Here is a 576,716-nt window from a genome sequence, read left to right as displayed (position 1 = left end):
AGCACTTTCTACCAACATTTGGAATGAAGACAGGCTGTGCTGTGCATGCATGCGTGGCTAACTTAGCTACCTAGGGAATGTGCATATCTTGTGAGATGAGCAATGAATGAGGCAGGACTCCACAGGAGCCATTATTAGTGTGGCTAGCATCACTCGCTCCTTTAATTTAATAACCTGATGTCCTGTCTATCCCATTTTTTAAACATTGTAATAACTGTGATCCCATTTATTTATAATACACACACACACACACACAGACCCACACACAAAATTATAAAAAGCCCTGGAAAATCCTCCAAACTGTTTTTTGTTTAAAAAAAACTGTCAACGTTGCTAGCACCCAAAGTTGAAACTAAGGCCTCTGCAACTCAGTACGGAACTGTGTCAATCTTTGCTTCATCATAACAAATTGTCAAAAATTGTAGGTTTTGCCGTATCAGCTTCATAGAGGTAAAAAATAGGTTTAAATGTTTAATAGGCCTTTAAACAAAAGTGGCTTAATTCTTCTTTTTAATATAAAATTGAATTTGTCAGACACCTATTCCATAACACTCTAATAAGTTTTAGTATTTTGATACGAATCTACTTCCCATATAGTTTACTGTATGTAGTTACTACTATCCATACAATATTTACAATGCACACTTTACAGCTAAGTTTATGTGATAGCTGTTATTGTGTAGTCAGTAAATACAAGAGCATGCATTTTTCAAATCGTAAATATGGATAGACTAGAATGGCCTTCGTCTTTGAAGGATGTTTACTATACACTGAAATTTACACCATCAAGCCAGCAAGAAATTTCACAAAAATCTATTCCAAGCCAAGCTTCTGAAACAAACAATGGCATTCAGAGGGGAATCACTGCAACAATGATGATATTGTCTATAGTGTGACACTGGTGTGGTGGGTATCACTAAAGAGAAGAGAGTGGAAGACACAAATCACTAAAATTAGGAATTGAAAGGTCTTTGCCCCCACATTATCCAAAAACCAACTATACAGAAAGCCTTGTCAAATCATATTAAAATCATAGATGTCAGAGATGGAAAACACCTCTTAGACAACCTACTACAGGCCCCTTTCACTACAAAGACTGCAAAAGAGGGTTGGCAAAATGTTTTCTTGTGCACAGCAATTCTTTTCCTGCTCCAAAGATAGAAGCAGAGAGGGTATGCACTGGAGCGTATGAGGGACTCTGCAAACCAGTACAGCATGAGCAGTAGCCACCACATAACTTAATGCTTTGAAAGTTACTTTCTTCTATGTATAAATAAGAGGCAGACCTGTGCATCCCTGCATAGTCCTAGACCCAGAGACATTACAACTAAAGGGAACATAAGAACAGCCATACTGAATCAAACCAATGGTCCATCTAGCCCAGTATCCTATCTTCCAACGGTGCTCAGTGCTAGAAGCTTCAGAGAGAATGAACAGAATAAGACATGTATCAAACAGTAATGATACATGGTCTAATGAAGATAAAAAGTATGAGAATCATTGTGAATTTTAAATCTGAAATTTAAAGAATATTATATTAGATTTAATTACAACATTAAATATTTCTTATTAAATTCTATACAAAATTTTATTTTCAATGTTTTAAAAACATATCTAACAATTTTGTGTTATTTTTCTATAGAGTAACATCAGCTTTTATAACAAAAATATCTTAGACTTAATGTCCAAATGCCTCTCTGCTGGGGACACCACTGAGGAATTTGTGCCAGTCTCCCATTTATCACATTGATCAACAATCCCATGTATATCATAATGAATTTTAATAGTTTGTACTTCTAATGCACATTACATCTTAGGATCTTAAAGCACTTAAAAACATTAATGTGTCCTCACATTAGGTAAGTAGTAATATCCCCCTTTTTATGGATAGGTAAACTGAAAGATGGAAAGATATGCTTTAGTCAAAGACAAGTTATTAGGCTCAATACAGGAGTAACTAGATGAAATTCTATGGCCTGTGATATACAGGAGGAGAAACCAGATGAACTAATGGCATCTTCTGGCCTTAAACTCGATGGATCTATGAGCTGTAGGAAACTGCTCAATTACTTTCACAAGGCCACAGAGTGAATCATTGACAGAGCTATATAATTTTATTTATCATTAAGAAACAGTGATACAACTGATACTTTTTCTATATTGACATAACATCACAAATATAGCATAAAAGAACGGCTGACTAGAAAAAGACAAGTTTGATTGTTGTGATTATACACTTTCCTAATGTTATATAGTTTACAATTAATGGCATTATTTTTTACTAGAAAGACCAGTGTTTAAATGTTAATACTTATATTCAGTTGATATCACTTCATAAAAAAATCAGAACCACTTTACCTTCACCCAAGGTACATCTGATTCCTGTATGTCCCTATACAAAATAGATAAACCACACATATTTGCTAAATTGTGTGTCATATTGTCCATTGTAATTTGACAGAGTAATAAAAAGGCTTTCTTAGAATATTTAAATGGAAGGGAAGAAAGTTAAGGCCACATTCTGATTTCATTTAAAACTGTGTAAATCAGGAGTGTCTTCACTAGCTTCAATGAAGTTATTCAGGGGTAAAATTGGTCTGAGATCAGAATCAGGACTTTTAACTCTGAAGTTTTGACCTTTGTTGATTTGAGATGCCAAACCTTCTTGCATTAATTCATATACATATTTTAATGCTTTCAATTTATTACAGTATATATTGTACAGAAGGGCAACATCTATTTGATGTTTAAAAGGTTATTGTATTTATTTTATTATGTGGAAAGCTTTAATAAAAATCTACTTTCTAATAAAGTTGGGAGGAGAGTTTGAAAAACATGTAATATAGGTGAAAACAGTGATATTTCACCCGTGGCTCTTCCACTGCCCATGACGCATCATTTCCCTCAAACCTTCTCACCATGTGCCATCAAGATGTTGAAGCAGCAGATGCTCTGGGAGAAAGAAAAGACAATTAAAAATGAAAAGCAAGGGACAGAATCACACACCACACTACATCTGGGTGGCAGTGATTTTAAGAAAATCAGACAGATTTTGAATGCTCCTTCTCCTGATAAGCTTCAATGACATTTCTCAGACTGAGTCAATACACCATAAGGGCATTGTTCCCATTTGGATAAGGTTTAAGTGCTGGTTTAAAATTGGAGTCAACAGTACCAAAATTTTGCTCATTGTTCTCATGCTATTTTGGCCCCAAGAGGTGAAATCTGGGGAAGGAACAATGTCTTATTTATTTGTCTGTAAACACTATGTACATCTTTGAGCCAACAGAAATAATAATTCAAATCTTGAATGGTAGATCTCTTACTAAGTCAGGGATTCTCATAAAATTTCCACTATCTTGAGTGGAAAGTTCATGAGAAAAGTTTTGAAAAATTTCAGCCATATTGGAAAGTAGGCCCCTTCCAGATTTGGATGTGACTTGAAACCAAAACTATAGGGGGAGTTCAGATCCAGTGACACAGATCCAAGCCCATGGAATTTTCCCCCCATCCCTCCCCAGTTTTCAGTGTTCCAGGTTTATTCTCTCTAATCCTAACCTCTGTGTAGCTGTTTTTTTATGAAGTATCTACTAGTAATGCCCAAATCCTATGCTAAGCTCCACAGTCATGGCCTCCAAAGAGGGAGTGGAGAGCAGTAAGTGCAGAATGCAAGAAAGACACCGCTCCCTCTCCAGAAGCCATTACTGTGGAGCAACTCAGATTGGAATAGCTCTGTGGCCCCAGTATGTCCACCTCTGGGTGGGAGGTGGAGTACACAAGTACCCACACAACAGCTACAGCTCAACTGCATGTACTGTGTGTACAATGGCCTGCATTGGGGCCCCTGTAGAGCTGAGCTCCACACCAGAAAGAACATGAGCAGCCCCCTGACTCTTGTGCAGCTGAGCTGAACTGTTTTGCTTCAGAAGAGTCTTTAAACCATGCAGGCATGGACCGGGTTTGCCACTAAATGCAAAATAAAGAGAAAAAAAGACATCCTTGTTTGCTAGAGTTGCACTGATAGGCATTTCCAAGTTGGATGTGTAGCTTTAACTGCTTCCTTGCACAGGTGCATTATGATAAAGCCTTACGATGCTACCTAAATGTAAGGCAGTATATCATGAGTAAGGGTGTTTAGTGATTAACTCCTTTCTAAAATCAGATGTTCTGAAACCTCACTGTCAATGTCCCAGCTGTCCAATAAGACAATCTTGGCAAGGGAGGAGTTAGTGTGGGCAACATAGATGAAAATAAATTTGAAAAAAATAACATTTACCACAAGGTCGCAAATCACCTACTGCACTCATGCTTTCAAATTCCTATGTAAGTATCTATTGTGTATAAATGTATTTTAGAATAAAATCTCATTGTAGAGCATGACTCTTCTCCTTGCTGCTTTGGAGAACTGTGGTGGACGTAACAGTAGTTCTTAACATCCACTTGTATAAACAAGTCAGAACAATTTTTGCTGTACTGTCTGCCTGCTGCCAGCCTGATTTCATTTCCCCTTCTTTGGACTTCACTTTCAGAATTCAGCTAGACATTTGCCTTAGATGACACTTCACAAATATTAGCTTGTGAAGAGGGAGCGTATGCCCCATTCCCAAACCTACCTTCAAAGAGACAATATCCTTTGGACAATATCCTTATGCAACCCACTCCTGTGTATGCTATGGCAGTTCTGCAAGTGCAAATACAACCTCTTGTTTTTGGCAGCCACATGAGGCTGTGATCCCACTGGTCTGTTCTCCACTGTTCAAGTATTCTATTGTGGCGCTTTTGATCATTTTTTTTAAAGCAGCTGGGCATCGATATTGGAAAAGAGCTTCTTGAAGAGGAAATAGCACGTGAAGTAACATGCAGACAACACAGTCAAGCCCAGCTGTGTTTGAAACCTATCCTGTTCTGAGAATGACATACTGCATACCTTTTCAGAGGGCACAGATGTCATCCCAACAGTTGGAAATGAGCACAGGGAGCCAGAAGACTATACATTCTATTTGTGTGCTAAGTGAAGGATTGCTATTCAGATTGTCAAAACCACAGTCTGTCCTGAGATTCCAAACCTGTCCAGAGGGGATATGTTATTGTTACCCCCACTGAAAGGTAGATTAACTTCAGAGATAATAAAATATAGCTTTAGAAGTCATGGACAATGAGTTTTTAGGTCCAGTGAATCATGATTAGTTTTCTGGAATGGGTAGCAAGCGATTTCATAATGCAATTGCCATTGCTTTTGGCTTTCTACAGAAGGCTGTCATAGAAATGGCTAGGAAATGTTCCAAAGAATGGGTGAATTTCTCTTGAAAGGTAAAACCAGTGAGGCGGGTGAGGTTCATTTAACATTTCTGCTAAATAAAGAATAGATAAAGTTTTGAATGGATTTCAGTCACACAAAGTCATGAAAACACAAAACCCAGCAAAATACATAGTAAAATTCTTAAAATCTCACTCTGATCTATAACAGATTATAACGGGGTTCAAAAAAGAATTAGATAAGTTCATGGATGATAGGTCCATCAATGGCTATTAGCCAAGATGGGCAGGGATGGTGTCCCTAGCCTCTGTTTGCCAGAAGCTGGGAATGGGCAACAGGGGATGAATCACTTGATGATTACCTGTTCTGCTCATTCCCTCAGGGGCACCTGGCATTGACTGTCAGAAGACAGGATACTGGGCTAGATGGATCTTTGGTCTAACCCACTATGGCTGTTCTTATGATCTCCCACGGGGTTTTATGCCAGTGTTAACCCACTGACTTCAGAGTTACCCCGGACTCAAATCAGCAGTGTTGCCCGCTCCAATATTTTATCATGAGTCACGAAATAGTTGTCTGTGTTTTTTTATTTTTATTTGCTTTTATTTTTAATGATTCTCATAAATTTCTGATATCTACCTTTAATCCTGTGAAGTTTTGTCCTTCTTCAAAACAGCTACCATCTCCCATTACTGTCCTCAACATAACTGCCAGGTCCAGTTAAACTTTGCAGGTGAAAGTGAGGCTGCACAGCAAAAACAGGGTGCTGTCAGGGAAGATAGAGGCCCCTTAAGGTATGTCTACACTGCACAAAAAAGGAGAAAAAAAAAGATCCACAACCTCGATTCTCAGAGATTTGGTCAATTGACTTAGGCTTGCAGGGCTTGGACTGCAGGGCTAAAAGCAGCAGAGTAAGGATTTTGACTTGTGCTGGACCCTAGACTCTAAGACCTGGTGATGTGGTAGGTCTCAGAGCTTGGTCTCCAGCCTGAGCCAGAATGTCTACATTGTTATTTTTATCCCGTCCACAGCCTGAGCCCCGTGAGCCCAAGTCAATTGATGCAGGCTCTGAGACTAGGTGCTGTAGGTTTTTCTTTTCAGTGTAGTTGTACTCTTAGTTATTATGTGAGAGCCAGTAAGCAGACAAGAGAATGTGGGAGTAACAGGGAGGGGATCTGTATTAGGGAACTGGACAGGAAAGGATAGGTGAGGGGTATATGAAGAACAGGAGGCAAGTAGGGGTGGTGCAGGGGAAAATGAGGAGCAGGAGGCAGATTGAAGGGGGGCATGTAGGGGAATGTAGCATGACAGAGGAAGAATGTGATGGATAATAGATTGTGAGAAGAAAGGGAGGGAAATATGGAGGCCAAGTGGATGTAGGGAACAGGGGTGGACATGAGACTGTGCAAGGACATATAAAAAGAATGTGAATGCCTATCCTATCTAACTAGGAAGGCAGACAGAGAGGCAGTAACTCACACCATGGGGGATATAAGATGGTAAAGGAAATTTCCTCTGATCAATGAACAGAGAGGCTGATTTTTTTGTGCATGTATTTAAGGATGAATTTTGACCCTGAGATGATCGCACACACAAGGGGGGAGGGGTCTCCCTACAGGGAATGAACAAAAGAAGGCAAAATGTAGTCTGATTTAAAAAAAAATCTCATGATGTTTAAGTCAGTCTTATTCTGAGTCTGATTCTGGGGGGCTGGCATTAGAATTTTGAAGGTTTGGGATGGCAAAACTGCACCAGTGTAAGTGAGGTCAGAATCAGGACTTTCACAACATTCTTAAGATTATTGTAACTATAGCTGTCTGTGTGTCATCAAGACTGGGCAAGAATGGATTGTGAGCAGCCCCTACATAATAAAAGGAAAAATATGTAATACAATGAAACAACTGCCATTATTGCCTTTCCATGAAGAAATCTCTAAAGATTATATATGTATTAAGATAGTTATACAGTAAATTAATACAAGACTACATGGAGTTTAAGGCTAGAAGTCATTCTTCCCCATTCTGTGACATGAAAAAGTACTGCTCCAATATCCTCTAGCAAAGTCTCAGAGGTAAGACTTAAAGATCCACTGGTGTCATAGCGTACTAATATTTTACAGACCAGTGGCTACCAAGATTTATCTTTTAAAGGCTTGCCAGTGTCATACTGTACTGCTATTTTACACTTCAGTAGCTTCCAGGGTTTATCTTTTTAGAAAGGCCCATGCAAAGGTTGCAGTGTCTTGGACAGTTTTGATAGGAAACATCCATAATCATTTAAAAGACTGAAAAGCAGTTGAAGCTTAGAAACATTAATAATCTTCACTGCATTCACAATAGGTGGCACTTTTCCCTTTGTAAATGCAGCATGTCAGAGATCACCAAGAAAGGAAAATTTCCCAGTTTTCTCCTAGATTGATGGAGGTTGTTGAATAGGTTGTGGACAGATGGCTGGGATTGGTGTTTGCAGTGAGCTGTAGCTCACGAAAGCTCATGCTCCAATAAATTGGTTAGTCTCGAAGGTGCCACAAGTCCTCCTTTTCTTTTTGTGAATACAGACTAACACGGCTGCTCCTCTGAAACCTGTATTGGCGCTTAGTAATTTTTCTTTTCAAGAATTTGTACATCCCCCAATGCACTAGCAAGCACAGCTGTACCAGGACACCCAGGGAAGTACTCTATGCCACGTATATACCTGGTATAGGACACTTCCTCTAGAGCAGGGAGAAACCAAAAGTCAGATTGAAACACTGAGTCATACTCTGGTTCCCCATCTGCTCCTGGGCAGCAAAGCATTGTGACTTGTGACAAAGCCTTTATTAATCAACAGCAGCAAAAAATACATAGTAAATATGCTTTGGGAGTTGGCATACTGGCATCTGACCCTATAATATGCATAATTCTAAACAAGGTAGGATTTCTTCTCATGACTGTTTTCTTTTTTGACTCTGACTTCATACTAACCAAACAATCTTCAAAGAGCCAAAATCACATGTTCGCCATCCCATCTTGCTGCATCAGTGTTTGTTATAGATGGAAAAGCTGCTCTAAGAGCCCATTGGGATAGCCTGTGCTTGGTAGACATGTGACATTTTCATTTTGTTATGTGCCTCTCAGTAACTTGTGGTAAATCCATATTCAGTCATTTGTACAACAATAAACAGCTTCATTGTTGCAACATATGTATACTCAAAAAGAAAAGGAGTACTTGTGGCATCTTAGAAACTAAGGTGCCACAAGTACTCCTTTTCTTTTTGCGGATACAGACTAACACAGCTGCTACTCTGAAATATGTATACTGTAGTTTCAGATCAGTGGTAGTCAACCCTGGGTCCACAAACAGGTTTTGGGGGGCCGCTAAGCAGGACCAGCATTAGGCTCGCTTGAGGCTCAGGGCAGAAAGCCAAAGCCCCACTGCATGGGGCTGAAGCCTGAGGCCCTGAGCCCTGACACCTGGGGCTGAAGCCGAAGCCTGACCAATGTAGCTTTGTGGGGGGCCCTGTGACGTGGGAATTGCCCTGTTTGCTACCCCCTAACCCTGGCCCTGGCTTTTATATGCAGAAAACCAGTTATTGTGCACAGGTGGGCTGTGGAGTTTTTATAGCATGTTGGGGTGAGGGGGGCAGGGGGGCTCAGAAAGAAAAAGGTTGAGAACCCCGTTTTAGATGATGCTTTATTTCTGCCCATTATATGTAAAACACTAACATAAAGCAATCCTTCCTCCTAAATTGTACACTAGTGCGCTGTATTTAGAAGAGGATAAGATTTATCCATCATATCCTACTTTAAAGAGAACTTTTACTCTCCACAACATATACAGTCCTGATTCTCCACAATGTATGCATCTATCAGTTCTTCCATAGGAGTTCAGTCTAGCTAACATCCTATTCTTTATGGTCTGATATCAACTCATTAAGTGTTATAAACTTTCACATAACATAGGTTTGCGTGCAATTATGAGTTTCTTGACATCAGTGTTCAGAAAATATACCTTGTTACCCGTGGCAAAAATGTTTGTCCAATTTAAGAAAATTCTTGGTAACAGATATGTTATCTCCTAGAAATGCTGGCCAGACTGCCAGTCTTCTTTTTAAATAAGCCTGCCTAGCTTTTTTTCCACACCTTTCAAAAGCTCTAATCTGACCAGCCATACCAGTGTAAGAGTTTAGTTGTGCTGAACCTTAGTGTCTGCTAATGATAAATTTACTGAACACTTTTGATGGCTCTAACACAAAGGATGCAAGGACTTAATTGTCTACGTGCAGTTCTTGAGAGGTATGTTATTGCCATTTTCCCCTACTTCTGGCAATACCTATAGTATGTTCAGGTCAACCTTTTTCTCGTTCCAAGATCTTTAGGTCCTACAGTCCTTTCAAGCAACTCTGCCATTTGTTCAAGAACTCTCTCCTTATATAGCAATTTTTATTGAAACCTACAGGGAATGGGTCTGTGTTTGCAACTATATAAGCAGCTAGATTTTCTGAACCTTTCATCTTCCACCTTTGGGATAATTTTCTTACTTATGCTAAAATAGTTTCATTTTTATCAAAAGATTGCTGTTTGGAAATTTATCACCTAGTGGATCTGTAAACTTTATTAGCTGTTTATAACTACCTTTTATTTACGGGACAATTCTTCTGTGCTTTGAGTAGCTATTGCCATAGCACAAGCGATCTCACAAGCAGTTTTAAAAGATTTATTTTCTGAGTGTAATTTTTTGTGAATAGACTTGCTATTCAGTCCATATTCAACTCTATGTCAAAAAACACCAGGAAACGTACCCAAGTTACAGTTTGCAGGAAACGGTTTCAAATAATATTGCAATACAGTCAGGGCAGGCTCTCAACCTTTATACAACAGGATGTGGTGCACAGCAAACAAACCAAGTGTCTGATTGTGAAAAAAACACATTGAGTAAAGACGCTCATATGCATAGGTGCTTGCAGGATAAGACCCCACGCTTGCCAAATGTATTCGTATTTGAGAATTTGCTTTATTTCCTTATTCCATGAGAATTTGCTTTATCTAGATTTTTATATTTTACTGTAGGTCAGGATAGCTCTTTCAGAAACATGGAAAATGTATATACAAACGTCCCTTTACTTAAAAAAACTCAACCCTACCATTACTCAATGTAATGAGCTATTCTCTAAGTTGCATCACAAACAGAAATACTTATACTCTGAAGCTTATTATTGGAGGCATGCTATTACCTAGCTGTAGTATTTTTATATAGAACTGGTCAAAAATAATTCAATGTTGAAATTTGTCAATGAAAAATAGGTACATTGTTGCAAAAGGTCTTCCTGAATTTTGGACTCTCTGACTACCTCCAACATTGCCTGGGACCTAATCTAAGACACTACCCTCGCTATTCAGATCTTTATTAAAGGGGATTATCCAGACTCTCCCACCCAAAAAGAATCAAAACCTTCCTTTTCATTCAAAAGAGAAATTACTCGCAACTGAAGCATCTAGACAACTCACCACTGTACTTTACTTTATATATTTAAACTGACCCAAACATAAGCAAATAAACATGCCTGCAGCAAGATTGTCACTCAGGCTTTGTCTACACAACACAGCTTTTAGTGACACAGCCACGTTGACCCAGCTGTGTTGCTAAAAGTCGGGCAGTGCAGCCGCTGTTTGTTGGCACTTTTCCCAACAAAATACTTCCACCCCCAACGAGTGGCGTTCGCATTGTTGACAGGAGACTGCTTCTGCTGACAATGCGCTGTTTACATTGACGCTTGCCATGGCAAAACTTTTGTCTTTCACGGGGAGGACAGGGTTGCCCATAGGCTTATCCATATGGGCAACCAAACCTACAAAAAAAAAAAGTTTTGTCGCTCAGTTGCCAGTGTAGACATAACCTCACTCACTGAACTACATTTCCCAGGGTAACAAAAGGTTCACACCTCCTTCCCAGTTTTAAAAAATGAGGCTTGACTTCTACTATGCCTCCGTAATAAGCGGCTTCTAACTCCAAGGGAGAGCAAATAATGTTCCAGCTCTCACTGGTCATATTATCAACATACTGTACATGCAAATAAATTAGGTATTTTAAACAATCATTGGATAATTCATCAGCCCACTCCGGTTTGCACAAATATAGTGTATAACTGAATTTTTAAGTACTTACTTTTACACAGAAAATAACACCTTTTCTTTCCCTCCTCTCCAATATTTCCTTTAAAGGGATAGACTTTTTAACAATTCTCTTCAATCAAATTCCCTGTCTCAAAGTAAGAATTACATGCTTCAGTTCACTCTAAAGAAAGGAAAAGTCTGTTAACCAACTACAGTAGAAGGAAAACAGAATAAAACTATGCACAATACACCCATTCATACACATATTCCACATACAAAGACTGTCAGTAGGTTGTTTTCTTGTCCCATGCATTTCTATCACCTGTCCAGGCAGTTATAACATGCAAAATTTCTGTTGGAAAGACTGGCAGAATTTTGGGGGTGCAGTGACCTGTTTGACACCAGCCATGTCAGACACACAAAGGATCATGTAATACATAGGCTTATCCACATGGGCAACCAAACCTTCATTCTAAATGGAGTTTTACTTTAACAGGTGAGAATCTGTTTGGTAAAAACTGTCTTCTTCTTGACCCTGAGAGTTGCAACAGGTCCTCTTTTCCCTTTCCTGACTTTTTTTCTTGCTGTGACATATACCCAGCCTTAATATTAATACCTTTGGCTTCCACCATGTAACATCTACCAGAGTGGTGATAATGTATGTGTTCCAAATGGATTACCTTAGTGGAACCTGATTACTGAAATCTGATTTCTTATAAACTGCATGAACCTTTACTATAAATAAATAGTGAAATGCATTGAAACTATTCAGGATTTTCATTCCTGTTAATTAGAAGTATAGTTTTGCTATATCCAAGTTCACTGCAATATGGCCAATATAAGTAGATGAACATATTTCCCAACTAACAATACAGTGCAAATCAAATAATTTCCAGTGTGAGTTAGTCATTATATTCTCTAGTTCTGGTGGTCTGCATAACTTTCAGTTTTGTCCCATTCTGCTGATAAACCCCCTCTAATAATAGCACAGTTCAGTTGTTTTAAGTAAAATAGGTTTGCCACAACTCTTTCTACTAACTGCTTTGCTGTTGCATAACCTGCCAGGTATGCTAGACAGTGTCTCATATACCAACTGTGACCACAGTATTGTCTATTAAACAAAAAGTGTAAGGGCTAGGTACTGCAGGGGTACCATCCTCTTCCTCTTCCTAAGAGGGTACCATCCTCATCCTCTTCCTAAGTGAAAAGATTCATAAAGGTTACTATTGGCTTGATTTATGATTAATTCTCTTTTAGTTGCTCAGATGGCCCCCATTATCATAATGTCTGAGTGTCTCACAATCTTTAATTTAGCTATCCTCAGAGGACAGGAAGTGCTATTGTTAAGAGCTGGGTGAAAACTTGTTATGGGTTGGATTAAAACCCCATTGAGATTGATAGGCATGAACTCACCCTTCAGTTACTATAACTGTAAACCTAAGCCCCACCTAAGACAAAAGTTGTTTGTGAACCCACTAGGATCTAAGTATTGTTTTGTGCAGGGGTGTGTGTGATGTCACGGAGAAGTCAAGAACAAAGAAAGAGAGGAAAAGAAGCAGGAAAAAGCCAAGTGGGAGCCTGAAAGCATAGTGTGACTAGGGGGACCAGATGTCTCGAATTTATAGGGAGTGTCCCGATTTTGGGGTCTTTTTCTTATATAGGCTCCTATTACCCCCCACCCCGATCCTGATTTTTCACACTTGCTGTCTGGTCACCCTAACTGTGACTCTGGAAAGAGCAAGAGAGAGAGAGAGCTTTTGGGTCTGTTGTTAGCTAAAGAGGCTTGGGGACTGTAACCAAAGAAACTGCTCCTTCTGTTCTTGGTTCCTTCTGTGTTCAGAGACACAGGACTTTGTACATTCTTTGTAAATAAACAAAACTGCATCAAATAAAAGCCTATTACCAATTTCTACTCCAAACTGGAACATTCCCTTTGGCCCCAAACTTTGACTAGCTGCTCAGTTCAAAAGGGACAACACTATTATCCAAATTTTACAGATGGGGAAGCGAGATTAAGTTACTTGCCCAAAGTTACAAAGTAAGTTTATGGTGGAGCAAAAATTGAATGTGGGTGTCCCAATTCCCTCTTGATCTGCTGCTCACAAACAGGGAAGAATTGGCAGGGAAAGTAGAAGTGGGTGGCAACCTGGGCAATAGAGAAAATGAGATGGTCGAGTTCAGGATCCTTACAAAAGGAAGAAAGGAGAGCAGCAGAATATAGACCCTGCACTTCAGAAAAGCAGAGGTTGACTCCCTCAGGGAACTGATGGGCAAGATCCCATGGGAGGCTAATATGAGGGAGAAAGCAGTCCAGGAGAGCTGACTGTATTTTAAAGAAGCCTTATTGAGGGCACAGGAACAAATCATCCCCGATGTGCAGAAAGAACAGAAAATATGAAAGAGACCAGCTTGGCTTAACAGAGAACTCTTTGGTGATCTTAAACACAAAAAAAAAGCTTACAAGAAGTGAAAACTTGGACAGATGACTAGGGAGGAGTATAAAAATATTGCTCGAGCATGCAGGGGTGTAATCAGGAAGGCCAAAGCACAATTGGAGTTGCAGCTAGTAAGGGATGTGAAGGGTAACAAGAAGGGTTTCTAGGTGTGTTAGCAACAAGAAGGTGGTGAGGGAAAGTGTGGGACCCTTACTGAATGGGGGAGGCAACCTAGTGACAGATTATGTGGAAAAAGCTGAAGTACTCAATGCTTTTTTTGCCTTGGTCTTCATAGACAAGGTCAGCCCCCAGATTCCTGCACTGAGCAGCACATATGGGGAGGAGGTGAGCAGCCCTCAGTGGTGAAAAAACAGGTTAAGGACTATTTATAAAAGCTGGACATGCACAAGTCCATCAGGCCAGATGAAATGCATCCAAGTTGGCTGATGTGATTGCAGAGCATTGGCCATTGTCTTTGAAAACTTGTGGCGATCGGTGGAGATCCCAGACAACTGGAAAGGGCAAATATAGTGCCCATCTTTTAAAAAGGGAAGAAGAAGAATCAGGGGAACTACAGACTGGTCACCCTCACCTCTGTCCCTAGAAAAATCATGGAGCAGGTCCTCAAGGAATCTATTTTGAAGCACTTGGAGGAGAGGAAATGTGATCAGGAACAGTCAATATGGATTCATCAAAGGCAAGTCATGCCTGACCAACCTGATTGCCTTCTATGATGAGATAACTGGCTCTGTGATTATGGGGAAAGTGATGGACGTGATGTATCTTGACTTTAGCAAAGCTTTTGATATGGTCTCCCACAGTATTCTTGCCAGCAAGTTTAAAAAGTAAGGATTGGATGAATGGACAATAAGGTGGATAGAAAGCTGGCTTGATCATCTGGCTCAATGGGTAGTGATCAATGGCTCCATGTCTAGTTGGCAGCCGGTATCAAGCAAAGTGCTGGGCCAGTTTTGTTCAACACCTTCATTAATTATCTGGATGATGAGCTAGATTGCACCCTCAGCAAGTTCATGGATGACTCTAAAATGGGGGGGAAGAGGTAGATATGCTGGGTCCAGAGTGTCAGACAATTGGAGTATTGGACCAAAAGAAATCTGATAAGGTTCAAAAAGGATGAGTGCAGAGTCCTGCACTTAGGATGGAAGAATCCCATGCACTGCTACAAGCTGGGGACCAATTGGCTAAGCATCATTTCTCCAGAAAAGGACCTGGGGATTACAGTGGACGAGAAGCTGGATATGAGTCAACAGTGTGCCCTTATTGCCAAGAAGGTTAACGGAATATTGGGCCGCTTTAGTATGAGCATTGCCAGCAGATGGAGGGAAGTGATTATTCCCCTCTATTCAGCACTGGTGAGGCCACATCCGGAGTACTGCATCCAGTTTTGGGGCCCCCGCTACAGAGATGACGTGGACAAATTGGAGAGAGTCCAACGGAATGCAACAAAAATGATTAAGGGTCTGGGGCACATGACTTATGAGGAAAGGCTGAGGGAACTGGGATTATTTAGTCTGCAGAAGAGAAGGAGGGGATTTAATAGCAGCCTTCAACTATCTGAAGGGGGGGATCCAAAGAGGATGGAGCTAGGCTGGTCTCAGTGGTGGCAGATGACAGAACAAGGAGCAATGGTCTCAAGTTGCAGTGGGGGAGGTCTAGGTTGGATATTAGAAAAAAACTATTTCACTAGGAGGGTGGTGAAGTACTGGAATGGCTTACCTAGGGAGGTGGTGGAATCTCCATCCTTAGAGGTTTTTAAGGCTTGGCTTGGCAAAGCCCTGGGTGGGATGATTTAGTTGGAGTTGGTCCTGCTTTGAGCAGGTGGTTAGACTTGATGACCTCCTGAGGTCTCTTCCAACCCTAATCTTCTATGATTCCCAGGCCACTTCCCTGGACCTTCTGGACCTTCTCTTCCTTTGACATTTTTGTAATTGTTATTTTCATATGGAAGAGCGGGGAAAGAGGACAGAATTGTATACATCCACAGGCAAAGTTACAAATATAGTTTTTCTTCTGTGGAGCTAACTTAGACACAGATAAGGCAATTATGTCTCCATTTCTCCTTTCATAGCAAGAAGAATGATCAGTAACAAGGTTCTCACAAGGAACAGTGTGTATAATTATTCATGTTGGATATAGCAGCAGTATGCAAAGATGATCCAGTAACTTACATAGTGGAACTCCTGCCAGCAGCCTCTTTGATTACCACATCAGAATTAAACCACAGTCCAAAGTTTGATGTGTTCTCCATTTGGTGCTGGAGGAGATGGTGGGAGCGTATGAGTACAGGAAGGGTGACATTACTATCAAATACACTGCAGCGGACAAAGACAACCAAGTGATGTCTGTTGGCAAAGTGAAAGGATCAGATTTTTTTTTAAATATCAAAAAATTGAGATCCTAGAATTGCATGGACTTCACTGAAAAAGTACAGCATTAGCATAAAAGCCAGCACATTCTAGGCAACAGCTGTCCTGATTGCCATCTTTCCCTCTTCCCCAGTATAATCTTTCCTGCATAGGAATCATGTTTATTTGTGTCTTCTACAGCATCAAGCACAATTCTGCTGCAGGCTGGTGCTGTGAATGCTGTGGTGCACCAATCCCCTGAAGGTATGGTAGCATGCTGGGTGTACTGCAGGTTCAGAAGAAGCATGGGTAAAGCTCTAAGCCAGAGGTGGCCAACCTGAGCCTGAGAAGGAGACAGAATTTACCAATGTACATTGCACAGTAATATGTCAGCAGCCCCCCACCCCCATATCAGCTTCCCCACCCTGCTCACAGTGCCTCCCCTTCCCTACCCACACCTCCCAATCAGCTGTTTTGTGGCATGCAGGAGACCCTGGGGGAGGGGGGAGGAGCAAGGGCACTGCAGGCTTAGGGGAGGAGGCAGGAACGGGTGGAGTGGGGGCAGGGCCTTTCGCAGAGCCAGGGGTTGAGCAGTGAGCACCCCCTGGCACATTGGAAAGTTGGCGACTGTAGCTCCAGCCCCTGAGTTGGAGCCGCATATTAACTTCTGAAGAGCCGCATTTGGCTCCGGAGCCACAGGTTGTCCACCCCTGTTCTAAGCACTAGGTCCTTCAGGCTCTAGTCCTCATAAATAATCACAGTCTGAGGCATAACAAAAGATGCTTTACTAGAGGGCTGACAGAGATAAAAAGTGAAATTACCTTGGGCACAATTGCTTTAAAGTCATAGAAGACAGGAGAGATTCCAGAAGACTGGAAAGGGGTAAATATAATGCCAATCTATAAAAAGGGAAATAAGGACAACCAGGGAAATTACAGATCGGTCAGCTTAACTTCTGTACCCAGAAAGATAATGGAGCAAATAATTAAGCAATCAATCTGCAAACATCTAGAAAATAATAAGGTGATAAGTAACAATCAGCATGGACTTGTCAAGAACAAATGTTGTCAAACCAACCTGATAACTCTCTTTGACAGGGTAACAAGCCTTGTGGATAGGGGTAAGCGGTAGATGTGGTATATCTTGACTTTAGTAAAGCTTTTGATACTGTCTCGCATGACCTTCTCATAAACAAATTCGGGAAATGCAACCTAGATGGAGCATAAGGTGAGTGCATAACTGGCTGGAAAACTTTTCCAGAGAGTAGTTATCAGTGGTTGACAGTCATGCTGGAAGGGCATAACGAAAGGGGTCCCACAGGGATCAGTTCTGGGTCCGGTTCTGTTCAATATCTTCAGAAATGATTTAGATAATGGCATAGAGAGTACACTTATCAAGTTTGCAAGACGATACCAAGCTGGGAGGGTTCAAGTGCTTTGGAGGATAGGATAATTCAAAATGATATCGACTAACTGGAGAACTAGGCTGAAGTAAATACAATGAAATTCAGTAAGGACAAATGCAAAATACTCCACTTAGGAAGGAACAATGAGTTGTACATGTACAAAAAGGGAAATGACTGCCTAGGAAGGAGTACTGCGGAAAGGGATCTGAGGGTCATAGTGGATCACAAGCTAAATATGAGTCAACAGTGTAATACTGTTGCAAAAAAAGCAAACATCATTCTGGGATGTATTAGCAGCAGTGTTGTAAGCAAGACACAAGAAGTAATTCTTCCACTCTACTCCATGCTGATTAGGGCTCATTTGGAGTATTGTGTCCAGTTCTGAATGCCACATATCAGGAAAGATGTAGACAAATTGGAGAAAGTCCAGAGAAGAGCAACAAAAATGACGAAAGGTCTAGAAAACATGACCTCTGCGGGAAGACTGAAAAAATTGGGTTTGTTTAGTCTGGAAAAGAGAAGGCTCCCGGTGGGGCGGGGGAGACATAATGGTTTTCAAGGACATCAAAGGTTTTTACAAGGAGGAGGGAGAAAGATTCTCTGAGAATAGGACTTCTGAGAATAGGACGAGAAGCAATAGGCTTAAATTGCAGCAAGGGAGGTTTAGGTTGGACATTAGGAAAAACTTCCTAACTGTCAGAGTGGTTAAGCACTGGAATAAATTGCCTAGGGAGGTTGTGGAATCTCCATCATTGGAGATTTTTAAGAGCAGGTTAGGCAAACACCCAGGGATGGTCTCGATAATACTTAGTCCTGCCATGAGTGCAGGGGACTGTATTAGATGACCTCTCAAGGTCCCTTCCAGTCTTATGAGTCTATGATTCTATGAAATTACAAAATAGATGAACTAACAGTTAACTCAGCAACCCAAGGGGATATTCACTCCAGCCACCCCCTCTCCTAGAGGCAACCCTAAACCTGCAGATCCTCCAACCAGAGTTCAGTCCTTTGGTCCTGTCACAGCTACCCCGTCTGAGACCAGCTCTCAGCCTTTCAGTCCCAATTCCTAAACTGCCCAGCCTTCTTTCCTCAACCAGCTCCCAAGCTGTACCAAGAGATTTAAAAATTTTATTAAAACTTATGTTAAGATTATCTAAGACATGGCTTAATTAAAAAGTTTCTATTCATCTGGGTATAATGCTTAAATTATCCAAAAGCAGCAAGTTTGGTTTAAAAAGGCATAAAATGTATTAGTTGATAATCCACAATATCCCAAATTAGGGTTAATAAATTTAACAGTACAGTTTAAATATCAGTATTCAGCTATTCAGATACATCACACATATAAAGTTATACTAAGAGTTGCTTATGGAAAATAAATATAGTAATGAGTGTAAATTGTCCCTCAGTAATTGAGAATATAGGGTAGGTTTTCCCTGAATACATATGGTCCATTAGAGAAGTATTTCGGCTACTTTCCTGTCTTCACTTCTCATTGGCACTGTAGCTCACTTCTCCTAATGTCCAACAATATGTTCTAAATAAATGTCCCTTGAACACCTGATAGTGTCTGACATCATGAGTCGCTGCATCTGCCAGGCATAGCACGGACTTATTCTGTATTCCCATAACATTCACTCATTACTGGGATCCCATGCACTCTGGTGATCAGCATGTGTATTTGAACCTCACAACTCCTAGCTCTCAAGGCATCAGCTGGAGAGCGTGTGTATTTCTGCACCTTTTGAGATTTGGCATAGTGGAAAGACAAAGGCTGTGTCCTGAAGAGGATGCCATTCGGCTATACCACACTTTGTGCTCCCCACTTCCAGGGGAGTGTACCGCAGTCCAGTGGTCCAGCTAATTCCTCAGTGGCAAGTGGGGTGAGGGGGCAACCTGGGCCCACCCACTACTCCGGGTCCTGGCCAGGGACCCTGTAAATAGCAGCCATGTGCTGCATCCCCTCCAACCTCTCAGTTTACTTCCCTGGGCTGCTTCCCTGTAGCCCTGGCATCTTCTCCGCCCTTATCTCAGGGCCTCAGCAAGCCAGTCTTAGCAGTCAGCCAGGAGCTCACTCATACTCCCCTGATCCTACCCAGCACTGCTCTGTCAAAGGTGCTAGCTTTCCTCTTCCTGCAAGGCAGCCAGAATTCCCTCCTCGAGCTCCAGGGAGCAACTGAAGCTGCAGCCCTTCTTATATAGGCCAGCCCAGCTCTGATTGGCTGCTCCTTGTAGCGCCTCTCTAATTGACCGCCTCCTGCGCAGACTCCCTAGGGCTCTACTAACCCCTTATGGGCCAGTGTGGAGCAGATGCCCCATCACAGGCATGCAACTGAACTGGACAAATGGATGGCATCCTTCAGGATCCTCTCAAGTATGGTCCTCACTCTTAGAGCGATAATTGTGTACTCCATGTTCTTTACCTGTGGCACCAGGACTCCCAGCTCATGACGTTCCTCACACTATCCAGTAGGAAGCAATATGCTTCTCCAGCTGTCAAGTCATGTCTCAGGCGTCAGTCCAAAGTGAAGCAAAGTCTCCCACATCTCTTCCAAATTCATCTTCCAAGGAGCCACTACACTTGATCTTAACCAAAAGGCCAAAAAGCAAATGACTGCCACTGCTAATGGACTGTATTTATTCAGGGACAACCTACCCTAAATTCTCAATTACTGGGGGACAACCTCCACTCATTACTGAATTTTTCTACAGCCTACTACTAGTATAACTTTCCTTGATTGATGTACCAGCGTATTTGGATACTGATATTTAAATTGTATTGTTACATTTATTAACCCTAATTTGGGATATTTCAGACGATCAACTAATGCATTTTATGACTTCTTTTGGATAATTTAAGTATTATACCCAGGTGAATAGAAAATTTTTAATTAAGCTGTGTTTAGATAATTTTAACATAAGCTTTAATAAAATATTTAAATTTGTTCTTATCAGTTAAATTAGTGATGCAGAAACTACACCAACTAGAAAGCTCAAATTATGATCCTGAAGATGACTTCTGATAAGAAGATGGAGTCTATAGCTGCTGCTTCAAAAGAAGTTCTTTTTTCTGAAGACCTTCATCTTCTGCTTCAGAGACTGAAGCACAGACCAAGAAGATGATCACTCCATTGCGGATTCCACAGACTATTTCAAGTACTGCATGGACAGTTCCTGCTCCAAGGAATCCCTGTTGGGAAATGGCTTATAAGAAGATCCTCAGAGCTTCCAGGACACTGCAGATGAGTTTCATTGTGGGGAAAAGCAGCACATCCTCAAAGAACACCCACCAAGATACTGTTACGGGGGGGGGGGGTCTCTAGGACTGCTGCAGGGGACATCACAGCCAGGATAAACATTGCTTTGCACACCTTTCAACAGAAGGATGTCACAAGGAGAACTTTTGTCACCTCTTCCACTGCCAAGGTGATCCTGATGCTGGAGGTGCTCCGCCTATTCGAAATGCCATCCAGGAAAGTACCACCACTGAAAGGAATAGCACCTCCTTGGAAATCCAACCCGCTCCATGGAGCCTCAACACCTCTCTAGATGCTGGCCAAGCTGAACCTCCTGATACTACTCCCCCAGATCAAGGAGAACCATCTAGCAAGACAGTTCAAGTGACTGAACCCCATCCAACACAGGAAGGCAGTACCCCACAGTTCTGGGTCTCCCCCTCCCAGGGGAACCCCCACCTCCTATCCCTACCTCGCCTCAGTCTTAGGCTCCTGCCAGTCACCAGCTAGGCCCCGCACCCTGGGGCAGACTGCAGTATGAGCCACTCATCACAGGCAAGGTTGGGTTTCGACCTGCTGCCTCTGGCTACCCATGGGCTGCTCCCTGCAACTCCAGTGTCTAATAGGCCTTAACAGGCCTGCAGTCTGGTACTTTCCTAGGCCAGAGCTCCCCAGCTCCCTTGGCCTGTCCCCAGCCCTGCTCCCCTCCAGATACTTAGTTAAGCCCCTGCAGCCAGGCCCTTCTCTCTCTCAAGGCAGAGAGAGACTCTCTCTGGGCTTCTATCTCACAGCCTTTATAGAGCCAGCTGGACCCTAACTGGGGCATGGCCCCCAACTGAGGCTGCTTCCCCAATCTGCCCCCCTGCCTTTCTTCTGCAACAGCCCTCTCTCAGGGCTGTTTTAAATCCCTCTGGGCCCGAGCGATTGTCCACCCCGGTGCATGATCATTAGAGGCATGAAACAGACTTCCCATCCCGTAAGAATTTAAGATTTCAGAACATTTTCCCATCTTGAAAAGTCAAAATCTCAAAAAAAATTTCAAATAAAAAATCCTCCTTCTCACCCACCCACCCACCCCCGCCCCCCAAAATTCAGACGTTATGTTTTGATTTTGACTTTTTTTCTACTATAAATTAACTTAAATTTCTAAATAAAAAGTCATTTGAACCCCAACATTGGATCTTTTTTGTTTCAAAATATGTCAAGATATCCTGTTTCAACAGTTCCTAAAAAAAAATGTCAAAACAGGCAATTTATCAAATTTTCTTTCATGCAGATGTTTTTGGTGTTGACGAAACATCATTTTCCAGTGAAAAACACCTGTTATTGAAAAATTCCTGGCCAGCTCTTGTGGTAATGTATTTACAGGTTGTATCATGATTAGGCTTGGCAGAATTCAATTTTTTTTAATAATTTCAATTGATAATGTTTGTTTTAAGTTTTTTTTTTCATTTTTAATCTATTTAAATTTTCACAGTTGTAAGAAATTATGGAGGAGATCAGCCAACGTTTATTTAATGACAGAAGATGTTGACATTAAAGAAGTGAAAGCTTTATAACCACTAAAACACAAATTGTCAACATCACACATCAAAATATACAAAGTAAACATCCTGAAACCAAACTCTAATAAATTCTGAAGTTGCATTTTGCTTTCTTTGCCCAACTGTAAATTTTGATTATCAGTGGAAATGTTTTTTCATCAATTTGTATGGGTGGTGAAATTGACATTTACCAACATTCACCAAAAAAAACCCCTAATCTTACCAAACCTTAACATGATACATGTGTATAAGGGGGAAGGGGCAAATTAAAGGTGTACAGGCAACCCTAATTCTGGCATTTCTTGACTTTTGAAAGCTTGACTTTCCGACATTACTAATGTCCTTTTAGCATAGCATTCTTGTATGTAATATACTGTATATTTTATTAATTACCTTCTAAATAAAGCATACCATGTAAAGAACATTGCTACTAAGTAAAACTTTTCCAGAACTTAAACCCATTGAACGTTTTATAAGCAGGTAGCATATGTGAGTTACTCAGCTTTTTCAGCTCTCTAACGGCACAGTCCCACAAGGTGCTGATCTCACAGGAGGCACTCTTCTCCTTACAAAATCAAGCAAGGATGGAGTATCTATTTTCACAATAACAGTTTCTCTGGTTTTGGTAAAGATAATGAACTAATACTGATAGATAAATGTATCAAGCTTGGGTTTTGTTCTCTGAAGCATTCAAATGGATACACCCATCCTATTTAAATAGTAACAAGAGAATAAACCTTGGTCTTACAGAAATAAAAATTAAACCTCCTCCTCTAAAGTTTTTCCAATATAATAAAATTCAATAAGCTTACTCAGAAAGAAATTCAGCATGTTCCTTGTGGAAGGGATAAATATACTCATTATTAAAGGACACTTGGAAAGATATTACAGACAATTAGTTCATAAGCTTTTCATCGTGAGGTATTTCAGCAAGACACAGCTGAAATGATCGCCCCTCCTTGTGGCACATGCTTCTGCATCCTCCTGCCAAAATGACAGTTGTGCTAGTGTTAATAATCAGTATAGGTCATTGCTCTGGGCAGGATCTGTACCTTGAGCAGTTAAGTTGTAGGCTGTGGACAAAAATGAGCAGTGTGGCTACCTGGAACTAGTTTAATTTTGTGAGTTGTCAGGATCATACTATTTCTGCCCACAGTCCCCAGAAGGGACAGACAAATTCTCCCACAATACCCTATGAAAACATTTGTTGAATGATATGGTGTGCTGATGCTACAAACCTTGGGACATGCCCCAGAATTCTTCAATTATTTCTACACTAAAAATGCTACAGCAGTGTAGTGCTGTTGTGTAGACACTGGCTACAGCAATGGAAGGGGTTCTTCCATTGCTGTAGTGAATCCACCAAAAGGTGGCAGCTAGGTTAACGAAAGAATTCTTCCATTGATCTAGAGCTTTCTAAACCGGGGTTTAAATCAGTTTGACTACGTCTCACAGGGTGTGAAATTTGTCACAGTCCTGAGCAATGTAGTAAAACTGACCTAAGATTGTAGCATAGACCACTCCTTTGTGTCACGCACAAATTGAGTACAGTGCCAGTGTGGGTACAAGCCATTAGCGCAACCACATGGAACTCTATTGTTATTTTGTCATGTGGTTGCACTCTATTATGCCAGTCTGACTCAAGGGAATTCACTTGAGGCTGAATCACTAGAAAAAATTCTGTAACATTGACATACCCACGGCGGGGGGTTGCCTAGAGTTAATTGAGTGTCAGCTAACTAGAGGTAGTTAACATCTGGCTAGTCTAGATGCTCCCCAAACATTTGTTCCAGATTACAAACATTTGTGGTTTGCCCAAGGGATAAGGATAGGGTAAACTGTAAATGTTTGTATCCTGGAACAGTTGTTTGGGGGGTATCCAGACTGGCCTTTAAAAAGGAGTTAACTACCTCGAGATAACTGGAAATCAACTCTAGGTAAAAAACCTCTGGTAAAAACAACGTGTGTGACTAAAGGCAGTCAGCATATTTGCTACAAAATGTTTCTTCACAAAAAGATCCTGTCTCATCAAAGCCTAAATATTTTGCAGAGATTTGTCTATTTCAACAGAGTTTTCAATGGGAAGGGTGGACTCTCCAGTCACTGCTAGAAGAGGTGGGTGGGAGAGTGTGTGACTGAGTCAAAAACCTTACATTTTTGATCAAAATATGGACATTTCCAACACAATTCTATTTTGAAAACACATCCAGTGTGGAACAAAGGCAACATTTGAAACTTTGAAGTTGTTGCAAAATAGAATTGTCATTCTCTGGCCAGCTCTGTATATGATCAAGAAGATGAATGGAAACTCTGGGTCTTCTAAGGCATGGGGCTGGCTTTGCTCCAAATATCCAAGTACCAAAGAGGTACTTCCAAGGGTTTCCTAGTACATCTGAAGAAAAAGAACATCTCTGCAAATAGTCAAGTGAATAGTCTCCAACTTTGATAGGTTCACTATACCAGTACTGATATAAAAATATTCCTTACAGTGACTATTTTATCTCTGACTTAGGTATTTATAAGCACCTTGGTATCTAAGCACATAGAATCAATTAAATAGTGTTTTGCTCTTTCCCCATTCCCTGGGGATCTATAGCTGGTTTTTGTTCTTTGTGTTTTTTGGGGAATGTACAGGGCATTTAGCATTTGCAGCATTTTACATTTTTGATATATGTGGCATCAAATTTAGACCATTACCATTGTGAACCTCTTAATATACAGTAACTCCTCACTTAAAGTCGTCCCGGTTAACATTGTTACGTCGCTGATCAATTAGAGAACATGTTCATTTAAAGTTGTGCAATGATCCCTTATAATGTAGTTTGGCAGCCGCCTGCTTTGTCCACTGCTTGCAGAAAGAGCAGCCCACTAAAGCTAGCTAGTGGGGGCTTGGAACCAGAGTGGACCGGCAGCCCCCCCCCCCCCGCCCCAGCTCCCCTAAGTTACTATGCAGCAGATTACCAATTGCCAGGCAGTTCAACTGTCCCTCCCCACTCTGCCCTGTGCTGCTTCTGTCCTCTGCCTTGGAGCTGCTCCCAGGAGCCTCCTGGTTGCTGGGGGGGGAGTGTTAATGTCAGGGTGTCCCCCATCCCTCCTTTACCCCATTGGGCCATCTCCACAGAGCAGTGGGGGCATACAACAGGGCTCAGGACGGAGGGAGCTTGCTGGCAGCAGCTGCTGTCTCAACTTGCTGATCTACTTAAAAAGGCAGTGTACTTAGAGTGGGGGCAGCGTACTTAAAGGAGCAATACACATCTCTCTCTCTCTCACACACACACACACACACACACTGTGTGTGTCTCTGTCTCTCTCTTTGCCATGCTGTCTCCCCTCCCTCCAGTCGTGCTGCTTTGTAGAGTGCGAGGCTACATTAACTGCAATGTGTTAAGCCTTGAGGGCTCAGCCGAGTGCTAGTTCATCATTTAGCAGTGAGGCATTCCCTGGGAAATATCCCACCCTCTTCCACCCTCTGCCTTCACCACCTCAACCAAGCTTCACAGTCATCATTGCTGTGTACAGCATTAAACTGTTTAAAACTTATACTGTGTATATGTGTGTATATATAGAAAATATAGTCTTTTGTCTGGTGAAAAAAATTTCCCTGAAACCCTAACCCCCACTATTTACATTAATTCTTATGGGGAAATTGGATTCGCTTAACATCGTTTCGCTTAAAGTAGCATTTTTCAGGAACATAAAACTACAACGTAAATTACTGTAAATGAGAAGGGAGTTGAGGAGTGCATATAAAATGGACTTAACTGTGTCCATAAGTCCGGTGATGCTAAACTCTTTTTCTTTTGTACTATATAAAACCTACTTCTGCAGCATCAATTGAAGTACTGGTACTGTACTCAAGCCTTCAGAGATTTGGGTTTATACTAAGAAATCTAAGCTCTGGAACCCTCAGGTTCATGATACTTAAAATGAGAGATGACCTGATAAGAAAAGATTCATATTTTATTATGCCATTGCCCACATTTTTGGTCCAACATTGTAATCATTAATCCACTGAGTGATGGAGGAATGGCTGGAATTTTTAAAAACCTCTAACCAATCAAAAGCATTCCCATTATTTGAATATCAGAGCTTATTTGATGATAAAAATTAACTAATAACTAAAGGAGGATCATGTAAATCTGATCTAAATTAATTTTTAAAATGTGCTTCCAAATGACTCAGAAAACAAGAGTTTCTTAGGAAGCCTGGTCTAACAGAGGAAAATGAATAAAATCATTTCAAAAAAATGTACCTTATTCCTCCTATAACCTTGACACCCACTCTAAATTATTTATGTCACTATCCTTGGTGCTAAGGGCAGATTGCAAAGAAGGATCTTGAATTAAAAGTGCCACCTGCAAACTAGAATGTATTGATACTGTAGCTCTGACAAATAGGTACAGAATGAGTCAGATCTTTTTGATATTCTGATTCTAGGAGATAATGCGGAAATGATTAGTCCCAAGGATTCTATCTAATATTTGTTGCAAATGTGATGCTTTACAACTGACAAAGGTGTTTTCCGTTTGGTTTTGTGCCATTATTTTGTCTCATTGAAGTAAGACAAACAACCTTTCCTTTAACTTCACTGTTAGGTTAGTTTTAAGTGGTAAAAGATTGTTAATATTGCAAAGCTATCTTCTTCAGCAAGATTTTTTTGGAAGCCGAATGATTACTGTATTTTTAAGGTATTTCCTTTACAACTTCTGCTGTGTAGTGGTGGGAAAATAGGAAGAATCCTTTCTGAAGGATTTCTGAATTCATTTGAAGAAAGTTTTCAATTGCAACATAGAAGTTAATGAAAGCTTTTAATAAAAAAAGATAAAAGATGCTGCAAATTGTTGCATTGTCCAATAAATCTCACCTGGGACACAATATTACAGGATAAAAAGCAGCATTACCCCCCATTGAAATAAATATATGTAATATATTTAATAAGATACATATTTGGAGAAGGGACTGATACTATATGTCGATATTACAGGTTTGTACAGTGCTAGCACAATGGAGCTATGACCTTGTTGAGGCCTGGAGGCGCTATCATAATATAAATGTTAAATAATAATAAACGAAATCAAGGAAATGTACATGTTCAAACCAGGATTAAGAAGAGGCATTTTGAAAGATGCTTACATATGCAGTATTCTATATAATTGGTCATTAAGTCATAAGCACATATTATAATACAACCAGTATTATATATAGACAATAAGAAGAGACATATAGACAATAAGACAATATAGAAGAGACATATCTTTTCATTTATATGAAGACTGCTATAACCCTGATACCTTTGTATCCTTGTTGAGTATTATTAACTATCAGTTTTTCTCTCTCAGTATTGTCACAGTTACAAGGTTAGCTATACCTTTTATCCGCTTCACTTCAGTCTCTCTCAAGTGTACCCTTTCAAGTTACAATGCCTGTATCATCACTCTTCTCAGGGTGGAATGCACAATACTCCCTCCCACAGACTGGGTCCCTGGGCTACAACACCCTTGTTTACCAATGTGTTTCCTCAGCAAGTCCAGCTGGGTTTGGCACCTGCAAGAGACTTCCCTTCAGGAGCTGTGACCAGTAGGTGATATAGCAACTCAGAGCAACTTCTTCAAAACTAAGTATTATTTATTTGCATCAGTAAAAAAGATAGAACTCACAGAAAAGGACTAAAACAACAGCTTACACACATTTGTTTTACCGAAAGGTTGGGTAGGTATAACTTGTCCCAGACACAATGAAAAGAGGGATAGTCTGCTTCCCAGAAGTCACTTCCGCCTTCTGTTTCTCTCTCAGCTTCAGCACTGAAGCTCCAAAGTTCATTGTTTCATTCTGTCCATTTAGATTCTCCCTTCTAGAGTTATCAGCCAGCTTGTTGATCAGAGCATGCTGGGGTAAAACTTCAAAGGAATCAGCCTCTGTATCGTTTGTTAAGTACTAGTGACTGGGTTATCTGAAGCCATTGACATTGGTTCCTGCAGACTTGAAAGCCACCTAAATCCACTTGCAAAGTAGATTAAGTTAAACTGTACAAAGACACTCTTAAAGCTTGTCTACGCTTGAAATGCTATGGTGGCACAACTGCATCACTGCAGGTGGGCCACTCTGTCACTTCAGTGTGGACACTACCTACAAAAATGTGGAGGGTACTCCCATTGGCCTAGGTAATCCACTTCAGTGAGAGGCAGTAGCTAGTTTGATGGAAGAATTCTTCTGTTAATCTAGTGCTGTCTACACTGGGGGTTAGGTCGATTTAACTACGCCACTTAGAAATGTGGATTTTTCATACCCCTAGTGAAATAGTTAAGCCAATTTGATTTGCTAATGTAAAGCAGACCTTGGTGCAGAAGAGCGTCCACTTGAAAAGCTAGTGTGGAATAGCTATTTTGATCTGTTTTCCCATGTAGCCAACCCCTAAAGCTGACTTAATCCCTATTTATTTTTTAGCAAGCAACACAATAAGCGCACAAACCAATAGCCATAAAAATATTGGAAATATCTCCCACATTCTTCACAAATATTATGTCATCTTGCAGCCTTATTGGCTCAGACGCATGGATTCAGTTTCTCTATTGGGGCTGTAGTCATTCCTACGAAAAACTCCACTATTTACTCAGTGGTCTGATTTATCAAAAAGAAAATGACAAGAGAAAAGAAAACTAACAAGAGACAGAAAGACACTAAAACTTAAATACATAAGGTTTAAAATGTAGTTAAAAATGTTATTCGAAGGGGCCTCCTTATACCCCTTGAATTCTGGAATTGCTGAGGTTCAGATACTTAAAATACTTATAAAAGTTACAAATAAAAAAAAAGACTTATCAGGTTCTTTCATGTTACCCAATAAGGTGATTTCTTTATCCTGCGGAGAAACCAATAGGAGACAACTTCATCTGGATGTCATCTGATTGGCTACGTTATGAAAGCAGACTGACTGATAGCCAATTGCAACATAAAACGGATGTTCATGGAATAGGATAATAATGTGTTAATGATGAAGTTAACACTGAGAAGAAAAGCAATTTTTGAGAGCGGTGTCTTGGATTCAGAGTAGTTGTTTGGACCAGAAGACCACTGGTGCTGACTTAAAGGGGACAAACACAGCTGTTCATCTATCTTTGAACAAGGTAGGAACAGTAACATGAACTACAAGAAGAAAAGGAGTACTTGTGGCATCTTAGAGACTAGCCAATTTATTTGAGCATGAGCTTTCGTGAGCTACAGCTCACTTCATCGGATGCATACCGTGGAAACTGCAGCAGACTTTATATGCACACAGAGATCATGAAACAATACCTCCTCCCACCCCACTGTCCTGCTGGTAACAGCTTATCTAAAGTGATCATCAAGTTGGGCCATTTCCACAAACAAATCCAGGTTTTCTCACCCTCCACCCCCCCCCCCCCACACAAACTCACTCTCCTGCTGGTAATAGCCCATCCAAAGTGACAACTCTCTACACAATGTGCATGATAATCAAGGTGGGCCATTTCCTGCACAAATCCAGGTTCTCTCACCCCCTCACCCCCCTCCAAAAAACACACACACAAACTCACTCTCCTGCTGGTAATAGCTCATCCAAAGTGACCACTCTCCCTACAATGTGCATGGTAATCAAGGTGGGCCATGTCCAGCACAAATCCAGGCTTTCTCACCCCCCCCCTTTTCCCGGGGACACACACACACACAAACTCACTCTCCTGCTGGCAATAGCTCATCCAAACTGACCACTCTCCAAGTTTAAATCCAAGTTTAACCAGAATATCTGGGGGGGGGGGGCTAGGAAAAAACAAGGGGAAATAGGCTACCTTGCATAATGACTTAGCCACTCCCAGTCTCTATTTAAGCCTAAATTAATAGTATCCAATTTGCAAATGAATTCCAATTCTGCAGTTTTTTGCTGGAGTCTGGATTTGAAATTTTTTTGTTTTAAGATAGCGACCTTCATGTCTGTGATTGCGTGACCAGAGAGATTGAAGTGTTCTCTGATTGGTTTATGAATGTTATAATTCTTGACATCTGATTTGTGTCCATTTATTCTTTTACGTAGAGACTGTCCAGTTTGACCAATGTAAATGGCAGAGGGGCATTGCTGGCACATGATGGCATATATCACATTGGTGGATGTGCAGGTGAACGAGCCTCTGAGAGTGTGGCTGATGTTATTAGGCCCTGTGATGGTGTCCCCTGAATAGATATGTGGGCACAGCTGGCAACGGGCTTTGTTGCAAGGATAAGTTCCTGGGTTAGTGGTTCTGTTGTGTGGTATGTGGTTGTTGGTGAGTATTTGCTTCAGGTTGCGGGGCTGTCTGTAGGCAAGGACTGGCCTGTCTCCCAAGATTTGTGAGAGTGTTGGGTCATCCTTTAGGATAGGTTGTAGATCCTTAATAATGCGTTGGAGGGGTTTTAGTTGGGGGCTGAAGGTGACGGCTAGTGGCGTTCTGTTGTTTTCTTTGTTAGGCCTGTCCTGTAGTAGGTAACTTCTGGGAATTCTTCTGGCTCTATCAATCTGTTTCTTCACTTCCGCAGGTGGGTACTGTAGTTGTAAGAAAGCTTGACAGAGATCTTGTAGGTGTTTGTCTCTGTCTGAGGGGTTGGAGCAAATGCGGTTGTATCGCAGAGCTTGGCTGTAGACGATGGATCGTGTGGTGTGGTCAGGGTGAAAGCTGGAGGCATGTAGGCATGTGCTGGAAATGGCCCACCTTGATTATCATGCACATTGTAGGGAGAGTGGTCACTTTGGATGAGCTATTACCAGCAGGATAGTGAGTTTGTGTGTGTGTTTTTTGGAGGGGGGTGAGAGAACCTGGATTTGTGCAGGAAATGGCCCACCTTGATTATCATGCACATTGTAGGGAGATGGGCTATTACCAGCAGGAGAGTGAGTTTGTGTGTGGGGGGTGGAGGGTGAGAAAACCTGGATTTGTGCTGGAAATGGCCCAGCCTGATGATCACTTTAGATAAGCTATTACCAGCAGGACAGTGGGGTGGGAGGAGGTATTGTTTCATATTCTCTGTGTGTATATAAAGTCTGCTGCAGTTTCCATGGTATGCATCCGATGAAGTGAGCTGTAGCTCATGAAAGCTCATGCTCAAATAAATTGGTTAGTCTCTAAGGTGCCACAAGTACTCCTTTTCTTTTTGCGAATACAGACTAACACGGCTGTTACTATGAACTACAAGCATATTCTAAATAAATAGACCAGGAGAAATTATCTTGGGTTTGTGTCCACCCATCATAAGAACGTAAAAACAGCCATACTAGCTCAGACAAATGGTCCCTTTAGCCCAGCACCTGTCTTCCATCAGCAGCCAAAGCCAGGTGCTTCAGAGGGAATGAACAGAATAGGTAATCATCCCTTGTCATCCACTCCCAGCTTCTGACAAATGGAGGCTAGGGACACTCAGTGCATGAGGTTGCAGCCTGCCCATCCTGGCTACTAGACAGTGATTGAACTATCCTCCATGAATTTATCTAGTTATTTTTCACCCCTGTTATAGTTTTGGCCTTCACAACATCCCATGGCAATGAGCTCAATGGGTTGACTGTGCGTTGTCTGAAGAAGTACTTCCTTTTGTTTGTTTTAAACCTGCTGCTTTTTAACTTCATTGGGTGACCCCTAGTTTTTGCATTATGTGAAGTAATAAATAACATTTCCTTATTCACATTCTCCACACCAGTCAAGATTTTATAGACCTCTATTATATCTCCCTTTACTCATCTCTTTTCCAAGCTTAAACGGTCTCAGTCTTTTTAATCTCTCCTCATATGGAAGCTTTTCCATACCCCTAATCATTTTTGTTGCCATTCTTTGTACCTTTTCCAATTCCAATATATCTTTTTTGAGATGGGGCAACCAGATCTTCACGCAGTATTCCAAATGTGCGCATAGCATGGATTTATATAGAGGCATTATGATATTTCAGGTCCTCTCAGAGGTCTAGAGAGGCCCAGGCCACTTACAGCTTTTGAGGCCCCAGCCATAATCAAAATAAAAAATGACGACACATGGAAACAAAAGAAGGCACCAAAAAAAGAGTAAGACATAATTTGAATATTTTTTTATTTAACAAATGCTTTTCTAGCCTTTTTCTGTGCAAAATGCACTAATTATTGAGGAAAAATCTAGCTTTTGTGCAATGTCACAATTGATATTAAGCATGGCGAGCCCATTCAAACTCTCTTGTCCCATAGGTGAACGGTGATAGTTTTTTACCTGCTTCAACACATTGAAGGTGCATTCATCTGAATCCACTGATGCAGGCAAACTGACAAAAATACGCAACATGTAGCCAACCATATTTGAAATGTTCTGCTATAAATAAGTAGCATATCCACACTTGAAATGCTCTACTGTAAATAGTAGCCTATTTACACCTCAAATGTTCTAAATATGTAGCCTATCCACACTTGAAATATTCTGCTGTAAATAAGTAGCTTATCTACACTTGAAATCTTCTCCTGTAAACATGTACACAAATGCTGAATGGTACACAGATGCTGAAAAGAATCAAAATGAAGGAATACTAATTAAGATCACAAAACGAAACAGTCGGACAGCTTATTATCCTTATTACTGAATCAAAACTCAAGCACGCAAGATATAATATAATAGGCTGAGCTGAAAACAAAGGCATGACATATATATAGTAAACACAGACACAGATACAGACAAAGGGATAGTGTCCAAAACTTTCAAACGTGTGTCCTCACAAAACTCACTGTACAAGATTGTCCTCACAAATTTTCACCGTGAATCTGGGCCTATAGACTATGAAAGCTTATGACGATGGCCAAGCTACCAAGCTAGGGCTCAACCAACCAACCAGTCACTCTTTTAACTACCATATGAAGATAATAATGAGGAATTCTCACACATAAATAATTCCTTAGTCAAATAGATGTAAAACTATAAAGACACTAAAATGTAACAATTCTCTACCTTTCAACATTCACTTGATCCAGCACCAGCCACTAGTGGTGGTTTGTTTTTTAATCAGTTGATCTGAGAGGACACATTCATCATGGTCCAATCTTGTGCCATCAGAACCAATATATTTTTATTAATATTTATGAACATTTTTAATTCTTTAATATAACAAAATCTGTATCAGTTAACAAAAAAATTATGTCTTGTACCAAATCACATCTCTTCATTGCTTAAATTTGCAGCTCTAAGCTGAGAGAATGTATCACATTTTGGTCTGATAGGAATGTGCATAAAAACAAGTTGTGAAACTTATCAAATGCAAAAAAATTAATAAGTGTCTAAATTTGAGGCCCTGGCCAAATGGCCCTCCTGGCTCCCCCTATGATTGGCCCTCTGATATTTTCTGTCTTATTATCTATCCCTTTCCTAATGGTTCCTAACATTCTGTTAGCTTTTTTGACTGCCACTGCACAATGAGTGGATGTTTTCTGAGAACAACTCACAATGACTCTGAGATCTCCTTCTTGAGTGGTAACAGCTAATTTAGACCCCATCATTTTGTAAGCATAGTTGGGATTATATTTGCCAATGTTCATTATGATCTCGCCTAATGAAGAATTAAGACATACAAGAAGTCTAAAATTCTTTATCCTGCTCAGCCAAGGGTAAACTATAAATGTTTGTGTCCTGGGACAACTGTTTGAGAAGTGTCTAGATCAGCTTTTATAAAGGCGTCAACAAACTCAAGGTAACTGGCAATCATTTAACTAAAGCGAAAACAGGATCAAATATCTCTAGTCTATCCATATCCTGAAACACAGAAAACAAAGAATAGGAACAAATGACTAATTTTCACCAGGGCAAAAGGTTAACAGTAGAGGTGCCCAAAAGCACTGTACTGTAGCCCAGAGAGCTAGTTTAGCCTTTTATTATACTCAGCTGTAACACAAGGATGCTATAGGCCTGTAAGACCTTAGCTTAAGCAAGTTAATATAAGTATAGCTAAGCAGAGTAGGCCTGAGACCCTTGGCATAGATAAATGGCTGGATAGTTACCTTTAGACTTTGGGGAACTAAGAATAGCTTGCTCAATAGCAGGAATTGGAACATAGTGGTACCGGGCAATCGCGGGAATGCTGAAGTGATACTGGGCTTGGATGTTTTAGGACAGAATCATTGGCAGATGTCTAACCACAAATTTGCTTGAGCAATAGATGACATATAGGATAATGAGTTAAATGGCAAGAATATGTTAACCTATAGGATAAGTATGCCTCAGTACTATGAGGAAGTTAGATTTGGACAGGGAAGGCTTGGCATCAAAATGTATATTCACAATAGGGCCTGACCACTATACTAGGCCAAACCACCATATGGAGGGGATAGCTTTCCATCATTTGACCCTTCAGCTCTATTGTTATCTACCACCAATCTCTGGGCATCAGGGAACCTGGACCATCAGACTCATTCAACATGCCAGACTGATTCTTTGTCTCTGACCACCAGATCCTCAAGGCAGGGTGTGAGTATACAATTCACAGAGCATATGCAAGACTGATACCACAGATATCCCCAATACTACATTATTCCTATCTGTTTATGTGGTTTGGAGCTTTTGTCTCTTTACTACTTGCTCTAATAAAAAATACCAAGGCTTTACTTTGCTGTCAGTATGAGTGTCCTTTCCATTCACCCCGAGGTTCCCGACAAGATATTGAACTTGTCAGTTTTAGTTATGTGGAGCCTGATTCTGGGACAAGAACCCTATTACCCCCTGCTCATTTATCAGTGTCACTCGACAATCAATATAATTATTATTAACCATTAAAAAGGATCAAGCAATGGTAGTAAGATAACTAACACACTGAAAGGCAAACAATTTAAAATAGTTTAAAATAAATACTTTTACACAATGTTTTTTCACCTGCGGAACTCATTACCACAGGCAATCATTTTGTTCAAGAGCTCTTTAGTAACATTCAGAATACAATTACTCTTGTTATTTGACATTTATATCACAGAGAAGGCACAGAGGCCTCAGTAAGGACTGGTGGCTCTGTTTCATCAAGACTGGGATCCCTCTATGCCAGAGTGGGCTAACTATGGCCCGCAGGCCACATCCGGCCCGCGGGACCATCCTGCCCAGCCCTGAGCTCCTGGCCCAGGAGGCTAGCCCCCGACCCCTCCCCCTCTGTTTCCCCTTCCCCGCAGCCACGCCGCTATGCAGGCAGCACTCTGGACTGCGGGGCTGCGCGCTCCTGCAGGGCAACATGGCAGCGTGCCTGGCTCCGGTCGGGCAGCACAGCTGCCAGACATGCTGCTCTGAGCGGCATGGTAAAGGGGCTGGAGGGGTTGGATATGGGGCAGGGGGTCCCAGGGGCAGTTGGATGGGGCAGAGGTTGTGGGGGGGCAGTCAGGGGACGGGGAGCAGGGGGTGGTTGGATAGGGCAGAAGTTCTGGGGGTGGCGGGGGGGAACAGGGGGCTTGATAGGGGGTGGGTCCCAGGGGGTGGTTAGGGGTGGGGGGGTCCCGGAAGGGGGCGGTCAGGGAAAAGGAGCAGGGGGGGTTGGATGGGTCTAGGGTTCTGAGGGGGGCAGTCAGGGAGCAGATAGAGGGCAGGGGCCAGGCTGTTTGGGGCGGCACAGCCTTCCCTTCCTAGCCCTCCATACAGTTTCACACACCGATGTGGCCCTTGGGCCAGAACGTTTGCCCGCCCCTGCTTTGTGCTATGTACCATACAAACACATATGAAAATATTGTGCCTGCCTCAAATAAGAAGTTTATCAGGCTAATAAGAATATCCACAATTACATTATATAGGGTTAAACAAAAATATTGTAAGGGATGTAAACTGTCTTGATTCAGCACATGAACTAACTATCTGGGGTTAAGAAGGTACTGCCCTTAAAAACAAAAACACTTCAGAAAGTGACCTGAGTGTGAAAAGTGCAGATATTTCTGCCCGAGCGTGCAGACAGCCTGAAACAATAGCTCTGAGACGTAACTACCACATTTATTTCACTAAATGGTAACAGATGCTAGTGAAGATAGTTAACAATGTTGACATTTAAAGTATCTTCACTGATCAAAGCATGTAAGAAAGGAAAGTTACTCCTGTATTATAAAGATCTACTTAGAGCAGGTTTGAAGGGGGGCACAATTTGTAACCCCCCTTCATTTTCCTGAAAGGTGGCTCTACTTTCAAAAACTGGGAAATGCTACCGTCAGTGTAGGTTATTCCATACTTGTATCTTGCACCTTCCTCTGAAACATCTGTACCAGCTTCTATCAGACACATAATACAGGACTGGATAGACCTTGACTCTGACCGAGCATGGCAATGCCTAAGAGCACTTTTATCATTGGGACACGTAGACTGATGGTATCACTGAAAGCAGAAGAGTGAGTATTTATTTAGAGGCACATGCAAGCAAAGTTCAGTGTGATCCTACAGAGTTCACAGCTGTCTGAGTTTGCTCTGACTGCCATTGTTCCTTTACAGAGGATCCTGATGTTGATTGTAAAACATCCCATCATTTTTCACGTTCATGCCTTTAGCTGTACCTCTTGTGCTGTTTCAGATAAAAACTGTAGCACACTGACCCCCAAAAATAGAATGTTATTTTGATGAGAGTCTCTGTCATCATATTATTATAAAGTCACAATTTAAAAGAGTTAAAATATATATACAACTTTGCCTGCAGTAACATCAGGACAATGCAGTGAATAGAGACAAATATTGCTCTATTTGGGGATGGCATTTTGTGCTTAAATATGGGGCTCAAATTGGAAGAGTGATGGGGGGGGTTGTAAATGACCTTGTTAAATTGAATTTGTTAGTCAAAATCAATGAATGTGTCTGTTTAAAAGATATAGGCCTCCCATTCAGGAAAGTATTTGTACAAGTACTTAAGTGTACCCCTACTCATCAAAGCCCTTAGCATGTGCCTAATTTTAAGCATGTGCTTAAACCCATTGAATTTAATGGGATTTAGGCACATTCACAAGTGTTTTGCTGAACAGGGGATGCTTTTCTGAAGTGGAGACAAGGAGAGGAAAGAGGGGAAAATAATTCCTTCTGTTAAAAGGAAACAAGAAATATAAGATGGAATATGCCACCAATTTTTGTGGCAGCTGAACTATTTTGGCTTATTGCTGATGATGATCAGTTTCCCTTGCAGGGAAAGGTTTTGTAACTGGTGGCAAGAACTGGGTGACCAAATCTTGAATTTAGACCATCAACTGGATGCCTAGGTGCACAAAACCTATGGTATGCACTTAAATGCCTATTTGGAAAGCCAGCCACTCTCTTCTTCTGTCTTGCGTGCTCCTTCACTCCATATATAGGTGGTCACCCACTTTTGAAAATTTGCCTCTGTGTCTTAGTGAAGCTGTACTTTGTGGAATCCAAATTTCCTCTGCCATATAACTCTGCCTTTAAATCAGGACTGGGTGTCTTTCTAAAAGATATGCTATAGCTCAAACAGAAGTTATGCATCAGATGCAGAAATTAATTTAGTGACCTCCCATGACCTGAGTAATGCAGGAACCAGGAGTAGATGATCGATGGTCCCTTTTGGCCTTAAAAATCTATGAATCGACATAAGGTTACTTGGTACACAGAATGGTACGGATTTTTTTAAAATAAACCCCATTTCAAAATAATAGTAATAATAGAGTTGAACGAAGCCATATCACAAATGTATACCTGAAAGTGTCACTGTATTCTATGAGAGACTTCAAAAAAAGCATTAAAGAAATTATCATCCTAAAAGTTCCTTTTTATTTCACTTAATGTCAACATTTTCAATAAATGCCATTTGTCTGAGTGCTTTTGTGGAATGTGATTAACATAATTTCCTTCATTTTCTCTAAACTGTGTGTTTACAGGCCTATTTTTGGTAAGATACAATATAATCTCATTAGGATAAAATTCAGAGTAACAGCCGTGTTAGTCTGTATTCGCAAAAAGAAAAGGAGTACTTGTGGCACCTTCGAGGCTAACCAATTTATTTGAGCATAAGCTTTCGTGAACTACAGCTCACTTCATCGGATGCATACTGTGGAAAGTGTAGAAGACTAACCAATTTATTTGAGCATAAGCTTTCGTGAGCTACAGCTCACTTCATCGGATGCAGACTGTGGAAAGTGTAGAAGACTAACCAATTTATTTGAGCATAAGCTTTCATGAGCTACAGCTCACTTCATCGGATGCATACTGTGGAAAGTGTGATCTTCTACACTTTCCACAGTATGCATCCGATGAAGTGAGCTGTAGCTCACAAAAGCTTATGCTCAAATAAATTGGTTAGTCTCTAAGGTGCCACAAGTCCTCCTTTTCTTTTTAGGATAAAATGGTATAACTTCTGCATTTTCTATATTCACTCAATCTTACAAATTTTAAAGACTTCTGGCCAAATTATTGATGTAGAAGAAACCTCAACTTTTGGAATATCAGAATTTAATTTTGCAACCTTGAAGCTGCATTAGTGTTATTTATTGTATATTTGCATTTAATGTCTGAAGAGTTTAAAGAATGAGGTGAGGAAATCTGGTGGTTAGAGTCATGAAAAGATTTTCAGGCCTCAGAGGCAGCATGACAGAAGGCATGGCCCTTAGCATTTGAACTAATGTAGTCACAGCAGAGTGACAGACCAGACAAACACAGGCCTAGCTTGAGACTATTGTATTTAATGCATTAGTCCGGGTTGTACCTTCATATGTCGCATGCAGTTATGCCAAACCTTTGATAAGGAGTATTAGGGTTTAGGGTACATATTTCAGTGGGTCTGACATACCATCTGGTAGAGGGCACTGGCACACATAGACATTAATTATTACGTCACCACTTCTCACTCATTCTCAGAAAGAACCAAGACCTCCGTCTTTGGACAGAAGTGCCACAAACAGAACAAGCTGCAAAAAAAACGCAATTTCTGTATTGCAGGAAATGCTTAGATTTTGAATTTGATTTCTGCCTAAATCAGATTGAAAAGTGGAAATCTCAAGATTTTTTACAAAAAACAGATATTCAGTAATGGTTTGTTTGTTTTTGGATAAATTTGAAATGTTTTGCTTGCCTTTATGATTTTGACTTTCATATTATATCATAAATTACAATAAAAATCAAAATGATAATGTCGAAATGAAATGAATAGAGTCCAAACAAAATGTTTCAACCTATTAAAACATTTGAATAATTTCCCACAAAATTTTCAGCTAAATAGATATATGCCTACAAAACAAGTTGAATCAGCATTTTCTGATGGAATACTGTTCCGCAGAAAAATTTCAACCAACTCTTGTCAAAAACTTTAATTTACCTTAATAGACAGGTTGTGATCTCTCAAATGGAATGGCAGAATTATTCCCAAGACATTTAGATGGACAAACACCTGAGTGATAGTTGTGATAAAGGCAGTGTTATCTGTCTCTGTACTTCTTTCTTCCATATATGACAAATAACTAACAGTCTCAACAGTTATTTCCTGAAATTTTTACACCAATAGCTAGTGCCAAACTAAGCACTGGAATCTCCTTGATGTTGAAATTCTCTCTGAAAAAATCATAAAGGAACAAAAGTCACCTTTTCCTTTTATACCAATAGGAAGGGTTGGTTCCCATTATGTAGATCAGGCTACAGTTTATTAAACATTCCAAGAGAATAAATATGGCAGGGAATTGTATTTGTATGCAATGCATTCACCAGGAAAGTCATTCATAGAAGGTTTAAATTCAATTTCCTTCAGTCTCCCAGCTGTGGAAAGCTGTTGCAAAGAGGATTTCTGTCTTCCATTGTTGAGTTACCCTTTTTAAGTACCAAAAAAAAAAAACCCAAACCCCACCTACTACAACATTTCATCTTTACTGTGCAGCACTGTATAAATTGCCCCACTGTGATAGCCTGCTTCTTAAAGCAACATATGAGAGGAGATGCTGAAATACCCTTTGCAAATCCATAGCAAGTCATTGCTAATTCTATCAGTGATTTTGGGGTGCTACACACGTGTCCTTAGCCCACAATCACAAGGTCTAGAATTCAGGTCTCTCTTTATGGAGACACAAGATTCAGTTTAGCACAGACAAATGTAGCATGCATATTTTTGTGATCTCACACATTTGTAAGGGTCTGACAGTAGCAGCGCAGAAGGGCTATCAGGCATCTGGCTGCTCCACAGTCTATCAGCAAACTATAGCTGACACTGGCTGGGGCAGTACAGAGGTAGGAATTAAAAATTTTGTCTTGTTAAATCTTCCCCTTTTCACATCTGTGGAAGTAGAGCAAGATTCAGCAAAAGTTGGGAGGGAATCTGGTACAGCAGTGGTTACAAACTGATTATTTGCTCCATTATCTTTCTGGGTACTGAAATGAAGATGACTAATCTATCATTTCCTGGGTTATCCTTATTCACCTTTTTATAGATAGATATTATATTTGCTCTGTTCCAGTCCTCTGGGATCTCACCTGTCCGCATGAGTTCTCAAAGATAATTGCTTATGGCTCAGAGTTCTCTTAAGCAAATTCCTTAAGTATTCTAGGATTTATTTCATCAGGCCCTGCTGACTTGAAGACATCTAACTTGTCTAAGGCAGGTCTACACTATACAATTACCTCGGTATAACTATGTCACTCAGAGGTGTCAAAAATCCACACTCTTGAGCAACATAGTTATACTGACTTATGCGCCAGTGTAGACAGAGAGCTTCTCTCACCAACATAGTTACCACCCCTCACAGAGGTGAATTAACTATGCCAACAGGAGAGTGCTCTCCCATCAGCATAGAGCAGTGGGGGGCAACCTGCGGCCACTGGCATAGAGTATCTTCATTAAAGCTGTACAGCAGCACAGCTGCATCCGTACACCTGCGCCAATGCAGTGTTTTAAGGGTAGACCTGCCATAAGTAATTCTTAACTTTTTCTTTTCCTATTTTAACCTCAGATTCTACTCCATTTACATTGATATTTGCTATGTTAGTCATCCAATCACTGCTAACTTTTTTGGTAAAAACTGAAACAAACACACATTTAACATTTCTTGTCTTTTCCTCTTCATTGAATAATGGTCCAATCCTGTCCTTGATCTCTTGCTTCTCATGTATTTGTAAAATGTTTTCTTGTTGCCCTTTATGTCCCTAGCTATTTTAATCTCATTTTGTAGCTTGGCCTTTCTAATTTTGTCCCTACATGCTTGTGTTGTTTTATTTATATTCATCCTTCATAATTTGACCTAGTTTCCACCTTTTGTATGACTCTTTTTTGAGTTTTAGGTCATTGAAGATCTACTGGTTAAGTCAGTGTAATCTCTTACCACATTGCCTGTGTTTCCTAGGCATTGGGATAGTTTTTTGCTCTTGTGTCCTTAATAATGTCTCTTTTAAAAACTGCCAACTGCCCTGAACCTTTTTTCCTTAGATTTGCTTCCCATAGGATCTTACTTACCAATTCTCTGAGTTTCCTAAAGTCTGCCTTCTTAAAGTCCATTGTCTTTATTCTGCTGTTTTCTTTCCCACTATTCCTTAGAATCATAAACTTTATCATTTCGTGATCACTTTCACTCAAGCTGCCTTCCACCTTCACATTCAAAACCAGTTCCTTCCTGTTTGTTAGAATTAAATCTCAACTAGCCTCTCCCCTATTTGATTTCTCCACCTTCTGGAACAAAAAGCTGTTTCCAATGCATTCCAAGAATTTGTTGGATAATCTGTGCCCTGCTGTGTTATTTTTTTCCCCAACAGATGCCTGAGTAATTGAAGTACCTCATCACCACCAAATCCTGTGTTTTGGAGGATTGTGTTAGTCATTTTAAAAAAGCCTCATCCACCTCTTCTTCCTGGTGAGGTGGTCTATAGTAGATACCTACCATGACACCATCCTTGTTTTTAGTACATTTATCTTTACCCAGAGACTTTCAACAGGTCTGCCTTCCACTTGTATCTCAACCTCAGTACAAGTGCCCTGATATACAAGACAACACCTCATCTCTTTTCCCCCCACTTGTTGTTCCTGAACAAGCTGTATGCTACTATATCAATATTCCAGTCATGTGCATTATCCCATCAAGATTCTGTGATGCCAGTTACATTATAATTGTGATTATTCAATGGTATTTCTATTTCTTCCTGTTTAATCCCCATATTTCTCACATTAGTACACAGAAATCTAAGATATTCATTAGATTTCCCATCTACATTCCCTCTTGTCTCTCCTTGTCCCTGCTGTAATTGCCCATGTTTTCCCCAGATTCCAGCCTTTCACCCAGGTTCCATGTTTTGGACTTACCTGTGGGCTTTTGTCTCCTGACCCCATTGATCCTAGTTTAAAAGTCCACATCAGTACGTTATCCAGTCTGTATTCAAAGATGCTCTTCCCTTTCCTTGACAGGGGGACTCCATCTCTGCTCAACAGTCCTTCTCAGAACAGCATCCCATGGATGAGGAAGCCAAAGCCCTCCTGGTGACAACATCTGCGCAGCCAAGCATACCTCCAGGATGTCTCTCTCTCTGCCTGGGCCCCTACCCTTGACTGGAAGGATCGATGATAACACCATCTGCACCTTCCAACTCCTTCACCCTCACTTCCAGGGGCCTATAGTCTCTTTTCATCTGCTCAAGGTCATACCTTGTGGTATCATTAGTGCCCACACGGATGAGCAGCATTGGATATATATATTTATTTAAAAGAAAAATCTTTTCAGGCCTCTTCTAAAGATCAAAGAACCAAAAGAATTTGAGGACACCTCTTTTTTGTGTTATTTTTCCAGTTTGTCTGTCTGCAGACTTGACAATAAATATGCATCAGTTTATATTGGCAAGAACCTTTTCAACTGGAAAAAATAATTTCAGTTCTACAGAAGTCTTGTCAACACACAAAAGATACACTAGTTTAAATAACAATTGTTTATTAAATCAATTTAAGCCATGTCTACAACAGGGAAAGAATTTATTTTAATTATGTGTTAAAATCCTAGTGTAGAAAAGGCAATTGTAGTTTTAATATGTGTTAACTGGTTGGAGTAATTTCTAACAGGGAGTCCAGGGTCTACCTCAACCAGCTACAGGTTAAAACTGCAACTCGCTTTGTCTCCACAAGAATTGTAATACACGTTAAAACCACACCTTTTCCCCTTGAAGACAAGCCTAAATTACACTGGTGAAAACACCAGAGTGGACACACTTAAACTGATTTACAACAGGCTTAAATGGATTTTGTTTACGTCAAGAGAGAGTAGGGATCTTTAATATACCAGACAGCATAATGAGATCCAATGGCTGAAAGCTGAATGTAGACAAAATCAGAATGGAAATAAGTTCAATTATTTAACCATGAAGGTAACCGATGATTTTTACAAGTTGTCTAGTATGCTCTAGTTCCACCAGAAGTTGTAGACTTGATGTAAGAATTACTGGATGAAATTCTGTTGCCTGCATTATGCACTAGATGACCTAATGGTCCCTTCTGGCCTTAAAAATCTATTAATCAATAAATATTTGCATTTAAAAAATAATATAAGCAATTTATAAACAGATTTAAGTATGTCTGTGCAGGAGTTTGCACCAGTTTAACACTATACATACACATGCATGCACACATATGTACTGGTGATATTCTTATGAAAAATTGCAGAGCTATATGATACATTCCATTTATTATGCCCTTTTGATTACCTCAGAAGCACTGTATTCATTAAGCCATCAGCACCAGGACTATTTGTACCATTACAAATCCATCTAATATGTAGACTACATGATGGCACAGTGTGGTTTTTCACATTAGGCATAAAGGTTTTGGTGGCATGAATTGCAGATACTTTGCATTATTGACAGGTGGCAAAGCCACAAGTCAGTTATTAATCATAGAATCATAGACTTTAAGGTCAGAAGGGACCGTTATGATTGTCTAATCTGACCTCCTGCACAACTCAGGCCACAGAATCTCACCCACACACTCCTGTAACAAACCTCTAACCTATGTCTGAGCTATTGAAGTCCTCAAATCACAGTTTAAAGACTTCGAGGTGCAGAGAATCCTCCAGCAAGTGACCCGTTCCTCACACTGCAGAGGAAGGCAAAAAACTCCCAGGGCCTCTGCCAATCTGCCTGGAGGAAAATTCCTTCCCAACCCCAAATATGGTGATCAGCTAAACCCTGAGCATGTGGGCAAGATTCACCAGCCAGACACCCAGGAAAGAATTCTCTGTAGTAACTCAGATCCCACCCCAGCTAACATCCCATCACAGGCCACTGGGCATATCTACCGCTAATGGTTGAAGATCAATTAATTGCCAAGATTAGGCTATCCCATCATATCATCCCTTCCATAAACTTATCAAGTTTAGTCTTGAAGCTGGATATGTCTTTTGCCCCCACTGCTTCCCTTGGAAGGCTGTTCCAGAACTTCACTCCTCTAATGGTTAGAAAGCTTTGCCTAATTTCAAGTCTAAACTTCCTGATGGCCAGTTTATATCCATTTGTGCTTGTGTCCACATTGGTACTGAGCTTAAATAATTCTTCTCCCTCCGTGGTACTTATCCCTCTGATATATTTACAGAGAGCAATCATATCTCCTCTCAGCCTTCTTTTGGTTAGGCTAAACAAGCCAAGCTCTTTGAGTCTCCTTTCATAAGACAGATTTTCCATTCTTCAGATCATCCTAGTAGCCCTTCTCTGTACCTGTTCCAGTTTGAATTCATCCTTCTTAAACATGCGATACCAGAACTGCACACAATATTCCAGATGAGGTCTCACCGGTGCCTTGTATATCGGTACTAACACCTCCTTATGTCTACTGGAAATACCTCGCCTGATGCATCCCAAGACCACATTAGGTTTTTTCACGGCCATATCACATTGGCAGCTCATAGTCATCCTGTGATCAACCAATACTCCGAGGTCCCCAGTTTATAACAAAAAATCTTGTTATTAACCCCTAAATGCATGACCTTGAACTTTTCACTATTAAATTTCAATCTATTACTATTACTCCAGTTTACAAGGTCATCCAGATCTTCCTGTATGATATCCCAGTCCTTCTCTGTATTGGCAATACCTCCCAGCTTCGTGTCATCCGCAAACTTTATTAGCATATTCCCGCTTTTTATGCCAAGGTCAGTAATAAAAAGATTAAATAAGATTGGTCCCAAAAGTGATCCCTGAGGAACTCCTTTAGTAACCTCCTTCCAGCCTGACTCACCTTTCAGTGTGACCCATTGTAGTTCCTTATCCACATTTCAATTTTCATATTGATCCCCATCTTTTCCAATTTAGCTTATAATTCCCCATGTGGAACTGTATCAAATGTCTTACTGAAATTGCGGTAAATTAGATACACTGCGTTTCCTTTTTCTAAAAAATCTATTACCTTCTCAAAGAAGGAGATCAGGTTGGTTTGACACGATCAACCTTTTGTAAAACCATGTTGTATTTTGTCCCAATTACCAATGACATCAATATTCTTAACTACTTTCTCCTTCAATTTTTTTTCCAAGACCTTGCATACTACAGATGTCAAACTAACAGGCCTGCAGTTACCTGGATCACTTTTTTTCCCTTTATTAAAAATAGGAACTATGTTAGCAATTCTCCAGTCATACGGTACAACCCCTGAGTTTACAGATTCATTAAAAATTCTTGCTAATGGGCTTGCAATTTCATGTGCTAATTCCTTTAATATTCTTGGATGAAGATTATCCGCCCCCCCCCCCCCGATTTAGTCCCATTAAGCTGTTCAAGTTTGGCTTCTACCTCGGATGTGGTAATATCTACCTCCATATCCTCCTTCCCATCTGTCATCCTACCATTGTCCCTAAGCTCCTCATTAGCCTCATTAAAGACTGAGGCAAAGTATTTGTTTAGATATTGGGCCGTGCCTAGATTATTCTTAACCTCCACTCCATCCTCAGTGTTTAGCGGTCCCACTTCTTTCTTTGTTTTCTTCTTATTTATATGGCTATAGAGCCTTTTACTATTGGTTTTAATTCCCTTTGCAAGGTCCAACTCTACATGGGTTTTGGCCTCTCTCAGTTTATCTCTACATGTTCTGACCTCAAAAGGTAGCTTTCCTTGCTAATCCCTCCCATCTTCTACTCCTTGTAGGCTTTCTGCTTTTTCTTAATTACCTCTCTGAGATGCTTGCTCATCCAGTTTGGTCTACAACTCCTGCCTATGAATTTCCCCCCCTTTCTTGGGATGCAGGCTTCTGATAGTTTCTGCAACTTTGACTTGAAGTAATTCCAGGCCTCTTCTGCCTTTAGATCCACAAGTTCTTCAGTCCAATCCACTTCCCTAACTAATTTCCTTAATTTTTTAAAGCTAGCCCTTTTGAAATCAAAAACCCTAGTAACAGATCTATTTTTGTTTATCCCTCCATTTAGTTCGAACTGAATTAGCTCATGATCGCTCGAACCAAGGTTGTACCCTACAACCATTTCTTGTATAAGGTCCTCACTACTCACCAAAACCAAATCTAAAATGGCATCCCCTCTTGTTGGTTCAGCAACCAGTTGGTGAAGTAATCCATCAGCTATCGCATCAAGGAAAATCTGAGCCCTATTATTATTACTAGCACTTGTCCTACAGTCTATATCTGGGAAGTTGAAGTCTCCCATGATCACACAATTCCCATTAGTATTTACTTCATTAAAAACATTAAAGAGGTCTCTATCCATATCCAGATCAGATCCCAGCAGTCTATAGCACACCCCAAGCACTATCCCAGGGGAGGCTGTAGTAGCTTTCTTCCCCAATGTGATTTTTGCCCAGACAAACTCTGTCTTATCCATTCCATTACTTCTTATTTCTTTACAGTCTACCTCATCATTGATATACAATGCTACGCCACCACCTTTGCCTTTATTTCTGTCTTTCCTAAACAGCACATACCCTTCAATACCTGTACTCTAGTCATGACTACGATTCCATCATGTTTCTGTTATCCCTGTAATATCTGGTTTCACTTCCTGCACCAGTAGCTCTAGTTCCTCCATTTTGTTACCTAGGCTCCTCGCATTAGTGTACAAATATCTTAATGTTTGCTGTTTGGCCTTGCTCACATTCTTTACCCAATTAGGCACAAACATTTTACCGCTAGTATCACTTATTAGACTGGTATGTACACTACCCTTCCTCCTTATGTCCATTCTCCTACCCACAGCTGTATCCTCTCTTACTTCGTTTACTTCCCTCTCAATGTTAAAATCCAGTGTGGAGATTACCTGGACATCTCCCAACCATCTCCCCCAGATTCCTAGTTAAAGCTCTCTTGATCAGTTGTGCCATCCTCCATCCTAGAAGTCTATTTCCCTCCTTACTCAGGTGAAGTCCATCCGAAGAGAACAGTCCTCTGTCCATGAATGCTTCCCAGTGGCCATACATCCCAAAGCTCTCCTTATAGCACCAGTGCCTGAGCCATCTGTTGAGCATCATAATCTTGTCACACCTTTGTTGCCCTTCTCTAGGAACAGGCAGAATTCCACTGAAGATCACCTGAGCCTCGATTTCCTTAAGTGTCTTCCCCAGCCTGGCATAGACTCCCTTGATACATTCCAGTAAGAATCTAGCTGTATCATTTGTTCCCACATGAAGTACAATCAGGTGATTCTTTCCCGCTCTTGTTAGGATCCTCTTCAGCCTCAGGTCCACATCCCATATCTTAGCACCCGGCAGACAGCCCACCCTTCTGTTCTCTGGATCAGCTCTTGTTACAGGCCTGTCTATTCTTCTCAGTAAGGAGTCCCCAATCACGTAGACCTACCTTTTCCTGGCAATGGTGCAATTCTCCAGTCTATCCTCTGGCTGCACGTCCTCTCAATTTCTATTGTCCCTTGCAATCCACTGCAACCCATCCTGTATTCTCCTGAGGTTCGTATTTGGTGTTGTTATCTCCATTGACTCTTGCCCTCTTCCTATAGGACTAGCTGCTCTTCTCTTCTTCCTTGCCCTCTCACCTTCAGTGACCACCTGCTGTGCCCCTTATTCATTTTCCAACTCTGCAAACCTGTTCCTGAGCTCTATTTCTCCTTCACTAGCCCGTCTTTTCCTCTATCTGGTTCTCTTAGTCACATGCCTCCACTGTCCACTTTCCTCACCCAGCAGTCTCCCCTCAGAGTTCTTTGGTTCTGCTTCCATCTGCAAGTCTGAGCTTTTCCCTTCAGCCTCCTCGTGTCTTTGCTCCATCATCTGCTCAAACCCCCTTCTAAACTTGACCGGCGTTTCCTCCTGCATCTCCAATCCTCAGATCTTTTCCTCCATCGGCTCTATCAGACAGCACTTCATGCAGACGAAACTCTTTTCAGATATCCCCTCCAGGACCATGTACATGCCGCAGCTTCCACATCCAGTCATCTTCACTGTGTCTTCCACTGCTTAGGTCACTACCTCTGCTGCCTCTGTATCTGTTATAGCCTTCTCACCTAAGTCCTTTTAGTCTGGAAAACACAAACCAAACCAAAACACGACCACCCACAGCAAAACAAACCCCCAACGAGCACCAAAACACTGCCAGACCACCACACACTCCCTTCACTAGCCTGTCTGTTCCTTTGCCTGGCTCTCTTAGTCTTCCCCCCAAACTCCCATTGCAAACTCCCACTCAAACTCCCCTGTTTACAGCTCTGTTTGCTGGCTCTTGTGCAGCTGTTATTCATAGATTCCAAGGCCAGAAGGGACCATTATGATCATCTAGTCTGACCTCCTGGATAATAAAGGCCAGAGAACTTCCCCAAAATATATAGTTATGCAGATTATCCCCAGTGAGTGGGGATATCCCTTCATACCACATCATGCCATTATATATTCTGTATATACAGCACAGACTCCTCACAATGAGCCACAAGCTTGAAGACCTTTGGCCCTAGAAGCCCCTTCCCCTCCAGATCTGTGTATGGGCTGGAATTTCCCAAGAAGAATGGCTGTGTAGGAATTCTTGGGAATCCTTCAGAAAGGAGAATGCCAGGAACAGCAGCTGCCTGTACAACCAGGGAATGAGAGAGGGTCTAGCTTAGCTCCTGCAGCACCCTCTTGCACAGCCGGGACTTTGGTGGCACCTTGTCCCTTCAGCCCCTTCTCCTTCTGGAATTACCAGTGGGGTGACACCTTCAGTTTCAGAACATCAGCAGTTTTGGACTCTGAATGCAGGTCAGGAGTACTGACTCCCTGCACTAAGCAATGGAACACAGTAGCTTGACAGAAGGGCAAGAGAGAGGCTGTTGGGCACATATGCTTTTGTTTTTGAATCTGACCATCAGCAGCTCATTTGCTTTTGCAGTTCTCCGATCCCAAAATACCTCTGTTACTTTTCCTTCTCCAGCCTCATTTACCTTGACCTATCCAAGTGATCATGCATGCAATTAAGTCAGATTAAAAACTTATAACTGGCAGTGCCTTTTCTGTGAATATGTAGCTTCCAGGGACAGAAAGCTGCATTCCTATAAGGCAACTAACATGATTTTGTTCAAGTTTTGTGCAACACTTCACCCTCAGACTCTGAAAGTCCCACATGATTGCTGCAATTCAGACAAAATCTTTATAACTGGAAATTAATTCCCTGATTGCAAACTATGGCATTAAAGGCTATATAGCCCTAACTATGGAAAAACAAATGACTGACATAATGGAAGCAAACAGAGAAAAAAAACCCCACACTTCCTTGAAAGATGCTCCCCTTCACTGTTTCCTACACGATGGAGTATTTAGTCCACTTTCCTATATCAGTAACCCTCCATGTGTTTGCAAACATTATCTTTATTGTGAATCATTTTCAATATTAGTTTCAGTTTCAATTTTGGTGGAAGCTTGTGTAAAAAAAATTTCAAGGGGAAAATATTCAGAGCAATCCCCTAGACACTACCGTTAACCTGCTGATAACTACTCTGCCATGTCTCATAAGCCTTCAGTAAAAAAGAGGAAGAATGTGCCATGTAAATTCCTACTACCTGTTTTAAAATTCTATTTGCAATCTACAATTTATGGTGGAAAAAAAACCTAGTGAAGATTCACTATATGATTGTTATTATTATTCAGTTCCTCCAAGTCCTTCTCCCCCATACATTACTTATTTGGGAGAGCAGAGATTACTTGAGCTTGTCTTGTTTTTGCATCATTTTCACACTGTGTCATGGCATCAACAAACCCTCCATTCTGTGAGAGTGTAATTCCTCTATGTGAGAGTCACTCGTATCACAGGCTTTGTCTGTGCTGTTCTCAGATCACTCTCCCATTAGGGAAGGGCAAAAATAGCTCTAACCCCAATCCACATATCAAACTAACGAAAACACAAAAATGTTACATTAAGGAAATTCAGTTAAAAAGAAACTAATTCCTCCCAGGACTACAGACACCTAATTTGACTTGAAAAACAGCTGATCATCACAATGATACATAAAAATACTTTAACGTCAGATTTCTGTGTAAAATTATACTTTACAAATTAGTAAACATAGTGTTATGTTTTTCATCTCATTCTACAAGCATGGTCCAAAACAGATTTAAAATAAGCAAATGTGAACAATTATATAATATATATAGACACACATGCACACACAAAATCTCTCTCTTTCTCGCACACACATGCTTCAGTTAAAAACAAAATAAAAAACCTCACCCCAAAACAGTAAATAATTTTGAAGACAATTATTTTTTCTGATATCACCATCTGAATATTTTATTTTCCCTCCTGTGCCATTGTCCCTTGTCACTGCAGGCATGAAACTGGAAGAGCTAAAGAAAGCAGAACTAAGACAGATAAAAGGGTCAGTTTGCTGAGACAAAAGATGATATCACGTCGAGACAAATTACAGAGGTGCAGTGTCTAAATGTGTTGAAGCAATAACTGCTATACAACAGCCATATCAGCAGTGCTGCTCTGTGCCTTTTGCTTACATGCACTGCATGTAAAGCATAAGGTCTACAGATGAAGAGTTGTTATTCAGGTCACACAAGCAGCAACCCAGCAGTTTCAAAGACTGCTAGCTACTAGGCCCCCTGCAGGCCATTCTGTTCATACACAGAAAGTAGCTAAAAAAGAAGTCATTAGAAGTGACAGGTAGTCATAAACTTGAGGGCAGAGTGCCATCCTGCCATCTCGCACAGCATTTTCACCAGTCTATCGATAGTCACCTACTTATCCTGCAGGGATTGTGGATCATGCACGAATATTCAGGCAGGCTCCTTAAAATGCAAGCTGCAGAACAGAGTAGCATAAAAAAGATCCCTTAAAAAACACAACAGTCCCAAAATTTCCCTAAGTCTTCTGCACTATTGCATCTATTGCACACACTTATTATTCTATTATGATTACGGAAAGCAAAATATATACAGAGAGAGATTAATATCACAGAAAATTATCATCATTCATCCTATTGTTATTACTGGGATTACCCTTTCTTTAAAAATCTCATTACATCTGTGCAGGGTCTTATAGCTAGTTGTGAACTGCTGGAGAGGGGCTAATTGTAGGTTCCCTAAAACCACGATTGCTAAATTAGCTCTTTAATCCATCTGCCTGTGATATGAAATTGCAAGAGATAGCTACAAACTTTGCAAGGGAAACACCAACTGCTATGAGAATATTGGTCACATCAGCCACTTGCTACCAACAGGGCAAGTTAAATCCAAAATTCCCACTCAGACCTGTTTTATTATTCCATTACTCTATACTACAAGGAAACATCATCATCATCATCATCACTTTTTTTCTGACATACAGTGCTACTGGTGTAACTAATGAGAGGATAATTATATCCAGTGTTGTTGTACCTGTGTTGATCCCAGGATATTAGAGAGACAAGGTGGGTGAGGTGATATCTTTTATTGGACCAACTTCTGTTGGTGAGAGAGACAAGCTTTCAAGCTTATACAGATCTGAAGAAGATCCTCACTCACCTTGTCTCTCAGGATTATTACATATAGCCATATGACATACATTGCTATTATATACCTAGCATTATTGATCTTGTAAGGAGTTTGCCATGTTTAATTAGACTGAGGACCAGCAATCGCCATAATGAATTGGACTTGCATTAAGCATCAGTGCTAGTGTCTGAGCTGTGAGAATAAAGTGAAAGCTTGGAGACATGCTTCTGTAGACACCAAAAGTCCTCTCTTGCATGTTTTGCAGTCAAAGTTGTGGAGGAATTTCATTCTTAAATTCAGTGCACCCAATCCAGTGGGAAACAGCCATGCTTTCTGAGTCAGGCATGTCATGGAACTCCAAAGGCTTGCAATAAGATCAGTGCTAGTGTCTGAGCTGTGAGAATAAAGAGAAAGCTGTTTCCATGATTCCTGTCAGCTGCAACTGCCTCTTGGCTTGTCCCCAGGGAAAGATTAGCTGAGTCCCACATGGCCAGTAGGGAATAGTAAAAGAAAAATGAACACCTGGGGGAAAGAGGTGGGGTAAAATTCTTCTGGTTGTGGGATGCTTCAGCTCCCAAATGTGATGCGTGGGATTTCCTCCTGGTTACCAAAGTACTTCCCTCAAACTTAGTTGGTATGGTTTTGGGAGATTTGCTGGTGAGTGCAGATCTTTGACCCAATTCCTTGTTACTGATTGAGTACCAGAACCAAGCTGACATTCAGCAACATTCTCAACATCTTTAATATACTATCCTACCTAACTAAATTACAGTCTGTTAGGGAGATATCTCCACTCCCAGCTTCTGTTTGGGATTCCAAGGGGCTAAACTGCTCATTGTCCTAATATCATTCTCTCACTCTCAAGGAAATTAGGGCTGTGAAGACAAACCACAAAGTAGGGAGCAGCCTACATGGCTGCCAGTCCCCAGAAGTTTAGAGAACTCCTGAAGACTAGGTGTTAAGGTTATTTTGGGTCCATAGTTTGCAACACACAAAGAAAAGTCTGTTTTACACTGTTGTTTGCATTGCATAATACATTGTCTTCTCTGAGAATCCTAAATTCTATACCCTCATGAGCTTAGGTTGGAAAAATAATTTAGAAGCATTAAAATTATTGGTGATGTCTGTGTTGGCCAGAATGTTTGAAACCAAAGTTCTGGAGCCGTACCTTACATAAATGCCAAGTTTTGTAATTATATTTCTGTTTGTCCACATTCTTTTGTCTACATTATTATTCTGTTGGTTTTAGAGATTTGTTAATCAGCACCTCTGCTGCTGATTTTTGTTTTCTGTATTAAGGAAAGGATTTCCAATTATTTTAAAAGTGTAGTTATGCCAAAGGGGAATCCTCTGGCACTGAATTGGCAATATAGATAGTGCATTTCTGTACCAAGTGCTACTGAAAAATCAAACTGTATTTAAGAAAATAAGAACAAGATAATAATTTCAAGGAACCAAAGGAGAATACTAAATCTCATTCCAATTCTCTCCATCTTAGGGTGGAGCTATGAACTCCCTGGGGTGTTGTTAAACCATCTGGATAAATGAGCAATGTGAAATACTAGAGAGAGAGAGAGCATATATCTGATGGAGCCTCCACATCATAATTGTTTCTTTCTTATATGAAGTAATATTTTACTGTTATATAACCACCTTTATTTCCAAGGGATCCCAAAGTGCTTTACATATTATATGTTGTACATACAGCACCACTGTAATGCAGTTATCTCTGGAACAGAGAGCAACAACAGATCAGCATACAGCCCATTACACAGTAGTTGGGAGGTGAAATTTTGGCCAAGGACCAAAATCCTTGCTTGTACAGCATAGTCCTAGAAGCCCTTAATGTCCCCAGAGAGCAAACAGGATCCTCTAAATTTAAATAAATGATAGAGAAAGAGAAATGTAATGTTGCCCTGTCATTTAAACTATGCAAAATGATGTTCTTATAGCATAATATGCACCATCATTCGAGTCCTGATGCATTAATGGAATATCAGTCAAAAGGGCAGAGATTAAGGACAAAGAGGTATAATGTCTCCTTGCTGTACATAATTTGTTCTAACTTTGAACCAGTTTTACCCATTTTCATGTGTGTTAACAAAACCACGCATATATACACAAACATCATGTATAACAGCAGCCCTTCTTGTGGTTAAAACAATGAGGAGTCCTTGTGGCACCTTAGAGACTAACAAATTAATTTGGGCATAAGCTTTCATGGGCTAAAACCCACTTCATCAGATGCATGGAGTGGAAAATACAATAGGGAGGTATAAATACATAGCATATGAAAAGATGAGAGTTGCCTTACCAAGTGGGGAGGTCAGTGCTAATAAGCCAATTCAATTAAGGTGGAAGTGGCCTATTCTCAACAGTTGACAAGAAGCAGTGGAAATCATTTTTGTAGTGCTAATGAGGCCAATGTAAACAAGGTAGTAACCCATCCTCTCCCAGTCTTTAATTTGATGGTGTCCAGTTTACAAATTAATTCCAGTTCTGCAGTTTCTCCTTGGAATCTGTTTTTGAAGTTTTTTTGTAGAAGAATTGCCACTTTTAAATCTGTTATTGAATGTCCAGGGAGATTGAAGTGTTCTCCTACTGGTTTTTGAATATTATAATTCCTGATGTCAGATTTGTGTCCATTTATTCTTTTCCATAGAGACTGTCCTGTTTGGCCAATGTACATGTAGAGGGGTATGTAAATAAGTATTGCACCCACTATATTTACAGAAGAAATAAAATCCTTGTTAAAAATTCATTGCAAAATCATGCATAGAGTTTTGTGAATACTGCCTAACACAGTAACACAGCCAAGCTATGATATTTTTATCTCAAATAGGACCTTTTACCACAAGCAATCTCTTTCAATGAGGCTATGTGTTGACTAACTTAATAGCAGAACTAGTTGAAATTGTTTCATCAGAACAAATTTCTTTTTGCTTATAGTAGAAATTTTTTGGAACATTTTTATTTTGGCTAAAATTGCCATTTTGGGGGGGATTCTATTACTTTTTTTTTCACTTTGACATTCCATTTTTGGTAAAATATTTTTAACTTTGCTTTTCAAAAACTGATTTTTTTTAACCAAAACCAAACTTCTTACTGAGAATAGTTTTTGAAAATTAACCCTAACCCTAATCTTCAATTTTGTTTTTTTCAAAATATGGATACTTCCCTTCTGAAGTCAGTGGCAGCAGCAGTGGGGTTTGATTAAGTCATCTGACACAAACGAAGATCCTCTCCTTTCAGCCTGGAAAGTCAGCAAAGTATGTTAAGAGTTTTGGACAACCAGAGTCCATAAATTTGGGAAAGACAACATCAGCTTCTCTTGCTCATGAGCTCTATCAGCCATCCTACAAAGATTCCAATCAAAAACCCACAATAAATAAATAAATAAATACCACATAAAAATAGTAAAAAGTAGGAAGTGACATCACAGAAAACAATCTCTCATTCACTTAATTGTGTACACAAAGCAAAGGCCCTTATTTTAAGACTAAGAAGTTACTTTACAGTTTTGAAGATTGATCAGTTTTGTAGATAGGAATGACAGAGTTGGTCACACTGGAGGATGAGTGGCACTATCTGTGAAAGAAATTATGGAGACAAATATAGTAAAAATCTTAAATATATCAAACAGTTCTGTATGGATAGAAATTCCATGCTTCAATAATAGAAGTATGGCAGTAGGAATATACTACTGACCACCTGACCAGGATGGTGATGGTGATTGTGAAATGCTCAGGGAAATTATGGAGGCTACTAAAACAGAAAACACAATAATAATACGGGATTTCAACTATCCCCATATTAACTGAGAACATGTCACCTCAGGATGGGATGCAGAGAAAATTCCTAGACACCATTAACAACTGCTCCTTGGAGCAGCTAGTCCAAGAACCCACAAATGGAGAGGCAATTTTTCCTATCTTTTAACCAGTTACTGATCCATGAGAGGACCTTCCCTTTTATCCCATGACAACTTACTTTGCTTAAGAGTCTTTTGTGGGGGACCTTACCAAAGACTTTCTGAAAATTTAAGTACACTCTATCCACTGAATCCCCCTTGTCCACATGCTTGTTGACCCCCTCAAAGAATTCTAGTAGCTTGGTGAGGCATGATTTCCCTTTACAAAAACTATGTTGACTCTTCCCCAACAAATTATGTTCCTCTATGTGCCTGACAATTCTGTTCTTTAGTATAGTTTCAACGAGTTTGCCTGGTACTAAAGTCAGGCTTCCTGGCCTTAATTGCCAGGATTGCCTCTGGAGCTCTTTTTAAAAATTGGTGTCACATTAGCTATCCTCCAGTCACTTGATATGGAAGCTGATTTAAATGATAGGTTACAAACCACAGTTAGTAGTTAGATAGTACTTTGATAGTACTTTGTCAGGATCATGTCTTTCTAACCTTGAATCAGCAACTTCATCCCCAGTATATGAGCTGCTTGCCTTTTTATGCCCTCTCTAACTTATTGTTTAAAAAATTAGGGGAAAAGCTCAGAACATATTATCACTGGAAACAACCGTAGGGCCTGATGCAAGGGAGAGTTCCCATAGACATTCAGGTTCTTCTGCTCTGCGGTAGAGTCAAATCAGGGGATAGCGGGCATAACCTGCTTCTGTCAAATTCCTGCCTTTACAGTTACTCCTGTCAGCACTCCAGTACTTGTGCTATTTTTTTCTCTGTTGCACTGGCTTTACTTTTCCCTATGCTGCTGCTTCTTAACAGAAAAAAGCCTACAGTTTGTAAAAATGGATGATAATTCTCCCGTCTTTCCTTCCAATTACTTAGATTTTGAGTTCTTGGGAGCAACCTTGTCTACATATCTGTTAAAACATCTACTTCACTATTGGTCTTATAAAATAAATAATGATTGGATTGAATTAGTCCTATGGTGAGCATCTTTAATCCGCAGTTTTCCATTACTTGTTTCGATTGAATTGTCTCTCTGAAATGTGAAATGTCAAAATGCCCCAAAGTTTCTCTCCTTTGGCCTCATCTAAACAAAGAAAATACTTCTAAAATTGCTTTGGCAAAATAGAACAGCAGACACAGAAGCCAGAGTATAAACAAATTTATTAATAGTTAATTGTATTTTTTCTAAATTTTTCCTCTTGATACCCAAACATCTTCCTTATTTCTTTTGCAAATGCTGCACAGCATTTGCAAGTTGGTGAGAATGAGATCAGGAGGCTTTTTGTAGCAGGTGCAATGTGCTACTTACCCTTCAGCTCCCCCTCTCCTTTAGAGTGAAATTTATAACTGTGCATCACATGAGAAGTCATCTATCCACTTCTTAGCAAACCTAAAGAATGGACAAACTGCGTGATGAAAAGATTACAGTGTACAGAAATTACAAAAATGGTTTCTAACTTTTTTCTGTTTAACTTAAAAATTGGGGCTCAGACAGTTTTCATTCACTGGCTAAAATCAAATTTACTTCCATATCTAAAATGGGCATTTTAAAAAACCACAAATACAGAGTGAAGTTATGTTCACCACAATAGAAGCACTAAAAAGTTTGTGGAGCCAATCCTCATATTCTCCTCTCCAGACTCTCTCCTAGTTCAATACTTCTCATTTTTTATTCATTGTAATGTTACTTGTTTATTTTTATCATCTGTATGCATGCCACTGTACCAAACAAGATAATATGATATCTATCCCAAGGAGTTTAACAACTAAGTCAATATTTCTCAGCTGATAGGTTGCAACCTCATGGGGGTAATCAGGGTGTTTCAAGGCTTTGAAAAATTTATTATACTCTAATTATACTCTTGCTGTCCCACTCCCTGCATGTGCTTATTCTTCAAGGTTGATATTCTCTATCAACCTCTCAAAAAACACATACACAAATAAATTATATAGGCTTATAATTATGATGATTACTATACTTTTTACTCTGATTTTGATGGTCAAGATCAGGGATGGAATGGGGGGCATGAAAATGTTAACTTTGAAAAACTGGTTGCCAACCTGAATAAGTTGCAAAACTGGACTAAGACACTGATCTCTCAATTGGTTGAGCCCGGGTGCGACACTGAAACTGCACAAAGCCCTATTTACTTAAATGCAGCTCATTGCAAAAACAATGGAAGGATCAGGGCCTTAGTAGGTCAGTCAGTTCAGTCTAGACACTTGAACCATATTAGTGGAAGTGGAAGGGCCACAGTCTTTAAGTGGGTCTGATATCTTTCATTTGAAACTGATGACTGAAATGCTTTATGAAAGGTGTGTGTTTACAGACAGTTCAACCAGAAAAAATAGAGACCATTCCAAGACATTTAAAATGTTATTTTTTCCATTAAACAGATTGTCAAACTTGTAATTTGTATGTGTATATTAATATCTATAAAGTGGCTAGGCAAACAAGTTCTGGCCAATGTGATATGATAATCACTCTGCTGGGAGCCAATGAGATTGCTTGATTTCTCTAACCATTTTGTAAAGTGAGATAACAAAATTCCAAACTCTTTTAAGGCATTTGGCTTTTACTTAATTATAATAATTAACCATTTATTTTCTTATTGGGGCAAGCACCCAAACTCTGATCTGATGCTCAAATATTGATTTGCAATCACAAGTATAGATTAGCTGTGTGTTTTTTTCCTACTGGAAGAACTTTACATTAATATGATAGAAAATATTAAGCAAACAAATGGCCTGATTCTGCCACCCTTACTCATATCATACCTTATTCACTGAAACCAATGGGACTCCTGGTGGAATAAAGTAATGTTCAAAGTGAGTCAGTGTGACAGAATTAGGCCTGAAATGAGTGAGGAAACCACAAATTGTAGAATGATAACTCATATTTCCTTCCTGGGAGGAGCTGGGGAAATTCACCATCAGAAGAGCCATATAACAAGGAAAAATATCCTAAGAGGTAAACCTCTGGGTTTAGCTGTAGTGGCTTGGTTAGCAAATCATGAAAAGATACACATGGGCTTTAAAACAAATAGATGGATGGACCTCAGACACTGAAAAGTTGCATACATGTGTTTAAAATTTGGAATGGGCATATACTTACAGCCAACAAATATCAAAGCACGTGGAAGGTGTCCTTGCAATTGATAGCATACCCAGTGCTACAATTGTCATTAATTACACACAATTTTATCACAAATACTTATCAAAATTCAGCTCATAATGTTTTGACACCATGAAATGTTTGTCCTCTTGGATGAATATAACCTGTAAATAGTCACTCTGCCCTAAAAAAGGGATTCTGCAAGAGATTTGGGTGGAACTGACTTTACTGGTAATATACTCAGCAGCTAAAGAGAAATGCACCACAAATGATTATAAGCATTTTCTCAAGATCTAACTCCATGAGCTACCTGCCGTCCAGCTGTTCTGTTCCCCCCAGGACTCTACTATATTACTCCTTATCCCCTTAAAATCTGCAATTCCTGCATGTCCCTCAAATCCTACACTATTATCAGCTCTGCCCTCCTGATCCCTGTCCATACTGCTTCAGCCAGGGCCTGCCAGCTTTTATCACTGACTGTTACATCTCCTTAGAACCTGATTCAACAGTTCCAACTCAATCCTTCAAGCTCCTTTCTAATGCTTCCATCCTGGTATGGGTGCTGTACACCAGTCCCCACTGCCACCATGTTGTCCTGCCACTGCTCTACCTATTTGCTATCCCATTCACTAAACAATCTGGTAGGCATAATGCAATGAAATGAGAGGACAGACTGGGGACCATAGAAGGACAGTGGAAAAATTATGACCCTTGGTGTGTCCCAGTTTCCAGGGATGAATGTCTATCTTCTAGTGGATTTGATAAGTAGGGTATTGGCTCTTTATAATCTGCTCAATCCGTCTCTTTCCCCTGAGATCCTCTTGTGCAGCACTGTGGGACCTAAATATGCTCATCTATTGAAGTGGATACTGCCATGTACAGTTGAGATCTGTTGTATTAATGTAGATAGAATGCATAGGCCAAAGGTGTTAACACAACTCAGTCACTGTCCTACATCAAACAGTTTTAAACAAGGTGTGGGGTTTGGTACGCAGAGACCTCAGCCAGCTTAGTACCATGGCAAATATGCCATTAATAACCCTTTTAACCTTTTACAAAAGATACAGAAAAGAAGGAAAAACAGTTAAAGCATTTGTAAAGTGAAGTATTAGGTACGGCTTTCATTTTAACTTCATCCTTTGTTCCCTTTCCCTTTAGCAGGACAGAGTTTTTAGAAGGGGAAAAAAAAACCCTTGTCTGACAGCCTTTTAGATGGTATCAAAGATGGTAATAACTGTCCTTTTTGGGGAAAAGAGAAGTTAGTTGAGATGGGCTGGAGCCGTTGTTATTTCTGTTGTCGTTAAAGTCTGGTCCTGTTTCCTAGGAAGACAAAAAAAGACAAGTACAAAAGGGGAGAGAAAAGAACAGCAAGAAAAGAAAATGCAGCTTCTGTCTTTGATGCCGAATTTCACTGGTAGCCTCATTGCTGAAAAACTCAGGCTCAGCAAATGGTCTTATTAGCCACTCTGAAACCTGGCAAACTTGTACCAGCATTGGGCTGCTTAGGGCATTGCTTTTATTTGCCTGTCAGGATTCCTTCCCCACTCTGAACTCTAGGGTACAGATGTGGAGACCTGCATGAAAGACCCCCTAAGTTTATTCTTACCAGCTTAGGTTAAAAACTTTCTCAAGGTACAAACTTTGCCTTGGCCTTGAACAGTATGCTGCCACCACCAAGCGTTTTAAACAAAGAACAGGGAAAGAGACCACTTGGAGACGTCTTCCCCCCAAAATATCCCCCCAAGCCCTACACACCCCCTTTCCTGGGGAAGGCTTGATAATAATATCCGAACCAATTGGTTACAAAATCATCAAAGACCCAAACCCCTGGATCTTGGAACAATGAAAAAATCAGTCAGGTTCTTAAAAGAAGGATTTTATTTAAAAAAAAAGGAAAGGTAAAAATCATCTTTGTAAAATCAGGATGGAAAATATTTTACAGGGTATTCAGATTCAAAACACAGAGGATCCCCCTCTGGGCAAAATCTTAAAGTTACAGAAAACAGGAATAACCCTCCCTCTTAACACAGGGAAAATTCACATAAAACAAAAGATAAACTAATCCGCCTTCCCTGGCTTACCTATACTGGTTGCAATATTGGAGACTTGGATTAGGATGGGTTGGAGAAGATGGATTTCTGTCTGGCCTCTCTCAGTCCCAAGAGAGAACAACCATGTAAACAAAGAGCACAAACAAAAGCCTCACCCCCCGCCCCCCAAGGTTTGAAAGTATCTTGTCCCCTTATTGGTCCTTTGGGTCAGGTGCCAGCCAGGTTAGCTGAGCTTCTTAACCCTTTATAGGTAACAGGATGTTGCCTCTGGCCAGGAGGGATTTTATAGCACTGTATACAGAAAGGTGGTTACCCTTCCCTTTATGACACTGCCTCTTTCTGGTCACAGGCTTATAGCAATGTTGCAAATATGCAGCCATGGCCAGCTAACCAAACTCTTTGTAGACAGAAAGAAAAAAGAGATGGATAGGAAAGAAAAGAAATAACACTGGGTAAGAAAAGAACACACAAAGGTGTGCAGGGCGAAAAGGTGGGGAGACAAAGTCTCACATCCTATATGGCATTCAGGATTTAGCTGAAGCTTATGGAGGTGGCGATGTCCTCAGGTTTCATCTCTCTGGTCTGGTCAGGACTTCTTTCAGTATTAGGATGAAGAACATCCAGGATCCCAGGAGATGGTGGGGGTGGAAACCATGATGGTGAAGCTCACTTCTTACACTTTTCTCATCTTTTAGTCAGCCAACATTGCAGTTGCCAGCTTTCCTCCACAAAGTCTCCTTTTTAAGGACCCCAAAAGGGAGTGATGAATGGAATAGTCTATCCCCTCATTATTTTGTCCACCAATTAGGACTAGTTTCTGACACACGAATTTTGGTTCATTAATTTCAGGTCCCACATTTTCTTGCTTACCAGGCATGATCTTAACACAGTCCTGGAATTACATCCGGAGGCCTTTTCATTTGGACTAATTCAGTCTGTCTTGCTTTTGCACTTTTTCCTATCAACATTTATTACTATAAGTTATTGTGACACTTCACAAACTTCCACTCACTTTTTACAAGTGAGCTCACAATTAAGGCAAATCTGTAGGTTTGAGTATTACAACAGACCTAAGAGTACTATTAGGTATTTATTTAACCACTGCCCTGTAATGCTGAAAAAAACAAAGAGCAGACATTATCGCTCATGAATTTAAAACAGAAAGTGACACTGACTACACAGGCCAGTCTGGTTCCAACATCCAACTGAATAACACAAACACTACTGAGTTCTGACTATTCTCAGTGTTAGTAACCTAGGGTGTTATTAGCAGCCCAAATATGGACTGTGAACTTTAGGCCACCTGTACCTCTCGCCCCACATTAGTTTCTCAGCATCTCCCTTCGTCAGTTACCCACTTTCACAACCAGGCCTGCCAACAGCAATTCTGGGCCCCAGGGCCATCCCTAGGGGGATGCGGGGCCCGGGGCAGAAGTGACAAATCTGTCACTTCCAGGACCGACTGTGCTGACCAAATGTGCCAGCCCATGGGGCCCCACAAAGCACAGGGCCCAGAGCAGTCACCACCCTACCCACGCTAGGAGCCCTGCAGCCCTCCTGGGCAATTTAAATTTAGTTTAAATTTAAATTTCCCTAGCCCCTGGGCAATTACCCCCTTTGTTTCCATTTTGATGCAGAATGAAAATTAGACTTTGAATTTTTTCATGAAAAAATGAGAGAAAAAGAGAGAGAGATCCAGCCCAGAATAGCCAATAGCCCAGTGGTTACCACACTCACTTGGATGTGGAGGTGCCCTAACCACAGGGATATACAGTCAGTTTTTCACAATCTCTTTTCTTGGAACCATTCCTTTTTATACACATAATGAACTACATTTGGGCTAAAGGGAGGGCAACTGAGGGATGGTCTACACTAGAAAGTTAGGTCGACCTAGCTACATGGCTCAGAGGTGCGAAATATTCACACCCCCGAGAGACATAGTTAAGCCGACCTAAGCCCCAGTCTTCCAGCTATCAAGCTACTGCCTCTTGGACAGGTGGATTGACGACAGTGGTGGAAGAACCCCTTCCATGGCCGTAGCACGTGTACTACAATTGCAGCTTTGCAGCTATGCCACTATAGCATTTCTAGGGTAGCCCTACCCTGATTCTATAGACCAGTGCTTAGAGCATTTGCTTAGGATGAGGAAGACCCAGGTTCAAGTTCCAGCTCTGAATCAGACCAACCAGCTACATTCCTCAGAAGTGCAAAAAATCCACATCCCTGAACGACATAGTTAAGCCAACTTCATGCCCAGTATAGACAGGGCTAGGTTTGATGGAAGAATTCTTCCATTGACCTAGCTACCACCTGCTGAGGAGATGGATTAATTACAGCGATGAGAGAACCCCTCGCATTGCTGTACTGAGTATCTATGTTGAAGCGCTGCAGCGTGAAGAGAGCGCCTCGATCTACCGCTGAGAGATGTAACTGTGCTGACCCAACCCCCAGTGTGGACAGCACTTGGTTGATGGAAGAATTCTTCCATCGACCTAGCTACCGCCTCTCAGGGAAGTGAATTACCTCTGCTGATGGGAGAATCCCTCCTGTTGTGGCATATAGTGTCTACACCAAAGCGCTACTGTATTATAACCGCAGCACAGCAGCTATGCACTGTAGTGGTTTAAGTGTAGATGTACCCAATGTCCCTTAAGCAGAACAAGCTTCCTGCTACTCCAGGTGGGAATCTGTTGACATATTTCCTCCTACACTTTCTTTGTCTCCGGAGAGATCCTGCTAGCTCATCTCAGCAGCTCAAAGGCAGTCTGTCTAAATCTGAGTAGTTCTGGACTAAGCCATCAAAGGGCAAGTCTACACTTAAAACACTGCATCGGAAAAAGAGCTCTTTCATCGGCTCAGTTAATCCTTCTCCCCGAGATGCAGTAACAACGTTGGTGGGAGATAGTGCTGTCTACATGGGGGGGTTAGGTCGGTATAACTACATCACTCCAGAGTATGGATTTTTCACACCCCTGAGCCATGTAGTTATACCAGTATAGATCTGTAGTGTAGACCAGATGAAAGCAAACAGCCCTGGTGACAGCTGGGACTATTGCCTGCGTGACGGAACCATTGTGTCTTAATAGTTGTATTCATTTACCTGGATGAGTTCATTCTGTGGTCTGGGAAGGTCTGTCCTCCCACAGTCAAGTTTGTTTGTCAGAGAACATATCCATCCTCCCCCTTTTATTTGGTATGCCATAAGATAACAATTTCTAGCATTAAGGCTACAAGTGTGCATTCATCCAGCTTCTAAAATATAATGTATAAGTGGTCACATATTGTCACATGGACATTTAAAATAAATATGAGTGCTATCTTGACATTGTATCTAATGGTTAAATGGTGGCAAATTATGATTATTATGCTAGCTACTATTGATTGTCTTGTTACTTATATGAATTTTGTACCCAGCTAGTCTATGCCAATACATCCTATCATTATTAATTATATATCCTCCATCCCTCGTAACTGTGTGTTTTTCTCAGCTTCCTGTTTTCTTCTTGTTTACAGATGAAAAGATTTTTGGGATAGGCACTGTCATTGACTATATGTTTGTACACAGGAGGCCTGTTCTAGTTGAGACCTCGAGATGTTATCCCCATATAAATAATGTAGGGGGAGATTTTCAAAGATGCAATTGGCAGTTATGCACCCAACTCCGATAGACTTTCAATAGAGTTAGACATCCAACTAACACTTATGCCTGGGAAAATCTCTGCCTTAAACTTTACTTAGGATTCTTTATGGACCAGCTTTATAAGGTAACATAGAAGCCCAGTAAAAAGGGAGTGGGGTTAGCATAAATACTGCTGGAATGAGACAGAGCAACAAACTGTAGGGCAAAAATAAGAGGTACAGCATACTGGCATATAACCTCTGTATTTAAAAGCCTATTATTCTTCATGAAAAAGGTACCCAGAGGAATCCACACTGAACTATAGAAATAGCCTTATTTCTGCTGCCTAAATATATATGTATATATGTATTTCCCTGGGTCTCTGAACAGCTTGACTAATTGCAACACAAGTTTTCAACCAAGCAACAGAACAGCAAGATTTTCCAATCAGGTTTCTCCACAGTAGATCATTTTAATTTGAAAATTATTGAAAATAAATTAGTGTAATTATCCACTGAGTTTAATATTCCTTGTCAGCGAGAGAGGTTTTAGGCTAATTGAAAAGGGTTTGGTATTAAAAAATTTAAGAAAACTCTGCAAAGGAAAAATACAAATGAATTACACCTGCAATCAGTGCCTATGCAGCCTATCTGCATAGAGCCCTCCATTTCCAGGGTCACAATGCTGCATGAAGACCCTGGACTACCATTTCGCTACCATTGATCTCTTGGTTCACAAAGCACAATCTCTGATTATCTGTCTGGGCATCCAACCTAACTCCAGTGGCAGCAGTCTATGGCCCAGATTAAATTCACAACTCGTACTAGTGTCCTTCTCTGCTTGATAAATTTCACTTCATCTGTGCTTCCTGGCTTTCAAACCAGCTGGCCAGTTTGTATACACCAGCAGCATTTATGTGACACCTGGGATTGACAATTGCAAGCAAAAAGACTGTTGGTGTGGAAAAGCCAGCACACCAGGAGCTAGTGAAGCAAAAGATGATGTAATGATAGTAGGACCACACTTTAGAATAAGTTGATAAGTTGTTTCCCAGTGGTGGAAAATTCCAGACCACCTGATTTAATGTGAAGAATTCAGAGCAGACAGGTCAGAGTCTGGCTGCTTCATCTCCACTGCTACTTTTGTCCCATCCCCATTTTCCCCTTTACTTCCTCACAATCAGGGAGGAAGTATTATTCATTTTATTTTTTTTCTAAATAAATACTTTGCTGTTTAGCCCTTGTCTCTATCCCTTCTCTCTGCCAAGGTGGTCAGTCTTCTCTGATCCTTTTTGTGTTCTCTCCCAACCTGCAAAGCACCACAGAAAATGGTACAGGCAGCGGGTCATGGGAAGACAGGGAATGTTTTGAATGTCCTACACTGAGGGGAGAGGTGGGCTGGTCACAGGTGAAGAAGGAGATGGATGAAGAGCTGCAGGTCTGGCTTTGAAAGGCAGTCTGACAAATCACAGGGTCAGCCTTGCCTCTACCTAGAGCACCTCAGGCTATGATCTCATCAGATCTCAGAACCTAGATGGGTTGAGTCTGGTCACTGTGTACGGACTGAAGACTTACAATGAAATCCCAGGATGGTGCAGGACACTAGTAAGTCAATCGGTGGCACTCTTCTCTCTGAGTCAGTGGTGAACAAATGCAATCCTTCTGAAAATGCAGTCTTTTGGGTGAGATAATATAACTGAGATCCTGAACATTAAAGACCCCTGGTACTTTTTTCAGTAGCAAGAATGCTAATTCTATTGGCCTGGCCAAATTCCAATTGGGTATTTACATTCTGCAAACTTAAATGCTCCTTACAGTTCAATTGGATGTGGCGTCCCTTTTAACTTTCTATCCAAAACATATATTGCATTGCTGGTTGTCACTAAGTCACTGCTGCTTTTCAGTCTACAGATGACAGCTGCTTTGCACTGGGTTAAGTGATTCCTGTTTATTGTTTGTAGACCCTTTTTATTGGTTCATAGATTCCAAGGCCAGAAAGAACCACTGTGATCATCTAGTCTGACCTTCTGTATAACATAGACCATAGAACTTCCCCAAAATAATTCCTAGAGCAGATCTTTAGAAAAACATCTAATCTTGATTTTAAAATGGTCAGTGATGGAGAATCCACCACAACCTTTAGTAAATAGTTCCAACAGTTAATTACTCTCATCAGTAAAAAGAAAAGGAGGACTTGTGGCACCTTAGAGACCAACAAATTTATTTGAGCATAAGCTTTTGTGAGCTACAGCTCACTTTATGCATCTGATGAAGTGAGCTGTAGCTCACAAAAGCTTACACTCAAATAAATTTGTTAGTCTCTAAGGTGCCACAAGTCCTCCTTTTCTTTTTGCAGATATAGATTAACACGGCTGCTACTCTGAAACCCCTTCTCAATAAGAGGATTATGCCTATTTCCAGTCTGAATTTGTCTAGCTTCACCTTCAAGACATTGGATAATGTTATATATTTCTTTGTTAGATTGAAGAGACAATTATTAAAAATTTGTTCCTCATGTAGTGTGACAAAGTGAGCTCTTTTTAAAACCCAGGTGCCCTGATTAGCCTGCCTTAATTGATTCTAGCAGCTTCTTGATTGGCTGCAGGTGTTCTAATCAGCCTGTCTTAATGGTCTCCAGAAGGTTCCTGATTGTTCTGGAACCTTCCCTATTACCTTACCCAGGGAAAAGGGACCTACTTAGCCTGGGGCTAATATATGTGCCTTCTATTACTCTCCTGTAGCCATCTGGCCCGACCCTGTCACATATCTTCCCCCCCCCCCCCCGCCTCCACTCAACACTATAGGGTTGGGCAACTTGGGATGTCAGGCAGTGTACTCGTGACAAACCATCTGCATTGCCATGATGGCTTCCAGCCCAGTGTTGTATGGTGAATTGGGAAGGTTGTAGGGACAAGAACCATCTGGTCACCCTTGCATTCTTCTCTTTATTTCGCTGCATCCACTGGAGGGGTGCATGGTCGGTCACAAGGATAAACCATCGTCCCAGAAGGTAATAATGTAGTGTTTCCGTGGCCCATTTCACAACTAGGCACTCTCTTTCAACCACGGCATACTTCTGCTCTCTCGGGAGGAGTTTCCTGCTGAGGTAGAGGATTGGGTGTTCTTCATCTCCGACCATCTGCGATAGGACAGCTCCCAATCCTACTTCAGATGCATCTGTTTGTAAAATGAATTCTTTGTTGAAGTCTGGGGCTATAAGCATGGGGTTACTGCAGAGGGCTGTCCGTAGATCCATGAATGCTTTCTTTGCGGCATCTGTCCACTTCACCATGTCTGGACCCCGGGCTTTTATCAGGTCTGTCAGGGGACTCGCTCTGGTAGCAAAATGGGGAATAAATCATCAGTGGTACCCCACCACATCCAGGAATGCCCAGACTTGCTTTTTCCAATTCGGCCAGCACCAATTTTGGATAGCCTTTAGTTTGTTTAGTTGGGGCTTGACCATGCCCCTTCCTAAAATGTAGCCAAGGTATTTAGCCTCAGCTAGCCCTATAGAACACTTGGCTGGGTTGGCTGTGAGGCCAGCCTGTCTTAGTGTGTCCAGAACCGCTTCCACCTTTCTTAAGTGGGTTTCCCAGTCAGGGGTGTGAATAATCACATCATCCAGGTATGCCGCTGCATAACTGGTATGGGGCCATAGGAGCTTGTCCAGAAGATGCTGGAAGGTGGCAGGTGCCCCATGCAGTCCAAAAGGAAGAACAGTATATTGAAACAGACCCTCTGGTGTAGAGCATGCCATCTTTTCTTTCACATCTTTGGCAAGGGCAATCTGCCAGTATCCCTTTGTTAAATCAAGGGTGGTCAAAAATCGGGCATTGCCCAGGCGGTCAACTAACTCATCGATATGGGGTATGGGGTATGCATCAATTTTGGATATCTCATTCAGCTGGCAAAAGTCATTACAAAACATAGTGGTGCCATTGGGTTTGAGCACCAACACAATCGGGCTTGACCACTGACTGTAGGACTCTTTGATGACTCCCAGCTCCAACATCCTTTTTACCTCTGCCTTGATCTCCTCCCTTTTTGCTGCTGGGACCCGATAGGGCCTTAAAGTTACCTTTGCCCCAGGGTCTGTGATAATGTGGTGATATGCTTCGGTGGTCCGGCCTGGTTTGGTTGAAAACACGTCCTGGTATCAGTTGATCATCTCAGTTACCTCCTTCTTCTGGTTTGGTGTCAGATCAGTGGATATCCTGATCTGCTCCTGCATGTTATTTCCCTGGATCGGGGTCTCTTGGGCCACTACACATGCCTCTCGTTGGTGCCAAGGCTTTAAGAGGTTAATGTGATAAATTAGTTCTTGTTTTCGGCGTCCTGGCTGCCGCACCTTGTAGGTTACTTCCCCCCATAGGTTCAACCACCTCATAGACTTTTGCCTGGCGATTGTAATGGGTTCGCTGGGCCTCCTGCGCCTTTTCCAAATGTTCCCGTACAATAGGGGTGAGCCGGACTATCCGTTCTCGCATCTGCAACACATGGTCAATTATATTTCTCCCCTCATTGGGTTCCTCTTCCCAGATTTCTTTTGCAATTTCTAGTATGCCATGGGGTGGCGTCCGTATAATAATTCAAAGGGGGAAAACCCAGTTGAGGCCTGAGGTACCTCCCGGATTGCAAACATAAGGTAAGGTAGCAGGGTGTCCCAATCCAACCCGTCCCGACTTACCACTTTCCTTATTGCCTTCAGGGTTCGGTTAAACCTTTCTACCAGCCCATCGGTCTGCGGATGATAGACTGAAGTTCTCAGGATATGTATATGAAGCAGCGTACAGAGGTCCTTCATTAGCTTCGACATAAATTGGGTACCTTGGTCTGTTAATATTTCCTTTGGTAACCCCACTCAGGCAAAGATTCCCACCAACTCTTTAGCTATCTTTTTAGAGGCCATGTTCCGCAGGGGGGACGGCTTCTGGGTAGCGAGTAGCATAATACAGAACGACAAGTATATGGTAGCCCCGGGCTGTCTTCTCCAGGGGTCCCACTAGGTCCATGGCTATATGCTCAAAGGGGACCTCTATGATGGGAAGGGGTACTAAAGGTGCCCTCAAGTGGGGATGGGGACTGTGCAGTTGACATTCCGGGCAGGACGCACAGTACCTCTGCACTTCTTCATGTACTCCGGGCCAGAAGAATCATCGCAGAACCCGTGCCAGGGTCTTCTCCACCCCCAAATGCCCCCCAAAAAGATGACTATGGGCCAGACTTAATACAGCATTCTGGTGTTTTTGAGGTACTAGGATCTGCTGTACCTTCTGCCCCTGTACTGCAACCCAATATAAGAAATTCTTCTTCATTATGAAGCAGGGTCCTGGTCTTTGGGTTTTCCCTTCCACGGGGACCCCGTCTATTTTGGTCACCTCCTTCCTAATGTTGTCGTACCTTGGGTCTCCAGCCTGGTCCTATCCAAAATTTCCTCTCCCGGGGCGAATCTGCCCGAGATGCAGGGGGCCAGACTCTGTTGTCTCTACTAGTTCAGAGGCGTTAGGGTATGGGTCATACTCGGGTGCTTCTCCCTCCTGGGTGGCCTCCTTTTCAGTTGCTCAGGTCTGCCTACCTACGAAAGCAACCCTCTGTCTTTGGGCCAGTATTCGGGTTCCCAAGGCCTTAGCTGCCCTTCTTTCCCTTTTCATCTTTCTACGCTGTCTGGGAGTGGAGAACAAATCTGGGGATATTTCAGAGAAGATTGGGGGTTGACAGTCTACTGTGGATGCCTCACTACTTTCAGGGCTTCCCTCTTTCTCCAATTCTCCTACCGGGAGTAAGTCTCCAAACCCTGGGAAGTCCCTCCCTATGAGCACCGGGTATGGGAGTTTAGGGACTACACCTGCTGCTACCTCAGTAGTGTTCCCCTGAATCTCGATTTTTACTGGGATGGTGGGGTAATAACTAACTGTCCCATGGATGCATGTTATCCCCGTATGCTTAGCTCACAGCAGCTGACTACGCTTCACGAGCTTCCCTGAGACAAGCGTGATAGCACTCCCCGAATCAACCAGTGCTGTGGTCTCTACCCCATTTAGCTTCGCTGGTCTGGTGTACATATGTGGGGTTAGTGAGACCCCCACAAGGTGGATTAGGGAGCATGGGTCTGCCCAGTTCCCCACGTTACACTGCATAGGCTCCTCGGCATTGGGACACTGTGCAGCTATGCATCCCCACTTCCCGCAGGCATAACATCTGTATGGAGCCCTAGGCGTTCCCTGGTCTCTTAGTTTGGGCAGTCTAACATCACGATACTCTTTCCCCTCAGTGCTCCGACTCTTTGTGGCTTCTGGTGGGCCTTCAGCCCCTCTCTTTTTCCACCTGGGCTCTCCTGGTGGCCCAGTCACCCGAGCTCTAGGGCTTGGTGCTGCTAGTTTACCTCAGGGTGCTTCTTCCTTAACTGGTCAGGTCAGTTCCCTCACCATCCTTCGCCTTTCTACCAGCGCGACAACCTTGTCATAGGTGGAGGGTTCATTCTGGCTTACCTAGGCGCGAAGGTCTGGTGGTAGTCTTTTCATGTACCGGTCGATGACAAGAACCTCTAGTATCTCCTCCGGACTCTGGGACTCAGTTCGTAACCACTTTTGTGTGAGATGGATGAGGTCATATAATTGGGTCTGCGGGGTTTTGTTTTCCTGGAACCTCCAGTCATGATATCACTGCGGTCGTTACCCCAGATCTGGCCAGGATCTCTGCTTTCAGCTGAGGGTAGTCTGTCACAGCCTCTTCTGGGCCTCCCCACACAGGAATGGAGCGAGGTTGCCAGACCACAGTTCTCAGGGCCAAGCCTCCTGCAGGGCTGTCCTCTCAAAGGCCAGGAGGTATGCCTCTACATCAACCTCCCAAGTCATTTTCTGAAGCCAATTGCTGGCCCACATGATCTGCGTTCCATCATGGCTGCGGTTCAGCTCTGTAAGGGTCTTTACCTGGTTTACCAATTCCAGCAACATAGCCCAGTCTTGAGTAGCCTGGTCCATCAGCAGGCGATTAGTCTCTTGCTGCAGCCGCACTGCCTCCTGTTGGGCGGCTGCCTGGACACAAGTAGCCTCCTGCTGGGCAGCCATGTCTTGTATCAGTGCCCGCACTACCTCCTCCATTGTGGTGAAAAAAAATAAAAATAGACACTCTTCCCTTTTTTTTTTCCCAAACACCCTCCTTCTTCCGCCACGCTGTGGACACCAGATCCCACTTCTGACACCAGTTGTGACAAAGTTCTTCCTCTTCCTTGGTGAGTCTTGCACTTATTGGCGGATTTGCTCACCTTGGAGCCGCATGGTTGCACATCAGCCTATTTAGCACTGCGTAAGCGCTCAAGGAATCTACCTGGGTGGGGACCTGCCATGGCCAGTGGCCAGCCGGGGGAGGAGCGCTCTTTCCCCAGTCCCAACCTCGACTGGCCCCCAACCCGCAGCGGCCGGAGCGGCCCAGACCTGCCACAGCCAGGGTGCCCCTCCACCAGCCCAGACCTGCTGTTGTTGGGATGGCCCAACCCGGATCCAGGCACAACCAGGGCGCCCCTCCTCCGGCCCAAACCCAGCCCTGATCCAGACTTACTAGAGCTGGGGAAGGGGCACCTATCCTGCAGCCCCAGTCCCGGAGCTGCCATAGTGGGGAGAGGCGCCTCTCCCGCCCAGCCTAGGTGCTGCTGCGGGGAGAGAGAGCCAGGGGAAGTCCTCTCTCCCTGCCGTAGCCCCCCTGCACCCCAAGTCCCTCATCCCTGGCCTCACCCCAGAGCCATCACCCCTAGCCGGAGCCCTCATGCCCCTGCACCCCAACCCTCTGCCCCAGCCCTGAGTCCCCTCCCACACTCCGAACCCCTCGGCCCCACCCCCACCACATGAATTTTGTTACGTGCACCGATATGAAGGGGATGTGTCATACGTCACCTCCATATTGGTGCACATAACAAAATTCATTCCGCACACGGATGGGAAAAATTAGAGGGAACACTGAAAGGAACAACCTTAGCAGTCTCCACATTGGGTCGATTTCTGTTCTCACACCAGTATAATTTAAGAGTTACTCCTCTGATGTCAATGGAATTACAATTGCATGAAAGTGGGGTCTCCACTAAGGAAACTGGAACTTGCAAATAAAAAATAGTATTGTGCCAGCTGCCGGATTTGCACTGAGCATGTCTCTCAGGCACTCAACTGCGAAAGCTATCAATTTACTATAAATGTGGAGTGCTTGAGCTACTGCATTCACCAACAATGTTGTCCTATGAAGGATAACAAGCACAAGTTATTGTAGTTGAAAAAAGGACTTCAACAAAGGAAGCCAAAAAAATGAAGATGAGCCAAATGAAGATTATGCTTCAAAGGCAACAAAGGAACGCTAGGTGAGTGCACTGCAAATGAGAGCACGGCTGAATCTAATGTTGTATATCTGGCTTTCACAGCTGTTCAGGACAGAAAAAATCAGGTGGGAGAACTACAGAGAACATTATTTGTTCAGAGAGACAAAAGGCATCATGGAAATCAAGACTCCATTTAGTCCAAAAAAAAAAAAAAAGAGGTCTACAAATGTACACACCTCATAGAAGTTTCTAGTTCAGAGAGTCAGCCAAATTCTTCTCTTAATTACAAGTGTAAATCCACAGAAGTCAATGGGATTTTATGAAGTCTGAAGTAACTGAGATAAGAGTTTGGTCCAGGGTCTTTGTGTTATATAGGACAATGAGCGTTTGTTCTGTTTTCTTACCAGTTAAATTGACAATGGTTCCTACATAAATATAAAAAATTGATCTAACCTCTTAACCCAAACGCATTATGCATTACTGAGAATGTGAAACACATGCCAAAGGGAAGCAGGACTGATTATAAAGAGGAACTACTACGTAGAACAAAAAGAAAAGGAGTACTTGTGGCACCTTAGAGACTAACCAATTTATTTGTCTCTAAGGTGCCACAAGTACTCCTTTTCTTTTTGCGAATACAGACTAACACGGCTGTTACTCTGATATGTAGAACAAGAGACTGGTGTTGTTAGTCATTGGCTGTGTGGGTGTTTTTTCTGTGTGCTGTCCCAGTTCTGTGCAGATAGCTGACACAGCAAACCTCGATCAAACTGCCCAAAAGACCACAGACCTGTTTCCGTAGCGAAGGTTTATTGTCAATGAAGCACAGGCCTAGCTCCCCAGATCAATGCCTACAGTTACACTAGCACATGTATGCCCCTGACAATGGACCCGGCTCAGTGACTGGCAGGACTTTCTATTCCCCTCTCAGCTGGACAAGGACACTCCCTCTGAGACCCCTCTTTTATACACTTATACAAATAAGTTACGTCTTGCCCCTCTGACATGATTAGTTACCACCCTTTAGCTTTTATTTTTGAAACACCATCCCTGTTCTTGCCAAGTTCGTGTATTAGACAGTGAACGTGCAAGCAGGTATCTACTTTATAACAGGGCAGGGGCTGAGCTGGCCTGACTCTTGCTAACTCTGTTTTATCTCAGCAGGGCTTGACTTTAGCTCAGGCCTAAGGCCCTACACCAAGCCCCTGATACCAGGCCTCATGTCTCAAGCTCTCTCTTTCTACTACAACTGGGAGTCAGAACTCCTCAGCTCCGTTCCTAGCTCTGTCACCAACTCACCTTGTGATCTCAACCTTTGTGATCACTTAACCTATATATGCCTCAGTTTCTCCATATGTATTTACTTACCTAATAGAGTAGTTGTGAGGTTTAACTGGTTTGTAAGGGTTTTGAGAACTTCAGATGAAAGACATTTCATAAACAAAGTACATATTATTATTGTTATTGATACAAAAAGATATCAAGCAAAGTTTTGTCCTAAAATTCAGGAATAGTTTCTTTCAGCTAGAGTGTTAAAATAGTAATGTCAAAATATTAACGTTAAAATCTGCCTATTAATACTTTAGAATACATCATATCAAACAAAGTGTGTATAAACATGTTATCTATGAAATTAGAATTCTTAACTGAAAATGCATGATTTGTCCACGGATTATGATGATTTGATAACTTCTCTCTTTCCAGCTATAGAAGAACACAGAGCACAATGCTGTTACACAGCAGTCCAAGAATACTGTATTGCATTATGGAGTCATCAGTCTCCCGCTCATTTTTCTTCTGAGTACAGAACCTCCCTAAGTCTTTATTATGTAAAAAGAATTTGAGGGCTTTCTGGATTGTAAGAAAAATAGCCATAGGTCTTCCAAAATAATTCTGTATGGTAACTCCAGCTGCTGCTTGATTTTAAATGGCAGGCTGTCAAGCCAATGATGAAGAACCCTGTTAGAGGAGAGCTGATCTGTCACTCATGGCGGAAGAATTGACTGACAACCTGTCCAGTTATGAAAACCAGAACTTTCCTCATTACAAAGTGGTTACCCAGAATCAGTAATATCTTTGTGTCACCTGATTAATGAAGAGGCCACAGAGTAAAAAGACGTCAAGACCATTCCCTGTAGAGAATATCAATGACAATTTGAAAGATCCCAATGTGCTTTACGAATGAGGTATAGGTACCTTTGTACCCAATAACAATGCAGCTACCTCCCTGGTAGAACCTGGCAGCTGCTTAAGAGCATATAGCAACATGACATAGCATTTTTGGTCAGGAAATAAGGAATATCATATGCCAGTGAAACTGCTGGGTAAGCATCATGTAACTGGGGTTGGCCTGGAATCCATAGCTAACCCTCCCTTTTGCAAAAAGTGCCACAGAGATTTAATAAACCAGGAGGCAGACGCTCAGTTTTACGAGTTCCACTTTCAGATGCTCTCTTGCCTGCCGCTGCTCCTGGAATCCCCATCCAGAGAGGTTACCACAATGCAAAGGGATACACAGCATATCTGACTGCCAGGTCTGACTGCCAATGCCCTCCAGCTGTCATCCCCTCCCACTCGCCTTTCCAGATCCATTGAGCTAAATCCCAGCAGCACCTTCCTGAAGGGTACGCCTGCATTTGAATGTTTATTCATTCTTATTTGTAAATTCTAATGTGGATGGGACACAAACTTTTGTTGCCTGTTGTGTTTAACACTAGGCTGCACCAAACATCTCTGTAGTATCCCCACTATCATTTACAATCATGGTAGAACGTGATGGAAATTCAAAGGTAGACTTCCCAAAGTGATTTCCACTGTGCAGGTTTGGGGGGTTGGGAGGGAGAGGTGGAGGGTGGAATTCTCCTTCCCACCCCAGCCTCCCTCTTCTGTGTCCCCAAACTGGGATCCAAAATAGCAGGCTCCCCTCTGCACAAATGTATAGAAGGGAACATGAGGGCTTATATCCTCAAGTCAAACTGTGAAGTGTGAAGGGATTTATGGACACGTCTCTGTATTTGTAAACCTAAACTAATAATAATAAAACAAACACAAAAAACAAAAAACACCTACCTTACTCTGGGCTCTGAACTAACAGCAATAAATCTAACACACTTATTTTGCAGACTAGAATAACAAATGTAATGTCTACTTCCACTGTTTAAATAAAAACATACCTTTAAATACTTGGCATGACAGAGGGCTTGGGGTCTGTCAATTTATATTTCATGGCAAGAGAAAACTGATAGCAGATTTTATAAGGGGCATGAGGTCATGATCTAATTCCAAGAGCCAAGAAGGTTGAACATGCAAATCAAGAGTCAGTCATATTGACTATGGAGGGGTGCCTAAGGCCTGGTCTACACTACAAAGTTAGGTCAATGTCTGCCATCTTGCTTTGACTTAGTTGCACATTTGTCTACACTTATATTTGTCTCCCACCAATGTAAGTGCCCCTTTACTGCAAAGAAGTAACACTTCCTTGAGCAGCACTGAGCCATGGTCGATGTATTGAGGATGATGCAATGTAAATGTAGACACTGCATTACTTTCGTTAACCCTAACAGTCCTCAGAAGCGGTCCCACAATGCCCGACACAGACCAATCTGGTCACAATTGTTAACTCCACTGCTCAGGTCTAACAGAGACTGGAATTCACCCCTCCCCTTTAAAGGCCCACAGATGTTTGAAATGCTTTTTCCTGATTGTCCAGCTTGGCAAGCACACCTAGCAGCTCTCCAATCTTGTGTGCAACTGCCCAGCTAAGCATGCCGGCTACATGGTCCAAATGTGCTCCGGTTTGTAGTAGACAGGAGATATTGGATCTCCTGGGCTTGTGGAGAGAAGAGACTGTACAAGCACAGCTATGGACCAGTCATAGAAACATGGGCATCTATGAGCAGATTGCATTAGGGATGTAGGAGAAGGGGCATGACAGGGACCAGCAGCAGTGCCGCATGAAAGACGAGGAACTGCAAGAGGGATACCAGAAGGCCAGGGAAGCCAACCATTGATCTGGTGCCAACCCACAGACCTGCTTCTTTTACAAAAAGCTGCATGCCATGCTCCTCAGAGACCCCACCACCATACCACAGACCACCATGGATACCTCTGAGAAACCTGAACCACAGACTCTGGTCATGAGCATTGAGGAGCAAGAGGAGGATGGGGGACATGTGACCAGGAGTCCAGCTATGCTGTAATCCAGGACCTATTTGAGACTCCATCACAGGCCAGTCAGTCCCAGCCATTGAGCACAGATGAGCCCAATGCAAGGGAAGGAACTACAAGTTAGTGTGTAATTGTATTTCCCATTATAATGATATACTGATACTGCCCCCAACTTAATATGACACAGCTAACAACTTTTCATTAATTAACTTATATTAGAAGAGTGAAGTCCAACAAAGAGAGGTAGAGTTGTTATCTGCTTTTCATTCCCCTGTACAGTTAAGCAGAGGATGCCACATGGAGCAGTTTGTTTATGTACACAGGAATGTCTCTAGAATTTTCCTGAAAGATCTAAATGAAACTTCCACGGAGGTTTTGACCGGGGTCCTTGAGGGGGCCAGCTGTGGTCACTCAATTAGGGTGAACTGCAAAGAATGAGCCAGACAATCCCCAAAAAGATGGTGGATATTCCAATACTTAGATTTACCAAGCCAGCATAAAACAGCCCCTTTATTACCTTACTGGTTAATCAGAAGTCCAAACAACACAGTTCCCTTAAAGTGATCCAGCCTCAGGGCTCAATGAAGGTACCTAAGTCAAATATGATGGCATCTGAAAATCTTATTTCATCATATAAAAGAACAGGTTCTACCAATGCCAAAGGATCGGATACATTACCTCCCAGGTTAATTAATGTTTCAGATCTTACCCAAATACACGCTACAGCCAATTCTTATTAACTAAACTAAAAAATTTTAAAAACAATGGAACAAGAGTATGGTTAAAATATCAATATACATACAGACATGAGTTCAATCTATTAAGGTTCAGATTCATAGCAGAGATAGTGAGCTTTGTAGTTGCAAAGTGTTCCTTTAGCATTCAGTTCGTAAGTCATAGTCCAATGTCCAAATATCACATTCAGGGTGTACCATCATAACTGGGACTTCAGTCCTGAGACTCAAACTTCCCCTGATGAAGCCTAAGCAGATATGAGGTGACAGAATCAGGACCCAAGGATCTTTTATACAATTTCATGTCCTCTTTGACAAGTTGGAATTCCTCCGAGAACAAAAGGTAATTAGGATGACTTTGAAGGAGGTCCATCACTGGTACTTAGCTATAGAATTAACATAAGGCAATTTACTTTTTCCTCCACCATTCACAGATTATTTGCTATACATTTCAAAGAAAGATGAATACAGAGATATCCCACGTTTACAATTCATTTAAATGCTAGGATGTTCTTTTGAGCTCTGAATTATCAGTATACAGCATAGACAGGGACTGTTGATTACAGTGTTGAGCCTATTCATACATATGTAGATGCACAAAAACACAAACATTATCTCCCCAGGTGTCTTTTGAAGGTTGTTATGTTCTTATCCATTAATGGCTATTAGCCAGGATGGGTAAGGAATGGTGTCCCTAGTCTCTCTTTGTCAGAGGGTGAAGATGGATGGCAGGAGAGAGATAACTTGATTATTACCTGTTAGGTTCACTCCTTCTGGGGCACCTGGCATTGGCCACTGTCGGTAGACAGGATGCTGGGCTGGATGGACCTTTAGTCTGACCCAGTATGGCCATTCTTATGTTCTTATGTTTATTTTGCAGGATATTTAATCCTTTCTAGCCATGCGTCACAGAAGTACTCTGCAGTCCTCTCCAGAGGGTTTCTTGGGATGGCAGCCTTATTCCTTCCTCGGTGGTAAGACATTTTCTAATACACCACTCTGTGATAACTTCACCAGACATCATTGCACTAAACAGGCTACTAGCATAGGAGCTCAGGCAGCTTTGGGATGCCAGCAGCAGCTGTGCTCCCTGAGTCTTTGTTACCCTCAGGAGTGTGATATAAGCTAAAATGACCACCACCAATGGAAGATGGTGCCAGTATTCAGTGCCATGCCTTATACTCATAGTTTCATGTAACTGAGAATTTCCCTCACCTCTAGATGGCCATACTCAACATAGCTAGTGCTGTGAATGGTGCCATGCACAAGCAATCCCAAGCAGAAGTGTAAATGAGCACTAGGTTTAGAGACAGAAAGGAGAAGATCATCCCAGAAGTAGTGTGAGAACAATAATCCTTGTATGAGGGGCAAAAACAGTATGCATGATCAAACACTTCTCTGTGGAAATGTTGCTGTAAACTCCCCAGGATATGACCATGAACTCTAACAACTGGGACATAATAAGCAGGGAAGGTGAGAGACAGAGAGGGAGAACCTTCCAGCATGGCCAGAGAGAAACTTAAATTCTAGAGATGTCAGATTTTCTTTCCTTTTCTCTGTAACTAAGCTAAGGTGAGCCTGTCTCACTGGGTTTTGCAGTGAGTATTTAGATGAGGTACTTTACGCAAACCTGCAGCTCCTATCCACAGCTCAGCTGGATACATGGCATTCAGCCTGAGCTGTAGGCTGGCATGACATGGCTGCATGAGTGGACGTGGCAGTTGGCAGCCTGGAATACTGGAGAAAGAAGAGCATTGAGACAGCATTGTGAACCTGCTACTGACTCATTACTGTGATACCCAGTTCAGCATCCAGCCAGTACAGGTAAGAAAGTAGTACGCTGCATTTAGAGGGGACCAGGCTCAGGGGGGAGACAGAGGCTGCTTGCAGCAGCAAGCCAGAGATAGTAGCCTGTGGGAGGAAAGCTGAGCAGCAAGCAATTTAGGAGCTAGGACTGAAAGGCTGAGAGCTGGTCAGAGACACCCAGGGAGGCAGCAGCAACCACAGTGCCCAGCCCTGCAGGCCTAACAGTGTGGAGGGATCCCAACAAGACTTATCATGATACTTCTGTACCAAAATACTCTAGGGGCTGAGTTAGGATCATTACTGTAACTTAAAAATTGTTCTTGGTGTATTTGCATCCTTTATTTTGTAAATCACTCCTAGTAAAAAGTAATGTTACACATCTGGGTGGGCCATCAGCAGTAGGGATTGACCGTGGGAACCTCTGACTCTTAAGACATAAGCTTCTACTACCTGAGCTAAGAGATTTGGCCTTGTTAATTAAGGCGACTGCAAGCTCATCAACCTCTGTCTGTAGCGCAGCCAGAAGTAGAAAGGGACAGAGTACCACACTGAGCAGTCATGAGTTGCTGAGGTGTGAAAGGGTTTATGGGAACCCACCAAGGGCTAGAGCACAGTATAGAGCATAGTGCCTGGAGCGCCTTCAGCATGTGCATCCAAGCTAGTGCTATGCAGAGCACACTACCAAATATCTAGAGCGGCTGGAGCACCACAACACTTGCAGTGACACCTTGCAGTGGAGTCAGTTACAATACGCAGTGTATTGCACCAGCATATCTGGCAATGGTAAATTTAGGAAACAGATCTGATCTGTGCTTTGTCAGCTCCCCCTCCCATCCAGCTCCTGAAAACTTTTCACTCCTTACCCATCTTCATGCCACTCCCTACTACTATATATATTTCCTACAGAACAAAGAGGTTAATTCCTTGCTTGAAATGAAAAACTTAACTCAACCTTAACTCTTCATACATCCCTGCTCATCCTTTCTGCAGCTGGCCATCTAGTAAGATGAGCTAACTGTCACTACACTACTGCGCTACCCACTTTCAGCTATAAACAGACAGCATTTGTAAAGAAACATGTAGCTCAAAAAGTTTGGTTATATTACAGAACACTGAACTCAACGTCTGTATAGATAAGAGTCTTTTAGAATACAGATCTAGCATCAGGCCATTTAGAAGCTTATTTCTTATTTGTATTTTTTGTTAATTATAGTACAACCCAACTGCACCTAGAGTGACAGCTACTACTAAGTCTCTCTGCAATGTGTTGGCGAGAGTGACAGTGTTCCTATGAGTTTTCAATATAATCCGAGCAACATAGCAGGTGGTCAGTAACTCTGGATTCCATGACCTGTAATATCTTCTATCACACTACATGTCATGAGACTGGTTAGCACTTAATTGTAAATCTGACTGTATTTTAACAGTAAAGCACTAATGTTAGATTTCCACTACAGTCTGGGAAATATACTATTGCTCTGAATAACGTGAATAGCTCTTCTAATTCTCTAGCTGGAAGAGAAAAATAAGGCAGCCTTTCATTTGTTACCTTCTGACATTTAATATTACTTATAATATTACTAGCAACATGGGATTATCACACTTAAATCCTCAACCATGCTCCATCTACACTTCTGGAAAATATCAAAAGCCAGCTCAGAACATGTGAAGATTTACACAGACAGGAAGGGAGTAAAGGGGTCTTTTTTTTCCTCAATGCTCATATTAGTTATGCACATAAATCCCTTGCATGTCAACAACAGCCTCCTGAAAGAATTAAATGAGAACAAGTAATTATACATGTCGTACTTAAAGGAAAACAATGGAGCTCAGTGAGCCCCACAATGTTCCTACCCTATTTCCCTGAATCTTTCTAAAATCCGCTCTTGAATACAATATTGTAAACGTTTTTTTTTTCACAGTATCAATTTAAAAATGTCAATCTTCGTAATCAACCCAACTCACCCAATGTGGTTTGTAAAACATACACAGGTTTTATGTGTGTATATGACCACTTCCATAGTCTCACAAATACCTCTTTGAATGTGTCCACACTGGGGAAAACATGGGTTTTTAACCGTTAGCCAGGTCATGGTAAAATCCTAGTGTGGAGAAGGCAGTGATAAGTTTTAGCATGTAGCAGGTCAAGGTAGACACTGCTAAAAACACATATTGCCTTGTATACTTATATGTCCCTCCCACTACAGTAGCACCTCACAATCTTTAATGTATTTCTCCTCACATGATGAGAGTTACGGCAGTACTATTATCCTCATTTTACAGATGGGGAACCGACGCTCAGAAAAACTAAGTGATCTGTCTACGGTCACATAGGATGTCTCTGGTAAAGCTGGGGCCTGAACTTAGGTTTCTCAAGTCCCAGGCTAATGCTGAAGACAAAGCCTGTGGGACACAAATGCCCCTTACTTCAAGTTGCCACAAACCAACACCTCTCAGATGTAGGCGAATACATGCCCAATTGAACAAATGGCACTTACTTCAAAACAGATCAACCTAATGCCTCTTGCACCTACTCACTTCATCAGAAGAGCCTTGTTTAGAACGAAGAGCAAGTGGACATTGTCTTTGCTCCAAAGACAGGAACATATACAAGAGGGGTTGGACTGAGGCATTTTGAAGGAAGAGTCTTAACTGGAGTAGGGGATTTCAGAAGATGGTCAAGGAGAGACATTTTCAAAAAAACTTATTGGGAAAAAAACACTAAGTAAAAATGAGATTGAAAACATGATTTAAAAGGTCGACTGTGTCCCCGGTCTTATGGAAAAAAACACAATATATTAAAGACCAATTGCTACATCTTGTAATAGTGTCCCTCCAAAGTGTTTGAAAACTATTACTCTAGAATATTGGGATTGGTTTTTTAAAGAAAGGGAGCTTTTTAAAGATGAGCTCCCATAATATTTTAGGCTGTGACACTTCCTTATGGTTCACAGAAAAAGATTGTCATGTGCATACAGTGCATATATTCTCATTTTCTCTCTTTCTCACTCTCCTCCCTCCACTTCACAGATATTTCAATGTAGAGCTTGTTGAAATTAACTCTTTTTTCCATATGCAAATCAGTCCAGATTTCTGTGACTATCAAATATTCAACAAATAGATTGAGGGAAGTTTCAGCCTCTGGGTTGTTTGTGAACTGGTCATTTAATCTCTTTACTATTTACTATTTGTGATGTATGGTTGGTCACATGGGATTGTTTCCACTCACTTGCTGGATGATACTTTTTTAAACAGGAGAATGACAAACAACAGAGAAAGTGACACACTTCCAGTGTTCATATTCAGATTAATAATTGTTCATACTAAAGTTTGTGAAACTGTTCCAAATAACCAGGGGGATCTCTGAAGATGAACAAAAATACTATGTTCCATTCTATTCAGGTTCTTACATCATAATATCTGAGTCCCTTCTGGAATTAAAAAAAATAAACAAAGTGACTAACATCTGTCATGTGGGGTTTCCGTTTTTCCCCCAAGGGGAGATATTTTTATATGATCCTACTGATAGCAGCGGACCTAAACTGGCTGCTTCATACACAAATCTCCTTTTTCACTATTCAAGTTATTCTATTTGAATTCTTAAATTACTAATGTGGGGCCTGACCTGGCAAATTATTTTGCACACAGCCAGACCCATCTATTTCAGTAGGATGACTCAAGTAAGTAAGGGCTTTCAGGATCAGACCCATATGTTAGCTATAAAAACATATCTCTCACAGGCCACACCATAGAATGAGTGAGTTTAGCTACAATTTCATGAAATGTTACAATTTAATGTCTTGACTGTTTTCTTATTAAGAAATTTCTTCTGTCCTAATTTTGGGCATATTGAATTTTCAGTGCATCTGGACTGTCTTTGACAGGAATGCTAATACAAGTTATATAGATAGCAGGGGATTTTTCCCTGCAGACCTGACAAATTCCGTCTGAATAAAACTACTATCCGAAGTACAACTTAGCTGTAGTACACATCGGTGTCTGAAGCTTAAGCAGAAAGCTCAAACTCAGGTATACAGTTCCATAAAACTCTTTGAAGGTTGGAGGGACTGATACTGCAAATAATACAAGTGTTGGTCCTTTTTCATGGAGATGCTCATGAGGCATCAATTTCCAATATGTTCAACTATGAAGAAAAAGTGAACTCCATGCTGCTCATCTTCTGTTATGTATTCAGTTTTCTAGAGAGAACTGGCCACTATTAAAAGAAATGAGGCATGCTCACTCACTCCATTGGTTCCCAAAGAAATGACGGTACATTAAACAGGTGCTGAACATCTCTGATTCTCCCCACACTTTGCTTAGCAGAATTCAGTGATGCTCAAAGATGCATTATTTATTGACTCTCCTGGAAGTAGGTTAATTTATGATCTGATCTTGATTGTCTCTCTTGGTGTATGTGAATATACAGTTAAAACATGCAACTGAGGCAGATTATTCCTCCATTAAGGCAAACTTCCCACTTTAAGTCATTCATGTTTCCAAATATTTAACATAGGTCCAAATCATGCAGCCCTTACTCACCTGAGTAGTCCCACGGAAAGCAATGGAAATACTCAGGTGAATCGGGACCGCAGGATCAGCATGGTTTTTCAGATTGTGCAGTTTCAGCAATTAAAAATGCATAGAGCATATATATCCGTATATATAGATAGATCATTTAAAAAGCAATAGATGTCCTTGCCCACACCATGGGAAACAAAGGCTAATGTGTTCATTTTAATTAATTACGCCAATTTTAAAACGAACACATTAAGCTTTCTTTTCCAGGGTGTGGGCAAGAACAACTATTGTTTTTAAGTTATCCTTATCCAGTAGCTTTCTGAACGGATATAAACTATTTTATGATTTTGTACTAGCACCTAGCATCATACATTTGAGAGCTTCCCATGATATTAGATTTGCACAACAATGCCCCGAGTGGAATTCATACTGTCTCCTACCTTGCCTCTTCCCTGGTCAGAGATCTGTGAATATCTGATTTTGGGGTTCATTGGCTGAACTGGAAAACAAAAACAAAATAAAAAAGTGTTGTTTTCAAGGTTTTTTAGCCTTTTGTTAATAAAATTGAAGTAAAATTTGAAACAAAAAATAATTTCAAATAAAAAAAATCTAAATGTTTTGGTGAACCTGAATCTGCTTTTTTTGTCAAAAAAATGTTGCCTAGCTCTACACAGACAGATTTTTTTCATCAGACCAATTGTACATATTTGATATGCAGTCTCCAAGAAGCCTTAATGGCTCTGAAAAAGCTCTTAGAATTTATCATGAAGATATTTTAGAAACCTTGGTAACTCTTAAGTATATAACCCTAAACAGGATAAGTATGGTAAGAGCATGAAAGGGGATACATTCCAGTGAAGTAGCCAGGACATGTGATTGTTCCAGAGAGATTTAGTGCTCTTGGGGGATCATTTGTGCACCAGTCAGCTAACTGAGTCAAATAGTAAAGAGTTAAGCTTAGAAGTGCCAAACCAACATGGATTTTTTTTTCTAAAAAGTAGATTGACTTTAATTTTTTATCTGCTGCGAGTCCAGATGTATTTTAATATACCACTCTGGAGTTACTGAAAAACTTGAACTTGAACTTGGACTGTGATTACTTGGAAAAAGTAATGCATGCAAGGGAGAAGGTTCATCTTAATGGTATTTATTTAAGAAAACAATGGTAGACTTAAATTATTCCTGTATGTAAAACTATTCTAAATTGTGTCTAAAAGGAGATGTAATCTACCTTCCTAAAGAAAACCGCTTTATGCTGTAAACATGCTACAATATTCAGTATTATCTACTAAAGAACATGATCAACAAATGCAAATATCAGAAATTCATTTCACCGACTACTCAATACCATGTGTCTTTGTAGCTATAAATCCACACAGCCACCACAGATTCCCATAAAACATGCTGCAGGAGCCAAAACTTTTTAACTGACAGCACTATGGTTAATGAGGTAAATAGTTCCGCAGTATGATTTTGAAAATGTCTACATATATATTTTAGCTAGGTGATCTTAAAATGTGCCTTCACATATACAAGAAGCCATGTTTAACCCAAGAGACCAGAGCTGTTCTAGTCTGTTTCAGGTAATTTATACACATCATCCTTCTGAGAATGTTTTTATTTTTCAATCTACCACTAAATAAATACAAATAAACAAACAGAGAGAAGCACATTTAAAATGATGTTGATACAAACCTGAACTATGACATTAGGTTTAGAATTCCCAAAGTTAATCATAGAATCATAGAATATCAGGGTTGGAAGGGACCTCAGGAGGTCATCTAGTCCAACCCCCTGCTCAAAAGCAGGACCAATGTTCAAACTCACTTGAATGCATATTTGACCTGTATTTTCACAATGCAGTAAATTAAAGAACTATGCATTACAGCTAAGCACAAAAGTGCACAGCTTTCATTTTGATGGAGGGACAAAAAGAGAGAGAGAGAGAGAGAAGACAAACCATGTTTTAATCCGCTACTGGGTACACAGCCAAGGTCTAGATTTTCAAACATGTGCTCACACACTTGTAAACCCTCAGCTGTTGTACTTGCAAATCCTTATTTGCTCAGGAATGATGTATGTGCATATGCCAATCAGGGTTTAAGGCTGCACATCAGTGTTTGTGCATATGGCAGTCAGAGGCATGCACGTCATCTATGCACACTTAAGCATATGTGCTTTTGAAAATCTGTCCCCAGAGAGCCCCTTTTAACTCTTTCTGAGGAACAGATAAAGATGTATATAACTGCAGGATTGAAATAATACAGATACCCATATTGACAGCTCTGGCGACCAAACATCTATTCAATTCAGCTTCTTATACTGCCCACACCATCATAGGATCTGAATGCCTTCCAGTAATTCATTAAGTTACATGACTAACATCTGTCATGTGTGGCTCATTCCTTTCTCCCAGGGGGAAAACTGTGTGTGCAGTGTAGTGTTTTGTTGGGTTTCTTTTATTTAATTCTGTTTTTTATAAATGTTATGTACACTGTGCTATGCAGTTATATTGTAGAAGGCAAGTCAAAGAAGTGTACTTGCACTTGGAGCAGAAGGCAGTGAAGACTGGGCTGGTTCTGGATTCCTTTGGGAGTTTGTTTCACAGTCTTGGACTGGTCTTTGGGAAGGCTCCATCTCCTCCAGAGACAAGATTTACCTATGCAGTGGACAGCTCTATTTTGTTTGAGGAGATGAGTTATCAACCATGATCCTCATACTGGCACATCAAGTGATCTTTTGGGTCTCCTGGCACAGATCATTGAGTGCCTTAAAGAGAAGGATCAAGACCCTTGAACTTGACTGAATATTCTATGGAAAACTAATGTAGTCTGTGTTGCTGAGGAGACATGCTGCTGTGTTCTGTACTAGCTGGAGTTTCCTGAGGGCTGACTGCTTTATAATCAGCCATCTTGCATTCATGGAATCATAGATTTTGAGATCAGAAAGGATCATTACATCATCTAGTCTGACCTTCTGTTTAACACAGCCCATAGAATCTCACCCAGTTACCCTGAGTTGAGCCCAATAACTTGTATTTGACTAAACGTACCTTCCAGACAGGTGGTCCAATCTTGATCTGAAGACATCAAGAGATGGAAAATCCTCCACTTTCCTTGGCAGTTTTTTCAATTTTTTAATCGCTCTCACTATTAAAATGGTGTGCCTTATTTCTAACTTGAATTTGACTGACTTTATTTTCCGGCCATTGGTTCTTGTTATGCCTTTCTCTGCTAAATTAAAGAGCCCTACAATACCTGGTATTTTTCCCTATGAAGGTACTTATACACTGTAATCAAGTCACCTCTCAATCGCCTCTGCATTGTTATAGTCCAGCTGAAAGGTGACAAAGTGTGTATAGCTGAAACTAGGTCATCCTATCCCAGGATAGGATGGAGTGTACTATCTAAACAGAGCAAGCATTACTCACACGTGCTGTTACGTGACAGCTTAGTGTCAGTGGTGAATCCAGGAGAACTCTAGAGCTACTGACTGATTTGACCAATTGTGGGTGTGCAGCCTTATCAAAGGAGACTGCACCAAGGCTACGAACTCTTCAAAGTACTTTCCCCCCACCTCAGTGTCAGCTTCATGCAGTTGCTTTTCATCCATGCACTGATCTTGTCCAAACGCTGAGCCATCTTGTAGATAGTGGTACAGTCACATAGCAAAGGATAAGCATGGCTGAGTCATCTGGCTGTCCCTAGAACCAGTTCATTATAGGTAGTGACAGTATAAGTTTCCCATGTACATCTCCCCAATGTGCTTCATCCTTGCTCTAAAGAACTACTTCTGAGAGTGAGAAGGGTTCATTCTCCATAATTATTAAGATCCAGTCCAATGCGCATTGAAAACTCAATGGGAGTTTTTCCATTGACTACAGTAAGTCTTGAACTGACCCCGCTATTGAAACAGACAACTAGCTAATGACAATTTCGTTATATTAACCTATTCTCTAGGAACTATGATGAGACCTCCAACTCATTTTACATAAGCCACTAAATAGCCATCAAAAGCCTAAATTTAAATTGGCAAACTGGAGGTGGAAAGCTCCATAATCCATTATTATTCCCCTGAGCCATCTGGTCACAGTTCCTCAAACATCTTGTATGGTACTTAGTATCTATGAGTAGTTTACAGGGATTTGTAGAAACTAAGTGTACATATTTAAATATGATGAACCGTTTTTTCTCAACATCAGTAAAAGCAGGCTATCAGCTATGCTGATATTCATTTTAGTTACACAGACTAGTGTTTAAGTAGAAGGAAAAAGGATATCTATCAATATACAATTTAAATACTATGGTGTGTTAACCTATAGGATAACTGCACTCCAGTATAGGTTCCCTACAGTGGTGTAAATCAGCATGTAAATACAATGACTTGTATATGATTAAGGCTAAGATTTGGTCACTGATATTTTTTGTAAAATTCGTGGACAGGTCACAGGCAATAAAAAAAAATTAATGAAGTCCGTGACCTGTCCCTGACTTTCACTAACAATATCCCTGACAAAATGGGGAGGTAGGTTCAGCTCAGCACCCACTGCTGCTGGAGCTCTGACCACTGCGGTGAGTGAGAGCTCTGCCCCTCCCTTCCCGCATGGTGGCTGAGCAGCTCTGTGGGGGCCATCTACCTGTGGCAGCAGGGAGCTTTGGGGTGTTCCCCACCACCTGCAGTGAGTGGAAGCTCCGGGGGTCCCCCTGCTTTCCACCATGGCTGGACAGCTGCAGAGTGCACCCACCACAACAGGGAAGCTGCAGGGGGCCCCTGCTGCACCCCATGCCTGGGCAGCTGCAGGAGGGCTCCCCGACTGCCCACTATGGCTGGACAGCTGCAGGGTCCTCCCACCAGGGCAGGGCTGGGAGATGCAGGGCAGGGGCAGCTTGGAGCTCCAGCCCCGGGGCAGAAAATGTCACGGAGGTCATGGAAGTTACGGATTCCGTGACTTCCATGACCTCCGTGACATTATTGTAGCCTTATGTATGAACATAATGACAGCACTGATCAGCAACAGTTGGTCACACAAAGACAATCCAATAATATTTGCATATGTTTGTGCTTTTGATCACATAAGTGCATGTAAAAATATGTCCTATTTTCAGTTAGACCAGTAGCCTGCTTTCCTCTTATAAAATTATTTCCAATTATTTGTGCACATAGTCATAAATGGAATGGTGATTTATTTCTGCAGCTCTCCCATTTTATAACTCACACTGCAATCAATGGGCCTAATTCTCTACTGGAAAGAAAGAAAGAAAGAAAGAAAGAAAGAAAGAAAGAAAGAAAGAAAGAAAGAAAGAAAGAAAGAAAGAAAGAAAGAAAGAAAGAAAGAAAGAAAGAAAGAAAGAAAGAAAGAAGCAGCAGCAGAGCTCTGTGTAGCTCAAAAGCTTGTTTCTTTCACCAACAGAAATTGGTCCAATAATAGAAAGTATTTGACCACCTTGTCTCTCTTGCACCTTGTGTTGTCTTTTACACCTGTGCAAACTGAGTATCAGATGCTCCCAGATTATAATGGTACCATTTTACAGTCACTTTGCACATGTGGACACAACTACAAGGTGCCAAACAGGGGGGAATAAGGTCCAATGGGAATTCTATGTGAGGAAGGGCTGCTAGCTTGGCCCATAAATGTATTCTTAAAAGGCAATCTTATAAAAAATGTAGCCATGAAAGACCAAAGAGATTCAGCTTAATATGATTCAGTATATATTTTAATATTTTAATAGTATGCCCAGTCTGAAAGCTACACTTCATTTAAACTAGATTTTTACAGCAGCAGTCAGGGTCGTTTTATAGAAGAAAACTCATTAGCAATATAGCAGACATATGAATATAAATGCAACAGGAAAAACTCAGACTGGAAAGGCACAGATATGAAGGCAGCATGTTTACAAAGGTCTCATCTCTATACTGACTTTGCAAACTTCTTTTAATAGTGTTACAATGACAGGCTCAAATTAGATACTGATGTTACTTGGCAGACAGATGAGTCTTCCTAATGGATGAACATGTACCTATATGTTTTACTGCAAGAAAATTGAAATCAAGCTTACACCTTTGTACACTTCCAGCTGATATAAAATAAGGCTTCTAGCCCTTCTCAGAGGTATTATATTCCCCCTCTCTCCCCACAATATCTCTAATCAGTTACACCATGGTAGATTACATGTAGGTTATCTGCTTACCTGCCATCCCAGCTCAACTCTGAATCCAAGAACAAACTTCGCCCTGAGTTGACTGGCTTAGAGAACAGTTGGAGTGCTGATATATTAATCTTTCAGCTGTTAATTCCATGGATCAGAAACAAAAGGTAGGAACTAAAATCACCTGAGTCTAATCACTTGTAAGTCTCTCCGTCACTAATCAGTAGTATTTTATAGCCTCCTGTCCAGCTCCTCAATAATTCAAACACTAGCAATAGCAGGTATCTTACTTAGTCTTTTTGATGTTCTAGTGAGATGATCCATTATGTACCGTTCTTTTTAACTGAAGATGCAACTGTTTTGTGCAGCTCTTGTGGTTCTTTACAAGTTCCAGTAAGAAAGGCATGGTCAAATTTTCATTGGTCCTCAAGGAGGATATTGTATTAAAAGCAGGAAGGAAATTAAATATACATTTTTTGTTACATGCTACTGTCTCAGTAGTGAATTGGGTTAAATGGAGAGGGCAATAGATTATTTTAAACTTAATGAGCTGATAACAGAAGACATCATGTTTGAGAGTGAAGATCATTATATTCCATTCTTTGTCCATTGCACAATGGCTGTAGATGAAGATAAGAAAAGTGGGAGACACAACTACTCTACCCTCAGACAAATCCAGCTTCATTGGTGCCCAAGTGACTGAGGTACACCAACTCTGAGTGACAGCTCAAACACAGTTCTTGAAGAACTTTAATGTGGTTGGGGGTGGGGCAAGATCTAAAGATCTCCCTGGCTCACAATATGATGCTTCTATAATGCTTATGTAGTCCCTATCCAAGTGTGTTATTAACTACAGTTTGAAAAGATGCTTAAACAACCTGGGTGACTGTCACATTCTGAGGTGCAGTCCAGACCAGTGAGGGGTTGGGTGTCTCACAATGCTTTGCTGTTGTAGCTCCAACCACGGCCGCTCACAAAAAAACCCTAACAGCATGGAAGTCACACCCTGAGTGTCTGTATACAGCCACAGCCCTGGTCTAGCAACTCTGACCCCAGCAGTCTGCCAACAACACTCCAGTTACACTCTGACTTCCACCTACCTTGGTTACTACCTGCAAGGTGACCCCAACATGCTCCCAGTCCTGAATTTTCCCAAAAAAACAGGTGTTCTATGCTGTCCAGCCCTTTCCTGGACAGTTCAGATATTAGAGCCCCTCTACAGGGTCAATATTCAACAGTTTGCTATTTAAACTGGAGTTACCAAACAGTTCAGTTTAAACACAATATTAGATTAATTTAGATTAAAAATAAAACAAGTTTATTTAAATACAAAGAGATAGATTTTAAGTTGAATATAAGTATAAGGCATTTGTGATGTTCCCCTCTGGTGTCATCTGGACCAGTGATCTGCTAGGTCACTCCAGTCCTTGACTCTGGGAGCCAGCCTTACCCTGCTCTGCTGTGAGAACCCCCACTCCTGGACTGTTCACGCACAGCCTCTGGCATGTAAGCTGCTCCCACCTACTTGCAACTGAATGACACTAGCCAATATCCCCAGTCTAAGACACAACCCTAAGAACCTCCGTCTTGCAGTGTCCAGTTATGTCCACTGGATGCTGCAAGCTTATATGAGTTCATCAATTTCACAAAGAAATTGATATGTACCAGACTTGTTGTCCCAAGGGGAGTCTCTGACATGGTTCAAACAAAATGCACTGCTTCAGGTAGAATAAACAAACACATTTATTAACTATGAAAGATAGATTTTAAATGATTATAAGTCAAAGCATAACAAGTCCAATTTGGTCAAATGAAATAAAAGCAAAACGCATTCTAAGCTAATCTTAACACTTTAAATGCCCTTACAAACTTAGATGCTTCTCACCACAGGCTGGCTGGTTGCTCTTCAGCCAGGCTCTCCCCTTTGATCAGTGCTTCAGTCACTTGGTGTGGTGTCTGTAGATGTAGATGGAAGAGAGAGGAAGACCATGGCAAATATCTCTCCCTTTTATCATGTCCTTTCTTCCCTCTTGGCTTTGCCCCCCCCCCCACAACTTCAGAGTCACGTGAGCATTACCTCATCGCAGTCCCAAACTGACCAAAGGAAGGGGGGGGTGACTCACTCGAGAGTGCAACAGATCCTTTTTTCCTGTGAGGCTGGGCAGGGTTTGTCCCATTCATGCCCTGATGAGGTGTGAACTAGCTCTCTGCTTTTGAAGAGTTTTTGCCTGGGCTTGCTTTAAGCCATGAGGACACATGTTCAGCTTCATAACTATATACATGAAATTACAACCTAAAACATTACTATAACAACGATCACTATAACATTACCATAACAACAATGCTCAGTACATCATGAGCATTCCAAAGACACCTGACATGACAAACTTTGCATTAGACCCCACACACTCATATTATAAGAATGAACGTGGGGATGCTGAATGTTGCTCTGAGGTACAGAATGTCACAGTATTAAAGTCAGAAATGGTTAGAAGGAGAATAAAGATAAAACGGTTCCTAATAGATAAAACTTAACTAACTAGATGTGGTTCAAGGTAAAATCCTTACCGCATGTTCCCAGCAACAGCGCTGACCAAATTCTCAGGTCAGGATCTCCCCCCCAAAGTCAAAGGGCTGGTTCCTTTGTCTTCTTAGGTGGGTAAAAGAGAGAGAGAAGGAGGGAGAGAGATAACCTGGTGTGTTTTTGCTGCTCACTTTTATAGTCCAATCACCCTTTGAAATTTATTTTCCTGAGGGTTACCCTAGATAAAGTTCCTTCCAGCTGTGAGGAAGGAGACATGGAGTCTTGCGGTGAAAGAGGTTCCATGTTGTTGTCTACTAAAATGCCTATTGATCTGTCCCTGTCACACTTGACAAATGATTGCCAATCAGCTTTGAAGACACCTGGCTAGAGGCATCGGCTTCTCCTTCATCTTTGAGAAACCAGTTTACCCCCCTCCACACTTGTCTGGTAAACACATTATAGTCATAATTTCAGCTTATGTTCATAACTCTTAATACACATTTTGTACTACAGAACCCAAGAATACTGAAGATGGTGTGTTATTAGTTTTTAAACGGTACTTCACAAGCATATTTTGCATAAAGATTATCACAAAAATGTGTAGGGTGTGAATACAGGGATGTTTTAAGTCACAGTGACCTTAATAACGCAGGAAATAAAATACACATATATTGCGATGTAGTAGAAAGTACACCTATTACCCAAAAGTTCTCATCTCAATAGATAACTGCCCAGATGGCAATGTTGCCTGAAGATTTTAATCAGATACTATGGTGATGAGTGCAGTCTAAGAACCTATATAGTACAGAATAGAATAAAATAGGGTATTCACCTAGTTACACTCATTTTGGTTCCCATCATAATGTATGCACTAGCTAACTTTAATGTATTTACTTCTGTGCTAATATATGGAAGTACTTGAAAAAGTATCCCTAGTTCCCCTCGTGATATTCACTGATTTTTTCAACATGGTTACTGGAAACAGTGATAGAAATATACCTATTTCTCCCTCTATTTATTGCTGTTTCTCATTCTTTTTAGGAGCAGACTCACCATATTTAAGTCATTTGCGGGGGCAGAACCAATATATTTTTTCAGGAAAACATTCTGCAGTATTCTGTTTTATCTCCATTTTTTTCTAAATAGCAAAGATACTCTTCATTTGTCAAGTGACTTTATTCTCAAGATCAGCAAGTTCTTTCAAAAGCTAATAAATTATGCCTCACAAGATCCCTGTGAGATAGACAATTATTATTTTTTCTAGTCTGAAAGTGAGGCAAAAAAAGGTTAAGGAATTTGCTAGAGGTCAACCAGCAAGTCAATGACCTAGCTAGAAATAAAGACGCTAGGTAGCCTGACTCCCAGTTATGTATGCTTACCACTTGATAACATCCCCACAATAAATTAATAGATTCAGTCTGGTAGTCATGACTCTAGACAGACACTGACCTCTTACTAAATAATTTGTGGATGTGTATATCGCGCACCAGTCAATCAATACCACCAGCCTGTTCAAGCTTTATAGCTTTCCTGCAAAGACAGCACACACACATTTCCTTAAGAGGATGACAAAGAGAATCTATAACTCTTGAAGCACATATCAAACAATAAAGCATCCCTTGGTTAAAGAATTTGCCTCAGCCATGCTTTCATACTACTTGTGTTCACTTTCAGGGACCATTCATACTACTGACCCAGATATTCATAAAAGCAAATTTCAAAGATGGGTGGGTAGGAAACAGAACTCTAGATTCACAGTCTTGAATAGTCACTCTGAAAATTTTTGCGAACTCACCCTCTCAAGAAACAGAAAAAATATTATGTGATTTCTCTGACAAATCACAAGTAACCAATAAATAAATTATAGTATACTCAGGAATATTCTGTAAACAAAAAGAAAAAAACTAAATTCCTAGGTAAATCATTTATCAAATTTATTCACAGAGCTCTCATTAATATGTTTATGTTCCCCTAGTATGTTCTAATAAAGCTGTTGTTATTGCTGGCACCAATCTGTCTTGGTGAAGTTTATTCTGACACTACCTGTTAATGGTAATTCATCCAGGCTTTGATCCTTTGTACAGAATATTGTTCTGGATTACTCAGTGGTATAGTACCAACAGAAGTAGCAATCTTGGTCTGCTAGATGGAAAATACAGGTTTAAGAAATATCTGGGAATCCTACCTCCCCATTCTAGTATCACTAAGATAGATCAGAATGGTATCAAACTATTTCTGGCAAGGGAAGAACAGAAAGGTAAGGAAAGAAAGAAAATCTGGGAATAGTATAAAAGCGAGAAAGAAGGAAGATAGAGAAAATGTGTAGAAAATAAAAATGAAAGGCAACAGTGGGAAAGAAACAGGAAGAACCAAGATGAGAAAAGTTAGTAATCAACAGCAGATAAATTATTTTCAAGACAAGCTTGAAGTGAGAGACTCTGCTACCCAGAGGCCAGATTGGGAGTCTTTCTTCATGTTGACTAGTACCCTACACATGGGTATTCAGCTGAAAGCAATGGAATTATTTGTGGAGTCAAATACTACTAAGTGTGAATATGGCCCTTAGAAAGAAAATTCCTGGACATTGACAAACTGCTGTAATAACAATTAATTTATATAGAGAGAGAACAGGTAAAACTAAAACTTTTGGTCCCATAAAAAAGGAGCCTGTCAGCCCATGCAGAAAAAAAAAAAACCAAATCCCAGAATTTGACAAGAATTGAAACGAACAGGTACTTGAAAAAAAATGGTTTGCTTACATTACAAACTGGCTACTTTGCGAGATTCTCCCCTCCCTCCCTCTCTTCACACCCCCTATTTTCCCAAACTCCTTCTTGCTGGACGTTCCTGACATGTCAGTGCTTGGAAGTGGACTATGGCATGTCAATAGCTGATAATGTTGGTTGACCATAATCAAAACACAATGCCATGTGTTTAAAGTGCCAGAGAAAACAACCTGGTCTCTGAGAATTTCTGAAACAACTATGTGACCTGTACTGCAAACTAGCTAAACTATGAGGACAGCCTGTGGCTTGCAGCATTTGATTTCTGTGGGTGGAAGACTTTTGTTGCAGAGCAACCAAGGGTGAATCCATCAAGTTTCTGTATGCTATTCTCTCTCCCTCTCTCTCAGCAGACCTCCCAGTCTGAGGCCAGGTCTACACTATAAACTTACATCAGTGTAACTATGTCGCTCTGGGTGTGAAACATCCACACACCTGAGTGACGCAATTATATCGACCTAACCCCCAATGTAGATACGACTATGCTGACAGGAGGGTTTCTCCCATCAACACAGCTCCCACTTCTTGCGGAGATGGATTAACCATGTCAACAGGATAAGCTGTCCCATCAGCATCGTAGCATCTTCACTGAAGCACTACAGCAGCAGCACAGCTGCGCCACTGCAGCGTTTTAAGTGTAGACCTGCCCTGATCTTCCAAGCAGTTTGTAAGGAATAGAGCCGATTTCAATGATTGACTCGTAAACTTGTGTCTGCCCAGTACATAGCTGAGGTTGTCTTGGGGAATAAAACGTAGTACTACATTATCCCTAGCTAAGATTTCCTTCTTAGCAAGCCACCTTGAGCCATGACTATAAATTGGATTTGGAGAATAGGGACAATTAACTTCCACTTCTATATTTTTTCCTGTCAGCCACCAGCCTCAGACTTGCCAAATCTCCCAGAAGATGCCTGTCTGTCTATCTGTTTTATATGGTGCCCATGACTGTGATATTTGAGTGCTTCCAAAAAATTATTAACTATACACATAAAGGTCTCTCTCAGTCGCTCCCTGAATCAGCAGGAAAGGTTAGGGAGGAGAAGCAGGTTTTTTGCTCTGAAGACCCCAAAACTCATGATCATCCTGGTCTCTTCTGGAAGCAAGTTCCAGATTTCTAGACCAGTCGCTGGAAAGCTCTGTCACTTGAACACACAAGTTTCATTTTTGAGATTGACAGTGGAGAAGAGAAAAACCACAAAGAAGAATGGGGTCGGGAGAGGGGGAAAGAGAAGAGGAGGGGAAGAATGTCATCAGAAAACCCAAGATCTTTTCAAGTTAATGGAAAAACAAACGTCTACACAAAGTTTAGCAGATTTTCTTTAATCTAGATCCTGGCCCAGGATTGTTAAAGTTTCTTAGGCATCTGAGTTGCCCCCTTGGTGCCTAAACTGAGCCTGAACATACAGAGACTGGACCAGATGCCAGGACAGGGACGCAGAGACTCACTCTGGAGAATGAAGTAGAAAGCTGATTAGCTGAATGAACACAGAACTGTAAACTATAATGCAAAATGCACATGTTTCCTATAAACTGTATACTGTCTCCAGTTCTGGCATCCACAATTCAAGAAGGAAGTTGAAAAATTTGAGAGTGCTCACAGAAGAGACAAGATGATCATAATTGTCCTTTATGGCCATATAATCTATGAATCTAAGACTAAACAATGAAGGTGTTTGAAATACAGGATAAAAAGTTCTCCTTTTTTTCATTTGGTGATGATACTCTTAGCTGTAGTTTTTTGCTGTTCAGCACCGTCATTAATTGGAGGTGCTAGGAACGTGAGGAAAGTCAAGAAACTATCAGATTCCAATTAGAAATCTATAAAGAACTCTCACCCAAGTGGTTAAGGGGCACCAACTAATGGTCAACTGAGTTGTCTGCATATGCTTTGATTCAACTGTCTTTTAGCTTGATGGAGAAGGTTGATGGGGATGGCTGGATGCTTTTTAGGTCAGAGGTAAGTAAGGAAACTAGTGTCATGGGAAATGTTGAGAGGAGCTTGGCTGATTTGTTCTTTCATTTGATACTTAATATCATGCCCACTACATAGGGAAAGGGGCTATTTATTTAATGCACTTAAAAGATGTAAACAATTGAAAGTATTACTGTTACTTAAACAGGGGTCATCACACTAGGAAAACCTTGAAGATATAGCACACTGAAATGTAAACCTGATTAAATTGTTCACTTGCTCTTATTATGTTTAAACAAGGGTTAAACATTCACTTGATCTTTTCATGTTTAAACAAGTGTTTACTCCCTTGCAACCCTAGCTTCTCTTGACCTGCAGTGGAGTCATGGTAAAGCTGAAAGTAAATTGCTATTTGAGGAAATGCCCTTTTTTAAAAGGTTACCCCACTGTGCAAGTGCTTTTTAAAGTAGCATGTGGTATCTCTGTATAATATAAGGTGTAAGCACAGGAGCTCTCCTGTGTATGTCTGATATTTTCTAGAAAAAAATAAAGGGGAAAGGGAAGAAGACAGACGAGGAGAGTGTTACATTTCTTTTTTCAGAGTAACAGCCATGTTAGTCTGTATTCGCAAAAAGAAAAGGAGTACTTGTGGCACCTTAGAGACTAACCAATTTATTTGAGCATAAGCTTTCGTGAGCTATAGCTCACTTCATCGGATGCATACTGTGGAAACTGCAGAAGACATTATATACACAGAGACCATGAAACAATACCTCCTCCCACCCCACTCTCCTGCTGGTAATAGCTTATCTAAAGTGATCACTCTCCTTACAATGTGTATGATAATCAAGTTGGGCCATTTCCAGCACAAATCCAGGTTTTCTCACCCTCCACCCCCGCCCCCCACAAACTCACTCTCCTGCTGGTAATAGCCCATCCAAAGTGACCACTTTCCTTACAATGTGTATGAAAATCAAGGTGGGCCATTTCCAGCACAAATCCAGGTTTTCTCAACCCACCCACCCCCCCAAACACACACACACACAAACTCACTCTCCTGCCATGTACATTGGTCAAACTGGACAGTCTCTACGTAAAAGAATAAATGGACACAAATCAGATGTCAAGAATTATAACATTCATAAACCAGTCGGAGAACACTTCAATCTCTCTGGTCATGCAATTACAGACATGAAGGTCGCTATCTTAAAACAAAAAAACTTCAAATCTAGACTCCAGCGAGAAACTGCTGAATTGGAATTCATTTGCAAATTGGATACTATTAATTTAGGCTTAAATAGAGACTGGGAGTGGCTAAGTCATTATGCAAGGTAGCCTATTTCCCCTTGTTTTTTCCTACCCCCCCACCCCCCGACGTTCTGCTTAAACTTGGATTTATGCTGGAAATGGCTCACCTTGATTATCATACACATTGTAAGGAGAGTGGTCAGTTTCGATGAGCTATTGCCAGCTGGAGAGTGAGTTTGTGTGTGTATGGGGGTGGAGGGTGAGAAAACCTGGATTTGTGCTGGAAATGGCCCACCTTGATTATCATGCACATTGTAGGGAGAGTGGTCACTTTGGATAAGCTATTACCAGCAGGAGAGTGAGTTTGTGTGTGTGTTTTTTGGAAAAAGAAAAAAGGGGGGGGTGAGAAAACCTGGATTTGTGCTGGAAATGGCCCACCTTGATTATCATACACATTGTAAAGAGAGTGGTCACTTTGGATGGGCTATTACCAGCAGGAGAGTGAGTTGGGGGGGGGGGGCAGAGGGTGAGAAAACCTGGATTTGTGCTGGAAATGGCCCAACTTGATTATCATACACATTGTAAGGAGAGTGATCACTTTAGATAAGCTATTACCAGCAGGAGAGTGGGGTGGGAGGAGGTATTGTTTCATGGTCTCTGTGTATATAATGTCTTCTGCAGTTTCCACAGTATGCATCCGATGAAGTGAGCTGTAGCTCACGAAAGCTTATGCTCAAATAAATTGGTTAGTCTCTAAGGTGCCACAAATACTCCTTTTCTTTTTACATTTCTTTTGGCATTAGACTCCTTCCAGGTTGAATTGCTGATTATCTATTTTTCAAGAAACCCTCCACAGTGTCCTCTGAATTAGAATCCGTACAGCATGTAGAGAAAGAGCAACAGCTGTCTAGATTAGCTATCATCCCTTGTCAAAATAAAAGAGCTATTTCTCAGCATTAGACAGTACACTACAAATAACACAATTTAAAAACAAAAACTACAGTGCTTCCTTCTTATCATTATTTGCATTTCATTAGGACAAACATGTCTACCCAAATGAATCAAAAATACTTCTTTTCCTTTGCTTACATCATCAAACCCTTTCATTAGTGTCATGTTAATCACTGGATCTTTATTTTATTTGTTGTATTTGCTGCAGTTTTGCTTTTATAGTTAAGTGTTGTTATATCTTAACAAGTTTGTCTGTAAATACCTTCAATGGTTCAGGTCAGCTTAATGATTTATCAGCTATACAAACCCTCACAGAAATGCACCATCTAGCTTCGGAGCTGAACCTACCAATACCAAAAAATGCAGGACATAGTTAAAGCCTGATTTAAAGGGAAGGGAAGTTGAGTCAACATAAAGTGACTATGTGCAAGTTTATTGGGATTTTGTTTTCTCTAACAAACCAGAAATGCATATTTTACCATTATTTCAGTGAGAAAAAAGAAACCTATATCAAGCTCTTTGTGAGAACATTAAGGTACATACAGTAACAGTAATTATTAGTTAAGTAATTTTAATTAACAAATAATGACCCATAGAATATTGCTCATGAATGTGTTGAATTTCAATTATGAGTTTTATTAATCAATATATAATCTAATGGTTAAAACTTATTAAGACGTAATAAATCTTTTTTTTTAATTAAAGTGTTATCACATAGTGATAAACTTATCGAACTCTTTACCATCCTGGATACTGGGTTTTTATACCAATATTGAACTATGGGTCCTTAATACAAGTCTCTACCAATTTACCAGCTAAGCTTTGTAACAGTCAAAAGTTACTAAACTGTCACTTGACAGTTCAACAAAAGCAATTCTATTTATGAAATTAAACAATTATTTAATTATTAAAATAGCAATTCGGTTCTCAGATAATGATCATGCATAGCCAACTGCATGCATGCCTGCACACATGCATAGCACAGTCTAATATATAGTTAAATGTTTTACCTGGTTTTTCATATAAGCAGATCTTTTAATACCTTTGTTGAAAAATCAACATTCATTCGTGCTCTAATCACTTACTATTTAAAATGGAAAGGCATATTATTATGACACCCCTTTGTTGAAAAGATCTTATAGCACCAGAACTTCCTCAAAGTGACTCTTGTCATTCAAGGTGTTCTATCCAGAATTTCTTTCTTTATACATTACAGCTTCTTTATACATTAGCAATCCATTTCTTTACATAAGTTTGATTTCCCATCAAATAGATTGACAGTTCTGTATTTGATATAACAGTAAGTCTTTATTCTGTATTTCAATTTAAACCAACCCACAAAAAGGAAAATGTATGTTCCTCAATCACAAATTCTCTAGGAGTTTGTTGATAGTAGGCTAGCTGATTCTGTTTCCAAAACCCCATCTTCTGTGAAACATAGAAAACAGCTTCTCTTTGCTTCCTATAAGTTTCTGGCATATCACTATCATTGATATACACAGTAAAGTTAATACATTCCATATTTTATGGATCTAATCATTCCACCCTCATCCTTCTTCCCCCTTTCCATCTGTCTATTATAGTGCTTGTACAATGTCTAGCACAGCATCCACATCACAAAAACTGGCATGAATTGGCATCTTTGTTGACAGTTTCAGCAACAAGGCCAAAGATTGAATCAGCAAGGAGACTGAACTACCTGCCCACCCTTAAGGATATAATTACACACATTCTATAGCTGTTCTGTGGATAAACAGGATTTCAAATCTCCATGGCTACTAATCTGGAACCTTTCATGAGCTCTAAATTCACTATACAAGACATATAAAGTTGTTGACAAAGGAGGATAGTAAAAAGATGAAAAAGAGAGGTTTGAAAGCAGGTGTGAAAGGACGGTCAAAAAAACTTAAGCAAAGGACAAGGAGAGACAAAGTACTGAAGTAATCTGCTGTGATAAGAAGTTTTTGTTTTCTGTTTCTGGAAGCATGGATAGCAATTACAGTTCAACTTCTATTCTGATTCAGAGTTTGGTTCAGCCACTTAAGAAAACAGGCTCTTTTAAAAAAAAGTTAAGATCCAGATTTCAGAAAAAAATAAGTCTGGATGTTCATACTCAAACTTCTGTTGCAGGCCCAACACTAGCTTAGTCCTCTGTAGTAATGGGACTAAAATCAAATCTACAATAAGGCACAATATACTGTGCTGGTGCAGGAACCATTTCCCTTTCATCCTGTTGAAGTGTTAAAGACAGACAATCCTAACTTGTTCTTTTACCTTAAATTATTAACATAACTGGTAGTTTCCCAAAGCACCTTTCAAAGCAAAGCTATATTTGTTCTGATGGTGCAATTATTAGTCAGCAATGAAGAAGCTATAGGAAAACTATATGAAATATTTAAATTGGAATTAAAATGGAAAGAGTAGAAGAGGTATATATTTAGGCAGCTATTTCAATAATTTATTATAGTTGCAACGATGTAACTGAAAAGCTACAATTGCAAACCCAGAATTTGTATGATTTTCGAGTAAAAGTGTCTGTAATGAACTTTTATAACAACAAAACCAGGAAAACAAACTTAAAATGTTATTTTACACTTTTATACACTGGTTCTTAAAATGTCCGTGGGGATCACAGGAGTGAAATCAGATGGTCAACACAACATGCCAATGAAAACATGTTTTGTCTCAAGGAAATCCCGTTTATCCCAAAACTCAGGGTATGTCTACACTACGGAATTAGGTCGAATTTATAGAAGTCGTTTTTTTAGAAATCGGTTTTATATATTCGAGTGTGTGTGTCCCCACAGAAAATGCTCTAAGTGCATTAAGTGCATTAACTCGGCGGAGTGCTTCCACAGTACCAAGGCAAGCGTCGACTTCCGGAGCGTTGCACTGTGGGGAGCTATCCCACAGTTCCCGCAGTCTCCGCTGCCCATTGGAATTCTGGGTTGAGATCCCAATGCCCGATGGGGCTAAAACATTGTCGCGGGTGGTTCTGGGTACATATCGTCAGGCCCCCGTTCCTTCCCTCCCTCCGTGAAAGCAAGGGCAGACAATCGTTTTGTGCCCTTTTTCCTGAGTTACCTGTGCAGACGCCATACCACGGCAAGCATGGAGACCGCTCAGGTAACCGTCACCGTATGTCTCCTGGGTGCTGGCAGATGCGGTACTGCATTGCTAGACAGTAGCAGCAACCCATTGTCTTCTGGCAGCAGACGGTGCAATACGACTGGTAGCCATCATCGTCATGTCAGAGGTGCTCCTGGCCACGTCGGCCGGGAGCGCCTGGGCAGACATGGGCGCAGGGACTAAATTTGGAGTGACTTGACCAGGTCATTCTCTTTAGTCCTGCAGTCAGTCCTATTGAACCATCTTATGGTGAGCAGGCAGGCGATACGGATTGCTACCAGTCGTACTGTACCACCTTCTGCTGGGCAGGCAAGAGAGGAGGATGGCTAGCAGTTGTATTGTACCATCTTCTGCCGGACAGGCAAGAGATGAGGATGGCTAGCAGTCGTACTGTACCATCTTCTGCCGAGCAGCCATGAGATGTGGATGGCATGCAGTCCTTCTGCACCGTCTGCTGCCAGCCAAAGATGTAAAAGATAGATGGAGTGGATCAAAACAAGAAATAGACCAGATTTGTTTTGTACTCATTTGCTTCCCCCCCATCCCCTGTCTAGGGGACTCATTCCTTTAGGTCACACTGCAGTCACTCACAGAGAAGGTGCAGGGAGGTAAATCTAGCCATGTATCAATCAGAGGCCAGACTAACCTCCTTGTTCCAATAAGAACAATAACTTAGGTGCACCATTTCTTATTGGAACCCTCCGTGAAGTCCTGCCTGAAATACTCCTTGATGTAAAGCCACCCCCGTTGTTGATTTTAGCTCCCTGAAACCAACCCTGTAAGCCGTGTTGTCAGTTGCCCCTCCCTCCATCAGAGCAACGGCAGACAATCGTTCCGTGCCTTTTTTCTGTGCAGACGCCATACCAAGCCAAGCATGGAGGCCGCTCAGCTCACTTTGGCAATTAGGAGCACATTAAACACCACACGCATTTTCCAGCAGTATATGCAGCACCGGAACCTGGCAGAGTGATACCGGGCGAGGAGGCGACGTCAGCGCGGTCACGTGAGTGATCAGGACATGGACACAGATTTCTCTGAAAGCATGGGCCCTGCCAATGCATGCATCATGGTGCTAATGGGTCAGGTTCATGCTGTGGAACGCTGATTCTGGGCTCAGGAAACAAGCACAGACTGGTGGGACCGCATAGCGTTGCAGGTCTGGGACGATTCCCAGTGGCTGCGAAACTTTCGCATGCGTAAGGGCACTTTCATGGAACTTTGTGACTTGCTTTCCCCCGCCCTGAAGCGCATGAATACCAAGATGAGAGCAGCCCTCACAGCTGAGAAGCGAATGGCGATAGCCCTGTGGAAGCTTGCAACGCTAGACAGCTACCGGTCAGTTGGGAATCAATTTGGAGTGGGCAAATCTACTGTTGGGGCTGCTGTGATGCAAGTAGCCCACGCAATCAAATATCTGCTGATATCAAGGGTAGTGACCCTGGGAAATGTGCAGGTCATAGTGGATGGCTTTGCTGCAATGGGATTCCCTAACTGTGGTGGGGCCATAGACGAAACCCATATCTCTATCTTGGCACCGGAGCACCAAGCCGGTGAGTACATAAACCGCAAGGGGTACTTTTCAATAGTGCTGCAAGCTCTGGTGGATCACAAGGGACATTTCACCAACATCAACGTGGGATGGCCAGGAAAGGTACATGACCTTTGATAGCTGCTTTCAACTTTTGATAGCTGCTTTCAACTACCTGAAAGGGGGTTCCAAAGAGGATGGCTCTAGACTGTTCTCAATGGTAGCAGATGACAGAACGAGGAGTAATGGTCTCAAGTTGCAGTGGGGGAGGTTTAGATTGGATATTAGGAAAAACTTTTTCACTAAGAGGGTGGTGAAACACTGGAATGCGTTACCTAGGGAGGTGGTAGAATCTCCTTCCTTAGAGGTTTTTAAGGTCAGGCTTGACAAAGCCCTGGCTGGGATGATTTAACTGGGAATTGGTCCTGCTTCGAGCAGGGGGTTGAACTAGATGACCTTCTGGGGTCCCTTCCAACCCTGATATTCTATGATTCTATGATTCTATGACGCTCGCATCTTCAGGAACTCTGGTCTGTTTCAAAAGCTGCAGGAAGGGACTTTATTCCCAGACCAGGAAATAACTGTTGGGGACGTTGAAACGCCTATATGTATCCTTGGGGACCCAGCCTACCCCTTAATGCCATGGCTCATGAAGCCGTACACAGGCAGCCTGGACAGTAGTCAGGAGCTGTTCAACTACAGGCTGAGCAAGTGCAGAATGGTGGTAGAATGTGCATTTGGACATTTAAAAACACGCTGGCGCAGTTTACTGACTCGGTTAGACCTCAGCGAAACCAATATTCCCACTGTTATTACTGCTTGCTGTGTGCTCCACAATATCTGTGAGAGTAAGGGGGAGACGTTTATGGCGGGCTGGGAGGTTGAGGCAAATCGCGTGGCTGCTGGTAACGCGCAGCCAGACACCAGGGCAGTTAGAAGAGCACAGGAGGGCGCGGTCTGCATCAGAGAAGCTTTGAAAACCAGTTTCATGGCTGGCCAGGCTACGGTGTGAAAGTTCTGTTTGTTTCTCCTTGATGAAACCCCCCGCCCCTTGGTTCACTCTATTTCCCTGTAAGCTAACCACCCTCCCCTCCTCCCTTCAATCATTGCTTGCAGAGGCAATAAAGTAATTGTTGCTTCACATTCATGCATTCTTTATTCATTCATCACACACATACGGGGATGACTACCAAGGTAGCCCAGGAGGGGTGGTGGAGGAAGGAAAGAAAATGCCACACAGCACTTTAAAAGTTTACAACTTTAAAATTTATTGAATGCCAGCCTTCTTTTTTTTGGGCAATCCTCTGTGGCGGAGTGGCTGGTTGGCCGGTGGCCCCCCCACTGCGTTCTTGGGCGTCTGGGTGTGGAGGCTATGGAACTTGGGGAGGAGGGCGGTTGGTTACAGAGGGGCTGCAGTGGCAGTCTGTTCTCCAGCTGCCTTTGCTGCAGCTCAACCATACACTGGAGCATACTGGTTTGGTCCTGCAGCAGCCTCAGCATTGAATCCTGCCTCCTCTCATCACGCTGCCGCCACATTTGAGCTTCAGCCCTGTCTTCAGCCCGCCATTTACTCTCTTCAGCCCACCACGTCTCCTCCCGGTCATTTTGTGCTTTCCTGCACTCTGACATTATTTGCCTCCATGCATTTGTCTGTGCTCTGTCAGTGTGGGAGGACAGCATGAGCTCAGAGAACATTTCATCACCAGTGCGGTTTTTTTTCTTTCTAATCTTCACTAGCCTCTGAGAAGGAGAAGATCCTGTGATCATTGAAACACATGCAGCTGGTGGAGAGAAAAAAAGGGACAACGGTATTTAAAAAGACACATTTTATAAAACAGTGGCTACACTCTTTCAGGGTAAACCTTGCTGTTAACATTACATACATAGCACATGTGCTTTCATTACAAGGTCGCATTTTGCCTCCCCCCACCGCGTGGCTACCCCCTCAACCCTTCCCCCTCCCTGTGGCTAACAGCGGGGAACATTTCTGTTCAGCCACAGGCAAACAGCCCAGCAGGAACGGGCTCCTCTGAGTGTCCCCTGAAGAAAAGCACCCTATTTCAACCAGGTGACCATGAATGATATCTCACTCTCCTGAGGATAACACAGAGAGATAAAGAACGGATGTTGTTTGAACGCCAGCAAACATACACTGCAATGCTTTGTTGTACAATGATTCCCGAGTACGTGTTACTGGCCTGGAGTGGTTAGGGTTAGGGTTAGGGTTAGGGTTTGCAAAGGCTTTGGGAGTACATCCAGGAGAACCGCGAATGCCAGGGCAAAGTAATCCTTTCACATGCTTGCTTTTAAACCATGTATAGTATTTTAAAAGGTACACTCACCGGAGGTCCCTTCTCCGCCTGCCGGGTCCAGGAAGCAGCCATGGGTGGGTTCGGGGGGTACTGGCTCCAGGTCCAGGGTGAGAAACAGTTCCTGGCTGACGGGAAAACCGGTTTCTCCGCTTGCTTGCTGTGAGCTATCTACAACCTCATCATCATCTTCTTCGTCCCCAAAACCTGCTTCCGTGTTGCCTCCATCTCCATTGAAGGAGTCAAACAACACAGCCGGGGTAGTGGTGGCTGAACCCCCTCAAATGGCATGCAGCTCATCATAGAAGTGGCATGTTTGGGGCTCTGACCCGGAGCGGCCGTTCGCCTCTCTGGTTTTCTGGTAGGCTTGCCTCAGCTCCTTAAGTTTCACGTGGCACTGCTTCGGGTCCCTGTTATAGCCTCTGTCCTTCATGCCCTAGGAGATTTTGACAAAGGTTTTGGCATTTCGAAAACTGGAACGGAATTCTGATAGCACGGATTCCTCTCCCCATACAGCGATCAGATCCTGTACCTCCCGTTCAGTCCATGCTGGAGCTCTTTTGCGATTCTGGGACTCCATCATGGTTACCTCTGTTGATGAGCTCTGCATGGTCACCTGCAGCTTGCCACGCTGGCCAAACAAGAAATGAGATTCAAAAGTTCGCGGTTCTTTTCCTGTCTACCTGGCCAGTGCATCTGAGTTGAGAGTGCTGTCCAGAGCGGTCACAATGGAGCACTCTGGGATAGCTCCCGGAGGCCAATACCGTTGAATTGTGTCCACAATACCTCAAATTCGACCCGGCAAGGTCGATTTAAGCGCTAATCCACTTGTCAGGGGTGGAGTAAGGAAATCAATTTTAAGAGCCCTTTAAGTCGAAATAAAAAGGCTTTATCGTGTGGACGGGTGCAGGTTTACATTGATTTAACACTGCTAAGTTCAACCTGAAGTCCTAGTGTAGACCAGGGCTCAGAAATAACCTGACTTGAAAATCTTTCATCAGACACCTGCAGCTCAGGAGGCAAGAGCGGCCAAGGTGGCTTTAAGCCCTGCTTCCAATGTGTAGGTGTGACACCCAGAATCAGAATCTCTGCATCATTATGCATTGTGGCTTCACTCCCAACACACCAGTCCCATCCCCACCCCTGCACCCAGTGTACCCTTTACACCTGACTTGCGAGCTGGTCCTTGGAAGACAACCTCTTCAGTTCCTGCATTGGAAAATTCCCCTTTGGCTGGATCCATGGCTTTTAGAGCCCCTTTTCACCACTCCAGCCCTTTTACCTGGAATAAAGAACAAGGGTAAATATCTCACCTTTATGACCTGGTAGTTATACATATAGGGCTAAATATCTGCCCCTGGTACAATCCATTGGTACAAACCACTGCAAAGCCACCTTAACCAGCTTCCTCCTGGCATGGGGGAATCCCCAAGCTCTGTAGAGCTTGTGTAGCTGTCCACTTTCTGGTTGCCAGAGAATGGGGAGTGGCAAAAGACGTGTACATTTGGTATGGCTGCACAAATCCAGCTATGTCCTTCCCAAGAGCTGGTCACATAATCTCACCCAGAATTTTTTTTTCTCTAAATGGCTACTTAGAAATATTTAAGCATACAATTATCTTTACCTATTTTTAAAAGAAAAATTAAATGGAATATAGTGTGGCTTTTATTTGTTTGTGTAAGGATAGATACAACTCTTAAGGAGTTTAAGAATATCATACAGATGTAGGGAAAGCAATTCAATAGACAGTCACTACTTGCAATTAATAATACCCAAACATGGACAAACAACCCATGAAAAGATGTATGAGGAAGAAATTGGAGAAGGTCTCTGAGTTTCTAATTGCTAATATAGGTCCCAACTCTGCTACCACATATGCAAATAGGTGTTCTCTAGAGCTCCTTCCAGGATAGGGCCCTCACAGATAAAGCGCCTATTAGAGGAATAAAGATTAATGGCAACAGGTGATGTGCAGAGAGGTGGTCTTATTCACATCAGTGGGGAAGCTGATCACCCAGGTAGTGCTGCAGAAATCAATAGGATTTATAGGGAGAGTAATTCTTCACCACTGTGAGAAAGGCGATGGGTAGGCATAATCTGGCCCTAATAATGGAAGAATGGCGTGTTTGATGTGAGGTATAATTAAGACCTCAAAGAACTATGCAAGTGTTATGTATTAAAAGGTCCTGTGGTCTCTCTTTATTCTTCTTTTCCAGGATCAGGTTCTGATCTCACTTACACTGAAGTGAATCTGGAGTAACTACCGTAATCAGTGGAATTACTCTGAATTAATGCCTGTGCAACTGAGCTCAGAATCTCACCCCAAAGAGTCTATCTTCATTTAGCACTTAATCTGATTCACACTGAAGTCAATGGCCTTTCAATGGAGCTATGCCAGTTTACACTAGCCACATGAGTCTTTCCGTTATCTTCAATGGGAGCTGAATTTAAGCCCTTAAACCTTTTCAAAATGGTATGATTTCTCTCCTAATTCTCTTCTTCCCATTGTTCGGAAATAGATTGACAATTCTCATGAGGCCTTTCTGGGATTCAAAAGAAATAGTCCTAAATAAATAACCATCCTTTCTTCAAAATATTTATTAAGATTAAATTCATGCAAACAACCCCGGAACAAAAGAATTTTCAGAGATGCAAGTCATCAAGATCCCAGGCTATTTCTCAATGCAGTGTTTGCCTACGAAAGGAGGTATTTACCTTCTGTTTGACCTGGTGCACTCAGCACCTCACAAACTACCTGTCTTTTTCTTTCTGAGACTGAAAAACCACCGGCTTTTTCTCAAACAACTTTACAATCCTTTGTGACCCTATCCCAGAATCGTTCGTGTTCTTTCAGCCTCACACAACATCTCTCCCACACCAATTCTGTAACTTAATAACTTGCTTTCTCTCGTTCATTATTCCATATATGGCCAAGCTAGGCATTGGTATTAAATGCGTACACATTTTACATTGTCACATTAGAAAACTATAATCTATACATTCTCACAGAAAATTTAACGAGTTGTACATTCCCAAATTCTCTATATATTCAGTATATAGGCTGGGCAACTACTAGACTAAGCAGTTTTTCTCACCCCACTGGATATTGCAGTCCTTAATATACAGATTTGTCTCTTAAATCTGGGCCAGTCTTCAGGAGGCTTCAGTCTTCTTCGCGATGTCTTTGTTGCTTGCAGCGTAGGTGGGGGCAGGAGAAAGACCCAGCTTGTGGTCACTTTGTTCTGTTTTACAGCCTCAGTCCCATGTGCTTGAGCATGGGGAGCACAAGTCCAGGCATGTCTGGGGGCATTGCTGAGTCTCCAGGCAAGGTTGAGCAATTCTGCTGGTGTGACTTCATGCAGGTGAGTCATTGCACTGTAGCTCCCTTGCTGGACAATGGCTGGTGATGTCTGTTCAACAGCACCCCCCCGGGTGTTGGTTACCTCCCTTGTCATTGTCTCTGTATAGCTAGTATGTGGGTGCCTCCCAAACCCACAGCATATTTTAGTGAAAACTATACAACACAATTCTTATAATTTCAGATGCACTGATGATACGCATATTTAGATAGAACAATGTCTTTCAGCAGATCATAACCTTTCCCCTGATACCTTACAAAGCATGCTCTGTATGCAAATTATGATTATATAAAAATGAGGAATATGGGGGTTACAGGGCCCTCCCCCAAAGTACAGAATATCATAATGGTATTATGCAAGAATAATTTCACCAAATTATCACAAGTAAGTGATACTAGCAGATTCTACTTTTGCTTCATATACTTTTAGATTTGCATTTGCGCTAAGAAGTGGCCTTAGCAATATTTATATTCTTTACACTGTACAAAGTAAAAGATGAAATAAGAATAAAACAAATAAAGACTAGAACAGGGTCACCTATTAGTGCAAATGCAAAACTAAAAATATTTCTGAAGCATTCCTGAAAACAAAAAATTCCTATCTACACTTACTGACGAAAAGCCAGGCCACAATTTTTAAAAATGGCTAGTGATTTTGCGTGGCCAATTTGTGAAACCTGAAAGGAGCCTGATTTTTAGAAAGTGCTAAGACTCATCCTCTGAAAATGACTCCCTATAGGCAGGAGTGCTGGAACAGTTTGTATAGTGGGGGTGCTCAGAGCCATTGAACCAAACTGTAAACCCTGTATACGATGGAAATCACAGCGAGCCAGGGGATGCGGCCGCACCCTCAGCACTACTAGTTCTTGCACCTATGCCTATAGGAGTCTCAAAGCTGAGCACCCAAAAATTTTGACATCCCAAACCTCTAGTCGCTTTTGAAAATCTTGACCATAGACTGTAAATTATTCTTAGATAAGGCCACAAAGGATGAGAAAGTGAGAGAACAGAAAGATGTGCCGTTCCCTGATGACGTTCTCACTCTCCTTCTCATAGTTTGCAAAACTCTTTGTGGACCTGATTATTCAGCTAAACTAACATTGCTGAACAAGCAACTTAGTTAGAAAGTCGTTATTTTCTATATCCTTTTAATTAGGTATTAGAGATATGATTTTTGTTTTCTTGTTGGGAGTCACTACAATAAAGATTGGAGCAGTTCTTATTCGCTCCTGGCCAAATGTATATTTAACTTGGATTTCTAGATAGTTCTTCTAATAGCTCCATTTTCTACTCTTGAATATATGTTTTTTCTATTTTTTCAGTTCACAATTTTTTCAGGGATATTCTTAGATAATGGTACTGTTACCATTTGATCCAAACACTTAGTCAAAATATGGAATCTTGCAGATCATTTCCCTTAGGAGAAGAAATTGATGATGGAATCAGGTATTTCTTTGATGCAATCTTGTTTATTTATAAATAAAGTATATAAAGTCCTGTTTCCCTGAGAAGAATAGGAAGCAAACAGCAGGAGATAGTTTCTTTACTCACAGTTCCAAGTCTCTTTCTAGCCAGCACTCTACCAAAAGTTCTCTTTCTCTCAGTTGCTTTCTTAGGATCATGGTACAAGTGTTTCTCTGGCTGTCCCTTGGCTTCCTTGCTAACTTCTTTGTGAGTTTTTCTCTTACACACAGACACACAGTTGCAATCAAATCAAAGCTCCACCCTTGTGTTTGTTATTAGACCCTCAGGGAATCCCTAAGATTGCATGGTCTAGCCACTGCTCAGACTTGCACGTGGTCTCATCCTTGGGCAGTGATTTTTCCATTGTTTCAGCTATCACTGAAAAGGAGTATTTGATTGGTCCCTCATTTAGTCCATATGGAGGGTAGCTATCATGCCCAATGGCTTCATCAGGGTGGTGTGATTGTGAACACCCTGCATAACAACACTCAGCTCTGCCCATTGTCTCTGTAGAGTCCAAAATGGTGACAGACTGTATGACGCAGCCCAAATAGAAAAGAAATAATTTACAAATGATACGAGCTTAACTATTTACGTAATTATATGATATTTTTCTGTCACAACATTTTCACATCATCAATCCAAACTGGTTTTATTCCCATCCAAGTCTCCTAGCAATTCTTCTTTCCCTTCCCAGTTTCCTTTCAAGGCCTCTTTTAATGACCCCCGCAAGTAATGTCTATTGTTTCTGTGAAACCTACTGGCTATGACAGATGTTACCCATTTTGTTCTAATGGAGAAATCATCTCCGTTATAGGAATACCCTGCCATCAGTCTGCACACAGAATTTACATTGATATTATGGGAAGTTCCATGTGCTTAGTAAAGGCATCATTATTTATTAAGCACTAGCAATGTGCTACAAGATATTACTCCAGGGGAAATTCTACACCACTGCACATGTGCAGAATTCATGTCTGGCGAAGACTTTTTTTCCCACAGAAAATATATTCTGCCCAAGAAGTGCTGCTGTTCTGCCTTTCACCCACCAGAGGCCACTGTGGTGCCAGAACAGCCAGCAGCCTGCTACATTCATCACAGCACCCTGCCCACAGAGCCAGGTTAGGACAGATGAACATGGGGCTCCTGAGGGGGGTCACAGACTGGGGTTCAGAAGGGCTAGTTGGGGGGACAGACTGCAGTGCGGGCTCAGGAGCTAGTGGGGTGACAGCACTGAGCCAAGGGCTGAATGGGAGGGGTGCTGCAGAGCCATATGAGGATGGGGGACAGGGGGTGCAGGGCCACATGGGGACAGGGGCAGATGTACCTGACTGAAAGGGAGAGGCTTAAGGTCAGCCAGGGTCTGCATGGGGGAAGCTCCCAAATCCCTAACAATCCCTCTCCTTCTCTTTCCCTTCACCCAAAAAAACCTGTTCCATACTTCTCCCACTTTCACCCAGCAACCCTCCAAGTTAAATCACAGGCTCCTTCCTTCTCCCTTAGCTCCTCCATTACCCCTGACTCCTACCAAGATTTTTCACTGCTTCTGAGAAGTGTGGGAAATATGTTTCTGTATTGTAGTTTAAATGAATTACTCAAAGTTCCATATTAATATGCCTAGTAAAGAATCTGTTTGTCAAAAATCATTACCTGAATCTTTTTTGTTGTTGTTGTTGTTGTCTGTATTGTTACAAACATACTTGCTGACAGGTATTTTGAAATTACCAAAATAATTTAAACTGGCCTGATTATATTGTGGTATTTTGACAAATAAAATATGCAGAATTTAAAATGTTGTGTGCAGAATTTTTAATTTTTTGGTGCAGAATTCTCCCAGGAGTCAGATATGGACACAGATAATTAAAAGTGATATTTTAGATATAGTCTATGTGTCATCATTGATTTCAGTTTTTGGTTTATTTTCTTTCATCCTCTAGGACTTTGCTGTCTCTATTATATTTAACATGGGAAACTGTCATTCCTTGCTAGAGCACTAGGTTGTGTGTAACTGTGTACTAAAGAAATTGCTGGAGAAGCGAGAGGTAGAAATGTGTGCACTAGAAAGGTCTTATAGTGGATGTATTGCAGTAAAACAGCACTGGAGCTATCTTAATTTTGCTAACCTGATTGATCAGACCCAATATTTTCAGTATGTCATGCATCTCTACAACCCTCCACCTCTGAGATTATTTATTATTGCCACCAGATCACTAAATTCTTCCAAGATATGTGAAAACTAAGTTTCATTTTATTTTATTAATCTCTTACCATTTATTATCTACTTTACCTTTGTTAGGGTATTTTCTTTTCTTTATAAAACTTATCTGTCTGTACAATTATTGAATCATTTCCAATCTTTTGTCTTTGGCCCCCTAGCCAGACACAAACTTGACTATGGTAAAGATGGAAGAAACTTCAAAGTGTGTCTTATCTTGAAACTAATCTCCTGATGCACAAAGCTCATGTACAGTCTTATCACGTTGCTTCTGTTTCAACCAGGTCTACTTTTTCTCCTCCCATTGCTAATGAGAAACACAGACCTGAAGTCTTATTTTGTACTATTGATCACATTTTGAACCACAAATCACTTGTTGTGCACAATCCTTCAACTGCCTCCTGTGAGGAATTCGGCAAGAACAGAATGAATTTCTAATCAGCTACTCCTGTTCAGCACTGCTTCTGGTAATTATAATACCAGTGCAAGTTTGACAGTTTTTCTTTGTCCCATGCTGAGCTCATAGGTTATGTCTACACTACAAAGTTAAGTTGACTTTATGTAAATCAACATTAAGCCTCCAATTTAAGAAAATCAATCTTCCGTGTCCACACTATGCTCACTGTGTTGGTGGAGTGCATCCTTACTAGCAGGGCTTGCATCGACGCACAGAGCACTGCACTGTGGGTAGCTATCCCACAGTGTACACAGCCAAGTAGAATTTTGGATTGGGTTTTCAATGCCTTATGGGACCAAAATATTGGCATGGGTGGTTATGGGAACATGGCGTTAGTCTCCCATGATGCACTTACCTACCTACTTCCCTGAAATCAATAACAAACAAACCAAGTCTTTTTTTTAAAAAAAAGGAGTACTTGTGGCACCTTCGAGGCTAACAAATTTATTTGAGCATAAGCTTTCGTGAGCTGCAGCATACTTCATCGGATGCATTCAGTGGAAAATACAGCGCGGAGATTTATACACATAGAGAACATGAAACAGTGGGTGTTACCATACACACTGTAAGGAGAGTGATCACTTAAAGTGAGCTATTACCAGCAGGAGAGCGGGGAGGGGGCGGGGGAAACCTTTTGTAGTGATAATCAAGGTGGGCCATTTCCAGTAGGGGACACCATCATAGGGCCTAATCACATCAGCCATTTACATTGGTCAAACTGAACAGTCTCTACGTAAAAGAATAAATGGACACAAATCAGACGTCAAGAATTATAACATTCAAAAACCAGTCGGAGAACACTTCAGTCTCTTTGGTCACTCGATTACAGACCTAAAAGTGGCAATTCTTTAACAAAAAAACTTCAGAAACAGACTCGAACCAGAGACTGCTGAATTGGAATTAATTTGCAAACTGGATACAATTAACTTAGACTTGAATAGAGACTGGGAGTGGATGGATCATTACACAAAGTAAAACTATTTCCCCATGTTTATTCCCCCCCCACACACACACACTGTTCCTCAGACATTCTTGTCAACTGCTGGAAATGGCCCAGCTTGATTATCACTACAAAAGGTTCCCCCCACCCTCACTCTCTTGCTGGTAATAGCTCACCTTAAGTGATCACTCTCCTTACAGTGTGTATGGTAACACCCATTGTTTCATGTTCTCTATGTACATAAATCTCCCCACTGTATTTTCCACTGAATGCATCCGATGAAGTGAGCTGCAGCTCACGAAAGCTTATGCTCAAATAAATTTGTTAGTCTCGAAGGTGCCACAAGTCCTCCTTTTCTTTTTGCGAATACAGACTAACACGGCTGCTACTCTGAAACCAGTCATTATGCAAGGCACTGAATTTAGCCGTATGGAGTGGAAATCTATCAACTTCATGAAAAAACTCGTACAGATACAGACAGACATTATCTTCCTTTCCAAATGCAAACAGATGGACATCAAAAGGACTGAAGGTAAAAAATCCATTACAATCTACAAACCACACAGACTATGCTGACAGCTTGTGCCACATGCTCTCAAAGAAACTGCAGAACCACGTGATCAAGATCCTCTACAGCAAACAGGGAAAGATTAAGAATGAGCTCTCAAAACTGGATACTCTCATAAAAAACCAACCTTCCACACAAACTTCCTCGTGGCTGAACTTTACAAAAACTAGACAAGCCATTTACAACGCACACTTTGCTTCTCTACAAAAGAAAAAGGACACTAAACTATCTAAACTACTGCATGCCACAAGGGGCCACAACAATGGTTCCCTTAACCCATCCAGCAATATTGATAATCTATCCAACTATACTCTTAGCCCAGCAGAAGAATCTGTCCTATCTCGGGGCCTCTCCTTCTGCCCCTCCACCCCCACGAACATGATATAGTTCTGTGGTGACCTAGAATCCTATTTTTGACGTCTCCAACTCAAGGAATATTTCCAACACACCTCTGAACAACATACTAACCCACAGAGACCTTCCTATCAAGACTACAAAAAGAAGGATTCTGGGTGGACTCCTCCTGAAGGTCGAAACAACAGACTGGACTTCTACATAGAATGCTTCCACCGACGTGCATGGGCTGAAATTGTGGAAAAGCAGCATCACTTGCCCCATAACCTCAGCCGTGCAGAACACAATGCCATCCACAGCCTCAGAAACAACTCTGACATCATAATCAAAAAGGCTGACAAAGGACGTGCTGTTGTTATCATGAATAGGTTGGAATATGAACAAGAGGCTGCTAGGCAGCTCTCCAACACCACTTTCTACAAGCCATTACCCTCTGATCCCACTGAGGGTTACCAAAAGAAACTACAACATTTGCTCAAGAAGCTCCCTGAAAAAAGCACAAGAACAAATCCGCACAGACACACCCCTGGAGCCCCGACCTGGGGTATTCTATCTGCTACCCAAGATCCATAAACCTGGAAATCCTGGATGCCCCATCATCTCAGGCATTGGTACCCTCACAGCAGCATTGTCTGGCTACGTAGACTCCCTCCTCAGGCCCTACGCTACCAGCACTCCCAGCTATCTTCGAGACACCACTGACTTCCTTAGGAAACTATAATTCATCGGTGATCTTCCTGAAAACACCACTGGCCACTATGGATGTAGAAGCCCTCTACACCAACATTCCACACAAAGATGGACTACAAGCCATCAGGAACAGAATCCCCGATAATGTCACGGCAAACCTGGTGGCTGAACTTTGTGACTTTGTCCTCACCCACAACTATTTCATATTTGGGGACAATGTATTACTTCAAATCGGCGGCACTGCTATGGGTACCCGCATGGCCCCACAGTATGCCAACATTTTTATGGCTGACTTAGAACAACGCTTCCTCAGCGCTCGTCCCCTAATGCCCCTACTCTACTTGCGCTACATTGATGACATCTTCATCATCTGGACCCATGGAAAAGAAGCCCTTGAGGAATTCCACCATGATTTCAACAAGTTCCATCCCACCATCAACCTCAGCCTGGACCAGTCTACACAAGAGATCCACTTCCTGGACACTACGGTGCTAATAAGCGATGGTCACATAAACACCACCCCATACTGGAAACCTACTGACCGCTATTCCTACCTACATGCCTCCAGCTTTCACCCAGACCACACCACACGATCCATTGTTGACAGCCAAGCTCTACGATACAACTGCATTTGCTCCAACCCCTCAGACAGAGACAAACACCTACAAGATCTCTATCAAGTGTTCTTACAACTACAGTACCCACCTGCTGAAGTGAAGAAACAGATTGACAGAGCCAGAAGAGTACCCAGAAGTCTACAGGATAGGCCCAACAAAGAAAATAACAGAACGCCACTAGCCATCACCTTCAGCCCCCAACTAAAACCTCTCCAACGCATCATCAAGGATCTACAACCTATCCTGAAGGACGACCCATCACACTCACAGCTCTTGGGAGACAGGCCAGTCCTTGCTTACAGACAGCCCCCCGACCTGAAGCAAATACTCACCAGCAACCACACACCACACAACAGAACCACTAACCCAGGAACCTATCCTTGCAACAAAGCCCGTTGCCAACTGTGTCCACATATCTATTCAGGGGACACCATCATAGGGCCTAATCACATCAGCCACACTATCAGAGGCTCGTTCACCTGCACATTTACCAATGTGATATATGCCATCATGTGCCAGCAATGCCCCTCTGCCATGTACATTGGTCAAACTGGATGTCTCTACGTAAAAGAATAAATAGACACAAATCAGACGTCAAGAATTATAACATTCAAAAACCAGTTGGAGAACACTTCAATCTCTTTGGTCACTCGATACAGACCTAAAAGTTGCAATTCTTCAACAAAAAAACTTCAAAAACAGACTCCAACAAGAGACTGCGGAATTGGAATTAATTTGCAAACTGGATACAGTTAATTTAGGCTTGAATAGAGACTGGGAGTAGATGGGTCATTACACAAAGTAAAACTATTTCCCCATGTTTATCCCCCCCACCCCTCTGTTCCTCAGACGTTCTTGTCAACTGCTGGAAATGGCCCACCTTGATTATCACTACAAAAGGTTTCCGCCGCCCCCTCCCCCGCACTCTCCTGCTGGTAATAGCTCACCTAAGTGATCACTCTCCTTACAGTGTGTATGCTAACACCCATTGTTTCATGTTCTCTATGTATATAAATCTCCCCACTGTATTTTCCACTGAATGCATCCGATGAAGTGAGCTGTAGCCCACGAAAGCTTATGCTCAAATAAATTTGTTAGTTTCTAAGGTGCCACAAGTCCTCCTTTTCTTTTTGCGAATACAGACTAGCACGGCTGCTACTCTGAAACAAGTATTTTTTCCCCTTTTTTTGTAAGCCTGGGTTACCTGCGTGGACACCATAGTACAATAAGCATGGACCCCGCTCAGCTGTACAATGCTGTGAGCATTAAAAACACCTTGTGCCTTATCATGCAGTATTTACACAGTCGATACAGGGGCCGCTGCGCAGAACAATGTGATGCCACACAAGCAGCCCTGCTGGAAGCCACAGAGCAGAGCAATTTGCAGTTGCTGGCAACAGTCATAAGAACATAAGAATGGCCATACTGGGTCAGACCAAAGGTCCATCCAGCCCAGTATCCTGTCTACTGACAGTGGCCAATGCCAGGTGCCCCAGAGGGAATGAACAGAACAGGTAATGAACTAGTGATCTCTCTCCTGCCATCCATCTCCACACTCTGACAGAGGCTAGGGACACCATTCTTTACCCATCCTGGCTAATAGCCATTAATGGACTTAACCTCCATGAATGTATCCAGTTATCTTTTAAACCCTGTCATAATCCTAGCCTTCACAACCGCCTCAGGCAAGGAGTTCCACAGGTTGACTGTGCACTGAGTGAAGAACTTCCTTTTATTTGTTTTAAACCTGCTACCCATTAACTTCATTTGGTGGCCCCTAGTTCTTATATTATGGGAAAAAGTAAATAACTTTTCCTTATTCACTTTTTCCACACAACTCATGATTTTATATACCTCTTTCATATCCCCCCTTAGTCTCCTCTTTTCCAAGCTGAAAAGACCTAGCTTCTTTAATCTCTTCTCATATGGGACCCATTCCAAACCCCTAATCATTTTAGTTGCCCTTCTCTGAACCTTTTCTAATGCCAGTATATCTTTTTGGAGATGAGGAGGCCACATCTGTACACAGTATTCAAGATGTGGGTGTACCATGGATTTATATGAGGGCAATAAGATATTCTCTGTCTTATTCTCTATCCCTTTTTTAATGATTCCTAACATCCCGTTTGCTTTTTTGACTGCCGCTGCACACTGCATGGACATCTTTAGAGAACTATTCATGACGACTCCAAGATCTTTCTCCTGATTAGTTGTAGCTAAATTAGCCCCCATCATATTGTATGTACAGTTGGCGTTATTTTTTCCAATGTGCGTTACTTTACATTTATCCACATTACATTTCATTTGCCATTTTGTTGCCCAATCACTTAGTTTTTGTGGACTTTTTGAAGTTCTTCACAGTCTGCTTTGGTCTTAACTATCTTGAGCAGTTTAGTATTGTCTGCAAACTTTGCCACCTCACTGTTTACCCCTTTCTCCAGATCATTTATGAATAAGTTGAATAGGATTGGTCCTAGGACTGACCCTTGGAGAACACCACTAGTTACCCCTCTCCATTCTGAAAATTTAGTATTTATTCCTACCCTTTGTTGCCTGTCTTTTAACCAGTTCTCAGTCCATGAAAGTTCCCTCTTATCCCATGACAGCTTAATTTACATAAGAGCCTTTGGTGAGGGACCTTGTCAAAGGCTTCCTGGAAATCTAAGTACACTATGTCCACTGGATCCCCCTTGTCCACATGTTTGTTGACCCTTTCAAAGAACTCTAATAGATTTGTAAAACATGATCTCCCTTTACAGAAACCATGTTGACTTTTGTGCAACAATTTATGTTCTTCTATGTGTCTGATAATTTTATTCTTTAATATTTGTTTCAACTAATTTGCCTGGCACTGACGTTAGACTTACCAGTCTGTAATTGCCAGGATCACCTTTAGAGCCCTTCTTAAATATTGGTGTTACATTAGCTATCTTCCAGTCATTGGGTACAGTAGCTGATTTAAAGGACAGGTTAGAAACCATAGTTAATAGTTCTGCAATTTCACATTTGAGTTCCTCAGAACTCTTGGGTGAATGCCATCTGGTCCCGGTGACTTGTTACTGTTAAGTTTCTCAATTAATTCCAAAACCTCCTCTAGTGACACTTCAATCTGTGACAATTCCTCAGATTTGTCACCTACAAAGGACGGCCCAGGTTTGGGAATCTCCCTAACATCCTCAGCCGTGAAGACTGAAGCAAAGAATTCATTTAGTTTCTCTGCAATGACTTTATCATCTTTAAGTGCTCATTTTGTATCTCGATCGTCCAGGGGCCCCACTGGTTGTTTAGCAGGCTTCCTGCTTCTGATATACTTAAAAAACATTTTGTTATTACGTTTTGAGTTTTTGGCTAGCTGTTCTTCAAACTCCTTTTTGGCTTTTCTTATTACATTTTTACATTTAATTTGGCAGTGTTTATGCTCCTTTCTATTTACCTCACTAGGATTTGACTTCCCCTTTTTAAAAGATGCCTTTTTGTCTCTCACTGCTTCTTTTACATGGTTGTTAAGCCACAGTGGCTCTTTTTTAGTTTTTTTACTGTGTTTTTTTTAATTTGGGGTATACATTTAAGTTGAGCCTCTATTATGGTGTCTTTGAAAAGTGTCCATGCAGCTTGCAGTCTACTCACTGTACCTTTTAATTTCTGTTTAAATAACCTCCTCATTTTTACATAGTTCCCCTTTCTGAAATTAAATGCCACAGTGTTGGGCTGTTGAGGTGTTCTTCCCACCACAGGAATGTTAAATGTTATTATATTATGGTCACTATTTCCAAGCAGTCCTGTTATAGTTACCTCTTGGACCAGATCCTGCGCTCCCCTCAGGACTAGATCGAGAGTTGCCTCTCCCCTTGTGGGTTCCTGTACCAGCTGCTCCAAGAAGCAGGCATTTAAAGTATCAAGGAATTTTGTCTCTTCTTTTTGTCCTGAGGTGACATGTACCCAGTCAATATGAGGATAATTGAAATCCCCCACTATTATTGAGTTTTTTATTTTGATAGCCTCTCTAATCTCCCTTAGCATTTCAGTGTCACTATCACTGTCCTGGTCAGGTGATCGATAATAGATCCCTACTGTTATATTCTTCTTAGAGTATGGAATTACTGTCCACAGAGATTCTATGGAACATGTGGATTCATTTAAGATTTTTATTTCATTTGATTCTACTTTTTCTTTCACATATAGTGCCACTCCCTCCTCCCTCCCATGACCTGTTCTGTCCTTCCGATATATTTTGTACCCCGGAATGATGGTGTCCCGTTGATTGTCCTCACTCCACCAGGTTTCTGTGATGCCTGTTATATCAATATCCTCCTTAACACGAGGCACTCTAGTTCACCCATCTTATTATTTAGACTTCTAACATTTGTGTACAAGAACTTTAAAAACTTGTCACTGTTTATTTGTCTGCCCTTTTCTGATGTGTCAGATTCTTTATGTAAATGTTTCTCATCTGATCTGGCCCATACTTTGTCCTCTTTCATCACCTCCTCCTGACTAAAACCTAGAGAATCTCTATCAATAGATTCTCCTCTAGGAGAAGTCTCTGTCTGATCCACGTGCGCCTCTCCAGCAATCGGCTTTCCCCCAGCTCTTAGTTTAAAAACTGCTCTGCAACCTTTTTCATGTTAAGTGGTAGCTCTCTGGATCCACTTTGGTTTAGGTGGAGTCCATCCTTCCTGTATAGGCTCCCGCTCTCCCAAAAGTTTCCCCAGTTCCTAATAAATCTAAAGCCCTCCTCTCTACACCATCGTCTCATCCATGCATTGAGACTCTGAAGCTTTGCCTGCCTACCTGACCCTGCACATGGAACTGGAAGCATTTCCGAGAACGCCACCATAGAGGTCCTGGATTTCAGTCTCTTTTCTAGCAGCCTAAATTTGGCCTCCAGGATGTCTCTCCTACCCTTCCCTATGTCATTGGTACCTACATGTACCACGACCACCAGCTCTTCCCCAGCACTACACATACGTCTATCTAGATGCCTCAAGAGATCTGCAACCTTTGTACCACACAGGCAAGTCACCATACGGTTCTCCCAGTCATCACAAACCCAGCTATCTATGTTTCTAGTGATTGAATCTCCCATTACTAATACCTGTATTTTCCTAATGACTGGAGTTCCCTCCCCCAGAGGGGTAACCTCAGTGCGAGAGGATACCCCAACATCATCTGGAAGGAGGATCCCAGCTATGGGAAGGTTTCCCTCTGTTCCCATTGACTGCTCTCCTTCTCTGGGCCTTTCACCTTCCTTAACGGCCCAGGGGCTGTCTGACCGGAGGTGGGACAAATGTACAGTGTCCCAGAAAGCCTCATCAACATACCTCTCTGCCTCCTTTAGCCACTCCAGTTCCACCACCCTGGCCTCCAAAGCCCGTACATGGTCTCTGAGGGCCAGGAGCTCCTTGCACCGAATGCACACATACACCGCCCACCCACAGGGCAGGTAATCATACATGCTTCACTGAGTGCAATAAACAAGATACCCCCCACTCTGCTGCTGATCTTCAGCCTGCATTTCTCCTACAGCTACCGAGGTTAATGATAGGGTTTTTGTTTAAATCAAGAAGTTTTGACTGTAGTTTAGTGTAAAGGTTTTAAAGAACGGCAAGTGTACCTTACCCCCTTCCCATTCCCCTTCCAAACTCCCTCTCGAAACTCCCTGTTAGCAGCCCCTATATCACCTTGACATGGTTGAGTGCCGTTTCTGGGCCCAGGAAACAAGCACTGACTGGTGGGACCACATCATTATGCAGCTTTCCCCAGCCCTGAAGCATAGCAATACTAAAATGAGAGCTGCTCTGAGAGTGGCAATAGCTCTGTGGAAGCTTGCAACGCCACACTGCTACCAGTCAGCGTGGCATCAGTTTGGTATGAGTAAATCTACCACGGAATCTGTTGTGATCCAAGTTTACATGGTCATTAACAGGCTTCTGGTAAGAAGGGTAGTGACTCTGGGCAATGTGCAGGACGTAATGGATGGTTTTGCCATGATGGGGTTCCCTAACTGTAGTGGGACAACAGACAGAACACATATCTCTATCCTGGCACCAGACTACCTTGCCAAAGAATACATAAACCGAAAGGGGTACTTCTCAAGGGTGTTGCAAGTGCTGGTGGATCACAGGGGCCATTTCACCAACATAAACATGAGATGGTCAGGAATGGTGCATGTCATGCGCATCTTTAGGAACACAGGTCTGTTCAGAAAGCTGCAAGCAGGGGCTTTCTTTTCAGACTGCAAAATAATCACTGGTGATGTTGACATGCCAATCCTGATCCTAGTAGACTCAGCCTACCCAAGCCGTACACTAGCAGCCTGGACAGTAGTAAGAACCTGTTCAACCATAGGCTGAGCAAGTGCAGAATGGATGTGGAATGTGCCTTTGGTCATTTAAAAGGTTGTTGGTGTTGTTTGCTTACTAAGTTAGACCTCAGGGAAAGCAATATCCCCATTGTTATTGCTGCCTGCTCTGCGCTCTATAATATCTGTGAAATAAAGGGAAAAAAGTTTCCACTGGGGTGGGGATGTTGAGGCAGATCGCCTGGCAGCCAATATTGAGCAGGCAGACACCAAGACAATAAGATGAGCACATTGAGGGGCTCTGCGTCTCTGTAAGGCTTTGAAAACCAGTTTCAACAATGAGCCAGAGTAATGTGATACTTATTTGTGTTGTTCCTTACCAACTTGTCCCCTCCATTGCATTTTCTCCCCTGTAAACTCTACCCCCACCAACCACTGTGTGTTAAAGGAGAAAAGACTCTTTATTCATTCATCTGTTAAGTTTTGTGATGCACACAAACACATAGAGACTGAAAAGAAAAGTAAAATAATCTGGGCCAAAAGGGTTGATAACACTATGGGGGGGAGGGAGAAACAAAGAAAGTTTACATACAGGTGCACTGCAATAACAATCAAAGGTATGGGAATGTGCGCCTTCTGGTCCTTGTACCCTCCCCTGGTGTTGAGTGCAAGTGATACTTTCCCACCCACTCCCTCCCTCCCCCGTCTCATAGGACGTTTGAGGGAGGAGGATGTAGAACTGGGCGATGAATGCAGCAGGTTCCGCATAGGCTGCAGAGGGACTCTAGCATCCGGCTGCCTCTCTTGAACCTCAACCAGACACCTCAACATATCTGATTGCTCCTTCAAAATCTGCAGCATCTCGTCCTGCATGGCACGCTATTGTTCCCTGCATGTTCTCCTGTCCTCCCTGTCCATGTCCAGGTTCTCGGACAGTGTAATCCTCCATCTTGAGCTCCGTCTTGTCACTCTCAGAGGCATGCATTAACTCACTGAACATGTCCCCCCGAGTCTTCTTTTTCCGCCTTCTAATCTGGGAAAGTCTCTGTCCCGGTGTGGAGGATGTGCAGACAGGCAAGGTTTCAGCTGCAAAGAATGAAAAGTACAAGGGTAGCATTGACAGTACATACATTGTTTCTGGTGCAAGGTTAAAAGACCCTCTATACACTTCACTGCAAGCCACAATGTAATCACAACCACTGGCTATTGCAAGAGTCAATTTGCTGCTCCAGCCATGGTGAGTAAGGCCATGAGACACACTGCTTTTGTGAAGACATCCTTGGGATCACAGGTTGGAACTTGAGAAAAGCCCACTCTCCCCTAGCAGCCTGGATAGTGCTTGAGGACAGGCACCAGTGTAAAGCCCCCCAAATAATTTGTTTTTTTACAAAAGTGGCAGCAGGTTGTGGGGGGGAAGGGCAACAAACAGGAAGCCACTCTCCTCTTTTTTTCTAATGCTGCTTGCAATACATAGTGATCCCTTCCCACCACAGCCGTGCCACATCTAGGAAAGCGTGGTTGTGTGACCCAGATTTCACCAAACGGGAGGTGGATTGTTTTCAGCCCAAGGGCTAGCATTGAAAACTTCCCCCGTTTCCCCTAGGTGATCCTATATGATATCATTCTCCTGAGAGTAACAGAGGTGGAAAGGGAGCAGATGCTGCAAGCATCTGGGTACAGACCTGGTCCAATGCTGTGTGCTTCAATGATGCCAGCAGAGTTAATACCGGAGTGGGGCGGGAAAGTGTCCTACCATGGTGGATGAAATAAGGCAGTCCTTCCCAGACACCTCCTGTAAAGGATTGCAGAGTACTTCCAGGAAAGCTTCCTAGCGATCTCTATGAAGGATTCCCAGGCCATCCCCATGCATATAAACTTTTTTGGAGAGCATCCTCTGCATAGCTGGAGTGGCCACTGATACCCACTACACCTACTTTTTTGTTCAGATTAAACATAAAAAATAATAGCATGTAACCCATACAGTTTGATTGGATATGTGTACTCACCAGAGGTGCCTTCCCCGGCATCACATTCCGCTGCCAACTGGTCCTGTGAAGGGATGGGCTCCAGAGTTAAAAACAGTTCTTGGCTGTCAGGGAGAATGGATCCTCCACTTGCCCACTTCACATTCTCCTCCTCTTCCTCATCAACAATGTCCTCCTCGTTGTTGCTCGAGATCACCTGGGGTTCCTGGGAGGTATCCAAGGCATGTTTTGGGGCAGTAGTGGGATCACCGACAATGTTCCCTCTAATTTTTTTTGTCCACGTGTGGAATGAATTTTGATATGTGCACCAATATGGAGGTAATATGTGGTGGGGGTGAGGCTAGGGATGAAGGGTTTGGGGTGCGGGAGGGGGATCAGGGCTAGGACATAGTGTTGGGGAGTGGGGGTGAGGGCTCTGGCTGGGGGTGCAAGCTCTGAGGTGGGGCTGGGGATGACGGATTTGGGGCGTGGGAGGGGGCTCAGGACTGGGGAAGAAGGTTGCTGTATAGGGGGTCAGAGCTCCAGCTGGGGGTGTGGGCTCTTGGGTGGTGCTGGGGGAGAGGTGCCCCTGCCTGGCCATGGTAACTCCGGGGCCGGGGGAGAGGCACCTCTCCCCAGCCAGGGCAACTCCAGGCCCCGGGCTGAAGGAGAGGCACTTCTCCCTGACCTCAGCAGCTCTGGAGCTGGGGCCAGGGGAGAGGTGCCTCTCCCTGCCTTCATGGCCCTTGATTGCCTGCTGTGCATCTTAGAGGAAACTTAGGTCACCACCGAGAATCGCATGCAGCTCATAAAAGCGGCACATCTGTGAAAGAGAACCAGAAAGACTGCTGGCCTCCCTTGTCTTCTGGTATTTTTCCCTAAGCTCCTTTATTTTCACGTGGCACTGCTGCATGTTCCTGGTGTAGCCCTTCTCCCCCATGCCTGGCATGATCCTGACATAGATATCAGCGTTTCTTCTGCTGGATCAGAGCTCTGCCTGCACACACTCTTCTTCCCACACAGCAATTAGATCCACCATCTCCTGTGTACTCCATGCTGGAGTGCGTCTGCCATCTTCAATCTCCATGATCAGCTATGCTGGTGAGCTCTCCATGCTGATCAACAGGAAATGAAAATTCAAATGTTACTGAGGCTTTAACAGGGGAGCGGCTGTTCCCTGTGTACCTGGCTGACTTGCAGTGGAGTTGAAAGTGCTCTCCAGAGCGGTCACAGAGGAGGACTGTGGGACACCTCCTGGAGGCCAATTCATTCAAATTACACAACGCAGTGTCTACACTATCCCCATGTCGAACCGTGGATGTCGAATCAAGCGCTACATCTCTCGCACAGGTGGAGTACAGAAGTCGACTTTACAGGCCACTTAGGTCAGCAGAAGGTACTCAGTATTGTAGTCACACACATTACTAGATCGACTTAATGTGGCTTATGTTGACCTAAGTTTGAAGTGTAGATCTGGCCATAGTTGGGAAAGCAATCATGCTCCATTACTTCTTGTTTTGACTCTTGGCCCATATGACTGCTCATGGACAGTCTTTTGGTGCTTTGCTACATTAGCTAATATGGTTAATGAGTCTTTGCTTTCTGAGTGTGTTCATTATCTGTAGCTGTTCATTGTTAGCAGAAAGAAGCCAAAGCTTTCCCCTTTGTATCTTGCAGATTTCTATCCTACAACTGATCCCTTACTAAAACTCCTGTTTTGGATAGTGGGAAGGGAAAGATTGGAAAAGATGGTTGTCCTTTAACTAAAGGCAATTTTGCCTGGGAATGGATTATATGAGAGGTTTCAGTCTGGCTTCAGGGAGAATACCAGTAGTGGGATTGCTTTACTTAGCGGCACAAATGATTTATTACTAGCTGATTATTCAAGTTAAATTACACGGCTCCTTCTGATAGATCCTTCTGCTGCTTTCGGTACAGTAGATCTTGGAATATTACTGAGTCATTTGATGGAAATGCTTAGATTATGAAGAACTGTCCTGGCTTGGTGTCATTCACCATTTATAGGACATTATCAGTTTGTAACTGGGCAATTGTGGATCAGATTCTTCCTCACTGGCTCCATTACTCTCCAGAATATAATATCCTATAATTCTCTCCCTTTATTTGCTGCAGATGTGGACAAAATTCTCTAGCAGCATAATATTAATTTTAATTAGAACACAAACAATATGCATTTGTCTTTTACAGTTTTGGGCAACAAAAATGATTAGGGGTATGGAACAGCTGCCGTATGGGGAGAGATTAATAAGATTGGGACTTTTCAGCTTGGTAAAGAGACAACTAAGGAGGGATATGATTGAAGTCTATAAAATCATGACAGGTGAGGAGAAAGTCAATAAGGAAGTTTTATTTACTCCTTCTCATAACACAAGAACTGGGGGGTCATCAAATGAAATTAATAGGCAAAAGGTTTAAAACAAACAAAAGGAAGTATTTTTTCAGTCAACATGTGGAATTCTTTGCCAGAAGATGTTGAGAAGGCCAAGACTATAACAAGGTTAAAAAAAGAACTAGATAAGTTCATGGAGAATAGGTCCATCAATGGCTATTAGCCAGGATGGGCAGGGATGTGTCCCTAGCCTTTGTTTGCCAGAACCTGGGAATGGGCAACAAGGGGATGGATCACTTGATGTTTAATTGTTCTGTTCATTCTCTCTGAAGCACCTGGCATTGGCCACTGTTGTAAGACAGGATACTGGGTGAGATGGACCTTTGATCTAACCCAGTATGGCTGTTCTTATGTCTCTTGCAGCAGTTTTGCCCATGTCTACGTGTTTTACCAAAGCATGATCTGTGATGGTCACAAATGATTTGAAACTGAACTGAGATAATATGTATTTGTTTTTTGCAAATCTTCTGCTTCTACTAAGTAGTTGTTTTCTAGGCAATCTAATCTATCTATCATACTGACTCAGTGCAAGGGGATGGATTAGATGACCTCTTGAGTTCACTTCCAGCCATCCCTTTCTATGATTTTATAGCTGAAGTATGCATCACCTTGCATTTGGGGGATCTTTCTCCAAAGACTATAATATATAAGCTACCAGAGTTAGAAGACTTGGAATGAAAATAGAGTCGAGGGAGGTCGGGGGGGTGGGTTAGGCTGGATATTAGGAAAAACTTTTTCACTAGAAGGGTGGTGAAACACTGGAATGCGTTACCTAGAGAGGTAGTCTCCTTCCTTTGAGGTTTTTAAGGTCAGGCTTGACAAAACCCTGGCTAGGATGATTTAGTTGGGGATTGGTCCTGCTTTGAGCAGGGGGTTGGACTAAATGACCTCCTGAGGTCCCTTCCAACCCTGATATTCTATGATTCTATTACATATCTTGTCACCAGGTTTGCCTTTCATCATCTCAGAAGTCTTAGAGTGAAACTGCATTTTCGCAATGTTGATATTTTAGTTTTTATTTTGCTTGACTTTTAATTTCTCCCCTGGAATCTTTGATATTATTAATGCTCGCATTCTCTAGTTTTCACAATATGAACATTGGGCCTTATTCTAAATGCCAGGATTGTCTCTGGTAATACAGAGTTGTTCTTAAGCCACTTCACTGGCTACTAGTACTGTTTCCGTTTTACTTCATAATCATATTGATCATTCCCCAACTACTGCAATGATTATCACCTACTTCTTTCTAATACCATCTGTTTCAATAGGCCTTTAAGGCCCCTAGGATCATCTGTTTCCAGACTCTCATCTTCAGACATAGGAGAGCTTTTACTTTCCCATCTAGAAGACAGGTCTATCACTTTTGGATATGGAAGGTAGAACGTTTAGCATTGCCACTACAAGACCATCCAATGAACCCTTCTCCAGAAACATACCCCATGGGAACTGTTTATATTTTTGTTTTCCTGGAAAACTTACCCATTACAAAAAATATGTATATTTCATTTTAGATTTATCCAACACCTGCACTTTGTGCATCACCCAGTGTTAGACACTGCTGCTTCAAGCAGACCACCACACCTACATAACTGCTTGCAGGATTTGATTCTCAGTTATAAGCATAGTTCAGAGTTTTCCAACACTAGAGAGATCTTATGAGAGGTGACAAATCCATTAGAAGTGACATTCTTATTCAAATGAGTCAATGTTTGTGCCTGACAGACACTGTCCTTGTATCATCAGACAACCATGGATATTTTCACAACTTCATTTTCTGGTGACACTTATGCTAATTGAGCAATATTGTCCAGGCACCATTCCAAATATGTTTGATTTTTTTAATATAAAATATTAAATGTGATTAGAAATGCATTATTAAGTATTTCCCTTTAAACCAATATCCTGTAGAAAGATGAGCTGTTCACCAAGCACTTGGGTGCCATGGGTATTTAGAGCTCACCCCTGCTTATACTACTCACAAAAAAGTCCTGCACAGGCAGAAAATTTTCTTCCAGATTAGAGAGGACTTTGCTCATGGGGGGTGGAGCAGGGAAGGTTAAAAACATTTTTATTTTTAGATTCTATAAGCATATTTTTTCTTTGACTTGGAAAACTTCTCTTCACATTTCCCCAGCTAATGTATCATGCTGAAAAGCATCCTCTCCTTTTATATCACATAAATAAATATGTAACAAAACCACTTGGGATGCCTCACATAACACAAGAAGACAGGACATTTGAACAGAAGGTTTTCTGAACAATTTGGTAAAGAAAAACAAGGAAAGAAAAAAGCTTTTATCTTTAGATTGGCTAGTACAAGTGCCCCAGCCACATAGTTGCCATGGGCATTTAATTCAGTTCTGATTTACTCCACCCTTCAGTATGCAAGCACACAGCGTCCTCCTGCTGTTAACACACTGGAGAAACATAACAGATGCCTTGTTAAAACTCACCCCTCTAGGCTAGCAGTCCACAAATAATTTCCAAATGCTCCCCACTGTTCAGCACCTGATCATGAATGTATTAGGAAAACTAAAAACAAACTAAAGACAAAAACTAAACTAAAATACTTAAATAAAACAATAAACAAACACAGCAAGAAGCTAAATTGATTTGGACAATAAAAGAAGCTTTTTAGTGCATTTTAAACCACTTTTACCATAATTTTATCATCTTCACTGTGGCTGCAACTTCTTCTGTGTGGATGGCCTACCACACATGGCTTCACTGATCTCAGCCTGCTCACATGCAAGATGTTGCAGAATCACGGTTTAATTTTAAGGTCTTTGGTGCAGGACTCTGACTTCTTATATATCTATAAAACACCATGTATTACCTAATTACCAGTAATAAGAAGAATACTTAACACATAACCAATATCACTGTAACACTTACAATAATTTAAAAATGAATAATATAAACAAAACCAATATATTGATTCACAGAAAGATCGGGTTTAGTGGAAATATTAGACCTGCTCAAATGCAATCATAGTTCAGATTATCTGGTCAACCAAACACTCATTTTAACTTCCCCTGATAAGATCCTATGTCAGGTTGAATATACACTACCCATGTAGTAATAAACCAAAAGAATCAACAATAAACTGGTGGAATAAGATATATCTATGGGATATTTTTCCATTATTTATGTGTAGAACTGAACAGTGAATATTTGATATTTGACACAACTGTAGCTGAGACTCATCTAATCATCACTATAACACTGAATGTAGGAGATGAGCTAGTCAGCAGAAGAGCATTTTCCTCAGAGGACAAAGAAATCTCTCACATATTGGTGGTTTCAATGACAATGTGTTCTCTATCACAAATCAAAGGCCTGATCTAACAGTTGCTTTAATTAATAGCAATTCTTCCTTTGACTTCAACGGGCACTGGATCAGACCCCAAAAGCTGAAAATATGGGCTTCTTGGGTGGGACTAACTGGTTGGAAGGTTGCTAATTCTCACATTTCATAACAAAACTTGCACTATATGGAAAGAGTACACACACCAAAGTGTCTCAGTTCACGTGCTGTGGGAAACAATATTATATCCTTTTTGGGGTGGGTGGGTCTTCCTTCTATCTGTCGCAGTCACATGGCACCCCCATCACCATCATATCTTCCCAATCTTTAAAGTATTTATCCTCACAACATCCCTTTGAGGGTGTTATTATCCCCATTGTACAGATTGGGAACTGTAGCATAGAGAGACCAGAGCCCAGATCCACAAAAGTACTAAGGAGCATAAACCCCAGACTTAAGTGTCTAAGTCCCAATTTTAGGCTCCACAACAATCCTGCTGAACTCTGTAGGCACCTAAAATCACTTGGTGCCTACAGTTTTCAAAGCAAAGTTTCTCTAGGCCCCTACATTTCAGCCTCTTGGCTTGTCCACTGCTGTCTCCCTCTAGGCATTCAGATGCCTGTCTCCTGCCTAAGCCCCAGAGTGAGTCACAAACCAGGGAAGATAGGCTTTTGCCCACCTAAGTCACAAGCAGGGCCCAATTCAGCAGGCTCAGGGAGCACCTAATGGATTGGGTCCCATTCAAAATACAGCTGAAGGAAGAGGTGGTGGTGGTGCCCACCGTATTTAACATTTAGCCCAGGGATTAGAACATTCTCCTGGGATAAGGGAGACTCAGGTTCATTTCCCCCCTCCCTGAAAGAGGAGAGAAAGGATTTGAGCAGGGGTCTCCCTCCTCTCAGCAGAGTGTTCTTACCTTTGGACTCTTGGATATGCTGATGTGCAGCTCCCTCAGTCTCTCCTGTTGAAGCTATTCCACTTTGGAGAAATAATGAGTGTCATGGGAGCAGGGGGAAAGGGACTGCGACTAGGGTTTCCCACCTCCGAGGCAAGTGCTCTAACCACTGGGCTAAAAGTTATGCTTTGGGTGGCACCAATCCTGTAGCTATTTCGTATGGAATAAAGCAGGCACCTGACTCAGTTCCTCAAGATGTGGCTTAGATGCCTAAGCCACCCGACTCCATGTGATAGGTTCCTGTTTGAGGATTGCCAAGGAGCGATAGCGCCCCCCCCCCCACCCCAGTCTCAGTTTAAGACACCTATCTCCAAGAGCAGGGTGAGTGCACACACACACACTTGTTGTCAGTCTCTCCCACAGCTAGCTAACTTAGGTGGTTCCCTGCCTAGTATGTTACCCTTTGTGGATAGTATTGATACCCATCACTCCTCATTCATTATATAGGGAGTCTAGGTAACTAATTTAGGCTTTGTGGATTACACTGTTGCTTCTGGAATTTTCTAAGCACCATGACACTCAGTGCTGCTATGCCTAGATCCCGTTACGCATCCTACCCTAAGTGACTTGCCCAAGGTCACACAGGAAGTCTGTGGTAGAGCAGGGACTCAAACCTAGGGCTCCCAAAGCATAGGCTTGTGTTTTAACCAGTGGATCATCCCGTTTCCTCTTATTTCTTCAAACTTCATCTTCCTCTGTAATCCCCACCCCCACCCCAGACTGACAGTGCCACTTTCTCCTATTAATTCAATGTGGCCTCATCTGTCTCCTGCTATCTAGGGCACCAAATGAATTGCTCTCACTAGTGAAGATGTTTTATTTGTCCTGCACACAGTTCTTACTGCCCTCTTCCATCACTGTTTGTCTTTGTACTATTTTGTTTTTATATTATGCTGTTTTAACTGTATTTTTAGACTGTTTTAAAATTACTGCACAGCCATCAGCGCCCCCTCTCCAAGTGGCCTGTTCTTTAAATAATTTCATATTGGCTATTTTGAGTGGGATTTTCAAAAGCACTCAGCCCTGCTCTCATTACAGTGTTAATGCTGAGTACTTTTGATAATCTCACTTTTGACACACACAAAGGTGGTCATATATGTGTGAAATGATTGAACTCTTGTTCCTTCTAGTTTTCATTTTTGATGCTATTTACCCAATCTATTAATAATAATTTGCATAACCATGCTGCTTTCTTTTGTAGATCTCACAGCAGTTTATAAAGGTGAGTAAACATGATCATCCTCATTCAGAGGATGTGGCAATTAAGATGATGAGCATTGACTTGGTTACACAATGTGTCAATGACAGACACTGGTACACACTCTGAACCTCCTCAAACCCAGTCCTGTGTTCTAACCACTACTCCATGAGAAGTAGCTTGCCACACTAGTGTGGAATGCATCTACATCAATTCCTACATCATTGCCTAGCAAGAAAACTCCATTCCTCCTCTTAGATGAGAACCCCAACCATCACAAATCTTTGCTTTCAGTGCCTCCAGATTAGACTATTACAACTCATTCCACCTGAGACTGTACAGAACTGACTCAAGACAACTAAGATTGGTGCAGTATGCAGCAATGCACCTCATAAACCATAAAGATAAATGGGAACACAACGCACCTGAGCTTTGTACATTCTACTGGCTCCCCATTAACTTCAGAAGTCATGTCAAAGTGTTGGTCTTAATCTGTAAAGCTCTTAACAGGACCTGGTTGTGCCAACCAACTGAGAGGAGTTGTGACTTATCCACACCTTGAAAAAAAAATCTGGCTGGTGCACACAAGCGTGTGTGTGTGTGTGTATATAAAAAGAAAACATTGACACTACAAATGGAGGGAAAAAATAGAAGAAATTAAACAAAAAACAATACTATGTGATTTCTTCAGATGCATATCTTGTCTTCTGACGCACTCCAAAACAGAAGCTTTCAATTCTGTAAGTAAAACACAACAACCCAATAATCAAGTTCCCACTCTACTAATGAGTCAGGCCTATCATTCTTTTGACTCTGTCCTTTAGATACTGATTACACTGAATTGTTTTACAGCTTTGTCCTTGTGTAGTTCTTTGCTGTTTACTGGACCAAGCCAGATTTCCAAAGAAACTGCCAGCCATCCTGTATTCATTCCATCACCTCATTCAATTGCTTTTCTAAGTTTAGTGTTTCTCTGTAAAGTCCTCCTCATGTTTCCTACTAATTTCAACACACTTATGATAGTTGGAATTAAATGTAGAAGTATTCTCATAACTGCCAATTTTGTGCAGCTCCATGTGTGAAATTGTATGCAAATCATTTAATGAACTAATTTACATAACAGCATAAACTTCAGCTTAAGGCCACTACCTAAACACTCCCCGCCAAGCAGAAGTGGGAGTAGGACACAAAGCTGCCTAAAATTTGGCTGCTGTGAGGCAAAGCCAGATAAGGGGTTAGTAGGTGGGAGGGTAGGTGATTGAGGGGGGGATGCTGGAGGTTATCTGGGGTTGCCACCATGTGCATTCATACTAGGGTGTCTACATCACTGAGTGCTTTTGGGTAACTGGAGGGGGGGTGGCAGGGTGCTGTCATGGGGTGTCTAGAGTAAGTGGTTCAAGTGCTGCGTGCTGAGACGTCTGGGAGTGCTGGGATAGTCAGGGGCTGAATGGGAGATGGGCTCTGGTCTCCAAGAGGGCAGGTACGTGGGGAATGGTTACTCTCTTGGGGGCAGGGGTCTGGATAGGGTTTCTGAGGGGCTGGTTAGGAAAGCAGTGGTCTCAGGTTTTTCTGGGGTCTGGCTGCGGGAGCCTGAGGCTGTTATTTAGGTTACATAATCTTTCTTCCCAGCCAACCTGCCACCTGCTGCAGCCAAGTCACTATGCTGCTGCTCCTTTCCCAGCTGAATCCAATACCGGGAGCATCTGGAGGGAAGGCAGAGTGCTGCCCTAAAGTGCTGAGCTTCACTGAGCAGCAGTGAGAGGCCTCAGGAGGAACTGCAGTTTCTGCTCTCAGGCCAGCTGGGCTATGTGATATTCAGGCTGAGCTGTGAGCAGGCAGGACAGAGCTGCCAAATGCATGATTGTCATGTGTGAGGCATAGAATTCGGCAGCACTGCAGACTTGCCAAGAGTTCTCCCCAGGGTCAGTGGAAAGCAGGAGTATTAATAAAGCTACTGAATATGAGGCTTATGGTACATATGGAAATATTTTAAATTTCTACATGCAGACCTGCCACGTGTATGTGATTTCCCCATACACTATGGGGCTTCTGACCCTTCTATGGGACGCCCCGGCCCCAGCCTACATGGAAATACCTTCTGATTTGCTGACTTCACCGTCATCCCACCTCCTGGGGGAGGGGAATTCAGTTTTAGGATGTGGTGAGCGATCACTTGGCACTTAACATTCGCAGTAGCCAAGGCTCCTTTGCCTTCCCCCAAATGTAAGTGGACTGTTGGCCCCCTACTAAAACTCAGTGAGGGTGTTTTGGTTGGCTACCTCCCAGTACCAAAAGGAAGGGGAAGGGTTGATGGGAAATCAGGACCCTGAGACTGACAGTCCCCAGGAACAATGGGGAGAGGCCAAAGCTCCAGGTCAGCCTAATTGACAGGGCAGGCAGGTTAATGAGAGAGTCAGGAGGCCAGGGGGGTCCCATCCTCTGTGTGAGCTGGAATTGCCTGGGTCAGACACAGTAGGACCAAGCTAAGGAGAGAGCAGGAGCCAGAGCTGAGCTGAGGAGCAGGGCTGCGCCAGCCAGAGAGACAAAAAGCCAGAAAAGCAGCCCAGGAAGCAGGTCAGTGCTAGGAGCCGAGCCGCAGAAGCAGCCCACAGAGCAGACATTTTCTGGGAGGAGAGCTGCAGCAGCCAGAGCCAGAGGGGCCAGTGGGGTTGCCACGCATCCGGTTTTTGAGCGGAACACCTGGTCAAAAAGGGATCCCGGTGGCTCCGGTCAGCACCACTGACTGGACCGTTAAAAGTCCAGTCAGCGGCGCAGCAAGGCTAAGGCAGGCTCCCTGTCTGCCCTGGCTCTGTGCGGCTCCCAGAAGCAGCCGGTACGTCCCTGTGGCCACAAGGCACAGAGGTAGCCAGGGAGGCTCTGCGCGCTGCCCCCTGAGCGCTGGCTCTGCAGCTCCCATTGGCCAGGAACCGCAGCCAACGGGAGCTGTAGAGGCGGCACCTGTGGCCGGGGGGAAGCGCGCAGAGCTGCCTAGCCATGCCTCCCTCTAGGGGCCGCAGGGACATGCCAGCCACTGCTGGGAGCCTCCTGAGATAAGCGCTGCCTGGAGACTGCACCCCGCACCTCCTCCCGTGGCCCAGCCCAGAGCCCCCTCCCACACTACAAACTCCTCATCCCCAGCATCACCCCAGAGCCCCCACCCCCAGCTGCAGCCCTCAGCCCCCCTCACACTCCAACCCCCTGCCCCAGTCCTGAGCCCCCTCCCTCATCCCCGGCCCCACCCCAGAGCCCGTTCCCCCAGCTGGAGCCCTCACCCTTTGCCCCAGCCCGATGAAGATGAGTGAGGATTGCTAAGAGCTAGCGAGGGGGGGGGGGAATGGAGTGAGTGGGGGAAGGGCCTCAGAGAAGGGGTGGGGCAGGGGAGAGTGGGGCAGGGAGCAGGGTAAGGGTGTTCAATTTTTCTGCAGTCAGAAAGTTGGTAAACCTAGGGGCCAGAAAAAGCAGCCCTGGGGGCTGGAGGCAGAGCAGCAGCAGTGCAGAGACAGGGTTGTGGAGCTGGGGCTGGAGCCGTCTGGAACCAGGTGCAGTGAGCAGCTGGGAAGAGTGAGGGGGGACCCTGGGCAGCCGGCCCAGTGCAGGGAGACGCCCCAGCCAACAGGCCTTGCAGGCCAGACTTGTGGGGGATCTAACCCCGACCCTAGCCCCTGTCCCAAGTGATCATGACAGGGTTGGGGGTTGAGCCCCCCGAGGAATCCTGGGCCCAGCCTTGTTGGGGTTACGAGGACTCTGCCGTACAGGAGAGTGGAAGGGGAGCCCTCGAGGTCAGGCAGGCCTGAGTAATGGAACTGGGAGTGAGGACTCAGATCCTTTCACTAGCCAAGTCCTCCAGGGTAGTGTATAAGACAGGAAAGTTCCCCACAGTAGCGGGACCGTTGCCCCACTTACACAAACACCAGGCTGAGAGCCAGCTGGAGAGAAGCAGCTCCTTGCTGGCTCTTAGTTTCCATCACTAATTTTCCTCCACCCATCCTGTCCAAACCTCCTGGGGGAGAGGCATACAGAGGCCACTAATGCTGCCTTCTCCCAGGCTGGGTGACAGGACAAAAGTCCCCTTTTCCCATCCTCGCCTCCCAACATCTGGAGGAGAGCAGCTGGAGCTGCTCCATCAGCAGAGGAGAGACAGTGAGCAGCAAAGCAGCATAGCAGAGCTGAGAGAGAGGCGCCAGGAATGGAGCAGGACTAGCACCCACCCTGGAAATAGGTATGGATGGGGACAGGGCAGGCTGTTCCAGGGGGCAGGATTAGTGATGGGCTGTGTGGATAACACAGTCAGAAACCAGATTAATTAGACGACCTGCCTATAGAGAGTATAGAATTTATTGGGGGCTCTGTGCTGGGGGCAGCAATGTTATTTGGGGAAACAGATGGAACATATATAATTAACTGGGGGGCTGTGTGTAGGATAAGAGAATTAATCAGGACTGCATGGAGCATGCAACTTGGGTGCTGTGCATTGAAGGGACTGACAGAATTACTAGCTGTGCGACAGATGTAATGCACGGTGCACTAGGGATAAGTATTGATTTTATATGTGTAGGGAAGCGGATGAAGGCATGGGGAAAGGTAAGAAAGGAGCTCTCTCCTTCCTAGAGTCCATTCTCTCCTCCCTGGGGAGTTTTGCTTGTTTTCTCTGCTGTTTTATAATGGGAGGAAGACTGAAAGAAGATCAGGGCTATGGAGAGAGAGAGAGAGCACCCCCTAACAAAGGAGCCCACACCACCCACAATGTTTACATCAATCAGACTTAAGAGTGTTTGGTGGGGGTGTCCCACTCTTCTCCATTGTCGTCGCCAGCGGCTCCAGTGATGTGGACAGTACTAGGAGAGGAGCTGGCCTGGCATGTATTCCCCATAACATCAGACCTCTTGCCTACATCAAGGGGGAGGAATTGGGACCGTCACCAAGTACTCTAACCCACTTGTTTTTGACATATGCAAATTCAAATCTATTGGCTTCTGGTTGACCGCTGTTGGCAGTAACAGTTTGCTTTAGGGCCGAACTAAGGGTCACTTTTTGCTCACTAAGGTTTAAGTAATGCATTCAAACACTGATCAAAGTAAGATTTAAGTAATGCATTCAAATACCAAGAAGAGGGACTGAATCCTGAGCCCACCCAAGCCTCGCTGCCCTAGGTGGTGGGGCCAAAGCCAAATATGGGTAGTGGAGCTTGGGCTTCAGCCCCGGGCGGTAGAGCTCGGGCTTTGGCTCCGGGTGATGGGGCTCGGGCTTTGGCCCTGGGCGCCAGCAAGTCTAATGCTAGCCCTGGCAACCCCATTAAGACGGGATCGCAGGACCCACTTTGGGGTCCCAACCCACAGTTTGAGAATTGCTGCCCTAGATGCATGCTTATAGTTTACCCAACCATCTTGCACTAATGCCAGTGTTCATTCTTTTAGTCCAGAAATAATAAAACAACACTGAAAATAAATAGCAAACAATAAAACCTGAACATAATGGCTGGGATTTATTTTCAAAGGAATTTAAGGGACTTAGATGTCAAAATCCCATTCAAATTGTGTGCCTAACTCTCTTTGGCACCTTTGACGACCCCAGTCTAGATTCATATATGCCATATAATCTAGAAACAGAGAGGGGAAAACATCAGTTATTCTGGATGTAGTGGGTTGTGTTGGCTCCTTTTCTCCTGAGTTTGGGGGTGCTCTCTCCATCCATAGCCCTGACCTTCTTTCAGTCTTCCACCCCAAATCCACTCTGCTTTACCCATCCCACCTCCTCCCATAAAATATCTACTCAAAACGTCTGTTTGTCTCTCTAATATATGGGTGTAATCCCCTTGCAGTTTAGAGAGCATGGCCCCTTGTCTTCAGAGGAACTGCTGGTTGTTCCGGGGAGATGAGAATGGAGAAAGGGAGAGGTGGGGGGGGGGGTCTGTAGCTCCAGACAAGAAGGCCTACAGCAAGCAGGCCCTCACATAGTAAAGCAGCCAAGAACCAGCCCAAAGCCCAGGAGGGACAGAGCATCCAACAGGGGACGTCCCAGAATGGGAACCAGGAAGAGCACCATGCAAGGGAAGAATCACCTGAGAAGGGGAAAACCAGAGCCAGTCCCAGTATCACTGTTGCCCAGAGCTGTATGGGGCTGGGAGTACTGGGGCTTGTGACCTGACATTGAGAATAAGGAGGGTGGCTGTAGCTAGTTAAGTGGGGAGGTTGTCACTCTGTCTGGATTTGCAGAGAATGGTAGAAGTGGGGTGGATGATATTTGAAATTTTTGTCTACCCACAAAAAAAACGAAGCAGCATCGAAGACGCGTTCTCAGTTCCGTATACTAAAGCCATAGGAAAGACTCCCTCTGAACACTCACACTTCTCAAACTCTACCCAAAACTGATCTGTTTTAATAAAAAATAAAAACTAAAAAATTCACTAAGAACGGATACCAAGCCTTGCCCTTCCCAAAACCTTTCCACATACATCTTTTTCCTTCCAGATTCCTTGTTTTAAAATCCAGAGAACCACAGAGTTAGGCAGCATATCTTTAGAGTAATTCTAGCCTCATAAGGATACTAACAGTTTAGAAATGAATAGGATGTGCCTGGGCAGATTAGATTGGTCAAATGGCTTTAAACATCAAATGAACTCACCCTTGACACCAGACAGGTTGATTTATTGTACTGTTAGCTCTCCTGACAACATGCACTGTGGTCTTGGCACTGTCTGATCATTTTTCAAGCTCTCTGCTCTCTACTGGCACCTACACCCTCTAACACATTACATCAGACAGCTCAGCTACAGAATGCTAAAAGTGTTTTCTGGGTTTTTTTTTTAAAGCAGCCTAAATGTAAATTATAATGTAATGAAAGAGAAGGGATCAGTGTTTGTATCTGCTGGACAAATAAATATATATGGGCTAGGATGTGTCAAAAGGACACAGCTCATAGTATTTTATATATTTATTTATAGTGGTGCCTACTCAGGAAGGCTGCTCCAGTAAGTTCACAATCTAGTAAGGGCCAGTATGTAGCTGCCCCATGCAAGGGGTATCCTAAAGAAAGAATTGTGGTGGAAAGAACCACAATATCCTCTATGCTTCAGGGAGCTAAAATTTGCCACTGCCTATAGGAGTAAGTATTGATTTTATAGGTGCACATCATCACTGGCCACAACCAAGGGCATTCAACCTGCAGAGTCCAGAGGCAAGCAGAATGCCTTCACAGGAAAACTGAAGGAGCACATTGAGATTGGGTGCTTATACCTCCATAATAGGTTAAATATGCAAGTCCCCTTCCCAGCATTGGCCACGGCCACCAATTGCTGTGCAAGGGGTGCCAGGCCTTAAACCATTTGGGTTGCAGTTTATTTCCAAAAGAAATAACTCTTCATCCATCTTCCCTTATTTTATCTAAGACACATAGAAACACAGCTGTGCTAAGTTAGGTATCTAAATAGATTCCTGGATTCCAAGGCCAGAAGGGACTAATGAGATCATCTAGTCTGACCTCCTGTATAACACAGGTTATAGAACTTCTCCAAAATAATTCCTGAAGCATATTTCAGAAAAACATCCAATCTTGATTTAAAAATTGCCAGTGATGGAGAATCCACCACAATCCTTGGTAGACTTCCAATGGTTAAATACCCTCTCTGTTAAAAATTTACACCTCTTATTTCCAGTCTGAATTTGTCTAGCTTCAACTTCCAGCCATTGAATCATGTTATATCTTTGTGAGTTTGAAGAGCCCATTATCAAATATTTGTTCCCCATGTGGGTATTTACAACTGTGATCAAGTCACCTCTTTACCTTCTCTTTGTTAAGCTAAGTAAATTGAATTCCTTGAGTCTATCACTCTAAGGCATGTTTTCTAATTTGTTATTCATTCTTGTGACTCTTCTCTAAACCTTCTCCAGTTGATAACATCCTTCTTGAATTGTGGACACCAAACCTGGACACAGTATTCCAGCAGTGGTCATACCAGTACCAAATATAGAAGTAAAATAACCTCTTTACTCCTACGTGAGATTCTTCTGTTTATGCATCCAAGGACCACTTCCAACTATTATGAAAATAAAAGATTTTCTTTAATATTCACAACTATTTCCTTACATGGTCTGCAAGATCATCAATTCTGTGAAGGCCAGTGTCCTTTGATAATGGGGTTGTTTTCAACTTGTTGGCTCCAATCTTCCCTGTCATTATTTCATATATTTCCCACAGCTGCATGAAGCAATTAGGGGTTCATCTGAGCAATTTTGTTTTCAATGATCTGTAACGAGAAGGCACATGACACCCTAAGTGTATTTTTATTTAATATGGCTTTTTAGGAAATAACTTTCCTGCCTTTTCATTTGTTGTTCCCGCCAAACTAATCTCTTTCACCCTCCTCTCAGACTGTGGGTGCTTAGGTGAGATGTCTCTTCAGATTCCATGGTCTCATAACATCATGTGCCTGAATGTGGTAAAACAACACACACTAAAAGAAAAGGAGTACTTGTGGCACCTTAGAGATTGAGCAATTTATTTAGCTGTAGCTCACGAAAGCTTATGCTCAAATAAATTGGTTAGTCTCTAAGGTGCCACAAGTACTCCTTTTCTTTTTGCGAATACAGACTAACACGGCTGTTACTCTGAAACAACACACACTGTGATTGTTGGACTCATATTCAGAACACGGAAATTCATGTGTCTGGCTGCTTTTCAGCATTTCCTTCTCTATTTTATTTCTGTGGCTCTCACTCTTTGCACTACTGCCTTCACTGTCACCTTCATGTTTATACTTCTCACAGCTGCCCTCCCACTGCAATTAGTGCTGCAGGCCTTCATGGACTTCAGAGCAGAAAAGGAGGAGGAGGTGGTGACTCCAGGTGGCAGCTCCTGCCACTTCTGATCTTAGTGCAGGACATGGGGAAGCAGGAGGGAACTCCTACAGGCAGCTTCTGCCACTTCTACAGGACCTGAAAAGAGGGAGAGGAAGCTATGAATATGTATTTCAGAGATCTTTTAGCTTTGCATCATGTCTCATTTACCAAATATCCACGCTTCACCAGGAGGATATGCCTCGTGACTTGAAAGCTCTTGTCCTACAGAACATCATTACCTAATTATGTTTCTCATCTAGCAGCATATGCAAAATTACTTTGTGATTTTTTTCTGTTTGGTTTTCTATTCCACAACAGCCAACTAAGATGCTTTCACTGGAGGAAAAAAACTACTTTTTTCCCTTGAAACGCAGGATGTCATGATTATATTTGGATATTCTTAGCATGAACCAAACCAGGCAAATCCTGGCTGTTACACAGTAGGGAAGCTCATACATTTATCATTTTTACAACATGAGCATCATTCACAAAGAGTCACTGTATGTCAAAAAGAGCAGGAAGAATTGAAGCGAAGCTATTTGTTGAATTCAGTCTCAAATTTTGTTTTCCCAGGTTTACAAATCCAATATTTGTTGCTAACATGAACATTTGTACAAACGACATTTTGTTTGTCTGAATGTTCATGAATAAAATGATGAACTATCTGTATAATCTGAAATTCATTTCGGGATCATGGGAGTTCTGATTTGGGACAGAAGAGGTAATACCAGCAAAAGTTATACAGTGACAATGAAATATAACAAATAGGATGAAAAAAAAGTTGGGACAACCAACTAGGTTACATTTTCGCTGACATTTTTCATATGATTCCATCAAAAAATGACAAAAATATGAAAAATTGTATAAACACCAACTTTTTTGTAAAAAGTTTTTAAATAAAAAAAGCCTGTGTATTTTAATGAAAGAAAAAAGTAACCAATATCTCCACCAGCTCTAATGGAAAAATCTCCAACTACACTACCTAAAGGTTTTAAAAAACAACATCTAGCAGAGGGCTGGGAGCTAGGAGGTTCCAAGTTCCATTCTCCCCACCTCACCAAATCACTGTAATGATGTGTAAGTAGGTGCTCTAACACTTTACAAATGTTGTTTAGTAGTTAAATATTGCTGATCCCATTTTATTGACAGGGTTCTCTCCTTGACCTACTCATTTCCATGGGCACCTTCATCTACTCTCAAAGACTCAGCTAGTCACTTTATGCTGGTAACTCGCAAATGTGTTTCTCCACCTGCTCTCTATTTCCCGTGTTCAGTCCTACATATCAGCTTGGTTCTTCCAAATTTTGTCATGGATAACTTGCTGACAACCATAACCTAACATGGCTAAAGCCAAACATTTTATATTCTCTGCTAACTATTCTTTCTCCGACTTCTTCCTTGCTGATGATAACCCACCATGCTCCTTGTCATATAGGCTCATTATCTCAACTAGTCCAGCTCTCATATACAATCAGTATCCAAATTTTCCATTTCTTCCCTCAGAGCTCATTAAAAATCTGACCTTCCCAATCCAGATGGTTAAAAGGATTAACTACACCCTCATCCTTGAGTCTTCATCAACTTCTTCAGCTCTGGTATTCCCAGTACCCACATTACCCCCACTAGCCCATCCAATAAACTAACATTTTCTTCCCCACCCATTCATCCGAATGCTTCCCTCTATTGGTTCTCCTGGCGTACTATGTCAAGTTAAACTTCTCATCCTCATGTGTATTTCTATCCCTACCTATAAGTCAGACCTTACTCTCATTTCTTTTCAACATACACCTTCCACCAGTGATACTAACTTTGATGCCCCACTATTTTTCTTCTCTTGCTACTATCTTTGAATATTTTCCACGTTGCCCCATGCACAGAATGTCTTCCATATCCCATTATCCCACTATCTCACTCATTCAGAGCTCTCCTGAAGACGCATGACAACTGAAAGAAATAACTTTATAACTATCCTAATTTATTCTTAACTCTAGATTTCATCTGTGTCTGACTTTCAAACTGTAAATTCTTTGGGATAAGGTTAGTCTTTATTATGTATATATTGTACAGCACAGACCACACATTGTCAGAGCTAAACAGACAACAACAATACTGAGAAAGAAACTAAGGATAAGACACTTTAGACCAGAGGTTCTCAAACTGTGGTCTGCAGACCACCAGTGGTGCACAAGCTCCATTCAGGTGGTCCATGGATAGTTACCTCTAAGATGTGCACCTAGGCAGCCGCAGGCATGACTCCACTAATTAGATGCCTGGACCCTGGAGAAGATGCACATGTAAGGTGAGGTGGTGGACTTGGGGGGAATAAGGGGTAGGTGGGAGGGGGCAGTGGGGTGAGAAGGGGGGTGGGGGGAATTTGGGACGTCAAGGGCTGTGGCAGCCAAAGAAAGAGACGACTTTCCCCAGATCCAGGGCTGCGGCTGCCGGGGAAAGACGGCCTTCCTTCCCAGCCCCAGCTCGGGGGCTGCTGTGGCGGGAGAGAGAGAGGGCACATCCATTGCATTAGAAAGGTAAGACTACTGATATTAAAATATGAGTTGTGCACTTTTATTTGTAGAACAAAAAAACATTAATTATTAAGGTTTTTTTATATAATGCTTTTATCCAAAGCACTTTACAATAGTTAGCTAACGGTACAAACAACAGTTGGAAAGATCATTAAGTGGTCCGCCAAGACCCTCAGCAATTTTCAAGTGGTCCATGAAAAAAAAAGTTTGAGAACCACTGCTTTAACCAATTCTACTTTCATTTACACTGATGCAACTTGCATTGACTTCTTGTGAAAAGGTTTTCACCTGTTTTGCCTACTTTGTTCAGTATCTAATTGAAAACATCTAGTTTGCATTATTCATCTTCATCAGTTAAACCAGGGTTTCCTAAACTTGGGATGCCGCTTGTTCAGGAAAAGCCCCTGGCGGGCCAGGCCAGTTTGGTTACCTGCCGCATCCACAGGTTCGGCCGATTGCGGCTCCAACTGGCCGCGGTTCGCCGCTGCAGGCCAATGGGGGCTGTGGGAAGCGGTACAGGCCAAGGGAAGTACGTACCGGCTGCCGCTTCCCACAGCCCCCATTGGCCTGCAGCGGGAAACCGCGGCCAGTGGGAGCCGTGATCGACCGAACCTGTGGACGCGGCAGGTAAACAAACCGGCCCAGCCCACCAGGGGCTTTCCCTGAACAAGTGGCATCCCAAGTTTGGGAAACACATGTAGAGAGACCTCCCTCTGAGCCTAATGAGGAGGGACTACCCCATGTCCTATGGTAGGTGAAGCCAAGTCAGCCCTCCTCCCCTACCCTGGAAGTATCAGGCTGCTTAAGGCATTGCCATTAGCTACCTCACAGGCTCACAACAGGAAGTCTAAGAGGTGGTGAACTCCAGCTCAGTTGGGTGGAAGCCAGGGAAGGAAGCAGACATCTTTGCCCTGCTGCAGAACTCTGGACCAGAGATTGAGCTGTGCAGCACCCTGCCCCCAGTGGAGACTGACTTTGGTGAGGAGTTACTGAGACTGCTGTCTGTGGTTTACCCTGAGGAGACTGAGGATGCATGGACTATGGAGCCACACACCAAGGAAGGGCAGCAGGAAGTAGCCCAGGGGAACCACACATGAGTCCGGTTATATTGCTGAGAGAGGAGTCAGTGTGTTTTGGTCGGATCTCTGCTGACCAAGTGACAAGACCATCCACCACTCTTAGGGCCCTGGGCTGGCACCCAGTGGAGCAGGGCGGGCCCGGGTCCCCCTAGTGCCAACCCAACCTCTGGGGTGGTGGCCTACTCACCGTAGGCCAGAAGGCCTGTGCCTTTCCTGTGGCCGGCCCCAGCCAGAAAGTTGTAAGCCCCTAACTGTCTTGTTTGCTGTCTTCCCTAGTCAGGAGCTTTGGGCTATAGACTGCTCTCTGCTCTGCCCCACCCAGAGGGTCATAGCCCTAAACTGCACTTATGGTCTGCTCAGTTTGGAGGCTAGGCTAAAGACTGTTTGTTACTCTGCCCCACCCAAAAGGGCCTGGGCTATAGGCTGATAATTACTGTCTACCTAGCCAGGAGGCTGGGGTAATGATGGCTTGTTACTCTGCCCTACCCAAAGGGCTGCGGCAGTAGACTGTTAATGGTTGTATCCCTGCTCAGTAGTCGAGGCTAAAGACTGCTAATTTCCTGTGATTTGACTGTTGATGGAGTGAGGCAGAGCGTCCTCCCTCCAAACCTGATGGGGAGGGATGGACATGGACTACTACACCAGTGTGCCCTCTAATTTTTTACATCCGTGTGCGGAATGAATTTCGTTATGTGCACCTTCATATTGGTGCACATAACAAAATTCATGTGGTGGTGGTGGTGGGGCCACGGGGTTCGGAGTGTGGGAGGGGGCTCAGGGCTGGGGCAGAGGGTTGGAGTGCAGGGGGGGGTGAGGGCTCTGGGGTGGGGCTAGGGATGAGGGGTGCAGGAGGGGGCAAAGGGTTGGTGTGGGGCGGGATGAGGGCTCCGGCTGGGGGTGTGGGCTCTGGGGTGGGGCTGGGGATGAGGGACTGGGGTGCAGAAGGGGGCTTAGGGCTGGAGAAGAGGGTTCGGGTGCAGGGGGGGACCAGGGATGAGTGGGTTGGGGTGCAGACTGCCCCAGGGCTGCAGTGGGGAGAGAGAACTCCCCCCAGCCCTCTCTCGCTGCAGCGGTTCTGGCGGACCTGGGCCCGGGGGTGGGACACCTCTCACCACCGTGGCAGCTCCGTGCCAGGGGGAGGGACACTTCTTCCCACTGTAGCCCTGAGCCTCTGCGCGGGGCTTAATAGGCAGCTGCGTGGCCGCACAGTTTAGAGGGAACTTAGCACTACCTCACACTTAACTGTTAAATGGTGTAACAATGGACGAGGGTTTCAATAATATCTTACTTCTTATTGGATCTATCTACAAGGTCATTAACAGGCTAGAACTTGACTCTCTTAGAAACAGCCTCTCTATCCATAACTCACCATAACAAATGCACTCCACAAGGATGGTACAAGTGGATAGACTCAAGTTCTAACTATAAAGCACTTTCTACAGGTTATGCTCAGTGAGGGGAACCTGAGCTATGGGACTACTTACCAGAAGAGATCAGCCCATTCCTAAATAGGTTCAGACATTCTCCCCAAAACTATCCCTTAGTAACAATAGAAAAGTTCAGGAAGGAGACAAGGCTTTGGAAATGTAGAAAGGCTGAGGTCCCTTAGGATACTATCGGTTGTACCCAAAGTTGCGTGAATGGGACTTCTTAGATATCATGGGATAGGTAATTCTGAGATACCTCTGATTTAATGAGATTACATCTTTTCAAATGATTTAAAAACTGATCTGGAGAGTAGCTTTATTTGCATCTATTACAGGAAGATGCATTAACATTAATTGATCTCTCTTCTTTTCCTCTGCCTCCCACACTGTCCCTCCGCATACCTGGTAAGGTAACTTTGACCTTATTTCAGCTTTTCCTTACTTTCCATATAAAAAAAATCCTCTTGTCAAATGACTAGCCATTGAGTTCTAATAATATAATATATAGTTCTGGGTCCAGTAGTATTAAATGTTTTCATTAGTGACTTGGATAATAGAGTAGAGAGGTTGCAAGCTCTTTAGAGGGCAGAATTAGAATTCAAAAGGAACTTGACAAACTGGAGAATTGATCTGAATTCAACAAGATGAAATTTAATAAAGACAAGTGCAAAGTACTTCACTTAGGAAGGAAAAATCAGATGCACAACTACAAAATGGGGAATAACTGGCTAGGCAGTAGTGCTGCTGAGAATGATTTGGGGGTTATAGTGTATCACAAATTAAATATGAGTCAACAGTGTTATGCAAAAGCCTAATATAATTATGGGGGTATTAACAGGAGTGTCGTCTGCAAGACACAAGGAGTAATTGTCCCACTCTACTCAATCTACTGGTGAGGCCTCAGCTACAATACTATGTTCAATTTTGGGAGTCACACTTAAGGCAATGTGTGGATAAATTGGAGAGTGTCCTGAGGAAAGTAACAAAAATAATAAAAGCTTTAGAAAAACATGACCTATGAGGAAAAGTTAAAAAAAATTGTGCACTTTTAGTCTTGAGAAAAGAAGACTGAGGGGAGACCTGATAACAGTCCTTAAATATGTTAAGTGTGTTCTAAAAAGGACTGATCAATTGTTCTCCCTGTCCACTGAAGGTAGGACAAGAAGTAATGGGCTTAATCTGCAATGAGGGAGATTTAGGTTAGATATTAGGAAAAACTGTCTGTCTATAAGGGTAGTTAAGCACTGGAATAGGCTTCCAAGGGAGGACGTAGAACCCCCATCATGGGTTTTTTTTAAAAAACATGTTGGACAAATACCTGTCAGGGATAATCTAGGTTTACTTGGTCCTGCTTCAGTTCAGGGGGCTGGACTAGATGACTTCTCAAGGTCCTTTCCAGCTCTACATTTCTATGATTCTAGGATACCCTTACATTTCAGAATCAACCATACATTTCAGAACAAGCAGGACAGGAAAGAAATGATGGCTGAAATGGGCCCTAATACTACTTTACAATGATGATGGGCAATCATTTGTTACCAGTATGATCATTGTCCATGGGAGTTATGGGTCCTCAGGTGGCTAATAAGGCCAATCCTTGAACCACAAGTTCTATTACAATGAGGGCAGATGTTTTCAGGCTCAGCAGGAGGTTGTTGACCATGACTGGAAGCCAGTCTCACCTTCCTCCTGCACCTCTTGTCCTCTTCAGCTTGTCAGCGAGTAAGTTCAAAATGCAGGGGACCATCACATAGGACTTCACTCCATTTTAAGCGATCCTGGGCAAGTGTCTCCCAGGTGTCAATGTCAATATTACATGTTTTTAGGTTGTCCTTATCATGGAATCTTAGAATATCAGGGTTGGAAGGGACCTCAGGAGGTCATCTAGTCCAACCCCCTGCCCAGAGCAGGACCAATCCCCAACTAAATCATCCCAGCTAGCGCTAGTCAAGTCTGGTCTTAAAAACTTCTAAGGAAGGGGATTCCACCACCTCCCTAGGTAATGCATTCCAGTGTTTCACCACCCTCCTAGTGAAAAAGTTTTTCCTAATATCCAGCCTAAATCTCCCCCACTGCAACTTGAGACTCCTTGTCCTGTCATCTGCTATCACTGATAATAGTCTAGATCCATCTTCTTTGGATCCACCTTTCAGGTAGTTAAAAGCAGCTATCAAATCCCCCCTCATTCTTCTCTTCTGTAGTCTAAACAATCCCAGTTCCCTCAGCCTCTCCTCATAAGTCATGTGTTCCAGACCCCTAATCATTTTTGTTGCCCTTCGCTGGACTCTCTCCAATTTTTCCACATCCTTCTTGTAGTCTGGGGCCCAAAACTGGACACAGTACTCCAGACGAGGCCTCACCAATGTCGAATAGAGGGGAACGATCATGTCCATCGATCTGCTGGCAATGCCCCTACTTATACATCCCAAAATGCCATTGGCCTTCTTGGCAACAAGGGCACACTTCTCGTCCACTGTCACCCCTAGGACCTTCTCTGCAGAACTGCTGCCTAGCCATTCGGTCCCTAGTCTGTAGCGGTGCATTGGATTCTTCCGTCCTAAGTGCAGGACTCTGCACTTGTCCTTGTTGAACCTCATCAGATTTCTTTTGGCCCAATCCTCCAATTTGTCTAGGTCCCTCTGTTTCCTATCCCTACCCTCCAGTGTATCTACCACTCCTCCCAGTTTAGCGTCATCCGCAAACTTGCTGAGGGTGCAATCCACACCATCCTCCAGATCATTAATGAAGATATTGAACAAAACCGGCCCCAGGACCGACCCTTGGGGCACTCCGCTAGATATCGGCTGCCAACTAGACATGGAGCCATTCATCATGACCTGCTGAGCTCAACAATCTAGCCAGCTTTCTATCCACCTTATTGTCCATTCATCCAGCCCATACTTCTTTAACTTGCTGACAAGAATACTGTGGGAGACCGTGTCAAAAGCTTTGCTAAAGTCGAGGAATAACATGTCCACTGCTTTCCCTGCATCCACAGAACCAGTAATCTCATCATAGAAGGCAATTAGATTAGTCAGGCATGACTTTCCCTTGGTGAATCCATGCTGACTGTTCCCGATCACTTTCCTCTCCTCTAAGTGCTTCAGAATTGATTCCTTGAGGACCTGCTCCATGATTTTTCCGGGGACGAGGTGAGGCTGACTGGCCTGTAGTTCCCAGGATCCTCCTTCTTCCCTTTTTTTAAATATTGGCACTACATTAGCCTTTTTCCAGTCTTCCAGGACTTCCCCTGATTGCCATGAGTTTTCAAAGATAATGGCCAATGGCTCTACAATCACATCTGCCAATTCCTTTAGCACTCTTGGATGCAACGCATCCGGCCCCATGGACTTGTGCACTTGTCCAGCTTTTCTAAATAATCCCGAACCACTTCTTTCTTCATAGAGGGCTGGCCACCTCCTCCCTATGCTGTGCTGCCCAGTGCAGCAGTCTGGGAGCTGACCTTGTTCGTGAAGACAGAGGCAAAAAAAGCATTGAGTACATTAGCTTTTTCCACATTCTCTGTCACTAGGTTGCCTCCCTCATTCAGTAAGGGGCCCACACTTTCCTTGACTTTCTTCTTGTTGCCAACATACCTGAAGAAACCCTTCTTGTTACTCTTAACATCTCTCGCTAGCTGCAACTCCAGGTGTGATTTAGCCTTCCTGATTTCACTCCTACATGCCTGAGCAATATTTTTATACTCATCCCTGGTCATTTGTCCAATCTTCCATTTCTTATAAGCCTCTTTTTTGTGTTTAAGATCAGCAAGGATTTCACTGTTAAGCCATATTTACTATTCTTTCTACACATCGGGATGGTTTGTCCCTGTAACCACAATAAGGATTCTTTAAAATACAGCCAGCTCTCCTGGACTCCTTTCCCCCTCATGTTATTCACCCATGGGATCCTGCCCATCAGTTCCTGGAGGGAGTCAAAGTCTGCTTTTCTGAAGTCCAGGGTCCGTATTCTGCTGCTTTCCTTTCTTCCTTGTCTCAGGATCCTGAACTCGACCATCTCATGGTCACTGCCTCCCAGGTTCCTATCCACTTTTGCTTCCCCTACTAATTCTTCCCGGTATGTGAGCAGCAGGTCAAGAAGAGTTCCGCCCCTAGTTGGTTTCTCCAGCACTTGCACCAGGAAATTGTGCCCTACATTTTCCAAAAACTTCCTGGATTGTCTGTGCACCGCTGTATTGCTCTCCCAGCAGATATCAGGATGATTGAAGTTGCCCATGAGAACCAGGGCATGCGATCTAGTAGCTTCTGCGAGTTGCCGGAAGAAAGCCTCGTCCACCTCATCCCCCTGGTCTGGTGGTCTATAGCAGACTCCCACCACGACATCACCCTTGTTGCTCACGCTTCTAAACTTAACCTAGAGACTCTCAGGTTTTTCTGCAGTTTCATACTTGAGCTCTGAGCAGTCATACTGTTCCCTTACATACAGTGCAACACCCCCACCTTTTCTGGCCTCCCTGTCCTTCCTGAACAGTTTATACCCATCCATGACAGTACTCCAGTCATGCGAGTTATCCCACCAAGTCTCTGTTATTCCAATCACATCATAATTCCTTGACTTTGCCAGGACCTCCAGTTCTCCCTGCTTGTTTCCCAGGCTTTGTGCATTTGTATATAGGCACTTGAGAGAACCCGCTGATCACCCCTCATTCTCAGTATGAGGCAGGAGCCCTCCCCTCTCACATGCTCCTGCTTGCGCTTCCTCCCGGTATCCTGCTTCCCCACCTACCTCAGGGCTTTGGTCTCCTTCCCCCGGTGAACCTAGTTTAAAGCCCTCCTCACTAGGTTAGCCAGCGTGCTCGCAAAGATGCTCTCCCTCTGTTTGTTAGGTGGAGCCCGTCTCTGTGTGGCACTCCTCCTTCTTGGAACACCATCCCATGGTCAAAGAATCCAAAGCCTTCTCTCCGACACCACCTGCGTAGCCATTCATTGACTTCCACGATTCGACGATCCCTACCTCGTTCTTTTCCTTCCACGGGGAGGATGGACGAGAACACCACTTGCGCCTCATACTCCTTTGTCCTCCTTCCCAGAGCCACGTAGTCTGCAGTGATCCACTCAAGGTCATTCTTGGCAGTATCATTGGTGCGCACATGGAAAAGCAGGAAGGGGTAGCGGTCCGAGGACTTGATGAGTCTCAGCAGTCTCTCCGTCACATCGCGAATCTTAGCCCCTGGCAAGCAGCAGACGTCTCTGTTTTCCTGGTCAGAGCGTCAGACAGATGACTCAGTCCCCCTGAGGAGACTATCTGAATCCTGTGAGTCCTGTTCTGCCATTTGAAGGCCACCTCTTCTTGAAGTCAAATCATACCTAGGCATTTGTAGTGCGAGAGGGAGAGAGAGATCGAGAGAAGGGAGCAGAGATACATATGAACTGTGAAATCTAGGGAGATGAAATGGAAAAAATCCAGGCTATATCATTTTCTATCTTGAGCTGACAAACCTATGTTTCAACACCACAGTAAAGCAGGGTAGGTAAAATTGGAGTACCAGACCTTGAAAACTAACTTCAGATTTATACAGAAAGTTCAGAAATGCATTTCTCTTGATTCACTGCATGAAAATTGTTGAGTAAGAATTATACTGTAATGCTAGGCTAGTGTTCTTCCTTTCACTTTTTGGATGCAATTTTTTTTTAATATCAATCCCACTGTACATTTGTAACTGAATTGTAAAAGTTGCTAAAGGATAAAACTATTTGAAAAATGAAAAATGTATTTATGCTAAAGTCCATTCCACAACCACTTCATGAGGTATACTTTGTGATAAGCCTTTGTGGTATTACAACATGCTGCTGTGAATAGTTGAAGATAGGTATCTATCCCAACTATCTTCAAAATCCATTCAAAAAGGATGACAGGTTTCAGAGTAGCAGCCGTGTTAGTCTGTATTTGCAAAAAGAAAAGGAGTACTTGTGGCACCTTAGAGACTAACAAATTTATTTGAGCATAAGCTTTTGTGAGCTACAGCTCACTTCATCGTGGTGTCTCATATTTCTAACCATCAACTTCCTATTGTTTTCCAGTTAATCATTTTGTTTTTTAAGCTGAGATTTTAGTGTTTGGAGTTCCCACTTGGAACTGGTTTTAGGTTCTTCAGCCTCCTTCTCAGTTTCTACTTCTTTCAGGAGACCACCAAAGCCTGCAACTCACTCACTCTCCTTGCAGACATTATTGCCACAAGCAAGGCAGTTTTCTGGCACAAAAGGGAGAAAGAAGTTGCCAGAGGCTCGAACGGAGGACCCATAAGAGCTGCTATGACAGTATTAAGGTCCCACAAAGGAACTGGCTCATCAACTGGTGGGTGGAGACAAATAACACCTTTCAAGAACCTCACTACCATGGAGTTTGAAAACACCAACTTTCCATGGATGGGCGGATGAAACGCCAAAATCACCACCAGTTGGACTCTCAATGAACTAAGTACAAGACCAAAAGACTGAAGGTGTAACAGGTACTCTAAGATGTCCTGGATGCAACCTAGCTTTGATTTGACTCCTTGGGATAATGATCAGATCAAGAACCACTTCTACTTAGCTGAATAGGTTCTCTGGAGGGATTCCTGCTATTAAGCAATATTCGCCAGTCCACCTCTGCACATCGCTCCTCTTTCTCATCTAACCGCGTAGCATCCATGCTGCAAGATGCAGGGAGCTGAGTTCTGGATGTAAAACCTGACTGTGATGCTGAGTCAGGAGGTCAGGATTAAGATGAAGGGTTGTGGGAGGCCGAACCAATAATGTGCTGAGGTCAGAGAACCAACATTGTCTCCGCCACATTGGAGCAATCAGCCTGGCATGGTCCAATTTCATCTCAAGAATGACCTGCGGCATGATCAGAATTGGAGGAAAAGCAAACAGAAATGCTGATTTCCAGATCAGGTGAAAAGCATCAGTCAAAGAGCCCGGACTGAGAGCCCCTAACCCCCAGAACAAAATGGACAGCATTTCTTCTTGTCTCTTGCGGGGAACAGGTCGATTGTTGGGATGCCCCAAACTGAAAAAAATGTGCCTCAGGACCCTGGGCTTCAGAGACCACTCATGGTTCAGGGAGAAATTTCTGAGGTGATCTGCCAGGTGATTCTGGATCCCAGGTAAGTGATGAGCCACCAGTATAATGCTTTCCCTGATGCTGAACTGCTAGAGCCTGATCACATCCTGACAAGGCACATTGTCTATTCACATAATATATTGTGGTGGTATTGTTGGTGAATATGAGAGCCGCTGAGTCCCGGAGGTGATCTTGAAAGATCTGACAGGCATTGTAGATGGCACGAAGCTCTGGGACATTGATGTGAAGAGAATCTTCCTGTTCTGACCACAGGCCTTGATATTTCAGCTGCGCTCCCCAGCCTATTTAGGAAGGATTGGTGCAGTCTTGGTCAGTGGGGACTGAGCAAAAGGAACACCTGGCACACAGGGTTCTGAATCATCCACCATTCTAAGGTGTCTAGGATTGGCAGGGGAGTTGGACCAGCCTGTCCAAAGGATGACAAATTAGATGATAGATCGACTTCATCCACATCTGAAGAGGACACAGCTGCAGCCTGGCATATTGGACTACCTGTGTCCATGCAGCCATATGGCCTAACAACCTCAGACACACCCAAGCTGTGGTTGAGGGTTGAGATTGCAGCTCCAGACATAGGCAGGAAATCGCTTGGAATTGCTTAGTCAGTAGAAATACTCTAGCAGGACCCCAATGAACTCAATTCTTTGAGTTGGAACCCATGTTGTCTTCCCAGTGTTTAGGATGAGACCTAGATGATTGAGTAGGCTTAGTGTGAAGTGAACATGACAGAGGATTTATTTCCTGGACTTGCCCCTCAATAACCAATCGACCAGAAATGGAAGGTATGAATTCCCCTGTTCCTGAGGTATGCTGTTATCACAATCATACACTTGGTAAAAACCCAGGGAACGGAAGACATGCCGAAAGGCAGCACTGTGTACTGGTACTGTAAGCCAGCCACAACAAACCTGAGGAAACTCCTGTGTCTCAGAAAGATTGCAACATGGAAATAAACATCCTGAAGGTCCAGAGCAGCAAACCAGTCCTGATTTAAAGTGTGGAGAAGAGTTGCTAGGATGATCATACGGAATCTCATGTGTCTGATGTATTTGCCGAGATTGCAGAGGTCAAGGATAGGTTTCATCCCTCCTTTGGGTTTAGGGACCAGAAAATACCAGGAATAGGATTCCTGTCCTCAATGCTGTAGAGGGACCTCCTCTATAGCCCCCAGCAACAGAAACTGAACCTTGAGGAGCAATGTCTCATGAGAGGGGTCCCTGAAGAGGAACATGGTAAGGGTGGGGAGGAGGGATGGAGAGAAACTGTATGGCATAACCCGATCTGAAGGTGCTTAGGACCCAATTGTCCATGGTAATCAAGTCCCAAAAACCATAAAAATAAGTCAGCCTGTCCCCAAAGAGGGGCTGGAGAAGGAGAGTTCACCACTGATTGTTGCCTTGACACACAAGTCAAAATGGATGCTTGCTGGATGCCAGGGGGGTGGGGAGATGGCTCGTTAAAATCAGAACCAGGGAACCTTCTCTTCTCAGATCTGTGGTCCTTCCTGGAGCCCCACTGCCTCACAGGAAAGGAGGACTGTCCAAAGAAACACAGAGTAGTTTTGCTGCTGACTGCTACAGTGGCGCCTCTTCACAGCCGGACCATATAAACTCAGAGAACACAAAATAGCACAGGAGTGTTTAAAAGAGTGCAAGGTTTTGTCATTTTTTCCTGAAAACAAAACTCTTCCATCAGTGAGTCTTCAGTGGTCTGCTGCCTCAGGCACAATGCTTGAATTCTGCAGCCACGAGAGCCTCCTCATGGTTATAGCTGATGCCATAATTCTGACCGAAGCATATGCCATATCCAGAGCTGACTGCAACCAAGTCTTGGCCATCATAGAGCCTTTTACAATGAGTACCTTAAACTCTTCCTTGAAGGCTTCTGGCAGCTTGTCCACGAACTTAGACATGGCCTCCCAATTAACAAAGTCATATTTAGAGAGCAATGCCTGTTGGTTTGTGATGCACATCTGCAGGGAAAAGGAGGTATACATTTTTAGCCCCATCAAGTCCATCATCTTGGACTCATTGTCCTGAGGTATGGACTTCTACTTTCCCTGATGTTCCCTGTCATTTGCTGTAGTTACCACCAGCGAGTTAAGGGCTGGTTGAGAGAAACCCTCAAAACCTTGCGTGGGAACAAAGTACTACTTCTAATGCTTCACCGTGGGAGGCAGCGAAGCTGGGGTATTCCAGAGGAACTTTATAGGCTCCAAGAGATCCTCATTTATCAGGAAAGCTACTCTTCCTGGAGCTCATAATTGGAGAATATCCAGCAGCTTATGTGTATTCTCCTGCAGCAATTCCACCTGGATGCCCAAGGTGGTGGCCATATGCCTCAGGAGGTCCTGATATGCCTTAAAGACCTTGAGCATTGAGGGAAAGGAAGATTTCTGTAAGGCAGAGTCATCCGGAGAGTATGGAGAGGTAGTTTGCCATGCCAACACCAGGTCCTGTTCTTGCACCACAGGATCCAGTCAGAATAACCCCAGAGTTCCAACAGAATGGGCTTAGCGGTCACATGCAGTTGAGGTGGTTTGGAAGAAGGAGCCACCATCATGACCAGTGATCTTGCCCTGGAGCGGGTCAAAGAGTGGGACCTTATGGACGAGGAACATCCCAAAGATTCCAAGAAGGCCACTGGGCATACAAGTAAGGCATTTATGACCAGTAAGCACCAGTTCAAGAGCCTCTGTCCTGACTACAGTGGTGATCCAAGGGCAATTTCTGGTGCCTCCCAGGCGATTATGAAGGGGATGATGAAACCAAATTGGACCTTGATGAATCTCAGAGGTTGTCTGGTGACAACGGGGGAGCCAGCCCCAATTAGGCAAACAAACAGAGAGACTCATCTGAGTCCCAATATGTGGGCAGCATTGGTTCCAAAGAGCAATGTGGGTTTGGCACTGGCAATACTGAATGAGAGACACTCCCATGCAGTACCAAGAGGGGTATCGGCACTGAGGTGAAGGGCAGCACTGAACTCAAGAAAGGGCTCTGCCTCCAAGACAACAGCAGCACTGAAGGATTCACCAGCATCGAGGGGGCCTTCAATGCCAGACTCTGCATCAGCCTCAACTCCACAGAGTGAGTCTTGGGTGGTGTGAGCTATGGTGCTGACAAACACGGCAGCTCTGTGACATGGACAGAAGGCTCATGCCAAGGGCTCATGGAGGATTTAGGCAGTAGAAGCCATGGCATCAGAGAACAGCACTGGAGAGTCCAGGACTTCAAGGCAAAGCAAGTCTGATGCACCAGTTATGCTGTTAAGATGGAGACAGTTGGAGTTGGCACCATTGTCATCCATACTGGACTCAGCACACACCTCATGGACAGAACTGGAATCAATGGTACAGGCTCTTGCTGATGTTGGAGTGGTACTGAGGAGCTGTTGTACAGACCTGCTTCATCCTGTGTGAAAGGAGTCTGCCCAGTTCATTTTATGAGCCCTCATCCTTACCACACTAGATGTAGGTGAACAACCTCTCTTCCTCCTTGGTGAAACACCAGAGCCTGAGGGCAGAGGGACATCACTTGCTGGATCCAAGACAATCACTGATCAAACAAGGTCCTTGCTACCAGAGCAGCTCCAGCAAGTGCTGCTTTAGGTGAAAGTCTCTCGCCACCTGAGTCTTCTTTGTGCACAACTTGCAGATGGAGCATTGTTCTTTAATGTGTCCTTCACCAAAACACAATAAGCTCCTCAGATGGGGATCACTGTCATGGCTGGTCTCCCCACAAAATGGACAACGCTTGAACTCTGGTGAGGGCATCACACAGGGCAGCCAACTACTCTAGCTAATACTATACTAACACTAAACTTAACCTAAGGTACTACTAACTCACTATTAAATACAAGAAAAAATTCTCAGAAATCTGACACTGAAAGTGTGAGGTGAAAACACCACACAGAGCTCTGACTGTAGCCACAGGGGGTGAGAAGGAACTGAGGGAGCCCCTTATATGGCCAAGGGATGGGCTAGTGCCGCAGGGCATGAGTGCCACCCCTACAAATACTGCTAGGTAAAGTTTTCTGGCTCCAGTGCACTGGGTGCACACACACTGAAGTAGAATACACAACTACATCTACTCGAAGATTATTAGTTGTGCAGCTGGTCAAAATCAATCATCAAAATGTAGTCTTATATTCTGAATGGCTTTTACCAGCTCTAGAACAGGTTGAAAAAAAGGAAGAAGGTATCACAAAAATTGTTATTGAAAACTTACAGCTAATTTTTGTGGAAAAACTCTGCTTAAAGATTTCACCAAAACTGCACATTTTGAAAATTTTCAGACAGCTTTAGTGAAATGGTAAGACAAGTTCTCAACAAGCATAACCAGTAGGGGAGTGAGAATTGGTTGCTTTTTTTTTACTGTACCTTCTGAAAAATAAAAGAATATATTCAAAAATAACCAAAGAGAATGATTGTCAAATAGATTAACGCTAACTAGGCAAACTGAGACATTATCGTTATTCATATAGCACCGTAGCTGTGCATGGCATATTGTGCTGCACACAAAGACCGAACACGAGGCCTACCTCAAGATATTATGGTCTGAAACTCGCAAACAAGTCCTTGAACAATAAAGTGAGCAGGCACAGACCGGTACATGGGTATTATCATTGGTAGGCTATGGGGAACAGTAGGTTTGTATATGTTTTTGAAGGACAGGAGGGATTGTTGTGAAAAACAAGTCACATCCTTTCTTTTCATAACACCTTCTTTTAACATTTGTACAAAGTTTCACTGCTTAATTTCCTCCAGTAACTACAGAGTTAACCTCTCACTTTCTTTCTTTCAACTTCCTCTACTGTGGTTGCCTGCTGGTCTGGGCCGGATCCTTTTTTTCTTCTTGTTGCATTATTTCTTTTCATGGGCACAGGCATTGTTTCACTACCAATTTAGCAAGGAGGGTGGACTTTTTGACTAACCCCCCTTTTATTTATTTATACACACCTATTTACATACACACACATTCATTCCTCATATCTAGATGCATCTTATTTAACAATAACCTTAATCCTTTATGTCCAGACTTAATACAACCTTCCCTTTATTTGAGGCTGTAACAACCCCTCAGCACCGGTGCTTTGCCGAAAAGGATAGTAGCAGGGCTAGGGACAACGTGAAAGGTAGGGAGAACAGCAGCATTAACAGCACCGTGAAATGGGGGAGTTACGCTCACTGACCATAGAATAATGACTCCTTGCTGAATTAAGGAGGTGATTACTGGTCAAATTTCTTCCTTGGCCTATTTTGAGAGAGGATTCAGGCAAATTTTAAGAAGGGGCCTTGCTGGGTTCAGGCGGAATTTTAACCAGTTGGGCGGACTCAGTGTACCCAACCTGATCAGCATGATCAGCCCACAAGCAGGAGAGGGAACCTTAGCCAGCACTTCCTGTTGCAACGAGGAAGGGCTGGGGTCGGTTTCCCTCTTGGAGCATCCATGTACATTTTAATTTACACAGCAAGCCTCTTCCCGGTGAGCAAGGGCTGAGGAGGAAGGCATGATGGTCAGACAGAGGACCGATAGAAACGGTCAGAGGTAAAGAGATGGGGTGGGGATTAGGAATATTGCCCACCCCCACTGCAGTTTAAATATGTTTATAGGATCTTCAGATGGAGCTGAGGGGGTCCCCCGAAGAGGCCTTAAAGGGTAGAGAGATATCTGCTGGACAGCAGGGGCTTGGAAAACCCAATTTCTCTTTTGTCTCCCTTAATTGTGTTTTAAGTTTTTCATGGGAGTCCTTGAAACTCCTCCTTTGAGATTCTTGGTGCCGTTTTTCTGTTTCTCCATACCAATTGAAATATGCATCAAACATTTGCCAGAAGTGCGCCTCTGAGGTGCACAATCTTGTCAAGGTCAAAACTTTCCCTCTAGGGGAGACCGTAATTTTGAATCATCCCTGGTATACCGATTCCATTTTTCCAGAAACCTGTAAGTGAAAGGACTAGGCCTTTTGGCGAGACAGTGATCCCTCTGGACCCACCGGTCCCCATTTCCCCAGTTCCTGGTGTCCCAGTATAACAGTTCCTGGCAAGGCAGGGATCCCCTTGGATCCTCTGGCCCCCAAGTATCCAACCTTCCTGGGGGATGTTCGGCCCCCAGTCCCCGGTTCACTTTCACTTGGGTCACTCACACAGGAAAGACTTACAGGAAATGTGGAATGAGGAAAGAAGTTAAGGGAAACACACTTGTACAAGGAAAATTTACAGAGGATGTCCATGACCCTCTCACACCCCCTTTGGCGAAGAGCCTGTGCTAGTGTCGCATGCTCTATCACATCAGGTGAGATGTAAGACCAGTCAGTGGTCCTAGCCTATGACCTTCCCCACAGCCCCCTGTAGCAAAGAGCATTGGCTAAAGCCGCATGCTTTATCACATAAGGCGAGATGTAGGATCGGTCAATGGCCAAAGAATTAGGGTCATCCACGGATGGAAAATAGGGACACACACACTTTCCTATCCTTAGACAGGGTCCATTTCGCCAGTCAAGCCATGCAGAAACAGCCCATCTTGGCCAGGGCTTTTACCGCCCTTCTCCATTGGGGCCACAGAGCTTGCTTTAGAGACACCTCTGGTCACTAGCAAAGCTTCGCAGAGGGCTCTGGGCGTCTTTCTGTGACCCTTACTTTCACACTGGCACACACACACAGAGACTAAGTCCTAGACAGCCACCTTTGTGACTTCTCTGGCCTACCTGAAGGCGGCAGAGCTGTTTGATAATAAAGTTCAGATCCAGCAAGCAACTCACCCAATTCCAGAACCTACAGTCAGTTCTCCAACGAAAACCCAATGTAGAGATTTAAAAGGTCTCTTACCTTTTACATGGTGCCTTGGGTTCGAAGGGAAACAGCCTGCGGTTGTGGATGGTATACACTCATGGATGGTATACACTCATGGATGGTATACGGTGGATCCTGGACGAGCCCGCAAATTTTTGTGGAAAACGAGTCACACCATCTGTTTGATTCAAACAGCTTGAGGTCTTTTATTGAATACAAGCATGCAGGGAGAGAGAGATAGAGATGGTCACACACAGGTACCACCCTAGTCTCTCTCTGCCCTGCCCCTATAATATATAATCTATATATATCAGACTTATATTGGTCCAAATTCAAGCCAAATGATACATTTCCTTACCACTCAAGCATTATTAATACAGCCTTATAAGGAATTAATGGAAGGGCAGTTTCATAATTAGCACAGTGCTGATGCACCGTGTTATTATCAAGATCTTATCAAGATCTGTGGTTTGCTGTGGCAGCGTTTTGTCTAGGGACTTTTGCAGGGTGGAGGGTGCACATAATGGACAGCTAGGGACTTTTCTGGAGGCACTTTGGTTCTTTTTTAGTTAGAGATTGGCCTAGTCTATTATCTGGGTCAAGTGCCACAGCCTAGCATACGTAAATGCTTTAGCTTAAGCCAAGTCTTACAGGATACAGGCCTGTAGGCCTCTTGCATTACAGCTTTTGTATATGTTGCATATAGTGCATAGATTTTGCCGCAGAATGGGATGGGTTCAGTTTCAACAGCAAGGTTAATAGCAATTTCCCCCACAATATGGTGCTTGGAAAAATGTTGAGTGATGGGTTGTTCCAAAATGGCAGGAGGTCTGAATGTTGGTGCAAAGTCAGGAAGGGAAGAAATAGTGAATTGTTTAAGAATATTAGCAATCTTGGACTCCCCATGTGATGCTCACACACTTAAGAAGACTGTAGGAACATAGGAATTGTCATACTGGATCAGACTCATGGTCCACCTACTCCAGTATCCTGTCTCCAGCAGTGGCCAGCACTAGATCCTTCAAGGAAGGTACAAGAAACCCTGCAGTAGGTAGATGTTGGATAATCTGTCTCCTAGGGGAGTCAACTCCTAAACCCCAATAGTTAGAGATTGGCTAAAACCCTGAAGCATGTGGTGTTACATTACTTCTCAAACTTTTTTCACTGTTCTTTAAGTATTTACTATTACTACTGTTGATTTTCTTGTTATCCATATAAAAGCCCAATACCTCTTTGAATCTTACTAAGTTTTTGGCTAGCCTGTGGCAATGAGTTCCACAATCTAATTATGCATTGTGTGAAAAAAATATTTCCTGGTATAAATTTTTAATTTGCTGCCTTCCTAGTTAATTGAATGTCCTATTCCTCTTGTGTTATGAGACAGGAAGAACAGATATTCTCAGTCCAACTTCTCAGTACCATTCATTATTTTGTATATTCTGATCCCTTCTACTCATCATCTTATGAAAGGAGACTCAGGGAGCTTGGCTTGTTTAGCCTAACTAAAAGAAGGTTGAGGGGAGATATGATTGCTCTCTATAAATATATTAGAGGGATAAATACCAGAGAGGGAGAGGAATTATTTAAACTCAGTACCAATGTGGACACAAGAACAAATGGATATAAACTGGCCACTAGGAAATTTAGATTAGAAATTAGACGAAGGTTTCTAACCATCAGAGGAGTGAAGTTTTGGAATAGCCTTCCGAGGGAAGTAGTGGGGGCAAAAGATCTATCTTGCTTTACGATTATAAGTTTATGGAGAAGATGGTATGATGGGATAACATGGTTTTGGTAATTAAATATTCATGGTAAATAGGCCCAATGGCCTGTGATGGGTTTTTAGATGGGGTAAGATCCAAGTTACCCGGGAAAGAATTTTCTGTAGTATCTGGCTGATGAATCTTGCCCATATGCTCAGGGTTTAGCTGATCGCCATATTTGGGGTCGGGAAGGAATTTTCCTCCAGGGCAGATTGGAAGGCCCTGGAGGTTTTTCACCTTCCTCTGTAGCATGGGGCACGGGTCACTTGCTGGAGGATTCTCTGCTCCTTGAGGTCTTCAAACTACAATTTGAGGACTTCAATAGCACAGATATAGGTGTGAGGTCTTTTTTAGGAGTGGTGGGTGAAATTCTGTGGCCTGCATTGTGCAGGAGGTCAGACTAGATGATCATAATGGTCCCTTCTGGCCTAAATATCTATGAATCTATGAATCTATGAATCTCCTCCCTGAAGTAATTAATCCCAATCTTTTCAGTCTCTCTTCACATGAGAACTTTTCCATACCCCTAATCATTTTCATCACTCATCTCTGAACTCCCTCTAAATATTCAACTTAACCACAGACCTTTGACCATCACACATTTGGCTTTTCAAAATTTGCCACAGATGGTTCACCTCATCTCATTTCAGACAAAAGGAATGGATAATATTTCTAATTTGCTGATATTTTAAACCAACAATCGTAATCTTTTTAGCCTTCTAGTAGATTAATTGCAAACTCAAAGAAAGAAATACATACGAAACTTACAGTCTGCAGTCAAATGTGTGATAAATGATTTAAAAATAATTATGTTGATGAATGACAGAAGATTCTTTTCTCCGGGGAATAATTAACTTCACGCACCTGAAAAAGTGAAAAAACAGACATGTTATAAATATTGGGCCAGATTCTCAACTGGTGATTTACACAAGCTAAGGATCTAGCCCTTGTTTTAAGTAGTGATTGTAACATGGGAAAAGGTTAACATACATGTGCTCATTATGTTATGTAAGACTATACAGGAAAATGACAGCATCTCGGCTACTTGTTATGATGACTTAGTGCCATTTTATACCATATCAGCCAGCATGATAAGCAGAGACATAAATTTCACCCCATTGTGCAAATCAAGTTACATTAGCAAAATATCTGATGCTATGATAGATACCTGTAGGCAAACATTCTTACAACTATTTTTGAGTTAAATTGGTTCCAAAAATATGGTGTCCAAAATATATTATATTATGCAGTTTTAGAAAATGCTGCCACCCTCACTATTATTTATATGCACCATAAAAGTGCACAGGCTATTACAGACAATTAAGAGACAACCTGTCTGCCCTGAGAAGCTTACACTCGGAGGCTCTGACTTATACACATGCTTAAGTTTATGCACTATGAGTAGTAGTAAGTCAGTGGGACTCCTTGCTGTGTGTAAAGTTAAGCACCCGCGTAAGTCTTTGCAGAATTAGGGCCTACAGCTTCCATGCTGAAAAATGGATATACAGATTCAATGGGGCTTCACAAGGTGCAGCTGTCCTGCCACATAGCTAAGACTGCTATGTTTGTTGGGTAGATGCACCCCTGATGGAACCACTGTTCCCATTGTTCTGTTGCAATGTAGTGCTTCGCTAGTCTCCATTCTATTCTCTATACTTTCCTCTACCAATAGCACTTTTTAGTGCTAATCTATGTGATCAGATCAGGCCTAGATTTCAAACCAGATGAATAGTGACCATATTACTGGTGAGATGTGAATCTTAGCTGTCGGAATTTTCACTTGATTTTGAAATATGTTATTTACCAAGGCAGTCGGTATCAGTTGTCACTCACAATCTGAGACTGGCAGTGGCAACAGAATTTTAGTTTTTTTATTAAAAGGAAGACAAAGCTACACTTATCAGAGCAAGTAAAAGTCAGACACACTACAAACATGAGAAAAGCAAGAAATCATGGCATAATACTCTGTAACAGAGCAAGGAGAATGCAGAAGGATGCTATTTAATTTAAAACTATCACAGTGGCAACATTTCATTTTGATTCACTTAAGATTGTGATAAGACCCTGGAAATTAGTGCAACCACATTTTCCTATTAGATAACTAGAGTGGAAACCTTAACTGCTTATTGACAAGAGCTCAAGGTCCTGCCTCCCCCACCCAGATCTGGTGTCAATCTTGGGTAATTTTAAAGTTTGCTAGTTTTGGTGTGCAGAGAGTGGGTTCTGTTTAATTTTCTTTGATTTTCAAAAGAGGAATAACTTCCACTGACACCATTTCATTCTGTTTTTAAACCATAATGCAGTTTCATTGAAACCATTTTGCCATCATAACCTTACACTGAAAAGGCTTCATAATGGCGTCATCAAAAGGTCCTTACAGACTTGCTATGAAATAGTTTCCCCATAATAACTTCACATCTCTGACTGTATTGTAATGGTATGATCATGGGGTCATAGACTACCACTGAATTCCTTTTGCCATTGTAATTGTACAGTACATCATTATAGTCTCAGTCACTGTGGCATTGTTATAGGGTCTCCATTGGCTGGCAATGAAACTATTTTCTCGTCCTACATTAGTCTTAAATAACAATATCGACCTAACGATATAGTCAAGAGATGAGGAGAAAACAAGCCATACCCTTACTTATTTCAGTTCAGCACTAGATTCATGGGGCTGAGGGTTTACAGTATGGCCTCCTGAACTACGTTCCCTCCTTTATTAATGAAAATAAACCATGGCTCTATAAGCCACAGAAATGAAGAATTTTTTAAAAAATGAAAAGGGAGCTCCTTTACCTCTTCTAGGACCTGATTCACCAAAACATTTAAACATATGCTTAAGTTCATTCCTGTTCATCAGAGCACTTAAGCACATGCTTAACTTTAAAGTAATGCTTATATCACATTGACTTCAGTCAGATTTAAGCCTGGTTGTCAAATTCTTTGCTGACTTCAGATGGACTTCAGCACATGCTTTGCTGCATTGGACCCTAATATCTCCCAGTTCTAGTTTGCTCGCAGCCAAATCCTGAAGAGTGCTGTATGCCTTCAAATTCCACCAATATCAATGGGAGTTGACTCCCTCAGCAACTTACAGGATAAGACCTTCGGTCTGTACTCCATAAGGCCCTCCGTAGTCATCTCATCAGATCACTGCCCTCCACTTTGTATACAGCTTTGTTATGGCTGCACATGTATAATTTCTTTGAAACTGACCTAATAAAATTTTCTATTCCCTCCTATAATGACAGGTTTCAGAGTAGCAGCCGTGTTAGTCTGTATTCGCAAAAAGAAAAGGAGCACTAGTGGCACCTTAGAGACTAACCAATTTATTTGAGCATAAGCTTTCGTGAGCTACAGCTCACTTCATCGGATGCATTCAGTGGAAAATACAGTGAGGAGATTTATATACACACAGAACATGAAAAAATGGGTGTTACCATACACACTGTAAGGAGAGTGATCACTTAAGATGAGCTATTACCAGCAAGAGAGCGGGGGCGGGGGCAGAAAACCTTTTGTAGTGATAATCAAGCTGGGCCATTTCCAGCAGTTAACAGGAATGTCCATGGAGCAGTGGCGGGATGGGGGGGGGATAAACATGGGGAAATAGTTTTACTTTGTGTAATGACACATCCATTCCCAGTGTCTATTCAAGCCTAAGTTAATTGTATCCAGTTTGCAAATTAATTCCAATTCAGCAGTCTCTCGGAGTCTGTTTTTGAAGTCTTTTTGTTTTAATATTGCGACCTTTAGGTCTGAGATCGAGTGACCAGAGAGATTGAAGTGTTCTCCGACTGGTTCATGAATGTTATAATTCTTGACATCTGATTTGTGTCCATTTATTCTTTTACGTAGAGACTGTCCAGTTTAACCAATGTACATGGCAGAGGGGCATTGCTGGCACATGATGGCATATATCACATTGGTAGATGTGCAGGTGAACGAGCCTCTGATAGTGTGGCTGATGTGATTAGGCCCTATGATGGTGTCCCCTGAATAGATATGTGGACACAGTTGGCAACAGGCTTTGTTGCAAGGACCTAGCAAGGACCTCTGGTCACTCGATCTCAGACCTAAAGGTCGCAATATTAAAATTAAAATGGCCCACCTTGATTATCACTACAAAAGGTTTTCACACCCCCCCCGCTCTCCTGTGTGTATGTATGTGTATGTGTGTATGATAACACCCATTTTTTCATATTCTGTGTGTATATAAATTTCCTCACTGTATTTTCCACTGAATGCACCCGATGAAGTGAGCTGTAGCTCACGAAAGCTTATGCTCAAATAAATTGGTTAGTCTCTAAGGTGCCACTAGTACTCCTTTTCTTATTCCCTCCTATTCAGCCACACAGGCTACATTTTGCCCAGACCCCTGAAACTCTTGCCATTTTATTCTCACATCCTAATGGCTCCATGTTAATAGAGCCTCCATAGTCTCGTACCTTATGCCACTGAAATCTCAAACTGTAATGGTCTTATAATCGCATCATCACAGGATCTCAATAAATTGATTATCCTTATTCTGCCACTGCTATTGCACTAAACAACCATCCCCTTTGCTGTTGGTGCCACGGTGAGAGAGTGGGATAACGAGTTCCTGGTAAGATGAGAAAAATTCATTTTAATGCCCAAATAGAAAGGTCTTGACATTAAGTCAAAACATCAGCAGAGTCATTAATGCTGTCTGTGCACTTAGGAGAAAAGAAAATTCCTTAAAGTGAGCACTAAGAAGGAATGCTGGAACAGTCTCGCTGGCTTGACATCTCCTCAGCTTCACTCAGTGACACAGAGCCAAGCAGCAGGTACACAGACAGCCCTTCTTTTCATTGCCTCCCCTCACTTTATGCAGAAGGATTAAAAAAAGGAAGCGACAATGGGAGTGAATGAAGGTATGTATACTCTAGCCACCCTTTTGACTATTCCACATATTGTCATTGTTCCAGTACTGGGTTCAGTTATACAGACCAGTACAAAATAAATTGACAAAAATATGGATGGCCACTACAAGTGGGGTCAACTAGCATTGATTCCTCCAAAGAAAGTAGTGTTCAGTATGCTTAGGGATAATGAGCTTTAGAAGAAAATTAATGGTTAAAGTGGAGGCAATTATTTCTCTCTTTCCTCCCCCCTGCCCCCAGACACACACTTTTCATTCAAGTGTCTGTGGCATTCAGATCCTGACATTAGAATTCTAAACACCATGGTAGTCATGACATACCTTCTCCAAATTTCTGCACACCCCTATAATGCATTTCTAAATTCCTCTCAATTTTTCATTCTTTTTCAAACTGACAATACTTTACTTCATTTACCAAAGACAATAAGTCACATGTACCTCTCTTACAAAGGAAAAAAGAAGCAGCAAACCTAATATTTCCTTTATGGTTTAATATAATCTATTGGGCAATTTTAAAACATTATTTTAGAGAAATTATATATAAATGCATAAAATAAATAAAGTCTCCTTGCATGAGCTCCAGACAAATAACCTGAAAATAATCCCAAGAAGATTTTATTTACAGAACTGAGAACCTCTGTCAGAAAACACTTCTATGAACAGCCACATGATTTTTAGCTTCAAATGCCTTTCAGTGTAGTTTTTTCCACCATTACAAGTTTTGACTAGATGACAAACAGCCTTAACTCTACCCTTATAGTCCCATCAACCTATATAGCTCTGAGTCAGGAAAATATGTGGCAATAGCCAATATCACAGTGTCACAAATAGTTGAACCATGGTGCCTTGGCAGCTCACCCAGGACAATGGTGATGGATCCCTTAAACCTTGTACATACAACTACATTTCTGTAAATGTAGATATTCTAAATCTTGTCCTTGTACAGCAGTTCATGCATAACCAAGTCAAAAGACTATCTCAGATAAAGATATCAGCAAACAAAACAGGATAAAGACAGTATTATAATTTTGATTTAATATTTGAGTGGAGAAGTTGTCCCTTTTTCAACTTTTGCAATTGTGTTAACAATTTATATTTTACCATTCTATACTTCTGTCAATATTTGGCACCTATTTATTGTTAATGGATCAGATACTCTTCGTAAAAGCAACAGCCGCTTAGGAGCAACATGGCAAAAGGGCACCGATAAACTACTACTAATGAATGTCTATTGTTGTTAGAAAATTTTTCTTAATATCTAACATAAATCACCCTTGCAGCAGATTAAGCAGGTTACTGCTTATCTCACCTTCAATGGACATGGAGAACAACGGATCACAGTCCTCTTTACAACAGCCTTTAGAGGGGTTCTCAAACTTCATTGCACCGTGACCCCCTCCTGCCAACAAAAATTACTAGATGACCCCAGGTGGGACGGGGGGGGACAGGTCAAAGCCCAAGCCCCACCATCCCAGGTGGGGGAGCTAAAGCCAAAAGCCCAAAGGCTTCAGCCCCAGACAGGGGGCCCTGTAACCTGAGCCCTGCCACCCAGGGCTGAAGCCCTAGGTTTCGGCTTCGGCCCTGGGCAGTGGAGCTCGGGCTTGGGCTTGGTGCCCCAGCAAGCCTAACACCAGCCCTGGCAACTCCATTTAAGTGCAGTCCCAATCTACTTTGGGGTCCCAACCCACAGTTTGAGAATCCATTTAAAGCTATTATCAGGTCCACTCTCAGTCTTCTTTTCTCAAGACTAAACATGCCCGGTTTTTTAACCTTTTCTCTTAGGTAATGTTTTCTAAACTCTTTATCCTTTTATTTACTCTCCTTTGGACTCTCTCACGATTTTGCCCACATCTTTCCTAAAGTGTGGTGCCCAGAATTGGACACAGTACTTCAGCTGAGGCCTCCCTATGTCTGTCTTGTCCCTCTGGAATGTAACTTCTTCATGACAAAAACTGTCTTTGTACATTGCCTTCCACAATGGTGCCCCTGATCTCAGCTGGTGACCTCTAGATGGTCCAGTAATATAGTACAAATAATAATAAATGGTAAACAATCTCTGTGTGTTCTAATTTTCCAATCTGTAAAATGTCTATAATTACTTCAAATGTCTATAATTACTTAGCATCCCCATCCTAGGGACCTTTTTTTATAATATAAAGCAGCATTTATTAATTCCTCCACATTTAATTAATTGTGACCATTTTGCTAGAAGAGGTCGCTTTTGTTGTATTTAAGCCTTTACTTGGTCATTGTTACATGTGTTATATTATAATTAACAAGGCCATAAAACCACTACACCAATTTTAACAGACGTTACCCTGTGCATTACAATGACACTTTGACCAGAAAGTAAAATTCATTGTAAAGGACATTTCCAATTACTTACAGAAAGGACTGTTTGCAGCCTTAATTGGACTGGAAAACCAGTTAACTGAAGAGAGATTTTTCACCATAAAAAGTCTTTATGCCCAGAATGTGGATGAACTATATGTGCCTATCTTCCTAAACTTTCCTTTAATAGGCGACGTGGACAATGCCACTGTTCTAATTCACTAGTGACATAAAGATGCACTTTCTTTACAACTCCGGGAAAAGTAGGAAAGGGTCACACCTTGTTTTTATTTTTTTTAATTTTGGATGCTCACATGATATAACCACCTCATTTTACAATGAAAAAAATTCTATTGCATCATTTCAAGTATGTCAGTTAAAAACTAACTGCTATGATCGTCACAAACATCAAACCCTCCTCCCAAATTCAGTGAAACTAGAAATCAACTAGAACAATGGTTCTCAATCTTTTTGTGCTCAGGACCCATTTATAAATGTTTATGGCCTGTCATGACCCAGTAAATAGTCTGGGGGTGGAGGTCCTGCAGTGGTGTGGTGGGATCCTGCCCACAGTGGAGGTTGCGTCCTGCCTGGCACTCACTCCACAGTGGCGGCACCTGCCGCTCTTGAGCTGTGGGGCTGGCTGGGCTTGGCTCTCCGCTCCAGGTGTTGCAATCTCCTGGACTGCAGCGCCTCTCAAGTTTGGCCCCATCCCCCTGACTAGACCAAATTTATGTGAGTAGAATTGTGACCTGGCTCATGGGGTTGCAGTGCCACTCACTCAAATTTAGCCTCCCCAGACTCCCATCATCATGACGGCTGGGCTAAACCTGAGTGGTGCTGGGACCCCAGAGGTTGCAGTGGCTGGAGCTGGGAGGCGAGCCCAGACAACCCCGTGGGACAGGAGCCACAGGAGCTGCCACACGACACTTTGAAACATTCTGGCAACCCAGTTTTGGGTCCCTACCCACAGGCTGAGAAACCCTGAACTAGAATATAATCTATGAATTTGATCCCTGACTTACAAAGATACTGTTATGACAAAGCTGGCAATGGAATGTATGTTATGAATGACTGACTAGCAAGTAGCATAGCATTCTACGCTACTTAAATTTAGACCCCCATTAAGTGTGGCTAAAGCAACCACAACGGGGTGGTTGTTGGGTTAGTGTGTGAGTTCAATGCTTGCTGTAGTCTGGATGGACATGAACAGACAACTTGGTTCCAGTGGATGCTATTTATAATCAAGCCTGTTATGAGAGTTTCTTTTTGTTGCAGAGCAGCTGCAAGCTGGACAAACAGAGGATTAACACTCAGGGAACTTGAACTAATGTATGCCTAGCATTGATGATGAGGCGCTCCATGCAGCAAAGTGCTTATAAGTTTGGACTAACTGATTTCCCAGATGAAATAAAGGCCAGGCAGTACACAAGCACCGACAGTGCAATGAGGGTAGGAAAGAGTGACATCAGGTCAGAAAAGGATGCTGCTTTCTGACTACATGGCTGGATGCAGTGGGATCTTCGCTGGAATTTCTGCCAGAGGAATTACCTCTGTATGTAGTCTTTCTGGCATTTTTACCGTCTCTTTGCAAAGTAACCAAGATTTGTGACCATTTTCATGTGAAAAGTTTCTCTACCAACAGAAAGTTGCCACTGAAAAGTCCTTGCTGCTACCATTGAGCAATGGGCAACAATGCTTTTGAAGAGGACATTTTTTGCCTTTAGCATAGACCAGACTGCATCAATAGTACTCAGATTCTATGATGATGAGCAGAGTAGAAGAACCTTTACAGAACAGAACAGCCTCAGGCAGGGAGGCAGCTAAGTCAATTGCAGGCAGGAGTCTCAGATGCAGGGAAACAGAGTAGACTTAGGGTATGTCTACATGGCTCAGGCTGGAGGGCTAAAAGTTGCAGTGTAGACATTCGAGCTCAGGCTGGCGCCCAGGCTCTGAAACCCCACAAGGAGGAGGGTCTCAGATCCTGGGCTCCAGTGTGAGCCCCGATGTCTACACTGCAATCTTTATCCCTGCAGCCTGAGCCCCATGAGCCCAAGTCAATTGACCTGGGCTCTGAGACTCATTGGTGCAGGTTTTTATTTCATTGTAGATGTACCCTTAGGTCCTAAATCTTCAGTGACATGATGGCCTTTGCGATTTACATGGAGACATGAAACATACCTACTGGAAGGTGAATGTTAAATACAGTATATGGACTGAAGCTAATGACTTTTTGAGCCCCATTTGAAGGGGATTAACCTTATTAAAAACCACAAAAGCAATGAATGGCACTCCCAATGCTTAAAAAAATTATCAGCAGTTCAGTTGGGTGACTATGCTGGAAATTGGTCATTCCTTGGAGATTAATAAGCCATTTTCTCTCTCAGTGTAAAGGGTGCACTCTGGTAGAAAACGAACAAAAAAAGCACCATTCTCAGGGAATTATTGTTAAGAATCCATTGTGTTGTACATATTTAAGAGGAAACTTGTGGATATTGCTAGTCCCAGAAGTATATTTTTTTATTTTTCCCTGTAAACACTAGAAGCCAATATATGACATGTTACAGTGCACTGGATATCTAGATTCTAAAATGACCAATTATAGGTGAAAAACCAACAAGGTGTCAAACATTTCATAAGGTGTTTGTTGATGATGGTGGGGGGGCTTACTTGTTTGTTTTCTGTGCAATAGCTTTCATTTAGGTTTGCCTGCCTTTTGCTGGTGCTTATTTTTCTATTAGGCTTTATTTAAATCAGTCACAGCTGATTAATGTGAACTGTTTGACTATTATTGTTTAATTGTCCCTAAGCAGGCATTCTCTTAAAAAGCATAAAGTTTCAAAAGAGACCTCTCTGATTAAAGAAATGTAATTATGAGTAAGATAAATGTGATTTGTACCAGATGCCTAAATGTTAATACATAAGATTCTTAGAATATCCTTCTATAAAAATCTTGCCCTAGTTTAAAATGTTCTGCCATTTATTTTTTTTTACCAAGACGTACTTCACCAAGGTTAATATTGTATTTTAATTGTACCATATAGCAAATTGGTCATGCAATAACATGTGTAGGGGGCATGGGGCAAGATTGTGTTATGTCTAGACAACATTATTTCAGATCAAAGTGTAGCAGAGATAACCAAATCAGTTTCCATGTAGGAGACCAAAAAAGGAGAAAAATAATATCATGCATGCAAATTTCTTTCAAAATGAGCGTTTTGCAGACCCAAATCCTTTTTCTGTGGTTTCAAAGTCACAGTGGAGCTAATATACTGTCTTATCCTATCACAGGACTCTGTTCTCCCATAGAGTTCAGGTACACAAGAAGCAACACTGCGGATATGACTTGAGGAGCTGGTGAAGGGTGAGTGTGAAGGTGGATTGAGGATAGAACCAGCTTCAACAGAAATGCCACCATTTATCTTTATAAAAATCTTATATCATTATCTTATAAAAATAATAATCTTGACTAATGGTTACACAGAAATGTAGCCACTTATTCGCACACAATGCAACCAATCCCATCCAGTCTACCTGGAGTCTCATCAGGCAGGTGGAGAAGGGGATGCATAAGGGAGCTGCACCTGTTATACAGGATCAGAGTTCAGAGCCACTTGATTAGATGAGTCCCCTATCCTCCAACCACTTTTATGCAGATCCTCCATTCAGAGCCTCCCACCTTTCTGCAGGGCTTGTGTGAGTTACTGCAGGCACTGAAAACAATAGGCCAAAAGCCCCGAAGGCTTGGTTGCTGAAGAGTCTCTCTCCTCCCCTCATCCTGACTGCTGTGGCCTTAACTGTGTGGCTTGACAGTGTTTCACAGGAAGAGAGATTGGGGTGGGGGGGGGGGTTGTTAAGCAATCCAAGCTCACCATCAGAAGCAAGCACTACACAGACATAGACCCACCAACTCAATGTGGCACCTGACCCTGTCAAAACAACAGATGCAAAACCTGCAGACATATTTCCACTGCTACAATGATCAACACCCCCCACAACACACCTTTCAAGATCCATGGGCCCTACATCTGCCTATCACAATATGTTGTGTACCTTATCTAGTGCACTAAATGCACCAATAGCAACTATGTGGATGAAACCAGAGAATCACTAAGCTCTCAAATGAACTCACACAGGAATATGATAAAAGACAAAACCACTACATTACCTGCGGGTGAACTCTTTTCACAAACCCATCACTCTATATCTGACCTATCAGTCCTCACATTCAAAGGAAACCTGCACAAAACTTTCTGAAGACGAGCCTGAGTGCTTAAATTCATAACTTTGCTAGACACTAAAAATCACAGATTTGAAGAGAGACACTAGATTTATTGACAGGTTTCAGAGTAGCAGCCGTGTTAGTCTGTATTCTCAAAAAGAAAAGGAGTATTTGTGGCACCTTAGAGACTAACCAATTTATTTGAGCATGAGCTTTCATGAGCTACAGCTCACTTCATCGGATGCATACTGTAGAAACTGCAGAAGATCTTTTTATATACACACAAAGCATGAAACAATACCTCCTCCCACCCCACTCTCCTGCTGGTAATAGCTTATCTAAAGTGATCACTCTCCTTACAATGTGTATGATAATTAAGTTGGGCCATTTCCAGCACAAATCCAGGTTTTCTCACACACACACCCCCCCACACACACACACAAACCCACTCTCCTGCTGGTAATAGCTTATCTAAAGTGACCACTCTCCTTACATGTGTATGTGTATGATAATCAAGGTGGGCCATTTCCAGCACAAATCCAGGGTTTAACAAGAACGTCGGTGGAAGGGGGGAGGTAGGAAAAAACAAGGGGAAATAGGTTACCTTGCATAATGACTTAGCCACTCCCAGTCTCTATTCAAGCCTAAATTAATTGTACCCAATTTGCAATTGAATTCCAATTCAACAGTTTCTCGCTGGAGTCTGGATTTGAAGTTTTTTTGTTGTAATATCACAACTTTCATGTCTGTAATCGCGTGACCAGAGAGATTGAAGTGTTCTCCAACTGGTTTATGAATGTTATAATTCTTGACATCTGATTTGTGTCCATTTATTCTTTTACGTAGAGACTGTCCAGTTTGACCAATGTACATGGCAGAGGGGCATTGCTGGCACATGATGGCATATATCACATTGGTGGATGTGCAGGTGAACGAGCCTCTGATAGTGTGGCTGATGTTATTAGGCCCTGTGATGGTGTCCCCGAATAGATATGTGGGCACAGTTGGCAATGGGCTTTGTTGCAAGGATAGGTTCCTGGGTTAGTGGTTCTGTTGTATGGTATGTGGTTGCTGGTGAGTATTTGCTTCAGGTTGGGGGGCTGTCTGTAGGCAAGGACTGGCCTGTCTCCCAAGATTTGTGAAAGTGTTGGGTCATCCTTCAGGATAGGTTGTAGATCCTTAATAATGCGTTGGAGGGGTTTTAGTTGGGGGCTGAAGGTGACGGCTAGTGGCGTTCTGTTATTTTCTTTGTTAGACCTGTCCTGTAGTAGGTGACTTCTGGGAACTCTTCTGGTTCTATCAATCTGTTTCTTCACTTCCGCAGGTGGATATTGTAGTTGTAAGAATGCTTGATAGAGCTCTTGTAGGTGTTTGTCTCTGTCTGAGGGGTTGGAGCAAATGCGGTTGTATCGCAGAGCTTGGCTGTAGACGATGGATCGTGTGGTGTGGTCAGGGTGAAAGCTGGAGGCATGTAGGTAGGAATAGCGGTCAGTAGGTTTCCGGTATAGGGTGGTGTTTATGTGACCATCATTTATTAGCACTGTAGTATCCAGGAAGTGGATCTCTTGTGTGGACTGGACCAGGCTGAGGTTGATGGTGGGATGGAAATTGTTGAAATCATGGTGGAATTCCTCAAGGGCTTCTTTGTCATGGGTCCAGATGATGAAGATGTCATCAATGTAGCGCAAGTAGAGTAGGGGCGTTAGGAAACAAGAGCTGAGGAAGTGTTGTTCTAAGTCAGCCATACAAATGTTGGCATACTGTGGGGCCATGCGGGTACCCATAGCAGTGCCGCTGATCTGAAGGTATACATTGTCCCCAAATGTAAAGTAGTTATGGGTAAGGACAAAGTCACAAAGTTCAGCCACCAGGTTAGCCGTGATATTATCGGGGATAGTGTTCTTGACGGCTTGTAGTCCATCTTTGTGTGGAATGTTGGTGTAGAGGGCTTCTACATCCATAGTGGCCAGGATGGTGTTATCAGGAAGATCACCAATGGATTGTAGTTTCCTCAGGAAGTCAGTGGTGTCTCAAAGGTAGCTGGGAGTGCTGGTAGCGTAGGGCCTGAGGAGGGAGTCTACATAGCCAGACAATCCTGCTGTCAGGGTGCCAATGCCTGAGATGATGGGGCGCCCAGGATTTCCAGGTTTATGGATCTTGGGTAGTAGATAGAATATCCCAGGTCGGGGTTCCAGGGGTGTGTCTGTGCGGATTTGATCTTGTGCTTTTTCGGGGAGATTTATTGTTTATTACAACAATCTGTAACCCACTAACAACACCCCCCTCCCCCAGCTAACTTCCCCTCAATTCTTTTCTCCCCTATAATTGGGGGGTGTTAACAGGCCACTTCAACTTGAATGGTCCCTTGAAATATGTGTTAACTACTTATGCTAAACAATCCGTTCCACCTTGTATTTAGCTCTGAGTAGGTTTTCTGGACCTGAAGAAGAGCTCTGTGTAAGCTCAAAAGTTTGTCTCTCTCACCAACAGAAGTTGGTCCAAGATATTACCTCACCCACCTTGTCTCCCTCAACCGTGTAATCTAATCATTATCCCCAAGTGTTACTCAGCCATGGAGACCATGATTTCCCCTCACTACAAACCTCTGTTCAGACATTGAAGAGGAAATGCCTACCCTGTTTGCTATATGTTTAAGCTAAGCGGGGAGGGACTATTTGTGTGTCTGCCCCAAGGGAGTGGGCAGGATTGAGTGGCCATTTAGGAGCAAATGGCTGCTACTGAGGGGGCCATTTACTCCACAGGTCTGGAGCAAGACCTACTTACATGGTTTAGATCAGGCCATGTGTTACAGAGGCAACAGGGCCAGACACTAACTCTTACATATAATTTTTCATAGTTCTCTATAAACAGTGACTGTGTAATTAAACAGATGGAGAAACTTGGAAAGAGAGGTTACAGGACTTGCCCAAGGCCAAACAGTATATTGCAAAATTGGTCTTATTCCCAAATTATTTTCTGGGATTGATCTTAAAGCCGGGGCAGTTGGCATAGTTTTGCAGGGTAAACATAGCCATAGTGGCAGAGACAGGATTATACTCATATGAGTTCCTAGCTCATATGCCTATGCTCAATCCACTAGGTCTCCTTAGCCCTTTCACCATGACAGGCCAGACTGCAATGACTTTGACTCATCTACTTGTATCCACGGTCTGATTGTGACTATTAGAGCATTGCTCTTTCCTTGAACAATGGCTATGGCCTAACTACCAGGTACACGTCCCTTTTTTCAAATGCAAATGACAACTGTTGTCGGGCTCTGCTGGGTCACTTCTGTATGTTTCAGCCTGTGCTAGGATTGCTTAACATCCAGTGCTTGGAAATTGCACCCTCATCTTACATGTATTTTGGCAGCTGCCAGGTGGTCTTCATATGTTTCTAAAACACCATCTGCACTACAAACTTGTTAGTAATCAGAATGCACCAGATTTTCATGCCTTCCTTTCTTCTGCTGTTCAGACTTTCTCATAAGGGGAAGAAAGAATTTTGTGCCAACATGGCATTGCAGTAACAAGGGAAGAACATTCTGCTGTGGAACATGGTGACTGGCCCATTGCCAGGCACTGATGGCATATGGCAAGGGGGTTGGCTAATATTTTTAGCATTTTAGAGAACATGGGCCTGGTTCCATCCTCAGATATACAGGTATAACGCCAACTGACTTCAGTGATGTGAACATCGGTCTGACAGAACCAGGCACTAATTAACACATCTGTTCTGTGGATTAAAGAAATTATTCCCAATCATATATTTTTGTGTGTGTTAAAATATTTGGCTTGGGTTGTTGAAATGTTCAGCTGAATATTTTAAAAATACAGAAAGAAAAGTATAGCTAAAGACCTGATTAAATGTACGTATACCAGACTTTACAAGTAGGGATGGGCTAGAACTTGAAGAGTTCATAGAATAGATCTAAAATGATATGTGATATGTAAAGGAGTCAGAGAGGGTTCATACTGGTTGACTCTGATCTGAAGTGATTAGGAATCTGGAACTATTTTGGCTATGGTTCCAACATCAACATGTTCATAGTTAGCAGTTATACTGCAAGATCTAGGCTAGTTGTTAAAGAGATCTTTCCAGTTTGGTAGGGTGAACTGAACAAGAAATAGGAGTTTATCAGTAGATCTTAATAATATAATTATATTCACTGAAAGTACTAGAATGATTGAGCATTACTCCTACTGGATAACATTTATTAGTTATAGTGAGCTTTTCCAATAATTTGAACAATTTTCCAGCACTGTTGTAAATCTCTCTCTCTTTCACACACACACACACACACACACACACACTTTATGTCTGCTGTTAAAATCACATGCATCTTGTCTCTCAGCATATTAATTGTACACAAGGTATATTTGTGAAAATGTGCTGGGGTTATCTATCTCACAAGGTGGGATTTTCAAGGTGAAAAGAACTGAAGAACACACATCTTGCTGAAAGTCAGTCAGTGGAATTTGTGCTCTTAAATCATTTAGGTGCCTTCGAACATCCTTCCCACAGTGGTTTGCTTTACTTCATTCCGTCTCACAAGCAATTATACCTAACTTCCTGACAGTGGGCCAGACTGTGAAGCCCTTACTCATGCTAGTAAACACTCAAAAAGGTCCATTCTCATAAGCAAACTCAGGAAATGCAGGCTAGATGAAATTACTATAAGGTGAGTGCACAATTGGTAGAATGTCCAAACTCGAAGAGTAGTTATCAATGGTTCACTGTCAACCTGGGAGGGTGTATCCACTGGGATCAAGCAGGAGTCAATCCTAGGTCTGGTACTATTAAATATTTTCATTAATGACTTGGATAATGAAGTAGAGAGCATGTTTATAAAATGCAGATGACACTAAGTTGGGAGGGGATGCAAACACTTTGGAAGACAGAATTAAAATTCTAAATGACCTTGACAAATTAGAGAATTTGTCTGAAATCAACAAGATGAAATTCAATAAAGACAAGTGCAAAGAACTTCATTTAGGAAGGAAAAATCAAATGCCCAACTACAAAATGAAGAATAACTGGCAAGGTGGTAGTTCTGCAGTAAAGGATCTGGGAGTTATAGTGGATCACATATTGAATATGAGTCAACAACATGATGCAGTTGTGAAAAAGGCTAATATTATGGGGAGTATTAACAGGAGTATTGTATGTAAGATACCGTCGGTAACTGTCAAATTCTGCTCTGGACTAGTGAGGCTTCAGCTGGATTACTGTGTCCAATTCTGGGTGCCATACGTTAGGAAAGATCTGGATAAATTGGAGAGAGCCCAGGGCAAAGCTACAATATGATAAGAGGTTTAGAAAATCTAACCTATGAGGAAAGGTTAAAAATCTGGGCATACTTAGTCTTAAGAAAAGAAGTCAGAGGGCTGATAACAGTCCTTAAATATGTTAAGGGTGTTCTAAAAAGGACTCATCAATTGTTCTCCATGTCCACTGAAGGTGAGACAAGCAGTAATCTGCTTAATCTACTGCAAGGGAAATTTAAATTAGATATTAGGAAAAGCTTCCTAAGTATTATAAGTGTAGTTAAACTCTGGAATATGCTTCCAAGTGCAACTGTGAAATCCCCATCATTAGAGGTTTTTAAGAACAGGTTGGACAAACACCTGTCAGGGATGGTCTAGGTTTACTTTGTCCTGCCTCTTGAGGTCCCCATCAGCTCCACATTTCTACGATTGGAAGTGCTGACATGAGTAAGTGCTCAGCAGTAAGCATAGGATCTCCGTAATCTGGCCCACTAAATTCTACTGACCGAGAATCAGTCTGTCAAGAGAGTTTTTGGAATCCCATTGCTGGGTACATTTAAAACAAAATTGGACACTAGAAAATATACTGTAGCAACACAATAAGTGCTCATTGGGGGTAAATTAGATCATGTAATAGGTCCTTTCCAGCAGTAATTTCCATGATACTGTTTCTATCCAAACTAACATATCAGCAATTGCAGGCCAAAATTTTCAACCTGAGCACCTACAGTTTTTGGCCATATTTCTTAACTTCCCTCATTTAACTACTCAGTATTCTTAGCTCAGGAACAGCTCTGAAGGGTATAAGACCAAGTGGCATGTGCCCTTCCTCTGTCCTGTGTGTAAATATAAAGAATAAATATAGATGTGTCCTCCGGTAGCTCCATGTCCAGGTTGTTCTATCATCCCCATGAGCATAATGGCTCTACTTGAACATCCAATGGCTAGATATGTATCTTAAATCTCAATCATTCAGCAGTGATCCTTGGCTTTAGCAGCTGGATAGTTCTCTTCCCACAACTGCAGTTCTGTATATCCAGAACCTCTTCTCAGGATCAGTATCTGATCCATCATGATCTGGAGATTTCTTTTTTAAATTCTAGTTTTTCTACATACTGTGCTAAAGCTAATATCAAGCTGCCAAAACAGTTCTCTCTCTTTCTCTTTCTAATTGTCATAAGTCCCCGCTGAGGGCCACCCACATAACAATCTTCAAGCTCTAGTAGAATTTCTTCAGCTAACAGAATGATTCTCCATATTATCAGTCATAAGTGTAGACTATCTAGATATAAAGGGGTGTCTCTCTTAAAATACTAAATTAACTTTATTGTTCCCCATGTCAGTCTGAACACTTGTCTCTCCCTGCCAGCAGGCTGAGGAACTGTAACCCTAAGAAAGTGAATTGAGTATCTCTGTATCTTTACCTCCTATTAACTCCTAGCTCCTTACATTTTGAATTAAATTAAAATACATTGATTGATACTGGCATACTGCAAAAAAATCAGTATTTGACCCAAATCCCTTCAACATTTACATGTTCAAGTGTTACAATGGTTTCCTCTTGAGATCACAGATTAGATTTTGTATTCATTCAACCCAAAAAGCCACAATATTAATGGAATGCAAAAGTTAAGACTTGAACCCACAAATGTAAGGCAACTTAGATAAAATTGCCTCAGCCCATGTCCGTGCTCTGTGTCACGTGTAGGCATCATGACAACATCCTAGAGTATATGACACGTATCAACAGTCACGGGTAATAGGACATATGATTGGACAACTATTTCATTTGCAAATATGGTGCAACGCTGACAGACCAGGTGCCAGCTCTTGCCAATGCTGTTGGTGCCAGCTGAGCACTAGCAAATTCATAGCTGAAAACCAAACCAGCTCACCTGCATATTAGTATTGTTCAAGATAGGTATTAGACTTATCAGAATGTGTTTAGTCTCCATGGAATGCATGTAAGTTGCTGCATGCATTAATTTCACTTGTAATGTCTGTATCCCATGCTATAAGGTGATATATAAGATTTACTTTATAATTGTAAAAATGCTTGCTCTGAACCTGTGAACTCAGTCATGAGGAATGGTCTGGCACCCATCAAGGACTATCAAAACTAAATGGTCTGTTGTGGAGTACCACAATACAAAGACTTGGTTAATGGCCCTCTCACACCCACGAAGGTGATATGTACAAGAAAGCCTGTCCCATCTGTTTTAATGTTGGGAAAAGGGAATAAAACAGAGACATAAGAAAATGTTCTCTCTCTCTTGTCTATTTGGACTCTCACAGGGCTGCAGCTAAGAAACAGAATCAGAGATCCCCAGGGTCAACCTTTTAGGGGGTTATCCCTAAAAGATATTCAGTGCTGACTGATTACTACAACTCTGTCACCTTTTAAAACCATAGACTGTAACTCATTTGTGCATATGTTTGCCTGCTTTAACCTGTAAATAACTCTCTCATTTCTTTTTCCTAGTTAATAAATGCTTAATTAGTTTACCATAGGTTTGACTACAAGCATTGTCTTTGGTGTGAGATCTGAAGTACAAATTGACCTGGGGTAAGTGACTGATCTCTTGATCTCTTCAGGAAGCAACCTGAATATTTTGCGATCTTTGGTGTATGGCAACCCAACTATCACTAAGTCCATCTTGCCTGGGTGGCAAGAGAGACTGGAGTGCCCAAGGCAATTGTCTGTGACTCCATGGTAAGACTGTTATAATGCTTCAGGAATTCACATTTGTTAGATTGGGGTGCCTGCCCTGCTTTTTGATAAACTGCCCTGAGGTTGGCACTCATGGTTGTGAACCGCTCCAGACAGTGTGACATATGAAAGAAATTCCATATCAGATTTGTCCTGTCATAATGCACATGCACAAGAAGGCCAAATTAATTGTGTCTTGAGAAAGAAGAGGGAAACAGCATGAGGGAGAAGGGGGACAAAATCCCACACCACAGTAAAACCCAGCATAAAATTCTTCAGCCGTCTTTGCTTTGTCTGTTGTGTCATCTCCTGCTTTGTCAAACACAAAGTTAACGGTTGCCTTCCTCCCTGGTCTTCATTGTTCTCCTTTATCTCCCTGCTCTTCTTTTTGTTCTTGCAGTCATACACAGCCTAACAAGTTCTACAGCCCGAAGCTTTAGGCTTATAGCTTTAAGTTTATTTTCTCTCTTTCGGAGCATCTTGTCTATTCAGACACAATTTCAGATTTGTCAAATGTTCTTCAGATAAACTACTTTAGAAAGCAAATTTCAATCTGAATCCTTTTCCCTGTGATTAATAATGAGTTATTCTAACAGTCACTAACCCTCCCCAAGACTTTTGAATCAGTCTTATACTTCTGTCATTCTTATTCTTCAATCTGAAAGACAGAGATCAGCTCTGTTTCTTTTAAATGAGTATTTGACTTTTTGTTCTAGGGCCTAATTTAGTGTAGGGAGAAAGTAAAAGAGCAACATTCACTGAACCAAGTTCCTCTCTGAGCTACGTTTGTGTAAATCCAGAGCAACTCCAATATTTTCATTTAAATCCAGATTGGCACTACCAGAGAAATTGGGCTGCACCCTTTATGACAGGGATCTCAAACTCAAGTCACCACGAGGGCCACATGAGGACTAGTACATTGGCCCCAGGGCCGCATCACCGATACCTTTTCATATAAAGATACGAAAGCCCTCCCTCATGTCCCCTGCCCCCCTTCACCCTTTCCATGAGGCCCCGCCCCTTCCCTGCCCCCACTCCGCCCCCTCTCTGCCTCTATTCCAACCCCTTCCCCAAATCCCCGCCCCTGCCTTGTCTCCTCCCCTGAGTGCACGGCTCCCTGCTCCTCCCTCTCCCTCCTGGAAAGCGCTAAGGCAGTGGGAAGCACCTGGAGGTAGGCAGAGAAGCAGGGACTTGGCACACTGGGAGGGAGTGGGAGTGTCAGGTGAGGGGAGCTTGGGGCTGCAGCAAATAACAGCGCAGGCCGCATGTTTGAGACCCCTGCTTTATGACAAGCATTCCCATGAAAATATTAATCTCTGATGCGTGAAGAGCTATCTTTCCGGTGACATAAAGCCATCAGAGATTTTTCCACACCAGCTTTCTTGAATGATTATTGTTTATATTATGGTAGTGCTTAGGAACGACAATCAACTATCAGGGCCCTATTGTGCTAAGCACTGTACAGACAGCAAGCAAACAAGACAGTCAATGGCCCAGAGAGGTCACAATCTGCTCACAGTCTACAGTAACATCCTACCAACAAAAATGTGATTTTTATAAAACTAGCATGTGCTTTACACGTATTTATGACTTTATGTATTGAATCCATATATGAATATGAACGTGTCACCTTTCAAGTCATTACAGTCCAGGTGCTCACATAGCAAATAGTATAACTCTCATGTTTATATCTGTAAATAAACCCCATCTGTTCTTAATAAACCCATCAAAAATCATTAAAGAGAGTTAATCTGGTGGCGGTTGGTAACATTTGGAGGAGTCTTACATCTCAAAACACTGATGCAAAAGACCCCTGAGACAGCAAAAATAAATTCCAGGATATTATAAACACTAGGATTTTAGTATGCAGTGTAGTTGTAGCCATGTCAGTCCCAGGATATTAGAAAGACAAGGTGGGTGATGTAATATCTTTTATTGGAAGATATTTGGAAGTTGGTCCAATAAAAGATATTATGTCACACACCTTGTCTAGCTAGGATTTTAGCACATTCTTATGGAAAGCCAGCAGTTCTATTTCCTTTACTCTATCACTATTCAATGATCCTAGTGTTTTTTTAATCTGTATTTGTTCTACTTTCTCTTTAGATATCCCTCCAAACTTTTTTATCTTTATGTTTCTCATCATACCTCAGTTTTTTGGACAGGGACCACATCCTCACTTACTTATTTTGTAAAACTCACAAGTGTTGTGAAGCTAATTCCATTAATGTTTGTGAGATGCTCTAATGTTACAGTAATGGATGCTATAGAAATGCCTTACATACTTTTCTGTTTGCTCTGGAAAGCACCTAGAGTAGTTTTGAGAGCTGTAGAAATGAATAAATAAAATATCTGAATTAAAATGCGGCAAGAAAGTTTGCAAGAAATTTACATATCTTCTATGATGTTTTTATACCATAAATGTTCTTCTTAACTTAAGCAACACTTTTTACAAGTGCTTAGTCTATGGGTAAAAAATTTTCAAAAGCACCTAAGTCCCCTTTAATAATGGGACTTAGGTACCTCTAACATTTTTACCCTATATTTTATATGCTTTTACTATTTTAGTAAAAACATATTTTGAAACAATTCAGATAAGAGAATTTCAGAACTATTGTTTATGCACTCAATTTTTCTAATGTGTTGTCTCTTTTGCACCCCTCAATTGCACAGAAATATTACTTAAGTACCCATCTTTTTGTGTAATTCCATGTCCTAATTATGTAATTGTGTGTATTTAAACTAATTTCATAATTGGCATGCATATGTTAATTAAGGCCCATAATGATATGTTCATAAATAAACAAATTATTCTATGGGAAGGATTGTTCCAAACACAATTTTTTTTTATTTGCTGACCCAAAAATAACATGACCTGAGATATAACTGGAAAGTGTTACAAGGGAAGAGTTTAATATTTAAAGAGAAAGCGTCCTATTTAACATCCAACCTGTTACATAATGAAAAAGCAGTAGCATCTTCAGCAGTAAACAGTCCATGTTATAGTCAAAATATTTGGTATGCAAATACATGTAACTAAGAATCAACTATTAGGAGGTAGTTAGAGCCAGTGGGTAGGGTCCTGGCCTTAATTCTGTTCCTGTCTCTGCTGTGTGACTTTGGGCAAGGTATTGCATACCTCTGTAAAATGAGGAGAATCGTACTTTTCTTCCTTTACAAAGCACTCGGTGATCAATGTATGAAGGCCAGTATATAAGAGCGAAGTATTTTTAATTAAATACATTAACAAGCTTAGTATTTAGTTCTTTCTGTGAGAGCTATTCGGGAGCCTTCAGGAATTTTGACTGTACTGCAGCCTGCAAAACCACCCTCAGTATTTTCCCTCATAGCCAGAGTCCATCCCCTTCACTGATAGAACATTTCCCATTGCCCTGGCTTCAGGTCATTTATGGCTTAATCCCACAAGGGACGAAGGACACTGACACTTAAGCACATGCTGATCTTTAAGCACATGGGTAGAGCACTGGAAAGTGCTTAAGCTTTGCTAGGCCAATGCTAAAGTGCTCAACACCTTGCAGGAATAAGCCCTTTGGCTTAAGTAGTGCAGGATTCCCAGAATCCTGTTGCAGCGAGTAATAAGAATGCCTTCCTTAACTTCCCAAAAGGCATTTCTACACCTGTACAGGATGGCTCATCTTAGATAAGTGAGGTAAGGTGACTTGCTTTCTCCTAGTTTTTAGGATTATAATGTTTTCTACTTTTTTAAAAAAATTATTTTAGTGCCTCGAAGAAAAGGGCTTTTTAAAAATTATTTTGTTCTATTTGACTTGTGATAAAGGAGCATTATTTGAGGGGGAGGTTTCAACCTATAACAATTTCTGGAAGGTGTTCAGATACTATTGTGGTGGGCGTGACATAAGTATAGACCATGAACACAAAATATATGGACAGACATGCAGCCAGTCTTGGGGCCCAATCCTTTGGGGATTCTGAGTGCCTCAAGTATCTTTGGAAAGTCATATAAAACTGAAGAGAGATTAAACCTATAGGTTACAAACCAGTTGGGTCCCACAGAAGTTAATTTTTAAAAGTTATAGAATTTAATAGAGAATCATGACTTTTATAGATTAAACCCAACCTGGAGAAATTAGTAGAGGAATACATCTCTGCTTTAGAATACTATCGAATGGCTTAATAAATTACAGAGGAATTCCATATTTGATCATATCTGCAGTCCATTCTACCCTGGAATCTTATCTCTGACAGTAGCCAGTACTAGCTGTTTCCAAGAGCGGAGTTTGGGGCGGGGAGGGAGGGAGAACTAAATGAAAGACTATGGGAAAAAATCTTAGGCACCACATGTGCTGTTGGCTTTCCCACCCTGATCCAAGACACAGTCAACACACATTCATAAAGTCAAAATTCACCCCCTTCCTGATTTTTAGTTTTGTTATCAAAGACACTAATAACGATTTAAAAAATTCAGCCCAAACCTACTCCCTAGGCTCAGCTACTCCTCCATGAGGACGGGTCAGCCAAGACTCCTTGTTGCCCTGCAAACCAGTCCTCCATATCTTATATCCATGTTGTTAATGACCCCACCTGCTCTAATGAGTCAGGAGGAATCTATCATTAGCTCCCTGCAGGGTTCCAACGTCTGTTAAAAGCATGAGGTACTAATAGAAAAACCTTGCCACATTCATGTATGGACTCCAGTGAATTTCTGTTCTCAAAGAGAGTTGGAGCATAGAGCTAACCTTTCTACTGTTTTGTGCAATATGGAGCTAAACTGCAAAGAAAATTTGACCATTTTCTTCAACCTCCATCTTTACAAATGCCTACAGTGCTGTTGTACACAAAGCACCACCCGCCACCGCTACTGCTCTAGACATTTCTCCAGCAAAATCACATACTAACGATGCCTGTCTGGCTCAAAAGTACAAGGTCGTTCAGATACCTACTTTGCAAATCTACTCTTCCCCCAGGGCCTCCAAGAACAACCCACTAGGTTGTCAGAATAACAGCTCATCCCTTATGGCTTGGCAGGGGCACAGATATTCTGGGGAAAGGAGAAAAGACATCATTAAGTTAATTTGCATTTAAAAATACAGGTAATTTCCTTGTGCTTATAACAGAAATATTTTAATTCTCTTCAGTTCTACTGTTTGACAGTCTGAATATTTATTAGCAACTATTGGTTCTCCAGATGTGTAAGAGCAGATAATACAATATGGTTTTATCTCCATGTCAAATAATAATCCAATAAGGAGTTAAACTATGCACTGATCTCTGGACAATATGAAATTAACATTTGCCAAGGAAGACAAAAGGGTTATTTCCCTGACCAGGAAGGGTTTATGCAGGAGCAGATTAAATTTCATAATCCTAACACTGTGTAAATAAAATAAAAGTTAAGACACTGGTATGCTTTTCACTTTACTGAACTTTCCGTTTAAGGATTAATGCTAAGAAAACTTAAACCCAAAGAACAGGGTGAGAGTGGAGAACTGTCTTTTTGGTGTATTGTATTTATGTATTATAACATATAACCACATGAATTAAATGTGGCTATCATGGTTGATGTATAATATAAGCAGAGCTGGTACGCCTTAAATTAGGGTTACCTAACACTTTCCATTATAATACCAGGTGCCAGAGGGAGGGGAGAATAGGAGCAAAGGTGCAGGACAGACACAGACTAGGGGTAAGAGGGACGGATGGGTTTATAAGCATGAACGCACACTGCCCTTCAGAGGCTGAAATAGAACCCAATACTCCGGAGTCTCTACTCTACTGCTATCGGTGTTTCAACTCACCACTGATGGCTGGTTCCTATGGAAAATAACAGTCTATTACTCCTACATTATTCCACTTCCTGAGTCATAGAGATCTGTGCTGCGAATCTAGAAGCTCCAGTTCTATTGATGACTCCGGGGGGGAGAGTTACTGTGGTTCCACATGTTGGAAATTGGTTTTTTACAGTTTGCTTTTTTAAAAAAAAAAAATTAGAAAATTACATTTAAAAAGATGTTAAAAGAATGTGAAGGTTGCACAGTCAGGAAGTCACAAGTTAGGAAATATCAGAATTTAGGAAGTTAGAAAATGCCTGAACAACTGTTCCCTTGTGCATATACATTGTGTCAGTCTTTACTGACATGATCAGGTACTTTTTTTGACCCCTACCTTATTCAGGGCCCAGGATGGACCTGCTCAGAGAATAAATCAGGGTTGTGAAGTGCCTCAGACTGTTATCTGTAGGGCCACTGCCTTATTTGATGCAGAAGTTGAAAGGTGTGTATGCTATTTATGGGTACTGGGACAGGCAGGTCTAGCCCTGCTCAAAGTTAGAGGTCTGCCCCCTCAACTAAGGAGAAGGAACCAATAGGCACAGTCCAGAAAGGGAGTATATTGGACAACAAAAGAGAAAACGAGAACAGGAGTGAGGTCAAAGGTTAAAAATAAGGGATACAAACAGACATATCAAGCACAGAAACTCGGACAGAACCTGCTGCTCCTCAAAGGCATGTGAGGATGCAGTGGACAATGCCCAGAGGAACTCTGCCCAGAGACTTGATTCAAATGTGGGACCAGAAATAGGTCCCACAGTCACAGAATACCCCACGCCCCTAGCCAGCTTCCTTCTCCTGATGTGATGGATGCCCATCTCCTCTTCCAGGAGAAGGTTGATGAGGAGGTGCCACAACTTTGTGGGCCCATGGATGGGGTGTGCAAAATTTCAATAAGAGGTTCTGGAAGAGGGGCTTCAACCTGACACACCCTGCATAGATGTGTGCCAGGGTCTCCCTCTGGCCACTGCAGGGAATTGGCACCAGAGGAGTTGAAGAACTATGCCTTACAGCTCCATGGAAAAGCTGCCAATTAATATCCCCGGTGGACTGTAGAACCAGAGTGGAGTACAGATTGGCCTGGGTTCCTTTCCCTCCGCAGATGGCAACAGTTCCGGTCACTTAGTGTTGGGGCAGAATCTGAGAGCGACAAAGTGGATAGTAAAAAGCATGAGAGTGTACAGATGTTCTCTGGGCATGGTTTGGATGTGGACTGGCTGGATGTTGTGCAGCCAGCTCAGGTGGAAGGTCAAGGGCTGACAGGAAGACTTGTGAGACAAGGGCCCAATGACGAGTTCCAAAGGGCGGGGATGAAGGTTGGGCAGGGAGCACCTCCCACAGGACACACTTGAGGAAAGCGAGAGAAGCAGGAAGTAAGACTGCTTTCACCTCCTGGAGCACATGACCAGCGATGCACAGGGTGGGCAGCCCCATGCTCTGTGGCCAAGCACTGCAGGTCCACCCAGTCCCACCAATCATTCCAGGAGGTCTCAAAGTCTGGTGGTACCAGCCAGGACTGTCTTTTGGTGCACCAAGGGAGACTCAGCCATCTGCATACAGAGATGGGAGTTGTGTCACAGGGGTTCTGTGAGGAGGTCCCCCCTTTCAGCGGAGGCTATGGGCCTGATCACTGCAACTAGCTTCCAGATCCCGAGCAGGTCCTGGCAGAAGATCAGCAGCTCAAATAGGTCTCAGGGGAGAAGTTTCGGGTGGAGATAAAGGAGCTGCTGGTTGCATTGCACCCTCGAAGGTGGCAGAGGAAGGTGTGTGCCAGCATATTTCATGCGAGACTAACTGCGGCTTTCAGGAGTCTCTGAAGGCCAAAAGCATAGACGTGGCTATGGATTCAGATCAGGCTCTGCCTGCCCTCCCCAGGGGGAGGCTCAGGACACCCACAGAGACCCAGAGCATCCCCAGCCAGAAAAATTGCAGGATCTTCTTCTGGAGGCTCACCAGGTACCCATGGGCAGGATCAAGGTGTTAAACCAGTGCCAGAGTATGGAGAGGACCGGCTGGTTGAGCACCAAAGGTCTCCCTCAAAGAAAAAGGCTCTGGAGCAGCCCCACCAACCTCCACAACTGGTCAGCCATCCAGACCCCTAGACTGCCTCTATTATGCAGTAGGGAGGGATCAGTGGCAGAAAGGTACACTCCCAGATAGAGCAGTGGACCTGCCCCCCACCGAATAGGCCAGAACACTGGTGGGAGGGAGCTCACCTGCCACCCATCCTTGACCATCTGTCCAGAGATCTTGACCCAGTTGACAGCAGAGGAGATTGCCAAATAGATGGCTTGGAAAGTCACTACCAGCTTCATGTCTCCCAGGTCCTGGAGCATGAGAAGCACATTATCGGCATATGCCTACAGTACCACCCACAATTCCAGTTCCCAAAGCACCAGCTTTGTCATCCTCTTGCAGAAGAGATGGAAAAATGCCTTGATATCGATGGTATAGAGCTGGCGAGATAGCGAGTGGCCCTGATGTACCCCTCAATTGAAGGTGACAGGTTCAGTCAAGGCCCAGCTGAACTTGCCCAGACACTTCGCAGAGGCATACAGCACCTGGATAAACCCCCACAAAGCAGAGCCCAAAGCCAAATGTCCACCAAGTACCCATGAGATATTCATGATCCACCATCAAATGTCTTTTTTCAGTCCATAGACAGAAGGGCAAATGACAGACCAGCCCTACATGCTAGATGGAGTAGGTCCTGGACTAGATAGAGATTATCAAAGACAGTGAGGCCAAGGACCATGTAAGTCTGTTTGGGGTAGATTCAGTGGTGAGCTGGAGCCAGTTTGCACCAGTTCGCTAGAACCGGTTGTTAAATTTAGAAGCCCTTTTAGAACTGTTTGTTCCGCAAGGGACAACTGGTTCTAAAAGGGCTTCTAAATTTAACTGGCCAAAAGTGGCGCCTTAGGCGCCGACTCCACGGGTGCTCCAACCCTGGAGCACCCAAGGGGAAAATTTGATGGGTGCAGAGCACACCAGCAGCTCCCCGCCCCACCCCCGGCCCCAGCTCACCTCACCTCCGCTCTGCCTCCGCCTCCTCTCTGAATGCACCGCCCCACTCTGCTTCTCCGCCCCCCTCCCCCCCAGCTTCCCGCGAACCAGCTGTTCGCGCGGGAAGCCGGGGCAGGCTGAGAAGCAAGCGGCGGCTTCCCACTCAGGCCCAGGGAGGCAGAGCGGAGGTGAGCTGAGGCGGGGGTGGGGGGTGGGGGGGCGCGAGGAGGGCTGCCCATGCCGCAGCAGGTAACCCGGGGGGGGGGGCGGTGCAGGGGAACTGCTCCCCCCCCAGCTCACCTCCGCCACCCTCAGCCTGAGTGGGAAGCTGCGGCCTGCTTCTCAGCCCTCCCAGGCTTCCCACCAAACAGCTGATTCGCGGGAAGCTGGTGGGGGGGAGACGTGGAGAAGCAGAGCGGGGCCATGGGTTCAGGGGAGGAGGCGGAGCGGCGGTGAGCTGGGGCCAGGTGCGGAGAGCTGCCTGTGGGTGCTCTGCAGCCACCAAATTTTCCCCATGGGTGCTCCAGCCCTGAAGCACCCAGGGAGTCGGCGCCTATGGCGCCACTTTAGATGTGATCAGTGGGGGAGCAGCCACTCCCCCTGCTCCCCCCTAGCTACACTCCCCTGCCCCTATGAGCCAGAGGGACCTGCCGGATGCCCCAGGTAAGCACCGCTGGGACTCCCCACCTCGCCCCCGGCAGGTGCCTCTGGCTCTTAGGGGTGGGGTGGGCACCCACTACGGTGGCCCACAAGACCCTCCTGCCCAGTTCCGGGGTCAGTCAGGGGACAGGGTGGATGGGGCAGGGGTCCTGGGGGGGGCGTCAAGGAACACGGGGGATTGGATGGGGCAGAAGTCCCGGGGGGCAGAGGTGGACAACAACCCCCTCGTGGGGTGAGGAGGGAACCCGTTGTTAAGATTTTGGCAGCTCATTACTGGGTAGATTATGTCTACCAGCATGGACCCCAGCCACAGCAAGATGGTGTGCACTACAAATTTGTAGTCCATGCTGAGGAATGAAACTGCGTGCCAATTCCTTAGGTTGTGAAGGTCCCTCTTTTTAGGCAGCAGGGCAAACAAGGCCCACCTGCATGATATGGGGAGCACCATGTCCCCAAGGACTCAGCCAAATGGTGTCAAGGTCCAGGCTGATCGAACTTTATGGTCAGCCTGTCAATGCCTGGAGATTTGTTGGTGGGCATCAGATTAGAAGGCTTCTGAGAACTTGGCCAGAAAGAGAGAGAGGTTTCTCTAGCTGGTCCTGGTTGCCCATTCTGAGTGTAGAGAGTTCATCCCACAGGACCACACAGACATCAGCATCAGTCAGAATTGAGGAGGAGAGGATAGCGCAGAAGGGTCTGGCCCTTCCCCACATTTCCACGTCACCCATAAGAGGGAAGGGTGCCAATCTCTGCCAGGAAGCAGGTGATATGCTTTGTTGGCACACCTCTTTTTCTCCAGGGCATAGAAGAAGTGGGAGTCATCATCAATCTTCCAAAGAAGCTGGATGAGGGGTGTAACAAAGGCACTCAGGCTCCTTGGTCATCAAGGACCTGGAGCTCGTCCCACTTCTCCTAACACTTACTGCAAAGGGATGGCTCGCTGGTGCAAGAGATCAGGCACCTCTTCAGCTCCAAAACCTTATGCCTCAACTGCTCTGTTGCCACATCCATCCTCAGGCTGCCCCTGCCCCACTGGTTGTAGTCAAAGCAGAATTGCTGGGCATGTGCCTTCGCCACATCCACCTTCTCTTCACCGAGGGAAAGGTATACCTCTGCCAGGCCAGCCAGAACTCCCAGAACAACACTGCAAACCCCACATCCTCCAACAGGCTGTTATTGAAATGCCAGTAGGCTGGCCCTGGCAATGAGAATAAAATGGCCATCAGGTGGTGGTCCAAGCATGGGGCCATCCCGATGCAGGAGGCATGGGCCTGCAAGATGTTAAATCAAGTTAAATCACAGTCCATCCAGGAATGGCATGACCTGGTGTCCTTTACCTGGACATAAACTGGAGGTGATAGAGACATCCAGGTGGTAGTCATGCCGAACCTCCACCTGAGAGTGTTGGTTGACAATCTCCCTGAAGAGGTTCATGGCAGCCTGTCACGCCTCTCTTCCACGGCAGTCCCATGCATCCAGGGTAGTATTAAAATCCCCACCCAGGAGCAGGCACTCATGGAAATCCAGAGTGCCAAGAAAGGTGGATGCCTACCTATAGAACTTCACCCACTCTGGATCCAATATCAGGGCACAGATGTTAACCAGGTAAAGAATCAACCCCGTCACACAGACCTGGAGGTGCAGCAAGCATCCTGGCATGACCTTGGCAACCCCCAGCATATTGAGCAACAGGTCTGTAGATAAAGGGGTGGCCACCCCACCCAAGATCTCAGTGAAGTGGCTGAAATACACCCGATCCCCCCACTCTAGCTGGAACCGGCAGCTGGATCAGTGAGAGTCTCCTGCAGGAAGATCACAGAGTATGCCCCCACCAGAAGGAATGAAAGTACCTAGTACCTGTGGAGACTGACCATACAGCACCGGTGTTAAGTGATGTGAAGGCAGTTGGATTCATTGTGGGGGATTGAGTATCCTGGGCTGGGAGTGCTGCCCATCCCTGCAGAGCCACAAAGCAACCTATGGTCGATCCCAAATGCAATCAGGGAATAGTGGAAGCTGCGAGCCCACTGGAAGGCTGCAGCATCCTGTTTCCTAGTGCCCTTGCTTTCCCCCATCAAGGCCCTCATTGTCTAGGGGACAAGATTAAAATCCCCCCACTGCTAGAGAGTGAACTGCACCATCCCTCTGGAGACATTCATATCTGCTATGAACTGGCACAGCCCATCCTGCAGCGCAGTGGAGGCCAAGAGCTCCGTAACCTTAACCAAGCCCACGGATTCCCAGTTGTTCTCTAGCTGGGCTCTGTCAACATCCCCACGGCCTTTGGGCAGGGACACATGTACCATTCCCTCAGTGGTAGCAGAACCACAGCACAGCACATCCACACTGCATTATCCCCCTTGTCTCCTGACACAGGAGGGAGCTGTGGAGGGAGCATAGCAACCCCCAGTGGAGTAAGGAAGGGAAATACAAATAAGGCCTCCCAAGAAAGAAGAAAACACCACCTCAGGGGCAGCATTAGCATAGGAGGTAGAAGTGGAGGGATCAGGAGTGAGATTGGTGTCCCAAGCGGCTGAGCTACAGGGGGGCAGCACCACCTCACCAGACACAAGGGTTGAATGGGCAGGTGTAGGGGGCCCCTCGATGACACCAGGCTTGCGCACCACAATGGTCTTGGTGCCTGCAGCATCAGATTGGGCACTGACTTGGTCGGGGTCCTCATGCTGCTCCAGGAACAATGGCCCTGTCTGAAGAGGGGGTGCCCCAGAAAGCTGTAAGCCCAGCTGCGTGGCACCAGCTGTTACCTCAGTGGGGTTGGCAGCCAGAAGCGCGGTGCGATCTGTAACCAGGCAGGTGGAAAGGGCAGGAAACACCCCAGACACAAAAACTAGGACCATCATCCTGGGCAATAAGCTGGGGAAAGCGAGGGGTGTTGTAGCAGATTCAGTGTCCAGATCAAGGCCCACTGGCAAAGGTTTGTCCTCAGCCTGGCTGCAGAGGTCAGATCAAGATCCTCCAACTCCTAGAAGATGGCCAAGAGGCCCCAGCCTGCCAAAAGGCTGTCCCCTCCCCATCAGTGACCAAGGCAAGTTCTACCTTGGTGCCAATAGAAGAAACAGGTTACAGAAAGGTGAGGGGGGCGGGTCTGTGAGGCCTTATCCATAAACGGCTCCATAAGGGAGACCATGTTACCTCCCTCAGCTGCCAGAACCATCTTGGCCAGCTTCACCTGCTAGATTTTTTCAGAGGGCACAGAAGCAGACCCAGAGATGGCCCCACTAGGTGCCTTATAGGAGGCCTCCTCCCCATCCTTGACAGGGAGGTGCTGGGCCCATGACTTACTAAGTTCCCCCTAAGCTGTGCGGCTGCACTGCAGTTATCAAGGGCCATGTAGGCGGGGAGAGGCGCCCCTCCCTCAGCCCGGCCCAATGAAGCCCTGCCTGTGCTGCCATGGTGGAGAAGAAACACCCCTCCCCCGAACCAGCCCAGCCCAGCTGGAGCTGCCATGGCCGGGGAGAGGTGCCCCTCCCGAAGCTGCCGCGGCCATGGCCATGGAGAGGTGCCTCTCACCCAGCTCCAAGCTACTGCAGCAAGAGAGGGCTGGGGGAAATCCTCTTTCCCCACTGCAGCCCCAGGGCAGCCTGCACCCCAAACCCCTCATCCCTGGCTCCACCCCAGAGCCCACATACCCAGCCGGAGCCCTCACCCTACCCCCCCAGCACCCCAACCCTCTGCCCCAGTCCTGAGCCCCCTCCCACGCACCAACCCCTCAGCCCCACCCAAGAGCCCGCACCCCCCGCCAGAGCCCCCACTTCCCACACCCCAACCCTCTGCCCCAGCCCTGAGCCTTCTACCGCACCCCTAACCCCTCATCCCTGGCCCCACCCCAGAGCCTGCACCCCTCACCAGAGCCCTCACCCCCATGCTTACTCTCTTCCCCAGTCCTGAGCCCCCTGACACACTCAGAACCCCTCGGCCCCACCCCCGCCACACATCACCTCCATATTGGTACACATAAAATTGTAATTGTTGGGGCTACTAAGTGCTTTAGTACACCAAAACCACTAGGGTTCGAGTTGCTTTCCAGTTGTACCACAACACAGCAGCAAGCACAGTAAGTGTGTTGTATTGTATCGATAGCCCGGGTGGATCCCAATAATCACTCAGACACATGGCTAAGTGAAAGGGTATTTTACCAGGGCTGGCGGGAAAGAGAAAGTTTAAAAATACCTAGGCAGAGAGACTTAAACAGTTATTGTTCAAAGTGAGCAACAGCAGTAAATGTTTGGTTCTCTGGGACAGTCGAATTGGGAGTCAGGGCTCTCTAGACCTAGTGCCTGGGATGCCATCTACAGTCCAGGTCTCTATTCAGGCAAATAGGAGTTTGCAGGTTTCCAAGCCAGGCTCAGCTGGGCTCTCACACTGTGTTCCCTGCCCAGTCATGGCTCTTCCAACACTGATCTGCACCTGTCTGTAATGTCTGGCAGTCGCTGTCTGTTCCACACATGGCTCCACATACAGTTCCTGGGGATTCCTCTCTGCATCTGACTTCTCTGTAGCTCTTGGCTTGCCATGCTGCCACTGCTTCCCCACAAGAGCTGATTACCTGACCACTTCCTGGTTCAGGACCGTTTGCCTTACCTAGCCTGAGGAAGGAAAATGCAATGGAGAGGAGACTGATCGAAGTTATAGTCCCCTGCTTAGCAGGTCCATCACAATTGGTATTGGCCATAAATTTATTCGCAAAAAGAAAAGGAGGACTTGTGGCACCTTAGAGACTAACCAATTTATTTGAGCATGAGCTTTCGTGAGCTACAGCCCACTTCATCAGATGCATCATTGCATCTGATGAAGTGGGCTGTAGCTCACGAAAGCTCATGCTCAAATAAATTGGTTAGTCTCTAAGGTGCCACAAGTCCTCCTTTTCTTTTTGCGAATACAGACTAACACGGCTGTTACTCTGAAACCCACAAATTTATTATAACTTCACCAGCAGAGATTTTTAAGGCTTCCTATCTGGATGGAGTTCTGTGGAACGATGTATATTGTACCAATGAAAAAATTAGAATTCAAAGCTCTATTTAAACTGTGTCCTGTGACAATGTTGTGTTCACTCTGTCTGTGATATATATATGGCTTCCATCACTGTAGTATCTGAGCCCCTCACAATCTTCAATGCACTGATCCTCACAACAACCCTGTGAGAAAGTAGTTTCATACCCATTTCACTGATGGGGAACTGAGGCAGAGAGAGACTGGCCCAAGATCACAAAGGAAGTCTGGGGCAGTGCAGGAAATTGAATCCAGCTTTCCTGAGTCTCAGCCTAGTGCCCCAACCAGCCTTCCTCCTGGTAGAAAACCTCAAGAGAGAACACAGGATAATGAAGCTTTTACTGGGGTAATGGTTCTCATTTGTAATTGTATTAGAGATGTCATTTTAGATATATGACATATGTATGACAACAGAATACATTTCTAATAGAGGGCCAGTCATCACTCAGCGTGTTGCCCAATTAAGGACTACAGGATTTGGCCCACTCTATATTCAGCCCAGCTTCATCTTATAAATATCATTTAAAAACTGCAACTTCTGAATAACAAGAAGTTCTCAAGCAAATGGGATGAAATTCACAGCAGCAGAACACACAATATTTAGATGTAATATTAGCTCCATCAGGAAAGCAAATTCTGAAAGTTAACAAAAATTGATGAATGCTTCCTGACCGTAAGTGTTTGTAATTTTTTGCACTATACCAATGTGGAATAAGTTAACTACATGAACACCAGTTTCTCCTTTACAACTGCTGTTACTATTCTAACAGCATTATCAGCCTCACACATGTTTACCTCAGGGATATTTAGCCAGCCATAATTGACTTTTGCACAAAAACAAAGCTGCAAGCAAGGTTTAATCCATTTGGGTCTGATTTTTCACCAAAAATAATTAACTATTTAAGAGAATTTTTACAAGATCAAATATGAAAATCATAGATTAGGATTAACCTGTTCAGTCTTTCCAGTTTATATTTTTCTCTGTGTTTCTCATAATTAGCAAATCTTTAAATATACAGCGCTGTATAATTTAAGACAGTACAAATAAACAAAGCATTCAGGGTTTGCACTTCCAATACCAATACTGATTTAATTGATATTTAATCATGTCACGGTACATCACCAGGGTATAGCTTAATAAATACATCATCGCTATACTAACATCAAACCACATTTCAGCTGACAAAGTTAATACTACCTAACTGAGACTGTAAACACATGATGTGCATAGTAGTTCATCACAGGATAAAAATCTGTTGTAGAGTTGTCAGTATAGTTAATTCTATATTTAAAGATTTTCCTCATTGCAGGTATCTCATTAGTACTCTTGGTTTTTTACATATGCATTGAATACTAGGTAGTGCTTGTCACAGTTTCAGGGTAACTACTTTTCTATCTCCCTCTCTGTGGTCCACTTCAAGAGTTCCCAGTCAGGTCTCAGGTTATAAACCATCACCGGTCTCTGGGTATGGACCTTTGTCCTGCTCCCTTCTAACCAGGGCGTTTTAAGGCTGCACAGCTCCCTGCCTTATATTGTGCTATCATAGCAAGTGAGTCTACTTAAAGGCCAGCTTGTGCTTTGCTTTCTCTCTGAGGGCTACAGTGTATTGCCAGCAGTTACAAGTCACCACACGGCTCCTCCTAAGCAAGCACATTTATTCTTAAGGTAAAAGCATTATGGAAAAAAACAATTAAAATAATAAACCGATTTAAACACACTAACCATACCAGGAGCCACCCTGTAGTCAAATGGGGCCCTAGAATGTCAAAGTCTTTCCAACCCTTCCTTAAGGTTTGGGGCATTTGGACAGAATGTCCTGTCCATTTGCTGGATCAAAAAGAAGGCCCTGAGTCAGTTTAAACCAGCCTTTTTATATCATATTCTCTTTCTTTGTCTCCTAGTCTCTTGAAACCCAGCTTGAACCAGTATATGTAAGCCAATCCAGGGCTGGTACCTCTATAGATTTTTTCAGTCTCTGTGAGTCACCTTTAATCACCTCTCACTCTTTTTAGTTCCTGTAGGAGTTCTGGTAACCATCCCCCCGGAATAGAACACAGTGATACATAAACCATTCATAGAGTTAATACAGTATAGTCCCCATGTAATTGTAGTATCTGTCACAGTGCTGCACAGAGGACCCGGATTTAGAAGACTTGGGGTAAAATCCTAACTTTATTTAAATCAATCACAAAATTGCCATTGGCTTCAATGGGATTTGGATTTCACCTCTGGATTTTATTCCTGACTCTGTCAATTGATTCATTGTCTGACCATGGGCAAGACACTTAATTTCTCTGTTCCTTAAATGATTTCTAGAAGATTCTCTGAACCACGCTATGAAGTATCTCTAATCTCTGTTCACGAGAAGTTGGGAATGGGAGACAGGGGATTGATCACTTGATGATTATCTGTTCTGTTCATTCCCTCTGAAGCACCTGGCATTGGCCATTGTTGGAAGACAGGATACTGGGCTAGATGGACCATTGGTCTGACCCAATATGGCAGTTCTTATGTTGTTCAGATCTCACGGTCCCTTCTGGCCTTAAGTTCCATGACTATATTTTTTAATTTCTCTATCTGTAAAATGGTGATAATTAGGTTCACCCTTGTAAAATGCTTTGTATTCTATGGATGAAAGACATTATACAAGTGGTAAGTACATTGTTTAATGTTATTATCTATATTTTATATAAAATGTATACCTTGGTCCCCTGTTTCTGTTGTTTTCCTGCAAGGGTGAAACTAAAGCTCTAGCCCTGAAAACACTTAAAGTACATAGATAGTCGCATGATTAATATTAAGCATGTTCTTAAAGAAGACTGGGCCTGAGAATACAGAGGAAATTGAGAAGCTGACCATCCAGAGTGCTGCCAAATGAAGAAAAGAAAGAAAGAAACTACTAGATAGACAGATAGATTACATGATTTCCATTTTTACCAGTTATTATAGCTATTGTAATAGGTACAAACATTTCAGACAAACATAATTTTCATGTTGAAGACATCCCTATAAAATCTGACTGGGGTCCTGGGATGTGTGGATTTCCCATGGACAGCCTTATGACATTACTGCTGGGCTTAACAGAACACACAAGGCTGGAAAGCTTGGGCAAAATTTGTAGAGACAGTAAGGTTTGTTGCCTTTTAAAAAAACAAAACAAAAACCAATGAACGCATAAAAACTTACCAGGAAGTCATGAGTAACAGATCGTCACAAGTATGAGTAAAGGTATAAAATATTAGTCCTGGTCTTTTTCTAGTAGCCAAGACTTTATCAAATCTTGTATTTTAGTATTTTGTAACTATACAGAAAATGAATCCTTGCCCAGTTGAAGTCAATGGAAAAATTCCCACTGACTTCAGTGGGTCCAGAGTATCACTGAAAGTGTGATGAAGGGAGATCTTCAACAGTCAAATAATAGGGTTGGTAGATATGGGTACTGTTTCTTAAGGAAAGGAGATAAGTGGAGGCAAAAGAGGAATGTTAAAGGCTCATAACAAATCCAGAAAAGTCCTCTGGTTGATCCAGAAACAGAAAACCTATTCGCAAAAAGAAAAGGAATACTTGTGGCACCTTAGAGACTAACCAATTTATTAGAGCATAAGCTTTCGTGTAGCTCACGAAAGCTTATGCTCTAATAAATTGGTTAGTCTCTAAGGTGCCACAAGTACTCCTTTTCTTTTTGCGAATACAGACTAACACGGCTGTTACTCAGAAAACCTATTGAGACCTCTTGGCAACAATGCGATTGGGCAGTGTACAAGATGTCAAAGAAATAAAGCTGTCGCTCATAGATACAGATCCAAAGTTGGTGATTAGTATGGCTAGGGATCTCTGTAAAAATGTTAGTTCTAATAACACATGCAATTTCAATACAGAATAAACCTATACATTCAATAGCGGATCAAGCCCAGCAAAGAAAACATTGTTAGATTGCACAGCTGTGTTTGACTGCACCCTGAAGTGATTGGGAGTTTCAAAACAGTAATACTTAATAAATGAAAATAAGACAATGCTCTTGTGCAAGATGTATTCACTAATAGCAACATTAAATCCTTTGATCAATGTAAATTAAAACCACAGTCGCAGAATTCATTTTTTTCCCCTCTGCAGACAAATCTTTAATGTCTTTCATCATAAAGACCTGGTGCTTTGTGCTGAAAACTCGAGCAGGTTTTCTTTTAGTCCTCCAGAAAATTAGATCATCATGATAAACAGAGATGGAAAAGACACACTACAAAAGATCATAAAGACTATCTCCTTGTAAGGGTGCAAAACAGTCTTCATACAGAGGACTCATCAAATAATAAGTGGATACCAAAAGAGATCTTAGCTAAGAGGCTGAAACAGTTCAGTCCAAACCTCATACAAACTTCACAGCATCAGCCATGAGGAGGTGAACTGAAATGGAATTAAGAAGATTTATTATTACATGTATAGAATTGTAAGAAAATACAAAAGGGAGTATATTTTCCCCCTTAATCCTTCTACTATGGTTATATGCCATAGAATACTTGTGTATCACTTACAGCAAAAGATACCAGAGCTGGCTGGAAAATTATTTTCCCCCCATAGAATATTTTTAGTTTTTGGCAAAAAAAAAATCTGAAATATTTCAGCCATAAACTAAAATATTTAATGTGAAAAACAAAATATTTTTATTCTGAAATGCCACTCCAGAGCATCATGGGAGCTGAAGTTCAAATGCCTGATGCTCCCATTTTCCTCCGAAGGATGGACTCATCTCCCATGATGCACCATTCTTGGTGAGGGAAAACGGTGCCTCATTGATATTTTTGGCTTGGTAGCATTCAGTTTTTGACAAAATACTAAAAATTTCCATGGAAAGCAAACCCTTTTTGCAAAAAAAAAAAAAATGTTTTGTTGCAAACCCATTTTTCTGTTGAAAACAGTTATGATGGAAATTTTTGACCAACCCTAAAATCTGCTTAATTTGTCAAGGACACAAGCTATACCCAGAAGACTTACTTAATTAATTCTGGTTCTTTCCCATGCTGTGTAATTATTAGGCCCAGATCCCAAAGCAGATGTTGATTGCTCTATAGAACATAGTCCCTTTTTATTCTAAAATATTCTATGGCTGTTTAGCCACTTGGAAAAGGTCTAAATTCTTAGATGTTTAAAAATTTAAGGACTAGTTGGTTTCCAGGTTTTTGTGGGGGTAATGTGGCATGCTGAGTCTTAATTTATTCACTTTAATTTAAGGTTTTGCATGCCAATAATACATTTTAACATTTTTAGAAGGTCTCGCTCTATAAGTCTATATATTATATAACTAAACTATTGTCGTATGTAAACAAAGTTTTCAAAATGTTTAAGAAACTTCATTTAAAATTAAATTAAAAAGCTGATCTTACACCACCGGCCCGCTCAGCCCGTTGCCGGCCTGGGGTTCCGTTCACCTAGGCCAGCAGCAGGCTGAGCGGGGCCTGCAGCCGGGATCCCGGCTGGCAAGGGGCTGGCAGCCAGAACCCCAGACCGGCAGTGGGCTGAGCAGCTCAGCCCGCTGCCGCTCAGCCCACTGCTGGTTTGGGGTTCTGTCTGCCAGCTCCTCCCAGCCAGGGTCTCGGCCCTGTCCACATAGAGTAGGTACCTACCTTCTCCCTGGTTCTACCATTCTCTTCCTCTAGCTGCACTGAGATGAGGGTGGGAGTGCACTGAGAACAGGGCTGGGGGTGAAGGAGCAGGTTGGGGTGCAGGGTCTGGCCAAGAGCTAGAATGAGGGAGGGGGCTCAGGGTTGAGGCAGGAGGTTTGGGTGTGGAGCACTTACCTGGGGAGCTCCCATTTGGTGTGAGGGTTGCAGGTGGGAATGCGGGGTGTGTGTGTGCAGGAGCTCCCATTTGGTGCTCAGGGCAGGGGGCGGGGTGTGTGTGGGAGGGGTGCCAGAGTCAGGGCTGGGGTTGTGGGGGGGTTCAGGGGTGAGGGCAGAGGGCTGGGTGTATGTGAGAAGGGTTCAGGGGTCAGGGCAGGGGGGGTGTGAGGGGATGCAGGAGTTAGGACAGAGGGCTGGGGGTGTGGGCTGGAGTCGTGGGGGTGCTCCCAGCCCCCTGCCCAGAGCGGCTCACAGCAGGGGGCTGGAGGGGATATGCCTTGATACCACCCCCCTCCCCAAGGTCCCCGGAGCAGAGAGCGCACTGCAGCTCCACTTCTCCCCCTCCCGCGCAAGGGCCATCAGCTGATCGGCAGCAGGGAGGGAGAGGAGGAGGGGGCAGGATCCCAGCACACTGGGGGAAGAGGCAGAGGAGGGGGAAGCTTGCTTGTCCTGCAAGGAGAGAGCGGTGGGCAGGGGGGTGGAAAAGAGTGGGCCGGGCAGGAATTTTAATGGCAGGCTGCTGTCTGCCGGGGTCTGGCAGACAGCAGCGTGCCATTAAAAATTGGCTCACATGCTGTCTTTGGCATGTGTGCCATAGGTTGCCAACCCCTGAGGATGAATGGACAATCACTAGCAGCCAGCATGGATTTACCAAGAACAAATCATGCCAAACCAGCTTGATTTCCTTCTTTGGCAGGGTAACAGGTTTGGAGGATAGGGGGAATGTGGTGGTCAGAATACACCTGGAGTACAGCATGGCTTTGGATACGATCCCACACGACATTCTGATAAGTAACCTGGAGAAATGCAGGCTCGGCAGAACTACCATTAAGTGGATACAAAATTGGTTAAATAACGGCAAACAAAGAGTAACTATTAATGGAATGTTGTCAGATTAGAGGGAGGTTTAAAATGGGGTTCCACAGGGATCTGTTCTGGGTCCGGTGTTGTTTAACATCTTTATTAATGACCTGGGTGTCGATATAGAGAGCAAACTGATCAAATCTGCAGATGACACAAAGCTAAGGGGGGGGGGACACTTTGGAGGATAGAGCTACGATTCAGAACGATCTGGATAAATGGAAGAACTGGGCTATGGATAACAAAATGGAATTTAACAAAGACAAATGCAAGGTGCTGCACTTTGGAAAGAAAAACCAAATGCACAAATACAGAATGGGGAATAACTAGCTTGGCAGCAGCAGTACTGACAAGGATCTGGGAGCTGTGGTGGATCAAAACCTCAACATGAGTCAGCAGTGTGATGCTACTGGGAAGAAAGAAAAAAAAAGCAAATGCAATTTTAGGTTACATTAACAGAGGCACAGCACGCAAGTCACAGGAGGTAATAGTATCGCTCTACTCAGGACTGGTTAGGCCTCAGCTACAGTATTGTGTCCAGTTTTGATCATCAATGTATAGAAAGGATGTGGAGAAACTGGAAAAGATACAGAGGCGAGTGACAAAGATGATCAAAGGGACAAAACCAAGTCATATGAGCAAAGGCTGAAGGAACTGGGTATGCTTAGTTTGGAAAAGAGGAGATTGAAGGAGGACATGATAGCGGTCTTCAAATACTTGAAAAGTTGCCATAAAAATGGCGAAAAGTTGTTCTCTCTTGCCACAGAGGGCAGGACAAGAGGCAATGGGTTCAAACTACAGCATAGCAGATTTAGATTAAATCTCAGAAAAACTTTCCTAACTTTAAGAACAGTAGGACAATGGAACAGACTGCCTAGGGAAGTTGTGAAAGCTCCTTCACTGAAGGTTTTAAAAATGAAGTTGGATAACCATCTGTCTGGGATGGTTTAGACAAATCCTGCATCTTGGCAGGGGGTTAGACTAAATGAACCTTGCGGTCCCTTCTAACCCTATGATTCTAAAGCCAGATCCAGGAGGTGTTGCGGTCCAAATACAAGACAGAACAAGGCTTTAAGCAAGCAAGCAGGCTGGTCTGCCGACGGGCTGGGCCGCCTGTCAGCTTTCCACCCTCTCCTTTATTCTTTCTCTCCCCCCGCGCAAATATCCAACAGATAAAAGGAATACACTGGCTTTGTTTAATATTCTTATTTACCAATTTCTATCTACTGCATTCCTTGCTCTCGGGCCTTGAGCCCAGTCCTGGGAGGCTTCCCACGGTTCATGTGATCTGGGCAAGATTCCAAGGTTCATGCCCTTGAGAGGAGCCATGTGTGCACTGCTCCTACACAACACTCTGGGTGTGCCCTGAATGTTGCCAAGTGCATGAACCCCGTATGAATCCTACATCCCCTCCTTTTTTGTTTATTTGTGCTCGGCCATCTCATGGTAGCCATCAATTTGCTTTTGCAAGCCATTAACTCCCAGACAGACAAGGTCATAACTCGTGGAGCCTGCCAGGGTGGGTCTCGACAAAGCCTTAACAAAAAGGAAATACATTGCACACAGCAACAGCAAAAAATAAGCCCAAGAAGGTAAAGTGTAGTTGGCCGGACCCCAATTAGCCATGCTAGAGTACTGGGAAGAGAGGTTCGCGTAAGCAGCAAGCATCATCTCATTCCCTATTTCCTCAGGGTGACAACATACTGGAATAAGGCACATACCTAACAATTCTTCAGCTGCTACAAAATCGGATAAACAAAAGTGGGTAACATTTGCTATTGAAGCCAATCTTTCCCATAGGTTATATGTCATTCGGGCCCATAACGGAGGAGGCGCTCCCGAGTCAACCCCTACAGGAAATAGCAGGCACATAAGGCACACAATCAATACAGAATTATCAGTGATTTGGGCAAGAATGGCCACAAACAGAGTATCAGGAGTCTCTGGCTGTTGGTTTGCTGCCAGTCTTTGTTGAGCCGCGGCGACCAATGCTTTTACTGCTCCCCAAGTCACGGGCTGGCTTGGGACGCTACGTCTCCTCCGTCTCTGTCCCGCCATTGTCGACCTGGGAGGCAACGCATTCTCCTCCAAGGTCAGCTGAAACTCCGGTATGGGGTTTGACAGCCCCTGGTGCCACACCATGCTGTTTCAGTGCCGGTCGCACACACCGGGCCGGAACCCACAACGGTCCTGCAGGGAGAGACACAGCAGCATATCCCCGACCCCAAGTAATTAAAGGTACTGGGCCCAACAATTGCGGATCGGGCAGCTGACGGTAATAGACATACGGTCTTTCCAGTACCTCGGATTTATGAAAATGCCAATCTGTGGGGGTCTGCTGATCTTTATTCAGTGTTAAAATATTTAAAGTAAACAAAAGGACATGCAATTGTTGTTGAATGTCTCCTAAGGTTCGGAGATGCAGCTCCCCTTGTTTTAATTGTTTGTCAAGCAAGGTTTTTAGCGTGTGATTTGCACGTTCAACAATATCTTGGCCTTTGGAATTATAAGGGATCCCGTGTTTGAGACGGACGTCCCATTGGGCACAAAAGGTGGAGAGGGCTGTGGAGCAATAGGCTGCAGCATTATCCGTTTTTATCTGGCTCGGGCGACCCATAACAGCAAAACAGGCTAGCAAGTGGTGAATAACTTTGGGAGTGGCTTCCCCACGCTGTGGGGTCGTCCAGAGAAATCCAGAATAGGTATCAATGGAGACATGTAAGAATGAATAGGGGTGGAATTGTGGCATGTGAGTGACATCCATTTGCCACAGCTGATTTGCTGCGGTACCTCTGGGGTTAACAGCATAAGAAAAGGTAGGGGCAGCAGTGGCACAGTGGGGGCAGGAACGAACAATAGAACATGCATGATCAGCAGGAATGTGAAATTTTTGGGCCAAAACAGAGGCAGACTGATGAAAAAAGGAACGGCTTTTGATGGGGTCAGAAAAAAGGGAATTTACCTGACCACGTAATGCGCGATCAGCATGCGCATTGCCCTCAGTGAGTATCCCAGGCAGACGTGTATGACTGCGAATATGAGCAACAAAATAAGGGAAATTACGAGTGGTGATGAGATACTATAAGGACAAAAACAGGTGAAGAAGGTCCGCATCGACCTGAGGGGTAATGAGGGCAAGGGGTAAACGATCAATTACCTGATAAACATAATGGGTGTCCACAATTAAATTAAAGGGACAATCAACAAAAAATTGAAAGGCCAAAATAACAGCAGCCAGTTCTGAGCGCTGCGCGGAACACTGAGGCAGCGTAAAACGAGAATGCCAAAGAGGGGGGGTCACCTAATTGATAGGTGACAACACCGCGATGTGGAGAGCCATCAGTAAAAAGAGTGATAGCTGAAACAATAGGTTGAGAGCGGCTAAGACAATGTACGATTAGTGGCACCTTTTGTGTGATCACCAACCGAGGATCTTTTCGGGGATTATAAGAAATCTCTCCCACATAATCACAAAAAGCAACCTGCCAGGCCAAGGAGGTGTGGTACCAGAAATCAAATTCACTACGTGATAAGGGGAAAACAATGGCAACTAAATCAGTGCCCGTGAGTTGCACTGCACGGTGGCGGGCTTTACGAACAAGGTCGGAGAGGGCGTCTAAATAAGGATAAATGTTCCGAGGAGGAGTGGAAGACAAATATATCCACTCTATAATAGAGACGGCTGTGTCTGTATGAGGTACAAACAGAGCCACAGTAGGCGTATGAGGGGTGGCAAGGAGAACTAACCGCAGGGGACGAACCTCAGTGAGTCTATCCACAAACTGCTGACTCAACACTGCATTGATCTGTTGAATGCAGGAAATGTGCTCCTCAGTGATGGCAATAACTGCGCCCGGTGCCCGAGCTCCACGTAGGAGCTCGAACAACGGCTGCAGCATCGATGTGGGGAGACGGAAGTAGGGTCGAATCCAATTTAAGTGACCCAAAATTTGTTGCAATTTAACAAGGGTTAGGGGTGGGGTAGGACCACTTCCGGGTAAACAGGGGCAGCATAGGTTTGTAAAACCTTATGCCCGAGATATTGGTAGGGATAAGAGCGTTGGATTTTTTCTGGTGCCACTAACAGGCCATTTTGGCCAAGAATCTGAGACAAATATTCAAGCTGTTGTGCCGTGACCTGGGGACCACTAAGCAAAATATCATCCATATAATGGTAGACCTTTAGTGTGGGGTGTCGGGCACAAAAAGGGGCGAGAGCCCGATCCACAAAAAATTGACACAAGGTTGGACTATTTTGCATTCTCTGGGGCAAGACCTTCCACTGATACCTTTGAGAGGGTCACTGATTATTATATTCTGGCACCGTAAATGCGAATTTTTCACAATCTTGTGGGCAAAGGGGGATTGTGAAAAAACAATCTTTTAAATCTAACACATAAAGCTGATTGGTTTGAGGAATTAAATTCGGGTTTGGCAACCCAAACTGCAAGGGGCCCATGGGTTGGATGCATTTATTTATTTCCCTTAAATCGTGTAACAGCCTCCATGCACCAGATTTTTTCTTAATAACGAACACCGGGTTGTTCCAAGGACAGTGGAGCTCTCCATGCACTGTGCATGCAAATATTGTTGCGCAAGCGAATGAAGCACTTTCAGCTTTTCTAGGGGGAGGGGCCACTGGTCAATCCATACAGGCTCTAAGGATTGCCATACCAATGGTAATGCGGAGGGCAAGGTGGGTGGGGGAGGGGTTTGGGCCATTATATATTAATATCGAGGGTGGTGTCCAGCTTTACAAGTAAGTCACGGCCCCAAATATTGAGGTGGATAGGGAACACAAAAGGGCGGATCGTAGCAGGGGCACGGCCTCCTGGTTTAGAGACCGTGACCCAAGACAAACTTTGGCGCCCGGGTTTGCTAGCCCCGATCCCCCACAACTCTTTAGAAGGAACTGTTGGCCAACTGACGGGCCAGTCCTGATCACGAATCACCGTAACGTCAGCTCCAGTGTCCACCAGCCCTGTGAAAGGAAAATTATTTAAAAGAAGTGTTAACTGAGGTTTCGAGGGGCGGAGCGACATTGTTAGAGCAACAAGTTGAGAGGACGTGTTGTGAGGCGGCGACTGAGACAGCGTCTATCGAAAGCCGCCTCCGCCCTGGGCTCGATCCTCTGCGGCTGGCACCTGATAGGGGACTAAAATCAATTGTGCAATTGACCGTCCATGCGGGAGTGACTGCGGAAGATGGGTCCACACCTGAACCTTAATAATGCCGGTGTAATCAGCGTCAATGACCCCTGGGATGACAAAAAAACCCTGTTTCCCAGCGTGTGAGCGAGGGAGAACCAGACCCACAAATCCGGCAGGAAGAGGTCCCATCACCTGTGTAGGTATGGTGCAAACCTCCCCCCAGCAACTGAAAGTCTGCGTCCTCCTGCATAATCAAATCAAGCCCTGCACTTCCGGCAGTCGCCGCCCTCATGGAGTCTATGGATTTTAAGGCACAGGAACAGTTGTCTGAGTGGGGAACACCCCCGTTGGGCCCTGGGTTCGGGGGGGACCCGTCGTGCGGTTTCCCGACCCGCTACGACACTGATTAGCCCAGTGATAGCCCTTCCGACACTTGGGGCACTTCTTTGAGGGGCGGGCGGGCGGGCACTGTCGATGAGCGGCACTCCCGCTGAAAGTGACCCTCCTTACCACAGCGATAACATCACTTCCCCTCCTTCCCACTTTTCCGCAGGGCGACGGCCAGAACCCCAGCTTTATGTGCTTGTGTGCCGATGTTTTGACACGCCCACAGCATGTCCGACAGCTCTAGAACGCCAGCGGCTTGTGCCGCCTGGAGAGCACGGCGGCAATCCTCGTTCGCATTTTCAACCGCCATTTTTAACAGAATTTCCTGAGCTGCCGCAGGGCTATCCACCTGTCGGAGGATAGCCTCCTGCAATCTGTTGGTAAAATCCATAAAGGACTCTGATGCACCCTGACGGATACTGGCAAAGCTTTTGGTAGGCTTGCCTGAATCCGGGACCTTCCAGAAAGCATGCTGGGCGCAGGCGGAAATTATGGGGAAGACGGCCTGAGGGAGTTGAGACTGCATCTGAACGGTAGCAAACTGGCCCTCCCCTGCCAAGTGCTCATAAATGACACCTTGCTCTCTATATACCTGGGCTTGGCGTTCCGCCATCTGCCAATACTCACTAAGCCAAATAACATACTGACTGGGCGTCAGCATCATGTGCAACAGCGCTTTCCAGTCTTCCGGGACCAGGGTGTACCCAGTACCTAGCCCTTCAATGAGACCACGTACATACGTGCTAGTCAGGCCGAACTCACGAATCGCTTTCTTTACCTCTCGGATCACCGAGTAAGGCAAACTGACCCAGTTTGCAAGCTGGTTGCCCTGGCCATCATCCTGCCAGGTCACCGGGCAAACTGAGACCAGATCAGCTAATTCCTCTGCTGTAAGATCTGGGTGAGTCTTCGCTACATGAACCATTTGTTGCACCAGTGAAAGTCCCTGAGCAGACGTGGATGACCCCTGGGGGGCCCCAGAGCATGGGGCCCTACGCGGGGACGGTGACCACTCACCGGCTCCAGAGGAGAAGACAAAGGAGGCGGCAGTAATTGAGGCACTGGGGGCGAAGCAGGGGGAGGGATGGCTGCAGGAGCGGACAGGGGTGTCGAGATTGGCAGCCCCTCTATTGGCGCGGGAGAGGGTCTTTCCGAGGTGACACGCTGTGTCGCATCGCCAGGAGGGGGGATGGCTGCAGGAGCGGATGGGAGTGGAGAGATCACCAGCCTCTCTATTGGCGTGAGGGAGGGCCTTTCCGAGGTGACACGCTGTATCGCGTCGCGGCAGAGGTGCCAGGCATGTAAAACCTGCACGGGCGCCCGAGGCTCTTTGTGCAATGTCTGGCCCAACCGCTCCCAGTCCGCTAGCTTAAGGGTTCCGGCTTCAGGGTACCACGGGCATTGGGCACTCACCTCCTGTAGCAGGAGAGTGAGTTCTCAAGTGGGGCAATCATACTGAGCCTTACGCAGCAAATATTGTAGCTCATTGCGGTGTTGCACTTGCAAAGCAGAGAGGGAGCTTCCCATACTTACCACGACGAAAAATACTCACCGGGATCCGCGAAGCGGATGAGTGACGCGTCTGAAACCCTTGCCGGGCGAGGTGAGTGCTGAGGGCCCCACGTTGAGCGCCAGTTGTTGCGGTCCAAATACAAGACAGAACAAGGCTTTAAGCAAGCAAGCAGGCTGATCTGCCAACGGGCTGGGCCGCCTGTCAGCTTTCCACCCTCTCCTTTATTCTTTCTCTCCCCCCGCGCAAATATCCAACAGATAAAAGGAATACACTGGCTTTGTTTAATATTCTTATTTACCAATTTCTATCTACCGCATTCCTTGCTCTCGGGCCTTGAGCCCAGTCCTGGGAGGCTTCCCACGGTTCATGTGATCTGGGCAAGATTCCAAGGTTCATGCCCTTGAGAGGAGCCGTGTGTGCACTGCTCCTACACAACACTCCGGGTGTGCCCTGAATGTTGCCAAGTGCATGAACCCTGCATGAATCCTACAAGGAGGAGCCAGCAGATTGTCAGCAGTGTGTCTCAGTTACTCCTGAGGATATCCTGCGTGACTGCACACCCACAGAAAACATTGTGTCCCTTCCCCCCCACCCCGAATTCCTGCAGGAAGGGAAGCCACTCGCAGGATGGGGTGAGGCATGACCATGGGCACAGTTTTGGGGGGGAGGATTGCCCCCCCCAAACAGAGATGAGGCATGGAGGGCTCATGGGGTTACATGCCACTGCCCCCCATCATTTCTGCAAGCACTGAGCCGCCCAGCTGCAGGACCCTGCCTCTCCACTCAGCTGACTCTGCAGTTGAATGCCACCTCCTGGGTCCTAGTGCCAGTCGTGTTCCCCCTCTGTGTGCTGGGAGCCTTCCTGTTTTCTGGGCAACCGTGAATGTCCATGGTGGGGCTGGGTAAGGGGGGGAAATGAGGAAAAGGGGGTAAGGGGGAAGAGGCAGTGGGGGGAAGGGAGTGGAAAGTGGGAGTGTGGGGACGGGGATGGAGAAGAAAAGGGGTTAGGGGAATCACGGGGGGAAGTGGGAGCCCAGCATGCAGCATCCCCTTGGCAGCATCTGAGGCTCCCCTGTTAAGCAGGCCCATTGAACTCTCACTCTGACAAGTCCTACCCCCCTATACCTGGACTCCTCCAATGAGCTGCCCCACCTGGACCCCCACCCCACTGATCCCCAACCAGCTGCACCTGGACCCCCCACCCCATCAAGCCCCACTACCCTGGCACCCAGACCCCCCCACTGAGCCTCCCATACCCAGACCTCCCACTGAGCCCAATCTCCCCACACCAAGACCCCCCCCAGCTGACCCCCAACCACCGTCACCTGGATCCTCTGCTGAGACCCATTGCCCCTGCACCCAGAACCCCACAACAAGCCCCTGTGCATCCAGATCTCCCACAGAGTGCCCAGATTGCCCCACATAGAAACCTCTTACTCCACATCTGGATACCCCCACACTAAGCCCCTCCATACTTGGATCCTGATGGGTCAAGCCTGCCCACTCACACCTGGTGCATCTGGAGCAGGGTCTCAGGATGTTTCTGGGGCATGTCCAGCCCTTGTACTGTGTCAGGGTCAGGTGCAGCCTTACTGCCGAGTCCCTGTACTGAGGGAGGTGGGGGCTTCAGGGTGATCTCCCACCTCAATGCAGCCAGTGGCCTGTGCTCCCCACTGTCATGCTAGAGCCACATTTATTTATTGCCAAATACATTTGAAGAATTTTGAGAGTTTTAAAATATTCGAATGTCAAGGTTCCTCCCCCACTCTGAACTCTAGGGTACAGATGTGGGGACCTGCATGAAAAACCTCCTAAGCTTATCTTTACCAGCTTAGGTCAAAACTTCCCCAAGGTACAAAATATTACCCCCGTTATCCTTGGACTGGCTGCTACCACCACCAAACTAATACTGGTTACTGGGGAAGAGCTGTTTGGACGCGTCCTTCCCCCCAAAATACTTCCCAAAACCTTGCACCCCACTTCCTGGACAAGGTTTGGTAAAAAGCCTCACCAATTTGCCTAGGTGACTACAGACCCAGACCCTTGGATCTTAAGAACAATGAACAATCCTCCCAACACTTGCACCCCCCCTTTCCTGGGAAATGTTGGATAAAAAGCCTCACCAATTTGCATAGGTGACCACAGACCCAAACCCTTGGATCTGAGAACAATGAAAAAGCATTCAGTTTTTTTTACAAGAAGACTTTTAATAAAAAATAGAAGTAAATAGAAATAAAGAAATCCCCCCTGTAAAATCAGGATGGTAGATATCTTACAGGGTAATTAGATTCAAAAACATAGAGAACCCCTCTAGGCAAAACCTTAAGTTACAAAAAAGATACACAGACAGAAATAGTTATTCTATTCAGCACAATTCTTTTCTCAGCCATTTAAAGAAATCATAATCTAACACATACCTAGCTAGATTACTTACTAAAAGTTCTAAGACTCCATTCCTGTTCTGTCCCTGGCCAAGACGACTACAGACAGACACAGACCCTTTGTTTCTCTCCCTCCTCCCAGCTTTTGAAAGTATCTTGTCTCCTCATTGGTCATTTTGGTCAGGTGCCAGCGAGGTTACCTTTAGCTTCTTAACCCTTTACAGGTGAGAGGAGCTTTCCCCTGGCCAGGAGGGATTTCAAAGGGGTTTACCCTTCCCTTTATATTTATGACACCTGTGCTCCCCACTGTCATGCTAGAGCCACATTTATTTATTGACAAATACATTTGAAGAATTTTGAGAGTTTTAAAATATTGTGCCCATAATTTTTAATTTTTTGGCTCAGAATTACCTCAGGAGTACTCAGTGGAGACCAGAGGCAGTGGTTAAGCTAAAGCAGGTAGGGAACAGCAGTGACTCTAGTAGGTTGGATATTAGGTGAAACACTGGAATGCGTTACCTAGGGAGGTGGTGGAATCTCCTTCCTTAGAAGTTTTTAAGGTCAGGCTTGACAAAGCCCTGGCTGGGATGATTTAATTGGGGGTCGGTCCTGCTTTGAGCAGGGGGTTGGACTAGATGACCTCCTGAGGTCCCTTCCAACCCTGATATTCTATGATTCTATGACTCTGTTGGCAAATGAGAGACAAAGAAAGAGCAGGGAGAGAGAAGGAGGTTGAAGGAATGAGGAACAAAGGAGTCATTTATTTGGCTCCTCTCTCTCAGCTTATAATTTCAAAAGAAGTATAGTCTTCTTTAGGCTAACAGAGGATTTACTTTGCTTTATCAGGAATCTGCATTTCTATTGCTTATCTGTGATATTCTGACACAGTACTCCGTGTTGAAATTTGTTTTGTTATATATGAAAAGATTATTAAAAGTTGGTGGTTATTGATAAATTATATACAAAGTGAAGCTGCACTTTGGGGATATTTAAATTAAGTGGCAAGTGTGCTGGTTGCATGAGTTATTGTCCATTGGACAGCTGTGTTTTAGAAATAATGAAATAAATTAGACTTGGCAACCTATCTGAATGATCAATCTAGTTCACTGATCATCACACAGAGAAAGGGTCCTGGTCAGTGAAGAAAAACACAGGTTGGTGTACTGGAAAACTGGGACTAGCATACATGCAGTTTCCTGAGGAGTGGTAGAAATCTCTGGGTTGCTTGGTAGTAAGCTATAGCTTCAAAACAAGTAACAGAGACACAAGGGTGCAAAGATTAACGCAGAATCCTCCACTAGAGCAAGTCATAGCACCCATTTCTCTAGAACATTCTCTCTGAATGATCCGTAAGGCTCCTGTAGAACTCTGAAGCTACTCTGCTGTCATGTCTGTCAGTAAATTAATGATGGTTAGAGGGATGGAGGGATAGCTGGCACTTTATTAAGAATTATTTTTAAATATATAAATGCACACTTTCCCCTCCCCTAACCCTTCACCTGTCACTTGTCTATCTATATTGCAAGCTCTTCAAAGCAGGTTCCAAGCCTTCATATATATTGTACAGCCCCTAGCACAATGGAGCCTACTCTAATATAAATACTAATAAATTATAACTTCTGTATATGCTGAAATATAGGCCAGTTATTGGAAGCTTAATCTCCATGTGTCAGCTATTCATCAGTACACTTTTTATACCAACTTCTGTGTTAAAGACTACATTCTGCAAGGACTGCCCATCAGTCCAAGATTAAGCAAGGGGAGAGCACCTTGTAAGGTTGTCTGGGCAGCTGCTCATATGTGAGTATTGTATTTCAGCAAGTGGTCAAGCTCCCCTTTCCCATCTGGGAGGAATTCCTTTCCTGTCAAAATTTCATCATTATGCTGTAGTTAGGTGTATACATCTGGATTTCAGCTTTTCCTGATGCCAAAGAGCTCCCCTTGCTAAGTTGTTTTTGTGGGTCTTGCTGGTCTTCCTCTCCCAGTACCTTTAATTTCACTTCCTAGCTGCACTGCATAGTGATCAATAAGATACCATACTGTGCTTCAATCAGTGTTCTGTCTTCTCTTCACTCCTGCAAAAAGACCTTTTCTTCGCTTTTTAAATTTTTTATTACCAAGATCAATAAAATCAGAGTTCTGAATCTGTTTAGTCTCCATTTGCCAGAGCCAGTCTTTCTGGAGACCTGCTGATCTCTTAGTAATGGTCATATCAAGGGGGTGATTTTTTTCTTACTAAATTAATCTTAATTACTTCCTCTGAGATTGTAGAGGTGGCTTTGCATCCATTCTCTATGACGTGCTGTCTCTGTCCTGGCATACCTGATTTATAAAATTATGCCTTCTAATTTTAGGCCCCTTCTATTCATGTGTAGCAAATGTTCCGTTCATCTTCAAGAATGATTCTCCAAAGAAGGCTGTAATTTCTATTCTGAGGAAGCTTTTGGTTTAGGTGGTTTAGGTGGATGATTTTTTTAGATTAATTTCTAATCTACCTTTATTAGCAAAGATTTTGGAGAAGGTCATGGCAGTTTAAATTTAGGCCCATCCTGTCAGAAATCATCTGTGTGAAAAATGCTAAACTGTCTTCTTGTCCTGTTGCAGAACTAACTTTAATCTCGTGTGTCTGTGTATTTACTAAGATCCTTATATTATTGGCAGTAGATTCCATTTATGGTATAATACCATTCCACTGTTTTAATATGATACAGTTTTATCCTCCTAGAACATCCTAAAAAGTTTATCTGGAACTGTCAATATGTTTTCATTCATATTTTTCACAACATTGCAGCTTCAGACTCTTGGTAATAGATTCAGCCACAGAGAAGTTTAATTTCAAATCCATTTAATTCTCTGCATCAATGTTTTTTGTCATAGAGCAATTGCCTAACTCAGTGGTTCCCAAACTTGTTTCTCCGCTTGTGCAGGGAAAGCCCCTGTCGGGCCAGGCCGGCGCGGTTTGTTTACCTGCAGCGTCCACAGGTTCAGCCGATCGCAGCTTCCAGTAGCTCCAATTGGCCTGGAGCAGTGAATCGTGGCCACTGGGAGCCACAATCAGCCGAACCTGTGGACACGGCAGGTAAACAAACAGGCCCAGCCCACCAGGGGCTTTCCTTGCACAAGCGGCGGAACAAGTTTGGGAACCACTAGCCTAACTTTATCAACAGCTGAAGAAATGAGGTTTTCTAACCCAAAATGTTCTGGCACAAAATATTTAAAACAAATATTTTTATTACATATGAAAATCAACCTACACATTCTAAAAACTATAGGACAATCAACTACAGGACAATCAAGTTTTAAATGCATGCCATTTATTGAGTCATCAAGAAAATAACATAAGATGATCTGAATGACTTAAATAATTAGATGGAGGGCCTTTCATCATTATCCCACCAACCAGTAACCAAATCAGTAGGAATTAATGTAATGGCCTGGTATGATGAGCTAATAATTTTGGTGTTTTTCCTATTGAAGAGATATCAAAATTATTACCAATAACATGAAGCCCAAATTTTGGAACTAGAGCTCACACTGAACCAGGATTTTTTTTTTTCAGGGCTAAAATACCCTTCAGAAATCTCCTGAATGAAAAGTGGAACTGCTCTAAATGCTGAGTTTAGAATTCCTCTAGTATCAGCCACTGGATACATTACAAAAATCTATATTTGCAACAAAGAGATCTGTTAAATCAAATCAGTTTGTAAACTCATTTGTACACTTCTAAACACACACACACCTCTTGATGTCAATATTACTCCTGAGGGAATTCTGCACCAAAAAATAAAAATTATACACACAATATTGTAAAATTCTGAAAAATTCTGCAAATTTTGTCAATAAATAAATGTGACTCCAGCATAGCAGTGGGGAGCACAGGCCACTGGCTGCATTGAGGTGGGAGATCACCCTGAAGCCCCCACCTCCTCCGGGGACTCTGCAGTAAGGCTGCACCTGCCCCTGCCCCAGAAACATCCTGGGGACCTGCCCCTCTGCTCCAGGTGCGGGCAGGCAGACTCAAACCATCAGGATCCAAGTATGGAGGGGCTTAGTGTAGGGGTATCCAGCTTTGGAGTGAGAGGTTTCTGTGTGGAGCAATCTGGGTGTGGGCAGCTCAGTGGGAGATCTGGATGCACAGGGGCTCGCTGCGGGGTTCTGGGTGCAAGGGCAATCAGACTCTGCAGGGGATCCAGGTGAATGTGATGGGCCTCAGCAAGGGGGTTGGGGGGGGAGCTCAGTTGCAGTGTCTGGGTGCCAGGGGAGTGGAGCTTGATGGGGTGGGGGTCCAGGTGCAGCTGGTTGGGGAGAAGTGGCATCGGGTCTAGGTGTGGGGTCTCATCAGAGGGATCCAGGTGTAGGGGGGGTAGGGCTTGTCAGGGTGAGGGTTCAATGGGCCTCCTTAATGGGGGAGCCACAGCTGCTGCTGAGGGGACGCCACATACAGGGATCCCCCTTCCCCCTGCTATTCCCCAATTCCCTTTTCTTTTCATTCTTCCTCCCCTTGCCCTATTCCACCCCCCTTCCTTCCCCACTGCCTCTTCACCCCAACCCCTCACTCCCCTTCCCTCATATCCCCCATCCCTCCCTCCTTACCCAGCCCCACCTAGGGCATTCACAGTTGCACAGAAAAGAGGAAGGCTCCCAACACACAGAAGGGGATCACGACTGGCACTAGGACCCAAGAGGTGGCGTTCAGCTGCTCATTCAGTGGAGCAAAGAGGCTGCCTCCTTCAGCTGGGCAGCTCTGTGCTTGCAGTAATGGGGGGGGCAGTGGCACATAACCCTGTGTGCCCCCCCATGCCTCACCTCTGTTTGGGGGGGCATCCATGGTCCTCCTTCCCCACATGGCTTCCCTTTGCTTCCCTGCCTTTTTCAGCAGGGAAGCACAGGACTTCTGAGGGAGGGCTGTTTTCTGCAGGCGCGCAGTCATGCAGAATCCTCCCAGGAGTAATTTAATATGTCAGTAATATATCATATAAATTCCATAGGGCTGTTGCCTTGTAGATTTTCAAAGTTATTGTTTAAACATACTCCGAAAACCTTGAAGTGCCTGGCATATCACATTTAACTCTGTACATTTCTTGTATAAATTTGGTGTGATATGAAGAAAGAACGGTTAAGGAAAAAGATTGGAACTCTTATATTATTATTCCCAAGAAGGCCTTTAGCTCCAGAAAAGAGCACAGTTTCAAATAAAGGTGGCTAAATCTTCATTAGACACCTAAACATAGTCACCTACATCCAACAATTTCATACTTAATATGGGTATTCAGATGCCTAAATATAAATGTTAGTGCCTAAAGTTTGGCAACCGTTGAAAGTTGTGCCTACCTTTGTTGAAGTGTGAGGAAATCAGGCCACAAGCAATTAGAAGTCTGATATGGCAAGTTTCCTATGGATAGGAGTCCAGTGCCTAACTTAAGCATTAGCTGTGATTATAGCATTTTTAGGGTTTGGATTCATTTTTCAATTGTTAGGTATTATTAAATGACACATATACCTCTCAGGCTGAAGTTATTTTAATAAGCTTTGAATCACAGAATTTACAGGTGATAGAATACCCTATTAGGTCACCTAGTCCAACTCCTTGGCAGCATAGGACTATGCCTTATTGACTATGATTATGAACCCGTGAAAACACAACTCAGAAAATAAGTTTCAAAAATTCTTGACATAAGTAAAATTTAAAAAAATAGATTAGAATTTAAACAAATATTCCTTAAAGAGCAAAGTGGGATGTTACTGTGGGTGCTGATATCAAGAAGTAAGCTATAGTATTTAGCCTCCCAGATCTTCCAGAAAAGCTTCTCTAATTATTTACCAGGAAAAGTGCCTATGCTAATATTAATAGGGAAAATTGTTTCATAAATCAATTTTGCACTAACCATATAAACAAAATGCATCTCGTATTGAGATGCTATTACTTTGCCTTGTACCTCAAAGGATAAGGTGAATTGGTATTCAAGAAAAAGGGTTGTTCTTTGTTCTCTATACTCAACATGACAATCTATTATCAGAGAAATTATAAGCACTCATATAAAGTACATTGTCCTTGACCCTTGCACAGATGCACAATTGAAAGGAACCTCCCCCTCCATCCTCTATCTCTCCATCGAGAGCCAAGAAACATTTACCCGATCTATCCCCGTCATATTGCTGTAATCTTCATCTTTGCCCTTCTCATCCTTTTCCACTGATCAAGCCAGGTCTAAAATTCAGCCCTGATCCTGCAATCAGCTCTTCATGGATAGACCTTTGCACCTGTACTGAACCCCATTGACTTGATCTACCAAGACACTGCCTCTAAACTCTGCTCAGGGTCTATATCTTGTCTATCAGCCCCAATTCAGTGTTGATTGTTATGTTCACAGCATACAGAGATAATAGGTGAAAATATAAAATCTTCTTGCTGAAAGGCTCAACATAATGCTACTTTATTTCATAGAATTCAGAACAACATACAAGAACCCAGAAAACACAGACAAAAAACAGACTGCTCCCTATAATACAGAGACACAACTCAAGCCACTGGTTCTCTGCAGAAACACCCAGATCATATGCTTCCCTAGAAAGCCCCCATGCCAGCAAGCAGGACCAGGAAAACTGAAGTGACAGCTTGTAATTTTTACACAGTTTTCAATACATCCCATGATTAATCCTATCCCTAGTGAGTAGAGTTGCCAACCCACCAGGATTGTCCTGAAGTCTCCAGGAATTAAAGATTATGTCTGTGATGAAGCCTTCAGGAATAGGTCCAACCAAAATTGACAACCCTTCTAGTGAGTAAACTGTTTAAATTTAAGCATATGCGCAAACATATTGCTGAATCATGGCCTAAATGTGTAATAAATTGGAAGCCTTTCCCTCAGACCTACTAGAAGGGCAAAGGAGCTCTCTTTTCTTTCCACCCCAGAGCCTCCAGATTGTTGTGTGACAGAATCTATTACTGTATCCTTTGTCAAACCTATTGGTTGCTGTTGGGGTAGGGAGGGTAGAGTGTCTACTCTATTCAGCCACTCCTCTAGCCACTCTGCTACCAGTGGCATGAACAGGACTTGGGGGTACTGTTGTCTTCTATTTTCAGGCTTCACTTTTTGGAACTCTTCCACAGTAGATTCATTTGTTTCTATTTTTACTATTGTTCAATAAAAAGAACAACAATGCAAAGCTTTGGGCACACTTTACAATCTTTTTAAGATATACTAACAGCTACCCAGACCCAACAAAATTATTCTAAGATCAGTGCTTGCCTCTAAAGCTGCCGAGTGGAACAGACATCATTCTTTATCCTATTTATAATCTACTCTTTATTATTTTATTCGTTCCCAAAACTGTGCTAGGCACTTTGGAGAAACACGTGTGAAGGCAAGCTCTCTGCCCCAAGCAAGGAGTGTTCAGTCTACTATTCAGTTTATGCCATGGGATGGAGACAAGAAACAGGGAAGGTATGAGACAAGATAGGGTAAGGATTACAATAGTAAGACCACATGGTCAGAGAGGGACCTGAAATTCTCCTAGTTCCTGAGAACCAGGCTGTATATGTTATCTGTGTGTGGTTATTTTTTGGAAATGGGCAGGCTGGATAGAGGATGCATGCTTTATCTTAGTCTTTGTCATTTCCTTCGCTCTCTTTATCTGTTCCACTCCCCTGTCACATTCTGTTGAAATTTACCAGCTTTTGACTATCTGTGTGTCAAGGACTGTTTGATTGGATTTCAAAATGCAGAACCAACCATTAATGACCTAATTCTCTCCCATATCACAGAGTGCTTTCTGAGAAAAACAGACTGATTCCTGTACCTACACAGAGAATTAGCTCTGACCCCAAGGACAGATAGTCTGAAGCTACCTCAGCTGGAGGGAAGGAACTGGAGATATATAGATGGGGTTAACAATTAAGTCACTATCTTTGCCCATACACTTGTTATCTGTTCCCCAGCACGTCATCTACATTCTCTTTTTATTCACAAATAAATACCAGGCAGACTGCACATTATGCCTTTAGCTGAATGAAAGAAATGAGTTTTATCATCTTTGACTCTCCACCACACATTACCATCTAACACACACAGGCTATATCTGCGCTTAGCATGGCATGCAGAGCACAGGCACTACACATGTAGCTACATGGAGCAGTGAAAGGCTCCAGCAGTGGGGAAAGGCCCTGGCAGCTCCCCACAGCTGGAGCCTTTCACTGCCAAGGAAAGTCTCCAGCAGCCAGCAAACAGTGGGAAAACGCACCTGTTGGCCCTTTGCCAAATGGTCAACATCTATACCCGAACAAATTTCTGTGCAAAAATCTGTATTTGCTTATACCCCGACTAGTTAAATGACATTTATAAAGGTGCATATCAAATTATGAATAGGGAAATTACTATGCAAATTGAATTATGTAATGTTAGTAAGGGAGTGGCTATGCTAATACCTGCGTTAAGCATCTGAACACGTCCAGGGTAAGTTGGATATTTCCAGAACTCTAAACAGAGTCAAATGGAAATGAGTGCTCATGCAGTTAGTAAAATGCTGAGCCTTCTCTCCTGACAACTCTGACTCCATTTTTCTGAGACCCTTACATACTTGCTTTGGCTTGTAAATCTTTTCTATCTGCCATCATATCTTTAGCAGCTTTTAGTAATAAACTCACGGTTTCTGACTATCTAATTTTGTAGAATGTTTGTCCTACATTATAATATTAATCCTTTTAATGCTGACAAGAATGAATAAATACCAGGAGTAGTGTGAAATGAATGAAAGGCAGGAGGTGAAGTATATGTACTATAGCCATTTCATCATAGGATGTCAAAATGAAAAGTGATGTGCCTTTCCCCATTATGTCATACTAATCCACCTTTGTCCTTATATAAAGTAGAGCTGCTCTTTTGCATGTAACGTGTTCAATAAGTAATAGTGCTCCAGACATGGTAAGTGCTCTGCTTTAATTTTTACATCACAAGACACTGTGCCGTGTATAGGCAGTCCAGAAAATTATCTACATTACTATGTATATTATTCTAAATGTATTAACATTTGTTCATAATTTGTATTATGTTTTTTTATATCACTTAATCTCCCATTGATATTACCTGACTTTAAAAACTATACCAATTACACAGGGAAGACAACTTGAAAGTGCACAGAATTCCAGCAGGAAACAGTGCATTGTAATGCATATCCTCAATTCTCTGCAGGATTCAGCAAACTGCAGATCAGTCAGGGTAGACTCTGCAGGGAAACAGGGTACTTTTCAGCTCTCTGTACTGCATATAATCATGCATTATATGATGCAGAAAGATATATTATTGTGTGTCAAATAAGCCTAGTGCTCCTCTTCTCTGTTTTCCCAACATCAGATATTGCAAAGTCAAAAAGGCTAAACCAAACTTGCTATGTTTTTGGAGCTGAAATTTTGTCGGCAATGTGCTGTATATTAAATTTTAAAGTGTTGCCTGTCATCACTGACCAGAGGCAGTTTCCTGAATAAGAAAGCATTTGGTGCCAAGGGTCACCTCATATTACAGCTCAGCCCCCATAACTTCACTTACACCAAACTCTGAGTATAAAATACAATATTGTAAACATCACCAGGAGGTATAAATATAAATAGATATAAAGACTGGTATACAAAACTAAACAATGCAGCTGACTTTAGTAAACCCAATAACACATTTTACAGATCCTACAAACATGGTGCTACCTTATAAAAATTCTTACAGAAGTGCACTGGCAGAGTAATGACTTTGAATTTCACGAAGGGAGTATCTCAAAATCACATGGCTAGTCAATGGCACAGTCTGAATAGAACCCAGGAGCCCTAACAATGAGAGCATTGATCTAATGTCACTGCCTAATCTACAACTGGACAATTATTTCTGAGATATAAGCACACAGTGAAAATGCAGATGATTCAGAGCACACTGATGTAAAGTGGATAATGGAAGTCGATGGGTACTGCACATTGAATACTGAGAAAGAAAACGGATGAAGATTAAACTGAGGCTCTAGTAATAAAGATTGAATACGAACCCAGAAAAGACCCCTATGCATTGGGAGCCATGTTCCAAGGCAAGACCTTGTAGCTTCTTTTTAACATGATTTAAACTAACAGACATACTTTGTGTTAATTTGTAGCCTGTAATACTTTTAATTTGAATGACTTCACTTTTTAGGCAATTATAAATTATTCCAGTGCTACAGGTGTGGAAGCCATAATGGTAACTGATTCCATTACATTGTAATTATTCACAGCTCAAACTGAGAAAATGGTTCCAGAAAGGAAAACTGCAATGGCATAGTATTTTTAGTTCACTGCCACACCTCTCACCTGTCCCTCATTTCATATGCAAATGTTCTTCCATTCCTCGGAAACCTGATGTTATTACTCTATTATTAATGTAAACTATTTACAGTGCATTAGAAGTGCTAACCTATGAAACTGTAGCTATAGAAAATGTTGCTGATCCCCAAAAAATGAACCCATAGCTTCTCTCTCCTTTTAAAACATTTTAACGGTGAATTTAGTGCTTGTCAAAATTATCACATTCACAGAAGCTCACAGAAAGGTGCTGCAGCAGCCATCAAGTTTTCCCACATTGTCCCACTACCTTTGACCAGACTTAACAGACCACTGTTAGTGTTCAAAAAGTGATCATTTATCAGGCTGATTCCATATGTGATTTTTATATTAATAATACTGAGCGCTTATGCATGGTCTTGGATCAAAGTATCTTAAAGTATGGGATAACTTAAGGGCCAAATTCTGGTTGCAGTGAAATAATTTAATGTTTTGTCATTCCCATGAATGGGACCAGGGTTAAGTCCTAAATAATTAAGCCTCAGTCATTAATTGTTAATCTTAACAGAAAAAGTAATCAAAAGGAACTCAGCATGGAGCAATGATTTTTTTTTCTGATTTATCCTCCAAGAAGTGGTTTGAGACCGTCATAGAAAACAGAACTGTATCTAACTATAAGAAGCTACCCCAATGAGCATACTTTCTTATAGGCCATCAAACAATCAACAAATGTTGATCATTTTTTAACATTGCCGGTCTGGTTGGATTCAAGCAAGTGATCAAAAGAAGAAATTCTCCATATTCTGCTACAAAACCTCTGAGCCAGTTGTCCCACATCTGTTAAAGCTGCTTGTACTCTTTTTGTTTTGGGGGTTTTTTTTTGGCCCCACATTCTTACATAGTTATAGTCTCACCTTTGGGATTCAGCAGGTTGAATGGTATATTCTCTGCAATTACCCTTATGTGTAGGAAAAACCAAGCTCTAGCTATTGGATTTACAACATTGGTGAGGTTAGCAATATTAAATGCTGATGCAATATTTGTCTACTGCTCACATGACAATCATGATAATACAGTAGAAGTCTCTCAAATATATAGCTTCTATGAACAGAGACTGTATTATCTTGGCAGACTTATTCTTTAACATGTACTCATGGGGACTCTAGGGTGTTTCTGTGAAGTACAGTTGTCAAGGTTCCTCCCCCACTCTGAACTCTAGAGTACAGATGTGGGGACCTGCATGAAAAACCTCCTAAGCTTATCTTTACCAGCTTAGGTCAAATCTTCCCCAAGGTACAAAATATTCCACCCGTTGTCCTTGGACTGGCCGCTACCACCACCAAACTAATACTGGTTACTGGGGAAGAGCTGTTTGGACGCGTCCTTCCCCCCAAAATACTTCCCAAAACCTTGCGCCCCACTTCCTGGACAAGGTTTGGTAAAAAGCCTCACCAATTTGCCTAGGTGACTACAGACCCAGACCCTTGGATCTTAAGAACAATGAACAATCCTCCCAACACTTGCACCCCCCCTTTCCTGGGAAATGTTGGATAAAAAGCCTCATCAATTTGCATAGGTGACCACAGACCCAAACCCTTGGATCTGAGAACAATGAAAAAGCATTCAGTTTTTTTTACAAGAAGACTTTTAATAAAAAATAGAAGTAAATAGAAATAAAGAAATCCCCCCTGTAAAATCAGGATGGTAGATATCTTACAGGGTAATTAGATTCAAAAACATAGAGAACCCCTCTAGGCAAAACCTTAAGTTACAAAAAAGATACACAGACAGAAATAGTTATTCTATTCAGCACAATTCTTTTCTCAGCCATTTAAAGAAATCATAATCTAACACATACCTAGCTAGATTACTTACTAAAAGTCCTAAGACTCCATTCCTGGTCTATCCCCGGTAAAGACCAGCATATAGACAGACACAGACCCTTTGTTTCTCTCCCTCCTCCCAGCTTTTGAAAGTATCTTGTCTCCTCATTGGTCATTTTGGTCAGGTGCCAGCGAGGTTACCTTTAGCTTCTTAACCCTTTACAGGTGAGAGGAGCTTTCCCCTGGCCAGGAGGGATTTCAAAGGGGTTTACCCTTCCCTTTTATTTATGACAACAGTACTTTACATTTAACGATAATGTCTCTAAGCCCTGGTCTACACTAGGAGTTGAGGTTGAATTTAGCAGCGTTAAATCGATTTAACCCTGCACCCGTCCACATGATGAAGCCCTTTTTTTTCCAATGTAAAGGGCTCTTAAAATCAATTTCCTTACTCCACCCCTGACAAGGGGATTAGTGCTGAAATCGGCCTTGCTGGGTCAAATTTGGGGTACTGTAGACGCAATTAGATGGTATTAGCCTCTGGGAGCTATCCCAGAGTGCTCCATTGTGACCACTCTGGACAGCACTCTCAACTCAGATGCACTGGCCAGGTAGACAGGAAAAGGCCCGCAAACTTTTGAATCTCATTTCCTGTTTCACCAGTGTAGCAAGCTGCAGGTGAGTGCAGAACTCATCAGCAGAGGTGACCATGATGGAGTCCCAGAATCGCAAAAGAGCTCCAGCATGGACTGAACGGGAGGTATGGGATCTGATTGCTGTATGGGGAGAGGAATACATGCTATCAGAACTCCGTTCCAGTTTTCAAAATGCCAAAACATTTGTCAAAATCTCCCAGGGAATGAAGGACAGAGGCCGTAAAAGGGACCTAAAGCAGTGCCACATGAAACTTAAAGAGCTTAGGCAAGCCTACCAGAAAACCAGAGAGGCAAATGGCCACTCCAGGTCAGAGCCCCAAACATGCTGCTTCTATGATGAGCTGCATGCCATTTGAGGGGGTTCAGCCACCACTACCCCAGCCACGTTGTTTGACTCCTTCAATGGAAATGGAGGCAACACGGAAGCAGGTTTTGGGGACGAGGAAGATGATGATGATGAGGTTGTAGATAGCTCACAGCTAGCAAGCGGAGAAACCGGTTTTCCCGACAGCCAGGAACTGTTCCTCACCCTGGACCTGGAGCCAGTACCCCCCGAACCCATCCAAGGCTGCATCCCAGAACTGCCAGGCAGAGAAGGGACCTCTGGTGAGTGTACCTTTTAAAATACTATACATGGTTTAAAAGCAAGCATGTTTAATGATTAATTTGCCCTGGCATTCGCAGCTCTCCTGGATGTACTCCCAAAGCCTTTGCAAAAGTTTGGGGAGGGCAGCCTTATTCCGTCCACCATGGTAGGACACTTTACCACTCCAGGCCAGTAGCACGTACTCGGGAATCATTGTAGAACAAAGCATTGCAGTGTATGTTTGCTGGCATTCAAACATCCATTCTTTATCTCTCTGTGTTATCCTCAGGAGAGTGATATCATTCATGGTCACCTGGTTGAAATAGGGCGCTTTTCTTAAGGGGACATTCAGAGGTGCCCGTTCCTGCTGGGCTGTTTGCCTGTGGCTGAACAGAAATGTTCCCCGCTGTTAGCCATGAGGACGGGGGAGAAGGGAGGGGCTAGCCACACGGTGCAGGGAGGCAAAATGCGACCTTGGAACGAAAGCACATGTGCTATGTATATAATGTTAACAGCAAGGTTTACCCTGAAAGAGTGGACCCATTGTTCTATGAAATGTGTCTTTTTAAATACCACTGTCCATTTTTTTTTTCCTCCACCAGCTGCATGTGTTTCAAGGATCACCGGATCTTCTCCTTCCCAGGGGCTAGTGAAGATTAGAAGGCAAAAAAAATGCACTCGTGATGAAATGTTCTCTGAGCTCATGCTGTCCTCCCACACTGACAGAGCACAGATGAATGCATGGAGGCAGAAAATGTCAGAGTGAAGGAAAGCACAAAATGACCGGGAGGAGAGGTGACAAGCTGAAGAGAGGGCTGAAGCTGAAAGGTGGTGGCAGTGTGATGAGAGGAGGCAGGATTCAATGCTGAGGCTGCTGGAGGATCAAATTAATATGCTCCAGCATATGGTTGAGCTGCAGAAAAGTCAGCTGGAGCACAGCCTGCCGCTACAGCCCCTGTATAACCAACCTCCCTCCTCCCCAAGTTCCATAGCCTCCTCACCCAGACACCCAAGAATACAGTGGGAGGGCCTCAGGCCACCCAGTCACTCCACCCCAGAGGATTGCCCAAGCAACAGAAGGCTGGCATTCAATATGTTTTAAAGTTTTAAACTTTTAAAGTGCTGTGTGGCCTTTCCTTCCTTCCTCCACCACCCCTCCAGGTACTTCTCTCCTCCACCACCCCTCCCGGGCTACCTGGGCAGTTATCCCCCTATTTGTGTGATGAATTAATAAACAATGCATGAATGTGAAGCAACAATGACTTTATGCCTCTGCAAGCGGTGATCGACGGGAGGAGGGGAGAGTGGTTAGCTTATCGAGAAGTAGAGTGAACCAAGAGGCGGGGGGTTTCATCAAGGAGAAACAAATAGAACTTTCACACCGTAGCCTGTCCAGTCGTGAAACTGTTTTTCAAAGCTTCTCTGATGCTCACCGCACCCTCCTGTGCCTCAACCTCCCACCCTGCCATAAACGTCTCCCCCTTACTCTCACAGAGATTGTGGAGCACACAGTAAGCAGTAATAACAATAGGAATATTGGTTTCGCTGAGGTCTAACGAAGTCAATAAACTGCGCCAGCGTGCTTTTAAACATCCAAATGCACATTCTACCACCATTCTGCACTTGCTCAGCTTGAAGTTGAACAGCTCCTGACTACTGTCCAGGCAGCCTGCGTATGGCTTCATGAGCCATGGCATTAAGGGGTAGGCTGGGTCCCCAAGGATACATATAGGCATTTCAACATCCCCAACGGTTATTTTCTGGTCTGGGAATAAAGTCCCTTCCTGCAGCTTTTGAAGCAGACCAGAGTTCCTGAAGATGCAAGCGTCATGTACCTTTCCCGGCCGTCCCACATTGATGTTGGTGAAACGTCCCTTGTGATACCCCAGTGCTTGCAGCACTATTGAAAAGTACCCTTTGCAGTTTATGTACTCGCCGGCTTGGTGCTCCTGTGCCAAGATAGGGATATAGGTTCCGTCTATGGCCTCACCACAGTTAGGGAATCCCATTGCAGCAAAGCCATTCACTATGACCTGCACATTTCCCAGGGTCACTACCCTTGGTATCAGCAGATCTTTGATTGCGTTGGCTACTTGCATCACAGCAACCCCCACAGTAGACTTGCCCACTCCAAATTGATTCCTGACTGACCGGTAGCTGTCTGGCATTGCAAACTTCCACAGGGCTATCGCCACTCGCTTCTCAACTGTGAGGGCTGCTCTCATCTTGGTATTCATGCTCTTCAGGGCGGGGGAAAGCAAGTCACAAAGTTCCATGAAAGTGCCCTAATGCATGCGAAAGTTTCGCAGCCACTGGGAATCGTCCCAAACCTGCAACACTATGTGGTCCCACCAGTCTGTGCTTGTTTCCCAGGCCCAGAATCGGTGTTCCACCCTGCCCCATTAGCACCATGATGCCCACATTGCCAGGGCCTGTGCTTTGAGAGAAGTCTGTGTCCATGTCCTCATCACTCTCGTCACCACACTGACATCGCCTCCTCGCCCGGTACCGCTTTGCCAGGTTCTGGTGCTGCATATACTGCTGGATAATGCACGTGGTGTTTAATGTGCTCCTAATTGCCAAAGTGATCTGAGCGGGCTCCATGCTTGCCGTGGTATGGCGTCTGCACAGAAAAAAGCTGCGGAACGATTATCTGCGATTGCTCTGATGGAGGGAGTGGCGACTGATGACATGACTTACAGGGTTGGCTTACAGGGAATTAAAATCAACAAAGGGGGTGGCTTTACATCAAGGAGAAACAAAAACAACTGTCACGCAGAATGGCCCCTCAAGGATTGAACTCAAACCCCTGGGTTTAGCAGGCCAATGCTCAACCCACTAATCTATCGCTCCCTCTGGTATTTCAGGCAGGACTGAATCCCCATTAAGGTTTTCAAGGTGCCCCTGACAGACCTCACCAAAACGATTGTCAGCTGTTGATTTCACAGAGGGAGGAAGGGAAGGAGAAGCAAATGAATACAAAACAAATCTGGTCTATTTCTTGTTTTGATCCTCTCCATCTATCTTTTACATCTTTGGCTGGCAGCAGACGGTGCAGTAGGACTGCAAGCCATCCACATCTCCTGGCTGCTCAGCAGAAGATGGTGCAATAGGACTGCTAGCCATCCTCATCTCCTGCAAGCTCACCATAAGATGGTACAATAGTACTGCCTGCAGGACTAAAGAGAATGACCTGGTCAAGTCACTCCTAATTTAGTCCCTGCACCCATGTCTGCCCAGGTGCTCCTGACTGACCTTACTGAGGCAGCCATGAGCACCTCAAACATGAGGACGATAGTTTTCAGGCCTGTAGCACCTTTTGCTGCCACAAGGCAATGGGTTGCTGCTGCTGTGTAGCAATGCAGTACTGCGTCTGCCAGGACCCAGGAGATATACGGAGACAGTGAGCTGAGCGGGCTCCATGCTTGCCATGGTATGGTGTATGCACAGGTAACTCAGGAAAAAAGGTGCAAAACAATTGTCTGCCATTGCTTTCACGGAGGGAGGGAGGAAGGGCCTGACGACATGTACCCAGAACCACCCTCGACAATGTTTTAGCCCCATCAGGCATTGGGATCTCAACCCAGAATTCCAATGGGCAGCGGAGACTGCGGGAACTGTGGGCTAGCTACCCACAGTGCAACGCTCCAGAAGTCGATGCTAGCCTCGGTATTGTGGAAGCACTCTGCCGAGTTAATACACTTAGAGCATTTTGTGTGGGGACACATACAATCGACTATATAAAAACAATTTATAAAAAACGACTTCTATAAATTTGACCTAATTTCATACTGTAGACATACCCTAATTGTGCAGTAGTCAAATGGACCTTCCTTTATTCTCCTTTGCTATTACAACAGCATTGCTTAATTGTCTATTACTCACCCACTAGTAAATTTCTGCCTCTCAAGCAGAGTCATGTCCATTGATTTCACCAGTTCCCATTTAACTTTCAGTGGAATAATAACCTAAATCATATAAAAATAACGAGGAGCCCTTGTGGCATCTTAGAGACTAACACATTTGTTTGAGCATAAGCTTTCATGGGCTAAAACCTACTTCATCAGATGCATGGAGTAAAAAATACAGTAAGCAGTATATATATTACAGCACATGAAAAGATGGGAGTTGCCTTACCAAGTGGGCAACTCCGATCTTTTCATGTGCTGTAATATATATACTGCTTACTGTATTTTTCGTTCCATGCATCTGATGAAGTGGGTTTTAGCCCACGAAAGCTTATGCCCAAATAAATGTGTTAGTCTCTAAGGTGTCACAAGGACTCCTTGTTGTTTTTGCTGATACAGACTAACATGGCTACCATTCTGAAACCTAAATCATATAGGATAAATTGAATCACCAAGGAGAACAAGATTGGTTAGAACTGTTATTTATACCTGGGCCAGATTTCAGAAGAACTCATCTCCCACTAAATTTAGTGGCCAGATTTTCAAAAGAACTCGACAGCCAGCACCTCTTTGTTCTCTAAGAGTTGATGAGTTCTTCTGAAAATCTCACTAATAATACTACTGGTATCACGCATGGAGCTTTACAGCCCATAGTCCCGGCTCCCAGGAATTTACCATTTAAGGTGCTGATCCAGCCGCAATTTATACTCAAATGTAAAACTCCCTTTGACCCTAATGGGAGCTGAATCCAGCTCTTAGCTTATCTTAATAGTGAAGCTTTTTTGTTTCCATAGAAGCTGAGGATGCTCAGCATCATTCAGGGAGCAATCAGCACTGGGACACAGTTAGCCCTAAGGCCCTGATCCTGTAAAAATACACATACTCACATTTAATTTTACTCATGTTGATTTCAGTGGAAATACTTACAGCGCCAAAAGTTAAGCACATCTGTAAGTCTTCACAAGATCGGTACCTATGGGCTTCATTCTGCTCCATTAAAATTAAAATTAGACAAAAAATTACCCATGAATGTTATTTTCTAAAATAGATCTCCCCGAAGATGGATGAAAGTTGAGATGGATGGAGGGACAGCTGCCTGGATCTCTCTTCTGCATGCTTGTTTACAGTTATCACCATTAACTGACTTTTTTTAAAAAAAAAATGCTCACTCCCCTCACCCCATTTTATTTTTATAAGAAAAAAAATTCTGTATTCAAACACACAGCCCATTTCAAAGCTACAGTGGTAGCCAGGAAATACTTTAGAGATCAGGTGAAATGAATTCAAGAAGAGTGAAAATGGTCTTTGGTTCTGCTCTGTTACCTTTTCCTGAAGAATCACTGCAGAGATGTGAATCATCTTCATCGTACTGTGCTTTGTTTCTTGCGGGCATTTTCACAGATCCCTCCTGCTTCTTTTGTCTCCCCGTTTCAGACGCAGGCATTTTTCCCTTGGTCACTGTGACATTAAGGGTTTAATAGCAGCTGGAACATATAGTGGGGAAGGCAGCATGACTGAAAAAAAGACACCTTGTAATGAGGAATATCAATTAGGTAATAAAGTCAAGAAAAATGGAAAAACACAAGGAGCTTCAGCTCACTTGGCTTAAAGCAAAAACATAGCTTTTACTATTATAACAACTAAAATCCCTACTTTAAATAAACTGAAAACCAGCTACACACAGACAACAAGGTCATTTGTCTTTATAGGGAAAGTCTCTTTCTGGAGAGAAGGAACAAATAAGACACTTAAAAACTATCAGAGGCTAACAATTTTTAAAGAATCCATTAATAACATAATAGAAATAATTGCATAAAACACTAGTGGAAACAATTGCTTCTGGACTAGCTGAGATATACATCAAAATGATAAATATTGTCTTTGTAAAGTATATGAAATATTGTTTTACCTCTCCTAGTTAGCCCTCTTAACAAAACATGCCTTCTATTTACATTTAGAAAACTAAATGATTGTGTTTCATGAAGAATGAAAGACCAAACACATTGACAATGCTGTCTTTGTTCTTACATTTAATTCCTTTCTTTGGGAACTACAGTTAGTGTCTACATTTATGTTAAATAACAAACAAAAAATACAGGAAAATAAGAGAGATGTATATTTTAAAGTTATGTATTTTTCTTGCAAAAGGCTTTTGACTGAATGATCTCCAAGTACGCCAGTATGGCCAATCTCCACATAAGATGTTAAGTCTCAGTTCCACTAACAAATTAAGCACTGAGGGAGACAGCAAGGCCTGGGGACATTGGGGGGTGGGTCAGGTGCCCACGGGGGTCAGGGGCACCAAAATACACATTCACCCAGGGCACCATTTTCCCTAGACCAGCCCCAGTTGTAAGATTGAATCAAGCTCAAAGGCTTTTTTCCACACTTGTTACTGTAACTAATCATCATCATCGGCCATCCCTCGATTCAGATCTCAACCACAGATTTACATATGGGTCCTGAGACCCATATAATAACTAATAACTAATATAAACATTTTAAAAGGGATAATCTTAAATACTATAAACTTAGACTCTTGAATGTGCAGTCTGTTGGAGCCTGATCCTGCAAGGTGCTGAACATCTTCAACTCACATTGAACTCCTAAGAAAACTAGCCAGTTGCTGGTTTTGTGTCCAAGTAGAAGAGCTGTACCTTGACATATATTTTGTGTTTGGAAAATCCAAAGCTAAAATTAACAGTGAAGAAAGGATTTAAAGGTGTCTTGCACTGCTTGTAGGTGGGCATTCCACTGCTCAAGGCCCACAGTCTCGATTCTGCTAGCAGGAGTGGAATGAGCTCATTGTTCAATTATCATGCACATTGTCCTTATTTTAGATAATTTTCCTATTATTTCCTAACAGCAGGAAAACCAGAGAATGGAAACTGTAACACATGGCACACGTATATCTGCACCTAGTCCCAAGGATCCCCTTTGCAAATGAGATCTTGCACTTTGTAGAGCTTTTTTCCCCCCCCCATGGTAAACTATTTAAATGAATAACCACATTTAAAGTACTCCTGGGGAAGAACCAATTTAAGGAAAACCATCCAGGAATTCACTGCAAATGAGATGCAGCATCTCCAAAGACTGTGTTTCTTACCGTAATGGTGACAGGCTTACATTGGCAGCTAACAGTGAATACCAGAGAGTCAGGAATCTATCCATTATGCCTCGGTTTAAACCAGCTAGGCAAAAGGCCTTTTTTATCCCTTAAAATAAATACATAAGTAGCTTTCACAGCAAATAAAATGTATGCCTAACTAGTGACTGCCTATGTTCTTGTAGCTTATATATTAGGGGGTCCCCATAGGAACAGAAGTTATATGCTAATAAGTATAAAATTGAGAGCAATGCTGTCCTTTCCTGGAGTAATCAATCATACATCAGATTTTTGTCATATCACACATCTCCCTTTAGTCCTGCGAGTTCATGAGATTCTCCTATTAATTCAATATTATTTGTACTGTGGTTGATGTTAGTGGCAAAATTTCCGTTGATGCCAATGGAAGCAGGATTGGGATCTTAGCTCTAAGGGGTAGTTTGCATTCAGAGTGTACCTCTTCACAGCTGATCTCCCAGTTCTGATGCTTATAAACCTAGCACATAACAAAAATTAACCCCAGCAGTCATGCAAGAAAGCGCTACAAGGTACCACTTAGTCTTGTCAGGATCTATCTGATCATCCAGTCTCTCTCCTGCCTGGACTGATTCTTGTTTAGCTGTAACAATGTGAAGAAACGCCTGACCAGCAGAATTAAAACATGAGGTTCAAGATGCAACTCCGCTTTACACACTGGGGAGACCAAATGCAACATGCACAACCCAGTATCTAGAATCAGTCTTTACTGAGTCTGCCTCTGTGCTCATGTATATCTACATTTGCAAAATTCATTTCCAAAGAGTTTGGCTCATAAGATGATTGGCTGCATAGACGTCAGCTCCTTTGTGGTTGTATGCCCATGCATTTGTTGTTAGAAGCCATAACTTGCTGCACCAGCTAGGTAAGGTCTCATCAATTCCCTTCTTTGAGATTCCTTCACCTGTCATAGACATGTTACCTTTATGTGAGGCAAATATCTGTTGAAAAGAGGTACTGCTTCAAATTACCTGAAGGCTTTACTCACTGTCATGAGGATTCTTAGTTCAAAAGTAACCTGGAATGAATATATTTATTTCTGATGGTTTCCTAGTCATTACTGCTGCATTCATCAGTTGATGGCATATTGGGCATCATTAAGAGCACTGAAGTATATGAATTGCAACAGGTTATATCAGCAGTCATCTCTGGAGTTGTTCCTTCTCATTTTTTCCCTTGAGTTAGCTAAACCCGATGAGTTAGATTAAATGACTTGAATAGTGTTTTACTAGTATCTTTTATTTCTGTCACTATTCTGAAAACATCAATCCATAAATGATCATTCCAAGTTAATTTTCATCTGTGTGCATTTAAAATATCCTCAGCTATTCCTTGCAGTTTGCTCGTCAAAAAAAAGCAAGGTGCCGCTACAAGAGTCTGATAACTGGACAGGTTATCATCCCACAAAGGAATATTTTTGCACTGCACATGTAAGGAAGATGTGGGTCCAGCTGGCTAACACACCCCACACTTGCTACAAGAGTCAGTGGGGTCTCCGCAACATTTAGAAACTTGTAGGTCATAAGGAGATAATTCAAGCACCCTGCCTCTTATTTTCATTTTTTGGCTTCATCATCTATTTGTTGCAAAAATTTAACCCCACTTGCCACATCCTTTTGAAGCAGCTGTTCCTTTTGGTATGGCTGATATCTTCTCTTCCTGGAGCCACTATTGGTGGTGGTGGCTTGGAATTGATTGTTTTGATTTATGCTTCAGTGCCAAGGCAAAATGTTATTAAATATTCATATTACAGTAGCACCTAGAAGCTCCTATCAGGCTAGAGGCGGTATTGTATACAAACACATACAAATACAATGATAATTTATTTTTTTAATTGCTCATTTTCCAAATCCATCATCCGTGATTATCATAGCTGGACCTTTGAAAAAGTTGTTTTCTGACAGAGAGCACTTCACATCACTCAGAATGCGGTTGTACATGCAGCGCACAGGTCATATTAGCACATCATGCTAATTAGCCAAGTATTCCACCAGCCTGGCCAAAGTCAGCAAGAGTCAAGAGACAACAGCTGTCCTCTCTGTAACTTAAGAACCTTTCTCAGTGTTGCCATTTCACTGACTTTTCCTGTCACCTTAATGTCACACAACTCAGTGAACTGAAGAGTGAAGTTCAGCTAAACTCACATCTGTGCTGAGCGCATTGTGCATGCACTTCCTTCAGTTTGGTTCTTTTCCCCATTGAGCAGGACAAATTACTTCAGAGCATTTCGAAGTTTACTGATGCAAAGCATTCACTCAGATGCATCTCCAAATTCAAATGAACCACACTTTTCACTGCATCCAGATTATGCTTTTCTGTAAGTATGAAATGATTTCAGATCTGGCTTCTCTGGAATGAGTGTCAGTGAGTCAAATTCAGAAATATACTTTAGTTTACTCCTATAACCATTCAATGTCCCCCAACCACCCCATCAACTAACTCTGACTTTTTGCCTATCACTTAATATAGCTTAACATCTATCTTTTGTACTCAGTAAATTTGTTTTACTGTTTATCTTTACGAGTGAGTTTGCCTGAAGCGTGTGGCAAATCTGCTCAGGTTTTGCAAAGGCTGATGTATATCCACTTTCCATTGATGAACCAATTAATAAATTTGCACTGCCCATCTTGAACAGAGCAAAATGGTATATTCCTGAGATGCAAGGCTGGGAGCTGGGCGGGATCTGGCCGGTGCCTTTCCCTGTGTGATTCATGAGTAGCTCTGGGAGCATTCATGCAATCAAGCTGGGTGTGGATCTCCACATGTTGTTGTGCTGAGTGTTAACAGCACTTGGAGGGGTTTGCTGCTTGTCACTAGCAAGGCATTGTGAGAGTCAGCCCAGGCTGGAGAGAGAAAGGGGATACAGGGGTTCCACAGCCCCAGGCTGCACCCTGGGGATCCCATCATAGAAATTAATTATTCTATCTTTAGAATAGGGTCTGTATAGTGTGAAGTAGATAAGGAAAGTGGCCATGTATTGAACAATGAGGAAAAAACAAATATTCATTAGCTGCTCACTTAGCGAGCCCTATCCATCATCCTGTGCATTGAAAGAAGCTGGGGTCCTGTGAAACAATTAGTAAGTGATCATGTAATTAAAGACTATGTCATAATGCATACATGTGCCGGGACAGAATTAAGTATATACTGGGACTCTCAATTCTGGCATTTCCTAATTTTTGAGTGATTTACTTTGCAACCGTTTACTTTGCATTTTAATGCAGTTTTTTTGTGTGTAATATTGTCTACGTTTGGCAATGATTCCATGAAAGGACAGACACCATAATGTGAAAATCATGGAATTTGACCTTAAAAGACAGACAAACTTGGTGTGATGTGTTTAGCACACCATTGTTTACTGCTTATAACTACAGAGCCATACAAGGCAACAATGAATGCCCAGTAGAAAAAAAATGGAAAATTTGTAGCAGAAAATCATATTTAGCTACAAGATAGCACTTTACATATTTAGCCATTTTTATTATTTCATTTTAAAAATGTTATTTTTACTCATTAAAAATGTGTCTAGACCATCTGCATACATTGTGTCTTGTCTCATAGAACGGGTCTTTTAACTTTTCCAGGCACAAAATGAGTGGTAAATCTTCTTTGGCTCGGCATCACCATTGTGTGCACAAGTGTCCTGAGGATATTTTAAAACAATATCATGATATAAAATTGTGCTGAATTAATTCTAACCATTGAGATCTTAAACCTGACTTGATTATTTGCCAATTATAAGTACGCCTGAAGTAAAATACAGTTTTAATCCTGATAGAGTGGCTTATCTGGATCTACCTATCTAAGTGTTTGTATGGGAACCAGAACCATATATTATTGTGCTGGAGGATGTTGGTGGCTGCTGGTAGGCATGTCTTCAATCTGTGGGCGGTCAATGACCTCATTGAAGTTGATGGACATGCTAGCCACATTTCATTCAAGCTAAATGAAGGCGCAATTAAATGCACCTTGGCTTAGTGACAGGTAAAATAATAGAAGCCACTGCCCAAGGCACAGACTAGAATGGCAAGGCTCAGTAGAAGCTGAGCCATGTGGCTCAAGGGATTTTCTGGAAACTGATTGGAAAAGCAGGGGCTGGGGCACTGATCTGGTTGCAGTCGTTTGAGTGAGTGTGGAAAAAAAAACAAGAAAGAAGCAGAAGGTCAGGAGAAAGCTAGAGAAGTAACTGGTAGCATGGTTCTTAGAGAAAGCAGAGAGAGAGCTCAGTGGAACACACAACTAGATGGAAAGCAGGCTTGAATTTCTGAACAAGGAAACTGCTGCTTGTTTGCTTCTAATTTGTTCAGGGAAATAGGACTTTGTGTACATTCTTTGTAAATAAACAAGACTGCACCCAAGAAATACTGGACTCTCATAATCCATCTCTCCTCCTAAAGAAAACAATCCCACAAGGCTCCAAATATTGGTTAAAAGCTCAGATGTCAAGGGTTCAATAGTATATTCGCATAAATTTCAGCTAATAAAAACCTAAAGCTGATAAGCCATAACTGACCACACAACACAACTACTTTCATACTAACTACAGTAGAATTTTACTAAGTGAAAGAAAAGGTTTGATTGGCTACTTGTTGGACTGCAAGTTCCTTCAAAACATCTACTATAGAAATAGAGCCTGCATTTCAAAGGTGACCTTTCTGCTTATGATCTGAACGCAGCAAAAGGAAAACAAAGATGGATTTATTTTTAAAAATATCTTTTAAGAAGATAATAGCTACAATAGATATAATTTCTGGGGGAGATGTATCACTATCTCATGGCTCAATAAAACCCTCAAAATTGGTCAGTTAAGGCCCAAAACTTGATCTCTGAAAGTTATAATAATCTGATGGGGAGAATTCAATTCTAAGGCATCATCCACAGTATACAGAAATCAATGAGAAGACAAACCTTGGCTTCAGTGGACTTTGGATTCTGTCCTCAATCTTTGTCACTCCACTGACAGCAAGGAAGCCGGGCATTTTCAGTGCAAACCCTGTTTTTGAATTCACGCCTTCTAAAAACCAATTAAAAAAAAAAGTCTGGAGATTTTAGGCCACGATGCAAAATTTGTTCCCTCTGGTTAATTCTTAATTTGGGCCTGGCCTGGAGGTAGTGGGGTGGAAGGAATTTATTTCTAGATTTGAATGACTGATTTTACAGGGAATAATTTATTCAATTAATTTAACTTTATTTTATTCTTTGCAGATTATCCATACTCATCTTGCAGTTATCACCAATTTATTCCTCATTCACAGAATAATTTCTACAAATCAGCCCTAGGTCTATAATTTGTGCATGAGTGGTTTTTTTTATATTTTATATTCAAAATTTGAGCTTTCTTTAGGTTTGATTGGCTATACAGCTCATGGTGTATTTTTTCCCATTCCCTGACTGTTTGAGCTTAACTCTTAGAATAAGCTTGCGTTTAAGAGCTCAAAATTTGGTTTCCACAAATATTCTCTTATTATTTGCTGTTTCTGTGAACATTTTTGCAAGCAAATTTGATCATAAGAGAATCTAGCAGAATTGTTAGAAGACACACAAATAGAGGCAAAGCAAATTTGGTGCTTTTTTATGCAGATGAATATTTTAGAGACTTTTAATGCTATTTACCCTGCTTACTTAATTAATAAGAGGAAGGCATGGATTTGATCTGTGTCAACTGTTGGTAAGAGTTTTAATTTTTGTCCTACATGCCCAGTGTGAGGGCTGATACAGTATACAGGCTGGTTAAGTAATTTTAATGAACTAATTACCTATGCCATGCTTCTCAAGATTTTGTTGAAATTGGGGCTGTTTAGCTAACGTACAGATTCACATTCTCACACTTTTATAAAAGTTTTGTTAATCAAAATAAAATTTAAACAAGTTAGATGTTATATGACAGTGTTTCTAATCATAACATAAATTGGGCTTCATGTATTATCTTGTTGCTGTCTAATCAGAAAACAGGGCATCTCTGTTGCCCTTTTAAATCTGTAACTTCATATTGTTGCTGTGGGTCTTGTTCCCCAAACCCAAGCTCTACAGATCTTCACATTCCAATTCTGCTTTCAGAATTTCACCAGTTTAAGCAACTGCTAGACACCTGCTATGATTTTGTTCCAGGGATGAGACTCTGGTTTGGACACCTCTGTCATCCTGATCTTCCCAAAGCTTCCCTGTGGGTTCTGACCTCTTTCACACAACATCATATTCCTTCTGATAATGCAGAATCTCTTTCTTTATGCAAAATCGGTAAAGTCTCTCCACATTCTTTGACAGTCCAGTATGCAGCAGTATCAATCTTCTCTCCTCCAACATCCTTAGCTTGAATTAACATTAGCAGGATGAAAAATGATATAAACATTTGATTGTTAGCTGTTTATTATCTTTATTTATTCTTATTTGACTTATGAGCTGGAATTGCTTCATCAGTGTACTTTGCAGCTGGCACCTGTGCACTTCTAATCAAGCAGTGAACATATCTCTCTGACCATCCTGTTCTTATGATGCACAGTGGTTGGGTTAACTTTTAAGACTTCCACTTTTTCATTGGCTTTCCATCAAATAAATGTAAGTGCTTCACTCAGTCTTTGCAATAAGATATCTTTGTTCATTATTTAAGCACTTCCATTAATCAATATTTCTTATTTAAAATAAAAACATATGTTGTCCTGACACACGGTGGTTACCGTCTCCTAGCAACACAACTTCCTCTTAAGCTGACACTTGTTCTTTTGAGGGGTCTACACCCTGAATACTTTCAATAGAATTCAGTCTCCATATTTTTTGTCTAACTTAATCAATCCTTTACTTTATGTGTTTGATTAGCTATATAAAAGGGTTTATTATTTCCATAATGTCACAATAGTTTGCTCTATCAGATATGATAACTTCTGATCTTTTTGTATTAACACTTTCATGATGCATTTAAACTAAGTAGTGCAAAGCTCCTCTTTCACAAATACACCAGGAATTTCCAGGTCGGAAGGTTTGTGCCTGTCACTCCAGGTTTTAGAGTGCAACCTTGTGAAAGACTAGAGGAACACTGTTGCTAGATTTTCATTTTTACTACTTTCCAGGGTCTGTATAACTGCCATTGATACATGGTGTTATTGAAATCCATATTTATTGAGGTTGTCACCAGATAAAACAGTGATGGGCATGACATACATTTTAAAGCTAAATAAATTCTACCATTCCATTTCCAGGAGTACCCCCACCCTCACACTACTATTTTTGTCAGGCACACAAAAACAATGATTTTGTACTTCTTGTGTTGTCTGGGCTGCAAACAAACACTATCTAGGGCCATTATGTGATCATTGACTATATATATAGGTACACGAATAAAGCCATCTTGGTAAAATAAAGAGTCATAGAAGTAGTTGGTCTTCCCAAAGAAAAACAATGATAATTTCTGTTCAGTTTGAAACACAATGGAAAAACAAATGTTCACTAAATAAAGGTCAATGTTGGTACAGAAGGAAATTTGTAATGTTCTCAAAAGGGAATTACAAATATGGAAGAATAACCAAAGAAACCCCAAAAGCTTAAAATTACTTGACAGAGCCCTTGTAATACTTAGCCCTGGTCTACACTAGGACTTTAGGTCAAATTTAGTAGCTTTAAATCGATGTAAACCTGTACCCATCCACACGATGAAGCCCTTTATTTCGACTTAAAGGGCTCTTAAAATCGATTTCCTTACTCCACCCCTGACAAGTGGATTAGCGCTTAAATCGGCCTTGCCACCTCGAATTTGGGGTACTGTGGACACAATTCGACGGTATTGGCCTCCGGGAGCTATCCCAGAGTACTCCATTGTGACCACTCTGGACAGCACTCTCAACTCAGATGCACTGGCCAGGTAGACAGGAAAAGAACAGCGAACTTTTGAATCTCATTTCCTGTTTGGCCAGCGTGGCAAGCTGCAGGTGACCATGCAGAGCTCATCAGCAGAGGTGATCATGATGGAGTCCCAGAATTGCAAAAGAGCTCCAGCATGGACCGAACAGGAGGTACGGGATCTGATCGCTGTATGGGGAGAGGAATCCGTGCTATCAGAACTCGTTCCAGTTTTCGAAATGCCAAAACCTTTGTCAAAATCTCCCAGGGCATGAAGGACAGAGGCCATAACAGGGACCTAAAGCAGTGCCGCATGAAACTTAAGGAGCTGAGGCAAGCCTACCAGAAAACCAGAGAGGCGAACGGCCACTCCGGGTCAGAGCCTCAAACATGCCGCTTCTATGATGAGCTGCATGCCATTTGAGGGGGTTCAGCCACCACTACCCCAGCCATGTTGTTTGACTCCTTCAATGGAGATGGAGGCAACACGGAAGCAGGTTTTGGGGACGAAGAAGAAGATGATGATGATGAAGAGGTTGTAGATAGCTCACAGCAAGCAAGCGGAGAAACCGGTTTTCCCGACAGCCAGGAACTGTTTCTCACCCTGGACCTGGAGCCAGTACCCCCTGAACCCACCCAAGGCTGCTTCTTGGACCCGGCAGGTGGAGAAGGGACCTCCGGTGAGTGTACCTTTTAAAATACTATAAATGGTTTAAAAGCAAGCATGTGAAAGTATTACTTTGCCCTGGCATTCATGGCTCTCCTGGATGTACTCCCAAAGCCTTTGCAAAAGGTTTCTGGGGAGAGCAGCCTTATTGCGTCCTTCATGGTAGGACACTTACCACTCCAGGCCAGTAACACGTACTTGGGAATCATTGTACAACAAAGCATTGCAGTGTATGTTTTCTGGCGTTCAAACAACATCCGTTCATCTCTCTGTGTTATTCTCAGGAGAGTGAGATATAATTCATGGTCACCTGGTTGAAATAGAGTGCTTTTCTTCAGGGGACACTCAGAGGAGCCCGTTCCTGCTGGGCTGTTTGCCTGTGGCTAAGCAGAAATGTTCCCCACTGTTAGCCACGGGGGGTGTAGCCACTGTTTTATAAAATGTGTCTTTTTAAATACTGTTGTCCCTTTTTTTTCTCCACCAGCTGCATGTGTTTCAATGATCACAGGATCTTCTCCTTCCCAGAGGCTAGTGAAGATTAGAAAGAAAAAAAAACGCACTCGAGATGAAATGTTCTCCGAGCTCATGCTGTCCTCCCACACTGATGAATGCGTCAGTGCAATAAGAGCACAGACAAATGCGTGGAGGCAAATAATGTCAGAGTGCAGGAAAGCACAAAATGACCGGGAGGAGAGGTGGCGGGCTGAAGAGAGTAAGTGGCGGGCTGAAGAGAGTAAGTGGCGGGCTGAAGAGAGGGCTGAAGCTCAAATGTGGCGGCAGCGTGATGAGAAGAGGCAGGATTCAATGCTAAGGCTGCTGGAGGACCAAACCAGTATGCTCCAGTGTATGGTTGAGCTGCAGCAAAGGCAGCTGGAGCACAGACTGCCACTACAGCCCCTGTGTAACCAACCACCCTCCTCCCCAAGTTCCATAGCCTCCACACCCAGACACCCAAGAACGCGGTGGGGGGGCCACCAGCCAACCAGCCACTCCGCCACAGAGGATTGCCCAAAATAAAGAAGGCTGGCATTCAATAAATTTTAAAGTTGTAAACTTTTAAAGTGCTGTATGGCATTTTCCTTCCCTCCTCCACCACCCCTCCTGGGCTACCTTGGTAGTCATCCCTGTATTTGTGTGATGAATGAATAAAGAATGCATGAATGTGAAGCAACAATGACTTTATTGCCTCTGCAAGCAGTGATCGAAGGGAGGAGAGGAGGGTGCTTAGCTTACAGGGAAATAGAGTGAACCAAGGGGCGGGGGGTTTCATCAAGGAGAAACAAACAGAACTTTCACATCGTAGCCTGGCCAGTCATGAAACTGGTTTTCAAAGCTTCTCTGATGTGTACCGCGCCCTCCTGTGCTCTTCTAACCGCGCTGGTGTCTGGCTGAGCGTAACCAGCAGCCAGGCGATTTGCCTCAACCTCCCACCTCGCCATAAACGTCTCCCCCTTACTCTCACAGCGATTGTGGAGCACACAGCAAGCAGTAATAACAGTGGGAATATTGGTTTCGCTGAGGTCTAACCGAGTCAGTAAACTGCGCCAACACGCCTTTAAACATCCAAATGCACATTCTACCACCATTCTGCACTTGCTCAGCCTGTAGTTGAACAGCTCCTGACTACTGTCCAGGCTGCCTGTGTATGGCTTCATGAGCCATTGCATTAAGGGGTAGGCTGGGTCCCCAAGGATACATATAGGCATTTCAACATCCCCAACGGTTATTTTCTGGTCTGCGAATAAAGTCCCTTCCTGCAGCTTTTGAAGCAGACCAGAGTTCCTGAAGATGGAGCGTCATGTACCTTTCCCGGCTGTCCCACGTTGATGTTGGTGAAATGTCCCTTGTGATCCACCAGAGCTTGCAGCATTATTGAAAAAGTACCCCTTGCGGTTTATGTACTCGGCGGCTTGGTGCTCCGATGCCAAGATAAGGATATGGGTTCCTGTCATAAATATAAAGGGAAGGGTAAACCTCTTTGAAATCCCTCCTGGCCAGGGGAAAGCTCCTCTCACCTGTAAAGGGTTAAGAAGCTAAAGGTAAACTCGCTGGCACCTGACCAAAATGACCAATGAGGAGACAAGATACTTTCAAAAGCTGGGAGGAGGGAGAGAAACAAAGGGTCTCCGTCTGTCTATATGCTGTTTCTGCCGGGGATAGACCAGGAATGGAATCTTAGAACTTTTAGTAAGTAATCTAGCTAGGTACATTTTAGATTATGATTTCTTTAAATGGCTGAGAAAAGAATTGTGCTGAATAGAATAACTATTTCTGTCTGTGTATCTTTTTTGTAACTTAAGTTTTTGCCTAGAGGGATTCTCTATGTTTTGAATCTAATTACCCTGTAAGGTATCTACCATCCTGATTTTACAAAGGGGATTTCTTTACTTCTATCTCTATTAAAAGTCTTCTTGTAAGAAAACTGAATGCTTTTTCATTGTTCTCAGATCTCAGACCCACAGATTGGGTCTGTGGTCACCTATGCAAATTGGTGAGGCTTTTTATCCAACATTTCCCAGGGAAGGGGGGGGGTGCAAGTGTTGGGAGGATTGTTCATTGTTCTTAAGATCCACGGGTCTGGGTCTGTAGTCACCTAGGCAAATTGGTGAGGCTTTTTACCAAACCCTGTCCAGGAAATGGGGTGCAAGGTTTTGGGAAGTATTTTGGGGGTAAAGACGTGTCCAAACAGCTCTTCCCCAGGAACCAGTATTAGTTTGGTGGTGGTAGCGGCCAGTCCAAGGACAATGGGTGGAATATTTTGTACCTTGGGGAAGTTTTGACCTAAGCTGGTAAAGATAAGCTTAGGAGGTTTTTCATGCAGGTCCCCACATCTGTACCCTAGCGTTCAGCGTGGGGAAGGAACCTTGACAGTTCCGTCTATGGCCCCACCACAGTTAGGGAATCCCATTGCAGCAAAGCCATTCACTATGACCTGCACATTTCCCAGGGTCACTACCCTTGATATCAGCAGATCTTTGATTGCGTGGGCTACTTGCATCACAGCAGCCCCAACGTAGATTTGCCCACTCCAAATTGATTCCCAACTGACCGGTAGCTGTCTGGCATTGCAAGCTTCCACAGGGCTATCGCCACTCGCTTCTCAACTGTGAGGGCTGCTCTCATCTTGGTATTCATGCTCTTCAGGGCGGGGGAAAGCAAGTCACAAAGTTCCATGAAAGTGCCCTTACGCATGCGAAAGTTTCGCAGCCACTGGGAATCATCCCAGACCTGCAACACTATGCGGTCCCACCAGTCTGTGCTTGTCTCCCAAGCCCAGAATCGGCGTTCCACAGCATGAACCTGCCCCATTAGCACCATGATGCATGCATTGGCAGGGCCCATGCTTTCAGAGAAATCTGTGTCCATGTCCTGATCACTCATGTGACCATGCTGACGTCACCTCCTCGCCAGGTATCGCTTTGCCAGGTTCTGGTGCAGCATATACTGCTGGATAATGCGTGTGGTGTTTAATGTGCTCCTAATTGCCAAAGTGAGCTGAGCGGCCTCCATGCTTGCCTTGGTATGGCGTCTGCACAGAGAAAAGGCGCGGAACGATTGTCTGCCGTTGCTCTGACGGTGGGAGGGGCGACTGATTACATGGCTTACAGGGTTGGCTTCAGGGAGCTAAAATCAACAAAGTGGGTGGCTTTACATCAAGGAGTATTTCAGGCAGGACTTCACGGAGGGTTCCAATAAGAAATGGTGCACCTCGGTAATTGTTCTTATTGGAACAAGGAGGTTAGTCTGGCCTCTGATTGATACATGGCTAGATTTACCTCACTGCACCTTCTCTGTGAGTGACTACAGTGTGACCTAGAGGAATGAGTCCCCTAGACAGGGGAGGGGCGGGGAAGCAAATGAGTGCAAAACAAATCTGGTCTATTTCTTGTTTTGATCCACTCCATCTATCTTTTACATCTTTGGCTGGCAGCAGACGGTGCAGAAGGACTGCATGCCATCCACATCTCATGGCTGCTCGGCAGAGGATGGTACAGTACGACTGCTAGCCATCCTCATCTCTTGCCTGCCCGGCAGAAGATGATACAGTATGACTGCTAGCAATCCGTATCTCCTGCCTGTTCACCATAAGACGGTTCAATAGGACTGACTGCAGGACTAAAGAGAATGACCTGGTCAAGTCACTCCAAATTTAGTCCCTGCGCCCATGTCTGCCCAGGCGCTCCCAGCCGACATGGCCAGGAGCACCTCAGACACGACGATGACGGCTACCAGTCATATTGCACCGTCTGCTGCCAGAAGGCAATGGGTTGCTGCTACTGTGTAGCAATGCCATACCGCGTCTGCCAGCACCCAGGAGACATATGGTGACGGTTACCTGAGCGGGCTCCATGCTTGCCGTGGTATGGCGTCTACACAGGTAACTCAGGATAAAAGGCGCGAAATGATTGTCTGCCCTTGCTTTCACGGAGGGAGGGAGGGAAGGGGGGCCTGACAATATGTACCCAGAACCACCTGCGACAATGTTTTAGCCCCATCAGGCATTGGGATCTCAACCCAGAATTCCAATGGACAGCGGAGACTGCGGGAACTGTGGGCTAGCTACCCACAGTGCAACGCTCCAGTCATAGGCGCCGACTTCCCCTCTGCTCGGTGGGTGCTCACCCCACCGCCCCTGCCCCACCTCTTCCCACCCCTGCACCGCCCTCGCCCCACCCCCATTCCACCCCTTCCCCAAAGTCCTCGACCCACCCTGCCTTTTCCCACCCCAGCCCTTCCCCCTTCCCGCCCCCATTCCACCCCCTTCCTCTGAGTCCCCATCCCTACCCTACCTCTTCTCTGCCTCCTCCCCTGAGCGCACCTCATCCCCACTCCTCCCCCTCCCTCTTGGAAAGTCCTAAGCACTGCCAGACAGCTGTTAGGTGGCAGGAAGAGCCGGGAGGGAGAGGGAGGAACGGGGATGCAGCACACTACAGGTGGGAGAAGGAGGCCAGGAGGTGGGAGCTTCGCTGCCGGTGGGTGCGGAGCACCCGTTAATTTTTCCCCGTGGGTGCCCCACACTGACAACTCTGGTCACTACTATGAACGCCGCTGCCTAGAGTTAACGTAGACAAGAAGTGCCCTTTTAAAGCCCCATGGATTTTTGAAATTCCTTTTACTGATTGCCTGCCTTGGCAAATGCACTTAACACACCTAGCAGCTTTCCACTGTCGAGTGCAGCTGCCCAGCTGACCATGCTTACTACACACTCCAGAAGCGCTCCTGTCTAGAGTAGACAAGAGATATTGGATCTCCTGGGCCTGTGGGGAGAAGAGTCTTTGCAGGTGTAATCCATGCCTGCTTGGTATGGCACTCTGTCCCGCTCTAGTGGCAGCTAGACCATCTAGAGATTGATGAGCCTGCTACAGCCTTGGCAAAGAGAGAGAGATGTCTTTTAGCTTATGCAGTAAGCCCCAGAGACTCCAGATTTGATCCCGGGTCTGTCAGCATTACTCAGGCACAGCTCCAAACCAGCATAGAAATATGGACATCTATGAGCAGATTGCTCAGGGATGCAGGAGAAGGGCTACAACAGGGACCAGCAGCAGTGCTGTGTGAAAGCAGACACACCGGAAGGCCTGGGAAACCAACAATTGATCCAGTGGTGTGCCACAGACTTGCTGCCTTTACAAAGAGCTGCATGATATACCTGGCAGAAACACCCTCCGCCAACAGCACTGTGGATACTTCCAAAGAGCCCAGGTCACAAAGACCTGCCATGAACAGCCAGGAGGAGAAGGTGGACAAGGAAGAGGCAGGCGACCAGGGGATCTAGCTGCAAAGCGAGGCAGGATCGATTGTTGGCTTCACTGCAGTCCAGCCAGTCCCACCAGTCAAGCATAGGTGAACCCAATGTAGGGCAGGAACTTTGGGTAAGTACACAGTTTGCTTTGAAATTACAGGGATGGCACCCCCAGCACAGTGCAAACATCTTTAAATTTACTCATTTTTACTCATTGTGGCCTTCATGGTGTTCCCCTCCATATTTGTGGAATGACTGAGCCAGATAAGTAGGAGAAAGAAGAGGACTCGGGATGACATGTTCCGGGAGATTCTACAAGCCAGTGCTGCATCAGAGAACAAGCACATGGCCTGGAGGAGGAGGATTGCCCTTGGAGACAGCCTGGGGAAGGATAGAGAGAAGAGGAGAAAGGTGCAGGGAAAGGAGAGGAACATGCAGCACAACATGCAGGCACTTCTCAGGCAGCAAACACAGATGCTGCCGACTCTGGTGGACCTGCAACAACCCCAGGATCGCCTCCCGCTGCAGCCCATTAAGAACTCAATATCAGGACATCCCTGTGCGCCCCCCATCCCTCAACATTCCATGTGGCATCAAGGGTCATTGTACTACACTTACCACTCCACCCTGGTGGACACTAAAGACAATCATAGCTTCACATACACTGACCTGTGAAAGCCACGGTTGGCATATGTGTAGCTGAAATGGACATGATTGTTCTTTCCCCTTCATATGTTCTGATTGCTTAATGTATTAATTTTTAAATGGTTTTCTTTTGAATTGCCTGTTTCATGTTACAGAACAAAAGTCTATTTTTTGGAACATGATTCATCTTTATTAGTTCCAAACATATGCTGACTTGTGCGAGCAGTTCTGAAAGTGACCAATCACTTGTTACTGTTAGTGTCACACAACTCATAGCATCGCTCACAAACAATATTAATAGGTGCATTGGCAATGTTGAATTTCTACATACTCAGCAATCACTAGAAGATTCATACCTGGTTGCAAGAGAGGAGAGTCAGGTAGAGCATGCTACTGCAACCTTGTATCTGGCTGTTCATACTCAGCAGACAGCCACTTCACCTCTGCCCTCCACCCCAGCAGAAATGTTTCCCCCTTTGCTTCACAGGTATTGCACTAGACACAGCAGACAGCCATAACCGTTGGGGTATTTTTCTGACTGAGGTCCAATCTTGCGAGTAAACAATGCCAGCAACCCTTCAAATGACCAAAGGCACATTCAATTGTCATTCTGCACCCGCTGAGCCTGTAGCTGAAATGCTCCTTGGTGCTGTCGATGTGGATGGGCCAGGGGAGAAAGGGGTAGGCTGGACAGGATCACTATAGGCATTTCAACATTCTCAATGGTGATCCACTGGTTGGGAAAGAAAGTCCCTGCTTCCAGTTTTCTGAGCAGTCCTGTATTCTTAAAGATGCGAGCATCATGCACTTTCCCTGACCAGCCCACATTGATGTAGATGAAGTGTCCCCGGTGATCTACTAGCACTTGCATAATCATATAAAAATAGCCCTTTCTGCTGATGTACTCCATGGCAAGGTGGCCTGGTGCCAAAAGAGGGATACATATGCCATTTATCATCCCACTGTAGTTTGTGAGCCACTTTGCTGCAAATCCACCCACGACGTACTGAACCTGGCCGAGAATCACAGTCCTGTCCTGTGGAGGTGATTATGATCCTGCACACTTGCATCACGATGGCCCCTGTGGTGGATTTCCTGACTCAAATTGATTCCCAGCTGACCAATAGCAAGCTGGCATTGCAAGTTTCCACAGTGCAGTTGCCATTCACTTCTCACCTGTCCATGCAGCTCTCATTTTGGTGTGCCTGTGCTGGAGGGTTGGGGCATGTTCAGCACACAGATCCAGGAGTGTGGCCTTGAGCATCCAGAAGATCTACAGCCACTGCTCTTCATCCCAAACCTGCATGATGATGCAATCCCACCGCTCAGTGCTCGTTTCTCGGCCCAGAAACGGTGCTCCGCCACCTCCAGCTGCTCCTTGAATGCCACCAACAACCCTGAAATGTTTCTTTTTATGTCCCACAGCAATCTGTCCTCCAAGGAATCATCATGTTCCCTATAGCTCCTCAAGTGGCTTTGCAAATACTGCAGGATTATGCACCCCGTGCTTGCAATGTTCATGACAATCATGCAGAGCTATCCAAGCTCCATGCTTCTGTCAGAGATGGTGGACATCAAAGAGGGACACGCAAGTGTGTGGAATTTTGAAAAGAAGGCATGCAAATTATGGGATGCAGATGAAATTATGGCATGGAGAGCACTGAATTATGAGAAGTTGACCCCATACTTCCTGTTACCCCAGCATGACTCGTTTTGGCCCCATCAGGCATTGCAAAAACTTCCCAAACACACTGCGCTAGATGATGGTGAGTTGCACGGTGGGATACCTACCCATGGCACACTGCACTCTGCCTCAATACAATTGCTCCTGGTGAATATGTGCACCGTTGCCACAAGGAGCCAGGTACGTACCTGCACAAGCCATTTACTAACTGCAGCAGCTGTATGCAAACATGACTTAGGTCAACATAAGTTTGTAGTGTAGACCTGGCCTTAAAGTCTCATTAATTTTTATCAGTGTTACCAGGTGTAATATCAAGTAGTGATTGGTGAACATCAAGAGACTTAGAATACAAGCTGAGCACTCAAAAGTAGGGATGCTTATTAAAAGCATATCCCAAAAGTCCATACTATTTCAGTTTGTAAAAGTGGACTGGACATTTCCAAACAGGATCTCTGGCCAGTTTTCTTGTTATTTGCACTTTCTGTTCAGAAATACTATCAAAAAACCCAACCTAAACCCCAAGTCAACCTCTCTCAAGCCAACTAACCTCTTGCACAGGGCCAGTAGTTGAAGAGTGTCATAGGGAGAGGGCTGTGTTGGCCAAAAGGATCAGCAGAGTCGAAGCAGCAATGCCATAGAAACCCCACTCATGGGATACTGAAAGTGCAGTATGCTAAAGCAAATGACCTGGTTTCAAGAGGAGGTAGCTGGAGTCAGAGGCCCAGTTCTTTCTAATCCTACGGCCCCTTTACACTGATTTGGCAGCGTAAAGAGACCTTAAAGTGAAGCGATTGTAGTTTTAATTTAATGTAAGTGTAATTTGCACCCACAGCCAGAGCAGTGTAAAGGGACTTGAGGGTATGGCTACACTGCTATTAGACACCCACAGCTGGCCCATGCCAACTAACTCAGGCTTGCTGGAATTGGGTGCGTGGGGCTGTTTAACTGAGGTGTCGACATTCAGACTCAGGCGACAGCCTGAGCTCTGGGACCCTCCCACTTCACAGGGACTAAGAACCCAGGCTCCATCACAAGCCTAGACAGCTACACCACAATTAAGCAGCTCCTTTGCCCAAGCCCCACAGGCCTGAGTCAGCTGGCACGGGCCAGCTGCAGGCATCTAATTGTAGTGTAGACACACAGTGTGAATGAGAATCAGGTCCAGGGTGTCTTCAGTGCAGGGTCCTTAACTCAGAAATCGCATCTTCCATTGGTCACATAAGCCTGAATACTATGGGGCTCCAGGTCTCCAGTAATCTCCGCCCCCCGCCCCGGCCCAATCCAGGTTTTTTCAGGGTGAGGGAGACCATCGCACACGGTTTTAGGAGTGTTTGTACAGCCTATATTGAAGCCTGTGTTTTCGCTGTTTCACTGCCACAGATACCAATGCTAACTAGATTAAAGCTAGTCCAGGTATGTCCACATGAGCTGCATCTGTAACCTGTGCCTGCTTTATGTGGCACTCTGTCCCCCTCTAGTGGCAGCTAAACCAGCTAGAGATTGATGAGCCCGCTACAGCCTTGGATAAGAGACATGCGTCTTTTAGCTCATGCGTTAAGCTCCAGAGGTCCCAGGTTTGATCCCAGCCCATGATGACCGGAGTCTGTCAGCGTTTCACAACTACACCTTGGTTCTGTCCTTGCTGTGAGATAAGGGCGGCGATTCCCCTGCTCTTGTACACATACTCGCGGTAGCTTGATGAAAGCTCTCGTGAGTGTAAATAGTAGTGTAGTTGTGGTAACATGGGCAGCAGCCGTGGAGGCGCGGCTGAGTCGTGCCGAGTACATACCCACCATTTGTACTCCGCTCATGACTCAGCCATGCCCCCGCTGGCACTGCCCATGCTGCTGCAGCTACACCATTTATACTTGCTCTGGGTCTCTCTGAGCTGCACATGTGTGTGTACACAAGCAGGGGAAACACCCCCCTAGCTCAAAGTGTAAACATCGTCCCTGTGTTTGCTGTGTAGACACAGGCTTGGAGGGTTAGCGTCAGCTATGAACAAAGTGACTTGGTTCTAATCCTGGATCCGACAATTTGCTTTTCAGCTCTTTTTACCAACACTGGGAGTGAAGATTGATTTGTGTTGCATCTGCTACCTAGAGAATATAAGATATGCATTGAATAATTCAGGGCTCTGCAGGAACTAGTATGAGCTTGGCCTGCAATATTCACTTCTTTTGTATAATCGTATGGTCATCTCTGATTTCATGTATTTAATTTTTCAAACTATTTCTTCATTTACCCAGATGAGGGAAAAGAAAAAAGAAAGATTTAAAAGGGAGAAAAAACCTGGAAAATTCCAAAACCAAAACTTTATTTAAAAAGATAGTGAAAGTTTCTAAGTGACCACACAGTACTGAAATGTTTATGTTTTTTTTTATTTTTAAGACTCTGGGGTGAAATCCTGGTGCCGGTAAAGTCAATGGGAGTTTTGTTGTTGACTTTAGTAGGGTCAAGATTTCACCCAAGGTAGGTGTTCATTGTGTGATCAGTGTACGATTTAGCACAGACTTCATTTTTTTATTTCCTTGCTTTAAGTTCTCGGCTTTAGTGAATGTTCTGACAACTCCAGTTAGGGAAGGTTGTTACCTAGCAACCTAATTTGGTTCTCTATATTAAACTTTTTTGTTTTTTAAAAAATTGTTAAAGTCCCTGCCTCTAAATGCTTTCCACTCAAAAGGCATCATTGGAACAAACTCTCATGGGCTGATCATACAAAGGGGCCCAGAAACACTTGCAAGCTGTTTGTCCAAGCAGTAGCCTTATACAGTTTAACTCTTATAGTTGCCACATTCACTACAGACAGGCAAAGAAAACCTGGATGATTAAAAGCCCGCCCCTCTCTCTCTTTCTCTATCTCCCCTCCTCCCCTTTGCCCCTCAGTTGATGAATTCCAGTAAGGCCTGAAAACTGAACAGGAGTTTTGTAGGATTGCAGAGTCTTTGAGAAAACAAGGGTCATTGCAGTAAGAAAAGCCTGGAATTATGGAGAGGGCCACCCTCAAAGTCCAACGTCATATCAGAGTAACAGCACTTCTTTCCCCTGCCCCCACCAAATAAAAACTCAAAAAGGAAGATGATCTAGTAAGCTGCCATTTATATGGAGGCAAAAGTGGCCCCAGTCATGTACTCAGAATGATTTTGATGTTCCTGTCCATTATATGTAGCATGTTGAGCTAGCCAAAGGATTCAAGAAAAGGACAAGGCAACGGCATATGGCCTAAGCAGACTGTTCATGTCTTTCCCCAAACAAGGCAAAGCTTCACCTTAGACTGACCTTGCAATTACAGGCTACTGGGAGCAGTTATGCCCTTGAAAGCAGTCAGCACAACAAATGGCATGAACAGAAAAGACTCAGAAAAACTGAACTCAGAGAGCCCTCAATTGGCAAGCCATGTATTTTGCCTACACTCTGAGATAAGCCTGCTCAGGTCATGAGGCTTGTTAGCTAAAGTTAACTATGAAATATGGAAGTAAAAGATCTCTTTATAGTAGCATTTCCTAAACAGATGAAACAAATGATAAAGTCTCCTCCAGAGAGGCACCTTTGGTAATTTGAAATTCTGAAAAAATAATCTGCAAATAATAAATCTAAATAACTGCAGAATAAGCAAAGTGGATTAATGTGTCATCTCTCTCCAGTGATGAGAGCAGAGTTTGAATATTTTTCTGAGCTGGTATTAACTAGTTAGAGAAAAATTGCAGCTCCACCACAAATAATTCATGCCTGTATGACACAGCGGAGGAATATTAATAAAATCCAGGCACCCAGAGAAAGACTGGCCCTTCTCATTAGAGTTTAAGGAAGACAGGATTCTGGGCATAAATCCACCAATTTGACCATGGCTATACTGTATGTACAGTACTCTGCACAGACCACAAACATAAACAAGCTTCCGTCTCATTTACAAATCACTAACTCTTACGAATGTGCTAACTTGAACTGTAAAAACTCTTTTGACTACTAAAATTTAGTCTGTCTCTCTTTCTGTCACAGCTCATGTGTGCAGGTCATATACATATATATAGCACATACACAAATATACACAGAAAAACACACACATATATGTACATATATAGCTACACATACAGTGTGTGTTAAAAAATTAAAAATATAGTTTAATATACATTATATATTAGAGAATAGACAGATACAGGAGCAACCAATTAGTTGCACACGTACAAAATGGGAAATGACTGCTTAGGAAGGAGTACTGCGGAAAGGGATCTGGGGGTCATAGTGGAACACAAGCTAAATATGAGTCAACAGTGTAACACTGTTGCAAAAAAGGCGAACATCCTTCAGAGTATTGTAAGCAAGACATGAGAAGTAATTCTTCTGCTCTACTCCATGCTAATTAGGCCTCAACTGGAGTATTGTGTCCAGTTCTGGGCACCACATTTCAGGAAGGATATGGACAAATTGGGGAGAGTCCAGAGAAGAGCGACAATAATGCTTAAAGGTTTAGAAAACATGACCTATGAGGGAAGATTGAAAAAATTGGGTTTGTTTAGTCTGGAAAAGATAAGACAGAGGAAACATGACAACAATTTTCAAGTATGTAAAAGGTTGTCACAAGAAGGAGGAAGAAAAATGTTTTTTCTTAATCTCTGGGGATAGAACAAGAAGCAATGGGTTTAAATTGCAGCAAGGGAGGGGTTTAGGTTGGCCATTAGGAAAAACTTCCTGTCAGGTGGATAAGCACTGGAATAAATTGCCTCGGGTCATTGTGGAATCTCCGTCATTGGAGATTTTTAAGAGCAGGTTTGACAAACACCTGTCAGGAATGGTCTAGATCAGTGCTTCTCAAGCTATTTGATGTGGGGGACCGGCATTTTTTTTCCAATGTGCGTGCAGACAGGCAGCCGATGGCTCACGGACCGGCACCCAGTCCGCAGACCACCACTTTGAGTAGCACTGGTCTAGATAATACGTAGTCCTGCCATGAGTGCAGGGGACTGGACTAGATGACCTCTCGAGGCCCCTTCCAGTCCTTTGATTCCATGATTCTATTTTCCACTGGATGGGAAACAAAGGATTCTCACCATATGCAAATCCTATTTAAGGCTGGGGAGTGAGTTCATCTCTGCTCTTTTCCATTGCCTCCCCACCCAAGAAGGAAGACTGTTAAAAACACCTGAAGAAACAAAGGAACTAAACTGGGGGAAGGTGGGGCTGGGGCGAGAAAGGTCAGCCTGTAAAAGGAATCCCTGGAGATTTAAACTGTGCTGTTTACCTTCAAGAAACTCTGCAACCTGCTTGAAACAACAGTTAGGGTAAGAAATTATTATTTGTAGCAAGTATTCCTTACTGTATTAAGCTTAGTTTGCATGTTTTGTTTTATTTGCTCAGTAATCTGCTTTGAGCAGTTTGCTATCCCTTATAATCACTTAAAATTTACCTTTTGTAGTTAATAAACTTGGTTTTTGTTTATTCCAAAACCCAGTTTGTGCAATTCATGATGGGGTGTCAGGGGAGGGCAAAAAGCTGTGCATATCTTCCTCCACATTGAGGGAGGGGGTCAATTTTCATGAGTTTACATTGTATAAATCTCTATACAATGCAAGACAATATAATTTTGGGTTTACATTCCAGAGGGTGCATGCACCAGAGTGCTGGGCAATTCCCCAAGCTGAGTCTTCGCACACAGAGCTGATTGGAGACTCTGTGTGATTGGATATCTCGGTGCATCCCTATCTGTGTGTGTGCAGCAGGACACGGTAAGGGAGCCCAGACTGGTGGAACTGGCGGGCTCAGTGGGACCCCAGCACATCAGAGTCCAACCCGTCACAGTGGTGTGTGTACAAGACACCAAACAAAAAAAGGTTGTAACACTAAGCTGATGGTGAAGGATTACAAAATCTACTTCTCATGCAGTTCAACATCCTGAAACAATATTGGAGTTATTCTGGATGTGATAGATGAGTATTAAACTCCATTGGGAACAGGTAACTATCCATACAGTAAGTGGGTATGCACCATAGTTAGGAGATGGCCAAAAGGTAAAAGGAGTTTTTTGATTAATTGTACTTTTTGGAAACATACCATCCAACAAAAAGGTAATTTCAGAGGAGATCTCAATGCACACATTGAAACTGCAAAGGCTGGGTATGAAACAGTCCATGGAGGACATGGCACAGGAACCATAAATTTTGAGGTCAAAATGATCCTTCAGACTTGTGTGGCACTGGACATGGTGATCACAAACACTCCCTTTCAGAAGGGGGAAAGCCATCACATACATAACATATGCCAGTTGAGGACACAAGTCCCAAATTGATTTTTTCTTTTAGTAATAGGAAGAGATAGATCATGAATAATGAATTCTAAGGTAACACTCAGTGGGTGCATTGTGAAATAGCACAGACTTCTCCTTCCAGACATCAGAACAGACAGGCCTTAGAAGCATCTGAACCCCTGACAATCGGAAAGGCCTAAGTGGTGTAAACTTAAAGATAGGAATGTGAAAATCTTCAAACAAGGAATAATGCTCAGACTTCCTGACTACAAACAGGGAAGGGTGGACCGGGCTGGACTTAGGGGCAGGCGACCGCCTTGGTGCCTGGCTTGGGGGGTGCAGGTGTTGTTTTTGTTGTTAGCCTGTCTTCAAGGAAACTTGTATTCATGAGAAAAAAGACAGTTGGGTTACAAGGGCAGAGATGAGGTGATGGGAAGCTTAGAAGAAGAATTCAAGAGGGAGGTTCTTTGCTCGCTTGTTGACACTGCTCGAGTATCCATCAAAGAAAGGTTTCGACAAATGAAGCACCACGAAAACACCGGGGGGCGGGGGGTAGAGGTTGTATGACCTTAGTAAGCTTCCAGCAGACAGGAAGAGACTCTCGAACAATTGTACGGACCTTCACTGGACGCTGACACATGGGGAATGTTCGGACATCAATAATAAAGACCTCTATGTCGAATTGGACAACATCCACCATATTTTGCCACATGGGAAGCACTCTTCACTCCTAGTTCTCCAATTCATTCATGATGCAGAGCTGAAGGACACTTTTCCTAATGTGTGGATAGCTTTGAGGATTCTGTTTACTCTGCGAGTCACAGTCTCGGAGTAGTAAGCGCAGCTTATGAAGCTCAGGCTCATTAAAACATATCTTCAGTAGGCAACGGCCGACAAGAGACTGACATCACTTGCTATTTTACCACTTGAAAATACCATTGGCCAGTCTTTGGATCTCTCTGATGCTGTGCTTCAGTTCACAGGGCAAAGGTGAGAAAAACGACCTTTTGAACTAAAGGACTAGGGTTAACATTCTAAGGCTGTCACCTACTGTAACACTGTTTAATACTGGTCCACAATGTTAGTGCACAGTTCAATTTCTTGATGTTAGTACATTTCTGTTATTCTTAAAATGAAAAAGTTTCTAAAAGCTTAGAGGAAACAAATTTTTTTATTTGCATATATATGGCATGAATAAATACAGATTTATGGATCCTAATGTGAAAATGTATCATCTTGTATGACAGGGATAAATCAGGCATCAAAGTTGTGAAATGGGCTATAAATGCAACACAAAAATAAGGTATTCAAAAGTTGAACAAATGGAGGCAGGGGTGTGGAGGATACCTGGTTCCACCTGAACGCAACTTTGCTGGAAGTGGCATATGAAGTACTAGGATTACACCAGTGCCAAAAGGATAAAAAGGGAGACTTGGTAGTGGAATCCTCAAGTTAAAGTATTTGTTGAGGGGGAAAAAAATATAATTTTCAAAAAATGGCAGGCCTCTGGTTTGAGCAGTGATAAGATGGTGTATATGGAGGCAAGAAAGAAAGTCAAAAGAAATGTTGCCGCAGCTAAAAATATGGCTAGTGCTGAGTTATGTGACCGATTAGGAGGACATGAGGAAAAGACTATCTATAGACTCACCAAGACAAGAGAGAAAATGGCGAGGGACGTGAACAAGTTTGTTTACATTAGAAATGAATAAGTTACATTGCAAACGAATAGTGAATCAATCAGTAAAGTTTGGAGTGATTATTCTGAAAAAGTGATGAATGAGGAAAACCCAAGGAAGGAATTAAGACTATGTCTATACTATGGACCTTACAGCGGCACAATTGTGCAGCTGCGCCACTGTAAGGTCTCCTGTGTAGCCGCTGTATGCCACCGGGAGAGAGCTCTCCTGTCGGCATAATTTAACCACCCCCAATGAGCAGCGGTAGCTATGTCAGGGGGAGACGCTCTCCTGCTGACGTAGTGCTGTCCACACTGGTGTTTTTGTCAGTGAAACTTATCTCAGTTGCAGATGTATTTTTTCCATACCCCTGACCGACAAAAGTTTTGCCAATGAAAGTGCTACTGTCAACAAAACCTAAGGTCATGTAAACTGAACTGGTATTTGATGAATTTCACACAAGAGAAAGAGGTTGAGGAGGCACTTAAGAAAAAGGAGAAAGCTCCTGGCCAAATGAAGTACCAGTGAATGCAGTGAAGTCACTGGGAAGGGAAGGCATCAAGTACCAGTTTCTTCAATGATATTCTTAAGAAGGGAAAATGCCAGATGAATGGCATAAAAGGTTTGTGGCGCCTATTTTTAAACATAAAGGAGATAGCCCAATGAAGTTGACAGCACATGCTAGGAAAGCATAAGAGAAAATTATTGAAAAGAATCTGCACAGAAGTGTTGAAATTTTGAAATGTCAGTATGGATTCATGCTGGGAAGGGGCACAACTGATGCCACATTTGCATTACAAATCCTCATGGAGAAGTTCAGAGAAAAGAGACAGCAACTGGTTATGGGCTTTAGATCTAGAAGGTGTAACACTGTACATCAAGATAACTATGGGGGTGGAGTTTGCGATGGAGTGATGTGCCAGAAGAATATGTCCATCTTATCCAGTATATGTATGACAGAGTGACTAGCACAGTCAAAACTAAATGAGGGTACAGTACAGAATTTCCAGTAAATATTGGCCTGCGTTAAGGGTCAGTGCTGATTCCCTATTCGTTTGTGGTTATCATAAGGTTAGAATGGATTGCAAAGGTCATCAAGTCTAACTCCCTGCCAAGATGCAGAATTTGTTGCATCCAGGAACAATGGCTATCCAGCCTCCTTTTGAAAACCTCCAGTGAAGGAGCTTCTATGACATCCCAAGGCAGTCTGTTCCATTGTCCTACTGTTCTTACAGTTAGGAAGCTTTTCCTGAGATTTAATCTAAATCTGCTATGATGTAGTTTGAACCCATTGCCTCTTGTCCGGCCCTCTGTGGCAAGAGAGAACAACTTTCATCCATCTTTTTTATGGCAGCCTTTCAAGTATTTGAAGACCACTATCATGTCCTCCCTCAATCTCCTCTTTTCCAAACTAAACATACCCAAGTTCCTTCTACCTTTGATCATATGGCTTGCATCCATCCCTTTGATCATCTTTGTCGCTCACCTCTGGATCCTTTCCAGTTTCTCTACATCCTTTCTATACATTGGTGACCAAAATTGGACACAGTTCTCCTGCTGAGGCCTAACCAGCCCTGATTAGAGTGGTACTATCGCCTCCCATGTCTTGCATGCTATTCCCTGTTAATGCAACCTAAAATTGCATTTACTTTTTTTGCAACAGCATTGCATTGCTGGCTCATGTTGGGAATGTGATTCACCAAAACTCCCAAATCCTTGCCAGCAGTGCTGCTGCCAAGCCAGTTATCCCTCATTCTGTATTTGTGCATTTGGTTTTTCTTGCCTAAGTGTAGCACCTTACATTTGTCTTTGTTGAATTCCATTTTGTCTATAGCCCAGTTCTCCAATTTATCAAGATCCTTGTGAATCTTAGCTCTATCCTCCAAAATGTTGGCAACCCTCCCTAGCTTTGTGTCATCTGCAAACTTAATCAGTGTGCTCTCTATTCCTACATCCAGGTCATTAATAAAGATGTTAAACACCGGACCCAGAACAGATCCATGTGGAACCCCATTTGAGACCTCCCTCCAATCTGACAACATTCCAGTAATAGTTACTTTTTGTTTGCAGACCTTTAACCAATTTTGTATCCACTTAATGGTAGTTCTGCTGAGCCTGCATTTCTCCAGCATACTTATCAGAATGTCATGTGGGACTATGTCAAAAGCATTGCTGAAGTCCAGGTAGACTACATCCACCACATTCCCCCTAGCCACCAAACCTGAAACCCTGTTAAAGAAGGAAAATCAAGCTGGTTTGGCATGATTTGTTCTTGGTAAATCCATGCTGGCTGCTAGTGATTGCCCCTTCATCCGCTACATGTTCACAAACTGAATGTTTTATAAGTTACTCTAGTAGCTTCCTAGGTATCGAAGCAGAAGCTTTGACTGCTATTGTGTTTCATGCACTCCTGGATGCTTCCTGGCCTGAGGAATAGGGTATGCTGGAAGTATACCACAAGTGTTCGTAAGAACGGAGTTGGGGGGATTTTTGGCAGGTAGGTTGCTAGGCAATTGGTTGGTAATTAGACTGCTTTGACACATACGAATTGTTAGAAAGGATTATTGAGAAAGGATTGATGCAAAAGGTTAATATTAATGATAATCATTAATCATGGACCCCCAGAATGCCACTGATGGAATAGGGGCAGGCACTAATAATTGGGGTACCAGAACAAATATGAGTATATACCCATGACATCTGCATAATGCAGGGTATAAAACACCATGCATAGTTCCCTTTCCTCAGGTTCTCTCGGGCTCTGAACTGTTGCCAACTGGATCTGTGGCCTTCTGAGGGTCTCCACTTGCTAATTTTCATCCCTGTGTTTTCATCTTTTTACAGTGAGTAGATATGCATTTATTAGCCTGGTCCAGTTTGGTGCACTGACTGCTCATTCGGATAGGTTTATGTTGTTTAATAATTATAGGTAGTACAATTACTTGGTTTCTTTGTAAGGTTATAATTGAATCTATACTACTCTATCATCAGTCACTTCAATCCCAACGGGAAAGAGAGGGGTTTCTAAGGGACTTGTGTAGCTCATTTGAGGAAAGAACCTGTGACTGTTTATTCATAAAAACATTGTGTTACAAATCATCTGTGTGATTATTTGTAAGGGCTACATGGTCAAATGGTTGTACACTCCATGATAGGACATGAAACAAGTTCGTAAAGGGCCTAATATAGACTTCTTCAATGAGGGAGGCCAGGCTACATTGGTATGGGCATATCCAGTGAAGACCACAGAGTTATATCAGTAAGGTTACAGTAGAACCTCAAAGATCCGAACACCTCCGGACTGGAGGCTGTTTGTAACTCTGAACAAAATGTTGTGGTTATTCTTTCAAAAGTTTACAACTGAACATTGACTTAATACAGCTTTGAAACTCTGCAGGAGAAAAATGCTTCTCCCCCCCCCCTTTTTTTTAAGTTGTTTACATTTAACAAAGTACTGTACTGTATTTGCTTTTTTTTTTTTTTTTTTTGGTCTCTGCTGCTGCCTGGTTGTGTACTTCTGGCTTCAAATGAGGGGTGTGGTTGACCGGTCAGTTTGTAACTCTGCTGTTCTACTGTACTTTTGAAAAGAATGTGAATGGGAGATGACCAAGAAGGAAACTAAAGACTTGGACTGGATACCAGCGGATCTCGGAGAAACCAATCTGCATGACAGCCTGGCGTACAATCATGAGTTTTGGAAGACGCCTATAAGAACTGTCAACCCCAAACAGGGAAGTGACAAGAAGGAAGGAAAAAGGAGACAGACAAGTATAGATGTATTACAAACACACTATATCAGAGGGATTTAAAAATACCATTAAAACTTGATGGTGGAATTTAACACACACTGGCCATTCCAGAGGAATAAATTAATACCCAGGGAGAGGTAACTTTTCTGGCTTGCCAAGCAAAGTCCTTTCTATTTTCACTCTATCACCATCTGTTTTTACCGATCTTGATTTCATACCAGCTGCAGATCTCACACCATACAATGATTTCCTGATAGGAGGATGGCAGGATAAGAGAGGCAGACTCTGGGTTTATTCAAACAACCAAGTCTAAAACTAATGGAGCAGTGTCTACAAATATGTTTTCCTCTATCTCATTTTCCCATTGTTGTAACTCATTGTCAAAGGGTTTTTCTCCTAGTAACACCACTACTGATTCTCTTTTTTCCTGCGGCCTTCACACTATGTTTCTTTCAGGGGCTCTCAGCAGCTTATGCTTAGCTGCTTAAAGTAAGTTACCAGGTCCGGGTTTTTGTTTTGGCATGCTGTGTACTATAAACTAAAAATAGGTACAAACAAAAAACACTTTATTTTAACAGGTTGCATGAAATATTCCAATGCCAGGATAAGCCAAACTATGGCTATGTTATAGCGAGGGCATTTTTTAAAGAGGCTCAATATGTGCCATAAGAGAGTGTTCCTGTCGCGTTCAGTTTCCACCTCCATCAGATCAGGTCAAGAATCTCAGAGAATTTCTCTGTATGAGTGAAGCAAAGAGGTCACCCCATGAGGAAGAGCAAACCCTTCAGGAAGATTTCTACACGAGTGCCCTGCTGTGTCAGAACATACTGCTGTCTACAACTGTGGCCATTAGCCAGGTGCTTCTTGCATTTGTAAGGCTAAAAAAACAAGGGGCAGGGAATTCCATAATTGACATACCGAACTGATTTTAATTTCATGAGGTTCTGGTTTTAAAAACCAAGCTTTAGTATTTTTACTTCTTAAAACTGAAATCCCATTGATAGATTTCAGGTTAACTTTGAGGACTCTGTCCTGCCACTGAGTCCAAACAGCAAACCCCATGAGGCCACCTAGCCCTTAGTTGTTCATTCAGAAAGCAAGCACTAAATCTTGATTGATCTTCTGATCACTACGAATTATTGGTAACCTCTGCATTACACCGGCCTGCTGCAAATTGGAGTTGACAGTATTATCACTGAAAGAAATGCATGAGCTGAGTGCTTGTCAAACTGTGACTTGTTGGTCCAGTAGGTAGCATTGCAGTACTGCAAGGGATGACATTTTCTACAAGGGACGACATTTTCCACCCAAACATCATACGACACTCACACAAATAATACCATCCATTTAGAATTAAGGTTGGTCAAGTGCATTTCCTTACAGCAATGCAAACACTAATAAAACAAAGAAATTGTAACTCCAGGCAACGTATGCACCCAGCACAAAACCAGTCTCCACGTATTAGCTCACACTACTCAACTATACCAACATAGTAATACCCTCTTCAACATGCCCTCTGTTAGTACGAAACTCTCAATGGAAGGCATTTGGGGCTGATATAGATTAAAACCAGGGGCTGTGGAGCTCCATATGAAGTTTATGTGGGTTGTCTGATTTGTTCCATACAGTAAACTTCAGTGTGCCACTCATTCCTCATCCTACTCCCTAGAACAGAGGTTCTCACCAGGGGCTGGAAAGGGGGAGTCAGACTTTTGCAGGGATGGGGTGCAACAAGCCCTCTGATAGTTGGATGGTTATGGTGTAAGTGAGGGAGCCAAGTGCCAGGTCACAGAGCCAGAGTGAGAGATTTAACAGAGTAGTGTGTTATATGGCCAGAATGGTAGGCAAGGAAAGGCTTGCTCTCTATCCATAGAAATATGTATGAACTGGAGGAAAGCTGGTGAACCTCTCTCTCAACATAACAAGTTGTTGGGCACCCAAGGCCAAAGTTCGCGCATCTCTGGGTGGGTGCTGTTTTGAAAAAAAAATGCAAGAAAAAAATCCACTGTCTTTTGTAGATTAATTGTAGGTGTTACATCACCATCAATAAGGTCAATTATTTAGAATATTAAATAAAGATATATGCATGGGACTAATTGACAACATATTTAAGCTATATTGCATTACCATCAGATTAGTAGCACAGAGATTGAAAAAACTAAGAAAATTCCTAAGCTTCAAGTTGGGATCTCTCCCTCTCTCTCTCTCTCTCACCCCCCCCCCCCACACCCCTCCCCAACCAAAAAAATCTGAAAAAGTTGAGTTAAAAAATTAATTCTTTGACATTAAATTACATGTAATTAAGGTTTATGGCTCAAGGCTATGGATTTACCATAAACCCAAAGAGTTACTCCCATGGATGTCAATGGGAATGTTGCACAAAAACTAAGGAAATAATATGGCCTTCATATAGTAACTAACATCATACGGCCCGATTCTTCAACATTTACTCCAGAGGGTAGCACTCATGAATGCGAGTGGTTGTACAGAAGTCAATGACAGGGAAGACTAGGCTATGCGGCTTATAGTAGAATGGTGACAAGGACTATGAATTATTTGTGGACTAATCTGTTTCCTCTTGTAGGAGGCAAGATCCAAATCCACAAATGGTGTAAATCAGAGTAGCGACTGAAGTCAATGGAGCTATGACAATTTACACCAGCTGAGAATCTGATCCTCCACATTTAAAGAGCTTGAGGAGAAAAGGGTAGTAAAGTAAGGCAGAGGAGAGACACCAAGAAAAGACCAAAGGGGATGCCAAAGAAGAAACAGAGAGAGGATGCAGGAGAGGAGATTCAGAGGGGAGTGGGGAAGGAGAGAATGAAATCATAGTCCTAACTCTCTTATTACACCCACCCACACTTTATTTCCAGCAAGTAGTGCTAAAGCACCCACAGCTTTCCTGATTAAACTGGCCCAATTGTGCAATCCTTCCTCAAGTTATGTAGTGCTTATTCACATCACCAGACCCACCGGAAGGAAACTGACTAATTCTGATTGCCCTTCAAACTCTGGTTCCTGCACAGCTCTATTCTTTATTGACAGGTAGAAAGGAAAACTGCCTGGGATCATTCTAACAGCTGCAGTCAATAAGCCATTTGCAGTATAACAACGTTATTGAGCCTACAGACTTGTAACACCACCACATACTCTGTTCTTGTGTGTCAGTAGATGGCACTCTTTATATTTACTATCTCCATATAGTGTGTGCACACACATAAAAATACCACTCTTTATATGGAACTACAGTGGCAGACCATACAACTTTAGTCAGTTTCCCTTTACAGGAAGCTCTGTGTTTTATTGCTCAGTGCAGACTAAATTGAAGCTCAATCTTGCACTGCAATGCAGGCTGGAAGAATATGCTAATCAGGCTGCATCTATCTCATGGGATGGGAGGTGTACGCATGCTCTGCAACACATACAGTGCATAAACAAACAACACACTCTCCTATCCACCATGTTATAAGCCACAAAATATAATCGTCCTCTGTAAGTCCTCTGTACACAGACTAGAAACACCACCGCTTACCTTAAAATATGGTTTTGGATATTAAAAAAGGGGGGAGGTGTCAAAGCCGGCTTTTCCTCATTTCCTTGATCTGTTCCCTGCCTGTGTGCAGAGTCATACCTGATTACTTCAGTTGGTCTGACTTCATACTTGTTTTAGCACAGCAGAGTCCATACCGTATGTTCACGGGTTACAGCTGCTGTTGTAAATACAGTATAACTTTTATGTCGTACCTGTTGTTCTAGAGAATGTTAATGTAAGATATTTTAAAAAATAATTAAGTGAGAGGTGAGGTTGGAAATATATACCATCAATAAACAGGACCTCATTAGAATATAAAAAGATTTTAAAAAATTGTAACACTTGGAAATTGACACATAGTGCCACACTGAAATTTTCCACAGACAGTAGAAGAGTCTATGATAAGATTTACTTCCACTTTTCACATTTTTTAAACGGATAAAGATTCTGCAGTGGAACTTAAGAATTCAGCTGATCGTGCATGACACAAACCAAAATCCAACTCACTCTCCCCTAGCTTACACTTATTAAAAGCACCATAGGATTTTTGCAACATGTGGTCAAGTCCTCAGTTTCACATCTTTGAAGGATTCCCATGCTGTGATATTGATTTGGTACTGACACCTGCTTCATGCAGGAAGCTAACATGTGATCCTTGCTTACCTTAACAGATCAAACGAGATCACAGTCTGAAATGAGAGTTCTTCAAAAACAAAATTAACTTGCTTTCTGAAACCATCTTCGCTTCATCAGTCGTCATTACAGTAAGTTCTACCCCACCAGACCAAGGCAGGAACACGTGATATTTCTTCTTCAATTAGTACAACCCATTTGTGTTTCCTTTTCCTGAAACAGTTACAGGCCATAATGATGTAATGTATTTAAATTTGATAAACACAATTACTATCAACATTTAATTGATTCTTGATTACAATCAATTATATTTCTGAAACAATCAAGCATGCTACAATTAAAAATAATTGATTCATTAGCACACCCATACTAGAAATTACACAAATGCATTATTTATGTAATTAGACACATTTACAGTTCATTATTTCATGTTTTGTACTATTGTTAAAAAGCTACAAATTTTTAAGGTACTTTTTAATCTTCCTTTAGCATCTATTAACATAGATCACATTTACCTAATTCTAAAACCTGAAAAAGACTCAGTCCCTTCAAAAACAATAATTAAAGCTCACTTGTCATACTCTAAAAGGTGAGGATGGGTGATGATACATCGCACGGTAGACCCTGCGTTTCAAGTTGAATAGAGCAATTTTAGGCAACACATTCTTAGAAATTTAGCAAAGGTTAATTAAATTTCTATCCAAAGGGCTGTGGCTTAAACCATAAGCTGCCAGAATTCAGGACCGAACATGCGAGAGAGAGAACTTATGAGAAAATTTTGTGGCATGAGCTATTTCCACTTCAGAAAATAACTAATGGCCTGTGTGCTTGGAATTCTGATATGGCATTAGAAAGAGTATAGGAGTCTTGGCATGGCTGTGACAATAGGTTAAGTGCCCAATTTTCAGAGGTTCTGGTCCTTCTCAACTCCCATTAATTTCACTTGTAGTTGTGGGTGTTCAGAACTCCGAAAGACTGCGCTATTCTCCATGCTTCATAGTCACCATTATTAGGATGGGGTTTTAGTTTTTCTGATCCTCTTCTTAGCAACATGATAAGGAGATATCAAAATCTGAATGTCTAGAACAGATACCAAAGGCTTGTCAGACTTTTATATATGCTCTCCTGTTTGTAAATATATATATAATGTCTACTGCACAGGTGTACCCCTAAACTGGAAAACATTAAGGGCCAAATTCCTCCCTAGTTACATCAGCAAATGATTTAGTCCTGTGCATTGTCCTGAGAAGTTAGCCATTCCCCCTCTGCCTTTCAGACAAATTAATGTATTTTAGAAGAAGAAAATGGGAATGGACAAAAAATAAAAATTAGATAGTACTGAAAATTGTTGCACTAAGACAGTTTACTACTGTCTTCCATAGAAAATAAGACACATGCTGACACCTCATTCCTTTTGGAAAGATTCAGTGAGAATAAGCAATGGCAGCAGTCTAGCAACATCTGCAAACTATGCCATGCACTAGTGTATTGCAAGAATAATTTTATTCATGCTTGAGATTGTCAAGCAGAAGATAAATTATTAACAATAACTTATACATAGAGAGTGTGCGTACTTGAGCACTCGTCCAGAATTTTCCGTTTTTTGTAACGCTTTTTGTAGTGGAAATTGTAGTTTCTGCAAAAATCAAAGTTTTCTGCAGAAAACTATTGATTTTGCTAAAAATGCTTTGATTTTTTCATTGGAAAAACTGAAACAAAATATCTTGTAACAAGTTGATTCATCCCAAATCCAAACATTTTTGTTTGTTGAACTGAATTGAGATGTTTTGTTTCAGGTCTTTTCAACATTAATCTGTACACACCTATCTTCACCTGAGCTGCAGCAGAGTCTCATGAGAGCTGTAGTATAGGTGGTCTTATGTCCCCATTCTCTCTTATGGTTGGAGCTCCCTGGTTGGACTACATCTCCCATAATGCACTGTCTGAAATGCTGCAGTGTGTCATGGGAGATGTAGTCCACCCAGATAATCCCGCCCATAGAGAAGAATGGGAGGCATGAGGCACCCAAACCACAACTTCCATGAGACACCATGGCAGCTCAAGCAGGCACACTTCAATGTCAAATTCAGCTGAAAGGAAATGTTTTGTTTCAGTTCCGTATACTGAAGTGAAACATTTCAACATTTCCTGATTGAATTTTTCTGATCTTTTCATCCAGACTCAGGAGAGAAACGAATGTTGAAATATCAGAATTTACCATGGGACAGAAAATTACAATTTTCGATCAGCTCTAAAAATATCCTTATATAAATTCTCTCAATTTTATTTTAACTCTGAAATTTTTGAACTACAGTTTAGATTAAAATATTTTCAAAATAAAGAGCCAAACGCTTTATTGCCATGACAGCACTGTAGTGAGGAGCAGAGATTGTGTCCTTTGCCGCGGTGATCTCTTCCAGAGCAGGGAGTGTGCTGCTGATAGCAGCTCATCTATCGTAGCCACCTAAGAGGACAGGACAGCCCCACTAACTCCCATGGCTTACCCCGTGGTAGCCAGACCCACCTTCTAGCATGCTTCTGTGAATCGTGGAAGAACAATGCCCTTCAATGTGCAGTGGGAGAAAGGGACTCTTCCATCCCCTCGCCTCTATTCCTTTGCACATCAGTGTAAGAACAGGCAGAATTGAGGAGGTCCTAAATTTGTACAGGGGATTTATAACCGCTCATCAAGACATAAACATGACACTTTTAAAAGATGTGGCCACATGTATTTTTTAAAGCTTCAGTACTATGATTATTGAACCATATAAAGCCTAGAGGGAAGTGCATCCAGACACTCATTCTTTAAACCTGTTCTGGTCGATCTTTTGCTGTTTAGATGGAACAGTTACTTTCTGAGCCCAATTAAGGTGAAGGCTGAAAGAATAAACTAAAATAATCTAGTGCATGTCATTGTTCGATATTATGCGTTCAGAATTTCACCTAAACACCACTTTAAAACTCTTCAGACTTCAGCTGCAAAGGAGAAAGGATGCCTCCGAGTCATTCCATCTTAAAAATTGGAGGAAAGTTCTTCCAAGCGTGTTTTGTGTGATCCTAAAATGTTAACGTGCTGACAGCTGTGGACCAGCTTCGTTTAGCTGTCACAACAGACTATAAAGCAACGTAGTAAACTGGATACTTCTGTGTCTGACATCTGCCACTCTTTTATTGACTACTGTTCCACCAAGAACATTTTACAGAATAATTAATTTGGCCAGGTGCATGCAACAGAGTGTTCATTTCATGCATTTACACATCTGGGTTCTTGCACTGCACGGTGCTGCCTAAGGTGAGAACACCCACAGAGAGTTTTCAAAGCTGCCATTTTGGACAGGACATGAAGAGGCTTCCTATAGAGAGAGAATGTGCCTTATATGCTCAGGAAAATGTACCCCCTAAGTTTTAACATAACGTGAAAAGCCTGGCTGCAGAAACACCAACATTGTAAACTTTAATAGAAATGAAAAATCCTGGTAATGCTTCATCTCTGCAGGGCTGTTCTTGGGATCCGAGGACCCTGTGCTTCAGTGGGAAAATACAGGTTATATGGAAGGAATATTTAATGAACTACAACAGAGCCAGAATGCATTAGGCTTGATATAAAGGGCAGTCACAGCAGACACCCTTTCAGAATTTGATCATGAGAAATGCTGAGCACCCATGACTCTCGGTGAAGCCACTGGGAATGGTTTAGCAGCTCTCAGGATTTGGCCCAAAGTAAGCCAGTTCTGCTACTATCAGAAACCTCAATTTTGGGTTTGGAACTGACAATGCACAAATGTCAAATTCACTATGTGACAAGGCTAGCTTCCTCACCAGCCTAGGGAATTATCTGACACACTAAATGAGTCCTTTGCCCTTAGTTCCAGGCTCCATTTATTGTCCAAATAGCCACAAACTCTCACCAAAGGAAAAACCTAAAAGGTCCAGCTGTGGCTTTCTACCAGTCACAACTATCAGAGTTTTCCACCTACAGTCCTACATCAGCTAAGCCACTTGCTAACTTTTATAAACACTTGCTCCCTTTCCAGCTGGGTCTGATAATTTACCAGGGCTGCTGGCCACAGGTGTTTGCCTCTTAAAGGGGCAGGCTACCTTGTTACACTCAAGTTAAATTTGTCTACACTGCGTGCTAAATCAAGGAATGCAACTGCAAAATCTCCACCCGTGTAAGGAAACAGGAGGCTATCTGGTGATAAATCGTAACTGTGGACTCTGCATTTCTTTAAATTGATGTAGCTCAATGAAATGACTGCAAAATGTATCATTTTTCACGCTTTGTTGGCAATGACATTATTTTTCTGTTCAGTGGTAATTGAGTGTCTAAAGCAAATTTTTTTAAAGGGGCTTAAAAATAATAGAAAAAAAGTAATATCTTTAAAATCAGCCCTTTCCAATAACACCTTGTTCAAACTTCACATATAAAGCACTGTTTGAGCTCTTTCAGAAGCGATCTCGCTCTCAGAAGTGTCGGCCATTCAGCCCCACGATTCCCATCTTATTTGGAAAGAAAAACTATCACCATAAAATCCTCAGCCGTAATCTGTGCTTGAATTTTTTATTTTATTTTATTTTTTGCAATGCTGTTTAAAACCTAAATTTAATGAACAATCTTCCATAAAGCATAAAATTAGGCCTCAAATTCTGTTGCTCCATGCCCGAGTGGTATCCTGATTGGAGACCTTCCTGAGCCACAAGGCAGCTAACGTTTTCTGAGTTAACCCCTAGCAAGAGCTCAGGATTAGTTCAGAGAGAAACTCTTAGGTGAGAGTTAAACAGGCACTGCAGAGAGAGAGAGAAAGGGAGGTTTGATGTGGACCTTTTGAAAGGGCACTCAGACAATTTTACTGGAGTAAAATATCCCAGGATTTTACGACTTCCATGATGACAACAAGATTATCCCATTTTTTGATTGGTTCAGCACATACAGCTGGTCACTCTTGATCCAGACCAAAGTCTCCAAGGGTGGCCACTGATTCTAGGTGCATCAATTTTTGGATCCCCAACTTTGGTCATCTTGGGCCTCATTTTCACAAGTGCTGAACTCCAGAACTCCAGCAGAACTCAAAGGAAGCTGGGGGTGCTCAGCATTTTTCAATCACTGGTCCAAAAGATCTCAAGATGGGTACCCAAAAGTGGAGGCATTCCAAAGCAGAGTCCACTTTTAACAATTTGGTTGCTCGTGCTTAGTTTAGGATTGGAGTTTGGACAGGTGGCTATAAGGCCTATGCTGTGAACCAACTATTATCCCTTGCAGCTTGAAGATAGGGCACCCTTTCCTGTCTGGGAAGGAACCTGTTTTGAATGCCTACTATTGGGAGGTTAATGGAATGAAAATGTTTTCAGAGGGCTCTGATGGAGCCTATCAGGTTACCTTCAGGTCTTGTCTAAGGAAAAGGCACTCTCTTCAGCCAATGGAATCCAATCTATGGAAGTTTTGCTGGCTACCACACTACTCAGCCATGAAGGCTCCTCTTGATTCAGAAGAGGAAGTACTCTTAAGCTAGAGGTCACATATCATCACACAAAACATTATGAGGCTACCCAAAGTCCTAACTGTTGTCTCCTAGAAATTTCGGATTACAAGAAGAACTACTTTCTCTCACACACACACACACACAGTCTGAAGGAACGAACACTGAACTGGAAGTCAGGAGGCTCTGAGTTCTAACCAGGTATGACACTTTGGGGTTCAACCCAGGCCAGTTAAGGACGTGTCACAACCTCCCCTGTAACCCTGGGTGTGTCTGTGCTGTGCAGCCTTGGTTCAGAGCCCTGACACCAGCAGCCTGCTCACAGCACAATAGCTTCACCCTGGCTTCCACAGCTGTGGTTACTCCTTGCTGGGTGACCCCAACACTCTCCCAGCCCTGAATTTCCCCAAAACTGTTTGCTCTATAATGTCCACTTTCTCACTGAACACTTACAGAAGCTGTTAAGTTCGCTGCTCCCTTAAAGAGACAGTACCCAGCAGCTTATTACCCTACCAGGCTTAAAACACACTCTCTTTTAATCAATCCACTGAATTGATTTGTAGTAAAAGTAAAACTGAAGTCATAGGTTTAAGTGATACCAAATATAAGGAATAAAGACAGCACAGGTTACAAACAACCAAAAGTAAAAATACGCTTCAAGACTAAAATCTGATTTACCCAACTAGAGTCTCTTATTCAAAGTGTTTCTCACCAAGTCTCTTTTCCAGCATGGCTGACCAAACTCTCTAGCCAGGGCCTTCACAGAGCTCAGAGAGCTTGGTTCCTTTGTCTCCTTAGGTGAAGGATGCCAAAATGGCTTTTTCTCTTTGCTTATATCTTCCCAACTTCATTGATCCTGTTTCAGGAGGCAGAAAGGCTTCCTGCGGGGTGTAGTCTCCATCCCCCATTGAGATTGTTAAGTGGTCATCATTCCCCACCTACTCTCCTGGTGGCTTTGTTTACCTTGCATGTAAATGCAATTTTCTTTGCCTTTGCTTAATTTACATTGGAGCCACATTCAAGCAGGCGGAAGCACATTCCTTTGTCTGGAACAGGCAGGGCTTAGGCATTGCTTGGCAAATACATTTTAATAACATATTTCCAGCACTATGAAATCCTTTGTAGGTTTACCATACATACATCACCCAAAATCATTAATGATCAGTGAGTTATTAGTTTTCCAGTGGTACATGACATGCCACCTTTTGGATCTATATCATGTCAACAATGTGCCAGCTGACATTGGGGTGCTCTTAGGGCCACACACTGCCACTGACCTATCACATCTGTAAAGTATCTACCACGCAAGACACTATGCCTTCCATGTTCAAAATGCAAAAGACATATGTGCAAAGTATTCATAAATATCAAATGCAAGACTTCCCTCAACTTCCTGAAAAAAAGAATTACAAGTTACCCAAATGGATACTGCTGTACACATGGCTGATGTAAATAGATGCAATCCAAATTTGGCCCTTCCCATTACCTAACAATATCCATCCCTGCTGTAACTCTCCGAATTCTTCTGCAATAGGGTTGCAGCAGGGATGAATTTGGCCTACTATGCTTATCCACTATATTAAAACAGACTGTCTTATCATATAAACTCTACATCTCACAGTGAGGTGAGAGTTAATTTAAAGTTTCTTGCTTTGGTGTAGTTATACCTCTAGTCTTCTCATTTCTGTTACACCAGCTACTTCAGTTGACCAAACTAATATCTTATTTACACCGGTGTGAATTCAGAGTCAGTCATTGGAGTTACTCTGGATTTATACTGGCATAATTTAAACTAGAAACTGGACAAATTTTTTTTCAAGCTTTCAGCTTACAGTTTTCTCTAAATATATTTTACAGGCTCTAGTTGCAATGTTTTGTTTTGTTTTTTTGCCAGGCACAGAGCAATGTAAATTGGCATAAGCTCTTGTTATAATGCTACAGGCTAAATTCAAAATCTAGTCTAATGCTGCCAGCAAACTACAATTAGTATGAATCCTACACTAAAGAAAACAAACCATGAAATCTATCATATTTATATCTACATAAAAAATTATCATGAAAACTTTCTGCAGAATCCAAAAGGTTCAACTTCTGTTCATTTCTTTCTTCAGTTTTCACACGAATTTTAGGGCAGAAAAAAGTCAGAACACACAATGTGTCATATGTTGGATTGGGCCAAACCACAAGCATATGATTTCTGTTTCCCTGATACATCCATGCAAATATAATTGGAGCACAGGAAATGCCATACTAGCTAAGACCACTGGTCCATGTAGGTCTATATCCTGTGTTGGACAGTGGCCAGTATCAGACATTTCAGAGAAAAATGCAAGAAACCCTGTAATTATCAGTCATAAAACAGCCTACGCAGAGAAGAAATTTTTTTCTGATCTCCAGCTGTCAGTGATTGGCTTATACCCTGGAGCACAAGAGTTTATATCCTTTATTTTTAAAAGGATCCTATGACCCCTGGATGTTCTTGTTATCCATATAAACATCAAATCCTTTCCTCCTCAATATCTTGTGCCAGTGAATTCCATTGGTTAATATACAGTATTAAAAATCAGTTTAAAATGTGTGCCCTTTCCATTTCATTTCTTGGTCCCTCTTTTTTGTTATTACAGGGGATGAAGATCTTCTCCATATTCTGTGTTATTTTGTATACCTCTATCATGACTCCTTTTATTCATCTCCTTTCTAAACAGTCTCCGTCTTTTCAACTCTTGTCATACAGAAGTCTTTTGTACCGTCTAATCATTTCTATCACCTGTCACCTCTGCAGGGCAGTTATCTCTTTTTGGGGAAAGGACAACTAAGACTGAACATAGTGTTTCAGGCGAGTGCATATCATTCCCTCTATTTGTTACTCTCCCGCATTATCTCAGGGACAGAGACCTTGACATTTTTTATTTTCTCTGCAAAACATGTAGCACATTTTAAGCCATGTGTCTGAACAAATAATAATGAGCCAGATTGTGACCCATTCTCCATGCCCATGCAGGCCAATAAGGGGATACCAACTTCCCCTGTACCACATTCAGGTAGATGTGTGGTAGGAAGGAAGGGGCAGCTTCCATACAGCTTCATGCACAGAGAGTAGAGAGTGCCTTGGTTCTGAATCCTCCCACCCACCACAGCAGGCAGGGCCGCTGAGTCAGTGAATCATGAGACATTTGCTGTGTGAGACTGGTGCCGGGCATGTCTCCCAGGGGAAACTGGGAGGCAGAGTCCAACTCTGACTCCAATAATCTGTTCCCTAGGCTGCTCCAGGGGCAGGACAACAACATGCTGCCCCATACACAGGACACATGGCAAAGCCATAATTGAGCCCAATATTATAATTAATGGGAAGTAAAAAGGTAAAGAGGATTAATGGGCAAAATTAATAAGTAGGTTTAAGGCAACTTTAATTGGTCAGAAGCAACACTACAACTCTCTCTCTCCCCAATTGCTCCAAACCTTCAAAATACTAGCCAGTCTCACTCTAAGCTGCTCAAACTATTACAGCTAGAGCAGAATGACCCAACCCTTAAACCTAAGATTAAAAAAATCATGGTTATCTTTAAGACTTTTTAGAAATCATGAAAGATGATAGAGGGAAAAAGTCACTGTTGCCATGACATAGGTGACAGTGACACATACAGTGACATGACAATGAAAAAACAGCAGAAAACAAGCACTGATTCCAAGGCCTGTGATCATCTAGTCTGATCGCCAGTATAACACAGGTCATAGAATTTGCCCAAAATTATTCCTTAGAACTACAACATATCTGTTAAGACTCCTTAATTACTTTTCAAATCCACCTTGCTGGTAACATTTACTCAAATAATCTTGCACTTGTCAAAGCATTTTTAAGTTCTCATGGCTCTCATGCTGTGAGGCCAAACTGTTTTAATCAAAAAAAAGATTCACACATTCAGCAAAAGATTTTAAGGGTCATCTGAGCCTGTAGCAGTGACTGATCAAATTCAACTCCCAATCACATAATCCAATTCTAGTTCAAAATGAGAATATTCTCTTCTGCACTTAGTCCTTCTCTGTCCAACAATCTGTGTATGGCTACCTAACCTAGGCATTAGAGATTTGGAATATAATATTCAAACTGCACAACATTTTGTATAAATATCTCCCCCAGTTGCATCACCCTTCACAGATACAGTTGACTGATTGACTGACAAATCTAATGAAGTAGCAAGTAGAGTTTTATCTTCCACTCCAATATCAATCTTTTTGAAAATGCAGAAAAGAGGCAGGCTCTATTGTGAAACTGAGATTATTTGGGTCTAGACGCGGTGGAAGAATCACCTCATTTAGTGGTCTATTGATATTTAGTGTGTGATTTACCATTGCCATTAAAAAAAAAAAAACACTCTTACCTCTTACCACATATGTTAGGACAGAATAGACCTCCTTTACTTACTTCCTGAGGTTTCAGAGTAGCAGCCTTGTTAGTCTGTATTTTCAAAAATAAAAGGAGTACTAGTGGCACCTTAGAGACTTACCAATTGATTTGAGCATAAGCTTTCGTGAGCTACAGCTCACTTCATCAGATGCATTCAGTGGAAAATAAATCTCCTCACTGTATTTTCCACTGAATGCATCCAATGAAGTGAGCTGTAACTCACGAAAGCTCATGCTCAAATAAACTGGTTAGTCTCTAAGGCGCCACTAGTACTCCTTTTCTTTTTACTTCCTGAAGAAAATTTTTAAATTGCATCAATTCAATCCACAACCTAACAAAGCACAACATAAATTAAAGGAGAATTGCTAAATATGGCTATTCGACCTGACCAAAAATTCAATATTTCTGTGCCATGAGATATTCTAACATTTCAACTTTTGTTTTCATCCCACCTCAGGACAAAAAGATGAAATGTTGGAATTTTTTACGGGAGGGAAATTCCAAACAATTTTGGATTTGGTGATGTCAAAACGTTTTGTTTCAATATTTTCCAATCAAGACTAAACATTTTCACACTCCCCAAACTAAAATGTTTGGTTTCAGTTTGATGAACTGATCCCGACATATTTTGTTTCAAGTCAAATTCATCATACCACATTTTCCTATTGCAGTGCATTGTGCCTCAGGCAAGTGGTAGTTTGGAAGTCTGAAATCCCTATTTGCCCCTATCTGCCAGATTCCTTGGCCAGACTGCATTTCCTATGGTGTACTTACAGTCATCTGACTCCTATGATGTGTCACTGAGGGGCACATTTTAAATGCTATTTTACCAAAGCTGCAGCTCCCAGATTGCGATAAACCCTCCCCCACACACTTTTTTCAGGCCACTTTAAACACCAAGCCCTGTCACCTTTATTTCATTGCCATGTTCTAATTCTTACCATGCAAGTTTACACTCAACATTATACCAATGACAGTCTTCATAGACAAGCATCCAGATACATATATCCATTTAAGAACTATTATAATGTAAAGCCTCCATCCTGTAAAAACTTGCAATACACAACCATACACATAGCTTTATGCCCTGTGAGTAGTCCCATTGACTTCAACGACATGACATTAACTTAAATGAGACTGTTAACAAGGCCTAAAGCTAAGCAAGTGCTTGTGTCTTTGCAGAATCAGGGCCTAAAACATTCACTCTCTTAAGTGAATACAATTTATTCAGGAATATAATATAAATATTAGATTTACTTTGATTTTGTATTGTCTAATTGCATGATTCAGGAGAACAACACTTCCAGTTCAAAAAGGAACAGTTAGTTTTAGGGAACTGGCAGATCCCAATATATCAGCAAATGATTTGCTCCTTTGATTTTGTAAGGAAAAGTAGGAAAGAGTGAAAAGATCCCCATGAGGTAGGAGACAGGGAGAGCAGATGCAGCTCTTGCTCTTTAGAGGAATGAAATCTATACCTCATCCATGTTTGCCTTTCTAATGATAAATGATCCTCTCCCAAGGTTTTGATTTGTCCTGCAAGGTCAGTCTCCAAAATTATTCAGAATTTCCACGACCTTGAAAAGGGAATCATTAATAGATTTTACCCTGATGGTGACCTGTTGCTATGGAAGTCAATCTCTTCAGCAAAACTAGAAGGAAGAAGTACTGTACCATTAAACACATCATTAATATACCCCTAATAGGCTGAGGTTCATAACCCCTGAGTGCTGATGAATTGGAGTCACATAAACCTATTCTATCCAATGTTTTAATCAACAGTGATGGTTGCTCAGAGCCATGGTAGCTAAACCTATAAAAAAATAAAAAGTGTGCACTTCACAAGTGTTAAGTGCAAACTAGGAGTTGCATAGGCTTAGCAATACCCCTCTTAACGTCTATCCTTGCCATTTATCAAAGTCAGAGGAGTTTCCAATGCTTCCAAAAAGCTCTCTTAGTTATTTAATTAAAATTGTTTTGAAATCACTTCTATGCAGTCTTCTCCTTGTTATAAGGGAATGGAATACAATTGACTTTTAGAGCCCCAACCTGCTCCCCGTGAAGTTCATGGAAAAAGTCTCATTCACTTCATTTAGCCTGGGATCAGGGTCTCATTTCATATTGTACCATCCATGAAAAATATATCCTAAGTGAAACTATACAGTTACTGCTTTAAATGATCATAGATAATAGCAGACAGAGAGAGAAAAAATAAAAGTTATGGGAAAGAAAGAAGATCTAGGTCTTTAGGTAAAGATTCGTAAAACTACTAGACATGCTATTCACCCATCTGCAAAAATGCCTGCTGGGGTACTAGGTGTAAAGTAAATAATTATTACAGATGATTACTTAATATACATTTTTAGTTCATCTATTCACAAATCTTGTTTGCTGTAGAAGCACATATATTCCAACACTATTTTTGTTGCATTTAAAGATAACTACCCACCCATATCCATAACAGCTCTTACCTTCAAGCTTAAGATTGACATTTATTGCTGCTAACTGCATTCTGGTTGGCTGTTCTGCAAACATTGATTAATTATTTTGTAGTATTTGTCAATTAAATTGCACCTCAGATCAAAAATTCAAAGCATGGGGGAAAATATCAGACTAAGTGGCTTTTCGTATGTAGTGAAAAGAGCCTTCATTAAAACCTTGTTCTACTTAAATTGAGAGATTGTTAAAACTGACCTTTTTCTCATTACAAATGTTTTACCCACAATCTCTGGCAGCTTCAGTGCAGATTTTCGCTTTCTTGCAATCCTGAAAACTCTTAAAGTGTACTTCTTCGCTGGAAAATGATTGTAAAAATAGCATCAGGGACATTCCATATTTATTCCTATCAATGGTTTCCGGATCGAATCTGCTTCATTTACACAGAATAGTTTTTTCCTTCAGCATGCCCTAGATCAACAGACACTGCCTGGCATCTGAAAGCCAAGTTGGGTTGATGTGTTATTTACGAAAAACAATAAAGATTCTGTAATCAGAATGAAGTTAATAAGAGTGTTGGTGATGAGTAAACCAAATCAGAGTCCAACTCCCTCTCCCACAGCTGTATGGGCTATGTAGAACTGACAGAAGTGGTTAAAACTTGCAGTAATTAATAAACTAAGCAAATTACACAAATGAGGAGCAAATCTATTGAGTAAGGTGGTGCCACCTCCTGCCTTTTCAGAACGGAAATGTGCCTTGAAATGTTCAAGGTATATAGACATGACCTTGGCATCGTCTGCATAGTTACTTCATCTCTACTGATCGTGCTTGTGTACGGGAAGAGGAGTTTCTGTAGAAGAGTGATGCTGCCACCTATTTTGATATTTCTTTCCCCTGTTTTATAGGGCTGCTATTTTGATCCAGATGCTGTTCAGATTCCCCTATTATTAAGATGATATTGGGATCCAAAATCTGAATATCACTTTCCTTCCCTCATTCTCTCCTCAAAAACCCCATGAGGCAGGTGAAGTTTCAAGGCTGGCCTGTTGTATTAGGACAGACTCCTCCATGGAAAAAGGGTAGAGATCTTCTTTGAGCTCCTACTGAGGACAGGGGTGGGGTGACCTAGTTAGGAAGTTAATTCCACTCACTGGAAGCTGGGATCCTCACTCCCCACTCCCTGCTAAAGTCCAGGGGATGGAGTGTGACAGCTGATCGTCTGTCAGGTCCAGGAGAACAAGATGCTGAAGATCTTCTCCCCAGCCATAATGAGCCCAGAGAATGGGGGCTAGGGTGCACAGCTTCCCCTTCCTCCCTCTGGCATTCCCACACCATATATGGTCTAGAGAAGGGAGTGAGGAGGGCTGGCCAATATCTTCCTAAGCTCAAAGCTACATCTGAAAGCAGCAGCCAGGATTGGTGAAATTTGCTGAGTTCAATATTGCCCAGCTCTCTCAGGCAATATTCAACTGGCCAAATAGCACTAGCAGTCCAACTTTTCAGCAAATTTTGTATTCAATTTTCACATTCCTAATTGTAACCAATTATTGAACTTTTTCTTGAAACAGATTGTGCTTCTCAGTGCATGAAACCTATTAACAGCGCCTTAGTCACAGAGTAGATAGCAGACATGTTTCTGTGTATGTATCTGTCAATGTGTGACCTGGTTACATAGGCTAGGTTCTTCACTTACCCAAAGGCTGTGCCCTTTTCTCCTTTTCAACCAGCAAACCTATTTTCCTGCTGTAAAAAACAAAGAATCACTCTCCCTTATTCCCAGAATGGATTGTGGGGCTTCTCCCAAAACAAAAAGGTAGATGTTAGTGGTCTTCTAATCTCACTTTTTCTATCTATCCAGGCTTTTATACTGTGCTGATCACTGTGGCATCAGAATCCCTTTTCCAGGACTTCGTTATCTACACATTCATTTCCCTCCTTGTTTAGAAATTAACTTTTAACTTGCGTATTAAAAACATCTATACAATAAAACAAGTATTTTAAAAATAAAATGGCTAGCAAATACTGCCTAAAAAACCTAATCTGCTTCCCATCTTTGCCCCGACTCAACATCAGTAATCTTCAGCCAGACCTAAGAGACCTAATTAAACAGTTATGTTTTGCACCACATCTTCAAGATGTTCAGATGCTGGCTGTCTGCAGAAAGCGTCAGTGTGTTTTGTTCACTACAGAAATGGGGAAAAGTTATTGGACTTAGTGATGTACATCAGCACGACCACCAGGATTAGTTTAGACTTCTGCTTCTAGAGCATCCCAGGCATGACTTTGTGATACTTTTCTCCCTGTATGTAAAGCTTAGATTTGCAACATGCACCATAGTCTCTGTTCTGTTAACTGCTGTAACTTAATGGAGAGTTGAGTCACACTGGCAGAGCAATATTTGACAAACTTTGTACTACTCCTGCTCTGCCTGTTCTGTGGCAAGACGACTATGATTTTCAGGGGTATCAGTCAAGCACATTTCACCAGCACTAAGAAAAACAGGGATGAAAATAAGTAGTATGGTTATGCCCCAGGACTAGAGTGAGACGAAGCAAAGGAAAGTATTCAGAGTAACAGCCGTGTTAGTCTGTATTCGCAAAAAGAAAAGGAGTACTTGTGGCACCTTAGAGACTAACCAATTTATTTGAGCATAAGCTTTCGTGAGCTACTGCTCACAGTAGTTCACAAAAGCTTATGCTCAAATAAATTGGTTAGTCTCTAAGGTGCCACAAGTACTCCTTTTCTTTTTGCAAAGGAAAGTAGGTGTTAATGGGGAGTTCCACAAAAAGGGGATGGAGAAAAAATTCCATACATGTGAAGCAATAATCAGTGAAATATTACTTGGGTACTCGTTTCGTTTTCTCTCCCTCCCCCAACTTGGATTCTGCTGTCTCACTCTCTTCTAGTGTATTTGAGGAACTTTTCGGAGCCGTGTAAACCAACCTACTGATATGCATACGCTATACTAACAGTGATGCACTAACATTGGCAAACAGAACTATCAAAATTAACATCAGGATGCTAGCCGTACGACCAGTTCCTTGACAACCGTGTGGTGCTACAGCAGCATACTTACATCTCCTTGAGTCTCATCAGGATAATAACTTACTAGCCTGGCAACCTGCCCCTTGAGACTATAGTTGTTGTGACATAGTGGAAATGCAACAAATCCAAAACACATTCTTGCAATGTAAAATTAATACTGCTTTACTTGTTGCATTTCCTAGATCTTGCCATGGCCAAGTACCCTTGATATAACAGCGTAGTCTTACTGTTCTAATAGCCAGATGTTACAGATGTTCACTACTTGCCATGATATTGAGAATGTACTAGAATGAACCTAGGGTTGCCAACCCTCTAGGATTGTCCTGGAGTCTCCAGGAATTAAAGATTAATTTGAATTAAAGATTATGTCATGTGATGAAACCTCCAGGAATACACCCAAGCAAAACTGGCAACTCTAATATGAACCCCACAACATTTTATATTTGCTGGATGAATAGGGGTTGTTTGTCTCTCCCTTAGTTTACAGTTTTGTCACACAATGCAGCCCACATTTGTGCCGTGGCAGGTTGAGAGGTGTGTGACTGGGACAAAGACTAAAGTCCTTACTCCACTTTCACTAGATTTTACTCACAAGCTTCTATCGCCTATGACTCATCAGCTTCGGGAAAAAAAGGCTTCAGGATAAAGAAACAAAACAAAAACAGCTAATGCAGAAGACATCTACCTTGAGTGAAGGAGCCTAAATGCTATTCACTTAAATTCTTTGATCCCTCAGAATTTCATTTTAAATACTTCTTAAAACACAATGGACTTAATTTACTCATGCTGGCAGTTTAAGGGGAATGGAGTTTAAGTTATGACATGACATGGACGAGAAGCTGGATATGAGTCAGCAGTGTGCCCTTGTTGCCAAGAAGGCCAATGGCATTTTGGGATGTATAAGTAGGGGCATAGCGAGCAGATCGAGGGACGTGATCGTTCCCCTCTATTCGACATTGGTGAGGCCTCATCTGGAGTACTGTGTCCAGTTTTGGGCCCCACACTTCAAGAACGATGTGGATAAATTGGAGAGAGTCCAGCGAAGGGCAACAAAAATTATTAGGGGACTGGAACACATGAGTTATGAGGAGAGGCTGAGGGAGCTGGGATTGTTTAGCCTGCAGAAGAGAAGAATGAGGGGGGATTTGATAGCTGCTTTCAACTACCTGAAAGGGGGTTCCAAAGAGGATGACTCTAGACTGTTCTCAATGGTAGCAGATGACAGAATGAGGAGTAATGGTCTCAAGTTGCAGTGGGGGAGGTTTAGATTGGATATTAGGAAAAACTTTTTCACTAAGAGGGTGGTGAAACACTGGAATGCATTACCTAGGGAGGTGGTAGAATCTCCTTCCTTAGAGGTTTTTAAGGTCAGGCTTGACAAAGCCCTGGCTGGGATGATTTAACTGGGAATTGGTCCTGCTTTGAGCAGGGGGTTGGACTAGATGACCTTCTGGGGTCCCTTCCAACCCTGATATTCTATGATTCTATGATGTCACCTGAAATCCCAACGGGTTGCTCATCATCTTCAGGTAATGTTCATTTTCTTCTCCTGTTTTAATTTGTACTTTCCCCCATCTTTTAATTAAACCAGAAAGGATTGTATATGACTGAAAAAAAGCAACAGCTATTCTTTAAATTGAATGTATTTAGCAGTTGCCATATATAAAGCAATTACTATACTACATATAATGGTCACCCTTAAACTTTCTGTTTCTGCCTTAGATAACATTCCCTCAGTATTTGTGGTATTCCTTACAGTTAGTGTACAGATTACTTAGTGAATGCTGGTGCTCCCCGGAGGTATACAGGGCAGGTACTCACAGAAGTGCCATGCTGCCAGTGGGTGCAGCCACATCCTACAGCAGTGAACAAAAGGGTTGTGAGTACAGTGTAAGCTAGCTTTTCAAGCTGGAATTTTATGTGAACCGGGGGAAGACTTCTAATACTGCGTAGTGTGAATCCTTCACCTTAGCTAGAGTATAATTATATCATTGTGCTTAACAACGTGACATAGAAGGGGCAAAAAAATATCCTTTTTGACACCAGTATGTCACCAGTATGACCTGGCTACTACGGATGGTTAGGCTACCTAATTTACGTTTCAGAGCTCATATTAATTCATTAAGCATTTCCCTCCATATTCAGACTTGCTATAGACAGCTGTTTATAAAGGTTATAATAAGAAATAAACATTTTTAAGCATGGACAATTTATGTCTTCCTTCCTTCCTTTCTCCAGCCTGTTTGTTTATTTTGGTAGGAAATCGCATGCTACTGAGCAATATCTACAATATCTCATTTACAGAAAGTATGAGAATCAAATACTTCAAATGGTAGCAAACCTCTTGGTTTTCTGGTGATAGAAAGCATACTTGAGAATACACTAAAAGGAAAGGAAAAAATAAACAAATCATGGGGGGGAGGGAAGAGGAGGGATCAAAGACTGAAAACAGTGAAGAGAGCATAAGAGAGAGATTTCAGAGTAGCAGCCGTGTTAATCTGTATTCGCAAAAAGAAAAGGAGTACTTGTGGCACCTTAGGGACTAATTAATTCATTTGAGCATAAGCTTTCGTGAGCTGCAGCTCACTTCTGAGCTGTAGCTCACGAAAGCTTATGCTCAAATGAATTGGTTAGTCCCTAAGGTGCCACTAGTACTCCTTTTCTTTTTATAAGAGAGAGAGACTATTGTTCTGTTGTACATGATGTACCATAGGCTTTAGTTAGCTCACTTGTATATTTTAAAGATACTTTCCAGAAGATCATTTGACACGTTGTTTGCTGCATTTGGCTTGAAAAGTAATAAACTATGGTATGGCCCCTGGTTAAATTAGATGACAGGGAGGCAGGTATATCCTGAATTCTCACAAAGTGGGAGACTGAGTCTGTGGTGACTTGACTGCAGCTAAGTAGAATCCCACCACTCTGTGTGAGAGTATTGTTGTGTGTCTTCTAAAGGCAGGCTATCACACTGTGCAATTCATTAGTATTCTGATTGTCAAGTGGTGCTCAGTGGTTGTCTCAAGCTGCCTGATTAAAAATTAAACAGAATTAATTTTTTTTCTTTGCCAGATGCACTGGAGTCTCTCTCTCTCTCTCTTTAATTAAAACCTCCAAACATTCACCCTTAAAATCAGATATATCATCATTCAAGAGTGATAACTGACCATTTGCTACACTGTTAGATCACTCAAACCTTATAAAATATTGTCCACAGCCCGTTTAATTCTGAATTACAGCATAGGGGGTTAACTTTGTAACACACTGTAGCTCTTTTGACCACTGAGCTGATTCCCCATCTTCACCAAGGGTGAGAGGAATGAATAGACGTGATCATGATCCTAATCGGAGCATGGCAAACAGCTCCATGACCTACAGCTGGCTGTGTATTACATCAGGGGACTTGCAGGGGCTTGTTTCCTCCTCTCCTTTCTACTACACTAACCTCGAATTATTAAGAGGATTGCTCCTGTGTGTTCTAGTAAAGATGTTATTGCTGACACAGACTTGGTTGAATTGACTCAGGCATTTAGCGGTAACATCTAGGCACTAATCCCTCTGACCGCTCTCCTCAGATTATAAATTTCTTAAACATAAAATTACCCCAGTGGCTGAATTGTTATGCTGTTAATAACTATTCATAATGTTTCACACTTAAATAGGATGATCTAGTGATTATGACACAGGATGGCATCTCAGGAGACATGGGTTCAATTTACAACTCAGCCACAGACTTATTCTGTGACCTTAGGTAAATCACTCAACCCACCCCATGCCTCAGCTTCCAATCTGTAAAATGTGGATAATACTTCCCTACTTCATAGAGGTGTTAGTGATTTAACCCATTAATACTGTGAGGTGGCAAATAGATGGATAACACTTTCATCTTCAAAACATTTTACCAACATTAACTAAGCCTCAAAAGAACCCTGTGAGGTAGGTAAGAAAATCGGTTATCTCCACATAAATTATGGAGCAACCACAGGAAAGAGGTTAACTGGCTTGGTAACGGACAATGAATGAGTCTTTATCAGACCTAGGATTAGTGCTCAGCAATTTGTGAACAGAGAGACAAGGTGAGTGAAGTAATATCTTTTATTGGACCAACTTCTTTTTGTGAGAGAGACAAACTTTCAAGCTTACACTGAGCTCTTCTTCAGCTCTGTGTAAGCTTGAAAGCTTGTTTCTCTCACCAACAAAAGTTGGTCCAATAAAAGATACTACCTCACCCATCTTATTTCTCTAATATCCCGGGACTGATGAGGCTACAACAACACTGCATACAACTATTCTGAGCAGACCACTTGGTCACATCCCTTTGCTTTAAGCAAGTTAAACGTATATTTATTGAAATTTGCTATGGCATTTTTAACACAATTCTAAAGGAATGGCAAAGGAGTTGAGTGGCAAACACTCCAAAGATCTCTAATTAGTTTCAAACACATCAAATATCTAAGCAGGCATATTGGATGGGCAGTTGTTGTCTCTAGAAGGTAGGAACTAATTTATTATTTGTATTGTGGTAGTGGCAGGATTGTGCTGGACCCAGTGTACAAAGACACACGCAGTCCTTGACCTGATAAGCTGACAGCCTAAGGCCCGGATGCTACAGACACTTGTGTGAGCAGTCCCATTGAAATCACATGTGTAATCGGTTTGGTTTTGATGGTCATACAGAAAGTCTCATGAACTTATGTAGCAATGCTCATGCATAGAGCTAAGCGCATCCTTACGAGTTTGCAGGATTGAAGAACACACACATAATTGTTACCTAACACCTAAATGTGTACTCACATTCAAACTTCTCTCTCTAAAAGGGACATTAGGGCTATGCAATATACCTGGAATATTCACAAGGAAATTTTGTTATCAAGACATTAGGGGTTTTTGAAGAAGTGCTCAATGGAAGCAGCTGATTGCTGAGCATTGGTAAAAATCTAGTACTAATGTAATATCAAGGAAACTGTGGGCAGAATATCAACCTTGGGTAAATCATGGACAGAGAATCTCTGATAAGGCCAGGAAGAAATCCAAAATCTTACCGTGCTTTCTTGCTTGAACACAGGTATTTTTGTAATTTCCCTCCCCACCAGCTTTTTTGGATCCAGTATTGCTGCCTCTTTCGCTTTCTCCAGCTCAGTTATTATGGTGCTAAAGGCCATGTAAATACCTGGACAGAGTAGCCTTACTTTAAATGACCTCAAATATCCATTGTTAAGTGAAAACAAAGTAAAGTTTTTCCATATGACAGTTAAAGAAAGTTCAGACAACCATTTTGTAAGCTGTGGGACACAACAGAGTATACAATATCATGTAATAATTTATGACTAGGGATCAATGTGAAGCAGAAGGTCAAAGGATTCATCCACTCGTTACATAATATCATGTATTCTTCTTATTACACTATGAAAGTAATGTCTCAGATAATCAGTTACACCCAAATGGATTTGTAAATCCAGACATTTCTAACCCAGGGTCACAAGTCTTCCTACAGAAAAGTGTTTGTGGGGAACAAGAATTACCAGGAGACTCACTTAGCTTTCACATTTACAGGCTACTTCTTCACTTCCTCTTGTTCAGCTATAAGTAATTGCAGGGCACATATTTCACAGCCAACCATTACCATTAGCAAATTAATGATAACATTATTTATCTTTTTAGGTCCATCTTCATTTTTGGAGGAAGATTCAAAATGTACCAAGAGGAAAAAAAAATCTGTTTAACCCATGTTGAAATGATTGATCCTTCATGAGGCAGCCACAAGAATACAAGGCGCAGTGCCTCTAGGAGTTTCAACTTAATCTTGAATTTGTTCCTACAAAGTAGGGACCAGATCCTCAGCTAGCACAAATCAGAATAGCTCCCTTTAAGTAAAGAGACCTATGCCGATTTACACCAGCTGAGGATTGAACCATAGCCCGGCAATTTCTTAATTTTGTAGATCTTTTTACCGCCATTCTGCAACTTATCTGAAAGCCACTTTTTCAATGTTAAGAGTTATGTGCCACAGGGTTTTCTGCTGGTACACAGAGAGTGCCCATTCCACGCAGTACAATCTATGTAGGAGTAGGACTACAGGGCTCCTCCTGCTTTTAAGGAAAGCATCACCATGAGGCAACAAATACCCATGTACTTCACAACAGCAACAAGGGGATCTTTTCTCCCCTTTCAGTAGGAGCCAAATTAGTTGAGTTTGTTTTGAGTTCAAAGCACTGGAATCCCATAACTCCGCAGCAAAAGCACAAATCCCACCATCACCTCATACTGCTGGAAATGTTCTGCTCTGTAATTCAAATCTGGCTTAACCAACGCTCACGCTTGCTAGCTTATTTTTATTTCCTCTGTGAAGACTACAAAGGAATTCAATACTGAAGAAACTCTGAGTAGTTTTAAAATTCTGCCCATGCAAATTCCGCAATTAAATGCATCTGCATTGGAATTTTTCTGCTATGTCTTTAAGAGCTCATTTGAAGGATACTTGTTTAAGGATATGTTGGTTAGTTACAGATACCTCCGTTATGAATGCATTGTAATTTAGCAGCACTTTTCTCCCCCCCCCCCATTAAAAAAATCTTTTAAAAAAAGCTAGCAAAACGCAATGCTAAAGTTTGAAACAAAACATTCAAAAAAATAAAAAAACTAAATATTTTATAGCTTTACATTAATAGATTAGTCCCTCCCCCGCCCTTTAAACATGCAAAGCAAGATCCTGATCCTACAGACACACATATATGATCCTTTATGAACTCTGAGCAGTCCCACTGACTCCAAGTGAGTGAAGTTAAGTGCTATTGTATTAATTTAGATGAAATATAAGTGCCCAAAGAGTCAAAGGTGTTAACATGATTTTGAAACCGTTCAGCATTAAACACAATCCGTGTTTTGGTATACACAGACCTCAGTCTGCTGAGTACCAAGGAAAGCACACCATTCGGAATCCTCTTAACTGTTCTTTAAAGTTACAGGAAAGGCAGGAAAAACAGGTAAAGCATTTGAAATTTAAAATATTAGGCATGGAAGGATTAGATTTTTATCAGTCAATGTCAATAAAAGTCAATTTCACAGCACACACACACAATACTTCCACCAATGGCCATCACAATTTACAGATAGGCACAATAAGAAAAAGGCTGCTTGACAACTACAGTCTGATTTAAGGAGATTTACTTTGTATATTTTGACACGTGATGTTGACAATGTGTGTGTGTTAACTGCTAGAAAGCTTTCACTTTTTTGGATCTCAATATTTACTGTCATTAAATAGTTATTGTCTGACCCCCCATAATTTTCCACAATTATAAAAATGTAAATAGGTAAAAATAAAAATAATGCTTACAAATAAATTGTCAAAATTATAAAAAAATAAAATTGAATTGTGTCAAGCCTGTTAAGTGAGGCTTTCATTTTAACAGCATTCCTTGTTCCCTTTAGCTGTAAAGAGTCTTTAGAAGGGGGGGGGACCCGTTGTTTTACGACAGTCTATTGAATGACAATAACTGTCCTTTTACGGGAAAAGAGAGGAAGTTAGCTGAGATGGGCTAGAGTTGTCATTGTTGGTGTTGTTGTTAAAGTCCAGTCCTGTTGCCTAGAAGACAAAACAAGAAACACACATAAAAGGGAAGGAGTACTTGTGGCACCTTAGAGACTAACAAAATTTATTTGAGCATAAGCTTTCATGAGCTACAGCTCACTTCATTGGATGCATGCATCACGAAAGCTTATGCTCAAATAGATTGATTAATCTCCAAGATGCCACAAGTACTCCTTTTCTTTTTGCGGATACAGACTACAATGGCTGCTACTCTGAAACCACACATAAAAGGGGAAAGCAAAGAACAGCAAAGAGAAAATGAACCTCCTGTCTCTAGCGTTGACACACTTGCAACCTTGAGGCTGGAAAACCACAGCGCACGGTTTTATCAGCCACTCTGAGACCTGGCAAAATTAAATCAGCATTGGGCTTTCAAGGGCACTGTTTTTAGCTGTCTTTCCGGTACCAGGCTTAGAGCAATATTACAATATATTCAATCTTGGCCAACTAAGCCAGGCTCTTATTATACTGAAGGTAAAAGAAGAGAAGAAAAAGGAACACAAAGGCAGAGGTAGGGGTGTGTCTGTGTAAGTAAATCTCACATCCCAGGTGGTGTTTTGGATTTAGCCAGAGCAAGGGGAGGTGGCAATATTATCTGGCTCCCCCTCTTGGTCTAACCAGGACAATTCTTCAGTTAGGAACAGAACAATGAAAGCACAATGGTGACACACTGGATCCCAGCATCCCAGGAGATGGTGGGGATGGTAGTCACAATGGTGAAGCTTCCTCCTCCCCCTCCTCTTTCAGTCAGCCAGCATTCACAATAGCCAGACTTTCCCCCAAAGTTTCTTTCTGAGGTCCCCAAAGTGGAGTGATGGGGAGAAGGGAAAAAGATCCCATCCCTTCATTACTTTGTCCACAAATTAGCCCTAATTTCTGATTCACCAGTGTTAGTCCATTGATTTCCCATCCCACACTTCTCTTGTTTACCAGGCATGCTCTTGTCAGCCCTTCAGTTTTGTCAGGAGGCCTTTTTGTTTGGATTAATTCACTCTGTCTCCCTTTTGCACCTTTCCTCAACAACATTTGTCGTTATAGATTATTGTGACAATTAACTGTCACTCACTTTTGACAGTTGAGCTCACTAAGGTAAATTTGGAGGCCCAGTTATCACAACATAATATGCCTGTGTCTTTGTAGGACAGGGACTCAACTATTTACACATATACGGCCTTATTTAAAGCCTACTGAAGTCAATGGAAAGATACCTGTTAACTTCAATGGACTTTGGATCAGGTCTTTAAACTCCACTCTTCCACTGGACCCATTTGGAGATCCACATGCCATCCAGGTCCTATCAGATTTTCATATCAGCCAGTAACAATGACAGATGGTTTAACACATTCTCTATGAATATACACAAAATGGTGAACTTAACATTTAAAAAATCTTCCCCTAACCATTTTCTATTAAAATGGTTTTGATAAAATTTGTCTTTAAAAAGGCTTCTCGGGTAAAGTTTTATGAAGTAGAGAAAAGACTAATCTTGAGAAAAGAGACAACACTATAATAAAGATCAAACTGCACTCCAAAAATGGCCACATTATTAAGTATTTCTTTAAAATAAATTATTCAGTTTCACAACTTACATGTTATGGTTGCAGAGGTGTCGTTAATCTAGATATATTTCAATCTTTGAAAAAGAGCTTCGTAGGTGTGGAAGGATGATTTGAGCTTTTCTCAAATATCCTTCAACTAGTCCCAGTCTCCCAAACCTTGGAAAACAACCTTTTGGGCTAAGATCAAACATGCAAAATTTCAGCATAAAAGGAAACATGATCAGAAAATTACGAGCATCTGGAAACAGGAAGATACAAGGGAAATCATTTTGCAATGTAATTATAGATTTTGCAATCAGCAAAAACTGTAATACATCAATTACTTTGCCCACAGCTGAAGTGCAGCTACCTCTAGGGTGGAGAGTGACATCTGTGTAAGTGATGCGCAGTTTTAACATAACTACCGAGGACATGAAAGGGTGATCCAATGCCCCTTGAAGTACATCTTTCCTTTGATTTTAAGGGGTGATGGATCAGTCAATATTGTATCAAAAGGAAAATCGAGAGGGAATTTATAATACAATTCTCCAAACTGTAGTGGCACAGGATGCCAGATGATAGTTAATACGTGTACTCTTATGAGAAGTGCCATGAACTTTAATAGGTGCTCTCAGGTGTTCACATGTCTGCAGTTAAATGATAGTTCCCTGTGACTACTGCCTCAGTGTAGCTTTTATGACTGAATGTATACAAGTCATATGAACATAAACTTGCAGGTTTATATTAATTAGTTACTGTACTCTTTGCGCAAAGAAACAGCAAAGATCCTCTCAAATTTAAAGAAAATTTTAGCAAACTTTAGAGTTCTCCAAAACTGGGTTGTTTACAGTGATATTTAACTAGCAGTTGTAACATACACAGCTCGAGTGTTGTAAAAATCATATCTGTCCACGCCAAAACTTAAACTTCTGACAGCTCATGATTTTGCAAGTTCTTTTCCATGAGACAAACAAAAGCTAGCAGTGCTGGATTTGTAGCAAAGGGCACCTCTGAAGCATTGCCATTTTTCACCAGATACACCTATTGCTTCCCCATATTACATAGAGAGGAAACTGTCTTGGCTGTGGAGGAGGAACTAAGAAATATTGGTCCAGCCTGATCTTAAATCATTATGGCTATGACAGGCATTCCTACACATGATGCATGAGTAGCAGCAAATAAGGTCAATGTGTTGTTCTCCTTAGCTGTTAATGCTCCATGGACTGAAGTGCCTTAGCTTGTTGTTTAAATTAACATTTGCTTTCTTTCCCCAAAACCTAGATACAAAATATACAGAGTAATTAAATCTATGTCTGATTAGCAAAGATTGTACTCCAACTTTATTCACTTCTGGCACATTTAGCCTCTCCCCGAACCGCTTTACGACTACCCTACATTTATTTAGTTTTTCATATTGATGAACCCCGATATAATTAACAAACTATGGGTAGATCCTCCGTTGGTGTAAGGCAATGTGGCACCACTAAAATTAATAGAGCTGTGCTGATTTACAACAACTGATGATCTAGCTCTATGCACCTACACAAGAATTGCTTCATGCACCAATAATATGGATTTCCCTAGGGGTAGAATCCAGACTTTTTGTTTGATAACTCATAGCAACACTACATCTGTTTTAATCCAGGAAGTGAAGACTATCTTCGGGGGAGGGGGAATAGCTCAGTGGTTTGAGCATTGGCCTGCTAAACCCAGGGTTGTGAGTTCAATCCTTGAGGGGGCCATTTGAGATCTGGGGCAAAAATTGGGGATTGGTCCTGCTTTGAGCAGGGGGTTGGACTAGATGACCTCCTGAGGTCCCTTCCAACCCCGATATTCTATGAGTCTATGATCTTGTTGGGTTTAAATTTCAGTTGGAATGTTGGCAAAGTGAATTTAACTCAAATTTGAATTTGGCTATAACTCCCCTGCTTATGCAAAAGCTTTCCTATATCACTGATAGGCCAAAACTGCCTGGACCTCTGTCTCCTATCTCATCAGAAGGCAACTCAGCAGCCCAGTTCTCCCTAGAACCTTTTTGGTACTGGTTCAGAACTGATTCAGAGACCTTCTCCACAATTTCCAAGGGTCAGCCCCACTAGTGGCAGCAATGGTGGAGGCTACAATAAAGACAGGCCTCCTGTCAAACGGGGCTAGATGGCCTGGAGATAAAATACTATCACATGACAGCATCTACCAGTGCCACCACCAATGGTGCTGCATTAGTAGGCCAAGCGTTCCTAGCATAGGCCTAGCCAGAGAGAAATATCTGCCACATAATCATCAACACCCCTTCCTGGGGTTTTCCTTATTAGCCAAGTACGACGCAGGTACAATCTGCTTGGACTGTGAGATCTGAAGAGACTACAGGTGGCATGGCTGCTGCTAGAGAAGAGTCACAGTGGAGTTATTTGAATGTCCGTTGAAATTCAAATGTACACCACAGAAGCATTGCTTTGATTAAAATAGTAAGAGGCCATAACTAGCCTTTTAAATCTGCTTTGGTTCCTTTTCTGGCAGCTACTGTTGCTCCACTTTATGCTGGGGAAGATGATGCTCCAACAAACAGCCTGCAGAAGTTATGCTAAGCATAGAGCATCCAGTGCTCTCCTCCCTGCCATAGAGCAAGCAGCATTTTCATCGGGCTGCCTGCAGGGGTTGGAATCATAAACCTGTGTACTCAAATCAGGGCTCCCAAATGGCATGAGAATGGAAAGTGTCTGTGCCACAAGTTCTACATTTATTTTAATATCACAATAAAACATTTACATAATTTAATTAGATTATGTAAATGCTTGCTCTAATTTGAATCTTTGAAATCATAATTCTATGCTCTAAATTATGCAAATATTGAAATACTTTTCACAGCAGTTGAAGTAAAAACACAAGCCATGCAAGTCTACCTCATGTCATCTTGCTGTTTTCTAACTAGTGGAGTCCACATGAAATGCTCAATTAATCCTAATTTTTCTATTAATATTTTCCATGCAACAAGGCAGTATTTCCTGCTTTAATTTTAACTCCAAACCCAATTTAAAATTGTGAAATGTTTTGCAGATTATATCTATAACCTAGCAAAGAGCAGTCAATATTTTAACAAGAGGTTCCCACAAAAGTGCTCCCCCTTTCTCTTTGTCTGATAAAGCTTGTATCTCGGGAGTGAGCAGGCTTGCAGAAAGGACAAGTGCTACTGCACTCGTTCCTGGAAACACCTTGCTCTATCTCTCTTTGAACTGAGCTTTGAGAGAGCAACACCACTTTTAGCAAACAAATTTATACTAAGTGAACTTGTTTGCCCTTTGCTCCGGAAAAGTGTCCTGGATAAATGATAGCGTTAGCACAATGCTTAGCTCATGCAATTTTTGAGCGGATCTCTATCCCACAGAAATGATTTTCATAGAATCATAGAATATCAGGGCTGGAAGGGACCTCAGGAGGTCATCTAGTCCAACCCCTTGCTCAAAGCAGGACCAATCCCCAACTAAATCATCCCAGCCAGGGCTTTGTCAAGCCTGACCTTGAAAACTTCTAAGGAAGGAGATTCCACCACCTCCCTAGGTAACCCATTCCAGTTTTTCACCACGCTCCTAGTGAAAAAGTTTTTCCTAATATCCAACCTAAACCTCCCCCACTTCAACTTGAGAGCATTACTCCTTGTTCTGTCATCTGCTACCACTGAGAACAGCCTAGATCCATCCTCTTTGGAACCCCCTTTCAGGTAGGTGAAAGCAGCTATCAAATCCCCCCTCATTCTTCTCTTCCGCAGACTAAACAATCCCAGTTCCCTCAGCCTCTCCTCATAAGTGATGTGTTCCAGTCCCCTAATAATTTTTGTTGCCCTCCGCTGGACGCTTTCCAATTTTTCCATGTCCTTCTTGTTGTGTGGGGCCCAAAACTAGACACAGTACTCCAGATGAGGCCTCACCAATGTCGAACAGAGGAGAACGATCACATCCCTCAATCTGGTGGCAATGCCCTACTTATACATCCCAAAATGCCATTGGCCTTCTTGGCAACAACGGCACACTGTTGACTCATATCCAACTTCTTGTCCACTGTAACCCCTAGGTCCTTTTCTGCAGAACTGCTGTCTAGTCATACGGTCCCTAGTCTGTAGCATGAGGAGCAGCTCACGTGAACTGACTGGAATCTGTAATAACCTCAGGTAGCTTCCCCCTGCACCTCATGTCTCTCCTTGCAGGCAGTGTGGGAAAAGCCACATAACAATTACTCCCTCTTTCTCTCCAGCTGACTCTCTCTTCTGATTATGGAAGTCCCACTCAGACACATTTGTCCACTGCACTTCTAGCTCTTGGTGATGGCCAGTCCAAAACACTGCAAAATTCAAATTCTGACTTGAGCAATAAGGTGTAGTGGAGCAGGAACCATGTTATCTTCAGCCATAGCAGTACAAAGCCTTATAACAAAGTCACAGCACTCCACTCCACTAGCTGACAGATAACCCTGAGACAAGATATAAAATCATAGTCAACTAGGAAAGTTTACCCAAACCAGAGGAAGAGATTCAAACCACATTATCACTGAAAACAGCAAATTAAAACAGAGACCTGAAACATGAATTCTGTTAGCAAACTGAATCCAAATGCCTGCCATTTATGATTCTGACAGGAGAGTGAGAACAGTTGAAGTTCTTTGGCATATGCTTTGCAAAGTTTAAATAGCTCCTATTGCTGATGAAGTTTCCATTTGTACTTTTGCAGACAACCTACTATACCCCCTCCCCACAAAAATATGTCTGCCAGATTTTTCCTGTGGTATTCAGATTAGACAAAGCAAAGAAAAGAGCAGCAACATCACAAGTATCTGTTACTCAATCTACCCACTAGCTCCTAAAGACAAAAGCTAGCAACTGATCTTTCAAACAAGTTGTATGTGCTGCAGGCATCAAATCAAACTCTTTTGCAGCTTTGGATCTCAACAGCGTCATCATCATGTTCCTGGAGGATAAATGAGGCTTTGTTAAATCTGATACCACCCCAAAAAACAAGTAGGGTGCTTATATTATTATAACAGCACCTATGGAAGCATAAACTTATTCTGGGAGCAATATTAGATTTTGGTCAAAATATTGTGTGCGTTTGTGTATGTGTATACATGTGTGGTGCCTCAGTTTCCCCATATATAAAATGGGGATGATATCAACCTCCTTTGTAAGGCACTTTGAGATCTGCTAATAAATGCACTGTATCACAGCTAGGTCTTATTATTATTTAGTGTGGCACTGGTAAAAAGTTGTAGAACATGTTGAGATTCCACATGGTGTTACTTCATGAGACCAGGTAGTATAAATCATAAACTGTGAACAAGAATTATCTAATTTCAGTCCACTTAAAGACTAATTTCAAGTATTCTTTTCTGTCCTCATTATTTCCTGCATATGCCGAAGATGGCTCATTACTTTCTACAGCTTCAACTCTGTGTTCCATTTCTTATTTATAAGAACCCATTTAAAAGAATGCATATGATTACTTTCTTCATCTCACACACATAAATAGGTAGTGCTTGCCCTCATTATAAACATCACTAATACGTGCAAGACAATGCATCATCCATTCTTTACTGCATAGATGGGATATCTCAGTTTACAATATATTTGTTAGTGTTCTGGATTATGAGTTTGTATGAAAATCTGAAGAGTACAACCAAACTAGAAATCCACCAATCTTATCCAGTCTCTTGAATTTAAAAACATCTGTTCTTGTCTATCTCCCTGCACCTTGAAGTTTTATAGATCAGTACCACAGTTGCTATCTTCCAGTCTTTTGGTATTCAGTTTCCTATTGATCTTCAGAAACTGCCAGGGGTTCAGGGAATATGTCCACAAATTTTATTAACACCCTAGGATGCATCTCATCCAGACTTGCTGATTAGGATGCACGCTGTTTGGATTTTCCACGTATTCTCTTGCCCACTTTGTATCATGCATATTTTTAAAAGCTTTTCCATACTTCTGGCCACCAAAATCCTGGACTCAGGGCACATGCTGAGTAAATAGGCTGTTTGCTATAAGGGTACGTTAGAGGTCCCTCCCAACCAGCCCAGCTGTTTGCCTGCTGCTGTGATAGCTTCAGGGCTGCAGCAGCCTGCATACTTGTCATGAGTCCCTACATGGGGTTGGTTGGTGGATCTAGAACAGGGGTGGCCAACCTGAGCCTGAGAAGGAGCCAGAATTTACCAATGTATATTGCCAAAGAGCCACAGTAATACGTCGGCAGCCCCCGCATCAGCTTCCCCCTCCCCAGCTCCCAGTACCTCCTGCCCACTGGCAGCCCCGCCGATCAGCGCCTCCCCCTCCCTCCTAATCAGCTGTTTTGTGGCATCCAGGAGGCTGGGGGAGGGAGAGGAGTGAGAGCATGGCAGGCTCAGGGGAGGGGGCGGGAAGGAGTGGAGTGGGGTCAGAGCCTGTGACAGAGCCGGGGTTGAGCAGTGACACCCCCAGCACATTGGAAAGTTGGTGCCTGTCGTTCCAGCTCCGGAGTCGGTGCCTATACAAGGAGCCGCATGTTAACCTCTGAAGAGCCGCATGTAGCTCCGGAGCCACAGGTTGGCCACCACTGATCTAGAATCACAGATCCATTCATCATCTCCTCCTTTCCAAAGCCGTCTTCTATGCTAGAGCACTAGGATCCCCTTACAATGCTGTGTCCTTGATGTCAGGGGATGTGCCAGTTATGGAAGGAGCAGGATTTCCTCAAAAGAGCCCCGGATTCTATCCTTTAGCAAGTGAGTCAGTGCGGTAACCGCATTGTAATTCAGGATTTTTAGTAACTGTATTTTGAGCTTGTCTATCTAAAATATTTCAAAGCCAACTATCACCATAATGTATCTCAAGTAGATACTAAAGAGAGAATTTAAAAGAGTGTTCAGTAAGTTAGCAATTCTAGAATCATCTTCTTGTTTAATTTCCCTACTTGTACATTAATGGGTGTTTAGCATTCCAGAGTCATCCAGCAGATCCTTCTACAGAGAAGTTTCTTTATAAGATTTTAAGGTTCTTTTGGTGTATCAGCTTTCTCTTTTTGTAAGCCTTTCTTATCTGACTCACCCCCCATCTTTCCTTTAACTTCATTTACAGTCTATTTTTCCGTCTTTCCTATTTCTGTTTTCCAAGTTGATCTTTCCCTGCTCTTGTCTTTTCCAATTCACTTTTCATTCTATATTTGTCAGTCTCCCTTTCACTTTTTTCCCCTCCTTTGTCTTTTTCTTGTTCGCCAAATCTCCTGTGTGTCATTTTCTTCTCACTTCACTAGCCTCTTACTGACTGAAGTGGCAGGTGGAATGAGCAGAAGCAATGTGCAAATTGATTTGGAGAGTATCCATGATTTGGAGCTTGGCATTTCCTTTTCTAAGCAGAGCGGTCATGGATTCTCTGCAAATGGATTTGCACATCACTCCCAGTCATCAGTCCACCTGCCTTTTCAGACCAGTTCAGGAAGACCAGGAACAGATTTCTGTAACATTTAGAACTGCATCTACATGACAGATCCCCCAGCAAAATATCATGCACAGTACCCTCCCCTACCCAACAGGCAAAAGTTTAGAACAGGGATTGGCAACCTTTGGCATACGGCCCACCAGGTAAAGCCCCTGGTGGGCTGGGCCGGTTTGTTTACCTGCAGCGTCCAAAGGTTTGGCCGATCGCAGCTCCCACTGGCCGTGGTTTGCCATCCCAGGCCAATGGGGGCTGCGGAAAGTGGCGTGTGCTGAGGGATGTGCTGGCCGCCCTTCCAGTAGCCCCCATTGGCCTGGGACAGCAAACCATGGCCAGTGGGAGCCGGGATTGGCCGAACCTGCGGATGCCGCAGGTAAACAAACTGACCAGGCCGCGTGCCAAAGATTGCCAATCCCTGGTTTAGAAATAGTAATAGAAATAGAAATATTAGAAGAATAGCAATAGAAATAGTCACAATAGTTAGCTCGGCCTAAACCCAGATAACAGCTGCATGCATGTAGTAATGAAAGATTTTAAAATTTACTATTAATGAATATTGAATACAGTTCCTCGATCTCAACTATTTTTATAACAGCAAAAGATTTCTTAACGAGTTCAATTCAATTTCATTTAATTGTTTTTGTAAAGTGGGACACAGCTACATCTGCACCCTGGATAGTGCATTAATGTGAGTGGGACTCTGTTAGAGTCAGGGTTAGTCTACCCTGATGAATAAGTTTCAAACACTCAGGTTGTAAACTTCAGTATATTTAGAGATATGCCAGGCTGAGAGATTTAGGAATTCAAAGTGAAGTGTCCAAATATAGACCTAGATCTAGATATCTGAAGTTGTCAACTGCACTGAGGTGGCCAAACTGTATTATAACCCTAATACTATTATTCTTTTCCAGTTCTATCATTGTTCTTAATCCACTTCATATTTCATCTTTTCTACATGACTTTGTAAAATGAGAGGATTAAAAATGTGTGCCAGAAATAAGGAGAATGGGTTTAGAGCAAATGTCAAGGCTACCCATGCCCTCAATACTTATTTTTCATTAGCTTTAGTGTTGACAAGTAATTCATTAACATCATGAGCTTGAGGACTGGTCAAGCTAATTTTAACACTAACGAAGGCAAAGTTTGTCAGTACTGATTTTTTTTTTTAATTTAACGTTTTTATTTAAGGTGGGTGAAATTTCAAACCTATCCTAACAAAAGGAAGACAATCACATTGACTTCAATGGGCTTTGGATCAGGCCTAAATTGCTTATTAAGAATATTCAAAATTCCTTGCAGAACCTCTTCACTCAAATTGACTATGCCATCAATACCTCTCCAACTGCCTTTTCAAGCATTTGAATAGTTTTGTAGTACGTACATTAATGAAGCACTGGTGGAAAGCTTTTACTGCTCGTCTTGCACCCGTGGCTAAAGAGAGGGGTTTAATTCTCCAACACAGGATCTGACGCTTTCAGTAATACTAAAATTCAATTTAAAAAGTTTAAACTTCTTAGACATTGTAGTTCTCAAAGACCAAAAATCAAAACCAAACCATTAAGAACAGTGTTTAAAGGTTGTGCGTCTCCTGTCCGTGTCACCCTTTGATTTCAAATGGTTTTCAGTGGTATGCTGCAATGCCCCATGTTCTGAGATCATGTAGAAAACTATCTGGATGATGTGTGCGAGTTGACAGAAAAGCAGTTCCATTTCACCGAAAAATTCAGGGTTTTGAAGTTTGTTTTTGTTTCAATGCAGAACGAAATTGAGACCTTTAGAATTTTTTCTCAAGACCTATTCCAGAACAGTCAAAATCCCAGTGGCCAGGACACTTTTTGGGATATGGGAGACAAGGATCTAGTACCTGGTCTGCCTCATTTGGTTCCAGGACTTGAACCTGCGTTTCCCACCTTCCAGGTGAGTGCCCTGACCTAGCCATTGGGATATGGAGTCAGTTTCTCTCATCATCTTTTGTTGGAGCGGTTTCACTTCATATAAATAACTATTCACTGAGTCAGAGAAAGACACTGACTCTGTAGCCCAGCGACTAGTTTAGGGCACTTGCCTGGGACGTGGGAGATCCTCATCTGAATCAGGCAGTCCTGAGTCTCCTACCTACCAGGTGAATGCTCTGAACCACCAGGCTTTTGTCTATTCTATTCTAGGGTTGGTCTGTCTCTCCCAATTCAATGTGAAATTCCATCCTGGCCTGAGAAACATTCTGGACAAACAGTTTTGTCAAAACAGACACATTTCCATATTTTGGTTTCAACAAATCAGCTTTTCCGATGAAAAATTCTGGAAGAGCTCTACTCCATAGCATATCTGCCAGTGAGTGAAAAAGGGTGGGTTTCCTAACAAAGCAATTTCCATAAACAATACAGGGGTTTTGAAAGAATTTTACCTCTGATTGAGATGGAAGGATTTTCTAAGTTTCCTTAAAGTACAACTTACAACTGAACCAGAGGATTGTCAGAAAGAAAAGTGCAGCGAGGGTGTGTGGTGGGGAAGAGAAGGGCAATGTGAAAGCTTGAGAGTATGAAAAAATTAATTCTCCTCTTGTCTTATAGTGGTGGTTCCCAAACTGGGGTTTGTGAACCCCTGGGGTGCATGAAATGTTACAGGGGGTTCCCGGGAAAAAATTCCCACTGGTGGACAGAGCTGTCCTTAGGGACCCCAGTCAGCACAGGGCCAGCAGCCCAGAGTCCCTGGACTTCCGAGAGCTAAGCAGATCAAAGCAAGCATATCTATCACACTGAGGAGATTTAAACTTCAAGACTCCTTATTAGAAATGGAAAGGGAGGTGGATATTTTTTGCTGTTTTTAAAAATAAATAGGCAGCTAGTATTGTTTTAAAAAGTATTATGAAGAACAAGTTTAAGATTTGTTGTAACGGGCGTTGTTTGTCTGGACTGCTCAAATGTTTGCTTATGCTTATGTAGGAAGAACTCTTTGAGTTGGCTTCTTAAATACCTTCATGTTGTTTCACATCTGATACTCCCTGATGAAACATAGGAGCCTTGTCTTATAAAAGGCTTATTCAAAGTGATACAAGCTACGAAAGTGAGATCTTGGAAGAGTGTTGCCGTTTTCATAATGTAATAAAAATACTGTAATGATTAATAATAATTAATAATAAATAGTGTTTAATAAGCATGTCATAAAAACAAATTTTATATTTCCCAGAACACTGCTTTTATAATTTATGCTCAGATAAAGGAGAAAATCCCTGAAATATTAATTTTTAGGAGGGGGTTCGCGAGACTTGACATCCCATTCTCAAAAATTAAATTAGAAAGCAATAAACGTAAGTTGAAGACTTTTGCTAAGTACATTTGCTACTTCTATAGTATTTTAAATACTAACGTTATTTCTCTTTTTTGAAAGTCATTTTCATGTTACTGCGAGTGCTGATCACGTGGCTGGGATCAGTTTTAGACATGACAGCAAACTATTTAAATTTGATCCTCCTGTCCCCCTACTTCCATAGTTTTTGTTTTGTTTTAAATGTAATGGACCAAATTCTCAAGTTGGGTAAACTGACATGGCTCCACTGAAGGCAACGTAAAGACATCAAATTAGTCCAACAGAGTATGTGGTCCATACGTTAAAAATAACCAAAACAACAAATGATGTCAAATTTGCTTCATGATTTTCTCATAACTGCAATGAAATTGCTTTGCCATCATATTGACTTTGTTGATGAAATAGCACTTCCAGTGACTGGTGTATACACATTCTGCAGCTAAGTGTTAAAGTTAAGTAGCACATATTAAGAACAGACTGCAGTTTTTCATGTCTAAAACATAACCATTTTTGTAGCTAAAATTTGTGGTTTTAAATATTAAAGCCACCTATGAAAGTCCATCCCACTCCTGGTTTTTGACAACCAAAAACTTAAAACACGTTTTACTCTTTGGAAAGCACTCTTTGTTAAAGCCAAGTGTATACGGGTTGGTAGCTCAGGCTCGGTTTCAGGCTTATGCAGTTTGAAATAGCTGAGATATTAAACTTTAGAAAAGTCATAATTTTTGAGAGTGGCATTCATTATGAAGGAGATACAGGCACCAGAGTAATACAAGGAAAAACCAATAACAACTAATTAGCTACAATTATTTCACTTCCAAAGGTTCTGCTACGCAAACTTTGAGACAGCCATGCATGGAATTCAACTGTTCTCTTTTTCTGGACACTCTGGCTTATACAATCAGTCACGTTTTCACAGTGTGATCCCATATCAGCAGCAGTGTCTACACAAAAAAATCACGTTTGGATGTATTTCGATCCAGCTACTGAGTAAGGACAAGTAAAGGTTAGTAGTAGGCTGCCCCTCAACAGCAACACCAGCAGTCACTATAGCAACAGCAGGAATAATAGGAGGAAGTTGGTATTGATCTTTCTATCCCTTGCTAGCAGCATTCTTCAGCTTAGCCTTACACTCTGTTGTTTACTGTACAATTGGCTACCATTAAAGAAGAAGTTCACATATCCCTGAGGTACAGAAGTTAGCTGGAAACAATAGTGCTTAGAAAGCAAGAGGGGCATAAAAAAAAAAAACCCACTGAGTTCTGCTCTAAGCACCTAAATACAACAGACAGCAAAGCAAGCAGCACAAGTGCAATCTGAGGAGGTCAATAAGTGTAGTCTTATTTTACGTGCCCTCCATCTAGATTTCAAATTTCCTGTGCATTCTCCTTCCGTCAATCTTAAGTATTTGTAACAGGCAAGTCACAGCAGTAGCTGACCTAGGTGCCAAAAATGGAAGAGGATTTGGCAAAGCATGGTCTGTGCTCAGTGGAAGCCCGTTGCAAGCAATGCAAGCACATTGTGGAATGGCACTGAGCCAAGAAAGACAGGAGACAGATTTCTTGCACCCATAGAAGAGACTTTCAAATTAACAATGGTGTAGCTACAGTGAGATTGGCACTCATATTAAAATAAATAAAAGACAACCAACTTCTAAAAGAGATTTTGCGTCAGACAGAGAAATCATCATTTATAACAAAAATGCCACATAATGTTGCGTACAATTGCCAAATCATGGCACAGTATGTTGCCAACATTCCTGTATGGTTCAGCTGCAAAATATTTCATGCGGCTCTCTGTGCTGGCAGTCTGAATGAAAGTAATAGATTGTAGCTGTCTGCATGACTTCATCCTTACCTTTAACATTTCTGGTTAGGATAAACAAAGAAGGAAGAATGGTTTAAAATGTGGGAGTGAATTAGGAATGTTCTTCAGACCATTCCCCACTATATTTATAATCATTAAGGAATGAGCCAGAAGAGTTAACAGACTATGGTCCTAGCTAAGAACACTAGGCTGCTTATGTTGAAAAGAACGAAGAAAAAAATACTTTTGCAAGCCCGCAGATCCCTTTAGCCTTAGGTAGCACTGCCTTACTCCAATTTTTTTAAACTGGTACAAGAATAACTTCATCGAAATCAATTACACTAGCATAACACTGTAGTAATACAGTGGTATACTCAGCCACATATATCAAGAAACAGTTGAGTTTACAATAATTAGATAGGAATCATCACTTCATTAGAGTGATTATAGAAATCACACTAGCACAACTTCAGGAAAATATACCACCAGTGTCCCAACAATGCAAAGACAATGAAAACGTCAATTTCGCTTTTAGTCAAGTTTATTTTATTTTTTTATGTATTAATTATGTTTAAACGTTTACACCGAACAAAAAAGTACTGGACTTGGAAAACTAAACAATTATCAATACATTTCAAGCTTTTAAAAATGATGTCAAGATAATGATTATATCATAATCCAAACAAATTATAACAGTATATGATATTTAAGTGCTCTGGGAACTCTGTTAATAACAAGTCTCCCATCATAACTCAAAGAAGCAAAAAGCCATGGGTCTGCTGAGGACCATTCCACTGCATATACACTGTCTTCATGTTCTTCATAGGTAGCTATTATGCTGTCCTGAAGGGGCTCTTTAGTTCTGGAATGAAAATAGTAAAGAGCAGTGACTGTACCTGATTTATAAGGCACTATAAATGTCACAAACAAAGAAAGATATACAGGTCCTGATTTACTGTACAGCAGTGGGCTCTCTGGACACACCGTTGTACTCATGCCAGCCACTAATGCTTAGATTTTATAAAATATAGCATGATCATGTCAATATTAAAATGGCCATTAGTAGAGAGCAGTGATCGTCATTTTCACTACCTAAAATGTCAGTTGTTCACAGTTCTAGGAAGTTCTAGGTCTCATGAAAGAAACAACATATTGCCTACTCTAAGCACCTCCATGTTTTTTTTAAAAATGTAAGTATAGAGCATGACAAAAATGCAAATCATTATATAATTTTTTCCTGAGATTAACATACGGTTTAAGAGATGCCTCCCTCAAATACACCTCCCCCAGATTTTTATCCTTGTATTTATTTGTTTCCTAAGTGAATTTTGGATCTGTCAAAACTAGCTTTATGGCTGAATGCATAATGTAACCAATTATGAGACAGAGCTCAATCTGACCCCGAGTGTCTTTTGATGCAGTGGGCCGGATCCTGCAGTCCTTAATCAGGCAAAGTTCTCATGGGAATGCTGCAGAACTGGGCCCATAATCTCAAGAGCAGTGGAAAAACAGAGGAAGGGAAGGGTTCAAACTACACCATATTAACCTTTCCTCTTCTCCTGTCCATTTCACAGAAGTATATAAATTAGGGCTGTCAAGCAATTAAAAAAATTATTTGCGATACTGTTAAACAACAATAGAATACCATTTGTTTTAAATATTTTTGGATGTTTACTACATTTTCAAATATATTAATTTCAATTACAACACAGAATACAAAGTGTAGTCTTCACTTTATATTTATTTTTGATTACAAATATTTGCACTGTAAAAAAAATGTATTTTTCAATTCACCTCAAATAATTACTGTAGTGCAATCTCTATCATGAAAGTTGAATTTACAAATGTAGAATTTTGTACCAAAAAATTGCATTCAAAAATAAAACAATGTAAAACTTTAGAGCCTACAAGTCCACTCAGTCCTACTTCTTGGTCAGCCAATCACTCAGATACACAAGGCTGGTTATTATTTGCAGGAGATAATGCTGCTTTCTTCTTGTTTACAATGTCACCTGAAAGTGAGAACAGGCGTTCACACGGCACTGTTGTAGCTGGCGTTGCAAGATATTTACATGCCAGATGGGCTAAAGATTCATATGTCCCTTCATGTTACAACCACCATTGTGACAGATTTTCATTACCAATCTGCTTGGGATGTCAGTTGATCAGGCTGATGCTGCAGGATCTTTGGGGAGGAGATACAGAACACATCAAGTGTCTAAGTTTTAAAGCTTTATTGATAAAATAATAACATAACAGCAGAGAGTGCTGGGAACACTCCCACGTCACTTAGGGGAAGAAAGTAAGCATTAATGCCCCAAGCATTACCCACTTTCAAACTCACACATGCACTACCCAACACTGGCCAGGCCTGGGTGCAACGTCAGAAGAAGAGGGGGGTGGGTGTGGAAAGGGTGGACGGGAATGGTGTCCTAGGCCCAGGTCATCCAGGGATCTGCTGTTGATCTCCGAGCTGCTCCAGCTCTCAGGAGGGTTTTGAGTCCTGGGCTCCTTTGGGGGGTGAGGGGGGAATTTCACTTAGGGACCTCTGCTTCTGGTGCTCTTTGTGCCAATCCAAACCAGCTTGCTGTGGCCTCCTCGGTTTCCCAAAACATCTCGGCTCCAGAGACTTTTTTTTCCCTTTTATTGGCCTTTGCTGTTGCCATCTCATTTGTTCTCACTGTTCTCGCTGATATCTCTGTAGCTCTGCTCAACTTAGTTCTCCTCTTGTCATGGCTGGGCAGCTGCTGATTTCTCGTCGAGCCCATGACCTTGGGCCAAGGCCAGCATCTTATCTTCACACGGAGCTAGCTGAATTGTTGAGTTAACCCATTCTCTGCTCTTCTTCTTTCTCCTCCCCCTGGACTCTTGTATTTCGCAAAGGAAACTTCCACTCACACACCTTTGACCTTCCCCAAAATGCTTTGAAATGCTTGCAACAGTGTTAGCCACATACAATGCGGCTCTGCCTTCCGCAGAGACTCCCTGAGGGAAGGGGCCTTTGGGGTGTGACACCATTCCAGAGGACATGCTTCCATACTGATGATGGGTTCTGCTTGATAATGATCAAAAGCAGTGCAGACTGACGCATGTCCATTTTCATCATCTGAGTCAGAATCCACCAGCAGAAGGTTCATTTTCTTTTTTGGTGGTTTGGGTTCTGTAGTTTCCACATCAGAGTGTTGCTCTTTTCAGACTTCTAAAAGCATGCTCCACACCTCGTTCCTCTCAGTTTTGGACTGCACTTCAGATTCTTAAACCTTGGGTCGAGTGCTATCGGTACCTTCTTTGCGTTTTGTCAAATCTGCTGTGAAAGTGTTCTTAAAACGAACATGTGCTGGGTCATCATCCGAGACTGCTATAACATGAAACATATGCAGAATGTGGGTAAAACAGAGCAGGAGACATACAGTTCTCCCCTCAAGGAATACAGTCTCAAATTTAATTGATGTGTTATTTTTTTAACGAGTATCATCAGCATGGAAGCATGTCCTCTGGAACGATGGCCGAAGCACGAAGGGGCATATGAACGTTTAGCATATCCGGCATGTAAATACCTTGTAATGCCGGCTGCAAAAGTGCCATGCAAATGCCTGTTCTCACTTTCAGGTGACATTGTAAATAAGAAGCAGGCAGCAGTATCTCCTGTCAGTGTAAACAAACTTGTTTGTCTTAGTGATTGGCAGAATAATAAGTAGGACTGAGTGCATATATTTGTCATAAAAATAATAATATAAAGTGAGCACTGTGCACTTTGTATTCTGTGTTGTAACTGAAATCAATATTGAAAATGTACAAAAACATCCAAAAATATTTAATAAATTTCAATTGGTATTCTATTGTTATAACTGCGATTAATCACGATTAATTTTTTTGAGTTAATCGCATCAGTTAACTGTGATTAATTGACAGTCCTAATATAAATATTAGCTCCAATAGAGAAACTTTCTTGTTTTTTTACCTTATATATCACCTAACACCTTTGAGCACATGATAATTGAGTGTTAAGACAGATATGGTCTTTTATACTACAAATGTTTAAAGAATGATGTGCATCCATTTTTAATTTCCAAAGTACACAATATGGATTGATATTATGATACTAGCAATGCACTCTCCTTTTCTTCCAATCCCTTTTTCTATCAGATGCCACTTCAGTACATTATTCTGTGCGGTGGTGGGTATTGAGTTTTCAGTGCATAACGTCAGATTTCTCTCCTGTCTGATGGAAATCAGTGAAGCTTTCAGAAGCATCCCCCTACCTCAGAAACAGACTTGTATTACAGCTGCCATCGTCCTACCAGAAGCATATGACAGAGAACCCTATGAATGGGACTCAATCACATTACAGCTATGATAGAAATGAAGTGTTGTTGGCTGTCTCTGTCCTTTTCCACTCGTCTCCCAGAGTTCAAAGCATGAATCTCTGTAAGAACAAGTGTAAAAACAAATCCGGTATTGAATTTGGTAATGAATTTGTATGGCTTGCAGGGCTGCATGTAGTATTAGTGCTGGTCTGCCTAACCAGCCCAACCAGCTGTGAATTTAAAATCACAATTAAGTTTAAATTCAATTAAATAACTAATGAAACTCTAATAACTGCAGTGTGATTCCTGATGTTTGGTTTCAAGGACCATCATCTTTTACTTATACTCTTTTAGGGAAACCACCATAAATGTCACAGAAGAGACGACATACAGCTTATAGATTAACTGTGAAGAGTAGGATGTATGCTGGAGAGCTCCTGAAAGTGTACTTTGATACACTCCATCTAATAACTGATCTACTAAGCCCACAATGCACATTTCATCTCCTCTATAGTGTTTTTCTGACTACTTCTTAACTGACACAGCTGGTTAAAAAAAAGTTGGTCATGTCCCCAGATAGCAATGTGCCTCATGCAATGCTCACCCACTTATCCAAAACTCCATTATTCTGAAGGTTTCAGATGTCTCTTTGGATAAGCAGGGGAGCAATGCATGGTGCATATTGCTGTCAAGGGACATGACCGACTTTCAGTTAACCAAGAGTCTCACTCAGTTAACAAGAGGCTGGATAAATAGGGATGGATAAACTGCTAGTTTACACTATTTTCTGTATGTAAGATGTGACTTTGGTGTATCAATTCCAATCATATATTTTGTACAGTTTAATGTAAAAAAGAGGGATTATATGTTGAGGAAAGAATCTTGAATCTACTGTTCTGAATTTCAGTTCTACTCTGCTATTTTGAACCTCATTTATTGTTCCTTCTTTGATGAATTTCCCATTGAGAATTAAAAGTTACCTGGTAGTATCCCTTAAGGAGAGCATATTATTAAAAATAATTCAGACCACATGAGCTCAGGACTAGACATGGTAGCATTTTACAGTTTCTTCCTCCATAATGACAGGTTTCAGAGTAGCAGCCGTGTTAGTCTGTATCCGCAAAAAGAAAAGGAGTACTTGTGGCACCTTAGAGACTAACAAATTTATCTGAGCATAAGCTTTCGTGAGCAACAGCTCACTTCATCGGATATAGGCCTGGCCTAGGGACATCGCTATTAAGGAGCTGAAGGAGGCATAACCTGTGGATCTCCTACATAAAAGATTAGATACTATACAAGATACTAAGGCAAACATTGAACACAGGATGAAAATTACTGCAGGAACAGCACAAAAGGTCCAGTAGAAACTTACTTCCACTTCTAACCTTGGAGATATTGTACATGCTCTGATGAAAGAAAGTAAGAAATTATCCTTTAAATTGTGCTACCTGGATAATTTTCCTAATGGGGATGCACCAGTATAGACAGTAGCAGATTAAGGACCAATATATCTGAAATGTGAGGATGCCAAGGAAGAAGAAATCAGAACAAAAGAGGTTTGCTTTACACACTAGAAATCTCTTGGAGACCAATCATTTTATCCCTTGCTCAGAGACATCCAAATAAAATGTTTGCTGGGTATACTGTGTCTTGTATTATTTTGGTAACCCAGGAATCCCAGAGGATATGCAGTTTGATACTATGTAAAGCTAGGCTGCTTACAGAGCTTCAGTTTCAGAATCCTAAAACATAGATTTTACCCAATCAAGTTGAAAATCAGTTTTATGCAGACTGAGAATCAGCTGAGACCACCATATATCAAATACTCTTTGGGTCACCTAGTAAATTTAGGCTGGGCTGGTTGGACAAAATTTACTTCAGTCAAGGAAACTGATGTTTTCATACAGTAAGCAAAGTGAGTGGTCAAGTGGCTCATCTAGAAAACAATTGATAAAATCAAGATTTAGATACAAACTTCTATTTATCTAAGAGTATGTCCACATGTACAGTGCTGCAGAGGCACAGCTGTACCACTGCAGCATGGGTGGTGAAGATCCTCTATGTTGATGGGAAAGAGCTCTCCCGTTGGCATAAAAAACCCATCTCTGCGAGATGCATAAACTAGGTCAGTGGGAGAAGCTCTCCTGCCGTCAGTGCTTACCCAAACACTCACGTCAGTGTAACTTATATCGCTCAGGGGGGTGGAATATTCAAACCCCTGAGTGATGTAAGTTTTGCGGACAAGGCTGTAGTGTAGACATACACTAAATTGCTCTTTAACTGTTTATATTAGAGTGTATTTAACAATGTTGCTATATTTCATTATCTATTATAGCTTTATTATTCCCTGACATAGCAATAAACAGCATCAGCTTGAGTCTGCAATTGCTGATTAACTCTTATTAGAATGGGAGTACTTGTGGCACCTTAGAGACTAACAGATTTATTTAAGCATAAGCTTTCGTGAGCTACAGCTCACTTCATGAGAATGTTTAACTGCTTTGTTCAAAAGGTTTTTATGATTAAAAGGAATATTACCAGTGATATGGTTCATCTAGTACACCAGAGGTTTAGATCCCTGGCCTGCTGCTTTCTTGGAGGAGTAGTTTGGCTGGATTATATTCTGGGTTTGTGTGTTTAAGAAACACACAGGCCATTATTTCTTCCTTGTAATAAATTTTCCTCAAAAAGTTGCTTTAGTGTCAACTTTTTAATACCATTTTAAGAGCTTCTTCTGAGCAGACATATTTACTTGCCTATCTGTTTATCTAGGTTCTTTTACTGCATCCATCCTAATATGGATCTATCTACATCTCCTACACAGTTTTGAGATCGGTGTCAGAGAGCTGGAACAGGGCTTTTTCTCTTTTTGTTATCCTATTTGTATAGCATGGCCACCACTAGCTTCTCCCATAAAAGGAGGGAAACTTTCATTTGACTAAATAAGTTTGAGGTTAACTGTGTTACAATCTTGTGTAACAAAGTTCCTGCTCTACCTTGGTGGGTCTTGCACTTACTGGCGGATTTGTTCACCTTGGAGCTTCACAGCAGCCCTCAGCTTGGCCGTTTTTCTGAACCCACAGTCCAGGTTGACTCCTCCTGTGTCTGACCAGGAGTTGGGAGGATTTGGGGAGAACCCGGGCCCACCCTCTACTCCGGGTTCAGCCCAGGGCCCTGTGGAATACAGCTGTCTAGAGTGCCTCCTCGAACAGCTATGCAACGGCTACAACTCCCTGGGCTACTTCCCCATGGCCTCCTCCTAACACCTTGTTTATCCTCACCATAGGACCCTCCTCCTGGTGTCTGATAATGCTTGTACACCTCAGTCCTCCAACAGTCGCGTTCTCACTCTCATCTCCTAGTGCCTCTTGCTCCCAGCTCCTCACACGCACACCACAAACTGAAATGAGCTCCTTTTCAAAACCCACGTGCCTTGATTAGCCTGCCTTAATTGATTCTAGCAGCTTCTTGATTGGCTGCAGGTGTTCTAATCAGCCTGTCTTAATTGTCTCCAGAAGGTTCCTGATTGTTCTGGAACCTGCCCTGTTACCTTACCCAGGGAAAAGGGACCTACTTAGCCTGGGGTTAATATATCTGCCTTCTATTACTCTCCTACAGCCATCTGGCCCGACCCTGTCACACTTGTAAGAGAAGCCCGTTTAGCTTTTGGATAATTGTTTTCATGTAGCATGCCGTTACTTCAAATTACTGCTCATGCTAACAATCACTTAGGTTTGCAGTGCTTGCGATTCCATATTATCATCAAAAACTTCAATAAAAAGAAGTTTAAAAAAAGAGAGACATCAGAAATCATTAATTCTCCATCAGAACTAAAATTAAATCTTGTTCAACCTAAAAATTGTTTAGAAATAAACCTAACCCAGTAGAGCGGCAACAATATACAGCAGGGGTGCCCAAAGTGCGGCCTGAGGGCCAAGCACACCCCACAGAGTTCTAAAATGCACCCTGCAGATACCCTCTTCCTGTAACTGCAGGGTAGAGCTGATCAGCTGCTGGATTTTATTGCTGGTAAACTCAACCAACATGGTATTTTTGTTGCTCTGCTAAGGAAGATACAAGTCCTAGAAAATATTATGGCTGTGTGAATTTATCTGATTTTAAAAAATTCCATCCAAATTTATATGCAAATTAGGAACAGCCTTCAGTTTCCTGTAGATTTCCAATTTGACCCTCATCATAGCCAATTTTGACAGCCTCAAAAATACAACATATCAGCTGAATAATACTCCTAGTAGACCTTATTTTTATATTACTTGCATGGGAAAGGATCGATGATTTTTAACCATTCATGCAATTGAAAGACCGGTCATTTTCTCACATTAATAAAACCTCAATTTCTCCAACAGAAACATCTTTAAAACACACAAAATCTGTATTTTAAAACAGATTGTCATTGCTAGTTAAATATGATATGTTTACTAACTTGAGTGAAGAAACTAATAGGAAATAATTATACATTTGTTAAAGACAAAATAATGTAAGAATGGGAAATTGCTGTTTTATTGGATTTGACCTAGTTTCTCAGACACCCTACCAACAAAGCCCCAACTACAAATTCTCCCACAAAGAATTCACATAAGCAGCTTTAAGTAAGTCACTTTGTCGGGTGATGCTACACTGTAATCTTACGATTTCTAGATTTCTCTTACTGAGATACAAAACCCACAATCTTTTCTAAAACAGTCAAGATTAACACTATGTTAGCTGTGGGAAAATACCTAAAACCTGCTTAAGTAAGATCATTTGGTAGAAGTGTTTGAGATCAATATTGAAATATATAAGTTTGCAGAATTTAAACAAAATAGATACATTACTAATAAAATGACGTAATTCAGATATTGCATAATATTTTTCCTAAATTTTAGAAATTAAAAGTAATCCGCAAGGGTGTGTTTGCGGGCAAGGTTTAGCTCTAGGACTGAAGAGAAAATTACTTATCTTATAGTAATTGGAGGTTCCTCGAGACGCATTGTCCCGATCTGTATTCCACTAGGGAGTACATATGCGCTTCATGAGCCTTGAGTAGGAGAAGTTTGAAAGCAGTGTCCATTGGTCTGAAAATGTGCCCTGGCTTACCTCGTGCCTCTGATTGAAAAGAAAAAAGCAGGATGGAACAACTGCCTCTCCAGTTCCTGCTACACCTCGAATCCAAGAAGATGTGAAGATCTGAGGGAAGGAGGGTGGGTAGCAGAATACAGATAGAGACCGCACAATTCAAGAACCACAGTTACAATAAGATAAGTAACTTTCTCTTCCCCTTCGAGTGCCTGTCCCTGTGTGTATTCCACTGTAGGTGACTGAAAAGTAGTACTCAAATAGGAGGATGGTGCAAGGTCATAGATGGTAGAGTCAAATGAAGGACTGCTGTTCCAAAAGATATATCAGTAAAGGAGTCCTGTACTAAGGCACAGTGCCTAGCAAACATGTAGACTGAGCTCCACGTAGCTGCCTTACAGATATCAAGTAGAGGCACCTTTTGAAGTGACACCATAGATATTGTTTCCCCTCTTGTGGAATGAGCTCTTACCCTACAAGGAGGGAAAAGACTAGACAGCTGATAGCAGAGCAAATTACAGTCTGAGATCCACTTCGAGATTTTTTTGAGCAGATATAGCCTGACCCCTGGCCTTTTCTGCTATGGCAGTGGCTCTCAACTCGCAGCCCACTTGCGGCCCAATCAGCATACAGCTGTGGCCCATGTGACATCCTCAGGGCCATACAGGTAGTATATATATTATGTGGATGTGGCCCACATAACACAGAGAGCTGCATATGTGGCCCACAATGGTAAATAGATTGAGAACCACTGCACTATAGCAACAGAGAGTCTAGGGAATTTCTTGATGGTTTTTGTCCTCTGCAGGTAAAAGGTGAAGGCTCACGTAATGTCGAGGAGATAGAACCTCCTTTCTTCTGAGGATGCATGAGGTTTTGGGAAGAACATGGATAAGTGGACAGAATGGCTATGAAAAATGCAACTTTCATGGATAGGCGAGACACAGCAAGAAGCCAATGGTTCAAAAGGAGGCTTAGTGAGTACTGAGAAAACAAGGTTCAAGTCCTACTGAAGAATAGGTTTTTTTATAGGTGGAAAAGATCCGATTAGGCCTTTCCAGAATCTGCTACTCAGAAGGCATGCAAAGATCAAGAACCCATAAGGAACTGACAAACCAGCTGTCTTCAAGGAAAGAAATCCCAAACGAAAGGAACATCTCTGGCTTCTGTAGAAATGTGTCTGATGTGCCCAGACAGAGAAACACTTCCACTTGTCTACGTAACATTTATTAGTGGAACCCTTCCTACCGTTAGAAAGAATGTTTTGTGCATGAATCCTGTAAGGACAATGCCTATCCAAAAACCAGGCTCTGAGACAAAGCACCCGTGGGTTGGGATGCCTGACCTTGGTGTTCCCATGAGTCAGGAGATTAGGAAACAGAACTAACAATCAATGCCCGAGATGACACATGTAGGAACGTTCAGAAACCAAAACTGTGTGCATCAACTGGGGGCAATGAGAATAACTCATGACCTGTCCTGCCAAATCTTGTGCAGACTTGAGGAAAGAGTGGTAGTGGAGGGAAGGCATACTTCAGATTAAGTGACCATGGAAGGAGTAGAGCGTTGCCCTATGAATGGCAGCCCAGGACTCCTCTGGGGAACAGTTTATGTTGCACTTCCTGTTTGTTTGGGAGAACAGGTTCCTGGTGGGGGTTTCCCCAGAGAGCAAAAAAATTGTTTATCACAGACTCATGAAGCTTCCACACATGATCGACCGCACAGTGTCTGCTGAGAACGTCTGCTAGCATATTCTGGTTTCCTGGCAGGAAAAGTCTTGCTACCGACAGAGTAATCTGATTGCCAATGCACCAGTTCCAGAGACTGACTGCTTCTGCACACAAGGGACTGGATCTTGTCTGCTGATGTAAAAGACGCTTGTGATGTTGTCTTACATCATGAAGGCATAGTGACTTTGAATGAACAGGAGAAATGTTTTGCAAGCTTTTCTTTTTAGGGAAAAAAAGAAGTAAAACTAAAAAAGTAAAACCCCCTTCCCCTTGGTCCTGAATAGGAACCTGCTCTATCACTCTTCATTTAGAGACAGATTCCACTTCCTATCTGAGAATGTTCTCATAAAAGTATCCCCCCAAAAGGGGCTGAGGAAAAGATGCAAACTATTATACAGCTGGAATGAACGATGCTGAGCACCCCTCCGTCTGTTATTGGACTCCAGGCATGGAAAAAGAGTGCTAGATGACCCCCAAAGGGTCTGTGGAAGCTCGGAGGTGTTAGATTCAGTGGTTTGCAACTCTCAAGCTTCTGTCAAAAATAACATTTAGCTGAGGGCTGGGACTGGAATGAGGAACCCACTGCAGAAGGCGAGGGAAACAGATCTTTTGAGTCTCTGCCTCTTACGGGGTCTCTCTCTGATGGAAGAACTGCTGAGTCATCGGTCTAGGCTTGTATGGTTGCTGGTGGAATTTACTCTTTGGTGCAGGTGTATATATTCCCAGGAATGGAAGGTGGTTCTGGAGTCCTTTAAAGTATATAAGGACTTATCCATTTTCTGATTAAACAGAGAAGTCTCATCCAAGAGAAGATCCTCAACATTATTCTGGAGCTCCTTGGGAAACCCTGAAGCATGGAGCATGATTCCCCACATCATGATGGCAGTAGCCATTACCCTGGAAGATGTATGAGCTACAACTACAGCTCACTGGAGAATGGTCCTGGCAACCATTTTTACTTCCTGTATTAAAGCCTGGAAATGAGCTCTGTCCTGCTGTGGGAGACAGTCAAAGTCTGCGAATTTCGAACAGTTCAGGAAGTCGTCCTTAGTCAGTAGTACTTGGTAATTGTCTATCCTGAACTGGAAGCTAAAAGAAGAAAAGACCTCCCTTTCCAATAAGTCAAGACTTGCCTTCCTTATTACTTATGACAGCCCAGGGATGTTGCTGCCTAAATATGTCTGAGGCAGCTTGGACCACTAAAGAATTAGGAGCAGAGTGAGAGAACAGCAATTCCACCCTCTTGGTTGGGATACAGTAGCATTTCTGTGCCCTCTTAGGGGTAGGAGTGCAGGTAGCTGGGGTATGCCAGACCACTCTAGCTGGCTCCAGCATGACTTCATTAACTTGGAGCACTATCTTGCAGGAGCTGGAGGACAGAAGCAAGAACTTGTGTTGAGGATCCTGAACCTCCTAAAAAGTTATCTGCAGCTTCCCTGCAATTCTACACAAGAATTCCTGGAATTGCTCGTAGTCATCAGGAGAGGATGGAGACATCTGAGTCACTGCTTCATCGGGTGACAAAGATGGAAATCTTGTTGGATCTGGTGGAACTGCTGCATCTAGTGCGTACTCCTCCCCCTCAGAAGGATCTGGGGTCATCTCTGGTTATCACCTCAAAGGGAAGGGAAGGGGTAACTCCCTAGCAGACTGGAGCAACTCTGTGGGATGATACTGAGGGCAACAAAAATGATTAGGGGGCTGGAACACATGATTTATGAGGAGAGGATGAGGGAACTGGGATTATTTAGTCTGCAGAAGAGAAGAGTGAGGGGGGATTTGATAGCTGCTTTCAACTACCTGATAGGGGGTTCCAAAAAGGATGGATCTAGACTGTTCTCAGTGGTATCGGATGACAGAACAAGGAGTAATGGTCTCAAGTTGCAGTGGGGGGAGGTTTCGATTGGATAGTAGGAAAAACTTTTTCACTAGGAGGGTGGTAAAGCACTGGAATGGGTTATCTAGGGAGGTGGTGGAATCTCCTTCCTTAGAAGCTTTTAAGGTCAAGCTTGACAAAGCCCTGGCTGGGATGATTTAGTTGGGGATTGGTCCTGCTTTGAGCAGGGGGTTGGACTAGATGACCTCCTGAGGTCCTTTCCGACCCTCATATTCTATGAGCCCAAGGCCCCCAGTATCACCAACCAGATGGGTTGAATGGGGATAGCGGTGGTCCCCAAGACATAGGGTACAAACAGTTCCAAGGAATTTGAGACGGAGGTTGAGCCCAAACTGGCTCAGGTCTTCTGACCAGGAAGCATGGATTCATTGGGCTTTTCAGAATCTCCTTATGAGGAGAAAACTGATTCAAGTCCCAATGGCAGTATCAATGGGCTGCTGGAGGGAAATCATAGCCCGAAGATGTAATGGGAGACAAACTCCTTCCACAGACAGACTCCCCTGGTGGAGTCATAACCTCTCTCAAAAGAGAGGGAAGATGAAGGAGTGGGAAACTCTGAGACTGGGAGACCGAAGATGTCCTCAGGAGGAGCGTGGGCTTCAGCTCTTCCTGAAGCAAGAGGGCTTCTGTCTGCCTGAACTGCCAGAGCCACTGTAGAGACAGTCTGTGCCACAGCCATTGATGACAAAGATGGAACTGCAAGTGCTGGTGGATCCTGATGTTTGTGCTTGGGAGGAACCAGCACCACCCGATTGCATCCGGTGCTGATGAAGCCCTAAACTTCTGGGCTTTCTTATCATGCCTCTGAGACTTAGGATGTATTAAGTTCTCTTGTGCTGAGCTAGTGCTTGGTGGATCTGACTTCTTCAAAGACAATCTGGAAGAAGACAGCCTCATGCTTATGAGAATGCTCCATGCTCTCCCGACATGGAGGTGGGGGGGAGGGATAGCTCGGTAGTTTGAGCATTGGCCTGTTAAACCCAGGGTTGTGAGTTCAATCCTTGAGGGGCCATATATGGATCTGAGGCAAAAATTGGGGATTGGTCCTGCTTTGAGCAGGGGGTTGGACTAGATGACCTCCTGACGTCCCTTCCAACCCTGATATTCTATGATTCTATGACACGATCCCGCCAAGAGATCTGTGGCAGCTGACTCCTTCACTCCTGATTTGGACCTCATGGCAGGAGGCGTACTCCTTGCTGAGTCAAACCAATATACAGGAGGGATCCCCTGGCCTGGGTCCAATTGCAGCCTCAAGGCCTTTTCCATTAGGTGCTTCCTAAGGTGAAGTTTCTGCCCTTTCTGGGGATGGCTTTCCACCCTTTCTGGGGAATGAACAACAGATACTCCATCTTGCCACTATGTCCCCATGGCAGCACAAACAGCATTAGTGGTCACTGCTGACTAAGTAGTATTGTGGGCAGGAAGCACAAATCTTGAAGCCTGGAGACCTGGGCATAGTCCACTACCCAAATGGGATGGGGACGGGGGAGATTTGGGAGGCTCACCACGTCCAGTAGACTAACTATAAAACACGAAAACTAAACAGATAAAAAGTTTAAAACTTGAGAATATAAAATCTATTTACAGATATCTAAATATATTTTCATAGGTAAAGAAGAAAGCCGAAGCTTCAGACACTGGATATTCCAACCTAGACCACGCTGCAGTGAGAAGGAACTGGAGAGGTGATCGGTTTGCCCTGCCTTTTACCTCCTCTGTCAGAGGTATGAGGTGAGCCAGGGCACATATGCAGACCAACAGACACTGCTTTCAAAATTTTCCAGCTCTGGGATCATGGAATGCATGCATTCCCACAGCGTACTACACATAGCACTTGAAGAAAAACAGATATACTGTTCACTCAGCTTTTAGTGCTGGTGGCAGTTACAACTATCGTGACATCCCTGAGCTTTACCTACAGTTTTCTTGATGTTCAGAAGTCCTAGCAGATTGTGAGCATGTCAAAAGGAAAACTGGAATGATACAACACTGCACTATGGCTATTTTCCCTCGGAAAACTCCCTTTTAGTGACTTTTTTTTAAAAACACTGTCATTTTCCTGGTGCAAGGCCGGGGCACTTCAGCAAACATGAATGACAGTATTTTGAAATCCTTCCAGGAGATTAATTCAAAAAATAACTCTGTTATAGATGACATTAGGATAAATAAAGACAGCAAATTACAACAGATAGTTTCTCAAAAAACGGTATTTAAAATTGGGGAGAAAAAGTGCTAGTGGATGCAGAACTATAATAGGGGAGGCAGATATCAAGAAGAAACACAATGCAGGGGTATTTGGGGATGTGAGAGAGAGAGAGAGAGAGAGAGAGAGAGAGGAAAAAGAGAGAGAAAGTGTTTGGCTATGAAACAGAATATCGAATCAAAATTTTGCCTATAGCCTAAGAATTTAGAACTTCCTAAAAATGAAGAATGCTTTGATCTTACTGATTTTTATTGAAATGTGGACCAACAAAGTATCTAAAAAACAAAAACAGATAGAAAAAACAACATAAAGAGGGTTCTCATTATAGCCGAAAGAATTTAAATGGATCCAAAAAAACATAGTTAAAACTACAGACAGTAAAGATAGAATCTTCAAGTCTGCAGATCTAGATATAGGGACAGTGAGTGGTAATGTGGCATATATGACAAATGGAGGCCCGGGGGGGGGGGGGGGAGCTCCCTTTTATGGACACCAGCCAGTCAGTTAGCTATAAAGTCCCTCTTGGTGGCTGTTCTCTGCTTGCTTTACCTGTAAATGGTTAAAAGGAGCCCGAGGTAAAGGAAAGGGAGTTGGCACCTGACCAAAGGAGCCAATGGGAAGGCTAGAGCTTTTTAAAATGGGGAAAAACCTTCCCCTTTGTGTCTATTGTTCTCTGGGAAAGAGGGGAACAGGGGGCAGTTATGCTATGAGAAGCTTTAAGCCAGGTATGATCATAGATGATCAGATCATACCTAGAACTATTTATTTGGAACCCCCAAAATGTATAAGTAGATCAGGAACGTTTAGAAAGACGTGATTAGCTTTATTTCTATTTATTTCTTATGCCTAGTGGACTCCTCTGTGCGAACCCCAAATGCCTTTGTTGTGCTGTAACTTTCAAGCTGGACCTCAAGGAGCTTATTCTTGATGTTTAATTCTTGTAAGTGGCTTTTTAAATCTAGCAAAAGCCCAAATTCCAGATGTATTTTTTTTCTTTTTGTTTTTAATAGAATTTATCTTTTTAAGAACAGGATTGAATTTTTGGTTTATGTATATGTTGTTTAATTAGCTGGTGGCAACAGCTAATTTCCTTTGTTTTCTTTCTCAGCTCGTGTGTGTGTGTGTGTGTGTGTGTGTGTGTGTGTGAGAGCAAGCACTTGAGGGTACCCCACAGGAAGGAATTCCCAAGTGTGCTTTCCTGGGTTCCAAAAAAAGGGGTTTTGCATTTGGGCGGTGGCAGCATTTACCAAGCCAAGGTCAGAGAAAAGCTGTAACCTTGGGAGTTTAATACAAGCCTGGAGTGGCAAGTATTAATTTTTAAAATCCTTGTGGGACCCCACCTTATGCACTCGAAATGCCAGAGCGGGGAATCAGCCTTGACAGCATAGAAAAAGGTTATCTGTGTAAAGGGAGCACATACAATGCAGGATTTTCAAAAGCACTCAGTGTTGTCCTAATTTTGCTGCCATTGATGTAATTGGTAAATACACATCTTATATTAGACCTTATAGTATGTGTTTTGTATATGTACAGTGAAACCTAATTTAAGCTACTATTCAAGGAACTTAAAAACCTGGTTGCTTACAGAAGGTGGTTTCATAATTCAGTGGTTTCTATTCAATATAGGTTCTTATACTGTACTCATTACTGTATTATCTGAGCACCTAATAAAGAGGGAGAACAATTATAATCAAGATACTTGGGGCCATTTTTATTTACACTGTATTTTCTGGATTCCAATCCACAGGGAACTGCAGAGTCTACCTTACTGTAGGGATTGTGGGCCAATGCAGAGACCACACACAGAGAATGACAAGGCACAGTGTGGTTATAGAGCTGTGCTGTAGGTACATCGACAATACTTATAAACTACTAAGCCATGGGCAACTTTTCCAGATTAAACCTTTTCCAGCCACTTGACTTGCCAGCTGCTCCTGAAGATATTCTTTACAACCAGTATTCAATGAGTACTATATCTTCCTTTCTTGGCATGGAAAAACAACTGTTCCTTTGGCAGAACAAGTGAGACCAGTAGCTCAGCATCAGCTGGAGCAAAGGTGAGGACACTCTTGTGACTTGCATTTATTGTTCAAAATAGATAGATGTATAGCTCAGAGGTGCACGTAGCATAACTGAGTAATTGTCTGATCTTATTTTTGTAACCCTTTCCCTTTCTCACTCCATCTAACCCTATTGTTAATTAAAAAAAAAAAAATTCAGGGCAGGAACCATGCCTTTCTATTTTCACTATAAAGCACCCAACTCATTTTTGTACATTAACATAAATTAAGAACACTTGTGTGGACACAAATGTTAGACGTGTTCAGTGCACATGAGGTGTTCACGCCTGCAAAGAACAGGCACATATATATGTATAAGCAAAAAATGTGCATGCAAAAGTACAGGTTGGGGGATAAGCGTTTTTTCCGCTCAAGTTTTAGGCTGCCAAAGTACTTTTCCAAATAAAAATTAAAGGCTTGAAACTATTAATATTAAATGCGATAATGAAAATTTAGGCTTATTTCTTATAAGAAAAGACAACATAAAAAGCAAGTGCATTTTAGTGTACACAATGTTTTTAAATAATACTATTTTTAATAAAATGATTTATGATGTGTCTAGCTTCTTTACACACCGAAGTGGAGTGAATATACACTTACAAATGCTCACCATGATGTGCGTTATTCCTTACCTTCAGCTGAAAATAACTTTTAAAAATAAAAAATCCTAAATATATATAGGCACATTAAAGGTATCATTTTCTAGTAGAGCCCATCAGCTATATTAAGAAGGAAATTAATGTTGGCAATATATTTTCATTCTTCTTTTCATGATGGTGTATGGACGTTTAACTCTAAAGATTATTAAGGAAGAAGGAATTATGAGAAAATCTGATGAAAAGCAGAAGACTTTCAACCCTTATGTGATACATATTATTAAATGTGGGCTCAGGGCCTGACTCAAAACCCACTGAGGTTAATGGAAGTCTTTCCATTGACTTAAAAGGCTTTGGGTCAGGCGTTTAGTGTCCCATCCCACTTACACCAGTGAACTTACAGCAACTCTGCCAATTCGTTTTAGAAAAGTGATCCCATCCAAGACTCAATGTAGTAGATTAAATTGAAAAGTACAACATACCTGAAAGGTGTGTATACAAAAATCCTGAAGTCAGTAAAGAATATAGCATGTTAGTCCTTAAAGTAAAAAACACCTGATACTACAAAAGATTTGTGTGAAAATCAATATGTTTCATACTTCTCCTCTTGATGGTGGTCCTCTTGGTCACTAAGCTCATCATCATCTACCAGATGTCCAAAGGGCTCAGAAGAAATTGATACCATGTTAGACAGAATGATTCTGCTATCACTGCTGCCTGAAAGGACCAACTGGTCATGAGAATGATTGTATCGTACATTCCATACCCTATAAAACGTAAATAATTAAAAAAGTATTACAGGTCTATTCCACAGAGTCTGTAAGTAAATATACTGCACTGTTTAAATAAATTATTTCAATTTAAATGTGAACAAATAGTTTCAGAGAAATCTAATCTGTAAAATGAGTTATGCTCTAGGAATTATTTTGGGGAAGTTCTATGGCCTGTGCTATACAAAAGGTCAGATTAGATCATCATAATGGTCCTTTCTGGCCTTAGAATCTACAAGTATGGGTAGAATCTGACAAACTCATTCTAAAGACTGTTTTTTTGCTGTCTTCATTTGGGTCATAAACTTCCATGTAATTTGATTTTCCAGGGCCATATCTTTAAAATTCAACAAACAGGTTGCAGGTTGGGAGGGTGGGGGTGGAGGGACCAAACCTTAATATAATTCCCCAAGGGTAAATGTCTGCTTATGGTTCAATATATCAAATAGACATTCTAAAAATACTAAATACAGTAAGGTACTCTAAAAGCAAAATGTGGATTTGAAATAAACTTCTACATTAACCAAGATCTCACATTATCACAGTGAACTGTTAAAATAGACCCTAAATCAAAAGGATTAGATTTTTCTAGTGTTTATATTTTGTGAATTAAGTTAATACCAATCACGTTATGATTTTCTTTTGTTCTATTTTTGTTTTAATCTTCTCAACAAGTAAAAATATTGCTTCTGTTAATTCTCATCTTCAAGCTACTGTCAAAGTGGCTGCAGGGTCCAGATTTATGTTGCAAGTGATTCTGCAGCCCAAATTCCAATATGAAATGCTCAGCTTCTCTTGACTACAAAAATATGAATATGTAAGCGTTCAAAAATGGAATGGTTAATCTCTTAAGGAATTTTTTAAACCTATGGGTGAGATTCTCACCTTGCTCTGGCCCCTTCGTATTGTGTAAAGGGGCCAGAATGATGTAAAGGGGCTCTCAAAGCCCTGGATCTGGCCAAGGGAGACCACTACCCCAGGACAGAAACTGATCTAAGGACCCCCCTGCCTGTGCTGGCTCAAGGGGTGTGAGGAGCAATTGCACGGGTGCAGGCTGCAGCATGTAGCATTGTGAAGATGCTGGGCAATGCAACTGCCATAAGGCAGCCCAGGAAGGGTGCTGTAACTGAGACAGCCCTAGGGCTGTGTAAATTATGTTGGCAGCTACAAAGCAATCCAGAACTCAGAGTGCAGAGATGTCTTAAAAGCCACCTGACCCCCTTCTCCCTGTGCTGCGCCTCTTAGAAATACAGCCCAGAATCTCACCCGTCATACAGCTGAAAATACCTTACTAGAAATTAGACTCACATTCCCCAACCCTTAATTCACAAATTATACAAGAAATAGTCATACATTAAAACCATTCCATGATGCAGAAAACTGATGAATCACAATAACATAAACACAGCTAGTTTGCATTGTTTTTAAACAGTAAAATAATTAGCAGAATAAATTACATAAACCGTCCACGCACAAACAGCATGCAGATAATTTATTCTACCAGTGGGAATGCTCCTCTAGTGTCTTCACTGGCTCTGTGACATTTCTAGTATCCCAGAATTTCACCTTGCAGTCATCTCCGCAACTAGCCAGGTAATACTGTTTATTGGGATTAAAGTCTAGGTCCCGCACCAGCTGTCCATGTGCATTTTCTATGTAATAGATCTGTCTGTAAAACATACATTAAGAATTGAAGGTAGTATGAAAGCTAACTGCAGTCTACTGATAAAAATCTGTTTCTCTAGTAACTTGGTTAATACTTTGGCACTGACAGAGCTAGGCCACATCTATACTATAATCTTTGGTTAATGCAAGTTACATCAGCATACAGCCATTGAGTCTGTACATCGCTTGTGGGCGTGCACACTTGGCTGTTTGCTTTGGGATGGTACGTACTCACCAGGAGCGGCTGCGTCAATGCAAAGTACAATGCACCATGTGTAGGTGTCCCAGTGTGCCACACGCCTTTGTACAGCGCAATGTCTTTTGGGAAATTTTCACAATGTGTTATGGGATAGAAGTGACTCGGCCAGGGATCTCTGAGAAATAAGGGTCAACTTCCTAGTGAGCAACTTTCTCCGCCCCACAATGCTAAGCATATCCCATAATTTTTGCACCTTTTTAAAAATACCTACAAACCCTGTGGCATTTTTCCGTGTTTGTCACCTATGATAGAAGCCTGCAGAGCTCTGCACTGTTCTCATTAATGTTGCAATGATCTGCTGGTATTTACAGAGCTGCAGAAAGTACTGCAACAATGGGAGACATGACAATGTCCTTGAGGACAGTTTGCTAAGAGACACAGTGAAAAACAATTCAAGGTTGTTAGTAGAATTCATGGAACAGTTGCAACAGTGAAATGCTGCTTCTGGGCCCGAGAAACAAGCACTGGCTGGTGGGATTGCATCCTAATGCAAGTTTGGGATGATGAGCAGTGGCTCAGGAATCTTCAGATATGAATGACCACATTCCTGGATCTATGTGCCAAGCTCGCCCCAGCCCTCCAGTGCAGGGACACCAGACTGAGAGCTCCACTGGCTGTGGCGAAGTGAGTGGGGACTGCACTGTGAAAGCTTGCAAATCCAGATTGCTACCACTCTGTGGGAAACCATTTTCGAGTTGGAAAATCCACAGTGGGGGCTACTATCATGCAAGTGTGTAGAGCCATTAAATAGTCTCATCCTATACAGGACAGTGACTCTTGGCAATAAGAAGGACATAGTGGATGGATCTGCAGCAATGGGGTTTCTGAACTGTGATGGGGGTGACAGATGGCATGCATATCCCTATTTTGGCACCAGCCCATATTGCCACAGAGTACGTTAACAGAATCGGGCTATGTTTCGGTGGCTATGCAAGCATTGGTAGCTCATCAGGTATGCTTTCTTGATATTAATGGGGGCTGGTCAGGGAAGGTGCATGATGCTCGCATCTTTAAGGACTGTTCAGAAAGCTGCAAGCAGGGACATTCTTTCCACTGGTGGATTACCATGGTAATACTGAAATGCCAAATACTAACTTTCTTCACCCTCTCCCCCATTCTATTCTCTTTCCCCTATCCTCTGAACATATGTCAGGCTTACCCCAATCTTAAAAGACCCTCCCTTGACCACACTTGTTTCTTCAACTACTGTCCCATCTTCTTCTTTCCCCTTTCTTCCAATCTTCTTGCAATTTAGTCCCACTGCCTGGACTTCCTCTGATTTAATTTTCTCTTGGAAAATATGTTCTGGTTTCCATCTTCTCAGCTTGACATACACAGCTTTTATTACAATTACTAATGACCTCCTGCCCTAGCGTGAAGGCCTTTTTTTCTGTTCTTTTCCTCATTCGTCTAACACCTTCAGCTTCATTTTCTACCCACTCAAGGGGTTTCTTGACAGTATTCTCCTGCTTCTATTCTAGCTCTTCTTCAGTATCTCCCTCCTCCGTTTTCCCATTCTCTGCAGATTTTTATCCTTGGTTCCCTCATCTTTACTCCTTTATTCCTTAGTTATGGCTGAATTAATCTACTCTTATGGTTTCTATTCCTACTTCTGCCTACTTATAGGAGCTTTCTGCAAGTCAGCTAGTCTGGCTCCCCTTATTGATAAGAACCTGCTTTTTTCCCCAATGCAAATCAGTTATGCACTTCTGCTCTGTCCAAGCTCAGAAGCTCCATGGGTCTGAAGAGTCCCTCCTGCAGAATTCAGTAGCTTAAAGAACAGATCCTATGCAAAAATCCTGGCGTACAACTCAGTCCCATGAGCTCCTAAACTCTGCAGAGTGGAAGCTTCAGACAAATCTTGGGGGATGTCAGAACTGTGGTTCAATATGTCTATACACCAACAGGTCCACATGCAGTTGGTGCAACATTTTCATACACATATAAAACGTGGGGAGCTGGGGCAGAATAGTTAAACTCCAGGAAATACAGTCACTCTACTTAGTTAGTAGACAAATCAGACTAGCCTCTTTCTAGAGATACCACAGTCTCTTTAGCTCAGAGTTATTCTTGTTTGTATTTTTTTTTTCATGTAGATTGCAAATAGTTCATTGTCTGAAGTCCATTGCTCTTCAAACTGGTTTTGGGACTGTCTAATCTGAGCTGTGATTTGTTCTATAGCTTCTATTTTGTTTAGACAAGCTGTAATTGTGAAGTTTGCTTTTGTAAACCATACCGTAGCATTTTTCTTTCAGTTACTGTTAATAACCTGAATAAATATTTTTCATTGGTGTTTACTAGGATACCTCATTAAACACAACGTTCAGAAGATTCCTCCATTAGGACTAGTAAGAAAGAGCATAAAACTTAAATGTATTGTGTGCATGGTCTTTAGCACTTAAACATAGTTAGGCTTTAAGCTCAAGTGTGAATACAACATGCTGAAATGAGATAATTACAGAAAACAAAGGAAAAGCCCCAAAAAATCCTTCTCCTTTGCCCTTCACCATTACCTCCTATATGTTTTTATTAAAGGCAGCCTTATTTATAAATATGAATTTAGATTTTTGCATGTCCTCTTACAGAACAATGAAAATGACAAGATGCTAGAAAAACAAGAAAAAATGGTTTTTGATGATTGTATATATGTATAGTTAGCTTTGCTTTATGAAATTAAATAAACCTTTTTAGCTTGGGAAACATGGGGACTTACTGCTGCACCCTGGGCTTGCAGGAGCCACAGAACTAAATTTGAAATCATCCCCCCTTTAAGGCAACAGAAGTTATTACAAGACATCCGTTTTCTCAGTTTAGTGATAAATTACTGTGTGCTAAGGGGATAAATGGTATCTTAAAAAAGCTTGCAGGCTTCTGTTGTTATGGCAACATATGTGCACATCACCACTCCTTTGCCTATCAAAATCACAACCAGAGCAGGTAGAGAGTCCCTAACTTGGTATATCTGCAGCATTTTGTTTATCTTGGCTCACTTTTTTTTTTAAATAAAGTCCATAATTGTGTGGAACTAGTATGTTATAATCTTAGATACAGTAGTTACTAAAATGGTAAAAGTAAAAGGTAAACTTACCCCCAAAGATTAAATTACCTTTAACCATCATACTATGGAGATAACAATTAGTGCACCATCAGTACCCTGATTTAAACAGACATTGATTTTCATGCTGAATTATGAAACAGCTCTAGTTTAAGCAATACTTATATTGTGTATTGAACCATCACCTTGGGACTACTGCATAGTTCAATGACACTCAATACACAAGGTAGATTTGAAGCTTAGAAAAAACCCCATGAGTAAACCTTTTACTTGAAAGCTCTGAATACACCAACAATGCAATCCAAATCCATTCCATTTACAATTATTTATGCAGTCACATCTTTTCTATCCTTTTTTTCAAAAAACAAGTCAAAAGTGATGAAAATTAACCTCCAGTAGAGAGTCTATTCTTTAAGAACAAGAGAGCAAATTTTTTTGTTACCTCATACTTCGAGTATCCCATCCTCGAATGGCAGTATCATTAGCTGTTGCAACCTGTGTACAATTGTGGTGTGGACTCCATCGTCCAGACGTAAATTTTAATTGCCCTTTTCCTTCCAATGCAGCAGAACTGGAGAGCTGTGCATTAAAAAAAATGGGGTATTTACAAATAAGGCTAAAATTAAAATAAATGCAGGCACAGGAGAAAAATTGCAAGCTGACCTATTGCTCCAAGTGCAAGAAAGTAAGGTAGAGATACTAGGATACTAATGGGGGGGAAATAAATAAACAAACACACACGTAAAAAAGTAAGTATGTAACAACCCAGACCAGTAAGTTTGTTTTCTAGCCCACACAATCTGAAGTAATTTTTATGAGGCTTATCCAGTGTAAGTTACTCAGCAGACAATGGATGTAAAGATCATTTTCTAACCTTCTTTACATTTCCAAAGAAAATTAAATTGTTTCATATAATTTGTTGAAACTTCATGGGAGTATTCAAACATCTGAAGATGGTTAACAAGCACAGATATATACGTACATTCAGTTACATGGAATTGCTCACAAGATATATCAATACTCAATGTTACTCAATACAGGAGTCCCAGGTTTAATCTGCACCTTCATTCAGTGTGCCCAGCCATTTCATAGCATCCTCATCTGAGCCAGAAGCCCACTGTCAAGTAAGTCAGTGGGCACTTGTCAAAGATATGTGACAGAGTCTGAAGTTGCCACATCTGCATTGTGGGTCATGAGAAAAACCCCATTTGAAGTGATTGGCCACATAATTGCCCTGTCTTGTTTGAAACTGGTTCAGGGATGACCACTGGTACCTTGGCAGGTCAAAACCTGGTGGGAAGATGGTTGGGTTGGTATGAGAGAGTGACAAATGACTGTCGTCGCTGACCAGTCATTAAGCCAAGCAGATGCCAGCATCTTGTCCTGTGGAGTCATACGTGACCATAAAGGGCATCCAGAAGACATACAAATTGGTGGGTGGTTGAAGAGGTCAGAGTAGAGAAGCAAGTCACTGTCCTCATGGATCTTGGCCAGGAGCATAATGGAAACCCCTTCATGGTGAATATGGGATGGTGCTATGTTACTAAGTATTGGCAGCCCTGGCAACAGTTGCACGTAAAGTCCTGGTAACAATGAGCAGAGCTTCAGTAAGTTCTACATAGACCAGCCTTGTGTGAGATGAGCAACACAAGACAGGAGCACAGTATTCTGCTGTTGAATAGCAGAGAGCAAGGGCTGATGTTCTAAGTGTCCGGGTGTTCACATCCCAGGTTGAGCCAGCCAGTTTTCTGAGCATGTTGTTTTGAGTGCTAGTGGTCTTATTCAAGTGACTGCAGTACATCAATGACCTATCCAATATCAGGTCAAGGTAAACCAGATTTGGGTCATGCTGCAGGTGTTGGCCGTTTAATAAAGGCCAATGTAATTTTAAAAAAATTAAAATCCTGGTCCATTAGCATATAATCTACTACCATATAGTGAAAGGTGGATGATAGGTCATATGGCGAGAGTAAAAAGTTCTCGTTTCAAAGTACATAAGGAGGCTTGGAAGGGAAGCAGGACATAGGTTAGGATCTCTGGTTTCCTCTCTGCACTCTCATTCACCCTCTCAACACTGACAGAAAGACCACAATAGGTAACTGACTTTCCACAGAAGATGGGAAGATAAGTTCTCTCCAAGCCAAAGCGAGCAGGAAGAGGCCTTAAATATTGGAGGGTCAGAGTAATATTATTTAATTTAAATACCCTTGCTAAAATTAGGGGTTTGTATTTTATATTTTAAAGAAAAAAAATAAACCAACCTGCTATTAGTCACAGCACAACACTGTACAATTTCCACATGACTAAGCAAAGAAGTTAAAGATGGTCATTTTGTTCATCCCCCTCCTTTCACTGCATTCTCTAAGTGATTTATGTAGAATACATTTAAATTGCTTTAGTGATACATATTCCACACACTATGAGATCTCACTGTAAGGAACTTTTGACCAATACCCAGAGCCTAACTTTTCCATGGCTCAACTCCATCCCATTACTTCTTCCCCTTCCTTGTTTTTTACACTCCACTTACTACTATAATTTCTAAATATTTGAAGTGAGCAAGGGTTAAAAGAAAGCTTATTATGTTAAGCGACCGTATTGAGTTTTCACAGGTATAACCAAAGCGAAACATATCTAGCATCCATCTACTTGTAGGACTTTTAACAACTTCAGGTCTATGTTGTCAATATTGAAGAGATGTGATGCATAAGTTTATGCTTTATCATATTATAACAACATACACCTTTGTATTTTGCAAACCTTTTACTGCATCTGATAATTCAGACACAAACTCCTCCTCACTGGGGATTTTAAACTTAGCAATCGAGAAACCTTCAAAGCCAAGTACAATTTTTCAACCGCTGAAATTATTAAACTGGCTGAGATGTGCATGTCTTCAGAAACCTTTGCAAAGTATTTGTTTGTTGTGGTATAACAATGTAAGAGACCTATATGCATGGTTATATTTTGCTTATGTTTCCACCTTTTGAGTACACTTATGCCAAACAGTACTGTGAAAATTATTATTTGCTGTCCGAACAGTTTTTAAATCTTTTTGAACTGAAAACTTTCTGTTTACCTTGGTACTCATGGTTGGTCTATCAATGTGGCATCTAAACATCTTTCTCAATAAAGTTGTCACTGAGCTCCAGTCGAAAAGACAGAATTCATCATGGAAAGATATTTCCTTTAAGTCAGGGCTTTGAGGCTCCGAAAGAAAGTGGTGCTGGGAAACTCACACAATTGTAATTGAGCTGTTTCAACTGTGTGGTTAAATGGGCACTTTTCTTTAGTGCTGTGAATCCAGCACCTACAAGGAGCACTTAAGTTTGTTTACATAAAATTCTGGTGAGCTTTAGAAGAATCCACAGATATCAACATTTGTCATCTTCCAAAAAAAAAAAAAAAAAAAAAAGACAGCCCTTGATGCACTTCGAGCCAAACACCTCCCCTATTGCATTCAAAATGGATATTCTAATCACCATACCAAGTCCATTTAGAAGATGGCTTCCCACCGAATTCAAGGAAAGAATCTCTCTTGACCAAATTCTTTTAAAAGATTATTTTTATATTTTTCTTTAACTATTTTAGATCAGTACATTTACCACACTACTGATGTAATTCAGACAAGTTTACAACACTTGCCCTGATCACCACAAGGGATTACTCCCTCAGCTACACATCATTGTTCCATTAAAGCAGGCATTAAACAGTTTGTCCATTATCAAGATCTGCATAAAAAGGGTTCTTCCTCAACAGAAATTAACGGATGTCCACCCATTTCTCTACAGGTTGTCAGTGATTTCATTGTGGTCAAGCTTTTAAAGCCCTTCTAATATCCCCTACATCCTGTCAGAAAAGCTGAGGTTTTCCCTTGTTCAGGTAAGAATGATCTTAGCCAGGTAGGTCTGGACACAGTTTTAATGACTCGCCACATCCCTTTTTTAAAAAGCTGCAGTTTATTGATAAAGAAGAAATAAGATGGATAACATTCATCCATTGGATTCAAGATAATAAAAATATACTATACCATACTGTTTCTGTGTATGTATCATTTCATATATAGGATTTACTCCAACCTACACAGAAGTGCACAGGACCTGAATGGGTCACCTCAAAAATTAAATTAAGCTTATTTAACCTTGAGAAAATAAACTTAGATAATCAGAGGGAAAGAAACAATAACACGGAAAATATACAAGAGTTCCAAATAAAATAAAACCACACATTTCTGTCTTATTTTTTCCGTATTTACTCCTGGGGTAGGAAAGCCTCCAAGCATTGTGTATCCAAAACATACCCCAGTGGATTAGTTCTGTCAGTTTTAGGAGAGATTTTTCCCATTTTAGCAGACATTTTAGGAAACTGATCTTATCTTAACCTCCACTGTCTAAAGTATTATGCACAGACCTTGTGACCCTACACTTTAATGCACAATCCCTCACTGGTCTGGATTGAACCCCAGAACATGACAGACCTCTTCCACGCATCTAAACGTGATTTGGGACTGGCACACTTCTAAAGATCAACCTTGATTCAGGTCTGAAATATAAAGGAGAAACTGTATACATTTAGAATTTGCCATTCCACCCCAGTTCTTCTCACATAATCCTTTCACCACTTCTATGAAATGAAACATACTTTTTCCAAGAAGAGAGGGAACACATTTACGGTTCAGGTCAAGTTGCCAATCAACTCAACACAGATTCCTACTGTAAAAAACATTATTTCAAACAAATCTTTCTTCCCCAGTGGATAACCATTCTCTGAACCTCTCATCCACACTTCTACAGCCACTGTTACACCACAACCCACACCACACAAAATGCAGTCAAAAATGAATTATCTTCTACTAAACTGATAGTAAAGAGCTACATAAGAGTCAAACTGTCCGCACCCTGGCTCATGAGTCCTGGAACAGAAGAAAACTCAGATGGCACTGAAATAAGAGCCTGTGGGAAACAAATACAGTTTCAAAACCTTAGCTTTGGTTTTCCTTTGTACCTGAATGTGAGAAGAGGAAGACCGAAAGGAAAGGATCTATCTTCATCTCTTACTTCCCCCTCTCTGAAGGGGAAGGACGTTGATAAATTGGAGAGGGTTCGGGTAAAAGCCATCAGAAAGATTATAGGATTAGAAAATATGCCTTATGGTGACAGACTCAAGGAGCTCAATCTGTTTAGCTTAACAAAGGAAAGGTTGGGTAACTTGATTACAGTGTGTGTACCTACATTGAGAACAAATATTTAATAATGGGCTCTTCAGTCTAGCAGAGAAAGGTATAACACGATCCAATGGCTGGACATCAAAGCTAGTCAAATTCACACTAGAATTAAGGCGTACATTTTTAATGGTGAGAATTAATCAATCATTGGAACAACTTATTAAATGTTATGGTGGATTCTCCACTATTGACAATTTTAAAATCAAGATTGGATGTTTTTCTGAAAGATCTGCTTTAGGACTTATTTTAGGGAAGATCTGTGGCCTGTATTATACGGGAAGTCAGACTAGATAATCACAATGGTCCCTTCTGGCCTCGGAATCTATTATTTTGGAGGGAAGGAACAGAAGAGAAAGGAAGTTACTATATTTCCAGTAGTGAATAGAGAAGGGCCTTATTACAGGTCTTGTCTACATAAACAATTAGACAGGGGAAGCTGGGGTGTGAATCTACAGGATACTAGTTTGCTCCTAGTTGACCCTGCTAATTACATTACAGCACTTTGATCTAAGTCCTCTTTGAAACAAGACTAGCTCAAAGCCCATTAACAAACTGCTAATGTGCTACTCCTGGGGGAATTCTGTGCCAAAAAATTAAAAATTCTGCAAAATTGTGCATATTTTATTTGTCAAAATAACAAAATATAATCACGGCAGTTTCAATTATTTTGATCATTTATTTTGGTATTTATTTCAAAATATCTGTGAACAAGTATGTCTGTAACAATGCAGACAAAAAAAGATTCAGGAAATGTTTTTGAGAAACAGATTCCTTACTAGGCATATTAATATATAACTGAGTAATAATTCATTTAAACTACAATACAGAAACATATTTCCTACACCTCAGAAGCAGTGCAAAGGTTTGGGGAAGTCTGGAGTAATGGAGGAACTGAGGGAGAGGGAAATCATTGCTGGGAAGGAGCCTGGGAGTGAACGTGGAGGGTTGTTGGGTCTGGGTGCTAGAAGTATGGAACAGGTTTTTGGGGAGGCAGAGGAGGGATTGTTAGGTAGTTGGGGAGCCTCTCCCATGCAAAACCTGGCTGACCCCTAGTCTCTCCCACTCAGGCACACCTGCCCCTATCCCCATGTGTCCCTGCACTCCCCTTCCCCCATCTCCATGGGTCCCTGCACCCCCATTTAGCCACCCCTTCTCCCCACATCCCCATGTGGCCCTGCATCCCCATTCCCATTTAGTCCCTGTCCCAGTCTGTCCCCCACAATAGCCTTTTTGAGCCCTAGTCTATGTGTCCGTCCCCCCCCCAGAAGCCCCATTTGCCCCGCTCTATCTGTCCCCTCCATATTCCATACCTCTTCACCTGGCCCTGCAGGGCACTGTGAAGAACGCAGCCTCTCCTCCTCCCTATTGGTGCTACTATTGTTGGTGAGCTGGCTGCCCTCTGTTTTGCAGTCACAGCAGCCCTGGGTTGGTGAAAGGCATAACTGCAGAGGCTCTCTGGCAGAATGTATTTTCTAGAGAGGAAAAAAAAAATCCACTGGGGACCTGAATTTGGCGCGTGCACAATGGCACAGAATGCCCCCAGGAAAAACGTGCATCAACAGACTCCACATGGCCAGTTAGACCATTACAGGCTAGTTTCCCACCCCCCTCTCCCTCAGCTTGCTGTTGTTTAATTGTACATGTATACAAGCCCTTACAGTAAGGGATATTTTGGATCCCTGTCTGTCCATAGCTGAAAACATTCAGTTTAGAGTAAGGAATATACAGAATGCAGAAAGAGGAAAGACACCTGTTAATATGCCATCCTTAACAGCCAAAATCTCAGACCTCAAGTTATCTGAAGTGGCTTACACATTGTAATTTTGAAAAGAGAAAAGCTTATTTGTTGTATATTTTTAGGGTATGAAAGCAATGCATATAATATTCCTAAATTGTGTAAGAAACTCACATTGATTTTAGGATAGATATCCAAGAGAAAATAAAACATGAAAAGAGAGTGGAATGATAATATATGAGGGCTCTGATCAAGCAGAGCCCTTAACTATGTGCTTAACTGCTTTACTGGATCAGGGCCTAAATTTGGTGACATACAAGGAACTGTAAGTTTATAATGTAATAAAATTATATAAGAATACTTATTTAACAAGTGAAATAGAAAAATCTGGGGGAATTTAAGGGACATGAGACGATCTACACGGTTTTGTACCTGAATAGCCCTCATGGAATGATGAGTTTCAAAGACAGAAAATATCTTGAATGGCCAAAAGTCTTCCTAGTTTTTAAGGACAGGTTTGAGTGTATTAAATTATGAAATGTCTGGCCAATTTATCAGGATTCTGTCCCACATCACCGAAATATCAAGAAGGAATCAGGTATTTCATTTTCTGCTTCAAGCTCTGGCTTCTCAAAGGCTGAATTGGAAAAAGGAGAACGAAGATATCCCATTTTCAAGCCAAAATGAAACTGAAGCCAAGTTTCCTAAAACAAACATATACCATACTTAAAAAGAAAAGGGGTACTTGTGGCACCTTAGAGACTAACCAATTTATTTGAGCATAAGCTTTCGTGAGCTACAGCTCACTTCATCGGATGCATACTGTGGAAACTGCAGAAGACTTCTGCAGTTTCCACAGGATGCGGCACCTTAGAGACTAACCAATTTATTTGAGCATAAGCTTTTGTGAGCTACAGCTCACTTCATCGGATGCATACTGTGGAAACTGCAGCAGTTTCCACAGTATGCATCCGATGAAGTGAGCTGTAGCTCACAAAAGCTTATGCTCAAATAAATTGGTTAGTCTCTAAGGTGCCACAAGTACTCCTTTTCTTTTTGTGAATACAGACTAACATGGCTGTTACTCTGAAATATACCATACTTGTTCACTATGTAAAACGCTTAATCTAGAGTTTATCATTCCAAAGTGGAAAGAGACTGCTGCAGAATTCATAAACTAGAGGTGAGATTGAATGGAATCTGAAATGTGGTTTCTATTGCATCAACAGTACGGTCCAGCAGTAAGAGCACCAGAGTGAGAGCAATGGGTCCTAGGTTTTATTTCTAGATCTGTCATTGACAAATTGTGTACCCTTGGCAAGTCCCTTGAGTTCTGTTCCTCAGTTTCCCCATTTGGAAGATAGAAGTAATGATTATGATTGCTATTGATAAATACATCAGAGGGATAAAAACCAGGAGAGGAGCAAATTAAATTAAAGTTGGCAGTGTTGGCACAAGAATAAACAGATATAAACTGGCCATAAACAATTTAGGCTAGAGATTAGAAGAAGGTTACTAACCAGCAGTGGAGTAAGGTTCTGGAACAACCTTCAACAAAAATAATGGGGGACAACTAGTTTTAAAATTATGCTTGATAAATTTATAAACTGTGTCATATTTCAGAGTAACTGCACCTGTATCCCCTCTCCACAGCCTCTACAGAGCATCTACTTAAGGTTTCTGTCTCCCTCATTGCTGACTGGGATTTCAAGGTACCACGGCTCACTGCTTTATACTGCAATATCCTTAGCAAACCAGTCTATCTAAAGGCCAGCACCTAAGCTTTTCTTTTTCTTCTGGGGCTCTGAACAGTATATTGCTAGCAGTTACAAGTTACCATGCAGCTTTTTCTAAGCAAGCACATTTATTCTTAAGGTAAAAGCACTACAGAGAAAACAAAAAAAAATAAGAGTTCTGTGACAAAGCTCTGTCCTTGCCTCCGTGGGTCCTGCGTTTCCTGGCAGATTTCGCTAGCCTCAGAGGCTCACCGTGACCCTGCACGTAACCCTTCTCTCTCTGGAGACAAGGGTCACAGTCTACTGAGCCATTTTCATCATAAGCCAGCGAGGGAGGTGAGGAGAAGTTATCCTTCCTTGCACAGTCTCTGTTGTCTCCCAATCTCAGTGATTAATCAGGGGCAAAGGTGTGTGTGGGGGGGGGAGGGAGTCCAGGCCCACCCTCTACTCCGGGCTCCAGCCCAGGGACCCTAATGGTGTCAGCTATGGTAGCTGACCTTTTAGAAACATGACATGTACAATTCCCTGGGCTACTTCCCCCACAGCAGCCCTCACTTCCTCAAGCTCCACTTCACCCTTCCCTCAGGGCCTCCTTCCTTGTGCCTGACATGGTGTGTACTGCTCAGCCTCTCCAATAGCACAACTTCCTCCCACAGCTCCTGACATGCACACCCACCTGACTGACTGGGAGGCTTTTAACTAGTTTCAGCCAGCCCCTGATTGGCTTCAGGTGTCCCAATCAACCTAGCCTTCTCCCGGCCTTCTGGAAAGTTCTTAATTGGCCCCAGGTGTCTTAATTGACCTGGAGCAGCTGCCATTTAACTTATCCTGGTACCAGGGATTTGTTTAGCCTGGACCTAATATATCTATCTCCCACTACTTTTCTATAGCCATCTGGCCTTGCCCCGTCACAGTTCCTGTACGCATGCTAGCAGCTTACCAGAGGTCACACATGAGTCTAGCCTGTTTCTGTGGTCTCCTAGTCACAAACACAGAGTCCATTTCTTTTCCATCACGTATATACCTTTAATTCTCAGTTTCCAAACATGACAGGATGTAGCTCAGGTGTACAGCAGGAGGAGCCTTTCACACAGCTTTTCTTCTCTATGCAGCTTACCCCCTTACTTCCTGTTCCTCCCAATTATATATCCTCCCCTTTACTATGCCAATTACCACATTAGACCAGCAACTATGACCTAGGGTCAGTAATCCCCACCCAGAACAGGTTGACTGATTCCAATTAAGCCTGCAGCCTTCTCTGTGCTGCAGCAACTTCAGGGACGGTGACGCTACAACTAGCTCTCCATCACAAGGTGTTTATAGCCGGAGTGATTCACCTTAATCACCCCACACCGGAGGAGCTAAAAACAACCCTCCCTTCCTGGAGTTGCACACAATCCATGGCCCAGATTGATACATAAATCATTTATAACCTTAACACAATACCTTCCCCCAAATGAAATTACATGACGGGATTATCTGCAGTAGTGGGGGACTAGATTCAATCATAGAATCATAGAACTGGAAGGGACCTTGAGAGGTCATCTAGTCCAGTCCCCTGCACTCATGGCAGGACTATATTATCTAGACCATCCCTGACAAGTGTTTGTCTAACCTGCTCTTAAAAACCTCCAATGATGGAGATTTCAGAACCTCCCTAATGCAATTTATTCCAGTGCTTAACTACTCTGACAGTTAGGAATTGTTTCCTAATGTCCAACCTAAACCTCCCTTGCTGTAATTTAAGTCCATTGCTTCTTGTCCTATTCTCAGAGGTTAAGAAAAATAATTTTTCTCCCTCCTCCTTGTAACAACCTTTTACGTACTTGAAAACTTATGTCCCCTCTCAGTCTTCTCTTTTCCCAACTAAAGAAACCCAATTTTTCCCGATCTTCCCTTATAGGTCATGTTTTCTAGACCTTTAATCACTTTGTTGCACTTCTCTGGACTCTCTCCAATTTGTCCATATCTTTCCTGAACTGTGGTGCCCAGAACTGGACACAATACTCCAGTTGAGGCCTAATCAGCGCAGAGTAGTGCGGAAGTATTACTTATTTTGTCTTGTTTACAACACTCCTGCTAATACATCTCAGAATGATGTTCGCTTTTTTTGCAACAGCGTTACACTGTTGACTCATATTTAGCTTGTGGTCCACTATGACCCCCAGATCCCTTTCCGCAGTACTGCTTCCTAGCCAGTCATATCCCATTTTGTACGTGTGCAACTGATCGTTCCTTCCTAAATGGAGTACTTTGCATTTGTCCTTATTGAATTTCATCCTATTTACTTGAGACCATTGCTCAAGTTTGTGCAGACCATTTTGAATTTTAATCCTATCCTCCAAAGCACTTGCAACCCCTCTGAGTTTGGTAACGTCCACAAACTTTGTAAGTCTACTCTCTATGGCATTATCTAAATCATTGATGAAGATATGGAACAGAACCGGACCCAGAACTGATCTCTGTAGGACCCCACCTAGTATGTCCTTCCAGCATGACTGTGAACCACTGATGACTACTCTCTAGGAACGGTTTTCCAACCAGTTTTGCACCCACCTTATAATAGCTCCATCTAGGTTGCATTTCCCTAGTTTGTTTATGAGAAGGTCATGTGAGACAGTGTCAAAAGCTTTACTAAAGTCAAGATATACCATGTCTACCACTTTCCCCCCATCCACAAGGCTTATTACCCTGTCAAAGAAGGCTATCAGGTTGGTTTGGCATGATTTGTTCTTGACAAATCCATGCTGACTGTTACTTATCACCTTATTATCTTCTAGATGTTTGCAAATTGATTGCTTAATTATTTGCTCCATTATCTTTCCAGGTACAGAAGTTAAGCTGACTGGTCTGTAATTCCCTGGGTTGTCCTTATTTCCCTTTTTATAGATTGGCACTATATTTGCCCTTTTCCAGTCATCTGGAATCTCTCCCGTCTTCCATGACTTTTCAAAAATAATTGCCAATGGCTCAGATATCTCCTCAGTCAGTTCCTTGAGTATTCTGGGATGCGTTTCATCAGGCCCTCATAGTATCATTAGTGTCCACATGGATGAGTAGCATGGGGTAGTAGTCAGACGGCCGGATGATCCTCAAAAATCCCTCCATAGCATCTCGGATATGGGCCCTTGGCAGGCAGCATGCTTCCTGGGATGCCATGTCAGGGTGACAGATGAGTGCCTCTGAAGAGAGTAACCAAGCACCACTACCTTACATTTTCTCCTGGGAGCGGTGGCTGTGATCCTCCCAGCCTTGTGGGTATATGGTTTTTCCTCCTCCACCTTTCCTCATCGCTCGTTGCCAGGGCAGCATATCGGTTTTCCGTCACCACAGTGGATGGGTTGGGAGTAGGGATGGAGCAGTGCCTGCTGCCAGAAGTAACCAGCTGCCTGTGTCCTCCCTGTGACAGAGCCATACCCTCCTCCCCCGGTGCTGTGACAGCCGTCGTCTGTAGCTGGATAGCTTCTTCAGCCTTGGATGTCTCCATATGAATACTCTTGAGGAACTAATCATGGGAAGAGATGCTCCTCAGGCTAGCCACCTCTTTCTGTAGCTCTCTCACCTGCTTCCTGAGAGATTCCACCAGCAGGCACCTTTCACACTGGATGGTCCTCCTAGCCTGGCTTTCTGTGAGTGGGAAATAAAGGCCACAGTCTATCCAGATCCTGGTGTGGATTTTCAGAGAGGCATCCATGGTTAGGCTGTCTGTCTGGATACAGACGCAGGTGGAGGAGACAGGAGCAGCATTGCCAGTGGTGATGCAGCTCTTCCTAACTTAGCGATTATATTACAACTCCCACCTACAAACTCCCTCTCAAACTCCCCTGTTCGCTAGCTAATCCAGAAGGTCCCTTCCAGTCCTATCTCATATGTTTCTATGATCATCTACCTTTGTAAAGTACTGAGACCTAAGGATAGAAAGCTCTATAATAATAATAATCATGACAACAACACTAATGATTTGCTGAAAATATGGCAGAATGGAGGTGCATGACATTTTCATTGAGAAAGTTCAGTACGTTTGACTTTTTTTGTTTTTCACAGAAACATTTCAGTTCTTTAAATGTACAACTCTGAAATATCAAACATATTACAGTCTTATGCTTTTGAATTATTTGAAAAATCATAAATAGAAATTTGAGAAATATCTAATTTAGAGAATGAGAAAATTCCCTTTAGACCTCTCTTTCTCCTTAATGAATTTTTGTAATATTTTATTAATTTCTACAGTGCCTCTCTCCCTCTCTTCAGCAGCTAGGCACTTTAATTACAGATAATAAACCACAAAAGAAGAACGTAATAAAAACAGTTCATCAAATGCTAACAAATTAAGCTTGCATCTTGCCCTGAAGGTTGCTAGACTAAAAACTCTGATGGACCTTCAAGTACAGTGAATTCCAATGTGAGACCCTTAATTGAGGAAGCCTTGCCTCCAAACATGAAGTATTCAGTATGTTCAGGTAGCACACACTTCTCATCATTACTGTCTTTACAGGTTATAGGGTGAAAGATGGTATCACAAGTAATGAAGTCCCTAAAGATCTAAATCGTTAAAGATCACCATCTGAGATAAATTAACTCATGGCAGTGAACCTCACCACTCAGGAAACAGGCAGCTGCATTCTGCAGTAGCTGGAGCTAGTAGGTGGGCTTCAGGGTAACCCTATATAGAAGGCACTGCAACAACCAAACAGGAAGTAACAAAGATATAGAAGACTTTTCTCAGGTTCATAATGCAATGAAATGAGTAGTCTTCTGGCTAGCTGGAGATGCTGAATGGCACTATGAACCATAATACTATCTGAGAATTCCAATCGGACCCTGATGCTTTCAATCATTTTGCATAAAATTGGATACATAAAATGAGAAGAGAAGACCCAGCCTCCACTCTTCATCCTCCATGTTTCTCATTACCAACAAGCATCCGTTCTGATCCAATTTGAGCTACAGGCAGTTCAACTTCATCCAGATTGCTCTTTAAAGTATATATTGGGAAAGTAATGACACTGTAGAACCTGAGTTCAATAGAAAAGTATTGTAGAGGCAAGTATCATCAGTATAGTGGTAACACAAGAGCCTTCTGATCACACCCTAATGGTTTCGTACTAGTATTGGGAAAACAAGGAACAGGGAAGAACACAAAATGGAAATTTGTAGGACCCCACATGCTAGTGTTTTTGGAGAGAACCAATTGCCCAGTAGTTGCTTTTAGTACTTTTCCAAGGAGTGAGCTGACAGAATTAGTATGGACACATTATCTTGTTCATTAAGAAAAAATAAACATTCATATCAATACAGTTTTAGTCCCATGCCAGGTGAACACTGACAAACAGAGATCAAAGAAAATTGTGAAATCCAAACAGGGCTGGTGCATCATCAATATTCAGAACTTCTACTGGTGAACCAGACAAACTATCGATAAAGATAGCAGTGCATCAAGGATCAGCACTGAGCCTTTTCTTGTTTATAGTTGTCCTGGATATCCTCACAAGGAACAGACAGAAGGAGGCACCTTGGTACATGCTGTTTGCAGATGGTCTATGCCAATGGTCCCCAAACTTTTCATGTCATGCCCCTCTTACCCCTGTCTGCTCCCCCACAGCTGCAGTTGGGAACTGGGCTGCAGCTCCGGGGGGTGGGGGAGGGAAAAGGGCCCGCAGACAGAGGTGCTGGGGCCAAGGCTGGGGCCAGAGCTGCAGCCAGGGCTGGGAGCCAGGGGCTGCGGCAGGGCCGGGGACTGCAGTGATGCCAGGGACCACAGCGGTGCTGGGAGCCAGGGGCTGAGGCTAGAGCTGGTGGCTGGAGATGTGACCAGGCCAAAAGCTGAGACTGTAGCCAGGAGCTAAGTTGCGGCCAGGGCCGGATAAGAGCTGGGGTCAGAGCAGGGCTGGGTGGTGCTCCCTCCCTGCCATGCCCCCCTGAACTTTCCTTTGTGCCCCACGGTTTGGGGACCACTGCTCTATGCAGTGAAGAGAAAGATGTAGAACAAGATCTGGATAAATGGAGAGAAGTGTTGGAGAGACATAGGATCAAAATAAGCAGAGGAAAAATAGAGTATATAGTATGTAGTTTCAAACACGTGAACACTGAAGAATTATCTTTGACGCTAGAGGGGCAGACAACAGGGAAAGTTTCAAGAACTGGATTCCACAATCTGGGGAAATGGAGGATGGAATCAGAGCTCAGATAATAAATGTCTGGCTCAGAAGGAGAGAGAGAAGTACTGTAGTATGTGATAAGAAAACACCAGTTAAGATTAAAAAGGAAAGTTTATAAAACAGTGGCTCATCCAGTTTTAATATATGGTGCTAAGCATCAGACAAAGAAGAAACATGAACAAATGATCTCTTCCATAGAAATGCAAATATTGAGATAGATGAGTGGTGTAAGCAAGAAAGACCGCGGGAAGAACGTATATGTTAGAGACATGCTCAAAGTAATACCAACAAATGAAAAAAAGAGGGAGTGCAAGTTCAGACGATTTGGTCCCAACAATTATGTGTGCAGGACAGTCCAAAAGACCAAAAATGAAAGAAAAAGACAGAGGCTGATCCAAGAAGTAGTGGAGGAATGTTGTAAAGCAGGGGTTCTCAAACTGGGGGTTGGGACCCCTCTGGGGGTTGTGAGGTTATTACAAGGGGGGATCCTGAGCGGTCAGCCTCCACCCCAAACCCTGTTTTTCCTCCAGCATTTATAATGGTGTTAAATATATAAAAATGTGTTTTTCATTTATGGGGGGGGGGGGTGCACTCAGAGGCTTGCTATGTGAAAGGGGTCACCCGTACAAAAGTTTGAGAACCACTGTCATAAAGGAAGACAGGTTAGCATGTGGTGTGCTAGAGAATATGGAATTGAACAGGTCACTTTGAAGGGAGAGGACTTGCAGAGCAGACTCCATGAATGGGATTAACACAGGAGGAGGAGGAACAAGAGAAAGAGAACACAAATAGGAAAAATGAGCAATTTAGGAACAAATTTAGGAACTCTGACTCATAATGAAACTAATATTTAGCAAAACTAGGGATAATGCATACTTTCCCAATATAAATGGTCAAATACATGTAAAAGGCCCAGAAAAATAGGCGACATAGGTCATTTTGGGGAGGCAAGACAAGACAGTTTATACATTTGCTGGCAAACAACTCACCACAGTTCTGGTATGAGTATTTTGTGATTGAGATGCAAAGAACATGCAAAATGTCCATGATTCAATGCCTCTGTCTATTTCATTCTATTGCAATATGTTTAGGACAGCTGAAGATGGAATCTACTTGCATAGGAAGATCTACCTGATTTAGTGACGTTGGAACTATAGTCCAGTTGAGGAACTTTTTCACTTTCTCCAACAAAACCTAAAGAGATCCTGTGAATTGTTTGGGCTTTGGACCTCTTCTCAGTTCAACTAATGATTATAAATAGCAAAGAATAACTGATTTAATTTGAAAAGGTCCTTATCCCTTTTGATTAGGATGAGAATTATATGTAATGAGACAAATTTACACCAGAAGAAAGCTGTAAAATTCTTGGATCATCAAACATTAGCAATTAAGATAGGCTCTTATGATTGTAACTTTGAAGATCTCATTACTTTCCTTAACTGATATGGATACATTGGGCCTGATTCCGCTTTCAGTCAAACCTGATTTACACTGAGGTAATTCAACTGACTTCAGAAGAATTATTCCTGATTAAAATGGATGGTGGCATATATGGCGTTATCTGAAAAAAGTTTGACTGGCAATGAGAGCAATTACTTTCCGATGGTTTGAGAAGCATGCACCTATAGAGGTACAGAAGCTCACTGGTCAATTACTTCTTCAATATTCTCTTCCACAACTAATCAAGACATCAGGACAGGATTGCTGCTGTGACATTCTAAGAAGAAATGATACCTGGGGACACAGGACTGGAAGGGTCCTCCTGGGTCACAAAGTCCAGCCCCCTGCAATCAAAGGTGATCTAGTTATGTAATCCTGTTAATAAATGTACCCATCTTCACCTTAAAATTAGTTTGCTTCCACTACTCCTACTGGAAGGCTACTGCAGAACCTCACTCCTCTGATAGTTAGAAACCTTTTAATTCCCAGCCAGAATTTATTCATAGCCAGTTTACATCCATTTGTTCTTGTGCCAACATTCTGTTCATCTTAAAGAGCTCTTCCTCCCTCCTTTGTGTTTATCACCCTGATGTACTTATAGAGAGCAATCATACTCCTTCTAAACCATTTTGCTAGGCTAAACAAACCAAGCTCTTTTGGTCTCCTTTCGTAAGATTGGCTATTAATTCCTCCGATTATCCTACTAACCTTTCTATGTACCTGTTCCAGTTTGAATTCAATAGTTTATCTTAGTAGGCATTGTTTATTGTATATTTTCTTCTGAGTAATTTGCTTGCAAATACATTGAGGAAATGGACATGGACTTTTTCCCTTATCTTGAAAACTTTTCTGGATACCTGCATCTGATGTCTTGTATAATTGATTATAACCTCCAAATCAACTGTGAAGGACTCCAATGGTCTTTCTTAAGGAGAGCTTTTACGTAAAGACTTTTTGATTATACATTTCATTTTTTGTTAAATCTGGTGAAAACAGATTTTCTGTGCCGTAGGTTAAAGCTGCATTATGTTTTGTACCTGTTTTCAAGGCCCACACAACTCTGTTCTGTTTTGTTAATCTCCCTGAGTAGCCTGCTTTTATTTTTACATACACAGACGTGCGCACAAACAGAAAAACATTTCAATTTAAAACTTTGTTTTTAAAGTTGTGATTTACTTCGTACTCAACAATCCCATACAAACAGGTTGTACAGAGACATAACAAAATCTTATCTGTATCTACATCACATTCATGTTATATGAGGAGGTGATGGCCTAAGTAAAAAATACATTTATCATGCACTGTTAATATCAATACCTGTTTTCTGCTCATTAATCCATTTGCAAGGGATTACCTCTAACATTTCAAATCTCAGAACAGTGATTTTTTTTAAAATCATCTTGCTAAAGAAATGTTTCCTCCTCCTCCCCTCAATTTTTGAATTTCCCCTCCTTGTTATGGGCAATATTTCATTCCTGGATCAGTTTTTCTACATATCAAAGAGCCATAGTTTTGAAGCCCAGTATTTCTCAGCACTGCGTGGCTAGAAACCTGAAATTAATCCCTTTGAAAAGGGAAGACTCCAAGCTTCCTAATGGAGCTCAACAATCTAGTCTAGCCCTATTTAAGCCTGGAAAGGCTGAAAATATTTGACTTAAAATTGTCATAACTTTAAGGATTAGAAAATCTATTTTAGATCTTATAAAGAGGTTTTTATGACCCCCTGTATGTCTCATACAATTGGACTCATAGTAACTAAAGCATCTAGATGGAAACATACCAGCTTTATAATAATTGATACATTTGGCCAAGATTGAAATGCTGGTAGATCTGTGATTTTGAGGGGAAAAGCCTTCATTGGTTTTCAAAATTCAGCTGTCAAAGGAGAACCCCTATCCACAAGTGGGTTCTGGTTCACTGAAGAAGCAAATATCATCTAAGGGCTTGTCTACGTTGGCAATTTACAGCGCTGCAACTTTCTTGCTCAGGGGTGTGAAAAAACACTCCCCTGAGCGCAGCAAGTTGCAGAGCTGTGAAGTGTCAGTGTAGACAGTGCATCAGCGCCAGCACGTTTCTGTGGCCCCTCAGGGGGAGGGGAACAGCGGGTCTCTGTGCACTGCTTGTGCCTGCAAGTACCGCCCCCGCAGCTCCCGTTGTGTACTTTGGAAACTTCCCCCTCATGGAGGTGGTTTTTTTTTAGAGATCTGGGAGAACTCTCCCCCAGTGCTCTGCCGCAACCACACAAGCCACGTTATATAGTGCTGCCACGGCACTGCTTTAGCATTGCTAGTGTAGGCTTGCCCTAAGTGAAACACTAAGAACATTGCTGGGGGCAGAAGACTCATCATGGCAGAACAAAAAGAACAGGAGTACTTGTGGCACCTTAAAAAGACTAACAAATTTATTAGAGCATAAGCTTTCGTGGGCTACAGCCCACTTCATCAAATGCATAGAATGGAACATATAGTAAGAAGATATATATATATACACACACATACAGAGAAGGTGGAAGTTGCCATACAAACTGTAAGAGGCTAATTAATTAAGATGAGCTATTATCAGCAGGAGAAAAAAAAACTTTTGTAGTGATAATCAGGATGGCCCACTTAGACGGTTGACAAGAAAGCGTGAGGATACTTACCATAGGGAAATAGATTCAATATGTGTAATGACCCAGCCACTCCCAGTCTCTATTCAAACCCAAAGTTAATGGTATCTAGTTTACATATTAATTCAAGTTCAGCAGTTTCTCGTTGGAGTCTGTTTTTGAATTTTCTGTTGCAAAATTGCCACCCTTAAGTCTTTTACTGAGTGGCCAGAGAGCTTGAAGTGTTCTCCTACTGGCTTTTGAATGTTATGATTCCTGATGTCAGATTTGTGTCCATTTATTCTTTTGTGTACAGACTGTCCCGTTTGGCCAATGTACATGGCAGAGGGGTATTGTTGGCACATGATGGCATATATCACATTCATAGATGTGCAGGTGAACGAGCCCCTGATGGCATAGCTGATGTGATTAGGTCCTATGATGGTGTCACTTGCATCCGATGAAGTGAGCTGTAGCTCACGAAAGCTTGTGCTCAAATAAATTGGTTAGTCTCTAAGGTGCCACAAGTACTCCTTTTCTTTTTGCGAATACAGACTAACATGGCTGCTACTCTGAAACCTTGAATAAATATGTGGACAGAGTTGGCATCGGGCTTTGTTGCAAGGATAGGTTCCTGGGTTAGTGTTTTTGTTGTGTGGTATGTGGTTGCTGGAGAGTATTTGCTTCAGGTTGGGGGGCTGTCTGCAATCGAGGACTGGTCTGTCTCCCAAGATCTCTGAGAGCGAGGGATCATTTTTCAGGATAGGTTGTAAATCTTTGATGATGCGCTAGAGGGGTTTTAGTTGGGGGCTGAATGTGACAGCTAGTGACGTTCTGTTACTTTCTTTGTTGGGTCTGTCCTGTAGTAGGTGACTTCTGGGTACTCTTCTGGCTCTGTCAATCTGTTTCTTCACTTCAGCAGGTGGGTATTATAGTTGTAAGAATGCTTGACAGAGATCTTGTAGGTGTTTGTTTCTGTCTGAGGGGTTGGAGCAAATGCGGTTGTATTTTAGAGCTTGCCTGTCGACAATGGATCATGTGGTGTGTTCTGGATGGAAGCTGGAGGCATGTAAGTATGTATAGTGATCAGTAGGTTTCCGGTATAGGGTGGTGTTTATGTGACCATCGCTTATTAGCACAGTAGTGTCCAGGAAATGGATGGCTTGTGTGGATTGGTCTAGGCTGAGGTTGATGGTGGGGCAGAACACTGATTCCTAGAGAAAAAGTTATTCAGAAATAATTGAAGTTTTCAAAGTACACGATGGAAGCAGTGTGCTCACCATGAGATATCAGAATATTTTAGATGGGGTTATGGAGGAATTGATGGAGCTTTCTATTGTCTTTCCTGAGAAAGTCCTAGAAACACTCCTAGCCTTTTCAAACTAAGGCTTTTCACAGACCATCCCAACACGCTGCAATCTAAACAACTCAGTCACATATTGATATACTACTGGCCACATACTTATCTTGGGCTGTCCTTTAGACTTCCACTGACTCTAATTTGGGTTATTCATATTTTTCAGGTGCAAGCACATAAGTGCTGTCCTTGGCTAAATTTCCTTTGTTCCTTTATCACTGACCTTGCCCCCTGGAGCCATTATTCTGCCATCAATCGCTGATGTAGTACAGGCATACTTCTATTTTGAAAGTAACAGAATTTATAAAATATACTAGCTAAGCAACACTAACTGAAATACTGATGGATCAGCAATCTTTTCAATCAGAAGCTGGATATTGCTTTAATGATATAAGCATTGATTTCAAAAGTTATGCTGAGATTAAATAATATGTATCACTTATATACCTCTTTTCATCGGTAGGTTGAAAGTGCTTTACAAAGGAAGCCAGTATCATTATCATAAACAGCTTTGTTGTGGCTTAACCAGCTAGATAGCCATGGTGAAGAATCTATTGTTCTCAAAAATCATCGGTAGACTCCAATACTGGGTGATGGAGGAAAGACCAGAAAACATAAGTATGTTCATAAATGTCTGCATGACAGAGAAAGAAAGTTAATTTAGGGGAAAGGAAAAGCAAATGGAAGGTATCTAACTGACAGCAACAAATTTTAGTAAGTAGAACCCTGGCCAAAAAATTAGGAAAAAGCCCTAACACTTAGACATTCTTTAGAAGATATTTTATTAAGAAAGTATGACTAATGACAGACTGGACAGCATCCTGAAAGAAATTATATTTGATATAGACTGGAATTAGGGAGAGGCATGGTAACTTTAAGATTGTGTCAGAGAGTGGCTAGGACAGTGAAAGTCTAATTAACATTCAAGAGAATCTTAAGCAAGGGAAGACAGAGCAGCCCAAAGGGAACATGGAAGGAAGAGAGGAAATGCTAAACACGTCTGAAAGAATCCAGCACTTCAATCGGACAAGGACAGCTATTGCATGCAAATAGACTTTATCCCAAAAAAGTAGTTTGCCAAGAGGTTTAAAGGTTCCTGTGTGTTACATAAGAGGAAATTAGAAAAATAATGCAGCATATCCAGCAATTACATCTCTTAATAAAAGTGAATGCAATGGGTATTATGCCAGAGAACACAGACTGATGAACTTTTTAAGGGCTGGATTAAGCAAATCTCATTGTCAATTTGCTAAAATAAAATATTAATTTGCAGCTCAAATGGCAATGTAGGTGGTTTGGGATACTGAACGCTGTAATACCTGGTAGAAGCTGTACAGGAAAGACATTAGATTAAAGAGCTGTATGTAAAGGATATCATAGAATCTAGGAAGATAAACATTTTCAGTGGACAGAACCACACAGTCAAATGTATATGGAAACAAAACCACGATGTGAATGTAAATATATTAGTGGGATTATACTACTGGCCTCTTAATCAAGGAAATGAAATTACATGCACAATGTTGAGAGGCAACAAAATGATAATAATGGGGGACTTCAAAGACCCACGGCCAAATGGGACAATGGGACAAAGTTTAGAAAAACAATTTCTTGACAAAAAGAAAAGGAGTACTTGTGGCACCTTAGAGACTAACCAATTTATTTCATAGAATCATAGAAAACATAGAATCTCAGGGTTGGAAGGAACCCCAGAAGGTCATCTAGTCCAACCCCCTGCTCGAAGCAGGACCAATTCCCAGTTAAATCATCCCAGCCAGGGTTTTGTCAAGCCTGACCTTAAAAACCTCTAAGGAAGGAGATTCTACCACCTCCCTAGGTAACGCATTCCAGTGTTTCACCACCCTCATAGTGAAAAAGTTTTTCCTAATATCCAATCTAAACCTCCCCCACTGCAACTTGAGACCATTACTCCTCGTTCTGTCATCTGCTACCATTGAGAACAGTCTAGAGCCATCCTCTTTGGAACCCCCTTTCAGGTAGTTGAAAGCAGCTATCAAAATCCCCCCTCATTCTTCTCTTCTGCAGGCTAAACAATCCCAGCTCCCTCAGCCTCTCCTCATAAGTCATGTGTTCTAGACCCCTAATCATTTTTGTTGCCCTTCGCTGGACTCTCTCCAATTTATCCACATCCTTCTTGTAGTGTGGGGCCCAAAACTGGACACAGTACTCCAGATGAGGCCTCACCAATGTCGAATAGAGGGGAACGATCAAGTCCCTCGATCTGCTCGCTATGCCCCTACTTATACATCCCAAAATGACATTGGCCTTCTTGGCAACAAGGGCACACTGCTGACTCATATCCAGCTTCTCATCCACTGTCATCCCTAGGTCCTTTTCCGCAGAACTGCTGCCTAGCCATTTGAGCATAAACTTTCGTGAGCTACAGCTCACTTCATCGGATGCATGTGCAAATGTGTAAATTGGTTAGTCTCTAAGGTGCCAAAAGTACTCCTTTTCTTTTTGCGAATACAGACTAACAGGGCTGTTACTCTGAAATTTCTTGACACTGAGTGCTGCTTATTGGAACAAGTAGCTCTGGAGCACCCAACAAGACAGGTTATTCTTGATTTAAGTAACACACAGGAGCTAATTATAGAAGTGACAGCAGCTGAGTCACTACATAATAATGACCGCAGTACAATTTGAACCAACATTCTTGGGGCACATAGGATACCAAAAAGTGACAGTGATACTAAACTTTAGGAAAGGAGATTTCAATAAAATGAAATGCTTAGTTAAAAAAAAATTAAAAGTAGAGGAAGTAAAATCCTTAGAGGTGGTATGGATGCTACTTATAAAAAAAAAACAAAAAACCAAACACAGACTCAAAAGACAGGTGTACCACTGAACAAAACGAGAACCAGGAAGACAAAGAGTAAATCAGTATGGCTACATTGCAAGTTCTGAGATGCTATTTGAGCCAAACAGAAACCCTTCCAAAGTTTGAAGTCTGATCCTGCTGAAGCCAATAAATAGGAACATAAAGTACAGCAGGCAGGAAATAAGGGTTAAAATGGACTTTTATGAACAAATAGCCTAAGATATAAAAAAAAAACAATGCACGGGACTCTTTAAGTGTATCAGAAACAAAGTTATTTTGATCAGTCAGATCAGAGAGACAGAGGAACGTCAACAAGAATTAAACAAGCCAGCTGAATGGGCAATACAATAACAAATTAAATTCAGTGTTGATGAATGCAAATTAGCACGCACTGGATGGAAAAATTTGAACTACTCATACAAGTTGCAGGATTCTAAATTAATTGAATCAACTCAAGAAAGGGATCTGAGTGTCACTGTAGATGGCTCAAAGGAAACCTCTACACAATATGCAGCTGCAGTCAAAAAACTAATAAGATGTTAGGCTACATAAAGAATGTGATTGTGAGTAATAATGATATTATTATAGGCTTCATACAAATCAGTAATGTGGCCTCACCTGCAACACTGTGTGCATATGAGTCACCAGATCTCAAAAATTGTATTGCAGAAGTGAGGGGGATTCAAAAAAGACCAAAGAGAATTGAAGGGCATGGAAAAACTCTCATATAAACAGAGACTGAAAAAGACTGACTGTTTACCTTAGAAAAGAGACAAATAGGAGGAGACAAGATACAATATAGGAAATAATGAACAGTAGAGAGAATGTAAATCAGGAAATACTATTCTCCCTGTCCAATAAAGCAAGAGCAAGGTGACATTTGATTAAATGGAATGATGGAAAATTCAAAATTCAAGATTTTTCACACAATCTGTATTTAAAGTTTTAAACTCATTCCCACAGGAAATTGTTGAGGCCAAGAATTTAACTAGATTCAAAAAGGTCTTTATATGACCATCAAGTACATTCAGCGTTAACATAATTAATAACAGAAGTTTTGAATGGGTTATTAAATCTCATGTTTCTGGATTAATCCAATCTCTAGTTATTAGAGATCAAGATAACACCCAAAATAGGGGACAGATGATCCCACGTCTGTTAATTCTGTACAACTTCTTCTGAATTGTCTGATACTGGCCACTTTCAGAGACAAAAATAATGGACTAGATCAGTGGTCACCAACTGGTCAATTACGATCGACTGGTTGATCCTGGAGCCTCTGCCAGTAGATTGCGATCTCGGGCCGCTAAAAATCCAGCAGCACAGCAGGGCTCAGGCAGGCTGCCTGCCTGCCCTGGCCCCATGCCGTTCCCTGAAGCGGCTGGCTGCTGGCACGTCTCTGTAGCCCCTGGCCAGAGGGAGCATGAGGCAGCTCCACATGCTTCCCCCACCCCCAGATCATCCCCGCAGCTCCCATTGGCCAGGAACCGGCCAATGGGAGTGGTACTTGCAGGCGCAGGCAGCGCACAGAGACCTGCTGTTCCCCTCCCCCTCAGGGGCTGCAGAGATGTGCCAGCAGCCAGCTGCTCCAGGAGTGGTGTGGGGCCAGGGCAGGCAGGCAGCCTGCCTGAGCCCCGCTGCGCCGCTGACCGGGAGCCCCCTGAAGTAAGCACCCCTCGCCGAAGCCTACAACTTGCATCCCCACCCCAGCCCTGAGCCTCCTCCTGCACTCAAACTCCCTCTGAGATCCCTCACCCCCTTCTGTACCCCAACACTCTGCACCAGCCTGGAGCCCCCTCCTGCACCAAAACCCTCCCAGAGCTTGCACCCCTCACTCCTGCACCCCGACCCCCCCAGTCCTAGACTCAGCCAATGCACACCACACAGTTGAGAACGTTATACTGATTTGTGATGTGACGTGGTTCGGTAACAGAGACCCACTTGGGACTGTCACCTGATGTGCTGGAATTACCTCTGAGCCAGTTTTCCCTGCCAGCTTGGGACTCCAGAACTCTGCCTTGTTGAGCCAGACACGCTAGCCTGCTGCAACACAGACCCAGGTCTGGTACACGCCCCTAAAGCTGCAGACTTTAACCAAAAACTGCTCAGCAGGTCACCTATCTCCAGCACCCAGACACCCAGTTCCCAATGGGATCCAAACCCCAAATAAATCCGTTTTACTCTTTATAAAGCTTATACAGGGTAAGCTCAAATTTTCTGCCCTCTATAACACTGATAGAGAGATATGGACAGCTGTTTGCTCCCACAGGTATTAATCACTTACTCTGGGTTAATTAATAAATAAAAATGATTTTATTAAGTATAAAATGTAGGATTTAAGTGGTTTCAAGTAATAACACACAGGACAAAATAAGTCACCAAGCAAAATAAAGGAAAAACACACAAGTCTAAGCCTAATACATTAAGAAACTGATTACAGGTAAAATCTCACCCTCAGAGATGTTCCAATAAGCTTCTTTCACAGACTAGACTCCTTGCTAGTCTGGGCCCAATCCTTTCCCCTGGTACAGTCCTTGTTAGTTCCAGCAGACATCTTAGGTGGAAACTAGGGGTGTTTTCACGGCTGGCAGCCCCTTTGTTCTGTTCCACCCCCTTTTATATCTTTGGCACAAGGCAGGAATCTCTTGTCTCTGTGGGCCCCCACCCCTACTTCTAAATGGAAAAGCACCAGCCCTCTAAGATGGATTCCAGTATCAGGTGACATGTTCACATGTCCTGTGAGACCCCAGCCTCCGTTCTTCCAGGGCTGCCCCGCAGGGACCCAGGAAGGTTTGTAAGTAAACAGACCATTTACAACCAATTGTCCTGGTCAATGGGAGCCATTGAGCTTCCATTAATGGCCCACACTTTGTATAATTACAATAGGATCTCAGAGTTATACTTTATATTCCTAGTTTCAGATACAAGAATGATATATTCATAAAAATAGGATGAACACACTCAGTAGATTATAAGCTTTGTAATGATACCTTACAAGAGACCTTTTGCATAAAGCATATTCCAGTTACATTATATTCATACTTATAAGCATATTTCCATAAAACATTACGGAGTGCAATGTCACATGTGACAATCCCTGAAGGATTTTGGATCTATAAACCACAAATGACACTAATAAAAAGTAAAACTCACAAAATGTCCAGTGGATTCTATGAGATTAGATGCAGTGTGACCATACGACTCCTGCATCCAAACTCCCTCCCAGAGCTTGCACCCCTCACTCCTGCATCCCAACCCCCTGTCCCAGGCTCAACCCAGAACCCGCTCCCACTCTCTGAACCCCTCGGGCCCAGCCCAGAGCCTGCACCTCCTCCAACACTCCAACCTCCTTCCCCAGTCCAGTGAAAGTGAGTGAGGGTGGGAGAGAGCGAGCGACGGAGGGAGGGAGGAATGGAGTGAGTGGGGCAGGCCTCAGAGAAGGGGCAGTGCCTCAGGGAAGGGGTGGGGTAGATCCTGGTTCAATCTTAAATTCAAAAAGTGATCTTGTGCGTAAAGGTTGGAGACCACTGGACTAGATAGAACTTGAGTCTGATCTAGTATTGCAATTCCTATACTCCTATGGGATTCAGTTCACACCTATCCCCCAAAGAAACCTCAGAGTACAACCTCATCTCATATCTTGATGCAACATCCTTTTCTCTGGCCTTGACAAATGCAATCTTGCTTCACTCATATGCATTCAGAATGCTCCTGCAAAGATCATTTCCCTACCTTGTCACTTTGACCACATCATCCCTCTCTTTGAATTCCTCCCTCGGTTTGTTCTTCTCTATTACATCAAACAAACTGCTTGTATTTACTTTCAAAGTCCTCCACAGTCTATCCCCACTCTACCTAATGTCTCTGATTCGATATCCAGCTATTAATTCTCGCCTCTGACTGGTACCACCGCTGTAATTAAACCGCTGTTGCATGGCCACACTATGCTCCTTGTGTCACTGCAGCACACGCACAATAGCAGCGCTTGCATTGACAAAGAGAGCAGAGCACTGTGGGTAGCTATCTCACTGTGCAACTGGCTGCAGGGCGCTTTGGGAAGGGTTTGCAATGCCTCATGGGGCAGGTACAGTGTCAGATGAGGAAGGTTTCTCAATCCCATCATTTCATGGGCATCCTACTTGATTGCCAGCTGCTTTTCAATTGCTCTGGTAACCTGCAACCTAGCCATCTCTGTCAGAAAACATGGATCCTGCACTGCTGTTCAGTATTGTGCTGTACGTGATAAACAAACCGCTATAAGAGGAGCCCAAGGGGGGGCTATTCGGTTGACCCTGGCATTGTTTGTTTCCACCATACCATGAACCTTGTAATTATTTCTACATGTGCCTAAAAAGTAACACATTTTTAAAGTAGCACTGAGTAATATGACCGAACTGACATAGCTGAACACAAAAACAAGAAGCCCACAGAAGTGTGTGTGTGTGTGGGGGGGGGGGGTGACAGGGAGTGTGTGTGTTTGTGTGAGAATGAGAGAGAAACAGACAGAAATGGGGGAGCGTGTGTGTGTGTGTGTGTGTGTGTTGGGTGAGAATGAATATGTCGGCATGCTGTCTCTTTACAGTCAGACAGCAGCAGGAAGCAACCAATCCCGAGGCAAAAGCTGGTGCACAGACAGCTGGTGTCCCGCCCCCACCTCAGCAGAGACCAGTGCATCAGCAGGGGGAGGGGAACACCCAACATCAGACCTTGCCTCCCTCCCTGGCTCTACACAGCACAGCATGAGCCTCTCCCCCACCCGAGCAGCACCCTACCTGCCACTGTAGTCCTAGTGCCGGGAGAGCAGGATTCCATGTTCATGTTTTGATTCTGTGATTCCCTCCAAGTTCTCCCACCCCCTCCTCTCCCTGCAGAACAAGGAGATTCACCCCTCTCCTCTGTATTCCAGGTGGGAGTGTGTTTGCTGCTGGGAGCCAACATGCTCAGCTGAGAAGTAGCTATGTGAGCTCCCCATGCTGAGGAATTTCAAAGCTTCCTGGGGCTTTGAAAGGGGAGGGGCATACATGTGTGTAATTGGATGCAGGGAGGCAGAGTTCAAAACAGTGATCAGAATGCTCACAGTGGGCATTGTGGGATAACTCCTGGGGGCCGGTTACAGTGACGCAACGAACGCAGTGTCTGTACTGATGCTTTGTCGATCTAACTTTACTGCAAAAAGCTCTACGCCTTTTGTTGAGGTGGTTTTATTTGGTCAGCAAAGCAGGAGAGTTCTGTAGGCAGGAGGAGCACTGTAATGTGTACTCCACTGTTTTGTCAACAAAAACTGCCTTTTGCCCACAAAACTGTGAAGTGCAGACAAGGCCTCAGTCTCCCTGCTGAGAAGTGGGGAAATCCAAATCCCTCTGGGTTGTTCGTTACTTGGTGTCAGTGTCTGGGTGACTGGATTTGCCATTGTCTTCTCAAATGCTCCATTCATATAGAGACCAAGCCCAGACAGCTAGGCAACACCCACACCTATGTCACTTAGCCTGCTCTGGAAGCAAACAGTTCTCTTCCACCCACTGGGTAACTATGCAGGATAGAGGGGGGAAACTTAAGCACAGAAAGGACTCAAAAATATTACAAAATACTCCCACTTTCTCACAGCCCCACACGCTTGGAAGACGTTCCCCACAAACATCTGCAAAGCTAACTCATTATCCACCTTCAAATCCCTCCTCAAAACTATCCTTTGATATGATGCCTAAAAAAAACACCCCTTGAGAATGGTCAGGCTGCTGATGTGCAGAAACCACTGTTTTTCATGCTGGCCAGCACTGTTTACTTGTATTTCCCTGTTGGTCAGTCTGTATCCATCTATTGTTTCCTGTCTTATACTGAGACTGTAAGACCCTTGGGGCAGGGAACCATCTTTTTCTGTGTTTGTACAGAGCCTAGCACAACGGGATTCTAGTCCATGACTAGGGCTGCTTATGTACTACAGTAATACAGATAAATAACAGCAGTGCTCACACATTGAGATAGTGACTTGCGATACTGTGATGCTAGCAGACAGAGAATAAGTAAAAATCTCTCTCTCCACGCTCCCTCTCCCCTCTTTGGGCTCTAGGACATACATGAATACTTGTTTAAATCAATAACTTCAAGATTTAACCTCTCTTACCCAATCCTTAGACTAAGCTTTTGTTCCATTGATCTCTGATTTAACTGGATTTTCTTTAATTTGTCTAAAGATCATTGCTTTATTAAAATCATTTTGACATTATACTCACTGGGGTAACAACCACAGGCAATTCAAGCAGACCCAATAAAATAAATAAATAAATAAATAATAAAAAGTATAACTGTTGGTAAGAGAAAAGGGGGACAAAAAGTTACCTAAGCCTGGAACATTCAAATCCAAAAAAGGACCAGAGTGCCTGTTTCAACAAGCTGCAGCCTCAGAAAGGGAAGGGAAAGCCTCAGGATTGTGAGGGGCAACAGGAAAAGGAGACTAAAGTTTCCATAAACCCAGGATTATCGCATTTAATTCACGCTAACAGTAGTCTCAATAAACAAGCTTTAAGTCCTATTCTTAGGATGTTAAAAGAAAGTTCTTATGCTAATTTTAATGAAATTGGGTAAAAATTTAACTTTTAGAAGTTAGTAGCAATATATTTGAGAATCCTTATAAAATGTTGAGTTAGATCATATACCATACCCGACCATATTATAACTTACAAGCAATTTTTCTTACCATGGCGTTGCTTGAGCTTTCTTGCAAATCCCACAATAATAAGTGATTATCAGCCAGTGAAATTATCTTTTTACCATCTCCCATTGGCTCCCATACAACACTGTAAAACAAACATATAACATAAATAAAACACATGAAAAAACCCCAGATCAATGAAGTCTTGCAATTGTCAGTCATTTTAATTATGTGGACCTAAATCTGTCCTCAAACACAATGGTGAAACTCCCATAATTTTCAATATAGATTGGTCCTTTTTGTCTGCAGAGCAGAATTTGACCATCCTTGTCAATATGTAGTTAGTTACATACAAAAAACGCCAACATTAAAATAATATTACAGAGGTAAAGACAAGCACTCAAAAGTTAGGAAATGCCAGAGTTAAGGTTGCCCATACAACCTTAATTTAGCCCCCTGGTGCATATATATTATGACAGTCCTGCTCAATATCACATATAAAGTCTGTGGCAGACGAAGAAACAAGTGGTGTTCAATTATCACTCAGAGCCAAGGAATCTGACAGAGGTCTGCTTCATTCAGTGTCAGAGCTCTAACTGATCAGTACTGCTTAACACGAGTAACACAACTGGTTCTAACTAGCTCTTGCCAGAGCCTCTTAAAGGTACATTTCTCCACATTGTCCTTTCCCAGGCAATTAACAAACAACATTAGCATACTACAAAATTTCAAGTACTTATAACCAAATTACTAACCAAACTAACAATGCTCAATTTTTCTCTGAGGTGCACTGTACTGTCACGTAGAACTGTAGGCCTCACTTGAGACATCTGCACCATTGTATTCAAGTGGCAGTAAGTCCATTAACTCTGGTTGTGCCATGTCCTGGGGCTCAGACTTCTCAGTCTGCTATGGTCGTAGACCTCCTCTAGCAAGACAGCCATTCAGGGCCACTTGGTTCCAAGTGGTTCTTGACAGAGCCTCTTAAAGGCACAGTTCCTCACAGGACAGAACCCAGCTCTCCTGGATCCTAGTCTGCCTAATTATAAAACAACTTATTTTCTCCACTAGCATCCCTCTGCCTCAATTACTGTCCATTCTGGGCACTGGATGAGGCAACGGTCATGGAAAACAAACAATATAATTAAACACTGAATCAGAGATCGGCAACCTTTGAGAAGTGGCGTGCCAAGTCTTCATTAATTTAAGGTTTCGCGTGCCAGTAATAAATTTTACATTTCAGGGGCCCCACGACAGAACCCCAGACTGGCAGCAGGCTGAGCAGGGCCGGTGGCCAGGACCCCAGACTGGCTAGGCGGCTCAGCACGCTGCCGGTCTGGGGTTCCGTCTGCCGCCCACGCTGCCGGTCTGGGGTCCCGGACGTCAGCCTCGCTCACCCCACTGCTGGCCTGGATGGACGGAACCCCATACCAGCAGCAAGGGCAGCAGACGGAACCCCAGACCAGCAGCGCGCTGAGCGGTTCAGCCTACTGCCGGCCCGGGGTTCCATCCATCCAGGCCAGCAGCGGGCGGCGGCCAGGACCCCGGCTGGCAGCAGAGTGCCACTAACAATCAGCTCGCATGCCACCTTTGGCACGCATGCCGCAGGTTGCCGACCCCTGCACTGAATCATAATGCACATGCACAAAGGATCCAAATTACAGGATAACTTTAATTGTACCATATCCTAACTTTGGAGTGCTTTTGGAAGACAGTCAGACTAAATGGACGAGATTTGCCAGATTAGTTACTTGAGTTCTGCTCCCAGCTTTTATAGAAGTGACTTTTTGTAATCTCTCAGGTACCTTATCAACACAGACATGGAAGCAATCTCGACACCCAGGCGGTGGGGAACATTTCTAAAATGGGTGAAAGATTCGTACCTGCCTCCTATAGTAGGAATATAAGGCCCAGATGTATTGGGCTATGAAGTACCCAAAATTAACACCAGGTAATAGAAGAGCTGAAACAATAACTCATGGTCTTCTCCACACTCTTCACCCACTGACCCTTTCCTTAGGTGAGGTAATGGGGAGATAATGGTAGTAAGGACTGGCTACTGCTTCTACATTCCTTCTATTGTAGAGCTTTAACTCTGTAGGAGACTCAATGTAGACGGTAACATGCTCAGTGCAGTTCATTTGTAGTGAACTCCATGATGCTGCGGGATGCTCAATACATTTGGCATGTTATGAATTTTAGCACCAAGCCTCTAACACAAAACTAGGACTTCCCCCACCAGAGCATAACCAAAACTACCTAGTCTTTCCCGAATCATCATCCTAGAGATCACAAAATTATACTGGAAGGGACCTTGGAGGTCATTTAGTCCAGTCCCCTGCACTCATTGCAGGACTAAGTATTATCTAGACCATCCCTGATAGGTATTTGTCTACCATGCTCTTAAAAATCTCAAATGATGGAGATTCCACAATCTTCCTAGACAATTTATTCCAGTGCTTAACTACTCTGACAGTTAGGAATTGTTTCCTAATGTCCAAACTATACTGCCCTTGCTGCAATTTAAGCCCACTGCTTCTTGTCCTATTCTCAGAGGTTAAAAAAAACAATTTTTCTCCCTCCTCCTTGTAACAATCTTTTATGAACTTGAAAACTGTTACCATGTCCCCTCTCAGACTTCTCTTTTCCAGACTAAAACCCAATTTCTTCTAATCTTTCCTCTTAGCTCATGTTTTCTAGTCGCTCTTTAATCAATTTTGTTGCTCTTCTCTGGATTTTCTACAATTTTTCCACATCTTTCCTGAAATCTGGTGCCCAGAAGGTGGTTACAATACTCCAGTTGAGGCCTAATCAGTGCAGAGTAGAGCAGAAGAATTACTTCTTGTGTCTTGCTTACAACACTCCTGCTAATATATCCCTGAATGATGTTTGCTTTTTTTTGCAACAGTGTTACACGGTTGACTCATATTTAGCTTGTGATCCACTATGACCCCCAGATCCCCTTTTTGCAGTACTCTTTCCTAGGAAGTCATTTCCCATTTTGTATGTGTGCAACTGATTGTTCCTTCCTAAGTGGAGTACTTCGCATTTGTCCTTATTGAATTTCATTACATTTATTTCAGACTATTTCTCCAATCTGTGCAGATCATTTTGAATTTTAATCCTTTACTTCAAAGCACTTGCAACCCCTCCCAGCTTGGTAGTGTCTGCAAACTTCATAAGTATACTCTCTATGCCATTAGCTAAATCACTGATGAAGATATTGAACAGAACTGTATCCAAAACTGGTCCCTGCAGGACCCCACTCAATATGCCCTTCCAGCTGGACTGTGAACCACAGATAATTATTCTTTGGGAATGGTTTTCCAAGCATTTACTCACCCACTTTATTGTATCTCCATCTAGGGTGTATTTCCCTAGTTTATTTATGAGAAAATCATGCAAGAAAGTATCTAAAGCCTTACGAAAGTCAAGTTATACCACATCTACCACTTCCTCTCCATACATAAGGCTTATTACCCTGTCAAAAAAAGCAATGAGGTTAGTTTGACACAATTTGGTCTTGACAAATCCATGCTGTTACCTATCACCTTATTATTTTCTAGGTGTTTGTAAACTGATTGCTTAATTATTTGCTTCATTGTCTTTCTGGGCACTGAAGTTAAGATAACTAGTCTGTAATTCCCCGGGTTGTCCTTATTTCTCTTTTTATAGATTGGCACTATGTTTGCCCTTTTCCAGTCCTCTAGAATCTCTCCCATCTTCTGTAACTTTTTGAAGAAAATTGCTAATGGCTCAGATATCTCCTCTGTCAGCTCCTTGCGTATTTTCTAGGATGTATTTCATGAGGTTCCGGTGACTTGAAGATATCTAACTTGTCTAAGTAACTTTTTACTTGTTCTTTCCCTATTTTAGCCTCTGATCCAACCTCATTTTCACTGACATTCACTATGTTAGATGTCCAATCACTACTAACCTTTTTGGTGAAAACTGAAACAAAATGACTGAACTGTTTTCATTGAAACTTCAGAAAGATTCAGTCTGAATCAGAGAGCAGGTTCAGAAAATGTCACCCCAACCAGTTATAGTTTAGCAAAATTATACACAACTGAAAACAAGTCAATACAATGGAAAACATTAAACAGCCTAAACAATAGGCATCACTATTAACTGCCTACAATAATTAGAAGTAGCTAACTGGTTTTAAAACTGTCACTTGGTATCAACAGAGACACACGGTGGGGGAGGTAATATCTTTTATTGGACCAACTTCTGCTGGTGAAAGAGACATGCTTCTAAGCTACACAGAGCTCTTTTTCAGGTCTCTCTAACATCCTGGGACCAACATGGCTACAACAACAACTAACTTGGTAACTACATTTCATAATGGACACGTTATTCCATAAAGTTCTGTTCCAGAAGACATGCATTAGCTCTTTGAAAAGATTAAAAGCATTTTATAAACACCATTAAAAGGATAAAATATTAAACTCATTTCAGACTTTCTACATCCAAAATGAAATAAAAAGGTCTAATGACCATTCCAATTTTGAAAATGGACTGGATCATGGAACAGTGAAAGTGTTTCTCACACCAAATGATAGGGAGCATACCAAAAACCTCAGTGACTTTTCTTTTAATTCAATGATTATTTCTGGATTACAGAAGAGGACAACAATGGATATTTTGGCCTATTTTATTAGATAACATTTTTGATTACTGGCAATGAAATTTGGTTTTGCCAATTACTTCTGTAGTGATTATTTGGCAACAGAGATAAAAACTAATTTTCTAAAAGCCATTTGTTATAGGTGCTGATGTGTTTGCCCCTCACTTGAACTAATCACTGGGCATTCAGCTGTAAGGACTAAATTGGAAGCACTTTTTTGATGTTTTCAAAGGCAAGGAGAAATTTCACATCTTTGAGTGTCACTGAGCTTCAAGATAAAGAATTTTATAGCTGGAAAGTGTGGTAATTAGAGCCAATTATAACCCAACTGACATACCCCAGAATTAAAAGGTCTAGGAGCTTTGTCCTTGCAAGATGACCATTTTGCTACTATTTAATTTATCTGATATGGAAGTTCACAGTTTTATATATGTGGCTGTAGCGATCATTCAGATTTTATGATCAAGTTGAAGGTTACCCAAATCACTCTTTGTAACATGATTTCACTTTAAGTGGAGACCATTTTTCCATAGCCATAACTCAACTGTTAGAGTAATAGGAAAACACCAGGGTTTGCAAAATTCACTCATACCTCTTACCACTGGTGAGTGAGAAGCTTTGCTTTCAAAGTAAAAGGGCTTAAGCCACCAATTTCTGCAGGATTTAAGTTATTTTTTAAGTTTCTATTCATTATGTATATGATAATCTTCAAAAGGTGAACAGAAAGGAAACCAGTGCAGCTTTGCCTTCTTGAGTCTGCAAATAGTGGCAGTCTCTCAGTTGAAACTAGCACGTTGTCAGTCTCAGAAAAGTTAGTCCTTGTCTAAAACAAGGATTTTAAACCAGATCAAATCGAGCTAATCCAGTTTGAAAATGCTTGTGTATACACAACACAATCCACACTAATTCTGCATTAATCGAGAACTCTGGAGTCCTCCAGAGTACCATTCTTGCAATACAACTTTGACAGCTCTCCGGAAGCTCTATAAAATGGCTCACGCAGACTCTCGGAGCTGTGCTGAGACCCAGGATCTCATCATCATCTGGGGAGAAGTGTTGGTTCAGGAAATTCTTGTGGCCAGCCACTGGAATAAAAATGCTTTTGTGGACATTGCCGAACAGATGCTCATGAGGGGTCACAGCCAGAATGCTAACCAATGCCAGATAAAAAGCAAGCCGCTCAAGAGAAAGTACATTCATACAAGGGACAAAAGTATAGACTCTAGCAGGGATGTGTGACCTATCCATTTTTTTAATAAGTAGACAAGATTCAACACGATTATAGTACAACTCATTTCTGACACCATTTGGTGCCTTTTGTGTCCTACCACTGAGGACAATCGGCAAACCCATCAGAGGATGAGCAGGAGGATGCTGGACAAGAGCTGTCCCCTAAGCACCAAGGTCTTTTTGGGACCCAAGACACTGACATCAGCCAGATGGAAGGCCAGTTCTGCCCTGTGCCAACAGGCTGAGATTCCTGCCCTGCATTGTTTAGGCTTGAGTCCCAGACCAGGACCAAGAGAGAAATCCCCTGGAGGGAACTTCAGCACGTAAGAACCTATCTTTACAATTTATTTATTATTATTGGCTGTACTGAGGTTCTGGATCTGGGTGCCCTCTGGCCTCAGTCATTGTTGGCAGATGTGAGCTAGGAGCATTTCCATGTATCAAGCCCCGACCTCCCTTGGACTGTGCTGCCCATTCAGCACCCCTGTAAGTTTCCAAAATGGCAGCTGCTCTGCCCAGCAATCAGCCTCTGTGGCATGCTAAATCCATGATTTATCCACCGTTTTGGGGGCCATTGCATGGATGGCATTTGCCCATCCTTTCCCCTTCCTCCATCTGTCCTGATGGTGAAATTCGCCCCTCCCATATTTCCCGCCTCAAAATGGCAGCCACCAATGGCTCACACTACCTCTGTCCATAATAGATTTGAACAACAAATGCATTGTGCAAAAAATCATCAGTTTATAGATAGTAAGAACAGACAGGAAAAAAGTTTGGTTAGAGTTCATTGTTTACATGAGGCATAAATGGATACTGTATAGCAAGTAAAGTCACTAACAATACTACTCCCACTGAGGTACAAATGACACACATTCTAACCATAACCTCTGACACCACAAAAATACCTGCAAAACCTAAACAGGAACATCATTCCAACCCGCCCTATCCCCCAACCTCCCAAACAGCATAATAGCATATACAGCAAACAGAAACCCCAATACACCCAGCAACCTCCTCACATGCAGACACTTATCTCTGAGGTTCTTCCAAGATTGGTAAGAGTTTCATGGAGGTAAATTAACATATATATATTTTTAAAATGCTATTACGGCCTGACTGGAATACGAACAATAAGCAACTGATCTTTTAGCCCCTTACTCCCATAGCCATAGCATCTGCAAAAGCTAGACCATCAAGGACAGGGCTTCTATGCACTGCTCAGAGGCTGATCAACCTGAGGGGGAGAAAAAGGAAGATTCAGGATGAGATGTTTGCAGAATTTGTGGCCGACTCCCAGGGGAAAATCAGACTGGCTGAGAGGCAGAGGTTGTACATGACCCAGGGAGAGAAAGAAATGCAATTCTCCTAGAAGACAGTGGCAGTGGCCAGAGTCAGCATTGCCACAGTCAAAGAGAGGATGGAAAAGGACGGGGAGACATTGAGGCAACTCATGGAAGCTATTCTGAGTCAGAATGCTGTCCTCCAAACCATGCTCCTGGCTAGGCCAGCAGGCCCCTGATTTGGGACCCAGCCATGTCCTTCAGCCCCTGGACAATTCTGACTACTGGAACCAGCAGCAACTCCTCCCCACGGTATCCACAACAGCAGTGCTACCAGTCGCCATTCCCCTCTCAGAACTAACCTCAAGGCACAGAAAATACTGGCTCTTGGGAGCCCAGTGCTTTTGAGTCCAGAAGTGCCCCTGACAATTTTGAGCCATGGCTCTCAACCCCAGATCCCAAGTGGACAGAAAGAGGCAGGGGGAAGGCAAATACATACCTGTGACTTGAAGCTCCCCACCCAACCTTGTTCTATTTGAATGGTTTGTTTTATTGCCAGTTTTGCCTGAACTATTGCTTTAATTAAATGTTTGTTTATAAGTGCATTGTTAGTAGATTGTTTAGTTAAATGTATTTTCAAATATAAAATAGTTATTTTTCCATTGGTTTACTTAAAACTTTATTTTTGGTTTTGTTATTGTTCTTTCATAATAAAAAAATGTTTACAATCCATCCATTACAAGTCATTAACTTAGAAAACCTTTAAAATAAAGCTGAGATAATTCATAGGGTTTTACAAAAGTACATAGGGATAATTTCACTTCCACCACCATACACAATACAGTTATCACAATGGATCTATCCCAATACCCTCCTCCAGCAGCTAACCACATGTTCAGACATGTGGCTCAAAATATAAACAATAGGCATCCCTGACAATATTCCCATGGATGTTAGTGTTTTCTACGGGATGCCTTGCTGGGTAGTTTAATCATCAAGCAAGTCTCTCACCCATCATTAAGGCTGTCTCCCTTGCTCTCACAAATATCATGTAGAACACAAAAAAGCAATTATAATGGTCAGAACATTTTTTCCACTGCTACCAACCTATTCCATGAACAGTGCCACCTGCCTTTTAACCAGCTAAATGTACACACGACCACCATTCTTCAGCTACCGAGGAAGTAGTTTAAATGTTCCTTCCTTCTGTCCAAACAGCCTGAAATGGCTTCATTAAGTAACACATCAGATGATAAGATGGGGTGTCTCAGAATAATTGAACTAATCTTCACACCATTAATGTTCACAGTAGTCTTGGGAGTAGCGAGCCCTTTCTCTATTAATTTAAATAGAAATGAATTCAGAAAGATCCTAGCATCATTGACCCTTCCAGACAACCCTGCATGTATGTCTTTAAACCTGCTATGGTGGTCAACGAGTCCTTGGAGAACCATAGAGAAATATCCCTTTCTGTTTATAAATTCCTGAGGATGGAGGGTAGTGGGGAGAGGGAAGATAATTGATAGACAAGTGAGTTCCATCAATTACCTCAATACAGTTTGGGAACTCTGTACTGTCAATGATCTCGTGAATATTACCCAACTTTAGGATCTGGTTAGACAGTACCTTGTCAATGACCTTCATGAGAATGGCCCCAACAGTTGATCTCCCCATGCCAAATTGGCTGTCTACACAGATGGTGGCATTCTGAGGTAGCCAGCTTCCAGATGGCAATGGTGACCTGCTTCTCCTCAGGTGTGGGGCACTGCATACGTTGGTACATTGTTGCTGCAGCTCCGGGGTCAATTCCACACAGTGTAGAAGGGTGGAATGTTGTTACTGCTGCCAAGTTCTTACAGCTGCTCGGTGCTTCAGTCCTTGGAGCTCTGGTGTCATCAGCTCTAGTAGAGAGCACAGCCTGCTAATTCAGCAGATCTCTGTGTTACTCATAGGGAAAGACCACAGGTATGGTTCAATGACAAACGCACTCAGCCAACTTTACTGCACTCAAGGCACAGTCCTAAAGACTTGCAAGACTTGTACATTAACACAGAAGTGCCCCCTGGCAAGGAGCAGCTCAATCTGCAGTGGGAGTGTCTGCTGTTCCCTCAGCCACATAAAGGGTTAAGGGGAGTGTGGTGGGGCAGAGTCACACTCCCTAAGAAAAAGGGCTGAACCAGGCCAGAGAGGCTGCGCAGACCAGCAGCCAATCAGTGAAGGCCTGGGGAAAGCCAATCAGGGCAGTGGAAGGGACAGCCAATCAGGACTGGGCTAGGTCTTATATAAAGGCTGCTCAGCTAGGGAGAAGGCAGTCACTCCCTGGCCAGCAAGGGATAAGGACTGACTCCTGATGAAAAGAGCAGCACCTTGGACAGAGCAGTGCTGGGCAGGCTTGGGGGAGCAGATAGGGGCTCCAGCCCACTACCTGTCAGGCTGTGGCCCTGCTGCAAATGGCCAGGAAGGTGCATAGGGCCAAAGGGGAAGTGGCCCAGGGAAACTGAGCAGGCAAGAAGAGAAGGAAGAAGGGCAGAGAGAGGCTGCCGCTTGAGGGTTCCTGGGTTGGGGTGCAGAATAGCGGGTGGGCCTGGGTCCCCTGCTTTGCACTGCACCTGGCCATTGAGGAGGGGGGCTGAGACAGACTGCAACTGGCCCTTGAGATAAAGGGCTAGACTACAGGGTTGCGGTTGGCCACTGAGAGAGGTGCAGACAGAAGGACTGCTGTTAACATTACCACCCCGGAAGGGGGTGAGACTGAAGCAGTGGGCACTGCCAGAGGGCAGTGTCTTGAAGCAGACAAGGACTATCCTGAAGAGGATGCCACCGAGCAGAGAGCAATGCAGGTCCCAGGGCAGCAGAGCAAATGATGGGCCTGACAACACGCACTGAGGATGCTCTGCAGCGGTCGAGAGCTAATTCCCGGAGCAACTAGCAGGAGGTGCCAGCGGTGGGGAGTCAAACCCCGTCACAGGGAGGTACCCTGACATTTATAGATGGAGAAAAACAACTGGGAAAACTACTAACGTACCATCTTACATGTTTCATGATGTCTGTTACCTCCCTTTGTTCCAGATATCTCGGACAAAACATCCTTATCCATTGTTCTGTCAAACCATCTTATCTTGTACTAGATAGGGGTGTATCTGGTACTAGCCCTCTGAAGTATTTATGTAAATATCTAGTGCCTAATCCTTCTTAGGAGTGTTTATGTTTTAGCAATGCTATCAGCAATTTTGCCAAGTTCATATACCAGATGGTGAACTTGTAAGCATCTGTTTAAATACATGGTTTGACTTGGGTTCACAGCCTCTGGTTCAGGTCATACACCAGGCCCAGAGCTCCAGGTGCGCGCACGCGCTCCCCCCCTCTCTCTCTCATTTATTTATATTACACATAGAGCTCAAACAGTTGCCTTCACCATTCTGAAATTCTCTTATCACTGCTGGTCATCTCAGGCTGCAGAATGATCCTTTCTCACCAACTCATGCTGGTTTCCCAGGATCATAAATGGTGCTGAATACCATGTAGCTGACCAAAGAACTAGTCCTCTAGTTCCAACAGCTTGGCATAAACCTATTTTTCCTGCTTTACCTGCTGCCACTGCTTCAGAGTGTTCTCCTGATGCCACGACAGAACATTAGCATGCTCCCGCATAATTTGTTTTTTGGTATGATGGGAAAGGTCATCCAGCTTTGATGGCCTTTGCTCATTTGTGCTTGTCATTATATTGGTGTGGAGCACTGTTGGATCCACAATGGCCAACAGCAATTCAAAAATGGTGCAACCCCACCCAGAAAAGTCTGGGGGTGGAGACAGTGGAAACAATTTTTTTTATTTGAACCCACTTTGCTTCCCACTTGTCATAACATACTTTACTAAATAATTAAATTTCAGTGAAATACTTCATATGCTATGTTTACTGGTAAAATGTGGGTCCAAATATTCTTCTTTCTATTAAGTTAGTGCCTAGGATTCCTAGTAACAGACCAGTATCCCATTGATAGGGCTCTACCAAATTCACAGTCCATTTTGGTCAATTTCACAGTCATAAGATTTCTAAAAATCATAAATTTCATAATTTTTGCTATTTAAATCTGAAATTTCAAGGTGCTGTAATTGTAGGGGTCCTGACCCAAAAAGGAGTTGTATGAGGATCGCAAGGTTATTGTAAGGGGGGGTTGCTGTACTGCTACCCTTATTTCTGTGCTGTTGCTGCAGGTCGGGAGCCCAGCTCTGAAGACAGAGCCGCTGCAAGCAGCAGTGAAAACGTATGGATGGCCTGGTATAGTACTGCCATCCTTACTTCTGTGCTGCTGCCTTCAGAGCTGGGCCCTCGGTCAGCAGCCACCACTCTCTGGCTACCCATCTCTGAATGCAACAGCGCAGAAATAAGGGTGGCATAGTATGGTATTGCCACTCCTACTCCTGCGCTGCTGCTGGCAGGGCGCTGCCTTCAGAGATGGGCGCCCAGCCAACAGCCGTGCTCTCCAGCCATGCAGCTCTGAAGGCAGCGCAGAAGTAAAGCTGGCAATACTGCGACACCCCCCCACACACACAAATCACTTTTGTGTCAGAAGGACCCCCAATTTGGGAAACAGTAGTCTCCCCTGTGAAATCTGTATAATATAGGGTAAAAGGACACAAGACCAGATTTCACGGTCCATGACTTTTTTATGGCAGTGAATTTGGTAGGCCCCTACCCATTGGTCTAGGCCAGAGGTGGACAAACTATGTCCCATGGGCCACATCCGGCCAGCAGGACCGTTCTGCACAGCCCCTGAACTCCTGGCCCAGGCAGAGCTCTGGGTGACATGGTTGCGCGCTCATGCAGGGCAGTGTGGCAGCGTGTCTGGCTCCAGCCAGGCGGCATGGCTGCCATACATGCTGCTCTGAGCAGCATGGTAAGGGGGTCAGGAGGTTAGATAAGGGGCAGGGGTTCCCGGGGGGGCAGTCAGGGGACTGGAAGCAGGGGGTGGTTAGACAGGGCAGAGGTTCTGGGTGGGGGCAGAGGACAGGGAACGGGGGGATTGGATAGGCGTGGGGGTCCCGGGGGGCCTGTCAGGGGGTGGGGGTGTGGATGGGGTTGGGGCGGTCAAGGGACAGGGAACCAGGGTGGGGTCGTGTGGGGCAGGGGTCCTGGGAGGGGGCCGTCAGGGGACAAAGCAGAGGGGTTGGATGGGGCAGGGGTCCTGAGGGGGGCAGTCAGGGGACAGAAAGTGGGATGGGGGGAGGGGCCAGGCTGTTTAGGGGTCACAGTCTTCCCTACCTGGCCCTCCATATAGTTTTGGAACCCCGATGTGGCTCTCAGGCCAAAAAGTTTGCCCACCCCTGGTCTAGGCATTGTACAAACAAAAAACAGTCCCTGTCTCAAAGAGAAAACTACAGATTTACTCAATGGAATTTGGAAGACCATATTTTCCAGTACCATTCAGACAATGATATTATTGAAAGAGTTTGACTTAATGCTGTCTCAAAGGAAATTAAAAATCCATAGTGCTCAAACTGAAAATACCTTATTAGTCTCTATTTCTCAACATTATTCAGTATGTCTAAACAGGAACAAAACTTATCCTAATTCCATATAAGTAGTAGTTCTATAACTAGGAAGGCCAAAAAAGAACTTGAAGAGCATCTAGCCAAAGACTCAAAGTAATAAACATTTTTTTGAAGTACATCAGAAGCAGGAAGCCACTGGACGATAGAGATGCTAAAGGAGCACTCAAGAATGATCAGGCCATTGCAGAGAAACTAAATAAATTCTTTGCATTGGTCTTCATGGCTGCAGATGTGAAGGAGACTCCCAAACCTGAGCCATTCTTTTTAGGTAACAAATCTGAGGAACTGTCCCAGAGAAGGTTTTGGAACAAATTTATAAACTCAACAGTAATAACTCACCAGGACCAGATAGTATTCATCCAAGAGTTCTGAAGGAACTCAAATGTGAAATTGCAGGATGACTAACTGTAGTATGTAACCAATCATTTAAACCACCTACTGTACCAAATTACTTGAGGATAGCTAATGTGAAGCCAGTTTTTAAAAAGGGCTCCCGAGGTGATCCCGGCAATTACGGGCTGGTAAACCTGACTTCAGTACCGGACAAACTGGTTGAAACTATGGTACAGAACAAAATTGTCAGACACATAAATGAACATAATTTCTTGGAAGAGTCAATATGGTTTTTGTAAAGGGAAATCATGCCTCACCAATCTACTAGAATTCTTTGAGGGAGTCAACAGGCACGTGAACAAGGGTGATCCAGTGGATTTAGTGTACTTAAATTTTCAGAAAGCCTTTGACAAGGTCCCTCACCAAAGGCTCTTAAGCAAAGTAAGCTGTCATGGGATAAGAAGAAAAGTCCTCTCATGGATCAGTAACTGGTTAAAAGATAGGAAATAAAGGGTAGGAATAAATGGTCAGGTTTCAAAATGGAGAGAGGTAAATAATGGTGTCCTCCAGGGGTCTGTACTGGGACAAATAGTATTATAAATGATGTGGAAAAAGGGGTGAAGACTGAGGTGACAAAATTTGCAGATGATACAAAACTACTCAAAATAGTTAAGTCCCAAGCAGACTGAGACGAGCTACAAAAGGATCTCACAAAACTAGGTGACTGGGCAACGAAATGGCAGATGAAATTCAATGTTGATAAATGCAAAGTAATGCACACTGTAAAATATTATCCCAACTATACATATAAAATGATGGGGTCTAAATTAGCTGTTACCAGTCAAGAAAGATCTTGTAGTCTTTGTGGATAGTTCTCTGAAAACATCCACTCAATGTGCAGCGGCAGTCAAAAAAGCAAACAGAATGTTGGGAATCATTAAGTAAGGGATAGAGACTAAGACAGAAAATATCATATTGCCTCCATATAAATCCATGGTACGCCCACATCTTGAATACTGCATGCAGATGTGGTCACCACATCTCAAAGATATATTGGAATTGGAAAAGGTTCAGAAAATGGCAACAAATGACTGGGGGTATGGAACAACTTCCTTATAAGGAGAGACTAATAAGACTGGGAATTGTCAGCTTGGAAAAGAGACTACTAACAGGGAATATGATTGAGGTCTATAAAATCATGACTGATGTGGAGAAAGTAAATAGTGTTATTTACTTCTTCTCATAAAACAAGAACTAGGGGTCACCAAATGAAATTAATTGGCAGTAGGTTTAAAACAAAGGGAAGCATTTTTTCACACAATGCACAGTCAACCTGTGGAACTCTTTTCCAAAGGATGTTGTGAAGGCCAAGACTATAACAGGATTCAAAAAACTACTAGATAAATTCATGGAGGATAGGTCCATCAATGGCTATTAGCCAACCTGGGCAGGGATGGTGTCCCTAGCCTCTGTTTGCCAGAAGCTGGGAATGGGCGACAGTGGATGGATCACTTGATGATTACCTGTTCTCTTCATTCCCTCTGGGGCACCTGGCACTGGCCCCTGTCAGAAGTCAGGATACTGGGTCTAAGGTTTGGACCTATGGTCTGACCCAGTATGGCCATTCTTATATGAAAGCACTACAACCTCCACAACAAATATCATTTTTTCTCCATTCATATTATAATCATTGGGGTTGCTCAGGGCTGGAGCGCATCAAACCGTTAAAGTGCGAATAACATGCCAGGTGTACCAAAACTCAGTCAGGTGCTGCAGCAGATAGGGCTTGCAGCCCTGGCTAGCCTGGGTATAGCCCAATAACCACTCAGGCACACAGCTAAGTGAAAGGGTATTTTAGTAGGGCTGGCAGGAAAGAGAGAGGTTGCAAACACCCCAGGTACAGAGACTTATATAGTTACAGTTCACAGTGAGCAATAGTGGTTCTTGTTTGAGCCCATGGGGCAGTCCAACTGAAAGCCAAGAATCTTCAGGCCTAGTGCCTAAAGTACCCTCTACAGCCCAGTCTTTGTTTAGGCGAATAGGAGCTTGCCAGTTTTATAGGCCAGGATCACTTAGTAGTCTGTCTTTCACTGGGACCCCTACGCATTGGCTCTCTGCTCAGCCACATAAGTTCTATACAGACCTGCATTCAGCTGCAGTGTCCAGCAGTTACAGCTTGTTCCACATACAACTCTGCATCTACTCCTGGGTGTTCCTCTCTGCATCTCTCTTCCAGGCAGCTCCTTGCTTGCCAGGAGGCCACTGCTTCCCCACAAGACCCCATCAGCCAGGCCACTTCCTAGATCAGGACCTTATCCTGATCCTTGTTAAGGCAAGAGGAAGTGCAAAGGGGAGGAAGCTGATGGGACTTCAAGTCCCCTGATTGGCAGGTCCATCACAATATTTTATTTTGGAGTTAATTGATCATGTAGTGTCCAGACATTATAGGCAGAGTTTGGTCCTATTAATAAGACTCTGGTGCTACTAAAGTTGCCAGATATTTTCCATTATAAGACCCTTTTTCAGTTGTTTATAACTGCCAAATTTTAATCATTTGGCAAAAATATTTCATGTGAGATGTCTGCCTCAGGTTGATATTTATTTGATTTACCTATTTGAAATTTCAGCCAAAACGATTCAGCCATTTCTGAAAATGAGATTAAGGAAAATAACATTGATTTTCAATGTTAAAACAATTTTGGCTACCTTTTCTTTGAAACTCTAGTGTTAGTGACTTGAAACTTCGCAGGAGGGTAGACTGTGCGTCAAGGATATGCCTTTTGCCATTCCTATGAAAATCTGCCAAAATATGGTCAAATTAAAGCCTTTGAAAAAAATCATTCATGCTCAGTAGAGATTTACAAGAGTTTAACAGGTAAAATCTGAAAATCCTGTCTTCACTGAAAATGCTCAGGCTTCTCACAGCTCCTAGTGCTGACCAAACTCCAGTAGCTCAAGAGGTAGAGGTCTGTGGCTCTAAAGGTTCTAACCCTGTTGATGAACCTGATGACATATGCTTCTTCTCCCTCCCAGTTTACTTACAGAACAAAAATAAAAAGCAAAACTCCACCACATTAAAAACATTATTAAGGTGGTGAAGTCAAGCACTCAGAAGTTGGGAAATGCCAGAATTAAGGGTGCCTGTGCCTGTGCCTAGGATCCCTGCCTCATTCAGTGCACAGAATGAATGCTGTTCATGTAATAAACAGCTGTTCAATCTTTTAATTCATTGTTGTTCACTGCACACTATTCAAACCCTACACTGAGGACATAATTAAGTTCCTCATGGACTATGGTGCTCATCACTTCAGAATTTGAGAGCTTCCCAAACATCAATGAATATTGCCAACTCTCAACTTTATAGTGAGAGAGGCAATTTTGGTGCTTCCTGTAGGAGCTCTTACCAGAGGACTTAACTAATCTCAGTACCCCATTGTGCTAGGTCAGTATAAAAACATAGCAAGAGACAGCCCTTAATCCTGCCCTAAAGAGCTTACAATCTACTGCAAAGCATGGTGAATTTGGGACATGAAGCTGGAACTGGGATTCAAGCTCATCTTATGAAGAGGCTGCTGAAGTATCAATTCCTACTGAGATAGGGAAGAGTTAAATTGTTGATCTACAGGTGAAAGGTTCTATAATTCATTAGAAATGCCCTGATGTATGCAGTCCACTGTAAATCTAATGTTACACCTTTGAGAACAAGGCTTGCTTTCTGAAAAGATGGTTTAATGAATTTACAGGTGTGATCTTTTTTGGACACCATCAGGGTATTCCACTTTCTGGACAGAAAGGCAATATCTCCCACACTTTGTTCTCAGTCTGAGACAATGTCTCCATTACGGATGCCCACTGGCACAGCTACAGCGCTGCAGCTGTGCCCCTGTAGCACCACCGTGTAGCCCAGTGGTGGGTAGCCTGTGGGCTGCATGCGGCCCATGAGGGTAATCCTCTGGTGGGCCGCCAGACAGTTTGTTTACATTCGCAGCTCCCAGTGGCTGCGGTTCGCCATTCTTGGTCAATGGGAGCTGGGGGAAGCGGCGGCCAGCACATCCTTGGGGCCCATACCACTTCCCCCAGCTCCCATTGGCCGGGAACGGCGAACCGTGGCTACTGGGAGCTGCAGGCAGCCGTGCAAATGTAAACAGACTGTCTGGCCTTCTGCCAGAGGATTATCCTGACAGGTAGCAGGTTGCCCACCACTGGTGTAAACACTTGCAACAGTGATAAAAGGGGTTTTCTGTCACTGTAGTTAATCCAAGCTCCAAGAGGTTGTTACCTAGCAGCTCTGTGTCCTTGGGCGCAGTACCCAGCCTGTCTGATTCACGAAAGACCATCCCCCCCGCCACCCCAGCCTCTGCTTGAACCAAATCTGCATCAGAAGAAAGCCTTAAAAAAACAATGAAAAGGCAGTGGGAGACGCACCTAAACCACTGGGATAAAGATGACTGGATTATGGAAACTCCCCTAGCTTCATTTGCATCAAAGATGGGACAAGGAGGCATCTCCATTAGCATACAGAATGGAGAACAGAGATTCCAAGGCAAGAACCACAGAACTCTGGGACCAGGAAAGCACTGCATGATGGGGGATCTCTGCTCCAGATGTTAATGAACACACACCCAGCTCAATAGTTATCAGACCAATTTTAGTAATAAATCCTTTGGTATCCAAAATAGTGAAGCTCCCTAATTGCATTGTGACTTCCCTCCAAGGAACACTGCCCATAGCTAGAAATGATCAGCTCCCATTGTCTAGCCTGAACAAAACATCTTTGGTATACTCTTGAGCCATCAGTTTACATATAAACAAATTTAGTATTTTCCCTTGAACCATTGTTTTTTCTCCACAAAAACCCCTATCCATGCTCAAGTAAGTGTTCTGATGCCTGGATCCAAAATCTGCATCAGTTCCATTGGGGACTTCATCTTCTCCTGACTGATCATGCTGGGGCCTCTGCCTGTCTCCAGCACTCTGGACCCTCAGCTACCACCTGGGATCCCTAATCGATTCAATCTTCAAAGAGTGGTGAGAACCTCTCTAGGTATAGTCTTCTGACCCTGACTTATGTGATCAGTTATAGTTTCGTAAACCTGACTTTTATAATCAAATTTAAGTTATAATATTAAATCTAACTGTTTTGTTTGTTTGGCTCGCCTATGGTTATTACCTGGCAATAAATAACTTTCATGATTAAGCTGGTTGCTTCTCTCTCCCTCCCCCCCACCCCCCACTCCTGTTTGCGTTTTTTGGTTTTCTCATTCGTTCTGCAGCAATGCTCCTCGTACCTAAACTAAAAGATTCCTGCAGTGCCCAAAAATCCTGTGGGGTTTGCTCATCAAGTGGGTTACTACCAGAACAATTATAACATGAAAGTGGGGATAGAGACGTGCCAAACCTAGGACATATGAGAGTGGCAGCTTGGAAGTGCTGCTCGATCCAGTCTGCTGAGTTGAGGAGCATATGAGGGTGGCAGATCGAAAGTGATGCTTGAGTCAGCCGGGTTAGGCATGGTCTATTCTGGTGCGGTGCCCAGGGCCTATGAGGGGGACAGCTTGGAGGTGCTGCTCAACGCAGCCTATGAAGTCCAGGGACATATAAGGGGTTAGCTTGGGAGTGCTAACTAATCCGGTCCTCTCAGATGTGCTCTGTTAGTGTGTGTGAGCGCATGTTCGTTCGTCTGATTCTGGGGCTGGAAGAACCTAGCCCTGGGGAACCTAGGTCCTGCAGGACAGCTCCATTGGGAAGGAACTTGCAGCAGGGAGAAGTAGAGCTCCGTTTGAGAACACAAGTGACAAGCAACACATTGATATCAACATGGTGGTGTCTGCACGAGGGCTTAGGTCAGCTTACATCTCTTAGGGGTGTGAATTTTTCACACCCACTGAACAATGTTCACCTACGGTCAACCTAAGTTTTAGGTAACCAGTTTAAAATGCACGCTGAAGGCTTGTCTTCACTGCAAAGTTAATTCGAGCATTGGAATCATAGAATATCAGGGTTGGAAGGGACCTCAGGAGATTTAGTCCAACCCCCTGCTCAAAGCAGGACCAATCCCCAATTTTTGCCCCAGATCCCTAAATGGCCCCCTCAAGGATTGAACTCACAACCCTGGGTTTAGCAGGCCAGTGCTCAAACCACTGAACTATCCTCCCCCCACCATTAGTCCTTACTCAAGTCCCGACCATTAACAAAACCCACCCCCAGCTCGAGTGAGGGGATGCTTTTAACTCAAGTGACTGGCCCAAGAATGGGTATATGCTAAAACTAGAGTGGACACAAACTGTCAGCCGTTAACATGACCATTTGGTAGTTTGGACTACTCGAGTGCAGCTAGTTCTCTAATGCCTTCCCACAATTCCCCCCCTTTATCTAGAAAGGGCAGAAGAGTTCTCCCACAACTCATGGGGAAAGAACTAAGAGTGGCTCAACTTACTGCAGTGCTAAGAACCATGGGATGTGCTGCCAGCAGTTTCTGTGCCACATGACTGAGTATAGCACCAGTGTAGACACAACTTGACTTACCTGGCCAAGTGGACAAGGTTTCTCCACTGTGCGTCCGAGCGTGGCATCTCTTCCTCATGCTCTTCCATACAGGCTATCCTGGACTACCTGCTTCATTTGAGGAACCAGGGCCTGGCACACACTTCCATTAGAGTGCATCTCACAGCCATCTCCGCTTTACACCCGCCGATCCAAGGCCAGACAGTGTTTTCTCATGATAGGACGGTCAGATTCTTGAGAGGGCTCGAGACACTCTTCCTGCAGGTACAGACCCTTGTCCCACAGTGGGATCTTAATGTAGTCTTCTTTAGGCTCATAGGCCCACCCTTTGAGCTGCTGGGCTCCTGCTCCCTTTCCCTCCTGTCATGGAAGACTGTCACCACCACCAGGAAAACATAGGCAAGACGAGTCTCTGAAATTAAATCTTTGATCTCAGAACCGCTGTACACGGTTTTCTACAAAGACATGGTTCAACTGCGGCCCCACCCAGCCTTCCTGACAAAGGTGATGTCTAACTTCCATATGAACCAGGACATCTTCCTCCCCATGTTGTGTTCCAAACCACACAAGACCAGTGAAGAGAGGCGTCTTCACACGCCGGATGTTTGAAGGTCCTTTGCTTTTATCTAGAAAATACAAAGCCTTTCCTTTTACAAATCAACTCAGCTCTTCATCGCCACAGTGGATAGGATGAAGGGCCTTCCAGTGTGCTCACAGAGGATTTCCAGTTGAATCACCTCTTGCATAAGGACCTGTTACAACCTGGAAGGGGTCCCGCTGCTGATTGTCAGAGCCCACTCGACTAGAGCTCAGGCATTCTTGGCGCCTTCCTGGCACACATCCCTATTCAGGACACCTGTAGAGCTGCAACATGGTTCTCTGTCCACATGTCTCTGGCCTGCTGAGTGATGGCATAATGCACCGTGAACAACGCTGGGTTCGGCAGAGCTGTGTTGCAATCTACACATCAGTAAACTCCTACCCACCTCAAGGGGTACTGCTTGGGAATCACCTAAGATGGAATGGACATGAGCAAGCACTCTAAGAAGAAAAAACAGTTACCTTTTCCATAACTGGTGTTCTTTTGAGATGTGTTGCTCATGTCCATTCCACAACCCACCCTCCTTCACCACTGTCAGAGTTTCCGTCAAGAAGGAACTGAGGGTGGGCGCTACTGCAGAGAGCATCAGAGCCAGTCCTCTATGGATACTGCTGAGGGGAAAACTTCCAGCACTGGTGCATGTAGCGAGCATGCACACTTAATATGGAAGGGACATAAGCAAGCACTTGGAGAAGAATGGACAGATTTAGTCATATGACAAAAATAGTTTTCTCCTTTACTAACCAGCTAATACATCATTGGGTTATTTTGTTTGTTTTTGGCTCTTTGTGTCAAATTATTTTATTATAGTTGGTAGCATAACACTTAAAGTACAACAGTATACACACAAAACCATCCATTTAACACTAGTGAAAAAGTTTGAGGTCATTCATGAGAATATTACCTGAAAATCAACAGGAGAAAAGCGACTTTTCACGTTTTCCTGCCAGTTCCAGATTTTTTTCAGAAGATGACCCCATAAAAAGGGAAAATGAGCAAAATGGAAAATAATAAATAGACAATGTTTCAAAAAGCTAGACAAGTGGTACAGTATTATGGCCTATTCATATTAAAAGAAGGGAAGAAGAGAGGTCAAGAGTGTAAATCCTGTTGAACTCAGTTATGAAATAACATATTTTGGTTTACTAAAGGATAAGTGAGGAAGTTTTATAAAGGATCAGAATACAAGGTTAGGAGGTTATTGGAAATGGGCTGGAAGTATTCTAATCAAAAGCAAATCTATTTCACTTGTTATTTAGTAAGTTTTCCCAAAGTTTTCTTTTTATTCTTCTACATTTTTCAGCGTACAGACAGGTCATGAAGAACATAATTTCAAGAAATTAAAGAGGTGTGAAACAATTTAAGTGCTGAAAGTTCTTTGACTCTGTCTACAATGAATCAGCTTCATTTCTTGATATATCTGAAATTTTGTGCACCATGTAAAGAAAATGGAGGGTCTAGGATATGCGTAATAGACAGGGCTTAAATTTTCAGACAGTATTTCCCAGAGCCCTCCATGCCCTTCTCCCCCACAACATGCTATAAAAACACCGGAGGGGGGGAGGGACTTGAAAATATTTACCGGGGTACGGCTCCAGACAGCTCCGCTGAATGTAAACCCTGGTAATAGACATTAGCATGTGATGTTATATTCTCTGGCAATTTCTGTAAAAGGAAAATGGTTCCTATGATCCTGATATTAAATGTGCCCAGCTGAACCTGCCGAACTTGCACAAAGCCCCTCAGATACTTTTGCACAGCCTGCAGAATTGAGCATCCCAGCCCAGGTGGACAAACTCAGGCAATTGGGGCTCACACAAGTGAACTACAAATAACTATGTAGACAATGTTTTGAAGTTGCATCTCAAGCTTCGAAGCCCATCCCATTTTCTAGGCTTCAGACCCTGAGCTCTAGCCCAAGCCACATCATCAAACTGTTGTCTACACAGCTATTTTTAGTGAACTAGTGTGAGCTCCTCTAGCCCAATTCTGTCAACCTGGGTTGGGAGGCTCACTCCTGCAGGTTGTGTAGACATACCCTATAAGGTTTCAAAGGGGTCTACCCAACCAGGGGTCGTGAGCTCATCTATTTTTAGTAGTAGATCCTATCATGTTAAAATAAGTGATAATTTTCATTTGTTCTCAAGGCAAAATTACTCATCAGATTGTTCTAATTACACAATCTTTTCACTATGCGAACATATAACCATTTAAAATGCTATCAGCAGATTTCTGATTTTCAAAACAATTTGCTTGATATTAACTTTACTAAATCAATTTATATATTCAGTTTTGTTTCCTTAAGCATGCAACCTTAATACTGCATTAATGAAATGAAATCTTAAAGACAAGTCAGGAAATATGATAATATTTGGATTAATGTTATTATCAGACCCTTAATGATAATTATTCCACAATACTACTGAGGTGGAAGTCACTCAAACAACTTAATGGATCTAAATCGGGGGGCCCAGACAATTTCCATCCAAGAATATTAAAGGAACTGGCACATGAAATTGCAAGTCCAATAGGAAGGATTTTTAATGAATCTGTAAACTCCGGGGTCATAAGCAATGACTGGAGAATTGCTAATATAGTTTCTATTTTTAAAAAAGGGAAAAATGTGATTCAGGAAACTACAGACTTGTTAGTTTGACCTCAATTGTATGCAAGATCTTTGAACAAATTTTGAAAGAAAAGTAGTTAAGGACATAGAGATGAACAGTAATTGGGATAAAACACAACTTGGTTTTATAAAAGGTAGATCATGCCAGATCAACCTCATCTCCTTTGTCTAAAAAATCAGTTATCTTCTCAAAGGAAATGCAGTAGATCTAATCTACCTGGATTTCAGTAAGGCATTTGATATTGCTCCACATTGGAAATTATTAGTTAAATTGAAGATAGGGATTAATATGAGAATCAAAAGGTGGATAAGGAACTGGTTAAAGGGGAGATTACAACTGGTCATACTGAACGGCGAACTGTCAGGCTGAATTTCCTCCGGGATTGGTCTTGGGACCAATCTTATTTAAACATTTTTATTACTGACCTTGGCACAAAAAGTGAGTGTGTGCTAATAAAATTTGCAGATCACACACAGTTGGGAGGTATTGCCAATATGGAGGAGGAAAGAATATCATACAAGATCTGGACAACCTTGTAAAACAGGAGTAATAGAAATGGGATGAAATTTAATAGCGCAAAGTGCAAGGTCATGCATTTAGGGACTAACAAGATTTTTTGCTATAAGCTGGGGATGTATCAGGTGGAAGTGACAGAGATGGAGGAAGACTTTGGTGTATTGGTTGATCGCAGGATGACAATGAGCCATCAATGTGCTGTGGAGGTGAAAAAAGCTAATGCAGTCCTATGATGCATCAGGCGAGGTATTTCCAGTAAAGACAGGGAAGTGTTAATATCATTATACAAGACAGTGGTGAGACCTCATCTGGAATAGTGTGTGCAGTTCTGGCCTCCCGTGTTTAATAAAAATGAATTAAAACAGGAATAGGTGCAGAGAAGGGCTACTAGGATGATCTGAGGAATGAAAAACCTACCTTCTGAGATGAGACTCCAAGAGCTTGGCTTCTTTAACCAAAAGATGGCTGAGGGGAGATAGGATTGCTCTGTAAAAATACATCAGAGGGATATACCAGGCAGGGAGAGGAGTTATTGACGTTAAGTGCCACCGTTGACACAAGAACAAATGGATATAAACTGGCCTTCAACAAGTTTAGGCTTGAAATTAGGTGAAGGTTTCTAACCATCAGAAGAGTGAAGTTCTGGAACTGCCTTCCAAGGGGAGCAGTGGGGGCAAAACACCTAACTGGCTTCAAGATTGAGCTTGATAAATTTATGAAGGGGATGGTCTGATGAGACTGCCTATAATTGCATGTGGCCCATCAGCAACTGCCAGTACCAAACATCTCTAACAGCCAGAGATAGGACACTAGATGCAGAGGGCTCTAAGTTAGTACAGAGAATTCTTTCCCAGGTAATCTGCCTTGTTCTTACCTATATGCTCAGGGTCTAACTGACTACAATATTTGGGGTTGGGAAGGATTTTTCCAGTGGGTCAGATTGGCAGAGACCCTGGAAGTTTTTTGCCTTCCTCTGCAGCATGATGCATGGGTCACTTGCAGGTTTAACCTAGTGTAAATGGTGAATTCTCTATAACTTGGAAGTCTTTAAACCATGATTTGAGGACTTCAGTAACTCAGCCAGAGGTTATGGGCCTATTACAGGAGTGGGTGGGTGAGGTTCTGTGGCCTGCAACATGCAGGAGTTCAGACTAGATAATCATGATGGTCCCTTCTGACCTTAAAGTCTATGCATCTAATGAATATTTCTAGCTAAATATATTCATAACTAGTGCTTGAAAATGTTGCCTGCATGCAATGCAAAGTGTTACAATTATGAAAAACTTGTCTTTTGCATTTCCTGATCAAGTTTTTGTTTATTCATTTTGTTAGTGCATATGTCATTTAAAAAAAATCAAAAGAAAATAAACTTACATTATGGGATCAATAAACACCAGAAAGCACTTAAGTCCATCTCCATGTAGTATGGCACTTAAGCCTGTGCTTAATTGTCAGCATGTGATTGTGTCCCATAGAGTTCAATGGGATTTAAGCACATGCTTAAAGTGAAGCACATAATCAAATGCTGTCGTGAATGGATTTATTTTTCCAGAACTGGGGCCATAATACATTCCATATAGTAATATTATGAAGCTGTTACACTTAACTGCGAGTGAAAAAGACTTGTTTGTTAAACTAGTAGAAATCTGTGTTTATTGCAGTCAAACTACCTGGCACAGTTTCTGTGACCATACCAGCTAAGAAAGGATGAGACTCGACAGTTCTCGGATAAGAAACCTCAAAGGAAAATCCAATTCGTATAAAAGAGGCACTAGTAAACCAATAAAAAGCAATGTTCTGCTACTTGCAGATTGAACCGTCCGGGGGTATTGTGCTGTGAGATGGTGGGTGCTTTTATTTTTTTTATTTATTTTTAAGATGTGACCAAACGGATATCCAGATGAGTTTTGGTCCTTTAATTTCTCATGGAACTACTTGAAATAATAGAAACAACAATCTTAGCATTCTGGCCACATTCTACTTTGGGCGATTATATTGTGCGGACTTAAATTCCCCTACCCTTTAAATTGGATGTGGTATAATTCACTTGTCCCATACCCTAAACTTTGATAGATCATGAAAAAGATGGCCCTTAATGCAGCATTTTGGTCTTAAACTTTGTAGAGAAGTAGGAGGAAACTGCTTGATTTTAGGTCTTTTTACAGAATTATCAGGTTTTCAGATCACCAAAGTGAAAATTTTCCTGATTGCCTCTTAAGCTCCATTTTAGAGTACAAATGAAGGAAGGGGCTATATAACATAAAAGAAAACACAATGCCAAGAACAGAACGGAGACAGTGAAGACCAGACAGAAGGGAAAAGGAAGGAGGGGAGACTTTGGCTGTAAAGTTAAGTATCAAGTCAAAAGAAAGGGGTCTAGTTACTGAATCAACCACATATGAAACACCTGCATGCTCTTTGTCTGGCTCCTACCCATAAGTTAAGGATAACACTGCTTAAGCTTAAGAGATGTGGAAAAACCACAACTTGTGATAGCTGGAAGTACAGTAACCATGGATTTCCATCAGTACATCATATGACCTTCTCACTAAAGAATATCTATTTCCTGTGGAGCTCATAAATGCCTCTTATTATTAAAGCCCACACTGTAAAGTTACGTAAGGATTCATAAGAAATCTTCTCTTTGAATAAAATGCTGGTTTAATTTTCAGTCATTAAGACCAACCTCCTGCATTGACAAATGGCTTTTCCTGCTCCAAACACCTGCATTTGTGCTGTCCCCAGTTCTAGTTATTAGCATAAATTGTTGCAATTGACTTAAATCCCATGAGCTTCATTGGTTGGTATATTCTGGGAAGGCATCAAATGCTTGTCTTTTTCAATCAAATTTCTGTGTATGAATTAAAGTTTTCGTGGCTCTGATCCCTCCTAATTAGAAGGATGTGGGAAGTCACAGAGAGAAACATGAGGCAGTCATGCAGAAAAGAAGTAGCCCTGCCACTGTTTACTCACACAGGGGGTTAATCCTGCCATCACCAATTTGGCAGACACATGACTGCCCCAAAGGAACGGATGGGGGGAAAAAATAAATATTGTGGATACCTCATTTCCATTAAGTCTGTCACTAATGGTTTGCTGACTTGCCTACCAACTTAAAGTGCAAGCAGAAGGAGCAACTCCGACGAAAGTAGTAAAAGGAGTATGATTTTCTGTTTTTCCACATTTTAAAAGGGATTTCCCAAATCATAAGCAATGTGAAAATAAGCCTTTTAAAGAGAGAGATTAATTTTTAATTAAAACACACTGAAGACAGATTTGGTTAGGGAAGAAAGCATTTATTTTCTATTTAATGTCTCAGTGCCTTTATAAGAGCAAAATTAGATAATTCTTTTGCTAGAAAAGCATCTTTCACTCCATAAAAAAATATTAATTTTCTCCCCTACTTGACAAAAGGCTTTTGGTACTGGTACAGTGGTTAAATTTATAGTACTATCTATATTCTTACAGTTTGCTAACCAAATGCATGCTCAGAAAATTACAATGGATTATACAGAGTGATAAATACCCTATCTATCTTCTCACACAGCAGGTCTGCTCTGTTCATATACTTAAAGCAGAGGTGAGCAAACTACGGCCCACGGGCCACATCTGGCCCCTGGGACCGTCCCGCCCGGCCCCTGAGCTCACGGCTCGGGAGGCTGTCCTCCCTCCCTTGCAGCCACACAGCTATGCGGCACAATGCTCTTCAATCTCTTTGGTCACTCGATTACAGACCTAAAAGTTGCAATTCTTCAACAAAAAAACTTCCAATTCAGCAGTCTCTTGTTGGAGTCTGTTTTTGAATTAATTTGCAAACTGAATACAGTTAATTTAGGCTTGAATAGAGACTGGGAGTAGATGGGTCATTACACAAAGTAAAACTATTTCCCCATGTTTATCCCCCCCACCCCACTGTTCCTCAGACGTTCTTGTCAACTGATTATCACTACAAAAGGTTTCCGCCGCCCCCTCCCCCCCACTCTCCTGCTGGTAATAGCTCACCTTAAGTGATCACTCTCCTTACAGTGTGTATGCTAACACCCATTGTTTCATGTTCTCTATGTACATAAATCTCCCCACTGTATTTTCCACTGAATGCATCCGATGAAGTGAGCTGCAGCTCACAAAAGCTTATGCTCAAATAAATTTGTTAATTTCTAAGGTGCCACAAGTAGTCCTTTTCTTTTTGCGAATACAGACTAACACGGCTGCTACTCTGACTCCTACATCTTCAATTCCCTTTCTGATCCAGTTGTCCTCCCACTCCTGAAGGCCTATAAGTCCTAGTCTCACCTCAATGCTATCGAAGCAGAAACAAGTTTTAGGAAACCCTCACAATGCATATATTATTAACCAAAGTAATCACAGAGTCCTATTGTTGCTTGTCTCCCCTTTCCCTTCGCATCTCCTGCCCCCACAGCTCTTTGTCCAACTTCTCTTGACATGCAATATCTTAACCCCAATTGTAAGTTCTTCGGGATATTACAATCTATTTCTCTAAAATGCCACACACAATATCACTATATAAATAAATAACAATTAAATACAGGACCTTTTCTTGGAAACCCTTGTGACATGGTCGGTCCAGATGGCTATAGGAGAGTAACAGAAGGCAGATATATTAGCCCCAGGCTAAGTAGGTCCCTTTTCCCTCAGTAAGGTAACAGGGAAGGTTCCAGAACAATCAGGAACCTTCTGGAGACAATTAAGACAGGCTGATTAGAACACCTGCAGCCAATCAAGAAGCTGCTAGAATCAATAAGGCAGGCTAATCAGGGCACCTGGCTTTTAAAAAGGAGCTCACTTCAGTTTGTGGTGTGCGAGTGAGGAGCTGGGAGCAAGAGGCACTAGGAGATGAGAGTGAGAACGTGGACCGTTGGAGGACTGAGGTGCACAAGCATTATCCGACACCAGGAGGAAGGTCCTATGGTGAGGATAAACAAGGTGTTGGGAGGAGGCCATGGGGAAGTAGCTCAGGGAGTTGTAGCTGTGGCACAGCTGTTCCAGGAGGCACTCTAGACAGCTGCATTCCACAGGGCCCTGGGCTGGAACCCGGAGTAGAGGGCGGGCCCGGGTTCTCCCCAAATCCTCCCAACTCCTGGTCAGACACAGGAGGAGTCGACCTGGACTTTCTGTGAATTCAGAAAAACGGCCAAGTTGAGGGCTGCCGTGAAGCTCCAAGGCAAGCACATCCGCCAATAAGCGCAAGACCCACCAAGGTAGAGCAGGAACTTTGTCACACCCTTAATCTTGCAAGTTATCCCACAGAAATCAATGAAACAATTTACAGGCTCAAAAGAGAAGCCGAGAAAACTCTTTAAAAGTGAACTCCGCTTTCAAAGCCAAGAGTTGGCAAGCATAATTTTATCAGCAATTTCCTGAGATTAAAATGTTTCAGTTTCTGAGCAGACTGCTTTATTTCTTTAGAGTAGAGGCCCTCCCTCTGCTACTAACTCTTGGTATGTGTAACAATAACTGTATTCTAATTTCTAGAAGTACAATAGACTAAGTTGTCAGACCTTTTCTTACGTGGTTGATACATAAGAACAGGGGTGGGCAAACTTTTTGGCCTGAGGGCCACATCTGGGTATGGAAATTGTATGGTGAGCCATGAACGTTCACGAAATTGGGGGTTGGCGCGCGGGAAGGGGTGAGGGCTCCGGCTGGGGGTGTAGGCTCTGAGGTGGGGCCAGAAATAAGGAATTCAGGGTGTGGGAGGGGGCCCTGGGCTGGGCAGAGGGTTGGCGGGGGTGAGGGCTCTGGCTGGGGATGTGGGCTCTGGGATGGGGCTGGGGTGAGGGTTTCAGGGTGCAGGAGAGTGCTCTGGGTTGGAACTGAGGGGTTCAAAGGGCAGGAGGGGGATCAGGCCTGGGACAGGGGTGTGGGAGGGGGGTCAGAGGTTCAGGCTCTGGCTAGGTAGCTCTGTGCACTGCCCTGTCCGCAGGCAGCGCCCCTGCAGCTCCCATTGGCCGTGGTTCCCGGACAATGGGAGCTGCGGGGGTGGTGCTTGTGGCAGGGGCAGCGTGCGGAGCCCCCTGGCTGCCCCTATGCGTAGGGGCTGGAGTGGGGACATGCCGCTGATTCCAGGAGCCACGACACACACAGAGCAGGGCAAGCCCTCGACCCCACTCCCCGGCGGGTGCTCGAGGGCTGGATTAAAATGTCTGAAGGGCTGGATGCGGCCCCCGGGCCACAGTTTGCCCACCCCTACATAAGAAGTACATCTAGAAAAGGGGAAACTTATTATAAAACTGTAGAAGTTATAGGTGGAAAAGACCTACGTTATTTATGCCCCAAACTAGCAAAGCACTTAACAGAACTTCACAAGTTTAAAAATAAACACATGCTTAAATGTTTTGTTTTTTTTTGAAGTGGGGTTCATATTCATCTCCCTGCTCATTCAAATGCCTGCTATATCTAGAGTAAGAATTTTGCTAACTCCAAGATACATTGAAGCTTAGCAGCAGTACAGATTTGTGTAAACTGCAGATGAATAGCAGTTGGTGGTATTCAAGTACTGATAATACGCATGGCAAGAAGAGCTCCAAATGTCTTTGTCCACAGATGTCATGGTTAGTTTTGTCAGGATATGACCGGAAAAATATTCCAAAAGTCTTTGAGCAGAGGACACATGAAGCTCAGAGACAGGTAAGAAAAATTTAGAATTTTTGTCATCACACATTAGGCATTCTTTTTTTGTCTTGGCTCAGAAGAAAATACACACTGTAGTGGGTGTATTATATGGTGTGTGTGATTGTTCAAAAAACGAATTCTGCATTTCTTTGTATCTTCTTTACCTCATTTCACTTTTGAAAATCTATGTGCCAGTGTCCTTGTCACGTCTTCTTAAAACATTAAAAGAAAGAATGGTCAGTGAAATAAAATGAATACCTAGCATCCTGGCAGTGAAATAATTCCCTTCTCCCCCCGTAACTCCACCCCCAAGTATTTCTAGAATACACAGTATTAGAAATATAAATAATACCAGAGACAATATTCTGACGATAAAAGGCCTTCGCCAGGAAATGAACATAGGAAAATTAGCTGTAGAGAAAAGAACCTGAGAAGCAGGATACAATGGGAACAGTGAAAGGAGAAAACATGGGCAAGAAAAGGACAGTGTGAAAAACAGGGGAGTTTGGTAATATAGTAATGCTACATGCACATTTTAAATTTAAATTTCTCTCTTTCCTTCTCTTTTCCTTATAAAATGCAGATAAAGAGATTTGATAATTGCAATCTTCTTACTAATCTTCATTCCAACCATTCATTTCAAAACTTGACTTAAAAAAAAAAAACTTTTAAAATCTGTTATCACCTCAAATGTGAAATTTCAAGAGCTGTCATGATTCAGTTAACGACTCCCTTCCCCCCTCCCACCCCCCCGAAACCCCAAACTAACCTGGACGGAGTGCCAGACTGCTCAGAGAGGGTGTAATCACATTGCCTCTGATAGCTGGACTACAGAGCATATAAAACCTTTAGTTAAAACCAGCAGGAGTTCGTGTTTTTGGAATGAAACATTGACCCGGTAGTCCAGACAGCCACAGCCAGCAATCTGAATGATTAACATGACATTTATGTAACCAAAGAATCAGCCTCCTTAATTTAAGTGACCCATTTGACTATAAAAGTTTCTCATGCATTTTCATGATGATTTTTAAATATTTTGGTTTTCTTCAAATGAAGGAAGAATGTTCTTGTAGTTAAAGGTAAATTCTAATCCCAGTTCTTCCATGAACATTTGGAGTGATTTTGGACAAGCCACTTAATTTTACAAAATACCTAAAATACAAATATTGAATTAAACAACAAAACAGATTTTTAAACGTCTAAGTAGGCACTTGTCAACACATTGTTCTCTGCTTGGCAGTTAACCTACATGTGGATGAAATTAAAAAAACACTGTCTTGTGTTTCAGAATAAAACCTTAAAAGTAATATTTTGAATGATGCAAAGTGCAGAGTCCCCTATACACCAGCTTTTTGTGTATACTTGTATAGGCACTGAAGGCCAAAGTGTTTCAGTGGAGATCTCAGGACAGGATGCTACTCTATCTGGGACCAATTCTGGTTGGTCTCTGGTCAAACTAGAGAGGTGTTCAATTAATAAAGGTAATTTAACATTGTAAAATGATTAGGGATACCTTTGGGTAGTTACTTACAAGGAAGGAGGTCTTTAAATACAGTACTATTTATTAGTTTTAATCCTTACTAAACTAATTATAAGCGATTCTGAACTGAAACCCCCTATACAAATTACCAAAGCCACACCCAAACCCCAACTGCACCCACACCAACTGGCCCTCCAGACCTTGCCTTCAGGCCCTTGTCCCGCAACCTCAGTTGGCTGAACACCATCTAGCCGATCTGTCTCTGAAACACACCCAGGAAACAATTGGTATTCACTCATGCTTCACACCATCCACATCTTTGCCCTGGTGTCCCACCCTGACACCAAGTGGCAGGACCAGTCTGTACTTCACTCTGGTTCTACTGCCCTCCTGGGATACTAGCTGATGGCTCCTTCATGGAATCATGAGCACAGGCAGGTACCTGGCATGGTTCAAGAACTCCCCTGACACCTGTTCTTTCTGTGGCCAGAGGGAGATCCTGGCATACTTCTATGTAAGGTGTGTCAGATTGTAGACCCTCTTCTGGCTCCACTAGAACCTCTTACAGATATCCTGGCTGCACTGTCTCCCATACCTCCTTATCCTAGTACACCCCATCCATGGGCCCAGAAAGTCACGAGACCTCATAATCAACCTCCTCCTGGTGCTGGCCAAGTCAGCCATCCATCATAGTAAGAGAAGGAAGCTGAATGGGGCACGGGTGCTCTGTGACTGTGGCCTAATTCCTGTGCCTTATCTGCTCACATATCACAGAGTTCTTCTGAAGAGCATCCACTGACTCCTTAGACTCCTTTAAGGAGCAGTGGGAGCTGTCTGGCGTTCTCTGCTTCGTGCGTCCCCATCCCCCCCAATCCCTCATTATTACCCTCTGACCTCACGCCTGATCCTGTTTTTTTCATTTGTTGTCTGATGTAACCACCTGATGCCTGGGTCCAGTGGTTCCTCATTCTTAATTGAGGGGGAAGGCCTTTTGTTTTGGGTAGGCCTGTGCCTGCCCACCCTCAGTGCGTCAAACAGTACCCACAACAACTCTGAAAAAGTCTGAATCCAAACTTTGCAGGTTTACTACCCAGGCACTTCCTTAAAAAAATAACAGACACACAGATTAAGGACAAAACTTTGGAACCAATGCACACCGTAGTGAGCACACTCTAGTGAGCACCTAATCACTCACGTAGTCTCATTGGGTTTCCACAATATGGCCTTAAGAAAAAAATAAGAAAAATAAACAAACCAAAAATAATAGGTTGGGTTTATAAACAATAAATCCCGTTGAAAATGTGATCATTTTTGACTGAATTGCAAAATGAATAGATATATAAAAATAATTAGTCAAGCAATTTTTATAGGGCCTCACAAAATGTTAACTTGAAGTTTAAATTATATTTGTCTTAGATATAAGGCTTGAAAGCTAAACAAAGGATTGCAAACAGAAGGATAACACACTCCCCAAGACAGCAGTGGTACAGATTCAGAGAGTTAGTGGGGTTTGGGAAGTGGGTAGAGGTGAGACTAACCCACTCTGGGTCCTCTAACTGACTGGAGAAAGCCAGCAGGAGGGGAGATCTGCTGATGGCTATTCTCCAGCTTTACCTTTCACCTCTAACACAGGACAGGAACTTTTTAAACCCTGTCTTACAAAAAGGTCTAAAAGGAAGCGGAGAATTTGAGGAAATAGGGTTGAATCCAAGTGCTATTTTCTTTGATGCAATTTCAATAGACTCCCACAAGAAAGTCATAGAGCAACACCTGACACTGCATAAGTGTGTTATGCTGCATTGTCCAGATTCAATGTATGTACATATGATGCAATATCTCTCAATTCCCATATCTCATCCTCTCCCTCCTCATTCCACCCTTTTCTGGGTGATATCTTCAAAGTTCTTTGGTGGTGGTAGTGCAAGGGGTCTGTACACTCTGAGATCATGGTGCTTCGTTCCATGGTCTGGCTCACACACAAATATTAGCCAGTGCAGAGAGTTCTCCTGCGATTAGTACTGCGTTTGCTGGTGTAAGAGTGGAAAATGGCCCAGATGTCATTGAAGATGCCAAACCAGGCTGTTATGACCTATGGGCTGAGTGTCAACATTCTGTTGCCTTGCACTGAAACATGCTATATAGATACCCACACAGCTAGGTGCTCATGAATATACGGTGAGCAAATTTCACTCTCTCAATCAAATAATGAAAAGAACCTCTATGATAACACACTGCAATAATCCAGCCCTCATTACAAATTTTTAGTTGACAGAAAAGAATAAAGAGGAACCATGGAACATAATCAAATCTCCCCCCAATAAACAATAATTTACTTATATTTATACCAAATAGAGCAAAATGCAGCCAGAAAAACAAAGATAAAAATGTGATATCAAAATTATGTTCTGTACAAAGACTAAAATGTTAAGTAGAGCACCTGTTTGTGTGCAACAAAGGTCTTGTATGAAAGGGGGAAGGCACAGCAAAACAGTACACAGGCTTTTACAGCATGTGTTTTTGCAAGGACTATAATACATGTTTTTAATCTATGAAACATCTGGGACCAAGAAATCAATTTGTACCTTTTTTTTAAGAAGGAATAGTTTTAAAGTTTGTAATCCAGTTTCTGCAATATAAAACTGCACAAAACTAACAGCACAGGGCTTTAGGCTTTTCTTGGGAATATAAAATATGCAGAATCCTACCAGGCCATATTGCCATGGGCTGTGTTGTCAAGGTGACAGAGTAGCTCCAGGGTTTGAGTGTTGCTTGATGAATCATCAGGGGATTCATGACTGCCTGATTCCAATTCCTTCGGCATCCTCCAAACAGCCGCACATGTCATGACTTTACTGTCTGAAGCTAAGCAACAGAGGATAATGTCAACAGATCATTGTACAGGAGACATACTGTACACATGCATCAACATCTACGCAAATCTTTAAGCAATGCACATCTGCTGTTTAAAATATTTAAAATATTATATTAAGCTGAATTCAAAGAACATACCACACAGATAAAGGCGCAGACCTCAAGTCAGCAATCAGTTCACTGCAGAACTCATAATTAGCATACATTTAACCCACTTTTCCATGTTTTAAAGCCAAAATTCAGTTCTGATGAAAACAGATTTTCCAAGTCCCATTCCCCATATGTTCCTTTCAATTAATGTTAGAAATGAAAATGACCCCTTCTCAAGTGTATAGTTTGCACCTTAATGGTAATAATTTAGCCACAATTTTAAAATTTGTTCTTGTGGATTTGCTGGGTTATCCCCAGTTTGCATGTATGGCACTAAGTCACATCCTTTGCTGTGAAAGACTGTTTAGCAAAGAGAGTTCTCCTCTAAACATATATGCATTCAAATTCCTCCCTTTAATTCCAGCTGTAAAAACAGAATTTCCAAAAAAGACAAATACAGGATTTATTTTTATTTATTTTTAAAAAGCAGCAACATCTCTTGAAACCCCTTCATGTTTAAATTTGCCTTTTAAAAAAAAAGTGATGTTGCAAAATATAGGTGTATCTATGAGAACAGTCTATCAGCACTAAAAGGAAAAGAATGTTGTGGGACCCATCTTCATTCCTGCACCGTGTGTAGCAATTTGCAACAGTGCAAAGTGGGTGTAAGCATTACTAGATCAGAATGGCAATAATTTGCAACCACTTTGCACTGGTGCAAATTGCTATGCAACAGAAAATCTGGTCCAAGGTCAACAAGGGAATAGCACAGGGGTGGGCAAACTTTTTGGCCCAAAGGCCACATCTGGGAATACAAATTATATGGCAGGCCATGAATGCTCAGAAAATTGGGATTGGGGTGTGGGAGGGGGTGAAGGCTCTGGTTGGGGGTGTGGGATCCAGGGTGGGGCCAGAAATTAGGAGTTCAGGGTGAGGGAGGGGGCTCCAGGCTGGGGCAGAGGGATTCGGAGGATGGGAGGGGGATCAGGGCTGGGGCAAGGGATTGAGGTGCGGGAAGTGGTGCAAGCTCCAGCTGGGGGTGCGGGCTCTGGGGTGGGACTAGGGATGAGAGGTTTGGGGTGCAGGAGGGTGCTCTGGGCTGGGATTGAGGGGTTTGGAGGGCGGGAGAGGGATCAGGGTTGGAGGAGGGGGTTGGCACGCTGGAGGGGGCCAGGTTGCAGGCTCCGGGCAGCACTTACCTCAAGCAGCTCCTGGAAACGGCAGCCATGTCCCCCCCATGTCCTATGCAGAGCCGCGGCCAGGCAGCTCTGCACACTGCCCTGTCTGCAGGCACCGCCTCTGTAGCTCCCATTGGCTGCAGTTCCCAGCCAATGGGAGCTGGGGGATGGCGCTTGGGGAGGGGGCAGCATGCAGAGCAAGAGCCAGAGCAGGGCCTTACCGCTGTTTCCGGGAGTGGCCCCAGACTCCACTCCCCAGCGGGAGCTCGAGGGCCAGATTAAAACAGCTGGTGAGCCAGATCCGGCCCACGGGCCACAGTTTGCCCACCCCGGAATAGCAGGTCAGTACAAGATACTGCTGCACACAAAAATCTTACCATTGATGGCAATAGTGAGGAGACCACTAATAGTAGGGGATTGGGTTGGGGCGGGCAGTTTGGGGAAGATAGAATCCCTATTAAAATGGTCTATATGAAAATCCAATGGGTAAGTAATGGTTAATTTAAAAAAAAAAAAAACATTTCCTTTTGAAGAGTCACTTTGTATTAGGAACAGAGATGAGGGACTTCCCTTTCTGAGTATATATGACTGGTTTTAGTCCGGAGCTATGAACTGAGGCGGTTCTGCTGACTTTGAGAATTGAGGGAAAGGAAACGGAAGCAACTGTACTACAAATCAGTATCTTGGACTAAGGTGTCAGCAACATGGATACAGAAACCAAACAGGTCCATATTACAAAGCAGTTTGACGCAAATATATACAAATTACTTTCCCAGGGACAGAAAGAGGGTAAGCATTTAATCCAAAATAATTATTAATAAATCCTAGTTATCAGTGAGATACAGGAAAAGTAACTAGATAAAAATTGAATGAAATTAGGAAAAACCAATGGAAGAAGATGACAATCACTTCAAAGGAGGAGGGCTGAAGGGGAGGCTTAACTTACTGTGCAGAGTTCAGAATTTGTTATCTGGTAAATGTATACACTAGGATGTGACAAGAACAGAGTCTGGAATTTGTACATGAATTTGGTCAAAGAGGTGATTTAGAATCATACGGTGATGGACAATCCCCTTTCGTCTGTTGCTATGCAGACAGACCTGTACTAATTGTAGTGCATGCTGAGTGATTGATCAATATTTAAAACTCAGCAAGTACTATGCCAAATTCCCCACTTCAATTCAATGTAGGTACTGAACAAAAAAGAAAAAGCAACTCTATACTGTATTGATACTTTTCCTTACGAAAGGGTAAAGCATTGCACCTAACACACTACACACCTCCACCATACAAATAAGAACTACCTACTTAAGCTAAATTTACAGTAAGTTCTGTGAAGACATAATTTCTTGAGAATGCTATGTTTGTGTACTCCGTATCAGCGATGAGAAAGCATATGGTTTAAAAAAAAAAAAAAAAGCAAGCACTTGGAGGCTGTCCCACTAGCACCGAGAGATGCACAGAGAACCATGACAGGAGTAAGCAGCTCAGAAGAGGCCATGGCACATAGACTCTCCAGAGTCTTAACTAGGGTTAAGATCCATAGTGCCTTTGGGGAGAAAATGGCAAGTGGTTTTCAGCTAGATTCTTTTTGGAGAGTAGTGAGTTTGGTATAGTCTTTGGTAGAAACTTCATTTTCATACTGTTGGTGGTGGTGGTGGTTTGGTTTGGTTTGGTTTTTTTTCTGGCAAACTACCTATGACTAAGTTAGTCTAAAGATCATGATAAACTCCTCCTGCTCCCCATCAAAGGGTGAGGAAGATCCAGGACATCACCACTTTTTGCTTTAACAAATTTAAACCCTCTTTAACATCACTTCATTTCTTTGTCTGAGTCTGCTAGATGATCCACTATTATTATTTATATTTGTAGTGTAACCCACACACCTTCTGGGTGTGGCGTTCTGTCCCATCTAGTGGCACCAAGACCACTTAGAGCAGAGGTGGGCAAACTACGGCCTGCGGGACCTTCCTGCCTGGTCTTTGAGCTCTCAGCCGGGGAGGCTAGCCCCCAGCCCCTCCCCTGATGTCCCCCCGCCCCTGTGGCCTCAGCTCGCCATGCCACCAGCACTCTGGGCAGCGGGTCTGCGAGCACGTGCTGGGCAGCGCGGCTGCGAGACCCGCCGGCCTGCCCTGGTGCCCTAGACTGCGTGGCGTTGCGACTGCCAGTCCTGGTGCTCTGAGAGGCATGGTAAGGGGGCGGGGAGCGGGGGGATTGGATAAGGGGCAGGGAGTCTCCGGGGGCAGTCAGGAGACATAGGGTGGTTGGATAGGTGTGGGAGTCCCGGGGGGCCTGTCAAGGGGGGGAGGTGTGGATGGGGTGGGGGCAGTCAGGGGACAGGGAAGGGTTGGATAGGGGGTGGAGTCCCAGGGAGGCAGTTAGGGGTGGGGGTTTCCAAGAGGGGGCAGTCAGGGGACAAGGAGCTGGTGGGGGGAGGGTTGGAAAGGTCAGGGGTTCTGAGGGCGGGAAGTGGGAGGGGGCGGATAGGGGGCAGGGGCCAGGCGGTTTTGGGAGACACAGCCTTCCCTACCCGGCTTTCCATACAGTTTCGGAATCCGATGTGGCCAAAATGTTTGTCCACCCCTGACTTAGAGTTAAATGAGTCTGCTCTACAGCCTTGACTAACAGGCAGTTGGCTTTTAGCTCATGCATTGAGCGCCAGTGGTCCCAGGTTCGACCACGCCTGCCAACAACCGGGGTCTGTCAGCGTTACAGTAGTACTCAAGTGTGCTAGGCACTAAACATACGCACAGAAAGGCTTCTCTCTCTGCCTGAAGAGCTAATAGTCTAAAAACAAAGACATTTTCCTGCAGTCATCTCCAGACTGCAATGGCTATAAGCGGAAATGAGTGTACCCTAAATGAGCTGGTTAACTGAGACAGTGCCCATATGCAGCTTTACACTATCTATTATTTACTGAAAAACATGGTGGAGAACAACTGCACTCTGATAATTTCCTGTTCCATGAAACCCAAAGTGGGGATGCTGGCTCTGGAACACAGGAGTCCAGCAGAGATTGTGATCCAAATTTTAACCCTCTGAAGTTAACCCAGACTCTGAACATGTGAGCAAGACTCCTCAGCCAAGCATCTAAGAAAGAGAATTCTCCTGACCACCTCAATGCACCCTCATTTTGTGCCTTATTTCCAGCTACAGCCAAACCCTGATGCTTTAGAAGATAGCAAACAAAACAAAACAAAAACAATACAAAGAAAAAACCCAGAATACACCTGGCCAATCGTAGAAAGGGAAAAATTCCTTCAAGAGCCCTGCAGACAACCAGCTTACACCCTGAAGCATGAGATTTTATTGTATGATTTTATTCGATTCATCTCAGCAAAGAAAGTATTTTAAGCTCTGGAAAATATATCTGGGATTTTAATTTTAACCTCGGAGTATTTCTGCAAATGTTGAGTCTAAGGAAGATAGTGTAACTTGTCAGTTGGAGCCCCGCTTAAGCTATTCTCATCAGTTTTGGATTTCACCAAGACAATACAAAAGCCAGCACATCACACAGATGCTTGGAAGAGTAAAGGAAAATAATTACTAATAGCAAAGAGAGCCACCTAAAGACTGGAGGGAGAATCTGAAGCGGGGCAAAGTTATCAAAAGCACCAAAGTAACTTAGGTGCTTTTAAAATTTTACCTGCAGCCACCAATAAAGAAAACCCACTTAAATTTCAAGTGTGTGCAGTAACTGGGCAAAGATTCTATCTAACTACAGTAACTATAAATGCTGTCAAGACCAAGCCGGAAATGTGCCTCACTATTGTATGCACAGGAGACACCATTGGGTGGTGAAAGCATAAAGATATATCATACTTCCACATCTTGCAGACTTGGCTATGCCATTCCTTGGAGCCCAGTATACAGTGTCCCCTCTGAGAGGCTGTTTATCTACTTTGATATGATGTATATCAGATGCCATTTGTTCTCCCAAAATGCAAGAGAAGCTTATCTTTTTGAAATGTAATTTGACCAGAACAGATTTACTGTATTAATGGCTGTTATTTTGTAGTACTTACTTGAAGCAGCAATTTTTTTAACTATTCAATTTTCATCTTAAAAAACTGTTCTAAGCTTTGCTACGTTAGTGCCTATCTTTATAATACAATGTTACCTTGAAAACTAACACACTTACAAGGGGGCCCTCTAGCTGAGAAGTCATTTGTCCCTGTTCACTGTGGGTACCTCTACACAACGTGTTGCAGTGACCCTCACAGCCCAGGCTGACAGACTTGGGCTAGTCAGGCTCAAGCTAGCACTCTAAATATGGCTGTGGAGACAGTGCTTTGAAGTTATGGCTCAGGCTGGATCTCGGGTTCTGGAGCCCTGAGCCCGGCAAGCCCAAGTCTGCGGATTAGAGCTAGGGGGCTCACTGCCGCCAGCTGGGTAGACATACTTAAAGGAGGAAGTAGTTCAGTTATTTAGCCTTCTCTGGTCCAAATTTACAGAAATCTAAATGAGAAACTTCTATCCATGATTTATCAAGATTAAAAATGACCTATTGTGATTACGCCCTCTTCCCCACTCTATAATGGAAAAAAGCATCAACCTCACTGTAATGACAGTATTTCCTAAAATTTAATATTTACTAAAAATGCTCTCCCCAATGCTAAGGAGATGGAAGTATCTGAATTTAAAGGATAGCAACCCTTCACTTCGTAAGGCAAATGCTTTTGTATGAACCAAACAGATGCCAAAAGGTCTAAAGCAGAAGGGTGGCTCAGATTTTCATGTGTAAAATGGTATAACATTGCACATCAGCTTAACTTCATTTGGGAGTGCCTAGGGGATGGAATCCAGTATGCATCGGAGATGGGGAGTCTTCTTGGGACTATACAACTATCTTGCATAGTAGATGCACAAAATGCCCAAACGTATCATCTTAAAAGACTTTATTCATAGCTGGATTTGGAAATGCTCAAGGAAACTGATGGGCCAGTATCAAGCTCTCATACTATGGTCTAGTCTCAAGAACTGTATGTTCCTTGCAAGCCTTACCAGTTCTATTTTTAAATTTTGAAAGTATGCTGAAATTAGATGTTTGGCTGATTTCACTGGTGCAGAAGTACTTAATTCAGAGCACTTTTCATCTTCCCTTACACTCATTTTAATGTACTTATATACAGCTCTAACAATTCATTCCCAGAGGTGTGAAACCAAAATGGAATTGCCATGGCCTCACATGGAAGCAATTTTAGGTATGCCTAGTCTAAGCCTGGGTTTAATTTTCCTTTTATATAAAGTATTTAAAAACAGATAGTTTTCTCTCTGGTGAAAGAACCAGGAAGGCCTGGAATAGATTGTAAAGCGTCAACCCATTATTACAGATGGAGTAAAGTTCTATTGTGGGTCATAACTCCTCAAACCAAATAATCAGCAGCTACAGACCTATAGGAGACTCAGTATAAAATAGCTCCACCTACATATGAACAAGGCTCCCACAGCTACCTTCTCAATGAATATACAACAAGGGGATCACTAACTGTACAGTACTTGCAGAATTGGCCATACATTTCACGCCCATGTTACTTTGGAAGTCTCTCATTACTTTACATTTTCCATTTTTACTACTATTGAACAGTATCACTTAAGCCCTTGATTTGTCTGTTCCCTTAGAAAAGATGTGAACCTGCACCTTCATGCAAATAGAAATGTATATTTCATTATGCAAGATGCCACCCTATGGAATTCCCTTTGGAGATCTCTGCTACAGTCTTAACTCTCCCCAGTTGTGACATGCAAATAGCTTTTTACCACCTTCTCACATACTATTTTTCAGATACAATATCAAACATTTTTTCTATAACTTTATACACATGCAGTACTCATCATGTTACACAGTTAAATAATGATTCCAAATATATTTGACTTAAATCAAAAAATCTTTTCTTTCGAAAACTATGTAATTTAATTTTCAATATTTTTATTGTTTATTTTTAGGAAAGTACAAAACAAAAAGGGGACATTTAAATGAATAAAGAAGTTATTACTGATATTTAGATAAAAAATGCAAACATACAAGGCTACTGCACTGGACCTTTAAGGTTCTTTCTTTTAAGCCACTTAATCATAAGTCACATAGCATATTAATTTCTTTCCAAGCAGCCACCAAGCCTTTCTTAGGCCACATCTACATTAAAGGATTTTTCCTCCCCATTGGTGGTAGCCCATGTGTAAATATACAGCTATAGTTACTTCTACTATTTGTTTTTACACCAACACAACCTGCTGACGTTCTCTTTGACTAGACACCATTGGAACACCTATCTTAAAGAACCTTATGAGGTACATTCAAAAGGAACTACTCTCCTGCTCACCTTAAGAAGTCTGTAGATTAGAGTCCCTCAGTAAACCTTAAAAAAGTCTGAAACTCTTACCTTACAAAAAACCTCAGTGAATGAGGCAAGGACTTCTACTGAACGTTTGCCACATTCCCTGCTCATCTTACAAGGCTGAGCCCTTGTCTCATTCACTGTACACCTTCTATACATTTTTCTCTGTCGATCTACATTACTTAAATGCACCCATACAGCGTGGCCTCGTTTAGCTGCACACTTTACAAGTAGAGTGAGAAAATGTACTGGCATGCACACAGTGCAATTTTTGGTGGGTCACAATTCAGTTAAATCAATACCAATTTTCAGTGGAGTACTCAAAAGCACTTCTCAATGAGGGCTATTTCCATGCTATTTCAACTTTCCATCACAACAACTGCTCAAAAAGAAGTTGCAAGAATGTGTTGTAAACATGTGAAGTATCCTATTTTCTCACCCCCAAACATGCTCCCTCTTGGACTCCAAAACAGTTGAATAATATTTGTTCCAACTCAAAGTATTCCCCTTTGAGAAGAGGTCAAGGATGAAAGAAAAATTTGAGTCTAAAAGGTGAACACTTCAGAAAGTTGTAAGCAATGATAAGAATTAAAGGAGAAAGATGTGTAATCTTAGCTACTAGTCTGCTGCTGCTCCTGCTTTACAGTGCATTACATACAGTAATCCACTGGCTCTCAACCTTTCCAGACTACTGTACCCCTTTCAGTAGTCTGATTTGTTTTTCGTACCCCAAGTTTCACCTCACACTTAAAAACTACTTGCTTACAAAATCAGACTTAAAAATACAAAAGTGTCACAGCACTCTATTACTGAAAATTTGTTTATTTTCTTGTTATTACCATATAATTATAAAATAAATCAATTGGAATATAGATATTGTACTTATATTTCAGTGTACAGTATAAAGAGCAGTATAAACAAGTAATTGTCTGTATGAAATTTTAGTTTGTACTGACTTCGCTAGTGCTTTTTATGTAGCCTGTTCTAAAACTAGGTAAATATCTAGATGAGCTGATATAACCCCGGAAGACCTTTGTGTACCCCCAGGAGTATGCATACCCCTGGTTGAGAACTACTGCAGTAATCAACCCACTTAACCAAACACAAGCTAGAATGCAGTAGTCCCTGTACATGCCTCTGCAATGCTACACAAACATCTAGGAGCTGGAAGCAAACGAAAAATGTCAACGAAGAAAGGCAGAACTGATTCCAGATGTATATATTTGTTCAGGACACTTGGAGAGACTTCCCCTTTATGAAAGGTGGCATGGGACCTATTATAGATTCATAGAGTTTAAAGCCAAAAGGAACTGTTGTAATCACCTAATTCAGTAGTTTTCAACCTGGGAGCTGCAGACTATGTCTAATATTTCCAAAGGGCCCGCACCTCCATTTTAAAATTTTTAGGGCTCCGCAAATGTAAAAAGGTTGAAAGATGACTGACCTAGTTTGACCTCACGTAAGACAAAGGCCAAAGAGTTTCACCCAATAATTCCTGCAGTTGAGGGAATTATTCTTCCCTAATATGTAAGCAAATACCTCAGGTCCACAAGTTTACAGACTGGACAGTAATGGTTGAAAGAGAGCCATTTACAATCACTACATAGAAATGGGGTTTGTTTTGGGGGCTTTTTAAGTAGAGTATATCCTGGAAAGCTGCAACAAGTTGAGCGATTGGGTATTAAGTAAATTTGTATTTGGAGACTTTCTGAAAAAAATTATCTTCCTTGATAAACAGCAGCTTTAAAAAGGGACACATCATATAATTTCAATGGATATACTGAGAAACTATTTCATATTTAGATGACTGACATGGTAAATCTGAATAGATCTATTAGAAGCAGCTGCAGTCCAGCACACCAATGTGGATAATAAGTATACTGAATTAGAGTTCTGTTATTATATAAGAAAAAAAAACTACACTCACTGGTGTTTGAACCATAGGTGACTTTCTGAACTAAACAGTTTTAATTTTTAAAATTTCTCTCTCACACTATCTTCCTTCCTCCGCCCTATTCTCTCCCGTACCCCCCCCCCCGAAAGTAGCTAGAGACACAAAGAAATCCAGTTAAGAAAAAAACGGTTACTAACCTTCCATAACTGTTGTTCAAGATGTGTTGCTCATGTCCATTCCATGACCTGCCCTTCTACCCTTTGTCGATGGACTGCAGGGATGACCGAGAGGGGGAAGATTCCATTTGGAGGCCCAAGTGAAATGTCTCCACTTACCCAAGTAGGCTACCTTTGTGGAGGGTTTTCTGTAACCTAGCAAGATTTTCTGGACCTGCTCCAAGCAGGCTCGCTCCTCTAGGTTCAGCCATGCAGTAGCCACGCTGTCAGGTACAGGGAGGCGAGGTTCAGGTGGAGCAAGCAGCCTTGGCTCTGCGAGATTAAGTCTGGGCGTAGTGGGAGCTCTAAGCGGGGTTGTTACCGAGAAGCCAGGAGTGTGTCAAACCAATGCTGGCATGTCCACACCGGCGCTATCAAGATAACTTTTGCCTTGTCCTTCTTGATCTTTAGGAGGACGTTGTGAACCAAGGGTATCAGTGGAAAAGCGTACACAACAGCCCCTTCATCATGAGAATAGGAAAATATCAGACAGGGAACCCTTGCTGAGCCCATGCATGAAGCAGAACTTTTAGCATTTCCTGTTCTGTCTGGTGGCAAACAGGTCCACCTGGGGAGTCCTCCACTTCTGGAAGATGGCATTGAATACCTCTGGGTGAAGGGACCACTCATGGTGAGAAGACCTGCTTAGGTGATCCGCCAACGCATTGCGGTCTCCTGGGAGATGTGATACCTCAAAGTCCCACAGTCAGAGAGTCTCTTGACACAGGAACAAGCTCCCCCTTGCTTATTAATGTAAAGCATCGAAGCCGTGTTGTCTATCAAGGCCTGCATTAGCTTCCCTGAGAGATGGGGAAGGAACACCTCGCAGGCCAAGCATTTGGCCCCAAGTTCCCTGATGTTTATGTGCAGGGCGAGTTCTTCTTGGGACCAGAGGCCCTGTGTTCTGAGACCGCCAACTCCCCAGCGCAAGTCTGAAGTGTTGGAGACTAGAAACACTGACAGGTATTGGGCAGTGATTGGCAGCCCATTCAGCACCGACTCAGGGTCTATCCACCAAGTCAACAATTCCAAAACAGATGACGGGATCGTGAGAGTCAAGTCTAGGTGGTGCCTGCCCGGGACTAAACTGACACCAGCCACAGTTGCAGGGGTCTGAAATACAGCCGCGTGTACTGCGCCACTGTGCCATGTGGACTAGCGACTTGAGGAATACCCAAGCGGTCGTGAGCTGGTAGTCCTGACTCAGGCGATTAGCTCCAACATAGTTTGGAACCAGGATTCCAGCAGGTAGCCTCTGGCCTGAGTGGAGTCAAACACAGCCCCTATAAATTCTGTTCTCTGTATTAGAACTAGTGTTGATTTCTGCTCGTTTATTAGCAGACCCAACTCTCGACAGGTGGCCCTTACTACGTCAATGCAGTGCTGCACCTGAGCCTGCAAACAGCCCTTGAGTAGCTAATTGTCAAGGTATGGGTAGATTTGGATGCCCCGACATCTCAGGTAAGCTGCAACCACCACCATACACTTTGTAAAAATCCTTGGGGCTGCCGATAGTCTGAAGGGCAGCAAGGTGAACTGGTAGTGGTGTTGGCCCACCACAAATCAGTGCCCACGGAAGATGGAAATGTGGAAATACACATCCTTTAAGTCAAGGGTGGCATACTAGTCTCCTGGACCCAGGGAGGGAATGATGGAGACCGTGCAGAACTTCAACTTCCTGAGATATTTGTTGAGGCAACACAAGTCCAGGATGGGCCTGAAGCCCCCTTTGGCCTTTGGGATTATGAAATATCGAGAGTAAAACCCCTTCCCTGTCAAATCTTGAGGAACTTCCTCCATGGCTCCCTCACGCAGGGCGGGTTACACCTCCTGGGTGAGAAGTTGCTAATGAAAAGGGTCCCTGAAAAGGGATGGGTTTGTGCAGTGGAAGGGAGGGGTGCACAGAAATTGCTAGTGTGTACACAGTTGACACAGTACTGAGTGCCCAAAGGTTCAATGTTATGTGGGACCATGCAGTCTGGAAGGGAAACAAGCAGTCCAAAAACAAAAGGGGGGGGGGATGGATCCAGGTATGCAGTCCTCGGACACACCCTCAAAAGGCCTGCATAGACCCACCAGGGTATCTACCCAAGCTTGACTGAGAAGCTGAGGCAGAAGACAAGGACTACCAGTGTTTATAGCCCTTTCCCTTCTTTCTAAAGGGTTTGTGCCTGGGAGACCCTAAGAACCTGGGACGCAGTTGCAGCCAGAAATGTTTTCTGGAGGTCGTAGGCATGTACCGGCCCAGAGAATGTAGCCTTGCCCTTGAATCTTTCAGGCCATTCAGCTTGGCATCCCTCTGTTCAGAGAAAAGCGCATTGCCCTTGAAAGGAAGGTCCTGGACCAACCACTGCACCTTGTGGGAAAGGCCCGATGACTGCAGTAGCCACTGATCTGGCTGCCAAGTCAGCTGCATCCAAGGCTGCCTTGAGAGAGGCTCTGACCAGTCTTGCCTTCCTCCAGGATAGCAGCGAACTCCTGCTTAGACTCCTGTGGGAAGGAGTTTCTGAAATTGGTCATTGAGTCCCACAAATTAAAGTCATAGTTCCCCAGCAGGGCCTGTTGGTTTAATCTGATGAAGTTCAACAAGTACAGAGTCCTGCACTTAGCAAGGAAGAATCCCATGCACCGTTACAGGCTGGGGACTGATTGGCTAAGCAGCAATTCTGAAGAAAAGGACCTGAGGATTACAGTGGATGAGAAACTGGATATGAATCAGCAGTGTGCCCTTGTTGCCAAGAAGGCCAATGGCATATTGGGCTGTATTAGTAGGAGCATTGCCAGCAGATTGAGGGAAGTGATTATTCCCCTCTACTCGGCACTGGTGAGGCCACACCTGGAGTATTGTGTCCAGTTTTGGTCCCCCACTACAGAAGGGATATGGACAAATTGGAGAGAATCCAGCAGAGGGCAAAAAAACGATTAGGGGGCTGGGGCAAATGACTTACGAGGAGAGGCTGAGGGAACTTGGGGTTATTTAGTCTGCAGAAGAGAAGGGTGAGGGGGGATTTAAGCAGTGGGGGAGGTCTAGTTTGGATATTAGGAAACACTATTTCACTAGGCGGGTGGTGAAATACTGGAATGGGTTACCTAGGGAGATGGTGGAATCTCCAGCCTTAGAGGTTTTTAAGTCTTGGCTTGAAAAAGCCTTGGCTGGGATGATTTAGTTGGTGTTGGTCCTGCTTTGAGCAGGGGGTTGGACTAGATGACCTCCTGAGGTCTCTTCCAACCCTAACCTTCTATGATTCTATGACAGGGGTGGGCAAACTTTTTTGCCCGAGGGCCACATCGGGGTTGTGAAACTGTATGGAGGGTCGCGTAGGGAAGGCTGTGCCTCCCCAAAAAACCTGGCCTCCACCCCCTCCCACTTCCCACTCGCTGACTGCCCCCCTCCGAAGCCCCAACCCATCCAACCCCTCACCCCCCCATCTCTCCCGCCCCCAACAGGCCCCCGGGGACCCCGCCCCCTATCCAACCCCCCGCTCCCTGTCCCCGACTGCCCTGACCCCTATCAACACCCCCGCCCCCTGACAGGCCCTCCGGGACTCCCACACCTATCCAACCGCCCCCCAGCTCCCTTACTGCCTCCCCCACCCCAGAACCTCCGCCCCATCCAACCCCCACTCCCTGCCCCCTTACCATGCCGCTCAGAGCGGCAGGCGCTCGCAGCCCCGCTGCCCAGCCGGAGCCAGCCACACCGCCGGGAGCTCGACGGTCGGGCAGGATGGTCCCGTGGGCCGGACATGGCCCGCAGGACCATCCTGCCCAGCTGTTGAGCTCCCAGCAGCATGGCTGGCGTGGATGTGGCGTGGCAGGCATGGATGTGGCCTGCGAGCCATAGTTTGCCCACCTCTCTTCTATGATATGTGAAGCTGTAGGCTGCCTCCCAAAGAAATCCAGTCTCTTGGCCTCTTTATTTTTCAGTGTGGCACTGGGCTGCCCTGCCTGTCTCTTTTGTTTGCTGCCAACACCACCAGGGTTCCAGGAGGGGGATGGGAGCATAAGTACTCATATCCTATTGCAGGCACATAGTACTTCTTCTCCACCCTTTCAGATGGGTTTGCCAGGGAGTCTTTACTTGCCCCTACTTTAGAGGGGGCCGCAAAAGCCAAGATGTCAATTACGCTGTGGGTGGACTCTTTCAGTTCCTCCACTTCCAGCCCAAGGTTCATGGCGACCCACTTCAGGAGCTCTCTATGAGCCCTAAAATCATCCGGTGGGAGCGGGTTGGAAGGTCCCGCTACCACCTCATCCGGGCATGACGATGAGGCAGCTAGTGCTACGGGAAGGGCTGGTACCTCCTCCTCAGCCTGTCCACCTCGTCTCGGATCATTTCAACGACCTCGGTGCTGTAATCCGCATCCGGTTCCAGATGGGAAAGTACCACAGTGCGTCTCTCAGATGTCACCAAGTGGGGTAGGGGCCCCGGTACCTGGGGGAACCTCCACGGGTTCCAAGAGTGCCACTGCATTGGCCAATGCTCTGGTGGCCAAGCTGCGGCTGCAGCGCCGAAGTCTGATGCATATTCCAGTAACCGCTACCCCTTCTGTGGCACTACCAACTCAACTTCAGACTCCGACGATGACTCTTCATCCAGAGACCAACGCAGAGCTGTACCTGGTTCTGCCTCCAGGCGGTGCAGGGGAGCTGATGACTGGTGCTGGGCTGGGGGACTGTTGCATCAGGGCCATGCAACCCCTGGAAGGTGCTACTACCGCTGGTGCTGATGAGCTCTACGCGCCCCTCCGCCGCTGTGACTTTGGCAGGAGCAAGCACTTGGGGAGTGGGCAGTGCCAGGAGGGACAGCAAGTACTTCACAGTCTGGAAAGCCTCCAGAGTCGAGGGTGCCTGGAGACATGAGGGACCATAACCATTCCCAGGAGTCGGAGGTCACAAATTTGGCTCGGTGCCCTCAGAGGGTTGCTGGAGCTGATCACTGCTTTGGGGATGATGAGTGACCCAGCTCAGGTCTCATCACCTCTCCCCTTGTGTCCCTCTTTGGCACCGGCAAGCATCCTCTCTCTGCATGTTGTTTATTAGGCCTTTTCCTCGGCACCGGGGATGGCAAACGGTGCTGAGAAGAGCATGGTGCCGGTGGCACACTTCATACTGAAGATGAAGAGTTCGGCATTGATTTGGAGCAGGACATTCAGGCGAATGTGTCTGTCTTTTTGAATCCCCTGAGAGCCTAATACTTGTCTTTGACATGAGCTTCCCCAAGGCACTTCGGACAGGCTGAAAGTGGGTCGCTCACTTGCATAGAATTTGCCGCAGGTGGAGCATGGCTTGAAGCCTGGAGTCCCTGGGACGTCTCCCTTCAGAAATGGGACAATTAGCTATATTCTAACACTAAAATAACTATCAGTACAACTATATACAAAACCTGTGAAGACTAAACCAGTAAAGAAGGAAAGTCTTGCAAGAGCAAGAAGCCGTTTCAGCAACCGTCATGGATGGTAAGACGGAACAGAGAGGGTCAGGAACTGGTGGTACCCCTTATACCGGTGCATAGGTGCAGGGCTCCAGGGGGCACTAGGGCCAGCCCTATGAATTCCACTAAGGGGGAAAAAAACCTGGCAGCTGTGCATGTGGTGCGTGCACAACTAGCATAGAATCGACATAAGCAAGCACTCAAAGCAGAACTTTATTTTTTGTGTTCTGCACACTTAAAAAATTACATTTGAAAACTACTTTGGGGGCACTTCCAAAATTCAGATATGCTAGACCCAAGGATGACTCAGGGGACTGGTAATAGACTAGGGAGCCTATCATTAAAAACCACCATGAGAATTGGCACCAATTGAAATCCTTTGTTTACAGTCCCAACAGAGAAGCCCAGGCCTGCACAGGTGCAGAGACTCAAGAATTCCCTTAACCTTACACATGGTCCTTCCAGGTCAGAGCTGAAGCTCACTGGAAGGTCTGTGTGAAGAAACAAGCAGTGAACACAGAACAAAAATAAGGGAAAAAATTTAAAAAGGGTTGACTAAGCTGTTCCAATATTTCTTTTTTTAAATGGCAGTTTCCAGACTGGAGTACATTTTCTAATGGCAAAGTTTATTTAAATAAAAAAATAAACCTCTTGAAAACAGGATTTTAAAATGTGAAAGCACTGACAAACCTTTGACCAAATTGATGCCAGTAGGTGCTGCCATAATATAAAAGAGAAAACCAAGGAATAAATTAAAATGTACACACAAGAGAGTACTACAAAAAGATCCTGCAAAGACTCAACTGGATTTAGATCACAATTATGTAGGGAATTGTCAGCTAGCATTACAATTCACAGCTGTTCCAATCATCTACTTTTTATTCTTCTGGCGCCCCTTGCTGAATAAAATCTACATTGCCACAGAAGTGTGCTCTGACATATACATCAATTGCAATCTTGACTTCTGCCATGAACTTAGAGCATTTACATGCAGACCAGTTCTATCTGCTGAGACCTCCCTAATTATATTATTTTATACAACTATAGATTTACACCTATATCATTCTTGACTAAATACATACAATAAGCTGTCCACGATCACTTCCCCTTTTCCATGAGAATACAGTAAGCCAGCTATTTCTAGCCTTTTGTTTCAAGACAATTTAAAAAAGGGAAAATATATTTTTCTAGGTCTCTATTGGTATATAAGATGTATTGTAATACGTTTCTGTAATTAATAACTGTACACATTAGACTTATGTAAGAGTTGCATTCTCAGTCTAATCTTTCCTGTCATTTCATTTCATTCCCCCATGTTTAACCTTGAAACCCAATTGATAATACTTTCTACATCACTGCCTGCAGATATTCACACTGGAGCAGGAGGAGCTGAAGTTTCACTGCCTGACAGGGTTTGCTCTTTGATCAGCTCAGGTGGTGCAGAGCCAGCTGGGCTGCAGTTATTCTGTTGCCCAGGGAACAACAACTGAAGTGTATACTTCCTAAATCTGCACAGGAGGCACTTCTGCACCATTGCCACAGCAGCTCTTGCTGTGCAAAGCTGAAGTGGTGTAGCTGCTATAGCTAGAGCCCAGCTGGTGCCCATTAATGCTCTCGGTATGACAGGAACAAACAGCTAGTTTTCAGAAACCTCATTCTTTGCATTGACAAACAGATTTATGACTCTCCTTTATTAATGAATACAAACATCCTTTCCGCCCTTGAATAAAATGGAGAAATTCAAAAGAAATCATTATTTCAATGATGCTTTATTCTAAATACTTTTGTAGTCTTTAGTTTGCTCATAAGAAAATGAACTACATTGCCTCTATAAAGTAATGTCTTATTACAGTCGCAAGATGTAAAATACTTCCTTATTCTGTCTTAATACTCAATTAACAATTTTAAAAAGGGGTTTTGCCTTTTCAAAACACAAGAATGCAAGTTTTCACTCCTGTGCATGTAGCTATTTCATGTATTTAAAAAAATCCCAGTATCAGTTTGATGAAATGTAACCACTGCAAATACTTCAGATGCTTACGTCTTTTCAGACACTAAGACCAAATGTTTGCTTTTGAAGATACACTTCCACTCTGCTCCTGTGTAGGCAGTACAGTAGCTTATTGTAAATCCTGATGGAAGCATGTGTATAAGCACATCTGACAGCAGGCATGGTTCGGAGATAAACACAGTTGCCTGATATAGTACAATCCAACCCAGACATGTCCATACACAGGTCATTCTCCATGATTAGCAGCTGGATCACTGCTTCAACGTGTAGCAGGAACTATATAAATTGCAGAGTTCTCATTATTTACAGGCAGATCACAGGTAACCACTACTCATAATAAATTCACAATTACATCACATCAATCCAAAGGTTACGTTTTAGGTCTCTGGACAATCCACTTCCATATTTGTACTCTGAATACTGACATATGATTAAATTAAAAATAAAAACCACACACATTGGACAGCAAACCTGAGATCATGTTCGAAACAGAATGTGGCCAAAAGGACATTTGGATGCGACACAAAGGAGAGACAGATTTAATAGTCACATTACAGAGAACTGAGTGACAGAACCAGCACAGAGCAGGCAGCTAGCTGGTTGAATATCAGAAAGGGCACACATCAGAAAGGGCACTTCCTGCATACTGGTGTACTTTACACTCCAGATCAACAGTTTTTTCAGTGACAGCATATGAGTACTTTCTGAGTCTATGGGCTGAACATGCCCCTTTTCATTGTGATGTGCCTTACTTTGGAGATCTAAAGGTACATCTATGGGGGACATTTTATGGTTTGCTTTTTTGGGACTCAGTAATATACTGCATTTACTTTCAATGCAACTTTCAAAGCCAGATTCTGAAGGTAGGAAACTGGACAACAGATACAAAGCTGTACCTGGATGGAAAAGAAATTAAACAGAAGACTCTGGGGAGTGTGATGACATTTGAAGGTGGCTGCAATACAGATATTCATACAAGATTAGGAAAAGCAAACACCACTTTCAGAAAGATGAACTATGTCTGGTCAAACAGAGGTCTTTGCACCAAATGGAAAGTCAGATTATACTATGTAACTGTACTGAGCACACTACGGTACAGAGCAGAGACTTAGCTGATGATGGTGGCTAACAAAAAAAGATCGGAAGCTGTCTATCACAGATGGCTGAGGAAGATACTACACAGTTCATAGAAAGACAAAACAACAAATGCAAAAATAAGGGAGCTGACAGAGCAGGACATGTGAGGAAATATCAAAGAAAGAAGGCTCAGACGGCTGGGACACGTACACCATATGGAAGATGGGAGACATGCTAATCAAGCATTGAATTGGGTACCCAAGGGATGAAAAAGAAAGCAAGGAAGGCGAAGTATGAACTGGCAGAAGACAGTGACAAAGAATATAGAATGCTCTGACATCATCTGGGAAGAAGTTCCACAACTAGTGAGCAACTAGTCAATGGAAGAACTGGACTGCCCAATGTGTCAGCAGCACAGGAAGAACTAAGGTCTCAGGTAAGGAAATATTTTATTACAGCTAATGTTTAAAATTAAATTTACACAAGTTAAGAGGGAAAGTACTGTACATCTGGGGTCAGGCTCAAGTTATAAGGGATTACAAGTATTGGTTACAAGGTTCACAGGACACATACATGGGTTATTGCATAGAATCATAGGACTGGAAGGGACCTAGAGAGGTCAGCTAATCCAGTCCCCTGCACTCATGGCAGGACTAAGTATTATCTAGACCACCCCCGACAGGTGTTTGTCTAACCTGCTCTTAAAAATCTCCAGTGATGGAGATTCCACAGCCTCCCTAGGCATTTTATTTCAGTGCTTAACCACCCTGACAGTTAGGAAGTTTTTCCTAATGTCCAACCTAAACTTCAATGAAAAGGATGGCAACATCTCCAGGTATTTTAGCATAACGGGGCAGAACAGAAGGACTAACTCTGTCTACACTGTTCTTTGAAAGTTTTCCTACCATTGTTATACCAGTGCAGCTCCTACAGTGGTTGGAATAGTGGGAGCCTACCATAGGCCAGGTTGCAGGTGGCCACTGGCATTTTTAAACATTGTGTTGTCCAGCCCTGTACCACAAAGATCTACATGACATGGTGGTATAAACCCCATGGCCAGCTGAGCCTGACCTATTCTTGGGCTCCCACCAGTGGAGCTGAGCCAGCATTAACAATATTGAGACATTATTTCAGAAAAAAGGCTGGTATAGACAAAGCAGGAAAGTGTAGTGGGGGATTGGCTTCATCACCAATGAAAATCACCGCAAGCATCAGTTACATGAGACTGGATTAAGACAATACATTAAGATCCTTGGTTCTTTTCCTATAAAGGTTCTGAAGCACACTTGCCTATCCATTAAGTTCAATGGGAATTGAGGATGGCTCAGCACATCATGGGATCAGACCCCGACTGGTCCCTTTTCCACTAAATTACCATATTTATTTAGAATAAATAATTTGTGGAGGTCAAACATTACTGCACATTAATTCAAAGACTGGTATAACAATTTCACTTGATAGATTATAGAAATCTACCTCAAATAAACAAATCTCACTATACTCCAATAAGAGCATTTTGTTATGTAGATGCTGCCAAGGAAGTGCTGCTGGACCACCAAAATGATCATATACATTCCTCAACATAAATGAATTCAAACTCACAGTTATAACTAATTACGTACTTTCTAAAGTGTCCTATGCCTTTTAACCCTGTATTGGAAATTTTTGCAATCCCACTTTCTGCGTCTAGGCCTCCCTGTCAGAGGAAATTGTGTTATTACCTTTGTAAACACACAATACTTTGTTTCATCAGTGAAATGTGCTGCTCGCTTGGGATATGAGCCATTATTTTGCTCTGTGCTCTACATTATCTGGATACATTTGCTAACTTTCAGAGTCAATTGAAACATGCTCACACATCAAGCATAGAATGCAATTTACGGAAGAAAATATTAATGATAAACAACTGGTTGCTACATATAGATTCACTTTATTTATTGTCCACATAAACTTGAAAATAAAAATGCCCTGGAAAGAAAGCTATGTTACTGCAACAAGAAATTATAAAAATTACTAAAAGATAATGGTTTTCAATTGAATCCCATATAACTGATATGTTATAATATCAACAGCCAATGGTCAAAAAGCCAACACCTCCTGCTCCCGCAAAAAACTGACAAGATCAAGCAGCTATATCAGCAGCATCCAGAGAGGCCTGCAGGGATGTTCTGACAGGCTGCTGACCCTCTGTGATGACAGCCTAGAATTGTTCTCTCTGCTCTGGTGGAAGGTGCTCAATGAAGGAATTAAACTTGGAATAATTGGTATGGTTATATTCGCCATGAGGAGCTGGTAATTGACTATTCTAAATTGTAGAGTAGCCAATGAATATGTCTTACGACCCAATAAAGTCACTTTTGATCTTTAACATACAGCATCGATTTTGTGTGGTGCTGCCTTCCATGTCTGTTAACAGCATCAACCACATGGGAGTTGGGATAGGGATGAGAAAATAAAAATTCTGAATCCTTAGAGGGACAGAATACTTTTTATCATCCCTTTTACAAATGGGTGGTATTGTATCCAATTTCTTTTGAAGTGTCTAGCAGAGACTCATTAACAGGTAGCACAATGTGCGCAGATGATGTTGTGTGAAAAATGTCAAGCAATAAATGCTGTGACTCTCTAACATCCTTGAGTGGTATCTGTACAGAGTCTGCTATCCTTTTAATGAGGTCATGGAACTGCTTTAAGTCATCAGCCAGGGATGGTGGAGGAGGCACAATGGCTTAATCTGGGGATGAGGAAGAAAAGTTGTTTGTTGGGTTGACCTCTTCATCCATCCTTGCTTCCTGCTCTTCAAAAGGACTCTTCCTGTGGATAAGGCATTCTAGAGTGTGAGGATGGTGAGGGACTGTTTGCCCTTATCATGGCGAATAGTACTAGATGCCTTGGAGAATTATTGTTGGTAAGCTGCCCAGGGACCATAGTATGGTCAATGAAGGGACCCAAATGGCATGGGTGGGGGCACCCGGGGGTGTCCATAGCATTAGGATGAAGTCTGAAGGTATCTTTCCTGGGGATGTTCTGACTCTCTGGAAGTGTCTGGGAAAAGGGGAGAAATGTGTACTGATATTTGAAAGATTGAAAAGAAGTTCCCATCATCATCATCACTTGGAAGAGGCAGGGCACCTGTAGAAATAGGCGGTGACTCCAACAGCACCAGACAAATACCTAGAGACAGAGGTCCTCAGTACTGAGAATGGATCAGTGCCAAACAAAGGGGATTTAGATGTGTCTGTTACCACCAAGTCCTGAGAGAATCTAACTCTTGCAGTACCAATACAGTCATTTGGTCAGAAGTAATTGTGGCAGAAGGAGCCAACAGTACCATAGGTCTTACATATTCTGAGGACTGACCACTAGGTGTATGGTTTTCTATGGTACCGAAGTGTTAGGTACGGAGGGCCTGGCAGATTCTATCGGCACTGATTTAGAGAAGATGGTCTTTTTCTTCTTGCTGCTCTGATCTCCTGATAGTACCGGAGATCTTCCAGAGCCTGAATTCCTAGAGTCTTCAGGTTTGTTACTGCTCACAGTATCTGAGGAACCTGCAGCCTCGTGGGTATCAAGCCAGAGACTTAGTGGGTGCCAAAGCAGTTTTCTCAACTACGGACTGTGATCTCTGAGGTAGGTTCCATATCAGAGGAGCTTTAAAACCATTCCATGGAGTCCTTTTCAGATGATCCTTGACTATTCCACTTGGGGGCTGTAGGAGAATGCTGCACCAATGAGGTAGAGGCGGTTGATTTGCTGGGACACCGGTGTATGGGGAGGGGAGGACCTGGCCAGGTATAAACTCACCATAATGAGGAGACATAATTTAATCTCACAGTCCTTTCCGACCCTCAACTTTAGGGCCAGGCAGAGATGACACTTTTGAGGAGCATGGGACTCCCGAAGGCAACAGACGCACCAGGAAAGCCCATCTCTTACTAGCATGAAAGACAATGTTTAAACCTGGTAGATCCTGGAATGCCTATCCAGGATCTGAGTTCCCCATAGGGAAAAACAAAGTGAAAGGACAGCCATGCAAACACCTGCCCTCATTTTTAGATGACATTGTAAATAAGAAGCAGGCAACATTATCTCCCATAAGTGTCAACAAACTTGCTCATCTTAGTGATTCGCTGAACCAAAAGTAGCACTGAGTGGATTTGTAGGTCTAAAGTTTTACATTGTTTTGTTTCTGACTGCAGTTATGTAACCAAAAAAAAAAAAATCTACATTTGTAAGTTGCACTTTCATGATAAAGAGATTGCACTACAGTACTTGTATGAGGTGAACTGAAAAATACTATTTTCATTATCATTTTTACAGTGAAAATATTTGTAATCAAAAAATAAAAATATAAAGTGAGCACAATACACTTTGTATTCTCTGTTGTAAATTGAAATCAAATATTGGAAAATGTAGGAAAACATCTAAAATATTTAATAAATTTCAATTGGTATTCTATTGTTTAACAGTGCGATTAAAACTGCGATTAAGAGCAATTAATTTTTTTAATCATGATTACTTTTCTTAGTTCATCGCGAGTTCAGCATGCAATTAATCGACAGCCCTAATCCTGATTTTTAGGGTTTTTTTGTTTTTTTAAATCTTAAACCATTCTCCAGCAGCCAGACTATTCCTCGGCCCAGTTGCCTCACCCAATATCCTCCTCTGTGCTGATCTAACGTACCCTTCCAATATTCTGAACAAACATAAGAACAGTGTAAAATGAATTGAATTTAGTATTAGAATAAACAGGGCTACTGTACTCATTTGCATTAATCACTGGACTAGGACTAGCTGGACAAGGACACGAGGATCCGGGAGAAGAGGAGGAAAAAAGGGAGGCTAGAATCAGCTAGCAGAGACTGGGACTGAGATGAGAAGCTTAAGGAGTAGAGACTGTTACTGTCTAGGAAAGGAGCCAGTGCTGATGAGAATATAGGACTCAGACAGGGACAGGTTGGAAGGGATGAGACAGAAGGTTCTGTAATCACTGGAACACATTCCCATCCCAAGTGTGGATGGGTACCAGGATATCCGAGACTCATCATTCCTCTGTTGTTAATAAACAGCTGTAAAACCCATGGGCAAAGTGTGTGTCTCATCCCACTCTAGTGCTGGTCCACACAGTCAGATCTGTTATGTATTTTTGATTCTTAAAGTATGCCTTATGGATAACCAGTCTTGTTGTATCTAGACCTGCTCTTTGAATCCCATGTGGTTCCAAGCCAGCTGGGTCTGGGCAGACACTACATACTGTCTCTAGCTCTAGGCTTCTAAGGATACATTTACACAGCAGCTGGGAGGGTATTTCCCAGGACGGGTAGACAGACACGTGCTAGCTCTGCTTGAGCCAGTGCACTAAAAATAGCAATTTAGGCACAGTGGCATGGGCAATGGCTTGGGCTAGCCACCAAGAATGTACCTAGGGGGTCACCAAAGCTCACCAAAGCTTCCAAATTCTTCAGTGGAGCCCTATCGTAAGCCAAACACTCAGTCCTGGAGGTAACAAAGGCAAGGTTAAGTGTCCGTGTGTCATGTGAATAGACTTCTCTTGCCCTCTTCCATCTGTTTCCTGGCAAGGTTTAGCTGGTGAGAGCACTAGTCTGGAGCAAACCCTGCCCTTACATAAAGTTTCAGTCCCCACTCTCAGGTGATTCACTGACCAGCTCCAAAACCCAGTCAGGTGGCTAAAGTCCCAGCCTCCTAGCATCAAAATGGGAGAAGCCATTTTCTTTAGCTTGGTCACTCTCTTTAATAAATCCCCCTTTTCTATAAGGGAGAGCTGTTCGAAACTGATGGCCCCTTAATGGCTCTCATTCAGGATCAGACACGTAGGTACCAGGCCCTCATAGTACAAGAGTGATGTTACAATCCAACATTACAGTATACAGCAAAGGAATTAATTACAGCTGACATTACAGTATACAGCAAAGGAATTAACCAAAGTCCCACTCCAACCGGAGGCTGAAAAACATCATGTTTTTCACAAAATCAGAATGGAGACACAGACATAACCCCAAAAGCGCAACGACTTTCTACTGCTACTGTACTCTATTAGCTCAAGTGGCAGAGATCTGTGCAGGAGATCTAGAGGTTCTAGCCCTGGTGGTGAATCATGTGGATATCAATATAATGCCACTTGATGGAATTTCTTTCAGCTTGCCTTTTTTTTTAAAAAAAAAAAAAAAGAGCAAGTTACACACAAAAATATCTAAGTGAAAACAACCCTAAGGTTGCAAAGTCAGGCAATCAAAAATTAGGAAATGCTAGAACTGAGGTTACCTATACAACCTTTCTGTTCCTTTAACAGAGTGTGAGTTACAGAGTATAGGGTAACGAGGAATCCTTGGGGCACCTTGCATGGTGACAGTTTTCAGAGTGGTAGCCGTGTTAGTCTATATAGTGTTAGTCTGTATTATGGGAGCAGTGTTAGAATCGTATAGCTGAAATAGTCATTTTTTCTAGTTTACCAAAAGATTCCTATGCAACTTAACGCATCGTTTAATATACATCCCAGCTTCTTTCTGATACTTGATATAAATAAAATGACAATTAGTAAGCCACAGACACAAAATCACTGAATATGTACAAAGTTCAAGAATGCTTACATGATAGTGCCAGACAACTATACTTTCACCATACTGAGAACTTTGGAAAGAACTATGAATTATAAAGTATTTTTAAGATTACATTTCAGATATTTTTATCCTTATTACTCTGATCTCATATATTGTTAATTATATGAAAATCAAAGCAATATAAAAAAAATCCCAAAGAGCTAGGGTTTCTCAAACAGACTAGTCATCCCTGCTGATCAGCATGTGCAATGGAAGTCCATCTAATACACATGCATATCACAGAAAATTATTTTAGCTGAAAAAAAGAGATGTGATATGGGCTTGTTATAAGCATGTGCAGTTATGTTTGTCCTTATGTGCTCCTCTCTGTCCTCCGTCTCCCGCCCTGGGGTAGGATGGTGCCTAGATATTTGTACTTCACGCCTTAAGTCAAGAGCAAACAAGGGCCACATCCACTTCAGAGAAAAAAAATTAAAAAATGTTTTGCAAGGAGTTATATTTTGTAGGTAGTTAAACTGAATTTTGTAGGTAGTTAAACTGGCAATAGTTAGCTTTGTCTTTAGTCTGTAATCATCATGTAAGCATGACTGTGGGCCACATATCACTCGAAAACCTGGATTTGTGCTGGAAATGGCCCACCTGATGATCACTTTAGATAAGCTATTACCAGCTGGACAGTGGGGTGGGAGGAGGTATTTTTTCATATTCTCTGTGTATATATAAAGTCTGCTACAGTTTCCACGGCATGCATCCGACGAAGTGAGCTGTAGCTCATGAAAGCTCATGCTCAAATAAATTGGTTAGTCTCTAAGGTGCCACAAGTACTCCTTTTCTTTTTGCGAATACAGACTAACACGGCTGTTACTCTGAAACTTTGAACACACTGAATTTAAAATAGAAGTGATTAACATACTCCATTGATTTTTTTCTTAATTCAATCTATACTATAACTCACTGATTAAGCTAAGATCTGATTAAGTTGCGATAATGTTTATGCACCAGTCAACCCTAGAATTTTAAAGTTGCTTTCATAAATTAAGCTGCAGATGATGTTTTGTTTTAAAGAAAAAAATGCTGTCTGATTATTGTGGTTGGGAAGTGATTTGTATTAAAACTTTCTAAACATTTATACAGGGTTCATTTTACAAAAGTAATACTAAAATCCCAAATTAAAAGTTGATTTTGTTGATTTTACGCAATTGCTTAACATAAAAACAAATATTTAAGACTTTTTTTAAAAAAAATAGCTACCACTGTTTCTTATAGTCAATGTTAAACAACTTTCTTAAATTTCTTCACTGAATGATCAAGTTTTATCAGCTCAAAGTGAATAAATTAGGGCAGAAAAAGGTGAAGATAAATACATGCAAATTATTGAGTTCCAAAACTGTTGGTTCCAAAGTAGTAAGTGGAGGATTGTGGTAACCAGTGATTCTGTTGGAAACGTCTGCGCTGTTTATTTTGCAGTGTGTACTTACTGTATTGAATTATTTTGGAGGAGTACTAACCTATGAAAGAAACAAACATATGCTAAATGTAAATTAGATATTTATGGTACCTTGTAGTTCTTTTGTGAATGCTCAAAAAACAAAGTTTTCATCTTATTTAACCTTCTTAATCCAGTTTGTTCTGCATGTTTAATTACAGTAATCCGGGTCACACATCCAAAGCTTGACATTTAAATCATGCTATCTTCCTCTTGTTTCTTAAAAAAAAAAAATTAAATGAATTTTGTAACCTGCCACAATTTATCATTTTTCAGATTGCACCAGATATCTACATGAGTTAAATCAATAGCTCCTACAACTGACAAAACTTCATCACCTTACTGAACTCATGCATGGCTCACAACAGTATTTATCAAAATGAAAACTTATAGTTGCTGCAGCAGTTTCTCTTAAAATAGTAGCACCTATACTCTATGTTAATGGTGTGCTAATATAGCTAGTTTATACTTCAGGGTTTTATTTTAGTCATTTGGCCACACTTTTCAGCCCTGGGCTGACAAGTGGCATATGTTGAGATGCTGTCACACAAGTGAATTCCCACATCAGACTCCCCCTCTCCCCAACAAGGATTTAGCTCAGGGAAGCTGAAGAGGGTACATCTTGGTGGTTGTGAGAGGGCTTCAGAGGCTGATGTGAAATTGGGAGAAAAAGTCTTTAAAAGATTGCTTGAGAGAAAAGACAGAATCCAACTGTAATTTCAGTTTCACTGGTATAAATTAGGAACAATCCCACTGAAATCAATGGAGTTAATCATGCCAGTATGAAATCAGTGGAAGTGAAAAAAGAATCAAGCCTCTTCAACTTCTTGAAATTTTTTTTTGAGTCCCCTTATCACCACACTATTCCCCAAATCTTCACATCAAGAAATCCATCCCAATGCCCAATATCAATTTAGTAACTAGTATGACAGCACAAAGCATTCAGGAACACAGAACAACAAAGTTTGAGAGGTTTCTTTAATCTTTTCTCAGGGAGCAAATGCTTCTAAGAGTAACCACTTTGAAATGTGTTGTATGACAAATGTATATAACCCAAACAAAGATGAGTGGTATGCAACACTACCTAGGCTTTGATACCTGTAACCCAGCCCAAATGTCGGATTCACTATTCAGTTTTAATTATCTACACTGCTTATCTGTAAGGAATCAAAGCAATATAACTTTCAAGAATGTGATATATATAAATAATCAAAAGCTGAAATTTGCACTCCACTATCCTTTATATATAGTACCTAGCAAAGGCATAAATTAGTAGAATCTCTGATATAATTATCAGAAGAATGCCAAAGAAAAGTCCACTGGCCCACCTAGCAAATTTATTGTGGCCTTTCCTACACAGATTTAAAATGAAATAAGAAACTCATATTAGGGCTGAATGAATCTTTCAAGTCGGAGGCGTGGGGAAAGGCTTCCAGGACACCAAGATATGTACAGATTGTTAAACTGGAACCAGAGAATAGCCTTCAATGCTTGGGTTCAGAATAGCTTCTCCAGTACATATAGTGCAAATATTGTAAATCTTAATGCTCCACAATACCTGGCATTCAGGTAATTCATCAAAATCATTTTTAAAGTGAAAAGAAAAAACGTATTTAATTCCACTGGGACCCTACACACTTAGTTCTGTGAACCACAGTAGGAACAGGACAGAAGAATGTTAATTTCCTTCTACCCTGTGAATCCCTCTGCTCTGTCGTTTAAATTTTTCTTAATGGTATAGTGATTTCAGATATTCTTGATTAGAAAAGCAGAGGGAAATGTGCTAGCCCAAATTGTGTTTCCTAGTCTGCCATCAGGATTGCTATGCCACACACGGGATGGGGTAGGACTGTAATTAAGGGCTATACTACCAGCTTACATCAGTTGCAAGCGGCCGTACAACCACCAAATTGGGCTCAACTGTGAGTGATTAGAATATTTTTTAATAGGGCTCCTGAGTCGTAAAGTGAGGATTTTATCCCAGGAATGTAAAAGCTCTCAGAAGACACACTAATGCAGACAATAATTGCTGTTCAAATTTTTATCAGGTTCTATGTAGTTCTGGTATATCAGAACTTTTTGACTAACAGAAGAACCCAAACTTCTCCTGGTCCATCTGCCTGTCAACTGTTTTTATAACTAATGAAATTTTGGGAAATATTTTTTTAAATTAAAAATAAAGATGTCTTGTTGAATCCAGCAATAAGAAAGAGAATTCACATAATGACTCAGAAAATTTGTGAAGTCAGGAAAAAGAAAGGCACTCCGGGAAAGACAGAGACACATAGATTCAGGGTTTGATTTCATTTTTGTGTAGGGAAAGAAGTGAGAAAGGAAGATTCGTTCAATCTGTATCAAACAACTATGAAACCGGTTGGCTAGGAAACTTCATTGCATCCTAGTACACGATAATTTGGCCTCTCTTACACACACACACACACACACACACACACACTCCTTTGTCACCTCCTGTTTGGACTACAGCAATACGATAACCTAACCACGAAGCCCTCATGAAACTCCAACTTATACACAATGTCTCCTCAGGCAACTTTGAGCAGATCGGACTTGTCCCCCTCTCTTGACAGTGGCTTCCCACAGAATATCAAGTCAAATTCAAAGTCTCATCCTTATCTTCAAAATGCTCAATAGTTTGGATCCGCTTTATCTAAAAGACAGACTAAAGATCTGAGAAGATGATTGTGGAAGACTAGTTTGTTCCTTCTGGTAGAATGGAACTTGCTGCCATAATGATAAAGCTTATCTGTGCTGGAAACAGAATTTTCTCAGGGGTCAGCCTGAGATGGTGATTCAAACTCCCAATGAATTACGGACCTTGACAAACATCTTGCTCTCTCAGTGCAAAGTACATTTCTTTGATTTTGCCTTATTTAATAATAAACAAAGCAGCATGTACATTAACAGAACAAACAAAACACAGCACGGCACACACAATTCTCCACCTGGGAAGAGGGTGAGAGAGACCGACAAAATCACAGATAACAGATGCGCTTTAATGGACTATGGGAATGAACTAAGATATTGTGGTGGTAGGAGTAGTATAAGAACCTACATAGAATAAAATAATGAATAGCTATAACTATCATAGCACCACAGGGAAGAACAACAAAGCAACAGTGATCCGATCCTGGTCAGACTGACTTAACTGCTCCTCTTGAGCCATGGGAACGAGCTCTCTTGCAGCAACCTTCCAGTGATGCTGAGAAAGGGATCAGGGAAAAAGAGATTTGTATCTCTTTTTCCCTTCCCTCCCTGAACAGCCCTAGCAGAAGTACTGTATGATTACACCTGTGCTTCTGCTGCATGGAATGTTTTTACTGTGGCAAAGGACAGCAAAAAATATTAGATTAATTTCACCCTGTTGTCTGCAGCACTTGAGAAGCACTGTGTGCGCATTAACAGCAGCATTATTTCAATCCTTTCTTCATGCAGGATTTGCACTGCAGGAGATTTTTTAAAATGCAAACGTGTTAGTGGAGGGAAAGGATGGAATGCACCAGATACTTATGATCTCACATCAAATTCAAACCCTTGAAATGAAGGAATGGATTTTTTTTAAAAAAATAAAAAGAGACTGCTAATTATTTTTGACTGAACAAAGTCTGACATGTTGTGGACTTATAAAAACATTATTTATCATAAATACCAGCACAGTGGCAAGTGTCTTGTTTGCGGAAGCAAACAAACAAAAAACAATCCAGAAGATATAGATGGATATCGGCCTGCTTTACACAAACATGTTTTTGCCCTCTGGTGGCTTCATATGTCATTACATCATTATTATATTGTTCAATGGTTAAAAGTCACATGTATTAGAACAGAGCTGTCAATTAATCGCAGTTAACTCAAGTGATTAACTCAAAACAAATTAACTTGATTTAAAATTATTTGCGATGAATCAGTTTTAATTGCACTGTTAAACAATAACAGAATACCAATTTAAATTATGTTTTTAAAAAGTGTGGTCTTCCCTGCTTTTGCTGGGGGATGCCTTGGTGGTCACAGAGCATGTGCATTGTGAGCTCCAACAATAATTGATGGGAAAGAGTGTTAAATCTTGAACAAATAAACTTTTTCCAGAGTTCTATTAGTCACTGGAATTAAACAGGTTTTAAGGAAAACTAAAGAATCTTGTAAGTCTATATGGTGCCACAGGACTCTACTGCTTTTACAGATCCAGACCAACATGGCTACCCCTCTGATACTTAAAGAATCTTAAAAACAGTTTGACTAAATGACGCTTTCTTGGTCAGTACTTAGCATTCAACCTCTTAATTCTTGTGGTCAATTTCACAAGATATCCAGTCTTCATGGTAGACAAGACCAGAATGTGTAATTTAAGAAAAGTTAGCAGGAAACAAAATTTTTGAAGAAGGAGAGGAGAAAAAAAACCCACACTCTTTTGGCCTTTTTTATAAACCAAAAAATACCACATGCTCAATTGTTTTTCCTTTGCAGGCTGATATTCAACATATATGCATTTATTAAGATGTAATATAAAAACTATCTGGACAGAATTTGTTCATCAAGATTTCATTTAATAATTTTTTGCCTCCCATTTCCCCACCCTTTTTCTTAAAGAAGCCTCATTCTATAAGGAACAAGCACATGTCAGCATAGGTACACTGATTTATATCATTGTGCTTTGTAAAGTGAATGCTTGTAATTTAACAGGTCTGCCAGAAACCTTGCAAAATTAATAGTCTGTGATAAGCATATATTTCCATACCTGTGGATGCATATACTCTTAAGTGCATATTAAAGATGATCCCATGGCTTATTTATTTCAAAATGTTCATAATTTCAAAATTGCTGACCTGATTTTCTATGGAATTTTCAGATCTCAATGAAAAAATAAACCTAGTTTGAAGGAACTCTTTTCAGTAGCTTTAAATTTACTAACAAGCTGTCCTTTCCCCTACAAGCACTGTTCTAAGCCCTCTGTTGTGATGACTTCATTGTTCTGGTAGCAAAACCAAAACCAAAACAAAAATTAGGCTCTACACTGGGGAAAGTAAGTACAGAGCAACGAAACATTTAAAGGGATAGGACACCACACATGCCCTCTCTGCCTTGTCCCAAATACAGATGACTCCTGTTTCTATGATAAATTTGCATGAAAAAGCTTATTACTAAATTAGACCTTGCTTGTGCTAACTCAAATTGACTATGATCCCATGACTCCTAAGCTTGCACCAGAATATTTATTGACCGATCCACTCACAAAGCATCTGCTTACAGGCCACACACAGTCTCTTCCCCAGACATTTTGGAATTGGGGCAAAAAGCTTCCACCCCCTGCTGAAGCCAAAAAGATAAAGAGTAGCTTTTCTGGAAGAAGCATATGGATAAAAGGCGAGCCAGTATGTAAAAGTAAGGTAATCCAGTGCTGTAGAGCATAATATATTGTTGGCTCTCAATTAAGTCATCTAAAAACTTGTACCTTGGGGTGTACAGGCAATTGGAACTTTGTTATACAACTCCTTGGAAAATTCCGTGACCCAATAGTTCACCACAGGCCTTTGGCAAACAACTTGGTTAAAGATTAACCTGTCCAAAAGCCAGACAGCAAATAAAAATATATTTAGATCATGTCACTCTGCCCACTGAGTGAGTGAATGTGTTCAAAACCACCATGAAGTTCAACTAATTAAAAAAGAGGGACTGGACACTAAATGTTTTAACTTCATGAAGGATTCATGTGGGAATTTTAATGAGACAATCAGTGGATATAAACCTTTTCTCCCCCAGCGGACACCTACAAAAAGTCTGATAAACTCTATATTCATTTTACTGCACCTGTTTCTTATGAAAATTATCTCAAATGGCTTCTGCCATGCCTGCTATCATTTTAAAACCTCCTATTTTATTAAAAGCTTATTTGAACCTATTGAACTCAAGGGCACTAGACCAATTGAACCTGTATGTGGCAAATCACTAGAGAATTTTCGTTACAACTGAGGTCTGGTCTGGTCTACACTACAAACTTGGGCTGATATAAGTCACCTTCCGTCAACATATTTGTGCAAGTGTCTACACTCAAATCTGTCCATCACTGATGTGAGCAACCCATTATGGAGATGGAGTAAAACCATTTCCCTGAACAACGATGAGGTCGACGCAGTGCGAGAGCAGATAACTACATAGAATCATAGGACTGGAAGGGACCTTGAGAGGTCATCTAGTCCTGTCCCTTGCGTTCATGGCTGACTAAGTATTGTCTAACTTGCCCGGTGTTGACCCTAATAGTCGTCCAGCAGCTGTCGCACAATTCCCCATTCTCTGCAACAGTGGCTGCTCTGGTAGCAATTCTGAATTCCACTGCCTCAGGGTCACAGAGACCCAAAGCCATCACCCCTTTTTAAAACACCTGTGTATTTTTGAAAGACCTTTTCTTGATTGCCCACATTGGCGGGCACACCTAGCAGCTCTCCCTTCTCCTGTGAAACTGCCGAAACGAACATGCCAGCTCCTGCCTGGATCTCCTGGGCCTGTGGGGAGAAGAACCTGCACAAGCACAGCTACAGAGCAGTGGTAGAAACGTAGACATCTATGAAAAGATTGCGAAGGGGACACGAGCAAAGGAGTATGAAAGGGTTTAGCATCAGTGTCAAGTGAAAGCGAAGGAACTGTGCTAGACATACCACAAGGCCAGGAGGCCAATCAATCAATCTGGTGCTGAGCCACAGACCTACCACTTTTTACAATGAACTGCATGCCACACATGACTGAGACCTGGTCAGTATCCCGCAGACCACCATGCATACATTGGAGGAGATGGATACCCCTGTCATTAACAGTGAGAAAGGAGGAAGAGGAGGAGGAGGGTAGACACATGGCGGATTGGTGGGGGTTACTCAGCCATGCCACGAGCCAGGACCTGTTCCAGACTCCACCACAGTCTAGTCATTTCCACCACCTGAGCACAGATGAAAGTGAAGAAGGGGAATGAACCCTATGTAAGTATGCGCATGCATTTTCACTTACAAAGTTTAAATTTAAAGATGGTGCACAGCCCATTGCCAAGATAACAAGACACAGGCTATGTCTACTCTATAGCTTATGTTGGCATAAGTTATGTTGCTCAGGGGTGGGAATAAGTGCCAACTGCCATAAGTGCCAATATGGACAGTGCTATCTCTGTGGGAGAGCTTCTCCTGCAGACATAGCTACTGTTAGGGGGCTTATTCCTTCACCCACTTACTTCCCTGGTCCTTCTCGCATGAACAGAGAGCAACAATACCCGAAGTCCAAAGGTGCAAACAATTCCATGTTTATTGGGGTGAACTTCCAGCAAGCATGATTCCAGTTTCCTTCCTTAGTATCCTCCTTCCCAGCTCTGACACCACAGAGCCTTACACCTGTGTCCCTGTTCCCATTCCTACCCTTAGCCAAACATGATTCCAATTTTCTTACCCCCATTCCCTGTTCCCATCTCCCTCCCCCCCACACACACTCACCCCCTCCCACCCACACCCACTTCCTCATTGACTACAGATTATATAGTAAAACTTGAGTTCTGCTTAGCTATACCTTAACCAATCATTTTCCTGAAATTTAACTAACCAATCCTAACATATTGTAACATGATTATGTAACCAATTATATCCCACCACCTTAATTAGTTTACACCCAGCAAAATTAATTATACAGCAGACTGGAACAATCACAGAACCAGAGAGATTATACAGACAAACAATAGCAAAGTGGGAACTATAATGACAAAACAATACAGAAGTGAGGATTTCACATCCCAGCTATAGATAAGTGAGTTCTTGCCAGACAGGATGCTATCAAACTAAGTTTCCTTTTACATTTTCTAGGCACTTCCCTTTCTCTGGAGGTGATAGGAATACAATCCTGTCCTGATAGTGCCTAACAGCCCAATAGCACCTTATTTCAATGTGACTAGTTTGGAATGTGAGGATGTGACTGTTTGCTTCCCAGCTTATGGCTGCCTCTGCTGCTTAGCCAAAGGCCTTAGCCTAAGAACAGGGCCTCAGACTGTCACAGTAAGAGAAGGCCCTTACACCAGCAGATAGTGATTCTGATTCTTTCTTTTATACCTCTATAATTAGCCAAGTGATAAGAATACACCTAAATTCTTAGAGTATAGGCCTTTACAGACAGGCCTGAATATCTATATCCTAACAGCTACCACTGCTCGCAGAGGTGGTTTTATTATGCTGACAGGAGAGCTCTCTCCCATCAACCTAGATCAGTGGTGGGCAAACTGCGGCCCACGCTGCTTTCCGCAGCTCTCATTGGCCGGGAACAGCAAACCGTAGCCACTGGGAGCTGTAGGCAGCCATGCCTACAGACAGTCAATGTAAACAAACTGTCTCACGGCTCGTCAGCGGATTACCCTGATGGGCCGCTGGTTGCCCACCACTGGCACAGAGCGTCTTCACCAGACACACTGCTGCAGCGCTGTATTGTGGAAATGCCTACAGATATTGTCTTTTCATTGTTTCACTTGGACAAGCAGCAGCTGTGGTACAACAGAGATAGATTTGGTATCTGCTTTTCATTCCCAGAAGGATTAGGAGGGGTTGTGGGGGGCTGTGGAGCAGTTTGTGTACGCATATAGGGATGTCCCTTATATCCTCCCAAATGAAAATGAAACTTTCATGCAGAGACTCTGCAATCCTCTTCCTTAAGGTTTGTAGGGATGCCAGCTTTATTTCTGCCTCTACAGTAGGACCCTTTCCCATGCTACTCCGCCATGAGTTCATCTGGCAGCATTGCAGTAAACAGATTAGTGGCATATGGGCCTGGGCTGCTTTGGGATGTCAGTAGCAGCTGTGCTCTCTGAGCCTTTATTACCCTCAGGATTTAGCTATCAGCTAAAATCAACACCTCTTGTGGAAAATAATGCCAATATGCACTATGCTCTGTACTCGTACCCATGGAAGAGAGAGCAAAATGTTATTGTTTCATACAACCAAAAATCTTTAATACACCCCCTCCTTTCTTCCCTCTCACCCCTGGAAGGTCATACGCACCATGGCTAGTTCTGGAGATCAGTGCTGTGCAGACACTCCAAAGCTGAAGTGTCAATAAGCATGTCTTCTTAGAAGATTTTATGGGAATACGGGAAGGGAGTTTTGAAACATATCTTTCCCTTTCCATTGTGACTGTAAATCCAACGATACATTTCCCTGTTTTTATAAGAAGCTACTGTTGTTGCAGCCTTGAGGGGTTCCCTCTCTATACCTGCAGAACACCTAACTCTGATCATGAAAAAGAAGAGGACTAGGGAGGACACGTTCAGCAAGATCCTGCAAGCGAGTGCTTCAATCGGACCACAATCAAAGGGCCTGGAGGACAAACATGGCAGATGGCACGGAGAAGGAAAGAGCAGACACTAAAAAGACCGAGCAATCCCAGCAGGAAAGAGAGGGGGAGATGAACCAGGATACAATGAAGCTTCTTAGACAGGAAATCCAAACGCTGAAGACCCTGGCTGATCTACAGGTCCAAAAATCCCAGACTCCCCAGCCTTTGCAGTCCTTAGAGAATATGGTAGCTCCCTTCACGCCCAACATACCATGTAGCATCACAGGCTGTATCCTTACTCTCAGCCCTCCTCACTGGGGGACAGCAAGGAAAACCACAGCTTCATATACATCAATTGTGGTTCTCATAGGTGAGTTTATGTGTAGCCACAACAGACTACATTTCTGCAATGAAATGGACAGAAATGTTTGCTGCTTTGATCGTTTAAAAATTCCATTCTGTTAATTTATGTTAGGAATCTGTATTCCATTGTCTGTTTCTTGCACATTCTTTTTCTGTACTCCTTTTGCCATTCAATACATTTCTACTTTTTGCAAATAAAATCTTCTTTATTAGTTAGAACACACATTGTAGAATGCAGGGTGGTACCCAAGCATCCAGTAGTTGTAAGCGTACAACACCACAGAGGTCAGAGATAAAGCTCATTCAGATGTATAAGTGTATGATAAACAAGCACAGTCGTAGTTAGAAGCATACAAGCAATATACAATTCCTAACAGTTCCCAAAGCTTCAGGCCCAGAGAACAGTCCAGCACCAAACAATGTGTCTGACCGTTCAAGTGCTCTTTCAAAGACTCTCAACAGCATAGCTCCATGTTGAGCTCTTGGAATGGCTCACATCTGGCTGTTTAAACTCAGCAGCCAGTTTCTCCACCTCCAGCCTCCATCCTGGCTTTTCCTCTTTGGCTTTTCCTCTTTGCCTCACAGATATTACATAGGACACAACAAGCAATTTTTCTCACAGAAGTGACAATCTAGTGAGTAAACACAGGCAGCATCCCTTCAATCTACCAAACGCAGATACAACTGTCATTCTGCCACCTGCTGAGCCGGTAGTTGAATCTTTCCCTGGTGCTACTGAAGTGGCCAGTGTGCCTTCATGAGGTGTCAAGATAGATTCATGAGCCTGGGCAGCAAGGAGTAGGTGGGTCCCCCCAGAATCACTATTGGCATTTCAATATCACCAGTGGTAAATCTGTAGGTTGGGAAAGAATGTCCCTGTCTGCAACTTCCTGAACAGTCCTGTGATCTTAAAGATGCGAATATCATGCACCTTCCCTGAACAACTCCCACTGATATCAGTGCAGCATCCCTGGGGATCCACCAACACTTGCTTAACCAAAGAAAGTTAGCTCTGTCTGTTGCTCCATGGCAAGATGGGCTGATCCCAAAACAGAGATGTGTATGCCATCCAATGCCCCGCGATAGTTCAGGAACCCCACTGTTGCAAATCCATCCACTATTTCCTGCATATTGCTGAGAATCACAGTCCTGCATAGCAGAAGACGATTAATGGACCTACACACTTGCATGACAACGGCCCCCACTGTGGATTCTGCCACTGACCAGTAGCTATCCAGAATTGCAAGCTTCAAGAATATAACTGCCACTCGCTTCTCAACAGTCAATGCAGCTCTCATGCTGGTGTCACTGTGCTGGAGAGCTGGGGCAAGCTCAGCACACAGATCCAGGAATGTGGCCTTTCATATCTGAAAGTTCTACAGCCACTGCTCATCGTCCCAAACCTGCATTACAATGTGATCCCTCTAGTCAGTGTTCTTTTCGCAGGCCCAGAAACAATGCTACCAACAACAACCTTGAACAACCTTGAATTGTTTTTTGCCATGTCCCTTTGCAATCTGTCCTCACAGGAATAATCACATCTCCGCTATTGAGGTACTTCCTGTGGGTCTGCAAATACTGGAGGATTGCGCATCCTGTATTTGCTATGCTCATGAGAGCAGTGCAGATTTCTGCAAGCTCCAAGGTTCTGTTAGAGATGGCGGACACTGAAAAGCACTGCAGGGATTTGTGGGATTTTTTTTTAAAAGGCACACAAATATGGGATATGGCATTATGGGATGGAGAAAATTGCATACTGAAAACTTGACCCCGAGCTCCCAAAGATCCTTGGGTGAGTCATTTCTACCCCACAACACATTGCGAAAGTTTCCCAAAAGGCATTACACAGCACGGTGACATGTAGCACACTGGGATACTACCTGGGGTGCACTGTACTTTGCATCAACATAACCAGTCCTGGTGAGTAAACACAGCGACAACGCAAACAGCCAAATATGCATGTGCACGAGTGATATACAAACTCTGGTGGCTGTACACCAAGTCACTTGCATCAACTGAAGACTGTAGTGTAGACATGGCCTGACTAATAGAATTACACGTGGAATGAATTTGGCATATCATGTAAACTACACAAAATATTGAGCCCAGATCCCCTACCATTACCTATGGTTCATCTCCTTTGGATGTATCTGTCAAAATATTAATCATCATGCTTTTTCTTAGCTCTATATATGTTACCTTACATCCACTTATGAAAAAACACCTTTTGAGCATGTTATTCAGACTCTGATCTGTCGGTTCTGCTGTGTTGCTGGTTAACTCATTTTTACACTAACAAATTCAGCCACTTCTGGAAGTGAAGTCTCTACTAGGTAATTTCTGCTAAATAAATAAATAACTTTTCACCTCTGAAGAGCTTCTCATCCAGCTATCTGAAAGTACTTCAAGACACATACAGGCAAAGTCATTTATCCAAAGCAACACAGCGAGTCAGTGGCAAAGCTTGAAATAGAAGCCAGATTTTCTGATACCCTGTCTGGTGCTGTATCCATAGGGCCACACAGCCAATCTAAGTGAGCTGAGCTATGAACCATAATGGTAGCTCGTGTGCTCTTTCCCTATAGTACGAACCATTACTTTTTTCTAATATCAGTGCCTTCTTTTTGAGCATAATCCATTTTTATCCTTTATACCAACTCCCTCCAACATACCACTTACTAAATTTATAGATCATTACTTTGTACGTGTACAATACGTAAACCTGTAGATTATGCTTGGTTTCTTCTTTTTGCTATTAGCTTAACAGCATACTATACCTATTGCTGGTGTCCCAGAGTCTGAGGCAGTGAGCAATTAAGGATTTTTTAGTTATAGTTCAAAAACATGAATTCCACAAAAGTGGAAATTAATATTTATATCTATCTTTCTATGAACATAGGAACTGCCATACTGGTTACGACCTGAGGTCCACATAATCCAATATCCTGTCTCTGGCAGCAGCCAGCACCAGATACACCTTCCTCTGAAGCAAGAAAACCCCACAGTAGGCAGATAATCTGCCCCCCATAAAGGTCTCAACCCAATCTTGAATGGACAAAGGTTTAAACTTTGAAACATGTGGTTGCATCTCCCTTCCAATACCCCTTGTTGTTATTAACTATTATTTATTATTTGTATTACCATAGTACCAAGGAACCCTCATGCTAGGTGCTGCACAAACATAACAAAGACTGCTCCTGCCCCACAGACTATACCTTTGGATATTCTTGTTATCCATGAGTGTACAATCCCTCTCTGAATCTTGCTAAATTCCCGTGGCAATGAATACAACAGTCTAATTATATATTATGTGAAAAAGTATTTCCTTGTTATCAGTTTTGAATTAATCATCTTTCAATTTCATTGAATGTTCCTTTGTTCTTGTGTTAAGAGAGAGAACAGAAGTTCCTGATCTACCTTCTCTCAACCATTCATTATTTTGTATACCTTTATCATGTCCCCTTATTCATCTAATTTTAAGGTACTTCCATGGCCCTCATGAGTGAGTTTTTCCACAAATTATTAAATGAATTTTACCCTGATGACACTCCTGTAATGTAAGGAAATAATATCCTCATGTTACAGATTGGGAATTGAGGCACAGGACAGATTAAGTGACTTGCCCAGGGTCAAAGAGGAAGTCTTGTGGCACAGCCAGGAATTAAATCCAAGGGACCTTGATTCCAAGTCCAGTGTTGTATCCATGAGACCATTCTTCCTACCGTACAGATGGCAAGTTCATGCAGATATCTCCAAAATTCACCACCAATTAACATCAATTCCATACAAGCAATACTGATACAAGTCAGTAACAAGAGCACGAACATTTGATTACCTGATTTAGAAAACAAATTAAATACTCAGTAGTTTATTTGTACGGTCAGTATACCTTACCCCCATAGCCTTGCAGGAAAGAAACATTTTTAGTTGTTACCAAAACTAATTCTAACTTTTTTCAGCCTACTTTCCTTCATTTTTTCCTGTGCAATTGAGACTAATGACCTAACCAATTTCAAACACCAATCCTGAACACTGTCTTTGTGACCAACACACCACATTCAGATTCTGAAGCTTTTATTTTAAACAGTTTATACGGTTAATCTTGCAAGCACGAACCAAGTGGTATAAATCCCTGCAGTAAGATCTTCCTGAGCCCAAAAACATACAACCTGAAACAATTACTAACATATGTGAACTATCCAGTCTCCCATTCATTTAACTGGGGTATTGATTCTAAAACCTAATGACAATAACATAAATGTCAAGAAATTATTCTATTACTGATCATTTTATAGGATGGTATGGAGAGCGAATTGGGAGTTGCTCCAGGAAGGAAAATACAGAGAGAAGAAAGGAAGAACACAAAGGCAGGAAGGAAGGGAAAAAAATAGAAAAGAGGATGATTAAAAAAAAGGGGGCGGGGGGATGTAACAGTGGTCAGAGAAATAGCATCACTCAGCAGAGAAACCTAAGATGGAAAACAAAGCACCTCACAAATCATAACAATTTACAGCAATAGTCTACCATGCTTACTGAAGTCAAGTAGTAACTTACTGTGAAGTATTCCCACTGTTTTCCATTGACCTATTGTAGAGTAAGGTACTATGCAACATCAGCAAAGGTGGCACAATCCACCCTTACATTTTTAGTTACTACATAAAGGCCATACTCTATTTCTGAACCTTATAAGACAGACCAGCCCTGCCTCCCTGCCCCAGCCAATATCTATTTCCTCCAATTTGTTCTCTCTCACAGGAGAGCTTCTTTGGCTATAAGCACCCTAACTATGTGGAGTTCCTCCATTACAAATATGATCTCTCCATCAACCCTTACATTTTTCCTAGCCGAACAACTTTACTTCTCCACCCTGATGAACTATCTCCGTAATCCCAGCCACCCATTTGCCATATTTGACTCCTCCTTTAAAAACCTCAACACCTTTCATGCTTTCCCCTCTCAGGTCAGGATCTCACTAATGTTTTCAGTGACAAAGTTAATGAGATCTAACATGACTTACCCAGTGTCCTCTTCCCATTCACCCTTGTCCCCTTCCCTCTAACCTCTTCTCCTACCACTCTCTCCTTCTTCTCCCTTGTCACCGAGCTAAGTTTCTTGACTGTTCCTTCTCCTGCAACGTCTACCTGCCCAAGTGACTGCATCCCATCTCCAGTCTCTACCCTCACTTCCTCCCTTACCCATCATCTCAGTCTCTCACTCTGCACAAGTTCCTTCTCCTCGCAAGCATGCTCTAATAACTCCCACTCTTGAATCCATCTGCCTCTCCAGTGAAAGCCTCATCTCTCCAAATATGATTAATACACAGTCTACAACCACTGCACTGACTTCCTCTACTTCAAACTTTTTTTTTAAAACCCTCCAGTCTGACTTCTGCCCTCTTCACTGAAACTGCTCTTCTAGTCTCAAATGACCACTGCCTGGACAAATGCTAGCAGCTTACACCATTTTCAACCCTCTTTGGACTCTAGCAGTATGAGACCACTGACCACTCTCTACTTCATTAAATTCTGTCCTGCATTGGCTTTTAAGTCAATAAGAGAATCAGGAGAGAGGACCGACTCCAACTGGTCCTTCACCATCTCCTTCTTTCAGCATCTCCCAAGACTCAGTCCTTGGTCCTCTGCTCTATCAGATCTGTGACTATCAACATATTTGCTCATAAAATCAAAGACCTTAAATTCTTACTTTTTTCTGGCTATAAATTGCATCTTCTGTGTCAGAAGAGTGGGTCTTCCCTTTAGCAATCTCCTCACTTGAGGGTAAATAAAAAGGGCAGAGACAGATGGCAAAGCAGCTTCTTTAGACAGTGTATCAATCAAAAACAAGAACAAGATTCACCTACACCTCCTCCTCGCTGAACAATCTCTCCTCCCACAAATTTAAAAGGTTTATTTATTTTATACTCCCAATGCCAAAGAAGAAGATTATACTGGAATTGCAACAAGCATCATCATTAATGAATCCATGTATTCTAAAGGCTCCTGTCTCTGTCTCTCCACAAGGTTTCCACTTTCCTCACCTAGCCCTGGAGGTAAGGTTAGAAATTTGTAGTTTCCTGTAACATTTAAATACAAAATTATATTAGCTACACTCCAGTCCACAGGTACTTCCCCCCATCCTCAGCATGCTTTAAAAGTCTCTTAAAATGGCTTTCCTATTTCCCTGGATACATTGTGAAAATTAAGTAATGCAGAGAGAATATATGTGTTGTATTTCAACTAGGCCTGGTGCTTTGTCAGCTTTTCCTTATTTTAATTTCCCCAATTTCTCCGCTCTAGCATAATATACAGCCTTTTTGGCATTTCACCTTAATCCAGGGAAAAATTTATCCTAGTCTAAGACATGATGCTTTCCAGCTCCTAATAATATCTACTACAAACTTCAAATACTTTCCTTTGGTAGGGGTACTGAATGGCTATGCTTGGATGGCTACTGGTTTCTTATATATCTGAAGCCTAATTTATCTTCATGATGGAAAGAGTCCAGCGGAGGGCAACAAAAATTATTAGGGGGCTGGAGCACATGACTTATGAGGAAAGGCTGGGGAACGGGGATTATTTAGTTTGCAGAAGAGAAGAATGAGGGGAGATTTGATAGCTGCTTTTCACTACCTGAAAGGGGGTTCCGAAGAGGATGGATCTAGACTGTTCTCAGTGGTACCAGACGACAGAACAAAGAGTGCAGTGGGGGAGGTTTAGGCTGGATATTAGGAAAAACTTTTTCACTAGGAGGGTGCTGCAGCACTGGAATACTGGTTACCTAGGGAGGTGGTGGAATCTCCTTCCTTAGACGTTTTTAAGGTCAGGCTTGAAAAAGCCCTGTCTGGGATGATTTTGCTGGGGATTGGTCCTGCTTTGACCAGAGGGTTGCACTAGATGACCTCCTGAGGTCCCTTCTGTCAAGGTTCCTTCCCCACTTTGAACTCTAGGGTACAGATGTGGGAACCTGCATGAAAGACCCCCTAAGCTTATTCTTACCAGCTTCGGTTAAAAACTTCCCCAAGGTACAAACTTTGCCTTGTCCTTGAACTATATGCTGCCACCACCAACCGTTTTAAACAAAGAACAGGGAAAGAGACCACTTGGAGACGTCTTCCCCCAAAATATCCCCCCAAGCCCTCACCCGCTTTCCTGGGGAAGGCTTGATAAGAATCCTCACCAATTTGTACAGATGAACACAGATCCAAACCCTTGGATCTTAAGAACAATGAAAAAGCAATCAGGTTCTTAAAAGAAGAATTTTAATTAAAGAAAAGGTAAAAGAATCACCTCTGTAAAATCAGGATGGTAAATATCTTACAGGGTAATCAGATTCAAAACACAGAGAATCCCTCTAGGCAAAATCTTAAATTACAAAAAGACACAAAAACAGGAATATACATTCCATCCAGCACAGCTTATTTTACCAGCCATTAAACAAAAGGAAATCTACCGCATTTCTAGCTAGATTACTTACTAACTTAACAGAAGTGCTGAGGCTGCCTTCCTGATCTGTTCCTGGCAAAAGCATCACACAGATAGAAAAACCCTTTGTTTCCTCCCTCCTCCAGATTTGAAAGTATCTTGTCCTCTCATTGGTCATTTGGGTCAGGTGCCCGCTAGGTTACCTTAGCTTCTTAACCCTTTACACGTGAAAGGGTTTTGCCTCTGGCCAGGAGGGATTTTATACCACTGTATACAGAAAGGTGGTTACCCTTCCCTTTATATTTATGACACCTTCCAACTCTGATATTCTATGATTCTATGATTTGACCCATTACTACATTATTTCACTCATTCATTCATATCTTTATTTTACAGTTGCATTCTTGATCCTGACTTTGTCCCATCTTCAGTCTTGCTTGATATTTACAGAGTATATTTCCACTCAAGTTGGTTTGCTTTTGCTAATTACTTTGTCTCCCTTTTTATTCATACTTTAAAAATGTCATTCCTGCCCAGTTCTAATTTAGCAAATGTGACTCTTCACTTTTAACTGACTGGAGCTAGGTCAGGATAGTATGGGCCATGGGAGTGCAAAGTTCCCAGCATTGTTCTGCCAGTGCGCCTCATTTAACTCGAGCCTTCTTCCTATTTCACTAGTGGGCCACTCTCTGGAATATACTATAATCTGGGCCAGGCTGGAGATGGTATTTTTGTGATATGGACAAATATCCACGGGGGAATGAAACCCGAGAACCAAATTCATTTCAGTTTTGACCTAACCAAGATGAATGCAGGTTTTCAGAGTCGGACTGTTTGCCAGTTAGCCTAGTGAACTACAGTTATTCCTTATTACTATTTTTATTACTAAATGCTACTCAAAACCTATGAACCTAGGACTACTTTCTTTCAACTATCCACTATTTTCCCCCAACCACTCCAAGACCATCTGATTTTTATTTTTTTTTTTGGGGGGGGTGGGGAGAGACGTAGTTTGCAGTCTACTGCAATTTACCATTCTGTGTTTAGTGTCAAATTTAATTTCAGGCCTAATAAACTGTTAATTGATTTCTCAAAGTCTTTGCTACTTTCGGGTTTTCAATCATAGCCTGTTCTGCGTAAAATGAAGTTTAATATGGCTTATTTTGTGATTAATTCACATACCTATATGAAGCGAGAGGGGGGGGGAAAAGCTTGATGCACCAGTTTGTTTTGTGAATACATTCCAATATTGCTTACTAATGAAGAAATTCATCCTGGGTAATTTAACTCTTCTCTTTACCATTACTTGAGTCTTCCTTCCCTCCCACTCCTTGCACATTCAAACAGCTTTTACTCCATTTCTCTGTGTTGGCCTCCTCACAGCTTCAGGTATACCCCCGCGTGCCCCAAGAATTAAAGGGTCATCATTTGTTAAATGCAACTCATCTGGAGCTATATACTTTTTTTTTTTTTTTATGTCATACACACATGAAAAATCCCCTTGTCTACACCAGTTTATGTTCTTATCCAAAGCCCACTGAAGTCAATTAAAAAGACTCCCACCAACTTCAGTGGGCTTTGGATGAGACCGTATGCTACCATACTCTCAAACTTTTAATTTTGTCTTGTCCATGAACTTGAAGAAAGAATAATTAGTATCTAAAAAGAGACAGCTAACTACTAAACAGATCCTATTGCCAACCTGCCCTCGTTCCTTAAATTTGGTTTTCAGATTCTAAAATAATTCTATGACTATCCTTGGACATAACCTTCTACAATTACTGCATTATAGGCAGCGCAGGTAGCAAAACCTGTAGTTAAGGATGGCTAACACTTCCCATTCTAAGACCCTATTTTCAGTTGCTTATAACTTTGCAAAACTTTAACAGTTAGGGCTCAAGTTTTCCATGCCATGCATCTGCCTCAGACTGAATTTTTTTTGTTTTTGAAAGTTTCATAAAAAATGACACAGCTGTTTCTCAAAAAGAGGCTAGGGAAAACTGTTTTGCCCATAATAATAAAAAAAAATCTTAAATTGTTGCACTTGAGAAGCTCTTGTGTCTCCTTGTTTTGGAGCAGGGACTTGAAATTTGGGAGTTGTGTCAGGGATGAGTCTTTTCTCCATGAAAATCCAACTAAATTAGGCCAAGTTACAAGCCTTTGAAGTCTCAATACGCTAGGGTGACCAGACAGCAAGTGTGAAAAATCGGGATGGGGGAGGCTAATAGGAGCCTATATAAGAAAAAGCCCCAAATATCAGGACTGTCCCTATAAAAATCGTGACATCTGGTCACCCTACAGTACACGTACGCTGAGACACATTCAATTTTGGCAATCAAATTGAAGACTGTCGGTACTGAGCATGCTCCAGCCGAGACTACGGAGTCTGAGCAGGACTTGCCATGCAATTGCTTCTTTCCCTGTCCTGGGTACCAGGCACAGGAACTCAGAACAAGGACATTATCTGGCCTGTGTTCTCAATATGCCCACTGCTGGCACTCAGGCAGTGAGAAGGAAAAAAGCAATCTGTCTGAATGCAGAGGGGAGGAGCAGCAGCAAGAACAGGCTTGAAGGGATCAGAGACAAGCAGTCTATAACACAAGGGTACACTCCTCTCAGAAACGGGAATGGATCACAGGATTCCCAAGCGTCACCATTCGTCTGCCATCAGCAAATAGCCATGAAACCCACCCACTGGCAAAATGTGTGCCTCATATAAGTCTAATGGCTGCCCCACATAGAGGATGACAACCAATTACCACCATCAATTACTCTGTCCAAATAGAAGAAACTCTGTACTGCAAATCTAAAGGCTCCAACCCTGCTGTTAAAACATGCAGATATCAATAGGGTTTCACATCATGGAACTTGTATTTTCACTTTTTTTTAATTACATACAAAAACATTAAATGAACAGTAAGGTTGCAAAGTCAGGTGTTCAAAAGTTAGAAAGCAGCAGAACAACCAACATGGCAAACAAGAATTAAGTTTGTCTGTGCAACCTTAAATTTGGCTCCCTTGTGCACATGCATTACAATATAGTCTTTAATTACATGATCACATATTATGTTTAACTTTCTACAGGATCACTGCCTAATTCAACGCCAGAGTGGACAATGCTCAAATGAAGCAGGATTGCATAGTGAATGAGATTGCCTGTAGGATCCCTGCCTCATTTCTTGCAAAATTTGGAAAGTGTGTAATAAATGAAGCACTGAATTGTAGGAAGAGAATGGAGGTTCTCATGGTTAAGGCAACTGAATGGATTCTATCCCTGCCTCTAGCATGGAGTTTCTACACAATGCTAGTCAAGTCTCTTAAAAATCAAACTTTTCATAGACAGCCACTAATTGTGTTTTCACTTTCTGGGTGCCCAATTTGAGACACCTAGAGTCTGATTAGCAGACGTGCTGAGTACTCCCTCTAGTGCAACTGGAGTCAATGGGAGCTGTGCTCTGAAGAACGTGCTATACAATGCCGAGTACACTGACAAATCAGTCCACAGCTTCTCAAGCTGAGAGCCCCAAAACAGTGTGCACTTTTAATCTTGATGTGAATGTGCCTCCGTTTCCCATCTTTAAAATTCAAATAATACTCTCATCTCACAGAGATGTTGGGAAAATAAACTCAATCATTTTTGTGAAGCACTCAGAAGTTATAATGATGACTGCCATAGATAAGATCGTTCTCAGAGCAGTGTTTGCTTTGCGTGTTGTAAACCAGGCCAGCAGCCACACATTGAACAAAAAGGATAAAATAAAACATAAGAGCTGTTCATTCCGTGAGCACTGCACATTTTGTCGATTGAATGAGGCAATGAGCTTGTGGAAAATGTGTGTGTCATGTCATTAAAGACTTCTTATAATGCATCTGCAAAAGGGGGCAGAATTAAGATTGCACAAGCATCCTTATTTCTGACATTTCTTAATATTTGAGTGCTTGACTTTACAACCTTAGCGGTCTTTTTAAAAAAAAAGGGCAGGGGGAGGGACATAACATGTAGTTTGCTTTTAAGGAAAGGATAGAGGGTCACTAATATAGTAGTAAAGCAAGGTATATAATAAATATTGTCTAACATACCTATAAGGTTCTTTTATTCACCATGCCCGTCTTTACCATTCCAGCTTGTAAGGTTACACAGACCCTGATATGAATGATGAGTGATTTTAAAATGTATCTTGCAAAGCTGATTTCAACAGAAGTTGAAACATGAGAAGAGTTACGGTTTTTCTAAAAATATTTTGGTTAACCTTGATGTTAAAATCCCTACAGGAAAAGTTTAAATTGTTTCATGATCAACTCTTTATAATGAGTTAATTTATGCTCTATTTCCCTCTATCGTAAGGATCCACGCAAATGTTCCATTTCAAAAATCTAAAGGATAAGTAATTTTTAGAGGCCCTAGGTGGAGTGAAATTCTCTATGCTGCAAGAAATCTTACCATAGGGGTATGGGAAGGGAAAAGTTATTTACCTTATATTTATACTTTTCTGAAGACATGATCTTCCAGGAGTCTCACTCCTAACAGAGATTGGTTGAACCCCAAACTCTAAAGATTTTCTTTATTTCTAAAAGGACAGCAGAAGCTAAAAGCACTATGAGAACATGAACTCCCTCTGTTACTGGTCATCACCTACCAGTACCATCATCATTGGAACCTCAAATTAGTCTTCTATTACTGGGAAATGAAAGGCTGCCCACACAAAACAAAGCCAATTCCAAAAATAGGAGAGGGGGGAAGTCAGTGCCTTAAAATGGCAATAATAAAGATAAAAAACACCTAAAAAAGGCTCCCCTCCAGATTCTGAGGGAGATAGGTAGGTGAATGAAATTCTTTCAAGAATATCTTCAAAGAAGCAGAAGTAGATGCAAATGTTTCCTTTTCTAAAGACACCATCTGCGCAAGATTTCCATGCCTGGGTCATGTCCAGACTAGGAAATCAGATGTTGCTTTAAGCTGTGTTAGTTAGCACATTTTAAAACAGGTCCTTGTACCTAGAATAGACACGGCAAGTTGTGTTTAAAAACATTAGCTCATTGTAGTTAATATTGGGCTCTGCCTTAGGGATGGCTATGCTCAGCTAACACAGTTTAAAACAATCTATTTTCCTAGTGTAGACATGGCCTTGGAGAGCAGCAAGGCCCAAGCTATTATCTGCCGACTCTTACATCCTTTCTACTCATGGAACCATTCAGCTCTTGGAACCAAGGATCATTAGATACTACTGGAGACCAGCACCCTGCTGGCGCTTCTGAGCCAGCAGCAGCCTGAGAGCTGAAAGCTCAGCAAAACAGAAAGAAACTAAATGAGAACAGAACCTAATGCAAGGAGGTTAATCAAAGCAAAGGAGCTGAAATGGGCTGAGAGCCAGAAGGGGAGATAAAGAGGTAGACCGACAATGGGAAAGAAGAATGTGACCAGAAAATTTCAAGGGCAGTGGTTAATATCAAGGGTAGCAAGTGACCAGAAGCAGGGGGTGGTTCACAGTCCAACCCACTACCATCTTTAGGAACAGAAACACGTATTACTGATGGGGGTGGAAGTGAGGGTAGTATCTGCCTGTCTCACTTTAGGGAGCTTAAATCCAGGAGTGAGAAATATGCACAGATGGTACTCTTTAGAGAAGACAAGAAACTAGTTTCTTGCAAATCAATGAGATCAGGAATTAATGTTGTAAAAAAGAATGGATGTTGTAGAAGAGTAGTCTCAGTAGAAATTTGATGTATATCCTTACCCAAAGCATTAAAATACACACAAGAAAACCTTGAGTCATGACTAATTCTTTGATGAGCCTCACTTGTCTTTGGATGCAGTGATTTATGGCTCTAAAAGATAAAGAAATCTCCTGTGTGAAAGTAACACTTTCCTGCCATTGATCCTGAAATGACCTCCAGCTACTGGGATGGAATATTATTTCCAAGTTTACAAGAAAATAGTGGCCCTGAACAGTTTCCATTACAATCTGTCTTTAAATAAGAAAAATAAAGGAAGAAAGGTATGGCCAACTAAGTTGTAATGAAAACCCTATAAATCTAGATAAATGTAATAAAAAGCAGGCAAGAGAAATACATGGGAAAAATAAATTTATACAAAACCAGCAGGTCCAGATGCGTACATTCCAGGGTGTTTAGATTTAGCTAATTAAGCCATCCACAATTATTTCTGAAGAGATAAGAAAAACGTGAGAGATACCAGCAGTCTGGAATAAAAATAACCGTACACAAATGTGGAATGCATTTGCAAAGAAATAAGGAATACACATTCCTGATAAATGCAAAGTTGGGCACCTAAAAATATTAGCAAGTTTAAGGCAGGAGGGGCTGAGGAAGGAATACTTCCTTTAAAGGATAACAAAACAAAACAAAATAGAGATCAGAGGCTTCTAAAAAACACCATAAGATAAACTTTAATTTTTAAAATCAAGTTGCATAAGTAGTAGTAGAAGGGAACACAATGAATGTATAATATTTAGATTTTACTTAAATAAGTATTTAATACAGTGCTTAGCAAAATCTTAATGGAAGAGTTAATAGAAACTGAGCTGGAAAAGAGCACTGTCACATAGACTGAAAATCAATTGAAAAACCATAAACAAAAAGGCAATGATAAATGACCATATACTGAGTTTGGGGAAGGTATCCATCCAGTGGTATACCAGATGGATTGTTGTCAAATCTAGGTTTAATATCTTTATTAATTTATAGGACAAAGGGGGTAAAAACAAACACAGAATCATAGAAGATTAGGGTTGGAAGAGACCTCTGGAGTTCATCTAGTCCAACCCCTTGCTCAAAACAGGACCAACATAAACTAAATCATCCCAGCCAAGGCTTTGTCAAGCCGGGCCTTAAAAACAAGTAAGGATGGAGATTCCACCACCTCCTTAGGTAACCCATTCCAATGCTTCACTACCCTCCTAGTGAAATAGTGTTTCCGAATATCCAGTGTAGACTTCCCCCACTGCAACTTGAGACCACTGCTCCTTGTTCTGTCATCTGCCACCACTGAGAACAGCCTAGCTCCATCCTTTGGAACCTCCCTTTGGTAGTTGAAGGCTACTATAAATCCCCCCTCACTCTTCTCTTCTGCAGACTAAACAAGCCCAGTTCCCTCAGCCTCTCCTTGTAAGTCATGTGCCCCAGCCCCCTAATCATTTTCATTGCCCTCCACTGGACTCTCTCCAATTTGTCCACATCCTTTCTGAAATGGAGGGACTAAAACTGGACGCAATACTCCAGGTGTGGCCTCACCAGTCCCGAGTAGAGGGGAATAATCACTTCCCTTGATCTGCTGGCAATGCTCCTACTAATGCAGCCCAATATGCCGTTGGCCTTCTTGGCAACAAGGGCACACCACTGACTCATATCCAGCTTCTCATCCACTGTAATCCCCAGGTCCTTTTCTGCAGAACTGCTGCTTGGCCAGTCAGTCCCCAGCCTTTGGTGGTGCGTGGGATTCTTCTGTCCTAAGTGCAGGACTCTGCACTTGTCCTTGTTGAACCTCATCATATTTCTTTTGGCCCAATCCCCCAATTAGTCTAGATCATTTTGGACCCTATCCCTACCCTCCAGCGTATCTACCTCTCCCCCAAGCTTAATATCATCCACAAACTTGCTGAGAGTGCAATCCATCCCATCATTCAGATCATTAATAAAGATGTTAACCAAAACTGGCCCCGGGACCAACCTCTGGGGTACACCACTTGTTACCAGCTGCCAACTAGACATTGAGCCGTTGATCACTACCCATTGAGCCCGACCATCTAGCCAGCTTTCTATCCACCTTATAGTCAATTCATCCAAATCCATACTTTTTTAACTTGCTGGCAAGAATACTGTGGGAGACCGTACCAAAGGCTTTGCTAAAGTCAAGATACATCACGTCCACTGCTTTCCCCATATCCACAGAGCTAATTATCTCATCATAGAAGGCAATCAGGTTGGTCAGACATGACTTGCCCTTGGTGAATCCATGTTGACCGTTCCTGATCACCTTCCTCACCTCCAAGTGCTTCAAAATGGATTCCTTGAGGAACTGCTCCATGATTTTCCCAGGGACTGAGTTGAGGCTGACTGGTCTGTAGTTCCCCAGATTCTCCCTCTTCCCCTTTTTAAAGATGGGCACTATATTTGCCTTTTTCCAATCGTCCGGGACCTGCCCTGATCGCCACAAGTTTTCAAAGATAATGGCCAATGGCTCTGCAATCACATCAGCCAATTCCCTCTGCACCCTTGGATTCATTAGATCTGGACCCATAGACTTGTGCATGTCCAGCTTTTCTAAATAGTCCTTAACCTGTTTTCACCACTGATGGCTGCTCGCCTCCTCTCCATACTGCGTTGCCCAAGACAGCAGTGTGGGAGCTGACCTTGTCTGTGAAGACTGAGGCAAAAAAAAGCATTGAGTACTTCAGCTTTTTCCACATCATCTGTCACTAGGTTGCCTCCCCCATTCAATAAGGGTTCCACACCTTCCCTGACCTTTTTCTTGTTGCTAACATACCTATAGAAACCCTTCTTGTTACCCTTCACATCCCTTGCTAATTGCAACTCCAGTTGTGTTTTGGCCTTCCTGATTACACCCCTGCAAGCTCGAGCAATATATTTTTATACTCCTCCCTAGTCATCTGTCCAAGTTATCACTTCTTGTAAGCTTCCTTTTTGTGTTTAAGCTCACAGAAGATTTCGCTGTTAAGCCAAGCTGGTCGCCTGCCATATTTGCTATTATTTCTGCACATCGGGATGTTTTGTTCCTACACCCCCAATAAGGCTTCTTTAAAGTACAGCCAGCTTTACTGGATTCCTTTCCCTGCTCATATTAGCCTCCCAGGGGATCCTGCCCATCAGTTCCCTAAGGGAGTCAAAGTCTGCTCTTCTGAAGTTCAGGGTCTGTATTGTGCTACTCTCCTTTCTTCCTTTTGTAGCTCTGGGAAGAAGGATAAAGGAGTTTGAGGCACAAGTTGTGTTCTCGTCCATCCTCCTTGTTGAAGGAAAAGACCCAGGTAGGGACCATCGAATTGTGGAGGTAAATGTGTGGTTATGCAGGTGATGTCGGAGGGAGGGCTTTGGATTTCTCGACCATGGGATGTGGTTCTGGGAAGGATTGCTAGGAAGAGATCAGATCCACCTAAGGAAGAGAGGGAAGAGTATCTTTGCAGGTGGCTTGCTAACCTAGTGAGGTGGGCTTTAAACTAGGTTCGCCGGGGGATGGTGACCTAAGCCCTGAGGTAAATGGGAAGTGGGACATCAGGAGGAAACACAAGGAGGAGGGTGCAACAGGGGAGGCCTCTTCATTCATATGGAGAAAGCAGGGCAATCGGCTAGTTATCTTAGGTGCTTGTACATGAATGCAAGAAGCCTGGGAAACAAGCAGGAAAAATTGGAAGTCCTGGCACAGTCAAAGAACTATGATGTGATTGGAATAACAGAGACTTGGGGAGGTAGCTGACATGACTGGAACACTGTCATAGATGGGTATAACCTGTTCAGGAAGGACAGGCAGGGGAGGAAAGGTGGAGGAGTAGCACTGTATAGTAAGAGAGCGGTATGATTACTCAGAGCTCCAGTATGAAACTGGAGAAAAGCCTGATGAGAGTCTTTGGCTTAAGTTTAGAAGCAAGAGCAACAAGGCTGATGTCATGGTGGGTGAGTGCTATAGACCACCGGACCAGTGGGATGAGATAGACGAGGCTTTCTTCAGACAATTAACTGAAGTTTCCAGAACACAGGCCCTGGTTCTAATGGGGGACTTCAATCACCCTGACATGTATCTTGGAAAATTATATAAAACATAGCTTCAACAGGAGTGAAATACTTGAAAAAGCACAAATTAAAGACAAAAAGCTGACTATGACCTAGGGGTGATAGAAGATACTAAATTACATAAACTTGCAACATGGCAGCAAAAAGAAATCCAATACGAGTTAGAGCAACAAAACACAAAGGTATTACTACTTTATGGAAGAGATAGTCCCTTTCTATATAGTATGTAGAACATTGCATAGCATCCTGGACACATAACTAACTGAAAGATGGGCATAATTTGTAAAAATATAGGGACGAGCAGGAGAAATGGTTACTTAAGCATTTGAGAAAAGAAAAGTTTGAGAAACAATTAAAGTTATATTTTACATATCTATCTTCACTAAACAACAATTGTGTGCATACATGCAAATACTGCGGGGAAGTGGAGGTGAGAAACAGGACAATAGCTACGACTCTTTGAAGGTCGTCAAAGCCTACAGAGGAAGTGAAAGAATTCAGAATGGTCCACCAAGATATAGCGAGGAGTAATGTGATACAACTCAAAAAACTCCAGGAAGGCAACATAGTCTAGTAGATAAAAAACCACCCAATTGGCATTTAAGAAACCTGAATTCTTATCCTGGCTCTGCCAGTAACCTACTACGTTACCTTGGCCTAAGTCACTCAACTCTGTGCTTGTATTTCCCTTCAAATCCTTTGTATGCCTTACTCCACAGCAGGGGTTCCCTAACTTGGTTCGTGGCTTGTTCAGGGTAAGCCCCTGGGCGGTCTACAAGATGCTTTGTTTACCTGAGCGTACACAGGTATGGCTGCTCGCAGCTGCCAGTGGCCACGGTTTGCCATTCCCAGCTAATGGGAGCTGCTGGAAGCGGCGAGGGCCAGGCTACTGCTTCCCGCAGCTCCCATTGCCCAGGAACAGTGAACCGCGGCCACTAGGAGCTGCAAGCAGCCGTACCTGCGGACACTCAGGTAAACAAAGCATCTTGCGGCCCACCAGGGGCTTACCCTGAACAAGCCGCAAACCAAGTTTGGGAACCCCTGCTCTACAGTGTAAATTTTCAAGGTATGAATAGTGTGTCTCACTGTGTGTTTGTACAATGCCTAGCACAATAAGGCCCGACTATTGGTTGGAAACTAGAATATCATAATTAACAACATACAGACTGCTGGAAACTTTTTCCAAAAAGTTTCATCTCTCTCTGTGTGGAATTATCTCCCTCAGAAATCTGAAAAAGTAGCAGAAGTCACTGTAAATGACAAAATAGGCATTTTTACATATAATAGATAAGAAGCCTACAACTAGCAGAGAGATTGAAAAAAGTTAATTTGGCAATCTCAGATTCTGTGGATTTTCTAAAGTTAAAAAAACTGTTTGGATTTTTTTAAGACAGATAGTGTCCAAGTCTATTAAGATGGGATGATCTAGATGTAAAATATGGTTGCAAGAACCAAAATATTGGTTAAAATGCTAGCAGTTGATGTGATGACAAGGAAGAACCCATTGGACTGGATTCCCTGTTAAGAATGTAATAGCAAATTAGGAAACAATAGCAACTACTGAAGTGAATGGCAACACGAGGGCTGGGTTTTGTTGTTGTTGTGGTGGTGGTGGTGGTAGTATGTGTGTGTGTTTTTAAATCAATTTAGTTAAAGGTATCCTAGTAAAATAGCTTTGGTAACTGAATTCGGAGTGTTCCAATTGAATGTATTTATTTTACAAGACATGTTTGCATAAATAGCATATTCAGTAGACGTATTAAGTTTTTCCTAATTTTTCAAGAATGAAGAGATACTTGGAACAACAACATGTTTGACCTCTCCAATTTCACATGCAGAAAATTTTACTTGTCTTCAGGAGTGACAACTTCTTCTTGAGAAAGCAGCAGGTCACCAAGCTGTTACAGGATGAAGATTGTTAACTTTGTTTCACCCACGTGCAAGCAATCAGTGAATATACAGATGAGCTTTAAGTACTATTCAGTCAGTCTAATCTGTCACTGCCAGAAGTAAGAGTGCATAGTCTATCTTCAGCTGTTGGGAGATGTTTGGTATTTTCCTGACAGGAAATCTTGTCTAATGCTTCTCACCAATCAAAGTTCATCTTGAAACGAAGGTTGGTGTATGGTTGCTGACAATGTAGTTATTCATAGGTGAGCAGTCCATGAGCTTTATGCTTTACCTGAGGAACAAAACTCTCTCTTACTACAAGTACATACTCTACTCCATGGGAAGGCATTTCTGGAGAAATACCCAGGTGAGTAAGCAGGAAAGGAATTTTCTTTGACACCAATGTCTAAGTATCTTGCTTAATGTTTGTAACTTGGATATGCACATTACTGCCAAACAGAAAAATGCCAACGGAACACTGTATTGAGTTATTGTTGACAAATCTTCAAGTCATCTAGGACTAAGGATTTTCTCATCCTTAATTATATCAATAGGTGAGCCTGTAGAACAGAGTTTAGATGCCTTTTTGCAGAACCCTTGTTTCATAGGCACAGAACATATCCTTTAGGAACATAAAGCTTTAACTCTTTTCCAAAACTAGGATTTATTTTCTTATCTTTTTGATCTGGAGAAGCACAAAACCTTCAGTAGGGAGAGTTGTCATATCAAGTAACGAAACTACAGCAGAATCCTCTGTAAGGACTTCTCTTAGAAGCTCAGAATGTGTCAGTTGCAGAGGGTAAAATAGTTTAAAAGCTTACAGATAACCATACCTTTTATATGATTCTCCAACTCACATAACTTGAGGGGAATCATGAACAGGTAGGAATGGAGAAGAGTAATTATTTCCTGATGAGCAGATTTTAGTAGGGATGAAGGTACACAATGCAATCCAAAAGCAAGTCTGCAACAATCCTGGTACTTCAGAATCAAGTTTTACCTAAATACAAGCATCCCTAAGTTCTATAAAAACATCCAAGGTAAATGCTAAATACTAAGCACACACAATACTAAGCATTTACCTTGAACAACTAATATCTAAACATCAATTATGCTCAGAGATAAAATAAGAAAAATAGAACTTTAATCAGTTAACCAGGACAACCAGTCAAATTGCTAAAGCATCAAAGACAGATTGAGTGACAGACAAAAAGAGTAAACAGCAATCATGCTTATTTCAGGTACCCGATAACCTCAGATAAAATTCACACAAGAAAGAACCCAGCTATTCATCATTCTGTCCTGAACGTAAACTAGTACACACAATGCCAGCTACACAAAAAGCCCTTTCTGAATAGGAAGGTAAGTCAGAGGAACTTAGGTTCTTCTGAAAATGTAACTTTCACTCCCAAGTCACAGACAGTTTTTGAAAATTTTAGTCATGATATAATAAGTAGCCAGAGGTAGATCTTACTATGAACTGCAGTTTGTGTGGGTTACAGCTCCAAATCAGATGGAAGGAGATACTTGTGCACTGAAACAAGTACTCACATGGTTTGATCTTAAGAAACTTTCAACCCTTACTTTAAGCAGAGTTAGACTGCACAAAAATAATATGTAAATTTGATAGCTAAGTGCTATCAAAATCAGTTTTAGACTGAATGAGTTGCATAATAATGGTTATATTATTCTAAAATGTTTTCAAGTAACAGATTTTACTTCTGTCCCTCTGGATTTTGAGATCCTTAAGAAAATCTAATGTGTACATCATGAAGGCCTAGCCAAATGAATAACAATTTTTAGATATTTACTGTAATCATAACTAACGTTGGAAGTGAGATTGGAAATGAAGCGTATGTGATGTTCCACCTTTGTCTGCCATTAAAAAAAAAAAAAAAAAAACAGCCATCACATTACTGTGAAAAGACATTACTGGAAGTAAGATGGTGTAGTTAGCACCTCTTCTCTCACTGCTACGTGAAGTTGGTTTTTCATGTTTTTAAAATATTCTTGGTAGGTCTAGAAGTACTTTAAGTAGCATGTTTTGTATTTCTGCGTCCCCATCATCATTCCCTCCACACATTTGTATCCTTTGGTCATGTTCAGTTTGTTCTGCAAGCTGTTCTAACAAGGATTTTTAATTTCCTAAAAATATTTGAAACTATAACCCAAAATTGGTTCAGATAGTATGGTGGTGAGTGTAGTGAAAAGTGCAGTGTAAGTCACTAAACAGAACAGATCCTCTTAATAATCAAATAATGTTTCTGTACTATGTAAATACTGCTGAATGCTAGCCCCATCAGTCAGCTTACTGTATAGTAAGTCATGACTTGTGCAAGTTGTCAGTACAGTGGTGGTATTTGTGCCTTTTTTAAAATCTTTCCTGTAATTTGCCAGAAAGAGAAACAAATAGGAGGCAAAAATAAAAAATACATCCTAAAGGAAAAATTTTTTGGTATCATAAAAATCCCCACCATCATCTCTCAGTACAGTTCTGGATGGGAAGCAACACCAAAAATCTTCTGACTTTTTAATTAAGGGTTCACAGTTTCTGACAACTCAGGAGCAGATGACAAGCCTGGACATGTACTGAATTATTTAAAAAAAAAAAAACAAAAAACCTCATCCTCCTCGCCTTTCATAAGAACAAATTCTATCACACACATAAATACAGGCCCTTCACCAGAGGGAAATGCAATGGTAGTTCTTACCTCTTTAAAATACTTTGATTTTGCCACTATTTAGGGATGTAAATAGCATTTAAAAACATAACTGTTTAAACTATTAAAACTATATCAGTTAAACATTTAACCATTAATGAGTTCACAACATAGGTGTGGAACTAAGAATGTGGGGACTGCTCAAGCTCCCCAGGTTTTACCCAGGGCCCCAGCTGCCAGCTCAGCACCCACCAGCCAGCCCCCCTGAGGTCCCAGGGCTCCACTCCCAGCCCACCCCTAGCTTTGACCCCAGCCTCAGCCCCCTTACCATTTACTGAATGCATTACCGGTAAGACTGATGCTTATCGGTTAACCAGTTAACATTTTACATCCCTACCACTATCAGCTTTCTCCTCCCAAGATTCAGGTTCAGCCAGCTGTCTCATCCAGATGCTGATCGCAATCAGAAGAACCACCGTGAAGCTATTCTAAAGTGACGAACCTGTACTGCTGATATTTGAGACCACTGCACTTAGCAACTTCCCATTCATCCCCAATGGAGTCACATAGATGTTTAAAGAACAGAAGAGAGAATCATGTTTTGTGGGACTCCCTCAAGTCTGGTGAGTGCTCTGAAGTAAAGGAGCACTTTCCCAACACCACACTTTGTGAGCATCCTAAAAGGAAGGACCAGAGCTATTTCAGAGACTTCCCATCAACACCAACTATGTCTCCAAGACAGGACAGTAGTTTGCCATTATCAGCACTGCACACAGATCCAGAGGGATGAGTATGAACATCCTCCCTCTATCCATGGGCAGGGAAAGTGCCATAAGCATGAAGAACACTTTCTCTGTCCCATGACTTGGACTGAACCTCATTTGGCAAAGATCCATAATATTGGTGTGGATAGGAATGTTTAAAGATAGTTCTTTGCCAGCTTCCCAGTTATCTTGTTCAAAAATGGGAGGCTGGATACCAGGTGGTATTTTGTAATCTTTGGACTAACCAAACCTTATACAGCTAGACAGTAGCTTTAAGGTGAAAAAGTAGCACTGACACCCTCCATCAGTAGAGATCCTGTGTGCTGCTTTCACCAACAATATGCACCAGTCTCAATCACAGATAGTGAAAGATTTCTATCAGCGCTTTTACAGTGTCTTTCTCCATAATGTACCAGATGCCACAGGGCAGCGAAGAGGTTGTGCGTTGTCCGTCTTATATTTTGTATATAGCTCCTGCTTCCAAACATGGCTTCATGCCTCTTGTGAAGGTGGTTTCCCAGCCAGATGGTTGATTCAGAAGAGAAAATCTTACTACTGCAATTGTAGCTCTGGGTGCAGCTGCTATGTATTCTGGGAAGTTAAAGGCAGGAGTAGATGCTAGAAAGAGGCTCTGACTTTTTAAAAGCCTGCCAGAGCTGCTGCTGAGTATCATCATCTCGTTACTCTTGAGGAAATATATGAGAAACTCTGTAGGAGGGCACTCCTCTTGATCAATAAATTAGTTCATAGCCTCCATAACACAGGAGGAATGACCAAAAACATCACAACGGTACACAATACTGGAAGTCTGCTTTTTCTTCTGTTAATACTATCATATTATGAAGTGATTCATGTTTCCCACTTATTCCATTTTAGATCTTGATCTCTGAATGGTGTAACTTTCTGTACTGAGTGTATGTTTCTCTTAGCCAGTTCTTACAATACTTTGAACTAAAATTAAACAGACATCCTGTGGGTTACAAACCATTTTGTAGTACCATGGCTATGTGTGCTGTGTCTCAAAATATACAAGATAAGGGAAACATCTCAGAGTAATGAAGTCCATTAAACAGAACCAAAATGTTAGCGCCCTCTGTTGAGTAGATGCCATTACTATAACATCTAAATAACTTAAAGTTTAGATATGTAATATCTAAATAACTTAAGTGCAAAAGATGGATGGATTGTACTGAAAATTGGAGGGTAACAAAGAGCTTGCAAAAAATATTTTCACCCTAAGCCAGGAAGGTACAGAGAAAAATAGGGAAACAGCTAAGCTCACAAAAAAAATTGTTTAGGGAAACAGAGTATTCAAGATAATCTTGTAGCAACACAGGACAGACTAACTGAAGTTAGAGAGTTTAGGAAGAAAAGTAGCCCATCTCAAAAGTGATACATCAGATTGAGTGAAAAACACCGAAACAGAGGCAAGATTACACTAATATGCATTAAGCCTCACAACAGATGTGATATAAGTAGGGAATATTATTCAAGTAGTAAAAAATGGGGTACACAATCTGTATTATACTCAACCTCCATCTAAAAAATGGAGGTTCAAATTTCATGATAGCTTGCAAAAAAAAAAAAGGTAATTATGTCTATCCATTTAAATATATAGAAAGAAATAATTAAGATTCACAAATACTTCGATGCATATATACTGTGCTTTTTTCTGGTTTATGAAACAATAGGAAGCCACAGTTCAGTCTTGACTTTGGTAGTTAAATATACTTCAAAAAACAAACAAACAAATAAAAGTTATTCCCACTGAGGTTATTCCCATCCAAGGCTTTTTCGTATAGTAAGTTTGCTCTTGTATTTAAGGAGACTTGTACAGAAGGGGCTCATAAGTGCTTTACCCATTAGCTTTCTCTCAAAGAGCTTTGAAGTGAAAACGTAATTATCCCACTTTTCTTCTTCCCCAGATTTTGCCCATCGTTTTGGTAACTTCAAAGATAGCTACTAAAAATGGCCACAAGTCACATTTTTCTTGTGTCCTGCATTAGCACAGCACATCTCTCTCTCATACGCACAATTTTGAAGTGTTATTGCCATCTTGCTGAAGTACAAGTGCTGGCAATAGACTTTTTCTGTCCCAGTTTGAAGAGGGGCAGCAGATAACCCAGACTGACCAAAATGGACAGACTTATTTGAAGGGTGTGTGTGTGTTTTTTTTCTTTGAAGGGAAAGACAGTGACCTTGTATTAATTACCTAGTCTCATCCAAAAAATTTCTTATCAATTTCCAGTGAAATGTAGCACCATAACATCATCTTTTCAAGTATCAAAAATTACTAGACAGCACTTATGTAATTGTCCATTACAGAGAAGACATCTCCCTATGCGTTATAATAATCAAGTTAAAAACAAGCATATAACTAAACAAATATGTCCAAGAGAAGAAGGCAACTTCTGTTATGGATGACAAACTAATTTACAAGAAGTTCAAACAGAAGAGATCCAGAAAGAAGGAAAAATAAAATATTAGAATACCCTCTCAGTTTTCCATGTGGCACTAACATGATTTAGCAAATACTAAGCTGAGGAACACAGCTGATTAAATGGTCTATGGGGGTAAGTAAATAGAAATAGGGAGACACAATATAGTGCAGTGACTTGAAAGCTAAAATTAATATTGTGGTTGAAAATGGGAGCCTATCTAAATTTTCCAGAAGGAGTCTTATGCTGCTAATTGAGAGATGGCTTCAATATGAATAACTAAGGCTATCCCAAGACAACCCCTCATATGTCTGGTAGCTAGACAAGAGGAAAGTTAGAGGCTCTTCTTACAGTGACAAAAATATGCAGCCAAAGTAGTAGCTTTAAAAGGGTTTTGATTGTTTCATTTGCTCGCATTACTACTTAAAGTAAGTTGCCCATTACATTCAATATTATAAGAACACCACACTGTGTGTTTTCTACTCCATACATTGTTAGTTAGAAACATCAGTAATAAATTTCTGAATCAGAACTTGTTTTCTCTTAAATGCTTGTGGCCGATTATTCTAAATGAAGATGCATGAAGCCCACATAATACAACTTAATATACATAAACTTGTTGAAGTAAACAAACATGAGCTAGAATACACACAGGCCAGAACAGAAAAATCAAACATGTGACCTAGACATGGGTCCAAGCTGCAGAGATAAAAAATGAATATAGATTGAAACAGAACATTACAAAAAAACTGAGGTGTTTAGATTCAGCCCCATCATCTCTAGTATAAAAATATTAAATAAGCTACCTATTAAACAAATGCAATTCTTAAACTATTACACATATTCCTATTACAAACAATGCAACATGATACAGTCTTGAACAGTGATTTTAGAAAGATTTTCATTAAAGTTTAATATTTTCTAGAAATAAAAAAGTCCGAAGATAGCTGTAGACATAGTTTAAAACTATTAATGTTTACATTCAAAATTTTATATGTAAAAACTGAAAAAATGAATGGGACATCATCTACCTACTTACTCCACTTGCTGTACAACCGTAAATAAAAACAAGTATCTAATTTGTTCTTTAACACATTTCACACTATGCACAGTTCAAAGCTCTTTAAAATTTGTACTCACCAGCTCAAGAAAACTAACAAAAAATAGCATTAAGAAACTAGGGGTTTTTTGGTTTTTTGTTTGTTTTTTTTTTATAAACAAACAGAGTATACATGCACATTACCAGGTGATTTTATCAAGGAGCTACTGAGAAACTATCCTGAAGTTGTTTAAATAGGTATAGAATTTTAGGACAGATTCCAGCTCTTTCAACCTTCCCCATGGATCACTGGCAAGGTGAGGAAGTTATGCCCAATAAGTCACGCCAGTAACATTTTGTCTCTGTCTTTCAGTCCAATTCCCCCTTCAAATAACTAAAAAAGTTTGTTACTGTACCCATCCACTATGAATTAGTCTTAGTTTTGTTAAGTGTAAGAAAACGTTATTTATTACCATTTTTATTAATGGGTTAGAATACCAGCAGTAAGTTAACAGAGTCTTAATTTCACAGATACAGCAAAAAGGTTGAAGTATGACAAATAGCTGAGGCTCTGGATCGGTCTCGAGATTCAGGAAAATAAATGTTAATTTATATTCCATTCACACTGAGAAGGTTATCTTCAAAAAAGTATGGCCTAGAATTTATTTTAACGAAACTGAATATTTATTCAAACTACTATCATACGTCCCTTTGCTTGCCAGAGATAAACTTCCCACTAACTAGTGGGAAAAGAGTGATTTTTTTCAAACCTCAGAATATGTAGTCTTCACATATTCTAGCCCAGGAAGCATACAGAGCATCTTCAGACAATAGCTGTACATGCAAGTTTAGGCTGGCCAAAGAGTCTTAAGCTGTTGCTGGTGAGATATTTTAGGTAAAAACTATACAATCCTCTATGTGTGTATGAGTATTATATATGTAATTTGTAACTACTATATTAAAATGCTTCTGCACTTTCTAGAAGAGATTAGTGATGGCAGTACACTATTTTGAAACCACCTTTTACGTTACCAGTTTGAAAAACCAGTAAACATTAACTCTAAAAGTACCGAAGCCTACAAAAATATAGATATAAGGCAACTCTAGTTCAGTAAATTTAATCGGGCAAACAACTTAGATTTATTTTTTAATCTTGCTTCCATAATGTATATTTAAGAAAGCGTTTTGGAAAAGTGCAAAGAGATCCCATTTTAAGCTACTCGTGTATTGCCAGATGTGCAGCTATTGTAAATCCCATAAATATTAAAACACAAGTTCAAATAAGTTGTGAAAATGCACTTACTTTTATTGTAGCAGGTTGCTAGCACACCTTTATCTGCAGGACTGGCACTAATGTGCCAAATTTCACCCACTTCATGGATGAGAACATTTTTGTTTATAATGTTATTTTCATCATCAAAATCTATTATGTGAATCTACAAATACAATAAAAAGATAACATTAGGGCTCCACTGTTTTCCTATGGGTCTTAATTATACATGATGACAGCACAGAACCATGTAATATGAGTTTTATGACTGATATCTACTTTAATTAATTGTTATACTAACAATATAACTCTTTAATTTCATACAGGATATTTTCTCTAAAAAAAGTGATTATCTTATTGTGAAGAAATCCCTTTTGTTTTTTTTCCCTGGTGTTGCAACTACAGCATACAACTGCATTTTCCATTTGATGGTTAACAGAAAATGAGCTACTAGAGCCCTAAACTTGCAGCTCATCACTTTGCTAGCATTCAAACCCTCCATTAGATGTCTAAGATAATTCTGTATCCAGATCAACAGAAATGAATCTCCCTTAAATGGATAGGAGGAGGGATTATTAGTAGATGTAATAGGAAAATTGATGCCCTACTAGAAGTTTTTCAGCACTCTCTCTTCAGCTATTGTATATACATCTGCACTTATCACCGACATCAGGAAATCTGTCACCATTTAAAAAATTGACATGGAAAAAAAATTCAACCTTTCAACTTATAACAACAGTCAACTTAGAATCTAGCCAATTGTTTATAAGTTTTAACAAGTGGTTTCAGGTGTTACTCGCAAACCTCCCCCTTGCCAATTTTTTCTTTTGTTTTATAAACACTTTTCCCTATTTTTAAAAATTAGCTTTATTTCCTCAGCTACCATGTGGAAGACTCACACAAAAAGCAGGGGAAACGGACTACGACTGCCCCCGAAAAACACTTAACATGCATGAGTAACTTTACCCATGCAAGTAAGCCCTATCAGAGGTTCAACAACAGAACCCTCTGCATGGCGAAGAAAAGAAATTAAACTAAAGACATCCTATTCCCTACTAATTAGATCATACTAAAAGCTTAGCCACACAGTGCTGTAGGCAATTTTTTTGAAGTTTCAATGTGCTAGATAGAACCAATCAAGCCAGTTTCAGGATTTGGTTAGTTTTGCAGTACTGAGTATTCCCTTCACTACTAGATGATCTTGCTCTCAATCCATCAACTCCCAACCATAGCAAGGGTTATATCCTCTAGTCTCGTTCATCTCAAATTAGTATTCATCTTTTCCTCACTCTCTTCAGTGCTGCCATCAGCAATTACTTTCTTAAATTGGACTTTGGTTCCCGATACTAGTACCATACTCCTAGTCTCCTGTCAGACTCTAAGAATCTAAAATGCTCAAGGAGCCATCTCTCTCCAGTCATCATCTGATGACCCAAACCATGAATCCATCTATGAAGCGAAACATTATTCATCCCCTATACCAAGGCATATCCATCTTCCTGTCCAATTTAAAGTGACCCTCTGCCTTTCAAAATATTGTCCCTGGTTTCACATTACCTTAACTCTTGCTTGAGCATAATCTACTCTGCCAGACCCTACCTTGGCCTCCGCTACATCCTGTTCCCACAACTGCACATTATGACTTGTGCTGCCTCATCTATAATGATTTCTCCCTCATTTCATCTTTATACCTGACCTTCAGGCCTTCTCTTTTTAGCTCTTGACAGTCTCTGTAAAGCATGTTGTGAGACTCTTTATCAAAGGTAAAATGCATACTTGTACTGGATAAACTTACAATTCCAACTATTTGCAGACAAACTGGGAGCAAAATACTGTATATATTAATTTGGGAAGTGAAGATAAAGAGAAGACAATAGCAATGGACACTGGAATTAGTCAGTGGAAGAATTCCTTCCTTTTATAACTCTTTGGCCTACAGTACCTCTACACAGCCCCAAAGTAAGGACTGAAGGGCAATTCCTATTATTCCTGCGACGTGAATCTTTTACAATTGCTTCTCAGTCTTACATCCCTGAGACAGTGTATTTGCCACTGAATGCATCCGATGAAGCTCACGAAAGCTTATGCTCAGATAAATTTGTTAGTCTCTAAGGTGCCACAAGTACTCCTTTTCTTTTTGCGAATACAGACTAACACGGCTGCTACTCTGAAACCTGAGACAGACAGGATACCTCCAGTTCACCATTTCAAGTAAGAGAAAGATATATAGCAGGATGTTTAGAATGTGAGAATCACTGTACTATCCTGCATATGGGATAAAACTTTATGCCTATGCTGCAGCATGCAATACATCAGTCCTGCCTGTTTGCATCTTTTCCCTATTCTCAGCTTCCTCAAAAAATGTGAAACCTTCCACTGAAATTATTAAGTAGACTCCTCGCAGTGCAATTCGTTCCCTAAAGAAGAACTACAAATCAAAAATCCATTTACTTCAACAATGTGTATTATATGTCCCCCATTAACCAGGGTAAGTGGGTCATTCAGCACATGAACCTAAAGAATACCTTTTACCCTTATATAAGGCCCTTCAAAGTCATATAGACAGTTTCTACTCTGCTGTGAACATTCTGCTTCAGCTGATCTCACAGCTACCAGGTAACTTTGCAGAAGCGAAGAGTCAACTCATGCAGGTTGAGGATAAATCCTTGATTAAAATAAAATTTCACATTTGACAAAAGGTTATTTATTTTTATATCCTTTTGGTGTAGGGAAAAATATGAAATATCCTTCCTTGGTAGCTCTGACATGCATCCTAGGTACAAGAAGAGATGCTACAGTGAAGTGTGAACATGTTGGACTGCTGTAAGTAAGAAGGGAGGGGGCTTAACAACGGAAAAGAAATATTTTCTCTCCACGGTTTTTGTGCTAATGTTCTTCTTAGCCTGGCCATTGTGAGCATTCAGCACATATTCCTAAAACTGATGAAATCTTGTTAGTTCTTCTGTCATTCATATTTAGTATTTTCTTCAAATACATTTGGGCCAAATTTATACTTAACATAATCCGATGCCATAACGGCAAATAAGACAGACCACCTCATATCACACTCTCATATGGGCTTCAACTCTGAAATGTACTAATCAATGTTGTTCAAGACAGACATCAAAGATCACCTAGGATGCATGTCACAGCTACCAAGGAAGGATATTTCATATTTTCCCTACACCAAAAGGATATAAAAATAAATAACCTTTTGTCAAATGTGAAATTTTATTTTAATCAAGGATTTATCCTCAACCTGCATGTGTTGACTCTTCGCTTTTGCAAAGTTACCTGGTAGCTGTGAGATCAGCTGAAGCAGAATCTTCACAGCAGAGTAGAAACTGTCTATATGACTTTGAAGGGCCTTATATAAGGGTAAAAGGTATTCTTTTGCTTTATGTGCTGAATTATTATTGTTCCTACACTTTTAATATAAATGTTACAAATTAAGTGGTTTTCTGTTTTCAGTTAACCTTCTGTAAATAGCTACATTTCTTCAGCTGCAAAGCTGTTTTTGAACCTCCTAACTCCATAAATCAGGGCAGCTCTAGAACTAGCTTTCTTCTACAACACACCTTTATGTGACTTGAAACAGAACAAGAGATTCTGCATATATTGATGCTATATGAAAAACCGTCCTGACTGTATAGAGCCTCATTAGAAGTCACAGCACCAAAGGTGCCAGCCAGCTACTAAAGATAGGTCAAGTAATGAGAAAAAAGTGGTGCAGAATTAAGCAATAATGATTAAGGCCTATAACATTTCTTGGGGATTAATGACTAGCTGGGAGAAGATGATAGCATGAAGCACACCCAAGTGCCATTAACCACAACTATTTGTTAATAGTCAGCTAAAAGCCCTGCACCTCTAATGTTTAGTTCTATTCCCTTGAAAAAGAGAAAAAAAGTCAGATAGTGAAAAAAAGTGCTTGATGCAGGGTCAACATGTACCTACCCGGTTAGAGTAAAGAATTAGTGCCCACGGTCACCTTCTCAGAACCATGTCAACATTTCCCTTTCAGTAAATGTTAATGATTTGAAACTCATTGGATATTAGGTGACAACTAGAAGCTGACTTCGTCCTTAAAAACTAGTAATTAAATCCTCTGCTAAATACTCCGTGAAGTCAAAGATAGTTTATCCTAGGCACAAAATTACATGTAATTACCTAGTTAGTATAAAACACCTTCACAGTCAATAGTTAATCTTCAGGCACTTCACTATCTGAGATATAACAATGAAAAAAAGTTTTGCTCCTTGGTTTTTTTTAAACTAATTTTTTTCTGTAAGTCATTTTCTTCTCCCTCTGCCAACCATAGCTTATAAAGATATATAACACTGCACCCAGACCTTTATACCTTGAACGGCTTCTCTTATTATTTATACACCATGTGCTTTCCCCTCTCCAAAACTCAGTTTCAGGTAGCTTTCCATTGCTAACTTCAGCTCCAGCACTATCTGTTCTCCCTTGCATGCTAGGTTATATTTAACAGGAGAAAAACAAAATAATCTGAATTTTGAAAATACTCTAGGAACATTGATCCCTTCCCTACATTTTCTATCGCAGGGGTGGGCAAACTATGGCCTGTGAGTCAGATCCAGCGCCTCAGGGCTTTGGATCCAGCCAGCGGGATTGCCAGCCCCGTGGCACCGCTGACCCCACACCAGGAATTGGCCGACACCACGTCTCTGCGGCCCCCATGGGAGCAGGGGCAGAGGGCTCTGCGTGCTGCTCTTGCTTGTGGGTACCTCCCCCGAAGCTCGGTTTGGCCAGGAACCGGAAACTGGGGCCAATGGAAGCTTCGGGGGAGGTACCCACAGGTAAAAGCAGCACACGGAGCCCTCTGCCTACCCTTCCTGAGGGGCTGCAGTGCCGGCTGCTTCCTGGAGCAGCGCAGGGCCAGGGCCAGGGCCAGGGCAGGCTCCCTGCCTGCCTGCCCTGGCCTCGGTGCGCGCCGCTGCCATCCCAGAGCCACTCCAGGTAAGCAGTGCTGGGCCGGAGCCCGCACCCCAAACCTCTCCTGCCCCTCGCACCCCAAACCCCTGTCCTGAGCCCCCTGCTGCACCCCAACCCCCGGCCCTGAGCCCCCTCCCACACTCTGCACCCCTCCCTGCACCACTGCCCTGAGCCCCCACCCCCTCGTGCACCCAACCCCCTTCCCTGAGCCCCCTCGTATGCCCTGCACCCCTCCTCTGCCCCAACCCCTTGCCCTGAGCCCCTTCCTGCATACGGCACCCGCTCCCACACCCCACACTCCCTCCCACACCCCAACCCCCTGCCCAAGCCCTACATTCATGGCTAATTTCCCCACCCAGATGTGGCCCTCAAGCCAAAAAGTTTGCCCACCCCTATTCTATCGTGTCTCCTCAGTCTCCCACTCTTGGTATGTTTTTATTTTTCCATCATATTCTCTGTCAATTGGAAGGAGTAAGCTTTTCAGGGCAAAGGTCTGGTTTTCATACTACAGAGTGCCAATGTGACTGTACGAACAAACAAGGTGAAACTGCTGTGTTTGCTATGCCATTATGGATGCTGTGTTCAGTGGTTAAACTGAGGTGGAAGGTGGTGGTACTGTTCCAACCATATGAACCACCAAAGTGAAACGCTGCTCACACTGGATTGTACAGCTTTTCAAAATATGATTGTGCATGCCCTCTGAACTCAGCTCCCCATTGACAGAGCTTGACTTTGTCCATGCGCTCTGCTAGGCTCCTTGGGCTCAGCTCCTTCTTGACTGGCTGGGGGGAGGGAGGGGAACATCTCTCAAACTCAACACCTACTAGTAGCACCAAAATGAGAAACAGAACATGAAAAACAAAACAGTTCATGTTGACATTTAAGTTACTACTGGGCATCTGAGACAAAACTTCACTAAGATGAATAGTGATGAGCTTCTGTTCCAGGCTCTCTCCTCTCTCTAAACATCTTTATGTCATTTATACCCTTCACATTTGAGTTTTCTTTGCAATCATAACAGCTGGAGATTGACTTTTAAAAAAAAAAAGAAAGCTGAGATTCTGGAGAATAAGATAGAAGTTTGAGAGAAGTGTCAGCACACTAAAGCACCATGCACCTCCTGAATCCAAGCTCTGTTTGTGTGCTAAAGGTATTAGTGAATAAATACTGTTTCTGAAACTATTCTAATGTGAAAAGTCAGTGACTGTACTAACACTATGGGTTTTTTAATCTAGTTTAGGGCTCCAGCCTGCCATTCAATATAAAGGCTTATCCTAAAGTTAATCTTATAAAAAGTCAGCTATTTTACTTTTACAAGGAAAGATTGGACAAAAAAGATGGCTGTGTATAGGCTGTACGTCACTGTAGCCTTTACTCCCTGCAGAAACACAGTGATGGAAGTTTTATGGATATTCACAGGCAAAAAATGAAGTTTTTCTACAGCTCTATTCCCATGAGCCTATTACCTACACATACATGTCTTTAAGGAGTTCCACTGAAGTAAATCATGAGGGCCTAACTACAATTTCAAAATGGAAAGCAGGATTTTATTTTAATTGGGTTATCTGTTCTGCAGTTTAAACTGGTTCTACAAAATCAAAAGCAGAACTTAGTAATAGAACTGGTCAAATAATATTTGTTAAATAACTCATTTGATTCATTTGTAATTTCTCTCAAATAAGTTATGATAAACATTTTTAATTAATTATTCACCAGTCTTAGAAAATGGGGCGACTATGAAATTATATTAACCTTTAAAAAAAAAAAAAAAGACTTCTCATTCACCTAACTAGTTATCAAAATGTGTACATTTTGTTCACATAATACATTTTTTAAAATAAAGCATCTAATGCTCAAACTTGGCAGGAAAGTGAAGTAATAGACCAGTAAAAAAAGTTAAAGAATATTCCTGATACTTAACATGTATTATTCTGACAAAAGTTTACCTGATTATCATATTTGAGAGACTGTGTCCCAACCAAAAATCGAATGGCATCTGTTTCTGCTATCTGGGGTGTTAAAGCACGTGCCTAGCAAAAAAGAAAACCATTATAAAAATACAATGCAATACATTATTGATAATTTGTGAAAATCTTGGAACATAAAAGACATCCCAGTTGATCACCTTGAGCACCAAACTTTTACACTGCATCTTTCTCCTGAACTTTATCTGTATTTAGGCTATTTATCTAAGTTTTCTAGTGTAAGGATTGCTTCTCACATCTGTAAAGTACCTACTATACTCTCAGTGCTAAATAAATATGGACATATTTATTTATTTTTAAAAACCACGATTCAATGTTAAGGATTTCTCCCAAATTAATTATTCTTAATGAACCCAGAATCATGGAACATGGGAAGGACGCAGAAGTGGCTGCAAAAATACTTAAGCCGGCTGCAATGACAAAGGGCATTCTTGGACAAATTATTCAAAATAAATATTTTACACCTTTAAGTAAGATCCGGGAACTCACACAAAGTCACCAATTCATTCTTTTCCCTACTATTCATAGGAGAGAGCAAGCTAGAAGGAAAGAAGTTCTTGGTCCTCCTTGCTTTTTAACATTAAGCCACTGAAGCTAAATCCTACAAGAATGACCAAAATGGAAATTATCACCCTCCACCTACTCATAAAAAAGGCACAGCACTGACAGTGATAATACAGCCTTTCCCGCCCTCCCTTGCCATTTGCTTCCACCCTGTCCCCAAAGGACCTCCTCTCAGCGGTAGAGGATATTTCAGTCTTTGGCCAGTTTGCTAAAGAGACCAATAAGATGCTATAATATAACGTCAGATAACTTTGGAATTCACATCCCCACTTGCTCTTAAATATCCCAAATCTGTAGATACTCCAGGCAAAGCCAATATTTTTAAGCAGGCATTTTGGAAGGACTGAGGTAGCCAGTAGCTCTGCCCACCTCCACTACAACCATTCTTTTTGGCTGACGTAGTTAAATGCTGGGTGATTAGGTCCAGTTTTGTTTTACTATAGCCTTATTGATTAGGAATCAATTTTTAATTGATTTAGAGAGACACGTATTTTAGGAGTATTATTATTTTATTTATTTCATTTTAACCACAAGTTAATTACAGAATAGTATTTTGGAAAAACCCACTTAGATCTTCATTGAATAAAACAAGCAGTCCAACCATCTGTTTAGGGGGTTCTGATCAGACTGGACCTCGAGTTCAGAATTCATTCTGGAACATCACTGAACAGATAAACATTTCAGATGCTAGACTGAATACTGATTTTAATGAAAAACTACATTTTCTACTTTAGATTTAAATCTGACATGGGTAACAAGTGAAATGAGTTTACAGGTCAAAAACTAGTACACAGTGAGCATTTAAACAAATCATAAAGTGAGTAGAAATTTTGATTCAACTGACGGTTTATTCTCAGGACATGCTAAAATCTGAAATAATAGAAAAGAATCACTATGGATTTACAATGGCAGATCTATGCAATGAAACTTACATCGCATCTATCTGCATTGCGTCTATACAGAGCCAGCGTTGCTAGTCTGTAGTGTTCGGTGACAGCAAGAAAATTCACCAAAAAGCTTTTAATTTTTATAAAAATGTATATTGTGGATTTCCCCCCAGCCATGGTGAGAACTTCTCTTCATTCCAAATCCCCTGCCAAGTTCTTTTCACGAAAGCACCACTAGAAACAACCCAGTCATTACAAACCTTCTTCAATCAAATAGACTTCAGTTGTTTAACAAGTGGAGTAGAACAAAACAACAACAACAAAAGATCTCCTGGGTCTTTCATGGAATAAAGAAATACTGGTAAGAACTTTGTTCCCTCCTCTTTAAAGAGCCTCTTTTTAAAAGCAGTTTAGACTCAAGGTGCACTTTAAAAAAAAGGGGGGGGGGAATGTCACCATATGCTGACATTTGTCTATCAACTTTTTCTTCTTCCTCCCCCTCCAAAAAAAAATTAAAAATGGGAATTGTATTTTTCCCCACTCTGTTGAAAAATATGAAAAGTTTGGGTTAAATATCTGAAATTGTAATACATTTCAAAATAAAGAACTGACTTCCTACATGTTATCCTTATTCAAAGGATGGAAAAATGCATTTGTGTTTATCAGATTCAGATCTGTCAATAGGGGCTTACCAGTATCTGAGACAGTTTCATTCTTAATACGGATAATGGACCTTCAGATGGCCCATCCACAAGTATGCAAATCTGTTATTTTTTATAGTGTCTACTCAGGCAAGTTGATTCAGAGAAAGTCACACTGGCAAAACAAACAGCTATTGGTGTGCAGAAATTACTGCCTACCATGCTGACCAGTACTGCCTCTTGTTTAATTGTACTTCCTTGTTTGTGTATATCCACCTGTTGTCTTCCGTCTTAGACCTAAATTGTAAGCTCCTTGGGGCAGGGACTGTCTTTTTGTTCTGTGTTTGTACAGCACCTAGCACAATGGGGTCCTGATCCATAATTAGGGCTCCTCAGTGCTATAGTAATACAAATAAACAAACAATAATTTCAACAGGTGATAGACGTACTTCAGATGGACAGAACATGTGGTCAATGTATAGGAGAGTAGTACTTCAAGCTTTGGCAACTGGTTGTTTAAGCTCTCCTCCCCGACCCTAATGATAAGCGTTGGTATTGAGTCACTGTGCACTGCTGCTGTCCTCCTCCATTTGAAGCATGCACAGCCTAATTCACCAGAAAGCTTGAGATACAGAAAACCTCAGCCCCAATATCCACAATTGAATAGGTATAGGTATACCCTAGTTAATACTGAAATACAATGGTTATACTGAAAAGCATATGAACCACAGAGACGTAATCTAGTCAAGTGAATAAAATGAACTGGCATTTTCATTTACTGCATCCTAAAGCAGTTTATAGAGCCATGAATTACATAGCTGGAGAGGAATAACCATATGCATGCAAAAAAAAGGGTCTATAATGCATCATCTGTTTCCAAGGTAGTGAAACTATCATACTTTTAGTAGCAGCAGTAGCAGCTCTGAATCAATTTAAAACAAACCTTCCACCCCTCCACTACAGCAAAAAAGGAGACAAAATATTACTTAAGAAAACAGTCATGGGATAAGAGGGAAAGTCTGCTCATGGATCAGTAACTGGTTAAAAGATAGGAAACAAAGGGTAGGAATAAAAGGTCAGTTTTCACAGTTGAGAGAGGTAAACAACAGGGTTCCCCAAGGATCTGTACTGGGACCAGTGCTGTTCAACATAATCATAAATGATGTGGGAAAAGGGATAAACAGTGAGGTGCCAAAGTTTGCAGACCATACAAAATTACTGAAGACAGTTAGATCCGAAGATGACTGTGAAAAATTACAAAGGGATCTCACAAAACTAGATGACTGGACAACAAAATGGCAGATGAAATTCAATGTTGATAAATGCAAAGTAATGCACACTGGAAAATGTAATCCCAACTACACAGACAAAATGATGGGGTCTAAATTAACTGTTACCACTCAAGAACGAGATCTTGGAGTCATTGTGGATAGTTGTCTGAAAACATCCAGTCTGTGGCTGTGAACAGCTCTGAGTTACCGAGTGTTTTTTCTCTGATGGAACTGACACTATTTGTCATGAAACTGTCATCTGACATTCTTCTCATCTGGGGCCTTTGACACATTCAGCCGATGTCAAACAGCTTGGTTTGGCATGCAAGTGGTCAGCTTAGGGCTAGTGGTTGCTGAACTGCGCAGACTAATCAAATTCCAGCATTTCCAGTTTGAGTGAGTGATATCTAGATTCTGAGTCATCTCGTGCCATCATGCCCATCTAGTAGCACCCAGTAACTCAATTAGATGGGTCAGTTACATTTGGATCACCAGAGGATTCATATTGAACGGAGAAGTTGAGCATATTTATCATCAAGGCACAGTGTGTAGACTAGATTATAGCCATGCTTAATGGATGCGTAGGCAGCTTTGAAGATGGCTTCTCAGAAATGACTGAAAGCTACATCGACGGGGAAGATGCGTGATGGTACAGAGACAAGACCTTATTCTAAAGCATCTGTGTACTTCTTTCAGTCTGCATTTCTGAAATTCCATCTTGGTTTGTTAAAGATTCTAATGATTGGGAGCTGTAGGCCAATGTGAATAATAGAAGGTCTGTGTTGGTTGTGTGGGAATCTTCCAAGACCAGACATAATGCAGGTTGGGAGTGACCATCCACAGATAACACCCAGCACAAATCAGGAGAGTATTCACAAGATCATCTGGCTTAGCAGAAAGTGCCTCTCTGCTTTGCATCATGGAGGAGGGCAAGATCATTGTTAGATGCCCACTCCACCAGTTGGTCCCCATTAGCATCTGATGCCCCAAGTATCCCCAGTCAGGATGGTGACTGTTGAAGTCAGCAACATAGACTGCTGCGTGAGATAGTCTTGACAGAACTTTCTGGTCCCAATTAAAATACGGTGGCTTGTCAACATTTGTGATCTGGAAACTTTCCACCTGAGTCACAGAAACTAGTAGATGTAAGCTCAGTGGCATCTGAGATGTTTGAACAGATCAGCAATGGATCAGCATCTGACCTCTGTGGCAATGGATCAACATTCTTATTGCTCTCCCTGTGAATACTCAGTTCATACTTGGGAAACTGATGACCTAACCAGCAGACCACACTGAAAGTCCTTTCTAGGGCCGAATATCGATCACCTGCCAGATGACATTCTTGATGCAATTCCTTCCTCCAACATTTGACCCATCAGGCTAGCCCTGAGTACTGCAACTCAACATTGCAGGATTGTCAGTAGCCAAATGGAGCAGCAGCAGCGATTTATCCTGTTGTCACAACAATGACATCATCTGCCTGCACGAGATGCACACTTCCACTGCAGAAACTGGGACTAGACAGCTGGGGATGGATCACTTGATAGCTGCCCTATTTTGTTCATTCCCTCTCAAGCATCTGGCATCAGCCACTATTAGAAGATAGGATACTGGGATAGATGGACCATTTGTCTGACCCAGCATGACCATTCTTAGTTCTTATCACATTGGTGACTCATATTCAATTTGTGATTCACTTTTAAGCCTTATCCTTTTCAACACTACTGCTGCTTAGGCAGTTTTCCCCCATTTTGTAGTTGTATGTTTGATTTTTGCTTTCGAGATGTAGCACTTTGCACTTGTCTTTATTAAATTTCATGTTGTTGATTTCAGAGTAATTTTCCAATTCGTCAAGGTCACTCTGAAATCTAATCCTGCCCTCCAAAGTGCTTGCATCCCCTCCCAGCTTGGTGTCATCTGCAGATTTTAGAAGCATACTGTCTGTTCCATTATCCAAGTGATTAATGAAAATATTGAACAGTACTGAACCTAGAACAAATCTCTGCAGGATCCCACTAGATATATCCCCAAGTCTGACAGCAAATCATTGATGATTATTCTGTCAACCAATTTTGCACTCTTCTTATGGAAATTTCATCAAGATCACATTTCCCTAATTTGTAGAGCTGTGTCAAAAGCATTACTAAAAATCAAGATATACCACATCTACAATCTCCGTCTATTCTCTAGGACAGTAACTGTGTGAAAGAAGAAAATTTGGTTGACTTGGCATGATTTGTTCCTGACAAATACGTTGGCTATGATTATTATTACCCTATTATCCTCTAGTTGCTTACAAATGATTATTTAATAATTTGTTCCAGTATCTTTCCAGGTATTGAAGTTAGGCTGTCTGGTCTATAATTCCCCAGCTCCTCTTTGTTCCCATTTTTAAAAATAGGTGCTATGTTTTTCCTTCTCCAGTCCTCTGAGACCTCATCCATCGTCCATGAGCTTGCAAAGATAATCACTGACATTTCTGACATAGCTTCAGCTAGGTCCTTCAGTACCCTAGGATGAATTTCATCAGGCTCTGACTACTTGAATACATCTAACTTATCTACATGTACTCTAACTTGTTCTTTCCCTATTTTGGCTTGTATTCTTTCCTCCTTGTTGTCAATATTAATTGTGTTAAACATCTGGTCACCATCAACTTTTTTAGCGAAGACTGAAGGAAAATAGGCATTAAACACCTCTGCCTTCTTGATGTCACCTATTATTACCTCTCCTTCCCTGCTACATACTGGACCTACACTTTCCTTTGTCTTTCTCTTGCGCCTAAGATATTTACAAAACCTCTTCTTACTGCCTTTTATGCCCCTTTCTAGGTTTAACTTATTTTGTGCCTTAGCCTTTCTGATTTTGTTCCTACATGCTTGTGCTATTCTTTTGTACTCATCCTTAGAAATATGACCATTCAGTGTTCACTCTAATTTTTCCCACACATGCATGGAATGAATTTTGTTGTGTGTCACACATCACCTCCAAATTGGTGCACGTAAGAAAATGTATGTGTTGGGAGTGAGGCTGAGGGGTTCAGAGTGTGGGAGGGGGCTCAGGACCGGGGCAGAGGGTTGGGGTGCAGGAGTGTGAGGGCTACAGCTGGGGCTGCGGGTTCTGGGGTGGGGCCAGGGATGAAGGGTTTGGGGTGCAGGCTGCCCCAGGGCTATGGCAGAGGACTCGCCCCAGCTCTCTTTCCCCGCCGCGGCAGCTCAGGTCCTGGACTGAAGGGTTGGGGTGCGGGCTCTGCGGTGGGGCCAGGGATGAGGGGTTTGGGTGCAGGCTGCCCCGGGGCTACTATGGGGAGAGAAGACTCCCCCCAGCTCTCTCTCCACAGCAGCAGCATCTGGGCGGAGCCCTAGCCGTGGCAGGTTGGGGACCAGGCTGAGTTGGGGCCGGGGCACCTATCCTCCAACTATGCCGGGCGAGGCGCGCCTGTCCCCCCATTCGTGGCAGATCCACCGGGGTTGGGTTTCCCAAGTGCCTGCATAGCGCTTAATAGACTGCTGCTCGGCCACGCAGCTTACAGGGAATTTAGGACCATGCTTCCACTTTTGTTGGATTTCTTTTTGATTTTCAAGTCATTGAAGACCTCCTGATGGACCACACACCGCCATTCACCCAGCAAACAAGCAGCAGACATATAGTGATCCAAGGGGATCCATTCGCCACATACTCCAGTTTAGATGATCAACCTTCCCAGATGTAGTCCTGGACTAATGAAACCTGATCGGGTCTCTCAGGCTGGGACTCCCCAGGGATGAGCTACAGGAAATTTAGAAGAAAGAAAAGTTGCCTCAGGTGTAGCTTCACTCCAGAGACATCTTCATCTGCAAGCCTTCCATCCACCCTCAAATCTACTACTTAGGATATACGCACCTTCTGCTTCCATCTCCACACAAAACATGCAAATATCCAAGCACAGAAAACACAAAACACCATCATATTTTCTTCACAGCATCATCCAAACAACACTACTACAAACATACAAACAACAACTTCCCAATATGGGAAAACACTAGTACAAGCTTTTTCTACATAAACAATTTCCTCCATTTAAAAATCAAACACACAAACAAGATTAGCTAAAAATCTACACCACACACAAACACCCCCCTAACTATATACTACAATCCAACATACCAAACAGCCAAAAAATATCCATTTCTATTCTATCCGCTCTGTGTATTTGGGGATTAAAAACTGTACATTTTACATAAATATGTAAAGAAGAGGTGTCATATAGGTAAAATAAAAGAGAACGCAAGCTTTGGTTGAATTTGATGAATGGTAATGTATTACAAGATGTATTTCAGTCTTCTTCATGAGCCATACAGGCTGCCTGCCCTGCAACAACGAGCCAGGAGTCTCCCCACTCTGCAGGAGAGAGAAGCAACCAAGAGCATATACTTTCAGAAATTTTTGGCATTTCTCTTCCCCTGCCCAGACCGAGGCCAAGTGTTCTCCGTGAGTGCACTGTAAGGAGGCCACTCAGGATGAGCCAGGGCTACGAAGGAGGTTGACTGGGGTGAAACTGGAACTTACAAATTCTATTCTTTTGACTATTTGTCCATAGCTCTATAGCAGTTAATCTATCCTGTCTATTAGATTGTAAGCTCTTCAGCACAGGGACTACTCTATACTACGTCTGTACACGGTCTTGCATAATGCTCCCCACCTCCATCTCCCTCCCCATTCTAGCTAGGGCACTCAAGCACTAAAGAATACAAATAAATAAAACTAACAAGAGATACAGAACACTGGTTATTGAATAAAAGAGGCCACAGCGCTTCGTACGTATCTGACATATCTTCCTACTGTTCGTCTATCCTCCCAAATATGGCACAACTCAAGTCATGCTGCACAAGCAGTTCCCTCCTCCCTGAACTACTAGCTCAGAGGTGGGCATACTACTGCCTGCGGGCCGCACCCGGCCAGCAGGACCCTCCTGCCCAGCCCCTGAGCTCCTGGCTAGGGAGACTAGGCCCCCAGGCCTTCCCCTGCTTTCCGTCCTCCCTCACCAGGCAGCAAGCACCTGCTGCTCTGAGCTGCATGGTAACTGGGCAGGGGGGTTGGATAAGGAGCACGGGGTCCCAGGGAGCAGGGGCGGGCAGGCAGTCAGGGGGCAGTTGGATGGGGCAGATGTTCTGGGGGGAGGCGGAGGGTGGTCAGGGGATGGGGAACAGGGGGTTTGGATGGGGGGGTCCCATGGGGGGCAGTTAGGGGCAGTGGGTACCAGGAGGGGGCAGTCAGGGGACAAGAAGCAGGAGGGGTTGGATTGGTCAGCAGTTGGGGGGGGGCAGTCAGTGGGCAGGAAGTGCAAGGAGGCAGATGGGGGTAAGGAGGCCAGGCTGTTTGCGGAGGTACAGCCTTCCCAGCCCTCCACAGTTTCGCACCCTGATGTGACCCTCGAGTCAAAAAGTTTGCCCACCCCATACTAACTCCTCTTGCCCACAGGCTGTTAGGCACCTTAACAAGTGGTTGTTATGTTACATATGAAAGCAGGCAAGGGTCAGAATTAAGGCTGTCGCATAAACACATTTCGGGGCTCAGGAAGAACCCCTGATCATCAGCTATGTCGGGGGGAGGCTGTAGAGAGTCTGATCACCTTGCCTAGTATCAGCTGCCCCCAGCGCCTGCTGCTCTGCAAGGGGCTGTCCCCTTCCACTGCCCACCACGCTGCCCCCTGAAAAGCCCTGTCACACACCCCAAGTAGGCAATGGCCACCCCCCCCCGGCCAGCAACAGCCCCCCCTCCAACACCGCCCCCCCCGGCCAGCAACAGCCCCCCTCCAACACAGCCCCCCCCCCGGCCAGCAACAGCCCCCCCTCCAACACCGCCCCCCCCGGCCAGCAACAGCCCCCCTCCAACACCGCTCCCCCCCCCCGGCCAGCAACAGCCCCCCTCCAACACCGCTCCCCCCCCCCGGCCAGCAACAGCCCCCCTCCAACACCGCTCCCCCCCCCCCCGGCCAGCAACAGCCCCCCTCCAACACCGCTCCCCCCCCCCCGGCCAGCAACAGCCCCCCTCCAACACCGCCCTCCCCCCCCGGCCAGCAACAGCCCCCCTCCAACACCGCCCTCCCCCCCCCGGCCAGCAACAGCCCCCCTCCAACACCGCCCTCCCCCCCCCGGCCAGCAACAGCCCCCCTCCAACACCGCCCTCCCCCCCCCGGCCAGCAACAGCCCCCCTCCAACACCGCCCTCCCCCCCCCGGCCAGCAACAGCCCCCCTCCAACACCGCTCCCGCCCCCCGGGCAGCAACAGCCCCCCTTCCAACAGCCCCCCTTCCAACACCGCTCCCCCCCCCCCCCGGCCAGCAACAGCCCCCCTCCAACACCGCTCCCCCCCCCCGGCCAGCAACAGCCCCCCTCCAACACCGCTCCCCCCCCCGGCCAGCAACAGCCCCCCTCCAACACCGCTCCCCCCCCCCCGGCCAGCAACAGCCCCCCTCCAACACCGCTCCCCCCCCCCCGGCCAGCAACAGCCCCCCTCCAACACCGCTCCCCCCCCCGGCCAGCAACAGCCCCCCTCCAACACCGCCCTCCCCCCCGGCCAGCAACAGCCCCCCTCCAACACCGCCCTCCCCCCCGGCCAGCAACAGCCCCCCTCCAACACCGCCCTCCCCCCCCGGCCAGCAACAGCCCCCCTCCAACACCGCCCTCCCCCCCCGGCCAGCAACAGCCCCCCTCCAACACCGCCCCCCCCCGCCAGCAACAGCCCCCCTTCCAACACCGCTCCCGCCCCCCGGGCAGCAACAGCCCCCCTTCCAACACCGCTCCCCCCCCCCCGGCCAGCAACAGCCCCCTTCCAACACCGCTCCCCCCCCCCCGGCCAGCAACAGCCCCCCTCCAACACCGCCCCCCCCGGCCAGCAACAGCCCCCTTCCAACACCGCTCCTCCCCACGGCCAGCAACAGCCCCCCTCCAACACCGCCCCCCCCGGCCAGCAACAGCCCCACTCCAACACAGCCCCCCCCCCGGCCAGCAACAGCCCCCGCCCCGCAGGCTCCCCTCCAACACCACCACCCCCGGCGATCAACAGCCACCTCCACGTGCTCCCTTCCAACACCGCCCCCCGGCGGGTAGTAGCTCCCCCCCCCTCCAACCTCTCTCTCCTAGGGTCTCCTCTCTCCCCTCACGCGCACCTGGAACTCCAGCCCATAGATCACCGGCGCGTCATCCTCCATAGCCTCCCCACGGCTGCGCCCGCAAGGCCCCCCGTCTCGCCGAACAGCCGCACAGCCCTTTCCCCGAGCTTGAGCCGGCCCCCCTCTTTCACGCGTTACTCGCTAGCCCAGGGGGCTTTCTGAGCCACTGCGGCATCCGTTGCTCTCCCCTTCCGGGTGATGTGAAGGAGACGCAGGCGCCGTAGAGACCGGTACCCGGTTGTGAGCGCAGGCGTAGTCGCTGCTGGAGCCGTCGGGCGGCGGCGGCGCAAGGCTGCTGCGGGCGCTAAGCAGGTGAGGGTCAGGGCCGTCGGTAGCAGGGAGCGGGCGGGGCAGCCTGGCGTGGGGCAGGCAGCGAGCGGGCCTGGGGTTCCCTAGCGTGGAGCTGGCCGGGCAGGGGTGCGCCGGGGTCCCCGTTTGGGGTGAGGCGGCAGCAGAGGTGCCTCCCCGAGGGGCTGTCACGTGTGCCACGACCTGCCGTGGATGTGCAGGGTCTGGCTGCCGCACGCAGAGCAAAATCTTTTCCCCCGCGGGGTGGGGGGGGTCGTGGGACCTGCCTGAAAGTGAACCGCAGTGAGAGGCCCTTGACCCCCCCCCCCCTCCCGAGGGGTTGGGACCCTTCCCTTCCCCTGTTAGACAGTGGCCACGTTCTTCCCCTGCACCCAGCACCGTGCTACCCGGGAGCAGTAACCAGACTCTGTGCTGTCGCCCTGCTTCAACCCCGCTGCCTGCGGATCTTCAGCCCTGTCTGCGGTACCTACCAGGGCGTTTCAAACCCACTCGCTCTACCCATGGGAGATAGTGGGTACTGACTGGCCAGGCCAAAGGTTTAGCCTGGTGAATTAGCGCAGATGCCTATGAAGACTCAGAAACGTGGAATTCCATGGTAAAGCTGTGAGCATACGTCAGGGGTAGGCAAATTTTTTGGCCTGAGGGCCACATCGGGATGCAAAACTGTGTGGAAGGCCGGGCACTCACCCCACAGTGCCTGCAGCTCCTGGACTGTGGCAGGGCTTGGCTCTCTGTTCTGGGCTTTGCAATCTCCAAGTTGCAGCGCAGCTCAGGTTTGGCGCTGCCCCCTTCACTGGACCAAGTTTGAGTGAGCGGAGTTGTGACCTGGCTCATGGGGTTGCAGTGCCACTCTAAACTTTGGCCTACCCAGATGCTTGTCATCCTGATGGCTGGGCTAAACCTGCGTGGCACTGGGACTGCAGAGGTTGAAGTGCCTGGACCAGGGAGGTGAGCCCCGCCAGCCCCATGGGACAGGAGCTGCTATGTGACCCTTTGAAATATTCAGGCAACCCAGTTTTGGGTCCCGACCCACAAGTTGAGTAATCCAGTTAGAGACGACAAAGGAAGAGAATGAGCTTCTCACAGAGCAGGCTAAAAGTATTTTCAATGAGTATAACTGGTAGAAACTTTTAATTGCGATTTTATAATAGCTTTGGCCCATCCTGCAATGAGACCTATTCCTGTGCCTGTGCAAAGCACTGTTGTTTTCGGTGGGATTCTGCATGGATTCAGTACCAGGCTAGCTATAGTTTTATATATAAAAAGAGAAGCCTTCACTTCATCAAAATAAAAAAAAAATGTAATCATTACTTAGTCTGAGATGAGAAGCAAATTAGAAGCCTCCAAGGTTAAAGAAATAAATTCATCTCCCAGAAAAATTTGCTGCTTTCTCCAAACCTGCATAGGTTTTAAAATATGGGAAAATATAGCTTTTTTGTTTGTTTAAGTTTTTCACAATCAAAGGGTAATAGGTCAAAGGTAAAATAGAGTGTATTTACTGAATTTTGCCAGAAGCAGTGATGGAGAACCCCATTTGGGGGTATCCAAAGTTTAGATGTTAAAAAGAGAGGTTTAAAAATGCCAGTTAGATTTAATGACAGGTTTCAGAATAGCAGCCGTGTTAGTCTGTATCCGCAAAAAGAACAGGAGTACTTGTGGCATGTTAGAGACTAACAAATTTATTAGAGCATAAGCTTTCGTGGGCTACAGCCCAGTTCATCGGATGCATAGAATGAAACATATAGTAAGAAGATATATAGATAGATATAGATACAGAGAAGGTGGAAGTTGCCATACAAACTGTAAGTGGCTAATTAATTAAGATGAGCTATTATCAGCAGGAGAAAAAAAAACTTTTGAAATTTGAGAGGCAAACTCCTAGACTTGAACAAAAATTTCAGAAATCTTAAGATGCGTAATCCTGTCTTTCTGTGGGTCCCAGAACTATTTTTAGTGGAATCAGTAGCAAAATGCCCACTGTCTTCAGTGGGAGCAGGATCAGGTGCTTATTGGTTTTCTCCTTTCCCCTATACCCAAACACGTTTATTATTTATTATCATTAATATTTATATTCCAGTAATGCCTAAAGGCCTCAGCTTAAGCAAGTGTAGTAGGCACTATACAATTTAATTCCCTTCCTTAAAAAGCTTATAGTGTAAAAGGAAAGAGATACAACAGGTGACTGACAGAAGCATAAAGCAGAGCGATAACAAAAATAGTGGTTGCGTGAACAATTTTTAGCCAATCAGTAGCAGTAATCACAATTCATCATCTGAATGCCACCTACCTAAATCATTATTGAATGAGTGACCAAGAAAAAGGAAAGTGTGAGCTATTAGTTTGTCAGGCAAGCAACCCCCCAAACTAGATCTTCCTGTCTCCGTTTTCCCTTTGGAAAGAATATTAACATTTTGTAGTTTAGATAAAACATTGTGAGGTACAGAGATGAATGAGAACCTGTATCAGGAGAGGTGGTGATGTTGAGAGAAGTTCTCTGAACAATCCAAAGGAAGTAAACCTAGAGGGCAATGAAGTCTAATACCCATAGGATACGAAGATGTTTTTGGTCAAATAGGGAAGAGGGACTCTTGCCATGGGAGAGAGTAAGCCTACATTTTTGGCGTGCTTTAGATGTACTATTTGATTCTTGCAGTATCAAAACCAAGGAGGATCAGAATAAGTAATTTTTAGCAGAAAGATATTTTTGTAAGAAAAAGACAATCTGGTCCATTTTTAGTGTTGATTTTTGGAGCTGCCTCTCAGCTAAGTATTTTGTAATATTATTTGTTTAACTGGAAGGAAATATTTATCAGCATAATGCTAAATATCTTTCTGGGGAGGCTGGAGTGGTTGAATGGGAGCGTGTGCACGCACACTCACACACCATTGCCTTCCTGAAATTTATAATGTTTTGAGACTCACAAGTTCATAGTGGCAAAAGGTAAATTTAAAACATTTTTGTGCCAAGTACGGAATAGCTGGCCAACAATGAAGTGACAAAAATAAATATTCTAATAATCAAATGACTACATAAAAAGTCCTTCTGTGCCTTTTTAATAAATACTCTTGAGTTTCAGAACAATGATTTAAATTGATCAATAAAATTAACTTCTGGAATATATTTCTCTTTCTTTAGTCACAATGGAAAATAATCAATGTAACGATGAGGATGCTAAGAAGAGCGTTTCAGATGAGGAGGCAAGTGGAAATGTAGTTCAGCAGAGGGCTCAGGAAGAACTTCTCTTCCATGAGGAAACCATTGATCTTGGTGGAGATGAATCTGAGTCTGAAGGGAATGAGACCATCTCAGAGGATTCCAATAACTTCATAGATAAACTTAATGAACACATGATGGAGAGTGTCATTATTTCTGATTCTCCAAACAATAGTGAAGATGACACCGGTGAACTTGGTTGCCTGCAGGAGATTGTGGAACAAATGGAAGTCAAGGACATTTGTACACCAGAAGAAGAATTGAATAAGGAAGAAGCCCTAGGTAATGACAGTGAAACTGAACATGAAGAAACACCTAAAGATATTTCTGATATTGGAACAGATGATCAGGCATCTTTAAAGGAAGAGTTGATTCAAGAAGCAGTGAAAGATGAACTGAAAGTGGGAAATGAAGCTCTAGGTGACTCAACACCAAGTAATATTGATGAAAGTAAATCTGAGGAGCCAATATCATCACCCCTTGCCAGCAGATCATCTCCTGAAGCTGAGCCTATCCCTGTATGCACCATTTTTAGTCAAGCAAACAATGTTAATGCTCAACCACAGTTGTTCATACATGATGGCTTTGAGCCTCAAATGGTGAAGTCTCCTAGTTTTAGTAGTGTACATGAGATTCCGGTGAAGTCTCATCCACAGGTGGTTCAACCAAGTCCTAGCCTAAGCACATTTTTTGGTGACCCTATTAACACTAATAATCTAGCTGCTGAGTTTTTTGATTCATTTACTACATCTACTTTTATTTCTGTCAGTAACCCTAATGCAGGTTCTTTAGTCCCAGAACAAATGTCATCTGTCAGTACAGTTGGAGACAATTCCAGTGACTCTGCTGACCCTACTTACTCTGTAGGAAATGAGAGATCTGAAGCAGGTAGTCCCCCTGCATCTTTAGAAATGTCACAATCTCCTAAACCATTTTCACAGATCCAAGCTGTTTTTGCTGGAAGTGATGACCCATTTGCCACAGCCTTGAATATGAGTGAATTAGATAGAAGAAATGATGCCTGGCTTCCCAGCGAGGAAACTAGAAAGGTTTTAATTTCAGTAGCCACTCAGCAATATAGTACTCTGTTTATAGACAAAGAGAATCTCACCATGCCTGGATTAAAGTTTGACAACATCCAGGTAAGAATCTATAGCTACATCCTACTTTTTGTTCGTATGTTAGGGCAATGAAATAGGATGACACATCTAGTGGTCTATTCTTTTTATTACCCTGTTTTACAGCCTGTGTTCATCTTATGTGTACTATTGCAGTCCTTATTAGAGCATTGAAGATGACTGACTGACCAGTCATTCATGAAAGGACTCAAAAAACTGACTCACGTGTAATGATCCGAAAGCTTTGTTACTTATTTGTAGAGACTGATGCAATCAATTTATATAGAATCTAGGTTTTCATTTAAAAAGTCATTTCTAGCTTTTGCAAAGATAACATTCCAAACCTGAACTGGATATAGATTAAAGCAATGTGGTGTCCTATGAAGTTTGCAGACTGGTAACTCCAGCGCTTTTGCTTGTAGTATTCAGTGCTACAGCAGAGTGACGAAAGTCTTGTCGTTTTTCATAGCTGATGTTCAGAATGCTACTGGTAGCACTGACATTGTCAAGAATCAGGTCATTTGCATTCTGACACTGCTTAGAAAGCTAGGAGCAGCAACAGAGGCAGGCATTGAAGCCATTTACTGGTGAGGAGGACCCAAAATGAAGGTTGGTGGAGGGATAGAGTAGTGGAGACCCATTCCCTTCTCAGCAGCCAGGCAACGCTGCAAAGGAGAGAAGAAACACAAAATTCCTTTCTTCTAGATTTTAGCAAGACTAGAATTTTAAGTTTATCCGACATCTGTTGTCCAGAGGCTGATGTGAAAGCAGTATGCAGAGACTGCTTCATAATAGAGATTCTTGTATCCTCCCCGTCCCGGCAGCTGAGACTGGCTGGGTGATTAAGCTTCTCAACAGAGTTTTGCCTCTGGACTTCACAGGTCATGTTCCTCATCCTCCTCTTTCATCTCTACACCTCTGGCTAGTAAGTTTTGCCTTTCAGATGGTAGAGGTCAGGTAATACTGGTTTTTTTTAAGCCTTATTTAGTAGTACCATAGTATAAAATTCATTATCATTCAGTAGTGAAATAAGAAGTTTCAAAATACCTGTCAACAAGTATGTCTGTCAAAATACAGACAACAGAAAATAGTTCCTCCAGAAGTAGAGCGTTAAAGAAACCCCCTATGACAACTTAGTTCCTGTTTCTCTGTTATGCTTTTGCTGGGCACCTCAGTCTGGGTGTGTCATGTGCCAGCTGGACACATCTGGAGGGGGGGAACCTCTGGTCTCCGATACCTGCACCACCTGCCTCACAGAGCCCAGCCATAAGGCACCACCCAGCCCAGATACTTGCTGTGACCCTGCACCCCATATTTTTCACAGTGATATTATTATATGATTATGGCATAATTCTGATGTATATTAATCCATTGCACTCGCATCCCCAAAGACTAGCTGCAGAGCATCCCAGACACCCAAACCCCCTCCCGCATCCCAGACACCCAAACCCCCTACCCCCCATCCCAGACACCCCCCAGCCCTCCCACCCCTGCCCCCCTCCCCTCCCCCCGCACAGACATCTGCACTCCCTACCTCCAGAGCCCAGGCATTGGACAACTCCCCCAGCCCAGACAGCTGCACTCCCTACCCCCCAAGAGCCTAAGGATCCAAAGAAAGAAACAGCCTGATGCTGGGACCAGGTTTGTACAAAGTTTCCTGCACGCCACCTCCTCCCTTCAGGATGTGGTGGGAACTGCAGCAGCCAGCCTCCAGCTCCCCTTCTCCCCCTAGCAAGTGTCCTCTATTTGTGAACTGGGCTCTGCTGCGTGCAGCGGTCCACAGTGGTGGCCAGCAGCTCTGCAGCACCAATTCTGTGGGGAAAAATGAAATTCTACACAGAACATTAATTCTGTGCAAATTCTGCATTGCATAGTGGTGCAGAATTCCCCCGGGAGTGTATATTACAGTAGTGCCTAGAGGTCCAAGTTGAGATTGAGGGCCCTTTATGCATGACACAGTACAATCACACACTGAGAGAAAGTCTCTGCCTCGAAGAACAGACAAGTCAGACAAAGGATGGGAAACAGGCACAGAGAGGTGAAGTGACTTACACAAGGTCACATAACAGGTGAGTGGCAGAGCCGGGAATAGAACCCAGGTCTGGATTGACTTCCAAGCCATTGCTCTCCCATTTGATCACACTGCCTACCCCAAGCAGTATAACACTACCTGCTCTTCATTCAGTGTCTCTCTAATTTGCAAACTGTTGCTTTCTGGGGTTTTTGCTACCATTAGTTATTTTTGGTCACTCCTGATTTGATGTCGTCTTTATGCTCCCTGCCATTGTCTTCTGTTTTGTGCCAATTTTTCTCTTACCTCATTTCTTCTTCCCCCTGCTTTCCCTATTTGCTCATTTATTGACCTCTATTTTACCAGCTGCCACCGTTTCCTCTTTCTTGCTCATTTAATGTATTTCTCCCAAATTAGCTTCCTTTCTAGCACGTTTAGATTCTCCTCACCACTATTGTGATTTAAATTGTCTATTTTTCAGACTATAGATGGAGGCAGCAACTAATATTGATTTTTTTTTAAGTTAAATTTGCTGGCCAGTGCTGATGATAGTAAACTATTTTCTGCCAATGAGAATAAAACTAAGTGCACTGCAAAATAACATCTTTGTAATTGTGTTTAAATTCAGAGCTGAATTGTATCTAAGTGGTGATTGTGCTTAAATTAACAGTTTTTTAAAAATCTAATAACTCCTTTTAAATTTTACCCACTGTCAGTAAAGAGATTAGAGGATCATAAGGGCTAAATGATTCTGGCCCTCTCTGAATGTAAGGGTATTGAATTGCTGAAATCTTGTGCAGGGAACATGTTTGTATGGCTCTTACCCAGCATGACATCCAGCATTCTGCTCCTGTTGTGGAACCACATATGCTGCTATATTCTCCTCTTCCTCCTGGGTGAGAAGAGAGAGAATGTTGTTCTGTGTGGCTAGTGGAAAAGGGAGGCGGGGGAGGTACTACAAAACCTCCTCAGTCAGTAAGCTGTTAGTTTCTGTATACTGTTGTCCTCCAGAAATGCCCAGCAAAACTTACTGTAACTCTCTTTTGGACTATTTTGTAAGGATGGAGTATGTGGAGGAAGGGTGGCCTAGTGGTTAAAGCGTGGATTGGGCCATGAGAGATCTGGATTAAATTCCTGGCTTTGCCACAGGCTTCCTGTGTAATTTTGGATAAATTAATCTCTTTGCCTCAATTACCCCTCTATAAAAGGCAGTGATGATATTTCTTTTCTCTTACCATGAAAGAAACAGCTCTGAGAGGTGAGAACTGCTCCATTTATATCAATGGGGGATGTCAGTGCTGATGTACATGCTGAAGCCTGACAATTTAAATCCCCATATTCACATTTTTACTAATGATCTTTTTAGCAGGAGCATGCAGGTGGTGTAGAGGCACGTATTTTGGCAGGATGCAGTGGGTCAGCTATTTGCCACCAGAAAGGATGAGGAATTCAGATCCTCCTCCCTCTCCTCAAATTTGAAGTCCCTCTGCCCAAAATGGGAAGGAAAAGAGAAGACGCGTTTCTTAACCTGTGAACGTTGACTGGATCCTGGTGTGGTGCTGGCCCCTACGCCTCAACTGAACACTGACAAATGCATAGCTGGGAACCAGTCTGGTTCACCTATGTGTTAGTATTGTTAAAATAGGTATTAGATTTATAAAAATGTCTTTAGACTTTATGAAATGTTTGTAAGTTGCTATGTGCATTAGTATCACTTATAATATCTGTATCCCATGTTATAAGGTAATATCTAAATGTTTGCTCTGTAACTGCAAACCACCAGTCAGGGGAGAAGCATTACCAAGTGTGAAATACTAGTTTGCCACAGAAAGTTATCTTCTTCCCAGCAAAAGAAGGCCCATAGACACCAGACAAACCATTGTGGAATATCAAAGGACACAATACTTTGTTGAGTGCTTCCTTCCACAGCCGTGAAGAGGAGATGTGCTTGTGGACTTGTCCCATCAGCTTGGACTGTGGGGGAAAGGAATAAAAATCCCTAACGAGGAGAAACTGTATTTTTATGCTGCTTGGACTCTGAGGGCCAAGGATTACTAAGCATAAGCAAAAGATCCCCAGTGCTTGACCTGGGTTAGCCCTGCAGGACATATAGAGCTTGCTTATTAGAGAAGCTTCTACCACCATTTGGCACCTAAGACTGTAACTCACTTGTATATGTTTATCTGCTTTAACCATGTTGATAACTCTTATTTCTTTTTCTTAGTTAATAAATCTTTAGTTAGTTTCTTGTAGGCTACAAGGGTTGTCTTTGATGTAAGATTAAAGTGTGATTGACCTGTTTCTTTGGGACTGGGAATAATTTGAATATTGTTGTGATTTTTAGTGTAAGGGACCATCTATCACAAAGGCAAATTTGCTTAGGTGGCAAGATAGACTGGATTACCCGAAGGGAGAGTCTGTGACTCAATGGTTAGACTGTTAGAATGCCTGAGGAATTTACACTTGATGCTTGGTTGGTGAAATTTAAGTATAGCAGTCACAACCAGTTTGGGGTTTGTGCCCTGCTTCATAACAGTTTGCCCTGAGTTTGGTACTCATGCTCTTGAACCACTGCAGAGAGCTTGACACCTGGTTATCAAAAACCAGTCATATTGCATGATTACAATGGTCCCTTCTGGCTTTATAATATATGAATATATCAAATCTCAGGTTTGTATAAAAGCTGCCATCACTATGGTTTTGAAGTGCCTCAGTACAAGGATCCGCAGCACATTTAAAATTTGACAGAATATAATAAGCTGAATTTAATATCAAAATAAGTAACCAGTACTTCTCTGATTGTACTACTGGACTGTGGGGGATAAAGGAGGTCAGTGATAGTGATGGGGCATTGGAAAAAGTGCTGCATAAATGTGGGTGTCTGCTGCATAATTTAGGTTAACATACCACATAGAACATGTGGCCTTGACTATGGGCAGAAGTTAGAAGAGCTCAGGGAGCCAGCCCCAGATCTGATATATCTTGGTGCTCTAAGTTGTACCATTAACATTTGCTCCACAACATTTCCTTTCTGCCCTATATCAGACATGGGAGTGGAGCCACAGGTGCCAGGACCCAACTGCAGCATACTTATGGCAACAAGGAGGTCGTCTTCAATGGAGGAATTTTCTGCTGGGGAAGATTGACTCCTATGCTTGTCACACAGCACAATGGGGCTGTAAGCAGCAGAGTACCCGACCCTATGACAACAAGAGGAGTAATATAAGAAAAATACAAATCCCAGTGTTAGTATATATAAACTAAGCACAAAGGCATGCTGTTAAACTAGCACCCATAGCTAAACTATATCCAAAAGTATGTTATAAAACTGTCTCACTGTAGCCAAATTCATTTAATAACACGCATTAAACTAGCCTCTACTCAACTAAACTGCATGTAAAATCACAGTATAAACCAGCTTCAATATAGCTAAATATAGATCTAGTGATGGGCGGATCTCAATGCACAAAGTTTGGATGCCTATCTCATCCTAATTTTTGAACTTTTTATTTTGTGGAAAAGTCTCAAATATGTAAAGATTTGCATTCATTTTACAAAAACAATTCATCCTTGAAAACAAACACTTTCACTGAAAATATCTTTCCATTAGAAGTATTTTACTTGTCTTTTCTTTCAAAGTTTTTTGTTACTAGAAGAATGTAAAAATGTTTTTTTGGTTATAATCTGTGTTTCCTCTTTCCTTGCCACAGGGAGATGCAGTAAAAGACTTAATGCTCCGTTTCCTGGGTGAGCAAGCAGCAGTGAAGAGGCAAGTTTTAAATGCCAATTCCGTAGAACAGTCTTTTGTAGGCTTGAAACAGCTAATTGTAAGTAAAAATACTTCTAATATTCATCATTTAATTTTTATTAATGATTGTGTAACATATAAAAAAAAGTATTCATGTATCTCTCCATGATTTGCTATAAAACTAGAACCAAAATACTGTAGCCTTTGATTAGCATTTGTGCTTTTAAAGGACAAAGTATGATAATAATCAATATTTTTAACATGGGCAAGCTAAATTTAAGATTGTTTCAGATACATAGCATAGTACACATGGTACATTTTAATTTACTCCCCGGGGGAATTCTGCACCTACAAATTCTGTGCACAATATTTTAAAATTTTGCAAAATTCTTCATATTTTGCTTGTCAAAATAACACAATATAATCACACTAGTTTCAATTATTTTGGCAATTTATTTCAAAATACCTGTCAACAAATACAGACACAAAAAAAGATTCAGGAAAAAAAAATGACAAATAGATTCCTTAGTAGGCATATTAATACAGAACAGAGCAATTCATTTAAACTACAATACAGAAACGTATTTCCTGCAGCCCTCAGAATCAGTGCAAAGGCTTGGAGGAGTCAGGGGTAATGGAGGACCTGAGGTAGATGGAAGGAGGCTGGGAGTAAATCTGGGTGGTTTCTGAGTGTGGATGGAACAGGTGTATTTTCAGGGGAAGGGATTGTCAGGGAGTTGGGGAGCCTCCCCCACGCAGACTCTGGCTGACCGCTAATCTCTCCCATTCAGTCAGGCACATCCGCCCCCATCCCTGTGTGTTCCTGCAGTCCCTCTACCCCATGTCCCTGTGTGGCCCTGCATCCCACCTCCCATTCAGCCCCTGGCTCAATGCTGTCACCCCACTAGCTCCTGAGCCCATGCTCCAGTCTGTCCCCTGCCCCCCAGCCCTTCTGAAACCCAGTCTGTGATTCTCACCACCACCTTAGCAAAAAATAAATAAATAAATAAATAAATCTGTAGAAGACATAAATTCCACACACGCACAGTGGCGCAGAATTCCCCCAGGAATATTAATTGAATAAAAGTATCGTGAATGGTTTCAAAGCAGAGTTTGTAGTCATTGTTTACAGATTCTTACAGTTCTGCTTACCCACCATGTTTCACTAATGCTTTGTGAGTTTCTTAATCAATGAACAAACCTGGGTTCTGAAAATCTCTCACATTATTTTGTCCTGTTTTTGGGAAGAAGGGGGTGGAGAAAGGGTATTTTTCATTTTTTGAACTTCTGTTTCACTCTGAAGCATTTACATGAACATAACATACTTGAAATTCTTTGATACTAGGAACATTAGATTATAATTTCAATCGTGAAAAGTTTATTTTATAAATTAAAAGGAAAATGACAACATCAGGGTTCTTGATACATTTATTAGCAGTCAGACAATAACAATGAAATGAAAAGATGAGAGCAATCATCCTGAACTTCCACATTCAGCAAACATTCAGCAAACTATTTAAGTATCAGTGTGATGCAGCTGTGAAAAAGGCAGATGTGAGTATCAGGAAAAGCATTTCCAGTAGACTTAGAGAAGTATTAATGCCATTTTACTAGGCACTGTTAAGACCTCATTTGGAATACTGTGTATAGTTCTGGTCACCCATGTTCAGGAAAGATGTATTTAAACTGGAACAGGTGCAGAGAAAAGCTATTAGGATGATCAGGGAAACAGAGGGACTGTTTTATGAAAGGAGACTGGAAGATCTTGGCTTGTTTGGTCTAACAAAAAGAAGGCTGAGGGGATATGATTGCTGTCTATAAATACATTGGAGGGTAAATATCAGAGAGGATGAAGAGCTGTTTAAACTAAAGAACAGTGTTAGCACATGAACAAATGGATATAAACTAACCATGAACAAATACAGGCTAGAAATTAGAAGACGGTTTCTAACCATCCAAAGGGTGATGTTCCGGAGAAGCCTCCCAATAGGAGTCATGGTGTCAAACAACTTAGTTTTAAGAGAGAACTGGACAAATTTAGGAGTGTGATTTATGACAGAGGTACATGTGATGGCAGGGCTCAGCAGGCCTGGGGCTCACTTGCAGTTTATATCTTAATGTTCCTAAGTGCTCATACTTCAGAGTTTCAGCCAGACACCTGCAGGGGTCAGGAAGGGATATTCTCCCCCCCCCACCCCCCGTGTATTCTAGGTAAGGGTATTTTGATCTCCATCCTCTGAAGGAGGATGTCCACTGCTTGAAATGGGACATTGTGTGGGGTGCACCAGGGCTCTGAGGTGGCACCAAGCTTTCTCTCTCTCAGTGGCTTGGCTGGCTGGTTCTTGAGCACATGCTTATGGGTCTAACTGATTCCCATTCCCAGGTACAGCGGCAGCTCTTACAGAGGCTGGTGAGTTCCAGTGAGGGAACTGGAAGTTGGGTGATAGGCCAGAACTACCTAAAATAACTCTGTGGGATGACCCTGATGTCTTTTTGCCAACCTTTAAACAGGTAGCTGTTAATGCCAGATGGGACAAGGGTGCATGGGCACTGCAGCTAGCCCCTTACCTGACCAATGAGGTTCAGGTGGCTTATATGGCCCTAAGCAAACACCAAGCTAAGAACTATGTATGATGGGTTGCCCCCCTTTAAGGTGCCACCTGATGTACTGGGATACCACTGAGTCTGCCTGTTCTTCCAGCCTGGGCCACCTTACACTGTCTTGCTGAGCCAGGCTCTTAAGCCTCCTCTAGTGCACATGCAGGCAGGGCCACGCCCAGCTGCAGAAAGACACTGAGATCAGCTCTGGGAAGACTCAGTTTAAGGGACTTGCCGCAGAATTCAGGTACCCACCTCCCTTGGAGTTCAGACCCAAAGGTATATTGTCTTGTGCTGTATAGAAAAATCTGCACAGCACAAGCTCATAAAAATTCGCCCTCTCCGTCAATATGAAGAGAGATATGCACAGCTTCTTGCGCCTCCCGCCCCCTCCTTATATGAATTGCACAAACTGGGTTATGTTATAAACAAACAAGAAATAAGTTTATTAACTACAAAAGACAGATGTTAAGTGATTATAAGGGATAGCAAACAGAACAAAGCAGATTACTAAACAAATAAAACAAAATACACAGACAGCTTAATTCACTAAAGAAACTGGTTACAAAATGTAATTTCTCACTCTAAATGTTGAATTAGGTGGGATGTAGAGTTTCTATAGCTTAGAGTTCCAGTTATCTCATCTTACAGACTGGACCCCTGTCTCAGTCTGGACTCACCTCTTAGGTACTTTCAGCGGTCTTTCTTCTTGGGTAGGCAATGGAGGAGAGTCTAGATTAACCTCTTCCCCAGCCTTAAAAAGGATTTACCTAAGGCAGGAAACCTTTGTTCGATCCTCATCCCCCTACAGAGTACCAGCAGTGTCCAAGGTGATATTTTGTATCAGGTGACAGGACCACCTGACCTTGTAGTGTCACAGCTACATCCCAGGATGCCTCTCAGGAAGGAGAGAGATTAGTATCTTCACAGTCTTATTGTTTCTTCCTAATGGCCCATCAAGGCTGTGATGGCCGATTGTCTGGTGGGTGTCTCCTAAATACACACACAGCTGTCATTTGGTACATAGTCCACGTTCCTAACTTTAGATAGAGAAACGATACATGCATTCAAATTGGATAATCACATTCAGTAAATCATAACCTTTCCAATGATATCTTACATGAGCCATCTTGCATAAACTACATCTTAATTATACCATATTCATATCATAACTATATTTCTGTGAAGAATATGGGGTATAACATCATACTATGGGTACACTTAAAGATGCTATTTTGGACAGGGTGGGCTTGTTGGTGAAAGAATACCACCAAAAATCCCGAGCAGCTAGATAGAATGGTGGGATATGTCCCGGGGCTTTTGCACAGAAATTGTCAGACTGGGCCAGTCATTGTTTAAGGCCAGAGAGTCAGAACTTTAAAGGCCCTCACGGACTCAATTATTCTGGAACAGTTTACACCGAGCCTCCCCAAGGCTATGAGAGTCTGGAGACATCAGTCAGAATTGTTAGAGGCCACTGTAAAATTAAAAAAGGAGCATGTGCAAGCAGACTTTCCATGAAAAGAGCTCTGTTCTCTACAGCAAGGAAGGGAGGAAAGAAGCTTGAGGAACCTTTTTTATTGAAGGCCTGGAATTGGTCACGAGAGGTAAACAAGGGTGCCCCAATTGCCTGCTTAGTGATTTGTTACCAGTGCAGTGGCAAAGCTCATATAAAAAAATACTGCACCTATAAGACTGTGGGTTTGCAGAATTCTGTGAGTGGACAGGTGTAAAAGGAGGACCTGAGATAAAGAAAATTCCCATCAAAGTAGGCCGGATAATTACAAAGGTATATTATGGATTCAGTGGAAGCATGTTCCCTTGTACAGAGCACCTTGGTTAGACCACAGTGTCAACAGGAGAGAGTGACAATAACCATGTACTGTGTACTGTGACGTTATTGATTTGAACTGGGACCATATAGATCATTGTTGCAACCAAGATCCTGTAGTGGCACCAAATCTTATATAAAGGGGGTCAAATGAGGTGTCTAAGACAAGGTTATGGTTTGCTGGTTATGATTATGCTATCTGTGTATGTGTATCATTTTATAGTTGAAGTTATGAATATTGGCTCTATACTGTCTGTATTTCAAACTTATGCTATGCTTCTGGGTGACACCCCAGACAAGTTGGTGTCAGCTCTGTCTAGCCTGCTTGATGGCCCATTAAGGACCATCAGCCATACAATTGACCCATTGAGAGAAGGCAGACATGTCTTGGGACTCAGCAAGGTATGCAGGAACATGCCTATGGACAGAACTCTGAGGGTTTTCCAGGCCATGTGATGGACAGCTTGTTTTGGAACAAAGAAAGAAAGATGACATGGCAAGAGAATATAAAAAGCTGCTGCAGCTCCATTGGGTCTTCAGTCCTGCTTCTTACCTCTGGAGGAACTTTGCTACACTGAAGCTTTGAACCAAGGACTGAAAGACCCATCCCAGCTGTGGATGTACTCCAGAGACTTGATTTGAACCTGCAGTTTATTCTATCACTGCTGCAAGCCTGAACCAAGAGCTTTGCCATTACTGTATGTAATTGATTTCATTTAACCAATTCTAGCTCTCATCTATATCTTTTCCTTTTATGAATAAGCCTGTAGATTTTAGATTCTAAAGGATTGGCAACAGCGTGATTTGTGGGTAAGATCTGATTTGTATATTGACCTGGATTTGGGGCTTGGTCCTTTTGGGATCGAGAAAACCTTTTTTCTTTTACTGGGGTATTGGTTTTCATAGCCATTTGTCCCCATAATGAGTGGCACTGGTGGTGATACTGGGAAACTGGAGTGTCTAAGGGAATTGCTTATGTGACTCATGGTTAGCCAGTGGGGTAAAACCAAAGTCTTCTCTGTTTGGCTCGTTTGGTTTGCCTTGGTGTGCATAGAAACCCCAGCCTTGGGCTGAAACTGCCCTGCTTTAAGCAATTTGTCCTGAATTGGCACTCTCAGTTGGGTCCCACCAGAACCAGCACTGTTACATGTACATGGGGAAAAGAACACTTATCCCATGGCAGTTGTTCCATTGGAAGTGGAAGGAAAGTTTAAATGGCAGAGAGTGGGTGTACTAAATCCATTGCCTTACTTGTTAACACTAGGAACTTTCTGGAGTCCATTTCTCATAGTCAAAGGGCAGATGAGGGGAGTGAGCAACCCCAACAGATAGGTCCGTGTAAAGAGAGCACTAATGTAGACCCTCTAAGTAGCCTTCCAGGTGCAGTGTTTAATAACTGTAGACATCCTATAACAAGCCCAAAAAGAACAGATGTGCTGGAGGATTTAGGAAAGAAAAACTTGAAGAAGGTACTAGATCAGGGAGTACTAGATCAGGGACACCTAAAGGAGCAGGAGGGCAGAGGCTCAACCAACTCCCAGGAGGACCAAGCCATGTGCAAGGTACATGATGATGAACATACAGAAGAGAGGGAGAAGAGTCCCAGTAAAGAGGACTTGGCAGGCAAACTTGCCCCAATAGTCCCAAGCCCAGGGGTATGATAAGTCAGGAGTTAGTATTACTCATTGAATTTACTGACACTCAGTACTACTTTAAAGGTGAAATTATAAAAGGAAGATCTGCCTATTTCAGCTATTTATTTTTTATCACAACTGCATCTAAAATGATAGTATCATAGAGTAACAACTAAATTTTTTGCTCAAACATGAGAATCCTTAGGAAAGAAGTATGAAATAAAAAAGTTTACCAACCTGAATATCCTGCATTTTCAGACATGTTCGTTTCATCATCTTCAACGCAGCTTCCTCCTGAGAAGGAACGCTTCTCATGACGTTGTTTCATTCGGGCAACTGGGCCTTGCATTTCTTTGGTGCACTGTTTGCATTTTGCACTTATGCTTGTCTTACCCAGGGGTAGAGGAACTTCATTAAAATATTCCCAAACTGGATCTCTTTTACGGCCTGCTCCCAGAGGTTTTCCCTTAGTGAGAGAATGGTATGGTAGATCTCAAATCAACGAAGGCTACACTCAGAAAGACTTCAAAACTTCTGGAATATGCAGCTCAAACAGGTTCACTTTAGTTTCTACTGCCTGTCCCTCCCTTCTCACATTTATCTTCAGGCTTCTTCTCCTTTTCCAGATCTATTCTGCGCCCAACAATCTTCTATTCATTGAACTTTTTGAAACTTTGCACTTTTAGAGAGAGGTAAGGGATTGACTCTGTGTACACAAATTTGCAGAGGGACAATGAGGTTGAGGTCTGTTATTTCTCACCTCTATATATTTATTTATTTAAAAATATTTTTTGCTGTTAACAAGCATGTTATCTATGGAGACACAAATCCATAGTTTGAGAACTGCAAAACTAAGCATCTCTAATGGTATCTTCTAGACTGAGCTCTGAGTCCCATTGGGTAGATAGAAATATTAACCTAAATAATCTGTACAGAAGCCCCTGGAACCCAATAAAATTGGGTCCCTAATCCATGAACTATTGGAACTCATTTACAAAACTTTTCTTAAACGTATGAATATATTGTCTTATACTTTAGAATTTATAATCCCTATTCCAGGATGGGATATCCATGAGTTATAATATATCTTAATTAAAACTATCTTTAGATAGGTTTTTCCCTCAAAAAGCATTTTATCAAAAAAATCTAATTTAAATAAAACAAATTATATATTTTTTATTTTTATTTTTTTAAATCATTAATTTTTATCCACCCTGCTGAGAAGTACCACCAGAGGGCAATATGACCATCTTGGCCAGTCCCTATGTGTTGCCCTGAATTAAAGAGTTGAAGAAAGGCAGCTACAGTTGGAGGTTTCTCCCGAAAAGGTACAGGGGAAATGCCCCATCCCAGAACCATCCTACTTAGATCTGTGACTCATGCTAATACCAGGGGAAGAGTCTCCTTTGCTTGTCCCCAGTATGCTGTCTGAAGAAAAACTAAAGAGGCCTATCGAACTTCTGGATACAGAGCCAGATGTTCAAACTTTACCAGATGATAATGTGGATACGTCGTCATCTTCCCCTCCAGAAAGTATGCTCCAGTTACACAAACTCCTACAAAGGATGGTTCTACCTAAACATCCCTTTGTTAACCTTAGAGGAAACTGTACACCCAGTTTTCAGTATTTGGGTTCACCCTTCAGGAGTTCTGGATGGTTTATTGCAGCCAGCAAAAATACCTAGTTAAACCCAGCATCTGAACCATGACTAGTTAACCATCTGTCACTTGGGAAGTTCTTGTTTATCCAGACCATCCAGCTCCAGATTCATTGGCAGTGTTGACTGCCACGAAAAGAGATGAAGGGTAGCAACTCCACTATGCCATTTCAGCTAGAGAGGGTGAGAAGCTAGACTCTGCATGGAAAGTATATTCTCCTCTGCCACATTTGGACATTACAGTGGTAACCTATCAGACAGTAGTGTCCACATACAAATATTGGGAGAAAATAGCATTGTTTGTCCAGTCATTACCTGAGGACCAAAGAAAACTGGCCAAAGCTCTGACTACGCATGCCTTGAGAGCATCCTTTAACACTTCTGATGTGGTATGTGGCGCTGTTGTGGCATCCACAAGTAATTTGAATAACCACTCATGACTACATTCATTTGGACTTCCTCTGGAAACAAAAACCCAGATAGAGGATCTCCCATTTGATAGCGAAGTGCTGTTTAGCTTTTGAACTGACAGACTTCTAGAGAAGTTGAACCTGCAGTGTCCCTGAGGATTTCTCAGAAAAAGATCTGATGTACTAGCCTTTTGTTACCAGAGGCAATCATATCCTTCCTCTACTTCCTGTTCATTTATAATGAAGCAGTACCCACAAGAGCCTACTATTCAGCAACAGTAGAGAAGCGCAAACTATAAACCATGGGCTAAAGGAAGACCATCTCCCTCTGTTCTGGCCTCTTTTACTCAGGTTTTACAAGACGCATGAGAATCCCAGATTAGTTTTAAACCTACAAGTTGCTATCACTTCATTTTAAAACTACATCTCCTGTTTCTTAGATCCGTAGACTGCTATCACCATGGATCTTGCAGATTGTCCAGCAGGATTACTGCATTCAATTCTATGCACTCCCTCCCTTCCACCCTTCTTACCCATCTCTCTTCAGGAACTCTTTTCAAGAGAACTCACTAAGATCAGAAGTCTATTTACTACTTGAGCCAGGTGCCATAGAGGAAGTTTCTGAAGAGTTTGAGGGGAAAGGCTTTAGTCCAGGTACTTTCTGATCCCAAAAGAAAGATAGACGTCTCTGACCCATTCTAGGCCCTAAGTAGCTGAACTCTTTCATCAGAAAGTTTAAATTCCACATAGCTTCAGTTATCCCCTTCTTATATTCCCCACCCCACCCCCCCATCTCAATCAGACCTTCACATTTGAGGAATTAAAGGCAGCGTGTTAGACTTTCAAATCCTTTCTCTCTCAGCTATAGAGCAGAGTGGCTCAAATAGTTACTGACAATACTTCATTAATATTTTACATGAACAAGCAGACTAGAGCACATTCCAGCGAACTGTGCAAAGAGGCCATAGCTCTCGGGCAGTGGTGCATGCTACAGCAAATTCATTCTATAGCTCACCACCTTGCAGACAGGGACAACGTAAAAGGTAAGTCAGCTGAGCAGAGGCTTACACAGTCAATGCTAGTGGTCGCTCAGGAATTCAGTAGAAAATTATATCCTCTCCCTGTGGGGGTATAGATTGAATAAGAGTTGAAACTGGATTTATGCTTTTGGTTGCCCATAAAAAGAACCTTTCCCACTTGTGATCATAACACTGAACAGCCTAAATCTTCAGGAGATAGACATGATTGTAATAAGACACAGTTCAAAATGTCAAAGGTTTGCCCCAGAGCAACCAGTCCATTTCAGATGTGTCTCTTCTGGACTGCAGGGTAGGTCACTTCTAGGTGTTCCCTCCAATTCCTCTGATTTTCCTGAGGACTCTCTAAATTAAAGAAGACAGAGTCAGGATTGTTTTGATTACCCCAGTGTAGATGAGACAACAATGATTCTTGGATCTCCTGCAGCTATCACAAGACCATCTGTCTCTCCCTGAAGTTCCAGGTCCAGCAGATAGGTTGGATTTGCCAGCTGGACCCAGACTCTCTCCACTTGAAAGCATTGGCCTTAGGATTTTTACAGATCTAGACTATCCAGTGTTATGATGGCAAATGGGAAAGGTTCTTTTTATGGGCAACCAACAATAGCATAAACCCAATTTCAGCTCTTATTCACTCTATGCTGAATTACTTACTTCATTTGAAATCCTTGGGACTCTCCATATCATTGGGAAAAGTACATTGCTAGTCATCTCCACTTATTATAGCTTAGTAAAGCAAATGACTGAATTCGGCCAGGATATAATAAAACAGTTCTTGAAGAGGTTAATAAATGTCTACCCAACAGAGAACCTGGATGTACATGGTACCTCAATCTAGTATTTAGTCAGCTCATGAAACCTTTCTTCAAACCTATGGGAGAATGAAACTGGGGACATCTTTCAGTTAAAACTTTTACTGTAGCTACTACATCTGCTAGTGAACAAGCTGCAGGCACTCATGGCTAACACCACCCCCTTTTTGCAATCAGTCACAAAGATAAAGTGGTCCTTTGTCCACATCTCATATGTCTCCCCAAGACTGTAACAGAATTCCATCTAAACCAGTCCATAAAATTGCCTGTATTTTTCTGTAGTTCTCACACTCACTTGGGAAGTTAAGTTACACACTTTAGATGCTAAGAGAGCATTAATAAGCCTAAGGAATATAGGAAATCACCTAGACTGTCACTTAGGGGAAAAGACGTAACTTCAAGAAATTTCCTCCCAATGCCATTGCAAGTTGGTTACGTTCTGTACTAATGTGTGTTTTAAACACATTGCTGTTCTTCTTCCAGAAGGGCACAGAGTATACTTGGCTAGAGTGAGGGCTATGTCTATGGTTTGCCTTAGACATTCCCATATTAGAAATCTGTAGAGTTACCACTTGTAAATCAGTTCATACTTTCACAAAACATTATTCTCTAGATCTGGCATCTAGATCAGATGCACAATTTGGTAAAGCAGTATTACATTCTCTATTTAACTCGACATCCTTGTCCCACTGTCCAGGGAGGAGTACTGCTTACTAAACTCCGACAAGTGGGAATGTGTAAAAGTCACTTCAAGAAGAAATGAAGGTTACTTTGAGATTAGTTCTGCACACACTCACTCCCTTCCCACCTTCTCCACTTGGAGTCCTAATTTCAGTTTGGACTTAAAGAGGTGCTGGAAGGCACTTAAGTGGTCATTGCACTATGCCCTCTCTTATAGCTCTGTCCTCTGAACATTCACAACAGCAAGGAGAGGGGTAGGAACAACAAGAAGGCTTCAATAGGCACAGCTATTAGAAGTTTTCTCCAGTTCAAGATGCACCATTGGTGCACCCCAAGAATGTGACACTGCAGAGGTCATCCCAGAGAATACTGTTTACAGGTGAATCTTCATTTTTAAAACTTTGAAAGGTGTGTCTAATGCATTCAATCCAACTGCATTTTCTGCACCTTAACCTTCATCGCTGTCAGTATGGCAACTTCCTGTTCTGTTAATTATTATTTTTATTACATGTAAGAGATTTTTATTTTGGAAAAAAAATAGTGATTTACTCTTTCGTTATGAAGTGTAGTGTAATTTTGTGATCTCTAGTGGGCTATTAGACATTACAATAATACAGATGATGATGATGATAATAATAATACAGTAATCTTCATTAAAGTTTTTCTACAAAACAGAAAATTTTTGAGATTATCAATAGAATATCAATAGTTGCTCCAGAGTCCAGGTTAAAGTCTCTGGAAATGTATTTGGTGTTTAATAGGCTTCAGTAGAGTACACAACAAGGTAGAAATTTAAATTTGCTAGTAAGTGCATAGTTATAAAGCATGATATGTCAGTGCAACATATTGAGCTGAGTTGAGGTTGATTTTTTTTATTTATGAAAATAAATATTTAAGTATCATATGGTGTTTGCCCTTGAGAAAGATTAAATGTAAATTCAAATGTTTAAATAAAAAACAACCCTGCAATCTGTAATTTTAAATTTTACATTTATTCTCTTAAAAAACAAACTATTTTCTCCTCCCTCATTGTTGTTAATTATTACTAGACATCCTGTGATTGAATGAACTTCACCAAAGAATTGATCCTACACTATTGAAATCAATAGGAACAGCATCGGACCGTAAATGTGTTATAATATTAGAGTACTTTGGGTAAAGTGGATATGATAGGACTTGTTTTTATTCTACATTCTTTGAGATGGCAAAAAGTGTTGAGTATTGTGGACGGATTAGAAAAATATGATAGATGGCTTTAACTGGAAAACCCCTGTGATGTTTTTATACTTTTGTTTTAGTGATCTAGGCATCTTAAACTATATCTCATGCTCAACTTCATTTTTTGCCTAATTACATATGTGCCTAATTTACTCTTTTTACTGGCCAGTTTTACCTACCTTGTCATTTTTATTAATGGCTAGATATAGTTGCTTCAAGCAAAATAAGCAGCTGTGCATTTTAGTAGCTCATTTGTTGGTTGGTTACTTCATTCTTTTTCACAGAACAGCAAAAACTGGAGAGCAGCAGTTGACCTGTGTGGACGACTTCTGACTGCCCATGGTCAAGGCTATGGCAAAAATGGGCTACCTACTAATCATACAACAGATTCTTTGCAGGTATGGTCACCTTACAATCATGTGTGGTGGTTAAGGCCCCATTCCTGTAAAGGAATCCGCATGGGCAGACTCTTAAGTATAGCCAGATCCCTTTGCTGGATCAGTGTCTAAAGTTGTACCCTATTGGTACACAAAATAGTTCTCCCATCCAGTTATATAAAAGTAGATTTTACTTTAAATGACTGCTTAATAAAAGTAAGTTGATTACACACATTTACATATAGCAATATAGCACACTTAATTTCTTTTGTGAGTATCTCCAAAGGTTCATGCTGTTTTTTTCCTTCATGATCATTATAATTAGATTATGACGACTTTTTAAAACGAACAATCTATACAAATGTTAATCTGGTTATTTTAGATAATGTTGATTCAGATGTTGTAAACATGTTTTGTGATCATGTTGAAATAAGTTGCTAAACTTACCTTTTAAGAACCTTAAATCAGTAAAACTTCATGGAAGAATGACAGATGTTCAGATTTATAAAATGTTACTGGCTGAAAACACATACCACTCTTCTGATTCTTTTCTGCTAGTAACTAGCAAGATCATGAAAGTTTATGAAAGTCAGAGCAATTTTTTAAAACTGCAGAAGAAAGGAAAAATGAACATACAAACCTCAAATATAAATTTATTGAATGATAGTTACCTGAAATTTCTGGTAAAATAACTTGAAAATTGTAATGAGGCTTAGAACCAGGTTTGCAGTATTGGCCTGTTGTGATAATTGGACCTAGCCTAATTATGATCTCAACTGTGAGAAGTGAGTAAAGATTATAAAGTGTCTCAATAATCTGTAACACCAAATGTTGGAAAAAAGGTGCAAAAAGGAGACAGACTGAATTAGTCCAAACAAAAAGGCTTACTGATATAACTCAAGAACTGTGTTAAGATCATACCCGGTAAAGAACTAAGTATGGAACCAGACATCAATGGACCCTAATTGATGTGTTGGAAACTAGTCCTAATTGGTAGACAAAATAAAGAGGAGGTGGGCTTTTCCACCCATCACTCTCTTTTGAAGTCCTTAAAGAAAGAGACTTTGGCTACTGGAACAAGCTTCACCCTCATGGCTTCCATCCCCTCGGAGCTAGGGCCTTCGTCATCCTGATATCAAGAGGTGTCCCAACTAGATCGGGCCAGGGAGAGGGTAGCAAGTGGAAGGTAGGAGTGGAGGTGCAGAATTCCACCAGGAGTAAAGCAGGAAAGAGCAGTCTCTCTCCTCCACTTGCTACCTGCTTTCCCTAGGTGCCTGGCTAGACTGGATGTAAACTACCTTGTGGGTATTACCACAGTAGCAAACACATTTGAAATACAGGTACATAGTCAATATTCATAACTTCAGATACTAACATGATACGTGCATGCAAATTGAACAATCATATTGAGCAAACCATAAATTTTCCATTAACACCTTGCATGACATATTTTGTACAAGATTTGTTGTAATTACATAACAGTGGTAGCAACGATGATCTACATAATCATATTTCAATCATATAACGTCACAACCAGAACGACATTATTTCCATCTTTAATACCATCTAAGAGATGCTCAGACAAGAAGGGTGGGGAGTTTTTTTTCCTTCCAAAGACTTCAGCTAAAGGCAGAGGGAACAAAGATGTTGTTAAAATGAAAGCCTTACTTAATATTTTACATTTCAGATGCTTTAACTGTTTTTCCATCTTAATTGTGTGTTCGGCATGGTACTGAACAGGCTGAGGTCTCCGTATACCAAACCCCAAACTTTGTTTAAAATTTTTAAGTGTTGGACAGTTTTAGGGCTGTTTGGGGTTCTTTGGACCCCTTTATTCCATCTAACTTAATACAGATCTCTCTAGAAACTTCCACTCAAAGGTTCAATACATCACAACTGATCAAAATATCATTTTCCTGGGTTCTGCTCTTTTAACTTTTTTTCAAAACTGCTACATGACAAGCATATATGTTTTACTCATGCAGATCTGAGATTAGTTTTTTGACTGTTTAATTTACTAGACCTGAAATGATTCAAACACTGAGAGTAATTTTTAAGTTTGATTTACAATAGAAGCCGATAACTGATCTGGGATTTTCATATCTGTTGCAATTTTAGCTATGGTTTGTGAGACTAGCACTGCTGGTGAAGTTGAATCTTTTCCAAAATGCAGAAGCGGAATTTGAGCCATTTGGAAACCTGGACCAACCTGATCTGTACTATGAATATTACCCTCATGTATACCCAGGACGCAAAGGTAAGGCATTTGGTTTATGCTATACTTTTATCTCGGCTGTGAACAATCTCCTCCTCATTAAGTCCACAGATTTCAAATAAGGAACCCAAACTATCATCCATTTTTTTAAATGAAGTGAATTCTAGCTGCTGTTTAGAAGAAAATCATTAACGGTTATGCAAATGCATTTCTTATAATATAGAGAAAGGATAACAAGAGCTTTTAATATTGTAGGCAGGTAGAGTTCTGTGTATAATCCAGTACAGTAATATAGCATCTGTTCCAGAGACACATGGTTTTAGTTGGTATTTTACCCTTAATTTAGTGATCACATTTTATATATAGTTTTTATCTAATGCACTTAGTATTTAAAAAAATAAAGAAATAAAAATAAGAGGTTGTAGTATATGTTTCTGGTGGGGAAGTGGGCAGATGAGCATTGACAAAGTCACACAGAATGAGGAAAAAAGGATTCCTGGATTAAAGTAAATTATCTCTTTTGCCTTCCTTCCTAAACTCATTCAATGTGCTGTGAACAGGCTAAATTTGCAGGAGTTTGCATAAACATTTTAAGAGTTGAGTAGAGGAATAGGTAGTGAAGAAAGATTAAAAGGTAGCAAAAAAAAAAAGAAACTTAGACTTTTGCTGGGGTGTTGTTTTAAGCAGGTTACAAGCAACTAAATACATAGTGACGTATTAACTATAGTATTGGTATTATAATTTTAAAATAGAATACAACAATCTGGATAAAAGGAAAGTATAATACCAATTACAATATGTAGAAAATGATAACCTGCTTCTCATACTATACTACTTGTACCTTTTGTTCAGAGTATTCCAAAGCTTTTCTTAAATCAAAGCTGTTTGTAACCGATTGAAAAATGTTAGTTACTATAAGAAAAAGAGGTAAAATTAAACTAAGCTAATCTGAGAATTAGAAATTGTTTTCATGAAAAAATACTAATCAAATGTGATATTGACCCCCATTTAGTAATTAAAACTAAAAAGATGATGATGATAATAGGTTCACCCCAGGTCTTTAGGCAAATCCTGCTGCTGCATGAAAAGATATTGCTAATATTTTAAGAGATCTCTGTCCTCCTGTTCATGCTGTCTCATTGAGGAGGTTCCATAAATTTCAAGTATCACTGCTGAAGTTCAAAACGTGAACTTTTGCTAACTATATGTGGGCGCTTTTCACCGTTTTAAACTTCAATAACACCACAGCATTGGTGCTAGATGATCCCCAGGTTTATCATAGTTGTTCTTTATTTGAACAAAAAATTATTGTCCAGTGGTTCATAAGCAATAAAATAGTAAAAGAGAGATTTTTATGTTCCACTTGAACAATCTGGGGGGGGGGGGAGCCATAACATATTTCTCATTGTTGAGAGTAGGGTTGTTTATAATATCACAATTACAATCTATTGATCCACATTCTCCTCCACCCTGAGTATTAAATTTAAACTGGTTCTTGCTACTTAAAATGGTTGCCATGTGGCAGCAGGATTTTAATTTTAAGTGTAGCCTAGCTCCTTTGTCCAGCACTACATAGGAACCCTCCAGTTCTTCTCTCTTACTAGGCATAGCAGCCTTCCCTAACTCCATGAGTTACTTTCCACAGTATTCTAATTCACAGTTGATCGCCGTTGCCAAGGAAGGACGTTAAGAATATCCAGGATCTTTCACATTTATAGAAGACGAAATTATTTAATGCAGTGCATTGTATGACTTTTTCTTCCATTGAAGCATCTCAGTAGACCAGCACGGCCAAAAAAGACGAGTTTGGACTCTCTCAAGTGCCAACTCTCATAGGTGAGGGGCAATCACCAAACAGAGTCATTGATAGTGAACTTGGCAGAGATTCTGTGTAGCACCTTTAAAATGCATAACACAACTCGCAGCACATCTTATGTAGATTTGCGGATAGCTATGGTGTCTTTAAGCCATCTATGAGCTCTTGCAGTCCTGGGCTGATCTGAGGTTTGGAGAGGCCTCTGATGTAACTTAAACAGCCTTGGAGGCCCAGAATCTCCACAGTGCTGTAAGCTGTAGCTGTTTCCTTCTCAGCACCCTTCTCCTGCAAGGTTTGCAAGAAGTTCCTTGGTAATTGGCCTTCCCAGGTTCCTAAACTAGGGGAATCCTCCTTAGCTGGATATGGGGCTTGTAGGGCCCCTTTTTGTCACTCTGGCTTTTTTAGGCTACTTAAAGGGGCTAGAGCGGGGATGAGGATCTCACTCCTTATCTCTAAGCTTTCATACTCCCCCCCCCCTTTTTTTTTTTTTTTTACATGTTGATGCTTTACAAGTATTTTTCTTCTTTCTTGCTGTGTTCCTTAGGATGTGATGTTAGCAGTAAAGGTGATATGTTGACAACTTCTTCAGCTTTAAAAATAAGTAATTTTAGCCCAGAAAAAAGTATGTACAGTTTGTGCCAATGAATGAGAGCTTTTAGCCACAGGAGAGTTTTGAGTAATATGCAGAATTTAGAGTGGCTAAGTCATTATGCAAGGTAACCTATTTCCCCTTGTTTTTTCCTACCCCCCCCACCCCTTTCCTCAGACATTCTTGTTAAACCCTGGATTTGTGCTGGAAATGGCCCACCTTGATTATCGTACACATTGTAAGGACAGTGATCACTTTAGATAAGCTATTACCAGCAGGAGAGTGGGGTGGGGGGGAGAGGGAGAGAGAAAACCTTTTGAAGTGATAAACACCCATTTTTTCATGGTCTGTGTGTATAAAAACATCCTCACTGCATTTTCCACTTTTATGCATCATATGAAGTGAGCTGTAGCTCACGAAAGCTTATGCTCAAATAAATTGGTTAGGCTCTAAGGTGCCACAAGTACTCCTTCTCTTTTTGTGAATAAAGACTAACACGGCTGCTACTCTGAAACCTGTCAGAATTTAGATAGCAGACTGTATATAGTAGGCTATTCGGCAGATATTGCATTGACTCCTCCTTCTGAGACTGGATATGAAATACTCTGTTTCTGCAGTGCCATTACACCCAAGATCTGAAATGTCTTTCTTTAACAACAGCTTGTCATGAACTTCATACAATTGCTAAAATTATCTGTAGTGGAAGGTATGAGCTGTCGGCAAGCATTCTATTTCAAGATTACATATCTGAGGTGCCAAGATCACAGAATGAAGATCTTACAACAGGGAGATTTTGACCTCATGCCTCACTTCTTATTTACAGTAAGATGTATCAACCTGCTCTGTAATCTGATCACCTCTAAGAGAAATCAGCTGAAGATTGTATGGAGCTGACCTGCTTCTTATAAGGCATGGGCTGAGTACTAGATTAAGGCTTGGAAGCACCTATCAAACCTGCATGACTCAAGTTTGGGAAGCGAAGTACGCTATCTTGCAGAGGACGAGAGAGAGAGAGAGCAATTCTGATTCTGCCTTGAATTAAATCACACAGTGTTGGGATATGAATAAAAGGAAGATAGAATCTATGCATCATTAACCAGCTAATTTAAATGATGAACACAAATCATACATATATTTTTCGATAAAGTGCATGAACATGTATCCACAATACACTGCTGTTTTCTAATTTTTCTTCTAATTTTGTGGTGTAACAAGCATAAAAGTAAGAATTTTTTATTCACAATATATAGATGAAGAAGGCGATTAAAATGCACTTTAAGAAGAGTATATATACAAATAACTTACACAAATTAGTTTTAATACATTTATTTTAAATAGTGTGCATAATATCTACCCATTGGAAATATTAGTAACAGGAAATTTAATAAATTACAAACTGAAACCATTAACTTTTTATGCTCCAGCCAAGAAATGTTAAATATTTCTCTGGGCTGCTTTTAACATGATTTGCTCCTGCAGGATTGGAGAGGCTTGCAGCAGAATCCGGTTTTAGTTCTTAGCCCCAAAATTTCCCTTCTCCTAATTTAGCTCCCACTTCCCATGGAACCCCACTGGACTCTGTCATCTCCCTTTTACACCCTGTCTTGCGTTCTATTGCAGCTGGTACTCACAGATCTACCTCTCTACTTCTAACTCGTCTCTTTCAATCCAGTCAGACATCTGTCTTTGTCTCTGACATCTCTTCTTTGAATACCTTTGTATTACAGTAGTGCTTGGAAGCCTCCAACTAAGGTCAGGGCCTTATTCTGCTAAGAACTGCACAAACGTGTAGTCAGACACTATCCTTGCCTCAAAGAGCTTACATTCTAAGTAGGTGAGAGAGAGAGAGAAGGTAGAAGAAAAAATCTCTGTCAATTAAACTTATTTTGGCCAACGTGTACCTCTCCTATTTCCTCTGAAGCTCACCAGGTCTCTCAGTTTTCTATCACTGTTGACAACGCTACCAGTGATGCCAGCCTTGTTGTCCCATGTGACAGTTTAGGAATATGTTGTCCCTCAAGGGTATAACTAGGAAATCAATGCTCTCGGAGCCAGGTGGACTCTGGGGAAAACATGTTTAAGCAACTCTGGGCTCAGAAGAGGTCTGGCACTGGTTTAGGGGGTCTAGACAGTTGGACTCCAGGGATCCCATTGCTCAAGAAGGGTGTCAAACACAGAGTCTGCAGCTGGGAGTGTACTTGAGACCCAGAGCTAGAAACAGTGATCAGTCACTAATAGTACTGGCCAGAAAACAAGAACACAGTTTCACAAAAAAGTTGAGGTTTTGACTTTTTTTTTTTATTCCAGTGCAGAAGGAAGATGAGACCCTGTTGTATTTTTTAAAAAAAAACATGCGTGAGAGACCCACTCAAGAATAGCCTGTAGCCCTAGGTGGTAGGGCACCCAACTGGGTTGTGAGAGACTCAGGTCAAGTCTGAATGAGGCAGAGTAGGGGCTTGTACCTGGATCTCCTACATCCCAAGCAAGTGCCCCGATCAGTAGGCTATCAAGTCATTCTTTTTGTGGCCCAATGAATATTTAATTGATCGTATAACATGGAACAGCTCCAACTGGAGAGACTGAGAGAGAGAGACTGAGACTATAGCCTAGAACAGGGGTTCTCAAATTGGGGGTCACGAGGTTATTACGTGGGGGGTTGCGAGCTGTCAGCCTCCACCCCAAACCCCGCTTTGCCTCCAGCATTTATAATGGTGTTAAATATATTAAAAAGTGTTTTTAATTTATTAGGGGGATCAGAAGCTTGCTATATGAAAGGGGTCACCAGTACAAAAGTTTGAGAACCACTGGCCTAGAATATAGGAGATGCAGGTTCAAATCCCTGCTCCAAATTGGGCAGATCAGGAATTTGAACGTGGGTCTTCGGTGAATGCGATAATCAGTGGGTCGTTGGCTCTTTTGTAGTGGATTTTTCTTTCTTTGGTGTTGGTCTTAACTAATTTGCATTATTCAGTTAAAAACATATCAAAAAATTTCTGACCAGCTCTAGTCACAATTCAGGGCTGAGAAGCACATGGGATTCAGTGTTTGGATTCTATCACAACAGATTGGTATATGTCCAGAGAGTGGGACTGGGCTAGGTTGTGATGCCGCATTAATCTGATCTTCACACAATCATGTCCATGTTTTTGTCTGTGTTGCCCTCTATGCTTCTGGAACTAATATGCTAGGTCACTACTCTCTGTTTAAATTCCTCCTTAAAACTCACTAACAGCAGCAACCAGGGAGTAACAGGACAGAAATTGGTGGATAGTTTATGCGATTAAAATAAAAACTACCAATATATGTGGCAACCTTTGCCCTGGCCATTCTGCTTGTATGCTTCATCCCCTTTTTCCACCTTCAGTCAGTTTTCTGTATTTCAGATTATAAAGTCTTTTGTTCCTGTATTGCTACATTCTTTTGTGGGTGAGGTCTGAAGAAGAGCTCTGTGGAGTTCGAAGGCTTGTCTCCTTCACCAACAGAAGTTGGTCCAATCAAAGATATTACCTCACCCACCCTGAGTCTCTCATATCCTGGCACCAACAGAGCTACAATAACACTGCAATGATTCTTCTGTGGCACTTTCCAAAGTGACTGGTGGTACGTTTGGCCAACTGTAAATCCAGTAAAACAAAAATGTATTTGTGTGAATGATTACCCCCATTTGTGAGCCAGAGCAGATGCTTGTTTCAGGAACAGGTTTTGGTCTCTGTAATTACTATTCCTTAACCCTTCTGTGTGCATTGCTACTGTCTGCTAATCTATCAAGGGATCTGCCAAGGCAATTTCATTCGGGAAGAAAGGAAGGCTATTTTGTCTGTACATACAAATACATACTGATATCCCATAATCCCCTTTTTCTTTGGAATCTGCAAACAGCCTTGAGGCTGAAGAGAACAAAGAAGGTGAGGTGAATATGGCCTTTATATTTGCAGTTGGAATTTATAGTCCATGCATGTGAGCTCCTAATGAATTTACCGGTTTTGAATTGTTTTGTGGTTGGCAAGGCATGGTGTGCAACACACATGGTGTGCTACACAGTGGTTCTGTGGAGGCAATATAATCCTATAGCACTCTGTTGTCAGTTGGCTTGTATTCTTTTGATGTGCTGTCCCAGCTCTGCGCAGATAGCTGGTTCAATAGACCAAGTGCTGAAGGCTGGAGTGTCGTTGCCTCAATAATGCTGTTCATGCTGCCCAGTGCTTCTGTCCTTGAAGCTCCAATGTTATCACTACTAACAGCAAATAAGGCAGCCTGCTCATTCAGCAAATCTTGATGTTACTCATAAAGACCACAGGCACGGTTTGGTGACAGACACTTGGCCAGGTTTATTGCCTCCTATGCACAATATTGGTGCTCTGGCTCTGTGATTACAGGCAGGCTAACACATGAGTGCCTAATAGCAAGGAGAGGCTCAGTCAGCAGTGGGAATTTCTGCTTTCCCCTAGGCCACACAAAGGATTAAGGCGAGGTACCCCAACATTTATAGGCTGAGACAAACAACTGGAAAACACAACTTACATGACACCTTATATAGTTCATGACATCTGTTACCTCTCCTTGTTCCTGATATCTTGAACAAAACATCCCTATTCATTATTCTGTCAAACCATCTTATCTTGTACTATATTGGTGTATAGCTATACTAGCATTGAAATATATTTATGTAAATATCTAAATCTTAATACGCTAGCAACAACTCTATCAAATTCATAAACTTATAACCAGCTACTTTAATACTTGGCCTAGCGTTAATTCACGGCCTCTGATTCAGGCCTCAGATCTTGTACCAAGCCCAGTGCTCCAGACTCTCTCTACTACAGACTCCATCCTAACTTCACCTGTGATATGGTATGCCCCTTTTCCCTTTTTTAGAATTAAACTTACTCTATCTCACACTAGTTTTCTGTAGGTTTCAGAGTAGCAGCTGTGTTAGTCTGTATACTCAAAAAGAAAGAGTACTTGTGGCACCTTAGAGACTGTAGGGAGCCAGGGTGGCTCCCCTCCGAACCAGAGGGTAAAGAGCCACCCTCTGAGCCTGAGTGGGCGGGGCCAGGCCACGCTTCTGCCAATCTCTGGAAGGGGAAGGGTGGGACAGGAAGTACAAAGGGCGGGGCCCTCTACCCAGTGAAGAGAGCACCAGGGGGGGAGACAGACACAGGCTGCTGGCTGCTCCCTCGCGATCCTGCTGTTGACCCAGGCGAAGCTCTGGGCAAGGAGGAGCCTGACCGGGGGGAAGGCCTGTGGCAACCAGGGCTGCCGGCCGCTGAATACCCAGAGGACCTGGAGGGGCCTGACTGCAGCCCGGGCCAGCGTGAGTCTGATACCGAGCGGGAATGGCCCGCAGCGGAATACTCGGACGAGATGGAGAAACCAGAGCTGCCCGCAGCGGAATACCCGGAGGAGATGGAGGGACCGGAGCGACCCTCCTGAGAGACCGGGTAGGAAGTAGCCCGGGGCCGAACTACACTGTGGGGTGGGTGTGTTTGGTCAGCAGGCGCGGACAGCCCCGCTGACCCAGCGGCGGGACTTTTGCCTCCTGCCACTGTCAGGGCCCTGGGCTGGAACGCAGTAGAGTTGGGTGGGCCTGCGTTCCTCTACCCCGGCGCTCCCCTGCCTGAGGGGCACGCTGTTGACTCTTGCCGGCGCTCCCCTGCCTGAGGGGCGCGCTGTTGACTCCGGCCGGCACACCTTCCCGCTAATTCCCCAACGCCCGGAAGGTGTGGCCAAGGTCAGCCACAGAGACCATAGCTCTCCATCGCCCCTAGGGGCTCGGAAGACCGACCGACACCTGTCACAGAGACTAACAAATTTATTTGAGCATAAGCTTTCATGAGCTACAGCTCACTTCATTGGATGCATTCAGTGGAAGAAATTTCTGTTGGCACACATTTGTTGGAGTCTTTCTTTTATGCCTACTGCTGTATCTACATAATTCTCCCCAGCTCTTCTAATTTACCTTTATTTCCTTGTCTCCTTTCTCAGCGGTTTCCTGTACTGAAGTCTTTTCTGTATGATACTCACTAACTTTCCTCATAGATGTCCTTATTTTTAAAGTAAATTTTCAGCTCCATTTATAAAATACTTGTGTTCTCAATTGTTTGAGTGGCCACATAAATACTTTGCTTCAGGCAAGATTTATACACATACAAAGAAATCCAAAAGGCTGCCAGCTTGTGGAATAGAATAGCATCTGAAAAGAAACAAAGTTGTTTACTTGGATTGCTTTCTTTCAATGGACCAGCCAGATTTCAATAAATTATCTAAAACCATATCTGTTAGTTCTGTTTTAAAAAGAAAAAATCCATACGCTGAATGTTCTGGGAATTTATTACATTTCTTAGGCGATGTCTACACTTACCAGGGATCGACGCTACGGCGATCGATGCAGTGGGGGTTGATTTAGTGCGGCTATTGAAGACCCGCTAAAATGACCACAGAGCGCTCTCCGGTTGACTCTAGTACTCCACCAGAACGAGAGCATCTCCAGTCAACGCAGTGCAGTGTAGACAGTGCAGTAAGTCAACCTAAGCTGTGTCAACTCCACCTACATTATTCACATAGTTGTAGTAGCGTAACTTAGGTCAACTTACCCCAGTAGTGTAGACAAGGCCTTAGTCTTTGAAATCCTTAAATTGTAAACTGAAAAGGGAAACACACTAACCTGTTTTCTTATAGTTGATACTTTGGACCTGGTTCCAGAGATTATTTTGGTAAAAGAGAACATTAGTGTGAGTAAGAAATCAAGTTTGATCTGAGGAGACATTTTAAGGTGAAATAAGATAACCAGCCTATGTTGCCTGTATTTGACCTGCTGATTCAGAATATCTAGAATATCAACACTATCTCCAGGAGTAAAAATAGTCTCCAGAAAACTTGCCTCCAAGTTTCTTACCTCTAATATGCAACTTCAGATATTTTGGAACATATCATGCATTGTCTAAGCTGGAGAAAGAGGTAAACGTCATTTGAAAGCTGTTGACAGTTATTTTTATTTCTAATTCTATACTCTTAATGTGACTAGCTTTAAACTAAAGTTGCTTACAGAAAATAGTTTGATATATTTTGAGACCCCACATCTAGAAATACAAACAAGTGATTTTAATGTGTACTGAACGATATTAATGAATAACTGTAGTTTGTTATAATCAGACTTTATTCTTAGAAAGAAAAGGAGTACTTGTGGCACCTTAGAGACTAACAAATGTATTTGAGCATAAGCTTTCGTGAGCTACAGCTCACTTCATCGGATGCATTCAGTGGAAATGCAGATGTCTGTTTTGCTCTTCTTTCTGCCCTGTAATAGCTAATGAAAGTAGGCTCGGTATTTGGGCAATGAGCTGTCTTCAAAATTGCTGCCTGCACGTCTGCTTTATATAATACACTGGGGCACCTGAGGCTAAATATTTGTCATGGCTTTCATGAGTCATGGATTCCATGATTTTTCATGGGGTTGTGGTTTTTCGTTTGTGTGTACACAACCTACGCTATTATTAAACATAGCGGTTGTGTCTGTGTTCATTACAATAGCAGCTTATAAAGCCACCAGCAATAATAGAGGTCTTTTTCCATTTCTGATTCCTATGTTTCTGTGAGAGGATTGATGGAAAAGATTTCAATTGCTATCCAGTTCACACCTGGGATGATTTGGGTTTGTTTCTGGTTAATAGACTATTGAAAATTAACATTTTCTATTACATTAAATTTAAACTCTAAATTAAAATCTCTATTTGAATGTTTTAAATGCTACAGAAATTGAAGATACTATATCTTGTGTTTTTTCCCAAATTCACAACACAGATAGAAGGTGTCAGGGTTCCCTCCCCACTCTGAACTCTAGGGTACAGATGTGGGGACCCGCATGAAAGACCCCCTAAGCTTATTTTTACCAGCTTACGTTAAAAACTTTCCCAAGGCACAAATTTCGTCTTGTCCTTGAACAGTATGCTGCCACCATCAAGTGATTTAGACAAAGAACAGGGAAAGGACCACTTGGAGTTCCTATTTCCCCAAAATATCCTCTCAAGTCCTTACACCCCCTTTCCTGGGGAGGCTTGAGAATAAACAAGATGAGCACAAACCAGCCTTGGATTTTTAAGACCCAAAAAACCGAATCAGATTCTTAAAAAACAGAACAAAAAAAGATAAGAGAACAACTCTGTAAGATCAGAATGGAACATAATCTTACAGGCAGTCAGATTAAAAACATAGAGAATCCCTCTAGGCAAAACCTTAAGTTACAAAAAGACACACAAACAGGAATACATATTTCCTCCTGCACAGTGAATTTCACAAGCCAAAACAAAGAAAACATAATGCATTTTCCAGCTAGATTACTTTCTAACTTTATAGGAGATGGAGGGCTTGCATCCTTGATCTGTTCCCAGCAAGGGTATCACACAGACAGACAAAAGCCTTTCCCCCCCCTCCAGATTTGAAAGTATCTTGTCCCCTCATTCATCATTTTGGGTCAGATGCCAGCCAGGTTACCTGAGTTTCTAAACCCTTTACAGGTAAAAAGACTTTGCCTCTGCCCAGGAGGGATTTTATAGCCATGTATACAGAAAGGTGGTTACCCTTCCCTTTATATTTATGACAGAAGGGGTGGGAGTTGACCTACTAAAGTTCCCTTGCATGCACAATTCACTACCTTCTTTCTTTTAACTTCCTCCCAGTGTTGTCATTGTTCTTATTCCTTTGAAATAAAATCAGCCACCCAGTCCCTCATTGTCTTGTGGAAAGTTAAATGTAGATGCTAACTAAGGAACATGTTCTTCAATATTTTATTGTAGAAGTCCAAGAAACTGATTTCGCACTGTGCACCTTCTCATGAACAATGTTACTAGTCTTAGTACAAGTACTTGGGTTTTCAAGTTGCAGCTGTATTGTAGCCACAGGATGATACTTCTGGGTGACTGGTAAAGGCAGAAAATCTTATGGTGAGAGTCTGTGAATGGTGTGAGTCTAAACAGCCCTCAACTATTTATTCTAGCGGTTTTTGCTTTTTGCTCCCTGTAACTAGGACTATGTTCCCTTTGTGGCTGACTCCTATCCAAGAATAATTTGAGGTTTTAATAGAAAGTAGGGCTGCCAATTAATAGCAGTTAACTTAAGCGATTAACTCAAAACAAATTAACTTGATTTAAAAAATTATTCACAATTAATTGCAATTGTAATATCACTGTTAATAATAGAATACCCATTTAAATTTATTATAAATATTTTGGATGTTTTCTACATTTTCAAATTTGTTCATTTCAGTTACAACACAGAATACAAAGTATACAGTGCTCACTTATATTATTTTTGATTACAAATATTTGCACTGTAAAAAAGGAAACAAAAGAAATGGTATTTTTCAATTCACCTCGTACAAGTACTGTAGTGCAATCTCTTTATCTTGGAAATGCAACTTATAAATGTAGATTTTTTTTTTTTGTTACATAACTGCACTCAGAAACAAAACAATGTAAAACTTTAGAACCTACATGTCCACTCGGTCCGAGTTCTTGTTCAGCCAATCACTTAGACAAACAAGGTTTTGTTTTGTTTTTACATTTATGGAAGATAATGCTGCCCACTTCTTATTTACAATGTCACCTGAAAGTAAGAACAGGCGTTCACATGGCACTTTAGTAGCCAGCGTTGCAAGGTTATTTACGTGCCAGATATAGTAAACATTCGTATACTAAACATTTGTGCCTCGGGCACCAATATGCTAACCCGTAAAGTAACTCATGCTGTTGAAAAGTCCCTTGTGCTGATTTCTTGTGTGGGACATAATATATACAAGATGAAATTGCACCTGGTAAATGCATGTGATCACAAAGAAGCTACTGAAGATCTAACAGGAAACTTGCCGTATGCCTCTTTGTCACAGAGGCACATTTATTTTCTGTGCCTACACTTATTCAGAGTTTTTGACCAATAGCTGGAGAATGTGTAATACAAAAATGTGTCATGTCCCGCTTACATGCCTGAGTTCTTCTGGAACCTCTGCTCCCAGATGGGTTCCAAAAAGACTAGTTTCGAGGGGCATAGAGCAAAACAGAAGATCACTGTGGGTTGGGAAACTACGTATCCACACAGTCTCACAGCAAATGTGCTGCTGCATCTTCAGATGAAGTGGCAGCTGACTGCTTGAAAGCCCCCTGTCTTGCTCTTGTGTGGCCCCAAAGTAGCTGAATATGTGGAACAACTCACTTGTATAGGGTTGAAGATTCAGAGAGCAGCCTCCTGGCCCAAGCTTTTCCCCATTTTTGTGGCTTGACTCAGCTTTGAATGATATTGGTGGATGTCCATCAACAAATAACCTTCTGGTGAATGGGGAAATTGAAGTGAGATTGGAGCTACCAGAGAGTTGTGAAGGAATAGGGAGTAGGAGAAAAGTGGTGGGTAGGGAAGAAACAGAACAAGTGGGGAGGGAAAACAACGAAAAAAGAACAGACAGGAAAAATAAAAGTGTGAGAGAAAACACAGGAAAAAAAAGATGGCAGAAGCTGTGTCAACTTATGGGTAGCAGACATTTGCTAATCTATTCCACAGGTAAATTGCGCCCAAAAAAAAAAAAGTGGAACCCTTGTTATATATGCTGTCAACATTCCTATCTGTTGCCACATGCAATGCAGTTGTGGCAGACCTCCAGCGTTAGCAAAGAGTTCATCCCTCAAGCCCCTGATGATGGCAGGAAAGATACTAAAATCTCTAGTAGAGCTGGAGAAGTTTGTCAGCTATTGTGTTTGGGTTGTGTGACAGATCTTTACAATCCCTTTAAATTTATGTGTATTTTGATGCTCAGCCTTTATCTTGTTCTGTCTTTGAATAAATCTTCTAATACAGCATTTCACAAATTGTGATTAACACCAGGTGGTTCAGGGTGGGTATATTTGTCTGTTTAATTTATGCAGCACCATGGCAAAAAGGTAAGTTATGTAGTCACTTGTATGGCTGTTTAGTCTAGTTACACATGGCACTCTTTAGAAGTGAGCAACCAAAAGTGGAGATTGGTTACTCACTTCCAAATTCTAGCATGCTATGTAATTTTCAGTGGAGAAAAATTACGATGGTCACCAGTGGTAAGAGAACCACTGTTATTTCTGTTCTGCCATCTTCGTATTTCTTTATCTCTTTCTTCCAGCTTCATTATCCTCCAAACCCTTGAAAAAGTATTTTTGCAAGATTTCCAAACTACCTCTCAACTCATAATAGCAACCAATGCATTATATGTATCCAACTGGTTTGTGTGTGTTTAAATTGTAAACTGTTTGATGTGGGTACCAGCAAATAAAATTTTCAGAAGTACCTAAATCCCATTTTCAAAAATGGCAGGCACTTGGGGAGCCTAAATCTCATTGAAAGTCTGTGGGACTTAGGAGCCTAAGTGACTAAGGATTGTCTACAAAGTGGAATAATGTATACTACGGGGGTGTGATTTCTAAAGTGCGCTAATGTGTGTTATGCATTAATTGGTCTGTATAGACCCTACTGATATGCACTAAAGGTTCCCTAATGCACTTTAATGTAGTACTGTTTCAAATAGCACTGCATTAGCTTTAGGAACCTTTAGTGTGCACCAGCAGGGCCTGCACAGACCAGTTAATGCACAACACATTAGTGTGCTTTGGAAATCACACCCCCATAGAGCCTATTAGCCCAATGTGTAGACAAGCCCTAAGTCACTTCTGAAAATGGGCTTTAGGCACTTTTGAAAATTGTGCCTATGTCTCCATATAAATTTGTGCACTTCCAAGTATACAGTTGGAGCTAAATAATTTGTATTTTTTTCTTTCTCCTTTTTCTTTCTCTTTTTTCCTTTCCTTTTCCCCACTCCCTCCTTTTAGTTTTCTGTATTTCCTCCTTACAAGGATGCTTGTTTCCTTATACAACCTTTCTAGGTGGAAAATGTTTAGTGTGTAGGAAGATTATAGAAAGGTATGAAAGAAATGGTACAGATCCAACATGACTTCCGGAGACTGGGGTTAGTATTTTTCCTTCTACATCAAGGGTTTTCTTGCAGATGAAATTCATTAGGATCACATAGCTAATCCTAAATAGTTTCTCTTCACAGTGAGCGCCATAGCCTAGTTAAGCACTAATTTGATTGCTGCTGGTATTTACCACCCATGATGCATTTGGCAGGCTGTAGACAGCAGATCAGGAAGCATATCTAGGCATTTTGGGTGTGAAGGGGAAGCACTCAATTGCCAGCCGTTGAAATCCTCATTTTTTTGGTCTAGAACTGTTGCAGCTACATTCTGGTCTCTCATTTTAAATTTGGTGATTGGCATCAGGTGGTGTTTGTTATGACACCTGTCAAAATATGTAGCTGTTCTTACTGGAACATGAATTGGAATGTTTGGCCTTAGCAAATTTTACCTGATCTTACTGATTGTTCCATCTGTTCCAAGGTCTTTGCATTATCTATCCTGCTTTTAAGAGAGATTTATTTTTTCTGGTACTATTCAATTTTGCCGCCTTTTATGCTATTAATATATTAAAAGGACAATGTCAACCTGAAAATTATATTCTCTGAAAATGTTGAACCTACTATAATTAAAAGTAACACCTAAGGTAACTCATTGGGGAAAAAAGTAACTTAAATTCCCATTGTCTATACTTTTTACTATACACAAAGCTGCTTTTAGAACCCCAAAAGCTATCAACAGTGTTTAAATTTAGGGACCTTGAGTATGGAGACCTCCAGCACCTGAGTTAAAGGAGAACTCCAGTAGCTGGCAGTAGAAGTAGGCTGTTCTCTTTTGTTCACTAGCTTTTCAAGTGAGTAATACTGTCAGTGTTACTTTCGCTGTTCTGCTGGATAGCCAGTCAATTTCTCCCTTGCTGAAGAAAACCTTATACACATCAACTGGAGAGTAGAAAACCCTTTTAGCAATATATATGCTTTTGAATTTCAGGACCTACTATTTGTTTTTATATACTGCTATTTGGAGGTGTACTTGTTATTTGATCAGCATCAGTATATTTGGTACAGTATTCAATAATATATAATAGAGGACCTGGTCTCTACCCGAAGGAGTTTATAATCAAAGTCTCTGATCTTGCGGAGGGCTGCATACAGCCGGTCCTCGATGTGTGCATCACATCCCTTTGCCTAGTGGGATTCTACATGGATGTATATGTCCACCTATGTAAGAGCCCTTTGCAGGGCTGGGCTTAAGTTAGGCAGTGCAGTTCAGACCACAGAACAGCAGGTAACCAAGTACAGGGAACGCTTTCAGACAATATAGTTGACACTTAATTCTGTAGAATCCAAGGCTGGGAAAGACCACTGTGATAATCTGATCTGACCTCCTGTATAACACAGGCCAGAGAACTTCCCCAAAATAATTCCTAGAATATATCTTTTTAGAAAAACATCCTATCTTGATTTTGAAATTGTCAGTGATGAAGAGTTCACCATGACCTTTGTTAAATTGTTCCACTGGTTGATTAATTATGTAATATAGCACATTTATTTCTGTCATAGATTAGTATTAATATACTCATACTTTCTTGCTTTCTCTTTTCCCATGTAATCCATTGGTTATTGAAGCAGATATATTCCCTTTTACTGTCTTTGATCCATAGGTTGATGAGATTAAATTTCATTTGATGAATTCTGTAATCCGTTTATCAGATCTTTATAATACTATTGTTGTTATTGAGAGGTTATAATACTCAACCAATATCATTGCTGCTTCTCATTTTTTTTCCAGGTAGTTGAAACAATGTATAAAACAAAAATAACAATCCTTTCTCCATACTGATATACTCTCTGCCAATCACCTCTTCCATCTTGAAATACTTCCATTCAAAAGCACCCAGTGTTTTCAACATGCAAATGATTACTTCATCATCCATTCACGCTGCTCACTCTCCCCAACTGTTCCACTATGACTACTTCCCTCTTCGAGGAAGGATGGTGTTATGATTATGTCAGTGGACTCAGTGCCCAGACTCTCTGGGGGACTTTGAGCAAGTCACTTGCCCCAACTGTAAAGGAGGATAATGGTACTTCCTTTCTCTCATGGTTGGTCTATATTGTCTGTTTAGATTGTAAATTCTTCAGGGAAAGATTTGTCTCTTACTACGGTATTTTCTTTTATGGTAACTAGCACAATGTGGCCACAATCTTGGTTGGTGCATGTAGTCATTGTATGTAAATTTCATATCTGAATGTTAACATTATGTCTGTCGTATTTCCGTGCACCTCATACATGGTTGCACAACATTGATTTTCTTTGGTCTACAAATTAAATAGAGCAGGAAACTAGTTATGACCCACTCTGATTAAATTTGGGAAGTGGTTTCCATTCTAAGCCCATTTATTCAATTATTCAGAACTTCCTGAAACTTTCAGATCATGTGCTGAAATTTTCCATACTTGGTTTCTACCTGAAAGTTTTGGACAGTTTCAACAAAACAGTTCAAATACTTTTAAGCAAAGGAAACGTGAGGAAAAAATACTGTAAATAATAATAATAAAATTATTTTTGTAACTTTGTTGCTTAGTAATATAATCCTAAAGCTGAAATTATTGAAATTTGCCATGGAAATTTACTTCAATTTTACTGAATTGTGGGCATTGGGAAAAATCACATACTTATCATGTGTCACAGAGTGCACTTAGGGCCTGATTCCATTTAAAATAAAATGTAATTTTTTAATATAGCCAAATGCAAAGGTATACACTAGGAACAAGGACTGCAGATCATATCTATAGAATCGGGGACTGTATGCTGGAAAGCAGTGATCTGAAAAGGATTTTCCAGCATCATAGTTGACAAGCAAGACAAGACATAACAAGAACCAGTGGCTCAAAGCTGAAGCCAGACAAATTCAAATTAGAAATTAGGCACACATTTTTAACTGGAACAACGTACCAAGGGATATGGTGGATTCTCTCCTCCTTTTGATTGATGTTCTCAAATCAAGACTGGATGGCTTTCTGGAAGATATATTTTAGCCAAACACAGGTTATGTTTTAGTCAAAAATAAGTTGTTGGGCTCAGTAAAGGGGTAGCAGGGTGAGTTTTAATGGCCTATGATATACACGAGATCATATTAAATGATCTAATGTACACTTCTGACCTGAAACTCTGTGAATCCAGTGCCTATTGAAGTCAATGGGAGCCTTTCCATTGATCTAAATGGCTGTTGGATAAGGCCCTTGAGGAAGGCTGTGCATTCATATGTACTCAAATTAGTTTTCTAGGCAACTGACTGATCACTTGTAAATCTCCTAAAGAGTATGGGATAGGGCATGCCAGGTGTGTCTAGCCAAATAGTTCTTCAATATGTAATTTACCATGCTGCTTTTTTTTGCAAGCAAGCAGAACTTTGAAATCTTGGAGAAGGATACTTTGTTTTTGGCGTGTCCACCTTTTTTCTTTTTAAATTTTAAAAAAATGAGTTGTTTTGTTTTAAACTATAATAATAGACTGTTAAAGTTGCATGGTTAAGTATTCAAAAGGCATGAAGTGACAATTACGGTTCCCCTTGTGCGTATATGTTACAATATTGGACTACATGATGTCATATTATTTCTCAGTTAATAAAGCAGAAGAGCCCTATATACAGGATTTTACATTCTGTTTGGATATACAAAGAAGTGTACAATACTGTGTGTGTGTGTGTGTAAAAACCATACTGGTTCAGCACACTACATAGAACAACATGTGACAGTGAAAATTTGCTGGTTATGGAAAGGCCATCAAAGTTCACAGGCAGATGAACTTTGATTAATTCTCTCATCCTTTGACGTACACTGTCTGAGGAAGACTGTGCTGGTGATTCAGAAGAAAATGCACTCTATGAAGTTTACTGACCAAAGGCCTGGCTCATTGATTCTTTCTGTTGGTTTCAGTGAGTGCTGAATCAGGCCCAAAGGCCTGCAAAAAAATTATGCATTTGAGTAGTCCCATTGAATTGAATTACTCATGTGCATAAGTGAGTTCAGTTGAATTCATAGAATCATAGAATATCAGGGTTGGAAGGGACCCCAGAAGGTCATCTAGTCCAACCCCCTGCTTGAAGCAGGGCCAATTCCCAGTTAAATCATCCCAGCCAGGGCTTTGTCAAGCCTGACCTTAAAAACCTCTAAGGAAGGAGATTCTACCACCTCCCTAGGTAACGCATTCCAGTGTTTCACCACCCTCTTAGTGAAAAAGTTTTTCCTAATATCCAATCTAAACCTCCCCCACTGCAACTTGAGACCATTACTCCTCGTTCTGTCATCTGCTACCATTGAGAACAGTCTAGAGCCATCCTCTTTGGAACCCCCTTTCAGGTAGTTGAAAGCAGCTATCAAATCCCCCCTCATTCTTCTCTTCTGCAGGCTAAACAATCCCAGCTCCCTCAGCCTCTCCTCATAACTCATGTGTTCCAGTCCCCTAATCATTTTTGTTGCCCTTCGCTGGACTCTCTCCAATTTTTCCACATCCTTCTTGTAGTGTGGGGCCTAAAACTGGACACAGTACTCCAGATGAGGCCTCACCAATGTCGAATAGAGGGGAACGATCACGTCCCTCGATCTGCTCGCTATGCCCCTGCTTATACATCCCAAAATGACATTGGCCTTCTTGGCAACAAGGGCACACTGCTGACTCATATCCAGCTTCTCGTCCACTGTCACCCCAGGTCCTTTTCCGCAGAACTGCTGCCTAGCCATTCGGTCCCTAGTCTGTAGCTGTGCATTGGGTTCTTCCGTCCTAAGTGCAGGACCCTGCACTTATCCTTATTGAACCTCATCAGATTCCTTTTGGCCCAATCTTCCAATTTGTCTAGGTCCTTCTGTATCCTATCCCTCCCCTCCAGCGTATCTACCACTCCTCCCAGTTTAGTATCATCCGCAAATTTGCTGAGAGTGCAATCCACACCATCCTCCAGATCATTTATGAAGATATTGAAGAAAACCGGCCCCAGGACCGACCCTTGGGGCACTCCACTTGATACCGGCTGCCAACTAGACATGGAGCCATTGATCACTACCCGTTGAGCCCGACAATCTTGCCAGCTTTCTACCCACCTTATAGTGCATTCATCCAGCCCATACTTCCTTAACTTGCTGACAAGAATACTATGGGAGACCGTGTCAAAAGCTTTGCTAAAGTCAAGAAACAATACATCCACTGCTTTCCCTTCATCCACAGAACCAGTAATCTCATCATAAAAGGCGATTAGATTAGTCAGGCATGACCTTCCCTTGGTGAATCCATGCTGGCTGTTCCTGATCACTTTCCTCTCATGCAAGTGCTTCAGGATTGATTCTTTGAGGACCTGCTCCATGATTTTTCCAGGGACTGAGGTGAGGCTGACTGGCCTGTAGTTCCCAGGATCCTCCTTCTTCCCTTTTTTAAATTACTTGTGTTCATAAGTGTTGGCAGGTTCTGTACCAAAATTATTAAAACTGCATATGTTAGAGAAAAGATACTTTATCATATAGAAAGTGTCAGTAATAGTTTAAACTGTTTTCACAGTGAATATAGTGTAAATATGTAAGAATACAATATGCTGTAAAGTTGCAGAAAAAGTATATTACAGTTGTATTACTTTAGAGATTGTATAAAATCATGTGACCAAGACTATATTGTATTGTATGTGCACAAGGGAAGAGATAAAAGTTGTGCCTGAAACCTTAAGTTTGCACACTTAATCATGGATCCTCAATGTTCTATTAACTTTGTTTTATGTATGGGAGTCTAAGAAATTCCTATTCCTTGCATCTGTTGTTCTTTATTCTACTTCAACTACTTTTTGCACTACCTTGCTTAAACCTTGTCAGGTTTCCTTTCCCTGTCTGAACTCTGTGGTACAGATGTGGGGAGCCGCATGCAAGACCCCCTAAGCTTATTTTTACCAGCTTACGTTAAAAACTTTCCCAAGGCACAAATTCCACCTTGTCCTTGAACAGTATGCTGCCACCACCAAGTGATTTAGACAGAGAATCATGGAAAGGACCACTTGGAGTTCCTGTTCCCCCAAAATATGCCCCCAAGCCCTTACACCCCCTTTCTGGGGGGAGGGGCTTGAGAATAAAAACCTAACCAATTGGTTACAAAGTGAACACAGACCCAAATCCCTGGATCTTTGGACACTGAAAAAAAATCAATCAGTTCTTAAAAGAATTTTTTTTAAAAGGTAAAAATCCCCTCTGTAAAATCAGGTTGGAAGATAACTTTACGGGGTAACAAAAGATGCACAAAACACAGAGGAACCCCCCTTTAGCCTTAGTTTCAAAGTTAAAACAAAACAGGGATGAACCTCCCTCCAGCAAAGGGAAAATTCACAAGCTGAGAAAACAAAGATAAACTAATACGCCTTCCCTGGCTGTACTTACAATTTCTGTAATATGAGAGACTGGTTCAGAATGGTTTGGAGGACATGGATTAATGTCCAGTCCCTCTTAGTCCCAAGAGCAAATGAACACAGAAACAAAGAACCCAAAACAAAGCCTCTCCCCCACCCCAGATTTGAAAGTATCTTTTGTCCCCCTAGCTTCCTTTGGTCAGGTGCTAACCAGGTTATTTGAGCTTTTTAACCCCTTACAGGTAAGGAGGAATTTTAGGCTACCCTTGTGGTTATGACAAGCCTTACTTAGCCATACTTATGGATCTGCATTAATCTGTGAACACCTTTTTTATTTTTCTCTATTTCCTGTTACTTCAAGTACTTGATTAAGTTTCAACAATTTCATGGATTTTTCCAAAAGTTTCTCTACTGAAGTGTAACATCTTGTTTTATCCTTTCTTAGTGAATTATCTGGATGTTAGTTATTGTCCACGTCTTTTTCACTTTTTGTTTTTCGTGATCTATTAAAGTGATGCAGGAGAACATTTTAAATAAAAAAATCATGAATTGTTAGTTTATAAACCATGGGGCCCTGAGCAACATAGTTATACCAACCTAGCTCCCAGTGTAGACAGTGCTATGTCAACAGGATGGCTTCTCCATCAACATAGCTACAGCCTCTCGGGGGGGTGGAGTACCTACACTGACAGGAGAAGCTCTCTCGTCCGTATAGGTCCCATCTTCAGTAAGTGCTGCAGTGGTACAGCTGCACCAGTGCATCTCTTTTAACTAACTTTTTTCGCTTTTCCTTTTAACTTATTTTCTTCTCCTTTATTCTCTGACTATATCATTCATGATTTCACTTTATTCTGAGTCTTAAATATTATTTGGTTCATTTACATGCGACTTTTATCAAAGTAAATCTGGAATTTGGCCCTCTTCATATTTACAGTATCGTATCGCTTATTGCCAACTCCAAATGTTCAGAAATCATAAATACCCCCCAAAAAATCATGAAATTGACTTTAAGATCATGAGACTTAAGAAAGTAATAAATGTGGGGTTCTTGTGATTTGCTTTCTAGTTTCTGAGCCTTTAATGTACACTTGGGCCGTGTTTCCAAGCTTTTCTTCACCGCCATGAAGGCTAGAAAGTTACTTTTCCTTTTATTGTGAGAGTCTCACCTTTCATTAGCACTTGTTTTCAGGCACTGGGTCTTTAAATAAAACCTAAAATAAAACATAATATATCCCAAGACTCATGATAAAGTTGCAAGAGTTGGCAACTCTGAAAACTTACCAGAGTAGTAATTTAGCAGGTTTGAAATGAAGAGAAATATTTCCCTATTTTACATCTGAGATTTTTAGTTTTCTTTTCTTTATACAATGTAGATTTATATAAATACAGAAGATTAGTCTTTTAAAAGCTTAAATATCTCAAGAAGAATGAATTCTTAGTGCCTGAATTTTCACCTTTCTCTCCCCCCAAGTGTGTGTTTTGTTTTGTTTTTCCTTAATACTTTTTTGGCCTAGGTCTGGATCTTGCTCCCTTTAATGTCAGTGGCAAAATTCCCTTTGACTTTAGTAGGGTCAAAATTAAGCTTGTAGTGCTGAGTAACACTAAAGCTGTTTAAACAATAATTAGTGCAAATATTTGTTTTGAGCTGTAAGAGCATGCTTAGAAGAGAACTGCAGCAGGTTTTCTTCCACTGCAGTTTACTGGGGAGCTGTGGCAGAGAGGATTGGGTGTTGCTTACAAGCTGCCAAGTTTTGATGAATTGGGACTGAGAGTTTTGTTTACTTTGTAGAAACAATGAGGGGAAAAAAAGAGACAAGACTTGAGGGAATATTGCAATAATAATGAGAGAACAACAGTTTCCTGTTCTTGCCTTCATTTCCACAAAGCTTCGAAGGATCCCTTCCTTTTCATAGCAGAAATATTAATCACTAGTGGCTATCACAGATAACGTGTAGTCATCAAAAGTTTACGTAGCGTTAAAGCTCCAGAATACTAATTGTGCAACTTCTTCTTTAGGCAACTGTTGTGAAATACCTATGGTCTTAAAGAATTCTCTTTATATTCCATAGATAATGTTCTTTGTGCATTCCTGGGTAAATCTGATTATATGATCCTGTTCAACTTGAATTTTTTTTTTTTTATTGTAAGAGGGTAGTGGTGCTCTCACAGCTCATAACCTAGATATTTCCAACGTAATCACATGCAAGACAATTCACATAGAAATGCTTTACAACAATATAAAATATTTAAATTTCACATTTCTTGTTCAGCTACGGTTTTAGTTTTCATGTTTTCTCATCACTATAATTGATTTATATTGTAAATATACCTAAGTTCTCCTATTTATAGATTCAGCAGCATGCTATTTTAAAACTACTTATTGTATTATTCATGTTTCATATTGCAAAGTCCGGTCTGTCTGCTTAACATTGGCGCCCATCACCCTGTATCTGAGTACCTTCCACATCAAATCAGTAGCAGTAGTGAACTCCCTAATGAACTGCTTGGAGTCTCCAGCTGTCATCCCTTTTTAAGGAAAATACTGTGGTGTTTTTTTTGTTTGCTTGTGTTTTAGGTTGTTTTGATTTGTTACATATTTTTATTTTTTGTGGGAGGTGCTTGAGTAGATGGAGAGGCAGAGTGTCAATGTTGTGAGTCATTCTCTCCATCAGTGTTTATTAGTTTGGCAGTATACTCGAATTTCTTTCTTTCCAAACTGGAACAGTAGATTTTTATCCTGTGTTTTGCTTATAGTAGCAAATATCTTTTTTCTGGTGTCTCAATATGCACATACAAAACTCTTCAATTTGTCACATTTAACAAAAAATACTGTTTGGGTGACTAATTACCTCACAATTTAAGCAAATCTTTATAATTACATATTCAACTATGACATTATTAAACTAATGTAGAATTGTTTTGTTTCATCTTGTTTCAGTAATTATTTAAAACCATATGTATTCATTTCAGAGAGCAAAATTTTAAGTATTATATTTTTACTATAGATATGTTTTTCCTTCAATATTTTAATTAATAGAAAGATGAGCTTATATTATTTTCAGTGATCCTCTGTGCTAACTTCTGAAAATTTATTTAGATTATTTTCTTTGGTTCTGTGTTTAGTATATCTTTTTTAGTATATTTAGTATTTTTTTTATCTTTAGGATATTGTCATTGTCTTTTTTTGGCGGGGGGAGCAAGGTTTGTTACATTTGCAGTACTAATATTCTTGGTATATTTTTCCTTTGTTACTATCCTTATATTAAGACCATCAAAAAGATTTTTTTTTTTTAAATCAAAAGGCTCAACATCCATAAGACAGTGGAAGCTGTGTTTGGGGTTGGTTTTTTTTTTTTTTTTTTGTAGATTTGCCCTTTTCTACTAGAATGGGCTCTTCCATGTCAGCTCCTTTGGCACTGGTTTTCTTACTCTCGGCAGGAGGAAACTGAAAGACATGCTTTTGATTCAATATGATGTGGTGGTGTCACAGAGCAACAAATCAAAGTCCTATTGTTTAGACCAAAATTCTTATTGAGCTCTGTTAAGTCTTCAAAGTCAGCACTTTCTGTGATTCTCTCATTAGATTGCTTTTTACCTTTTATCAGTAGAGCTTGATGAGACTTCACTGAAGATTCAGAAGAGTCATATTGCAGTTTGGTCTTTGCCTTTTTCATTCTCCGTTCTCCCCATGAAATTCTACTGACCTGCTTTTAGAGCCCATTATGCTCATAACCTTCCCTTCCACCGTGATACCCACATAGGTCACCTTGCAGAGTCTTTTGATAACAAAGATTCACAATCATCCACCTTCTCAAAAGATTTTTAGTAACTTGCTATTGCTTCTCTCATGCTCTCACGGTCTTTCTCAATGTTTTTCTGTCACAGCAGTTTAAAGATAATTATTCCTCTTCTTCAATCTGAAAAAAAGCCACCGATTCAATTTTTGGATGTTAGAGATTGTACAGTAGGTAGAAAATATTGAAGTATTTTTGTTGGTTTCTTTTAAAAAAATTATTCTAGAGTAAAAATAAAACTTTTTATGAACAAACCCTTTTAGATGCAATTTATAGGGATGCCATAAAAATTTTCAAGAGAAGTTGATTTATTTGTTTTATGTCTATGTATTTTGAAGGTTTTAACACTTACACACCAGTGAAGACTTTTAATGTCTAACATAAAGTAATGATCATTATTTTTCCCCAGAAAAATAAGTTCCCAATTGTTTCTTAAATTAACGTAATGTCATGTTTTCATATGGGTGCTGCTGAGTTGTACCTAAGAGTAACCACATCAAAATCATTTAATAAAAATGAAGATAGATGTTTCTAGATCCAATATGGGGGGAGGAGATCAAGCTGATTTATCTGAGAACAGTTTGGATCTCAAACTTTATTGTCCAACAAGGAAAACATCCCAGGGTTTTTCTGTAAACAAAGTTAGTTCTTAAAATTAAGATGTGTATGTACATACGTTTCTCCCTTTCAAAGGACCATTTCCTGATCTGATTTGACTGGCAGTTAGAAAATATTGGGGAAGTTGACTGATTGGAGTGCCCTATCAGAAGTTCAAGTTAAAAGTTGTTTTCTCTCCTCACTGGATGGCAACAGTTCCTTTTACCACATTTTCATGAGAGCATATGCACAGCTATGTGCATTCCTCCCAAAGTGAAACTTACCAAGAAAAATAATTTAGCAAAGTAACCAACCAACCAAGCAAATCATCCTTTTTTTTCTTTCTGCTATTCAATAGGATATGCAAGGAAACTGAGGTGGGAGGGCAGTACAGTCAGTGCCTTCAGGATTTTTAAGTTCAGGTTGGCAGCCTGTTCAGTGAACAGTAAGTAACTGAATTTCAGTTCTCTGATTCTCGTGTATACTTGCCCTGGCTGCTGGCCAATAAAATTTTTCCAGATATGCTTGGATCACATTACTATAGTAAAAATTATTTTACTTAAAAGGATTCTAACTATATTATCAAGATTTATTCCAGGAGAGGCAACAGAGCGAAGAAAAACCACCAGTGTGTTGGATCCTTCTGGGATGTCAGCATGGGCCACAAAGAGCGTAAAATAAAAATCTAGGGGTGGAAGCAAGGTATTGATCTCTTACTTCCTGTGGACTGGCTCCATGCTGCGGTACTCTTTGATGGACGCTGTGACATCACAGCAAGGTTCATACTAATGGTTCACATTTGAGTGGTTTCTGGCCAGCTGCCCTCAATGAAGTAGCGCATCATTTGTGCTTAACAAATAATAAATTAATAATACAAATAAAGTATATTTTTAGGTAATATTGTGCTGGATGCCCATCCTAACTGAGCTGTTGGGGACTTTCAGCGTGTACCAAAATTGGTATGTGACTTTTTGCAGGACACTATGAGTTCCCATAGCTTTCTGCATCAGAAAATAATGAAATGAGTTTTTCTACTCACACAGGAAATGTGATTTATAAGCCAGATACAGTCGGCCTTCAGCTCCATTCATCTCTCTAACATAAGGTGACACCAGCTTTGGTGATACGGCTTAGTAATGTGGTTCTGGGTTACTCCTTCCCTTGCTGCCTCTGATAGCATACCGCCACACACACTAGTGGCCTCATGCAGCAATGTAGAGGAGCAATAACTTTCCAAAATAGACAGTTCCAAAGCTGGTTTACATATTCTGTGATGTGTTAGTGAGAGGCATGTTTCCTCTGTGGAACTGCCTATGGGCTGAACTATGCTGATTTGGTTCCCAAGTCAGGTCTCCCACATGATATTACTGCTGCTGTGTTACTGGGTTGATTAGTTTGTACAAAGAGAGCCAATAATACAGCCTTGTTCTGAGTTCTTTTCAGGGTTGTTACTGGTATAACGCTTTCATCAACAAAAATTGATTCTAAGCCTTTAAATGTTTTTCCATTTTATAGTCCACATTCTCTGAATCTTTGCTACACAAACTGGACCTAATTTGCCTTTTGCTTGACACAGAAAAATCTATTAGAGTATATCATGATTGAGTTGCATGGATCATACCACACCAGTATGTGCCAACTTTTCTCCAAAATAACCATACTGTCTATGCATTTCTCGTTATTACTTCTTAGGAGAATTATTACTTGAAGGTTGAATTACAGCTCATTGATCCAACGTTGTGGTAGAGAATATGGCCAACCTTAGGTCATGTTTTTAGATTTGCAAGACAGGCATTTGAGGTTCATAGCATTCTGCTACAAAACCGTTTTAGCGCAGTGTTCCCTGATGAAGAGTCTGCAGTGCTTACACTTTGGTTGTCCCCAGCTTGCATGCCTGGCTCTCTAGCGATCTAGGCACTTTTCCTTATCTTGTTTTGTCCTGTATTGTGCTTGATTACTAGTCAGTATAAGGACATACTAATCTCTTTGCTATTGGTTTGATAACGTTTTTAAATGTTTCCTTAAAAAGAATTCCAAAGACATTTTTGCTTTCTTTAGCTGCATAACGCATAAGGTATACAACACAGATTGTGTGTACTCCTACAGGGGGAACACTTCAGTCTCTAAGAGGAGCCTTTGGGGATACTTACCTTTGGAGAAAGGGAATTTACTTAGATGTAATTGGAGTTCTCTTAAGGTCATAATTAGTGAGTGGTTTTCTGGTTAAGATTCTGTCTTGTTTTTTAAAAAAATCTTTAGAGACAATAACTCCTTGTATATTTCCCCCTTTGATACATGTGCCTTATTAGAGCAGGTGCAAAATCTCAAAAAAGCACCTGAATCTGTTTATGAAAACTGATGGGCCAAAAATGAGACTCTGTGGAGGATAATCCCTTTAGTTTAGAGTATGGCATCAGGTTAGTGTACTAGACTTTTATAGACAAGCGTGTTTTCTCTCTCTCTCTCTCTGTTATCTTCTCCCCCATCATAGCTTTCCCGTTTGTTACTAATAACTTTGTTTCTTAGGATCTGATTCTTACCTCAGATAGTTTTGCTCAGTGTCCATTGAAGCGTGCAAATATCTGAGAGCAAATAAGGTGCAAAGTGGCTCTGAGTCTCATTGAAGTCAATTAGGATGCCGAGATACTTGCGATTGGGTCCTTAGATTACTGTTTTTTTTGTTTTTTTTTTACTTTCTAATAACATTGAAAGAAGGCAATCGTTTTGTTGCAAATATTGGTTAAAGTTCTCTTTCCCCACCCCTTCTGTTTGGTATCCTTCTGTCTCACTGAAAGGAAGACTTTATTCAGTATGGGATTCACAGCGTAATGAGTCCCTCCGTAGGAACACTACTGTCTTCACTGGAGACAATATTTAACACAATAAAAACTGAACTAAAGGGGTAGGGGGAGAGGTGGGGAGCTGTTTGGTGTTGCAGGGATGAGCACATTGGATCCCAGATCCTTACTGAGGCCTTTGGGCACTATTACAATACAAAGTACTGATAATAGAATCTCAAATAACATATTTTACTTCCTTGTTTTTCTTTAATTACACATCAGATTTAATATACCTTTGTTACAGTATTCCTCTTAAGTTTTTGTTCAATTTGCTATTTTCATTCTCTTACCTAGTTTCTTTTAACATATGTGGGTTTTCTATCTTTATTTTTTTCTTTTTGTCTTTTTTTTTTTTTAAGGGGCCCTTTAAATCTGCTTTTTATTTATTTGGAGGAAGCGTGAGTGCAGGGGACTGGACTAGATGATCTCTCAAGGTCCCTTCCAGTCCTATGATTCTGTGATTTAATTTTCATTTAATTTGTGTTCCTTTCTTATTTGGTTATCTGTCTCTCTCAATGTGTGTGTCATCTTTAAGAGCTACCATCAGAAAATCCATCTTAAATTCTTCAGTACTATTGTTAAATTAGGGGTTATTGTATTTCTGTAGCAATTCTGTAGTTAAATTGTAGATGAGTTTCCATTCTAAACCCTTATTTTTCAGTTGCTAATAAATTTCTCTAATTTCTTTTGGACTTCTAGACACACCATATGCTATTATTTTAAGGATGAATTGGTTGCACACTTTTACCATTGTGATTATGCTTGTCTGTAGATATTTATATTTCTCTGTTCAAAAATATATTATTCTATAAAGTAGCAAACATTTTCCTCATTTAACATTTAGTTATTAAATCAAGGGAAGAAGAGAATTTAGAGATTTTAATTCCTAATCACTTACTCTAGTGAATATGCCTAGGATATGTTTTAAGAAATACCATATAGACCATAGGCAACAATATGCATTGATAACTGTAGCAATCAAATTCAGAAACGTTTCATTATGATTCTAGGTTCCATGGTTCCCTTTTCCATGCGGATTTTACATGCTGAACTTGAACAGTACCTAGGAAATCCCCAGGAGTCACTTGATAGACTGCACAGCATGAAAACAATCTGCACAAAGGTAAAAGCTTCTTTAGACCAGAGGTTCCCAAACTTTTTTTGCTGTGCCCTATTCTCCATGGGAGTCATATAGCCCGCCTACCCTCCCCCTTCCAACTCCTGGTTGTCCAAGGCAGAAAGTGACTCACTGAGGGGAACAGGCAATGCACACTTGGGACGTCAGCAGGACGTGACTGGCTCCATGCCTGGAGGACTCCAGGTGGTGTGGTGTGGAGCAGAGTAGGCTGGGGCTCCTTGTCCTCCCCATGCCAAGAGCTTCTTGCTTCTGCAAGCTCCGGAGGGTTTAAAATACATGAGGCTGCAGCCGGCTGGGTGTCTGGGCTGCAGCAGGGCAGTACATAGGAGAGGACATAGGGAGTCCCCAGCAGTCAGGGAGGTGAGGAGAGGGAGAGTAGCAGGCTGCTCCTGGGACAGGGCTGGGCAGGACTATGCCCCCTGAAAACCTCCTCGTGCCCTCCCCCCCAGGGCAGTGCACCACACAGTTAGACAAAACTGTGCTCTATACAATAGAATCTCTTAATGTTTATGCAGGTATATTTTACTGCCTTTACCCAGAGGATCCAGTGTAGGACTAGATTTAGGCTTTAGACTAGCCCCGACAATGGGATGGTATTTAAGTGCAGGGCCCCAGAAATTGCACAAGGAAAGGATTGTGCCACTCCTTCCATAGCTTCTGGGGAGTAATTTACTTTCACTCCTTTTTGGGATGTAGAATTCTTCCCTCTCTCACCATGCCTGCCAGCTCTGTTGACTGGGGTAAGGGAGACAATAGCTGGGTAGAAAAATGGCTGCATCCTGATAGAGACTGTGCATGCCTGAGTAGGAGGGTTTATCTTCTTGTACAGCTGCATGAAACGAGAGCATAGTATAGCTCTTACTGACCAAGAAGTCTGCTTCCCCCCATCAAAAGATATTAGCACTCTGGATAACTTACAGTGGAAGTGAGAAAGTGACTGAGGTAGTGTCTTCTATTGGACCAACTTCTGTTGGTGAAAGAGAGACACTTTCGAGTTTACACAGAGCTCTTCTTACGCTCTTTTCTTACTCAAAAGCTCAGCTTTTTTACCAGCAGAAGTTGGTCCAATAAAAGATATTACCTCACCCACCTTGTCTCTCTAATATCCTGGAACCAAGATGGCTACAACAACACTGCATACAGTGATGGAAGTGACAGTTATTTGGAAATTCTAATCAGTTATTTTTAAAAGATTGATATTTAATGCAGTGTTAGTTCTTGTTTTTAACGAGCGCTTTTCAGTGCTGAAGTTAGACTAGTACTGTTGTGGGTACTCCTTGTACGCAAATGTGACAAAAGCTTCCCTGTACAAAGTTTACAACAAATACCTCTTCTAGTATCTCAGATTAAGAGATACTGTTTTTATTTATTGTAAACTCTATTATAAATTCCAGATTAGCTCTTTAAAGAACTGTAGCGTTGCATGCAGTTGTGATACTGAAAAATTTTGCAACTTTACCAAAGATAAATAAATATGAATACCTCAGTGTTTGTTGTATTTGCTATACTTACTCTCAGAAATACCTTGAATAATACAAATGCAGAAGATAGATAATTTCCAATGTTATTTTGTTGTTTAAGACAGTTGGCAAGTTTTACCAATGTATTTAATAAAACAAAACATAGCAGAATAACTAGGATTTTAAACCAAAAACCAGGACTCCATTCTTTCTGCTGTGTACAGGGTTTGGCAAATGAAGGGTTCTGTGGCTCTTGCCGTACTGTTAGAAAGAAGAACTGTTTGGAAACACTTATGGGATGTACAGAGTTTGGCAATTGGGAGAAATTCTTTTTGGGACATTTTTCATCATCTTGCAGAGTGTATCTGCTGTTGTTGGGTTTAGTGTGTGGGTAGTGTTGGTGGCCTCTCATCTGGGGATCCTTCTGGCCTTAGACTGTGACTCTGACTTTCTGACCCACTGGCTTTATGTCCTGCCTCTTCTCTGACTTTCCTTTACATGCTCCTGGATAAGCACTCTTCCTTATCTTAAAGAGACTCGCCTCCTAACTGCTTCTGAGCTCAGCATCAGCATGGTACCTCCATATTGAATTTTGCATACACTGGCATACAATATATTATAGTGTTTCAAATCCTGGTCTTGTGCTGTCTGGTATTTGAAGTGCCACACTCTTTGGCATGTGTCAGAGCTTGCAGCTGGCTATGTTAAAATGGACAAATCCCACTTATGACATAATTAGCCATGATTCCCTGCCAGAACAAAGATGTCTGGTCAACCTTGAGATGAAAGATATGCATTTCCTCTTTTTATTTTTATTTTTAAAGGATATATTGCTATTCAGTTATTTTAAAGGCCTAACAACCATATGGCTTTAGTTGTGTGCCATCAGATACATATTTTGTCTTCCAGTGCACCTCTAAGACAGGAATTGCAGGAACAGGTGTAAGGGAGAGAGAATGAAATAAAGAGGAAGATGCATAAACAGGACAGATGAGAAATTTTACAAAGTTGGCAATTTAACCACCTAAAACATTTGAAATTGCTTAGAAAAAATTACTAAATCTGACATTTCTGCATATATAATTGGTCACACAAATCTGTTAATCAGGACATTGTCTGCAGTGTTCATAAGTAGAACACGTTCTCCACATTAAAAGAAAAAGTCATGGCACAACCAAAAAAATAACATTAAAAATAGGGGGAATTGATGACGGGGGATCTTTGCAGCCATAAACCAATAGTGTTTTGTTTTATTACTTTAAAAGTGAAGGAGGAATATTTCAAAATCCTTAGCCCTCCTTCTCAAGTACAGAAGTGTCTATGGATACCCATTATGTAAATCTGATGATCTTGGAATCATAAAAGCTAGAGGTGCGAAAAGACGTATTAGCTCACCTTTTAGCTCCCTGCCAATGCATGATTGTTTTCTAATGCTTAGTCTAGTTTTTAATGAACCAGCCTGTGAGGTTGACACCACTTCCCTTGGGAGACTATTCCACGCTAATACAGTAAGAAAATTTCCTAGTATTCTGTTTTCCTTTACTTAATTTCATCACATTACCCCTAATTTAAACTCTGTATAATCCTAAATATTACCTCTCACTCCATGGTGTTTAACCCATTCAGATATTTGGCTAAAGTGACGTCTACAATCTATGCATATCACATTTAACTCTTTCATTCTGCTCTTAACTTGATCTCTCCAGCCCCCTGATCATTTTACTCTTATGTGAACTCTCTTGCATTTGCCAGTGTGTTTCTATAATCAGGTACACACAATTGCACTCGATATTCAAGATGAGTTCTGATGATGTTGCACCCAAAACTTCATCAGATATAAACATGAGGCATGAAGTCATCTCTAAGCCAGCCAATCAGTTTTAGTCATATTAAATATTTAGTCATGTTACAGTATAAACTGTAGCCAAAGGGGCAGATCCTATTCAAGAGAGCTCAAGGACTGGCATAACCAAAGCTTTTCAAGTGCATATCAAGGGGCATAATCAAAGTTTCTGTGGTCAGTTAGTACAGCGCCTGCCTGCGTAATCCTTATTAGGATTATAATATTAGTATAGAGTATTATAATTCTCCTATTGTGATAAACACCAAGTTCACACAGAAAAATAAAGTTTACCCTAATCAGGGTCATGCATGCATAACTAGAGTTTTGTTTTGCATTCCTTATGCAGATTGTTGAATGGAAACTTTTCCCAGAATCTAGTTTTATTTAATCAAATGTATAGCTGTGGATATGCCTCAAGGAGGAATTTAGATCATGTACATTTTTCCACTGAGTTCAAATACAGCTATGAATATAACCAGTGAAACAATCACAGGAACTGCAGAAATTGCATGTTCTACAATTTGTGTCTCATTGCAAATTCTGCCTTTTTCTGCATAAGTTAAGTTTCTTGTTTTAGGGCAGGGAAACGGGGTGGAAATTGCTAATACACTGTGTGGTACCACTAGTCTTCCCTGCATAAATCAATATGCTGTTGCCCTGTTAAGCCAGCATTGCAGAGAACTGTCTCCAGACAAACAGTAGCATCAGCCGCAAAGGTATAAACTGTTTCTTCCATTTACCTCAATGATGTGTTCACTTGAAAATCTAGCTGGGACCATTTAAATGCTAATACTACCGTGAAAGAAACTCTAACAAACACTCACCTGGAGACAAAAATTTAAAGAGAAGAGAAACCTGCCTTGGACTAAAATCATTCCTGGTGTAACCAGAATGAAATCAGTGTAATTACTTCAGAGTTGCATTTTAACCCATGATTCTCTTCTGTTGCAAAATAAACTTTCCTTTTGCCTGCCTGTTGACCTAAATGGCCATTTTTTATACACTGCTGAAGAGGCACTAGGCTCCTAGCTGCATCTTTTGGCACCTAAACTTCTTTAAAAATCTATTCTTTAAGTTCCTGAACCCCATTTTCAAAAGGCTCTTCATGCCTAAGGCACTTTTCAAAATAGAACTTAAGCTCTGGAATCAATTGATCTCTTTTGACAATTTTACCTATTTCTTTTATTGTTTGGAAAGCACAAAGCACATTTTGAGTGCTACTGCACTGTAAATAATCTCTCTTTAAACTGTCATGAGCTGAAAGCACTAGGTACGCAGTGCACTGGGCTCCTAGGAGAGGGAGTGCCTCCTATGTTGCTGATAAACTAAACCCACCAGCTAATTAAAGAGTGAGTGGCTTAACAGGCTCTTAAGGGAGTCCCACTCAGTCTACTGTGACCAAAAAGATGAAACTGAAATGCGGTGATTTATGAGGGGATGGGAATCAGCAAAAATAGGGTAATCTTCAGGAGTCAGAGAGACATTTGGATACACCATAGCGGGATTGGAGAAATGCAATTAGCTTAAATTGCAAACGAAACTGTAGATATATATTTTTTCAAAGTGCAGATATCTTAAACCAGATGCTCCAATAGTTATACATATTCATTCTCCAGATAATCCAGCAAACATAATTTTTTGCTCACTCCGTAGCTTATATTATTTAAATCTCTAATAAATAAAAAACAGCAACAAAATCCCAACTTTGGGAAGCAAATGGAGCTGAGAGTTAGAAGGATCATTATTTAATTTAAGAACAAAAAGGGGGCAAATTCTGTTTAAAACCAGAGCATCAATGAATTTATGGGTTTCAGAGTAACAGCCGTGTTAGTCTGTAATCGCAAAAAGAAAAGGAGTACTTGTGGCACCTTAGAGACTAACCAATTTATTTGAGCATGAGCACTGTAGCTCACGAAAGCTCATGCTCAAATAAATGAATTTATGGGATACATAAAATAAAATTTAAAAAAACCTCTTAGTTCTCTTCTGGAATCAGTTTGACATTTTTGCAAGAGCTGAATCATTCTCTTCTGGAGCATATTTGATATTTTGCTTAACAAAATGCATATGTCCCTGGTATATGCTGTCTTTTAATGCTTTGTGAGTATCATAAACCTGAACTCTAACATCAGCACTACAGTTCAAAGGCTTTCTGTTATGATTGATCTAGCTATAGTAATAATCAGTGATTTTGAAATGTGTCCATGTGAAACATTCCTGTTTGAATTGTTTTACATACAGACTATGACAACTGTAGATAACTTGCATATAATACAAAATGCTGCCTAATTCCAGAATGCCTGTTTAAACTCATGTTAGTTTTAAAAAATTTGCTACAGATATTAGAAAATTTGGCGCAAGGCTTAGCAGAAGATGGACGTATGACTAACATTACACAAGAGAACAGACAAGGTAGGCATTTTTTTAAAATTTCTTTTTACAGGCAGTGTATTTTTATAACTTGCCCAGGTATGCCAAAAGTTTTCAAAAGACTTCCCCAAAGCTGTTAAAAGAGTACTTTTGTGATATTATAGTCTCTTCAGCCCCTGAAATGATACATCTTGTATTTTTATTTGCTGGAATTCATTTAACAGTTTCACCTTTTATTTTGATCAAATTGGTGAATTAAATCAAATCTCCTTTGTAGTTTGAAGAAACAGAGAGTATGACTGCCATTCTTTAGTGTTAGGTGTACAAGAAAATCAATGCATTGCTGAGGCATTGGAGACAGACCAGATGGGTATCTGTCTTAAGAGGCTCATTGCCTCCATCAATCTTCTCCCCTGAAATCTGAGAAACTTCTTGAGATCCAAATTTTCCCTCCTTCCCTGTTGGTCCCAGCAGATTATATTAATTTGAAAGGTCTTTTGCTATGTATTACCATATTTTGATTTAATATTTATAGGAGACATTTTCTTTTTTCCTTTTTATTTTAATTAACTTATTTATTAAAGATCATGGGGCAGGAAGAAAGGGGATTGCGTCGGGAGCTGCTGATAGAGAATCCTGACAAGAAAAACATTCCTTTTTCCCACTTGAGAGCCTAAGGCTCACTAAAAATCAGTGAGATTTGTGGATCTGGGCCTTAGCATCCCAAAGAGACTTAGGCTCCTAAACTCCACTACAATTCATAAAACCCTGTTTGGCTGCCTCCTAACCCTAAATTCACTGAGTACCTAAATTTTTGCTTTAAAAGTTCCCAAGACACCAAAGATTTTGCCTCTGTGCATGTGCACAACACCTCACTCGTGGTGTCCAGATGCCTAACCTGCAGCGGGATCCTCAAATCAGGGGAAAATAGGCGGGGAGATGCCTATCTTTCCTGTTGGGCCCAGTCCGGTAAGCATGCAAAGAGCGTGCTTAATGGATGGGGACTCTTCAGAGTCCAGCTGGAGGAGGGAGAAGTGGTGGTTGTGCTCTCCCTTATAACATTTAGCACAGTGGTTAGAGCACTTGCCTGGGATATGGGAGACCTAAATGGCCAGTACCCCCATCAGTCTCCCTCTACTTGATGGGGGTACTGGATTTAAACAGGGGACTCACACCTCTCAGGAAGGTGCTCTAACCATTGAGCTATGGGATATTCTGATGTGGAGTGCTCTCAATCTTTCCTGCTGAAGTTGGATGTGAAAGAGTGATTGGAGCTGGGGGACTGGATCTAGGGTCTCCCACATCCCAGGTGGGTGCCCTAACCACTGGCCTATAGTCTCATTTGCACTTTCTCTCTCTCTGGCCCTATGCTTATGTAAGTATTAATATAAAGTGGAACAGCTTCAGTAGGAGAGACTGAGGGAGCCCCACATCAGACTATTCCTTACCACATGGTTAGTACACTCTTCTGAGACGTGAGCGGCCCCGGCTTAAATCCTTTGGTCCCATCAAACAGAGGTGAGATTTGAGCCCAGGTCTTCCACATCCTGCGTAAGTGTTTTAACCACTGGGCTAAAAATTATACGGGAGATACCATCGCCACCTCCTCCAGCATTTCTTGCAAGGAACCACTTAGGCACCTAAGTCATCTGACACCATGAGAGGGGTTTCCAGCTGGGGATTGCAAGCAGACATAAGCTCCTCCCTGACTTAGGCACCTAACTTTGTCAGAGGAGTGGGGTTAAGGATACACCCCTCTCATCAGCTTCTCCCATTGGCTACTTAGACATACCAGCATCATCCTTTTTATGAGGTAGTTGTCCCAATAAATCTATAAGGGTGCTCAGTACACTGTCAGCTTTCAAGTTTTATGGGCTGAGCGTCATCCTGGATGTGCCTGTATTTTGTACTTCAGAAGTGGCAACCCTAGTCACTTTTTTGAAAAACGGGACTTAGGCACCTAAGTAATTTAAGTGCTCTTGAAAATTTTATCTGACGTGAGGTTTTAGGCACTGTAACAGGGCAGGTGTACCCCTTACCATGTCTAGCAAGCTAGGGGTTAAAACATCTATCACAGGAAGCCAGAAGCCTTTCTTCCACTGCCAACAATCTATGAGTTAACCTGGTTAACATTCCTCAGGACACTGTTCCCGTACAGGGTCTAGGAAATCATTGTCTACCATTAGGGTGGGAGGAGAATAAATCAGTTTGTCTGGGTATAGTTGCCAACCAATGTGAAATTTTGCTTTAGACAAATCTCTAAGTGCTTTTTAGGGGGAAGGGGCATGTGCAAGAACCCATCAGCCAGCTATTTGCATATGTATTCTGGTGAATATTAAATTTACTTCTTTCTGGGGACAAGACCAAAAAGCAGAGAGAAATACTTGGCCTTTCTCAAAAATTATTTGAAAAAATGAAGCTCCTTCTCTATGTGGCTCTGTTTTCACCTTCTATTCCCTCTCCATACCTGGCTTCCTTCATAGGATTTCACTCTTTTCCACCCATTGGCTTTCTCCCACATGGATTCCCTCCTCATTTTCCCCAGGTCTTTTTGCCATTCCCCACCCTCTCTCTAAAAGACTGACTGCTTTTTGTCACATACGCAGAGACTTCTCTCCTAGCCACTTACTAGCTCTGTCCCCTGCAGGCTGCCCCTCTGACCTGCGGGTAACTGGCTCCTTGCTCTACGCCACTGTGTCTACAACTGCCTTTAGAGCTGTGCTCAACTCAGCAGGGGGAAGAGCTAGAAAAAAGGTAGTCAGCAGGAACCAGGGGAGGGAGTAGCTAAACAGCTGGGAGAGATGCTGCTGTGCTTGGAGTACAACTGCCTGTCTGCCTAACAGTGCCAAAGGACTCTGGGGATGCTTGCAGGGACTGTTGGCTGCTCTTGCCTGATGGGGTTGGTCGGCTCTGCTCCCTACTTACCCCTGTGCTGCGCTTTGAGCTGCAGGACGCTTTTATTTTTGTGGAAAATCCAGCTGAAACAAACCTTATTAACTGTGGCTGAAGACAACCTTAAGTCATTATGGGGATTATGTCTGGGGAGTAATTTCCTTATTGCCAGTGTGAGTAGGTGCTGCACCAACCAGCCCATGACATACATCTTCTCTAGTGTGGAGCAGAATGTCTCATTTTCCAATTGTTCAGTAGGAGAGATTTAGCACTGCACCATTTGCCTGGCAGCACGTTTGTTTTCTATAAGGAACCAAGTCTGCAGCTGCACCACGCACAGAGCTCCCATTGAAATGAATGGGAGCACATAGAGCCACTGTACAATCAGAGCTTAAATTAATAACCATTAGGAAGGAATGTTCAGATGGATAGTGTAACAGCAAGGGCTTGCAAGGTGAGTTATTGTCATTTCTACTACTGGGTTACTACTAATAATCATCAGGTATTGGGTTTCTATTTTTTGTTTTCCCATGTCATTCAGCCCCTTGCTGCCAGCAATAAGAATCCCTCCTGAGTGTCCTTTTAGTGCATCTTGCATATTTATTCAGCCTTCGGACTTACTGGGCCTGAGCTTGTAGCTGCTCAATGTTCAGAACTCCCATTGTCTTCTGTGTATTGAGCAGCTGTAGAAATGTACGCAGCCATCTAGGTTCCATTTTCCAGCATATTTGAAACTTCTCATTAGCTGCTGTTTTTACTTTATTCTCTGCCTGTCCTGGCTACCACACAGACATTTTAATAGTGCCAGCAATAACAGAAAGTGTTCTTTATAACCAAGTGATGTCACAACACAAAACAATAAACTATAATCAAATGCATTCTTTTTTAAACACATCACAGTAAGTTTGAAATATGGTATGAGCTACGTAATAGCTTAATTTTCAATCAACTGACTGGATCTCAGATCAATGTAACCCAGATTTTTTTAATATTAACATTTAGAGACAACACAAGCACAAAAACATCAGGAAATGCACTTGACAAACCTAAAATTGCTTCAAAAATGGGATGTTAACATCATTGGAAAGAGTTATTTAACACTGCCCTGTTTCTGCCATGGGCTCAGAAAGAAACAAAAGGTAGAAAACATGGGGTAGAATGTCCTCTCATAGTATGCAATGTACTCTCCAGTAATGGCAATACATGTTTTACATGAACTTGGGGTGGAAAATATATAAAATATGACTTCATACTGCTGAATGATATAAGAGAGCTATGACTAAGGAAGCTATTATAAATTAAATACCAGGTCCAATCTTGGAGACACAACTATGCACTCAATTTTTAATGTGTCTAGAACATAAAGTTACATTTTTTTACCTGTCTCACCAAGCTTTTATTACTTGTAATGAATGGCATTTGTAAATCCATTAAAAAAAATTAACTCTCTGTAACCTGCCATGGTTTTTATAACAGACCCCTTTATTGCTACACAAGAACAAACAGTTATCACTGTTCTGTTGCAATCCCCCCTTTTTCTTCCTGTCTTTCCAACCCCAATACAGTAACTTTGAGAGTTGATCGTCAGGGTGAGCCGTAATATTTGTTTTCAAATAATTTAATTCAAAATCAATCATGTACCAAATTAATATCCCTAATGTCTATTTTTGAAGGACAGAAGACTACATTTATTTCTAGTACTGATCTATAGAGCCCTGCACGAATACAAAATTTTTATGTGCATCCAATCCGTGATCTGTAAACGTGGTCTGAAGATATAAAGCGGATATCCTCAGATTTGCACGTCTCTCTGATCTATGGTCCCTGTGACAGTGGATACATAGGGAGAACCATTCTCTTACAACATCATGAGTCTGTCTCAAACCAAGGGAATGAGCAATCTGCTGCTGCAGCCTTTAAAGCCTGCAAACTCCAGGAGCGTGGAAAAGACAGACAGACTTGGCAGATTTTTCCACCAGATCACTAAGCCAGAGGAAAACAAATAGTCCCAGACTGAGTGAGCGCTGACCCTGCATGTTCTGGCTTTGAGATGAGATTTCAGGCTACGTTTGGGTTTTTAGTTGATTAAATTTAATCCCATAAATTACACAGTTGTATGCTGATGGTAATAATTATTTAGATGTTTCTATGTATCTTCTGTTCTGATATTAGAAAATGTGTGGCTTCTTTTAGTATTTAATATGTTGCCTGAACTAAAAGCTGAAAGGTTGTCTGTTGCTTTTGCATCGTTGCATCATTTATGCAGATATTCTTTTCCTAGAACCAGTCGAATTAGTCCTTTTAAGAGAGGCAGTATTTTCTATCTGACAGTATGGTGTGGCAAAGAATTAAAAATTCTATGCTAAAACCCAGTGATTTTAACAAGGGGGAATCTTTTAAATCAGAATTCATAGGACCAATAATTGATGGCTAGAAAAAACCTCTAATTTATTTGTGCACATTCACAAGCTGCTCTTATTTTGTAGCCTCTGTTGAGCTGTGGAGGTCACGTCTGGGCCGGGTGATGTACTCCATGGCAAACTGTCTGCTAATGATGAAGGTACGTGGGTGGCAATAACTGCAGAGTTACCGTATATATTAGAATAGAATGTCAGAGAAAGTGCAAGAGAATTACTGGTGCGTGGATAGGGGAAGACTACCTGACTGTACAAGGTTTAGCTTAGTGAAGAATTAATTGGACTTAGTAATTACTTACTTAATAACCACTTGCAGCAGTGTTCTTTAGGACCATATCTACACTTATTTCTCCTGAAATCATTTCAGAGCACATGCAATAACAATACAGAATTTGCATTTTTAAATTGAATTTTTCAAACACTTAACTAAATACTGTAATTAAAACCAATTATATGCTCTCTCTGTCTTTCTCAAACTATGTACTAGGAATGTTGCTCTAGTTGCACACAGTAATGATACTGTAGGCTTTGTGTGTGACAGAGACTCGAAGCATCCAAATACATCTTCTGCCTTGTCCATATGTCTGTGCAACTAGATTCTGACCCTGGAGTTTTTAGTCTCCTATAGCTGCAAAGGAAGGAACAGTCAGAGTGGAGTTGGCTATTTTTTGCCTGTTTCTCCACCCTTTCCTGTAAGCCTTCCTACTCCATTTTGTGCAACAGCTTCTCCTTGCATTCAGAAAGAGGGAACAACAAACTTCTTCCAAAGTAGACCTCGTTGCCATGGGAATAGGGATGCCCCTGTGCTAAGCTTGTGGCAAGAGCTATGGACTGCCTCAATCCAGATCTTAAAGCTACTTTATGGATCAGTTAGCAGCAAAACCCCAGAGCATCACTGTCCGCACTATAACCTCTCACAGACCAGGCTCTGAACTTCTCCATATTCCTAGTGTTCAAAACTGTAACGGTTCAAAAAAGAATTAGATAAGTTCATGGAGGATAGGTCCATCAGTGGATATTAGCCAAGATGGTCAGAGATGCAACCCCATGCTCTGGGTTTACTTAGCCTCTGACTGACTGCCAGAAGTTGGGAGTGGACAACGGGGGGGTGGATACCTTGACAATTGCCTGTTCTGGTCATTCCTTCTGAAGCACCTGGCATTGGCCACTGCCAGAAGACAGAATACTGGGCCAGATAGACCATTGGTCTGACCCAGTATGACTGTTCTTATGATCCTAGTTGCCCAACAGCATTCCTGAACCTAGCTTTCCATAAAGCTGAATAAGCTGCTCGTAAGCCTTGTTTTCTTGATGGTTTTTAACACTCAAATAATATCTCAAATAGAGTACAGGTATGAAAGTGTCAGTTACTCAGAGACTGCCTTAAAATGCAGCATTCTGCTTTTATGAGGATCCCAGGAGATGGAAATGCATATTCGGAACAGTTAGAGTGAGATCAGCACTATTCCCTCTTACGTAAATACAACAGCACAGCAAATCAGGGTGGTTAGAAAGAAGCCCCATTCTGTCTTTAAACCAAACAAGTCTTTGTTTTGAATCAGAATCCTGAGACACAGTTAGTTTTCAGGAAACTCTCCTTTTTCAAATGCAGGTGGGAAAAAAATTTAAACACTGAGTCTCCATCCCAAACTTAAATGTATAACTGGAGTATAAAAATATCCAGTTAAAGAAATATAGTTAGCAAACACTGCAGGTTTTCAACAAGTTATACAGTAACTCTGCTTTTAACTGTACTAATTTTTTCCCTAAGCTCCCTATATCTCCTTTAGTCACTTCTACTCTCCTCTTCTTTTCTGCTTCTGTATGCCTTTCTTGCTTCTATTCCCGTTTCATCCTTTTCATGATATTTTCTTCTCACTTCAATAGTGGCATGAACTCCAATTTCTAAGCAAGTCATCAGTGTTTCTGACAAGGTTGCTTCAAGAGAACTGCAACTCATTCTCCTTCCTTCATTTCTCAAAACCAAGTGTATTCACAATCTGTATTATAACTCTCAATCTAGGAAACTAGAATTCCAAGATTTATTTCCAGAATTCAGATTTCCCACATGACAATTATATGTTGCTATTGAACCCCCAACATAGCCATTACCTGTATTAAACTTGTCCTTGAATATGTTGCATGTGCCTTTCCATAATGCACATAATTTTCAAGAACTGCCTTATAAGAGTCAACAGGGAGTCCAGTGACACCTTAAAGACTAACAGATTTTTTCTGGGCATAAGCTTTTGTGGGTAAAAAACGCACTTCTTCAGAATCCCAAGCACCACTACAGGATGGGGACTGACTGGCTAAGCAGCAGTTCTGTAGAAAAGGACCTGGGATGAGAAGCTGGATATGAGTCATCAGTGTGCCCTCATTGCCAAGAAGGCCAATGGCATATTGGACTGTATTAGTAGGAGCATTTCCAGCAGATCGAGGGAATCTCTGGTGAGGCCACACCTCGAGTATTGCATCCAGTTTTGGTCCCCCCACTACAGAAGGGATGTGGACAAATTGGAGAGAGTCCAATGAAAATTATTGCGGAGGGCAACAAAAATTATTAGGGGACTTACGAGGAGAGGCTGAGGGAACTGGGCTTGTTTAGTCTGCAGAAGAGAGTGAGGGGGGTTTTGATGGCAGCCTTCACTACCTGAAGGGGGGTTCCAAAGAGGATGGAGCTAGGCTGTTCTCAGTGGTGGCAGATGACGGAACAAGAAGCCATGGTCTCAAGTTGCAGTGTGGGAGGTCTAGGTTGGATATTAGGAAACACTATTTCACTAGGAGGGTGGTGAAGCACTGCAATGTGTTACCTAGAAAGGTGGTAGAATCTCCATCCTTAGAGGTTTTTGAGGCACGGCTTGACAAAGCCCTGGCTGGGATGATTTAGTTGGGGTTGGTCCTGCTTTGAGCAGGGGATTGGACTGGATGACCTCCTGAGGTCTCTTCCAACCCTAATATTCTATGAAGATGTATGAAGAAGTGGGTTTTTTACCCACGAAAGCTTATGCCCAAATAGATCCGTTAGTCTTTAAGGTGTCACCAGACTCCTCGTTGTTTTTGTGGATACAGAATAACACAGCTACCCCCTGATACTTGACACTTATAAGAGTCAGAATATTTTAAGAGCAGTTTTCAAACATAAATCATATTGCAGTTAAAATCAGGGCAAAGTGTGAAGATAATCTATACGGTATATGCCACAAACCCTCTGATGGGTAAATGGGCTTCTTGTTTATTTTTTCCTTTAAATTTTCCCAAATGTTAAAACAGTCTTAATAACAAACAATGCTCAGATATTCATCTCTGCTTTAATTGATTATTTTTTCAAATAATGATTTTTAAACGTGGTCTTTCTTGAGGATAAGTGTTTTTTGAAGAAACGAATTACACAAAAGCTTCAGATATGTGTAAAAGATATCAGTTGTCTGTAATATACTTCTAGAGGAGTATTCATTGTAAAATATATCATTCAAAATTGAAGCTTTTTGTTTTCCAGTGTAATGAATAAACAAACAAATTCTGGGTTTTTCCTGAACTGAGTCAGTGCAATCTATCGCCATCTAGTGACAATATATTATATTGGGATGTAATCCTGTGTTGATTCTGAAATACTGTTTGTTACTTGAATCATTTGTGATGTTGGATAGAGTGGTGATGATGACCACAGTTATTTTCTGAACTATAATAACGTTCCCTGTAACCTTGGTGTAAAAAACATTGACTAATTTCCAGCTGTAAATTTTATTAACCTATTCCTTTGGCCAAAAAAGTTAACTAGTATTTGTTGAAATATAATTATAGATTATCTTTAAGGCTACAGTTGTCAAAGGACCCTAAAATAATTAGTTTCCATGGGAGTTGGGTACCTAACTCCTTTAGGCTCTTTTAACAATCCCAGCCTTAAATATTAAACCCAATAAATTCCCCTCAGTGTCATTCTTCTTGACCATCCTGAAAGGAAAACTTACGTGGCCCATGGAGTTCTGTACTTACATGGCCACATTACCACAGTATATGAGCACCTCACTAATAGCCCTGTTAGGTAGAAAAGGTGGTGATTTGAGGCACAGAGAAGTGACACACAATCACACCGGAAACCTGTGATGCAACAGAGAATTGAACCTGGGTCTCCTTTCCCAAGGCTAGTCCTCTAACCTAGTGGTTTTCAAACTTTTTTTTCTGACTACCCAGTTGAAGAAAATTGTTGATGCCCGCGACACAACAGAGCTGGGGATGAGGGGTTTGAGGTGTGGGAAGGGCTCAAGGCTTGGGCAGAGGGTTAGGGTACAGGGGTGGGGGGTGCAGGATGTGGGAGGGGGCTGTGGGCTGGGGCAGGAGGTTAGGGTGCAGGAGGGGGTCTGGGCTGGGGGTGCAGGCTCTGGTGTGGGGCCAGGTATGAGGGGTTTAGGGTGCAGGAAGGGGCTCTGGGTTTGTGGGGGGGCTCAGGGCTGCGGCAGGGGGATTGGTGCGCATGGTCGGGGCACGGGCTTTCCTCAGGCGGCTGCAGGTCAGCAGCATAGCGGGGGTGCTATGGCAGGCTTCCAGCCTGTCCTGGCACCGCAGATCGCGCTGCGCCCCAGAAGCAGCCAGCAGCAGGTCCAGCTCCTAGGCGGAGGAGTGCAAGCGGCTCCTTGTGGCTCTCACCCGTGGGCACCACTCCCTAGCTCCCATTGGCCGGTTCTCAGTCAATGGGAGTGTGGAGTCGGTGCTCAGGGTGGGGGCAGCACTGGCTCTACTGCAGTTAAAACGATGTGGAGGAGGAAGGGAAGACCACAATCTATACTAGTGACAGAAGAGTCTGATGTCTGAGCATTCTCTTCTGATCTGGATTCTCTTTTGATTTAAAAGACAGAGACAGCATAAATTGTCCTCTCTCCTATCTCAGGACCAGTTTCTCAGGACTAATCCTAATGACCAGTTGAGGGTGCAAAAACATGTTTTACTTTTCTTCACGCAAATAGCCCGATTGGATTTATTGGGACTATTTACATGAGTTAGTCTATCTAGGTTTAGGTCTAAATAGTGCTTGATTCAAAAGTTATTAAAATTTAACACAGTTTTGTCCATTCTCATAAATTAATCATGAGTAATGCAAATTTGTCCCCTCCTGCAGGCATTCTCATGATGATGCAAAAATCTTCAGCCTTCGTGTGATTTTTTTTTTTTTTTTAGGAAGCAGTGTGTGAGAGAGAGAACTCCCTACTTCTGTTTTATAGTTTAGTGAAGGTGCGTGAACCTTTTAAGCCCCAAGACCATGAGTTCTAGTCCTAATGCTTCCAGTGACTGCTGTTAACGTTTCTGTACCCTTCTCAACCCTTATTATAAGCCAAGATTTCATATCATATCAGAGGGTAACTGTCCTTCACCATTTGCACAGATAACTGGGAGCTTACACAAACCTGCTTCAAGCAGAGCTGAGAATGAAACACAGGTCTCTAATATAACAGAGCTAAGTTTATCCACTTTGCAACATAGTCATCCAGAAGGAACCTGTCAAATCAGGTGCTTGTGTAACTAACATTAGTGCCATGTGGCTCTGTGCCATAGTGTAGTGGGTAAGCCCACAGATTAATGACTCTTCTACTGCATCCATGCGAAGAGGTGTGGTTCTTTAGCTGAAGTGGTGGAATCTCCTTCCTTAGGAGTTTTTAAGGTCAGGCTTGACAAAGCCCTGGCTGGGATGATTTAATTGGGGATTGGTCCTGCTTTTGAGCAGGGGGTTGGACTAGATGACCTCCTGAGGTCCCTTCCAACCCTGATATTCTATGATTCTGTGATAAGTGTTAGCGACTCACCCTTTTACACCCAGAATACAACCCTACATATGTCCCAAGCAGGGGCATTGTTTCATTAGGTTATGCTCTCTGTAACCGCTACACCACCATCTGCTCCTAGAACACGGAATAGAAACTAGTCACCCTGTTGTCCAGCCTTCCATTTCTGTAACCCACTCACTGTGTGTGGTGTCTCCCTATATGGGCTGGTCTTCATACAGATAACGGCATGCTTTCCTCTTACCACTTACTCTTTAAGCTAAAGTGGAGGAGGTCTATGCTTTGGATCAGAATATTGTGGTTTCCAGCCCTGCTCATATCCATGCGGGGGTGAAAAACTACATATATGTATAAAAGTTAGGGTAAGGACGACAGAGTGATAATTGGAATTATTTTATTTTGTAAAACATTGCATTTAAAAGTGAATTAGTATAACATCCCATTTATTTTACTGTTGCATTTTTATTATGTGTAATTGGTTACGTATAATTGTCCCTTTAGACATAATACGTTGTGACAGACTGCTTTGTCTCTTCACTGAAGAGTTAACTCAAGTTCTCTACCCTCAAGTTATTCCTCTCAAGTTAGCATAGCTCAAGGTGGAGCAGCCACACTGCAAAATAATATTCAAGCAGCTGCATTCACTCATATGTGGTACAAAGACTTCTGGGTACACATCCCATGATTCTTAGCACTGCAATAAGTTGAGCTGCTCTATTAATTCTTTCCCAGTGATTTGTGGGAGAACTTTTCTGCCCTATCTGGCTATTGGAGGTGGGGGAAGAATTGTGGGAAGGCAGTGGAGGTCTAGCAGCACTTGAGTTGTGTTAACCTGTATCCACACGTGCTCTCTCGAGTTTTAAAATATGCCCCCTCTTGGGCTAGCCACTCAAGTTAAAAACTCCAGCACACTTGAGGTAAGAGGTTTGATATATGGATGGGACTCAAGTTATAACTCAAGTTAACTTTAAGGTGCAAGAAAAGCCTTTAGTGTGTGTTTAAGACTAAGACTAACAGAATGTGGGAGTTTTTGCCTGTGTCCAGAGTGGAAGAGCCTGTTGGTGAACTCCCCTAAAAGATCAGAATTTGATTTAATAAACGTATTATTCCAGAAAGCTAGCCTTGTTCTCAATGGTGTAACATTAATGCTTATGGAAGCATCTCACGAAATGACAAGACTATAGAGCCTTTCACCTGTCCATCACCAGTTTGAATCATAGCTAGCTCAACAGGGATTAAAAGCTGTTCCTACCTAATATAAGTCTGGTGGTCCCTATATGAGGTGAGTTTGGTGAATCCCAGTTCCAGCTTCTGCCTCACAAAGTCACTACCATGCTTTTCACTAGACTGTAAGCTCTTCAGCGCAGGTACTGTTCCATGCTATGTGCTGTTTATACGATGCTTAGCACAATAGGCCCCCAATCTCGGTTGAGTTCTCTACCAAGAGTTCCAGTAGCAGAGGCCAAAATCACCTTACTCACTATAAATTTGTGAGAGTTCTCAACAGTGTAAATACCACACACACATTGATGGAAAAGGGAGTTCAAAAGAAAGCGGACCAAATAAAACCACCTGACTTTGTTAGGGTCTGTCTGTTGGATTTTTGAACTTCTGGGGTAGCCAATATTGATACAGTAACATTTAGTATGACATGGTGCATCAGAGTGAGAACAAGAGCTCTAAATATGTCAGTTATTGAATATTATACATGTATCATTGTTAATGAAGTATAGTCACAGTTTGCAAATTGTTTGCAATTGATCTCTTTGATTTTTGTTGCTGCAAAATTGGATTATTACAGGTCATGATCTGGGTCAGAAATAGGCAGGTCTTAGTCATTTTAAATATAGCCTTAAGAAAACATAACACAGTTCACAATATCTGCCATCAGTTATGGAGTAGAGGAGAAGGCAGAAGAAATGCCTGTGGCATTTTTTCCAAGTAAGTTGTGGGGGGGAAAGTGACCCCTGTTGCTTTTCAGCATTAAAATTTGCAGAGATTAGAGCACCTTCAAGAGGCAAAACAAAACAAAATGGTAGGCTACTAGGCAGAGTGTATACACAAGCGTCTCAAGATAGCTGGCAAAGCCTGGAACGAGCAGGCTGTGCCCTTTAGTCTCTGATATGGTTTTGATTCTGAGCATCGCACACTAGAAGTCCTTGTATTACAGTTTACACATGGAATTTTCAGAAGTGCCAAAATCACTTGGGTGCATAATCCCCATTGATTTAGACTAAATGGCACTTGTGCTTTTAATTCACTTAGGTGCTTTTGAAAATGCCACCCGAAATCATTATTGGAAGCTGAAGAGTAAATAGTCAGGTTGTGTTGCTAATTTTGCTGAGGAGAGACGTGACCCAGTTGGAAAAAGAAATGTAAAGAAAAATCTGCCACTTTATCACTGGGTGTAGTGTACATTTCCAATAGAACTGAATAGTCAGAAGGTTAGCATAGCCGGCAGCTAGCACTGCCATGTTGGGAGGAAATTCCATTAACATTAAATATTTGAAATGATTTTAATTCTGTACTCGTTCGTTCTCATTAATATCTGTTTACTGCATATACACTTTTTAAAATGAGCGTACATAAAACAATGAGTGAATGCTGATCTTAAAATCGAGTCATGTACTTTTTCCCCCTTAGGACTATGTGCTTGCTGTAGATGCATATCACACAGTCATCAAATATTACCCAGAACAGGAACCTCAGCTGTTGAGTGGAATTGGAAGGATTTTTCTTCAGGTATATATGTTACACTGAATATGCTAAGTAACATTGTTGACAGTAATGTAATGAGTAATTGCTGTATTTAAAACTCTGTTGTTCTTCTTATTAGGTGTATATATGGCAACCTATATGTAGTAGAGACTTTAAAATAAGATGAAACAGCAGAATTTCTACCATGAAACATTTGACTAGATTAGAAAATGTAAAGTATTTACAGTGGTGAATCAAACTTTAATTACATTATCTAACAAAGATCACACTATGGAAATTATACCTAATAATTATATCAGCTCAAATGGTGAGACCCTGGTCCCACTAGAGTCTATAGCAAAATTCCCACAGACTTTAATGGGGCCAGGATTTCACCCCAAATCTAATTTCCCTCTTCTTCAAACCCAGACAGGCTTCTGGTGTTTAATCAAACTGCTCCCTAAACAGCTTAATCCAAAAGCCATGTCAGAATTTCCTCACCTTCCTTTTGCCATGACATTATTTCCATTGTGGAGAGAAAAGCCAGTCGTGTTTCATGTGTACAAAGAATGTGCATATGGCTGTGTAGATGACACCTATTAAATACTGTTGGAATATTACATTGTTTTTAAAAAAATGATCTCTTATTGCTATGCTACATAGTTATCTGATGAAAATTTAAGTCCTAATATTTCGTATCCAACAAATCCATAAAGAATGGGTTTGTAACATTCCTTAATGTTTAACACTTCAGACTTTCTCTTTTATTAATAAAGAACAATATTAGTGCTTAAATGATGTATTTATAAACTTTCTTCTTGTCTGTGGTGATAAGGCTAGAAAATTAAACTGTTCTATTTGGGGTTTCTTTTTAGTTGGACAAAAGATAATTACATTATTATTGTTCATTTGAAATCATATAAGTTGTCATTCAAACAAATCCAATTATGGAATTTTCAGTTTTTCTAGCAGAAATTTTATTTCAAGGTAGTTGATCATTCAGTAGAGTGGAGGTGGTGTTTGAAGGTCTTTTTCTGAATCAGAATTGATCTGAACGTTGAAGTGAAATTCCTATACAATTGAAAAATATGAAAGTTAATTATAACCTGAATAGACAACTTCTACTAACTATGAATAAAGCTACTCGAAATCCACATAACTAATAATTCTGGGTCATAATAGAAAAATCGATCAGCCAGTTTGGATGCTTTACTTGGCACTGTCATGTGACAAAGCAGAGATCACTTCCTGTCCCTGGATTCTTTCTCTCAGATACATCAGTGACTTCATTGACACTATCAACCTTGAGAGAGTGTGCGCAGACTGCCCCATGTCTGTGAAGAGCAGACTGTCCATCCAATTTAAAGAGTGGTGTTAACAGGCTCTGAGATGAATCCTGTCAAGTTGTTATCCTCCTTGATGGTTGGCTATGACATGGGATTATTTGAATTAGTGGTTTTACTGCCAGAACTGGACCTTTCCTAATAGAGTAGCAGAAGGGAAAATAAAGCATGAGGTGCCTGTTGGCCTGCTTACATAACCCTGGACAATAATTAATGAAAACACAACTTCTAAATGCAAATAGTTCTTTGGCCTGGTGCATCAGGGAAAATGTCTTTATTGCTTGGCAATATCTCCTGTTTTTATTTGGTAGTTTTGAATAAAAGCAGGATTCAAATTGCCTGTTTATGAAAATAAGAATAAAACCTCATTGAGAGAGGGTAAACTGGACTGAAATTTAATAACAAGAAATTCCATCTTGAGAGTGCTAAGCAACTGATACAGGAATTTAATGTCAAAAGACGCTCCCCGACTTGTGCAATCGTTCCATTCCGGAACGCCTTGCGTCACTCGATTTTTGCGTAAATCGGAAATGTATACCCGACCACTACACCAAAAAAAACTCCTGTCTGTGTGTTGCTTTTGCCAGGAACAGAATGGAATGGAGCCTTCCAACTCCTGTTAAGTTACTAAGTAATATAGCTAGAAAATGAGTTAAATTTCCTTTTGTTTAATGGCTGGTAAAATAAGCTGTGCTGGAGGGAATGTATATTCCTGTTTTTGTGTCTTTTGGTAACTTAAGGTTTTGCCTAAAGGGATTCTCTGTTTTGAATCTGATTACCCTGTAAGATATTTACCATCCTGATTTTACAGAGGTAATTCTTTTGCCTTTTCTTTAATTAAACTCGGGGAGAGAGAGAGAGAGAGAAAGGTGCAGCAAAGAGGAGTTGGGAGCCAGCATGTGTAGGTGTCAGCTGTGTAGCATGTTTGAACTCTAGAACAGGCAAACTCCATGAGAAGAAGACAAAACCTTTTGCAAAAACTGAGGGGAAAGGCAAAGGGAACTTTTCAGCACTCAAGCCTCACAGTTTCTCAGAAAAATGGTGCCAAGTGATTCCCAAGTAGTCTCAAACTGATCTGCTAGCCATGACTTGCAACCAGAAGAGGCACAATGAGCCAGATTTTACCCATTTATGAAAGTACCAAAGGTATTTTGGGAGTGGAATTCAACTCCTAAGTGTGAAGTAATGCAATGGTGAATTACTAGATAAACCCAGGGTTGTGAGTTCAGTCCTTGTAGGGGGCCATTTAGGGATCTGGGGCAAAAATTGGGGATTGGTCCTGCTTTGAGCAGGGGGTTGGACTAGATGACCTCCGGAGGTCCCTTCCAACCCTGATATTCTATGATTCTATATGATTAGTGAAGAAGTTCTATGAATATGAAGTCAAGGGTGGAGTCTTGGGAAACGTAACATTGGCATAAGGCTAAGCTACGTGTTGTATTCTCTCTTACTTCAAATTTCTCACAAGACCCAATTCTTCTGTAATGCCTACAAGAATGTGTTGGTTCAGGAGCTGTGAGATATAGTTGAACGGTTTTTAATTTTCTTTTTAAGTATACAAAATAGTGTGTGTGATGTTTTATGTTTAATGTTACCTATATCCTTCACCTTCCAAATGTCACTTATTTGTTATGAGCTTCTTAGGGCAGGAATCCTGTCTTCCTAGCCCAGTGGGTCCCTGATTTTGAATGAGGCCTTCAATAGCTACCATCATATAAATACTAAATGAGGGGAGAGATTTGGAAAAAGCAGAAAAGGCCACAGTCTACCCCAGAGATGCTTTAAGAGGTAATGTGAGTAAAGCTGTCAGCAACCACTTGGGACACATCAGAGACAAAGTCAGCCTGATCGGTTGGGAGGAAACAATGAAGATGGTTTGGTCTTCAGTATTTCATTTTATGCTCCTAAAGTACTCTGAATCTGCTTGCTAGCTAACCCTTATTTGCTATTTGAATAACTCCATCAAAGGACTTGAAAAGTGAAATTACTGTTTAATTTACAAACCAGTGCTTTTAAGTTGTTCTGTGACTATTTTAAACCCAGTTTCTGCAATAAATTACAGCAAAGGGGACTTAAAAATAGCCCCCAAAATATTTTTTGAAAAATAATCCTATTTTTCAGACTAACGGAAACCATGGTTAGTCAGTGTAGATTACACTGGAGGAACATTAACCATGGGTTTGATTATTTGAGGCTAACAAGAGGGTTTTGTGTTAATTTGGAAGCATTAATAATCATAATAGTTACATTAGTTCAGAAAAAGTGACTGAAATTCCTAAATTAATTAAATAAAATCCGGTGGCGGTGGGAAAGTAATTTTAAATGGTTAAAATTCCAGGACTAATTTAAACTGATTCTTGTATGTCAGATATCCTGGAAAAGCGAAAGAGATAAATACTTTCCATTTATTTAATGGAGTAAGGGCACTTAACAAATGAATAGTTTATGTATAGTAATTGCATATTATTCAGACACTTGAATGCTGAGATACAGTTAAGAAATAAGAATTGTTCATGATAAGTTTTGTAAACTACCATATTTTTTATAAAAGAGAAGAAAAAGCTTATTTCCTAAAATAATCACTCCTAACTTAAAAACTGTGACATTTGATTTACTTTACACTTTGACCACCCTCCCAAAAGAATTATGAATTCTGTTTTCTGACAGTTCCCAAATCCATCACTCCTTCCACCCACGCACTCCCTTTATCATCTAGCCCAATAATTCTGAATCCACCACATTATCCCTTCCCCAGTACCCTAACTGAGACTCTTCTAAGTGGCTTCTCTACCTGGTATTTTTGTCTCCGTAGCAGCAATGGCGGGGGTTGTTCTCTGGTCTCTGGCTGTGGGGTGATTGCTCAGGAGGGAACTAGATCTCCTCTGGTCATAGGTGGGGTGGCCATCTGAAGAATGGATCTTCCACAAACTACCTGGCTACCATGCTCCATCTCACTTATGATTGGTGGCTCCTAGCTTTGAGGAGTGATCCTGTTTCCTCTCTTGTGTAGTAGCTATTGGAGGTAGCTCTGCTATCTTCTCATTTCCAGCTAATTTTGCAAACCCCTGGGGTTTTCTTTACAATGGAGAGCCTGGACACCTGTCAAAGCTGTTAGAAATGAGGAGACAAAGCCACCACTACGTAATATTCTAATGTTCCACTGAGCCCAGTTTAAGAACCAGGTCCTTAGGGAAGAGGACACTGTATGTGTTTTTTTGTTATTCACTTCTATGAGCTTAATGAGGAATTGTAAAAGTCAGCCTTGATATCGGCTTTAGTCCATTCACAGTGAATAATGGCTAATCGGAGAGGTAGAATTATGATGCCAGTTACTTTAATACTTCATATGTTTTCACGTTTTGGTTCTTTGTGGAAGGATGTCCCATGAAGAGCTCATTTGAATGGGTCTTTCTCATGCATTGTCCTAACTTTCTTGTAATTTTTGTCATCCAGATTGGAGATATAAAAACCGCAGAAAAATATTTTCACGATGTTGAGAAAATGAGTCAGAAATGGGATGGACTACAGCACCAAATTATGGTTTTAATGAACAGGTAGATAATTTAAGAGCTAAATAAAACTTTAAAATATGATTTTGCAAAATATGCATTGTGAGTTTTAAAGTACCCTTGAGAGTATCTCTTTCTCGCTCTCTTTTATGTAACCACATCTGTCAGAAGTGAGACTGAATGGCATGTACACCCATGAGATCTGTATTACTTGGTGTAGTCATCTTATCCTGGCTTGAAACTCTTTAGTTACAAGAGTTGATTTTACAAAGTTATTTCTCATTCTTCAAAGCATTGCATATTTTACCCTATTTTTTCAATATATACTTTTAGGAACAAAGAAGCTCTTTTGGATTCTGATCCTGCAATCAGATTTGCTAGTGCAGACCCAGCACTTGCTAGCTTCAAATGGATGCCAAGATATGCACTAGTAAATCAGATTGCATGATGGAGTCCTCAGGTTTTGGTGTTTATCATATTAGCTAAATATATTTTGACAAGTAAAATAATACTACAGGTGTGTTCTGGAAACAGATATAACACTTTTAGTTTCACAGAGAAATTATTTTAGGAAGACTCTCTGTATTTTAATAACAAATATAGAAAAGCATTGCTTTGTTGGCAGAATATCTGAAGTGGTCAGTGATCTGAATTGTCACTTCATTTGTCTGTAAATCTGTGTCTCGCAGCTGGCTCACGATTACACTGTGAAGAGCAAATGTCAAAAACTCTTCGCATTTATAATAGGGAAAATAAAAAGTGGTCTCCGTTCCATTTGAAATGTATTATCACCTTGGGTTTTTCAGGATAACTGACTCATGTGTCACTTACTTTCTAGAGCATTTCTCTATCTTGGTCAGAATAACTTTGCAGACGCTCACAGAGCCTTCACAGAAATTTTAAAGATTGACCCTGCAAATGCTGTGGTAAGACTCCGGATGTACTACATTGAATTGACACCTGAGTGGTTGAATTGACACCCTAAGATATAGATAGCACCCAAAGGGTGCTTGGAGCTCTATAGAAAAATTAGATATGGTCCACGCTCCAAAGGGCTTTCTCTATACATAAAGATAAGATACAAATAAAAACAAAGGGATGAGTAGGGGAAGGCAGGACCAGTTTACCTGAAGAGCATGATTGTTTACTGCATGCACTGTAATGGGTTACATGTTAAGGGGGCTCTGTGAGGGCTTTTATATGTTGGCTTTGTTTTGTTAGAGGTACATATTGGAAAACAAAATGGTAATTGCAAACATATGAGGAAATAATTTATCATCGGATAGTATTAGAGGGACACTATCCACTTGAAAAATCACACTTTTTTACCCCATTTTAATTACTGTATTTAGAAATAACACTGAAGGCTCCTGATCCTGAAACTGCATCTGTGCATGCACATGGGTCTGCCCATATAGAGCCAGCTGTAAATCAGAGTCTAAAATTCTTATCACTGAAAGACATTACAGAAGAATTGTCAAGTTTTTTCATCTTGTTTACTTGTATATTTAGCAGCCCTCTGACTATAGGGATGTATCGGTATGCTGATCCTTGGGCATAAGCATATATTCCCAGTGCCATATTCCCGGGCCCCTTTAAGACTGAGGGAACCAAGTTCAGGGAGCACATGCTTGGAGTCCTGTGACTGCCGGCTGTAAATGCCACCTGCTATAACTAGAGACCACTTCCCCTCATTTGTGGGAGACCTACTTAGGAAAGAGGGTTGTGTCTTCCCCTATCCCCAGCTTTCAGAAAGTGTGAAAATTTCCATTGCTAAGTATTTCATACTACTTTTATCTCTTTTGTACCTTGTGTTACTTAATAAATTCTGCTCTGATGAACAGGATATGGAACCTGATGAGCATTTGGGATTTATTTGGACTGCCCTAGTTAGTGAATCTACCCATTGACTTAAAAGTCAGTTTCAGTAAATCAGTTTCCCCTGTTTGCATCTGTGTTTCATGTAGCTGCAGGGGAGAGAAGGACATTTTTAAAAATAGGAATATGCAAGTGTAAAACTAGAATAATTGGCAGGAGGATTCAAGGACAAATGTGGTATCTGAAACCACTTTCAGCTCGCTTTTAACATTATCTGTTGAGCCCCTTTACCAATCTGAATTCCAGCTTGGATTCTTCTATCTTTTAGAACTTCAGGTGTTGGAGGTCAGCTAGTTTTTCTTATGGGATAGACACTGAAAGTAACCAAGCTCCCCATGCCAAGGATAAAAGAATTGAATTGTAGGATAAATAATACATTTCAACAATTGCAAATATTTGCAAAAAAAAAAAAAAAAGTAAAGACTTATTAAATTTGGTTTGACTCCAGACTCAATATATATATTATAATCTTTTTCTCTAGGCTAATAACAATGCGGCTGTTTGTTTGCTTTATCTGGGAAAATTGAAGGATTCCCTCCGGCAGTTGGAAGGAATGGTTCAGCAGGACCCTAAACACTACCTACATGAGAGTGTTCTTTTCAATTTGACAACTATGTATGAATTGGAGTCATCCCGCAGTATGCAGAAGAAGCAAGTGCTGCTTGAGGCTGTAGCTGTCAAAGAGGGTGATAGCTTTAACACTCAGTGTCTCAAGTTAGGATAGTTTGTTTTCATCTACCAATTTTTTTATGAAAGGCTGATTTTTAAAATTGTACATACTCGTGAATATGTAAAATGTTCCTCTTATGAATGAAATGTAATAAAATCTCTAATTATGAACATATAGCAGAATTACTACACTATCTACACGGTCTGGAACAATAATCCTTGCCTGTCACTATTGGGATTTTGTGCTGATCTATAGCCAGCTTCATCTCTGCAGGTCTGTTACTATTCAGTTATTCCTAACTCGTATCCATAATCACATTTACTCAGATGGATTCCTTTTTTCAGAAGTGACACGTTTGAGCTGACTTGTATTGATGGTTGTTATTATAAATTCTTCAGTGATTGCGGGAGAAACATGATATTATCAACTCTCATAACATGGCTAAGGGTTCCAGAGAATGTCTGTATAAGTAGCATTTATCATAAAAGTTAAATCCTGAATGCAGATTTGCTTTCAGCATCTTCTAGTGTGTATATCCCACCCTCCCAAGCCAATAAACTCAGTTCCTCCTATTTGTGCACTCACAGTTGATTGTTTCATTTTTTTAATTCAGTATTTAAAACCCTGTATTTTCAAATGAGGTCTCTGGATCAACAGAAGAACCGCTACCATCCCTTAATTTATCCCTATTTGATAGAGAATCAATCCAGATACTCTGTTAATTTGTAAAACAGTTCTAAGTACGACAAATAGAGAGAGCTATACATTGTGCTCAAGCACAATAATGGTCAGGAGTAAGATTCTCTTACAGCAGTTGGAGTAGCCTATCATCATGAATTACTGCACTGGGACAATGTGCAGTCTTGAGCTACGATGGTTCAACACCACGTCTTCTAGTCAGGTTTTTATACTACTCCTCCCACTGTGATATCTCAGTGCTTGTAAACAGTACAGGCCTACATTTTTAAAAGTAGCTAGTAAGATTTATTTATTTATTTTATTTATTTATTGAGATGTCCAACTTGAGGCACATCCTAAAGGGACCTGATTTTCAGAAAGTTTTAAGTGTTCACCTCTGAAAATCAGACCTCTTTGAGGTGTCCAAGTTGGGCAGCCAAATACTGAAGTATCTATAATCACTGATCACTTTTGAAAACTTTGTCAGCACAATAACAGCTGTATGGCTAAGTGTTTTGGCCCATTATTCTAGAATGCTGCTATTTCTCCCATAAGGTATTGGTATGTTGATGCAATGGATAGCCAGGCTCCCGAAAGTTTTAAAAAATTAAATCTATATAGGACTTCTGTGGTTAAGGTCAGTGTTCCACAGCGGAATCTGATCCCAACTAGTCCAAGAAGGACAGGCATTCGGTTAAACTAGTTATAAGATATCATTGCTAACACTTATTTAAGAGCCACCTAGGGTTTTTTTGGCAACTATTTTAGCACAGTGAGATAAAACTATTGGTAGTTTATATCTCTTTTTGATAAGCACAACATATTGCTATAATTTTAGATGTAATATAAAGACTATGGAGCAGATCCTCAACTTGAGTATATTGTCATTACTCAATTGAAGTCAGCGTAGTTTACGGCAGATGAGGATCTGGTCCAAGATGTTGTTCAGTGAAACCCAAGATAATACTGTTTTTCAGTATAATTTATTATATGCACAGTCTTCCCTACCTGATCTCCTTTTCCCATGTTTAATATTTCTTCTAGACAGTTATGTAACCAAGATATATTTCTACCACACATTTTCCTTGTAGACATGGAAGATAGCAGAAAGCAATTCCAATTAAATAGCTCAATTTATAAGGCAGTGTAAATAACATTATTGTGGGACACAGCTTCTCTTGACATCTTGCTTAAGACCAAGTGTAGCATCAGTTTAGTATCTGATATGGTCTCTTGTGCAACTATAACTGCACTTTTAGCAGGCCTGAATAGGTCTTCACGATTTCCAACTACTATAGTCCAGATTCACCATTGCCCTGCATTTTGTTGTAGTAATTTGTACCAGTGCAAAGTGGGAGTAAATTGCTACCGCTCTGATTTTGTAGCATCTTACACTCACTTGGCATTAGCGTCAAGGACTACAACAAGGTGCAGGGGGACAACAGAGAATCGGATTGTGTCCTACTTGGGGAATCAACTTTAAAAAAACAAAACACTAAAGATCTTCTGAAGTATATGATAAATTGCCTGCAAAATGTTTTTTTTCATTACCCAGCTTTTCTTTTTCCTATTATGTAACCAGAGACCGCCCGACACAAATCACTTTAAACACAGATACACTGCCTATTGCACAGATGCCATTTCAGCATGTTTTCTATGTTTTTTATTTCCAGAAGTCTTTATTCTGATAACAATGTTATTGAGGAAGCTTGGACTATAAAACCTCTAAACTCAATGAGCCATTAAACAAATTATATCGTTGGTAAACTTACAGAATATTTAATTAAATTTTAAAATGTAGAAAGTAGGATTTGATGATTACTACAGAATCTATTTAAATGTACTGCTTACAAAATGCAAGAAATTGTTAGTGTTGCAATATGGTTGAGATTTTACATACATACAGCTTAGTAGCTTCAGAGTTCCCCATATTTCAGCCAGACAGCACACATCTAGGATTTTTAATAACTATATATGGTGTTAATTTTAATGCCTTATGGCCAAATTTTGCCCTTAGTGATACCCAGGCAATCCTGAGGTTTCCTGAGTGTAAATGAAGGCAGAATTCCACCCTCACTACAGCCTGATGTGTCATCTGGCCAAGTTTTGGGAGGATGTAGAAAGCATAGCTTGGAATAAATTTATATTGTTAAAATCTCAAGTATAACGTTGCCTTAACATCAATTTTTAAATACACTTTGATTTATTTCACACATTCAAATAGACGTCTTATGTATGGAATATCCATCCTGAACAGATCTGTAAGTTTCTATCCTTTCCTCCTTCAAATCTCTCTTCAACACCCACTTCAACACTGCAGCAAATTGGCCATCCAAAAATGGACAGGTTGAAGGGCAATTGAGTATATTATTTGTATTACAGTATCTCCTAGGGACCCCTGTATTGAGGCCTCATTTTTATGTTCTGAACTAACATAAAAAGATGATCCTTGACCTAAACTGTTTAAATCATAGAATCATAGAATATCAGGGTTGGAAGGGACCTCAGAAGGTCATCTAGTCCAACCCCCTTCTCAAAGCAGGACCAATCCCCAACTAAATCATCCCAGCCAGGGCTTTGTCAAGCCTGACATTAAAAACTTCTAAGGAAGGAGATTCCACCACCTCCCTAGGTAACGCATTCCAGTGCTTCACCACGCTCCTAGTGAAAAGGTTTTTCCTAATATCCAACCTAAACCTCCCCCACTGCAACTTGAAGTTGCAACTTTACAATCCAAGTCCCCAAAATAAGGCATAAGCTGTGTATGAGCTCTCTGCATAGGAGTGAACTTAACTCATAGTGTATATCTGCACTTGAATTTTTAGTTGTGATTTTATACATGCTAACATGATTGTGAGTAATACTGTATACACTACATAAAGGTTTGTTCTTGGACCCACCATTTTTCCCAGTCATGTTTAACCTTAGCTGCAGCTGTAAACCTGTGTCCTATCTCTACTAGAACTTAAAATCATGTTGATCAGCATGTTTAAAAATGACTAAAAATTCAACATACCATACAGAATGCAGGTGGCAACATATCAGTCAGTGTGCCTATATATCTCAAGCTGCTACCGACTCAACTGCTATTATTCAGGTTGCTACAAGGAGCCCTCAGAATGACTGACTAGAAAGGTTTCTGAAACAGGATGTGAGCTAATGGATGAAAGAACAATCTACTATAACAGAGTGCCAGAAGATACCACTCTCCGCCCTTACATAGAAATCAGTGGTTGGGAGTGATGTGCTGTAAGTAGCAGGACATTTGCTCATTTATGTAGTAGTTGCGGCATAAGTATTAAAATAGGTATAGCAGTTCAGCAGCACTGAATGCAAACAAGATCCAGGGCTGGTTAACTTTCAGGCAATTATAGTAGAAAGCTGCTTTCCTGCTCAGCTCTTCAAGTCAGTTTGAGGATTACAAGATTCTTATCTCAATGGAATGGGTGAAATGGTCACAATCACAGTGTTAGAGAAGGAGTAAAAGAAAAAAAAAGGAGGGGGTCTGATTGCTGCATTATCCAGGATATTCTGGATCAACACTTGATCCAGCTAGGGCTCTGTCCAATCATTTGCAGATGTTCAAACATTACAAAGGAAAGTCATTGTCAATAACAGGAGTCCAGTCTAAAACCATCAAGTGTGGATTGTAAATTGCCCGTCCCCTATTGGTATGGGTAATGTGGAAACTAGTTCTAGGTGGGGAGGGATGTCCTCTGACCTAAAACAAACAAAAAAAAAACTGTCAAACTTAAAATGAAAAAGTAAAGTTAAAAGCTGCACAATGTAATTTCTAAAGCATTTTTTAAATCCATTGTTCAAAGAGCAGGGTCTGAGCACACACTTCAAAAGCTGGTGCACACTCTAGTGGCAAACTTCAGAACTTACTTCCTCCTCCAATACAAACCAGGGCTGCTCTACCTCATCTTTGTAATTTAGCCACTTGACTTTATTTACAGTTAGTAAATCCATCAGATAATAACTTCCCTTCACTCCGTTTTATAATATGGTCAGTTTGTAACTGCCAGCATCATTGGAGATAGTGGGAAGGATGTGCATGAAATGGGGCCTAAACTAAAATTCTCTGTGTCCCATCATCTGTGATCCTTGAGGAAAATCTGAGTCCAGAGCCAAACTTTACTGTTTGGGGCCATTTCTGCTAAATGAGAGCGAGTCCAGGGTTCCACATTGCCACCAAGGTGAGAAAAATGTAGAATATTTATTAAATTCGAAATATCTATTTGCAGTAAGTGCTGGTCAGGTACATCAGTTATTTCTTGTCATCCAGGATAAGAACATATAAAACAAAAAAGCTGGCATTTCTGAATAGTATGGGTAGTCCACAGAGACCTGCTTACTGAACAATAGAATAATTCAGAGTAAGAAAAGTTATTCAAAATTAACAAATTATTGCCAAAGCTGCAAAAAATTAGAATTTATTTGTATTACAGTAATGTCCTGCTGTCTTCAACCAACTGACTGGCTAGGCACTGTATATACACATACAGAGAGACTGTGCCGGCTCTGTATATCTAAATAGACCAGACAGACAAAGGATGAGAAGGAAACTTGAATGTTACTTCATATCTCTCTCTGCGTCTGAGTCACACAGCAGGGCAGTGGCAGGCTGGGATTAGAAGCCAGTTGTTTTACCTGTTAGTCTACTACCCTCTCCAGGAAGCCAATAGACATGTAAAATGTCACCCTGTCTGAACGACTCCTCTTCGGAGCCAGATTTTTGTAAATCAAGAATATCTGAATCTTTATACAAAAACAGATGAAGGTTGCTCTAGTATAATTGCTGAGCCCCAAACTGTGTTCAGCAATTTAAATCCTCAAGCAGGAAGCCTTTTGATTTTATTATTTTCCTAAAGAAAGGTTCATTCTCATTGGTTGCTAACCATTAAAACAAGTTGATTTGCCACTTGATAGAGCCTTTCCACTAAACCTAGTGCTTTTTGCTAACCAGGAGAATATGTACTACATCTAAGGCTAAGATTTTGACACGCATGTTTTTAGTAGGTGAAGTACCACTAGTAATGAGAGACACCAACATCATCACTCTCTATAAAAACAATGGTGACAGGAGCAACTGTAAAAACTATCGTGGCATTTCCTGTCTTAGTATTATGGGAAAAGCCTTTGCCCGAGTTGCCCTGAACAGACTTCAGACCCTTGCAGACAGAATCTATCCTGAATGACAGTGCAGCTTCAGAGCTGAAAGGTCTACTATCAACATGATCTTCTCACTGAGACAACTACAAGAGAAATGCAGAGAACAAAAAAGCCTCTCCGCATAGCCTTTGTCGATCTCACAAAGGCTTTTGACTTTGTCAGTAGAAGTGAACTATTTGCACTTCTAGAAAAGATTGGATGTCCCCCCAAGCTCTTAAGCATAATTCGATCATTCCATGAAAACATGTATGTCACAGTCCAAATCTCTCAGGCTTTTCAGAGTCATAGTGGAGTTAAGTAAGCTTGTGTACTTGCCCCAACTCTGTTTGGGATCTTCCCTGCTACTGAAACAAGCTTTTGGTTCCTCAACTGAGGGAATCTATTTGCACACAAAATCTGATGGAAAGCTGTTCAATCTTGCAAGACTCAGATCTAAAACCAAGACTTGGGAGGCCCTTATCCAACACCACCTCTTTGCTGAGGCTGCAGCAGTGACAACCCACATAAAAGCTCATCTTCAAAGCCTAATGGACAGTTTTTCCAAAGCCTGCCAAGACTTCGGGCTAAAAGACTAACATAACGTGCCAAGTTGTTGAGAAAGCACCCTCCATCAAGATCAACAACTATGAACTTGAAGTGGTGAACGAGTTCATATACCTGGGGTCCACTATCACCGTCAACCTTTCTCTTGAAACAGAACTCAGTATCCTCATTGGAAAAGCCATCACAACAATGTATAGACTGAACAAGAGGGTATGGCAAAACAACAAACACACAAAGATCTGTGTGTATCATGCATGTATTATCAGCACACTTTTGTATGGGAGTGAGACTCTTCTACTCTCATCAGGAAAAGAGGCTCAACAGCTTTCAAAAGCGTTGCCTTCGTCGAATCTTTGGAATCTCCTGGAGGGACAGAGTCACGAATGCTGCAGTGCTCAAACAGACCAGCATACCCAGCATGCAAATGCTCCTCAAACACAGACGATTCCACTGGCTTGGGCATGTGTGCCGAATGAATGATGGGTTCATCCCAAAGGACATCCTCTACGGCGAATTGGCATCTGAGAAAAGACCCAAAGGATGCCCAAAATTGCATTTCAAGGATATATGCTGGCGAGACCTCCGAGAAATAGACATGGATGTGGACAAATGGGAAGATCATACTCAAGACCACAGCCTTTGGCAACAAGAGTTTAACAAATGTCTCTGGAGTTACAAGAGGAAGCAGTCCAGCTTAGCAGAGGAGAAAGGAGCTTGCAGAAGGTAGAACCCAAAGGACCGAAACATCACCTTTAAATGTGACAGATACAGTAGAGATTCTCTCTCTTGAGTGGGTCTCTTCAGCCACATCCGCGGCTGCCATAAAACCGATTGAGTAAATTTTTTACCTCTCAGGGGCACATATCCACAGTCTCTTGAGACTGAAGGATGCCTTCACAAATCTTTAGTAAAAGTCACGGACGGGTAATGGGCAATAAAGAAAAATTCATGGAAGCCCATAACCTATTGTGACCTTTACTAAAAATATGCATGACAAAATGGGGAGCTGCAGGTCCCCACACCACCCTCAGGGGGCCCTAGCACAGATCCCCCCACCGTCCATGGCTCAGAGCTGTGGGGTGCTCCACTGCCTATGGCTCAGAGCTCCCCCATTACCCCTGCCACCCATGGGAGCTAGGAGCTCTGGGATACCCCCTGCCACCCGTGGGGGCTGGGAGCTGTGGGGCACCTCCACTGCCTGCAGTGGCTGGGAGTTCCCAGGGCCTCAGTATCCATGGCAGCTGGGAGCTGTAGGGTCCCCTGCCAGCCACCTGCAGCAGCTGGGAGCTCCCGAGGCCCCTCTGCCTGTGACAGCTAGGTGCTCCCAGGGCCCCGCTGTGCACAGCAGCTGGGAGCTGCAGGGTCCCCGTGCCAGCTGCCTGGGTGGCTTGGAGCTCTGGGATACCCCCACTGCCCACAGCGGTTCAGAGCTCCCAGGGCCCTGCTGCCCGCAGCACCTGGGAGCTATGGGGTCCCCCCGCCACCTGCAGGGGCTCGGAGCTCCAAGGTGCCCCGACCAGAGTCTCGGAACTCCAGGGCACCCGCACCGTGTCCCGCAGTTCCTAGCCGCCACGGGCAGCGAACCCTGAAGAATCCATGACTTCCACAACCTCTGTGAGAAAATCATAGCCTTAACTATATCTATACACATGTATTTATGTAGCTTCACATACATTTATTCAGATTCTTCATTTCTACATTTTTATTGTGTGGTGGATGATGTATTTTTCACTTACTGGATAATTTTTTTACTCATGATTTGTACCAAGCTGCGTTTAGATGGAAATTGGAATTCAATTAAAAATACACAAAACCAGCATTGTAAAATTATTGGTTAAATAAAACTACACGAAATGTCCTGGATGCATAAGAAACAAAGTAAGGTTATCAAAACATGTTTGTATTTAAAACTGATCACTAAACAAAGAGAAGACTGAGTGGAGAAATAACAGTTTTCAAGTACATAAAGGTTGTTATAAGGAGGAAGATGGAAAAATTGTTCTTGTTAACCTCTGAAGATAGGACAAGCAGCAATGGGCTTAAATTGCAGCAAGGGTGCTTTAGATTGGACATTAGGAAAAACTTCCTGTCAGGGTAATTAAGCACTGGAATAAATTGCCTAGGGCAGTGTTTCCCCAACTTGGGACGCCACTTGTTCAGGGAAAGCCCCTGGCGGGCCCGGCCGGTTTGTTTACCTGCCGCGTCTGCAGCTTCGGCTGATCGCGGTTTCCACTGGCCGCTGTTCGCTGTGCCCGGCCAATGGGGGCTGCGGGAAGTGGTGCGGACCGAGGGACGTGAGCTGTGCAGCAACATCAGAATTTAGTCAGCTTTGCACATGCCCATTTGTGGAAACTTAGGTGACCTGGGGGTCTTAGGCACTTACGGGTTGGGCAACAGCTGAGAGGAGGTTTTGATGAATGTCAGTAGCACATAAATGTTGGATTTAGGCATCCAAAGAGACAGGTGCCTAAGTCCCTTTGTGAGTCTAACTCTATGTGGCTAACCTGCTTAGGTGTTTTGAAAAAATTTCACTATCTGTACCTTTAGGTACCTAAAAATCTATCCCCATGTCCTTCCAGCTTTTAAAATGACTAGAGCTCATCCCTTCCCATCTGGATTTTATTCACAGATTATTGGAAGAGGAAAACAAGCATTCCTGCTTTCTTAACCCCCAATCACATTGAAGTAGTCCAAATGAAGAAAATACTTGTTTTCCACCTGCTAGCGAAACTGAAACCAAAATTAATTAAGGCAAACCATTTTTCTGCACAACAGAAAAGAAAGTTCTAACATGAAGAAAGCTGTAAATACCAGCATTTGCTCCATGGTAAAGAGTAAAAAAATATAGCTACTTACTGTACTACGTGACACTGCCATATTTATAAAGCTTGAGTTGACCATTAAAGATTTTTTTCACCTCTGTTCCTTTATGTAATTATAAAAAAGCAGCACTCTTTAACTCACTCAGACTTGAGAAGGGGTCATTGATACAGATTTTTAATTATTATTTCAATTAGTTCAATAGATTAAATTTAGAATAAAGTTAGGCTTTAACATAATTTCAAATGTAATGTTACACAGGTTTATTTTTTAAAAATGTATTTAAGTTAAATAACATTGATTTAAGAACATAAGAATGGCCATACTGGGTCAGACCAAAGGTCCATCCAGCCCATATCCTGTCTACCAACAGTGGCCAATGCCAGGAGCCCCAGAGGGAGTGAACCTAACAGGTAACAATCTAGTGATCTCTCTCTTGCCATCCATCTCCACCCTCTGACAAACAGAAGCTAGGGACACCATTCCTTACCCATCCTGGCTAATAGCCATTAGCTTATAAAAATAACACTATCCAGTTTTCATTTATTTTAACCATTGATTTTTATCCATGCTGTCTCCAGCTGTGACCAATGGAACATATTTCAAGAAAACACAAAATAATGCAGCTGTCTATGCAATACTGAACCAGGAGCAGGGAAAGCGTGGGGGTAGGGGGCATCTTATATTCTAAAGCATAAAGCTTTATAGCCCTTAATATTTTCCATCTCAGTTCCTGTAACTGAAGAGGCTAATTTAAATCATACTATATTAAAATATACATCAAAAGAATGTTAAGGTTGCAAAGTCAAGCATTCAGAAGTTACTAAATGCCAGAATTAAGGTTACCAGTGCAACCTTAATTCTGCCCCTTAACTTTTAGATTCTTTGCTGCCCAGTGGAATCCTCAGCCCTGAGTTAGGCACCCAGGCTCCCTCTGCACTGCATGGGGACAATCAGGTGCCTAAGAAAGGGAATCACCAAATACCCAGTAGCCTGAGAGTTCAGGCACTCACCTGGAAGGTGGGAGACCTGGATTCAAATCCCTGCTCCAAAGCAGGGAAAATGCGGATTTTCTACCTTCCAAATGAGTGTGCAAACCAATGGGTTATTGGGTAGTCTGGAAAAAAACCCACCCCCACCCCCACTCCCAATCAGGTCACCCCCTCCTAGTGCTGATTTGTGCCCCACAGGTGAGATAAGCAGGGTCATATCTAATTTGAGAAACCTTGGTGGCAGTGTTTGAACTAAAGCAGTTTTGTGCATGCCCACCAGCAGAAACTAAGCCCTGGTCTACACTAGGACTTTAGGTCGAATTTAGCAGCGTTAAATAGATAAAAAACCTGCACCCGTCCACACAATGAAGCCCTTTATTTCGACTTAAAGGGCTCTTAAAATCAATTTCCTTACTCCACCCCTGACAAGTGGATTAGCGCTTAAATCGACCTTGCTGGCTCGAATTTGGGGTACTGTGGACACAATTCGATGGTATTGGCCTCCGGGAGCTATCCCAGAGTGCTCCATTGTGACCGCTCTGGACAGCACTCTCAACTCAGATGCACTGGCCAGGTAGACAGGAAAAGAACCGCGAACTTTTGAATCTCATTTCCTGTTTGGCCAGCGTGGCAAGCTGCAGGTGACCATGCAGAGCTCATCAGCAGAGGTGACCATGATGGAGTCCCAGAATCGCAAAAGAGCTCCAGCATGGACCGAACGGGAGGTACGGGATCTGATCGCTGTTTGGGGAGAGGAATCCGTGCTATCAGAACTCCGTTCCAGTTTTCGAAATGCCAAAACCTTTGTCAAAATCTCCCAGGGCATGAAGGACAGAGGCCATAACAGGGACCCGAAGCAATGCCACGTGAAACTGAAGGAGCTGAGGCAAGCCTACCAGAAAACCAGAGAGGCGAACGGCCGCTCCGGGTCAGAGCCCCAAACATGCCGCTTCTATGATGATCTGCATGCCATTTTAGGGGGTTCAGCCACCACTACCCCAGCCGTGTTGTTTGACACCTTCAATGGAGATGGAAGCAATACGGAAGCAGGTTTTGGGGACGAAGAAGATGATGATGATGATGAGGTTGTAGATAGCTCACAGCAAGCAAGCGGAGAAACCGGTTTTCCCGACAGCCAGGAACTGTTTCTCACCCTGGACCTGGAGCCAGTACCCCCCGAACCCACCCAAGGCTGCCTCCTGGACCCAGCAGGCGGAGAAGGGACCTCTGGTGAGTGTACCTTTTAAAATACTATACATGGTTTAAAAGCAAGCATTTGAAAGGATTACTTTGCCCTGGCATTCACGGTTCTCCTAGATGTAGTCCTAAAGCCTTTGCAAAAGGTTTCTGGGGAGAGCAGTCTTATTGCCTCCTTCATGGTAGGACACTTTACCACTCCAGGCCAGTAACACATACTCGGGAATCATTGTAGAACAAAGCATTGCAGTGTATGTTTGCTGGCATTCAAACAACATCCGTTCTTTATCTCTCTGTGTTATCCTCAGGAGAGTGAGATATAATTCATGGTCACCTGGTTGAAATAGAGTGCTTTTCTTCAGGGGACACTCAGAGGAGCCCATTCCTGCTGGGCTGTTTGCCTGTGGCTAAACAGAAATGTTCCCCGCTGTTAGCCACAGGGAGGGGGGAAGGTTGAGGGGGTAGCCACGCGGTGGGGGGAGGCAAAATGCGACCTTGTAACGAAAGCACATGTGCTATGTATGTAATGTTAACAGCAAGGATTACCCTGAAAGAGTGTAGCCACTGTTTTATAAAATGTGTCTTTTTAAATACCGCTGTCCCTTTTTTTTTCTCCACCAGCTGCATGTGTTTCAATGATCACAGGATCTTCTCCTTCCCAGAGGCTAGTGAAGCTTAGAAAGAAAAAAAAACGCACTCGCGATGAAATGTTCTCCGAGCTCATGCTGTCCTCCCACACTGACAGAGCACAGACGAATGCGTGGAGGCAAATAATGTCAGAGTGCAGGAAAGCACAAAATGACCGGGAGGAGAGGTGGTGGGCTGAAGAGAGTAAGTGGCGGGCTGAAGAGAGTAAGTGGCGGGCTGAAGAGAGGGCTGAAGCTCAAATGTGGCGGCAGCGTGATGAGAGGAGGCAGGATTCAATGCTGAGGCTGCTGGAGGACCAAACCAGTATGCTCCAGTGTATGGTTGAGCTGCAGCAAAGGCAGCTGGAGAACAGACTGCCACTGCAGCCCCTCTGTAACCAACCGCCCTCCTCCCCAAGTTCCATAGCCTCCACACCCAGACGCCCAAGAACGCGGTGGGGGGGCCTCCAGCCAACCAGCCACTCCACCACAGAGGATTGCCCAAAAAAAAGAAGGCTAGCATTTAATAAATTTTCAAGTTGTAAACTTTTAAAGTGCTGTGCTTAAAGTGCTGTGTGACATTTTCCTTCCCTCCTCCACCACCCCTCCTGGGCTACCTTGGTAGTCCTCCCCCTATTTGTGTGATGAATGAATAAAGAATGCATGAATGTGAAGCAACAATGACTTTATTGCCTCTGCAAGCGGTGATTGAAGGGAGGAGGGGCGGGTGGTTAGCTTACAGGGAAGTAGAGTGAACCAAGGGGCGGGGGGTTTCATCAAGGAGAAACAAACAGAACTTTCACACCGTAGCATGGCCAGTCATGAAACTGGTTTTCAAAGCTTCTCTGATGTGTACCGCGCCCTCCTGTGCTCTTCTAACCGCCCTGGTGTCTGGCTGCGCGTAACCAGCAGCCAGGCGATTTGCCTCAACCTCCCACCCCGCCATAAACGTCTTCCCCTTACTCTCACAGATATTGTGAAGCACACAGCAAGCAGTAATAACAGTGGGAATATTGGTTTCGCTGAGGTCTAAGCGAGTCAGTAAACTGCACCAACACGCCTTTAAACGTCCAAATGCACATTCTACCACCATTCTGCACTTGCTCAGCCTGTAGTTGAACAGCTCCTGACTACTGTCCAGGCTGCCTGTGTATGGCTTCATGAACCATGGCATTAAGGGGTAGGCTGGGTCCCCAAGGATACATATAGGCATTTCAACATCCCCAACAGTTATTTTCTGGTCTGGGAATAAAGTCCCTTCCTGCAGCTTTTGAAACAGACCAGAGTTCCTGAAGATGCGAGCGTCATGCACCTTTCCCGGCTGTCCCACGTTGATGTTGGTGAAACGTCCCTTGTGATCCACCAGAGCTTGCAACACTATAGAAAAGTACCCCTTGCGGTTTATGTACTCGGCGGCTTGGTGCTCCGGTGCCAAGATAGGGATATGGGTTCCGTCTATGGCCCCACCACAGTTAGGGAATCCCATTGCAGCAAAGCCATCCACTATGACCTGCACATTTCCCAGGGTCACTACCCTTGATATCAGCAGATCTTTGATTGCGTGGGCTACTTGCATCACAGCAGTCCCCACAGTAGATTTGCCCACTCCAAATTGATTCCCAACTGACCGGTAGCTGTCTGGCGTTGCAAGCTTCCACAGGGCTATGGCCACTCGCTTCTCAACTGTGAGGGCTGCTCTCATCTTGGTATTCATGCGCCTCAGGGCAGGGGAAAGCAAGTCACAAAGTTCCATGAAAGTGCCCCAACGCATGCGAAAGTTTCGCAGCCACTGGGAATCATCCAGACCTGCAGCACTATGCGGACCCACCAGTCTGTGCTTGTTTCCCGAGCCCAGAATCGGTGTTCCACAGCATGAACCTGCCCCATTAGCACCATGATGCATGCATTGGCAGGGCCCATGCTTTCAGAGAAATCTATGTCCATGTCCTGATCACTCACGTGACCGCGCTGACGTCGCCTCCTCACCCGGTATCGCTTTGCCAGGTTCTGGTGCTGCATATACTGTTGGATAATGCGTGTGGTGTTTAATGTGCTCCTAATTGCCAAAGTGAGCTGAGCGGCCTCCGTGCTTGCCTTGGTATGGCGTCCGCACAGAAAAAAGGCGCGGAACGATTGTTTGCCATTGCTCTGACGGAGGAAGGGGCGACTGAGGACACGGCTTACAGGGTTGGCTTCAGGGAGCTAAAATCAACAAAGGGGGTGTCTTTACATCAAGGAGTATTTCAGGCAGGACTTCACGGAGGGTTCCAATAAGAAATGGTGCACCTAAGTTATTGTTCTTATTGGAACAAGAAGGTTAGCCTGGCCTCTGATTGATACATGGCTAGATTTACCTTGCTGCACCTTCTCTGTGAGTGACTGCAGTGTGACCTAGAAGAATGAGTCCCCTAGACGGGGGAGGGGGGGAAGCAAATGAGTACAAAACAAATCTGGTCTATTTCTTGTTTTGATCCACTCCATCTATCTTTTACATCTTTGGCTGGCAGCAGACGGTGCAGAAGGACTACATGCCATCCACATCTCATGGCTGCTCGGCAGAAGATGGTACAGTACGACTGCTAGCCATCCTCATCTCTTGCCTGCCCGGCAGAAGATGGTACAGTACAACTGCTAGCAATCCGTATCGCCTGCCTGCTCACCAAAAGACGGTTCAAGAGGACTGACTGCAGGACTAAAGAGAATGACCTGGTCAAGTCACTCTAAATTAAGTCCCTGCGCCCATGTCTGTCCAGGCGCTCCCAGCCGACGTGGCCAGGAGCACCTCGGACATGACGATGACGGCTACCAGTCGTACTGTACCGTCTGCTGCCACAAGGCAAGGGGTTGCTGCTACTGTGTAGCAAAGCCGTACCGTGTCTGCCAGCACCCAGGAGACATAGGGTGACGGTTACCTGAGCGGGCTCCATGCTTGCCGTGGTATGGTGTCTGCACAGGTAACTCAGGAAAAAAGGCGCGAAACGATTGTCTGCCCTTGCTTTCACGGAGGGAGGGAGGGAACGGGGGCCTGACGATATGTACCCAGAACCACCCGTGACAATGTTTTAGCCCCATCAGGCATTGGGATCTCAACCCAGAATTCCAATGGGCAGCGGAGACTGCGGGAACTGTGGGATAGCTATCCAAAGTGCAACGCTCCGGAAGTCGACTCTAGCCTCGGTACTGTGGAAGCACTCCGCCGAGTTAATGCACTTAATGCACTTAGAGCATTTTCTGTGGGGACACACACACTCGAATATATAAAACCGATTTCTAAAAAACCGACTTCTATAAATTCAACCTTATTCCGTAGTGTAGATATACCCTTAGACATCCATGGGGACTTTACTGCCAGAGACTTAGGCCTGGTCTACACTACAAAGTTAGGTCACGTCAACCTAGTTGTACAGGTGTCTACACTTAAAATTGGTCTCCAACTGCTGTAAGCACCTCTTGCACTGGCATAGTAACACCATCTCCTCAAGTGACATAGAGCCATGCTGGATGTACTTAGGCTGATCCTGTGTGAGTCAAGGCACTGTGTTGGTTATATCGACACTAACTGTCCTCCAGCAGCTGTCCCACAATACTTCACATGGACTGCTCTAGGCTCCATTGTGAACCCACCTGCCCCTCATATTTAAAGCAGTGCTAGTTTTTGACATTATTTTTCCTGATTGCTCAGCGTGGTGAGTACACCTAACAGCTCTCCATTGTAGAGTGCAACTGCCCAGCTGACCACGCCGGCGACATGCTCCAGACATGCTCCTGCCTGGAGTAGACAGCAGATATTGGATCTCCCGGGCCTGTGGGGAGAAGAGGCTGTGCAGGCACAGCTCCAAGCCAACCGTAGAAACGTCAACATCTACAAGCAGATCGCATGGGGGATGCAGGCGGAGGGCTCTGACAGGAACCAGCAGCAGTGCTGTGTGAAAGCCAAGGGGCTGCATCAGGCATACCAGAAGGTCAGGGAGGCCAACAATTGACCTGGTGCGAAGCCACAGACCTGCCACTGTTATAAAGATCTACTCAGTGGAGATCTCACCATCATCCCCCACAGCACCACAGCTACCGCCAAGGAGCCCAAGTCCCAGGCCCCTGCCAGGAACAGCAAGGAGAAGGAGGTAGTGGAGGAGGAAGAGTATGATGGACAGGTGAGCGGGGGACCCAGCTGCTCAATGAGCCAGGACCTGTTTTTGACTCCACTACAGTCCAGTCAGTCCCACCAGTCAAGCACAGCGAGCCCAATACAGGTGAAAGAGCCTCAGGGAAGAGTGTAGATATATTTTCAATTACAGGGATGGCACCCCCCAAGCAGCAGGACACATCTTTTGGCTTTGCATTAATTTTCTCATGCTAGAAGAGGTAATGGTGCAACCAAGAGAGGTAGAGTTGCGATCTGCTTTTCATTCCCCTCTAAGGATGGGAGTGGGGGAGGAGGAGGGCATACAAAGCAATTTGATTATGTACATAGGGACATCCTTTGAATCCTCCATAGAGTTCTCAATGAAACTTTCATGGAGGTACTCTGCAATCCTCTGCCAAAGGGTTTTTGGCAGGGCTGCCTTATTTCTTCCTCCACACTAGGACACTTTCCTACACCACTCAGCACTAACTTCAGCAGGCACCATTGCTGTACACAAGATAGCAGCATGTGGGCCGGGCAGCTTCGGGATGCCAGCTGCAGCTGTGCACTCTCTGCCTTTGTTACCCTCAGGAGTGAGATACCAGCTAAAATCACCACTGCCTATGGAAAATGATGCCAGTATTCAGTGCCATTGCCCTATACTACTAGAATCATGCAACCGAGCTATTCCCTCCTCATTTCCCCAACCCCAGGTAGGTCACACTAACCACGCCTGGTACCATGCACAAGCAATCCCAAGCAGAAGGGAGAATGTAGTACTTACAACTTTAGTGGAGCAAGGGGAGGGAGTCCAGCACCTGAAGTTCCGCTGAATATGCTGACAATGGTACCTCTGCACGTTTTATCTTCATCTGCTGACACTGCCACCTTCAGGGTCTCCCCCTCCACACCCGTGGAACGCCTGAGCCAGGTAAGGAGGAGAAAGAAGAGGACTTGGGATGACAGGTTCAATGAAATTCTGCATGCCAACACTGCATCCAACCCTGAGCACAGGGCCTGGAAGATTAACATTGCAGACAGCCTGGAGAAGGAAAGAGTGGAGAAGAGTAAGGCCTACAAGTCCCAGCAGGAAAAGGAGAGGAAGATGAACCAGGACATAATGGGGCTTCTCAGACAGCAAACACATGGGATGATTTAATTGGGGATTGATCCTGCTTTGAGCAGGGGGTTGGACTAGATGACCTCCTGAGGTCTCTTCCAACCCTGATATTCTATGATTCTATGAACACAGATGCGGCAGACTCTGGTGGACCTGCAGATTCAACAATCCCAGGCTCACCTTCCTCTGCAGCCCACTGAGAACTCAATGTAGGGACATTCCCTGTGCCCACCCCTCTGCCCCCGCCAACATTCACATGGCATTAGGGTCACTGCGCTACCCATACCAGTCCATCTAGGGGTCATTAAAGACATTCACAGCTTCCCATACACTGACCAGTGAAAGCCATTCTACTATTTGAAGATATTTCATCTTTATTCGTTCACATTTTCTGCAGAATGTTCAGCAGTTCTGAATGCAACCAATTTCCTGTTACTGTTAGTGTCACACAACTCATAGAATCGTTCACAAACAAAATGAATAGGTACGTTGACAATGTTATATTCCTACATGTACAGCAGTCACCACACAATTCCTCCTAGGCCACAAAAGAGCAAAGCCAGGGAGAGCACACTACAACACCACACACTACTTTGGCTCACTGTTAAAATGGTCTTTCAAAGCCTCCCTGAGCCACATAGCTCCATGTTGAGCCCTTTTAGTAGCCCTTGTATCTGGCTGATCAAATTCAGCAGACAGCCACTCCACCTTCGCCCTCCAGCCTACTGGAAACTTCTCCTCTTTGCTTCACAGGTATTATGCAGCACACAGCAGGCAGCTATAAACATTGGGATATTTTTCTCACCAAGGTCTAATCTTGTGAGTAAACAATGCCAGCAACCCTTCAAACAACCAAAAGCACATTCAACTGTCATTCTGCACTTGCTGAGCTGGTAGTTGAATCATTCCTTGGTGCTGTCGAGGTGAATGGCTTCATGAGCCAGGGGAGCAAGGGGTAGGCTAGGTTGCCCAAGATAACCATTGGCATTTCAACATTTCCAATGGTAATCTACTGGTCGGGAAAGAAAGTCCCTGCTTGTAGCTTTCTGAACAGCACTGTGTTTTTAAAGATGCAAGCGTAATGCACCTTCTCTGACCAGCCCACACTGATGTCAGTGAAGTGTCCCCAGTGATCCACCAATGCTTGCATAAATATGGTAGCCCTTTCCGTTGATATACTCAGTGGGCTGGCAAGGTGGTCTGGTGCCAAAGGCATATGCATGCTGTTTATCACTCACCACAATTTGGGAACCCCATTGCTACAGTTCCAGCCACAATGTCCTGCACATTTCTGAGAATCACAGTCCTGCATAGCAGGAGGTGATTAATTACTTTGCACACTTGCATCACAATGGCCCCCACAGTGGATTTCCCAACTCCAGATTGCTACCGGTCAGACAGGACTCCATCAGGCATTGGAAGTTTCCACAGTGCAAGCACCACTTGCTTCTCCACTGTCAGTGCAGCTCTTATTTTGGTGTCCCTGCGCTGGACAGCTGGGACAAGCTTGGTGCGCAGATCCAGGAATGTAGCCTTTTGCATCCAAAAATTCTGCAGCCACTGCTCATCATCTCAAACCTACATTATGATGTAATCTCACCAGTCAGTGCTTGTTTCTCAGGGCCAGAAGTGGTGCTCTACCATCTGCTGCTGCACCAGGAAGAACCTTGAATTGTTTCTTGCAATGTCCCACAGCAATCTGTCCTCCAAAGAATCGTCATGCTCCCCACTCATTCAGTTCTTCTTGGGGCTCTGTAAATACTCTGGGATCATGCACCTTGGTTGTTTGCAATGCTCATGACAATAGTGCAGTGCTGTGGAGGACCCATGTTTCTGTCAGAGATGGTGAACAGTGAGGAGGGCAAGTTTGTGGGATTTGAAAAAAAGGCAGGAAAATTATGGGATGGAGACAGTTGCAAACTGGGAAGTTGACCCCATGCTCCCAGTCATCCCTGCATTACTTGTTTTGGCCCCATCATGCATTGACAAAACTTCCCAAAAGACAGTGCACTGGACAGTGGCAGATCCACAGTGGGATACCTACCTATGGTGCATTGCACTCTGCAGCAATATAAGCACTCCTGGTGAATACACACACCGCCAACAAAAGGAGTCAAGTAGGCATGTGCACAAGTGATGTAATAACTGCAGCAGCTGTATGTCAACATAACTTGAGGCAACATAAGGTTGTAGTGTAGCCATGGCTGTAGGCACTTAAGGAATTTAGGCATCTCCAGGTTAGGTGGTAACTGAATGGGGGGTTTTGAGGATCTCAGTGCCACTTAAATGTTGGGCTTTGATGCCGAACTGCCCATTTGGCATCTAAATACTGCAACAGGAAACTGAACCGCATCCAATTCCCCTACATAATATTCAGCTGCTTTACTCATGAGACCATCCTTACCCCTTTCTGCAATCCCCTGCCTCAAAAGTTAACCATGGGGACAATGTTCACTTAGCCAAACAATTCAGTGTAACAGACTTATGAAATGCCCTTCAATTTGCATAAAAATGTCAGAGAATCATGGAGAACAGAAGTACAGGGATTTTTTAAATATTACGAAATATTTATTAACAATGAACAGAACAGCTAACAAACAGCTTTAATGGGTTTATAGGTACCCCTCAACCATATTGGATACTTCACTATAATAGAAAATTTATTTACTGTAAAGAACACACCCGTGACGCTGTGACCAGGCTGGGCTTCCCCTTGCAGCTGGAGGAGGAGGCTGGGGCTGCTGCCCAGAAGACTCCTTCCATGTTGGCAGCTGTGACCCTCCATCAACTGTGGCACCCTCCCCACCACCTCTGGGAACACTCACTCTTCAGCCCTGTGGTATTTGCCCAGGTGGGCGTGGCCCCATCTGCTGCCACATCGCCACCTGCTGTGGCCCCTCCATCCGCTACTGCTGCTGCTGCCTCCTCTTTTCACATCAATGGCAGCCAGAGTCCCATCCCCACCGTCACCAGTAGCCACGGCATCCATCGCCGCCTGGCGGCTGCCTCACACCACATTGAAACCTATGCACGGGTGTTGACAAGGGTGGTGGGGCCCTCAGCTATAGTGGCAGCCTCCAAGGTGTATGGGAACACCATCTTCTTCCTGGCACATGCACACGCCCCTGCCTGATGGCAGTGGGAATGCTGATAGAGCCCAGCTGGAGGACGACCGGGTGTCTGTGGGCTTAGTTGAAGCTACAGAGCTCTCGGCCCCTGCCATCCTGAGGTTACCTGCTGTGATTCTGCACGTTGACCTACCAAGTTGATATAATCTTAGGAGCTGAAGGGTTCGAAGGCAAAAGAGCTCCCGTGGATTCCCCTGCCTCCCTGTAGCTAAATCCTAATACTATTCTCACTTCCAAAGATTCTCCTTTAGTTACAGTGATACAGGCCTGTGGGTTTGAAGCAGAAAGTTTTCATTTCTACCCTCACTTAATTCTAGAGCTAGTCCATGCTGTGAAAATGGCACATGAGCCGAAATGTGTTGTTCTTGACAGAAGAGAGACAGGTACCATACTGTGCTGTACGACCAGGGTGTATATATCCATCTGTGGAGGCAACACAGCAAGGAGGCACTTCAGTTTTGTTTCCAATATCGTATTCTGTATAATGACAGTGAGATTTCCACAGAAATCGCTGTGGACATGACAGCTGGGAGGAAAGGGGAGGGAATAGATGGCAAAGGTAAAGGCATTGGTTAGTAGCATTAGCCTGCTGGTTACATTAGCCTCCAATGTCTCAGCGAGAGCTCCCTCAGATAGGGTGACTAGATAGCAAATATGAAAAATCAGGTCATTTTATTGGAGGGGGGAAGGGAATGTATAGTTGCCTGTATAAGACAAAGCCCCTAATACGGGGCTGGCCAACCTGACCCTGAGAAGGAGCCAGAATTTACCAATGTACATTGCCAAAGAACCACAGTAATATGTCAGGTTTCAGAGTAACAGCCATGTTAGTCTGTATTCGCAAAAAGAAAAGGAGTACTTGTGGCACCTTAGAGACTAACCAATTTATTTGAGCATAAGCTTTCGTGAGCTACAGCTCACTTCATCGGATGCATACTGTGGAAAGTGTAGAAGATCTTTTTATACACACAAAGCATGAAAAAATACCTCCCCCACCCCACTCTCCTGCTGGTAATAGCTTATCTAAAGTGATCACTCTCCTTACAATGTGTATGATAATCAAGGTGGGCCATTTCCAGCACAAATCCAGGGTTTAACAAGAGCGTCTGAGGAAGGGGAGGGGGGGGGGAAACAAGGGGAAATAGGTTACCTTACATAATGACTTAGCCACTCCCCATCTCTATTCAAGCCTAAGTTAATTGTATCCAATTTGCAAATGAATTCCAATTCAACAGTCTCTCGCTGGAGTCTGGATTTGAAGTTTTTTTGTTGTAATATCGCAACTTTCATGTCTGTAATCACATGACCAGAAAGAGTGAAGTATTCTCCGATTGGTTTATGAATGTTATAATTCTTGACATCTGATTTGTGTCCATTTATTCTTTTATGTAGAGACTGCCCAGTTTGACCAATGTACATGGCAGAGGGGTATTGCTTGCACATGATGGCATATATCACATTGGTGGATGTGCAGGTGAACGAGCCTCTGATAGTTCGGCTGATGTTATTAGGCCCTGTGATGGTGTCCCCTGAATAGATATGTGGGCACAGTTGGCAACCGGCTTTGTTGCAAAGATAGGTTCCTGGGTTAGTGGTTCTGTTGTGTGGTATGTGGTTGCTGGTGAGTATTTGCTTCAGGTTGGGGGGCTGTCTGTAGGCAAGGACTGGCCTGTCTCCCAAGATTTGTGAGCGTGTTGGGTCATCCTTCAGGATAGGTTGTAGATCTTTAATAATGCGTTGGAGGGCTTTTAGTTGGGGGCTGAAGTTGACAGCTAGTGGAGTTCTGTTATTTTCTTTGTTAGGCATGTCCTGTAGTAGGTGACTTCTGGGAACTCTTCTGGCTCTATCAATCTGTTTCTTCACTTCCGCAGGTGGGTATTGTAGTTGTAAGAATGCTTGATAGAGATCTTGTAGGAGTTTGTCTGAGGGGTTGGAGCAAATGTGGTTATATCGTAGAGCTTGGCTGTAGACAATGGATCATGTGGTGTGGGTCAGGGTGAAAGCTAGAGGCATGTAGGTAGGAATAGCAGTCAGTAGGTTTCCGGTATAGGGTGGTGTTTATGTGACCATCGTTTATTAGCACTGTAGTGTCCAGGAAGTGGATCTCTTGTGTGGACTGGACCAGGCTGAGGTTGATGGTGGGATGGAAATTGTTGAAATCATGGTGGAATTCCTCAAGGGCTTCTTTTCCATGGGTCCAGATGATGAAGATGTCATCAATATAGCGCAAGTAGAGTAGAGGCGTTAGGGGACAAGAGCTGAGGAAGCGTTGTTCTAAGTCAGCCATAAAAATGTTGGCATACTGTGGGGCCATGCGGGCACCCATAGCAGTGCCGCTGACTTGAAGGTATACATTGTCCCCAAATGTAAAGTAGTTATGGGTAAGGACAAAGTCACAAAGTTCAGCCACCAGGTTAGCCATGACATTATCGGGGATAGTGTTCTTGACGGCTTGTAGTCCATCTTTGTGTGGAATGTTGGTGTAGAGGGCTTCTACATCCATAGTGGCCAGGATGGTGTTATATGTAATATGTCAGCAGCCCCCCATCAGCACCCCCACCCCGCTGCCCTGCTCCCAGAACCTCCCACCCACCAGCAGTCCTGCCGATCAGCGCCTCCCCCTCCCTCCCCGCACCTCTCGGTCAGCTGTTTCGTGGCATGCAGGAGGCTCAGGGGAGGGGACAGGGCCTGTGGCAGAGCCAGGGGTGGAGCAGTGAGCACCCCCAGCACGTTGGAAAGTTGGTGCCTGTAGCTCCAGCCCCGGAGTCGGTGCCTGTACAAGGAGCCGCATGTTAACTTCTGAAGAGCCGCATGTGGCTCCGGAGCCACAGGTTGGCCACCCCGCCCTAATATCTGGACAGTCCCCCATACACGTACTTAAGTGCAATCTCTTTATTGTGAAAGTGCAACATACAGATGTAGAATTATTATTTTTACATAACTGCACTCAAAAATAAAACAATTAAAATTTTAGCACCTACAAGCCAAAGCATGAAGGGCCATACAAATGTTTACCATATCTGGCACATAAATACCTTGCAACGCCGGCTACAACAGTGCCATGTGAACGCCTGTTCTCACTTTCAGGTGACATTGTAAATAAGAAGCAGGCAGCAGTATCTCCCAGAAATGTAAACAAACTTGTTTGTCTTAGCGATTAGCTGAACAAGAAGTAGGACTGAGTGGATTTGTATGAGGTGAATTGAAAAATACTATTTATCTTTTTTACAGGGCAAATATTTGTAATAAAAACAACATTAAGTGAGCACTGTACACTTTGTATTCTGTGTTATAATTGAAATCAATATTTGAAAATGTAGAAAAACATCCAAAAATATTTATAATAAAGTTGAATTGATATTTATTATTAACAGTGCAATTAAAATTGTGAAAAATAGCAAATTTTGTTTTTCTAGTTAATCTAGTTAATTTGTTTTGCATTAATCGCATGCATTAACAGCAATTAATTGATAATCCTAGTTTTAAGTAACTTTTTTTAAATCTGTAAGTACTTTTCAAAATATTTTTTGGGAACAATCATATGCCTCCCCCTTGTCCCAGATACTGGTTGACCCCCAAAACACGTTCTCCTGGCTTGTCTAGGCCCTGAGTTCCACCTGCCAGGGCTTTTTTCTGTTGGCCCTGCTGTTGCAGGCTCTGCCCCCTTCACTTCTGATTGGTCACTGCAACCAGCAGTGGGGAGATTCGCTTCCTAGTCCACCAGCAGCAGGGAGACTCCCGGAAAAGAATCATCTTCAGAATGATATGGTTGCTGTTACTGAAATATCCATTTTATGGAATGATGCTATCTGTACATAATATCATTACATATATAAAATGGAAAGGAAATTTATAAATGTATTTACAATTGAGAGATTTTTTTCATTGTTATTCCAGGTTTACTTCTGCATATGAATAAAGTTTCATTGTTCCTCTTTTTCTTTCTCTTCCACTATGTGCTTATATAACTTAGCTAGTTGTCCACATATTGACGATTGCAGGGAATACAGGAGTTGAAAGTACTCACGCTTAGACCTATACTTTAACTTGTAAATACATACGTACTATTTCCACAGCATACTTGGACTTAAGTACTTCTGTAGTGGTGTACTTGGCACTAACACTTATGTCTTTTTTATCAGTGCTTACACCA

General features: G+C 42.2%; 2 protein-coding genes across 6 annotated transcripts; one reads left to right on the top strand and one right to left on the bottom strand.

Annotated features, from left to right (window-relative positions):
* Positions 1–303,653: 303,653 nt before the first annotated feature.
* EIPR1 (EARP complex and GARP complex interacting protein 1) lies at positions 303,654–471,533 on the bottom strand. Of its 3 annotated transcripts, XM_084622370.1 has the most exons (9): positions 471,352–471,533; positions 460,801–460,884; positions 453,929–454,061; positions 390,525–390,681; positions 356,478–356,577; positions 327,147–327,283; positions 323,227–323,394; positions 321,555–321,722; positions 303,654–303,945 (listed from the first exon to the last, which is right to left on the bottom strand). In XM_084622370.1, exons 1-9 carry the CDS (start codon positions 471,391–471,393, stop codon positions 303,771–303,773), a joined length of 1,164 nt encoding a protein of 387 aa, XP_084478496.1. In that variant the 5' UTR covers positions 471,394–471,533; the 3' UTR covers positions 303,654–303,770. The 3 variants fall into 3 exon arrangements, with proteins under 3 accessions (XP_084478496.1, XP_084478498.1, XP_084478497.1); XM_084622371.1 differs by lacking the exons at positions 453,929–454,061; positions 471,352–471,533 and having other exon boundaries at positions 303,657–303,945; XM_084622372.1 differs by lacking the exons at positions 390,525–390,681; positions 453,929–454,061; positions 460,801–460,884; positions 471,352–471,533 and adding an exon at positions 387,109–387,201 and having other exon boundaries at positions 303,656–303,945.
* Positions 471,534–471,540: 7 nt separating this feature from the next.
* TRAPPC12 (trafficking protein particle complex subunit 12) lies at positions 471,541–552,733 on the top strand. 3 transcript variants are annotated; one of them, XM_084622367.1, is made up of 13 exons: positions 471,541–471,666; positions 474,800–476,019; positions 481,717–481,833; positions 493,918–494,031; positions 496,129–496,267; positions 521,686–521,772; positions 525,178–525,290; positions 530,948–531,020; positions 536,357–536,430; positions 544,708–544,806; positions 549,558–549,658; positions 550,452–550,539; positions 551,973–552,733. In XM_084622367.1, exons 2-13 carry the CDS (start codon positions 474,805–474,807, stop codon positions 552,213–552,215), a joined length of 2,463 nt encoding a protein of 820 aa, XP_084478493.1. In that variant the 5' UTR covers positions 471,541–471,666; positions 474,800–474,804; the 3' UTR covers positions 552,216–552,733. The 3 variants fall into 3 exon arrangements, with proteins under 3 accessions (XP_084478493.1, XP_084478495.1, XP_084478494.1); XM_084622369.1 differs by lacking the exon at positions 493,918–494,031; XM_084622368.1 differs by lacking the exon at positions 521,686–521,772.
* The last annotated feature ends 23,983 nt before the right edge of the window (positions 552,734–576,716 follow it).

Source organism: Lepidochelys olivacea (genome assembly GCF_965140295.1).
Source record: "Lepidochelys olivacea isolate rLepOli2 genome assembly, chromosome: 3".
Taxonomy (NCBI): domain Eukaryota; kingdom Metazoa; phylum Chordata; order Testudines; family Cheloniidae; genus Lepidochelys; species Lepidochelys olivacea.
The sequence above is the reverse complement of the archived record's forward strand: the minus strand, read 5'-3'. Positions and strand labels throughout refer to the sequence as shown.

Coding starts and splice junctions, on each gene's coding strand:
- EIPR1 (XM_084622370.1), bottom strand. CDS start 471,393: ATGGAGGATGACGCGCCGGTGATCTATGGGCTGGAGTTCCAG. Junction 327,284..356,477: donor AAAGCTCAAGCAACGCCATG/GTAAGAAAAATT, acceptor TTTAATGCACAG/CTCTCCAGTTCTGCTGCATT. Junction 303,946..321,554: donor GACCACCATCAAGAGGAGAA/GTATGAAACATA, acceptor TTTTCATTCCAG/AACTAAAGAGCCCCTTCAGG.
- TRAPPC12 (XM_084622367.1), top strand. CDS start 474,805: ATGGAAAATAATCAATGTAACGATGAGGATGCTAAGAAGAGCGTTTCA. Junction 496,268..521,685: donor TGTATACCCAGGACGCAAAG/GTAAGGCATTTG, acceptor GCTATTCAATAG/GATATGCAAGGAAACTGAGG. Junction 544,807..549,557: donor TTGGAAGGATTTTTCTTCAG/GTATATATGTTA, acceptor TTTGTCATCCAG/ATTGGAGATATAAAAACCGC.